Genomic DNA, 487,587 nt, shown 5'->3' on the forward strand with positions numbered 1-487,587 from the left:
TAGATAATAAACAATGGATTATTGGAAGAATTGCATCTTAGCACATTGAAACGTATCTCAGACAAGAGAGGAAGAGGGAAGCTCTAGCCTCCTTAGTAGCGTAGGATATTAGGTTAGGATATCGCAAGTTAGTAGCCATTGTTTTTCTCCCGCTGCGAATAATCGTTGTTTACGATTTACGTTGTATATAATCAGACTTCGCCTGCGAATGACGGAATTAATAATAGCATGTTCCAAAGCCCAAAAAAAGGAGGATGGTACAGGGAAACTTCGATATAACGTACCTTCGTTATAACGTACATTTTACCTCGTACACATTTTCAAAGTCCAAAGGAAAAATTTTTTGAATATTGTTTTTCTGAAAGAACAATAAATTATCTGTATTTTGATACTAAAGCTTGATTTTTACTTTTAATCAATCCCGAAGTACAATTGTTTTGTGATTCCGAATTCTAAATGAATCAAATTTCAATCAACAGTACGAAGGGAAACATCATGAGAAAGGTTGCCTTCATCTTCTAGTTGAATCTATTCATTAACCTTACTCCAATAGCAACACAACAAAGTAATATAAGCTACGTTTCTGAGTTCTTTATTATGCTTCGATATAGCGTACAATTCGATACAACGCACAATTTTGAAAGTAAAATGTACGTTATATCGAAGTTATCCTGTAGTAATAGCCGTTATCCATGGTTGCTCTCTTAAACGCTCTCAAAGATTGTCTGGGAATGCATTTTTTGTGTTCCGTTCTGTCCTGTCGGTGAATATTGGCCGTTTTTAATCAATAACTGGGTTCCAGCGATTGACAGCAATGATTCAAATTTTATGTGTGGCAACCCTTAATAAGTCATACTTTTCCAGTTCCACTTGAATACACATGAGAACCTTCCTGGGCATTAGTCCTCGTTGGGCAACGGTTCCAGCTGCCTCACGATCTTTTTCGCACGTTTTTTGTCGTATGTAATCTGTCTCGCATCATTTCCTGTTGTCACATCCCAATGATCCCGACAGATGCTTCTTAGTCTATTTGAATTTGAAAAACATATTGTCTATCCAGCAGTGCTCCAGGATGAACCGGACGAAAATTGAATATTAATTCTGAATCTAATTTTCGCATTATCCACAGTACTTAATCACTATCTTTTATATTCAGAATATTTTTTCACCCAAATCAACCGCGCAACTGGAATCGCTTGTTAAGTACACAAATATACGAAGCGTTTAATAACAAGTCTACACGCGACGTAATTTACTGATATTTCAATATTATTCCAGCATAACATCGAATAATTTTCCAAATTTAATCACTAGTAGATATTCGATCTTCATAGAAATCTCAACAAATCATATAATACATTGCAATTTGCATATGTCAAAATGAAAATGGTACAAAAGTAGGCCGGTTTCCATTCTCCCACTCTGATTTCGATCCAAGCAGTCTACTTGGTAGGTGCACACAACAATACTTGTCACTGCTGTTTGAAATTGCAAGAGAGAAGCAAGAAGAAATTTCACTCAGCACCAAGATGGACCGAACGAGCGTTACATCCCGAATTCCGACCGGCTTGAGGGTTCCGAGAGGCTATCGGGCCACCCAAGCAATTGGAGGTAAAGCGGAATCGGGAGGGAAAGTTCGTTTTCCAAGCAAGGTGAGTAAAAACGTGTAAGAGTGTGTAGCAGTGTTAAAATGAAATCTTATTTTCTTACAGACTATTCCAACCGCGAACGAGATAGATCCTGAAGAGAGCTTGATTGAGGACGAAAATTTTCCGCCGTTGTTCTATGAAGACATAGAGGATACTGGAGACGACCCGTACGACTGGGAGCCGATAAACATTTCCGAGATCGACGAGGTATATTTTCGGAAGCTGAAGGCTGAATGGGAGCTTCAAAAAATGAGAGTGGAAAACTCCAGATTGCGGCAGGAGAATCAACGGCTAAAAACAGCAGCGAAAGGGGTAAGACTATTTAAGTATTGTTGTTTGAAAATGCTGCTGGTTGTTGCAGGAGAAGTGGCGCAGTCGCTCTTTGTTTAAATTTTCTATCATAAACATAATTGGGAGTGTTTTTGTGTGTTATCTTCAATTTTTGTTCTTATTTCAAGTTGTGTTTTGTTTGATATATTTTGATGTTTAATTTTTTCCTTTAGTATTTGGATGTTTTTTAGTAGTATTTAGATTTACCTTATTTATACCGTTATTGTATTCCGTATTCTGTTGGATTTTATTATGTTACTTTGTGTTGCTGAGTTTCATAGTTGTTTTTTTTCTTATTTCAGCTTCTTTTATCAATACACTACTGATTTTTCAATTATGTGATTGTTCTTCTTTTGTTTTCCGATGAAGATTTTATTAATATTTATTCATTCTTACATTGCATCAAATACATATGAGCTTTCGAGGGGACTCTTCTTGACTACAACACTGAGAAATGAGCTAGCTATGAGTAGATGACACAAGATATGACGTGAGTTCTTTTTCCAGAATAAAAAAAAACAAATTTGTAGTAATTTTTTCCATTTTTCATAGGTGATAGATCAAACCAAGGCAATTCCCGTTTAAAAAAAACAAGAGATGACCAAGTCACGATTTAGATTTAATATTTTTTAACATCTTTTGTTGTAGAATGAATAAATTAATTAATTTGTAATAAACTAATTTAATTTATACTCTAGAGCCGATTTGTTACATTTTTCTGCACTAGTACAATCGAACACCCTTTTATAAAGTCTTCAAACTTAGTCTCAAGTTTTAGGAAAGTTTTAAAATTGACGATGACTCAATATTTTAGAAAAGCTTTAAGTGCATTCGATTTTTCAACATAAAGCTTGGCACTCTGCTCATTCCACCATGGTTCAGGTTTAGGTGGCCTTCGACGAATAATGGATACTGGGATGTGTTTAGATTGGGCGCAAACTGCGCAGTCATGGACCAATCGAGAAAATAGTTTATGTTCCTCCAAAGAAGGTTTGATTAACCATCTCCGGAAATGATGGCTGAAGCAGTGACATCCACATAAATTGGATTTCACGTTTCCGGAATTAAGTTTCGTGTTCCGTTGATTTTATTCATTAGATTTTAAGAGGCTTAAGGCTTTTGCCACGCTATAACATCTAAAGCTGATTAAGTAACCCAGTGGTCTTCAAAAATTTTATAAGTTTTGTTTCATTATCGGTTCTTGAGATAGAATGTCGTGCAGAGAATGAGATTGACGAAATTGTTGTCGTTGTTCTTCGTAGGCTCTACATTCGGCCAGCATGTGTTTAATAGTCAGCTGAACTCCGAAGGTGATACCAACTGACTATTCAGTTTGATCGAACAAGTACCAATGCGTTAATTTTGTGTGTCCTATTCTACAACGAGTAAGAACTCGTTGTTCCACTCTGTCGGGTCGGTTCTTCCAGCGTTTGATAGTGTTTTACTTTCCGAAGTTTTGTATTTGCCTGGTTCCAAATGATCTGCTGATGATGCTCTAGCTGATAATCAACATTTCTGAAGATATCTTCGGAAGGAATGCTGGTGTCTCAGATCCATTTATATCTCCCAACGTTAGTCAGTCAGTCTGCGTGTTCATTTTCATTAATGCCGACATAACTGGGAACCCAAACAAGTGTGATCGCCTTATTCACAGCGTGAGTTACCGTTGCTTGAATGAACAGGTGTTTGCTGTTTGCCACTTGCGAGAAGTGCACTGGCTGAATCCGAAAAAATTGCCGTAGGACCATCTGCTCTGCTAATTCTGCATGATAAGGCCGCTGCCTGTGCTGGGAAAATAGAGCAGTCTGATGATAGTTGACGACAAACAGGGGGTTCGACTCCCGTGACTCCAAATCCAATACGATAATCTGCTGCTGAACCGTCAGTGAATATCAGTTTTTGACTACTGTAAGTTCCAAGTAGCTCATGCGAGCGATTTATTTTGCCTGACCCGTTTTGTAAAGACTCTTGATAGTCCAATCTACTCGCACCGGGGAAACATTCCATGGTCTGGATAGAACTCTGAGGACCTTGATAGGGGAAGGAAGCTGTTCGGAGATTAGTTCTGAAAAAACGTCTCCCTGCTTCTTCGAACATTCTGGATAAAGTTTTGTTTGAACGCTCGAGAGTGCGACAAGCACGGTGAACCAGAGTGCGACATACTACTGAGGTGAAATCACGAACTCCACATTCGGTGTAGAGAGAAAGAATAGGAGATGATCTGATTGCACCAGATGACACACGTAAAAAGCAGTTGTAAGCTGGTCGTAGGCCTGAAGGTCCGTAGGGTTGAATAGTTCGATTCCATAGAGAAGTTTCGAGGTTATAGTAGCATTCCCCATATTCAGTAGGGTTCCTTGTATCCCCATCATCGGATCGCTTTGATAATGTTGAGCCGTAGTCGCAAGTCGTTTCGTGTCTTTGCAACATGCGTTTTTGCTGTCCTTCGACGATGTATCCAAGCACCTAGAATTCTTATCGAGCTAACCTTCTGGATCACAGAGTTTCGTAATTCAAGCTTCGGTATTCGGTTGAAACGATGGCGTTTTTTGTTGCAGATATGGATTATCGTGCTTTTAGATGGATTGATTGTGTAACCAACCGATGTCGCTCCCTTTTGTCTAACGTCTCGATGTTACGTTGCCGGTGCTTACGGGTAACTGCCGTATACTTGCTTGAACACGAAATTTTAAAATCATCTGCGTAGCCACTGAGGACACAGCGGGATAACGGAATATCGAAAGCGGGATTGACAGCCAACAGGGAAAGAGTGGGTGAAAAGACCCCGCCTTGTGGTACTCCATTCTCTTGAATCGTTGGTGGAGAGGTTTTTCCACCTACAGATACTCTAAATGTCCTAGTATCGAGATATTGTCGACCAAACCAAAAAACTTTGTGACCTAAGCCGACTTTACAGACCTGGTCTAATGGCGGGTTTACATTAGGGAGATCTTTAGCTATAGATGGATTTATTCACGTGAAATAGGTGTAAACGGGTGAGAATAAATATGATACACTTATTCGAGGTATATATAACTTGAATAAATTCAGCATATGTAAACGCTTGTGAATTTCTCACTGGTGAGAAATCACTAAAGTTGGATGCAGTTCTACTCCAGGTGAATAAATTCACCGAAGATATGAATATATTCATTATAGAAGTTCACACTAGTGTAAACGGTTGATGCGATTTCTATAAATCTCATAATATTTCTTCATATGAATATATCACTAGTCTAAACCCACCCTAAGATAAGCGGCCTCCATGCTCGGTCGTAAGCTTTTTCGATATCAAGGAGAGCGATATCCATATGTTCGTTTCTCTCAATGATCTCTTCGATAGATTCCTTAAGCTCGTTGAAATAAGTTGTAGTTCCCCTGCCTGGGCGAAAGGCATGTTGTTCGTTGGCGAGTCGAGCTGTACTTTCTAAGTGTTGAATCACTCTGTGGTTCATCATTCTTTCGAATACCTTACCCACACACGAGGTCACACGATAGTTGATATCACTTGACAATCTTCCACTCTTTAATATGGGGATTATAATTAACTCACGTCATTCTGCTGGGTATTCTCCTCGCTACCAGCTAGTGTTATACCCGTGTAGAAGAACTTCTTTGGTTGTGAATGGTAAACGACGCAACATTTGATATGTGGTTTCATCCGGGCCGGCGGACTTTCCTTTGCTTTTTTCCAGAGCGAATCCTCCATGTTGAAATCAACATCCATTGTGGGGTTACTTGGTGGAGTAACGAACTAGTGGATGTTTTTTGGGAAATTTCCTCTTTCCAGAAATCCAGCGGATAGCTGTGAGAACTCGAATTTAAGGAAAAATGCTTTCCAAGTTCTAACACGATCGCTGACGGATCTTCAACAAGAACACCATGTAGATCAATCTTAGGGATTCTATTATCTCGTCTTCCTGTTAGGCGATTGAAACGTTTCCACAATATACCACTTGTGGTAGAGGGATTGAAGCTCGACGCAAATTCAAATCCAAGGTTGTCCCAGGAAAAATGTCTGCCGTTGAAATCACCGGCAAACATAGATCGTTCAGAAATCTGTTCGGAAATGCCCATCAGTGCTTCCGAAATGCGCAGAGCACTGTGTGTGTTGTTGTATACGCAGACGATTGTCATTTTAATAAGTGACCGAATCTCTACAGCCACAGCCGGGATATTGATGTCCAGATGAATCTGTGAATGTGGAACACAGCAAAAGACTACAAGAACAGCTAGACCCTGACGATTTCGGAATGATGCGGAAGAGTAGACGAAAAACTCATACCAGTTTTCGAGCTAGGATCCGAAGTTAATGGTCATGGATTCCTGGAGGCAGAGCACGACAGGTAGATGATTCCTTACTAGAATGAGCAGCTCATTCACGTTATTCCATATGCTTCGAATGTTCCATTGTAATAGCAGAACACGGAAACCATCGCTGGTGGCCGGTTCTTCGGAGATAGAGCTGATATCTGAATCATCCGGAAAGTGAGTTTCTGGAAGGTTAAGTGGATCAACTTCTGCGTTCATTGGATTTAGATATGGGTTATGTACTTGTCTGGACTCCACCCAATTTCCCAATGGCAGCAGGCACCGAACGACCGTTAGACGGCTCTGGATCATGCCCGAACGCGGCCAGCAAAGGGAGGAGATAGAGAAGTTACATCGATCGTAGCCACAGTTGGAGATGTTGCGGTGTCTGGTTGGAGTAACAAGTCCTGTGCGAAATTTTTCACCTTTCACCTTTCGAAAACAGTTGTCCGTGTGGCTTTGGTCGGTGAATGTGGCCAGTTCTGGATTTTCTGGTACGTTTCAACTTGTTTGGATCGTCGCATGCGGTAGGCCGATATTTTGAAGCCAGAAAACTTCGAGATCTTGTTCTTTTACCAGGATCGAATGAAGGCGACAGTGTGAGCGTCGTTAGTGAAACTGAAAGTTGAGCAGCGTTTGGGACTAATCGGTGCTGTTTGTGTTGGAAACTTGCCGGTGGTGCTTCCAGTTGCCCGATGCCAGCAAGCATCGAACGAACGTCGGGGTGCCCCGGATCATGTCCGAACGCGGCCGACAAGGGCTAATAGGAAGAGTAGATGCTGAAATGTTTGTATCCAAAGAAGGGGTGTCTCTCTGGATACTTTCGAACCAACAAGCACTTAGCATTCGGGAGTTTTCGTTAGTTGTTCCATTTCCGTGTCCTTTGTCATTGCCGTGTCGGATATCTTCGTCGGAATTGGTGAAATTACTCGAAATTATCATCGGAATATTTTCCGGCTGTGGTTTCGCCTTTAGCGTCGCTTAAATACATAAATACTGATGCTTGGGTGTTGCTTGGTGAAAAATCACGTGTAATTTTTTAAGCTTCCTTATGTTTCCTGCATTTTATGGAAAATACGACCGTGCTATGCGCCTTGTTCAGTGTCCGTAATAATAACAGGTTTGTTATATGTTGATCGATGGAAGTGCTTTGTGGTGATATAGAATCTTCAATGAGGGAACTGATGGTTGGTCCACCCTTGTCGGTCGAGAGTGACGTGCTGTTTAAAATTATCTGCAGTTGTCGTTCCTTTTTCGCTTGTTTGTTTTGGGTGTGGCTGAGATTTTTGTGCCTGCTGTTGTTTCTGCGCTTGATGAGGTTTTTGGTGTTGAAGCTGCTGTATTTTCTGGTTTTGAGAGGCTATTCGCCGTTTCGCTTTTAGAATGTACTCCCGCAAAATTTCTCTTTCGTTTTCAGTTTTTTCCTTTGCCTTAAAGGTGCTATTGGGTTTTTGCTACAGATCCCTCTACGAGCTTTTCAATTTATCGATCTCATACTCCTGAATCTGCATTCTTCTGAGAAAGTTGTTGTCGTTAATACTGGGTGACTTTCTCTTGACAGCATCACGTGCTTGCTTCGCTCTTTACGCTAGCTCTTTTACGGGTAGTGGCAACTATATTGTCACAATTTTTTTAAATATTTTGATTGTTTTGCGTATTGAAAAATGTAAAGCATGTAAACATGTCGTTGTATTGGTGTTTGCGTTGATTACAAGCCTAGTTCTCACAGCCCGTTAAAGGGTTGAACACTTCAAACGAAAATTCTTTTCTCAATATAGTATACAACATACTTATTCAGGAAAAAAAACCGACGCCACTCAGCCCTAAACAAAAGCAAAACAATGAGAAGCGACTGCCGAAACAATAAGCCCGAAATAATGAACAAAAAGTCAACACAATTAGCAACACGTCTGCTCGTGAGAACTGTCACACCTCGAATTGATGTGTGTTCCGTAGATGTGAAACGAAAATTGCAATAAATTCTCGGGTGGAATAACGCGCTCTGAAAATAAATAGTGTGTGGATATCCATCAATATCGAATGATACACAACGTGTCATGCATTTTCATAAATATTTTCACAGCGAATTCATTGAACGAAAATAAAGATTGAGTTTGAGATTGAGTTAAAATTATAATTTTCGTTTTGTTCGATGAATTATACAACGTTATTCTAATGAGGCCAACTATTCTCTATCAGGTTAGTCGGCCCTAAGGCAGAAGGCGAATTATTCAGTGAAACGATCAATTGGCAAACACTGAAAATAAAAATAATGAATGAAAATTTACTTTTGTGTATCAAACATCTGTTTCATGTAACGGAGAAACATCTTGAGCTAAAATTGTATCTGAAAAAAAATATTATATTATAATGACGAGTTTTGGTAGAAATAATAGGAAAATGATAGTGGAAGAAAATTGTAAAGGGCCAATTTGAAAATCAATCAATGGCGAGTTCTGCGATTGAAACCACGAACGTTCGCTTAGTAAGAAAACGTGAATGTTCGAAAGAATTCATGTAAAAAAAATAATTTTGGGCGGGACGAATTTCGCTGGATCAGCTAGTAAAGAACAGAAAACAAAAGCTTCAGCAGCTCAACAAGTCGCAATAAAATGTGTTTGGAAGCGTTTATGAAGGTATGTGTTCATTACCTCTTTCATTGGAACCAGGCTGCTGTTTGTGGTAATCAGTCGGGCCAGTGCTCCGCAAATGTTGTCCAGAGTACCAGGATGTTGTTCCTTGGAAACCACACTGGACAAGGAAGTCAATATCTGAGGATAGTGCCTAAACATGAAAGAAATAGCGAGTGGATTAGCCGAACCATCCGCGAAATCAGCAGCGCAGGAACACTTACTTGTAGGAGCATTCGTTTCCATGTAGGACCATTTCACCAATACCATACACTGCATTGTTTCGTACCTCATTGTTGCGATCCTGCACACACAGAACGAAAATTGGCAACAGTGTATCGATCCAGTTCGTCGTAAATTGCTTCAACCCGCTGAAACACTCGGACAGTACGCCAATCGCAAATGCGCGCTGTGAGTCAGTTGTTTCGTCCTTTTGCTTTGTTTTTTCCTTGAGAAATTAATAATTGTGTTAGCAAACGTCGTCTGTCTATCGTTTTGATGTTAAACTTACAATTTTCTGGATAAAGTATGGCCAAATTCGCCCAAAGTACACGGCAAACTCTTCCGGTGGTAGAGCTCGACCAAATTTAGGCAGTATATCGCCAGCAGACTCAATGATGGCCTCGTCGTATTCACTTTCCTCCTGTTCCTCGTCAATTGGCTCGTCGAATTGACATGCGACCTTTCCGTTAAGCACATCGACGATACAACCAAAGATGGCGTCCTTCTGACCATCCGCTTGCAGGGCCGCAGCACCAACCTTCTCCATAATATCACAATATCCGTCCAGCGCTGACATCACAACTGTTCGCTCCTCATCGGTACGGATGATTTCGCTCAGTTTAGGAATCAGAATGAGAATGGTTTGGCTCACCCCTTCCGTGTTTCCTAGCTCGTGTAGTGAAATGGCAAATTGCTTCAGCGCATCGATGGAAGCTTTGCGAATATCCTCGTTCGGGTAGTTTATGAGTTTGTAAATTTCTTCAAAAGCAGTTTGAATGAAAGGTGCAAACGCCGGCCCGGTATGCTCTGCGAACTCCATCAGCGCCAGTATTGCCTCTTCCTTTTCATCCATATAAGCGTTCTCTACACTGTATCCCGCAATATCATCGTCATCCTCGTTTTCATTGTCTGAATTCTCAATGTCGTACTCCTTGTCATCTTCTTCGTCCTCGTTGGCACCGTTCAGCACCACAAGACCGTCGTCCCCGTCGTCTTTGAATGTAGGCACAATACCTTCGGTGCTCTTAACACTCTCGAGCATGGATTCAACAATTTTGGTTAGCGAACCAGCCATGTCTTCCTTAATGGATGAAGCCATCGAGGCGAACAGATTGTAGCAGCTTCGTCTCAGATCAGGATCGTCACATCCGTCCAGCATTGTGAGTCCCAAGTTGAGTGTATCGACTGCCAGCGGGAGAAAATTGTCTTTTCCAATAGTTCTCACCAAAGCGGCGAATGTATCGATGGCCTGGGGACGCAATGCGCAAATGTTTTCATCGTCCGTTTTCACCAGGTACATCTTGAGATTGTCGATTAGGCGAGGAAAGTATGGCAACATATTCGTTTTGGCAGCATTGGCTGTAGCGGCTATGGCAGCCAGTGAAAGTTCCCTCAAATGCACCGTGTTACGTGCGTCGAGCGATTCAAACAGACGCTCCATTAAAATGGGCAGATGAGGTGTCAGCTGTTCCTCCAGATTCTCACAGTAAGTCTCCAGGGCATAGAACACACGGTCAATATGCGGCGGTTCCTTTCCGCCGCTACGGATTTGCAAACAAAGCTGCTGCAGGAACTCAAACAGAATGGGAAGAATCTCCTCAGCATATTGAGTGATTTCAGGCTGAAGATGTTCGGAGAACTGACCGAGGGCGAACAGCGCCGCATTTCGAATCATTGGATTGGGATCGGTGATTCCGGTTTTGATAACATCAAGCAACGGTTTGAGATATTTGTTGCAAATGTGTTCCGAGCATCCTTCCGCAATCACAGCAATCGATAGATAGGAAGCTTTCTTCGCCAGCGGATCGCTTCCACGCAGAGCGGGTTCTAGCAGACCCATCAACGTTGGAATAAGCTGTTTCGGAGGAATATGCAAAGCGAGTACATCCATCGACTGAGCTGCACAAGTGCTTGGGGTGGAAATTTCGTTGCTGCCAAAGTACTCCTCATCCTCGTCCTCCAGATCGGGAGCAACACTCATCAGTTGGAAAAGCGCAATGACAATCGGTTCCACCAGTTTCTGCTTGATGATCATTTTCTTTTTCAACCTAACGAGGCATCCAACGAATGTAATGGCTTTCACCCGGACGGAATCTTCCAAATCGCCTTTCTGGCCCACTTCTAAACCAAACTCAATCAACAACTTTAAATGTGGAGTGAGAATACGAGATGATTCGTCGGCAAGGTTTTCCAAGATATCGAAAGCTTCGATGAATTTGAAAGAATCTTTTTGTGCGAACCCAACGAGTGCTTTCACCACGTACGGAATCGAAGCCTGGTAGGTATTTTCCGCCGTGGGATGACCGGTGATGAACGGAACCAGATGAGACATTCCCTGTAGAATGTTAAACACTACGGGAGTAGCCATGTCTCCACTTGCTTCCGTTGCCATCAGCGCCGACGAAAACAGCTGACAGATTGTTTCAAAGTGTGGAATAAATTGATCCGGCGAAATGTAGGTCAGTGTGGAAAAAGTAGCCGAACCGATTTCGGCCATTTTAGAATCACTAGCGCTAGTGCCGTCCAGCATGAATTTGAGCACCTCGCCCATCCAGCCGTCATCCTTGGCCGCTTCATGGCGTACCAGCACACCCACGAAAGCGGTAATGGCGTTACGGACGGGCTTCTCCGGTTCCTTGACGATCGCCTCCAGCATTCCCTGCTTAATGAGAGCCTGCTGTTCGGCAGGAATTTGCTGCCAGTGGCGCAGTTTACCGAGCTGTTTTTTCAACAGCACTGCACTGTACTGACGCACCTGGACATCCTTGTTGCTGACGACGAGCTCACAGAGCTGGGTGATGGTCTCCGGGTGCTTGAAGGCTTCCTTCAGCTCGGCGCTAGCCTGTTGACAAATAGTAAGAATAAATAAACCAGAATTAGACAAGTGCACTTATTCATATAGCTTTTGTTGTGAGTGAAATCTTCGGTAGATAATAAAAAAAAAATATTTCTGTTTCAAACTGGTGTTATGTATTTTGAAGAGCACGCAATGTTCGATTTAATACGTACCTACGTATGAGGATTTAGAATTAATGAATTAAAATCATTTAACACATTCGTCACTCAGCGCCGATTCCGCCGAGTTTCTTGCGAGGCTCGAATATGATCGACGGCGCATCAGAAACTAGAATGAAGTAAACGCGGAAATAGTGAAGTCGTAGCTCGACTAAACACGTGCCTCTGACCTCCATTTAACCCTTTAACGGATACTGGCAACTATATTGTAACCAACGGTTTTATTTTTTTCTCTTCTTTAACAATAAACTATCAATTCTAACTTTATATGGTAACCTGTTCTGATGTCTAGGCACATGCCTGATTTTTTTTAGCGCGAAAAAATCAAAAACTATCCATTTTGGAGTCATTTTCGTGTTAACTCCTAATTTAGAGCAGCAAGAGCAAATTTCCCGTAGTCATTGAAAAACATTCATTTTGTTGAAGTTTTCAATACATATGAACTGTTTAGGACATTTTTTCAATGTTTTTGATTGTTTTACGTATTGAAAAAATGTTTTGTGTATTTTAGCATGTAAACATGTCGTTATATTGGAGTTTGCGTTGATTACATTCATAGTTCTCACGGCCCGTTAAAGGGTTAATCAACAACGCAGAAGTTTTCCAAAATTTTGTATTACAAACGGAATTTCATATGCCGAAACACTGAAATTATTACAGAAGGCTTTTTCTGGGATTAGCTTTCCACTATATCTTTACAATTCCGCAGGCACCGCTAAGTAAACTGGGTAAACAATTGAATAGCATGATCTCGTGGTTCTTCCTTCGTTTCCATGCACCGTGCTTCTACACTCCACTGAAGATGGGTCCTAACACACGTCGTTTAAAGACTTCGAATGCTCACAGTTACTCTTCGAGGATTTGTTCAAATCTCCTGCCCATATAAGACAATTGCCGTTCTTATAAGGGTTTTGTACGGCAACCCTTTAGCACAATGGCTAAATGTGTTGATCTCAAGTGGTTGTGGAGTGGTATTAGGCACGACTACCAATGACAACTCTCAAATGTTCTGCCGACAATGTCCACGACATGAGTAGAGTAGTTTTTTTTATCACATCTGTTTGTTTTATTAAGCTCATTTAGCAATTCAGCTGTAACAAAGCCGAATTTATTCGTGTACATTTTTATCTCACGATAATTTTGTTGTATATTACACAATAGCCATTTAGGCCATTTATCGATACACATGTCGCCTTTTTCGGCGTAAGCATATTCCTATTGTTCGAATGATCACAGTTGGACCATACACAGCGGGACTGTTGATATGAGGCTTCCATTGTTGTGTTATTATTAGTACCGATTACCGATGCAGCAGAACGTATTTGAAGTGAGAGGCTGAGATCACCATCACATGATGATTGTTGTGCGGACGTAGTAGCTGGAATAACACACAAAGATGGTCAATTGAGGGCCCTGAGTTATGAGCTCATGATCGTTCGCTTAGTAGCAATTAGGCTACGAAGAGGTGAGCAGATGAATTGACAGGATCTAACGAGAATCGCACAACGCAAATTAAATCCCGCTCATCTCATAACATCCTCTAGTTCGATGTTGAATAACAGAAGAAAACCCAGTCTCTTATGAAACAAATAAAAAAAAGACGTTTTCGACCATAGCTCTTTTCGTGTTATTGAATCATATGCGGCTTTAATGACAGCCTCCCGCCCTCTCGAGCCGACGGTGGTAAAAAAAACTGTACGGTATTACCAGTGCAATCGACTTCTTGGGAACCGGACTCGGAGGCCAGTTTTTCGGTGATGACAATGATAGGTGGCAATGTTTCGACCACACAGCTGCACGAATCCCGCGTAGTTCGTAGAGGTTGTCCGACGATACCGGTTGGGCATCGTTGCATCGTCGGAAGCCATACTCGTGATGTGGTCTATCAATTTCACAAGCTAGATCCTGAAGAATAACTTTTAAGTAGTAGCTCCCCCGCTGGTTTCATAGAGATTTCGCAGATCATCGTATTTCGGGCAACCAGAAAATGTTCGTCGGAGTTGTGTTTCTCAGTGGTCGCTGAGCAGATGGAAAGGTTCTCTGTTGAATTCTGTGCGAAATCGAGTAGTGGCCGATTCTTAGTCTGGAAAGGATTCCTTGTTCTCATGTCTTTACGTCCTCGAACCTGGCAATCGAGTCCTCAACTTCTTCGAGGAACTGCCCTCTCTCTGCGAACCACATTTCGGTGGAAAAGGTGCGAAAGAGTGTATGATCAGGAAACAATTCGGTGTCTGATCGATCGACCACTTCATTCCATGCAAGCCGTTGTTTCGGGAACCCACCTGAGAACCCGAATGAATCGGAGACAACTAGCACAGGCTGGGAAGATGGAATTTGTGGTTACCTTGAAAATGCTAGCCACCTCGACAAAAAAGACGTAGCAGATGTCCGCGTATTTCTTGCTGAGAATCAGTCTATCGTTACCGTCGCTTACCCGAATCCAACTCCAGATGGTAATTTTGGGCCGTCCGAATATCTGATCTTGGGGAAACGGTATTTTTCTGCTATTATGGCTATGAAGTTTTCTAGCAGACCGGCTGAGCTCGCCCCTGTTCGTAAGTTGTTCCTGATATCGTTCTCCATGACAGTTGAGAAACTTTCAGGATTGTTGTGCCATCGGTGGGAGATTCGAATATGTCATACGCTGCAGGATCGTGTTACTAAGGGCAGTCAGGTGGGTTTCCCTCCTACCGCAGATTTGCGATGAGAAACTGGCAGTCATGTATACAATCGCTGAGTCGATAATTAAATCGAAAGGAAATATGTCTCGCATATCTCCGGCCAAACACGTCAGCTCGAGGCCATGGGTGAGGCGGCTGTTGATGATACCTTTGGCCACCCGTAATTGTATCAGACCTTTCAACGGCCGCTCACCGCGAGATGTTGGTAGCTGCCTGTATCCTGATTAGTGGAATTCTTTGGGTATCATTTCCATCAGAAGAATGTTGCTCGCGTAGACAAACACGAAGACTTCCCTGGTCAGGACCTGGAACAGGCTATTCATGGCAACGAGAAGAGAATAATTGCAAAAATAGAACCTTGTGGTACTTCTGTTTTTTTGTGGAAAACGTCAGGAGCTAAGGTTACCAATTTTGACCTCATAGGTTCGTGTGGCGTTATCAAGAATAAAGCATTTCATGCTGGAAGTCGATGAATCTTAGGCTGTCTTCATTAGTCAACTGGGGTGCGCTGTTCATACCAAGTACCGGTTTGAGCTACTCTCTACCGATCTGAACATTGAAAACTCCGACAATGGATAGAATTCACGCATATGTGTTTGCATATCCGATCGGCGATGAAACTTATGCGGGAGTCAAATGCAAATCCTTGGGAGACATTTTGTACATGGCTATTAGTAGCGGAAAGGTTGCTAGCGGATTCAAGTTTTGCTTTCGCGGAAAAAAACATGATTTGGCAAAGGATCTGTTCCTGTAAGATCGTGAATTCGGAGATATAGGAAGGGCCTCAACAGAAGCATTTTACCACTCATTAAGTTCCATGATGGATCCCGTTACGTATTGGCCAGATCTAGCCGCTGTTATAACATTAAGGACGTATTACATCGATACAACAATGGAGTCCAGTTCATCCCAAAAAGCCGAATCCACCACAATGTCAATAGAAAAAAATACTCTCATTCGAATGTGCCCAATTTCGAAATGATCTATGTTTCAATATGAAAAATAAAGCTATGTTATACTCACATTATTATATAACAAAGTTGAAAAGGTCACATTTTTTAGTTCAATTATGTTCATTTTAAAATGCTTTATGAATTGTTGTGCACGAATAATGTATTATGAATGAAATGAACTTCGATTAAACTGTTTCTAAATATATGCATACATTTTTTCTATTGAACAGTCTTAGAATTGTTCCTCATTTGTTGCAAATGTTTTGTTCGATACTGTATTGTTTGATTTGACAAAATCAAAATAAATATGCCACTTGTTTACAGATATCTGATATCGAAAAATTCCCATCATGATAGAAAGACAACGCATGTGGTTCTCTCCCACCGAACTGTGTCAATTGTGGGGTTTTTCAAATATATTGCGGACAACGCCCTGTCTTTTGTTCAAATTTCGCCCCTGAGTCAAGAAAAAAATGAGACACTGTTGATACAAGAACGCATTAAACATAACGAAAGCAATAATTGGTTAATTATTGCTTTGGTTTATTTTTATGTCCAAAAACGAAAATGAATAATCGGAATTACATTTGGACGCAGCGTTGCCAATTCAGATCGACTGTAGCACATTTTGCTAACTAAAGTGCAATCTGCGATACATTTTTTGGAAGATGAAAAGCTTCAGCTTGTGTTGAGGTTTCGGGACACAGATATTTGAATCACGCAGCAATATATGGAAACGTGCTTTCATGAATCATCTTTGATCAACTTTAATAGCACATTGAGCTGGACCATGTGAAATTCCGACACACATTAATACATGAACATTCATTACTGACCAATGATTCTCATTCTTCCCACCGGATCGTGTTCGTTGAACTCACCTGTTGTATCAGTTCGTTGTCAGCTACCAGCAAATTTTTAATAATCTGTTCCATTTTTCACCTCTATCACGTTTTTCTTAACACGAACAAAATGAAATGATTTAAAATACGCCGATGGTAGAGATGCGACTCGGGTTCCCAAAGCCGACCGATAAGCACAACTGTACGCAAAACCTTTTACACGGCTTTCTAGTATAGTTAAATGACACTTTTCGATGTCCGTGTACTGCGCCACAGAATTTAGACTGCTGCTGATCGGTCTGGCAGGAAAGAGGAAAATTTTCACTTTTATTTCAGCTCAAGGAAATCTAACCTCAAAACAAATAATAAAATTGCAGATGTGAGCTCCCCATGGATGATGGTTGAAAGAAAGAGGCAATGTATTTATGTTATGAGACTTTCAATGCGCACAACAGAGATGGCAACCCTCTATTCGGATGTCAGAACAGTGGTCAGCTGAAATGATCGAATGATAAACACACTAAATATTTTACAAGTTAAACCAAAATATATGCACAAAAAATAAATGTCTATCCGTAAGATCGTTTTCCACTAATTCTTCTATTTGTACATTTTATGGGATTAAAAAGTGAAAAACAAATGTCAACTAGAGCTTTGGACACTTTGCCATATAATTAATATATTTAATTATATAGCGGAGTTGAGTTCGTGTTTAGTTTTTGTTGGGCGGTGTATGTGTTGCCTGCTCCTCGTGTGTCCATGATTCTCGTCGGTCGAGAAGAACGAATCCAGTGAGATGCTTACTCAGGGCGACGAAATGTGCACAAAATAGAATTTTTTGCACAAAACTATTCGAACAAGATACAGTAATTTACATTTAATGTGACATTCCGAGGCACCAAGCCCAAAAATTCATACAGAAATGTGCCTGAAAAAAGTTTTTTTTCCGACTTGCACTGTGGTCACGCGTATTCTAGAGCTTGACACTCCAGAATACATTCAAGGCGTGTTTTTCGGCATAGAAATCTCAACTAGGTACTACTAATAAAAATAACGCAAGTAATACCTACGTTGAGGAATTCCGTTCATATATTGTTTCCTCTTTATTTGTTTAATAATATCCGCTAAGTGTTGAATCGTGCTGAAACTGTTTCACTTTTTGCATTGCTTTTTCAAAATTGCGTTTCTGGTGTTTTTGTTCCATGACATTGGCAGAGAACTCGAAATGATAAGGATGCACCTCTACAACAACTGCGATTGTCATAATTGACTCAAACGTATTCCTACATTAATAACTCTGGGGATACATCTACATACACATTATTTTCAATAAAACAATGTTGTTCCTCCTACTTAATCCCGTCGTAATTTCATAAATTCGTCAGACAATCTGAATTCATGAAATGTTCTAGCACTACTTTGGGAAGCCACGAAACAATTGAGGGTACAGAAATTTTTTTTTTATATAAAATTTTTATATCCCGGAACACTTGTCGATATTTGTTTATAAATTTCTATTAGAATATATGGCTATTTTTCTCAAGTTCGACGGCTGGTGGTGGATGTACTAACTCATGAAAAAGTAGATATATACATTTTTTTAAATTAATATAAACATCATACTTTTTGAAATCGTAGCTTCTTAAGAAAAGTGAATAAAATAAAGATTTACCCACAGTTCTGCATGAAAAACTTAATGAAGATTTTTATCCTGAGACCAACCGTTTTCGAAATATGACAAATAATGCCAAATTCTCTGCATCTTCAAGTAATTGGATTACTGATTACTTGGAAGTAATCAGTGGTATATTTTTTGAACGACTTTTAGATGTGCATTGTTCGAAACTATCAGTTCTACGACCATGCAATGGTTTACATTTTATGATATTCGCAGTGGATGTTTTTAACAAACATATCTTTTGATCCCACGTTAAGCGATCCTTGATAAGCTATTCAACGCCCTGTGTATAAATAATTGTTGAACTTCTCATTGGTGAGAAATCTCTAAAGTTGGCCGTAGTTCTATTTTAGGTGAATAAAAAAAAGAAAAAGAGTGAGACAACTAATGACTCTCTTCTCGAACTTATGGACATGTTCTCTGCGATCAGCAGATGTAAACAACGCGCATTTTTTAATCCAAAATGTTTCTATCAATTTCCTTCTGTCATCGACGATCAATTTGTTGCCATGGTCAATAAAGGTGAATAGAAAGAATAGATGAAAGCTAAAATCAATGAACTGATCCAAAAAGAGCACAGATGCACAGCACAAAACAAATGTATGTATACGTGAACGGGACGTACGTTTATCACAAGTTCAAAAGGAATATACTCATTATATACATTTGCGCTAGTGTAAACGGTTGATGCGATTTCTATAAATCCCATAATATTTCTTCACATGGATACATCACTAGTCTAAACGCACCGTTAGGTCCAGCGTCAGAACTAACAATTCAATCGTTTGTTTAAGGAACCCCATAAACGCCACTTTTATCAAAATTGTCTTTTTGGCAGTTTTTGAGTCTTTGATGGTACCTACAATAACTATCAAAATTTCAGAAAAAGTTAATTCTACGAACTTCCTTTAATTGTGATTTCAAGTAGTCGTTTGTCTGAAAAACCTCATAAGTCCATGTTTTCAATTATCATCACAGGCGGCACTGCGATAGGTATAAAATTTCATTCATTGTTTATTGATGGCGTAGAAAGCATGCGCAACTCAACTCAATCGGAATGTCTTCTGAATTGGATTGTGACCCGGACTTCTTCTTTCTTCTTGAATGGCGTTAACGTTCCCTGTGGAACTTTTGCCGTCTCAACGTATGCATTAATTAGCGTCATTTATTAATACTTAGTTGAGATTTCTTAAGCCAAATAACACGCCTTGAATATATTCCGAGGGGCAAGCTCTTGAATACGCGTGACCACAGTGCAAGTCGAAGGAAATTTCTTTGACGAAAAATCCTTCGGCCAGAACGGGAATCGAACCCGTACACCCGGCATGATAATGTGAGACGCTAACCACTCGGCCACGGGTGCACCTTAATTGTGACCCGGACACGATACCGAAATTTAAATAAAAAGCGGTAGTCATGAAACGTGCAAGAATCAATGCCAAAAGTAGGAAGGAAAACGTTCGAATCTCTCCACTGTCTAACTTTTTTTCGGGTTGGAAATTCGTTCGACAGTCCTGGAGCAATAAGCGCATCGTTGTGCTCGCCCTGCTACACAATGCACGATTGCATGCTTCGAAAAGGCATAGGGCCTGATCACGAACGTCGCGATTTCGCGTTTGTAAGCTTAAACTGTTATATTGATGAAAAAGCGGTTTCATATTATATGTTTTAGGTGTAATAACCGAACCTGATGCCAACAAAAATATAGCAGATTGTGTTCAAGACACGATCGCATTGTTGACGTAAAACTACGCTGTAGCTTAACTCAAGTCGCTTGTTTATAACTGCGGATATTATTTTATAATGCTACGAAAAATTTTGAAATAACCATTCTACCATTTGGGTCGCCATGATTTTTTTTTATTGTAGAATCATTTGATGATGCTCGCAGAACAATACATGCTTGAAATAAGCGCAGCTGTCATCCTTAGTGGAGAAAGTTTTGCTACTGGCAAGCGAAACCAAATCACATACAAAATTCCAGAACGATATTTACTTTCTTGGTGTCTAAATAAGCGAAATAAATTCTATCTGCACCCAAATAAGTTAATAACTTATTATAACTTATTGAATAACTTGGTATTCCCCATATAATTTTTCGGTGCACAACCTTAACACCTGCTTCACCATAGCGTCAGTTCAATGCGTTGATGCAATGTCAAAGACACCAACGAAGCCTTTATGACGACAGAAAACAAACAATATTAACTGCTTGGAAAAGGCTGAATATTTGCCTCAGCAGAGATTCATTACTAATACCCTAACGTAAATAATTCCCTCCCGCTATCTTCCCCCTTGTTTATATTTATTATTACAAATGGGGTTTCAGCGTAGCGAAGATGCACTATTTTTACGTACGGGCTATGAAGCACGCACATACGCACACAAATATGCATATATCGATGGCTTGAAGCAACTAAATATACACACACTTATCTCTGTTTTGGGCTCTTATCAACAGAAGCCCTTTCTGTTAATATTGCCAGTCTAGATTAGCTTTGCTGTCATCCTTTGTGGGGAGAGTTTTCCCACGGTCATGCGAAACCAAATCACTGACAACATTCCAGAAAATTTATTTTCTTGGTGAGTTAACGATAGCCTAGCTTGATGATTCCCCACACAATTGTGTAGCTCAAAACATTAAAGTAATGGCGTCAGTTTGATGTAATGATTGCAATGCCAGAGACATCAACGAGTGAGTAATTTGGTCGCGTCCACAGCTTAGTCTGAAACGAAGACATGTAATGACGCAAAACAAGGAAGAACAAGCGATGTTCATTCGTATCTAGAACGATACTGAAAGTTTGCCTTTCCTTCCTTTCTTGTTGACTTTAAACTTCATCAGTTCATTTGTCTCTAGTCTTCAAAAAGGCCCTTTGGGAAACTCTACTCTTTCCTCATATTATTCCTCAATCCCCATTGCCTTGAGAAAACCATTCGATCCCTCGCCGTCTAGCTCGCTCAGCAACGGTGTTGTCCAGTCGGTGTCTCACGAAGAATTAAGTTTGCCTCAGCAAGATACACTGTTTATACTCTAGGCAAATATTCCCTTTCATTCTTCTTCTTTTCCTTTGCTCACGGAAACTTTACATCTTACGATTTCCCCTTCGTTGCTCGTTATTGAGAGCTCTGTTCGGGAAAGCACACAAATGGACAGAACAAATGTATTAGGAAATAGGAATGCTTCCAATTTTCATCAATTTAAACCATATACAGACTATGGCATTGTAATGTATAGCATATCAAACAAATCTTAGGGAATCTCCGATTCGTTTGGTGTTTAAATCGCCAGAATCCGTTCACAACAAAAGTAGTTATTAACGTTAATTTTATTTCATAAAAACGTGACCTGTTTTCTGATTTAGCACCCTTAATGAAAGACGTAGTTCTACGTCGAAAGGAAGACCAGGGGTGACATTGCGCATTTCGAAACGAGTGATTTTTGTTCGTTTCGCCCAATTTGACTTAGCTTTGTTTACGAACCCAAAAATTTAACATTTCTCTACGAGACAAATTTTGCTCTAAATCTAGTACATTGAAAATATTTACTTGAAGAAGATACATAATACTAAAACCAATTCGATTTGAGTTTGAGTTACTCGTTTCGAAATGCGCAATGCCACCCCAGGTCAATTTTGAGAAAAATAGTTTTTTGCTGTTTTACCGCAAGTGAGTCAGTTTCTCGATCAAACGATTCAATTTTTCATCTTTTTCGAGCCAGTCTCATCTATCCGACAGTGAATTTCTCATTTGGAGAGAGTCGTCAACGGAAACGTGAGCAACAAAGTTAGAAAATAGTTTTAATAAAAGTCCACTACCGTTCCGCAGAGACCAACATGAGCCAGACGAATAGTTCATTGTCGATCCCCTATGGTCGGGGCTTAACGTATTAGTATCAAAAGTGCGATCAGAGAAAGATTCGACCGGAGTAACTAAACCTTCCCACAACTGTCAACGCGACAAGAACCGAGACGAGGAAACAGTCAATGCTATGTACAAAAGAAAAAGAAGGAAAAAAAACATTTGTGGCACTCCGCACAGCTGATGGCCGGGTGAAAGAGACGCAGCATTTGAGCGCCAAATGAAAACACATATTTTGCCGCCTTTGCTGGGTTTTCGCGGCTTTTTCTCTGTCGGATAAGTTTTCGCTATCGGAATAGCCACCCTCGGTTCACCATTTTACGTTCCGACCTCATCGAAATTGGACGGATAGAATCCTCGCAGCTCGTAGGCTTTATAGAGTGCAGTAGTGAATTTTGGAATATTCCATTCAACGTTATTTGCTCGGAAATTGTGTCGTTCGTCATAATGTCGTCGCGTATTAATGAGATTGTTTGCCAAAAGGAAAATCTTTCCGAGGGCTTGGAAAAGATTTCTATCAAGGTGAGTGGAAAATTTGCGTTTATTTTCTGGAAGCAATTAGGGACGTGCAATAAAACGGTATCTACGTGTATCTAGTATCTACGTGGAATTACAGCATATTAGGTATTAATAATTTCTACTTGAACTTACGCATTTTCTACTAATTATTTTGAGGAATGGTGAAATTTTTTACGACTTCCGATTGAATGCATACGACATGTGACGCTGTGATATGTTACACGTCGTTACATTTGGTAATTACTACGAAATTATGTTTGGCGCTTACTAATTATAATACGTGGAACTTTTTTTATCTTGAGCAATTATAAAGCTACATATTAGTAAACTCTTGATTTGGTTGTTCAGAAATTGTGATTGTAATCGTTTGTTACATTATCAATAATCATCCCTAAAATAAAGTTCAAATATTATTGGAATGATGTTTGATTCCAGTATTTAGGTTGTTAGACAAGGAATGTGGATGAAGATGACAGTTTAGAGTATTTTGGTCGATTATTTTAGATAAATATTCTCAAAAGATTTTGAAGCATTTGCTTAATTTACCTGGCGGGGTTTTTAGTAGCGAAATGTGGCTGTTCAAATAACCGCCAAAATATACATGAAAGAACAAGATTCTGAGAAATGAACACTACCTACAAGTTCATTCCATATTTCCACATATGGTAGCGAGTCATGTTCATTCAAGTGAACATGGTCGTTCACCGCATTTTCGTTGGCGCAGCCTTACATGACTTTCTCTACATAGTTGTAAATATTCGCGTCGTTGGCGTGTAGTACTCACGAATTCATGATCAGCTGTTTCCCGATTCGGCGTGGTTAAATTTTTGCTGACGGAAGTTCTATTTTATTGTGTTGCTATATATCTGGGAATTGCACAATTTAACGCCGATCTTGGATATTCGAGATTATTTAGAATGTTTGTATCTATCTAACAGAATGTACGCAAGGTGCTGACCGAAAGCGGAGCGAACGTAGCCCTAGTGATGGAATCTCAACAAAAGCCTCAGACAAATGGTAATGTAGATGACGGCGATTCGAAGGAACTCGCAAAAACCGAGACATCTGTGTACAACACAAAGGCGGCTCCCTTCGATCCGTCGATTGAACCATTACTTAGAGACAATCCCCGTCGATTCGTCATCTTCCCCATCCAGTACCAGGATATATGGCAAATGTACAAAAAGGTACGATTAAAACTTCTGTTGGATACCTTTCAATCTTTGAACATTCTAATTTAATAATTTCCAGGCTGAAGCCTCGTTCTGGACGGCAGAAGAAGTGGATCTTTCCAAGGATTGGGCCGACTGGCAGAAGCTGAAGCCAGAAGAGAGGCACTTCATCTCGCACGTGTTGGCCTTTTTTGCCGCTTCCGATGGTATTGTTAATGAAAATCTGGTGGAGCGATTCAGTCAGGAAGTGCAGGTCACCGAGGCACGCTGTTTCTACGGGTTCCAGATTGCGATGGAAAATGTACACAGCGAAATGTACTCGCTGTTAATTGATACCTACATCCGTGACCCGGAGGAAAGGTACGGTTTTATTTATAAAATAAAATAATTATAAACAGAGTAATATTCGAGGAAAGCGATTCAATTATTGTGTTTTTAAACAATATAGCAATCACAGTTTCGCTGGAATATAAACATAATTCCAATGTCTATAATTTCACAGCTGTTTGATATCGCTTTTCTTCAGAAGAGCAACGTTTCACACGAGTACGAGCTAATCAATATTTTCTCTTCATTTACAAAACAGAGATTACCTCTTCAACGCTATCGAAACGCTGCCCTGTGTGAAGAAGAAGGCCGACTGGGCACTCAATTGGATAGCGAGCGACCAGGCGAACTTTGGCGAACGCGTGGTGGCCTTCGCTGCCGTGGAAGGTATCTTCTTCAGTGGCAGCTTTGCGTCTATTTTCTGGTTGAAGAAACGTGGACTGATGCCGGGCTTGACTTTCTCCAATGAGTTGATTTCGCGGGACGAAGGTCTCCACACCGATTTCGCCTGCTTGATGTTCAAGCATCTAGTCCAGAAGCCCTCGAAGGAACGGGTGATTGAAATCATCCGCGATGCGGTGGTGATTGAGCAGGAGTTCCTGACGAAGGCTCTGCCCGTTGATCTGCTAGGTATGAACTGTGATCTGATGTCCGAATACATTGAGTTTGTCGCCGATCGGTTACTGCTTGAGCTGGGCTTTGAGAAGGTAATTGAAGTGGAAATGACCGCCAAACCATTCAAATAACACACGTTTATTCAACAGATCTATCACACCAAGAATCCGTTCAGTTTCATGGAATTCATTTCGCTAGAAGGAAAGACGAACTTCTTCGAGAAGAAGGTTGGAGAATATCAAAAGATGGGCGTTATGGCTAACCGTATGAACAATGTGTTCACGTTGGACGCAGCATTCTAGTTGTAACTTCCCTGACGTGTGTGGTTTGATGTAAGATGTGCGCAATGCTAACATGCATCGGCGGATAACACTATAATCGCTTCATTGCGACACGCACTTTTAGCTCGATTCATGGGCATGTGATTTATTGTGCGTTCTCATTGTGGAGCCTTAGATCAGAATTGTACAATTATGACAAAGATGTTTTCTACAAACAAATCGACGCAGAGGCAGATTATTTTATGCAATAATTATAAGTTTCGTTCATCGAATTCTCAAACATTGCAACAGTGTAAATTAAGGCGGTTTTATTGGAGTAATGTTTTATTTTAAAATATATATCAATACACATTAAATAGCACAATTATCTTTGCTATTAGTCTTTTTTGTATATGCGTATTACTTCAGATAGGCGGGATAACCTTCTTGAATTGTAAACGACTTAAATTGAATAAATAGTTCTATGAACCTTATCTTCAATAATTCATAAGATCATTACTCAAAAAAATAGAAAGAAAGTTGATGTATAATTGTTGTGATGCCTCCGCCATGCAATATCAGTTCATTTAGAAGGTTATCAAATGACTAATGCTGTCATCTTATTCTTCTACTCGACTACAAAAATAGTAAGTTGAGCACAGCTTCCAGAGGAGAAAAAATCGAAGGGGTTGTATCCGAGACACGACCGTTTAGGACGTAGGATTACGCAATATTTTTTTTTTAATTTGTTGGTTTATCATTTCGGATATTATATGCGAATACGTCGAAATTTCATAAATAGCTCTTGAGTATAAAGTTCCGGGGACCCCGAAAAGGTTCAATGGCTTGCGTGGTTTTGTAAAATCACTTCGAGAAGCAACGATCCTTTCTTGCCCTTGCCAGAACAATATACTAATAGGACATATGTCGCAATTTGTTTCTTTATATCAATGCACGCATTGCACTGAGTATTTAAGTATCGAAGGTGTGCTATTCACACGTACAGGAAATGAACATGTTCTAAGTTTCGCGCAACGAAAACCAGCACCACACACAAAGCTAAACACTGATGGCTAGAAGCAGCCTATAATAATATGGCGGCTGCATAAGTTGCTTGTTATTGACAGCTCTGTTCGGGAAAGCACACAAATGGAAAGAACAAATGTATGAGGAAATGGGAATGCTTCCAATTTTCATCAATTTAAACCATATGTATGGGTTTATGGGTTTGTAATGTATAGCATATAAAACATATCTTAGAAAATTTCCGATTCGATTGGTATGCAAATCGTTAAAATCCGTTCGCAGCAAAAACAGTTATTAACGTTAACTTTATTTATCTCAGATTGCTCTCTTCGATGAACAGGATTAGAGTAATGCGGGGCAAAGGTGCGCACCTAACTGTTGTCGTCCAATAACTCTTGAAATAAAAGCAAATAAAATTCCGTTTGCTTACCAAATTGTAACTATATATATTACCTTCGAAACGTAGTACAAGTATTTCTCGAGTTGTGTTTGTAATTGGACAAATGCATATTTTAATACAAAAAGACAAATGCGCACCTTTGCCCCATAAAGGGGGCTTGCAGGCACCGTCCAGTAGGCAGGAGGAGGGTGTTCTATGGTTTTTATGGGTGGAGAAGAGTGGGTGTTATGGTCGAACATACCACGTGGAAATTGTTGGGAGGGAGGAGACTGACAATATAAGATATCCGAAAATGTCCAACATTTGAAACAGAATTTGTTTTTATTCACAAAGTAGCTGACCGGCGAACTTCGTCACACCCACAATTGATATTATTATTATATATATAAAAATGGATTTCTGTCTGTCTGTCTGATTCTTATGGACTCGGAAACTGCTGAACCGATCGACATGAACATTGGTATGCAGGGGTTTTTGAGGCCGGGGGAGGGTTTTATGATAGTTTGAGACCCCTCCCCCTGTCTAAGGGATGGCAGCCCCAAACACAAATTTCTGCATTACTCGAGAATTAATCAAGCAAACGAAACCAAATTAGATATATGCAGGTTTCAGGGCGCCAGCTGCCATACAAATGAAGTACAAATTTATGCATCAAGAAAATACCAAATTTGGCATGCGAAGGTTCTAGGGGACACAAAACGTTTCTATGGCGAATAGACACTCCTCCAGTCTCTTTGAGGGGGGAGAGCGGCTGCCATACAATTGAAGCATATATTTCAATCAATGAACAGATCTGCGATTGGACTCAAGGATCTGCGCTTAGTAAGAAAACGTGAATGTTTGAAGGTATTGATAACAAAAAACAAATTTTGGACGGGACGAAGTTTGCCGGGTCAGCTAGTATTAATATGAATCATTTCGAACACTCAAGTTCCCACAGAAATTATTTTTATGCACGTAATCTATACTCGCGAATGCATGGTGAAAATAAACCCATTTTTCATTTGAAATTCATTTTGAATTATTTTGAAGTAATTGTTTATTTTTATATCTCATCTTGGAATTCGGTTCTGAGGATTCCGACGGCCTTGGAGCGCTGTTGCTACGTTGTGCTGTTTTGGGGGTTTCTAGAAGACAGACGATGGTTCCTCATGAAGCTAGAATCTAATCTCTTCCTGCCAGTTTTGCAATTTGGTTGAATTCGTGCTGGAGGTTGTTGGCTTCCGCAAAATCAAACGCCAGACGCCGTAAATCTTTGAGAGTCATACCATAGAAAGCTTTGTCCAGTGCCCTACAGTGGTCCGCCAGATCCTCAGACTGCTCACTCGTAAATACCTATTTGAACCGCCCTTGGTGCTTGCTGACACATCCCAGCAGAAGTAGAAATGTCGATAAAAGAAGATTCAAATCATAAATCACTTTCCGATATGAGCCTCTTCCTCAGAGCGGATTCAAAAATACCGAGGTCTGCTGCAATCCGACGCTTCGAGACTTCCTGTCGAAGCCTCTGTCGAGCTATTTCAGCATTTCTGGAGTGTATTTCTCCAAATCAGCTATCTTCTTGTGGGTTCCGTTGAAAATTTTGTTGAAAACATTTTATAATTTTTTTTTCAGAGCAAAACTTTTACTCCACAGCCACTGCGCACCTTTGCCCCACAAGCAGTTTTTGAACTAGTAGAATTTTTTAAAAAAGCTCTTGAACTTTTTCACAAAAACGAATACGCACTTTCATCTACTATAGAATGAAGGTTTGCTTGACAGTGTAGTTTCGAACATTCCAGTTATTTGAGGTAAGTAAATCGTCATCTCCAAAACTGAAAAAATCGATCAAAACATCACAAAACTCTTTTTACCTCATAACTTTTTGTCACTTTCATGAAATGTATCTTGTTTATATGTTTGAGCTGCTGGTGTAATAATGTATCAAACGAATACACTGTTGTCGAATTTTTATGCTCGTTTGCTTCAAAAAGGCCAATGCGCACTTTTGCCCCGCACTACTCTACCAGATTTTTTCGCTCGAGGAAGTTCAAGATTTTCTTATACGCTCGACTCGTAGCTCCCGGATGTGGTCGATAATCATGTGAGTTTTTGACGTAGAACTACGTCTTTCATTAAGGGTGCCAAATCATAAAACAGGTCACGTTTTTATGAAATAAAGTTAACGTTAATAACTATTTTTGCCGCGAACGTATTTTGGCGATTTACATACTAAACGAATCGGAAAAATCCGTAAGATTTGTTTAATATGCTATACATTAGAATTCCCTGGTTTGTAAATGGTTAAATTTCATGAAAACTTTAAGCGTTTCCATTTTCTCATAAATTCGTTCTGTCCATTTGTGTGCTTTCCCGAACAGAGCTGTCAATAACGAGCAACTTATCGACGACCAACGGAGGGGAATTCGTAGGATTTAAAGTCTCCGTGGACAAAGGAAAAGTAGAAGAATGAATACTTGCCTAGAGTATAAACAGTGGATCTCGCTGAGGAAACTTTCATTCGGCATCGGACTGTTGAGCAATCCAGTTCACTTTGCTTTTTCTTCGATCTAAGATTTCATCCCACCAGTGGTAATCCAACTTGGATATGGTCGTTTGGTTTCTCTGTTCGTTTTTCGCGTTATGCCGGATTTACAATCATCTACAATGAGCGCGATTTTTTTTCTTCAATAGCGATTTTTATTCGTCAACCAATCAGGGCAAAGCGCGAAATCACCTATGACAGTGCGAAAAAAGATAGAACTCTCCAAGCTTTGGCTGCGAAAATCGCGTTGCTTTGAAAGGAGACACTGCATACATCAGACAGGTGGAACAAAATATACTTGATGGATGGAACGATATATCGAAAAAAATGTTCATATGAAACGCTTCATAAAGTGAGAGCTGCATCGATCACCTATTGCAAGCGTATTGCTGTATAATCATAATTATTTTTACACATTTTTGTTAATATTCGATTGAATTTGTTGGGTTTTTAATTATTAATTATCTGGCATTTTATACTTGCATTCACATTTCTAGCGATATGATTTTGTTCCACCACTCTAGTACAACCTTGTCCATAACAAATAATGGCTGTATGATTAGAGGGATGCAGGTTTGACAGACAGATTATGACTTATTATCGCGCGATACCGCTAACCATTGTAAAGGGCTGCACTGAAAAATATCGCGAGTGAGTATATCGTATGCGATTAAAAGCCTGCATTGTAAAGGAAGCCTTATTCGTATCGTGTGTTTTTCTTTCCGCGTCATAAATTGGACGCTTCACGTAGTGTATGATGAGCAAAAAGAAGGACAGGGCAGGCTCGAGCCCTGCAAAAAACGAACGCATTGCCAGGGGAAATAAAATTTCGAGGCAAGCGCCATCTAATGATGCACGCGATGTTGGTGCAGTGAAAAGCGCTCGCACTAAACCGAGCCCTCGCGAGTGGGACACCGCATCGAATAACAGCGGAGTAGGCGATTTCGGCGCGTCGGTCGAAAATGTAAACGCCGTTACCCAGGCAGCAACCAAAATCAAGCTCCCCCGCAGGTGGTGAAGGCGGTCGCTCTTGACAAACTCATCAGCGAATTCGCATCGATGGGTGCTACAGCAGAGTACAAGCTGTGTGGCATAATTCTGTTTTTTTTTCCAAGCAGTTAACATTGTCTGTTTTCCGTCATCATAAGGGCTTCGTTGGTGCCTTTGAGAATGCATCAATGCATTAAACTGACGTTATGGCGAAGCAGACGTTAAGAAAAAATTATTTGGGAATACCAAGCATCTTGAATATCTTACTGGAATGTTATAAGTTATTTGGGTTCGCGTGCCAGTCGCAAAACTGCCTTCAACTAGGATTGCATTTGCGCTAATATTGATCATAATGAAGCATTGCTACTGTTTTCGAGGTTGTTGATATTAACAAAAAAGAGTTTATTTCGCTTGTTTAGTCACCAAGAAAATAAATGTTGTTCTGGAATTTTGTATGTGATTACATTTCGCTTGCCAGTAGCAAAACTTCCTCCACTAAGGGTGACAGCTGCGCTTCTCTCGAGCATGAGAAAGTAATGCAACTTTTTCCGAGGCCAGTAATATTAACAGAAGCGTTTCTTTTGAGAATAGCGCAAAATGATGAGAATTGTTTATATTCCTAGTAGTTTTAATCCACCAATGTATGGATCTGTATGCATGCTATGGCGAACGCTTGTTTGGCGCTAGGTTTACGTTGTACAAACGATGCCTAGAGGTGCGATTCCTTTGAGGCAATACTAAACAATATGTAGCATGTTATTTGATACTTGCAAATTTCTGAAATTTCACAAGCGACTTATATAAAATAACAGTGTAGTTCTACGTCAACAATGCGGTCGTATCTTGAACACAACCTCCTATAATTTTTTCTTTTTCTACGATCTTCCATGCCGTAAAGTCGTTGATCCCGTTTTTTTCAACTAAGTAAACGATGAATAGGGTGTTTTGCACTAAAAATACTGCAAATCCTTCTGGTCCTACATAATCAATGATATCAGTCAATTTGATATTATATCGATTTCATCGCAATTATCCATAGTATCAATAACCGGTATGCATTATCAAACTTAAAATTTTTGAAGATTATCAATGAATTTGGTCGAATCGCGTGTTGAAACCATCGTAAATATACAAAGTCCTAACTTTCTTACCATATACTGACGACATCTAATGGTTGAAATGAATCTGAACAGAAATAAAATGAATAACCACCACCGAATCTTGCTTTTAAGTGCGTAAAATAAACAAACACCCTCACTTTTGTGGTTCTGAGCTCTAATGTAGATGTCGCATGAGCTGATTCAGCTTTGCGTAAATTCGTCAATTGACGAATTTACGTTGGATTTACAACCAGATGGCGCAGCGAGTAAAATGAGGGTGTTTTGTTTTTTTGGTACGAAATTCGTTCAAATTTTCTAGATAAATAATAATTTATCTTCAAATTTCCCGGTTTCATGTATTCTTTCCACGCTGAAAAGGTTAGAAAATCATCATTTTACAACGTGCTATGTACATTACGAGGAATGGCTTGTTATAAGTATTGTAACCTTAATTTTTTTCAACTAAGTAAACGATGAATAGGGTGTTTTGCGCTAAAAATACTGTATATCCTTCTCGTATCGGCCCCTACATAATCAATGATATCAACCAATTTGATATGATATCGATTTCATCGCAATTGACGAATTTACGCAAAGCTGAATCAGCTCATGCGACACCTACATTAGAGCTCAGAACTACAAAAGTGAGGGTGTTTGTTTATTTTACGCACTGAAAAGCGCGATTCGGTCGGTTGGCGATCTTACGTACAAATCTACATCTAGGCGGCGCTGGCGATTGGATTAAATCGCCAATTGGCGATTTAACGTACAAATCTACACCTAGGTGGCGCTGCGGTGAAAGTGATGATGGTTTTAAATTTTGCCATTTTTGCTTATGGAAGGTTTGTAGTTCTTTCCATAAATTACAATGTTATAATCATAAAAGATTATTTGATTGGCGATCTAACGCAAAACGTAAACGATCGGTGAGACATCTGGATTTTGTTTTTGAACTAAGAAAATGATGCTAATGTAACTTAAAACTCAAAAATAAATCACATATATTTTACATCCGGGGTTTCCAAGGTAGTTCTCACATGCAGGAATCGTGCATTTTTCTACTTGTGTTTGATTGTGCTCTCGAATTTCCTTCTTTAATTCAACCATTGTCAGAATTTTTATAGTTTTCACTACTGAAAGAGGTAAATAAATAACATGTTATATATAGAATTGCGCAGAATTAAATTTCTTACAAACTCATCGCAATCAAATAATCTTTTATGATTATAGCATTGTAATTTATGGAAAGAACTACAAACCTTCCATAAGCTCACATGGCAAAATTTAAAACCATCATCACTTTCACCGCAGCGCCGCCTAGGTGTAGATTTGTACGTTAGATCGCCAATTGCGATGAGTTTGTAAGAAATTTAACTCTGCGCAATTTTATATATAACATGTTATTTATTTACCTCTTTCAGTAGTGAAAGACAATGGTTGAATTAAAGAAGGAAATTCGAGAGCACAATCAAACACAAGTAGAAAAATGTACGATTCCTGCATGTGAGAACTACCTTGGAAACCCCGGATGTAAAATATATGTGATTTATTTTTGAGTTTTAGGTTACATTATCATCATTTTCTTAGTTCAAAAACAAAATCCAGATGTCTCACCGATCGTTTACGTTTTGCGTTAGATCCCCAATACTTCAAATTGAAGATAACTTCTATTATTGATACATAACTGCTTTGTAGCCCAGTTAATGAACGCCCTGTTAAAGATAAATCGAGTTGAAGTAAGTCCGGTATGCGAATGACTGCTGTAGGATGGAGGAGTATCATGCGAGGACTTACTGGGTCCGGCTTTACATCGCATTCATTCTTGTATTGTAACGAAATAAAATACTAATAATCTTCATGGCTCATATTCCCAATTCTCAATAAATTTTGAATTCTAGTTTCCTCCTATACTAGGTTAAGCAAAAGAACCAATATCACTTAAGCTCGAATTATCCGGAGAACGTCAATACTGATTTAACAAACGAACGGGATTTGCATGAAAAAGTGATGTTTGGTAGACAGATGAAAAAATGCATTCGTACGGAAACTAGAATAGGCGATTCGTTCGAAATGTTCAATTTTCGAATGGATGGATTTGTTTCGTACGCAAACAAGAATACAAATATTCGTTCGAAAACAAGCGGCCTGATTCTACGCGACGTGTGATGTGAGATGACAATTGTCACATCGCCATCACGCAGTTCTCCTCACTCTATTCCTACAGTCGTATCGGATGCCATGAGAGGTTCATTTTATTTATGTGAGAGGATGAACTGCAAGTAACAAGGTGTTCATTCTGCTGGTTGCCAAATCAGATCAGAGATGCGATATTCGCACATATGTTCACGAATTTGCATACACTTTATTTTTGTCATAACCTTTTATTTATGCTGCAGGCCGTCGTAGCTGCTGCTTCTCTCTGCGCTCTCAGTTGTTGCTCTGGCTCCGGTTCCGGCGATGATGACTCGCGACTAAAAAGATGAAACACAAGATCCATGTAATAGATATATTTAAGAGAAAATGAATTGATTTCATATAATGGAAATATTTCCGGAGTGCTTATTCGTCCGATCGAGGGATAACAAACTTCAAAAGAAATTTAAACTACTTGCAATTCGTCACTCGAACTGTGAAAATTGTAGATAAATTGATTTTATTGATACATACAATACCATTACTATCGATTGTTTAACACATTAAGGACTGTACGTTTTGGAGCAAACTTGTACGCTTCATTTGTTCGGATGCTACGAATGAGATCGTTTTCTTCGGTGTGGATCAGACGAAGGCGAACCATCGGTAGACCTTGTGAGATTCTTTGTAGACCATGGATTTAATTATTAAGTGTAGAAAACACGCGTTATTTCGTGTTCCATTCGTTCCACAGACGGAACGCGAAACACGAGAAATCTCGTGAGCGGTCCGCAAAATGTTAAGACCAAAAATGACACTTTGTATTTTTCTTTTTTTATTCTCTCTTTTTTTCATTTGTTTTTATGCGCTGTCGACACCTCAAGACATATCGACGATTGTCACCTAGAAATCCCAGTTCATGTAACAATCGTCACGTAGATTTGAGAGCCGGAATACGGTGAGAAATGAATACACTTTTAAAATAAAAATCATGAATGAAAATTATTTTTTCGAGATCTAATAAGTTACATAGAGTACTAATTAGATTTCGAAAAAATAATTTGAAAATCACTTTTTCTTGCAAGTAGGGGGAAAATATCATACAAAAATTGTGTATAAAGATAATTTTATATTATAATGGTAAATCTTGGTGAGAATATCTGGAAATTCATAGAAAATAGTTTGAATTAGGGTCAGAACAACGTATTTCTAGTAGGTAAATAACGCCAAGAAAAAAAATTTCATACAAATTTTAGTAATTTAAAACGGCCTTAGGGCCGACTAATTTGATAGAGAAAAGTTGGCCCCATACAAACTAATGTCGTATCCAGACCAGGGGTACGACTTAAACGTCAAATCCCTCATATTGCCAGTGTACCCAATATTGCTGCGGTTTACTGACATTTTGGTTCAATCAATTACTGCTGTTTACAACTCGGTCCGGTTATATAGTCGAATAGTGGCTAACTTTAAACTCCATGTTAAATGTGAACACCTCCATGTGAAACCGAAATATGAAAATCGCTCATGCAGTTAGAATAAAGCAGCGCATTTTTCGATTTCAATCCTCGTAAATGATATGTTGATAAACAAATGACGCCATATTGATTTTGATTTTGGGTAGCCTATATTCAATTGATGTCTAACCCCTGATCCAGACGTCGACACCATTCCGCCGTCAACGCGAATAAGTCCTGTTTCGTGTTTCAGTCGGGTATACAAATCCGTAACCGGCGGGTATACAAATCCGTAACCGGCGGGTATACAAATCCGTAACCCCGATTTTCGAATTTAATCGTTCATCAGCTAATCGAATACTTTTCTGCAGTTTATTATTCGATACGATTAATCGCTCCAAATAATCGATTAATCGTCACACTGAGGGAAATAATTAGTTAGACTAATATTTCTCATTGGCTAGAAAGCCATCTGGAATGAAAAAAGTGTTCATTCCGCCTGAAAATCAATTATTATTTTTTATATTCCCCTAAACTCGTGAACGAAGGTCAATTCGCGTTGACTGCATTGGGCTTCGTTTACGAGTTCAGGGGAGCGTCAAAGATAATTATTGAATTTCAGTATAAAACTCGTAGGTTTTTTCTCTGGGTTTGGATCGATTAATCGACGTAAATTATTCGTTCGCATCGATTATTGGTTGCGCAGTATTCGTTCGATTAATAAACGATTTCTTTAGGAAGTATTCGATTAATCGATTAATCGAACGATTATCGGGGATCACTAGTCAGGAATGGCCAAACTTTGGGTTATTGCGGGCGACTAATTGATTAAATATCAGTCTGCGGTCTACCAACGTTGACGAATCATTAGAAAATGAATATAGTACTGAATATGAAAATGAATGAACCAAGTTTAAGCTAAAAGAAAAACATAGATAATACTAAAAAATATTCAATGAAAAACATTCTATAAAAAGAAAATAACTATCAGTTATTAAATAATTGGTAGGTTAAACTATTATTTAAAAAAAAATCTTATTACAAAATATTGGAGAATGTTAGAAGGAAATCGGCATTTTCCATTTACATAAAAAAATATTTTTCATTAAAAATACATCCAAATAGAGTATTATATTCCCTAAATACCGAGAGGTATACAACTATCATTAGCAGAAATCATATGACTTTGGTTTGGCTACCAGCGACAGTTATTTGTTTACAAAACTGAAATAAATGTGCAATTAACCCATTAACGACCAAGCTGTAAAAAATATTTTTATAACAAAATCAGTTATTAAATAATTGGTAGTTATCAGTATTAAATAATTGGTAGTTATCAGTTATTAAATAATTGGTAGGTTAAACTATTATTTTAAAAAAAATCTTATTACAAAATATTGGAGAATGTTAGAAGGAAATCGGCATTTTCCATTTACATAAAAAAATATTTTTCATTAAAAATACATCCAAATAGAGTATTATATTCCCTAAATACCGAGAGGTATACAACTATCATTAGCAGAAATCATATGACTTTGGTTTGGCTACCAGCGATAGTTATTTGTTTACAAAACTGAAATAAATGTGCAATTAACCCATTAACGACCAAGCTGTAAAAAATATTTTTATAACAAAAGCCATTGGTACAATTTTGATTATTGGCGTTACAGAAACCCCAATCTCCAAGAATTATTTTTGACGTAGGATTACGTCTTTCGGGAACATATTGGGGTACAAATTGAAAAACGAATATCGAATGCATCGTGAAAAATGTCCAATTTCAAACGCTTATTGCTCAGTCATTTCATGACGGATTGATGAGATTTTTACATCAAAACATTGCGGCACTCTATAACAATTTTTCACCTTGAATAAAATAATTTATATCATGTAATTAACTATCGAACAATTGAAAAATCTCAACCCCTATCCAAACGGTACTGATTGGTCGAAATTGACGTCATTTCTTTTTCGCCTGCTTCGCTTCTTTCGTTCCCCGATAAGTCAAATATTTGCATGGCGAGCGAGTGGGGGGCGCCTATTTCTCACATACCAACTGATATAAAAGGACGGTAGCATTTTTGGATTTCTCATTCTCGTTCAACGCTTAGATCGGCAAACATCTGGGTTTCTAGTGTGCAGTGCTCTACAAATCATCCAACACCATACAATTGTATGCGGCAAAGGAGGCCGAGGAGCGAAGTGCATGGTATCACACTCGCTATCCGTCGTTTAGCTCGTCGTGGTTGTGCCAATCAAACCCTCGCAAATCGACGCACAGAAGCCGATGGCGCCAAAGTCAAGGAAAGCATCAGCGAATCCGTAAAAGCTACCGCTCCCAAAACTAAACTGCTACATCCGACGCAACAGATTCCGTACAACCCATTAAACCATTCAGTCCTTCTCAGAACTATCAATTTGTTTTGAAACAAAAGAGTTTATTTTACTGTTTTCCACTTACCACAAAAACTATGTAAAACTATGATCAAAAACAGGAAGTGGGTTATATCTATGGTATAACCGCAAGGGTGACGTAGGACTATCGTTGATTTAGAGATCATTTGTTTGAAGTTGAATCTAAATCCATCCTGATTGAATGAATAAATAAGTATTTGGGTGACTTCAAAAACGAGAGTGTTACGTTGGAGACTCAAGGTTTATGCATCCAATATTGGATACAAAAAACCTTGTTCTGAAGAATAATCTTCAGAAGCTTTCCTGCTAACTGCACTTGATTGACAAATCACAAAACCAAATGTATGTGGTCGCAGTATTATATGGATAGAAAACATTAAAATAAACTCGCTTGAATGTAATTTTCAATTCCAAGGGGAACTGGCAGATTATTTTTCAGCAACGATCATTTTTTTCCAGGTTTCCTCTCGATAACCAGCAAACGAAAAGAGTGGCGCGCGTGTATGTGTGTGTGTGGCGGCTGCTTCTATGTCTTCCCGAGGAACCGTATTTCGATGCTGATACTCTATTGGTCACGAGAGTATCAGCATCGGCTTTTCTGCGCTCCCTCACAGTTAAAACAAACTGATTGCATTTCAGGTCAGATCAGGCCAGGTAATGAATCCCTCGTTCCCTCGCCGTTCAGCTCGTTCAGTAACGATGTTGTCTTGTCGATGTCCTCAGGCGTCGTGCACAAATTACGTAACGCTAAAAATCCGAATTTTGAACCACCTCCCCCCCCCCTTCGTAACGCAATTTCCTATCTCTAATAAACAGAAAGTAACGCAACATCTACCCCCTCCCCCCTTATCGCGTTACGTAATTTGTGCACGACGCCTCACGAAAAATGAATCGGTTTCACCACCAGAATATCATTTCAGTATGCTTTTCGTGTGTGATTGAATCGAGAGAAGGTGTGGTTTACGATGGCAATTTGGAAGGCAAACTAGAGGAGAATGAACTCTCTGAGTATGAAAATTTTCGGCGACTGAGCAATAATCGATTGAAAATTATATAATTTTCGCGATACGAAACATTTTCCGTTTTTCATGTTATGCATCCAATATTGGATACGAAAATATCCTACTGATGGGAAATAATAATCTTCAGAAGCTTTTCAGCTAATTACACTTGATTGAAAAATTACGAAATCAAATGTATTTGGTCGCTGTGTTCGCCATATAATTAGAAAACATTAAAATAAACTCTTTCGCATGGATGTATTCTTCAATTCCCAGGGAACTGGCAGATTATTTTTCAGCAACGATTAGATCTTTCCGGAATTTTCTCGATGCTGTATGGCATCCAAACGAAAATTCTCGTTTCAGTTTGGCCTGCAAAAAACTTTTCTAAACTCTAATCCATCAAATTTGGAGCCCTGAAAAGGGCCGATGATTATATGCTAAGCTAATATAGCACCCTCTCCTTGGATTCGATGGGCCAGCTGAATGTCCTTGGGTATGATGTGACGCGTTTTGCGTGGATAGCACACAAATTTGTATCTTCGAATAAGTCTCCTGCAGCGTCATAACCGCGGAACTTTGGAAGCGCAAGTCGGTTTTGAAGTCCTGAGCAATTCCACGATCCAAAAGCTGCAAAGGTAGCTTGCGGATCAGCAATTCGGTCGACTTCCGATAGCGATGAATTTCACGCAAAGTTCCCGGTCGATAGCGATGTGGCTTCTTCACCTATCCTGCGGCTGGTGCGCTTATCCGAGCTGCTTTCGTGTGCCTTACCACTGAAAGACTAACTATCTATCTGCTTGGTCCCAAACAAACGAGTCGTCACGGTGCGAGAGTAGAGTAAGAAATGAACGAAAGCAAAGGAAGCGTCATTTTATAAACCATAAAAGTATAGAATCTAAACCCCACCCTTATTATATTCGTTGCTTACCCTGAGAGAGAAACGAATAACATCGAAGTAAGTATACAGTAATGTATTTGAATCCGGACACTTTGCGTTACATTTAATACCATACCGCAGCCACAACATTTTCTGCATGTTGAATTAATGCGATTGATAAGTAACTATCAAGAAACTATCAGTAACTATATTAGCAACTATTAATCGCATAAATTCAACATGAAAAAAATGTTATGGCTGTGGTATGATATTGAATGTAATGCAAAGTGTCCGGATTCAAAAGCATTACTGTAAAAAAGAGTTAACTCGACTGAAATTTTTTCGGTTCGGCCTGCAAAAACGAAATTAAGAGCCCCCGCCTACTGCAGACTGACTTGTCGACCGATAGTTCGGTCGGCTTCTTAATCAGTACGGAGAAAAAAAGTCTGTAGTGTACAGCATAATGCATAGACGTAAGTATGAGCTTCCCCATCTCACATTCCAATAAGATTAATGGGTTTCCAAGTGGGCGCGCTACATACGGATACGAATGATTTCAATAACCTGTTTTCGAAGCTATCATTAAGCTATTGAAACAATTTTTCGACTCAATAAATAGCAATCATATAACTCTTGGACATTTTATCTTTTGTATGAAATGATTATCATACTGTTCCGTTGATCCGAAGCAGAATGAATCACGCTTAAAGAAGGAATGGATTTTTTCTTGGAATTTAGTCAGCAGAAATAATGCCCTTTCCCAACAATTAAAAAGGACAAACGGTAAACAGTTTCATCAAAGTGATTTCTTCGATATGGGGATATATTCACTACATCATGTCATATATTTCATGTTTTTCATTATAAAATACATATCCATGGCACCTATCGGTATCGAATTATCATCGACACCACGATTTTCGCTAAATGCTTCTTTCAGTTCGGCCTGTAAAAAACTTTTCTGAACTCTAATCCATCAAATTTGGAGCCCTGAAAAGTGCTGTTGATTATATGCTAAGCTAATATAGCACGCTCTCCTCGGATACGATGGGCCAGCTGGATGTCCTTGGGCATGATGTGACGCGTTTTGCATGGATAGCACGAAAATTGGTATCTTCTAATAAGCCTCCTGCAGCGTCATAACCGCGGAACTTTGGAAGCGCAAGTCGGTTTTGAAGTCCTGAGCAATTCCACGAACCAAATGCTGCAAAGGTAGCTTGCGGATCAGCAATTCGGTCGACTTCTGATAGCGACGAATTGCATGCGAAGTTCCCGGTCGATAGCGATGTGGCTTCTTCACGCTTCCTGCGGCTGATGCGCTTATCCGAGCTGCTTTTGTGGTGCCTTACCACCGAAAGACTAACGAGCTGTCTGCTTAGTCCCGATGAAACGAGTCCTCACGGTGCGAGAGTAGAGTAAGAAATGAACGAAAGCAAGGGAAGTGTCATTTTATAAAACATAAAAGAATCGAATGTAAACCCCACCCTCTTTATTGTATAAGCTTACTGTATACTCACGAATATAATAAGGGTGGGATTTAGATTCTATACTTTTATGGTTTATAAAATGACGCTTCCTTTGCTTTCGTTCATTTCTTACTCTACTCTCGCACCGTGAGGACTCGAGCTCGTTAGTCTTTCGCAGACAGCTCGTTAGTCTTTCGGTGGTAAGGCACATGAAAGCAGCTCGGATAAGCGCACCAGCAGCAGGATAGGTTAAGAAGCCACATCGCTATCGACCGGGAACTTTGCGTGAAATTCGTCGCTATCAGAAGTGGACCGAATTGCTGATCCGCAGCTACCTTTGCAGCATTTGGATCGTGGAATTGCTCAGGCCTTCAAAACCGACTTGCGCTTCCAAAGTTCCGCAGTTATGACGCTGCAGGAGGCTTATTCGAAGATACCAATTTGTGTGCTATCCATGCAAAACGCGTCACATCATGCCCAAGGACATCCAGCTGGCCCATCGTATCCGAGGAGAGCGTGTTAAATTAACTTAGCATATAATCAACGGCCCTTTTCAGGGCTCCCAATTTGATGGATTAGAGTTCAGAAAAGTTTTTTACAGGCCGAACTGAAAGGAGCATTTAGCGAAAATCGTGGTGTCGATGATAATTCGATACCGATAGGTGCCATGGATATGGATATCATAATGAAGAATATTAAATATATGACATGATGTAGTGAATATATCCGAAGAAATCACTTTGGCGAAACTGCATTATAAAATTATTTGTGTACGAATGCCGCAATCGATAGTCGACTCTATTTTGCGCTGGGTAATTTTCTCGGAGGACTCAATTCCTCCTTTGAGCATTAAGAAACTCTTTCTGGTAAAACGAAGTGGTATGAATCACATTATTTGAATGATAGAATGAAGAAGTTTTCTGCCAATTTCCTTAAACCTCCAAACATATCTTTCTCCCGTTTGTCGTTTTCGCGTTCGCTAATCTTTTCTCACAACACCCATTTCTCGTTTGAGAAATTGTTGAGTAAACATTGTTTGCCAGTGCGCGTAGAGCGGGAATTCCTAAAGATTCATTGCACCTCTAATAAATTGCAGAAAGACGTGGTCTTAGGTTGATCGCACTTGATTGAAAAAATCCAAAACGAAATGTATTTGGTCGCAGCATTATATGAGTAGAAAGCAAATAATCGCTCGAAAATGACTTGATTTTCGCGATGATGTTTCACGTTTTTCATGTTATGCATCCAATATTGGATACGAAAGTTTTCCACTGATGGGAAAAAAAAGCTTTCCTATTAATTGCGATTGATTGAAAAATCACAAAACCAAATGTATTTGGTTGCAGTGTGATATGGATAGAAAACATTAAAATAAACTCTTTCGCATGAATATATTTTTCAATTCCCAGGGGAACTGGCAGATTATTTTTCAGCAACGATGATAGCAACGAGAATTCCGCGCGTGTATATGTGTGTGTGGCGGCCGATGTTTCAAGCGGAACCGTGGCATCACTCTCCTCCTGATGGATTCCCTTCTGGCCTTAGGTGCACATACAGGCTCTTGGTGACACCGTTCATGATAAACGAAAATAGCTTCACAACACAGCGACAACATGCTCCAATCGCTGTTCAATCATAACTGAGGGGGTTTACGAGCGGCGCTCGCTTATATACCGATTGGTGATTTCAATAGCCTGTTTTGAAAGCAATTTTAAGACTATTGAAACAATTTTTTGGATGAAAAAGTAACAAGTATATGACGCGTAGACCTTTTATCTTTCGAATGAAGTGTTTATCATATCATTTCGTTCAGTTGTTTAAGAGCTATTAACGCTCAAAATCTCGGTCTCCGGCGTAACGCTTTCATTTTCGAAACTTTGGTTTTACACCCCGATATAGAAATGAAAGACGTAGTCCTACGTCAAAAAAAAGTACACGAAAAAATCCTAAAGCTAGTGAAGGTTTCATCCCAGAGTCAGGTGGCAGATACATTAACTAAAGCCTTAGGCAAAGTCTTGTTTGTTGAACATCGTAGAGGATTAGGACTGGTGAACTTGAGAGGAGGTGTAGAGACGTAATAGTTTGAGCAATTCACCATACCTTGCAAATAGTAAACATTGCACTAAGAGATATCATACCTTCCCATATCAATGTATATTGACCTATGAAAAAGCAATCCAAAAAAATTAAACAAAACGTATTAAATAACAGTCCGAGTATTTTTCGCGTTTTTAATCGAAACATCGTATAATGTTGACTGTTCCTATCCCGGGATCGATTGTTAAGTAACTACACCCATAACCTCTTGAGTGGTAACAATTTGGAAGATTTCAGGAAGCTTGAAATAAAGACGACTAGTCTTGAGGAGTGAAACTAGTGAAGTGAACATTTAAACAAAATAACAAACTAGGTTGCTAGGGTTCCTCGATACTGGAAGCCCACCAGTGGTTAATGCTAACTCGATAACCGTCTGTTAATAGCACTTGATTGAAACATATTTGGTCACAGTGTTACATGGATAGAAAACATTCAAATAAACTCTTTCACATGAATGTATTTTTAAATTCCCAGAGGAACTGGCAGATTATTTTCCGGATCTTTCTCGATGCTAAATGGCATCCAAACGGAAAGAATTCCGCGCGTGTATGTGTGTGTGTGTGTGTGTGTGTAGCGGCTGCTTCGAGATCTTCCCGGGGAACCGTTTGTGGCATCACTCTCCTCCTGATGGATTCCCTTCTGGCCTAAGGTGCACAAACAGGCTCTTGGTGACACCGAAGCCTTCACCACAACAGCGACAACATGCTCCAATCGCTGTTCAATTTGAACTGAGTGGATTTCCGAGCGGCGCTCGCTTATATACCGATTGGTGATTTCAATAGCCTGTTTTGAAAGCAATTTTAAGACTATTGAAACAAGTTTTTGGATCAGAAAGTAACAAGTATAGAATGCGTAGACATTTTATCTTCCGAATGAAGTGTTTATCATACCATTTCGTTCAGTTGTTTAGGAGCTATTAACGCTCAAAATCTCGGTCTCCGGCGTAACGCTTTCGTTTTCGAAACTTTGTTTTTACACCCCGGTATAGAAATGAAAGACGTAGTCCTACGTCAAAATACTGTTTATTTTTACATTTTCTACTAACAACTAACAGGGAACCATCATATCACGTCTAGAAATGTCTAAAATTTTCGTAGGGGCATATTGCAATAACCGATTCATTCGAGGAAATGTCTATAAGTATTCGATTAATCGAGCGAATATTCGTTGACCAGACATCGATAAAAGTTACGTCAAATATAATTTTAAATAAACATCGAAGTGCTAAATAATATATTTTGACGTAGGATTACGTCTTTCGGGAACATATTGGGGTACAAATTGAAAATCGAAAATCAGATCGTGAAAATTGTCCAATTTCAAACGCTTATTGCTCAGTCATTTAATGATGGATTGATGAGATTATTGCGTCAGCCAATTTCGACACTCCATAACAATTTTTTACATTGAATAAAATAATATATGTCATGATACTAACTATCGAACAATTGAAAAATCTCAACCCCTATCCTAACGGAAATGCCCACCTCTGGTCGAAATTGACAATACATGCGGCGGCTCGTGTACTTACAATTATTGGTCAGTTATTTTCTGATGGATTTACGAGATATTTGCATCAATCGATCTGAGCACTCCATAACAATTCATCACAATGGATAAAATAATATATCATATGAAATTAGCTATCAAACAATCAAAAAATCTCCAAACGAAATACCTCGTTCTGATTGGTCGAAATTGAAGATACGGAGAAATCGGCATTGCAAATACATCAAAGTAAAGGGAACTTTTGTTCTTACCGAAGTGTGTTCCCTAACAGAGACATTAAAACCACGCTGCCTGGGGGAAATCGGGATTGCAAACACATGAACGTAGGGGGAGTATGTATTTCCTAACAGTATGTATTTCCTAACAGAGATTTAAAATTCAAGGTACTTGAGGGAAATCAGCATATAAATACCCTTTTTGTCGATAGTTTAACAAACGACGCGCACAAATGTATAGTGCTCATTGTAACTAGCGTGGGCATTGCTGATTGCATACGTGCTGGCGAATAAGTTGGGAGCGATGAACGAGTGTTTTTTTTTTATTTTCGTTCCAATAAGAATCTTCCGATGGATTGATTGAACAATGATGTTTCAATGAACTGAATAGAACCTATGTTTCATAGAATATAAATAAAATTTAAATTTGGAACTTTTATGTTGATTGCTTCGTGGAATTTCATATCAGTGACCGATCATGCGTTGTAAAACTTTTAGCACAAGTGAAAGTGTAAAATTGTTTGGTAGCGGTTGTATTAAAATGACTTGAAATATGAAACGATTTTTTTTCTCCCAAGGAAAGTTCATGCGACGACAAAAATTGGGAAAATGAAGGAGTTCCGTGTCCCGTTCCAAACATGTCCAAAACAACAGTATCCTAACGGAATCCTACGTCAACTATGTGGTCGTGTCTCGGACACAGCCCTCCTGTGACTTTTTTCCGTTCTTCCGTTTCCCGGAAAATGACAAAAAGACGGGTGGGTAATGTCGGGGACATAACCGAAGTGACGTAGGACTATACAAAGGGGACAGCTTTTGCTAAATATATATTTCGAATATATTTTTTTATTTTCTTCTCCTACGTGAATACCTACCTATCTACCTGAAAAATGGATTAGTTTACTGTTTACTCTTCATGAACATGTTGGGGGTTCTGAAAAGAACCTTTAGTGTTATGTTTTAGCGTTTTTTTTACAAACTTGATTCTTGTTTTTTTTTCTGAATCCTTTGTACTTATTAAATGTTCAACGCCGGTCATCTTTCGTCGTATGCACATATCGTACAATCAAAATGATGGCTGTGATAGGGAATGCATGGTCTCGGAGACGAATGAATTGTAAGATTTGTAGTCTCCGCAAACAAAATAAATAAAAATGAAAAAGAACTGAGGTTTTGGAGACGAACTCTACGATCTGTCGAGAAATGAACGAGCTATAAGCGTTCTGAAAAACCAACAGTAAATACAGGGACGGATGACCTTCGGATTAAAGTCCTTTAAAATAAGAACAGAGCAGCAGGAAATACATAGCTCATCATGCTGCTCCTTAGTTAATTTTCTATACAATGCAGATGTAACCTCAGTCAATTTTCAACATCAGTTATAAACAAAAGAAAGCAGTTCTTGCTACCGAGAAATTTCGTTAATGCCATCCTGCATACAATGTGTTGTAATTCGAAGCCACTTTTATTCGGAAACCAAGCATGGGTTTGTGAAAACTGAATGATCAATTTAAAAGACCCCAACCACCAATAAGTTCAAGAACAAGCATAAACAAAATAAATCAGTTTATATTATATGTCATATTATGTCACTTTAGAATGCATTGGTATTGTGAATAACTTTTAATAACTCTTCTTTGAATGGTTTAATGGCCCTTTACGGTGGCTGGTTTTGCCACCAAAGCAGTCTGTATAAACAAACTTTTTCCTTCTTCTACCTGCTGCCGTTTTGCGATTGCGTTTGCCACTCGCTGAAACTAGTTGTTGCGGCCGAACCGAATGTGCTCTGTTCTGTAGGCGGGTTTTCTTATTGTCGTGAGCAGCTTTGCAAGCCAACTCGAGCACTCTGGCGGCCGAAATTCTATAATCGCTATCAGGTATACTGGTGCTCCGGTACCAATCCGTTGATGCGATGTGATGTGAAATGATGCCATACAACCACACTGATTTACGGTTTGAAAGAGAATGACATATTTTTTAGTGGATCCGCGCGTTTCGTGCTTTAGCGGTACACGCTCACAGGATAGAGACAAATCGGCAGACTCAGCCAAAGGGTCGAGTCCAACGAGACAAACGAATGAACGTTAAAAGGCAGCGATGGCATAAAAATTCATTCATTACGATTTGTTCGCTCGTTGGATTCACATGCAGGCTAAAAAGGGTCCTTTTCAGGATCACAAAATTATCTTCTATCTGAAGAGTTTAATGTTTTGTTATCACTCGATATCCCCATCTTGTTCGGCTAAACCTTCCTGTTTAGCGATTGCGTTTGCCACTCGCCACAGCTTTCACAGTTGAAAATTTCTTCCCATCCAGCTTGTGACATATTGTACAGTAAATTACATTCAATGCGACGTGCCGAAGCACCACTCAGTGTTGCATTGGAGTCGATTTTAACCTGTAATTGAACATTTGCGATGACAGTGGTACAGTGTCGACTTTCAATGTGGGGTCATAATTTGGACCCCGAACTCTATGTTTACAAAAATGTTCAACTAAATATGTCGCATTACATGTCCGTCCAATTAGCTAAATGTCGAACTAATTGTAAATTACTGTACTTTCAATCTGGAAACAATTTAAGAATTGGTGAAAATTGAATAATCAGGAAAGTCCCCAACTATCAATAAGCTCAGAACAACTGCCAAATTCACATACTCATCAGATCCTGGCAAACAAATTATGAAAAAATCAATTTGTGTTTTATTATTATTTTGGATATTATTTTAGAAAGCATTGAACTGTATTTCGTAAGCTCTTTTTTGAAAGGTTTAATGGCCCTAATAAGCGCCTTGTATTATGGAATGGTTCCAATTTAGAAAACTTTGTACTCGTGGTTTTGAAAAAAACCATTTCGAACGCCCTCGATGCCGCCTTGTTCTGGATTTGCCACCAAAGCAGATTGTAAAAAGAACAACCTTTTTTCTTCTGCTACCAGCTGAAGTTTTGCGATTGCGATTGCGTTTGCCACTCACCACTCGCTGCAAATGCCAGTTGTCTTGATGTCCTCCGAATGTGTTCTGATCCGAATGCAGTTTTTTTAATCGTCGCAAGCAGCTTTACCAGCTAACTCGATCACTTCGGCGGCCGAAACTAAGCGTAAGAACACACTGGACGGCTTCCCCGCGCGGATTTTGCAATGACAGACCGCCGCGGGGCCTCGATAATGGAATGTGAATGAGATAAAACACACAAGGCGGAGCGGGTACGGCCGGTTCTAAAGTCACTGTTGTAAGGTTCCTCATTCTCTGCGGTGGCTCGATGGAGATGATGCGCCGCAACGGTTTTGTGATAGTATTAGTGTTTATGCGGTGCACATGAAGCAAGGTAATAGTTAATGTACTATCGGTGAGCCAATACGTGAAAATCACTCTGCGGTCATGTAGCTGCGGATTCTCGAATACTACCCAAATTATCGAGAAATGCAATATTTCAGACGTGTGCGATCAACTTCTTTCTCCCTCTCGCTCAGGTAAACATCCCTCTTCCGTTTTCCACCATTCTGTCTTTATATACCTCCCCTCTAATCCGCTTACTGTCCAAACAGTTGTACCTTGTACCATAGACTCGTCTTGCATCCGTCTATAAAAATATGATAATGGCCGCTAGTGAAGCCGTCGAAAGCCGCTGAATGTGTTTTTCATCGAGCTCCTGCTGCGACTTGTCATTGCGAGAATCGCGCGGGAGAGCCGTCTAGTGTGTTTCCACGCTAAACACGGTTCGAGCGGGATTTTGCCTTTCCCTTCACTTTTCCTCCTTTACCATGTCCAGACATGGCTGCTTGGGTTGGTTTGTAGATGTGTTGTGATGCGAACCGATGTGGTGTACGGTTTGAATGAGAATGATCGTTACGGAAGGAAGGAAGGAAGGTCTTGTATTATAGAGACTTTAAACTTTTGCAGTTCATTCGTCTCTAGCCTTGAGAAAGGCCCTTTGAAAACTCTACTCTACTCTATTACTCTACTCCAGCGCTACCACCTCCGCCCTCTTGCCTTGAGAAAGGCACTCGATCCCTCGCCGTTCAGCTCGTCCAGCAACGATGTTGTCCAGTCAGTGTCCACACAAAGAATGTGATCGTTACGGTAGCGGAGCGGGGATTTTTAAGCTGACTGGCTGGCTCGAGAATTACGCATGTGTGAGACTGCGACCAATGTTTCCTTCATTTTTTTTTCTTTTTCCTTTCCAATCGTGCTTCATTCTATTTCGCTGCTGCTCTGGTTGCCCGTTTTGATCGGTACGATTTGAGGAGCACAAAATGGACCAATCAAAAATGGGCACATAACTCATTTGGACAATGCTTGATATTTCACAATTATTCAATTATTTATCTCAAGAAAAATGAAATGTTATTCGTTATGATAGATGCGTAGATATATTTCCTATCAATTGATGCAAAAACCTTTGCGATCTATTGAGAAATGCTCGAGTTATAAGCGTTCCAAATCTTGCATTTTTTCCTGCTTGTTCAGTGCCTAGATTTTCATTTCACCCCCTATATCTTCCGGTTAGACGTAGTCCTACGTCAAAAATAAAAAAAGCGCCAAACAAAAACATTGGCCAAAACCTACATTTTTGGTTCTGTAAGAGGTTCAATCCAATGGTTTTTTTTCAAATGTTTTTTTTACATCACAATGTGTGTTCTTTTATCAAAGTAATACTGTAGAAAAGTTACATATATTTATGTTTATTATTTTTTTTGTTAGGTTATCTACATAACCTATACTTTCCGCACATAATTGCTTTAAACCGAATTTATTGTCCAATAAAGCTATACAAAATTTAATGAAATCGATGGTAAGTGATAGTTAATAAACTGAGCTATCACTTGATGCCAAAACCTTACCATATAGAAGCTTTCCAAAGCCATGAAAAATTATCAAAGTTGCTGTTCGATTTTTCGAACGCTTGGCCTAAAATGAGTTAAATAAGTAATTTTACTTGGTTTACTACTTTTATTGGAAAAAAAAAACACTTGCATTAAACAAATATCATGCGTTCACCTTAACACCTGGTGATGAGACCACTCGTGAATCGTCAATCATAGTGACCCATGAGTTTTCAAACAAAATTTGACAGACCCCCCTGGCCTGGAGGTCGTAGCAACGGGTCAGACAATTAAAAAACACCTAGCGGAGATGGACATTATCATGCTGAAACGTAACTCGGATCAGCATGCTGTGGCCTAGAAACAAAGCTAGAAACATCATTTGAATGAAGAATGAAATTGAAATTTGAAATTTTCCGGCAAAGCGGAACGTATTTAACGCTGGACGGCATTCACAGGCGAAGTTTTCTCCAAACATTTATTTGTATTGCTTGTCGAAACCTTATGCCAAATGTAGAAATGTTTTCAACATTATCAATTTGTCATTTTAGGAATCATATGACTGAAAATTGTTGGAATTGGTTCTAGTGATATTTTTTTGGTTTAGTACAACTGGATGTGTAAAATTCAAACAACTGAAAATCTGAATTTACTGAATTTACTTTCACTAGTAATATGTTTCATTGAGATCAATATTAACGCTTTATAAAATAATCTCATTGCATTTGAAAGAGGCACTATCCTAGAACAGCTGACGGGCGCTGTTGAATAGCTACAAGGGCGACCGGTACACCGGTAACTACGCTTTGGCCACCCCTGGTCTACGTCATCGGCGTTGCGGATAAAATGACTGGATTTGTTGAAAATCGCTCCCGCATGTTGAAGCTCGCTTTTCGCATAACACTTCCAGCGCCACGTTAAAGACAGACAGGATAGATCGTCTTGTCGATCTCTTGAGATCCGCACACTGCACCGCATACTGTTTAGCGTTGTCTGAATCAGCCTTGTCAGCTTTCGGGGAAAGCCGTGTTCGTCCATGATTCTCCAGAGCAGTCGTCAGTCAATTGGATCATATGCGGTTTTGAAGTCGACGAAGATGAGGTGTGTAGAGACTTGATAGTCGCGGTCGCAGAAGATCTGCCGCAGTGTGAAAATCTGGACCATCGTCGAGCAACCGGACATAAATCCGGTCTGATAGCCTCCCAAAAATCTGCATACTGTTGAGGATAGACGGCAATAAAAAAATCTGGGATATAATTTTATACGCACAATTCAGGATTGTGTTTGCACAGTAGTTCTTACAACCCAGCTTGTCACCTTTTTTATAGATGGGGTAGATCACCCCTTCTATCCACTCCTCCGGTAGCTATTCCAAGGTTCAGATCTTGACGGGCAGCCTTATGGTAGTTGGCCGGAACCTTAGTCAAGAACGATGAAAATATTTATGTCAGCATCGTCGGTGTGTTGGGAGTCTTGGCGATCCTCGGTCAACGTTTGTCTTCAGTCGGTCCATCTCCTCCAGCAATGTTTTGGCATAATAGGCCAAGACTAGGTCCTGCTAAAAGCCCACATCCTCTTTCGCGTGTAACTTCTCAGTGAAGGCGGCAACTTGCAGCAAGCACTTCGTACTTTATAACACCCCGTTCTCCGTAAGCCTCGAAGGAAAAAACAGCAGTTTGGACATTCGTCAGCCACAGAAGGACCTGCTTCGTGAGCTTGTTGTGAGAGATATGTTTGACGTCACTAATCACTAACCACCTTGGTGGGCAACGTAAAGCAGCTGGTCTCCGTTCGTTGTCGTCCAGAGACAGTTGATCTCGTCATTCATTATCTTTATTTAATTATTTATTTATTTATTTATTATTAACAATAAAATGTTACAGCATGATTAGGTAACAAACTACAGTAGATCTCGATTACGCAAGCGATTCTTGAAAGTTTCACAACTAATATTGAAGTCGAACAAATGAAAAACAGAATTACATATATAACACATAGCACAAATTGGTTTGTTTTGATCGTAAACTGTCCGGTGAAAAGGAATACGAAGAAAAGTCGTAGAACGGAGAAACCTCGAAGTCGCATTCACATTTAATTTAGCTAGAGTTTTAGGAGCGCCGATTGTCCCAAGAAGCAATTTTTCAACGAAGATCGCGCGCATATCGTCTCTTCTTTTAGCCAGCGTGTCCATGTTCAGCAGCTTGCATCTCCCTCCAAGGGAGATTCCGAAGCGCAAACCTGATAAATTTACTCTGAACAAGCTCAATCCGTACGGACCAAATATCAGTGTAAGGACTCCAGACAACCACTGCCATACAAATGAAACACAAATTTTTACATTACTCGAGAATTATTCAAGCAAATTAAATCAAATTAGGCATCTAGAGGTTTTGGGGTGCAATAAATGTTTTTATGGTCGTTAGACACTCCACCCCTCGCTCCAAGGAGGGGCTGCAATACAAATGAAACACAAATTTCTGCATTACTCGAGAATTAATCAAGCAAATGAAACCAAATTAGACATATGGAAGTTTTAGGGTGCAATAAATGTTTCTATGATGGTAAGATACTCCTCCCCCTCTCTAAGGGTGGGGGGGGGGGGATTCTGTCATACAAATGAAACACAAATTTCTACATTACTCGAGAACTCATCAAGCAAATGCAATCAAATTAGGCATCTAGAGGTTTTAGGGTACAATAAATGTTTTTATGGTGGTTAGATACTCCTCTGCCCTTTCTTACGGGGGGCTGCCATACAAATGAAACACAAATTTCTGCATTACTCGAGAATTAATCAAGCAAATGAAACCAAATTAGGCATTTGAAGGTTTTAGGATGCAATAAATGATTCTATGGTGGTTATACACTCCACCCCCTTCTCTATGGGGGGCTGCCATTCAAATGAAACACAAATTTCTGCATTACTCGAGAATTAATCAAGCAAATGAAACCAAATTAGACATCTGGAGGTTTTAGGGTGCAATAAATGTTTTTACGGTGGTAAGATATTCCTTCCACCTCTCTTAGGGTGGGCTGCCATGCAAATGTAACACAATTTTTTGTATCTCTCGAGAACTAATCAAGTAAATGAAACCAAATTAGGAATATTGAGATTATTCCATGTAACGGAGAAATATGTTATTTGCAAGTGGTTGAAAAATCTTGAACGAGAATTGTGTCTGGAAATAATATGATATTATAATGAAGAGTTTTGGTACTAGCAATTTTTTAGTAAAAGGTAAATTCGACGGGGTCGATTAGAAGATTAATCAATGAACAGTTCTGCGATTGGACTCATGAACTTGCGCTTAGTAAGAAAACGTGAATGTTTGAAGGTATTGATAACAAAAACAAATTTTGGGCGGGACGAAGTTTGCCGGGTCAGCTAGTATAATATAAAATGCGTGTAAAGAGCAAAATAATGCAAAAGGTGCTCTAGGGGGAAGACGGACCATTTTAAAAGCGCTACACGTTGTGATATTGAATGATTTTCATATCTAACAAAATACCATCTTTTTGCTCGTCTCTTTACACACAAATGCCTCGAAAGTACATCAGGAAGTCGTCGCGGATGCAATGGATGTTGGATAAGCTGAATATGGCTAAAGCGGCAGTGGATAACGGTATGTCCATCAGGAAAGCATCAATCAGTTTTGGAATTCCTAGAACCCCCAACAAATCAAAGGCAGTAAATCACCAACGAAGCTCGGATCCATTGATCCAGATTTTACCACTACTCAGGAACAAGAACTGGTGGAGCAATTGCTGCAGCTGGAGAATCGATCTAGAAGCATCCCAGCAGAAGTAGAAATGTCGATAAAAGAAGATTCAAATCATAAATCACTTTCCGATATGAGCCTCTTCCTCAGAGCGGATTCAAAAATACCGAGGTCTGCTGCAATCCGACGCTTCGAGACTTCCTGTCGAAGCCTCTGTCGAGCTATTTCAGCATTTCTGGAGTGTATTTCTCCAAATCAGCTATCTTCTTGTGGGTTCCGTTGAAAATTTTGTTGAAAACATTTTATAATTTTTTTTTCAGAGCAAAACTTTTACTCCACAGCCACTGCGCACCTTTGCCCCACAAGCAGTTTTTGAACTAGTAGAATTTTTTAAAAAAGCTCTTGAACTTTTTCACAAAAACGAATACGCACTTTCATCTACTATAGAATGAAGGTTTGCTTGACAGTGTAGTTTCGAACATTCCAGTTATTTGAGGTAAGTAAATCGTCATCTCCAAAACTGAAAAAATCGATCAAAACATCACAAAACTCTTTTTACCTCATAACTTTTTGTCACTTTCATGAAATGTATCTTGTTTATATGTTTGAGCTGCTGGTGTAATAATGTATCAAACGAATACACTGTTGTCGAATTTTTATGCTCGTTTGCTTCAAAAAGGCCAATGCGCACTTTTGCCCCGCACTACTCTACCAGATTTTTTCGCTCGAGGAAGTTCAAGATTTTCTTATACGCTCGACTCGTAGCTCCCGGATGTGGTCGATAATCATGTGAGTTTTTGACGTAGAACTACGTCTTTCATTAAGGGTGCCAAATCATAAAACAGGTCACGTTTTTATGAAATAAAGTTAACGTTAATAACTATTTTTGCCGCGAACGTATTTTGGCGATTTACATACTAAACGAATCGGAAAAATCCGTAAGATTTGTTTAATATGCTATACATTAGAATTCCCTGGTTTGTAAATGGTTAAATTTCATGAAAACTTTAAGCGTTTCCATTTTCTCATAAATTCGTTCTGTCCATTTGTGTGCTTTCCCGAACAGAGCTGTCAATAACGAGCAACTTATCGACGACCAACGGAGGGGAATTCGTAGGATTTAAAGTCTCCGTGGACAAAGGAAAAGTAGAAGAATGAATATTTGCCTAGAGTATAAACAGTGGATCTCGCTGAGGAAACTTTCATTCGGCATCGGACTGTTGAGCAATCCAGTTCACTTTGCTTTTTCTTCGATCTAAGATTTCATCCCACCAGTGGTAATCCAACTTGGATATGGTCGTTTGGTTTCTCTGTTCGTTTTTCGCGTTATGCCGGATTTACAATCATCTACAATGAGCGCGATTTTTTTTCTTCAATAGCGATTTTTATTCGTCAACCAATCAGGGCAAAGCGCGAAATCACCTATGACAGTGCGAAAAAAGATAGAACTCTCCAAGCTTTGGCTGCGAAAATCGCGTTGCTTTGAAAGGAGACACTGCATACATCAGACAGGTGGAACAAAATATACTTGATGGATGGAACGATATATCGAAAAAAATGTTCATATGAAACGCTTCATAAAGTGAGAGCTGCATCGATCACCTATTGCAAGCGTATTGCTGTATAATCATAATTATTTTTACACATTTTTGTTAATATTCGATTGAATTTGTTGGGTTTTTAATTATTAATTATCTGGCATTTTATACTTGCATTCACATTTCTAGCGATATGATTTTGTTCCACCACTCTAGTACAACCTTGTCCATAACAAATAATGGCTGTATGATTAGAGGGATGCAGGTTTGACAGACAGATTATGACTTATTATCGCGCGATACCGCTAACCATTGTAAAGGGCTGCACTGAAAAATATCGCGAGTGAGTATATCGTATGCGATTAAAAGCCTGCATTGTAAAGGAAGCCTTATTCGTATCGTGTGTTTTTCTTTCCGCGTCATAAATTGGACGCTTCACGTAGTGTATGATGAGCAAAAAGAAGGACAGGGCAGGCTCGAGCCCTGCAAAAAACGAACGCATTGCCAGGGGAAATAAAATTTCGAGGCAAGCGCCATCTAATGATGCACGCGATGTTGGTGCAGTGAAAAGCGCTCGCACTAAACCGAGCCCTCGCGAGTGGGACACCGCATCGAATAACAGCGGAGTAGGCGATTTCGGCGCGTCGGTCGAAAATGTAAACGCCGTTACCCAGGCAGCAACCAAAATCAAGCTCCCCCGCAGGTGGTGAAGGCGGTCGCTCTTGACAAACTCATCAGCGAATTCGCATCGATGGGTGCTACAGCAGAGTACAAGCTGTGTGGCATAATTCTGTTTTTTTTCCAAGCAGTTAACATTGTCTGTTTTCCGTCATCATAAGGGCTTCGTTGGTGCCTTTGAGAATGCATCAATGCATTAAACTGACGTTATGGCGAAGCAGACGTTAAGAAAAAATTATTTGGGAATACCAAGCATCTTGAATATCTTACTGGAATGTTATAAGTTATTTGGGTTCGCGTGCCAGTCGCAAAACTGCCTTCAACTAGGATTGCATTTGCGCTAATATTGATCATAATGAAGCATTGCTACTGTTTTCGAGGTTGTTGATATTAACAAAAAAGAGTTTATTTCGCTTGTTTAGTCACCAAGAAAATAAATGTTGTTCTGGAATTTTGTATGTGATTACATTTCGCTTGCCAGTAGCAAAACTTCCTCCACTAAGGGTGACAGCTGCGCTTCTCTCGAGCATGAGAAAGTAATGCAACTTTTTCCGAGGCCAGTAATATTAACAGAAGCGTTTCTTTTGAGAATAGCGCAAAATGATGAGAATTGTTTATATTCCTAGTAGTTTTAATCCACCAATGTATGGATCTGTATGCATGCTATGGCGAACGCTTGTTTGGCGCTAGGTTTACGTTGTACAAACGATGCCTAGAGGTGCGATTCCTTTGAGGCAATACTAAACAATATGTAGCATGTTATTTGATACTTGCAAATTTCTGAAATTTCACAAGCGACTTATATAAAATAACAGTGTAGTTCTACGTCAACAATGCGGTCGTATCTTGAACACAACCTCCTATAATTTTTTCTTTTTCTACGATCTTCCATGCCGTAAAGTCGTTGATCCCGTTTTTTTCAACTAAGTAAACGATGAATAGGGTGTTTTGCACTAAAAATACTGCAAATCCTTCTGGTCCTACATAATCAATGATATCAGTCAATTTGATATTATATCGATTTCATCGCAATTATCCATAGTATCAATAACCGGTATGCATTATCAAACTTAAAATTTTTGAAGATTATCAATGAATTTGGTCGAATCGCGTGTTGAAACCATCGTAAATATACAAAGTCCTAACTTTCTTACCATATACTGACGACATCTAATGGTTGAAATGAATCTGAACAGAAATAAAATGAATAACCACCACCGAATCTTGCTTTTAAGTGCGTAAAATAAACAAACACCCTCACTTTTGTGGTTCTGAGCTCTAATGTAGATGTCGCATGAGCTGATTCAGCTTTGCGTAAATTCGTCAATTGACGAATTTACGTTGGATTTACAACCAGATGGCGCAGCGAGTAAAATGAGGGTGTTTTGTTTTTTTGGTACGAAATTCGTTCAAATTTTCTAGATAAATAATAATTTATCTTCAAATTTCCCGGTTTCATGTATTCTTTCCACGCTGAAAAGGTTAGAAAATCATCATTTTACAACGTGCTATGTACATTACGAGGAATGGCTTGTTATAAGTATTGTAACCTTAATTTTTTTCAACTAAGTAAACGATGAATAGGGTGTTTTGCGCTAAAAATACTGTATATCCTTCTCGTATCGGCCCCTACATAATCAATGATATCAACCAATTTGATATGATATCGATTTCATCGCAATTGACGAATTTACGCAAAGCTGAATCAGCTCATGCGACACCTACATTAGAGCTCAGAACTACAAAAGTGAGGGTGTTTGTTTATTTTACGCACTGAAAAGCGCGATTCGGTCGGTTGGCGATCTTACGTACAAATCTACATCTAGGCGGCGCTGGCGATTGGATTAAATCGCCAATTGGCGATTTAACGTACAAATCTACACCTAGGCGGCGCTGCGGTGAAAGTGATGATGGTTTTAAATTTTGCCATTTTTGCTTATGGAAGGTTTGTAGTTCTTTCCATAAATTACAATGTTATAATCATAAAAGATTATTTGATTGGCGATCTAACGCAAAACGTAAACGATCGGTGAGACATCTGGATTTTGTTTTTGAACTAAGAAAATGATGCTAATGTAACTTAAAACTCAAAAATAAATCACATATATTTTACATCCGGGGTTTCCAAGGTAGTTCTCACATGCAGGAATCGTGCATTTTTCTACTTGTGTTTGATTGTGCTCTCGAATTTCCTTCTTTAATTCAACCATTGTCAGAATTTTTATAGTTTTCACTACTGAAAGAGGTAAATAAATAACATGTTATATATAGAATTGCGCAGAATTAAATTTCTTACAAACTCATCGCAATCAAATAATCTTTTATGATTATAGCATTGTAATTTATGGAAAGAACTACAAACCTTCCATAAGCTCACATGGCAAAATTTAAAACCATCATCACTTTCACCGCAGCGCCGCCTAGGTGTAGATTTGTACGTTAGATCGCCAATTGCGATGAGTTTGTAAGAAATTTAACTCTGCGCAATTTTATATATAACATGTTATTTATTTACCTCTTTCAGTAGTGAAAGACAATGGTTGAATTAAAGAAGGAAATTCGAGAGCACAATCAAACACAAGTAGAAAAATGTACGATTCCTGCATGTGAGAACTACCTTGGAAACCCCGGATGTAAAATATATGTGATTTATTTTTGAGTTTTAGGTTACATTATCATCATTTTCTTAGTTCAAAAACAAAATCCAGATGTCTCACCGATCGTTTACGTTTTGCGTTAGATCCCCAATACTTCAAATTGAAGATAACTTCTATTATTGATACATAACTGCTTTGTAGCCCAGTTAATGAACGCCCTGTTAAAGATAAATCGAGTTGAAGTAAGTCCGGTATGCGAATGACTGCTGTAGGATGGAGGAGTATCATGCGAGGACTTACTGGGTCCGGCTTTACATCGCATTCATTCTTGTATTGTAACGAAATAAAATACTAATAATCTTCATGGCTCATATTCCCAATTCTCAATAAATTTTGAATTCTAGTTTCCTCCTATACTAGGTTAAGCAAAAGAACCAATATCACTTAAGCTCGAATTATCCGGAGAACGTCAATACTGATTTAACAAACGAACGGGATTTGCATGAAAAAGTGATGTTTGGTAGACAGATGAAAAAATGCATTCGTACGGAAACTAGAATAGGCGATTCGTTCGAAATGTTCAATTTTCGAATGGATGGATTTGTTTCGTACGCAAACAAGAATACAAATATTCGTTCGAAAACAAGCGGCCTGATTCTACGCGACGTGTGATGTGAGATGACAATTGTCACATCGCCATCACGCAGTTCTCCTCACTCTATTCCTACAGTCGTATCGGATGCCATGAGAGGTTCATTTTATTTATGTGAGAGGATGAACTGCAAGTAACAAGGTGTTCATTCTGCTGGTTGCCAAATCAGATCAGAGATGCGATATTCGCACATATGTTCACGAATTTGCATACACTTTATTTTTGTCATAACCTTTTATTTATGCTGCAGGCCGTCGTAGCTGCTGCTTCTCTCTGCGCTCTCAGTTGTTGCTCTGGCTCCGGTTCCGGCGATGATGACTCGCGACTAAAAAGATGAAACACAAGATCCATGTAATAGATATATTTAAGAGAAAATGAATTGATTTCATATAATGGAAATATTTCCGGAGTGCTTATTCGTCCGATCGAGGGATAACAAACTTCAAAAGAAATTTAAACTACTTGCAATTCGTCACTCGAACTGTGAAAATTGTAGATAAATTGATTTTATTGATACATACAATACCATTACTATCGATTGTTTAACACATTAAGGACTGTACGTTTTGGAGCAAACTTGTACGCTTCATTTGTTCGGATGCTACGAATGAGATCGTTTTCTTCGGTGTGGATCAGACGAAGGCGAACCATCGGTAGACCTTGTGAGATTCTTTGTAGACCATGGATTTAATTATTAAGTGTAGAAAACACGCGTTATTTCGTGTTCCATTCGTTCCACAGACGGAACGCGAAACACGAGAAATCTCGTGAGCGGTCCGCAAAATGTTAAGACCAAAAATGACACTTTGTATTTTTCTTTTTTTATTCTCTCTTTTTTTCATTTGTTTTTATGCGCTGTCGACACCTCAAGACATATCGACGATTGTCACCTAGAAATCCCAGTTCATGTAACAATCGTCACGTAGATTTGAGAGCCGGAATACGGTGAGAAATGAATACACTTTTAAAATAAAAATCATGAATGAAAATTATTTTTTCGAGATCTAATAAGTTACATAGAGTACTAATTAGATTTCGAAAAAATAATTTGAAAATCACTTTTTCTTGCAAGTAGGGGGAAAATATCATACAAAAATTGTGTATAAAGATAATTTTATATTATAATGGTAAATCTTGGTGAGAATATCTGGAAATTCATAGAAAATAGTTTGAATTAGGGTCAGAACAACGTATTTCTAGTAGGTAAATAACGCCAAGAAAAAAAATTTCATACAAATTTTAGTAATTTAAAACGGCCTTAGGGCCGACTAATTTGATAGAGAAAAGTTGGCCCCATACAAACTAATGTCGTATCCAGACCAGGGGTACGACTTAAACGTCAAATCCCTCATATTGCCAGTGTACCCAATATTGCTGCGGTTTACTGACATTTTGGTTCAATCAATTACTGCTGTTTACAACTCGGTCCGGTTATATAGTCGAATAGTGGCTAACTTTAAACTCCATGTTAAATGTGAACACCTCCATGTGAAACCGAAATATGAAAATCGCTCATGCAGTTAGAATAAAGCAGCGCATTTTTCGATTTCAATCCTCGTAAATGATATGTTGATAAACAAATGACGCCATATTGATTTTGATTTTGGGTAGCCTATATTCAATTGATGTCTAACCCCTGATCCAGACGTCGACACCATTCCGCCGTCAACGCGAATAAGTCCTGTTTCGTGTTTCAGTCGGGTATACAAATCCGTAACCGGCGGGTATACAAATCCGTAACCGGCGGGTATACAAATCCGTAACCCCGATTTTCGAATTTAATCGTTCATCAGCTAATCGAATACTTTTCTGCAGTTTATTATTCGATACGATTAATCGCTCCAAATAATCGATTAATCGTCACACTGAGGGAAATAATTAGTTAGACTAATATTTCTCATTGGCTAGAAAGCCATCTGGAATGAAAAAAGTGTTCATTCCGCCTGAAAATCAATTATTATTTTTTATATTCCCCTAAACTCGTGAACGAAGGTCAATTCGCGTTGACTGCATTGGGCTTCGTTTACGAGTTCAGGGGAGCGTCAAAGATAATTATTGAATTTCAGTATAAAACTCGTAGGTTTTTTCTCTGGGTTTGGATCGATTAATCGACGTAAATTATTCGTTCGCATCGATTATTGGTTGCGCAGTATTCGTTCGATTAATAAACGATTTCTTTAGGAAGTATTCGATTAATCGATTAATCGAACGATTATCGGGGATCACTAGTCAGGAATGGCCAAACTTTGGGTTATTGCGGGCGACTAATTGATTAAATATCAGTCTGCGGTCTACCAACGTTGACGAATCATTAGAAAATGAATATAGTACTGAATATGAAAATGAATGAACCAAGTTTAAGCTAAAAGAAAAACATAGATAATACTAAAAAATATTCAATGAAAAACATTCTATAAAAAGAAAATAACTATCAGTTATTAAATAATTGGTAGGTTAAACTATTATTTAAAAAAAAATCTTATTACAAAATATTGGAGAATGTTAGAAGGAAATCGGCATTTTCCATTTACATAAAAAAATATTTTTCATTAAAAATACATCCAAATAGAGTATTATATTCCCTAAATACCGAGAGGTATACAACTATCATTAGCAGAAATCATATGACTTTGGTTTGGCTACCAGCGACAGTTATTTGTTTACAAAACTGAAATAAATGTGCAATTAACCCATTAACGACCAAGCTGTAAAAAATATTTTTATAACAAAATCAGTTATTAAATAATTGGTAGTTATCAGTATTAAATAATTGGTAGTTATCAGTTATTAAATAATTGGTAGGTTAAACTATTATTTTAAAAAAAATCTTATTACAAAATATTGGAGAATGTTAGAAGGAAATCGGCATTTTCCATTTACATAAAAAAATATTTTTCATTAAAAATACATCCAAATAGAGTATTATATTCCCTAAATACCGAGAGGTATACAACTATCATTAGCAGAAATCATATGACTTTGGTTTGGCTACCAGCGATAGTTATTTGTTTACAAAACTGAAATAAATGTGCAATTAACCCATTAACGACCAAGCTGTAAAAAATATTTTTATAACAAAAGCCATTGGTACAATTTTGATTATTGGCGTTACAGAAACCCCAATCTCCAAGAATTATTTTTGACGTAGGATTACGTCTTTCGGGAACATATTGGGGTACAAATTGAAAAACGAATATCGAATGCATCGTGAAAAATGTCCAATTTCAAACGCTTATTGCTCAGTCATTTCATGACGGATTGATGAGATTTTTACATCAAAACATTGCAGCACTCTATAACAATTTTTCACCTTGAATAAAATAATTTATATCATGTAATTAACTATCGAACAATTGAAAAATCTCAACCCCTATCCAAACGGTACTGATTGGTCGAAATTGACGTCATTTCTTTTTCGCCTGCTTCGCTTCTTTCGTTCCCCGATAAGTCAAATATTTGCATGGCGAGCGAGTGGGGGGCGCCTATTTCTCACATACCAACTGATATAAAAGGACGGTAGCATTTTTGGATTTCTCATTCTCGTTCAACGCTTAGATCGGCAAACATCTGGGTTTCTAGTGTGCAGTGCTCTACAAATCATCCAACACCATACAATTGTATGCGGCAAAGGAGGCCGAGGAGCGAAGTGCATGGTATCACACTCGCTATCCGTCGTTTAGCTCGTCGTGGTTGTGCCAATCAAACCCTCGCAAATCGACGCACAGAAGCCGATGGCGCCAAAGTCAAGGAAAGCATCAGCGAATCCGTAAAAGCTACCGCTCCCAAAACTAAACTGCTACATCCGACGCAACAGATTCCGTACAACCCATTAAACCATTCAGTCCTTCTCAGAACTATCAATTTGTTTTGAAACAAAAGAGTTTATTTTACTGTTTTCCACTTACCACAAAAACTATGTAAAACTATGATCAAAAATACTGTTTATTTTTACATTTTCTACTAACAACTAACAGGGAACCATCATATCACGTCTAGAAATGTCTAAAATTTTCGTAGGGGCATATTGCAATAACCGATTCATTCGAGGAAATGTCTATAAGTATTCGATTAATCGAGCGAATATTCGTTGACCAGACATCGATAAAAGTTACGTCAAATATAATTTTAAATAAACATCGAAGTGCTAAATAATATATTTTGACGTAGGATTACGTCTTTCGGGAACATATTGGGGTACAAATTGAAAATCGAAAATCAGATCGTGAAAATTGTCCAATTTCAAACGCTTATTGCTCAGTCATTTAATGATGGATTGATGAGATTATTGCGTCAGCCAATTTCGACACTCCATAACAATTTTTTACATTGAATAAAATAATATATGTCATGATACTAACTATCGAACAATTGAAAAATCTCAACCCCTATCCTAACGGAAATGCCCACCTCTGGTCGAAATTGACAATACATGCGGCGGCTCGTGTACTTACAATTATTGGTCAGTTATTTTCTGATGGATTTACGAGATATTTGCATCAATCGATCTGAGCACTCCATAACAATTCATCACAATAGATAAAATAATATATCATATGAAATTAGCTATCAAACAATCAAAAAATCTCCAAACGAAATACCTCGTTCTGATTGGTCGAAATTGAAGATACGGAGAAATCGGCATTGCAAATACATCAAAGTAAAGGGAACTTTTGTTCTTACCGAAGTGTGTTCCCTAACAGAGACATTAAAACCACGCTGCCTGGGGGAAATCGGGATTGCAAACACATGAACGTAGGGGGAGTATGTATTTCCTAACAGTATGTATTTCCTAACAGAGATTTAAAATTCAAGGTACTTGAGGGAAATCAGCATATAAATACCCTTTTTGTCGATAGTTTAACAAACGACGCGCACAAATGTATAGTGCTCATTGTAACTAGCGTGGGCATTGCTGATTGCATACGTGCTGGCGAATAAGTTGGGAGCGATGAACGAGTGTTTTTTTTTTATTTTCGTTCCAATAAGAATCTTCCGATGGATTGATTGAACAATGATGTTTCAATGAACTGAATAGAACCTATGTTTCATAGAATATAAATAAAATTTAAATTTGGAACTTTTATGTTGATTGCTTCGTGGAATTTCATATCAGTGACCGATCATGCGTTGTAAAACTTTTAGCACAAGTGAAAGTGTAAAATTGTTTGGTAGCGGTTGTATTAAAATGACTTGAAATATGAAACGATTTTTTTTCTCCCAAGGAAAGTTCATGCGACGACAAAAATTGGGAAAATGAAGGAGTTCCGTGTCCCGTTCCAAACATGTCCAAAACAACAGTATCCTAACGGAATCCTACGTCAACTATGTGGTCGTGTCTCGGACACAGCCCTCCTGTGACTTTTTTCCGTTCTTCCGTTTCCCGGAAAATGACAAAAAGACGGGTGGGTAATGTCGGGGACATAACCGAAGTGACGTAGGACTATACAAAGGGGACAGCTTTTGCTAAATATATATTTCGAATATATTTTTTTATTTTCTTCTCCTACGTGAATACCTACCTATCTACCTGAAAAATGGATTAGTTTACTGTTTACTCTTCATGAACATGTTGGGGGTTCTGAAAAGAACCTTTAGTGTTATGTTTTAGCGTTTTTTTTACAAACTTGATTCTTGTTTTTTTTTCTGAATCCTTTGTACTTATTAAATGTTCAACGCCGGTCATCTTTCGTCGTATGCACATATCGTACAATCAAAATGATGGCTGTGATAGGGAATGCATGGTCTCGGAGACGAATGAATTGTAAGATTTGTAGTCTCCGCAAACAAAATAAATAAAAATGAAAAAGAACTGAGGTTTTGGAGACGAACTCTACGATCTGTCGAGAAATGAACGAGCTAGAAGCGTTCTGAAAAACCAACAGTAAATACAGGGACGGATGACCTTCGGATTAAAGTCCTTTAAAATAAGAACAGAGCAGCAGGAAATACATAGCTCATCATGCTGCTCCTTAGTTAATTTTCTATACAATGCAGATGTAACCTCAGTCAATTTTCAACATCAGTTATAAACAAAAGAAAGCAGTTCTTGCTACCGAGAAATTTCGTTAATGCCATCCTGCATACAATGTGTTGTAATTCGAAGCCACTTTTATTCGGAAACCAAGCATGGGTTTGTGAAAACTGAATGATCAATTTAAAAGACCCCAACCACCAATAAGTTCAAGAACAAGCATAAACAAAATAAATCAGTTTATATTATATGTCATATTATGTCACTTTAGAATGCATTGGTATTGTGAATAACTTTTAATAACTCTTCTTTGAATGGTTTAATGGCCCTTTACGGTGGCTGGTTTTGCCACCAAAGCAGTCTGTATAAACAAACTTTTTCCTTCTTCTACCTGCTGCCGTTTTGCGATTGCGTTTGCCACTCGCTGAAACTAGTTGTTGCGGCCGAACCGAATGTGCTCTGTTCTGTAGGCGGGTTTTCTTATTGTCGTGAGCAGCTTTGCAAGCCAACTCGAGCACTCTGGCGGCCGAAATTCTATAATCGCTATCAGGTATACTGGTGCTCCGGTACCAATCCGTTAATGCGATGTGATGTGAAATGATGCCATACAACCACACTGATTTACGGTTTGAAAGAGAATGACATATTTTTTAGTGGATCCGCGCGTTTCGTGCTTTAGCGGTACACGCTCACAGGATAGAGACAAATCGGCAGACTCAGCCAAAGGGTCGAGTCCAACGAGACAAACGAATGAACGTTAAAAGGCAGCGATGGCATAAAAATTCATTCATTACGATTTGTTCGCTCGTTGGATTCACATGCAGGCTAAAAAGGGTCCTTTTCAGGATCACAAAATTATCTTCTATCTGAAGAGTTTAATGTTTTGTTATCACTCGATATCCCCATCTTGTTCGGCTAAACCTTCCTGTTTAGCGATTGCGTTTGCCACTCGCCACAGCTTTCACAGTTGAAAATTTCTTCCCATCCAGCTTGTGACATATTGTACAGTAAATTACATTCAATGCGACGTGCCGAAGCACCACTCAGTGTTGCATTGGAGTCGATTTTAACCTGTAATTGAACATTTGCGATGACAGTGGTACAGTGTCGACTTTCAATGTGGGGTCATAATTTGGACCCCGAACTCTATGTTTACAAAAATGTTCAACTAAATATGTCGCATTACATGTCCGTCCAATTAGCTAAATGTCGAACTAATTGTAAATTACTGTACTTTCAATCTGGAAACAATTTAAGAATTGGTGAAAATTGAATAATCAGGAAAGTCCCCAACTATCAATAAGCTCAGAACAACTGCCAAATTCACATACTCATCAGATCCTGGCAAACAAATTATGAAAAAATCAATTTGTGTTTTATTATTATTTTGGATATTATTTTAGAAAGCATTGAACTGTATTTCGTAAGCTCTTTTTTGAAAGGTTTAATGGCCCTAATAAGCGCCTTGTATTATGGAATGGTTCCAATTTAGAAAACTTTGTACTCGTGGTTTTGAAAAAAACCATTTCGAACGCCCTCGATGCCGCCTTGTTCTGGATTTGCCACCAAAGCAGATTGTAAAAAGAACAACCTTTTTTCTTCTGCTACCAGCTGAAGTTTTGCGATTGCGATTGCGTTTGCCACTCACCACTCGCTGCAAATGCCAGTTGTCTTGATGTCCTCCGAATGTGTTCTGATCCGAATGCAGTTTTTTTAATCGTCGCAAGCAGCTTTACCAGCTAACTCGATCACTTCGGCGGCCGAAACTAAGCGTAAGAACACACTGGACGGCTTCCCCGCGCGGATTTTGCAATGACAGACCGCCGCGGGGCCTCGATAATGGAATGTGAATGAGATAAAACACACAAGGCGGAGCGGGTACGGCCGGTTCTAAAGTCACTGTTGTAAGGTTCCTCATTCTCTGCGGTGGCTCGATGGAGATGATGCGCCGCAACGGTTTTGTGATAGTATTAGTGTTTATGCGGTGCACATGAAGCAAGGTAATAGTTAATGTACTATCGGTGAGCCAATACGTGAAAATCACTCTGCGGTCATGTAGCTGCGGATTCTCGAATACTACCCAAATTATCGAGAAATGCAATATTTCAGACGTGTGCGATCAACTTCTTTCTCCCTCTCGCTCAGGTAAACATCCCTCTTCCGTTTTCCACCATTCTGTCTTTATATACCTCCCCTCTAATCCGCTTACTGTCCAAACAGTTGTACCTTGTACCATAGACTCGTCTTGCATCCGTCTATAAAAATATGATAATGGCCGCTAGTGAAGCCGTCGAAAGCCGCTGAATGTGTTTTTCATCGAGCTCCTGCTGCGACTTGTCATTGCGAGAATCGCGCGGGAGAGCCGTCTAGTGTGTTTCCACGCTAAACACGGTTCGAGCGGGATTTTGCCTTTCCCTTCACTTTTCCTCCTTTACCATGTCCAGACATGGCTGCTTGGGTTGGTTTGTAGATGTGTTGTGATGCGAACCGATGTGGTGTACGGTTTGAATGAGAATGATCGTTACGGAAGGAAGGAAGGAAGGTCTTGTATTATAGAGACTTTAAACTTTTGCAGTTCATTCGTCTCTAGCCTTGAGAAAGGCCCTTTGAAAACTCTACTCTACTCTATTACTCTACTCCAGCGCTACCACCTCCGCCCTCTTGCCTTGAGAAAGGCACTCGATCCCTCGCCGTTCAGCTCGTCCAGCAACGATGTTGTCCAGTCAGTGTCCACACAAAGAATGTGATCGTTACGGTAGCGGAGCGGGGATTTTTAAGCTGACTGGCTGGCTCGAGAATTACGCATGTGTGAGACTGCGACCAATGTTTCCTTCATTTTTTTTTCTTTTTCCTTTCCAATCGTGCTTCATTCTATTTCGCTGCTGCTCTGGTTGCCCGTTTTGATCGGTACGATTTGAGGAGCACAAAATGGACCAATCAAAAATGGGCACATAACTCATTTGGACAATGCTTGATATTTCACAATTATTCAATTATTTATCTCAAGAAAAATGAAATGTTATTCGTTATGATAGATGCGTAGATATATTTCCTATCAATTGATGCAAAAACCTTTGCGATCTATTGAGAAATGCTCGAGTTATAAGCGTTCCAAATCTTGCATTTTTTCCTGCTTGTTCAGTGCCTAGATTTTCATTTCACCCCCTATATCTTCCGGTTAGACGTAGTCCTACGTCAAAAATAAAAAAAGCGCCAAACAAAAACATTGGCCAAAACCTACATTTTTGGTTCTGTAAGAGGTTCAATCCAATGGTTTTTTTTCAAATGTTTTTTTTTACATCACAATGTGTGTTCTTTTATCAAAGTAATACTGTAGAAAAGTTACATATATTTATGTTTATTATTTTTTTTGTTAGGTTATCTACATAACCTATACTTTCCGCACATAATTGCTTTAAACCGAATTTATTGTCCAATAAAGCTATACAAAATTTAATGAAATCGATGGTAAGTGATAGTTAATAAACTGAGCTATCACTTGATGCCAAAACCTTACCATATAGAAGCTTTCCAAAGCCATGAAAAATTATCAAAGTTGCTGTTCGATTTTTCGAACGCTTGGCCTAAAATGAGTTAAATAAGTAATTTTACTTGGTTTACTACTTTTATTGAAAAAAAAAACACTTGCATTAAACAAATATCATGCGTTCACCTTAACACCTGGTGATGAGACCACTCGTGAATCGTCAATCATAGTGACCCATGAGTTTTCAAACAAAATTTGACAGACCCCCCTGGCCTGGAGGTCGTAGCAACGGGTCAGACAATTAAAAAACACCTAGCGGAGATGGACATTATCATGCTGAAACGTAACTCGGATCAGCATGCTGTGGCCTAGAAACAAAGCTAGAAACATCATTTGAATGAAGAATGAAATTGAAATTTGAAATTTTCCGGCAAAGCGGAACGTATTTAACGCTGGACGGCATTCACAGGCGAAGTTTTCTCCAAACATTTATTTGTATTGCTTGTCGAAACCTTATGCCAAATGTAGAAATGTTTTCAACATTATCAATTTGTCATTTTAGGAATCATATGACTGAAAATTGTTGGAATTGGTTCTAGTGATATTTTTTTGGTTTAGTACAACTGGATGTGTAAAATTCAAACAACTGAAAATCTGAATTTACTGAATTTACTTTCACTAGTAATATGTTTCATTGAGATCAATATTAACGCTTTATAAAATAATCTCATTGCATTTGAAAGAGGCACTATCCTAGAACAGCTGACGGGCGCTGTTGAATAGCTACAAGGGCGACCGGTACACCGGTAACTACGCTTTGGCCACCCCTGGTCTACGTCATCGGCGTTGCGGATAAAATGACTGGATTTGTTGAAAATCGCTCCCGCATGTTGAAGCTCGCTTTTCGCATAACACTTCCAGCGCCACGTTAAAGACAGACAGGATAGATCGTCTTGTCGATCTCTTGAGATCCGCACACTGCACCGCATACTGTTTAGCGTTGTCTGAATCAGCCTTGTCAGCTTTCGGGGAAAGCCGTGTTCGTCCATGATTCTCCAGAGCAGTCGTCAGTCAATTGGATCATATGCGGTTTTGAAGTCGACGAAGATGAGGTGTGTAGAGACTTGATAGTCGCGGTCGCAGAAGATCTGCCGCAGTGTGAAAATCTGGACCATCGTCGAGCAACCGGACATAAATCCGGTCTGATAGCCTCCCAAAAATCTGCATACTGTTGAGGATAGACGGCAATAAAAAAATCTGGGATATAATTTTATACGCACAATTCAGGATTGTGTTTGCACAGTAGTTCTTACAACCCAGCTTGTCACCTTTTTTATAGATGGGGTAGATCACCCCTTCTATCCACTCCTCCGGTAGCTATTCCAAGGTTCAGATCTTGACGGGCAGCCTTATGGTAGTTGGCCGGAACCTTAGTCAAGAACGATGAAAATATTTATGTCAGCATCGTCGGTGTGTTGGGAGTCTTGGCGATCCTCGGTCAACGTTTGTCTTCAGTCGGTCCATCTCCTCCAGCAATGTTTTGGCATAATAGGCCAAGACTAGGTCCTGCTAAAAGCCCACATCCTCTTTCGCGTGTAACTTCTCAGTGAAGGCGGCAACTTGCAGCAAGCACTTCGTACTTTATAACACCCCGTTCTCCGTAAGCCTCGAAGGAAAAAACAGCAGTTTGGACATTCGTCAGCCACAGAAGGACCTGCTTCGTGAGCTTGTTGTGAGAGATATGTTTGACGTCACTAATCACTAACCACCTTGGTGGGCAACGTAAAGCAGCTGGTCTCCGTTCGTTGTCGTCCAGAGACAGTTGATCTCGTCATTCATTATCTTTATTTAATTATTTATTTATTTATTTATTATTAACAATAAAATGTTACAGCATGATTAGGTAACAAACTACAGTAGATCTCGATTACGCAAGCGATTCTTGAAAGTTTCACAACTAATATTGAAGTCGAACAAATGAAAAACAGAATTACATATATAACACATAGCACAAATTGGTTTGTTTTGATCGTAAACTGTCCGGTGAAAAGGAATACGAAGAAAAGTCGTAGAACGGAGAAACCTCGAAGTCGCATTCACATTTAATTTAGCTAGAGTTTTAGGAGCGCCGATTGTCCCAAGAAGCAATTTTTCAACGAAGATCGCGCGCATATCGTCTCTTCTTTTAGCCAGCGTGTCCATGTTCAGCAGCTTGCATCTCCCTCCAAGGGAGATTCCGAAGCGCAAACCTGATAAATTTACTCTGAACAAGCTCAATCCGTACGGACCAAATATCAGTGTAAGGACTCCAGACAACCACTGCCATACAAATGAAACACAAATTTTTACATTACTCGAGAATTATTCAAGCAAATTAAATCAAATTAGGCATCTAGAGGTTTTGGGGTGCAATAAATGTTTTTATGGTCGTTAGACACTCCACCCCTCGCTCCAAGGAGGGGCTGCAATACAAATGAAACACAAATTTCTGCATTACTCGAGAATTAATCAAGCAAATGAAACCAAATTAGACATATGGAAGTTTTAGGGTGCAATAAATGTTTCTATGATGGTAAGATACTCCTCCCCCTCTCTAAGGGTGGGGGGGGGATTCTGTCATACAAATGAAACACAAATTTCTACATTACTCGAGAACTCATCAAGCAAATGCAATCAAATTAGGCATCTAGAGGTTTTAGGGTACAATAAATATTTTTATGGTGGTTAGATACTCCTCTGCCCTTTCTTACGGGGGGCTGCCATACAAATGAAACACAAATTTCTGCATTACTCGAGAATTAATCAAGCAAATGAAACCAAATTAGGCATTTGAAGGTTTTAGGATGCAATAAATGATTCTATGGTGGTTATACACTCCACCCCCTTCTCTATGGGGGGCTGCCATTCAAATGAAACACAAATTTCTGCATTACTCGAGAATTAATCAAGCAAATGAAACCAAATTAGACATCTGGAGGTTTTAGGGTGCAATAAATGTTTTTACGGTGGTAAGATATTCCTTCCACCTCTCTTAGGGTGGGCTGCCATGCAAATGTAACACAATTTTTTGTATCTCTCGAGAACTAATCAAGTAAATGAAACCAAATTAGGAATATTGAGATTATTCCATGTAACGGAGAAATATGTTATTTGCAAGTGGTTGAAAAATCTTGAACGAGAATTGTGTCTGGAAATAATATGATATTATAATGAAGAGTTTTGGTACTAGCAATTTTTTAGTAAAAGGTAAATTCGACGGGGTCGATTAGAAGATTAATCAATGAACAGTTCTGCGATTGGACTCATGAACTTGCGCTTAGTAAGAAAACGTGAATGTTTGAAGGTATTGATAACAAAAACAAATTTTGGGCGGGACGAAGTTTGCCGGGTCAGCTAGTATAATATAAAATGCGTGTAAAGAGCAAAATAATGCAAAAGGTGCTCTAGGGGGAAGACGGACCATTTTAAAAGCGCTACACGTTGTGATATTGAATGATTTTCATATCTAACAAAATACCATCTTTTTGCTCGTCTCTTTACACACAAATGCCTCGAAAGTACATCAGGAAGTCGTCGCGGATGCAATGGATGTTGGATAAGCTGAATATGGCTAAAGCGGCAGTGGATAACGGTATGTCCATCAGGAAAGCATCAATCAGTTTTGGAATTCCTAGAACCCCCAACAAATCAAAGGCAGTAAATCACCAACGAAGCTCGGATCCATTGATCCAGATTTTACCACTACTCAGGAACAAGAACTGGTGGAGCAATTGCTGCAGCTGGAGAATCGATCTAGAAGCGAATGAACTGAAAATTTTAAAGCCTCTCAACGCCAAAAAAGCAGAAGAAGAAGAGAATCGATTCTACGTCATCACAATGCGAGATGTCAATGAAATGGCATTTGAGCTGGCTGTACGAAACAACATATCAAATCGGAACTAGAAATACCTACTTCGGGGTCATTCAGACTTTACGTGAACAGATTTTGAGGGATTTTAGACCCACGTAGATAATCGTCCTTATAGATTCAAAAATTCGGTAAATTTTTCACGAATATTCTCAAAGCTTTGCACGTGGAACATGGATGGTCTTTCCAGAAGTTTGTGTGTAGTTTATGAACAACCCTAAACATTTAGTACCTTAGACAACACTGTTCCTGTTATTTTGACTAGAATAAAATGTTTGAAAATAGCATCGCTCCGTCATACCCCGTAATGCCCCGTTTTACCCCGCGGATGGTCCTTCTTAGCCCGCCAGCAAAATAAAAAGTAATTTTTTAACATTTCAAAAATTAATGAATTATTATATACACATTTTTCAGTGGTAGATAAGATTATGAATTCCAGATTTTTGTTCTCTTTAGCGATGATATTACTGTAGTGATTCTGGAAGGTAAGTCCACTATCCAAAAGGACACCTAAATCTTTGAGGACTTTCACTAGTTGAATTTTTTGCTGATTAATAGAATAGTCATATTGTATCGGAGTTTTCTTCTTCCTGTAGCTGATCGCTGCGCACTTCGCAACGCAACGAATGAACAGCAAGGAATATTTTGAGGTCATCAGCGTACACGATTCTGCATCCTGCGGGAAGTATCGGGGTAAGAAAGGAATCCAATCATTGGACGAAGACATCAGAGGAACCCAAATGTTTGAATTTTGCAATCAATATGGCGTGGTCAACCCGATCGAATGCTGCTTCGATGTCGGTGTACACGGTATCAATTTGTATATGATTCAGACAGAAGGAGCTGAACTCCACTAAGTTTGTGTTGATTGAGGAAAGACCAGGAAAGAATCCATGCTGATCGGTTGATATGTAGTGCGCAACACGTTTTTGTAATAAGTCACCAATCAGGATCTCGAATGAAGGACTTCTTCCAGCACTCGGAAAATGATTTCTGAAGAAGCGATTGTTTAATGATCATCTGTAGCGGTTCCGAAATATAGGTAGCAACATTTTTCAGAACACTCGAAGGTATTCCATCTGGTCCTGGCGTCACTAACTTTTTTAATTGTTTCATGGCAGTAGAAACTTCACTTTGCGAAAAGGTGGTTATGTTTATGTCACATACGTTTTCAGGAACATATTTCAAGGCTTCCTTTACCTGCAGAATAGACGTATTGCCGGTGGCAAAGACACACGAAAAATGTATAGCGAAGAGATTGCAAATTTCCTCAGGGTCGCTGGAAGTTTGGTCACCAAGGTTCATTTGCGTTGGAAATCCGGTTTCATTGCGTTTTTCGTCAACGAACGACCAGAAAATTTTAGAATTTCGTTTCGAATCACGTTGTTAGAATAGAGGCATCACATAGTTAGAATAGAGGTATCGGTTATAGTTCCTGTATCGACGACTGGCACCACAAAAATCACGTTTAGCAAGTGCATCATGTGTACGAGAATATTTTTTCAACGCAGCAGATCTGCAGCGTTTGAGTCGGCGAAGTCGTGTATTCGGCTATGCTGGCTTAGGCTTCGGTTTTGGTCGAAGAACATGTTTACGTAATAGTGTCATGAGCACTTGATTCCGCGCTTCGTCGGAAAGATATTTTTCACTTGCTCCTTCTGGGTGATTGTCTGCTGTTCAAACACGACAGGCAAAATGATGCTTGCGCATGAAAATGTCCATTTCATCCAGGTATATCTTCACCATTCCATTTAGCTGGTTGCTTCGACATCCGGGCCCAAAGTACCGAACGATTAGGCCAGCCTTCTCTCGGTCTTTCTGTTCCGTTTCTGCTGCACCATACGGCTCACGATGTCCAACATCTTCATTCCGTGGTGGAGCTGGCAGTACGAATGAAGCATCGAGCGTAATTGCTTGACTGTTTTCGCCATGGCTGCGACGAATCAATTGATAAGAGGGCGTCGATGCGGTTTTGCGCTCAATAAACGTAGGATTTAAGCAAAATTTGAGGGCCTGATTCTCGAATACACTTCACGGTGGAAACGAAATAAAATGTATCCGCGATGACAACGGTACGGTGTCGACATCTGGATATGAAATTAGTTTCCCACTAAAACTTATCATTATAATATCAAATTATCTTTAGAAAAAATTTTTGTATGAGATTATTATACCATATCAAGAAAACAAAGTTTTCCATTCACATTAAACACCAGTTTGATACGAAGAAGTTAATTTTCATTAATGATTTTTATTTGAAAAGTGCTCATTTTGCCTGAAAACTCATTATTATCTTCGAAACTTCCCTAACTCGTAAAACGTAGTTCAATGGCGTGCCGTTTATTTCGTTTCCACCGTGAAGTGTATTCGAGAATCAGGCGCTGAATTATCTTTTGTAGTTTTTTTACGTCGCATATTATTGTACCGCGGTCAGTATTCAGTTTTTTCGAAAAAAACAGAGATGTTGGGATCAGCCTTGACTTTTTGAAATACCTCTAGCCGCAGTTGACATTCAAGGGAATCCGACCCTTGGTTCGCACTTTGCAGGAAATCGTGACAGTTTTCTTGTATTTTTGAACCAAGCGCGCTTCGGTACTAGCACAAGCGTCTCAGCAGAATATGACGGCACGAGGAGTCTTCAGGTTAGTGCCTCTACATGTTTTAATTTAAGATGCCAGAGAGGAATTCAATAATTGCTACATAAAAATTTTATTGATGGTCGCCAAAAATATGTGCTAAAGTGTTATTTCTCGGTTTCTTTTCATTCTGAAATTATCAAAGTGAAGAACAAAAGAATAAAATGAAATGACCAAGTATTTCCTAGAACGTAACAATGCGGTCGTGTTGGTCGTGTTGGGTCTTGGGTCACTATTCTAATTTTAAGAGCTAAAGCGAAACTAAATCGATGGAATATCGATTACAGTTTGAGCCGGTTTATCCTGTAGTATCCGATTAGAAACTGGGTATATTTTTATCAACCGTACACAATATTCCTTATCTCTGCAAAATTTAGGCAGATGCGCTCTCCATCGCACACTGTGTGTCAGATAGTGCCATTTTTATGTAACAGCATTCGGCTGTGGTACGTACCGAGTGGCGAGCACGTGACATTCATTCATAAGACATATCCTGCTCGTGAGATCAACCACCATTGGGTGGGTGGTTGGGCGGTCCGGTTTGACTTCGTGAACGTATGTCTGTGATCGCGACCATCATACTCACGCGCTTTCCAGCATAATGCGGCATTGTATATGTGTTTGAACGGAGCTCACCAGAAGCTCTCGTCGTCAGTCTTGTAAAATCAACCGTACCGAGGGGAGTTTTTTCGCTAACCCGGCAAATTGCGGTGCTAGATCCAACAGCATAAGGCGCCGGAGGATAAGCGAAGTGGTGGTGATTACGGTGGGAGAGCTCGGGGTGAACATTTGGTGGCAGCATTACAGCAGACTTTTGCCGAATAGTGAAGCTGATTGCAAAATCAACTATTTTCGTCTAGGTGTTCTTGTTCCAATAATTCATGTTCCTTCTCAAGTGGAATAATGGATAATTTCTGGTTGCATGTTATGAATTCGTCAGTGGCACACATCAGTGAAGAAGAAAATTTACGACAGTAAATCAAGGTGAGATGAGAAAAAAAATTCAAGTGTTCTGGCGAAAAAGTTGCCAATTTTCAACGCGAACACGCGATTCGAACAGAAATGGTGCTGAAAATGGATTGAAAACTCTTCCTTTCATTGCGGCTGAACCTGCAGGCGATTTCAAAGGAAGACAAACTTCTACTTTCCCAAGTGAAAATAGTTGACCCGATCCGCAAATAGTTGGAAGTGGTGGTGAATAATAAAATATGAAAGGATACATGTAACTATATCCAGTCTTCATTGTATCAAACAATGTTCCCTAGTGGGTCGATGCTCGGTACTTTCAAGGCAGTGTTGTAATGGAACAAGCTATATGGATGTTAATATCATAGCTCCGAATAAGAATCATTTTCAATGCAACGCGAAGGGAGATTGTTTCAGTAGCTTCTCATTCATTCTCTCAATTACAGCGATGCACGTGATTTCGGGCCACGCAAAAAAAAAAATCAAGGTTCAATCCCAAAAAATACATATCATTGCTATATTGCTCGCCGTCCATTTTCACATTCATACATATATGATAACGATTCGTATTGCCATGGTTACCTTTTCCACTAACGAACGTTTTTTGACCACATGAATAATAATGTGCTAATCTATGTTTAGCGCTTGTTGTGTTGTACATAATCAAATGTGCTGTATGAGAAAATGAAAATACAAATATTGACATCACAGAGTAGAAACACATGGACTGTTTGAATGGGAAACTTTCTGTAGATCAATGGCGCATATATTTTATGAAAAAGTTCATGGTAAAAACGAGCAACCCTACGTAGCTACGCACACTAAGGATTATATGAATGAATGACTAACATGCTAGTAAGTGCCACTCATACTGTTACTATGTTTGCAATTGTTACTAATAGGTAGAATTTATGTACCGCCGCAATTTTACCAATATTTGGCATAGTCTGATTCATGCGTTCGGCGGCGATGGTGACTTTCTGGTTAAATTAATGCATGGTGTGAATAATGGCCAAAAGCGGTTGTGATCTGTTTGTGTTTTCTGACTAGAGTGTAGGTTAGTATTGATTTACCTGGTGTTGTTATCTCGCGAGTGCAAAATTTAACAGAAAGAGAATGGAAGCAGATGAACACGTGCAGCGAAAAGATGGATTGTGAAATAATCAGCTGCTGTGATTTGACGTTTTCGAGAGCGAAAAAAAAACTGCCCATATGATTGAGAGTTGAATTCAGCTGGCTGTGTTGTGATGTCATTATTTGATGATTAATAAATTTTGTTCTGCGAACTATTCCGCGGGAACACGTTTATTTTTTCTTTCGCAATTATTTCACGGGTTTTGATTTTGGCGCTTGTAGTGAAACACACTGTTCTTTATAAGGTGAACTATTCTCGACCTGCATTCGGTTTTCTGCATACTGAAAAGGTTAAACCGCATTGTGCATTCGAAGCGTGCGTGCGTTCGATCGTTATTTTCATCTCATTTTCGCATTTAGCTAAACGTTTGATTGAGCTCTCAGTTCGTGACAGCGTAATTCCTCAGAGCCTTCCTTTTGTTTTGGCTTCTGCCCAATATTTTGTGTGTACATATAAGCTACAAATGATGAAACATATAAGATATTATAGTGATACTTATTCTGGCACCACAATAAAAGAGAGCCCTCCTACTTGAGGATGCTTATGAGATGGCTTCCTCGTTTCATGTCTCCATGTCAGGGTTATTTTAGTTGTTGTGAAGCTGTTCTCTGTTTTCTTGGTGTTGTTGCATCGAAATAATAAGCTCTACCGAGAAAAAGACATCAAAAAACCTTATCAATTGTATTGCTTCTCGTGTAGCATGGAGAATAGATTAATGAGTCTGAAAGGACCCGGAAGAATCTGAACACAGACTATCACTAGCTCGGTGAGTGTTTTCGAGTTTCGAGCTGTTGACGGGCTCGCCAAATTAATCTTATAGACGAGTGAAACGACCCAGCTTAAGCACCATCATTCCTCAACAAGTTGACATTGTTTGACTCATCAGCAAGCATCTCTAGTGTAGCTTAAAGGATTCAATCCTCAAACAGGTTTCAGAACAGACTATAGCGGTTAACTCAGATCATTATTTGTCGCTTTTTTAAGAATTTGTTTTATTGTTACATTTTACATTACAATCAGGCATTACGTTACATTTTATTACTGCAAGGTTTGTATGAAACGAATCTATATAAATAATAACGATTTGGTGTCCGTTCCTCACGATTTCACTCAAGAACGGAGCAACGGATTTGTCGGTATCAGGTTTGATGCAACTTAGTCTGCGTCAGGTTTATACGTAAAAAAAATTATCTACGGCGAGTAAAGATCTCGTACATAAACATAATTTCTGTGGGAACTTGAGTGTTCGAAATGATTTAAATCATATATTAATTGTGAGTGGGGCGAAGTTCGCCAGGTCAGCTATTAGTATAATATATCAGGTGTATAAATATGACACTGGATTTTTTTTCCAATCAAAATACACGTTTGTTGTTCTCGAATGATTTAAAATATTTTATTCAAACTAATGGTTGTTGGGAGCTGCACATTTTGCACATCTGTCAGGCACTTCATGAATGCATAGTCAATTTTTTATTGTTATTAGAATCAAACTTTTTGAGCCATTTTCGCCCATTTTCATATGAATCAATGGGCTGCTCGGCGAGTGCGTATCCTGTCGATGAAAACTAATGGTAAACGGAAGGATCCATGTCTGGTGAATAAACCGCTTTAATATTGGGCGATCTTGGGTCGATTCCATTTCATTTCAATCGGAATGGAAAAGTTCGATAGATTTGGGTTTCAGTATACATCGATTTCACTCTCACCAAAGACCACCTATAATTTTTTTTCAATAATTCTGTTAACATTTGGTTCGCTTCTTCTACGTTTTGCTTCCATACAAATGCTGACAGAGACAGAACTAGCGGCAGCTACAGAGGGAATGTACTGTAACCAGTGGCTAATAGAATTACTAAACTAGATGTTAACATCAATTCCAGGAGTTGTTTCTTCGAACTAGCGCCAATATCAAGAATCGACTTCGACTAAATGACAGACGTATGGCACGATTGGCTTTTATGGGATCGTGGTCAGCCGAGTTCTGGACAGATACCAGTTGTAGAATTTCTAAAAATGCTTTTTCAATTAATGAATTTAATAAAACGACTTCTTGACGGCACAAGATGAATGCCCCGGTGTTTATTATTTACTTTATTGTGTGATATTTACTTTTCTGGAAATGGATTGTGGCCTGCATGCTGAGGAATAAAACAAAATGCTTCTGATATTTGAATAGAAATATGAAATTTGTATTCCCCGTTTCAAGAAAAGACGACACTCCTATAGAAGAAGATAAATTGAAAAAAAAGATTTCGATTTTTCAAAGATTTATTTGGCAAAGATCGATTGTTTGGTACCGATTTAATGAGTGGATCGATTCCTACGCCGTTTGGAAAATCGACTCGTCAAGATCGATCTTTTTCTAAAGATCGCCCAATCCTAAACCGCTTGCGGTAGTTGATCCCAATTGAGTTGCTCTACTGCTCCCATGGCCGGACTTGCTCGGAGTGACGGGGCATTATCATCATGAAAAATCACTTTATGTTGTCTTTTTGAGGCAGAGCACTTGTCCATTCGACCAATTGTTTTCGGTAACGTTCACTTTTAACAGTTCCATTGGTTTTCGGCACTTTCGGTGGTTTTCCTTGTTCATCACTCGTTCCTCGTTGCTCATATCAAAGTTCTCACTTTTAAACATTGCTTCATGAACTTCCTCTAATATTCTAAGCGAATCGTAAGCGGATTTATTAGTTCATAGCAAAAAATCAATGATGACCCCTAATTATCACACTAAATCCACAACTTTTAACACAAAACAAAATTGTGGTCGCAAGTTTTTTTTTTATATTATGAGTCGGACATTAATGACATATGTAACTACAGAATTAGTGTGCACCCGCGGCCGTGGCCGCTAACCACGTCTCAAATTATCATGCCGGGTGTTCGGGTTCGATTCCCGTTCTGGCCGAGGGATTTTTCGTTTCGTTGACCGGCGAACGCCTGTTTCATCACCGGGAATAAGTGATAGACATTCCGTTACAATGTAATGTGATGTTCAACAAGACGACGTTATCCAGCGCCCTTAATGATCGCTGCCGATAAAGCAATATACACTAAGCAAGAAAACAAAATATGGAAGGTGATGGAAATTTTCTCTGAACACTTGAAATCCTGTGGACTAAGAGGCTGAGTGGTTAGCGTCACACTTCTGGCATGCCTTCGATGTATAGTGGCACCTGGGAAGAGGTTCTACCTGGAATGGACTTCAGCGCGAACTGCACTGTCAGAGATCAAAAGAGAATGTAAATAACAGTAGAACCCCGATTATGCTTAGAATGGTACGCCAGTTTTGCGATTTGAAACTGTCCATTTTTATGTACTATAGAAAACACCTAATTTTGGGGAAAACCCCAACATAATTTCATTAGAAGTAATCCCCGTTTGATTCTACACATTACGCTCATCTCTTAGACATATTTTGGATTCCTTTTCAACAAAACTACCCTAACTCTAATGGGGCATTACATGTTAACCAAAGGTTCTTAAAAGGCGCGTGTGCTTTCTTCAGTGTGTACATTTTGGACATACTTTACTCTATTTATTTATTAAAACTAACTGTAAATGTCACAAATCACATTAACAGCAGTGATTAAATTAGAAAATGTAATTTACCACCGTTTCAGTAATCGTATCAAAACAAATATATAGTTGAAGGAGTGGATTTTTTAAAAGTATTGTAATAACAATGTCGTATACGAGAATTGTCATGTGCTTGCCTACATCATCCACCAGTCCATGATGTCCACTCGAGCAGATTTTTTTACCGCCCCCGCCTTCTAGAATCGAATAACATAAGCGATCGAGCCATTTCATGTCATTCGTCGAGCAGATCACTTTTCATCGCGTTCCACGTCTATATAGACGCTCAACGCAGAACGGTTGCTAAGAATTTTGTACACCCAGGTTTTTTTTACGCGGGGGATACGTACCTCGTAAAAAACCGCGTTAATTGTAAAATCCACGTAAAAAACCGCGTTAATTAAAAAAACGCGTAAAAAAAACCGCGTTATTCGGAAAATCCGCGTAAAAAAAACATGTCACCTAATGATAGATTTTTTTTTTTTTTATCCAAAATATATATTTTTATTAAGGCTCATATGGCGTCAACCTGACGGGGCCGGGAGTTCAATATTTCGACAATGTTTGCCTTATAACTATGTTAGTAATATGTAACCGATTACTCGCGGTTGGCTCGAGGTTAGTATTACAAGTGTTTTCGTAATTGTGATGTTGCTGTCTTCAATGATCTGTACCTGTGCCCGACACGGGATACTTCCTATTGGGATGCAGCTGACCATTAATCAGCAACGCCCCCCTAGTCTGTACCCCATATCTAGCGTGGTGCGTCTTCTCGAGGAATCCAGGATAGAATGGTCACTAGCCGGCGCAATCATCAGCTCGTGTAGAGTTGTCATGAGCGGTACAACCTTTGGCTTTTGTTGAATCATCAGTGGACTGCACAACTTTTGGCCCGTGTATCTGTAAAGAGTGTGTGTATGTATTGCCGCGACTAAGTAAAAGTTTATAGATCGGATAGGAGGGATATGAAACGGGGACACAACGAAAGAAAAATCATTAAACGTTGACATCGGCGTTCCTGAGGAACAGGTATAGATGAAGCAGAAGATCAGGATCACGGCTACCTAAGATATCCCGGACGGGGATATCCGATTGTCTGCCTTTTGCTCTCAATGCTCTAGAGAGCTGAGAGCGAGCAGCATGGAACCGGATACACGACCAGACAATATGCTCGATGTCGTGGTAGCCATCGCCACAATCACAAAGATTGTTTGCTGCGAGCCCAATTCGATAGAGATGCGCGTTTAGGTTGTAGTGATTGGACATAAGCCGAGATATCACGCGAATGAAATCACGACCGACATTCAATCCCTTAAACCAAGCTTTCGTCAAAACCTTAGGGATAATCGTGTGTAACCAACGACCGAACTCATCTTCACTCCACATGCGCTGCCAACTAACGAGTGTGTCCTGACGAGGAATGTGAAAAAATTCGTTATAAGTAATTTGCCTTTCAAAAAGTGTGCCTTCTGAAGCGCCCACCTTAGCTAGCGAGTCCGCTTTCTCATTCCCCGGAATCGAACAATGAGAGGGAACCCATGCTAAGGTAATCTTGAATAATTTTTCGACCAAAACACTCAATAGATGTCTTATTCTTGTTAGGAAATAAGATGAGCGTTTATCAACTTTCATTGAGCGGATTGCCTCTATTGAGCTGAGACTGTCTGAAAATATAAAATAATGGTCGATGGGCAATGTTTCAATGATCCCTAATGCGTAATATATCGCACCCAGTTCAGCGACATACACGGAACAAGGATCTTTGAGTTTGAAAGAGGCACTGGAATTTTCATTGAAGATGCCGAAGCCAGTGGACCCGTTTATGCATGAACCGTCAGTAAAGAACATTTTATCAGATCTAACTTTCCCATATTCTGCCGAAAATATCTCCGGAATATAATCGGAGCGTAGATGATCTGGGATTCCATGGGTCTTTTGTCGCATGGACAGATCAAAATTGACAGAGGAATTGCAAAAGTATGGGAAGCAAACTTGGTTGGAGATGACTGGTGAAGGGTGCACGTCGTGGGTAAGGTACTCATGGTATAAAGACATAAAACTTGACTGAGGAGTCAGCTGGAGTAGATTTTCGAAGTTATCGATCACCAATGGATTCATGATCTTGCAACGGATGAGAAATCTGTATGATAATTCTGTGAACCGAAGAGTAAGCGGGGGTACTCCTGCCAAAACTTCGAGACTCATCGTATGTGTCGAATGCAAACACCCCATTGCTATACGCAAGCAACGATATTGTATTCTCTCCAGCTTGAGAATATGAATCCTGGCAGCTGATCGGAAGCAAAAACTGCCATATTCTAACACTGATAATATCGTTGTTTTGTATAACTAAATGAGGTCTCCTGGATGGGCACCCCACCATGTTCCGGTTATTGTTTGGAGAAAATTGATTCTTTGCTGGCATTTCTGTTTCAAATACGCAATGTGTATTCCCCAGGTACATTTAGAGTCAAAATATACTCCAAGGTATTTGAAAAACATCGAGTGCTTGATCGTTTTGCCGGATAGGTGAAGCTGGAATTGGGCGGGTTCGTGCTTCCTAGAAAAAAGGACCATTTCAGTTTTCTCCGTAGAGAATTCGATACCCAGCTTGAGAGCCCACGTGAACAGGTTGTTCAGGGTATCTTGCAAGGATTTTTGCAGAACGGCGGGATTAGTACCCGTGATGGAAATAACTCCATCGTCTGCAAGTTGTCTCAACGTGCAATCTCTAGTTAGACAATCATCTATATCATTGACGTAAAAACTGTACAAGAGGGGGCTTAGGCAGGAGCCTTGTGGGAGGCCCATAAAACTGTAACGAGAAGATTTCAAGCTGCCATGATTGAAAAACATGTGCTTTTCTGAGAGTAAATTGTACAGGAAATTATTCAGAATTGGTGAAAGTCCACGATTATGAAGTTTCTCTGAGAGAATTTCCATGGAAACTGAATCAAATGCCCCTTTGATATCGAGAAAAACGGAAGCCATTTGTTCTTTGCGAGCAAATGCGATTTGGATTTCAGAAGATAGCAGCGCGAGACAATCGTTCGTCCCTTTACCTCGGCGGAAGCCAAACTGCGTATTTGACAGCAAATTGTTCGTTTCAACCCACTTGTCCAAACGAAGAAGAATCATTTTCTCTAACAATTTGCGAATACAGGATAACATTGCAATCGGCCTATACGAGTTGTGATCGCAAGCCGGCTTGTTGGGTTTTCGTATGGCTATCACTCTCACTTGTCTCCAGTCATGCGGTACTATATTCAGCTCCAGAAACTTGTTGAACAAGTTCAGCAAACGATGTTTTGCCAAGTCGGGAAGATTCTTCAATAAGTTGAATTTAATCTTGTCCGACCCCGGAGCTGAATTGTTACATGAGAGAAGTGCAATTGAGAATTCTACCATCGAAAAATTCTCATAATCGCCTTGGAGCGGAATGTCGCGTACGACGTTTTGTGCAGGAACGGAATCGGGACAAACCTTTCTTGCAAATTTGAAAATCCAACGGTCAGAGTATTCCTCACTTTCATTTGTATGGTTCCGGCCACGCATTCTCCTAGCCGTATTCCAAAGAGTGCTCATAGCTGTCTCCCTTGACAAACCATTGACGAACTTCCGCCAATATCCACGCTTTTTTGCTTTAATCAGACCTTTTAGTTTGGCTTCTAGAGCTTGGTACTTTCGAAACCATTCCACTAATCCAGTTTTCCTGAATTTTTTGAAAGCGGATGATTTTTCAAGGTAGACCTTTGAGCACTCCTTGTCCCACCAAAGTGATGGAGGACGACGTCGGAAAGTGGTAGCAGGAACACGTTTCTTTTGAGCTTGAAGTGCGCTTTCGTAAATCAAACTCGATATAAAGTTATACTCTTCGAGTGGAGGAAGTTCATGCATTGAAACAAGTGCTTCAGATATTATTTCTGCAAATTTTCTCCAGTCAATATTTTTCGTGAGGTCATACGCAATATCGACTGACTCACGAGAACCTGATTCATTGGCGATCGATAAAATTATTGGCAGGTGATCACTACCGTGGGGATCTTGGATTACCTTCCACGTGCAATCCAGGGATAATGAAGAAGAGCAAAGTGATATGTCTAGCATACTTGCCCGTGCAGGAGGGTTGGCTATCCTAGTTGCTTCCCCTGTATTTAAAACTGTCATGTTGAAGTTGTCGCACAGATCATAAATCAACGTGGCACGGCTGTCATCATAGTGTGACCCCCATGCTGTTCCATGGGAGTTGAGGTCACCTAAGATTAGCCGCGGCTCCGGCAATGCCGCGATGATATCAAAAAACTGATGGCGGCCGACCATGGTTCTTGGAGGAATATATATCGAGGCAATGCAGAAGTCTTTGCCATTGATTTGTGTCTGGCAAGCGACAACTTCAATGCCTATCATCGATGGGAGAGTGACTCTATAGAAGGAGTGACATTTTTTGATCCCCAATAGTACGCCACCAAACGAGTCATTTCGATCGAGGCGAATAATGTTGAAATCGTGGAAATTCAGCTCGTCGGCTGAAGAAAGCCATGTTTCACAGAGGGAAAATACATCACAGTTAGAACTATGAACTAAAAATTTAAATTGATCTAGTTTAGGGATGATGCTTCTGCAATTCCACTGTATTACAGTGGTCAAATCCTTGACCTCTTGCACTGAATCAGGCATCGAGGGAAATGAACGCTGCTAAAAAACCACATTTTTCTTTCAAAAATGTTCTCACAATCGGAAGCAAACATAATACTATGCTTTTAAGAGGGTCATTTATATTTAGAGCATTTAAAATGTTGTCCACCAGGTCAGAAAGCGCAAGCAAACCAGATTGTGGCTGTTGCCTCGACCGCGAAAATGGAACAGACCGGGTGGGTGCTGCTCCGGGAAGTGTTGAGGACCCCTGGTGCGTGGAAGAACAGCTTAAACCAGGAGGTACTTGCTTCGGTCTATTCTCAGCACGTTCAATTCGAGTTTTCATTCCAACTTGGGAAGTTTCGGTCGTCTTTCTGGGGAGTGAAGGAAAAGAAGTAATTTTTCTTTTCCTAATGGCACCCTGCGATGTACCGGAACTTCCTGCATTGGGAGCGTCTGCAACAGGCTCGTCGTTCTGCAGAATGGAGTAGGGATTGTCCTGAGTCGTTGGAACGGAACTCTTAAGCTTTTCTGCATAAGTCCGCTTGGAACGTTCCTTTAAGGAACGCTTGATTTTTTCCCCTCGTTGTTTGTACACCGGGCATTGAATAATATCATGAGGAGTCCCGCCGCAATGAAGACACTTGTGCTCTTTCGCGCAAGGATTCTCATCATGGCTCTCTCCACAATCTGCGCAACGTTTTTTATTGCAACAATAGGCGGCCGTGTGACCGAGTTGCATACATTTGTTGCATTTCATTACCCGGGGTACAAACAACCGAACAGGTAAACGAAGTGCACCTATTGCAACGTACTTTGGAAGGGCGGCACCCTCAAAAGTCACACGAAAAGAGTTTGTCCGATTGAGAACTCTTTTGTCATTTTTTTGTGACACAGATTTCAGTCGATCGCATGCAAGAATCTTCACAGTTTTTAGTGAAGAGTTCTTGAAGCGACCGACACCATCGATAATCTCTTTTCGAGTCAAACCCTTTTCGGTTATTACGCCGTCTATTTCGACGTTGCAACAGGGCACGTATACGCGATACTCAATCGCAAAGAGGTCGCAGTGCGTGATTTCGTTCGCTTGGGTCCTGCTTGAGACGACAACTCGTAGTTTGTCTGGCCCCATCCGTGTAATCTCGGTAACTGCAGAAAACTTCTGAGTAAGTTCCTTCGAGATACGAATGACATTGAGAGGTTTAGATTTTCGTCTAAAGTATACAATGAATGGGCCTTTGGAGCCTTCATGGTATTCTTTTGGACGAAAATCCTGTTTTTCGTCAATGTCCTCATCTTCGGAACTTCCAACTTCATATACAGAAGTTTCTTCCTCAACTTCAGCTTCATCTTCCTGCTCTTCAGGAGGAGGATCGGTATCGGAAATATTCAGTGGCGTCGATGGGGGATCCTTCCCGCCCTCAGCCATATCAAAAAAATCGGTCAACTGTTCGATATGAACAGAATATAATGATAATCAAAATAAATAAATAAGTGAAAAAAATATTTTTTATAAGGTTATGATGCGAATATTAAATTCAATTTATTTTATGTTAAATAAAATGATAAAATGAAAAAAAAATTCCAATAAAAGTTCAACGGTATATAAGAAATAATGATCACCCCTAATGCCAACGTTTGCCGATTTGGTTAACACAAAGTTGAACAATGGTGTAAATCGCGCACAGAAGGTAGAAGGAATGATAGGGAAACAAAAGAAAAATAAATTTCTACTTGCCGCGGCTGTGTGGCGTGTGTGATGAATGTGTCTGATTTGGATCCTCAGCGCGCACCACTTTAAACTTCGCTCCACTCGCAAGCGCAACCGGTGAAAAAGAACACTATTATTCGATGTGAAAAAACACCTTTGTTGGATCGATTAAAAACTTGTCCGATCTGCTTGCGAGTTGTCGAACCATCTAACATCTAGCATTAACTGAAAATACAAAAATACCATCTAGCATTAACTGAAAATACAAATTATTCATAATGATTCATCACGATGTCACATCAAAAACAGCGATAAAACAGTTGCGTAAACTAATCGAACTCTATAACAGCTGACAAATATCCACAGCAAACTCGGCGAAGTTCTAACTGTATTGAAGTTTCTCTTGTATATCGACCGTACCTTTTGTTGCTACTCATCGTCGTTTGTTCGTTATCTCGGGAAATCATGTCTGTAATTGCTATTGAAAACCATAGGCGCACATGTATTGCAATGACGTTTGCATTGAACTTTATTCTCTATCGATCATCGTGAATTATATTGAGCCTGCACGTTAGGTGCACGAAAGTTGCTTGCCTTGCAGAATGTAGTATTAACTAGTTTATTTCTCTTTTCAGAACTGCACGCTTTTCAAGATCGACAGATCAGTACAGTTTCGCTCAGAATTTTATAGTCAGTTGACAGTTCTAGGATACTCAGGACATTGAAGAAAAAAAAAGTAAAAATGATTGCAGACTTGTACACCTATTTCTCTGATCTGCCGCGATGGCACATTTTTGCCATATTTCTCTCCGGATATTTGTTCTACTACTTGATAGAAGTCGTAAAGGTGAGTGCTTGAGACACACATGTTTGAACGTTACTCAACATTTCCCATTTTTAGCGTCCTATTCTGGCGGCGTCGGACGGCCCATTCAAGAAATATCTTCGTAAGCACATTCCTATTCTGGAGATGAAATTTTATCCCACGTTCTGGTGTGTGGAAAGTCGAGCCCAGACAGTATTTGCTAGCATTATTCGATCGAACATGATTCCCAAAATCGAGTATCGAAGAGAGGTTCTATCCCTGAAGGATGGTGGTGAAGTGGCTCTGGATTGGTTGGAAACGAACTGTGATAGCGATTCGCCTTTGATCATCATCCTACCTGGATTAACAGGTAGTTACGATTTCCCATTTCATAAAACTTGAGAGATGTTACATCTTCATTTTCGTCCTCACAGGAGAATCACAGGCTGAATATATCAAATGTTTGGTGACGGCAGCAAATCGCATTGGTATCAGGACGGTTGTGTTCAACAATCGAGGTCTGGGAGGAGTGGCTTTGAAAACGCCCCGGTTGTACTGTGCGTCGAACACGGAAGATCTCTCCGAAGTGGTGAACCATGTGAGGAGATTAAATCCCCACGTGAAAATTGGGGCTACCGGGATTTCAATGGGTGGATTAATATTGGGAAATTATTTGGCCAACTACAATGAGGAGTCCAAGTCGATTCTAACAGCGGCAAAAATCATCTCGGTCCCCTGGGACGTAAACAAAGGTGAGTAGTGGTCATATAGTATTTTATTGCAGTTCTATTTTTATTATTATGAGGTTGAGTCTGAACTCGGATGATTTCGTGATTGCTCTCGGCGATTGACATGAATCTGCGAAATTGTACTAAGAACATACTGAAAGTCTGCTACTGTTACAACCAGAGATGCCTTTCTGATTTTTCAGGATTTCCCAGACTTTTTGGTACGCTCCCTGATATCCTGACAAACACACTGTTTTGCCTGATTTTTCTGAAATGATCCTGATTTTTCCTGATTTTTGGACCTTTCCACTTCATCAGAATAAAAATTATCTGGAATAAATGTTCAAAGTTTTTCATAGTTGGTAATGACAATTGTTATAATAGCCTACTTTAATCTCTTTAATTTCTGTTTAATCTTTCTTTTGTTTATTATCCCTCTATTCCGAAGTGATTCGCGTTATCGAAGAAACACTGTCAACATTTATCAAGATGGTCAAAGAAAGATAGTATATCAGATTAACATGCCCGAAGTTAGTTTCAAATTTTGATGAACTTGATGTTTTTTGAATGCTTCAAACACTTAGTCCTAACTCTCACTCAACCATTTGTCTATGCAGTCTCCGATATGTCCTCAAAAACTCATCATTATAATATAGGGTTGGGGAAAAAGAAATGTCGTATTTCTGATCGAAATTTGATGCTTTATTTAACATACTTAAAATTATCCAATTTAAGTCAAATACGTACCGTTTTGTTCGCAAACTTGTTGCCATTTAGAAGGCAACTTAATTATTTGCCCCCCCCCCTCTTATAAAACCCCCCTCCTTATTTGCAAAAAACTCAGACAGCCAGTTTTCGCAAGCCTCTTTTGAGGCCAACTTAGTATCACCAAGAGCGTTTTGCATGGACCGGAACGGATTATAATCACTTGCAGCCAGGTCTTGACTATACATCCCATCCGAGCTCCTGTAGCTTCTGGCGGGTCATCCTGGTGGAAAACAACACCATTCGTATTGATCATTTCTGGCCGCTTCTGGTCAATCGCCTGCTTCAAACGGTCAAGCTGCTCACAGTAGAGAACCGAGTTGAGGGTCTGGCCATAGTTGAGCAGCTCATAGTGGATGATTCCCTTCAATCCCACCAAACACACAGCAAAACCTTCCTGGCCGTCAATCCGGGCTTGGCGATGGTTTGGGCCGGCTCACCGCGCTTCGACCACGACTTTCTTCGCTTTAGGTTGTCGTACGTGATCCACTTTTCATCACCAGTCACCATCTTCTTCAAAAATGGCTCGAGTTCGTTCCGTTTCAGCAGTGCATCGCAGGCGTTGATTCGGTCTAGAAGATTTTTTTGCGTCAACTCGTGGGTCATATATTGACAATATACGACCTTTCTTTTTCCCCAACCCAATATAAAATGATCTTATCCGATACAGTCTTTGTTTAGTATTTGTCACCATTTGCAAAAAAATGTCTATTACGCGAACGCCTACTTTGACATAGAATACTAACCGCGGCGAACTTCGTAATTGAAGGGCTTAGAATGAAAGGGGTGTAAGTGAGTTTATCGATTTCTCTACAATGCCTACATAGACTTTCTCTTTTGGTCATAACTTAGCTGGAAACTCATTCCTAGCTGTATCTAACAATGTGGAATCTCATCTATCGGATTCTATAGAAAACTCAAATTGGAACGTTTTTGTTGTTGAGTTATTAACTAAAGAATAAGTTGATGAAATCGATCAAGTCACATACACGCCTTGTATTCTAAGCCCCTTAATTATTTGTCTAGAAGATGCTCGTTCTCTTCAATAAGAACATGAGCTAATCGCTCAACTAATCGGATCGGTCTGAAAGCTTTGGCCATTTCGTTTGAGACAAGACAAGTTTGAGACTAGACATGGGTGTGACCAGGGCCATAGAATTCCACTTCAATTGACATATCGTCACTCAATAATAAGCCTATCGTCTGTCAATATGCTGCAAACTCGTGCTTTTTATATCGAAGGAGGTTTTTATATCGAATGAAAGTGTCTTATTTCGAATGAAAATTTCGTTGGAACTCGATCCGTATTCACTGATACTAATTAAAATAACGATGTGAAAAAATGACTTAATCAGTTGTCGGTGCTGGTTGTAAGACTAGTATGTCCTCATATGTCTCTTTTAATTCCACTTTTTTGAAAGCGACATAAAGTCCATTCAAATGATAATGATTAGGGCAGCTTTGATCGTCAAGTAAAAGCGTCTGCTTTCAAATTCAAAGGAAACGACAGAAGAATGAAAAAGAAATTGAAGAATAGATGTTTCAGTATGCGCAGTGAATACACACAATCGTACAAGAAATTGACTGAAGAGAAAGGTAGAAGTAAAAAAGGCATTTTCCTCTTTTAGTTTCGGAATTGTAGAGCCCTGGGTGTGACTTTTTCCTACTTCTAAAACTCAAATTGCCGCTTCGTGGGACCCGTTTTGACAGCATTGAATACATAAAAACGAACTCATTGCGAGAACTAAAGGCAATTCCTGAATACAGCTATAAAAAGTGTTTCGATGACTTGATTGTTTGTTGGGGAAAGTGTATTGTTTCAGAAGGGGCCTATTTTGAAGGCGATAATATAAGTTTAGATGATAAATAAACCATTTGGTAAACCACGTTTTCATCCTTCATGCAACTTGAAAATTCCAATTCACCAAAACACAAGTTGTTACAGGGACCTGCATAATCTGAAGATGCGATATCTGGTGAGTACGGCACATCAGAGCTAAACTCCGAAAATTTCGGCCAACATGTCATTAGGTTTGGCATTGTACACGTCGCTCGCCTATCAAATTGTATAGTTCTAGTCTCGATACTCGCCTTAGAAGCCGTTTGGATCGCTGATTTTTAATTTGTTTATCTGCGAGCAGTACTTGTTGGACTGGATGATTGGGAGAAGAATTTCTTCCTAAACCCACCAGAAACAAATCATGGCTTTCTTCGCGCGAAAACCGGCTTCGAGGATTCGGTTGTCAACAGTGGCAGCAAAAACTTTCCAGACAACCCAATACAAGCGTATTGCAAACATTATCACATATCAATAAATAAAAGCATCGCTGCCAGAAACACATGTCCAGACACGCATCCATGAAAGAATTTGTTGTTCGTCTTCCATTTTTGGTAAATCTTGGGAGTTCCCGATAAATAGAACCGAAGCAGTTTTTACATCAAGTGCGGAAGTTGAATCGAAACTCGCACCTAACACTGGAACTACCGACCGTTCAAAATGATCGATTGTATCATTTGTTCACAAGACTTTGTCTTGAAATTTTATTCAATACTAGCTGACCCAACGAACTTCGTCCCGCCCAAAATATATTTTTTGATTTGAATACTTTCAAACATCCGCGTTTTCTTACGAAGTGAACGTTAGTGAGTCCAATCACTGAACTCTTCATTGATTGATTACCCTTTGACCCTTTACAATTTCCTTTTACTATAAATTGTCTAGCACTTCTACAAAAATTCGTCCTTATAATATCAAATTATTTTCAGACACAATTCTCGTTCAAGATTCTTCAAGTATTTGGAAATAACATGTTTCTCCGTTGCATGGAATACATGTTTGATACAGAGAATATTAAAAAATAAAGACAGCTCAAATCGGACCATTCCTTACTCGGGTTTAGGGCACACCTACACATTTGGCCTTCCATTTTTGTTTATATAGATAGAAGATATAGGAATGTGGTATTCCGTCTGAAAATCCTTTTCCTCTTTTGAACAAAAATCAATGTCGTTAGCGCCAACATCAAATGGCCAACGATTTGCTCAAATATACCTCTGATATACTACCTCTATGACGGCAGTCGAACAACTGAACTGCTTAGGAAACAACACGCTCGATAGTTGCAGCGCGATCGGTATTTTTTTTTCCTTCAGAAAGCGTTGCGTGACTTATGCGCCAAGCTGTATATAAAAATCTAGTGTCACGATGTTCGTGGTCGAACTCCTCCGAAACGGATCGACCGGTTTCAATGAAATTATGTGCAAAAAAAATGTTGGGCATGAGAATAGGTCGTAAACTATATATAGGATACCGATTACCGTATATTAAGTACCAATTAGTGTGTAGAAAGAAAAAATTCTTAATAATTTTTTTGTTGTACATTCTTTCAAAATTTGACTTCAAAACATACATAAAACCACAATTTTTCACTCTCTAACCCCTATCCCCTAATTTTCCATCGTGATTTCAATATTTAAAAAAAAAACCTAAATAATACATTATTCCGCCGTTCGTTCTTCAAACAAAACGAAGTCTGCTTCATCGAACTTCCATCCACATTTGCCCATGTAACCTCAATTAGCCTTAAGCCTGACGCATCACCGGCGAGTAGGAAGCCTTATTGAATGAGCACTATGAATTATTGAAATTCATCAAATCACACATGCTCGGATTGCACACCAATACCAACTAGAGAGCATGTGAATAGATCCAATGCACATGTTATTGAAGACGTTGCTGGAACCATGGAAGGCGACTGCACTGCATCGCGAGAAATTGTGGATAATGTGGAATTCTTCAATAGCACCACTCCTAGAAAGTATTCTGAGTGACCAGCGCTACAAAATGCGTGACCAACGTGCAAATCAGAAAAATTTTCTTTGACGAAAAATCCCCCCGCTATTCTGAAAGAACAAGGCGAATATTGTACAAGTATTTAGCAACAAGATCCTGCTATAGCTATAGAAACTTCATCCACTATAAACATCATTACTCTTTTTGAATTAATGTTTATGAACATTATGTACAAAGGAGACGAAACAAATAAAAGAATGCGCTCCATGGATTTCAACGTGTATCATTTGATGATTTAACGCGGACAAGAAAACGTCATTATATGTTGTCAGGAGCTGTGTCAACATCTTATGGCCGATATGTATGCGAAATAAAGAGCGAACGACTGCGATTCCTACGACACAATCAACAGAAGCGCTGTAAGAAGGAATACATTCCCTTGCGAGACACTATCGTGAGCAACGCCGACAATTGAATTTCCATATGTTCTACAATTACATCGTGATAAGCGTTGTTATTCCATTTGATGTTTTCATTCCATTTTAAATTCATTTTGGTTCGAAAATGATTACGGATTTTCAGGTGGAATAAAACAATCCTATATCTTAGATCTTCTATATCAGGAGTAGCTAAAACGCCGACTACTGGCGACTTGTCACCTGCGTAGTCATTGCAGCGGCCCACCTGCCTGACATGTAGTTTTCTTTGCTTGAAATATTCGTGTACAACGAGAGCGGCCGTTTTTTAGAAAACATTGCTCTAAAATGAAAAGTTACTGTTTGGTACATCGCCGTCTATCTTCTAAATTACAGATAACCCGCTGTGCTGTCAAGTTTAGCCATCCCTGTTTTATATAAATTAAAATGGATCGTTAAATGGGAAAATTGGGAGAAATGAATTCTCATATGTCCTGAAGTAATCGTCAAAGGCGTTGTTAGTCCCATTGAAATTCGAATTGACGGAATCGTTTTTCATTTTGCGTTGGTGCGAAACGTAAATGGTGATGGATTATCAGGGAAAGATAGTGATGGATTGTTGGAGAAAGAGAGAATTCTAAAACGACAAATAAAGAGACCAATTAATGAATACTTCTAGGATTGAACCCATGATCGTGCTTAGTAAGAAAATGTAAATGTTCGAATGTTTTCGTATCAAAAATCTATTTCAGGCGAGACGAAGTTCGCCGGGTCAGCTAGTAGGTCTATAAAAACCGTCGGTAGTTGTAGTGTTAATTAAACACAACGTCGTGCTTTTTCACATTACAAAAATTCCATAATTCTTTGATGGATAATGCTTCATCCTGGAAGAGTTCATGGTTCTCTACTACCAATAGGAATAAATTTATTGTTCTCAGCTCATGTGCGTTTCTTCCAGAATACACATTCAGGGAAGAAGTGAAGCCATGTAAAAAATATGGATGTTTGAGCGGGCAGCACTCTCAGGCAACCCAACTTTTATATTAATAAATACAGAGTACTCAGGGTGAACAGAGGGCTTAAAAGTTCTTGCAAATACAGAGTAGATTTCATTCATTTTTGATTATATACGCGAATGTTTTATTTTCAAAAATCAACGTGTCCACGTGGATATTATCTAAACCCCCTCCCCCTCACCGCGGACAAACGTGGACAAGTGTTAGAGTTTTCACATGGTATGAAAATCATTAAAATCAGTAATCAGAACGAATTTGGGTATGTTAAAAAGCCCAAAGTCTCTAGTTACTAATAATAGCATAAGGCGTTTTTTTGTTTTTAACGATTTTCTTCAAAGAGAAATTATGATCATGGTTTGTTCACCTCTGATCATGGTTTGTCAGATTTTAAAAATCACAATTTTTTAACGAGGTATTCGAATTCTCAAGTAGATGTTGCATTACTCAATGCTCTGAGTTTACTGTCATCATATTGATCCATTCATAATTTAGCCTTTTTTCAGAATATTTCCTTTTCATGGGCATTTTAACACGTTCGTCGCCCAATGCGACGTTCTTGCGGATAAATTATTCAATGAGGGTCAAACTAAGTTTGTGAACAACTTTTACATGATCTAGCATTGTTTTCCAATTTGAAGACGAATTGACAACAATAATACATGCCGAAGTCATATTCTATTTCAAGACTTTTTATGTCAAAATAATTGATAACAGCTTCATTTGAAAGATAAAATGTCTACACGTTATATGTTTGTTACTTATTGATCCAAAAATCGCTTTGAAAGCAAGCTTTTCAAATCACAACAATTTGTGTATCGGAAATCCACTCAGTTATAAATGTACAGCGGTTGGAGCATGTTATCGCTACCTAAGATTGATGTGGTGAAGCTAACTTCGTTCATCAAGAAAGCGCTGATGAACAGAGTTACCACCAAAAGCTTGTTTGTGCAAATGAAGGGCACTTGTGTGGCTTGTTCGTTCAAGCTTCCCCCTAAGGCCAAAAAGGAGTCCACCGGAAAAAAGAATGGTACAGCTAAGGAGGCGATCAAGACAGCGTCAGCATCGAAAAAGACCACCGTTTCCGGGAATAAAGTCAGGGCATAGAAGACATCCGCTGAGAAGAACCAAAAAAATGTCACCTGCAGCTGCTACTGGGGAGAAGAAAACAGTAACCGCTGCAAAAAAAACCAAACTTGCTATTGTGAAGAAGGCAACCAGCAAGAAGAAAGCAAAGCGGATACCCGAAAGTAAAAGTCAAATAAATCCTCAAAAATCGGTGCATCCGAAAAAGCCGAAGCCGTAGAAATCTGCAGCGGCTTCGAAAAAACTACAGTGTTTTCAGCAAATCAAATTTAGTTCTTTTCAGAACTCCAAATTGCTTTGAAGCGAAAGAGTTCTGCGATCAAATACATTCCTTTTTGTAATTTCTTCGATCAAGTGCGATCAACGTAAGATTACACCCTTCGAGAACTTTTCAGGGGTACTGTAGGGTTCGGAATTGTTTGAAAGAAACACGATTTACTGGTCTAACTCTGCGTTTATTCACCGTAATAATTTTCACCTTCACGCTTGAACGTACTTATCTTGTCTGTCCCCTTTCCTCGCCGTGCTGCCATATCGTCCAATATTTTCACCTAGATAGAGCTGTGCTGTCTCATCGCTTTCGACGAGGGACACGACACCACAATCCCCCTTTTACTTTTATTTTCAGTGTGGAAGATAGTCCTTGAATTTGTTGGGCTCATTCCTGCTGCGTTTCACTTGTTGCCTTCTAGCGTATGATTCATTGTCCTCTGTATGTCCTTCAATGTTCGATTGTCGGTCGTTCTCGGAATCCTGACGCAATCCATCCTCTAGCAAAAATCTTGGGATCGGTGCACTCTCGTTGGTCGATTCAGTCGCTGGTGATAAATCTGGTAACTTCTTAAGATGTGCCACATTGCGGCGGTACTCTTTACCAGTTTCCAGACATCGCAATGTCACATCAGCCCCACTACGCCGCATAACAATATGTTCTTCGGGACTAAAATCTGTGCTAAGCTTGTTTTCCTTTCTGAACCGTTTGACTAATACCTTATCTCCCTCCTCGATGTCACTTCTACGAGCTTTCCGTTTGTGATCTGCATAGATCCTATCTTTTTCTTTTTGTGTTCGGTCAAAATCACTAACTGCTTCGTCACAGTGCACTTCGCGAGGAATTTGGGGAAGTTTGTTGCGTACCCTCCTTCCAAACATTAGGTCAAATGGAGAGCGGCCAGTGGTCGGATGCGGAGTTGAATGGTACGACAATATATATTGGTCCAAAACTCTTCTCCAATCTTACCCCAATTCCTGAGCAATCCTTTTAACCTTTTCAGTATGGAACGGTTTTGTCGCTCAACCTCACCGTTTTGCTGTGGCCAGTAGGGTATTGTGTTTATCAACTTTATTCCCATATCTTCACAGAAAACCTTGATTTCTTCACAGACTGTATTCAGCTGTGGACCGTTGTCAGCACGCAAAGTCAATGGTACACCGTATCTGGTGAAAATTCTAGAAAGTTGCAGAATGGTTTCTCTTGCAGTAGTCTGCGTCATCCCACATACTTCAATGAAGCGACTATAATAGTCAACAACGACAAAAAGCGTTTGACCGTTCGGTAGTGGTCCCAAGAAATCTACCGCTATTTCTTCCCAGGGTCCATAAGGCATTTCTTTACGGACCATCGGTGTGGGCGGTTCAGGAGCAGCAACCAAAGTACAAGAACGTCATCGTTTAACAAACTCTTCCACCGATACATCCATTTTTGGCCACCATACAGCACTCCGTAGATGCGATTTCATCATGCGTGTCCCGATATGTCCCTCGTGAGCAACACGTAATATCCGCTCACGTAAAACCGTAGGTATTACGATTCTGTTGGTTCTCAAGAGAACGTCATTGCAACAGCAAAGCTCATTGGCTACAATGCGGAAAGCAAGTGGCAACTCTTCGACTTTGTCGAGATCCAGGCATTCTAAAACATGACGTATTTCTGCATCATCGCGGGATGCTCTGACAATTTCTTTCCAATCCAATGCAGCGGTTGTAGCAGCGTCTATCGCTACTTGTTTAATAGTGATTTCCTCAGAAGGGTCAAAAGGAACTGATTTAAGGGTGCTCAGCCGTGACAAAACATCCGCTACATTCTTCTCACCCGGTATGTAGATTATTTTATAGTCAAATGCCTGGATTCTCAAAACCCACCGCTCAATTCTGGCACAAGGCCTGGAACGAACGGTAAACAAATACTCCAATGCCTTATAATCGGTGAGAATGTCGAATTCACTTCCATGAAGATATGTGTAGAAACGTTCCACCGCCCAAACGATTGCCAGAGCCTCCTTTTCGGTTTGGCAGTATTTTTTCTCTGTGTCCGTTAGCGATTTGGATGCACAGTGGACAATTCTACTGCACCCTGACATATTGGTTTGTAATAATAATGCTCCGAGACCTGTTGGACTTGCGTCAGTCATTATTGCTGTACGGTCCATTTCATTAAAGAATCCCAAGTTTTGGACTTTAGCCATTGAAGCTTTAATACGCTCGAAAGACACTTGCTGTTCATTCGTCCAAAGAAAGGTTGAATCCTTTCTCGTAAGTTTTCGCAAAGGTTCGTCTAGTGTGGCCAGATTAGGTAGAAATTTGTTTAAATAGTTCGCCAAACCCAGGAAAATTCGAACTTCTGATTCACTTTCTGGTTGACGAAATGACAAAATCGCTTCAACTTTGGAAATAGATGGTGCGATACCAAGAGCAGAAATTGTATGTCCCAGGAATTCAACCTTATCCACCCGAAAAACACACTTCTCCCAGTTTAATTCCACAGATCTGTCCTTGAAACGTCGTAGCACCTCCTCTAAGCGTTCATCATGCTCTTTTTGGTTCCTTCCTTCCACAATTACATCGTCAAGATACCAGTAGGTACCTGCACACCCAACTAATATTTGATCCATGACCCTTTGGAACAGTTCAGGGGCTATAACTAATCCAAAAGGAAGCCGTTTAAAACGGAAAAATCCTTTGTTAGTAATAAACGTTGTGATATCTTTTGATTCCGGAGCTAATTCAACCTAATAAAACCCAAATGTGTTTTAGATATGAAAATTTATTCAATGGTAAACCTTCAATAACTCACCTGCAAGAAAGCGTCTTTAATATCTAACTTGCTCCAAAGTTTGCCTTTGCCAAGCCTGCCCAGGTACTCATCAACGACAGGCATCGGATGGCGCTCTCGCAGCACAGCTTTGTTGACTCGTCGTAGGTCAAAGCAAACCCTTGGTTCTCCGTTACTTTTTCCAACCACTACAAGTGGTGAAACCCAAGAAGCAGGGCCTTGTTTTACTTCAATTATGTCCTTCGCCAATAGATGATTTAGTTTCTGGTCTACCGCAGCTTCTAAGGGAATTGGAATGCGCCTAATCGGCTGGAACACGGGATTGATTTCCGGGTCTGTGTGGATCTGCACCTGGACATCCTTGATCTTAGGAAACGATTCAGCTTCGGAAGCTATACGATTGATGTGCAATCCAACTAGCAAAATACCTAGCTCCTTCGATGTTTCATCTCCCAAAATACTGCGTTGGCCCCCTTTGATTACGAAAAATTCAGCGCGAACTGATTTCTTGCCAACTTTGACATCCGTCACAAAAGAACCGAGAATTGTTAAGGGATTGTCATTACCATATCCTTTAAGAACTTTTTCGCTTCCTTTGACACATCGATAAACAGCTACGTTTGACTGCTTCAGCTGCTCCCACACGTTATCAGGAATTAAATTCACATCAGAGCCAGAGTCAACGAGCAAATTCAGTTGGACGCCTCCAATATGACATGTAACAACATTGGTTTCATTTCCCGAATGAAACGTGTAATATGTTTTCGATGTTGCAACAGGAGCGAGTTTCCGTCTATCTTCAAGATTAGTTTCTGATTCCGTGACGGCACGTACTTGTTTTGTTGTAAGGGGAACCTCTTTATTAGAATTTCTGGAGCGACACGATGACTCAAAATGTCCTACTCGCTTACAGGCATGACACACCTTGCCTTTTGCTGGACATTTTTGCAGATGTTGAAATATGATCCCGACGTCCACAGTTGTAGCAGCTGTATCCACTTTTATTCTCGAATTTACGCTTAACTCCAATTGTATTTTGAAAATTTTTGTGGAAACTCGGAACAGGTTCATCTCTCACTCTGAGAACCTGTTGCTTCACGTCCGCTTGGTCTATCTTTCCGCCGAAACTTTTCACCTGGTTTTCTATCCCTTCCAGTGTGACGCCTAAAGCCTCAACTTCCGTGAAGGAGCGATCCTGTTGCAGTATTCTACGCCGCAGTTCCTGTGATTGACAGCCTTCGATAACGGCATCGATTAAGAATATCTCCACCAAGGTTGTCTTCACTTCTGCTGGGTACTTGTCGAAACCACAATCGGATATCTGCTGTCGCAACCTTAGAACGAAATCAGCGAATCTCTCCCCTTCCTTTTGTTTTACTTGTCTTAACTTGTATCTCTCTAAGCAGTCTTGGCGATATGGTTGGAAGAATGCGTCCAGAGCATTGATTGCGACATCATACCATTGCTTCTCAAGTAACACTAAAGGAAAATTTTCTCTGTCCGGCAAATTGGCAACCACACGTTGCAGTTGTGGGCCACCCAGATGGAGCAATTTTGCCCTTTTCTGCTTCTGGTCAACTATACCATAGGCGTCAAAATAACACTCTAACGCACCCTTCCAAGACTTCCAATCCTTATACAGCCTTTGCTTTTCGATTTCATCACAGTGAAAGAGAGGAATAGGTCGAGCGTCTTCCATCTGTAAGTAATAATAATTACGGTCTTTGATTCGTTTCTTGCTTATTCATTTGCTATCATATTCTTCGAAAATAATTTATCACCAAATTTTACGGATTGTTAATCAACAATGATACACTCATGTTACTAAATTTATTTTATTAGATAGATTTTTCGAAACCGCACTATCGGGAATTAATCGATTTGTCGAGCTACTGCCGACACACAACTCACCACCATGTATCAAACAGTCTCCGTTAATGTAGGCATGGTAGTGAACGATTGATAACAAACTGATAACATAAATGAAAACTCCCTGCCAGTATTGAGTTCATTACTCGAAAAACTATCTGGCAACCACCCCAAGAATATAACGATTTTCAGTTTTCCTATGCTAGAAATAAATCCAATACCAGTGGAAGGCGAGTGATATCTGTTGGATTCCCGATGCAACGGAATGTAAAAAGCATAATTTCTCTCTTCGTCAAATCTGGTTTATCCTCCCACGAGCCTTGCTCAGAAACATTGCTATATTTCCAATACACAATTCTACATGTAACAATAGTTTGGCCCGTGAACTATAACAAGCTCACCTCCTGTTCGACAACAGGTACACACATTCTATCATTCATTAGATCGTCCCGAGAACATCAATTATGTTCTCCTCCTGTTCACAAACAGGTACGCACTTCGATATTTCTTCATGTACCCGTGAATTAATCACCTCCTGCCAGCGAGGCAGGTACAACCGTAAACACGCTTGAGCCCGGAAACAAATTCAATTGTTCCCCTCCTGATTTTCAAACAGGCACATACGTCAACATCACGTTCTTCATGATTCTTTAGAGCAATCTCAGTTACTGAGTCCTTATGCTCCGATTCATGCTAACAACATGTAATGCCCGAGACAATCACTTAGCATTTATTTAACATAACATTCGCTGTTCTGCGCTCTTCTATGCTTCCACCTATCGAATATTTTAGCTGTCGCACTCTCTCCAGGAGTCGGTACATTTTACCTCCCTTGCATCCGTGAGCATTTCACCAATACCATCACCTACAGCGCAGCATGAGCTGGATGCGACATGCACCCGTGCACGTTTTATGGAGAAGAAAAAAAAATCAAAATGGTAGGCACATATGTCAAACAAACTACAAATTGTTGGTCCACCATTGTGCAATAACAGTGAAAATTTTGCTTCATATTTGTGAGAGGTAATCATCAGGGATAATGACAAAATTTTTAATAATTATTTTTAATTTAAAAAATTGTATTTGATTGCGTTTAATTCTACATACTTAGAATACATTATACTAATAACTTATTCTATAAACAACATCAATAATTCTCGTTGGAATCATTCTAACAACTGCGTACAAGAGGCAAATTTTAATCGCAGCCTCAACCACCTCAATTTGATGAGCATTTCCAAAGCAAGTTCCCGTTCCTCTTCCTGCTGCATCGCTCTGATTTGCATTAGCTGATTAGCAGACTGACGGTAGAATTAGCACGTTTCGTTCGTATTTTGTTCTCTCGTGTCCCTATGAAGAAAAGAAATACATATGTTAATGATATTAAATATGCAATAAATTATGTATGTTCACCTTAAGTTTTTTACGGTCGATGATGTGTTGAAAAAAGAATCCAATCTTAGCGACAAACTCGCCGTTACCTTCAATCCCATAGCTTGGATGGTTTTTGGTAAATAAGTATTACGAGTCTGGGATCATGCCAGCTGTAAAGACAAGGAAAAAGGTCAATAGTGTTGTAATGTACAGAATATAACTGATGTTTATCCTTGGCGGGAATATGAAAATAGTTTTCCCGACCGAGGTGACTGATGTAATGATGTAAAAAAACGAATACTTATCTCCGATTTGTTTATGATGAATGATTGAACTGCATATAATTTTAAGGCCAACTAAGAAAGAAAAAAAATGGTATTAGGTCATTATGTTAATATGGATCAAAATTTCTTGTGATATTTTCCCCGCCGAAAAGATGAAAACAAATTCTTAGGGGAGATGAATACATAATTGAATTCAATAAAAACAAAGTGCTTACCTCCGAATCGCTTCGTCTCCAAAAGACAAAAGACAAAGTGCGCACATCACAGTTGTTAGGTATGACGATAAAAACAAACTTACTAATGGTATGAGGTAAAATATACGAATTCCTGGTAGGAACATTCATTGCGTCTGACATCTTTTTTTACGCAATTTTAGTAATAAAAAAAAATGTGTATATTTTACCAATGTTTTTGCTACTAAAGATTTGGTAGTTGCTTTTACTAAACTATTTCTCCAGTGTAGAGAACTGACTGGCATCGTCTAAATCAGCCTTAACTCTGCGTTTATTCACCGTAATAATTTTCACCTTTCACGCTTGAACGTACTTATCTTGTCTGTCCCCTTTCCTCGCCGTGCTGCCATATCGTCCAATATTTTCACCTAGATAGAGCTGTGTGTCGAGGGACACGACACCACAGGTACAATGAATCTTGAGAAAGACAATTCATACTCGCTCGACACTTCACACAACAAATTCTCAAACGGAAAGTGACTGTTGTGAGGAAGGGCAGAGTGAGCGCAGCATTAATGTAGACTAATTGGAGCGACAGATATTTTGTCTATTGCATCTTTGAGAAATCAATGTTGACTCTTTTCATTGGGGTGATTAGATCTTATTTTATGTATTTCACATAAGCTGCATATTCACATTGCATCGGAAAGTTTCCAATCATCGCCCGCATTGCAAAAATTCGATTCACTGAGCTTTCAGCAATAAATCAACCTGGAACCGGTGAAATTGTATGCTGGGGTGAGATTTTTTACTCCTGCTACATCTCCTCATCTGGTACCTCATCTTCGCTGTACCGAAGCAAATGAAATTGCACCGAAATATAGGACTACGCTGAGTTAGCGCTCAACTTCCGAGTTGAACAGACGCGTTTTGTTTTTGCTATCATCTACGGAAGTCCTTCGCCGGCTGTATATAATACGAAAGTTGTGAGAGTTTTCGTGTGCTATCGCGAGCCGATGTCCGCGATGAAACGCCGCGAAAACACATTTCGCATTGATTATGCGAATGTGCCGAAAAAACATCGTCCGAGGAGGTTCACCGTTTTGTTGGTGAGACGCTCGCTATGAAGCGTGAGGATATAAAGCGGATTCAATACAGCCGCAACCTCGGAATCGCTTTTATCAAAACTACTTCTCTTGAAGTTGCACGAAAAGTCGTCGAGGAAAACGACAATACTCACGAAATTAAGGTGGACGGAAAGTCATACGTTCTACGTCTGAAAATGGAGGATGGAGCGGTGGAAGTGAGGATCTACAATCTTTCCGAAGATGTATCCAATCAAAAGATCGATAAATTTCTCAGTGCTTACGGTGAGGTTCTAACCATTCGAGAGGAGGTATGGAACGAGAAGCATTTTTTCTCTGGTCTACCGACCGGTGTCCGCATCGTGAGGATGACGGTAAAAAAAAATATTCCATCTTACGTCACCATTGATGGTGAAACGACACTTTTATCGTACTACGGCCAGCAACAGACTTGCCGACATTGCAGTGAATTCATTCACAACGGCGTCTCGTGTGTGCAAAACAAGAAGTTGCTGGTCCAAAAACTGGCAGCGAACAGCTTCTCATACGCAGACGTTGCTAAGAATACAAATCCTCCACGTACGAAACCACTTGCTCAGCAATCCCGAGCTGCGAAGCCGAGCGGCTCAAAAGCAGCCGAAATACCAAAAGCGATACCAATAGATACAGAAGCGTCTACAAGCAGCACAATGCCTGCTCCTACTGTTCTAGTTCAGCTCGAGAGGTTCGTTGACTTCGCTATACCAACGAACGTGCAAGAGGAACACAAAAATGAAAACGACACATGGACAAAAGTTTTGCGCAAATCAATTTTGCAAAGGAAAACAAACGGCAATGATACAGACTCATCTACTTGTAGTAGACGCTCGACACGTTGTACCAAAAAAATGCGTTGCGATGATGGCGATGACCCGCAGGACAACGACCTCTCCTGAAATAAGCATCTTCACCAGCTACAATATTGCGACCATAAACGTAAACACGATCACGAACACCACCAAAATCAACGCATTTCGAACATTTATCCGAACCATGGATCTTGATATCGTGTTCATTCAAGAATTAGAAAATGAGCAACTCACTCTCCCTGGCTTCAACGTCGTAGCTAATGTTGACCACACGAGAAGAGGCACCGCCATCGCTCTGAGAGATCACATTCAATTTTCTCATGTGGAGAAAAGTTTGGATGGTCGATTGGTCGCTTTGCGTATTCACAATACTACACTTTGTTGCGTATACGCACCGTCCGGCCCGGCACATCGTGCTCAAAGAGAACGCTTTTTTAATGATACGATCGCCTTCTATTTACGTCATCGTACCGAACATACAATTCTGGCCGGTGATTTCAACTGCGTGATACGACAGTGTGATTCGACGGGATACAATATGAGTCCCTCTCTCCAGACTACAGTCCAACAGCTGCAACTGCATGATGTGTGGCTTGAGCTACGCAGAAATGATGTCGGACATACTTATATTACGGCTAACTCATCCTCGCGTTTAGATCGCATTTATGTAAGCAGGGGATTGTGTGAACAGTTACGAAACGCACAAACCCATGCATGCTCGTTTTCTGATCACATGGCATTAACATCACGAATGTGTTTACCCAACCTCGGACAACCCTACGGGCGTGGTTTTTGGTCACTTCGACCCCATCTCCTCACCAACGAGAACATAACAGAGCTCCAGACACGATGGCAATTTTGGACACGTCAAAGGCGTAACTATCGTAGCTGGATGGAATGGTGGCTTATGTACGGAAAGCCTAAGATAATCAGTTTCTTCCGATGGAAATCGAAGCAAGTGTATGACGAGTTTCATCATGCACAACAAACGCTGTATATGCAGCTGCGACGGGCTTACGACAGCTACTACCAGAACCCGGGAATGCTCACAACCATCAACCGCCTCAAGGGAGAAATGCTTGCTCTGCAACGAAGATTCACACAAGCTTTCGTTCGTATTCACGAGCAAATTGTAGCGGGAGAACCTCTATCCATATTTCAACTTGGGGAAAGAAGAAGAAAACGGACGACGATTACACGACTAGCTGTCGATCGTGGTGAGATCATCGATGACTCACAAAACATACAACACCACGTGCTCCAATATTTCTCCGACTTATATAAGGAAACAGGCAGAGAAGTACAACCCGATAACTTTCAGTGTGCCCAAATAATTCCCGAAAATGATGCGTCAAACGAGTCGTGTATGAATGCAATCACAACAACTGATATTTGGGGTGCTATTAAAACAAGCGCCTCCAAGAAATCACCGGGGCCAGACGGAATTCCGAAGGAATTTTATCTACGAGCTTTTGACGTTATCCATCGCGAGCTGAACCTAATTTTGAATGAAGCACTAGCGTCCAATTTCCCGTCGAAGTTTGTTGATGGTGTAATTGTCCTGGCTAAAAAAAGAGGATCTGGAGACACTGTTGGCTCGTGCAGGCCGATCTCGCTTCTTAACTTTGATTACAAGCTTCTTTCCCGTGTTTTGAAGATGCGGCTGGAGAACGTAATGAGAGAACATCACATTCTCACAAGCGCTCAGAAATGTTCTAACGCACAGAACAACATCTTTCAAGCCACGTTGGCCCTCAAAGATAGGATCGCTATGTTGACCGCACGAAAACAGACCGGCAAGCTAGTGTCTTTCGACTTGGGCCATGCATTTGACCGAGTAAGGCACTCATTTCTCTTCGGGAACATGCAATCACTCGGTATAAACAGCCAGCTCGTAGATCTCCTCAGACGAATCGCTGCTCTATCCTCTTCCCGCCTGTTGATAAACGGCCATATGACAGCATCGTTTCCTATCGAACGATCGGTGAGACAAGGAGACCCAATTTCAATGCATTTGTTTGTGTTATATCTACACCCTCTGTTGGTTTCGATTGAACGTGTGTGCGAAACTGACCTGGTCGTGGCATATGCGGATGATATCAGCGTCATCGTCACAACTGGGAGCAAAATTGGAACAATGCGTGACTTGTTTCATCACTTTGGGCGAGTGTCAGGGGCTGTGCTGAACCTGAACAAAACAACGTCGATTGATGTCGGGTTTATGAATGGGAATCCGATTCAAGTGGACTGGTTACGGACGGAGGACGATATTAAAATTCTGGGTGTAATATTTACCAATTCGATACGACTAATGATCACTCTTAATTGGAATGCGTTGATTGGCAAAATTGCACATCAGGTGCGAATACATAGTATGCGCACCATCACACTTCATCAAAAGGTGATACTACTCAACATCTTCATTACATCAAAAGTGTGGTATCTGTCGTCGATTCTTCCACCATACAGTATGCACACCGCCAAAATAACTGCTATCATGGGGCTGCTCCTGTGGAACAGACAACCAGCACGTGTGCCGATGCAACAGTTGGCAAAACCCCGAAAGCAAGGAGGCCTGAATCTACAGCTTCCGGCGCTGAAATCAAAGTCACTATTCACTAATCGACATCTTCAAGAGATCGATTCCATTCCCTACTATTCCTACTTCCTCACCCAAACTACTCCTCATCCTACTCCAGCAAATATTCCCTGCCTCAAAATAATCCTGCAAACACGTTCCCGTTTGCCTCCCCAAATACAACAACGTCCTTCTTCCGATCAAATTCATCGATTTTTTATCGACCAGACAGCCAAACCGAGAGTGGAGTTGCGTCATCCTGCTGTAAATTGGAGGAGTGTGTGGCACAACATCGGAAGTCACAAGCTGACTTCAGCCCAACGTAGTAATTGATACCTGCTGATTAACGAGAAAATGGAGCATCGAGTTTTATGGTGTACGATAGGACGAGTAGACAATGAGCAATGCCTACACTGCAATGCTGCACGTGAAACTCTCAAACACAAACTCAGTGAGTGCCAACGAATAACAATGGCATGGACGCTTCTACAGAGGATAATAGCAACAACACTTGACGTTCGCAGGAGGCTTTCATATGACGATTTGATACATCCAACTTTAAGTGGCGTGAATGGAGAAACGAAAACAAAAATAATGAAAATTTTTATCAATTACGTAATATTCATAATGAATTCTGACAATGTGGTAGATGTAAATGAATTGGAGTTCCACCTAAGATTTGGATTTTAATGATACAATATTTTATGTAAATAGCTTTGACAAAACAATGAAATAAACTAAATTTTGATTTATAAAAAAAAAAACTACGCCAAAGGTTGTTAAACATACAAATACTGTTTTATTTTCATTTGTTCGAATTTTGATCAAGTTATTCCACTTTAGAAAAACAGGCTGTAAATATGTTGTTCGTTGTTTGGCTTCTTATTCATATTTATATACAGTGCAGATGTAATGTAGACAAATTAAATGCGCAAACCGTTATCAAAACAATCAGAAAAAATGGACGAATTCGCGAAAATTGAATAAACGTTTGAAAAAGTCCCAAATGAGCCCAAAACACTTATAAATTCACACGAGATCCACCGACAAACAAATCTTAAAAATCAGTTTGCTTATTATTTCGGATATTACTTTAGAACGCATCCAAATAATTCTTTAGGACCACTATATCGAAATTTTCAGAAGTAAAAAAAAATGAGTGGGTTATATCTATGATATAACCGCAAGGTTCACGTGGAACTACCTTAGCTTAGCAATCATTCGTTTGTATTGATTAAATTCTTGATTGAATGAAACAGTTTCCAAATTCAATTGAGTTCAATATATTTGCTCTGTGAGTGAAAAAAATGAACAAATGCCGTGTAAAGTCAGTCAATTCATTTATTGTGTATGTACGGAAGAATTATCAAACGTTTGATGAACCAGCCTAAGGCTGAAAATCTTTCCAATAAAGGCAAAAAAAAATTATCAAACGATTATTTTATTTTACATTTCCCTCTGAAGTTTACATCCCAAAAGTGTACATACTTCTCGAATCTCGAATTTGCTTGAAACTGGGAAGTTCATTCGCTTCTAGTGGCTGCACGATTTTCCCAGGTTCCTAAGTTTAGAAGATCATGTTAGGACAGACATATTCCACTCTGCACAAAGGCAAGCGAGGACAAAAGTACTCGCAGTTTGCATTTATTTGCAGAGCCGATTTCCCCAGAAACCTCGGTTTTGAAGTCTGTGTTAGGGAAACACATTTCAATCGGAACAAAAATACCCCCGATTTGTATGAATTCGCAATGCCGATTTCCCCACGCTTCATGGATTTGAAGTCTGTGTTAGGGAAACACATTCCAGTCGGAACAAAAATACCCCCGACTTGCATGAATTTGAAATACCGATTTCTCCAGGCACCTTGGTTTAGAAATCTCTATTAGGGAACACATTTCGGTGGGAACAAAAGCTCCCCCTACTTTCGTGTGTTCTTTTTCTTCTTTTTGGCTTTAAGAGGGTTTAAACTTTTCAGTTCACTCGCCTCTAGGCTCTTTCGTGTGTTTGCAATGCCGATTTCGCTGCTTGGTTTTAAAGTCTGTGTTAGGGAACATTTTTCGATGAGAACAAAAGTCCCCCTACTTTCATGTATTTGCAATGCCGATTTCCCCAAGGATGCTTGGTTTTGATGGCTGTGTTAGGGAAACCGTAAATCGGGCCAATCAAAACGATGCAGTTAGGGCGTTTAGATAACGCCTAATATTTTACAGTTATTCAATTGTTTATCTAATGAAAAACAACATTTTGTTAGTTGCGATAGATGCGTAGAAATATTCCCTATCAAGTGATGCAAACATCTCTCCTATCCAGTACGAAATGTTCGAGCTATAAGCATTCGAAATCTTTCATTTTTTCCTGCATGTTCTGTGTTTAGGTTTTCATTTTACCCTCCATATATTCCGGTTAGACGTAGTCCCACGTCAAAAAGCATGTTTGCAGTGGGCCGATGCTGCTGGAAGCCATGATGTGGGCTGACCTGGTACATCTTTCATTATTTCCTACATGATCAGTGTTCAGATTTTCATTTAAATCCTCATATATTCCTGTTAGAAGGACTACGTCTCTACGACTACGTGATCATCTGGGCAAACTAACATCAGTGCATCGGACAAACCATGATCAGAATTGGGGTCATTGAGATGCATTAGTTACATGATTTATATACAAAAATCTGATACAAATGGTATGCAAGCTTGATGTTTACATTACTTTACAATATTTGTAAGTGTTATAATCCAGAAAAGGCCTGAATACGTACCAAATAGTCATATTTTGGCTGTTTAAAAGATAGCTCAAATGAGGGGTGAATTGACACCAATAGAAGAACCTTTGAAACACGTGAATCCGTTAAAATATCCTATAAAACTACTGTTAATCATAAAAAAGACAATTTTATTCATATGTTTGGAAGCATTTGAATACCTGATTCGACACAGGTGCGAAAAAGCATTCGAAAAAGTGGACCAACCAACATCAAATACCCTAAATGCTTTTTCTCTGTCTTTTTCGAGTGGAATTTAATTAAAGATCCTACTATAACTGTGCGTGTTTCAATCTATTATAGGTTCCGACAGTATTGAGCAACCAATTCTCAACAGTATGTTGGGACGACATCTAGCTGGAAGTTTATGCCGCACCGTTCGAAAGTACGACATTCTGAGAAACGAGAACTTCGAGTGGGATATGGATAAGGTTTTGCAGGTATGTGGTTTGCACATTATCAAACAAATCATAACATCACAAGTTTACGATACCTTCCGCAGAGCAAAACCATAAAGGAATTTGACTCTCATTTTACATCGAAGCACTTTGGCTACAAGGACGTGGACAGTTATTACGCCCAGGCTACTCTGCACAATAAGCTTCACAAAATTAAAGTGCCTTTGTTGTGTCTGAGCGCTGCTGATGACCCTTTCCAACCGTTGGATGCCATTCCTATAAAGGCCGCAGCAAAATCATCTCACGTTGCTATCATTATTACGGCTCGCGGTGGTCACATTGGATTCCTCGAAGGATGGTGGCCTGCCAACAAGGATCAGTACATGGGTCGGTTGTTCGCCCAATTCTTTTCGGCGGCACTGTTCGACTCGAGCAATGAATTTTATCGCACTTCACAGCTTATGATGGAGCACAACCTGCAGGCATCGACTTCTGTTCCGACAACACCAGTTTCCCGATCGACTAGCCCAATTCGGAAGAAATCTATCCCGTTCTAATAGTGAAACCATGCAGATGAAATAAATTATTTGAAGTGGACTGGTCCGCTGGAGTCCTCAAATTTTGTCCAAATTATCAATCAAATGCGATAGATTTTGTGATATCGATATAACTAGTGTCGTAAATACTGTTATTATGATAACATTTTGTGCATCAGCGAGCACAAAAATTCTAACATTGCTACAAATACGTAGACACACGAACAACGATAGATGATGCGATTATGAGAACATTCTTTGTTTTTGGTAAATACAATAAACGATCGTTAACATTAATCAGTAGCTGATGATTCAAGTTTATAATGTTTTAGTGTAAATTTTAAACAGTTATTGAATATGTTCAGAAGAAAAGTTGCCTTGCAAATTTTTAGTGATAGTGATTTTGTGGAGCTGGTTAACTTAGAACCTTCATATACTTTTTCCAGATTCACAAAAAAATCTCTTGGACATTGCACAAAAGACACTACAATCCCCTGTCTTGAATATTTAGGCATCTGTATCATTTCAATTCCAAATACCTGAAAGCCTAATCCCAACCGTTAGCTTACCTGGGAGCAAATGAATTAAAAAAGAAATATTTTACCAAGTTAAAATTGTACCTTTCATAATATCAAAAGCAATAAATAAAAATTTTCATTCACATATCAGTGAAGATAGATAGTTGGAAATAAAAAGAAACAAAAATACGTGAAGCGGACGAGAATTTTTCGGAGGCGGTTAATGCGACAAAGAGAAAACTCAAGTTAGGATTTAGTACGCATTGTTTTCTGACAATAAGTAAACTACAACTCATCTGTTCGACGGCGTTATATTAGTTCAATAGCATTGCTGGGAAATATTTTCAGATAACATAAAAGAAAAACTTTCAATATTCTTCGATGAAAGCAATAAAGGAACAAAGTTCCCCCAAATGTAGTCGATATTTAATAAACACAAAACGAGAATTTTAACCTAAAAAGAGTATTTTCAATCTATAATGATAAACGATTAAGCTAAATCGATTTATAGAATTAAAACCTAACGATGGAAAGAATAGACTCTCCATGTCAAAATATAGCATTTCCTTTTAACTTATGTTCTGTTTTTTAATGAACTCAGTGTTCAGCGATAAATAGGTTCCCAAAAAACTTGCTAAAAACGCTAAATACATTTAGGATAGTTGTAGATAGTTTGTAGGTTAATTGATTAGCGTTAAGACCAACAGTTATTGCAACGGAATAAATTACTAAATGAACTACTTGATTACAACATTAAATTTTATGAACAGCGTATGATAATGAACACATATCCAAAAACCATTCATTTTGTAATGCATGTGAATACATCAAAACTTTTAGTGAGGTATGACCAGGCCCCGGCCAAGAGGATATGATCCGCGAGTCAAGATCAGCGTTGCCAATGTTCCAGTTTAAACAGGATTCTTCCAGTTTTTTTCACTCGATCCAGTCAAACAGTTAAACCCTAAAATCTTCCCGTTTTTTCAAATATTATCCAGTTTTATTCAGTTTTTTATATGTGTGCTTCAGTTTTACCCATTTTATGCAAAATAAATTCAAAATGTACAAACAATATCCCTCACTCACCCTTCCTATCCCTGGCCCGATTTAGTGTTTTTTACATTTATCGTTCGTTCGATCCAATTTGCGTTTACCTTGGATTGATCTTTCATTTATTTCGCACTCAATTCATTGTTATTTTTTTTAGCTTACACTTCCAAATTTCTAGGTCCTCCTAGTTGAGACTAATTGAACTACCATTTCAACTAGCAATGTTCATAGTCTTACCCAAATAGGTTCATAGAGCCCGTGTGCTATGCTGGCTTTGAGTTTATATAATCATCAAATGTTATAGGCCCTCCAAATCATTTTAAATTTCAGAAGACCTTAGTGTCAATGAGTTCCATTGACTTTGATTGATATGCATTAATATTACGCATTATCTAAACTCTCGTATATATATATATATATATATATATATATATATATATATATATATATATATATATATATATATATATATATATATCTCCTATATATTATCAAATACCTAAGGATACCTCATTTTGATCTTGATACCCAAATTTAGTTTGGATAAGTCTGATATAAAAGTAAAATACTAAAGAATAATATCAAAATTGGAGAGAAATAGTGATGAGAAATACCAATATTTTATAATTTCAATACCACAGTAACACTTGAGCAGCGTTGCTTTGGTATTGAATGTGCTCTTTTTAGTATTAAAATAATATTATGGGACCCGATGAAAAAATATTCCAGTATTTTGATACATAGATCACTGCATAAATTAGTGCATAGAGACGTCTGTTTGGCAGTTTTGCGTGTTTTGTTTGAGTTCCCATTCGTTGCAATTTTCAATATCCGTATTCAAATGTTAACAAATGGGAGCTGAAACAAACCACGCAAGAACGTCGAACCGAAGATTTATTTTTCTTATCCTACGTTCTTCGTAAGTGAGAAAAAAATAGCAACGAATATGGTCAAATAGAACACTACAGAAATCAAAATTCGCGTTAGTAGAAAAAGAACAGAACATTGGAGTTAAATTCCGTGTCCCTATGCACCCCAATTAATCTGGACATGACATGTCATGAAGGACATGATGGACATGAAGCAAAAATACGAGTTTTTTTCAAGTTTTACCCAAATGAAACCGTATTTTCTAGAAAGAAAGATCCTCAAATATTGTTTTACAATAATGTTCGAGTAGTGGAAAACATCATTTTGATCTTCTTAATTAATTGTTTATTTCGCCATTTTATGAACTGCATATGAACTGCTTTGGAATACGACACGAAACTTCAAAGGAGATTTTATTTCTCAATCATTGGAATAGGTAAAAAATCATTTTAAAGGCAATCTTTCTAAAATAAAACGGTTTTACAGGAGCCAGTTTTCGTCCAGTTTTTTAAAGAGCGATCTTCCAGTTTTTTGAAAATAATTATTGGCAACCCTGGTCAAGATGAGTCGCAAATTTAGCTGTCATTGCCAAACTATCAAATTACTCGGTGAGCTCAAAGCAGATCTACGTAACAAGGTGCGCCCATTCGCTAATCAGATTTCACTCGAAACAATCGTCAAATTCGGGAAAATTTAAAGAAGGCAGTTTTGCAATCTTAAAATTTGAATGGAGATTCTTAGGTTATTCGATTACTTAAAACACAACGCTCTCTTAACCATTTGGTTATATATTTCATAACACACAACATTTACAAAAACTCGCCATTATAATATAAAATCATCATCAGACACGATTCCAGTTCAATATTACGTAATACTGCATTGGATAGAATACATATTCGATATATAAAAGTAAATTTTCATTCATTATTTTTTTATTTTAGAAGTGTGTTAATGTCATCCTGTAAATTCATGGCTGTAGAGTGGTTTTCACATTTTGACCCACCTGGCAGTATGTTAAGCGCCTTGATTTACACCAGCTTGAGAGTTTGGCAGTTCTCGCAAGTGACAGTGGTCGCAAATTGCTTTTGCGACCCGGACATGTTTGACGCTGTCAAATGCAGTGTATTAGTATATGGATGCCCTAGGGCCGGGTATGACTGTTGAATGATTAAATTATTACAGATTTATGCTAGTTGAAAATTTCGCATTCATAATTTGTTCCCTTTTGTAACGAGAGTTAGGTCAAGGACATAGTGAATGCGATTCTATGCAGGCGCGGGCGCGGGCTCGTTTGCGGGTAGAGACGTCGGTTAATCGTTCGATTAATTCATATACTAAGTTATAATCGTTAATCGAAGTTATAATCGATTAATTTTGTATTGAATAATTTGAAATCAAATTACGAATACACCGAATAATTGTCACTGTAATCGCGATTAATTAAAGAATGAATCTTTCTCAAGATTAATGCATTTTTAGGCTAAGAATTAGGTTATATGATTTTTTTTTATCCATCCATCTAACATCGACAATCCGATAGACCACGCGACCAGAATGACAACGTGATACGTGATTATTTCAAGAAATAAATATTCGTTCGATTAATCGAATATTGAAAGACAATTATTCGAATGAATCGAATATTGAAAAATGTCCCAACGATTAATCGATAATCGAATAAATGAAAAATTTAGACATCACTATTTGCGGGAAAGCTCTTTCGTTTACGAATGCAGAAATCAAAAGCAAAATGCCCGGACCTGACATAGTAAACGCGATGCGATGCGGGTTTCAATGCGGCGAAACTGTTTTTGGATTGTTTTGCCGCGAGTGAACGCAAGTGACGGTTGCCAGACGATTTTCAGAAATATCTTCTCAATCGAACTCGTCGAACGAAAATAAAAATTGGGTTTTTGAGAGAAAAAGTAATCAAAAAAAAAAAGTTTCATTTGCTATATCTTCAATTTAGATTTTCGGTTGAAGCTGCTCTGAGAAAAATACAATTTATTATCAAATTAAATATCTCACAATTCAACAGAATGAAGATCTGTTATCGTATCTGGCATCCTTGTGCTGGGTTGTTTACATGTGGAATGGAGTGGAATGAAACATAAAAAACGCGCGATCTGAAATGATCAGTAAGTCGGTATGAGACGTAAACGACAAAATGAACAAAATCGACTTTTTCGCTGTTACGCATTCTACATAATGTGATACTGTTTGTACGCATAACAGATGTAGTTCTATACAGCTTTCATACATCGCTCGAAAATCAACAATTACCAGTATTATGTGCTATAAGCTAAATCTACATTTGAATCAAATTCTTTGTAAAATACAAACATGCCTTTCATGATAGTATCTTATCACTTAGCGTTTCCTAATAGATGAATAAAAGAAACCATTAATAATTTGAATAACCAGTCAGTTTCATTTACTTATTTTTATTTATTTTTTAATCAGTGAACAGGGCATTTTATTATGCGATATCAATATAAACAATACTTCTCCAGTATAAATGGTATCCAGCCAAAGATTTCCGATTTAGATATAGCTGTTGTTTAGAAATTTTACTGAAAATTCAGCTGTTTAATTCATTTTGCAAACATCTATTTTTTTTACTTTACCCAAGTCCAATAAAATGCATCGATATTTTTTCTATATTTCATTCTTTATTTACTAATCTTCAATCTATCGGTATTAGAGCCAAAACTTTTTAAGTTATAAAACCCTTTTGTGATTTTTGAAGTTGAAGCTGGTCAATGAAATTGAATGAAGGTTTTAGAACATCTTTCAGTTGTTTTTTATCAATATCTTCAATTTATTCATGTGATGGTTAGTGTGAGATTTTAGCCACCAAAATAGACCAGCCATTTCGGAGATGCTTTATGCTTTGGCCGCAGAGCACACGTCTTGCCCTCACCGCTGACAGAATCTCCGAGCCAAGGGCCCGTGCTGCGTGGTTGGTTTGGGCGATGCAGGGTTGGAGCCAACAGCAAAGCGGGTAAAATATGGGCGGCAGGGATGCGTCGCATAGGCACGGTATGTATAAAGGGTGTGTCACATCAAATTACATCAAGGAAAAAACGCTGTAGAAATTCGTCCAGTAGACCGATCCTTTTGAAAATTTTAGACAGTAAAATAAAAACTATTAAACAACTTTTGGCATTTTCTTTTTATTCATACTTCGAGCCCAAGCCCGTATGCTCGCACCTTCCTCTTTACCCCGTCCATAAGGTTCTGTACAACGTCAGGTTGTAGTTTTTTTTAACAGAAATCCATTTTCTCTTGAAGTCCGCCTCCGATTTGACAACTTTTGGGTTCTTCCGGAGGGCCTGCTTCATAATCGCCCAATATTTCTCTATTGGGCGAAGCTCCGTTCGCGTTGGGCGGGTTCATTTCCTTTGGCACGAAGGTGACCCCGTTGGCTTCGTACCACTTCAACACGCCCTTTGAATAGTGGCACGAAGCGAGATCGGGCCAGAAGATGGTCGGGCCCTCGTGCTGCTTCAATAGTGGTAGTAAGCGCTTCTGTAGGCACTCCTTAAGGTAAACCTGCCCGTTTACCGTGCCGGTCATCACGAAGGGGGCGCTCCGCTTTCCGCAAGAGCAGATCGCTTGCCACACCATGTACTTTTTGGCAAACTTGTATGGCAAACTTGGATAGTTTCTGCTTGCGAATCTCCTCCGGAACGCTGAATTTGTCCTCTGCGGAGAAGAACAACAGGCCCGGCAGCTGACGAAAGTCCGCTTTGACGTAGGTTTCGTCGTCCATTACCAGGCAATGCGGCTTCGTCAGCATTTCGGTGTACAGCTTCCGGGCTCGCGTCTTCCCCACCATGTTTTGCCTTTCGTCGCGGTTAGGAGCCTTCTGAACCTTGTATGTACGCAGGCCCTTCCGCTGCTTGGTTCGCTGGACGAATGAACTTGACAAATTCAGCTTATTGGCGACATCCCGGACCGAACTTCTCGGATCACGTCTAAACTGCTTAACTACGCGCTTGTGATCTTTTTCACTGACGGAGCATCCATTTTTGCCGTTCTTCACCTTCCGGTCGATGGTTAGGTTCTCGAAGTATCGTTTTAGTACTCTGCTGACCGTGGATTAGACGATTCCATGCATCTTACCGATGTCCCGATGTGACAACTCCGGATTCTCAAAATAAGTGTACAGGATTAATTCACGACGCTCTTTTTCGTTCGACGACATTTTTCCAAATTTACGAAAAATTGACAGTGAAGCATGGCCAACGTGATCTATACACTCTTATCTGATTATAAGCGTAAGCTGAAGATATAATTCCTAAAAATTAAATTCCTACAGCGTTTTTTCCGTGATGCGTGATGTGACACACCCTTTAAAAGCGAAGACAACGCATTGCAAGCGAAATACATTGGATGTAATAAGAGGATCACATTCACCCTCTACACAGTTAGTTCATTCGAATTTCTTCCGAACCTATTTGATTTTATCCGACAACAACTGAAATTATCGACGGAGACGTTTTGACTATTATCGGAAAAGGTAATGCTAAAATTACAGACAAAACAACCTGGTTGTTACGTATACGAACAAATGTCAATTGAAACGATTGATTGTCCGCATAAATAGACGCATGCGTTTTCCAAATGGAAAAAAAAAGTTTCAATCCGCAAAATCTCCTAGGCTCTCTTTTTGCCGATAATTTCCTTCAACAGGGCAGATCATTTCATTGGAAATTTGCATGGTTATGCTTGTAAGCCAAAAAACAACAAACAGGCGTTTTCCCAACACTAAGGCTAAGGTTACTTTGGATAGGAGTACGCATGAAAATTTGATTGTACGAATAGAAACAAACAATTTTGTTCGATAGAGGCTGACGAATTCGAACGAAGCAAGGGGGATGCAATGTAACCACACCAATACAACTCAATGTGGTTGTTTACTTTCACTATTGCATACAATTCGTACGATCTCTTTTCTGCATCCAGTGTCACCGCCGCCTAATGGCGCTAACGCGTTTTCCCAACACTAAAGCGGTTAGGGCAAGACGTGTGCTCCGCGGCCAAAAGCATAAATCATCTCCAAAATGGCTGATCTTTTGGTGGCTAAAATCGCACACACTTCAATTTAATTAAAAATCATCCAGACAAAAAAAATTCTTGAAACAGTCGGTGCAGAAAATGTCGAGTTTTTGAAGCGTATACAAACCAACGTAACATTCTTATATATATACACAGTGTCCAATATATTCTCCTAAACTTTTTTGCCTCGCTGTATGAGGAAGAAGTAGCACTATCTTTGTATAGGTTAAATCTTGTACTATGTTTAAATAAACCATTGATGAATCTGCTCGATTCTTTTCATTATGTATTCAGCATTCATTATCAACGATGAAAGAGTTTCATGCTTTCATGTCATAAAAATGATTTTAGAAGGAGTACTCTCAGGCGCTTTTTTCAAAACTTCGGAAACTTCGAAGAAGATGCGTTTTAAAAGGGCAACTCTCCTACTGTCATCACCAGGGTTGCCAACTATAATTTAAAAAATCAGGGAGAATGAAAATAAAAATCAGGATAAATCAGGATAGCTCATATTGGGTTGTCCGAAAAGTTAATGTCGATTTTTGGGAAAACAAAAACATCATTTTCAATCGAAGCATTATAATTTAATTTTATATCTAGTTCTGTTTCACAATCTTTCGTCATCTTTCACACAGCATAAATATTCTATCCTCCCAGAACATGTTTGTTCCCTCATTGAAAACTGCTGCGAGCCAAACATGTGAGAAACAGGTTGCTTGGTAGTAGCTCATAATACAGAATCCGTTCCAAATCCCACCGGAAATAGAGTATATCTTCCTTCGAGCGAAGACCGGATATGTAAAATACATCTTCGCATGAGCGTAAATGCTAGTGTTTCACCTGACTTTTTGATCATTCATATTTTTGCCGAAAAACCTACAGCATCACTACAGTCAATTGCAGAGAAATGAATATTCAAATTTTCACTGAATTCATCATCCATGCTTTGGAATGAATCTTAACTCAACAAATGAGGAAAGCATATCACCAGTGGAAGAATTTTTCCTAATTTTTATGATATACGGTTATAGATACATTTACCATAGTCCCACCATTAAAGTTGATTCTACTTTGAATCAGACAAACAAATTATATATAAAATCTTTTTATATTGACTGTGGATTAAAGAATTTTCTCTTGAGTAATTTTACACTCTGAAACGTATTCCTACATTAATAATTCTGGGGATACACATTCCTCAAACTTAATCTCGTTGTAATTTCATAAAATCGTCAGACAATCTGGTTTCATGAAATTTTCTAGCACTGTTTCGGAAAGCCACGAAACAATTGAGGGTAGTGTGTGGATAGTGTATTTGATCCTCCCTTTACATCCAACGTATTTCGCCTGCAATGTGCAGTATTTCCCTTTATGCACACCGTGTCAATGCGACACAGCCCTGCGCTTATATTTCGCCTACTTTCAGGTTTAGTACAACCCTACCACGCAGCACGAACACTCGTCCTCTTTCGTGTCTGGGCAGCGGTGAAGGTAAGACATGTGCTCTGTAGCTGAAGTGTAAAGCAATTCCGAAATGGCTGGTCTTATGATGGCTGAAATCTACACATTGGTGGTCCTGCCAGGAGGCTGTTTTTTCCAGGCAGGTTTACTGTAAAATGGAGTAAAACAATGAACGAGCGCTAACGATTCATCGTTAAATGATTTTTTCTGCATTTTACCTGAACTGTGTTTTCGATTTTCTGAGTCATCCGGGAGATTTTGATGATATGCCATCGGCTGTCAAGTCTGGTACCGATAATTTGGAAATCCAAAACAATATAAATCGATGTGAGAACAATGGTGTAAATCTGGTCACAGATAAGAGCTCACGGGGGCGAGAATTCGACAACCGATGAACCATGAGACAACCGAATCTGCCGATAGTGATGGTTAGTATTCAAGCACAGGACATCCGTCGATGCAAAATCAGAATAAGTATCTCTATTAACGTATGAAGCGGTTGGGAGAAATTCGATGGGAAAATATTCGGCCAACGTCTTTTTTGACGCAGGATTACGTCTTTTACTTCTGTACTGTGGTCTAAGTTCAAAGTTCCGAATACGAAAGCGTTACGTTGGAGGTGCAAGGGTTTAAACGTTAATATCTCTGCCGGCTAAACGAAGTGGTATGATAATCACTATTCAAACGATACAAGTATCGATAATGCATACAAATGGTGCCTCCGGCTTTGTATTCGGTAGAGGAAATTTCGAAATGTTTTACTTGGGGTAAATGGAATATTTCATTATTTCAAAGAAGCCGCTTTGTTAGATAAACACTGCCAATATAGTATGCTCACGAAGCTTTGAGTAGATTGGTGCGGAAGCTCACGTGGGTTCCGTACATCGTTGGTTTTCATACCATTGGGTGCAGAGAGTTTGTGTACAATCGGTTTGAATGTAATGGTTGTTGATTTTCTACATTGACAAAAAAACATATAATTGTGATGGTGGAACAAGTGTAAAATCGTCTTTGGCGGCAGCAAACAATAACCTGCTCGACGCGAGGAATCAGAAATCAAAAACAGACGCAATTCTCGAGAAGACGCAAGGTGAGAACCTCACCAACTTCCAAGAAGCTATCTCTACAGAACATTCAGAAAGCTAAGAATCCACCAGGACATTGCTCTACAGCCACCCCAGGTAGAAATTCCAAATCCTAACGTTGTTGAACGTCAAATACAAGCCAAGAGAACATTTTAATATTTGGAAAATTACATAAAAATTTTGGAAGATGAAACAATTTGAAATCTAACAAGTAAAAAGTGGGTATTTAATTATGTATTCGACAGCAACTCAACTATTTATCCTTGAGTTTTAGATTTTTTTTTTCGGAAGAGGGGTGGTGTGTGGATAGTGTATGTGATCCTCCCTTTACTTCCAACGTATTCCGCCTGCAATGTGCAGTATTTCCCTTTATACACACCGTGTCAATGCGACTCATGCGCTGCGCTCATATTTCGCCCACTTTTAGGTTTAGTACAACCCTGCATCATCCAACCCAATCACGCAGCACAAACACTCGTCCTCTTTCGTGTCTGGGCAGCGGTGAAGGTAAGACATGTGCTCTGTAGCTGAAGTGTAAAGCAATTCCGAAATGGCTGGTCTCATGATGGCTGAAATCTACACAGGTAGAGATAAAAAAGTTAAGTACAGCTTTGCGTCTAGAGAATTTAACTTTATTTAAGATATATACAAGTGCGAACCGGATAACTATCATGACAGAAAACTTTGGCATGGAAACCAGTATATTGAATTCCGAATAATGTAAAGAGTACAAAAATCAGGATCATTTCAGAAAAATCATGATAAATTGAGTGTTCGTCAGGATATCAGGGAGCGTGCTAAAAAGTCTGCGAAATCCTGAAAAATCAGGAAGGTTGGCATCTCTGGTCATCACACGGAGGACAAAACTTTGTCTTTTCGGATGAAAAGTTATAATGTATTTGTACATTATCCAAAACGACAGTTTGTTAAGGTGGCCGTACACTGTTTGCCCGGAGGTCAAATATTTGTTATTTTTTGACAGATAAGGTTTGATTTGATATTTGTACAAACACTATTTTGTTTGCCACTCTTCAATTTTCAACAGTAGTAAACAATATCAAACACCGAACATGGAGAAAATCAACTGAAATATTCAAGGTAACCTAACCATGTACCGACAGGTTCGAAGAACAGACTGAAAAAATATTTTAGGCATCCAATAATTGAATATTTGCTTGTCGTGTTTTATGTAGAATATATTTGATCTGTACACGTTGAAATTTTATCTGTCAAAAAGAGTCAAATATTTGGCTTCGGTCAAACAGTGTATGAGCACCCTTAGACATGTAGTTCGGGGAAAATTTCAGATAGTGACTGAAACATTCCACGATTTTGAAGCGCCGCAGCCGTATGGGCTCGAGAAGGCATTTGCAAACGTATAGTTTTTACGACGATGATATGGATGAATGTTCGTCTGTAGATTGCACGCTAAGACAACTTGTAGATGATGGACACCGTCGTTCTGCTAAAATCGTGGTAAGATAAATTCCGTAAAATATATATCGGGAATTTGAAGTACCGTATGTTCTCCCCACCGAACATTTTTAATTTCTTGCAAGTTGGTACTACTTTTAATTTGTTTACAGCATCATTAGGAACAAGTTAACTTTTTTTAGCTCGGCGATTTTTGAAATGGATAATTCTATGATTTACCACTTCAAGGTCGATCATCCACCACTTCAACTGATGAAAAAATGTCAACAAAATAAAAGGAATGGTGTTTGAAAATCGTTATTTAAATTTGAGAGAGCTAGCCCGTGAATATAAACATCAGTCGATGTTTCCCGAAATCAACTCGATTTTCATTTCTTTTCTTCATTCTCCATTTTGGACATGAAAATACTATGCGCGCGATGGGTGCTGCGTTTGTTTCATGTGTTCATTAAAAATTCCGGGACTTTTTAGTTTTTTCACCGTTTTGTTCCACAATCCTTCACGCAACATGCCAAATCCGTCATCCGACGGATTTACGTTAGAATTGCAATCAGATGGCGCAGCGAGTAAAAAGATGATGTTTTGTTTTTTTTTCGTATGAAATTGGTTTGATTTGTTTTGAAAAATCAGAAACAGCAAATTTCCCGGACTCAAGTATTCTTTCTACGCTGATATAGTTAGAAAATTATAAATTTATATTGTTTCATTCATAACATATAACGAATGATTCGGTACAAGTGTTATAATTTACATTTTTTAACTAGGCAAATGATGGGTAGCATTTGTTGCGCTTCAAATATTGGAGATCCTTCTCGTATCGGCTGAAAAGAAGCCCCTGCATAATCAATTATATCAACCAACTTGATATGATATCGATTGCATCGTCATTATCACAGTTTGAGCTTCTGAAATATGTCCAGACGTTACTACTCATAACCTATATTCACTATCAAACATAAACATTTCGAAGATTATCTATGACTTTGGTCCAATCGGCGGGAGACCATTGTAAATAGACATAAATATAATTTTCTTACCATCTACTGACGACATTTAATGGCTAAAATTATATTAAATATAAATTATTGAAAATAATCACGACCGAATCTTGCTTTTAAGTGCGTAAAATAAACAAACATCATCACTTTTGTAGTTCTGAGCTCTAATGTAGGTGTCGCATGAGCTGATGCAGTTTTGCGTAAATTCGTCAATTGGCGATCTAACGTACAAATCTACACCTAGGCGGCGCTGCGGTGAAAGTGATGATGGTTTTAAATTTTGCCATGTGAGATTATGGAAGGTTTGTAGGTCTTTCCATAAATTACAATGTTATAATCATAAAAGATTATTTGATTGCGATGAGTTTGTAAGAAATTTAATTCTGCGCAATTTTATATATAACATGTTATTTATTTACCTCTTTCAGTAGTGAAAACTATAAAAATGTTGACAATGGTTGAATTAAAGAAGGAAATTCGAGAGCACAATCAAACACAAGTAGAAAAATGCACGATTCCTGCATGTGAGAACTACCTTGGAAAGCCCGGAAGTAGAATATACGTGTTTTGTTTTTGAGTTTTAGGTCGGTCGGTATATCATATCAAATTGGCTGATATCATTGATTATGTAGGGGTCGATACGAGAAGGATTTGCAGTATTTTTAGCGCAAAACAACCTAATCATCGTTTACTTAGTTGAAAAAAATTAAAGTTACAATACTTATAACAAGCCATTCCTCGTAATATACATAGCACATTGTAAAATGATGATTTTCTAACCTTTTCAGCGTGGAAAGAACACATGAAACCTGGAAATTTGAAGATAAATTCTGATTTGTCTAGAAAATTTAAACGAATTTCATACCAAAAAAACAAAACATCCTCATTCGTTCAAATTTTCTAGAAAAATCAGAATTTATCTTCAAATTTCCCGGTTTCATGTATTCTTTACACGCTGAAAATGTTAGAAAATCATCATTTTACAATGTGCTATGTACATTACGAGGAATGGCTTGTTATAAGTATTGTAATGATGATTTTTTAACCTTTTCAGCGTGGAAAGAACACATGAAACCTGGAAATTTGAAGATAAATTCTGATTTGTCTAGAAAATTTAAACGAATTTCATACCAAAAAAACAAAACATCCTCATTCGTTCAAATTTTCTAGAAAAATCAGAATTTATCTTCAAATTTCCCGGTTTCATGTATTATTTACACGCTGAAAAGGTTAGAAAATCATCATTTTACAATGTGCTATGTACATTACGAGGAATGGCTTGTTATAAGTATTGTAACTTTAATTTTTTTTCAACTAAGTAAACGATGAATAGGGTGTTTTGCGCTCAAAATACTGCAAATCCTTCTAGTATCGGCCACTACATAATCAATGATATCAGCCAATTTGATATGATAACGATTTCATCGCAATTATCCATAGTATCAATAACCGGTATGCATTATCAAACTTAAAATTTTCGAAGATTATCTATGACTTTGGTCAAATCGCGTGTTGAAACCATCGTAAATATACAAAACTCCAACTTTCTTACCATATACTGACGAAATTCAATGGCTGAAATGAATCTAAATTGAAATAAAATGAATAATCACCACCGAATCTTGCTTTTCAGTGGGTAAAATAAACAGACACCCTCACTTTTGTGGTTCTACATTAGAGCTCAGAACTACAAAAGTGATGATGTTTGTTTATTCTGCGCACCTGAAAGCGCGATTCGGTCGTGATTATTTTCATTAATTTCTATTTAAAATCATTTTAGCCATTAAATGTCATCAGTAAATGGTAAGAAAATTATATTTTTGGTTATTTACAAAGGTTTCAACAACCGATTGGACTAAGTCATAGATAATTTTCGAAATGTTTATGTTTGATAGTGAATATAGGTTATAAGTACCAACTTTCGGACATTTTTCAGAAGCTCAAACTGTGAATAATGACGATGTAATCGATGTCATATAATGTTGGTTGATATCATTGATTGTGCCGGGGCTTCCTTTCGGCCGATAGGAGAAGGAACTGCAATGTTTGAAGCGCAATAAATGCCCCCCATTATTTACCTAGTTAAACAATGTAAATTATAACACTTGTACCGAATTCCTCGTCATATGTTATGAATGAAACAATGTGAAATGATGATTTTCTAACCTTTTCAACGTAGAAAGAATACTTGAGTTCGGGAAATTTGCAGAAAATTTCTGATTTTTCAAAACAAATCAAACCAATTCCATGTAGATTTGTACGTTAGATCGCCAATTGACGAATTTATGTTAGATTTACAACCAGATGGCGCAGCGAGTAAAATGAGGATGTTTTGTTTTTTTTGGCATGAACGTTCAAATTTTTTTAGAAAAACCAGAATTTATCTTCAAATTTTCCGGTTTCATGTATACTTTTCAATGTGCTACGTGTATTACGAGGTATGGCTTGTTATAAGTATTGTAACTTTAATTTTTTTCAACTAAGTAAACGACGAATAGGGTGTTTTGCGCTAAAATACTGCAATTTAGATTCAATGGCTGAATTGAATCTAAATTGAAATAAAATGAATAATCACCACCGAATCTTGCTTTTCAGTAAGCAAACACCCTCACTTTTGTGGTTCTGAGCTCTAATGTAGATGTCGCATGAGCTGATTCAGCTTTGCGTAAATTCGTCATTAGCGAATTCATTTTTGTTCAGTTTCAACCTCAGTGCCAAACTACCTGCTGTCAAAACGATTTTTTATTCACTCAGTTTAAACCTAGTTTCGTACTAGATTTAACCTGAAAGCTGTTAGTTTTGCACTGAGATGTTTCACGGGTTCGCACTCGGGTTCATCAATACAACTATACTGAACTGTCAAGTTCCGAGTATTGTTTTGGAAAATCTAAAAATAAAGACTATGAAAATGTAAAACCTGTTGCTTTTGCTTTTGTATTATTGGAATCGTAATCCAATTCGGATTCTGATTTTGAAGAGTATATTCGCGTAGACGGTATTAAGCTTCGTGTGCTTTCATTGGGAGGCGAAAATGAGGATGGATATTCAGGTGGAATAAACATGCTTTCAAAATCAAAATTATGAATGAAAATTTACTTTAACGTATCGTTTTTTTATTTTATGTGATGAAATAAGAGGTTTTTTTCCGAAAATGCAAAAACATATTGAACGAAAACTGCCGAAAAGTGTAGAACTCACACATTGTAGCGTTTTACGTAATCAAGCTTCAGCAGGTGCTCATGAACATAGATACTTGAAAGCAGTGGCGTCGAGTGAAGCTTTTGCACCCGAGGCGGTAGAGTTGATTTGCATGCATTGAAAGTTCATGAGAAGCTGAATCGAAGCATCGAAAACAATGTCGTATATTATTAATATTTCAATAATAATATTTTGTCGTAAATAAAAGAGCTTTGCCGCAAACGATCCCGCGCCCGCATCGCATCGCATTCACTATGTCCTCGGCCTCAGTTAATGCGCGATACTCTCAGAATACAAATTTCAGCAAAGAATGAATAACGGTATAAAGAATGTAGAATTTCTACCGCGCAGCGCTATCAGGCAGTCTTTTACTAGTATATACGGACATGTTTCTTGAAAAGGCAAAATAGTTTTGATATATTGTTGAACACAGATATATATAAATTTTCAAAATATTAGTGGATACTAACGTGGATGTAATTTATACCCTCTCCCACCTCATCTCGGACAAACATGAACAATCTCGAAGCTCTTACCCATCTAAAGTTGTCCACGTGATATGTGGACAGCCTCTAAGTACTACTGATAAAAATTACGAAAGTAATACCTACTACCTAGTTTCTCTGGGAACGTTAGTGCCAGAAGAAGAAGACAATTTTTAAATGTTTTTGAAATTCTTCACAAAACTCTAGTAAGTGAAATGACTTATAAATGAGAACGTGACTGGAATAAATCGCCACAGTAAATTACTATAAATTTATTCTATCGTTTTTGTTTTTCGAAATCGAAGTCAATGTAATGGGGACGAAGTCCCTATTTAGCGAGAATAAGTAATCGATGACGCCGAGTCGTTTTCTGCAACGTTTTGACGTAGGACTATGTCTTTCATTTCTATACCGGGGTGTAAAATCAAAGTTTCGAAAACAAAAGCGTTACGCCGGAGACCGAGATTTTGAGCGTTATATAGCTCCTCAATAACTGAACGAAATTGTTTGATAAACACTTCATTCGAAAGATAAAATGTCTACGCGTTATAGACTTGTTACTTTTTCATCCAAAAACTTGTTTCAATAGCCTAAAAATTACTTTCAAAACAGGCTATTGAAATCACCAATCGGTATATAAGCGAGCGCCGCTCGGAAGTCCACTCAGTTATAATTGAACAGCGATTGGAGCATGTTGTTGCTGTAGTGGTGAAGTTCATCGTGAAAGCGCTGATGAACGGTGTCACCAAGAGACTTTTGGTGCACCTTAGGACAGAAGGGAATCCATCAGGAGAAGAGTGATTCCACAAACGGTTCCGTTTGAGTTATCAAAGCAGCCGCCACACACACACATATATACGTGCGAAACTTCTTTCGTTTAAATGCCATCCAGCATCGAGAAGATTCCAGAAAGATATTATCGTTGCTGAAAAATAATCTGCCAGTTCCCCTGGGAATTGAAAAATACATTCATGCGAAAGAGTTTTTTTTAATGTTTTCTAATATATAACGCTGCGATCAAATACATTTGGTTTTGTGATTTTTCAATCAAGTGCAATGAACAGGTGGTTATCGAGTTAGCATTAACCACTGCTGGGCTTCGAGTATCGGGGAGAATCTGGAAAGATATTATCGTTATCGTCAAGTGCAACTAGCAGGAAAGCTTCTGAAGATTATTCTTCCCCATCAGTAGTGCATCCATGGCCGAGTGGTTAGCGTCTCACATTATCATGCCGGGTGTTCGGGTTCGATGCCCGTTCTGGCCGGGGGTTTTTCGTCAAAGAAATTTCCTTCGATTTGCATTGTGGTCACGCGTATTCAAGAGCTTGACCCTCGGAATACATTCAAGGCGTGTTATTTGGCTTACGAGATATCAACTAAGTATTAATAAATGACGCTAGCTAATGCATACGTTGAGACGGCAAAAGTTCCACAGGGAACGTTAACGCCATTCAAGAAGAAGAATCCATAGAATATTTTCATATTCAATATTCGATGCGCACAACGGAAAATGTTATAATTTATAATCTCATATAATTTCCAATCGATTATGGCTCAGTCGTCGAAAGTTTCAAGCTCAGAGAGTTCATTCGCCTCTAGTTTGCCTTCCAAATTGCCATCGTAAACCACACCTTCTTTCGATTCAATCACGGACAAAAAGCATACTTAAGCGATATTCTGGTGGTGAAACGCATTCATTTTTCGTGAGGACATCGACAAGGCAACATCGTAATTGAACGAGCTGAACGTGCTGGACGAGCTGGACGGCGAGGGATCAAGAGATTCATTACCTGGCCTGACCTGATCTGAAACGCATTCAGTTAGTTTGGAACTATGAGGGAGCGCAGAAAAGCCGATCCATCAGAAGAAGCGAATACGACCGAGAGAGTATCAGCACCGAAAAACGGCTCCATTTGAGGTATCGAAGCTGCCGCCACACACACATATATACGTGCGGAACATCTTTCGTTTAAATGCCATCCAGCATCGAGAAGATTCCGAAAGAATATTGTGAGGCCCAAATTCCAGACGAGAATCATCCGGCGCAACAGAGCACTTGTTCGAGTGCACGTTTGCACATCTTACCTCAAGGTCGGTCCGTGGTCGAAAGAGACCTATGCAACAACATGTCAGATCTTCTCGACGGTGGAAACAGTCCACCTCGTCTTATCAACGAGTTTTAATTTCTTCTCGACCTCTGCGGTCTATTTACGATGGTGGAAGCAGTCCACACAGTCTTATCAATTCGTAATTTTTTCGACCTCCGCGGTCTATCGACGAAGGTGGAAACAGTCCGCCTCGTCTTATTAACTCGTTGAAATTTTTCTTGACCTCCGCGGTCTACCTACGACGGTGAAAACAGTTCATCTCGTCTATCGTTGTAGTTTTCGTGTTACAAACAAAGAAAAACTAATTATATTTCTCTTCAGTTTTTTGAAATTGGGATTTGCCCGTACTTTTCCACTAAATAATCACTGTCACTTTTTTGTTTTTTTCATGCCGAGTGATTCTCGTCATAGTTTTTAAAAAGTCCAGGTTACTAACTGTCCAATTGTCCAGAATTGAACTCCTGGCAGGATCGCCAAAATGTGAGGCCCAAATTCCAGACAAGAATCATCCGGCGCAACAGAGCACTTGTTCGAGTGCACGTTTGCACATCTTACCTCAAGGTCGGTCCGTGGTCGAAAGAGACCTACGCAACAACATGTCAGATCTTCTCGCCACTAAGACGTGTTGCCAGTACCGATAATGAAAGCTCGCATTAAGGTGGTGTTAACCTCTCCAAATGAACTACTCTTATCGAGGGGCATATTTAGCTCACTCACAAATATTATCGTTGCTTAAAAATAATCTGCCAGTTCCCCTGGGAATTGAAAAATACGTTCATGCGAAAGAGTTTTTATGTTTACTAATATATAACGCTGCGACCAAATATATTTGGTTTTGTGATGATGATGATGTTGGATTAAAGAGGCTTTAAACTTTTCAGTTCATTCGCCTCTATATGTTTTGTGATTTTTCAATCAAGTGCAATTAACAGGTGCTTACATATTACACTGCGACCAAATACATTTGGTTTTGTGATTTTTCAATCAAGTGCAATTAACAGGTGGTTATCGAGTTAGCATGACCCACTGGTGTGCTTCGTGTATCAAAGAGAATCTGGGAAGATGTTATTGTTGCTGAAAAATAATCTGCCAGTTTCCTTGGGAATTGAAAAATACATTCATGCGAAAGAGTTTATTTTAACGTTTTCTATCCATATAATACTGCGACCAAATACATTTGGATTTGTGATTTTTCAATCAAGTGCAATTAACAGGTGGTTATCGAGTTAGCATTAACCACTGCTGGTGGACTTCGAGAAGAATCCGGAAAGATATCGCTGCTGCAAAATAATCTGCCAGTTCCCCTTGGGATTGAAAATAACATGCAAGCGAAAGAGTTTATTTTAATGTTTTCTAACCATATAACACTGCGACCAAATACATTTGGTTCTGTGATTTTTCAATCAAGTGTAATTAGCAGGAAAGCTTCTGAAGATTATTCTTCATATTTTCGATATTTTCGTATCCGATATTGGATGTATAAAACCTTGTACCTCCAACGTAACGCTCTCGTTTTTGAAGTCCCCCAAGTATTCATTTATTCATTCTTTCAGAATGGATTCAGATTCAACTTCAAACAAATGATCACTAAATCAACGATAGTCCCACCATTGCGGTTATACCATAGATATAACCCACTTCCTGTTTTATTCCGGGAACCGAATGAGAGATGTTTTTCACATCTGGCACCCCTGTATCTATATGAAATATTTCAACGTTATTTTGACAGTTTCGATTTTCGTGTTAGAATTTCCTAAAATATAAAATGAAGCGAGAGAAGTGAAACTTCACTTCACGGAGTAGCAATTAATTGGTGTTATCAACATTATCTCTGTTTTCGTAATTGTCGTCACTGATTACGGTCATTTTGGTTCGGTTTCGGTTCATCCAACTGGAAGGACTGCTCCGGCTCCCGGCTAACACTCGGAAACAACTGTGCTGCGTCAAAAAGTAGCAAACCTCGAACTAATAACAATGTTTTGTGTTTAGATGAAAAGTGACTAGTTCGACCTTTAGACCTCCCTTCAACAAGGAGCTAAACCTCGGTTCTCGGTGCAGTTTTAGAACGACTGCGAAGTCACAGTACCGGGCTACTCCGCCATCATGTCCTTCAAGGATCTAGTGGAGCCGGAATGTGGTGGAGCGAATCCTCTGATGAACCTGGGTCGCCAGGTTGCTCGGGATGTCGCCTTTCAGGATGAGGGGTTCGCCGGAGGCCGTTCGGCATTTATTGGCTCCGGTAATGATTTGGTGAAGGAGTTTATGGGCCAGATTGCTCCGGCACCGCAAACATTTCGCATGGATGTGCTGCTGAAGGAGATGCGAGACATTGATGCGCAAAACTTTCATCAGCGACAAATTGTACCTGGACCACCGGTCATCGAAGAGGTAAACCGGTCGGATTTGGACTGGGCGAAGGAGTTCGCAATGGATTCATCGCTTGGACCGGGACAGCGTTCGGAGAGTAAACTCACGAGTGTAAGTAGTGATCATCAGTCGGTGTGTTTATGAGTGGAGAGCATGATTATGCAGAAAAAAAGTCTACTTTGCACATGTTTCTACACAATTATCTTTTGTTGTTCTTGTAGATCTGGTCGAATTCGCACCTGACTCCGATCGAGGGAGCAATGAATGCTAGACCAAGTAATATTCTATATACGAAGGATTTTTTCGACTTGAATGAACCGAAGAGTGAGGAGGAGCAGAAATCGATTCGTCAAGCTGCCGGAGAGTTGGCGGAAGTTGCTTACGGTCAAGATACGGAGAAAATAAATTATAGCGAGGTAAGGACGGGGTTTTAGGATTGCATGGTGGAATGTAGTGTCCATCGTCGTTATGGGTTTGGAAAAATATAGTTACATCTTACTTCTCTCTGTCAGTTTCTCCATTTCATTAATAATGCGGCTGAAGGAACGGTAAAGATTCGCGACGGAAACGTTTGGGCCAATGAGTTTGAGCAGCTGGCTGCGGGTCCATCCAAGCCGGTTGCCAAGGAGGAAACGGGAATTGCAGAAGATTGGGCTAAGGCATTCGAGGATGGTAAGAAAGGGGAGCAGGAGGCAGCCGAGAATTACAACAAGCAGTTTTGGGAACGATTGCAGGACGAATGGCGTACTATTTCGGAAAATGAAAGCCAACATCCTTGGTTGTCGGAGTTTTCCGAGTTTTACGATCCCTATAAGGAGTACAAATTTGACGAGGAAAACCCAATGGCTAACGTCGAGAATGCATTCGAAAAGGGTAAAACTTTTCTGTCCAAAGGAGATATTCCGAGTGCAGTTCTGTGCTTTGAAGCGGCTGTAAAGCAGGACCCGGAGAATCCGGAAATTTGGGAGCTGTTGGGATTTAGTCAGGCCGAGAATGAAAAGGATCCGAACGCGATTGCTGCCTTGAACAAGGCACTTTCGTTCAATCCGAACAATATGCCCGTGTTGATGGCATTGGCGGTGTCTTACACAAACGAGAGCATGCAAAACCAAGCATTGAAGATGCTGGTGAAGTGGATGAAGTGTAATCCAAAGTACGAGGCACTCGTACCGGCACAGATGTTGCAGTCTCAAAGTTCACCACTGGCGAGCTCCTTGCTTGGTAGTCCCAGTCTGCAGGAAGTTCAGGATCTGTTCATCAAAGCTGTACAGAAATCGCCCACGGAAATTGACGCTGACATTCAGGAAGCATTGGGGGTTCTCTTCAACCTGAGCTCGGAATACGACAAGGCGGTTGACTGCTTCCGGGCCGCGGTCCAGGTGCGCCCGAATAATTCCAAAACATGGAACCGTTTGGGAGCCAGTCTGGCTAATGGGAATCGTTCGGTCGAAGCAGTCGAAGCGTACCAGCGGGCACTGGCCATCCAACCGGGTTTTATCAGGGCACGTTACAATGTTGGCATTATTTGTATCAATCTGAAGGCATACAAAGAAGCTGCCGAACATTTGCTTCTTGCGCTGAACCATCAGGCATCGTCAATAGCTCGGGCAGGGATTAATGTCTCCTCGCCGGCCAATCAGATGTCCAGCACGATATGGATCACGCTACGTATGGTTATGTCGTTGATGGGACGACAGGATTTGCAGCAGGCGATTGATAACCGCGATTTGGAGATTTTAAATCGTGAATTCCCCATGGGTACCGAATAGGGAGAGGAATAGGTGATTTTACGGTCTGGGACGTTGGGTTGTATGATTTTTTTTAAATTATTTTTTATGTGGCGTACGAAGACGATACCTCGTAGAAAAAAAGATGTAGAAGATGGAGACAAAGAAGAAGGAGAAGAAGAATAAGAAGAAAGAGAAGATGACGAAGAAGAAGGAGAAGAAGACGAAAAAGAAGGAGAAGAAATCGTAGAAAAATGAATATGAGAAGACGTAGAAAAAGAAGAAGCAGCAGATGAGAAACAGGAGGATGATGCGAAGGCGAATGGTGAGGAGGTGAAAGAATGGTAAGCAAATTACGCGAAAAATTTTATATTCGAACAAGTTAGTTCTTGATGAGCAATATCAAAAAAACAAAAAAATACAAACAAAAAAAACATGCTAAAAAGTTTAAAAGCAGGTTGAATGAGATACACCATTCACATCTTTTGTTTTATGCTGTAACATACCGGGTTGGAAGAGGGTAATAAAACAGGAGTACAAGAACACTTCAGAGTATTTTATTTATATCTTGAGAAAATCCTCTATTGAAAATAAAGTATAGATGAAATTATGAGTGTGCAATGCTATACATGAGTAGACCTTAATATGTACAATAAAACAAGAATCAGAAAAAGCAGTCAACAAGTATTTAATTAGAAGTTATAAATTAGAAGCAGATGTACCAACATACCACGTCTGGCGATCAGAAATGGAAGGTTGGAATCTTCCCGAAAAAATAACTCGGAAAGAACGGATAAGGTGGGAAAACCATGTATAAGTCACTGTAGCTGCGAGTGAAGAGAAGAAGGCAACCAAATGTGAAACATGCTGCTAGCAATGAGAGGCTCAGAATATCAAGACATTCTATTCTATTGACGGAGCGGAAGAAGACAAGGAACAAGGGATTGACCCTTATAACCCTTTATAAAGCAATTGACAAACTCGATCAACACTTTTTTGCCGAAGCAACATGATTCTTTTGAAGGGAATGAATTTTGTTAATCAATACTCGCATCTACTCAGGATGGGATCTTCCGAAATGTTGTAGAAAGTTGTAGTTCCATACCGTGGTCGTGTTTCGTCATTCCTTTGAGGTGGACCGGATGGCTGCTAGCCAAGCAAAAGCTGAATTCCCCCCGGACACAAAGAGATTAGTGTCAAGCGTAGCACATTATGTGCGAACGTTAGCTCGTTTCAATCTAGTAATAAAAACGTGACACCTGGTCGTAAATGGATCGATGGGTTCATTAAACTGCATCCATAAATATCAAAAAGCGTTTTTCCAAAACATCGTGCGGCCGTTTACGAGCGACAAATCAGAAGCTGGTTTCACGAAATCCTTGATTATTTCGAGGAACAGTTGCTGTCCAGTGTATTGGAATTTTCGGAACAGATATTCAATCTGGATGAAACAATGGTACGTACAATACCCACAGCGGAACTGGTTTTAGCTGGTTCCGGTCAGAAATACGTCCACGCAAATGTAAGTAACTACGATCGAGAATCTCACCCTGCACTGTTTGGAGGAAACGAAGCCGGGCAGATAGCGCCAACGTTGAAGTACAAATCCGGGATACGAAAAAAGGTCTGACAGAGATTGGCCGGAAACTGGGCCGCAGCAAGAACGGAATCGGATTGAATCCGTTTATCCTTATACTCTTTCAAATGGACATAAGTCACATGACGGATTTCGCGCCAACTCGACCAGATGTTGGGTTCACCCTTTCAGAACTTAATGAAGCTTTCTGGGCGTGAAGATCTTACCTAATTAAGCAATTTGGCATACTTAGTTTTCCGAAAATTTATCTAAATTAACATATGGAAAGGGCCAAATATTTATTCACTGCTCATGTCTTCAGCAGAAAAATGCTGTATAAATTTCCTGTCTAACGGTGTACAACACAACATATGTCACAAAAACGATTTTGAGTAATATGCGTTTGAAAACTCTTAATGAATCGTTACATTTTTCGTAGAGTGACCACCCCCCTATATAGAAATCAAAGACATAGTCCTATGTCAAAATACCCTCGACTTCATTGTATTTGCAAAGCGGATTCCCCCAGACACATTAATTTTTTAGTTCGTGTTAGGGAACTCAACGTGCTCAGTGGGAACAAAAATACCCCCGATTTGCATGTATATTTGCAAAGCGAATTTCCACAGGTACATCGATTTTGAAGTCTGTGTTGGGGAAACCGTAAATCGGGCCAATCAAAACTTGACAGTTAGGGCTTTTAGATAACGCTCGACATTTTACAGTTATTCAATTGTTCATCTCATGAAAAATAGCATTTTATGAGTTTTTATAGACGCGTAGGAATATTTCCTATCAATTGATGCAAACATCTTTCCGATCTGTTAAGAAATGTTCGAGTTATAAGCATTCGAAATACGGGTAGGGTTAGCACACAAATCGGCAGAACAAATGTGTGGGGAAAAAGGAAATTCTTCCAGTTTTCATGAATTTAAACCGTTTAGAAATTAGCGAATTGTAATGTATAGCATATCGAACAAATATTAAAGAATTTCCGATTCAATTGGTATGCAAATCATGAAAATTCGTTCACAGTGAAAATAGTTATTAACGTTAACTTTATTTCATAAAAACGTAACCTGTTTTCTGATTTGGCACCCTTCCTGACGCAGTGTATTGAAGTTAGCGTTGATTACAATATAATCTTACCGAGTCGAGTTGTTGCTCGTACCTCATGTGTTTCAAATTGCCTATATTTAAGCGTTTCTGAAATGTTTACCAATGGAAAATACCAGGGACGCAAATCAAAACAAAATAATTCGCTGAAGATTGGCAAAAAGCAAATCAAACAGCTCGAAAAATTATAACAGTTACACCGATAGCTTTAACTTGGTCGATTTGCTCAGTATCTACCTGTATCTACAACAGTAAAATAGTCAACATAGTTAAAAGAAATGGAACCAGGTTCTCCAACAGAGGGGAAAGCACCCACATTTCGTATTAGAAGAGTGATCTCATAACGCTTTATAAAACAACTCTTTTGTCTATTCTAAAGTACGATTCTTTTTGAATCTTCTTGACAGAATAAAATTATCTTCTGCGGTTGAAGAAAATTGTTTGCGTATAGTTTTGGACTGTATGCACTCAATGCATAACATGAGCATCAAAGTTCCGCCAGGACTTCTTCTGGGCCGATCCTGGGAGCATTGCCCGATTTGATAGTTATTCGTCCATTTGAAGTGAATAAAGACAAATAGTCCCAAAATGAATTGGAATTGATTTAGAACCAATATAGTTAACCAGTTTTTACAACAATGCACTTTATTCATTCAAAATAATCTCCCTGAACTAAAATACATTGATTAGCTCGTAGTAGAAGTAAATCAAATGATCGGAGAATTTCGTCAGTTGGGGTTTTGGCAAGGATGCCGATCGTCATCTGTTGAAGATCTTCAATCGATTCAAAACGGTGCCCCTTTATTATCGAATGGAGTTGTTGCGCATGACCCGCAACGCGCACCTTCATCCCATTACCTTGTAACTCCCCGGCTAGTGAACCACTATCGAGATCTTGGTCTGTGCTAAACAATAACATACAAAACAACAACAAACTGAACTGAAGCATTATAGAAATTATCTTTACCTTATCCATATTACTTATACTATTTATATTTACTTATTACTTATACTATTACTTTATCGTGAATTATTAGAAGGAACTAAACGTAAGCGGAATGAATTACATGCAAACTACTGATAAACTAAGAAATTATGTATATATTCGTAGGAAAATTATAATCTAACCTGTACATAAAAACTGTGTTTAATTATCATTTTGGAAAATCCGGTTGCAAAAGCAACATCTTATAATTTTCGTTTATTGTGGTAATAGAAACGAATTCAGCACTATGTCAACCATAAGTAAATCGAAGAAGGGTGTTTCTTCCGGCGCAATTCCTAAATCAAAAAGTGTGAAAGAGTCACATACTGATGTGGCGATGGCTAGAGAAGATCCAGACAAAACTATTCCGGGACGGACATGCAAAACATGTGGAGGTCCAGACAACGAAGAGATGGTGCAATGCGACAAATGGCATCACTTTCATTGCGTTGGAGTTACGCAAGAAATTGAATCCCAGAGCTGGAGTTGTCCTAAATGCGCAAATGCGAAAGGAACACAGTCACGGGCTTTGATGCAAGAACAAGTCCTTCAACCAACGAGTGATCCACCTCAACGCGACGAGCACCGAGTAGGAGACATCTCTAGAAATCAGAACGTTCCAAAGGCCAAGTCGGTACGATCAAATCATTCTCAACAATCAGCTCGAACTATGCTGAAACTACAGCTGCGTAAACTCGAGGAGAAAAGAGCACTAGAACAACAGGAAGCCGCGAAGAAAGTAGACTACTTGGAAAAAAGTATAAATTACTAGAGGAAATGGCAAATGAACAGAGGACAAACAAAAGCGTATCTTCGAAACGAGTCCAGGAGTGGGTCAATGACACTAATCGTTTGCAAAACAAGGCCTCTATTTCACCCCAGGCTAGGCTAGGGTTCTAGAGAAGTTAATCTGGAAATATCTGGATCACGTCGTGATGCACCAAGATATAAACTTACCGGTGTACGAACAGTAGAAAAACTTCAATTACTACTTCAAACACTAGATATGGAAGAATTGTCTCATCGATATCCGTATCTTCACGGATTACCCATCGATTCATATCGAGAAGCCAGTCCACGTATTTTGATAGGAATGAATCATGACAAGGTATCACTCGTCCGAAAAAGCCGCGAAGGAGGAATGCATCAACCGACAGCGATAAAAACTCGACTTGGGTGGACTGTTTGCGGGGGATGGCATACAAATGAAGCTCCTAACATGATTCATTACACTTTTCATTTGTGTCCTTGTGATGAACAATCAGATGAAAATCTTCATCAATCTATGAAAAATTATTTCGCAATTGATAGCCTTGGCGTTATGCGTACGTGCAATGCACTGCAAACCTATGATGAAAAAAGAGCACTTGATCTCCTTAATACTCTTACCAAGCCCAAAGGATATCGATATGAGACAGGTCTCCTTTGGCGCTATGAAAACGTTCGTTTACCGAATAGCTATACAATGGCACTGCATCGATTTCACTGTCTTGAAAGACGAATGAAGAAAGACACAACACTTGCGGTTTCTCTGAACCGTAAAATCGATGATTACTTAAATAAAGGATACATACGAAAACTTCAGATGGACGAACTCAATCATCCATTCCCCCGAATTTGGTATCTACCAGTATTTCCGGTGACGAACCCAAATAAACCAGCCAAGGTACGACTGGTGGGGGATGCTGCGGCCACATCCTTTGGAGTGTCACTGAACTCTACGCTCTTGACAGGTCCGGATCAGATGTGTTTTCTTATCACCATTTTACTTCAATTCCGAGAACAACGAGTGGGAATCACAGCCGATATACGAGAGATGTTCCATCAAGTGTTAATCCGGGAAGAAGACCAACAATGTCAATGTTTTTTTTGGCGAGACGGAAACGGTGAATTAGGCGTTTATGTTATGCGCGTCATGACCTTTGGAGCATGTTGCTCACCAAGCTGCGCTCAGTATATAAAAAATAACAACGCAGAGCGCTTTTCAAAGAAGTATCCCGCGGCAGTGAAGGCGATTACTGAGAAGCATTATGTCGATGATTTGTTGCTGAGTGTTGAATCTGAAGAAGAAGCAATTCGATTGGCACGAGAGGTAAAATTGATTCATGGGAGAGGCGGTTTCGAAATACGCGGATGGATTAGCAACTCGCAACGAGTGATGAAGTCACTACGAGAAAACATAACACCTGAAAAAAAGCTTGATTTATCCTCCGATATGGCAACGGAGAAAATTCTAGGTATGTGGTGGTGCACCGGCTCAGACGTCTTCACATATAATATTGGATGGTCACGCTACGATAAAGCTCTTCTAAAGGGTCAACGCTATCCAACTAAGAGAGAAGTTCTCAGAGTTTTGATGACGATTTTTGATCCTCTTGGTCTCATCAGTCACTTTCTGATGTTCTTGAAGGTCCTCCTACAAAAAATTTGGCGAACGTCAATACAATGGGACGAAAAGATCACTGGTGACTTATTCGAAGAATGGCGATCGTGGTTGCAAATTCTACCACAAGTCGAGAACGTCCAAATTCCAAGGTGTTACAGAGCCCAAACCACTTTGAATGAACACTGCGGAATACAACTGCATACATTTGTGGATGCCAGTGAGAACGGGTTTGCGGCTGTAGTTTTCCTTCGTTTCGATCAAAATGATATAGTCGAGTGCAGTTTGACGGCTGCAAAAACAAGAGTTGCGCCCTTAAAATATCTTTCAATCCCCAGATTGGAACTGCAAGCGGCTGTACTCGGTGCTAGATTGGCACAAACAGTTTCGAAGTCGCTTTCCATCCCTATCACAAGGCGGGTTTATTGGTCTGACTCACGAGACGTTCTTTGTTGGATACACGCAGATCGTCAAAGATATGCACCGTATGTCTAGGCCAGAACAAGTGAAATACGTGAATTATCCGAGACACATGAGTGGCGCTGGGTACCAACGAAGTTGAACGTTGCGGACGATGGAACTAAATGGATGGGAAAACCCAATTTAACCCAAGAAAGCAGATGGTTCAAGGGCCCTGAATTCCTCTGGTGCTCAGAACAAGAATGGCCGAGTTCATCAGTAGATATCAGTACAACGAACGTAGAGCTTCGCCATTGTTTCTCACTCCACTATACATTCCCGAATCCAATAGTCTCGGTCACAAATTATTCATGCTGGAAACGTTTAGTAAATATTGTTGCCTTAGTCTATCGCTTTCTATCAAATTGTCGAAGACAAAATGAAAATCAGCAGAAAACCACAGGATCAATTTTTTCAACAGAGCTACTGAAGGCCGAAACATATATTGTGCGTTTGGCACAACACGATGCATTTTCCAGCGAAATAGCTAAATTGAAATCTTCGTCACAGGGATCAGACAAAACTGTCCAAATGGTACCCAAAAGCAGCCGAATCTATCATCTACCACCATGGTTGGATGAATTTGGAATACTGCGAATGCGCAGTCGAATCGGCTTATGTATGTACACTACAGGAGATGCCAAAAATCCAATCATCCTACCACGAGACCACCATATTACGACCCTCATAATTAACCATTACCATGCCCTATATCATCACCAGAATCATGAAATCGTTATTAATCAAGTACGGCAGAAGTATCATGTACCCCGCATACGTGTTTGCTACGCAAAGGTTCGTAGAGCATGTCAAAAATGCAAGAACGATACCGCTATTCCACATCCGCTAATCATGGCTGATCTGCCTTTGGCACGTTTGTCCGCTTATTCGCGACCGTTCACTCATACAGGCGTGGACTATTTTGGCCCTATGGATATAACTGTAGGACGACGCACAGAGAAACGGTGGGGAATGTTGGCCACCTGTTTAACTGTGCGTGCAATTCAATTCGAAATAGTTTACACATTGAGTACAGACTCGTGTATAATGGCTCTGCGCAACTTCATCGCTAGACGCGGTGTGCCACGAAGGTTTTACAGTGATCGTGGAACAAATTTTATTGGTGCAAATCGCAAATTGTGCGAAATCGAGTCTAAAATCAACCAAGAGAATATCATGAAAGAGTTCGTTAGCACGGAGACAGAATGGCTGTTTAACCCACCTGCATCGCCACATATGGGCGGCAGTTGGAAACGACTAATCAGAAGTGTAAAAAATAATCTTGCGGCAATGAAACCCTCTCGGAAACTATCAGAAGAAGTACTTCGAAATTTGTTGGCGGAATTTGAAAATATCGTGAACTCTCGGCCGTTGACTCATGTTCCAATCGATGATCTATCTGCATCAGCTTTGACTCCAAACCACTTCCTGCTCGGCTCGTCTAATGGAACGAAACCTCTTACTAATTTAGATGACAGTGGTGTTGCACTAAGAATGAGTTGGTGCACATCACAGATTCTAGCCAACCAATTCTGGAAGCGCTGGGTTACCGACTATCTCCCTGAGATCACGCGGAGGACTAAATGATTTGCTCACACGAAGCCAATCAGGATAGGTGACGTGGTGATCATCGTTGACCCGAAGATGCCTCGAAACTGTTGGCCCAAAGGAATAGTGGTACAGACACACGTTGGCAGAGATGGGATAGTCCGTTCAGCTACGGTGAAAACAACTAACGGAATGTTTGACCGACCAGTTACCAAGCTAGCTATACTGGATGTAAGGCGCGTTGAACAGTAAGCCTGGTGCGCCTGGCGTACCCGGGGGAGTGTTGCGCATGACCCGCAACGCGCACCTTCATCCCATTACCTTGTAACTCCCCGGCCAGTGAACCACTGTCGAGATCTTGGTCTGTGCCAAACAATAACATACAAAACAACAACAAACTGAACTGAAGCATTATAGAAATTATCTTTACCTTATCCATATTACTTATACTATTTATACTTACTTATTACTTATACTATTACTTTATCGTGAATTATTAGAAGGAACTAAACGTAAGCGGAATGAATTACATGCAAACTACTGATAAACTAAGAAATTATGTATATATTCGTAGGAAAATTATAATCTAACCTGTACATAAAAACTGTGTTTGATTATCATTTTGGAAAATCCGGTTGCAAAAGCAACAGGAGTCTAGGAAACAAGAAATAGTCACAGGGTGCCAAATCAGGTGAGTTCGGGCAGTGATGGAGCCATCTAATTTGATTTTTAGTTAAAAAATTGGACACAATCGTCGCACGATGAGAAGGTGCATTACCATGTAAGAATGTCCAACTGCCTGATTTTCGATATTCGGGACGAACGCTAAGAATTTGGTCCAGCAAACGTCTCAATACTCGGAGATAATACTCAGCATCAACGGTTGTCCCACTTGGGACGAACTCTTCGAGGATAATTCCCTTGGCATCGTAGAAAGAGATGAGCTTTTTCTTTCCTTCGACAAACGGGACCGTCTGGTGTCAACACCTGCCCGCTTCATTTGAAGTACGTATTGGAAACACCATGTTTCATTACCAGTTACAATAGTCCTCAAGAAGTTTGGATCTTCGTTAGCACGTTTAATGATGTCTTTGCAATGTTCAATTCGATGCAATCTTTGATCATTATTTAGTTGAGTTGGAACAAAGATAGAGTTCAATTTTCTTAGTTCAAGTTTTTCCGTCAAAATGCGGTGAATTGTTGTTCTCGGTATATCAAGCTCCACTTCCATGAATCTCAGTGAAGAATTCGGGATAGCCTTTACGAAATCACGGACTGTGTTGATGTTTTGTTCGGTTATCACATTAGATGGATGGCCTGCATGTTCATCGTCATCCACATCTTCTCTGCCTTTCCTGAATCGTCGAAACCACTCATACACTTGGGTTTTAGATAAACAATCATCGCCATAAACCTGTTTCAACAGTTTAAACGTTTCGGCAGCATTCTTCCCACTTTTAAAGCAAAATTTGATATTGATTTTTTGCTCATTATATATTTTTTCATACATTGTAACTAAATGTTTTTTATTTTGGTTTTGGTACTGGGCCGGGGAACTCGTTTGACAATTAGTTGACTCGCCTTGTCCTAAAGGCTGATTTAGACGATGCCAGTCAGCGCTCTAGTTGAAGTATCCAGTGAATAGAGAACAGACACTCTGTTCAAGTTTTTTTTTGACGTTGAGCTACGTCTTTCATTAAGGGTGTCGAATCAGAAAACAGGTCACGTTTTTATGAAATAAAGTTAAGGTTAATAACTATTTTTGCCGCTAACGGATTTTGGCGATTTACATACTAAACGAATCGGAAATTCCGTAAGATTTGTTTAATATGACATACAATAGAATCCCCTGGTTAGTAAATAGTTAAAATTCATGAAAACTTTAAGTGATTCTATTTTCCCATACATTCGTTCTGTCCATTTGAGTGCTTTCCCGAACAGAGATATCAATAACGAGCAACTTATCGACGACCAACGGAGGGGAAATCGTAGGATTTAAAGTCTCCGTGAACAAAGGAAAAGAAGAAGAATGAAGGGGAATACTTGCCTAGAGTATAAATTTAGAGGCGAATGAACTGCAAAGTTTAAAGCCTCTTAAAAACAAAGAAAGAAAGAAAGTATAAACAGTGGATCTCGCTGAGGCAAACTTTCATTCGGCATCGGACTGTTGAGTAATCCAGTTCACTTTGCTTTCGCTGAGCTTCGATCTAAGATTGGACCCCACCAGTGGTAATCCAACTTGGAAATCGTCGTTTGATTTTCCTGTTCGTTTTTCGTGTTATTCGTATCGTGTGTTCTTTCCGCGTCATAAATTGGACGCATCGCGTAGTGTGCGATGAGCAAGAAGAAGAAGATGGCAGGCTCGAGCCCTGCAAAAAACGAACGCATTGCCAGGGGCAATAAAATTTCGAGGTAAACGTCATCTAATGATGTACGCGGTTGGTGCAGTGAAAAGCACTCGCACTGAACCGAGCCTTCGCAAATGTGACACCGCACCGAACAACAGCGAAGCAGGCGATTTCGGCGCGTCGGTCGAAAATGTAAACGCCCAGACAGCAACCATATTAAATTTGATACCCATATTAAAAGGGTTTTGAGAAAATATGTGATCTGTCAATTTGTGGTGGCGGCCATTTCGGATTTGCATTTCTCATGAATAATTGTGTTCTACTAGTCAAGCCCTTTCATTTGATAGGGTTTTGAGAAAATATGTGATCCGCCATTTTGTGGTGGCGGCCATTTTGGATTTGTATTTCTCATGAATAACTGTGTTCTATTAGTTAAGGCCTTTCATTTGATACCCATATTGATAGGGTTTTGAGAAAATATGTAATCCGCCATTTTGTGGTGGCGGCCATTTTGAATTTGAATTTCTCATGGATAACTGTGTTCTACTAGTCAAGTCTTTTCATTTGATACCCATATTGATAGGGTTTTGAGAAAATATGTAATCCGCCATTTTGTAGCAGCCGCCATTTTGGATTTTTAAAATAATGAAATACCCAGTTTTATAATGACTACAGAGATAAAGGTGTGTTCCAAATTTCAGACCAATCGGTCAACAGGAAGGGGGTTAATTTTCTTTTAATGTGGTAAAGCGCTACAAACAAACATGTTACAAACATACAAATTACAGAGTAAGCCAAATAACACCGTTTAATAATTGTCTTCACCATAGCCGAAAAAGATTTTTCCCCTTCCAGTACAAATAAATATATGCCACCACTGAAACTGCCTGGCATTTCGATTTCACACAAATGTCTAATATGACGCACTGTTTGGAAGAAATTGTCATTTATCTATTGGCGCCAGTATCTAAAAAATTTTCTATTCGCTGGCGTGGTCAATTACTTGTGCGATACTTGCGCAAGTAACTGGAGCCGGGTGTTTACATGGCTCAGCATGGCTCTAATAACTAGACTCTATTGATTGGATTCTTCTACTAGCGCGTTGACTGGCACCGTCTAATGTGCGATTCATATAGCACGTTACGGAGAAGAACGTCTACGTTCCGTCAACGTCTCCACCAATTCACACATGCAGTCAATGCTTCCACCAGCACCGTCACGTCAAATGCCAAACGAATGATTTATTTAATTTTATTCATGGTGTCGCCACCTACAACAATTTTAAATTGCAATGCCCTCTTTCAAATCAGCATGCCTAGAATCAGTTCTAAATTTTGAAAAATTCAATGTGAATCATTGAATTCAATTATTTAAATGCTTAAACCCCGTAGTCCGACTCTTATGCAATAACAATAATAAATAGAATAATTCTTTCAACTAATTGCGAATGATTTTCACTCCGAAATTTGGAGCTATGAGATATGTTGGCATAAAAAGTACAGTTAGTTACTTATAAAGCGATATGCTGAGGCACCACTCAGTGTCGCATTGGAGTCGGTTTTGACCAGTAATTGGACATTTGCGACTGGTGGCGACTTTCAATGTGGGGCCATAATTTGGGCCCCGAACTCAATGTTTACAAAAATGTCCAACTAGAGGTAAAAATGTCTAATTAAACGTGTTGCATCACAGATCTGTTCAATTAGCCTTAAGCCGGGTTCAGACGGTGCGAGTAAGCATACGAGTCGGTCTAGTCAGTTACTGCAGTGCAGCTACTCACACCGTGTGAACACATCATGCCAGTTATTGTCATGTGTGATCCGGCGTGCGAGCTACTTCAAAGTTTTTTGAATTTACTCGCACTTGCATGCTTCACAACGTCAAAAACAGAATTTAGCGTTCGAATCAGTGATGCCAAATGTAATGAAATGTCTCTATTTTTAAGATATTTGAAAATATGTGAAGATATTTATAGACTTGAAAATTATTGGAAAAACAAATAAAACCCTCATAGTTTCTAAACGAAATAATTGTTATTTCGTTTTGCACGCTGGCGGGGCACGCTTTCTTTTTGAGATAGTTTTCTTGAGAATCTCTAATATAGAATCATTATCAGATCACAACTTACAAAAAAAAGTATTGTTCTAAGAAACAGAATACATATTCGATTTAAAAAAGTACATTTTCATTCATTATTAAAATTTTTGAAGCGTATTTATTGCACCTGCAAATCGACTATCATTTTCATTTCACAAAATAAATAAAATTAAAAAAAAAATCTTTTAGACTACCATTTATAACATCACATCCTTTCGGAATTATCTGAGCTATGGATGTTTTCGAGATTCTAAAAAATATCGACAACAATCCCAACGATATTCCAAAACAAAGGCACATCAATGTCATTTCTAATTTAACTCTTGCAGGTACAGCATCCCTCATGACTGTATCTTGGCGTTGTATTCGTGGAGCAATTAAATCCAACAGTTTTTTCACTTGTTCAGGTGTTATTATCAACACTGCTCTGTAATCTCGGGGATCCTCATCGTAGAGTTCCTTCAATATTGTATTTGTTGCTCCTTTTCTTTGCATCTAATTCCTGGCCCGAATCCTTTTCTCTTTCTGCTTTTTCGGATAGTACCTTCAGTTCAAAGAAATTCAGCACAAAGTATGTATTTTTAAACACGATCAGCGTTTGTTTTGCTATAAAATTGTGTGATGATACATTCAACTGAAAACCTAAGATGAAAACTGCCAATAAAGAAGTCGATTTTGGACCAATCATTTGACAAATTCGGACCTGATTGCTGTTTCTGACTATTTGATGGACATTTGAAAAGTCGCCTGGCATCCCTGGTAAACCCGTGCCGTAGTATCTAGTTTCTCGCCAGCAGCTCACACTGTGTGAACGGACAAGGCGAGTCAACCAATTGTCAAGCGAGTCCACCGGGTCAGTAGCTGCTCATTGTCAAGTCAGCTACTAGCAACGTATAAATGGGCCTTTATGTTGATGTAGATGTAAATTACTGTATAACCAAATCAAAACAAAAGCCGAGACACAAAGCCCAGACAAAAACCAAACGAGCCGTCCGTCTCCGTGAATTATTCTTTTCTACAAACCCTGCCGGTCGTTTTCGTTGAACGTATGCTGACGGGTCGTTACGTTGCTGGTGTATGTGAATGTTTTCATGAGAATTGCATGGTAGAATCATTGACGTATCGTGACGTGACGGGACGTGAACGTGACGTGTATGTTGTATGTGAATCGCACTTAAATCAGCCTTTAGGCCTTGTCCGTTCACACCAAGATGGTGGAGTTAACAGGTGGCTCGTAATTTACACTATTTAGAAAAGACGTATGAGGAATGGCAAGACGAAAAGTTTAGATTTGTTTATGTTATTACTTACGTTGGTATGGTTACATTTGATTTCGTCGAAGGTATTTAAAGCAGTATAATAAATAAACAGTTGTCGTTGAAAATAGTAACCTAGTAACCTTTATGCATATGCTTCCGCCAGCTGGCTCGGCTAATGTGATATGATTTCTTCAGGGAATGCTTTGATCGTGGTAACGCCACTGGCGCATAATTTGCAGCTTTGTTTTTTGTGCTGGTTCATAACGGCAATCAACCGTGCCGGTGAAACTGTAGTCAATGTTTAGTGTTGTTTGGATACCATCTATGTAAATAAATTCAAACTTACGGGATTGGTCCGAACGGCAATTCTGACATTACGTTTTACCTTCCACTTCACTTTCCTTGGTTCACACAGTGTGAGCTGCTGACCAAGATGAATAGAAGTACTACTACTAGGTGAGCCAATGTGCTAAAACCGTTAAAGCTACTCTGCAGCCTTCTTGAAAGTCTACTGTGTTTTGTTTACAAACAGAACACAATACGGTGTTTATAAACATGTGCAATACGATACGGCCATTTGCATTACAGACTTCTCTTTGGTGAAAGCAAGTGATCTCGGTAATCTTTATTTTGTTTCGCACAGTTTATTAGGCGCGGAAGAAGTACACAAAGCTCATGGTTATCATGAAGATGATATTGAAATCGGAAAGAACGGATAGAGAAGCAGATTATACGGAAAATGGAAAGATAACCCCGTTTGAGGTGAGTAGCTAATGGCAATTCCGTTAATTTTTTGACGTGGAACTACGTCTTTCATTGAGGGTGCCAAATCAGAAAACAGGTCACGTTTTTATGAAATACAGTTAACATTAATAACTATTTTTGACGCGAACGGATTTTGGCGATTTACATACTAAACGAATCGAAAATTCCCTAAGATTTGTTTAATATGCTATACATTAGAATCCTCTGATTTGTAAATGGTTAAAATTCATGAAAACTTTAAGCGTTTCCATTTTCCCATACATTTGTTCTGTCCATTTGCGTCCTTTCCCGAACAGAGCTGTCAATAGCGAGCAACTTATCGACGACCAACGGAGGGGAAATCGTAGGATTTCAAGTCTTCGTGAACAAAGGAAAAGTAGAAAAATGAAGGGGAATACTTGCCTAGAGTATAAACAGTGGATCTCGCTGAGGCAAACTTTCATTCGACATCGGACTGTTGAACAATCCAGTTCACTTTGCTTTCGCTGCGCTTCGATCTAAGATTGGACCCCACCAGTGGTAATCCAACTTGGATATCGTCGTTTGTGTTTTCTGTTCGTTATTCGTATCGTGTGTTTTTCTTTCCGCGTCATAAATTGGATGCTTCGCATTATGTGTGACGAGCAAGAAGAAAAATTATAGGAGGTTGTGTCCAAGATACGTGTGTAACCAACGACCGAACTCATCTTCACTCCACATGCGCTGCCAACTTACGAGTGTGTGCTGACGAGGAATGTGAAAAAATCGTTATAAGCAATTTGCTTCTCAAAAAGTGTGCCTTCTGAAGCGCCCACCTTAGCTAGCGAGTCCGCTTTCTCATTCCCCGGAATCAAGCAATGAGAGGGAACCCATGCTAAGGTAATCTTGAATAATTTTTCGACCAAAACACTCAATAGTTGTTTTATTCTTGTTAGGAAATAAGATGAGCGTTTATCAACTTTCATTGAGCGGAGTGCCTCTATTGAGCTGAGACTGTCTGAAAAAATAAAATAATGGTCGATGGGCAGTGTTTCAATGATCCCTAGAGCATAGTATATCGCACCTATTTCAGCGACATACACGGAAATATTTGAATCAATCACCGAACGTGCGATTTTAGGAAAGAAGAGCAATTAGGTGGCATTTATTTGAAGAAGAGGGTATGATTGAATGAAAAAACTCCAAAAAATATGTTTTCTCCGTCTTTATTATGTTTTAATAGTCATCTAATTCAGCCTCCTCAGAACAGAGTAATTTTTGATACTTCAACACAAATAACGAAAATTCGAATTTTTCACTGTTAATGTTTAAATTAAGCAACTGATATAATTCATGGAAATATAAAGAACTATAAAATAACATAAAAACGTATTAATCGATAGTGGTTTCATTGGAGTAAGAATCAGAACATAGCATAACTGCATGCTCGAAACAAACATATTTTTTACATTTCATGCAGTTGTTGCATGTTTTTCGGGTCTTTTTATCAAAGAGAAGAATGTATAACGACCTTCTAGATAATGACCAGATGATAAAGGTTCGGGAATATAAAGTTAGCATATTTCTAATATTCTTTGTCTCTGTATTCTAGGTAAACTAAGAATTAATGCCCTTTTTTAGATGAGACATAAAAAGATGATATAAAAGGATTTCTAGGAGCTTCTGTTTTCTTGTCGATATTGTCCATTATAAAAAAAAAATCCCCGAAATTGTACCTGTTAAAAATTACCATAAGCCACAGATTAGTTTATAGTTTACTGTTTACAATTCTTCCACAAGTGAAACAGAACAGAACAAACAAACAACAACAAACAGAACAATTTTATATGCATAGATTTTTTTTATCAATTAAAAATAATTTCAAGAAAAGAAAAGATGGAATAGAGACCATGCACTGATATCTAAAGATCTTCATTTGATAAAGGATTGAAGAGTAAAGGGTCGGAATTTCTAAGCGATTTCGAAGCGCCTGTAATTTTGATATAAATCATGACATGGAGACAAACAATTCAGCATTTTAAAACTACAAATTTCTGGTTTATGGATATCGTACGTACCTATCTTAGTTTAATGTGTATATGCGTTGTAGACAAAAGACATTGCAAGAAAAGATAAAACGTTTTTGGATTGCTTTCAAAGTTTCTATAAATTTTAAAAATATATTCAGAATAACAATTCAGTCAACCTGATTATTTCGCTTTCATTTGATTCATAGAAAGTTTCAGTAGAACTATTTTCTACAGAGATACTCTCTATCGAATGATCTGTTTATCCTTTAATTTTGAATCAAGAATATTTCATGAAATAATGAACGCACCGCAAATCGATGGTCAAATCTGCCCACTGCAAACTAGAAAATATTCTATACAAGGTCCAGTTGTTGCTTTGATGAATGCATTATTTTATAACAGAGTTATAGCGTTTCAAAAATCACTCAAAATTTTCGATATCGCATTTTGCTACTCTATTTTTTTGCTCACTCCGAAGTACGATAGGTCACAGGAAATGTCGATTCATTTACACATTCGCTTCATTTTAAGTCATCAGCGCAATGCGAAGCCTTTTTCGCAATAGTTCCGGGAATTTTCAGAGGGTACTTATAGCGTATTAGAAATATTTTCAATGTATATTTTTTATTTTTCAACTGCTTGTTGATCATTCTTCATTGAGTGGCTTTCAAAATGAAAAACTACCACCCCAATTCTGTATTTCGATCGGTTCGACTTGATAAAATTCCATTCTATATTCCGTTCAAGTTGTTTTTGCATTTTGTTCAATCTGCTTCTCTTCGAACATTAAATGAGCAAAAAAATAGGGAATGCAAAATAATATCTCGAATGAAATAATGGTTTCGAACGGAATGCAGAATCGGGGTATACATCAGAAAACTCACGACTCATTGATTTTTTACTAACTTTGCCCGAAAATTTATTTGTATTGCTCTTTGGTCTTCCTCAGCTAAAATCCTTATCAAAACATCACTTATCAAATTCGAATATTTTACTAAAGAACAACTCAACGCCAAATTAATCAGTCGCTGCTCCGATCCTCCCCATTTTTAAAAAAATCTGCTGCCCGATTGAAATAAGTTTTTGAGAAATCAATTAATTTAATAGAAAGATAATTGATTCCTCAAAAATATGAAGAAATGTTTAACCCATTTCAGATCAAGCGTTCGAAAAATCGAACAGCAACTTTGATACTTTGGTTTTGGAAAGCTACCTCATGTTAAGGTTTTGGCATCAAATGATAACTCAATTTATTAGCTATCACTTACCATCAATTTCATTCAATTTTGTATAACTTTCTTGGACAACAAATTCGGATTAAAGCAACTATGTGCGAAAAGTATATAACCTCACATAACCTAATAAAAACAAAACCTTCTAAAATGCAAAAATATGTAAACTTTCTTACAGTATTACTTTGATAAAAGAACACACATTGTGATGTAGAAAAAAAACCATTGGATTGAACCTCCTACAGGATCATAAATGCTGGTTTTAGCTGATGTTTTCGTTTGGCGATTTTTTTTTGTCATTTTCCGGAAAACGGAAGGACGGAAAAAAATAATTCTTAAAGATTTGGGTTTCTGTAACGCCAATAATCAAAATTACACCAATGGTGTTCATACAAAAAAAAAAAAATACAGCTTGGTCGTTAATGGGTTAAACTGCTGAGCAAACTTTCTCATAAATTGAATAGAATATCGAAAAATATTATATCTGTTTGAAATATTGTTATATACAAGTTGTTAAGTAGCTGATCTGAAATATTTCAGGTGATAGAGGATCGCGTTTGACGAAAAAAAACTTCCACGCTTATGGTCAAATCTCATCTACAAACGAATTATTGAACTTTTCCTTGAGACCGTTTTTTGGCCTTAAACTGACTTTAATTCAAAAATTACGCTGCTTAGCACGATTCAATTCATTTTATTTGAGAAAATTGCGTATAACTTATGTTGTGAATTATTTAAATTTTTTGCAAGATTACAAGAAGGATAACAGTGTAGTGTCAAGGAGAGAACTGTAGAATGATTGGACAGCTTCAATTTGGATGATAGAAACAATCCAGTTTATCATGCATTTTTACAAAATTTATAAAAAACCTATAAATGCACAAAAATTTAAGGTTCATCTTTACCTCTAAAAGTTACTTGGTTCCATTAATTTTAATGTTTTACAACTGCATTCTACGGAAAATTTTCTTATCTTTCAATGAGTAGCATAATTATTCTAAGTAGCGTACTTTTTAAATTGGAGTCAATTCGAGACATAATATTCGACTCAAGAAAAGTTTAACAACTCTAGTTGAGAATTGATCAAATGCGTAAAATTTTTTCATTAAATATGATCCTCTATCACCTCCTGAAATATTCCGAATCAGCTACCTAATTCCACATATATATTTTTATCAGAACAGCCTCTCAATTTTTTGACGACTAGTGGAAATTGGTGAAATTAAAATACTTTGGAAAAATGATTTTACACACAATTCTGAAAAAATGGAAAACAAAACTGAAAAACTATACAGACATTATTATCCTAAGACTAACTGTTCTCGAGATATGACAAAGTGTATAGAAAATTGTATTTGATGAAAAATCATTTACGCTTATCATAAATCTCAATCATTATGGAATCATTTAATTTTTATAGTTTTGAACTATGAGTGTCTATGCATACCCCGTAACTATAAAAGTTCGATCATAGGAAATAGCTTGGTCATTAACAGTTTACGTGAGATATTTTTATAATACAGATAACACTAAAGAAGATCAATTATATGAGAAAAAAATATGAACGTTTTACTGGACAGCACTCTCAGGCGGCTCAACCCGTTTATTGATAAATACGGAGAGTTTTGAAATTCTTGAATATGTGTTATTTAATTTAATTTTGAATGTATAGGTGGTTATATTAAAAAAAATCTTCCTGTCCACGTGGGCCCCCTCCCCCCTCTCCGTGGACAAGCGTGGACAACTGTCGAACTCTAAATGCTGATTTCCATTTAAATGCCCTCCCTGGACCATTGTGCAATGGACCCTTCAATCGTCACGATGCTTCAAAAACGGCGTGTTGCGTTGCATTATACTGAACAACGTCTCGATCATCATCAGTGACCACATAAACTTTCCGAATAACCCTATAGTTTTTAAAATCTGCTTAGTTTTGAAAAATATTGATTGAGGGATATGGTCAGAAATATTGATCGTGTAAGTTGCTGAAATATGGACTGGAACTAGAACGTGAATTGGTTTTCGTGTTAATATTTGATGTACAAAATATTGATGGAAAGATTGACTTGTAAATTGGGAAATAATTGCATAGAAACAATGAAAGATTCCGTAAAACCTATATTTAACCGTTAGATTTTCAGATGAGTTAACTGTTATGCTTTGCCCTGGCGCCCCAGCCTCTCGTATCGAACTGTTTGTATGCGTGGGATTCATCGAGCCGGTGAAACGTATCACGAAAGCATAAGCGTAAAGCGATTTCATTCCAATACGGGCCGTGGTGTTCGTCGTGTCTTTTATTTGTTTCATATTTCGTTTGAGATTATAGAGCAAATATATTTGATTTCTTGTGAAGTTACCAAAGTGTAAACTACGGCCTTTTATTTTATATTTTATATGTTTTGTATTTATACAACTTAGTATCGAAACATGGCAGCTCTAACTAAAGGTATGTTGGCACTTGGGGTCCAGTGAACAGTGGATTAATAAGTGCTATAATCGGATATCTTATCAGTTTATGTAACGTTAAAGTTATTTCAACTGTCTTCTCTATCTTATGGTATACACTATGATCTGAATAAGACTTGTTATTACGCTTACAATGTTGCTGAACTTTGAACCATGTTACATACGCTAAGTCATGGTTGTTGTTCGGTCAAAGTCCAGTATACTTTCTCGGGCAAAGATTAGAAAGCGAACGAATCTCGTATCGTCTTTATCGTTCATTTGTATGCTTCCTTATTTATTCATTTGAAACGGTGTTATTTACACGTTTGTATTGATTTATGATGAATTCAGTAAGTGTTCGGTTTTTCAATAAATGTCTTTATTTTCAGGGATTTTCATCGTCAGCGCGAAGCGCACAGCTTTCGGAACGTTTGGGGGAGCCTTCAAGAATACGAATGCTACACAGCTGCAAACAGTGGCGGCTAAGGCCGCTTTGGATGCGGCCGGTCTGAAACCAGATCAGGTGGATTCGGTTAACATTGGCCAAGTTCTGGTGCTGTCGTCTTCGGATGGCGCCTTTCTACCGAGGCACGTATCGTTGCACTGTGGCATCCCGATCGAGAAACCTGCCCTTGGAGTTAATCGCCTGTGCGGATCAGGTTTTCAGTCGATCGTTAATGGCGCCCAGGATATACTGCTAGGTGCAGCTAAGATTTCGTTGACCGGCGGGGTGGACAATATGAGCCAAACACCATACACGGTTCGGGGTACCCGTTTTGGAATTCCGCTCGGCGTCAACCCAGCGCTAGAAGATGCTCTATGGGTAAGGAATATGCTCTTGTAGAGTAACAAGTCCGATTCATGGATTGACAAAATTGAAAGTTCTATCAAAGTGTTATCTGAAAGCGTAGATCAGATCATTGAACACAAGAATGTTAAACATGTATATATCTTCCAGGTTGGCTTGAGTGATTCCTTCTGCAAGCTGCCGATGGCACTGACGGCTGAAAATCTTGCGGAGAAACATAAGATTGCACGGGAAAAAGTGGATGAGTTTGCTCTCCGCTCCCAGCAGTTGTGGAAGAAGGCTAACGATGCGGGTGTTTACAAGACTGAAATTACACCCATCAAGCTAAAGGTGAAGGGAAAGGAAGTTGATTTTGCCGTCGATGAACATCCTCGTCCTCAAACGACTCTGGAAGGACTGGCGAAACTGCCAGCCTTGTTCAAGAAAAATGGCGCGGTCACCGCGGGTACTGCTTCGGTAAGGTTCACCCTATTTAAAAATCTCATAAAAATTGATTTTTTTTAATCTCCAGGGCATATGTGATGGCGCAGCTGCTGTTGTTCTGGCTTCAGAGGAAGCCGTCAAACAGCACAATCTTACACCATTGGCACGGTTAGTCGCTTACAGTACTGTTGGAGTGCCTCCAGAGATTATGGGTATTGGTCCGGTACCGGCTATCCAGAATGTATTGAAGGTGGCTGGACTTAAGATGGACGATATCGATCTGTTCGAAATCAATGAAGCATTCGGAGCGCAAGCCTTGGCTTGCGTGCAAGAACTGGGTATCGATATGAACAAATTTAATTTGAACGGTGGAGCAATCGCTTTGGGTCACCCTCTGGGCGCTTCGGGATCGAGAATAACGGGACATTTGGTGCATGAGTTGAAGCGTAAGAACCTCAAGCGAGCTGTTGGATCTGCCTGTATTGGAGGGGGACAAGGTATCGCACTGCTGCTGGAATCGGTTTAAAATTTTTGTTCGAGAGATATTAAGAAAAGAGTGCATTTTTTATGTTATCTATTTACAATTAATAAAATCTTTATAATGAAATCAAATATAAAAAAAAAATCAAATAATTCGTCATACTTATACTTACTCCAACGGCAACACACCAATTCAGGACGCTTTTCTGCTGCTTAACTGCCCAATTTGACGCAACCTTCTCGTATTTTTTCAAAGTTTGTACCTAAAATCACAATTTCTATTAGGGGTTGTCAACATACCACGTGGACAGAAAAAGCATGATTTTAGACTCTCCCTCCGTGGACAGGCGTGGCCTGGGTCACCCCCATTGGCCACGTGGACATTCTTTCATATTTTTTCCTATATATGATCAATATGATCAATCACAATATTGCTTTGCTTTCGGGGTAACAATAATCTAGTTTAATTATGTTAAACTGACCAGACGTCCGCGGGACAGTCCCGCATTTCAACAAAATGTCCCGCGTAAGATTCCGTCCCGCGAAACGTCCCGCATTTGGCAAAAGAAACGAAAATGTCCCGCGATATCAATATATTTCAATATCACAATTTGATCATGTTGATTTTCTTAAATGGATGAACCTCAAAAAAAACTTTTATTTGGCAGACTGTTCAAGAACGCTTCTAATGCATCCAAAGATTAATACGTTGAGCTGGTTTCATCGCACCGACACTGGGTTTTTTGTTTAGAGAGTGTCAAATAGAAGCGACAGCAACAAAATTGGAAAATGATTTTTATAAAAGTCCCCTATTGATCCGCAGGGACCAACGTGAGTCAGACGAAAAGTTCATCTTTGGTCCCCTAGCTCGGTCAGAGCTTAACGTTTTAAAAAAAGCCGGAAGAACTAGTGTATACTCGACGGGAAGAGGCAGAGTTGATGGATGAAGTATCGTAAATGAAGCGCTGGGCGGTCTTACGGAAGTTGGCCGGAACTTGAACCATGGCCGATGAAAAGATGTTTATCGGCGTGTTATTTTATCTTTTTGTGGCTTTGGTGGTCGTCTGTCTCTCGATTTTGGCCATTTACCCAAAAGTTTTCTATCGGGCGCAGCTGGGGAATGTTGGGAAGGTTGGTGTTCATCGCGACAATGTTTATCTCCAGTCGATCCATCTTCCAGTGATCTTTTGGTATAATGAGTCGATACCAGGCATAAAGACCACATCACCTTCCCAACCATATGACTCGGAAGCAGAGCGGCTTGGACATTCCCTTCACGTCTGTCAAAGAAGGACCTTCTTCGAGAACTTGATGTGAATGATATATTCGACGTCATTGCTTACATGGGGAACGTAAAGTACCCAGTTCCCTGCCATTCGTTGAATTCTAGCATCAAGTACGTCTCGTCTTTCATTATGAGTATGAAAAGAAGTTTTTCACTTCTTTCGCCGGAAAGAAGTTTTTCACCAACACCCCAAGCTACTAAAGTGCCTCAGGATGTCCAACTCCTTCGCTGTGGGGTGAAGCTTGCAGTATGGAAAAATCATTAAGTTGCTTGACAGTGCTGCTGCTGCGAATCAACAACCTTGAGTCATTTTTGTTGTAGACTTAATAAATGTAAGATTTTGTTCCTATAAATTATCTTTCATCGCCATCCGAAATTAGTCCATGCATACGTTAACACTAAAATCGATGAAAAATGAATTGGAATGTTCGAGCATTCCATTCGGTAATTTGAAGAAAATTGTAGAATTTGAATCGTGCTTGCCATAAATGCTCTGATTGAGCGAGTGATTTTCGGGCGTAAACAAAATCTAAACCACCGAAAAATCACAACTGAGTGCCGATACTCAGAAAGAAATAAAACTGATCAGTTTAGACTCGCTAAACTATGGTTTATGTTCACATAAGGTATATACATAACGTTTTGTTTTTTGTGTCCCGTGTTAGACCTCTGACGATCTGGTCACTTTAAATTATGTTTACCATAGCCTTAAATGAAAATTTGATTTTATTGGTAGCCGCGACTGTTTTCTGTAATTTAATTTCTTTTTATCAGTAACATTGCCCGTCAAATTCTCAATATAACTCCTCAGTTTCCTTCAAAAATCCACATCAAAACATCGTGTATGTGTTTCACACAGTTCACACAGAGCAATTCGGTCCTAAATTAACCGGTTGCTGGGCAGACCCTCTCCGATGTTTTCCTTCCCAAAAAAAAAGAACACTGAAGGCTACCCGAATCACAATTTTCACTGCAACATTATTGAATTATTATAAAAGTATGAAAGTTTATGATAGTCGACTGGCCTTTTAGGAAAAAGTATATGCTTTCTCAAGAAAACTTATTTAAAAACTACTCTATTCGAAACATTTATATTTCAGAGCATCCCAAATATGGTTTGTATATTTTAGTTGGTACACTCAGAGATGCCAACCTTCCTGATTTTTCAGAACCTCCCACACTTTTTAGCACGCTCCTTAATATCCTGACAAACACTCAATTTGTCCTGATTTTTCTGAACTGATCCTGATTTTCCCTGATTTTTGTACTCTTCACATTATTCGTAATAAATATAGTGGTTTCCATGCCAACGTTTTCTGTCATGATAGTTCTCCGGTTCGCACTTGTACAGGGTTTTCCAATTTGGGCACACAGCCTTCATGTCTGTATGCGTTATGCGCTGACAACCGTTTGACATAGCTGTCAACCAAAGCGTCATATCGTAAGTTGAATGTCTGCCATTTTACAATATGGATCGTTTTAGCATCGCACAACGTGTTAATTTTGTTAAATTATACTATAAAAATGATGAAAAACCGGCAAATGTTTTTCGAGCATTACGGACGGATTTTGGTCGTCATGGACGGCCTACAGAGCACACAATCGCTAATGTAGTGCGTAAATTCGAACAAACTGGATCCGTAGCGGATATTGCGAAACCTGTGCATCATCGTAATGTGCGTTCGGCCGAAAATATTACTGCTGTTGCTGCCAATGTGGAGGATGGCCCGAATGTTTCGATTCCACGGCGTGCTCAGCAATTGGGCTTGTCAAACACATCATTGTGGCGAATTTTGCATTTGGACTTGCACCTACATCCATATAAAGTTCAACTGGTACAAAAATTAGAGCGTGGTGACCATGGAATGCGCCGGGCATACGTCGATTGGGTGAACGAACAATAGCAGCAAAATGCTGAATTTTCGCATCAAATTTTCTTCAGCGATGAGGCACATTTCGAGCTCGGTGGCTATGTGAACACCCAAAATTTCCGTATATGGGGCTCAGAAAATCCACACGTGATTGTTGAGAGGCCATTGCATCCGCCAAAATTCACTGTTTGGTGCGCATTATGGTCTGGTGGAGTCATCGGGCCGTATTTCTTTGAAAATGAGGACGACGAGACGGTAACTGTGAATGGTGAGCGCTATGGCCGCATGTTAACCGATTTTTTTTGCCACAAATTGAAGATATGAATACGGATGACATGTGGTTTCAGCAGGACGGCGCCACGTGCCACACAACACGACCGAACATGGCCATATTGCGAACGAAATTTGAGGGACGCATAATTTCGCGTTTTGGTGATGCCAATTGGCCGTCCAGATCATGCGATTTGAACCCGCTAGATTTATGCGAAAGACCGTGTCTATGCCAACTCTCCGCAAGGTCTTGAACATTTGAAAGACAACATTCGTGAAGTTATGACCGAGATACCACCCCATATGTGCCGAAAAGTCATCGAAAATTACCTGTTCCGGATCAAGGTATGCGAGGAAGCCCTAGGTGGACATTTGAATGATGTTGTATTTCACACATAATGGCATAAACCAAACTTTAATTTTAAATAAAAGTTTCATCGAAATTCGAATTCTAAGTGTGTTTTATTTCAATTTACTTTCGGAATTTAAAGTTGGACAACCCTGTATATATCTCACATCAAGTTAAACTTTTTACTTAACTTTTTTTATCTCTACCCTCAATTGTTTCGTGGCTTCCCAAAAACCGTGCTAGAAAATTTAATGAAACCAGATTGTCTGACGACTTTATGAAATTACAACAAGATTAAATTTGAGGAACAACATTGCTTTATTGAGGATAATGTGTATGTAGATGTATCCCCAGAGTTATTAATGTAGGAATACGTTTCAGAGTGTAAAATTACTCAAGAGAAAATTTTTGAAAGAGTCGATATAAAGAGATTTTCTATGTAATTTGTTCATCTGATTCAAAGAAGAATAAACTTTAATGATGGGACTATGGTAGATATATCTATAACCGTATTAAATATCATAAAAATTAGGAAAAATTCAACAAGTCTTCTACTGCTGATATGCTTTCCTCATTTGTTGAGTAAAGATTTATTCCAAAGCATGAATGATGAGTTCAGTGAAAATTTGAATATTGATTTCTCTGCAATTGACTGCAGTGATACTATAGGTTTTACGGAAAAAATATAAACGATCAAAAAGTCAGGCGAAACACTAGCATTTCCGTTTATGCGAGGATTTATACAATGCTTAATAATTCTCTTACATATCCGGTCTTCGCCCGAAGGAAGATATACTCTGTTTCTGGTGGGATTTGGAATGGATTCTGTTTTATGAGCTACTATCAAGCAACCTGTTTCTCACATATATGGCTCGCAGCAGTTTTTGACGTGGAAGCAAACATGTTATGGGAGGATAGAATATTTAAGCTGTGTGAAAGATGGCGAAAGATGCCATGGATATAAAATTAAATTTTAGTGCTTTGATTGAAAATCCTGTTTTTGTTTTTCCAAAAATCGCCATTAACTTTTCGGACAACTCAATATGAGCTATCCTGATTTATCCTGATTTTTATTTTCATTCATTTTTTTTTTAAATTATAGTTGGCAATATTCTACAGTTTGACGAATAATGACCATGAAAACATGAATATAATTATTAAAAAATGAATGAATGATGAATTATTGTCATGGTAGCTGGGTGGCTCTCGTTCATTTTTACGCGTGTTCTTCGAAAATGACTTCTTGTTGTGATTCAAATTTTGGCGAGAGCTGATAAAAAGCCTTCACAATTTTCCGTAAAATGTGGGCGTGCGTACGGAAATGAGCACATGTCACCAGATACGGCTGAAATATGTATCCTCATTGTGAGTTTTTGGCAGAAAGAAATATGATGAACTTTGATGTCTTTATCAAACATCCAAATCTGCTCTTTGATTTGAGCTTTGACATCAAACTGCTTCCTCTTTTACTATCGCAGCAATTTAATTTCAAACACGTCTTAACAATTAAAGCGAAATTTGTGAGAAAGGTAACGAAAACCACAAAATAATCACAGAAATCATATCACTAACTCTGAACTGTAAAAAATAAATAAATCGTAGAGAATTATGAGAGTATTATTTTTTTAACTAATTTAAATGCTATTATACACTTTGCCGACCAAAATTCCATCAAGGGGCTTTTACAACTGACGCTTACACACAGATAGTCGATTAATATTCGGAGTATGCCTGAAAATGCAGAGAACAACTGTTTTTGATTATATTAGGCTGTCAAAAAAGTCCTGCGGTATTTTGTTTTGAATTTTCATTTGTTCATAAAATTAAGTCAAATATGCGCCGTTTTGTTCGATGACTCGCTTCCTTATTGGCAAAAAACTCGGACAGCCAATTGTCATAGGCCTCTTTTGTGGCTAACTTCTGACTACCTAGTCGTTCGCCATGGACAGAAACAGGTGGTAGTCACTTGGTGCAAGGTCCGGACTATACGGCGGATGCAAAAGAACCTCCCATCCGAGCTCCCGGAGCTTCTGGCGCGTCACCAAAGAAGTGTGTGGTCTGGCGTTGTCCTGATGGAAGACAATGCGGCCTCTGTTTATCAAAGATGGCCTCTTCTTCATGAGTGCTACCTTCAAGCGGTCCAGTTGTTGGCAGTACAGGTCCGAATTGTGCGTTTGGCCATAGGGAAGCAGCTCATAATAGATTATTTCTTGATAATCCCACCAAACACACAGCAGAATCTTCCTGGTCTTCTGAGCCGCTTCAGCGGGCTTCGACCACGACCGTTTGCGCTTCACGTTGTCGTAAGTGACCCACTTTTCATCGCTAGTTACCATTCGCTTCAGAAACGGGTCGATTTTGTTGCGATTCAGCAGCGATTCACATGCGTCGATACGGTCAAAGATGTTTTTTTTGCGTCAACGTGTGTGTCACCCATGCATCGAGCTTCTTTGTGAATCCAAGCTTCTTCAAATGGTTAAAAACGGTTTGATGACTTATCCCCAGCTCTTGGCCGATGCTACGGCTGCTACTATGCCGGTCTTTCTCGGCTAATTCAGCGATTTTGTCGCAATTTTCGACGACAGGCCTTCCGGAGCGTGGCGCATCTTCGACGACCTCTACACCAGAACGAAAACGTTGAAACCATCGTTGTGCGGTGGAAATGGAAACTGTATCGGGTCCATAAACTGCACAAATTTTATTGGCAGCTTGAGATGCATTTTTGCCTTTGTCATAGTAGTACTGTAAAGTATGTCGGATTTTCTCTTTATTTTGCTCCATATTTGCGACACTCACGAACACTAACTCACGAACGACTTAACCAAACAAAACACTGTCAAGGACTATATTATAGCGCACAAAAATACATTTCCAACAAGCTATAGTATGACTCGATACAATGAATACAACTAAAACTACGCGCTTACAACGACACCTAGCGGAAATACCGCAGGACTTTTTTGACAGCCTAATAGATGTTAATGTGCCTTTTAACACTAAACCTACCGATGATGTATACCTATTTCTACCACAGCGGGTAAAGTGACCCTTTATGAATGGTTAGTGAACAATGACTCGATTTATATGATTTTGTTGAGAAACGTGGCATACCATATTTCTCCTCTATATTTCGGCATTTTCAGGATAAAAATTATTACTCTTTTTATTTATTATTAACAAAATCATCTGACGACATGGTCTACATGATAAAATGTTACAATATGATTAGGTACTAAACTACACTAAATCTCGATTACGCAAGCGATTCTTGCAAGTTTCACAATTAATATTGAAGTCGAACAAATGAAAAACAGAATTAAACATATAACACATAGCACAAATTGATTCGTTTTGTCCGTAAACTGTCCGGTGGAAAGGAATACAAAGAAAAGTCGTAGAACGGAGAAACCTCGAAGTCACATTCACATTTAGTTTAGCTAGAATTTTAAGAGCGTCGATTGTCCCAAGAAGCAGTTTTCCAACGAAGATCGCGCGCATATCATCTCTTCTTTTAGCCAGTGTGTCCATGTTCAGCAGCTTCATTGACTTTCATATGGAGGAAGCGCCATCGGGTCTCTCCAAGGAAGATTCCGAAGCGCAAACCTGATAAATTTCCTCTGAACAAACTCAATCCGAACGGACCAAATATCCAATATCGGACCAATACTCCAGACAACCACTCTCGTTTTTGTGCCGCGGACGAGTGCATAGAAGAGGGGTCTTAAGCAGTACGGATCACGAAAGTTCATAGCGATTTTCATTATGAATCCCAGATTTTTGTTCGCTTTAGCGATGATATTACTGTAGTGAGTCTGGAAGGTAAGTTCACTATCCAAAAGGACACCTAAATCTTTGACTACTTTCACTCGTTGAATTTTTTGCTGGTTAATAGAATAGCCATATTGTATCGGAGTTTTCTTCTTACTGTAGGTGATCACTGCGCACTTCGCAACGCTGACGTTAAGTATATTACATGTGCACCATTCGTGGAAAACGTTAATCAATTTCTGCAGTTCGGAACAATCGGTAACTGAAAGAACAGCAAGGAATATTTTGAGTGTACGCTGATGACCTCAAAATATTCCTTGCTGTTCTTGCTGTTCCCATTCTGCATCCTGGGGGAAGTATCAGACAAACATCGTTGTAGTGAATCGAGAAGAGTAGCGATCCAACGTTACTTCCTTGCGGAACGCGTGATGTAGGGTAATACGGGTTGAGTTGGACATACGGGGTGATTTGGACCACCCCTTAATCTTAAAAAGTACGCCTCAACTTGGATTTTTTATAATGTCATCTTCTTTTATTGTTAAACCGTATGTAGCTAACGTAAATAAACTTTGGTAAAATTCGACAGGTGGAAGGAAACGTTAGCATGAACACAACAAACACTTTGGTTGTCAAAAAATGTGAGTCTTCCGATCGAGGTTTTAAGGTTTTCCCGCTGATTAAACAAACTTTTCGTGTATTGTGCAGTAAAGTTCTATTCGCTTACAGAAGAGGAACAATTTGATGCAGCGAAACTGAATGTTTGATAACAATAAATGAAATTAATTGCATTTTTATTTTTGTATATTGTGTGGGGTGACATGGACATGTTTCTGTGGGGTGAATTGGTTCTACAGGTTCGAGGCTTTTCTTTGGTCTAAATGATTCCAGATGCCATGGAATTACAAAAAGAGGATGGGCAGATAACGTTGGAAGAAGGAGAAGCTTGAAAGTGCAACGCAGGCCATCAAAAACGGATTTTATTTGACCAAACATTGAAATTGTTTGAAAATGCTCGAACAACAGTGAAAAGATCCGCACAGAATTCGAGATGGTTTCAATCCAATTTTTCTGGTCTGGAATCTGACACCTGGTATCGATTCCAGAACACTGTTACTGATTGTAACATTATTCCAAAACACTTTACATAAACATAAGTATGTTTTTTTCGATGAAGCACACACTGGACCAAATCACCACACATCAAATTTTTATTTCCAAAAATCATCTCTTTTATTTTATGATATATTTAGTATTTTGAAGCTTGATATAATGATTAAACATTATTGATTGAGAGAAAACAAGTGTGGCTCAGAATACATGTGACATTTTTTATTAAGATCTTTGGAAATATTAGGCGATTTGCTTAGGTGGTTCAAATTCCCCCCCTCCCCTTTTCCTCTACTCTGAAAATCACGAGAACGGTTGTAATTTCACAGAGAGTGAGCGGTCTACGAGGAAGGATTCCAACCATCGGACGAAAACATCAGAGGCACCCAAACGTTTGAATTTTGCAATCAGTATGGAGTGGTCAACCCGATCGAATGCTGCTTTGATGTCGGTGTACACGGTATCAACTTGTGCTCCATCCTCCATACGATTCAGACAGAAGGAACTGAACTCCACAAAGTTTGTGTTGATTGAGCGACCAGGAAAGGATCCATGCTGATCTGTTGATATGTAGTGCGCAAAACGTTTTTGTAATAAGTCACCAATTAGGATCTCGAAGAGTTTCGATCCGGCACAAAGAGAAGTAATTCCACGATAGTTATTGTTTCCTTTCTTGAATACAGAAAAAAAATGAAGGACTCCTTCCAGCACTCGGGAAATGTTTTCTGAAGAAGCGATTGATTAATGATCATCTGTAGCGGTTCAGAAAGATAGGTAGCACAATTTTTCAGTATAATCGAAGATATCCCATCAGACCCCGGCGTCACTGACTTTTTCAATTGTTTTATGGCAGTAGACTTTATGTCACATACGTTTTCAGGAACATTTTTCAAGACTTCATTTACTTGCTGAATAGACGTATTGCCAACGGCAAAGACACTCGAAAAATGTATAGCGACAAGATTGCAAATTTCCTCAGGGTCGCTGGAAGTCCGATTTCATTGCGTTTTTCGTTAACGAATGACCAGAAACATTTAGGATTTCGTTTCAAATCACGTTGTCTTCGCGAAACATAGTTAGAATAGAGGTACCGGTTATAGTTCCTGTATCGACGACTGGCACCACAAAAATCACGTTTAGCAAGTGACTCATGTGTACGAGAATATTTTTTCAACGCAGCAGATCTGCAGCGTTTGAGTCGGCGAAGTCGTGCATTCGACCATGCTGGCTTAGGCTTCGGTTTTGGTCGAGGAACATGTTCACGTAGTAGTGTCATGAGTGCTCGATTAAAAAGAGATACGGCTGTATTTAGCAAAATAATGAAATTATTAGGTGTACCGCAAGTTTCTTCGGTTTTACAACAGATGGCGTAACTTGATTATTATTCCAGTGAAACAAATTTCCAGACATTCGTTGGAAAGATACTGTGTCATTGCGCGTCGTTTTCAGTATATGTCAAAAAGTTGAAGCGTAAACAACATAGGTTTTTGCCACTTCGAATATGTCGAATTTTGTACCAACGGGAGGGTTTTTGCGGGGAGTGTTACTTCATTACTTCAATATGAAGGAGAAAGCTGTGGAAAGTCATGGCATTTTGATGGAAGTTTATAGTGACCATGCTCCAACTGAGCGAACGTGTCAGACGTGATTTGCACGGTTTAAAAGTGGTAATTTTGACTTGGAAGACGAAGAACGTTCCGAACCGCCAAAAAAGTTTGAAGATGAAGAATTGGAGGCTTTACTCGACCAACAACAAGAATTTGCAGATACACTTGGAGTAGCTCAGCAAACCATATCCGATCGTTTGAAAGCAATGGGAATGATCCGAAATATAGGACATTGGGTGCCGTATGAATTGAAGCCACGAGACGTCGAACGCCGTTTTTCACGTGCGAACAACTGCTCCAACGGCATAAAAGAAAGGGTTTTTGACGTAGGATTACGTCTTTCGGTAACATATTGGGGTACAAATAAAAAATCGAAAATCGTGAAAATTGTCCAATTTCAGATGCCTATTGCTCAGTCATTTCATGATGGATTGATGAAATTTTTGCGTCAATCGATTTCGGCACTCCATAACAATTGTTAATATTGAATAAAATAATATATATCATGAAGCTAACCATCGAACAATTGAAAAATATAAACCCCTATCCTAACGGAAATACCCGCTTCTGATTAGTCGAAATTGACGGCACATGCGGCGGTTCCCTAACATAGACATCAAAACCAAGTTGCCTGGGGGAAATCGACATTGCAAATACATGAAAGTAGGAAGAGCTTTTGTTCCCACCGAAATGTGTTCCCTAACAGAGGACATCAAAACCAAGGTGCTCGGGGGAAATCGGCATTGCAAATATATGCAAGTCGGGGGCATTTTTATATTGTAAGTAAGGTGAGTGATACGATTAATTAGAGGCGCACAAACCATGATCATGATGAACAACTCAGATCAGCTCTGTTCATCTAAAAGAGCTGTTCTTTATGAACAGTTCTTCAGCTCAGATGTCACTGTCGACTTCTGGTGGCGACTTTCAATTTGGGTCCCGAACTCGATAGTGTAATCTCTATCAGATTAGAAGGCACGGAGCAAGTTTTAAAATGTTTTAAATTTGAATGAAACTTTTCACACCATGTTATTAAATTACTCGAAACACGTATTCCTGACTCTAATTTAACCATTTATCTATACATTTCAGACATTTTTACTGAGACTTTTCATCATAATATAAAGCTGTTTTCAAAAACAATTTTCTTGCCAGATTTTTTCACCGCCCATAAACAAAGTGTTTTTCATTTAAATAGAATACTAACTTGATACACAGAAGTTGATTTTCATTCATAATTTCAATTTTAGAAACGTGTTCATTCTGCCTGAAAGTTATTTATTATCTTTGGCACCCCCTAAACTAGTAAACAAAGTTCAATGCCGTCAACGGGAATATAAAAGTTGAAAAGACGGGGAACAAATGAAACTGAACTGATTTCATAACACGAAGAGCGAGAGGCGTTCACTTCATTTGAATGTTACAATTCACACACTCTCTGCAACTCTACAGCTCTTTTCCCTCCTGCATCATTATCGAAGTGAGCTGAAGAGCTGTTTGTTTTTTTTGCGAGCTGTTCCGCGTCAACTCACTTCAAAGAGTCGATTCTTCGGAACAGCTCATGAGCGGATGACACATCTCTACGATTAATTTTAGCAAATAAAATTTAGATTTGGAGCTTCAATGCTAGTCGCTTCGTGTATTGTGAAAAATTTAGCACAACTGCATGTGTAAAAATGTATATGGTAGCAGTTGTGTTAAAAATTACTTGATATATGAAACGATTTATTGGAAAGTTGGAAAAGTGAAGAAATATTTGAAAAATAATTTCTCATATGCTCTACATATAGTATTAGGTGTTGTTAGTCCAATTAAAATTCGCGTTCGGTTGAATAAACACTCAGAAAGTAAAAATAATAAACAAAAAAATACCTTTTCCATTTCAAATATGTTTTATATATTAAAGTAACATGTTTTTACTGATGATGAAAACTGATAATTGTGTTCAGTACTGATAATTATCTTATATAACATTGATGAGTTTTTTTTTTATTTCATCCATATATCACACAGGAGGCATCTCGTCTAGGGTAACAGAGGGCAGTTTTGATATGCACCATCTAACCATCTAAAAAATACCTTTTCCATTTCAAATATGTTTTATATATTAAAGTAACATGTTTTTACTGATGATGAAAATTGATAATTGTGTTCAGTACTGATAATTATCTTATATAACATTGATGAGTTTTTTTTTCTTTATTTCATCCATATATCACACAGGAGGCATCTTGTCTAGGGTAACAGAGAGCAGTTTTGATATGCACCATCTAACGACTAACTACCATTCTTTTGTCATCATCACTCGGTTGTAAACACTGAGGGAGTGAACAAACAATACCCAACAACCAAAAAAAACGGCCCTTTCCAGGGCCACCAAATCATTAACAAAGAGTTCTTCAAACATATCCAAAATCAACAGATAGTCTAACGGAATCCTACGTCAACTATGCGGTCGTGTCTCAGATACAACCCTCCTGTAACTCCTGCATCGAATCGTTACTGGCGATGTAAAGTGGGTTCATTACGACAATTCTAAACTTCGGGCAATGTATGGATACCCCGGCCATGCATCAACATCGACGGCCGCGCGGAATATTCTCGACCAAAAGGTTATGCCAGACCAGAAGGTTATACCGACGACTATTGATGCATTTAAGCTGTGCACTGAAGGAAAAACGGCCACAATACGAGTAAAGACACGATAATGTTTTTTTGCAGCACGACAATGCTCGGCCGCATGTCGCGAAACTGGTCAAAACATAATTGGAAACGCTGAGATGGGAGGTCCTATCCTACTGCCGTGTTCTCCAGACATTGCTCGATCGATGCAACATGGCCTGGTTGACCAGCACTTCTCAAATTTTGATGAAGTCAGTAAAATGGATCGACTCGTGGTTAGCCGACAAACCGGCCGATTATTTCCGCAAAGGGATCCGTGATTGCCAGAAAGATGGGAAAAAGTTGTGACTAGCGATGGGCAATACTTTGAATATTGAATATGTAACCATTTTTGCAGAATAAAACATAAAGAATAATTTTTTGAAAAAAATGATAAAATTTAAATTTTATAAATTTAGATAATGAAAATCACGTTCGTGAAATAATAGAAAATATGGATATTACAATTAAGGTTCCGACAAATTTCACAAACATTATTTCCAATTTTTAAAACTTTTTATATATCGAGAACGGTTAGTCCTGCGATACCTAGGATATATCTAGGTGTACCTAGGATGCTTCATATAGTTTTTAATGTAAAATCGCATGTAAATTCCATTTTTTATATTATTTTTCTTAAAAGATTACTGTTTCGCAGAGTATTGAAATTTCATAAATTTTTAAAAATTCATATTTAGACCTCAAACTTTGTTAAATTGAAAAAGTTTTCCTATTAAAAGATTTTTAATTTTTAATAATAAATTCAATATTTTAGTGAGATTTCAAACGGTGTATTAAGAATGTAATTTTTTCTAAATAGTTCATTGATTTGCTGTACATTATACTTCAATCAGATACGAGACGTGCCAGCGCGGTCTCTAAAAAAAGCTGTGCACGATGGTCCTTCGGCAAGATTGGGGGCTGGTGAAAACCATCCGTAAAAGTGAAATGCACAGGAAAATTCACTAAGAAATTCGATACAGGACAATTGAACTAGACACACGCATAGAATACGGACTAGAGATTGGAAACTCTAGACATGGAACTGCAAGTCTTTCAACTTTCTCACGAGTACATGAGTAGTATTCTTTGGGGAATATTGAGGGCCCGCACCCGTGCACCCGTGCACCCGTGGCCGAGTGGTTAGCATCTCACATTATCATGCCGGGTGTTCGAGTTCAATTCCCGTTCTGGTCGAAGGGATTTTTCGTCAGAGAAATTTCCTTCGACTTGCACTGTGGTCACGCGTATTCTAGAGCTTGCCCGTCGGAATACATTCAAGGCGTGTTATTTGGCTGAAGAAATCTCAACTTAGTATTACTAAATGACGCTAGTTAATGCATAGGTTGAGACGGCAAAAGTTCCACAGGAACGTGAACGCCATTCAAGAAGAAGAGGGCCCGCAATTTCAACATCGTAGTGCTGTAGGAAATGTGCTGGAAAGTTTCGATGGTGCGATCGTTTCAAGGAGAGTTGCGACAACACAAACGAGCTTTAATCGAAACGGGGGATATTGGCTGGTGGCCAATCAACGAAAGAGTAGATAGACTGAGGATGCGAGGCCACATCTTGAATATCTTCATTGTCAACGTCCCTAGCATCCGGTTCCATGCGGTCGTGTATCCGGTTCCATGCTGCTCGCTCTCAGCTCTCTAGAGCACTGAGAGCAAAAGGCAGACAATCGGATATCCCCGTCCGGGATATCTTAGGTAGCCGTGATCCTGATCTTCTGCTTCATCTATACCTGTTCCTCAGAAACGCCGATGTCAACGTTTAATGATGTTTCCTTCGTTGTGTCCCCGTTTCATATCCCTCCTATCCGATCGATAAACTTTTACTTAGTCGCGGCAATACATACACACACTCTTTACAGACACACGGGCCAAAGGTTGTGCAGTCCACTGATCATTCAACAAGAGCCAAAGGTTGTACCGATCATGACAACTCTACACGAACTGATGATTGCGCCGGCTAGTGACCATTCTATCCTGGATTCCTCGAGTCGAGAAAGACGCACCACGCTAGATATGAGGTACAGACTAGGGGGGCGTTGCTGATTAATGGTCAGCTGCATCCCAATAGGAAGTATCCCGTGTCGGGCACACGTACAGAGCATTGGAGACAGCAACATCCCAATTACGAAAACACTTGTAATACTAACCTCGAGCCAACCGCGAGTAATCGGTTACATATTACTAACATAGATAATAAGAAAAATTGTATTGAACTCCCGGCCCCGTGAGGCTAACGCCATATGAGCCTTTATAAAAATATATATTTTGGAAAAAAAAAAAAACGTCCCTAGCTCAAATATAACTAGCATCCATGGCGATAAAGAAGAATACTACGCGCAGCTAGAGTGTGAATACGATCGCTGCCTATAACACGACATCAAAATCGTCATCAGTGATTTGAATGCTCAGGTCGGTCAAGAGAAGGATTTCAGACCGGTAATTGGTAGGTTCAGCGCATCCGCGAACCAACGAAAACGGTCTAAGACTTGTCGACTTCGCTGCCTTCAAGATCATGGCCATACGTAGCACCTTATTCCAGCGCAGCCTCCAATACTGTCGCTGCTGGAGATCACCTCAACAAACGGAAACATAAATTGACCACGTTTTGATCGACGGTCGGCACTTCTTAGATATAATCAACGTCAGAACCCATCGTGGCGGTAACATCGATTCAGACCACTACCTGGTGATCGTCAAACTGCGCATGAAATTGTTAGTCGTCAATAACATAAGACATCAGCGCTCACCAGGACTACTGCAGGAGCCGAACGTTGCTGCGACATACTCGCAGCGTCTTGAAGCTGCGTTACCGGGGGTAGATGAACTGAATGCTGCTCCCTCGACTTCTCGCATAGTCTATGTGGCGCCTGAAGACAGGCATTCAAGGTAAACCGCAAGGATTCTGAAAGATTCATGTTCTACTATTGTGGTTTGATTGAGGATAAGATCGTTCTAAAACCGGGTCGGACGGATTGAAGTCTTTTCCTGACTGTAATTTTGAAGTGAGTGATGATGATGAGGCTGATGTCGTCTACATAAATAAAATTGACATAGGATATTTTCAAGGAAGGATTGAACACCAATATGGAATAGTGTGGGAACCGGTCTTCGAGGATTATCATTCTCTTGAATCCTAATCCTGGAGGAGTAGTTGCCGATTATGACCCTGAATTTTATGTGACTCAAGCGATCTTCTTCATTCCTTGAGAGATTATTTTAGTATTGTTTCAAGATTCAAGTATTGAAGTATACTTAGATTATCGATTGTCGAGTAGATCACTAAACAGCATTAAACAATAAGTTACCGTTAACGGTTTTCAATATATATTTTTAATTCTAAATGGTTCTGAAAAATTAATACACTTTGATTCTAAATATACCTGTATTTCTGGGTATCTGAAATAGAAATGCCAGCAAAAAATCAACTTTCTCCAAACAATAACCGGAATATCTAGGAGATCTTATTAAGCTGTACAAAACAACGATAATTATCGGTGTTAGGATATGGTAGTTTTTGATTCCGATCAGCTGCCAAGACTCATATTCTTAAGTTGGAGAGGATACAATATCGCTGTTTGCGTATGGCCATGGAGTGTTTTTATTCGACACATACAATAAGTCTCGAAGTCTTGGCAGGAGTACTCCCGCTTACTCTTCGGTTCTCAGAATTATTTTACAGATTTCTCATCCGTTGCCAGATCATGAATCCAATGGTGATTGATAACTTCGAAAATCTGCTCCAATTAACCCCTTAGACAAGTTTTATGTCTTTATATCATGAGTACCTTACCCACGAAGTGAACCCTTCACCAGGTATCTCCAACCATGTTTGCTTCCCGTACTTCTGCGTCAAAAAAATCCATGGAACCCCAGATCATCTACTCTTCGATGTAATTCCGCCGATATTTTCATCGAGATATCGTTAGATCTGATAAACTATTCTTCACTGACGGTCCCTTCTTAAACGGGTTCACTGGCTCCGGCATCTTTAATGGAAATTCCAGTGCCTCTTTCAAACTCAAAGATCCTTGTTCCGTGTATGTCGCTGAACCGGGTGCGATATAATACGCTCTAGGGATCATTGAAAGATTGTCTTTCGACCATTATTTCATTTTTATAGACATGCTCAGCTCAATGAATGTTGATAAACCTCATCTTATTTCCTAAAAGAATAAGACAACTATTGAGTGTTTTCTTCGAAAAATCATTCAAGGTACCCTTGGCCCCGTCATCATTCTTCGCCGATTGCCCGAAGTAACCAGACGAAGGAAAGTCGCGTCCAAGTTCCGTTATCGGTTACCGCGTGATTGTTGTTTTTTTTTGCCGCTGAAGAGTTCATTTCGCTATCTGGATAGTGAGTGAAGTGCCCTGCCTGCAAGTGGATAAAGGCTTTCATCCTCGGAAAGCCAAGCATTGGTTTTTGTTTTGTCGCTGCTTCGCCGACATTGGAGATTTCGCCGAGTCATCGTGCCAACAGTGACAGTGCGGGTAAGCTTTCACCGACGACTGTGTGTAGTGGTGTCGTAGGCACATTCCCACCACCAACGAGCTTTCAGCACGCTCCCGTTCATCTGCACTGGAGTGCGTTCATAGGTGAATAACATTAAATATACTGAGAGAAAATATTTAATAATTATAAGTTTTTTTTTGTTTTTGTGAATTATTTTATTGTGAAATATTGTTTAAAAAAATACTTAGAATATAAGTGAAAATTTAAAATGGCAGAGAGTGGGGGACCTTCGGATATGGAGGTCTCTGACTCTAGTTCCCTCCTAACGGATAAAAAAAAGTCACTCAAACGTGTTCCAAATACGGAAGATACTTCTTCTGGGGACGAGTCAGCTAACCCTACCAAGCCTCCCTCCAAAAAACTAGCAAATCTCCCATCTGCCCTTAACGATCCCAGTCTACCTTCAACCTCGTCTTCTCCCTCTGTTCTTCCCGCTCCTCAATCCCCGTCCTCGCCTTCCCCCCCTGTTATTCCCACTCCCCGTGTAAAGGTCTATCCAGAAGATGCGCCCGGAACTGGTCCCTGGGTTGTTTTCTTCAGGCCTAAGCCAAATGGAAAGGCGTTGAGAGTCATGCAGATCGCGAAAGATCTGGCAAGGTATACCTCCGTTTCGGAAATTTCGAAGGTTAGACCAAACAAATTGCGAGTTGTCGTGAATGATCGAAAAGACGCAAACAAGATTGATGTCGATCAGCATTTTACAATTGAGTATCGGGTCTACATACCCTCTCACATAGTCGAAATTGAGGGTGTGATAACCGAAACGGGCTTGACGTGCGAATACATTACGAGTGAAGGTACCGGCCGTTTGAAAAAACTGCCCTCGACGACTGTTAAGATCTTGCGTTGCCGCCAGCTCGGAACAGTCTCCCATGAAGGAGAAGAAAAGAAATTTACGCCGTCCAACTCGTTTCGAGTCACCTTCGCTGGTTCAGCTCTTCCTGACTACGTGATGGTAGATAAATTGAGGTTAGCCGTGCGACTTTTTATTCCAAAGCCAATGACTTGTCTAAAGTGCAAGTCAGTTGGTCACACGGCTGCTTATTGTGCCAATAAAGAACGATGTGCCACTTGCGGAGAACAACATGAGGGGAAATCCTGCAGTGCGACTGAGCATAAGTGTCCATATTGCGGGGGATCCCCACACGTGCTCTCAGCTTGTGAAACATACAAGGCTCGCTGGGAGAAACAGAAGCGCTCTTTGATGGAACGCTCTAAACGCACTTTCGCAGAAATTTTGAAGGGCGCTTCTCCACTGGCTCAAGAACAACAACCAATCAATACACACAATGTCTTCGCTACGTTGCCAGTTGACGAAATGGAAGCGGATACAGCTAACGGGGGCACGCCGTTTATTTCTCAAGGGATTCCCCGGCGCAAAAATGTGACCACTCCCAAAGTTCAAGGACAAGTCCCCCCGGTGATACCCCCTGTTAGCTTGCCCAAAAAATCGAGTGCAGCGGATAAGCAAAATCAGGTCCCTCCTGGCCTCCGTGGTAATAGTTCACCTTCGAACGACCCAGCACTCGAGGGGACATCAAAACCCCAACTGTCCCTGTTTTTCCGTCAAGTTCAACTTCCCAATCGGGATTTATAAAGTTGTCTGACCTTGTGGATCAAATCTTCACGTGTTTTAATGTTTCCGACTCCATCAGAACCATTGTCACCGCAATGCTTCCAGTACGACAATTTTGCAGCAATTGATGCAAACATGGCCCCTCCTTGCAATGATTATCTCTCTTGATGTCTAATTTAAATAGAGAGGTCGGAGATATCACTGTTTTACAGTGGAATTGTCGTAGTCTTATGCCTAAATTGGATACATTCAAATTTCTAATTCATAAACTCAATTGTGATGTTTTTGCTCTATCCGAAACCTGACTCTCTTCTCAAAATGATCTCTCTTTCCACGATTTTAATATAATACGCTTGGACCGCGATGACAGATACGGAGGGGTACTATTGGGGATCAATAAGTGTCACTAATTTTTTAGAATTGACCTTCCACCTATTGGAGGGATCGAAGCTGTTGCTTGTCATGCAAACATCAGAGGCAAAGACCTCTGTATAGTCAGCTTGTATTGGCCTCCGAGAGCTGCGGTTAGCCGCAAGCAACTTGTTGACATGTGCTCACTCCTTCCTGAGCCACGATTAATCTTGGGAGACTTCAACTCTCACGGAACTGCCTGGGGGGAACAGTACGACGACAATCGTTCATCGTTGATATATGACCTTTGTAACAGCTTCAATATGACCGTTTTGAACACTGGGGAAACAACACGTGTACCTAAACCTCCTGCTAACCCAAGTGCTCTTGACCTCTCGCTTTGCTCGAATTCACTATCGTTAGATTGCAAGTGGAATGTAATCCAGGATCCCAACGGTAGTGACCACTTGCCAATCAAAATTTCTATCACCAATGGGTTGAATTCTTCTGAATCAATATACATGGCATACGACCTCACAAGACACATTGACTGGAAAAAATATGCGGACGCGATTGCTCTAGCCATCAATTCCAGAGATGGTTTGCCTCCATTGGAGGAGTATAACTTCATTTCTCGTTTGATATATGACAGCGCGGTTCGCGCTCAAACGAAACCCATCCCAGGTTCCACTATTCGTCGAAGGCCTCCCAATCCATGGTGGGATGGCCAGTGTTCCAAGCTTTATGGAGATAAATCGAATGCATTTAAAGCTTTTCGGAAACGTGGAACCCCTGAAAATTTTCAGACGTATTTGGACCTTGAAAATCAATTTAAAAACATGATCAAAGGGAAAAAACGTGCTTATTGGCGAAATTTCGTGGGTGGTTTGTCACGAGAAACGTCAATGAAAAAATTATGGAAAGTGGCTCGAAACATGAGAAATCGCTCTTCATCCAATGAAAGCGAAGAATATTCACATCGATGGATTTTTAATTTTGCACGAAAGGTTTGTCCCGATTCCGCTCCAGTGCAAAGAATTATTCGAGATATACCACAAGATAGGTGCGATCTTGATTCCGAGTTTTCGATGGTAGAATTCTCTCTTGCTCTCCTTTCATGTAACAATTCTGCTCCGGGATCGGATAGAATTAAGTTCAACTTGCTGAAAAATCTCCCTGATGTGGCGAAACATCGCTTGTTGAACTTATTCAATCGGTTTCTGGAGCATAATATTGTTCCAGATGATTGGAGACAAGTACGAGTTATAGCTATTCAAAAACCCGGAAAACCCGCGTCCGACTTCAATTCGTACCGCCCAATAGCAATGCTGTCTTGTATACGGAAATTGTTGGAGAAAATTATCTTGTTTCGCCTTGATCGATGGGTTGAAACGAATGGCCTACTCTCAGATACACAATATGGGTTCCGCAGGGGCAAGGGGACGAATGATTGTCTTGCGTTGCTTTCTTCAGAAATTCAAATGGCTTACGTCGAAAAAAAACAAATGGCTTCAGTATTCTTGGACATAAAGGGGGCCTTTGATTCTGTTTCAATAGAGGTTTTGTCAGACAAATTACAATCTCGGGGTCTGCCGCCTCTATTGAATAATATGTTATATAACTTGCTTTGTGAGAAACATTTGAACTTTTCTCACGGAGATTCGGCAGTAAGTCGGGTCTCTTACATGGGACTCCCCCAGGGCTCATGTTTAAGCCCCCTTTTGTACAACTTCTACGTAAGCGACATTGACAATTGCCTTACACAAAATTGCAGCCTAAGACAACTTGCAGATGATGGAGTGGTGTCTGTCGTAGGATCAAACGAATCCGACCTGCAAGAATCCTTACAAGATACTTTGAACAATTTTTCAACCTGGGCCATTGGGCTAGGGATCGAATTCTCCACGGAGAAAACAGAGATGGTGGTTTTTTCTAGGAAGCATAAACCAGCAAAACCAAAGCTTCAACTTTTGGGTAAACCGATCACTCATGCTATGTCATTCAAGTATCTTGGGGTCTGGTTCGACTCTAAATGTACTTGGGGGGCCCATATTAGGTATCTGAGTAAAAAATGTCAACAAAGAATAAACTTTCTCCGTACAATTACCGGCACCTGGTGGGGAGCCCATCCCGAAGATCTTATAATGTTGTATCGAACAACTATTCTCTCAGTGATGGAGTATGGCAGTTTCTGTTTTCAATCAGCTGTCAAAACACACCTCATTAAACTCGAGCGAATTCAGTATCTTTGTCTCCGTATCGCGTTGGGATGTATGCCCTCAACGCATACCATGAGTCTCGAGGTTTTGGCAGGCCTACTCCCACTAAAAGATCGCTTCAATTTATTATCTCTTCGGTTCCTCATCCGGTGTAAGGTTATGAACCCATTGGTGATCGGAAATTTTGAGCAGCTGATCGAGCTAAATTTTCATTCTGGATTCATGAGCTCATATCATGAATTCGTCTCCATGCAGGTTGATCCTTCTTCGTATATTCCCAACCGTGTTTGTTTTCCTGACTACATCAATTCCTCTGTGCATTTTGATCTGTCCATGAATCAGGATATCCATGGAACATCAGATTATCTTCGATCGAGGATCGTTCCAACGATCTTCGATGCAAAGTATGGGGATATCAATTGTGATAATATGTACTTTACTGATGGGTCCTCTATGAATGAGTCCACAGGATTTGGAGTGTTCAACGAATTTTTTAGCACCTCACACAGTCTTCAGAATCCTTGCTCAGTGTATATTGCTGAATTGGCAGCGATACACTGGGCGCTGGACAGCGTCGCCTCACGACCTGTTGAACACTATTACATTGTAACGGATAGTCTTAGCTCTGTCGAAGCTATCCGTTCAGTGAGGCCGGAAAAGCACTCGCCGTACTTCCTTGAGAGAATACGAGAAATTTTGAGTGCTTTATCCAGACGCTGTTATGTCATTACCTTTGTCTGGGTCCCTTCACATTGCTCAATTCTGGGTAATGAGAGGGCTGACTCATTAGCAAAGGTAGGTGCAATTGAAGGCGATATTTATCAGCGTCAAATCGCCTTCAATGAATTTTATTCTTTAGTCCGCAAAAATACCATAGTTAACTGGCAACGCAAATGGAACGAAGATGAATTGGGCCGGTGGCTCCACTCGATTATCCCTAAGGTTAGCCTCAAACCATGGTTCAAAAGTCTGGACTTGAGTCGGGACTTTATTCGCACCTTCTCCCGACTCATGTCCAATCACTGTTCGTTAGATGCGCTACTCTTTCGTATTAATCTTGCCGACAACAATCTTTGTGTTTGTGGCCAAGGTTACCACGACATCGAGCACGTTGTTTGGTCGTGCGAGCTGTATCTTGTCGCCAGATCGAATTTAGTAGTCACCCTTCGGGCCCGAGGAAGGCAGCCCAATGTGCCGGTGAGAGACGTGTTGGCTCGGTTAGACCTTGATTACATGTCCCAAATATATGTATTCCTTAAAGCTATCGATCTTCGTGTGTGATTGTCCTTATACCCTTAGTTTTTCCTTTTCCTTTTCCTTTGTGAGAGATCGGATCCCTTCTTAAGAATAAGATGAAATGTAAATACATATTAGATATAAGATAGGTTTAAGAATTGAGTGTGATGAGTGTGATTGAGAGTGTGATTGAGGGGAATAACACCTCACCTGGGCCAATGCTCGAATGCGAAAGAGGACGAAGACGGGGCTTGGTATCGCACGAGCGTAAGGCGGCGGTGACACTGGATGCAGAAGAGTGGTCGTACGAATTGTATGCAATAGTGCCAATGCCAATGTCACCTTACCCTTATTGTGTGAAGGCGTTGCCAGGGGAGACGCCATAACCGGGCTGTATATACTGAGTCGGATGTCATAAAGCTATCGGTAACCTGCAGTGCTACTAGCATACATTCGAGCATCCACATCTCTCCCCCTCTCTAAGGAGAAGAGAAAACAAACAAGAAATACCTTGAAATAAATTATAAATGATGACTTCTTGTCTTCTTCTGCATAATTGAATAAACAGAGGAAAATGGTAGTAATGGCTTTAATGGTCATTTCATGTACATTTTTGAACAGAAAATGGTTCCGAATTCTACAACGTTATCTCATCTAACCTGTTTAAAGAATACAAGTTCATACAGGAAACCGTTTTTTCAGGGCTTCTATTTGATGTTTCAAAAGAGAAAAAAATTACAGATTGTGAACAATGAAAAAAATTAATTCAAATGCAATTACTGCACATAATCACAGTCCTCTGTCAAAATCCCGTACGTGCCTCTAGGCTCAGACCCATCAATTTTTTATCTTCGTTTTCCTTTTTCGACCATCCTGGGCAAATATTGCGTTGGGTTTGAACGACGTTGGTAGCCTTCTTCCAGCACACAGCCTCGAAGTGGCCACTCTTGCTGCAAGTTGTGCAACTATTCTTTTCCGCTGGGCAGGCTCCGAATCTGTGGAACTGCATGTTACATTTTGGCCAACGGGAGCGGCGTTCTTATCCATAAACCCAACTCCAGTTATTCAACCCAATGAGTTAAAACAAATCATCAAGCAAACGAAATTACGAAAGGCTCCTGGGAAAGATAATATTCGAAATATATTGCTGAAAAATCTTCCAAGGAAAGGTTTGATAATGTTCACCAGGATCATAAACTCTTGACTACGTCTGTCATATTTTCCGAACCTATGGAAGCACGCAATCGTAACTGCAATCCCCAAACCAGGAAAGGACATCTCTCTACCAACCAACTATCGGCCCATTAGTCTTCTACCTTCAATGCGTAAAGTATTGGAACGTGTCATACTCACTCGCATTGAATGCCATCTGGAAAATCACAACATAATTCCAAGTGAACAGTTTGGTTTCAAGCGCGGTCAGGCTTTCTCGACGAACCACCAATTTATCAGGCTCACTCAAAATGTTAAGCAGGTATTTAGTCAAGGACAATCAGCGGGGATGATTCTTCTAGACATCGAGAAAGCCTATGACTCCGTCTGGCACGATGCGTTATTGCATAAATTGAGAGTATCGAATTTCCCTATATACCTCCAAAAAATGTTGCAATCTTTTTTGAACAAACGCTATTTCCAAGTGATTGTTAACGGTGTATTATCAGACTGTAAACCAGTTCCGTATGGTGTTCCACAGGGGTGCGTACTTAGTCCCGTATTATTCAACATTTTCGTCTCTGATGTACCACGAGTGGGTGGTATCAGCTACTATTTTTTTCTGATGACACGGGCTACATTGTTGCAGATCAAAACTCATAAAAGGTTATAGACCAGCTACAAAATGCTGAGGATGCACTTGAGGAGTTTCGACGACGTTGGAAAATGAAGGTCAATCCATCTAAAACACAAGCGATATTTTTTACATGAAGACGCAGTTCAATATATTTGCCACAATTGGAAGTGACTTGGACATCCTGTTCCTTGGTCTGATTAAGCAAAATATCTTGGGTTGATTCTAGACCAAAAGCTAAAGTTTGACAAGCACATAGCCACTCCCCTTATCAAATGTGACAAACTAATTAAAATGCTCTACCCACTAATCAGTCGACGTTCAAGACTAAGCATTACGAACAAACTCTTACTGTATAAACTCATACTTCGTCTAACGATAACGTACGGATTTCCAGCCTGGCTCAGCTGTGCACGCAGTCGACAGAAAAACCTTCAATATCGATAAAACAAGATACTCAAGATGATGCTAAATCTTGAATTCAACTACCTTACTGACGATCTACATAAACTGGCAAATATCGAACCATTATCCGAATGGACGTTGGAACTATTGCATAAATTTTGGACAGGATGCTCGATGTCTGAAAACACCCTCATATCAAATCTAGTGCAGGTCCAACTGTAATATAGGAATTTGCTCTCATGCTATCCCCCTTCTGTCCAGTTCGTGCAACGTTCGTTTTTTTTCAATTCTTCCTGTTTCCCTGGTCAATCATTCTCTGTGCATAATTTTCCGAAACAAAATAATATGTTAAGCCACACTGCAAAGGAAACCCATTCCTCTCTTATAGTATTAAGAATTATATTAAATACGTTAAGTTATAATCAATAAAAAAAATAAAAAATAAAAAAAAATGCGGCTGTGCGTTTATTTCAGAGGTGACTGTTGGAACCGAATAATGCTTTCTTGGTCACATTCGCAATACATATTGAGCTGTGACTCTCGCGCAAGAGCAGTATGTGATGGTTGAGAGAAATGTCGACCGTTTACAACACTGCTCGTAGCGGAGCTCTTTAAGGGAGGTCCGAGAAAACTTGTAGAGTGTATGCACCGGTTGATAGTCAGGATCTGGGACACAGAACAGCTACCGGAGGAGTGGAAGGACGGGGTAATCTGCCCCATCTATAAAAAAGGTGACAAGTTGGATTGTGGGAACTATTGTGCCATCACAATCCTGAATGTTGCCTACAAAATTTTGTCTCAGATCCTCTCCCGCCGCCTATCGCTAATAGTAAGTAGATTTGTGGGAAGTTATCAGGCCGGATTCATGCGCGGTTGCTCGACGACGGACCAGATTTTTACACTGCGGCAGATCCTCCAAAAGTGCCACGAGTATCAGGTCCGTACACACCACATCTTCGTCGACTTCAAGACTGAAACACGAAGCAGGGCTGATTGGGCTTGGAATCAATGCGTCTAAGACTAAATACATGCTAGCTGGAGGGACTGATCGCAACAGAGTTCTTCTTGGTAGTAGTGTTGTGATCGACGGCGACGAGCTCGAGGTGGTAGAGGAATTTGTCTACCTTGGCTCGTTGATAACAGCTGACAACAACAATAGCCGTGAAATTCGAAGACGCATTGTCAATGGAAGTCGTGCCTACTATGAGCTCCGCAAATCCTTGAGGTCTAACAAACTTCGACCCCGTACGAAGTGTACCATGTATAAATCCCTAATTCGACCGGTTGTTCTCTATGGGCACGAAGCATGGACGATGCTTGAAGAGGACTCACAAGCGCTTGGAGTTTTCGAACGCGAACAGGAAAGCGGAGTATGGAGAAGGAGAATGAACCACGAACTGGCGCAACTCTACGGCGAACTCAGCATTCAGAAAGTCGCCAAGGCTGGACGAGTGCGATGGGCAGGGCATGTTGCAAGATTGCCGGACAGCAGCCCTGCAAAGATGGTGTTCGCATCGAATCCGGTAGGAACAAGAAGGAGAGGAGCCCAGCGAGCGAGGTGGTTGGACCAGGTGGAGCAGGACTTGGCAAGAATCGGTGCAGCCGGGAGTTGGAGAACTGCAGCCATGGATCGAGATTATTGGCGAAAAATTGTGAAGAAGATCTAATCTCTCAATAGGATGTAGTATCATTATAAATAAATAAATAAATAAATAAAAAAACATTCGTCAAGCTGCTGGAAAATCCAGCCTCCTGGCAGGATCGCAAATGTGTAATGTTCCACCATTTAATCCACCATTTAGCTCCTATGCTGGGAATCACACCCTACCTGGGCTAATGCGAAAGAGGACGAAGACGGGGCTTGGTATCGCACGAGCGTAATTGTGTCAAAGCGTTGCCAAGGGAGACGCCATAACCGGGCTGTATATAATGATGCGGATGCCATAAAGCTATCGGTAACCTGCAGTGCTATCAGCATACATTCGAGTATCCACACAAGCACAAGGCAGACAATCGGATATCCTCGTCCGAGATATCTTAGGGAGTCGTGATCCTGATCTTCTGCCAGACTAGGGGGTCGTTGCTGATTAATGGTCAGCTGCACCCAAATAGGAAGTATCCGGTGTCTGTACAGAGCATTGGGAGATTGCAACATCGCAATTACGCGAACACATAGTAATACTAACCTCGAGTCAACCACGAGTAGTCGGTTACATATTACTAACATAGTATTTAGGCAAGGTTGTCAAAATATTGATCTCCCGGACCCGTCAGGCTAACGCCATATAATCGGTGTTAGGTCAAACCGGACCATGTGACATTTTTATGATTTCGAGAAAAACGAGTTTGAAGTTTGGTGCGATAAGTGATTTTCATTGAGCATTCAAAACAGTTTCGATAAGTTATTACTGCTGTACTGTTGCTTCCAAATCTCATAAATGTGGAATGTAGTTTACTAGATGTTTAACCTAATGTAATCAATAACTCGAAATTTTTAATTTTGCGACTCGGTTCTTTCTGACTTAACACCGACTATATGATCCTAAATAAAAATATATATTTTGGGGAAGAAAACCCTTTCTCAATAACTTTACCCACACTATTTATTAACGTAGAGTTGTGGGTCGTCAGATGTCTTTAAATGGGAGGCGATCTGGCGTAGTGGTAACATCCATACCTCTCACGCAGAGATCACGAGTTCAATTCTCACTCCCGAAATTCTTCCAAAAATGGAAGTAAAAGTGACGAACCAGCCGAAATGTGCTGAAAATCACTGTAATAGAGAAAAAAAAAGATGTCATTAAAAATATATTTCTGACCTGTATTCAGGTTGGGAATCAGTAGTCTCACCAGTTACTTGGGATTTACTGTATCTACCGTAAGGACAAGTTGAAGAAAGACGAAGCCTGTGAGAAATGGGCTGCAAGACGTTCGTTAATAGTGGTCGTAAGATGATTATGTATGGATACCAAGGACGACATTTACTGCCACTCACTTTATCCCACAGAGTTTCCTTTAGGTGGAGATTAAATTCTGCCAGCTGCCTTGTTTGGTCTGAAAATGTATTTTTCATTTCGCGCTTCTAGTGGCTCTAAACTCCGATTGAGCCGTTAAGTTGTTTCGGTCCTCTTGAGCCAATTGAAGTTTTTTTTTCTTCGCTACTGCTACCTGGACGCTGTGTCCCCGAGGAAAAAGGGTTAAATCCGCGACCACTATATAGGTGTCGAAACATCGCCATCGATATCTTCAATTCGATGATCTCTAAAAACCACTATGGGGAACCCTATTTTGAGTTTGTGGGGGCAATGAATAAAAATTATGTTATAGATCAATAATTCCAGAAATTTTTCGTCAAAATTAATAGTTGAACAAAGTTTTTCCAATGTTTGTTTTTAATTTCACGGACCAATGTTGCTCTTTTTACCCGTCCGCCGTTGAATTAATATCCAGCTGATCGCGATCGCTGTTATCTGTATGTGCGGTGTTAAATTGAAGCGAGAGTGTTATTCTAGTGATTCTCATGTGAAAGAGAGAATTCAGAGAGAACCTGCTCCCCTTCAGTTTGATCACTGATCTCAGAGATAGTTATGTGTGGATAATCATGATCGTTATCAACTCAACAATGGTTGCGATGTGTTCGAGGCTATAAATTTTTCATTTGCTGTAATTATCGTGTAAACATTGTCAGCAATGGCGAACTATCTCTAGCCTCCAGCAAATACACTCACCTACGCTTTTACCGTTTCCACCCCCCTTCCGATTGACTACTTAGCACCTTTTAAAACCGGCTGATCGTGCGTCTGTTTGTTAGTTTTTGCGATGAGGTAATATGGCCGCACGAGGATCACTTTTGATTTCGACGAGAAACCTGATCTCAGCGACCGTAAAATTTTCTCCCTCTCTCTCTCTCTTCCTCGCTCTGTTGGTATGTAGGTTTCGGCTATGGCAGCTGATGGAGCAGCCGGCATCTCCCAAAGATCCAAAAATTAGCGACCTATTGGTTCTCGTTCGCCATCGCTCCCCAGCGCGAAACAATCGGACACTCGTGTGGTCTGTCTGTTGGGGCGCTTGATTGTGTGCATCGATATTTTTGTTTTGTTTGTCTGCTGTTGTTTTTTTTTAACACCGTGCGGTGGAGTGTGGATTGGTGGCAGCAACTCGGGTCACCATTCAAGCACAAAGAGTTAGTTCTCTGGTACAGCTTGGTATCGAACGTTGTTGCGCTGTGTTCGACTTTGTTCGTTGAAAAAATTGTGCTTTCGAAAATCGTCTCTCTGAGATCGTCGCTGCGCGCCGTGAATCCGCCGACTCGTGTACTTTGTGTGCATCGCTACAAGAGAGTTTCGTAATTCGCAAGCAATTGTTATTGTTGTTGCGGTTCGTGCGGCACCGTCGCGTTGCTTTTTCCCCAAAAGTGTGTGCATCTCTTTGTCATCTGTTACCATTTTTTTTCTCTCGGTGATATATTTCGCACAGGTGCACAAAGTTCACCAGCCGAGCAAGCGGTTGGTAATACGACGAGTGTTTCGAGTGCCTGGAAAGGTTTGGGTTTATTTTTGTGTATGTGATGTGTAAGTGTTTTCCCTTATCGAAAGTTGAAAAGTTGACCAATTAACTAAAGCATGCTCAATTAATGAGGGCGATACGCGATACGCAACGATTTCAAGCTTAATCAGTCGAGAGAAAAAAGCGCACGCTATGTACAAAAGAAGATGATGAAGCTGATAACACAAAGAGTGTAGTGGAATAGATGAATAAAGGAAGATGGCTATCTTCGGTTGTTTGAAGAGTCGCGAATATCATAGATGGACTGGGTGTTTATGATCGAGCCGCCGTATCAACTGATTATCGATTTCGCTTGATTCGTATGGTGTTTCTGAGAATTACGGATACGTTGAAGCAAGCGGTCAGGTGGGAGATATGTACAATAATTAGGCCCTGTGAACCTACATACACGTTGTTTTAGGAAGAATATTGCGTATTCTGGATTTCGTTCCAATTACTTCCAGCAAGAAATCACGGGTAGCGAACTTCATAAAGTAATATCTAGAATGACGTGGACAACATACAGATTTACTAAGAATTCAGCATTAATTTTTTTTGAATTTCATGTTTATAGTGCAGACTTTTCGATCCATGACAGCCAAGTTTTGTGATATTTGTAATAAGATTAATTAATAGTTCGAGATAGCGAGATTAATAGTTCTTCACCGTGTAATCACAGTGAAATGAAATGAAATTTTGTTCCGTTTATTTTTAAATTTTTTTTTAATTCTGTTTCTGGCTAGAATAGCTATGATGTCAGAGTTTTCCTATAGTGAAGGATATTTTGTAAAATATTTCATTTGTGTAATTTTTTCCTGGTGCGTTACAGAATTTGCATCTATCGTCCGGAAGTAGACTCCATCTGTGTAATTTATGTTTTCATGGCAGCATGGTTTGATCTCAATCGACATTAACTTTTTCATGTTGTCAGGATGAAGTTGTTAGAAAATCTATTTCCCTTTGGAAGTGTCCATCTTCCGATGTATGGATGACTTGTTGGATATTCTGTGGGTCTTTCATAGATTTCATTTTTAAGATTTTTGAGTCAATTCAGTCGTACCTGTCGTTTCTGGAGGTCTTCCGTATTAATTCTTTAGGCTTGAATTTATACTTTTTGAAATTCTTATAGTTTTCATACATGGTTTCCAAAGTATGTGATTAGATATTTATTTCGCAGTTTAGATTGTTCGTTCTGGATTTGTTTGAGGTAGTACCGAGGCCAATTCGCAGGTTTCTTTTTAAAATAAATCATGACTACAAGAGCTCGTTTTAATAACGTCTTTATTCGAGGAAAATTTATACAGGAATGAATGAAATGCTTAAACTAGTGATTGATTCTTATTCTTTCGTTATGTACAGCAAGAGCGTGAAAGAGATAGGAGTAGTTATGCTGTGCGCTGTGTCTTCCAGGATATATTAGCCTGTGAATATGGGAATGAGAGAAAAAGCAAATGTTGAGCGTGTCCCTTGAAGTCATTCACTTTATGAGCCTATGCTATAAACGTACGAAAACACGTTTTTGTCACTATAGTAGTTTGCGAGCAGCAGTGGTTTGAATGGAACGTGGTTTGTAGTGCGACGAAAAACACGAACAACAATGCACCTGCCCATAACGCGCTGTCGGTGAAGCAATTTGTAGCCGATTAGGGCATTCCAGTGCTCGAACATGCCCCGTACTCACCAGATCGAGCCCCATGCGACTTTTTTCTATTCCCCAAGATCAAATTCGTGTTGAAAGGTACCCGATTTCAGTCCGTAGAACAGGCGAAGGAAAAAGCGACGCGGCTTTTGAACGCCATAATAAAAGAAGAGTTTCAGTACTGCTTCGAACAATGGAAAAAAACGTATGGAAAGGTTTTTTAAGGACCAATGGGAGTATATTGAAGGGCAGCATATCGTTGACCCGTAATTTTTAAAATATAACCCCTTTTCGTAACTAGCCTCGTTATTTAATAGCCATACCTCGTAGATTTGAAGTGAGAATTCTTTCAAAATATTTAAAGTGCATCTTAGTGCAATTAATGGTTTTTTATGCACATATTTTTGGTTTTTTGAATATAAAAAAAGAATTTAATTTTTGATCCATCCCCTTGAAGTCATAGAATACCTTTCTCATATAAAAAAATCCGAATTTATCCAGGAGGTGATAGCGGATAATATTTGATGAATCCTTTTACGCATATAATTACGCATACGAATTTCAACAATGATAGAGTTATAGAACTTTTTTTTTTAGAACATTTTAAAAGTGATAAACTTCAAAGTTTTGTTTTTTTTAATGTGTTCTTATTAATTTTATCCTAAAAATTCATATTGAACTTGATTGTTTCTATTAATAAAATTAAAGCTATCTAATCGCTCTACAATCTGTTCTTTGACATCCAATTTCTATCCATCTTAACACTTTACGGACCGCTCACAAGATTTCTCGTGTTTCGCGTCCCATCCGTTGCGGACCGCTCACGAGATTTCTCGTTTTCGCGTTCCTTGTTTACGGGCTTTTGTGAAATTACCGGATCAAAGTTTTTGTTGCATGCAACTTTTTGTTCAACGTCTTGCTGGATTTAAGGTGAAGGTGGAAGCTAGCCATTGTAGTAGTATAGGTAAACCCACGTGTAAAAATGGGGTAATAGTGTTTGTGAGAGAAGAGCAAAGCACACGTAAATAGATCAATTCACTTATCAGACTGTGTATCATTGACACGGGTCTTTGAATACATTTGAAAAAAAAATTACAATTCAATACTGAAGTTAAATGTATGAACGATATGTTCCGATGAACAATTGCAAACATAAATATATATAGAAGGTGCATTTGCATATGAACTAAAATTCTAACTATACGCGAGCGTAACATGAGCAAATTTATAACACATGCGAATTGGGGCTCTTTTGATATTAACAAGTTCTTCCGCATAGTAACTCGATGCTGATCATTCCTTAATATTTTCTTTCGTTGGTCGTATTGTTTTCACACATTCACGCTGGAGAGCCTTAACCCTTCTCTTCGTTGGCCGAGGCATTTTGATTGAATGTAATACTTTTCCGTTTATTGTTTTTGAAGGCATAGGCAGCCGTGGCAGTGTTCCGAGTTTTGCAATACAATTTTATTAAGTAATGTTAAAGTTGCTAAAACTTACATTATAGACCCATTAAACGTAAAAATAATTATTGTATTGATATGAACACAATTTTATGCTATTGATTCTCATTACATGAAATGCTATGACTCAGGAATAACATTTTATTGAGTGGTTTTGATAGCTGTTTCGATGATGTTGTCTGGCACCAGTGTTGAAAATATAACGATGCTTTCACCAATCAAAACAATGGCCGAAGATTGAAAAATGAAAATCTAACTTTCAGAGCACTTGCTCGAGTTTTCCGACGTTTTTCACTATACAGTGCGACAGCAGATGAAAATTTAATATCTTGTGAGTAATCGATTAGAGTTTGGTTGATATTACTTGATGGGAAGTGTGCGAAAACGATCATTTTCTTCACACTGTTTCGCAAAATTATTGATTTTCGGGCGAGGGGTGAGGGAGGGAGATGAAAGAAATGAGCGCCATTGTGGCAGCCATTTGTGGCTAGCTTCCACCTTCACCTTAATGAATAATGAATTATTTCAGTTGAAATAAATTGATTGTTTATCAAGTAACAACCTTAAAAAAAATGCTCATTAGATAGAGAATTGAATCATTCATCTTTCCACAAAATTCATTTTTTTTCTTACGAAACAGAGAAAAGTTATAGATTGAAACTGAAAATATACAGAATTTTGAAAATAAAAAAAAATATTTTCGAATAGAGTTATCGAAGTTATTCGATAGAGAAATATTTTACCTATCTTCCAGCCACAATTTTATTAATCGAAAATGGGTATGAGAAAAGTTGTAGGCCAAGTTGTATGGAAGAAATTAATTATGTTAAAGAAAAAAGTTATTCGAAAGGACCCAAAACACATTCTCGAGGTAGTACTTATTCGATATAGAATATTTACATCTATCTTTAGCAAAATTTCCATTGGTCGGAATAGGGTCTAAGAAAAGTTATAGCCCAAAACCTATACAACCTGTTAGGGAAATTAATTAATTAAAAGAAAATTTGAAAAAGGAATTTGAAAGGACCCAAAACACATTTTTGAGATGATAATACTCATTGGATAGAGAATACTTTTATCCATCTTCAGCTAAATTTTCGTTGGCCGGAAAAGCGTCTGAGAAAAGGTATGGGCCAAAATGTAGAACTTTTTCACACTCGAAAATAATATAAGGAACAGAGTGCGAAGTTGAAATTTTTGGGCGATTTTTGAAACGCTTTAAAATCGTGAAATATCAACGCATGCAGATGGGACATAAATCACTTGAGAGCATAATTTACATGAATTTACACGTAATATTTTACAGAGAAATTTGTATTTCGATGAATATCGGTATTTTATAGTGGACAAAAATATCGGGAAGAAATGAGAAATCGATATCTTTCTGTTTTTTCAAAGATAGCAAATCCAATTAACGTTTTCAACTATCTTCCATTTGATTTCTTTAACAACCATTCTTCTACGACCATTCAGTACTGAGATATTATTGTATGAACGAAAAATTTCGAATTCGTATGTGATAATAAATAGTTCCATAAATAATCATTGAAAAACAGAAAAAACTCTTATAAATTCTATACACCCAGGATTTTTTTACGCGGGGGATAGAATGTTGTTATAATTTGTCGGGGTACACCATAATAGATATACTTTGAGTATTTTCTCAAATTTTCATTTTCAAGCGTATTGAGAATGGGGAGAAAAGGAAAAACTTTTTTTTCACTATAGCTCTTATAGTGAACCACATAGGGGAATTATCTAATTTTTATCTGAAAACCATCACACATATCTATAAAAGGCGTAGGAACACATTTAATTACGAATTATAGTAGTACTGAATCTTTAAATCCTCAAAAAAATCAATATTTCAATTTTTTTCAGCATTTTAATTTTTTAGGAATTTATTTTTTGATTATATTTCTCGATATATCATAGTAAGATGCACTTTCAGTTTTTTAAAAAAAATTTTATCTCGAACTATTGAGAATGGCGTGCTAAAAATTGAAATATATGTTTTCCACCATAGATCCTGTGGTGAATTACAAAGGGATTGGAAAAATAGTCAAAATTTCTATACAATAGAAATTTTTACTTCCTTTTTATTTTTTACTTCCAGCCAGACCCTTTCCCCCCGTACAATTCGTGAACGTTTTGGCCAATAACTTTTCTCATACCCTTTTCGGAGCAATGAAAATTTGGCTAAAGATAAATAAAAATATTCATTATCGAATGAGTACTATCTCGAAAATGTGTAACTTTTTTCAATTTTCTTTGAAATAATTAATTTCTCTCATACAACTTGGCCTATAACTTTTCTCAGACCCTTTTCCGATTAATAAAATGTGGCAGGAAGATAGAAAAAATATTTCTCTATCGAACAACTTCGATAACTTTATTCGAACAACTTTTTTTGTTTTCAAAATCCTGTATATTCTCCTATATTGACCCATACTCACGTCTCAGTCTATAACTTTTCTCTGTCACGATCGAGAAAAAAATGAATTATATGGAAAGATAAATGCTTCAATTCTCTATCTAATGAGTATGATTTGAAACTGAAAATGATTTTTCTATGATTTTTCGTTTTTCAAAAAAAAAAAACTCAAATTTTAACGTTTGTGACACCAGTAAATGAAGTCAGAATGAGCTAATATTTTGCATAGGGTATATTGTCGTGCAAATCAACATTTCGTAGCAAGTTCCGAATAAAAAATCGAGATAACTATTTTTATTGGCACCCAAAACCATACGTTTGATTTTGTACTCCGTTTGTCCCAGAATGCCGATTTTCAACACAATTTTTTTTTTTCGAGATGACACTAGATCTCGACGTTTCATGCAATTTTAAGACACTTAACATCATTTTTTTTTTCGAAAACCCCGATTTCCTTTACTCTCGCCTTGGGTGATTTTTCGATTTTCAAAAAAAAACAAACTTTGAACTTAAGTCCAATTGAGCTAAAATTCGGCATAGGGTGTTTTTTGGAGGTGGTTTATACATTTTTTATGTGGTAACTTTTTGAAATTCGAGATGACCATTTTCATTGGCACCCTGGCCGACATCCATCTTTCCTTCGGCCATGGCTAAGAATCGGCCAACTGCAGTAAACGAAGCATTTTTGTAGAAGGCTTAACCCTTTCGTTACGAGTGTCGTCTATAGACGACATCCGCGCGACGAGCTGTGTGTACGAGCGTCGTCTTTAGACGACATGAAATTCATACTGCTCTTCGATCACACCAGCGCAATATGCATACTTTTCGGCGCAGTGCTTCGCACAGGGGTAGCACTTCGGCGGAGCACACTGCCGTAATGAAAGAGTTAATAAACGTAGGATTTAAGAAAAATTTGATACGTTGAATTATTTTTGTAGTTTTTTTTCCATCACCATCCAAAACTAGTCTATTTTTTCAATGCATACGGTATTATGCGGAAAACAATCAACATTCTCACCATCGGCAATGAAAGCACGCTTCCAAATCGCCTCAAACGCGTCGTTGATTTTGGATGGAACTAAATAATTAATTGAACCCGTGTTTTCATAAATACTTTTTGGGTTTCCGCATTCCGCATCGAATCTAGAAAGCAGGTTCCGATGCTATTGAAGATTGCAGTACTACCGCCAGAGTGGAAGGAATCGTGTGAAGACATCTGCAAAGCTTACTTATATCCAGAATGCGGAAGTTATTGATCATGCGTATTGTCAAAAAGAAGGAAAGAAGCGAATTGAACACCATATTCGGCTTAATTGAGCCGTCGGCTAATTGCCGTAACGATCTAGGAAAATGAGTTCGAATGTGGATTCGATGTGTTGATTAATCGATTTTATTCAACATGATTATTATTATTAGTCGTATTGCCATAATTAGCACAGCGAAAAAACCTTCAAATATTCTGCTGTCCTGGGGAAATACTCTTCTTGTTTTCAATCGTTTTGCCCTAAAATAAGTTTGTTTTTAAATTTAATTGTTACCGTTTCTATTTTGTTCTGGCTTGTGGTGGAGATAATTCACTTTGCGAATGCGTGCTCTAAGAACTAATCTAAGAACTAATTGATGATGAAAACTATACATTCATTATTTTCTCTTTATTTACTTTTATTTACTTAAAACTAGAAGGAACTAAAGAGAGCTGGCTAGATAATTTATCCATTTAATTTGGAAGAGGATTTTAACATGTTACATAATCAAAAACATTTTTTTTAAATTTATTTAGTTATTTCGTCAAACCAGCGTAGACTAAATATGCTGCCCAAATATTACAGTGAAATTTAACTGTATCTTATTCTATTCAGATAGTCTTTATGCATTGACATGGTTACATCAATTATTTCACTGTGTTCGTTACAGAGGATCATCATACGATTAATATGACTAAATTTGGCATAATTCGTTCTTCGGTAATCTATGTAGAAAATGTTAGGGTTTCTCAGGTGCCTAATCGGTGCGTAAAAATTTAGGTTTCCAAATATTTTTTTCTGAATCCACTCGTTGTGATATGATATCGATAATAAATAGAATTATGACAGAATTCCGACGTTTTTTAAGGCTTTTAATATCGATTAGCATACAGCGTGCTCCATATGGAGGAAGATGCTATGAAGACCAGCCTAGTTTACGAAGAGCAAATAATAAAAATTGTTTTTGTACAGATTCAATACTGTCTTCGTGTGAAGTTATGTAGGGGGACCATACAATACTACAGTATTCGAGAATTGATCTGACATACGTAATATACAATGTCTTTATTGTGTACGGATCGTGGAAATGGTAACCAAAGCGTTTGATGAAGCTCAACATATTATTTGCTCTATGGATGATTGTATTATAATGATCAACGAAGGTTAGTTTCGAATCTAAGACCACGCCTAAGTCTCTTACTCGTTGACATCTATTGATGGGTTGATTTCCCAGCTTAACACCATTGTTCAAGTGTGTTCTTCTTCCTGTAAAAGCCATCAAAGTGCATTTCCTTACATTGAACTGTAATAAACTCTTAGTGCATCAATTATAAAATATGTCAACTTCATTTTTGAATGTTTGAGAGTCTTCTTCATTCTTTATTTCCATATACAGCTTCATATCATCTGCGTAGATAAGTGCCTTAACACTGTTAAGAAAAACGCAAACGTCATTAACAAATAAAATGAACAAAAGTGGCCCCAAATAAGAGCCTTGAGGAACTCCAGATGTAACAAATATTGGTTTTGAAATTTTCTCATTAAATTTTACCATTTGCGTGCGTTCAGTCAAATATGATTCTAGCCATTTCAATAGCTTTTCTTCTATCCCTATTTTTTGAAGTTTAAGAAGAAGTAAGGGTATATCAACATGAACGAAAGCCTTACTAAGGTCAGTGTATAGAGCTTCAAATTGATTACCATTATCCAATGCATTCAATGAATGTGAATGTGACAAATTCCAGCAAATGTGTTGTTGTTGATAGTCCTTTGAAAACCTTCCGTGAATAACCGTGTTGCTTATTCGTAATTCGTGTCTTTAGTGGTTGAAAAAGTTTTTGGTTTATTATGGCTTCAAAGAGTTTTGGAATGCAAGAAATAATTGCTACTCCACGATATTTTCCTACATCGGATCTATTACCGGATTTGAATATTGGTACAAGAAAAGAGTTTTTCCATATTTTTGGGAACCTTTCTGGTTCCAATGACTTATTGATAAGCCATAAAAGTGGATGAGCTAGTTCAGATGCCAATTTTTTTTAGAAAAACCGGTGAAATTCCGTCAGGACCTGGCCTTAACGAGACATCAAGCTTATTTAATGCGTCAAAAATTTCAATGTAAGTTAGTTTTCTGACTCCAACATCACATGGAAATTCTGAAAAAAATGCAAAGAAGTCACGATCTCGGTCCTCCTCAGCTGTTAAAATATAAACTTCTTGAAAAAATGTTGCAAAGAGGTTGCAATTTTTTTCTGGGTCATTCCCCACGGTATCGTCAAGGTGCATGCGTGGTGGAAAACCATTGCTCTTTAATTTAGTTTTTATGTAATTAAAGAAACTTTCCGGGTTAGACCTTATGTCCGATTCTGTTTTTAAGTTGTAATCTTCAAAAACGCTTTTAACAGTTGAGTTGAGCTGTTCGTAAATGTTCAGATATTTTTCGAGATTAGCGTCAGATTTGTATTTCTTATAAATTTTATGTGCCTTCTGTTTTTTATTTTTTAGATTCTTTACGTTTTGATTAAACCTAATCGGATATTTCGTGTTTATATTTCTCCTTTTTCGTTTTGTTGGTATCTCCTCCTTTATAATTTCACTAGCTGACTCAGCAAACTTCGTCTCGCCCAAAATTTGTTTTTTGTTATCAATACCTTCAAACATTCACGTTTTCTTACTAAGCGCAAGTTCATGAGTTCAATCGCAGAACTGTTCATTGATTGATCTTCTAATCGACCCCGTTGTATTTACTTCTACCAAAATTCATCATTATACTATCAGATTATTTTCAGACACAATTCTCGTTCAAGATTCTTCAACCACTTGCAAATAACAAGTTTCTCCGTTACATGGAACAAATGTTTGTTACAGAAAACATGATAGAATAAAGACAAACCCCTCCCCTCTTCTCCTCTTAGAGAGAGGGGAGGAGTGTCTATTCACCATAGAAACGTTTTGTGTCCCCTAAAACCTTTGCATGCCAAATTTGGCATTTTCTTGATTAGTTTTCGAGATATGCAGAAATTTGTTTTTCAGTAGTATGGCAGCTCCCCCTTAGAGAGGGGGCAGGAGTATCTAACCACCGTAAAAACATTTATTGTACCCTAAAACCTTCACATGCCAAATTTGGTTTCGTTTGCTGTGTTTCATTTGTATGGCAACCCCCTCTTAGAGAGGGGGGTGGAGTATCTAACCACCGTAAAAACGTTTATTGCGCCCTAAAACCTCCATATACCTAATTTGGTTTCGTTTGCTTGATTAATTCACGAGTAATACCGAAATTTTTTTGAAATATTTCCAGCACCTTCAAAGACTTTCTCATAACAACTAATTTGTGCACCCGTGGCCGAGTGGTTAGCGTCATAACTAACATGCCGGGTGTTCGGGTTCGATTCCCGTTCTGGTCGGGGGAATTTTTCGTCAAAGAAATTTCCTCCGACTTGCACTGTGATCACGCGTATTCTAGAGCTTGCCACTCAGAATGCATTCAAGGCGTGTTATTTGGCATAGAAATCTTAACTAAGTACTAATAAAAATGACGCAAGTAATACTACGTTGAGACGGCGAAGTTCCTCTAGGAACGTTAGTGCCATTGAAGAAGAAGAAGAAGATAACAACTAATTTGAGCACGATCAGGGGGGAAGCAAACAGATACAAATATGTGTATCTCTCCCGCAATAAGTGCTTTGACCCACTCTGCTCAAACTCGTCTAATTCTGTTGTTGGAATATGTTCTGAATTTATTTCAAACATGATTATAGTCTCATTTGTTTTCATTTTTGAATAAAAATTGTAAAGAATTCAAAATCCTGTGAACAAACAGAAATCTTGTTACTTGGCAGCCAAACTGATATGCCATGAACCTAGGTGTTAATTTTCATTTCTGCGAGATAACAACAACAGCAACAATAAAAGCAACATCAAACTCTTCTCCCTCGATTTCATATGTGAACAATTGTGTTGAACAAGCCGATGAAACATAAAACAACTGCCGTTAATAATAGGAATTATGATGTTTGCATATGTTGTAAATTATGGTTACTGTTTCGTTGCGCACCGCTTCTCGCTGTGGACCCACTCTCGGAGCTGGCGACGGCGATTGGCCGGATGAGGTTCATTCTGTTGCGCGCGGATTTGGGTCACCGGCGTATATCGGTCAGTTATCTCACGTCTCGTCGGCGGCTTTCCCGATTAATTGATTGTGTGATGCTGTGGAAGCTAATGTATGCTTCCATTTATTTACGGCTAGCTAGAATTGAGAGGCGTTCGCTTGCTTCCCGCTCGATCTCGGATCTGAGTGCGTTCACCCCGCTGCTTACGGGGTAGTGCCGTTTTTTCGGGGTGTTTGCCGCGGGATATCGATGTGGAAGGAAATGTGGAAAGTGTGAATCAATTACCGCCTCTTGGTTATTGAGCAACATGTTGCAACAGTTTGATATTAAAATGAGACCGGAGAACTGAGAAATAAAATATCGGCATATACTTCCCACCAAATTCTACGTGGTGGGTGGCAATCGACTCGCATTTTGTAATCTATTATACTCAACAACAGCAGTTATCGAGTCCAACAAAAGTGTATTACTTTAGAGCAGCGATCAGGTAAAATGCGACCTCCTATGCGATATTGCTGTTCCGAATATTATAATCCAACCAGGTCACCCACCATCCATCGTAAATTGCAACACTGTGAGTTGAGACACGGTACATTCTTGATGCGTGCAGTCAATGGAGCTCAGCCATTAAGTTAATCCATACGAACCACAATTACCCCGATAGATTTATTATGCGTATTGAAATTGTTCAGTTATTTATGGAGCACTACATGGAGCTATAAACTTTGTGGATCTGAAGATATTGGCTAAAAATGAAAAAAAAAGTGAAGAGAAGTTGCTGAGAACCTCAACATATTGATTGACCACTCGAGTTTTCCCAATGATTTGGGCATGAGATGGATCGCCGTGAAATTCGAACCAAAATTACCTATTTTCGACGAAATAGCATCAAAATAACAAAAAATTAAAAAAAAATTGATTAATTCAAAATGACTGAACTTGTCAGCATAAAATAAAGTACCAATATAACGTCACAAAAACAATGATCATTTATAGTAAAAATACCAAGGTTTGGAAAAACGAGTAAGGGGTTTAACTACGTGTTTATAGTAATCAAATAACATCAAGTAATAATTTCCATCCAAATTTTAACAATTTCAATTCAAATTTCAACAATTTTTTTCAAGTAGTGGAACTGGGGGGAATCATTCTAAGGAACATGCCCATTTCCTGTGTCCACACACCACTAAAATTTCCGTTCTTCGAAGAATATTGTAGCTCAACTTATTGTAGTTCAAGATAGTAAGCGTTTTTTATTATGAAAATTGAAAATAGTACATTTTTCATTATTAGAAAAAAGGTTCCAAAATTGAACATTTTTCTAGTGAGGAGGTAAAATGGTCACCTGTGGGGGTCAAAGTGGTCACTCGCACATATAACGCTAGAAGAGTTAGATTGTTTATTTATTTGGAATATAGGCTGTAAGCCCGTTACCCTTCTTAAAATTAAACATGAATACAGAAAACAGAAAAATACAAACTTGAAACTTATACATTCAGTTGGTCTCTTAAATATAATCTTAATCTTCTTCCAATTTCTTCTGATGTAATATTTACAGAAACTACATTTTGCAGCACGTTGAACTCACGCATAAATCTGGCTGTCGGTTCATGCTGGGTGTAGTTTCTATTCCTCAGGGGTGGGTCAAACATCCTCCGTCGACGAAGAGAAACGGGACTGGTGTTAAAACGAATCCTGCCGTAGAGTCGCGGGCTTATGATCCGTCCGTTCAGTACGTTGCAAAAAAAAATGTTATGTCTGCAATTTTGGGGCTGCTGCTGATGATATCCAGATCTACCAAACAGCAGAGATCTTTATATGCTGGCCGGTGTTCTTCTCTCCATCCCAGATTTCTCAGCGCAAATTTTAAAAACTTCTTTTGAACATTTTCAAGTCTTCGAATTCGTAAATCGTACTGCGGTCGCCACACCACACTCGCAAAGTCGAGTTTGGATCGTACATGGCAGGTGTAAATTTTAAGGATTGCGTGTGGATCAAAACCGCCCAGCCTATAATCGAAACTTATCGGCTGAACTCTCCTTGTAAAGGTCATGACGGAGCATTTGTTGGGGTTTACGCTCAGTCCATCGTTCCAAACGAACCTCTCAAAATTTTCCAAATCCTGCTAAAGCAGACGACAGTCAGCGATGTGTTTCACTGACCTGAAATAACAAACAGGATAGGCCCCAAATGGCTTCCCTGAGGAACTCCTGACATCAAAGGACCTAGATGAATTGTTGTGCACTTTCACATATTGCGTTCTGCTCTCCAGATAGTCCTAATCCATTCAAACATTTTATCGTCAATGCCGAAATCAGCCACTGCGCGCATTATGCTATTTATCCCTACCACATCGAAAGCCTGGCTCATATCTGTATAAATACAGTCCACCTGATACCCTTTGGATATACTGTCCGTGACAGTAGAGCAAAACTCGCATAGGTTCGTGACAACTGACTTTCCTTTCAAGAAACCATGCTGTGTTGCTGAAACACGTCCGGCGATACGTTCGTAAACATCGCATCGCATCGCAGACTGGATTGCAACGCCCCAGTAGTTTTCAGCATCCGAGCGAGGGCCCTTCTTATGGATTGGAGTAATATGGGAAATTCTCCCCAACGGCGGAAAGTAGCCGGACGAAAGTGAAGAATTGAATAAGATAGTCAGGAGTTCAACAAGTTCATCCCTCAATTCCTTTAGATATTTTGCGGGGAGTTTGTCTGGTCCTGCTGACTTACCCGAGTCTAGATCCGACAAGCCTTGTTTGACTTCCCGATGCGAAAACTCCAACAAGTCAGCGATCCTGAAGATCGAATTGTTGACTGTACTTGGGTTAAAGTGATATTTATTTTCATATTTATTCAGAAAGTTAACAGGCTAAAAATAAATGCCCTATTACTTCAAGATAAAACTACTTATATATTAATACTACTAACTGAATACTTATATGTTAACAATGAAGTGTCTAGTGCTATTAACTTTGAGTGAGAGTAATACAGTACAATTTCTTGAGGGATGAACGAGAAATATGACAATCAAAAAACAGAACTACACAGGTTGAAAACACGACATATACTATTTCCATGTTCGCTGTATCCATAATTCGTTCGAGTTGTGGGGAGGTAAAAAAAGTTTTGGGAATGCAGATTCCGGCGATTGATGTTGAAATTTATCAACCGGAGGAGCTCAGGACAATCAGTAGTCCTATCAGTAGTCCTGATAAACGCTCTTGAAGTATTCCGCAAAGAGCTCGACTGTTTCTTTGCATGTTATGCGTGTTTTCTTCGCCACATTTGTTTCAATCATTATTTAAATAGTAGGTACATGTATGAAATGAGCTAGGCCTTTCCACCTAGAATCGTAACTGAAATTTTCTCATACGTACAAAAATGAAGTAGGAAACACATAACGTTTTTCATAATGAGGCTTGGTTTTAGTTGGGGTTGCATATTTTTCCTGGGTCAAAACCACAAAAGGGACCCCTCTAGGAGCAGAAGGTTACAAGGTATATCAGCTTTCGAAAACAGAACATTGTCAGTAGTAATCCTCCACTGACCACTTTGACCTCCAAACAACGAAGTGCGGAATATGCGAAATATTCACTGAAATTGAACAAAATATCTGTTCACCTCCCCTAGAATATGTGAACAGTCGTCCAAACTGTTGATTTGTCGCAAATATCAGATCAAATAAACTAAATTTCACTGGAAATTCGTTAAATTCGAGACGCACAAAGCTACGGCCGAATGGCTACCGAGAGAGCGTTTCTTGTTTTTATTTATATCTTGACATGCGACAGCTCCACTGTAGTACAGGGTGACTCAACAGTCATGAAATTCTTCAAACTTAAGATGACTATCAATACGGTGTCAATAGTAAATAGTTATACTACCACATTACCCCCACTACCCCTATTTGAACTATTGGGTCTGCTAATCTGACAGAATGTAATATACACCCATACCTCGCTATACGGCCGCTCTTTATACGGCATTTCGCTATAACTGCCTTCTTCAATTCAGGCACGTTTTCGATTTGCGGCCTAAAATGTTTCGTTATAACGGCAAAAAAAATTTTGAGGATTGGTTCAAAAATCACTTTTGTACACAAGTGAGAAAAAAAATTGCGAGGCAATAATTTAAGCAATAAAAAAATACATACGCATATTCCATGTAACATGTAACAGTTGTTTAATTTTTGTTTATAGATTATTGTTGGTTTTTATGTTTCTATGTTGCATGTATTTTATGTTTTTTGTTTATGTTATGTATGTATTTTTAATTTAAATGAAGTAAATTTAATTTTTGATTCGAATGCAATAAAAAGGTAAAATGCATTTTGAATGATATACCATGTTACATATTTAACGAATTTGGAACCGATCTGATTGAATTTGTATGAATTTGTATTAGAATAATTGATTCTTTATACGGCTTTTCGCTTTGCGGCCAAATTTCGTGGAACGAATCTAGGCCGTAAAGCGAGGTATGGGTGTACCTCACTAGCAATGTTGCTACATTTTAATCTGTACCAGAGGGGTTAAAAATCTTTCTCATCTGTACTTTTGAGTCCAAAAATCTGTACCATCGGAAATATTCGTTGTGGAAATTTATCATGAAAAAATACTCATACTCATTCAAACACACGGAGGATTTGCAAATGTAAATGTAGTAAACATTTGCAAGTCCTTCGTGTGTTTTATAATGCTTATGCATAGTTTTATGAATCTAGATTGCGTACTATTATGAATTAAAATTAAAAAAAATAATCTCCAAGCGATACTGCGGCATAAAAGTCATCATGTACCTTAATGTTGCTTTATTCGAATGTAAGAAATTTCACACGCGGAATAAATCTCTACCAATCTGTACTTTTTGACGAAAATCTGTACTCTGTACCGTACAGAATATGTACCAAGAATAACGAAAAAATCTGTATCTTTCCAGATAAATCTGTACGTGTGGCAACACTGCTCACAAGTACGAATGTCGCCACTAAACGTCGACAATGTATATTCGTCATTGTGGGTAAAGGTTTTGTTATGCTATAAAGAAACAATAAGGAACAATTTTGCTGAAAACCATATAACGACATGAGCTAGCTGAAAATATAAATTTATTCAATAAAAAGTTTTGCCTACGAAGCCTTGATAGTATCCTGTTAGGTGTTTCGACAATAATAAGTATTTTTTTGTATTTATTGTGTTTCATTTTCGTCATTTAGTTAACTCATCAATTTTGATCTGACATAAGCTTCAATCCACGTTTTGTTCAGTACTTTAATTTTTCAAATTTTGTTTTATATTCCTTTTGGAAACTATTCAACACAAATATTTCATTATTTTTTCGAACCTTCTCCAGCAAATCCGTTCAGTAGTGCTGTTACCACTGTTACTGTTAAAATTCTAACTAGCACTAAATAAGTACACAAAAATCAAGTATTTCGCACACTCTAATTGGTGGAAGTTTACATAGATTCATTTATGAAATATTTTTGAGCAGTGAATGAATTGCTTTGGTAATCCACCTGTCTTACACTCAAAATTAATTTTTAGCACATGTTGTAACATTAAATGAGTCTCAAAATAACAGGTATAGCATTTGTATAATATATATGCTATAGCAATATACGAGCAATAAGAGCGAGCGAAACAAGAGACACATTGCAAATAAGTACGTATTAAAGCTTTTCGCATACTTTGTCACGTACACGGCCTAGATCGATTTTGATCTCACCAAAGACCACATAACATTTATTTCTAAACATAATGTCAACATTTGGATCCCTCCTTTATGACTCACTTTCGTACAAATGCTGACAGAAACAGAACTAGTGGCAGTTACTGAGGGGATGTACTGTATCCCGTGGCTCTTAGGATCACTTAACTAAATGTTGACATCAAGGTTGAAAGGTTGTTTTTCAGAACTGGCATCAAAATCGAGGATCGGTCCTAACTAAATGATAGACGTATGGCACGATTGGTTTTTATGGGATCGTTGTCGACTGAGTTTTGAGCAGATATCAGTTGTTGAATTTCTTATAATGTACTTCGGAAGAGCAAGAAGACAGTCAAGGACGAGAAGGACATGTTAAGAAAATGGAAAAAAACTGAGAAACTGGTACCGGATGACACTGTAAAGACTGTGATGGAGGGCATCAAGCGAAAATGCGTTCAATTTTACACTCAAGACTCCATCGATTAACTTTTCTTTTGATTTTTGAAGTAAATATATTAGGCTGTCAAAAAAGTCGTGCGGTTTTTTTTTCGAATTTTCATTTGTTCATAAAATTAGTTACAATCATCTGTTTTAAGTCAAATATGCGCCGCTTTGTTCGATGACTTGTTTCCAACGAGATGCCAACTTCATAATACCCCTATTATAGAAGCTCGCTTCCTTATTGGCAAAAAACTCGGATAGCCAATTTTCACAGGCCTCTTTTGTGGCTAACTTCTGACTACCTAGCTCGTTCGCCATGGACAAAAACAGGTGGTAGTCACTTGGTGCAAGGTCCGGACTATACGGCGGATGTAAAAGAACCTTCCATCCGAGCTCCCGGAGCTTCTGGCGCGTCACCAAAGAAGTGTGTGGCCTGGCGTTGTCCTGATGGAAGACAATGCGGCCTCTGTTTATCAAAGATGGCCTCTTCTTCATGAGTGCTACCTTCAAGCGGTCCAGTTGTTGGCAGTACAGGTCCGAATTGAGCGTTTGGCCATAGGGAAGCAGCTCATAATAGATTATTCCTTGACAATCCCACCAAACACACAGCAGAACCTTCCTGGCCGTTAATGAGGGCTTGGCCACCGTCTGAGCCGCTTCGACCACGACCGTTTGCGCTTCACGTTGTCGTAAGCGACTCACTTTTCATCGCCAGTCACCATCCGCTTCAGAAATGGGTCGATTTTGTTGCGATTCAGCAGCGATTCACATGCGTCGATACGGTCAAAGATGATTTTTTGCGTCAACGTGTGTGGCACCCATACATCGAGCTTCTTTGTGAATCCAAGCTTCTTCAAATGGTTAATAACGGTTTGATGACTTATCCCCAGCTCTTGGCCGATGCTACGGCTGCTACTATGCCGGTCTTTCTCGGCTAATTCAGCGATTTTGTCGCAATTTTCGACGACAGGCCTTCCGGAGCGTGGCGCATCTTCGACGACCTCTACACCAGAACGAAAACGTTGAAACCATCGTTGTGCGGTGGAAATGGAAACCTTATCGGGTTCACAAATTTTATTGGCAGCTTGAGATGCATTTTTGCCTTTGTCATAGTAGTACTGTAAAATATGTCGGATTTTCTCTTTATTTTGCTCCATATTTGCGACACTATAACTCACGAACGACTTAACCAAACAAAACACTGTCAAGGACTAACTAGAACTACGCGCTTACAACGACACCTCGCGGAAATACCGCAGGACTTTTTTGACAGCCTAATATGTATAAAACTACCCTAAAATTTTGGTTTGATTCTAGACATTATAAGAAAATTGGCATGATATTTTCGGTGTCGCAATAATTTCGTGTTCGCCCCTTAAGTGATAGTTTTTGGTGAAGGTAATAGGAAATTGTAAAGAGACAAATTGAAATAGTACTGTAAAGGTCAATCAATGGAGAATTCTGCTATTGAACTTACGAACGTTCGCTCGGTAAGAAAATGTGAATATACGAAAGAATTCTTATCAAAAAAATGATTCTGATCGGGATGATGTTCCCCGGGTCAGCTAGTCTATATAAATAAAAATGATTTGGTGTCCGTTCCTTACGATTGACCTCAAGAACGGAGCAACGGATTTAACAGTCAGTATCAGGATTGATTCGTCTTAGTCTGCATCAGGTTTATAGGCCAAAAAAGTTCTCGAGCGGTCCCTCATGTGTTAACATGTGCAACACTTGGCACAGGTTTTGCATTTGATGTACTCGTGTACCCCTGAGCAACGCTCTTGGGCGAATTTTTGCGCAGCTCAAACAAGACACATCTGCCGCTTTTGACCTCCCCCTATTCGTTACTGTTTGTTTGCCGTTACGTTTGCCATTTGTGCACCCGTGGCCGAGTGGTTAGCGTCTCACGTTACCGTTACGTTTGCCATTTGTGCACCCGTGGCCGAGTGGTTAGCGTCTCACATTATCATGCCGGGTGTTCGGGTTTGAGTCCCGTTCTGGCCGGGGGATTTTTTAGTCAAAGAAATTTCCTTCGACTTGCACTGTGGTCACGCGTATTCTAGAGCTTGCCCCTCGGAATACATTCAAGGCGTGTTATTTGGCTTAAGAAATCTCAACTAAGTATTAATAAATGACGCTGGTTAATGCATATGTTGAGACGGCAAAAGTTCCACAGGGAACGTTAACGCCATTCAAGAAGAAGGAGGGGGCTGCCATACAAATGGAACACAAATTTCTGCATTACTCGAGAATTAATCAAGCAAATGAAACCAAATTAGTCATATGGAGGTTTTAGAGAGCAATAAATGTTTTTATGGTGGTTTGACACTCCTTTTCCCGCTTGTTGGAAGTTGCAAAATAACTCGAGAACCAATCAAACAAATGGAATCAAACTTAGCATATAGAGGTTTTAGGGGTTGATGAACGTTGCTATGGTAGTTCGACACAAACCAAATTTTGCATGTGGAGGTTTTAGGGTGCAATAAATGTTTAAAGGGGGTTAGAAACTCCTCCCCCTCTCTATGGGGGGCTGCCATACAAATGAAGCATAAATGTCTGCATAACTGGAGAAATTATCAAGCAAACAGAACCAAATTTGGCATGTGGAGGTTTTAGGAGACAAGAAACGTTTCTTGAGTGGTTTGACATTCCTCCCCCTCTACATGGGTTGCGCTGAAAAACTCGAGAACTAATCAAGCAAATGGAATCAAACTTGGCATATAGAGGTTTTAGGGATCGATAGACGTTTCTATGGTGGTTCGACACTCTTCCCTCCTCTCTAAGGGGAGGCTGCCATACAAATGAAACACAAATTTCTGCATAACTCGAGAACTAATAAAGCAAATGGAGCCAAATTTGGGATGTGAGGGGTTTTGGGGACCAGAAATGTTTCTATGATGGTATGAGCCCCTCCTGTTACGGCTCAGACGGAAAGCTATAAAAACAACTACATTTCGATTTTAATACAGGTCAGACTCGATTATATACAGATTCGATTATGTACAGACTCGATTATATGTGATTCGATTATATACAGTTTGGAAAAAAATATTTTTTTTTATAATTGAGGGGCTCAGAATGCAAGGGGTGTAAGTGACTTGATCGATTTCTCTTCATCAACTTTTTATTTAGTTAATAACTCAACTGCAAAAACGTTCCAATTTAAGTTTGTTATACAATCCGATATATGAGGTTCTGACCTATCTTCCACATTTTCAAATACAGCTGGGAATGTATTTGCAGTTAAGTTATGACCAAAAAAGAATGTCGATGTAGAGAAATCGATCAAATCACTTACACCCCTTTCATTCTAAGCCCCTCAATTCTTATATGGCTTGTTTCAAGATTGAATGAAACCATTCAACGTTAAGGTGAAGTTTAAATGGCTATTACATGTACAGTGGGGTAAAAATTGTGATTTTTGAAGATTTTGCTTGAATTTTCACCAGGAATGTTTATATCGATATTGTAGCCAAATTAAGAAAGATAGAAGTTGGGTGTCAAAGAAAGAAATCGTAGAGCGGTTAAAGAACTTTAATTTAATTTATAGAAACAACCTAGTTTAATATAAATTTTTAGGATAAAATTAAAATTAACACATTAAATATTATTAACTTTTAAGTTTTTCACTTCCAAAATGTTACTAAAATCCACAAATTTAGCTGTTCCACTACTATATCCTGTACCAAATTTTGTCATCTTCCAAACTTTTTAATGTAGAGCCAGTTTGAGGCAACAGAATCCGAAACAAAAAAAAAGTTCTATAAGTCTGTCATTGTTGAAATTCGAACAAATGCAAATCTGGATAAATTTATTTTTTTCATGTGAGAAATGCGTTTTCTGACATTAAGGGGATGAATCAAAAATCAAATTCCTCTTTTATTTTCAAAAAACCAAAAATACATGCAAAAAAACAAATAAAAAAATTGTTTTGACTTGATTATACACAGGATTCCATTATATACAGTGAAAAGAAATCAAAAACTGTATATAATTGAGTCCGCGCTGTACAAACAACTTTATTTAAACACTTTGCATTACACAAAATACTTAACACTAAACACAACACTTTAAACAATATCCGAAGCAGTAGAACCTGAATCCGCACCTGCAAAAAAAAAGAGTAATTAGTGATGCTATATATCTGAACATTAATTGCTACTTACCTTTTCAACACGGAACAAAACCTGATACATATTATTTACACCTCTTGAAACACAACAGCACAACAAAACAACATATAGACAATCATAACAATCACAAACAATAACAAGCGAATGGTCAAAGGACCAGGAACGGATGGAAAAGAACCCGCTATACAATGTGCAATTGTGTTATAGCGAATATTCCAGACGCAATCCAAACAAACGCTATTCGAATGACTATGGGCCAATCGCATAAATAGGGCACGAAATGTTACGAACAGGGTCAGTCGCAATAAAACCTTCGGTCAGTATAGATCATCATCTTGACTATATTCGATCTTATTTCTTTCTTCATTCATCGGGTAGCCAGTCTACTATAATATCCTCATCTCTACTAGAACTCTGCTCAGATACCTCTCTGGGCGGAGACACCTCCCTTCTCTGGAATGTAGAGGGGGTTCCATAAAAATAATTCACATATTCCAACCAAACATGACAATTGAAAATTAATTTTCGGAAAACTCTGAAGGAAATGGGAAGATTCGAAAAATTCAATTCGCATGTGTTCTACAATTATATATTGACGTTGTAAGTCCATTTGATGTTTTCGGTAACGAAATTGATCTTCGTTCGAAAGTTGAAATGGATTTTAATGTGATGAAATGCACCGCTATATCGTCTTCTATCTACATAAAAAAATGGAATGCCGAATTTGTTGATATGGGCAAAACTCGAGAAAGGAATTGTCCGATTTAGGTCTGTCTTCATTCTATCATATTTTCTGTAACGAAGAAACATGTTATTTGCAAGTGGATAAAAATTGTGTATGAAAATAATTTGATATTATAATGTCGAGTTTTGGTGGAAGTACTGAAACTTTATAGTAAAAAATAATTTTAAAGGGTAGATTAGGAGATCAATCAATGAACAATTTTGCGATTGGACCCATGAACGTGCACTTAGTAGGAAAACGTGGGTGTGATAAATTTTGGGCGGGACGAAGTTTGCCGGGTCAGCTAGTGCCTAAATAAACGCCGCTCGGATGTGATGCAGCAGGGTAGGGAGAAGAAGGTTGGTTTTGATCAACATGAACGAAAGCATGTACCGAACCTAGACTGAGTGCCCGGGTAATAGTCAAATATGACCGGCACGTGATGGATGTTACACCAGATGTGGGATTTGTGTGTATGAGCGAGTGATGCCAATAATTAGTAGCTCATTTCAGTAATGCCATTTAAGACGCGAAGTTTTTCAGGATACAATTAGTCTAAATGCAATAAAAACCCTTTTTTTGTGCTCACCAAATTTAAATTCTATCAAAGCGATTCCGAGGTAGAGCTGATTTATGTGTCTCGATTCTTACTGAACAATGTTTCAAAATGTGTGTTGAAAATCAGAACAAAATATTTTTACGCACTTTTGCGGAGCTAAAACAAAAGTCTCAAACGGAACAACAACAAATCGGTTTTATAGAGTTACCCATACCGTCGAAGCCGACGCGACCGGAGTCGAAGAAGTCTCAATTACCAATAATGTATACAACCGAGATTCTATGATTGTGAATAAACTCTTGATTAGCATTGAATTAATATTCATTCGATTATTTGCAAGTCTCGCAACGCTACCCATCAGAGAGTAACCTGGCCGCCGCCACCGCCACCGTGGACAACCTGCGTCTAGTCAGCGCCCTTCCGTCCGCCGTTGTTCCATCGCGCGTCACAACATTATTGGTGGTGGTGGCTATGCTCGTCGCTACCACCTTACCTTCGAGGTAGCCGCCGCAAATCGTGCTCACCGCCACCGAGTCATTGTGTTTACAGTATTTTGTTGCCGTATGGAAGGTTTTACGGCTCGCAGGTTTTGAAATTGCATTGCATAATCTTTCCCACAACAACAAGGTGTACCGCGTCGTCGTACGGCGTGGATACTGTGAATCTTTTCACGACAAAAAAATGTGGCAATGTCCATCTCATCCGTTTGTTGTCAGCATTCGGGCACTCGGACAGATTTCCGATGGTCAAGACGAGTGAGATGGAACGGTTGTGGAATAATGTGCATTTCGCGTAGCATCGGAAGAGTTTGAAGCATGTATACAGAAGAACAGCTGAGTTTGGCTTTTCGTAATGTCAATGGGGTCTTCGCTGTCTGTGGTGGACAAATTCCTGTTTCTATGATGCCCCGGAAGTTAATTTGTTTGAGTACTTTTACAACTCGCTTCTTGGTCGGCTCATGGATGGCGCCATGTACTCATCAACCATCAAAAATAAAGATGCTCCGAATTCAATGATTCGCATAATGTCAGTTAATCTTATTTGCACTAGAAATTCCACAACGCATGCGAATCACTGAACTGTGTCAAACAAACCATCGAGCAATTACGGCTTTACACTTAAATTTGTCCGATTCATTGGCGGACAAGACTCCTTGTGCGTGTTGCAGAATTGTGGCCCCTCAAAGGCTCGGTCGCATTGGAGGCAGTCACGGGCGGTCCGTGTTGATTTATGTGTTGAAGCAGCTTATTTAGAACGTGGTATCTCAGGGTGCACATTCAACTGCACTAAAATGAAAAGTTCACTGAAACGCTGCCGCGAGTTATGGTGAGAGAGACACTTTGGGCGAATAAAAGCTTGATTACACGGCGCCGTTAGGTATGTTTTTTGTCATACTCTGCGCTGTTTTAACCCCAGCCGCAGCAGCAGCAGCAGCAGTGGCAGCTAATTGTTGTTTTTGGAGCAATGGACGGCATATATTCAAAGGTAGTAAGCATGTACATGTGAATGCGCCATAGCCATAGGTGATTGCGAAAGCGCCAGTAGCCATCACCTCTCTGCAGGTCGTCGAGAGTGCATTAGCCACATCACCATGTGCCTCGATTATGCGCCACAGTGACGTTAACTGCGTCGAACCTTGTTAGGTGAGGTTAAAGATTTTAGTGTAACGTATGCATTCAAAAACAGACTAATTTTGGATGACGATGAAAACTACAAAACATAATACAATGGACAAATCTTCTTTAAACCCTACGTTTATTAGGTCTTCAATAAAAATGCTTGGCACGGAATTAAGCGGGAACCTTAGCTATGGTCGATGGAAAGATAAATGTCGGCATGTTCTCCAGCTCTTTCGTGGCCTGGACGATCAGCTGATTCTTCATTTTGCCCAAAGCATTTCTATCGGTCGCAGTCGTCAATCGGTCCATCTCCTATAGTGATTTCTTGACATTTCGGCCAAAAGACCACATCCTCCTTGGGGTGATACTTCTTGATGAAGGCGACAACTTCCGGCAAGCACTGTATATCTCCCCGTTCACCGCAAGACCTGAAGAAGAAGAAGAAAAACAGCGGATTGGTCATGGACCCTTCTCGCTGATTATCAGCCACTGAAGGACTCTCTTCGGAATCTTGGCTGTACGAACAAAGCATCGAGCGTAGTTGTTGGACTGTTTCCACTATGGCTGCTGCAAATTTATTGATAATGGCTTCGTAGAGGGCTTAATAAACGTTGGATTGAGGTAAAATTTAGGCTCACTGTTCTGAGATTTCCGGAAAGGGGAATGTGAATTGTGTCTATTGTAAACTGACCAGACGTCCTGCATTTCGATAAAGTGTGCCGCGTTAGATTACGCCCTGCGAAACGTCCCGCATTTGGCAAAAGAAGCAAAAATGTCAATATATTTCAATATTACAATATATTTCAATATTACAATATATTTCAATAGTACAATTTGATAATGTTGATTTTCTTAAATGAATGAACCTCAAAAAATTACCATTTATTTGGCAGTCTGTTCAAAAACACTTCCAATGAATCCGAAGATTAGCACGTTGAACCAGTTTCATCGCACCGAAAGTGAACTTTTTGTTTAGAGAGTGTCAACTGGGAGCGACAGCAACAAAATTAGAAAATGATTTTCATATCCCTATGAAAATCGGTCCCTATCGGTCAGCTCGCTCCGTTTTGGCCATGAAATTATCGGAGGAAATCTTCCGTTTGAAGTTCACCCAGAATTTTTGTTTCCTTTGCAGCTGGGGGATGTTGGTGAAGTTGGTGGTCTTCGCCGATCCATCTCCTGGCATAATGCAAGATTTTTCATCCACTTGCAAATAACATATTTCTCCGTTACATGGAATAAATGTTTGATACAGAAAATATGATAGAATAAAGACAGCCCTAATTCGGATAATTCCTTCCCAAATTTGTCTCTATTTGCTTGATTAGTTCTCGTGTTATGCAGAAGTTTGTGTTTCATTTGTACGGCAGCCCTCATGCCCTTAGAGAGAGGGTAGGTGTGTCGAACTACCATAGAAACGTTACATGTGCCCCCTAGAACCGCTACATGTTAAATATGGCTCAATTTGCTTGATTAGTTCTCGAGTTATGCAGAAATTTGTGTTTCATTTGTATGGGAGTCCCCCTTTAGAGAGAGGGGAGGAGTGTCGAACTATCATAGAAACGTTTATCGATCCCTAAAACCTCTATATGCAATGTTTGATTCCATTTGTTTGATTAGTTCTCGAGTTGTTCAGCACCCTCCCAACCCCCTCTTTAGAGAGGGAAAAAGAGTATCAAACCACCATCAAAACATTAATTGCTCCCCAAAACCTCCATATGCCAAATTTGGTTCCTTTTGCTTGATTAGTTCTCGAGTTATGCAGGAATTTGTGTTACATTTCTATGGCAGCTCCCTCCCCCTCCTTAAAAAGATTGGAGGAGTGTTGAACCACCTTAGAAATGTTTCCTGCCCTCTAAAACCTCCACATGCCAAATTTGGTTCCGTTTGCTTGATTAGTTCCTGAGTTATGCAGAAATGTATGCTTCATTTGTATGGCAGTCCTCCTCCCGCTCAGAGAGAGGATTGGAGTGTCTATTCACCATAGAAACGTTTCATATCCCCTAAAGCCTTCGCATGCCAAATTTGGCCCCATTTACTTGATTAGTTTTCGAGTTATGCAGAAATTTGTGTTTCATTTGTATGGCAGTCCCCCCTAAGAGAGGGAGGAGGAGTATCTTACTACCATAGAATCATTTATTGCATCTTTAAACCTCCACATGCCAAATTTGATTTCATTTGTATGGCAGCCAAAAATGACTTTTTTCAAAAATTCATAACTTTCGAACCACTGAACCAAATTAAATTAGAGCCAATTAGCTGGTCTTTTTTGGAAAAATACTACAGTTGCAGAAAATTTTAATTATGTTTTCGTTTTTATTGATTGAATTTGTTTTTTTTATAGTTTTCATGGTCTAGGGACCAAAGGCGCTATATATTTTTTATATTTTTTTCTGGAAAGTTGAGGATTTTCCACATAACATATCTCGAAACCAGGGAAGCATTTTTTTTTCGTTTTTGAGTTAAGATTTTTCAAAGTTAACCGATGACCCGAAAATTTTCTTTTCCATTTTTTCCACTACAAAAAATCATAACTTTCGATCTACTGGACCGATTCAGATGATCGACATATAAAATTAAAGCCAATGAGCTAGTCTTGTATCAAAAAATATGATACTTTGAACAAAAAGGATTTTATTTTCGTAATAATTTATTATATTTGTTTCTTACATCGTTTCGGGACCACGGGCGTTATATTTTTTTATATTTTTTCCTTAAAGCTGAGTTTTTTTTCACACAATATGTCCGAATACCAGAGAGGTGTTGTTTTTCAATTTTAAGTTATAATTTTTCAATGTTAACATGTTTTCAGTTTTCGTTCAATATTTCTATGCGAATAGACTGGATGTATGTGACTATAATCCAATTAATTGCCAAGTGTGTTATTTTTTCAAAAAGGCTAGCTAGTAGCCATTAATTTGATATGTCGATCATCTGAATCGGTCCAGTAGTTCAATAGTAATATATTTTTGAAAAAAGTCATTCTTGGGAAAAAAGAGAAAAACGATTTTTTAGACCATCGGTTTACTTTGAAAAATCATAACTCAAAAACGAAAAAAACGACTCCCTGGTTTCGAGATATGTTATGTTAAAAATACACAGTATTCCAGAAAAAATATAAAAATATATAGCGCCTTTGGTCCCGAGATCATGAAAACTATAAAAAAAACAAATACAATCAATAAAAACGAAAACGTAATTCAAATTCTCTGCAACTGTGGGAAACCAAAAAAGACCAGCTAATTGGCTTTAATTTAACATGTAGAACATCTGAATTGGTCCAGTGGTTCGAAAGTCATGAATTTTTGATTTTTCGGAATGGAAATGGTCAACCTACAAAAAATAAAATAAAATACGGGTCTAATAATTCGCGATAAAGAACAAAATTACCACGTTTGACGAAAATCTGAGAACCACTATATCGGTTTGGCATGGAATGGCTGTATATATAGATTTAGCCTTCGTAGTTGGCTCAAGGATATCCTCCGCCGTCGGGTGTTCGAATATGTGAAATATTTTACAATTCGGGACTCGTTGTGCCACCTACTATATAGACGGTCCATTTCATTGCATGGGGTGTTCTTCCAGTTGCTTTCCCTGGTTGTCTATGGCTATCATCCGCCACCGCGTGCTGAAAATTTTTTGATAAGAGAGAGTACAACGCACTAGAATTTACGCAATTGTTAGCGCACCGGCTGGTGCTTGAAATGATCAACGGATGTCGAAGGGTTCACTGTCAGGCACAGTGATGAGCAGTATCGGTATGAGTTATCGTAGAGTGATCAATAGTCACGGTTTACATTATATTTTTTACATATGAAGTTCCTTATAGTCCGGGAAAGATGTATTTCACCCGAATCGGACTCGTAGTTTTGTTTTGACCGTGTGTCGAAGCGGACGTGTTCGCGGATTTTAGAAAAATGGAAAAAATGGAAATTCCGCTGTCGCCACGGTCAAATTGATCGAATTGCACTACGAACTGCAGCCTTGTCCACCGTATTCTCAAGATTTCGCCCCGTGGGTTTTGACGTGGGACTACGTCTAACCGGAGTATATGGGGGTGGAATGAAAACCTAAACACAGAACATTTAGGACAAAATGAAGATTCCGAATGCTTATAACTCGAACATTTCTTAATAGATGGGAAAGATGTTTGCATCAATTGATAGGAAATATTTCTACACGTCTATCACAATTAATAGAATGTTATACTCCATGACATAAACGAGCTGTGTTTCCCTAACACTGACTTCTAAATCAATGTGTCTGGGGGAATCCGCTTTGGAAATACATGCAAGTTGGGGGTATTTTTGTTCCCATTGAGGTGTGTTCCCCTAACACGGACTTCTGAATCAATGTGCCTGGGAAATAGAAACAGAATATGTTGCATCGAGAGTAATAGATGTATACATTGTTCGTTCTATGGTTTAAATTTTTAGTATCAATTACAATTCGACAGTTAGTCAGCTAGCAACCAGTTGCCGGCGGCGGCGATGGTGTCCATTATCAGCATCGAGATATTTCCGCCGAATGAATGTAGAGGAAGGAAGTGAGAAGGTCCCACGTCTCTCCGGTTATGTCCACTACATTACCCACCCGTCTTTTTTTTCCAAATTTGTAAAAGTCACTCGCCGGGCATAAATTTGGGTCGAATGAGGAGGTCACCACCGCCACGGAGGCCTACTTTGCAGACCTCGAGAAAACGTATTTTTCAGATGGATTAAAGAAGTTGGAGCATCGCTGGGTCAAGTGTGTCGAGCTAAAAGGAGACTACGTTGAGAAATAAATCGCCACTTTTCCAAAAGTTTTGTTTTTTTTTGTATGCTATATACTTATCGGACAGCCCTCGTAGCTAACTACAATACGGTGAAATTCACATTTAATACGCTTTATTGGTTTTGTGACGTGACAACGCTTTGTGCATCCTTGTTTTTTCATCAGAGTGTGTTGCAACGTCACAAAACGTCACAAAGTTTGCAGGATTCTTGCAAGTTTTTTTTTTTTTCAAAATTGAATGTACTGGAATTTACGTTCATCTTTCGTTGACCAATCATATAACAATGTTCATTTGTTTTTTTTAAACGGATCTGAAAACACAACATCACAAAAGTATTGGACAAGTGAGTTCAACTATCAAATACTCTTCAATGATGATTCTTGTAGGAAACTTTCCTATTTTTTCTTTGACATTGTCACGTCACGCTGCTTTGCTTTGAACGTTAGTACCAATCCTATCGTGCTTACAGTTTTAGGGTAAACGTGGTGCTAATATCTAATTCCCACAATTACCAATCAAATCTAAATTATATGTAATGAAACTACAAATACTCGAAAAAAAATATGACATGGATTAATCTGTGTTTATGGCAACCGTGATATCTTACAAAACTCCAACATGTGTCATTGATACGGCATTTAATTGTGAACATGGAAGTGTAGTTGTGTAGTTTTCATTCATCTTTGTTGTAATCATCTTTTATGTACAATAGTACGTTTCGAAACTCGCTGATTGTCAAAACCAGTGCTGAAAATATTCACGTTCACCACATTCAAATAGGACGAATTTCAGCCTGCCTTGTATTGATAACCCGCTGCTCAAGCGAGAGTCGATAAATATGGAACAACACTATCAATGAACACCAGAGGAATGAACATCAACATCATGAAGATCAGTTGAAGTTGCCATGAAGTTTATTTCTCATTTGCTTCTTTATTTTCGTCATGATATTCGAAACGTCGAAATTGAAGATCATTACGTCTTAGTGAAAATCAAAGCATAAAATTCAATGTCAACCAGTTGAGAGTGAAATCGATTAATGGTAAAGGATGGCCATTCATCATACAAAAATCTTGGTTTTGGAACGTACAGTATAACTCTGACTATGTTTTATTAATCTACTCCCGATTGGCTGGCTCTAAATGAATAGCAATGATATAAAACCCTACGATATGGGTATTGGATGAAAGGGCTTCAACAGCAAAAGTCGAATATCGTATACCGATGCGATTTTGGAAAAGAAGATGGTGGCTCCCGGTTCATTGAAAAAGTCCCCAAAGAACGAAAATGGAGTAAAAGAGCATAGGAAGCCAAAACGGGAAAGAAAACAGAAACGGGGACGAAAAATGAAACGGTAACGGAACGCTCAACGCCGTTCAACGCTAAACGTCGCTCAACCGCACAACGGCCAACGCTCATGTTGCTGATGTTGCCTTTTCTGGATTCCAGGTCCTTTTTTCTAAATATGGAAATGAAACACGTTTTCAATAAAAACTCACTGCAAGCGATGAAGATCAACTTAACGTTCATGATAATCACCTGAAATTATTGACAGTAATGAAAGAGCCTGAATGCAGGTTTTTAGTAATTCATTCATGATGTTTTCGTTCAATACTTATACTCAATACTGTTATACTCATTATGACAGATATGGCGTTGAGTTTCAACGCCAGAAATTCGCGATACTGCTCAAAACACATACTATGAAATAGAAACAAACATTAAGAGCTTGTGAAAAATGTCGAGTAATCCAGCACTGTGATTTTTCATCACAAAAAGCCTTAAATTTTCTGACTTCTGGTTTCTGTATCCGCACACTCTGCTCCAACACTTTCATTATATTACCTTGATTAAAAAAGATCCCGGAAAGTTACGCTGTATTGAGTACATCGGCTATTGTGCGTGCCTCGATTTTGTACAATTTGCAAAATCAATTGTTATTCGTAAACATTTGGCTAAATACGAAACGAATACCATTCAGCAACCACCGAATTCACCTGATTTGGCTCCCTACGACTTTTTCCTATTCGAAGGATTCAATGAAACGCTCCGCGAAACACGTTTCATCACCCGAGATGAGATAATGGAAAAATCGAAGATAGCCCATATGATCAACTCGAATATAATAAATGTTTCGAGGGTTGAATCAAGCGCTGGCATAAGTGCGTTGCAGTCGATGGGGAGTACTTTGAAGGGGACAATATCGATATAGATGTATAATCTTGTATTTTTTATTTCCTGAATAAATTCCGGGAACTTTTTGATCAAGGTGGTATGCACCATCTCATGCAAAGTATTCTCTGCCTGAGCAAGGTGTGAAACACCTCAACGCAATGTTGAATCGAAAATGTCGAAACTGTATCGGTTGTTAGGTATAATTATTAATATCTTGCTCAAAGCGTTGTCCCTTTTTAATTGATTCAACTTCCGAGTGTGAAATTACATTACCAGTTGGTGTAAAAGTTTTTGCGAGATGTTCTATGTTCACATCTTGTGTCCCAAAATGCGTTATTTACTCATTAAAACGCATCTGATATGTATTTTAATATAAGCTATAGAGCGTGAAGAGATAGTTCTCTTGAGTGTCCTTACCATACGTCTACTGTTCATGCGGTTATTTTTCACTTTTGAATCCCTTCAGGCTATCGGAGCTGCGAAGTTCGACACGGTAACCTATTTGTGCGGTAGCCGAATGTGTCGACTGTGGAGCGCCACAGCGATGATAATTGATCATCAGACAATATATTTTATCTCCCGAATAATAGATCGTATCACAAGCTGACAGGTAGATTTTGCAAAAAACGCGAAAACCCAAAGCTACCGATCGAAACCTGATATGGGGGGTTGTTGTGCAATGTAAACCCAAACTCGTATGCAGCTGTTGCGAATTCGACAACTCCAAACAAAAGTGCAATCAGGGTGTGTTGGGCGCAAAATGCTAGTGAAAGCAATCACTGCGCTAAGACTCAGATGTCAATGTCGACCTTAGGCTATTGCCCCAGAAACATTAATCTTCGGACACCTTGAATTCCTAGAGTTGAACATAAACACCAACTAATTTATAGATTTGAAAATAAATTTTCCATCTCGGCGACGATCGCTCAGGTGAGGATCAATATCAATCTGGGCCGCCACCGAATGTAAGACCAAAATGCGAGCAAACAAAAGCACTCAACTTTGGCAGATCTATTATATCTGCCCCAGCCTCGCTAACCTGGGAGTAGAAACTATTCATTTGCGCGCTCCGCTCGAGGGGCTACCTGAAGATCGGTTAATCGTGTTATTGACGGGGAACCATTCAAGAAAATCTAATTATGGCAAACGGTTCGTAAATGCACCTCTTTGGAGGCATTATTTATAGTTAGAGGTCACCGCGTTGCACCGCCGGTGCGGGAAGCCCCATGGGCAGTTTGGCCAAGCGGTCTTATGAATTTAGGTGTTTGTAATGGGAAGCTTGACATTTTGTTTGAAACTGTACACATGGTAATGGAAGGCGATTGCAATATTCATAAATATTGTGCATCAAAGGTATCCAAGTTCGAGCAATCTGTCTGTGATTCATGAATCGAGGTTTGACAAACATGAACATTAGGGGATTCCCAAAACGAGAACAGAAAAAAAACAAACTGGAAGGTCCACATATTTCATGAACATGATTCTCTTAGATGGTTCAAGCATTGACAATACTATTAATGATTTTATATTCTCAACAAAGATTTCCAACTATTCAATTATTGGTTTTCATTTGAGACTTTCCACTTTCAACGTAGTATTACATAAAGTATGGCGACTGATATGTAGTTGCTGTTGTGTTTGAAATGGTAAGGTCAAAGATACAGTCCGAAAAGGAATTTTATACCGTTGAAATAGTTTAATTTTTGAGTATTATTTTTCTCACTCCACCAGCGGTACAATCCGCGCGCAGAATCAGTTTTCTAGTTTTGTTCGGCTTTTCCACTTTTAGTAGTTTCCCATTGTAAAAGAGCGGTTCAAATATCATAGCATAATATGGAGAAGGTGTACTTGTTAACATTAATATGAAATTCAATACATTCTGTCAAATATAATACCGGGAATTTGTAATTCTCACTGAACATTTTTAATTTTTTAAAAAGTTGATACTATTGTTAGTGGTGTTTCTTCCTGATGGGCATCCCCTTCGCGGTACTCTCGGTTTTTAATTTCATGACGATACTAACGTTTTTTCATGACGTTTTGTTCTTTAAATTTACGTAAGGGTCTTTCTGATTCAACGCACACGCAAAAAAATCGAATAGCTCCTGATATATTTTTTTTCGCTCCGTCGATGGTAACACTGCATTCCCCACTTCGGGACGATAATATTTGGCTACTCGTTCAGTCTGATCGGATGGTTTTTAGTGTCAAGATGTACAATTTACAAGAACGTGTATTTTAAGTGAAATCGTATTACTCGAGCAACCGAAGCCTTAACGAAACTTTGTCTTCTTATGGTAAGAATTTCAACATTTCTCGTCGTCAATTCCTTTCTCTGGGGGTACGTGAAGGACCGTTGCTATGTATTGTAGAGGCCACAAAATTTGGAGGAACTTAAAGAAGAAATAACTCGGATTTTCAACAGCATTGAAGTCGTAATGTGAGAGTTGTGCGTGAAGAATTTTGTTCACCGCTTAAAACGCGTTATCGAAAAAAGAGGTGGTCACATTGAAAATGTCCTAAAATAAGCTTTATTTTGTTTTTTTTTCAATAAAAATCGGTTCACTTTTGTGGAAGTCATTGAAATTTGTTGCGTGAGCATTTAATCTGAGAGACCCTGTACAAAAGAGAAGACGTGTCGGGGACATAACCGGAAATACGTTGGAATACATATATCATTATGTTGCTTCATATTTCAATGCAGATGCAATGTACGTAAACTAAATGAACGGCGCAAACCAAACAAAGCTGCGAAGCAACAAAATTTGCAAATAAACTCTCAGCTTCAGCATCAACATGAGTTCACATTGATTGCTCGCTGTCTAGAGTGACTGTGAAACACTGAACTTATTGAATATTTAAGTGGTTTTTCAGTATCTCTTATTGAAATTAAATCTCGATCGCTCCCAAAGACATAAAAATCAATTTACTTTTCATTTTGTGGGATATTACTTTAGAACGTTTAGAACTCTTGAGTGCAAATCTTGGTGGCCTTGGAAAGCGCCGTGGTGTTATGGTGAAGTTTTATTTATGGTTAATTGTTGTTTTCGCGAGAACATGTTGCCCCATGTTCCAAAATTAGCAACTGAGAAAAATGCAATCAAACCATATTTGTCCGCAAAAAGCTTCAAGCATTTCAGTTTAGAAATACACCGGGTTTTTTAAAAGCAGTGAACTATTGTCTAATGAAATGTGAATCAAATGTGAATGAATCACTTGAATCAATCAAGTTTGATTACTGGTTTAAAAATTCATGGTAGGACAGTTATGCCTAGAATGTTAATATGGGTCGATTGAAATTGATGTTGTTTCCTGAAATACGGGGAACAAACAATATGTTTTTTGTGTTTTCCGAAAGATTATTCATAAAAACATCATTTTATGAAGAAGGTGATCTGCAACACATCTGCAGAATATAAATTTTATTATTATTAGGCATTCGCTAACAAGGCTTACACGTGTTCTGTTAACCTTTTCTTAATTTGTTTCAGAATCAGTTCGTTCTTCCAAATCAGAAATGAATGCATTAGCCCTGCTGGAATCGTGACATAAAAATCTTGTACTTGAACCGAATAGTTTATTATGGATCTACAAAAAGAACATACATGGTGGGATAGTTATGCTTAGGATATCTACATGCGACAATTGAGATTGATGTTTTTTTTTTCTAAAGCTGGGAAGAAACAAGCACTTTTTGGTGATTTTCCGGAAGATTGGGTATGAAAATATCGTTTTATGAAGAATAGGCTGATCAAATAGTTCAGGAATGAAAACGGGACACGTAAGACAAAAAAAAAATATTTTGATATTTTTCGAAGAACTTTATTGAGTGAATAAAATCGAGTATAAAACAAAATAATCAAACTTTCCTAAATGTACCTACTTTATTCTTCACAACGAAGGAATATTTAGATGCTGAAGCGACATTGCGAAGGAGATTATGATTTTTGGCAGTTTTATTATATAATTTATCACATTCCAGATCGAAGTTCTGCTTGATAATTATCATAAATTTCATGGTTCCAACATGAAGCACATTCAACACATTGAGTCGTGACTTTTCCTTTGACCATATCTTTTCCATATCAGAAAAAAACCCTCTAAAAGTTGCGCTACTACCAGGTAGACACAACATATATATATATATATATATATATATATATATATATATATATATATATATATATATATATATATATATATATATATATATATATATATATATATATATATATATATATATATATATATATATATATATATATATATATTTTTGATTGATTTTGATTGATTGAAGTTTGCATTAAGATAAAAAAGATTTTTTAGATTCGCTACGTTTTGTATTAACCCACATATCTTCGAATGTTTCGTAACGTAACTCCTAAACATATGTCTTTACCATAACGATGTATTTGGAAAAGTTGTTGGAAATTATAAGCGAATTCATAAAATCTCATGAACATGATGGTATAACACGACAAACATATTTAAAAGGCCTATTTACTATTAAAAAGACAATAAATTACAAATATTTTTTTAAATATTTCGAGAATGGCTACATGGCAATACTATGGCAATCTCATTCTAGATTGACAATAACCTTTTTTGTTTTAAATAACATCAGGATTCATAATTTGTGGTTAAAAATGATTGTTAATTCGAAGTTTCGAAAGTTCCTAGAAATTCGATGTTATATATATATATATATATATATATATATATATATATATATATATATATATATATATATATGATTTTTTATTTTGAGCGTATTTTGTATTTCGAGCTGCATGTAACGAAGGTATTATCCAGTGGTGTGAGCTGTGTCCTTCGGTGAAAATTGAAGATGAAAGTTTGTTCCGCAATGGTTGGCCCCGCCAGAAATAATTTTGTAGACCTATTTTATCGATGCGGTCGAGTCTTGAACATCACTTTTCTATTTTTTTTGAACTTTGTGGCAACTAGCCTAAATCACTATTTTATTTATTAGATGACCAATTTTAATTACGACCGGTTTTTCAATAACGGCGTCTAATATTATCGACCTTTTTTTAGGTTAAATTATTACTCTAGACTGTTGAAAAATCAATTAATTTTTAATGAAAATTAGGAAACATTTAAAATACACCGCTCAAAAATCTTACTCGAAAATTGAGTTCAATATTGAACATTTTGATAACTCAAAACATTTCCCCTCCGATATTGTTTAAATATATTTTTACTATAAAATCATTTCAAATGAAATCGACATGATTCGAATGAAAGTGTGTATTCCGTTTGGGTCAGAGGAAATATGAGTTTTCCACAGCAATTGGGAATTTTTTGACTCAAGCGTAACTTTTGAAAAGGGTGTATCGATTTGAGTAAGAGAAATCTTTGATAATTTATATCTCAAAAACTATGAGTCGTACCGAAATAGTGTCTTAGAAAGAGTTATAGAGTATTGATAGTTGAATATAAAAAAATGTACACTGAGAAAAAAATTAGTACCCTTTTTTTTATTTACAGAATTAAAATTCAATTTGCAATATCCAAAATACATTTTTATTAATTTTTTCATACAAAATAGAAGTCATGCAGAAAATTTTAAAAAATGGGCCCAAGGTGGTAAAACTGTTTTTTTGTGGAACATCGAATTTTTTGAAATTTTCGAAACTTCGAATTTTTGTATGTTAACAATCATTTTTAACCACATATTATGAATCTTGATGTTATTTGAAACAAAAAAGGTTATTATCAATCTCTTTCTAAATGTAGCCATTCTCGAAATATTTAAAAAAATATTTCTAATTTATTGTCTATTTAATAGTAAATAATCCCTTTTAATATGTTTGTCGTGTTATACCGTTATGTTCATGAAATTTTATGAATTTGCTTATAATTCCCAACAACTTTTCCAAATACATTATCATGGTGCATTTTTTGACTCAAGCGTAACTTTTGAAAAGGGCGTATCGATTTGAGTAAGTGAAATCTTTGATAATTTATATCTCAAAAATATGAGTCGTACCGAAATAGTGTGTTAGAAAGAGTTATAGAGTATTGTTGGCTTAATTTGAAAAGAATATACACTGAGAAGAACAATTAGTATTTTTTTTATTTACAAAATAAAATTTTAATTCGCGATATCAAAAAATATGTATTTTTTTATATATTTTTTTATTTTTTCATATAAAACAGAAGTCATGTAGAAAATTTAAAAAATGGGCCCAAGATGGTAAAACTATGTTTGACAAACTTTGTGGAACATCGATTTTTTATGAATTTTCGAAACTTCGAATTTTTGTATGTTAGCAATCATTCTTAGCCACCAATTATGAATTCCGATGTGATTTAAAACAAAAAAGGTTATTATTAATCTAGAAGGCAACCATTCTCGAGATATTTAAAAAAATATTTATAACTTATAATCTTTTTTATAGTAAATAATCTCTTTTAATATGTTTGTCGTGTTATACCGTCATGTTCATGAAATTTTATGAATTTTCTTATAATTTCCAACAATTTTTTTGATTGATTGAAGTTTGCATTAAGATAAAAAAGATTTTTTAGATTCGCTACGTTTTGTATTAACCCACATATCTTCGAATGTTTCGTAACGTAACTCCTAAACATATGTCTTTACCATAACGATGTATTTGGAAAAGTTGTTGGAAATTATAAGCGAATTCATAAAATCTCATGAACATGATGGTATAACACGACAAACATATTTAAAAGGCCTATTTACTATTAAAAAGACAATAAATTACAAATATTTTTTTAAATATTTCGAGAATGGCTACATGGCAATACTATGGCAATCTCATTCTAGATTGACAATAACCTTTTTTGTTTTAAATAACATCAGGATTCATAATTTGTGGTTAAAAATGATTGTTAATTCGAAGTTTCGAAAGTTCCTAGAAATTCGATGTTCCACAAAGTTCCTCAAAAATGGTTTTACCATCTTGGGCCCATTTTTTAAATTTTCTGCATGACTTCTATTTTGTATGAAAAAATTTAAAAAAATGTATTTTGGATATTGCAAATTGAATTTTTATTTTGTAAATAAAAAAAAAAGAATACTAATTTTTTTCTCAGTGTACATTTTTTTCATATTCAACCATCAATACTCTATAACTCTTTCTAAGTCACTATTTCGGTACGACTCATAGTTTTTGAGATATAAATTATCAAAGATTTCTCTTACTAAAATCGATACGCCCTTTTCAAAAGTTACACTTGAATCAAAAAATTCCCAATTGCTGTGAAAAACTCATATTTCCTCCAACTCAAATGGACTACACACTTTCATTGGAATCAAAAATACAAGTTTTTAAAATTTGCATTTTTAGGACGATTTCATTTGGAATTGCTGTATAACAAAGTTTGACGTACGGCGATGCCAAAATGAAGATATAAATAAAAAAATAAAATCCAATACTTTGTAAAATCGAGATCGTAAAAAAAATTCAGAAAGCACAAGTTCCTCTAGGAACGTTAGTGCAATTCAAGAAGAATTTGGCATACTATATTTCACTTGAATCAACTAGAAATTTGAGAACATTTAACACCTAACTAATCAAAAATTATACTCCCCTTTCATGTTGAAGAATTCTAATAAAAATATCAAACTTCGGCAATACTGTCTCTTCCAACAAGGTTGGTAAATGTCTGAAATGTCTAAAATCTCACCCTGGCAAAAAGAAACCCCAGTTTGAAACAAGTGGTCTCGAACAAATCGCGTAGTACAACAACACATATTCGTTTTCTCTTTATAATCAAAATACGGGTTTGATTATAAAGATTGACGAGGACAAATGATCGAAAAAACGATATTATCCCGCGTATCCTTGAGAATTCGTCAAATAATTGAACACAAATTGATGGGATCGTCCAATCCGACGAGAAATTTCTCTGGTATCAACATTTTCTTGGTGAAATGCTTCGATTTGTCTTTTTTTTCTATCCGTGAGCACTTTTTGATCAAAACAACTAAAACAACGGAAAAATGTAACTGGTCTTATAGAAACCTGACACTTGAAAAATACAAAACCTTTAGTTTACGCTCAGCGATTGCACACACACATATGAAAATCATGCAGTGTATGGTAGTCACCAACACCAATACACTAGAATATAAGTTGAAGCATTGTTTATTTATAATGGCACAAAGCAGCAAGATCATTACCTGGTTTTATAGAAGTTGGACAGAGTGTATACAGGCAAACCTGTTTTTGTGCGAGGGAAAGGGACCGCACAAAAAAATCGCATAACAATCATACTAAACTCCACCAGTAGCTTTAAAAAATAGTGTTCGCTACACAATTTGGAAAAAAAACAAATCCCACGTTTCACGAACATCTGAGAACCACTATATCGATTTGGTGTGGAATGGCTGTATAGATATGCAAAATTTGCTAAAAAATAAATTTCCAGTCTTCCAAATTTTCGAATGATTTTCATGCGCTAAAAAATGATTTTCCAATTTTCCAACATTCCAAATGATTTCCATAACTTTTTTGGCATATAAACCTGATGCAGATTAAGACGCATCAAACCTGATACTGACTTTCAAATCCGTTACTCCGCTCTCGAGTTAAATCGTCAGAAACAGACACCAAATCATTTCTATTTATATGGATAAATCACGTTTCAATTATATCACGCGAAATTAAGATTAAAAAATTAAATCGAGACGTTATTGCATTTGAATTGTATTCCGCTGCTACTCTAGTCGTTATTTTGGTCGGTATAATTTGAGGAGCACAAATTGGACCAATAAAACGTGGGATTTAGAGGATTTAGGAAATGCTTGACATTTTACAATTATTCATTTGTTTTTTTGAAAAAATTATGTTTTTTCTAGTGATAGGTGAGAAGAAATATTTCCAATCAATTAATGCAAACATCTTTACGATCGATAATCATTTCTCATCATTTCTTACATTTTGGGATTTTCAAATTTTTATTCTATCCCCATATCTTCCTGTTGGATGTAGTTGTACGCTAAAATCCTCATTGCTCATTTTGTGATGTATAATTTGTAGCCATTTAGAAAGATTCAGTCATTTCTGAAATGACCCTTTTGAGAAAATCAAATTTTATTTATCAAAATGCAACCTGCAAAATATTCTACCTCAAACAGTCTTATGAAAAATAATTTTCACTAATTATTGGCATCACTCACTCATGCAGAGCCACCCAAATCTCTAATCTGGTGTAACATCCATCACGTGCTGTTCATATTAGGCTATTCAGCGGGTCTCTCAGTCTTGGTTCGGTGCATGTTCATGCTGATCATAACCTTCCTTTCATGCTACATCACAACCAAGCGGGGTTTGTTTGGCAACTCTCTGGAGTTTTTAATGAGCAATCGAAAGAAGTTCTGTAGCCCTAGCCCTCTTACCATCATTATTCGGCCAATACTTCTTCAACAACATTCGAGTCACAATTCACGCGTAATACTATTTCCGAAAATGAAGCTCGATTCAATTGGTAGTAATTATTCGCCAATTGGGAACATAATCGAATTAATGGATGAAATGGCGGGCGTTAAACAAGTGGTAACGATCTTAGAAAATTTCAATTTGCCAAATCACAACCAAGTGGGTTTTTGTTGCTCGAAAATCATTCGCTTAAATGCACGTGAGGACACTACCAATTTCCCTGGAGAAGCTTTGAGCTTTGATTTTTTGAAGGGTAAGTAATAGGGTCGAAAAGGTCAAAAGCGGCAGATTTTTCTTGTTTTAGCTGTGTAAAAGTTTACTCAAACTTGATGCTCAGATGTACACGAACGCTCCGAAATCTACCTCATAATTTATTGGACAAGTGTAATACAAAACACATTTCGCGCCAATTCATCTATAGGATTGGCAGCATCATAACGAAACTCATATATGAATTGATATGAATTTGAGTTTCTTTGGAAACTCAAAAAATATAGTGGTTCTATAGCTATGGAACAAAGTTTATTTCGATTCCATGAACAACATACAATAGCAACGCCAGCGAATAACTTTTCATACAAAAAAAAAATCAATTAGTTTGAGAATAGTGAGAGGCACAACATTTGTGTTTTACCTGAATTTTCACCGCTGAATCCAACAGGAGAAAGGTTCACCCCTGTCTGATAGACTTGGAAAACGCAGCAACAATTAGGCTATTTGGAAATACGTTCAGGAATGATTTGGGGCGTTGAACTGTAGCCTTGGGGGCTTGCTAGCGCCTGTCTGATCGATAATCGTTAGCGCGCGAAGAGGGCGTTGAAAGACAGGCGCTTGAACTATGTTGTCCACACCACCTCCCCCCAATCCGTTTCTCCCGCAAGGTCACAACTTCTCCATCTCCAGTGTCCTGCAGATATGTGGTTTCAGTTGTTTGTTTTGTCTGTATTTCGTTTTTTTTGTTCCATTGCGCCACTTTTTGATTTATTGTGCATTTGCGGGTGAAGTTCAAACTGGTTTTTTTTTCATCTCTCTTGAGGGCAGCTTTTTCTTCGTTAGATAAAATTGACATTAATGGGAGGAGGTAACTGAACTTGGCGCTTATTTGGGTTCGACTATCGAACTTGATTGATTTGAACCAAATACCGTTCGGTTGAGCAATTCTTTCGTCTTTACGATAAAAACAAACGGTCGAAAGCATGCCTTCAATTGGTCAACAAATGAACCCAAAATTCGTTTCATCATGTTTCATGCAATGACACAGTTTTCTGTCTATTTTTAGCATTAATTGTCGACTAGCAGGTTATAGTTTCGAACCGTGCAGCGACGACAAACTCAACACGCGATGTTTCTGTCTTCGATGAGGAATCATCGAAGCGTTCCGATCTGTCACAAAACCCAAAGCGCAATCATCCATTCCGCCGGAGATCGTTGGAATCCTCTCGAGAATGTCGGGATGGGTCGATCGGCGAACTTCCACGTTGAGCTCGGAAGATAATGACAACCGTACTTCGTCACCCGAGGGCAGCCCGACACCAGCGAACGATGCATGCTCTAACGAGAATGGCTCCTACAGATCTAGCAAATTCCCTCTGCGTAAGATCGGTGACATGTTCCGAAGCACGCTACGAAGTTCGGGTAATTATTCGAGCAAAGCCTATGACGAGAGTGTTGTGCAGGAATGTAAGATTTCGGAAGACTCGATCGAAGACGCGGAAAACTCTAAGACGGCGGAGGGACAGCCAACCGAGCAGCGGCGGCCGTCAGTTCCGACTGCGGAGGTTGTGGCCGTACTTATTAACGAGAAGCCTGTTCGGATGGAGGGTGGCCTTCCCTGTGGGACGACGGGCTCGCGAACCAAACGGACCGCCACACTGAATCGAACATTTAAGCGGCGAAAAAGGTGAGTGAAAACGAAAATAGCTCACTTTTTTTTTTTTTTATTAAATCGTTTATTTTTACAGGCTCAGTTACATAAGTTTAAAGGAGCCAAACTCCTATCTGTATTGTTACAAGTATATATATTCATTTTTCATTAATTCTAGTGTTAATGAAGTAGAGAACCGATTACTCGCGGTTTGCTCGAGTTTAGAAGGGTGACATTTTTTTCAGGAAAAGGAAGGGATATAAGGATATGTTGACAATGTTCACACTCACATTCGCACTCACATTCATCATACTCAATTCTTAAGCCTATCTTACATCTAACATGTATTTACATTTCACCTTATTCTATTGTTAGTAAGAAGGGATTTAATTTCTCGCGAAGGAAAAGGAAAAGGAAAATATAAGGATATAAGGACAATCACACACGAAGATCGATAGCTTTTAGGAAGACATATATTTGGGACATGTAATCAAGGTCTAACCGAGCCAACACATCTCTCACCGGCACATTGGGCTGTCTTCCTCTGGCCCGAAGAGAGTTTTCTAAATTCGATCTGGCAACAAGATACACCTCGCACGACCAAACAACGTGTTCGATGTCGTGGTAACCTTGGCCACAAGCACAGATATTGCCATCGGCAAGATTAAAACGAAAGAGTAGCGCGTCTAACGAACAGTGATTGGACATGAGTCGAGAGAAGGTGCGAATAAAGTCCCGACTCAAGTCCAGACTTTTGAACCATGGTTTGAGGCTAACCTTAGGGATAATCGAGTGAAGCCACCGGCCCAATTCATCTTCGTTCCACTTACGTTGCCATTTAACGATGGTATTTTTACGGACTAAAGAATAAAATTCATTGAAGGCGATTTGACGCTGATAAATATCGCCTTCAATTGCACCTACCTTTGCCAATGAGTCAGCCCTCTCATTACCCGGAATTGAGCAATGTGAGGGGACCCAGACAAAGGTAATGACATAACAGCGTCTGGTTAAAGCACTCAAATTTTCTCGTATTCTCTCAAGGAAGTACGGCGAGTGCTTTTCCGGCCTCACTGAACGGATAGCTTCGACAGAGCTAAGACTATCCGTTACAATGTAATAGTGTTCAACAGGTCGTGAGGCGACGCTGTCCAGCGCCCAATGTATCGCTGCCAATTCAGCAATATACACTGAGCAAGGATTCTGAAGACTGTGGGAGGTGCTAAAAAATTCGTTGAACACTCCAAATCCTGTGGACTCATTCATAGAGGACCCATCAGTAAAGTACATATTATCACAATTGATACGCCCATATTTTGCATTGAAGATCGTAGGAACGATCCCCGATCGATGATAATCTGGAATTCCATGGATTTTCTCCTTCATGAACAGATCAAAATGTACAGAGGAATTGATGTAGTCAGGAAAACAAACACGGTTGGGAATATACGAAGAAGGATCAACCTGCATGGAGATGAATTCATGATATGAAGTCATGAATCCAGAATGAAAATTTAGCCCGATCAGCTGCTCAAAATTTCCGATCACCAATGGGTTCATGACCTTACACCGGATGAAGAACCGAAGAGATAATAAATTGAAGCGATCTTTTAGTGGGAGTAGGCCTGCCAAAACCTCGAGACTCATGGTATGCGTTGAGGGCATACATCCCAACGCGATACGGAGGCAAAGATACTGAATTCGCTCGAGTTTAATGAGGTGTGTTTTGGCAGCTGATTGAAAACAGAAACTGCCATACTCCATCACTGAGAGAATAGTTGTTCGATACAACATTATAAGATCTTCTGGATGGGCTCCCCACCAGGTGCCGGTAATTGTACGGAGAAAGTTTATTCTTTGTTGGCATTTTTTACTCAGATACCTAATATGGGCCCCCCAAGTACATTTGGAGTCGAACCAGACCCCAAGATACTTGAATGACATAGCATGAGTGATTGGTTTACCCAAAAGTTGAAGCTTTGGTTTTGCTGGTCTATGCTTCCTAGAAAAAACCACCATCTCTGTTTTCTCCGTGGAGAATTCGATCCCTAGCCCAATGGCCCAGGTTGAAAAATTGTTCAATGTATCTTGTAAGGGTTCTTGCAGGTCGGATTCTTTTGATCCTACGACAGACACTACTCCATCATCTGCAAGTTGTCTTAAGCTGCAATTTTGTGTAAGGCAATTGTCAATGTCGCTTACATAGAAGTTGTACAAAAGGGGGCTTAAACATGAGCCCTGAGGGAGGCCCATGTAAGAGACCCGACTTACTGCCGAATCTCCATGAGAAAAATTCAAATGTTTCTCACAAAGCAAGTTATATAACATATTATTCAATAGAGGCGGTAGACCCCGAGAGTGTAATTTGTCTGACAAAACCTCTATTGAAACAGAATCAAATGCCCCCTTTATGTCCAAGAATACTGAAGCCATTTGTTTTTTTTCGGCGTAAGCCATTTGAATTTCTGAAGAAAGCAACGCAAGACAATCATTCGTCCCCTTGCCCCTGCGGAACCCATATTGTGTATCTGAGAGTAAGCCATTCGTTTCAACCCAACGATCAAGGCGAAACAAGATCATTTTCTCCAACAATTTCCGTATACAAGACAGCATTGCTATTGGGCGGTACGAATTGAAGTCGGACGCGGGTTTTCCGGGTTTTTGAATAGCTATAATTCGCACTTGTCTCCAATCATCTGGAACAACATTATGCTCCAGAAACTGATTGAATAAATTCAACAAGCGATGTTTCGCCACATCAGGGAGGTTTTTCAGCAAGTTGAACTTAATTCTATCTGTTCCTGGAGCCGAATTGTTACAAGAAAGGAGAGCAAGAGAGAATTCTACCATCGAAAACTCGGAATCAAGATCGCACCTATCTTGTGGTATATCTCGAACAATTTTTTGCACAGGAACGGAATCGGGACAAACTTTCCGTGCAAATTTAAAAATCCATCGATGTGAATATTCTTCGCTTTCATTCGATGAAGAGCGATTTCTCATGTTTCGAGCCACTTTCCATAATTTTTTCATTGACGTTTCTCGTGACAAACCTCCCACGAAAGTTCGCCAATAAGCACGCTTTTTCCCTTTGATCAAGTTTTTAAATTGATTTTCAAGGTCCAAATACGTTTGAAAATTCTCAATGGTTCCACGTTTTCGAAAAGCTTTAAATGCGTTCGATTTATCCTGATAAAGCTTGGAACATTGGCTATCCCACCATGGATTGGGAGGCCTTCGACGAATAGTGGAGCCTGGGATGGGTTTCGTTTGAGCGCGAACCGCGCTGTCATATATCAAACGAGAAATGAAGTTATACTCCTCCAATGGAGGCAAACCATCTCTGGAATTGATGGCTAGAGCAATCGCGTCCGCATATTTTTTCCAGTCAATGTGTCTTGTGAGGTCATATGCCATGTTTATAGATTCAGAAGAATTCGACCCAATGGTGATGGAAATTTTGATTGGCAAGTGATCACTACCGTTGGGGTCCTGGATTACATTCCACTTGCAATCTAACGATAGTGAATTCGAGCAAAGCGAGAGGTCAAGAGCACTTGGGTTAGCAGGAGGTTTAGGTACACGTGTTGTTTCCCCAGTATTCAAAACGGTCATATTGAAGCTGTTACAAAGGTCATATATCAACGATGAACGATTGTCGTCGTACTGTTCCCCCCAGGCAGTTCCGTGAGAGTTGAAGTCTCCCAAGATCAATCGTGGCTCGGGAAGGAGTGAGCACATGTCAACAAGTTGCTTGCGGCTAACCGCAGCTCTCGGAGGCCAATACAAACTGACAATACAGAGGTCTTTGCCTCTGATGTTTGCATGACAAGCAACAACTTCGATCCCTCCAATAGGTGGAAGTTCAATTCTAAAAAATGGGTGGCACTTATTAATCCCCAATAGTACCCCTCCGTATCTGTCATCGCGGTCCAAGCGTATTATATTAAAATCGTGGAAAGAGAGATCATTTTGAGAAGAGAGCCAGGTTTCGGACAGAGCAAAAACATCACAATTGAATTTATGAATTAGAAATTTGAAAGTATCCAATTTAGGGATAAGACTACGACAATTCCACTGTAAAACAGTGATATCTCCGACCTCTCTATTTAAATTAGACATCAAGAGAGATAATCATTGCAAGAAGGGGCCATGTTTGCATCAATTGCTGCAAAATTGTCTTTAACACTGGAAGCATTGAGATGACAATGGTTCTGATGGAGTCGGAAACGTTAAAACACGTGAAGATTTGATCCATAAGGTCAGTCAACTTTATAAATCCCGATTGGGAAGTTGAACTAGACGGAAAAACAGGGACAGTTGGGGTTTTTGATGTCCCCTCGAGTGCTGGGCCATTCGAAGGTGAATTATTCCCACGGAAACCAGGAGGAACCTGATTTTGCTTGTCCGCTGCACTCGATTTTTTAGACATGCTAACAGGGGGTATAACCGGTGGGGCTTGTCCTTGAACTTTGGGAGTGGTCACATTTTTGCGCCGGGGATTCCCTTGGAAAATGAACGGTGTGCCCCCGTTAGCTGTGTCCGCTTCCATTTCGTCAACGGGCAACGTGGCGAAGACATTTTGAGTGTTGATTGATTGTTGTTGGGCAAGTGGAGAAGCGCCCTTTAAAATATCCGCAAAAGTGCGTTTTGAGCGTTCCTTCAAAGAGCGCTTCTGTTTCTCCCAGCGACTCTTGTAAGTTTCACAAGCTGAGAGCACGTGTGGGGATCCCCCGCAATATGGACACTTATGCTCAGTCGCACTGCAGGATTCCCCCACATGTTGCTCTCCGCAAGTTGCACAGCGCTCCTTGTTGGCACAATAATCTGAAGTGTGACCAACTGACTTGCATTTGTTGCAAGTCATGGGCTTTGGCACGAAGAGTCGCACAGGCAGTCTCAATTTGTCCACCATGACGTAGTCAGGGAGGGCCGAACCAGCAAAAGTTACTCGAAACGAGTCTGACGGCGTGAATTTCGTTTTTCCCTCTTCTTGGGATACTTTACCTAGTTGGCGACTGTCCAAAATTTTAACGCCCACCAAAGGGAGTCTTTTGAATTTACCAACTCCTTCTTTTATCAATTGGCACGTCAGACCCGTTTCAGTTACCACCCCCGAGATTTCTACGTCATGGGAGGGCACGTAGACACGATACTCTAGGGTGAACCTCTCGTCGATCACAATTGCATTTGCGTGTTTCCGATCACTCACGACAACACGCAGTTTGTTCGGCCTAACCTTAGAGATTTCGACCACGGAGGAATAAAATCTTGCCAGATCTTTCGAAACCTGAATGACATTAATAGATTTTCCTTTAGGTTTGGGCCGGAAAAAAACAACCCATGGACCAGCTCCAGGTGCATCGTCTGGATAGACCTTGACACGAGGAGAGGAAACAACTGAGGGGGAGGACGAGGTCGATTGTTGAGCGGGAGTGGGATCAGTAGGACTGGGAGGCAAGTTCGGGAGTTGAACGGAAGCGGGAGATGGAGGGGGCGAAGAGGAAAAGTTTGCCAATTTTCTTGAGGGGGGCTTGTTGAGGCTAATTAACTCTTTCTCTGAAGAGACATCTTCTGAGGGGGGAACGCGTTTGAGCGACTTCCCAGCCCCCGTTGTAGCTAGTGAGGAGGAAACAGTAGTTTCAATCTCCATTTCAACTTGACCTTCTGCCATTACGGCAGATATGAAATAAAATAATTTTGAATTCTTCTATCTTCCTAAACCTAATATATATATATATATTATACCTAAATCGCACACCAATGCGAATGAAATGAAACGGTGTCCCAATCGAACCGCGTGGCAATCGCTCGGTACAGCTGCAACGGTAAATCGCACCACCACACGATGATGGAATCGATGACGATGATAAAGCACACACAGCGATGATACGGCACACGCACCGCGCCCGCGGTGGAGAACTTCTTCCTCACGCTGGTTGTGATTGCTGCTCTTCTCACTCGCGCAATAAAGAGAACCCCGTTAGGGCGAAATAACTTCACCAGCCACTGATAACGGTATAATCTCCACTATATGATAGACGCGAACAAATTTGCGACCGATGTCTTCGGACTGCGCGAGCTGAATGAATAGCTCACTTATTTCTTATTAATTTTACTGATGGAAACTGTATGAAATAATTTTAACGTTTGATTATATGAGAAAATATTTGGTTCAGTGTGTTCTTTGTGCAATTTCGCTGGTCAGGTCAATCAGGGAGAGCAACTACGAAATGTACAGTTTAACCAAGCTCAAGCTCAAGCTTCAATATATGAGAAAATATTTGGATGTTGATAATGCAAAATTTTTTGTGAAGTCTGGTTTTTTGTTCTGGTGATTCCAAATAAATAAATTCTATATCGTTTGCAGTAAGCCCTGTGTATTCTGGATGAACTTTTATTTATGTATCTCACAATTTCAATTTAAAATTCTGATTCCAAATAAATAAATTCTATATCGTTTGCAGTAAGCCCTGTGTATTCTGGATGAACTTTTATTTATGTATCTCACAATTTCAATTTAAAATTCTGAACTAGAAGGCCACCGGCTTTCTTTGGCTGTTGATTTGGAGCTGTTTTCACGTGAAATCTGAGACTAACGCTTTATTTGTCCAGCGGCAGTTGGAAGTTTTCCAAAAATAGTTCGTTGTTGTTGTATGACACCTGAATCCAAATATAACACCTGAATCCAAATAAGTGCTTCATGATACCATTCTCTGAAAGGAAAGACCCAATTTATATGGCTATCATCTTGATGGTTTTCCGCTAGCTAAACTAAACTGCTTCAAGGATTGATGGGGTTATTTGGACTGCAAGCTCTATCTAAAATCACATGTGAACTACGTCGTTGGGAAAGCTTCCCACATCGTTGGATTCATTCTGTGAACTGCGAAAGATTTCACTTATGTCCATTACTTGCTTTCTGTTCTGTACTTTTTTTCGCTCTGCACTTACAGAATACAGCAATTTGAAATCTGTATTATCTGAATGGAGACAGCATAATCGAAGCCGTGCAGAAGCAGTTTATTTTATTAGCTTTACGGTGTGGAACAACAACCATGGAACAACTAATGATAACCGATGCCCAAAAAATCGTATTAAAAAATATATATGTACGGAGAGATCTTATCCGTACTCTACTGATGTACGGTGTTTTTACGGCTAGGGCAAAATGTCCAGTGATTTTAGTAAACATCAATCTCCTAATTTAATCTCGAACCTAATAAAATTACGTCTTTCTACGAGATACTATTTGGGAAGTAAGGTGCCTGTTGATATACTTTGAGTCGTTAGATAAAATTGCTAAAATACAACAAATGAACAAAAAATAAACAAATAAACAAATAAACAAATAAACAAATAAACAAATAAACAAATAAACAAATAAACAAATAAACAACCCCTGTATAGAATGGTTTTTAACCGATGGAATATACGAGGATGCTTGATAAATTGAGAAACGTCATTACCTGTTACAAGTTAAATCTGTTACCATCGTTTGCGGGAGGTCTCCGTAGTCTAAGCTCACTATTGCGAATAACTGTGGGTTTAAACCCACGACCCTTCATTGGCCAGATTTTCCAAGGCCAGAGGCGAAGAACATGGTAGTTTAAAATCATCATAATATACTGCGTTTCACAACCATAGAACCACTCATTTTTCTGAGTTTCCAGAGATACGAGGGCAGTCCGATAACGAAGTACGATAATACACTACGATACGATACGATACGAAACGATAACTACAAAAAAAAACATAAATTTTGGAAAAGTGGCGATTTATTTCTCAACATAGTCTCCTTTCAGCTCGATACACTTGACCCAGTGATGCTCCAGCTCCTCATTCGACTCAAATTTCTGCCCAGCGAGTGACTGTTGCAAGTTTGGAAACAAAAAAATCGCACGGGGCCAAATTTGGATAATACGGTGGATGGGGCAGCAGTTCGTAGTGCAATTCGACCAATTTGACCGTGGCGACGGCTGAATTTCAAATTTTTTCCATTTTTCTGAAATCCGCGGACACGCTCGCTATCACACACGGTCAAAATAAAACTACGAGTCCGATTCGGCTGAAATTTTGACAGTAACCGTTTACGAGAACGTACTACACGAAAAGTAATCTCTCTTGCGATACTGACACCATCGGGCGATGAGGCTAAGTACTTATCGGACCACCCTTGTACTTTTTTCAACGAACAATCCAGTAATCGAAATAATTTTCATAGTTGTATTCAGTTTAAGCAGCGAATTCATTTTTTATGTCTACAATGCTGTCAAAATGAGTTCCTCGAAGCGGTAATTTAATTCGTTTACATGTCATACTCGTGAACCCAAGTCTCGTCGCCGGTAATTATGCGTTGAATGAACGTGGGACCAGAATTTGTTCGTTCAAACATATGTCGATTTAATTTGAATCTGCTCGTTATTGAAACCTGATTTCACTCATTTTTGATATTGTGCTAACGTAAGAACTGCTGTACACACACTACACGTGGGACGCGACAGAACACAACACTTTTGATTCTTACAAACGTAAAAAGGACGTTAAATTTACCTTTTTAGTCGACCAGTTTCGGGCTCGATACTGCCCAACCTTGGACATCGTCCCGTAGAAGCCGCGTATAGTGTGTAAAACCTGATCTTCTAATATAATTTTAAAACACGTTTGGTAAAAAAGTTTTTTGACGTAGGATTACGTCTTTCGGGAACATATGGAAGTACAAATTGAAAAACGAAAATCGATCGCATCGTGAAAAATGTCCAATTTCAAACGCTTATTGCTCAGTCATTTCATGATGGATTAATGAATTTTTGGATCAAACGATTTCGGCACTCTATAACAATTTTTCACCTTGAATAAAATAATATATATCATGCAACTAACTATTGAACAATTGAAAAATCTCAACCCCTTTCCTAACGGAAATACCCACGTCTGATTGGTCGAAATTGACGACACATGCGGCGGGTCCCTAACAGAGACATCTAAACCAAGCTGCCTGGGGGAAATCGGCAATGCAAATACATGAAAGTAGGAGGAGCTTTTGTTCCTACCGAAATGTATTCCCTAGACATCAAAACCAAGGTGCCCGAGGGAAATCGGCATTGCAAATATATGCAAGTCGGGGGCATTTTAATATTGCGAGGAAGGTGAGTGATAAGATTAATACTAGCAAATAAAATTTAAATTTGGAACTTTAAAGTTGGTTGCTCTGTGAAATTTCATATCAATGACTGAAATTCAATTCTTTATTATTGAACCATATTGAGGTCCACTTTTTTAACACATCTGATGATACGCGATTTGAGATGATGAGCTATGGTGGCTTCCCAAATATTTTTTCTACAACAACTGGAAAAGTAAGGCCCAACACGACTCGATTGGCCGCTCCTGGGGTACTCTCGAGGGATTGTGTTATGGGCAGTCAAACAACTCAGAGTGGCCTTTGTGTAATGGCACAAACCTAGGTTCGGCCAGGACACAATATCTTCATCTTTAAGGTGCTTTTTTTTACAAAAGCAACCATTTTTGGCAAACAGTTCTTCGGATAGCCATCTCCGATTTCGGATGCTGTCCATGCATCCGAAAGTCGCGTTCTCGGAGTAAACTCTGTTCCGCGACCTTCATCATAAACAAACGAAAACACTCTTAACACGAACAACGACCACAAAGAGAAGAACAAAAACACACACACACAGCTGTTTGTCTCTCTCTAGTTAAATAGTATTAATGGTCGAAGTTGTAAGTCCATCATTCGTATGTTCTAAATGAAGTTCATTACTTTGGAAAAGATACTACGCAATGCCGCTATAATTTTTATTGCCCTTTCTACAAAAACAGATTGTTGAATAGAAGTGAACGGACAAGTCAAGTCAAATGTGATCATTTTAATACCGCTTCTTAGAAATAAATAGACAAATATATTCTTATAATAAAACTAGTATATTTTTGTAAACTTCAAAACATATTGAAGAACAAAAGTTCATTTGCTCATATCCACTAGTTATCTGGATCCGTCATTTTGATTTTCGTTTGTTATATATAGGTTTTCGATGCAACCTTACCCGAAAATCGATGCATTTGAGCTAAGCGAAGATGATTTTTTTCAACACTGATTGAGAGTATGCGAAACTAATAACGCCAATTTTGATAATACATAGGGTAAGTGGGGGCCAAATTGCCCCCTAAGAAAATCGCCTAATATTTCCAAGCCAATACGGCCTAAATGAAAAATGTCACATTGAACACTGAGCTACACTTATTCTCACTCAATCAATAATGTTTAATCATTATATCAAGCATTAAACTACCAAATATTTCATAAAATAAGAGAGATGATTTTTGAATATTAAAATTTGATGCGGCATGATTTGGCCCAGTGTGTGTTTCATCGATAAAACATACTTATGTTTGTGTAAAGTAATTGGAATAATGTTACAATCAGTAACAGTGTTCTGGGATCGATACCAGGTGTCTTGGCCAGATTCCAGATCAGGAAAATTGCATTGAGACCATTTCGAATTCTGGATCTTTCTCACTATCCTTTTCTTGTAATTCAGCGGCATCTGGATTCAATTAGACCAAAGATAAGCTTCAAACCTGTATGAACAATTCACCCCACAGAAACGTGTCCATATCACCCCAGACAGCATGCAAATATTAAAATGAAATTAATTTAAATTTATTGTTATCAAACTTACAGTTTCGCTGCATCAAATTGTTCCTCTTCTGTAATCGAACGGAACTTTACTGCACAATACCCGAAAAGTTTGTTCAATCAGTGGAAAAAATCTTAAAACCGCGAACGCAAAACTCACATTTTCTGATAATCAAAGTGTTACTGTTTTTTTTTACGTTAGGTACATACGGCTCAACAATAGAAGGAGATGACATTATGAAAAATCTAAATTGTGCCGTACTTTTTGAGATGAAGGAGGTGGTCCCCGTATGACCAAATCACCTCAACTTACCCTACATGTTTTTACTTTTTTATCTCGAAACTTATCGAGAACTCCTTTATGATTAGAAGTTCTTGACGTAGAACTACGTCTTTCATTAAGGGTGCCAAATCAGAAAACAGGTCACGTTTTTATGAAATAAAGTTAACGTTAATAACTATTTTTGCTGCGAACGGACTTTATCGATTTGAATACCAATCGAGTCTGTATGTCTGTATATGATTTAAATTGATGAAAATTGGGAGAAATCTCATTTCCCTATACATTTGTTCTGTCCATTTGAGTGCTTTCCCGAACAGAGCTGTCAATAACGAGCAACTTATCGACGAGCAACGAAGGGGAAGTCGTCAGATTTAAAGTCTCCGTGAACGAAGGAAAAGAAGAAGAACGAAGGGGAATATTTGCCTAGAGTATATACAGTGGATCTTGCTGAGGCAAACGTTCATTCTTCGTGAGGACACCGACTGAACAACACCGTTGCTTCTCAAGGCAATTGGGGTGGAGGTATTATATGAGAAAAGAGTAGAGTTTTCTAAGGACCATTTTGAAGGCTAGAGACGAATGAACTAAAGAAGTTTGAAGTCTCTTTAATTCAACAAGGAAAGGAAAAGCAAACGTTCAGTATCGTTCTAGATACGAAGCAATGAACATCGCTTGTTCTTCCTTGTTTTGCGCCATCACATGTCTTCTTTTCGGACTGAGCTGTGAACCCCACCAAGTTACTCACTCGCTGATGTCTCTGGCATTACAATCATTGCATCAAACTGACGCCATTGCATTAATGTTTTGAGCTACACAGTTGTGTGGGAAATCATCAAGCTAGGCTATCGTAGACTCACCAAGAAAATAATTGTTCTGGAATTCTACCTGTGGTTTGGTTTCGCATGGCGGTAGCAAAACTCTTTCCACCAAGGATAACAGCTGAGCTAATCTAGACAGGCAATATTAATAGAAAGGGTTTCTGTTGAGAAGAGCGCAAAACGGAGATAAGTGTGTGTATATTTAGATGCTTCAAGCTATCGATATATGGATATTTGTGTGGGTACGTGCCTGCTTCATAACCCGTACGTAAAAATAGTGCATCTTCGCTACGCTGGAACCCCATTTGTATCTGTTCCCGTGTGCATTGTTGGTGCAAATTATTCAGCCGTTATGATTATTTTAAACAAGGAGGGAGATAGCGGGAGGGAAATATTTGCGCTAGGGCAGCGGTACTCACCCTTTTTTTAATAGGGGCCACATACATGTGTTAGGCATGATTTCGCGGTCCGCAAAAAAAAATAACAAAAAAGAGTGATGACCAAGACATAACCGATAAGCTGACATAGCTACAAAATTATTTCCGACGTGAACAAGCATTAAAGATATTTAATAAAAAAAACTTTTCGATATAAATATTTGATAGTAATGACAAGGGCCGACAAATGAATGCTTTCACTGAGTGAGGACCGTGAACGTTTCGCGAAGAAATTTGTCTTTGTTATTGTCCAATTAATTCTGAACAGTAACATTAACTGTTGATTGCTCGCTGCGCTGAAAGTGATTTGCTGATCGTCTTCAATATCCAAGTAGTTTTTCAGAATCTCTTAGCAAAATTATATCTCCAACGCAGAACGAAACATCTCAGAGGACGCAGATCGGCAACAGTGAGGCTTCAGACGATTATCCACCACTACCGTTATCTATTTGATAAAGCATAAAATCAACAATTTGTACAATCTCAACGGTATTAAAACCGACAATGTACGTCTGTGGCATTCTGTGGCGAAAAAAAAAAGTTCAACACAATAGCAAAATGAAAACTGATGTTAGCCAGGGCGAGCACAATATTTAGAGAACGTTCACTGACAGTCAACGACATGCATCGATAAATCATGACTAAGATACTCCATTCAGATACTCATATTTAAAGATTTTGTGATGTAAAAATACAGAGGCACTCTTTACCGGATGGCATGCAAATCGACGCGGTTTGTCTGAAGAACGAATACTGCATTTGCATTTCGAGTGACCGATTTACACACACTCGATTAGCAGTGTTATTTAAATATTGTACCTCGGTCACAGGAACACGAAATAATCATAACCGTAATGTATAACGTACCGAAAAAAAATTGAGAATTTCCGATTGCAAACCATCAAAATCCGTTCAGAGCTAAGATAATTATGAACATTAAAACTATTTCATAAAAAAACGTGACCTGTTTTCTGATTTGGTACTATTACTGAAAAACGTATGTAGTGTAATGTCAAAAAATAGGTAATGATTTCATATTCATATTTTCATATCCATATTTTTATTTTTATTCACTAACGTCAACAAGGTTAGTCTAATAACCCGATTGAATATATTTAATAGATATTTAATCTACTAATACCACTTAAATAGACAACTAACAAATGTGCAATGTGTCAATCTCTATTATTCTCATCTCATGTTTTTTACGTAATTTCTTAAATTTTCCTGATTGTTACACATACAAAATGGTAACGGGCCAGGTGGGCCAACTAAAAGAGGCTGGTGGGCAGCAGGTTGAGTATAGCTGCGATAGGGTATTAGTAATGAATCTCTGCTGAGACAAATATTCCGTCTTTTTCCAAGCAGTTAACATTGTTTGTTTTCCGTCATCATAAAGGCTTCGTTTGTGCCTTTGACATTGCGTGAATGCATTGATCTGACGCTATGGTGAAGCAGGCGTTAATGTTGTGCGCCAAAACATTATTTGGGGAATACCAAGGATCATGAATGTCGTGTGGGAATGTTACAAGTTATTTTGGGTTCGCGTGCCAGTCGAAAACTGCCTTCAACTAGGATTGCATTTGCGCTAATCTTGATCATAATGAAGCAATGCTACTCTTTTTGTTGAGATTAACAGAAAGAGATTATTTCGTTTATTTAGTCACCATGAAAGTAAATGTCGTTCTGGAATTTTGTATGTGATTTGGTTTCGCTCGCCAGTAGCAAAACTTTGTCAACTAAGGATAACAGCTGCGCTTATCTTGAGCATGAGAAAGTAATGCAATTTTTTCGAGGCCAGTAATATTAACAGAAGCGTTTCTTTCAAGAATAAGGCAGAATGATCAGAAGTGTTTATATTTCTAGTAGCTTTGAGCCACCAATGCATGGCTCTGTATGCATGCTATGGCAAACGCTTGTTTTACGTTGTACGAACGATGCCTAGAGGTGCGATTCCACTGAGACAATACTAAATAACATGTAACATGATATTTGATACTTGCAAAGTTTTCATTGATGTTGTTTCCATACGATGCCAAAGATATATTGATGTAGATATAAGATGTGGAATAATGGTACTGGCGCAACAAGTATTTAATCGACTGTAGCCGAGTCTATGTGAATTGCGAAAAAGGCCACTGGAATAGCGTTCGAGGTAAATTTTCAATGCATTGACATGAAAATAATTGCGACATACGATAGGGCTCGTGTATTGTTCTGCGAGGGCGAGAATGAATAATTAATCAATTATCGATAATTAATTTACAATAAAAAAACCATTTCAGGGCGATCAAACCATTCTACTAAACAGTTATTTCTTAAATTTCACAGCATTATAAAGTAATATCCGAAGTTATAAACAAGCGACATATATAAAACAACAGTGTAGTTTTACGTCAACAATGCGGTCGTGTCTTGGACACAACCTCCTATAATTATTTCTTATAAATTCGTTTATTTTTACAGGCTCAGTTACACAAGTTTATAGGACAAGAATTCTATTTTTAAAACTATATATATATATATATATATATATTTATATATATATATATATATATATATATAAAAGGATGGGATATAAGGAAATTGTTACGATGTTGATAATCACACAAACTCAATTCTTAAATCTATTCGTATATCTATTGTGTATTTACATTTCAACTTATTCTACTGACCAATTAGTCGCAAAGGAAGAAAAGGAGAGTATGAGAACATCGACAGCTTTGAGGAAAATATATATTTGGGACATGTAATCAAGGTCTAACCGAGCCAACACATCTCTCGCTGGCACATTGGGCTGCCTTCCTCTAGCCCGAAGAGAGTTTTCTAAATTCGATCTGGAGACAAGATACAGCTCACACGGTGATTAGAAGTTAAACGTGATATTTTTGCCCCAGACCGTGCACTTATCAAACCGTTTTCATACTTGTGTATTATGAGTCGCATTCGCAAAAGAGGCTACATCTTCGTAGAAACATTTTCTGAATTTTGCATCATGTCAACCTCATAACGCGATCACCTTATTTCTTGAAATATGATCTCAACAATTGTAGGGACGATTGGAGTTGCAATCTGTCTTTATCATCGTTAGGAATGATGAAAACGGGCACTTAAATGCAAACATAATCAAACTACGATTGAGATGAGCAACATTGCCAAAACTTTGGTTTCTTTCGTTTCTTTATTTATAAATGATTGGAGTGCACTACGATATGCATTAAGTTCCACAACTTTCCAATCATTGGTTTCAACATACTGTGATTTTTTCCATACTGTAAGAGACTCTGGCTCGTCTTGTGTTCCTTCACAACGTGTTAACAATGCTGTTACAATATTCTTCGCACTTGTCAATATAATGATGTTTTTGTGTTACATAAAACTGGTCATTGTTGCTGTTTCCATTACAGCACTGTTGGATTTCTACGAGGGGCACCAACCAGGCAGCGGACAGTGGCGCGATCGATTAACTACTTCAAACAGAAACATGATGTGGTCAAGTATCGATAGATTACTATCAATCTAAAGATAAGCCGAGCGAACCGTGCTCGCACCAAATATATTATATAATTACCCTCGATTGATTGAACAGCCCTTCTAGTCGTCTTTCGTCGTTGTTCGATGTCGCTTTGAGGTTGAGTAATAAAACGAAAAAAAAAATAAAGCCATTTAAATTCACCGCATAATAAAACTCAAAAATTGTCTTTCCTAGGCCAGAATTGGTGAATTGGCGCGAAGATAACTCCTCCGTGTGTGAATAATTAACACCCGCTGGCAAGGAAAATATACGTCGAGAGAATTGCTTCAATTTATTCTATGGCTAGCCAATTAGCATACGGCAACCGGGTTTAGAACAGAAATGCCAGCGTTTTTTTTTTGCGAGGACGAGCTGAGTTAGGCGCAGACTAGAAACAATCGGCAGCAGTCGATGTGATTGTGACCATGACCATGAAGTTTGGTTCGGATTGGATCGATTGGTTTCGATAAGGTACGGTGGTGTATTAATTGGTGTGTCAGGCGATAGAAAGTAGATTGACTACTTTTGTTTTCCTCCATTTGCCTCTTTCTATCTGTTTGTTCGAATTAGAATTTGCAAAAATCTATACACCGTAGCTGTGAGGAACAAACATCCGTGAAGTCGAATTAGTAAGCAATGCTAGTTCCAGAATAGATTGAACAAATATAGAAGATAAAGACGAACGACCATTTCTTGTCCAATCAAAGATATATCTGTAGTGAATGGTTTTTTTTTTTTTTTTATTAATCCGTTTATTTTTACAGGCTCAGTTACATAAGTTTAATGGAGCCAAACTCTTAACTATATTTCCACTAGCATATATCAACATGTTGTTTCCTTAATTCTATGGTTAATGAAATAGGAAACCGATTACTCGCGGTCGACTCGAGTTTAGAAGGGTGACACATTTTCATTAGGAAAAGGATGGGATGTAAGGAGATGTGTGTTTACACTCGCACTCACATTCACATTCACATTCTCATTCACACTGACACTTCACACTCAATTCTTAAAACTATCCTTACATCTAATATGTATTTACAATTTAACTTATTCTAATGTTAGTAGGAAGGGAACCGATAGCTCGCGAAGGACGAAAAGGAGGGGAAAAGGATGTATAAACAATCACACTCGAAGATCGATAGCTTTAAGGAAAACATATATTTGGGACATGTAATCAAGGTCTAACCGAGCCAACACATCTCTCACCGGCACATTGGACTGCTTTCCTCCAGCCCGAAGGGAGTTTTCTAAATTCGATCTGGCGACAAGATACACCTCACACGACCAAACAACGTGTTCGATATCGTGGTAACCATGGCCACAACCGCAGAGATTGCTGTCGGCAAGATTAAAACGAAAAAGCAGCGCGTCTAACGAACAGTGATTGGACATGAGTCGGGAGAAGGTGCGAATAAAGTCCCGACTCAATTCCAGACTTTTGAACCACGGATTGAGGCTAACCTTAGGGATAATTGAGTGGAGCCACCGGCCCAATTCATCTTCGTTCCATTTGCGTTGCCAGTTAACGATGGTATTTTTACGAACTAAAGAATAAAATTCATTGAAGGCGATTTGACGCTGATAAATTTCGCCTTCAATTGCACCTACCTTTGCTAATGAGTCAGCCCTCTCATTACCCGGAATTGAGCAATGTGAAGGGACCCAGACAAAGGTAATGACATAACAGCGTCTGGATAAAGCACTCAAAATTTCTCGTATTCTCTCAAGGAAGTACGGCGAGTGCTTTTCCGGCCTCACTGAACGGATAGCTTCGACAGAGCTAAGACTATCCGTTACAATGTGATAGTGTTCAACAGGTCGTGAGGCGACGCTGTCCAGCGCCCAGTGTATTGCTGCCAATTCAGCAATATACACTGAGCAAGGATACTGAAGACTGTGTGAGGTGCTAAAAAATTTGTTGAACACTCCAAATCCTGTGGACTCATTCATAGAGGACCCATCAGTAAAGTACATATTATCACAATTGACACGCCCATACTTTGCTTCGAAAATCGTAGGAACGATCCCCGATCGATGATAATCTGGAATTCCATGGATATCCTGCATCATGGACAGATCAAAATGCACAGAGGAATTGATGTAGTCAGGAAAACAAACACGGTTGGGAATATACGAAGAAGGATCAACCTGCATGGAGACGAATTCATGATATGAGCTCATGAATCCAGAATGAAAATTTAGCTCGATCAGCTGCTCAAAATTTCCGATCACCAATGGGTTCATAACCTTACACCGAATGAAGAACCGAAGAGATAATAAATTGAAGCGATCTTTTAGTGGGAGTACGCCTGCCAAAACCTCGAGACTCATGGTATGCGTTGAGGGCATACATCCCAACGCAATACGGAGACAAAGATACTGAATTCGCTCGAGTTTAATGAGGTGTGTTTTGGCAGCTGATTGAAAACAGAAACTGCCATACTCCATCACTGAGAGAATAGTTGTTCGATACAACATTATAAGATCTTCTGGGTGGGCTCCCCACCAGGTGCCGGTAATTGTACGGAGAAAGTTTATTCTTTGTTGGCATTTTTTACTCAGATACCTAATATGGGCCCCCCAAGTACATTTGGAGTCGAACCAGACCCCAAGATACTTGAAAGACATAGCATGAGTGATCGGTTTACCCAAAAGTTGAAGCTTTGGTTTTGCTGGTCTATGCTTCCTAGAAAAAACCACCATCTCTGTTTTCTCCGTGGAGAATTCGATCCCTAGCCCAATGGCCCAGGTTGAAAAATTGTTCAAAGTATCTTGTAAGGGTCCTTGCAGTTCGGATTCGTTTGATCCTACGACAGACACCACTCCATCATCTGCAAGTTGTCTTAGGTTGCAATTTTGTGTAAGGCAATTGTCGATGTCGCTTACATAGAAGTTGTACAAAAGGGGGCTTAAACATGAGCCCTGGGGGAGTCCCATGTAGGAGACCCGACTTACTGTCGAATCCCCGTGAGAAAAATTAAAATGTTTCTCACAAAGCAAGTTATATAACATATTATTCAATAGAGGCGGCAGACCCCGAGAGTGTAATTTGTCTGACAGGACCTCTATTGAAACAGAATCAAAGGCCCCCTTTATGTCCAAGAATACTGAAGCCATTTGTTTTTTTTCGGCGTAAGCCAATTGAATTTCTGAAGAAAGCAACGCAAGACAATCATTCGTCCCCTTGCCCCTGCGGAACCCATATTGTGTATCTGAGAGTAGGCCATTCGTTTCAACCCATCGATCAAGGCGAAACAAGATCATTTTCTCCAACAATTTCCGTATACAAGACAGCATTGCTATTGGGCGGTACGAATTGAAGTCGGACGCGGGTTTTCCGGGTTTTTGAATAGCTATAATTCGCACTTGTCTCCAATCATCTGGAACAATATTATGCTCCAGAAACCGATTGAATAAATTCAACAAGCGATGTTTCGCCACATCAGGGAGGTTTTTTAATAAGTTGAACTTAATTCTATCCGTTCCTGGAGCAGAATTGTTACAAGAAAGGAGAGCAAGAGAGAATTCTACCATCGAAAACTCGGAATCAAGATCGCACCTATTTTGTGGTATATCTCGAACAATTTTTTGCACAGGAGCGGAATCAGGACAAACCTTCCGTGCAAAATTAAAAATCCATCGATGTGAATATTCTTCGCTTTCATTCGATGAAGAGCGATTTCTCATGTTTCGAGCCACTTTCCATAATTTTTTCATTGACGTTTCTCGTGACAAACCTCCCACGAAATTTCGCCAATAAGCACGTTTTTTCCCTTTGATCAAGTTTTTAAATTGATTTTCAAGGTCCAAATACGTTTGAAAATTCTCAATGGTTCCACGTTTCCGAAAAGCTTTAAATGCTTTCGATTTATCCTGATAAAGCTTGGAACATTGGCTATCCCACCATGGATTGGGAGGCCTTCGACGAATAGTGGAACCTGGGATGGGTTTCGTTTGAGCACGAACCGCGCTGTCATATATCAAACGAGAAAGGAAGTTATACTCCTCCAATGGAGGTAAACCATCTCTGGAATTGATGGCTAGAGTAATCGCGTCCGCATATTTTTTCCAGTCAATGTGTCTTGTGAGGTCATATGCCAAATTTATAGATTCAGAAGAATTCGACCCAGTGGTGATGGAAATTTTGATTGGCAAGTGATCACTACCGTTGGGGTCCTGGATTACATTCCACTTGCAATCTAACGATAGTGAATTCGAGCAAAGCGAGAGGTCAAGAGCACTTGGGTTAGCAGGAGGTTTAGGTACACGTGTTGTTTCCCCAGTGTTCAAAACGGTCATATTGAAGCTGTTACAAAGGTCATATATCAACAATGAACGATTGTCGTCGTACTGTTCCCCCCAGGCAGTTCCGTGAGAGTTGAAGTCTCCCAAGATCAATCGTGGCTCAGGAAGGAGTGAGCACATGTCAACAAGTTGATTGCGGCTAACCGCAGCTCTCGGAGGCCAATACAAGCTGACAATACAGAGGTCTTTGCCTCTGATGTTTGCATGACAAGCAACAGCTTCGATCCCTCCAATAGGTGGAAGGTCAATTCGAAAAAATGAGTGGCACTTATTGATACCCAATAGCACCCCTCCGTATCTGTCATCACGGTCCAAGCGTATAATATTAAAATCGTGGAAAGAGAGATCATCTCGCGAAGAAAGCCAAGTTTCGGACAGAGCAAAAACATCACAATTGAAGTTATGAATTAAACATTTGAATGTATCCAATTTAGGGATAAGACTACGACAATTCCACTGTAAAACAGTGATGTCTCCGACCTCTCTATTTAAATTAGACATCAAGAGAGATAATCATTGCAAGGAGGGGCCATGTTTGCATCAATTGCTGCAAAATTGTCTTTAGTACTGGAAGCATTGCGGTGACAATGGTTCTGATGGAGTCGGAAACATTAAAACACTTGAAGATTTGGTCCAAAAGGTCAGACAACTTTATAAATCCCGATTGGGAAGTTGAACTGGACGGAAAAACAGGGACAGTTGGGGTTTTTGATGTCCCCTCGAGTGCTGGGCCATTCGAAGGTGAATTATTCCCACGGAATCCAGGAGGAACCTGATTTTGCTTGTCCGCTGCACTCGATTTTTTAGGCATGCTAACAGGGGGTATCACCGGAGGGGCTTGTCCTTGAACTTTGGGAGTGGTCACATTTTTGCGCCGGGGATTCCCTTGGAAAATGAACGGTGTGCCCCCGTTAGCTGTGTCCGCTTCTATTTCGTCAACGGGCAACGTGGCGAAGACATTTTGTGTGTTGATTGGTTGTTGTTGTTGGGCCCGTGGAGAAGCGCCCTTTAAAATATCCGCAAAAGTGCGTTTCGAGCGTTCCTTCAAAGAGCGCTTCTGTTTCTCCCAGCGACTCTTGTAAGTTTCACACACTGAGAGCTCGTGTGGGGATCCCCCGCAATATGGACATTTATGCTCAGTCGCACTGCAGGATTTCCCCTCATGTTGCTCTCCGCAAGTGGCACAGCGCTCCTTGTTGGCACAATAATCTGAAGTGTGACCAACTGACTTGCATTTTTGGCAAGTCATGGGCTTTGGCACGAAGAGTCGCACAGGCAATCTCAATTTGCCCACCATGACGTAGTCAGGTAGAGCGGAACCAGCAAAAGTTACTCGAAACGAGTCTGACGGCGTGAATTTAGTTTTTCCCTCTTCCTGGGATACTTTTCCTAGTTGGCGGCTGTCCAAAATTTTAACACCCACCAACGGGAGTCTTTTAAATTTACCAACTCCTTCTTTTATCATTTCGCACGTCAGACCAGTTTCAGTTACCACCCCCGAGATTTCTACGTCATGGGAGGGCACGTAGACGCGATACTCTAGGGAGAATCTCTCGTCGATCACAATTGCATTCGCGTGTTTCCGATCACTCACGACAACACGCAGTTTGTTCGGTCTAACCTTAGAGATTTCGACCACGGAGGAATATAATCTTGCCAGATCTTTCGAAACCTGAATGACATTAATTGACTTTCCTTTTGGTTTAGGCCGGAAAAAAACAACCCATGGACCAGCTCCAAGTGCATCGTCTGGATAGACCTTGACACGAGGAGAGGAAACAACTGAGGGGGAGGACGAGGTCGATTGTTGAACGGGAGCGGGATCAGTAGGGCTGGGAGGCAAGTTCGGTAGTAGAGCGGAAGCGGGAGCGGGAGATTGAGGGGGCGAGGAGGAAAAGTTTGCCAATTTTCTTGAGGGGGGCTTGTTAAGGTAGATTACCTCTTTCTCTGAAGAGACATCTTCTGAGGGGGGAACGCGTTTAAGCGACTTCCCAGCCCCCGTTGTAGCTAGTGAGGAGGAAACAGTAGTTTCAATCTCCATGTCAACATGACATTCTGCCATTACGGCAGTTATAAAATAATATAATTTTTTTTTTTTTTGTATTTCTAAACCTAATATATATTATACCTAAATCGCACACCAATGCGAATGAATTGAAACGGTGTCCCAATCGAACCGCGTGGCAATCGCTCGGCACAGATGCAACGGTATATCGCACCAAAACACGATGATGGAATCGATGACGATGCTAAAGCACACACAGCGATGATACGGCACACGCACCGCGTCCGCCGTGGAGGACTTCTTCCTCACGCTGGTAGTGATTGCTGCTCTCCTCACTCGCGCAATAAAGAGAACCCCGTTAGGGCGAAATAACTTCACCAGCCACGAACTGATAACGGTATAATCTCCACTCTATAATAGACGCGAACAAATTTGCGACCGATGTCTTCGGACTGCGCGAGCTGAATGAGCTAGTAGTGAATGGTTTCATTGAAACGATTTATGAAGCAAATGAATCTATATCTATGAAAATGGATTTCTGTCTGTCTGTCTGTCTGTTTGATTCTTATGGATTCGGAAGTTACTTAACCGACCGAAATGAAAATTGGTATCTAGGGGCTTTTGGGGCCGAGCAAGGTTCTTATGACCGTACGAGACCCCTCCCCCCTCTCTAAGGGAGAGCTGCCTTACCAGTGAAACATAAATTTCTGCATTACTCGAGAATTAATCAAGCAAACAAAACCAAATTTGTCACGTGGAGGTTTTAGGGTGCAATAAATTTTTGTATGGTGGTTAGACATTCCTCCCCCTCTCTAAGGTGGGGTGGGGTGGTTCGCAGTGTCCGCCGTACAAATGAAGCATCAATTTCTGCATAACTCAAAAACTAATCAAGCAAATGGAGTCAAATTTGGCATGTGAAGGTTTAAGGGGGAACCAAATGTTCTATGGTGAATTGTTAGTCCATTTGATGTTTGCGCAAACGAAATTGATTTTTTTTGAAAGTGGAAATGTATTTTAATGTGATAAAACGCTCTCCTATATTTATTTATTTATTCATTTTCGTCAAACAAATGTAGATTACATACTTATATATTAATGTTACAATGTTTTCTTAAGTTAAATATCATTCCTACGGTACATATTTCTTTTTAGCTGTTTTTGATTCATTGTTGTGTCAATTAATTCGCAAGGCTGATATTTACGCATCATGCGATTGATGGGAGCGTTGTTTGCATTATTTGTTCTGGATGTTTTGGTTAGAACGAAATTGCGTGTTCTTAGTTGACGCCCAGGTACATAGAAATTTATTTTTTCTAGTAATTCAGCTGATTGTACTCGTTGCGAAATTAGATCATTAACAAAAGAAAGCATTGCAAATTTACGGCGTTGCTTTAGTGCTTGGATGTTTATCAGCATGCAGCGTGCTTCATATGAAGGAAGTGGAAATGAGCTCCAGTTCATCTTACGGAGTGCAAATAAGAGAAACTGTTTCTGGACTGACTCAATGCGTTCTTCATGTACGACCATATACGGGTTCCAAACGATGTTACAGTATTCCAGAATGGGCCTTACGTATGTGATATACAAAGGCTCGATTGTGTATGGGTCCTGGAAGTTATGTGAGAAGCGTTTGACAAAGCTTAACACACTATTTGCCTTATTGATTACAAAGTTGTAGTGTTCTATGAATGTGAGTTTACAGTCCAGGACGACACCTAGATCTCTAACTATTTCACATTTCCCCACATTTTGATTTCCAAGATGTATTACAATATTTGGTACATGATTTTTTCCGCTAAATGTAATGGAGTTGCATTTTTTTACATTCAGTTTTAGTAGACTTTTATTACACCAAGTATGGAATACATGTATTTCGTTTTGGAATGCTTCGATATCGTTTTCATTTACAATTTCCGCGAAAAGCTTCATGTCGTCTGCATACACAAGTACATTTATACGCTTGAGAACGAAGCAGATGTCATTAACGTACAGAATGAAAAAAAAGGACCAAGATGAGAGCCTTGTGGGACTCCCGAAGTGACTTTGACTGGATTTGAGAGAGAATTTTGAAAGTGAACAGTTTGTTAGATAAGATTTCAGCCAGTTTAAGAGTCCTTGTTCCTTTCTAATTTTCTGCAATTTGAAGAGTAGTAATGGAATGTCGATGCGGTCAAATGCTTTACTGAATTCAGTGTAAAGAGCTTCTACGTGTTTGCCATTTTCCATTGCATTCAAAATAAAAGTCAGAAATGCCAACAGATTAGTTGCAGTTGAGCGGCCTTCGAAGAAGCCATGTTGCATACACGTTATTCTATTCTTTATTTGTTGGAAGACTTTTTCATTCACTATTGCTTCGAATAGTTTAGGAATGCAAGAGATAATGGCAATTCCACGATAATTACGTACGTCAGATTTAGCGCCTGATTTAAAGATAGGTACCAAAAAAAAAAGTTTCAATTTTTCTGAGAATATTCCAGTTTGTAGTGACATATTGAAAATGCAATATAAGGGAAGGGTGAGTTCCTCAGCCAGGTTCTTCAGAAATACAGGTGCTATTCCGTCAGGTCCTGGTCCTTTCGTTTCATTTAATTTCTTTAATACATCTATCTTCTTTTATCTATATAAAAAAAATGTTGATAATAGCAAAACTCAAGAAAGGAGTTGTCCGATTTAGGACTGTCTTTATTCTATCATACAGTCAACTCTCCCTAACTCGATATTCAAGGGACCATCGAGTTAGGGAGGTATCGAGATACAGAACATTTTATCATATTTTTTTTATGCCACAAATTGCAAATATATGATGTTAGGGTAAGTGTCCCAATATTAGGGCTTAAAAATATGACCCAATTAAGAATAAACCAATTATAGTACATGGGGTTTACTATAATTGGTACCATTGCGTATACAGGATATTACTATAATTGATTTGTTTTTGTGCATTAGTACATTTACCCTATATGTACTAATGCGCATGTACTATTATACATTCTTTTCTCAAATTTTAATATAAATTTAAAATACATAGGATGTTTGTTTAGTAGGCCAATTTTATTGTAAAATGGAATTGGAAATGGAAAAGGAACTAGGTTAACAAAGAAAATATTAATTATGTATGTAATTCAAACTAAATTGTAACGATCACTGTTCAATCGCAAAGAAATGTTCAAATAGTTTCACGGGAACATTTTCAGTTGATTGCAATATTTCGGACATATTTTTTAGGTTCGATTTAACGTTCGAAGGTGTAATTTCAAAACAATCAGCTGAAACTTCCTGAACCTCCTCTAACTCCATAGGACTACTATTTTCAACGTTTTTTTCAGCTTCTTCAACACTTTCCAGTATATCGGTATCAGTCATTAGATCACAGCAAATCACGTTTTGATCCATTTCGCAATATTCATCAAATGACGATGAACAATCGAATGGTACTGCCCTGTCGACAGCAGCAAGCTCACGACGCATTAATTCTGCCAGCGGAATATCATCATCATCATTTATGGAAAATCCGGCTTTCCTGAAGCAATTTTGAACAGTCTCAGATTTAACCTTGTTTATCCAAGAGCGTGAAAGTAATTCAATTGCATCCAATGCCGATATATCTGAAGGGTCCTAGAGTATATTTGAATACAGTATGAGTGCTGAATAACATGAATGTAAAAAGGAAAAAAATACCGTTGTATCCTCCATTTATAGCAGTCTTCGTTTTACTAATTCATGGCGATAGTACTGTTTCAGGTTCTTGATTATGCCCAAGTCCAGCGGCTGAACTACTGAAGTAGAGTTTGGTGGAAAAAACAAATTTATCGATTTAAGCTTTGGTTGGAGAGATTTTGGGTGCGCTGTACAATTATCAACGAACATGACCACCTTTGAGGAGAAAGAGATATAAGTATGATACATTCCCATTACACATAATTCCCGAATCAATACCTTTCTATTTTCTTTGGAAAATCTTTCGTCAAGTTGCATAATCCATTTCTCAAAAAGAATAGAGGTCATCCAGGCCTTGGTGTTACTCTCGTATATCACTGGTAATGATTTCTTCTTTTTGAAACACCGTGGGTTTTTACTCTTTCCAATGACCAGCAATGGTAGTTTATCGTTTCCGTCCATGTTGGTTGCACACATGACTGTCAGACGTTGTTTCGAATATTTTCCTCCGTGGCAAGTTTCTGATCGAAATGCAAATGTTTTGTCTGGCAAACATTTGTAGAAAAGTCCTGTTTCGTCTGCATTGTAGATATCACGTGCATCATACTCGGCGATTATACTGGGTAGGGTTTGCGAAATCCAGTTGTCCGTTACACTGAGATCTACACTGGCACTCTCGCCACATAGCTTCCGAAATGTCATCTTTTGCCGTTTTAAAAATTTACTTAGCCATCCAGAACTTCCTTTAAAATTGGGAATTCCCAGTTTCTGGGCAAATCCGCAAGCCTTCTCCCGAAGAATAGAACCTGAGAGAGGTAAATTATTCTCTCTGGCTTGATTGACAAAAATTTCCATTGACCGTACCAGCTTCTCGTTCCCAACCAACCTTATACGCTTTTTGACCACATTCAATTTTCCCATCCGATGCCATTTTTCCTTTTGCTTGAATAGTGTTGACACCGTACTTTGTGCAATACTGAAATCTTTTGCAACTTCAGACACCTTTCGCCCATACTTTTCGACCTGCTCGATGATGCTCAAACGTTGCGCTATGGTTAGCGTTTTAATCGTTCGCTTGAAAGGTTTTCCCTGGTTTTCCATAGTTGAAAAAAAAAATCTTCACTTCAAGAGCAATTGAAATGACAGCTAGAAATGCACAAAAACAAGTACGCGAAAATCAATCGAGTTAGCGAGGTAAAAATCCATGGAAAAATGAAACAAAGCCCATCGAGTAAGAGAGGCATCGAGTAAGGGAGGTATCGAGTTAGGGAGAGAAGAATGCATGTAAAATCAAAGGTGCCATGAAATTCATCGAGTTAGGGAAAATATCGAGTTACAGAACATCGAGTAAGGGAGAGTTGACTGTATTTTCTGTATCAAATATTTACACGTATTTGCAAGTGGTCGAGAATTGTGTCTGAAAATAATCTGACATTATAATGGAGAGTTTTGGTAGATGTACTAGGAAATTTATAGTAAAAGGTAATTTTAAAGGGTAGATTAGAAGATCAATCAATGAACAGTTTTGCGATTGGATCCATGAACGTGCGCTTAGTAAGAAAACGTGAATGTGATAACGAAAAATAAATTTTGGGTGGGACGAAGTTTGCCGGGTCAGCTAGTGCTTCATAAATGATTCGGTTAAGGTGAAGGTGGAAGCTAGCCATTGTAGTAGTATAGGTAAACCCACGTGTAAAAATGGGGTAATAGTGTTTGTGAGAGAAGAGCAAAGCACACGTAAATAGATCAATTCACTTATCAGATTGTGTGGCGCTTCATTGACACGGGTCTTTGAATACATTTGAAAAAAAAATTACAATTCAATACTGAAGTTAAATGTATGAACGATATGTTCCGATGAACAATTGCAAACATGAATATATATAGAAGGTGCATTTGCATATAAACTAAAATTCTAACTATACGCGAGCGTAACATGAGCAAATTTATAACACATGCGAAATGGGGCTCTTTTGATATTAACAAGTTCTTCCGCATAGTAACTCGATGCTGATCATTCCTTAATATTTTCTTTCGTTGGTCGTATTGTGTTCACACATTCACGTGGGAGAGCCTTAACCCTTCTCTTCGTTGGCCAAGGCATTTTGATTGAATGTAATACTTTTCCGTTTATTGTTTTTGAAAGCATAGGCAGCCGTGGCAGTGTTCCGAGTTTTGCAATACAATTTTCTTACGTAATGTTAAAGTTGCTAAAACTTACATTATAGACCCATTAAACGTAAAAATAATTATTGTATTGATGAACACAATTTTATGCTATTGATTCTCATTACATGAAATGCTATGACTCAGGAATAACATTTTATTGAGTGGTTTTGATAGCTGTTTCGATGATGTTGTCTGGCACCAGTGTTGAAAATATAACGATGCTTTCACCTATACAAACAAAACCATGGCCGAAGATTGAAAAATGAAAATCTAACTTTCAGAGCACTTGCTCGAGTTTTCCGACGTTTTTCACTATACAGTGCGACAGCAGATGAAAATTTAATATCTTCACCTTAAGGTGAAGGTGGAAGCTAGCCACAAATGACTGCCACAATGGCGCTCATTTCTTTCATCTCCCTCCCTCACCCCTCGCCTGAAAATCAATAATTTTGCGAAGCAGTGTGAAGGAAATGATCGTTTTCACGCACTTCCCATCAAGTAATATCAACCAAACTCTAATCGATTACTCACAAGATATTAAATTTTCATCTGCCGTCGCAATGTATAGTGGAAAACGTCGGAAAACTCGAGCTAGTGCTCTGGAAGTTAAATTTTCATTTTTCAATTTTCCGCAATGATTTTGTTTGCATTGGTGAAAGCATCGTTATTTTTTCGACACTGATGCCAGACAACATCATCGAAACAGCTATAAAAACCACTCAATAAAATGTTATTCCTGAGACATGCGAATTGGGACTCTTTTGGTATTAACAAGTTCTTTCGCATAGTAACTCGATGTTTATAATTCCTTAGTATTTTCCTTCGTTGACCGTACTGTTTTCACATATTCACGTTAGAGAGCCTTAACCCTTCTCTTCGTTGGCCGAGTCATTTTGATTGAATGTAATACTTTTCCGTTTACTATTTTTGAAAGCATAGGCAGCCGTGGCAGTGTTCCGAGCTCTGCAATACAATTTTCTTACTCAATTTTAAAGATGCTATGAAAATATGGTCTTAGTTTACAAAATAGTGCTTTGTGCTTCTGCTTTGATACACATATTAAAGCACAAGTATTTCGATAGAAAATTCTGAATCTAGAAACTTGTAGCATCGAAATGATGTACATTTCATCTCCAGGTTTTTATTTATGACGAAGTGACATAAATAAAAGGTAGAACATCATATCACAAAACTTTTGATGTTCCATTTTGCATTTCCCATTTTTGTCTAGTGTATAAATTCGAGTTATCGATTGTATCCATATTTTTAATCATTTGCGAGACTGAGAATCATAAAAAATTTAGGTGCAACTGCACTTAACGAATTTAGCAAACAAATGTAGTATAACTCATCGAAAACTTCAAACAATACTATTTAAGGGAGTAGCCTTGGTGATAGCTGCACTTGATCACCAAAGCAAACAAAAACACTCGTGTGCAAATATCGCTTCAAGAATTCTATCGCTCGAAGAGCATTGAAAGAATCACGAACCTAGAGAACGAACTGTTCGTGCGGAGAGCGCGCAATCGTGACGAGTGTTAGGTTTCGAAATTCGAAGATCACGCCGATAGGAAGCCGCGCATACAATGGTCATTCTTTGGCGGGTTGGCAATCTTCCGCTCCGCGCGAAAGCATCAACGAAGCATGCAAATGATCTCGTCGCTTGGCAGGTAACTGCAGCCAGTTAGAATGCTGAAGGGGTCCTCCAGATGGTGAAGCAAATGAAGCGATTTGATAGACCTTAAATTAACGCAAAGAATTCGATACTGATGACCTTTGTCAGCCACCAATACAATCTCTTCCCAGATGGTGCGCGAGATCAATGTCACCCATGATCGGTGCGTGGGTTGCGAATCAGTCCTGAAGGATTTTCGTATCGAATTACGATTCGTTTTAATCGGGATACCTTTGCTCACATCGCCACAAATCGATGAAACCAAGTAATGGTTGCACGTACGCTTGGGTACAATTGTATCAAATTTCAATGCCAACGGAGACATTTGATTTTATTTCCCCATAATCGATAATTGGGCTCGGAACGCATATTGAACAATTGCCACTCAATATGCGTGGTGCGGAATTTAATCGATAAGCTCGGATGGCATATGTGAATATATGGACGCACATGATGATCACGAAGGTTCTTTGAATGCTTCTTTTTGGCGGCTACGTTCCAAGACCTACACGAATTGGATCAGTTCCATCGTGAGTGCGTAATTCGGAAGATGTTTGAACTAAACTGTCATCGTAAATATAAATTAGACGACGACGCCAGCGGTAGCCCTTAGCCAATTAGTTGTCTTTCGATGGGAGTTTTCAGTTCATTTTCAAACAATTACCTTGTTTGCGTCTCGGTATGTTGGCAGTTTATGCTGTGATAAATAGACTCATTATCTGTATGTGAAAAGAGTTGTTTTTTTAGTGTCGACTCAATTGGATGTTGTCAGCAGACCGAGAATAGTTTCAAGGGAAGCAGTTAGAAAAAAATGGTGCATGTTGTACATGAAGTAGTTGGGAAACACATATTTAACGTAGAACAACAGTGTGGAACACATTGTCGAAGAGTTCATTTGATAACAACTTTTTTTTGTACTATTGTGAGATTGTGAGTAATGTAATTCTCAATGTTCAATGTGTATGAGACTAACATAAAATAGTATGCAGTCTTTAATATAGAATATCCAACCTTTACAACAGAAAATGTAGTTGTTGTCCAACAATGTTTGGGAGAAAAGGAATAAAACGCATAAGAAAATACTGACTCTAAATTTTTTACTTGCATAGTTTTTATTCTTTTTTCGCTTGGATAGAATTAACCACCGCGCATCGTTTAGCTTCGATTGTTTTCGCAATGGTATTAGCATAGAGCAATTCCACGCCAAATAGAGTGAAAAACAGCAAAATTTGACCCGATCATCTCCGATTTTTTTGAAACTTGGTATTTATGATACAAAATTACAATTTTCGTTATTATATGACCAATTTAAATTACGGCTGTTTTCATCATAAGTACCAAGTTTAGAAAAAAAATCCAATAATTCTCCATTAACATTAATCACTTCACTTAGTTTTTTTTATATATTATACAGGGTAACTTCGATAATACGTACATTTCACTTTCAAAATTGTACGTTGTATCGAATTGTACGTTATATCGAAGCATAATAAAGGACTCACAAACGTAGCCTAAAATACATTATTGTGCTGCTATTTCAGTAAAGTTAATGAATAAATTCAATTAGAAGACGAAGCCCATTTTTCTCATGATGTTTCCCTTCGTACTGTTGATTAAAGCTTGATTCATTTAGAATCCGGAATCACAAAACCAGCTGTATTTCTGGATTGATTAAAGGTACAAACCATGTTTTAGCATCACAACAACAAATAGTTCTTTCAGAAAAAAAAATATTCAAAAAAAATTTTCTTTGCACTTTGGAAATGTGTACGTTATATCGAAGTAAAATGTACGTTATATCGAGTGACGTTATATCGAGGGTACGTTATATCGAAGTTTCCCTGTAGTGACTTTCACATTTTTGGCTGGTTCGTCACTTATAATCACTTCCTCCGTCAACATGACTCAATAGTCATTCGGGCGTTTAGTTGCTATCTCACTCTACGTCTCCACTATCGCATTTCATTCTTCACCGTCAAATGAACTTCAACGCTGATTGAAGTGACTCCCCCCAAAATGAATTCGTTTCTCTCTCTCATGTATCACGTATGCATGTATCGATGTATGAGTTCAACTTTGTTTGACATATACTACAGGTGAGCTAGATTTTTTTGTATCTTACACGAAAATTATTCACACATATGATATAGCGTGCAGTGTTGTGTTCAGAAACACTGACAAAATTCTGAATTTTGTTGACCCGTTTTTTCTGTATGTCTTTCTCACAAAATTGAACTCGGAGACAACGTGAACTATAGCTTTGTTTAGAATTCCTCTCAAATTGCGCGCTATTTACCAATACTAACGCGAGCATAGCATACCTGATAAGTTCGTTGGTTTGAGTTCACGGTGGGTAGACAATAAACCGTCCATTAATGGTGTAACAACTTATTTGCATCAGACATCAAGTTTTTTTTTCACTTAATATGGACGTGAAAATAAGATTGTGTACGTGGGTAACAAGATTCGTGTAAGTGTTATAATTCAGACCTTTTCTGGATTATAACACTTAAAAATGTTGTAAACATCATTCTTGCACGCCATTTGTATCAGATTTACATAGCTAAACCATGTAATTAATGCATTTCTATGGCAACCGCTTGGCGCGCTGCAGTTTGTTTGTTTTGTTTATGGTGCCCTTTGTGCATAGCAGAAACAAAGTTTCTCTGTGTTGAGTGTGTTGAGTGTGTTGAACACATTTAAAATGCCCAAGAAAAGGCAATATTCTGAAGAAACCTTAAATTATGCATCGATCAATATGATGACAGTAAACTCAAGCAATGAAAAATGCAACATCTACTTAAAAAATCGAATTTTTTATTCAAAAAAGGTGATTTCTAAAACCGGACAAACCATGATCATTTTTCGGGCAAACCATGATCAGAGGTGTACAAACCATGATCAGAGGTGGACAAACCATGATCATAATTTCTTTTTGAGGAAAATCGTTGTAAAACATACAAATTCGAATAATTTCAACGCCTTATGGTAGTATTAGCAACTAGATTCTTGGGGCTTTTCAACAAACCCAAAATCGTCTAGATTATATGTGATTTTCATATAGAAAAATCGATTTTCATTTGCTAGTTGCGTGAAAACACCCTGAATCGCCTGAACACCCGATTAATTACATTAAATGAGCCTAAAAATAACAGAAAATGTCATAGCTCTCAAATACTGGTATGACATTTGTATAATAAATATGGTATAGCAATATAACATCAATATGAGCGAGCGAAACAAGAGACACATTGTAAATAAGCACGCACTAGAACTTTTCGCATTATTTCCCACACACACGGCCCAGACCGAGATAGATACAGATTTACGTTCATGTTTTGCTTTTCACTCTTAGCAAACACTTCCCAGCTTCATTTTATAATGAGGTGTAATATTATCACGTATTTATGCAACAGCACTAGTAGCTATGTGGTTAGCGTGTTCGTGTAAAACAGCCTTGCATGCTATCCGGCCTTGGTTCGATCCTCGTTGACAACGTTTGGACTATTTTTTTGGATAGAAGTAATGAAAGAAGACAAAAAGAAAGAGATGCTCCCAAACATACACGTATTTTAAAGATTTTGCATTTTTTTTCTGCCGAAGATGAAATGTTTTCTGCCAACGCTAGATTGGGTGTACTTACAATATTTATTCAGTGTATGTTTATTAGTATATGTCCTATTTCTCTATGTAGGCTCCTTTTATATCCTCCAATATGAGTGCCCAGCTTCCTCAGTGAGTGGCTGTACTACTTTATTCCTACTTACCACTGTTGTTTACCTTCCCAGTTAGTCACAGCCAAGGTGCGGTAGGTACTGTTGTTTAGTTTAGTGAGTGTTCTGTAGTTTTCTATAGCAATTGACCCACTTTTCTAGTGTGTTGTTAAGGAACCTGGAAACCAGGTTACAAGCTTTCGAACGAGACCAAGCTGCCGTACTTTCGCAATAACTTGTACATGATGGAGGGCTGAATGTTAGATTGGAGTTCAAAGTAGTACCAAGATCGCGCACCGTCTGTACACGTGTTAAGGTGGTTCTGTTGATGGTATCTCTAAATTGCAACGGATATTTATGACATCTTTGGATCGCTGATGGTCATATTGTTGGCACGGCACCACGACACTAGTCCAGTAACTCATGAAGCTGGCAACAATTGTCTTCATTATCAACAATCACGAATATTTTAAGATCGCCTGCGCATACAAAATAGCAATCGTTTAATACAGTGATAGACATTCGTTTAGCCGCACTTGAAAAAAACTTGAAACACTTACAAAACAACTAGGAATGTTCTTTTTATCGGGATACTTATGTGCTGTAGTGATAGTATATTTGAATCACTTTTATTGAAAGAACGTGCGTCACAATCACACACACACACACACACACACATACACACAAGGCGGCATCGGTGGATATAAACATTCAAACGTCGTTTTTTCCCGAGACATACGTTTAGCCGCAGGACATAAAAATCGAGTTTTTGCATAATCACCAAGCCTATCTGTGTTTTTTGAAAAAATACTTGAGAATGTTCAATTTACAAGATAAATATAAGATGTGCAACGTAAGAAGTTGGTCAGATTAGTGATTTACGTAGAATTTAAAGGAATGGCGAATGGTATTCTATTGACGGAAGAGGGGCGGAAAATAATAAAGATATTTAGTGAATAAAAGTTTTCTAATGGCTCGATCGTAACAAAAATTGGTCTATCTGAGAAAGTGGTACGGAATTTCTGTAAATAGTGCCAGAAATATGGGATATAACGACCAACAAATGGGAACACCAAAGTTACTTTGCGTCTTAAAGGTCGAATAAGACACGAATCAACCAGGAAACGATGTCCTTCTCATACATTAAGGCAGAATCGTTTGTTCCAGTAACGAAGAGGCATATTGCGCGCATCTTGAATGATCACCAAACATCATTTGGAAGAAACCTCAAGGGAAGCCGAAACAGACCGCCACCCATAAGCAGAACCATCTCATTTTCGCCCGGCATTACATGAAATGGAAACTAGAATGGAGAAATGTTGTATTTTCCGGCGAAAAAAGTTCAATTAGATGGTCCGGACTGTTACAGTTGCTATTGGTACAATTTAAATCAACGGCATGTCGTGAGATCGAAGCGAAACTTTGGGGCCGGAAGTTTGACAGTGTGCGGAGCCGTTTCCTATCACAGCAAACTTCCCATTTGTTTCATTTTCACCCGAATGAACTCCGAAAAGTATCTTCAATTCCTGGAGGAGTTTTTGATTGGCCATATTGAGAATAACGCTACCGAGGATGTATGCATAGATCCACGTTTCCAAGCAATCGAAGGCATGGTTTGCCGAGAAGGACATTCCACTTCTTGAATGACTTGCTTGCAGTCGATTGCAATCCCATAGAGAACCTATGGAGAATCTTGGCCGAGATGGTCTATGCAAACGGATGACAATTTGACAACATTTCCAGTCTCAAGGCAGTAATTCAGAAGTGTAGGGCTATAATCAATATGGCAATACTTTAAAAGCTGTCTAACTCGATGCCAAATCAAGTTTTCAAAGTGATCCGAAATGGAGGTGGACATACTTAATATTAGCTACCGATTGGACTCGAAATTTGCCGCACAAATTTTCTTTTATTGAAATTTTAGGATGCGGCTAAATGAATGTCCACCCTGATTCCACATATTTGAATTACTTAGAAAACAAAAAGTGAATTTATACTTTTTTTTAGAATGAATTCGATGAAAATAAACAATAATCGCCTTTTATGAGCAAAACTGTACAAAGAATTGACTTATTTTTCAAAATATTGAGGAAAAATAGGATGCGGGTAAACGAATGTCTACCACTGTAGAAGTAAAGTTAAGTCAATGATTTACTGTACAACGGCAGAGAGCCAAAGTTGAAGCGCTCATGAGGAGTTGCAGGACCAGTCTGAAGTTGATGGTTCCATTTTGAGCGCAAAACAAACCTTCGGTTGTAGAGATATAATTCAAACAATTGTAGAAAGCCCATTTTGTGCGGTTTTGTGACAAAAATAAGTTTTCAAGTCGGTGTCCACTTGTTTACGCCTACGAAACAGATCGAAATGAAATCCGTGACATTTGTCCTCTGTGTCTCCTAGGTCCTCTTTTTGCCGATAATATCCTTCAACTGGACAGATTATTTCATTGGAAATTTGCGTAGTTACGCTTGTAGGCAAAAGTCACAGGAGGGTTGTGTCCGAGACACGACCGTAAAGTTGACGTAGATTCCGTTAGGCTATCTGTTGATTTTGGATATGTTGGAAAAATTACATCGGTAAACACTTTGATAATGATTTGGTGGCCCTGTAAAGGGTCGTTTTGTTTGGTTTTTTGGTATTGTGGATAGAAGGATGGTAAACAGTCGTTGGATGGTGAGTATCAGATAAAAGATGCCGAAGTGCAACGAGATATGATGAAAACCGTCCTCTGTGATCCTAGACGAGATGCCTCCTGTATGGATGAAATAAAGAAAAAAAAACTCACCAATGTAATATAAGATAATTACCAATTCCGAACACAATTATCAATTTTTCTCATTAGTAAAAACTTGTTACTTTAATATAGAGAAACCATATTTGAAAGGGAAAAGGTGATTTTCTTTTATAATTTTTACTTTCTGAGAGTTTATTCAACACGATGCGAATTTTAATTGGACTAACAACACCTAATACTATATGTAGATCATATGGGAAATCACTTTTTCTAATAATTCTTCACTTTTCAAATTGGTTCGGTAATTATTTTCATTTATTTTTTTTTATTGGTTTTTATTTATGAAAATTGAAATAAATCGTTTCATATATCAAGTCATTTTTAACTGCTACAACTGCTACCATATACAATTTCACACCTACACTTGTGCTAAACTTTTCACAATACACGATCGGTCATTGATATGTAATTCCACGAAGCAACCAATATTGAAGTTCCAAATTTAAATTTCATTTGCTAGAATCAATCGTATCACTCACCTTATTTGCAACATAAAAATGCCCCCGACTTGCATATATTTGCAATGCCGAGTTCACTTGAGCACCTTGAGTCTCTGTTAGGGAACACATTTCGGTGGGAAGAAAAGCCCCCCCCCTTACTTTCATGTATTTGCAATAGAGATGGGCAAACCGTTCTCGAACGGTACGAAAGAGCTAGTTCGCCAAAAAGAGTGAACGAATGGTCGTTCTTTTTTCAAGAACGGTAGTTCGCGAAAGAACGGTTGGAGAGTGAACAGTTTGCGAAAGAACTGTTGGAAACGAACTGTTGTAGAGTGAACAGTTCGCGGAAGAACTGTTGGGAACGAACTGTTGGAGAGTGAACAGTTCGCGAAAGAACTGTTGGGAAAAAACTGTTTGCGAACAGACGGTGTACGATGCTGAACGGAATACATTTTAGAGGTGTATTTGACCGAACGGAACGAACGAAAAAAGCGATAAAGCTTGAAAACAACGGAAATAATGATTTTTTGATTTTCCTTTACTGTCATTTACAAGCAAAACGGAAAACGCCTATGATCTATTCTGTGAACGCATGTTTTTTTTTCGAATTTGAATTTTGGATTGTGTTTATTGTTTAAATTTGGATTGGTTCCCAAAGTTTCAAAGGTAAAGTATTAAATATTCGAATGATTTTTGTGCGAAATATCTATCGTAATATCTATACTATCATTTTATCAGGAAACAACCGAGGAAAACTAGGACGAATCGAGACTGGTAACCAGTGTGAAAATGTAAAAAAAACTTGTCAATATTATCATATTATCATAAAGAATAATTTTTTTATCATTTCTTTTAATATTACTGAAGCTAAATTTTTCAAATTTAGAGAACTCTACAGTTGTATAAGGTTCAAATTGTTTTTCTACATTCAAATTTAAATTATATATAATACTATATATTTCTTTTTCAGTTATAACACGCAACGTTTCTTTTCTGTGGTGGTATACATATTATATATTTATTACGCAAAATCTAATTCCAAAATGGTAATATGACAAATTGTTTTAATAAAAAATTACTCACATTTTGTTTTTGCCAGTCGTCTTCAAAGATGTTCGGAAGAATCAATAGTGATATTTGGTATCACTTTGAAAAACAAGGCACCAAAGGAAAATGCAGATATTGGCAAGCTGTACTGGCAATGTCTGCAGGATCGAGCGCGAACTTGAAGCGGCATTTGAGAACTAAACACCCATTCGTTACCATCGAGAGAGTTGACCAGCGAGCTTCGAAAGCAGCATCCGAAAATTGTGATACAAGTAGACCAGGAACCTCTTCATCAACTATGATATCGACCAATGAAAATGTGTCACCAGTAGATTCTCCTATCCCGATATCTGTTCCGATTCAATCTAACCCTCAAACATCGATATCAAGATATATTGAGGTGAGAAGACCGATACCGATGATTTGTCGTGAATACCATCCATTTTCGATAGTAGAAGATGAAGAGTTCATAAAATTCATTCATCTTCTGTGTCAATCATATGTGCTGCCGAGCAGGAAAACTCTTTCCAACAGTTTGCTGACTACTGTTTACGAAGAGTTGGTAGTCAAGGTCAAACAGGATTTGGATGAAGCCCCCGCCGTTTGTCTAACCTGCGATGGATGGACAAACCTAAATAATATTGGATTTTACGCTGTGACTGCACACTTCTTCGGAAAAAGTGCAGGTATCCAATCTTATTTATTGGAATGCTCTGAGTTCGAGGACAGACATACCGGTGAGAACATAGCTTCGTGGATCAACACTGTTTTGGCAAAATATGACATACGAAACAAAATAACTGCGATGGTAACAGACAACGCTGACAATATGAAATCAGCATCATCATTTTTAAAACTAAGGCATCCTCCTTGCTTCGCACATACACTCAACCTGGTTGTTCAAGCGTCGATCTCAAAATCCATAAAGGAACTGGTTGAAAGAGCGAAAAACATTGTGCAATATTTTAAAAAGAGCTCATACGCCCTCTCGAAGTTGCACGATATGCAAAATAGACTGAACAAAAAAGGCTTAAAATTGAAGCAAGATGTTCCTACGCGTTGGAATTCAACGTACGATATGCTGGAGCGTGTGCTTACAAACAAGGAAGCTCTCATATCTACATTGGCTCTACTAGATTCTAGACTCTCATTAGAAGGCGACGATTGGGAAATTATTGAGCAAAGTGTTAAGCTGCTGAAAGTATTCAATCAGGTAACTGTGGAAATTCCAAGCGAAAAAATGTTTCTCTGTCGAAGAGTGCGCTACTTTCTAAAATATTAAAAAAGAAAGTTCATCAATATGCGGCTACTCCAAATCTTCCCATTGCTGTAAAAAAATGTGTGATGAACTCATGAATGAGTTGGCCAAACGTTTCGTTGCTTAGGAGTCGAACGAGCTCGTGTTACAGTCGGTAATTCTTGACCCGCGATTTAAACGGCAAGGATTCGAGGATGATGGCCTATTCAGATCGACGTATCAAGCGATAACAAGAAAAATTCGAAACGTATCCACTGCTTCCGTCACAGCATCGAGTACAGAGAATGCGGGAGAATGTTTAACTACTGGCAATTCCATGTTATGGGAAGATTTCGACAATGCAGTCAGCAGGCTTCAAGCAAAGCAGGACCCTTTGGCAGTTTCGATTATAGAGCTGGATAAATACCTAGCCGAACAGCTTTAAACGAGAACTAATAATCCATTGATATGGTGGGAAGAGAGAAAGTATACATATCCCAATTTGTACGCACTAACGAGGAAAAGATTATGTATAACGGCAACGTCTGTTCCATGTGAAAGAATTTTTTCGAAAGCAGGAAATATTTGCACTGAAAAACGAAGTAGACTGACTACAAACAAAATATCAAAAATAATTTTCATTAACCATAATTATTAATACTTTTTAGTCTAATATTATTTTATGAATAAATATATGTTCTTTACATTCATCTGTTATTATCGTTGTTGTTGTTCAATGATGTCGCGCCTACAACTTATCCTCACTCAAGTCAAAAGTGTAGCATATTGAGAGGAACGTTAATTAACTGGTATTATGTGCATTTTTGAAATATACAATTCATAATATTGCTAGATGCGGTATAAATGCATTTGTTTTTAATTCGACGAAAAATTGTAGGGCTCTTCTTCCAATTAGGCACATATTCGTAGTAAAAATATCTTCCGCCAATACGTAATCGACGAAGGTTTAAATTTGTCGTTCGTTGAACGTTACAATCTCACGACTAATCACCTCCCTGTCAAAAGTTCGGATTTCTTGTCATCGTTTCAACAAAGTCCAAAACCGAAGAAGGCTCACAGTTTGGGTTAAAACCTTCCATCAGCATATTCACCGTCTGGTGAAGAGTGGACCAGGTGGTCTGATGACTCATCAGCGAGAGAAGATAAGTTCGAAATTGGGGCAACGCTCGATTGAATAGCAAATCCATCTGGATCTCCTTGTGCACGTGAATCAGTTCGGAATCGGCACTAGCTAACCAGTCCATCAGCAGACCGTTTGTTAAACTGCAGTTCGGGATTTTCCAGAGCGAATAGTTTACCACCATTGAGCCTTCTGGAGAAGATAACGTTATACATCTCATCCCGGCTTGTCTGGCGGAGCTGTTGTATGCCCTTGCGTTCCACTTCGGAAGCTTTGATGGTGGTCAACATTTGCAATAGTCTGTGACTGACTTTGACCCACGAGCGTTTCCTTCTGAGCAACCTTGAAAAGCTGTTGGCGTTTTCCCACGAGAATCTGTAAATAAGTTTTTGTATAATCATACGCAGCGAACCAAAATTCGGAAAAAATACCTGTAACAACACTGTGTTTGATGTCGGATTCATATATTTGATAATTTCGTCTAAACATGGAGGAGAAAACTTATGTTTTCAAACTTTTCTGGTGCAATATCTAGTAGTAAGCGGAACAAGCAACACATCTGCTGATTTTATATCCAATGTATGATCAGATATTGTCCATGGGAGCTTTCAATCAGCCTTCCGAGATAATTCAGCACCTTATTTGTGGTGATTTCCTGTGATTTTGCGGACTTTCCCGCATCTGTCAACCGTTGAATTAGCTTGTGATATTTAGCCATGTTCGGTTTGCTGATAGCAGGATACGTCAGAACAATCTCAACAACTTCCTCGATTTATTTCGACTTGAACCAGACCTACTGTGCTCGGAGACAGTTCTGGTTCAGGTTTCATCGTCGAGATCGATTTGGAACTGCTCCATTACTGTTACGTTCATTATCGGATGGGTCGATTTTCTAGCTCTAATGCCTGAATCGAAATGTGCCTATTTTTGGCACCTCTGGTTTGTTGAATTTCTACCAGCTGCGCCAGATAGTTTTTGTGCATTGTGTTGTTTACTGCATCGAACTGTTCGATTACCGCTGGATCCAACAGTGCCAACAGCTTCGGCATCGAGTTGTCCTCCCTCCGGAAACCAATAGTCCAAAATTTGCGACGCTACCGGAATATAGCTAGAATGCGTCAACAGTATCACGAAGGCTTGGATTGTGTTGAGGTGGATGTGGCACTGGCTCTCGTCTGCAAATTGCACCACCAGTAAATCCTAGTACTCCGCGCCTGCGTTATTTTGAATTCTCTCAACTTGATGAGAAAGTTGTTGAACATAACGAACAGACAGTTGTGCGTTTGCACCCCTGTGTCACAATCAAGTGTGACATATCTATAACGTGTTCCAGCATATCCGGCTCCGAATCCATAGAAGTATGGGCCGCGATGAATTGTATGTAAACCATGACCAGTTCTGGTGAGTTTTCCACCTGACAGGCAGTTCGTAGCTGTACCACCACGTTTGGCCGAGCGTATATAAAGGGGGAAATTACTGGCAGATATCAGAGCAATCAGTCGGAATTGTTGCTCTCGATCGGTATCGGCTCGTTTGAATCTTGGAAAACCTGAAACAAGAAAATAAAATGAATGAATTTTAAATGACCTCAAATCCACAATCAAACACAAACAGTCATACCCTGTACATAATAGGCCTACTATTTTTAACAGCAAATATGAAAAGCTGCACATATTTATGTACTTAATCGCACAAATAAGAAAAAATACTGCACAACTTTTAGTTGTTTTTCATACCAAACGGTTCGTTCCTGAAGTGAACAGATTTGCCCACCTCTAATTTGCAATGCTGATTTCCCCCAGGCAGGTTGGTTTTGATGTCTCTGTGAGGGAACACATTTCGGTGGGAGCAAAAGCTCCATCTTCTTTCACGTATTTGCAATGCCGATTTCCCCCAGGCTGCTTGGATTTGATGTCTCTGTTAGGGAACCGCCACATGTGTCGTCAATTTCGACCAATCAAAAGAGGGTATTTCCGTTAGAATAAGGGGTTGAGATTTTTCAATTGTTCGATAGTTAGTTTCATGACATATATTATTTTCTTCAATATAAAAAAAATGTTATGGAGTGCCAAAATCGATTGACGGAAAAATTTCATCAATCCATTGTGAAATAACTGAGCGCTTATTTGAAATTAGACAATTTTCACGATGTGCTCGATTTTCGATTTTCAATTTGTACCCCAATATGTTCCCGAAAGCCGTAATCCTACGTCAAAAAACAACAAAATTGCGTTTTCCCAACAATAATGGTGTTGGTGATTACGTCTCCTATGTAAACATGGGCAGAGCAGTACTGTGCAGAAAATGATGGATGGTATCACACGAAATGTTCTAAAATCCATCCGAACAGTTGACGAATGTATGTATTTTGTATGTATTTTTCCCTTAAAGTTTATGAAAAAACCTACAAAATGACATCCTTCCCTTTTTTGTACATTATTTCTATGCTGAGAAATGCCCTACTTTATGCGATCAAATTATAACTGAAACAGGCTTTTGATCAGTTTATTAATTCATACATTTCGAATGAATTCAAAATGTTCATTGCTCTGTCTTTCTTTTATCATAATCCATATCGTATATTGGAAGGGAGAGACACTTTCCTATTATTTATTCGTGAACCTTTCTAGTTTTTCTCAACGTGAAGATGTACCTTTCCCCTGCCATTCTCCTTTCTCGCGGTTGGAGGCTTGTTGCCGTACAACACAATGATGATTTTCATGCTCTACATGAGCACGGTAGCCTCTTTTCGGCGCCTAACATGAGCGGAGCCCACAAACTCTGCGGTGTTGCCGTTCGGAGGAGCGCGGCGAGGCAATGGCAACTAATTACTCAAGAGAACAAACCAGACTGATTTATTCCGCTTCATGTCTTCCAACCGCAAAACTGTCATCGCTGCCTAGTCACGGCGGTGACTATCGACACACACACTGCCGGGGTTATAGCCTTCGAAGAACCCGTTTCGATTGATCCGCTTCCGACCGGCAGAAATTTTGCAGATGGCAACATTTTCCCGACTGACCAGTTGAGGAAATCCATTGCAACTACGTTTGGTTTGGATGGGATTGTATTTGTGTGTGCGATGTGCGGTTAACCACACATAATAACGCAACGAGTCAAGGCGCAGATAGTTCATCTTTCGCCGGAGAAAGTGGCCAATTGAATGGTGGTTATATGTGGTGAATAACCAGGCGGAACAAAACCAGAGACCTCCGAGTACTCTATGCTATAGGCTCGATGGGTTCGACTATTTTTTTGTGAATATCCGATGCCCGAGTTGCTAGGTGTACCGATATAATAGATTCGATTGGGTCACTCGGGTGGCGCATTGTAACCGAGATCGTAGCTTCCGCGAGGATTTCTACCTTGAGTCTAACACAAAGCTACTTTCAGGTTCATGAGGAATTGATGCTTCGGACTAGTAAACAACCTAAAAGGCGACGTGATGAGGGAAAAGCTACACAGCACTGGCGAAAAAACGGGAGAAAAGTAAAAGAGAGAAGATGTGAACGAAGATGATGTTAGGTTGTTTTTTCGTGTTTTATTTTGTCGGAAATTCTCACGAAAGCCAGTTTACCGCCCGCTGGTATGGTCGGTACCGATGGTGAGTGGCTACCATGAACTTGTAGTTTGATCGTTAGAAGCGGCTCCGTGAAGTTGACGGTTCAGTCTCTGTCGGGCTCTTGTACGCGATCGGGATGCTGAAATCGCGTCGCGTATGTTGTCGTGCTGTGTTGAGGTTTCGGTCGCTTTCGTTTGGAAGTTCTGTGTGGGGATGGAAGTGAGAATAGCGCATTCAAATGAGTATTGGTTGATGGTGTGCTGATCGGATGAAGCGATTCATGTGGTTCTGAAAATAGCCTTCAAATATTTATTGCGATAAACAGATCAACGAAGAGGCTTGATAATTTGCGGAAGAAGCAGAATCATTTGGAAATATTGTACCGTTTAATGGTGTCTTTTGAAATGCGATGAGGAAAGCTCATTCGGAATCGAAACAAAATTTGTTGTTACATGAAATAGAAATATGTGATGTTCCACATTGAAAGTGTGTAAAGTGTATATAAGAATTGAGTTTGCCACAGCTATGTGTAATTTAACAGTTCAGGATATGCAGAATATATGCTATACTTCGAATCAGTCGGATATTTCATTCATAAATTTATCACAACAATGATGAACGTGATTACATAAAACCGAATGGATCATTGTTTTCCAAAATAGATGACAATTCGTGGAGACAGACACTATTGGAAAAGAAGTAAGTTTGTCCAAGATGATGAAAACATACAGTGACTCAAACTCGAATTCGTACCCCACCATGCAGATGTTTTCTTTTCACTTTTTTTGAAAGTCGAAAACAAGCTTTAGAAACATTCTATTGAGATAATGATATATACATAATTTTGAAGCTTAAATATGCAGCTTTCGGAATACAGCGCTCGATTATATACAGTTTTTGATCTCTTTTCACTGTATATAATCGAATCCTGTCGAAAAAAATAATTTTGACGTAGGACTACGTCTAACCGGAAGATATAGGGGGTGAAATGGAAATCTAGGCACTGAACAAGTAGGAAAAAATGCAAGATTTGGAACGCTTATAACTCGAGCATTTCTCAATAGATCGCAAAGGTTTTTGCATCAATTGATAGGAAATATATCTACGCATCTATTATAACGAATAATATTTCATTTTTCTTGAGATAAATAATTGAATAATTGTGAAATATCAAGCATTGTCAAAATGCACTATGTGCCCATTTTTGATTGGTCCATTTTGTGCTCCTCAAATCGTATCGACAAAAACAGGCAACCAGAGCAGCAGCGAAATAGAATGAAGCACGATTGGAAGAAAAAAGAAAAAAATGAACGAAACATTGGTCGCAGTCTCACACATGCGTAATTCTCGAGCCAGCCAGTCAGCTTAAGAATCCCCGCTCCGCTGCCGTAACGATCATTCTTTGTATGGACACCGACTGGACAACATCGTTGCTGGACGGCGAGGGATCGAGTGCCTTTCTCAAGGCAAGAGGGCGGAGGTGGTAGCGCTGGAGTAGAATAGAGTAGAGTTTTCAAAGGGCCTTTCTCAAGGCTAGAGACGAATGAACTGCAAAAGTTTAAAGTCTCTATAATACAATACCTTCCTTCCTTCCGTAACGATCATTCTCATTCAAACCGTACACCACATCAGTTCGCATCACAACACATCAACAAACCAACCCAAGCAGCCATGTCTGGACATGGCAAAGGAGGAAAAGTGAAGGGAAAGGCAAAATCCCGCTCGAATCGCGTTGGTCTGGAGTTCCCCGCAAGGGTAGCTAGGCCGAGCGCGTTAGTACCAGTGCACCAGTCCACCTAGTCGGCGTTATATAGTTTCGGCCGCCGAAGTGATCGAGTTAGCTGGCAAAGCTGCTCGCGACGATAAGAAAACCCGCATTCGGAACAGAACAAATTCGGTTCGGTGGACATCAAGACAACAGGCAGTTGCAGCGAGTGGCGAGTGGCAAACGCAATCGCAAAACGGCAGCAGGTAGCAGAAGAAAAAAGTTTGTTCTTGGTGGCAAATCCAGAACAAGGCGGCATCGAGGGCGTTCGAAATGGTTTTTTTCAAAACCACGAGTACTAAGTTTTCTAAATTGGAACCATTCCATAAAGCAAGGCGCTTTTCAGGGCCATTAAACCTTCCAAAAAAGAGTTTAGGAAATACAGTTCAATGCTTTCTAAAACATTATCCAAAATAATAATAAAACACAAATAATTGATGATTTTTTCATCATTTGTTTGCCAGGATCTGATGAGTATGTGAATTTGGCAGTTGTTCTGAGCTTATTGATAGTTGGGGACTTTCCTGATTATTCAATTTTCACCAATTCTTGAATTGTTTCCAGATTGAAAGTACAGTAATTTACAATTAGTTCGACATTTAGCTAATTGGACGGACACGGTCCCAACAGCGATTATAGAGTTTCGGCCGTCGGAGTGCCTTGCAAAGCTGCTCACGACAATCAGAAAACCCGCATCAAGAACAGAGCAGCTTCGGTTCGGCGCTCATCAAGGCAACATTTAGTTTCAGTGAGTGGCAAAGTGTTTCTCCGGCACGTCGCATTAAATGTAATTTACTGAACAACATGTCCCAAGCTGGATGGGAAAAAATTTTCCAACTGTGAAAGCTGTGGCGAGTGGCAAACGCAATAGCTAAACAGGAAGGTTTAACCGAACAAGATGGGAATATCGAGTGATAACAAAAACACAACACCAAAGGTTCTTTTCAGAACCATCAACATATTCATAAAGAGTAAACAGTAAACTAATCCATTTTTCAGGTAGATAGGTAGGTATTCACGTAGGAGAAGAAAATAAAACAATATATTTAAAATATATATTTAACAAAAGCTGTCCCCTTTGTGTAGTCCTACGTCACTCCGGTTATGTCCCCGACATTACCCACCCGTCTTTTTTTTATTGGTTTTTTTTGCAGGTATTTTTCGTTTTTTGAATATAACAGAGGAATTTGATTTTTAATTCATCCCCTTAAAGTCAGAAAACACCTTTCTCACATGAAAAAAATAAATTTATCCAAATTATTTCAGAAAGTGATAGACGAAAATTTGATTAAAAAAAATCCTTCTACTCATATGTTCGAATTTCAACAATGACAGAGTTATTGAACTTTTTTTTTGTTTCGGTCTTTGTTGCCTCAAACTGGCTCTACATTACAAAGTACGCTACGGAATACAATTCTGTTGCTTTCATTTGAAAGATGAGAAAATTTAGTACAGGATATAGTAGTGTAACATCTAAATTAGTTGACTTTAATAACATTTTGGAAATGAAACTTGAAAGTTAATAACTTTCAATGTGTTATCATTAATTTCATCGTAAAAATTTATATTAAACTAGATTCTTCTATCAATTAAATTGAAACTCTCTAACCGCCCTACAATTTGTTCTTTGACACCTAACTTAATCTAACTAATCTTTCTTAATTTGGCTGCAATATCGATATAAACATTTCTTGGTGAAAATTCAAGAAAAAATCTTCAAAAATCACGATTTTTATCATACTGTACAAGTTATAACGACTTAAATTACACGTTGAAAGGTTACATTTCTTCTTGAAATAAGTCATATTTCAAATTAAAAAAAAAATATCTTTTTTTTTTCCAAATTGTATATAATCGAGTGGTCCGCATGGCCTAGTGGTAAGCGTTGCGATTGCCAAGATAGGGGCTTCGGGTTCGATACCCGTTCAGGTCAAAAATTCTATCATCATACATCGTTTTTCTGGCTTGCACTGGTAAAAGGGAACTGTCTAGGGTGTGGTGGGATGAGCATTGGGCATTGCCAGTACCCAAGAAAAGCCACAAAAACCCGGAAACTGCTCCTCTAAGTGAATTGACGCCGCTATAAGCGTCTTTGCCCAGTCCTGGTGGTATTCGGGACGTAAAGCAGCAGTATCCCGATGGTTCTCCTGTGAGATAGTGGGGTGGGTTGCAGGCCTTGCAAGCCGCACCACTAAAACACCAAGCAACGAACGATACACAAGAAGATTTGAACCGGACTAATCAACACAGACCCAGGCGACGAAAACGGACTAACGATTGGAGACTCGGGACGTGGAATTGTCGATCTCTTAATTTCATCGGAAGCACTCGTGTGCTTTCCGAACTATTGAAAAACCGCAAGTTTGACATCGTAGCGCTGCAGAAAGTGTGTTGGAGAGGATCTACAGTACGAACATTTCGCGATGGTCATACCATCTAGCAGAGCTGCGGCAACACTCACGAGCTAGGTACAGCTTTCATCGTGTTGGGCAATATGCAGAAGCGAGTGATTGGTTGGTGGCCAATCAACCCAAGAATGTGCAGATTGAGGATTAATGGCCGATTCTTCAACATCAGCATCATTAACGTACACAGCCCTAACCTCGCAAGTCCCGATGATGACAAAGACGAATTCTACGCGCAGCTGGAACGCGAATACGAACGCTGCCCAAAACATGACATCAAGATCATCATCGGAGATTTCAATGCCCAGATCGGTAATGAGCTGGAGTTCAAATCTGTTATTGGTATGTACAGTGCACACCAGTTAACAAATGAAAACGGCCAAAGGCTCATCGATTTCGCCACCTCTAAGAATATGGCCGTACGCAGTACCTTCTTTCAACACAAATTCCTCTACCAATACACCTGGAGATCACCAAATCAAACAGAATCTCAGATCGACCATGTTCTGATAGACAGCCGACTTTTCTCGGACATAACTGACGTCAGAACCTATCGAGGCGCTAACATCGACTCGGACCACTACCTAGTGATGGTTAAGATGCACCCAAAACTCTCCGTTGTGAACAACATTCGGTACCGATGCCCGCGACGGTACAATCTTACGCGACTGAAACAAGCAGATGTCGCCGAAAACTGCGCACATTCGCTTGAAGCTGCGCTGCCGGAAGAGGAACAAATTAACGAAGCTCCTCTTGAGGACTGTTGGAGCATGATTAAAACAGCCATAAACAGCGTAGCGGAGAACATCCTAGGACAAGTGGAACGAAGACGACGGTACGAGTGGCTCGATGATGAGTGTCAGCAAGTGTTACAGGAGAAGAACGCTGCGCGGGAGCTCATGCCGCGTCAAGCTACCCGTCAGAACGTGGAACGATATAGACAGATGCGGAGACAGCAAACCCAACTCTTCCGGGAAAAGAAGCGCCGCCAGGAAGAGGTGGAGTGTGAAGAACTCGAACAGCTGCACCGTTCTCATGAGACGCGAAAGATCTACCAGAAACTTAATGCATCCCGAATAGGCTTCGTGCCGCGAGCAGAAATGTGTCGGAATAAGGATGGGAGTATACTGACGAACGAACGTGATGTGACCGAAAGGTGGAGGCAGCACTTCGACGAACACCTGAATGGCAGAGGACCAAAATGACGATGGAAGCGATTACGTTGGTGCAGTAAATAATGAAGATGTACCACCCCCAATGATATGTGAAGTAAGGAATGCTATTAAACAGTTGAAGAACAACAAATCAACTGGCAAAGATCGGAGCGGAACTTATCAAGATGGGCCCGGAAAAATTGGTTAGTTATCTGCATCGGCTGACAACTACCGCAGGAGTGGAAAGATGGGATTATTTGCCCTATCTTCAAGAAAGGGGACAAACTAGACTGTGAAAACGTTCGTGCAATCACCGTCCTGAATGCCGCCTACAAAGTGCTTTCCCAAATCATCTTCCGTCGTCTATCGCCACTGACAAACAGATTCGTGGTAGATTATCAGGCCGGCTCCATCGAAGGTCGGTCTACTACTGATCAAATCTTCACCTTGCGGCAGATTCTCCAGAAATGCCGTGAGTACAGAGTCCCCACGCACCATCTGTTCATCGACTTTAAAGCCGCATACGATTCAATAACACGAAAAGAGCTATGGAGAATCATGGACGAATACAGTGCTGTGTACGAATTGAGGGTGGATTATCTGATCCATTCGAGTCCCACAGGGGGCTTCGACAAGGTGATGGTCTCTCTTGCCTACTGTTCAACATTGCGCTAGAGGGTGTTATGAGACGAGCGGCGTTTAACTTGCGCGGTACGACTTTCAATAGATTCAGTCAATCCATCTGATTCGCTGATGGCCTAGACATTGTCGGCAGAACATTTGAGACGGTAGCTGAACATTACACCAGACTTAAGCAAGAAGCAGAGAGAATTGGACTGAAAATCAATGCGTCTAAAACCAAGTACATGCTGGCTTTCGGATCCGAGCACGACAGGACCCGATTAGGTAGTAGTGTAATGATCGACGACGATGAGTTCGAGGTAGTGGATCATTTTGTCTACCTTGGTTCAATGGTAACGTCTGACAATGATACCAGCCGCGAATTCCGGAGACGCATCATCAATGGGAGTCGTACCTACTATGCGAAATCGTGCGAAATGTTCCCTGTCCAAAACGCTCATAAGACCGGTTGTCCTCTACGGGCACGAGACGTGGACAATACTCGAAGAGGACCTGCGAGCACTCGGAGTCTTTGAACGGCTTTGAACCCAGTATCCAAAAAGTGATCAAAGCTGGAAGGATACGCTGGGCAGGATATGTTGCAAGAATGTCTGGGCAGAACATGTGTTCTGCAAAAATGGTGTTCATCGGGAATCCGGCTGGTACGAGACGACGAGGAGCACAACGAGCAAGGTGGTTAGACCAAGTGGAGCATGACATGGTGAGCACGGGGTGCCCGCGGAATTGGAAGGAGATAGCCACGAACCGAGTTAATTGGAGAAAATTTGTGAATCAGGCCATGTTGTAAAGACGTTAAGCCAAAATAAATAAATAAATAATATAATCGAGTCCAAATTGTATATAATCGAGTTTGTATATAATCGAGTTCGACCTGTATTTCACAAAAATATTGTTATCTTAGTGTGTGTACATTAGGGCGCCAATGAATGTATGGGAAAAAAATCAACCCTAAAACCCAATAAGTTACCCTATACAAAATGTTCACCACCTCGAAAAAAACCCTTTGCAAAATATCAGCTCAATCGGACTTAAGGGAGAGTGGTGAAAGCGGTCAAAGTTTGAGTTTATTGAAAATCGAATAATCATCCAAGGGGGGCGTAAAGGAAATCGGGGTTCTCGAAAAAAAAATTTTGATGCCGAATGTCTTAAAATTGCATGAAATGTCGAGATCTAGTGTCATATCGAAAAAAAAAGTTTTGTCAAAAATCAACACTCTGGGTTTTTTTCCGGAATGCGAGACGAAACCTATGGGTTAAAGTGCCAATAAAATAGTTATTTCGATTTTTCATTCGGAACTTGTTGCGTGATGTTGATTTGTACTATAATATACCCAATGCAAAGTATAAGCTCAATCGGCCCTCATCTACTAGTGTCACAGACATTAAAATTTGAGTTTTTTGAAAACTGAAGAAACACCGGAAATTGGGGTTTTTAAATTTTTTTTTGATGCCAAAAAATCTTAAATTTTTTTTTGTCAAAAATCGACTTTTCGGACCGAAAAACGACCAAGTGCCAAAAAATATTTTTTTTACAAATTTTTTTTCGAGATGACAGTAAATCTCGACGAGTAAAGTAATTTATATTTAAGGTAAGTAAAGTATATATATTTGGCACCAACAATTTTTTTTAAAAACCTCGATTTTCGGTGATCTTTCGTTTTTCAAAAAACTAAAATTTTAACATCTGTGACACTAATAAATGAAGTTCGAATGAGCTAATATTTTGCACAGGGTATATTATCGTGCAAATCAACATTTCGCAGCAAGTTCCGAATGAAAAATCGAGATAACTATTTTTTATTGGTACCCAAAACCACACATTTCGTCTCGTATTCCGAAAAAAAAACTAAGTACCAGAGTGTCGATTTTTGACGAAAATTTTTTTTCGAGATGACACTAAACCCTGATTTTCTTTACTCCCCCCTTGGGTGATTGATTCATCTTATTTAAATTTATCATCGGTATCCAAGAGTGGCAACGTTCCATTCAAGTTTGTAAATTATTATTGATTTGTTGATTTCCTTACCATATTTTTTTAACTTTAAAGGTTATTTATCAATAAAAACGGTATTTTGGTATTGGAACTCCGGCGATTTTTTCGGTTTTCAGTAACGATAAATCCGATATTTCTAACTCTAGTTTCAAGAATTCATACGTTAGTGAACTTAAGACACCAAATTTTCAGATTTCGACCAAATCGGAAACTGTAGCGTAATGTCGAAACTTTGCGCTGCTTTTTCCGTGATAGCTTGTTGCAAAATAAACAACAAGGGCAATCATTCTTATATGCAAAGAAAACATGGATCCGATTTTATTGATTTGATTCTTAATACTGTTACTATATATTAGTTACATTACATCGGACATTAAAAATTAACTAGAAAAGAATAACGCTTATTTTCGAAAAATAAGATCAACGGCTGTTCACCATTATGTTCAATGTATTGCAACGTTTTGATAGCTGATCCTGTCGAATTATTTTCCTCCTAATTGCGAACATTCCAAACGCAAATGACAACTTGCTTTCACCGATTATCAATGTGGAGCGCGTGTCAAGTTTGGAGCGGTTGCAAAATCCAAACCGTTTCAAAGCAGTTGAAAAGCCTTGTGAAGGACTTCCAACGAGAGCAGACATTCACTCTCGTTGTTTTTTTTTGTTTACCGTAACCCCCTAAAACCGACTTTCACTCCCCGGGTCGATGGATGATGGAAGACGCAAGGGGTTCCCAGGCCAGGCCAAGAAGGTAGCGAAGGTAGAAGTCTCTGGAGCTGTGGGTGCAACTATTCCAATCCGGTTCCCTGCAGCGGTATGCATTTCCATCCCTACCTTCGCACACGGATTGGCGCAATGCATTCGCGAGGTGAACACGACGACGCTGCAGCAGCAGCAGCGGCAAATGTGCGATTTCAAAATGTAGGCCACGGCGGAAAACCTGCATCTGAACGCGTACTACTCCCCTTCGTACTTATTATTTCTAAGCATGTACATATGATTTCGCCGCGCTAAGCTTTGTGGCACCTTTGTGGATGAAAGCGTAAAGGCTCCGATTGACCAATCCTTCATTCATGGGACTGGTTTCTTGGAAGAATCGCGCAGCCGAGAGAGGTGAGCCTGTGGATCGGAGTGGAAAACCTTCTTTTGATACACGAACAAGTCACCACATCGATTTCGTCGGTGCTCACGCCTAAAACTGTTTGCTAAATTGTGAGAAATATTTGTGTCAATCAAACTTTTTTATGGACTTTCCGATGTGACCGATGTGAAGCTACGCAAACGTAATTACTTTCTTCCACAGCGTGGTTTTTTTCTGTTTCTCATCGTTATCTGCAAAACCAAACCACACGATGAAGAGATCACAGCTTCAATCCAAACATCGGCATTTAGATCACATCGCAGCCTCTCACGCATTGGCAAATATTAGCGGTGACATCGTTCACGCGAATATAATTTGCTCACTCAATTGTTGTGCAACAAGATGTTATGAATATTAAATCGTTCGGGGCTCTTGATCCGACACCGGCAGTGGATCGGATTCCATTCCGGCAGTCGTTGCCTATTGAGAGCAAATCTGGCGCTTGGTTAGATTTTTTTCCATTTCTCTCTCGTAGATCTTACAGTGACCGGCTTAGCTGAAAACCTACCATGCACGATTCGGGTCAAGGTCCTCTTTTGCGATCTATTCAATTTTGCCTGCGTCCGAACTACTTGTGACAGTTCGAGATGAAGATTTTGAGAATTTTGTATTTAGTTTATTTTTTAGGGATGAAAAAGTTCATTTCAAGGGATAAAAAGTGGTTTCAACGAAAACACAACTGTGTAGATCGCAAAACGTATCTTCTGAATAATAATTCTTTTTTTTCTGATGACTAATTTATGTTTTTTTTAAATCTCTGATAGATAACTGAAAGTGGGTTGTATCTGTGATATAACTGCAAGGTTGACGTGGGACTACCATTGGTTCAGTAATCATTTGTTTGAAGTTGCATCTGAATCAATCCTCAATAAATGGATGAATGAATACTTTGAAAGATTGGTGAAAGTTTTCCTTGTAAATGTGTGACTGGATGAGTATATACACTCTGTCGTCCAACTTCTATAAGACAAGGTGATGATCTGGCTGCTTCGTGTCATTGTAAACAAACAATGCTCCAATTCATATTCGAGTGTGTAGGCATTGGTGACTACCATACATTGCATGATTTTCATATGTGTGTATGCAAGCTCTGAGCTTTTATACAAATGCAAACGAATGTTTTTGTATTTTTCAAGTGTTTCCATCATTGTTGAGTGTGCAACTGGAGCTAATATAGACAATGTGAAAAATGACATCGAAATCAATTTGGGTGAGAAGTATAGTGCTGTAGTTCCCATATCGGTGCCCAGATTAAAAATTGTGGGCATGAGCGATCAGCATTCCTCCGATGTTTTCATTGATTACCTCCGAAGTCAGAATGAAGGCATCGAAATAAAAGATGTACAGGTTTTAAATGTGTACGAAAATCCACGCTTCACCTACAATAAGTTTACTGCTGTAATTGAAGTAGATGTTGACACATATAACTGTTTATTGAACGCGAAAAAAGTAAATGTGGGGTTCGATCGGTGCTCCGTAGTTCCTGCGATTAATGTATTAAGATGCTTCAAATGTGGAGAATTTGGACACAAGAGCATGGATTGCAAACAAAATTTTGAAACGTGCTCAAGGTGTAGTCAGAAACACAAGACATCTGAATGCAAGTCAACTGTGTTGAAATGTGTTAATTGTTTGAAAATGAATCATGCCGCATTTAGCTCTGAATGTTTAGTATATCGGAGACATTTTTTAATGAAAAAAAGCAGCTTGCATTTCAATAAATAGCAACCAGGTTCCAGAAGAATTGTGAACCAATATTATATTTTGTATTTGAATATTGCGGGACTGTCAACAAACTACGTAGCGTTACGTCAGACTGTTGAGGAAAAGCGTCCATTTCTAGTCCTCTTGTCTGAAACACACATTGTTGAAATAGAATCATTTGATCAGTATAGTATTCCAGGATATAATGTTGCTGCGTGTTTATCACATTCTAGGCACACTGGCGGTGTTGCTATTTATGTCAGAGAATCAGTTCAATTCAATCTTCGCCTCAACGAAGTTGTTGATGGTATCTGGTTCTTGGGCATTAAAGTTGAACATGGCATGAAGATGGGTAATTTTGGTGTTTTGTATCATAGTCCCAGCTCAAGCGACTTGCGTTTTGTTGAAATTTTAGAAAACTGGCTTGAAATGTTCCTTGACTCTAGCAAATTGAATATATTAGCTGGTGATTCCAATATTAATTGGCGTGATGACTACAATTCGAACCATTTGAAGCGTGTATCCGATTTCTTCAATTTGAAACAAACAGTACATGAATTTACGCGCATTTCCAGGCACAGTAAAACTTTAATCGATCATGTTTATTCCAATTTTGATACTATTTACACAGTCACGGATACCAATTTGAAAATAACCGATCATGAGACTTCAATTATCAATATTGTAGATAATCTCGTGGTAAACGAAGATGTTGTGAAATTAAAGTGCTGGAGGAAATATTCGAAGCATGCTGTTTCGAATCTCGTAGTGAGAAGCCTGGATTTTCCATTCGAGGTCGGTAATTTAGATGAATCATCAGGTGTTCTAACTAATACCTTGAAAGAGTGTACAAATCGGCTTGTTACGCAAAAATTTGTTCCTACGAAAAACTCGAACAGCTGGTACAATTTGGATCTTTTACGCCTTAAACGTGAGAGAGACAGATGGTACATGAAATTTTGTAGAACAAATGATGGAAATCATTGGAATATGTACACAAACGCGCGCAATATATATTCACAGTCGATTAAGAAAACTCGTTGTGAATATATTCAGAGGAAGATTGATCTGTATCAAAGCAACAGCAAGGAGTTATGGAAAATTTTGAAATCTCTATTAAAACCTAGTAATAGCAAACCGCGGTCCATAACTTTAAATGGCACACTTGAACAGTCTGAACAGGCTATAGCATCTAAGTTTAACGATTATTTTGTCAATAGTGTTTCATTGATCAATCAGTTCATTGAATTGGTTGATGAACCTGATGAAATAAAACAGCCGGTTAACAGTAGTTGTAGATTTGAAAGTTTTCACCCAATTACATTAAATGAACTTAGAACTATTGGTTTTTATCTAGGAAAAACGGCTGGAGTGGATAATGTCAATGCTAGAGTTATTAAAGATTGCTTTCATGTCATCGATCACATCTTGCTGGACCTTATTAATAAATCTTTGCTAACTGGGCATGTGCCTAAGGTGTGGAAGGAATCTTTAATAGTTCCAATTCAAAAGGTTGCTGGAACGATTAAAGCCGAAGAGTTTCGTCCCATCAATATGTTGCACACGCTAGAGAAAATATTAGGCTGTCAAAAAAGTCCTGCGGTATTTTTTTTTGAATTTTCATTTGTTCATAAAATTAGTTACAATCATCTGTTTTAAGTCAAATATGCGCCGTTTTGTTCGATGACTTGTTCCCAACGAGATGCCAACTTCATAATACCCCTGTTATAGAGGCTAGCTTCCTTATTGGCAAAAAACTCGGATAGCCAATTTTCACAGGCCTCTTTTGTGGCTAACTTCTGACTACCTAGTTCGTTCGCCATGGACAAAAACAGGTGGTAGTCACTTGGTGCAAGGTACGGACTATACGGCGGATGCAAAAGAACCTCTCATCCGAGCTCCCGGAGCTTCTGGCGCGTCACCAAAGAAGTGTGTGGCCTGGCGTTGTTCTGATGGAAGACAATGCGGCCTCTGTTTATCAAAGATGGCCTCGTCTTCATGAGTGCTACCTTCAAGCGGTCCAGTTGTTGGCAGTACAGGTCCGAATTGAGCGTTTGGCCATAGGGAGCGTGGCGCATCTTCGACGACCTCTACACCAGAACGAAAACGTTGAAACCATCGTTGTGCGGTGGAAATGGAAACTGTATCGGGTCCATAAACTGCACAAATTTTATTGGCAGCTTGAGATGCATTTTTGCCTTTGTCATAGTAGTATTGTAAAATATGTCGGATTTTCTCTTTATTTTGCTCCATATTTGCGACACTATAACTCCCGAACGACTTAACCAAACAAAACACTGTCAAGGACTATATTATAGCGCGCAAAAATAATTTCCAACAAGCTATAGTATGACTCGATACAATGAATACAACTAGAACTACGCGCTTACAACGACACCTAGCGGAAATACCGCAGGACTTTTTTGACAGCCTAATATATATATGAGGGGCTCAGAATGCAAGGGGTGTAAGTGACTTGATCGATTTCTCTTCATCAACTTTTTATTTAGTTAATAACTCAACTGCAAAAATTTTCCAATTTAAGTTTGCTATAGAATCCGATAGATGAGGCTCTGACCTATTTTCCACATTGGTAAATACAGCTGGGAATGTATTTGCAGCTAAGTTATGACCCAAAGAGAGAGTCGATGTAGAGAAATCGATCAAATCACTTACACCCCTTTCATTCTAAGCCCCTCATATGATACTCTTGGATGTTGCGAGATATGGTTTTGTAAATTAAGGGGAGTTATATGAAATAAATTAAATATAATAAATGTCCAAATATGCTGGTCACTAGAGTTATATTTGAATAATTCATGATCGCTCTTGGATGTATGATGAAATGAAATTATTGATTATTGTTCACTAAAAGAACAGAATGTTGCGAATAACTGTAAATATGACAGTGCGTATGGTTTCTAATTACTAACGTAGTTAATGTCCAGTTACTGAATAAAAGTGCCCATTGAATGATGCCAAGTAGATTCTGTGTCACAAAGAAAACACAAACTAAATGTGGATATTATGTAGAACGAAACAAATGCTCCCAGTTTAAAATATTTTGTTTTTAATTTTTTTTGGGTAAAATAATAGTCAATGGTTTGACCCTTCATGAAGCTATCAAAATGATTAATGCATATCTAATGATTAATCATAACATGATTCTGTGAGATACCAGTCCGCCAAACGAAATCTTGACCGTCTAGGATACTACGACCCTAATAGTCGAATTTTGCTGGCTACCAACGCTTCAGTATTTGAGTCAGGAGCTGTGACGACCCAGTTCAAGACGAGTTAGCCAGTGCATCAAAGAGTCTTTCAGAAGCCGAGCTAAGCATTGAAGAGTCTTTTAGAAGCTGAGAAAAAGTATACCCCAATTGAGAAGGAATCATTAGGATTGGCCTTAGGAAGTGGGGTGGCAAAACAGTTCCTTCTTGAAAAAGATGAAGTTTGCAAATGCTTTGTATGATGATTGGATGGTGAAATGTAATCAACACCATGTAAAGCAAGTGCAGAACCGAAAGTTGGGTACGAAAATACCGTGCGTCAAAGATCTACGAATCATTCCACCCAGACTTCAGAGATCAAGGAGGGAAAGCGTCGGAAAGATGTGAAACCCGGAACAAAACTGTGCAAAACTCTCTCGATTGGCGACATAGTCCTCATGAAGGATCTCTGTCTAACAAACGAACGGTCTACAAGTTTAGAAAAATGGAAAAAACCGAAATTGCGCCGTTGCCACGGCCAAATTGGTCGAATTGCATTATGAACTGCTGCCCCATCCACCGTATTCTTGAAGAAGAAAAACGTTGTTATAGACAAGCATGAATCAAACGTTACTGTACAATTAAAAGATCCTGGCGAAACATATGACCGGAACACATCACACTTAAAGGCATCGAAACGAAGCACCCAAACGTTGAAGACCAGAACGATCATGCGAATAACTATTCCACACCAAATATCTCGAATAATCCCCGGATCCTTGGAGTTATGTTCCGGTCTCAGATCGGATGTGGACGACTCAATTTGAGTCGAATGAGGAGGTCATCGCCGCCACGGAGGCCTACTTTGCAGACCCCGAGAAAACGTCTCTTTCAGATGAATTAATGAAGTTGGAGCATCGCTGGGTCAAGTGTATCGAGCTAAAAGGAGACTATGTTGAGAAATAAATCGCCAAAATTTTTGTCAATGAAAACGAAGAAATTTAATATTAGGCAAATCTATTATGCGGCACCTTGAACCACACCACAATTCAATTTCTAGTTATATGGAATCTAGGTTCTAGTTTCGAGCTTACCACCTTTCACAAAACGTGATCATGTAATGTCGACCTGGGGATTCCAAAGGAGGATTTAAGGAGACTATTTCCATTAATTTATTGCTTTAACTTAACTCAACTCGAATCCCAGTGACAGTTAACAATCCAGGGGACAAACTGTAGAACAACGAAAAAGGATTTGAAACCTCGTTCAGGAATAAAAGCTTAAATTCCACTACCGAAAAATTACATCCGGTTGCACATTATCGGCAAATCGCGTTTGTTTTTGTTAATATTTTAACATTTGACGAATCACGGTGGGTTGGATTTGATTTAAAACGTCTAAAATAATAAATACTAACATGTACATTGTTGTAAAACATAGTTAATTAGAGTTTTCTAGTAATAGTCAAGGGGAGCCGGTCTTACCCTCAGTGACGGGTTTACCCCCAATTCCCCTACTTAGTTTTTCGTTAAGACTCCGAAGTGAGGACGTTCTCTAGCTACTCCACAAACACAACTAAGAGGATTCTCAACTCTGCTTGCATACAAATTTGTGATTTCAATAGCCTTTTTTTCAATGCAATTTTTAAGCAATTGAGACAAGTGTTCGGGTCAATAAGTAAGAAACGTATAACCTTTAGACATTTTATCTATGGATGGAGGTGATAATCATACCACTTCGTTAAGCCGGTAAAGAATCATTAACGCTCAAATGAGAAATCTCTCTTCGGAAACACCCAGCACAAATTAAACCTCTCTCCCCGCCAATTGGAATGCAACCAAATTTGGCATGTGTTGGTTTTAGGGGGCACGAAAAGTTTCAATTGTGATTCGATACTCCTCCCCCCTCTCAAACATTTGTCCATGGAGGGGTGTGCATTTTCTGTCCACGTGATATGTGGACAGTCTCTGTGTAGAAATATCTTCTGAAGAACGATTATTTTTCTAATGGCTAATTACTGTTTATTCTTCTTGGGTTCAATCTTTCGATATTCTTTCTTTTTTTGTAAACGGAGAGTTCCAATCTTTCCATTCATTCGTTTCCGATCTATGGCCTAACCTGATGTCATCTTTTCTGTTCCATCCTTTATTTCCAGTGTGAATGCCAGCCTTAAGCGAAGTATATCAACGCTACCTCTAAATGGCGGTCTGGACCACAATGTCAGCAACGGTCCCAAACGGCAGTCCATCAGCAGCCAGGGCACGAGCGGAGACGTGGAATCCGAGGTGGTCCTGGGCAAAGGCCTCGGGCGGGAGCGCGTGAATTCGACCTCGCACTATTCAACCGAGAAGAGCGGCTCGTCGGGTTACTACAGTACAAATATCTACTTCGCCGGTAGTTCAGTAGTCGACGATCACATCTACTACGAACCAGTGGTGACAGCGGCAGCGGCGACGGCGACGTCGGGAGGGGACAGGAAAAATCTGACAAACACAGTCAAGAGAGCACCGGGCGCCATCGGTGGCCGGAGTGATGGCCCGTTGAAGAACAGCAGAGCCATCGGAGACTCGAAGAACTCTCTTTCCAAGAGCAGTAGTAGGTCGCTTAATAAGTACTACTATCCAGCTCCATCGGGAGACGAACCAAGTGACAAAGCGACAAAGATGCGTACCAAACCACCCGGCAATGAAAAACTTACAGATATCATGGAGGGTCCCGATGGGCAGATTCCGCGACCGATATGGCCACTGGACACCGACGACTCGCTGGCGGATATCAATCTGGAAGCCTTCAGTATGCGAGACACTGGCCAGCGGAATCTGATGGGCTTCGAGAGTCCAACGTCCAATTCTGACAACGAAATTTATTCCGGCAACAAGAAAGATCAGGAGGAATCGGAGCGGAAAAAATCACAATATGAGGAGTATCTTGAGTTTCACAACACCAGAAACATTCTGGAGCAAATTCGGGGCAAATTGGATGCGCTCTTGGAGCAAAGGAATGACATGCAAAAGACAAACAACGACAGCTTGAAACCGACACCAGCGGAAGTCGAACTAGAAGAGGAAATAGCTAAACTTAAATCCGACTTGGAGTGCTATCTGCAATCCATGAATCAGAAAAATGAAAACGAAATCAAACGCTTTTACCGGGGTATATCGATGGATGCGAAGGTTCTCGCCGTCCAACATGCCGTTGAGCAGCGGCAGCGCTCGCGCAGCTCTTCGATCAATGTGGAAAATGTGTATGAAGTGTTAGGGAATTCTAAATCGAGTACCCAGCCGTACTATTCCGCGATCTCGCCCCGGAGTGTGAAAAGTTTCTCCGGGGAGGAAAGGAAGACCGAAGATCATCCGACCTACTTTGAGGCGGTGTACGTTCACGATGGCGGTTTCAACGTGCGCCATCTTGACAGACCGATGCCAAATCCATTCGCGCAGGAAGTCCGCACCGCTCAGATGTTGCAGAACCAGAGGGCGTTGAACTGTCAACAGCGTTATCTTGGCAGCGAAGAGATGGCGTATTGCGGTAATTTGAGAGGCTGTGAGCGAAGACCTAGCCAAGTGTCCATCGAGATGCCCGAGAATGGGAGGGATTACATACGTGTGGTGGATGGTGGTGATATTGTGCACGGGGCGGGGATGATCCCTAGCGAGGGTGGGGCTATCATAGTGGACGGTGGCACTAAGCGCAGGGCAGATGTTAGAAATAGTAATAATTTAGGCAAAAGCGGTGATATTAGTGGTTTTACGCTTCAACGGGTGATTTTGATGGAAAGTTTGGGCAAGAATGGCAAAATGTTTGGTGACAAGGAGAAAATGCTACTGGAGTATCATCTGAACAAGCCGAGCTACTGGGAGATGTACTATGGTGCTAATCGGGAGGAGCAGAAGCCTCACCAGACGCTGATACGGAAGATGAAGATAGGCGGGAAAAATGCGATCTCGGTTTCATACGTAAGTACTGCGCACTTTATAATGGTTGTGAAATTTGACATTTGCGTTTTGAGGTCATCATCAGAGATGCCAGATTTTTTTCGTGTATATCCGTAGACTTTTTTCGGATCTATGAATTTTAAATTATTTGAAAACCACTCAATCAATAATCACATTGATTGAATACATTTTTAGAATGACTTAAAATACGAATACTCATTTTCTACAACAGAAAGATGCTCAGGTACACAAGATGGTTTGCTTGAATTAATTTAGAGACACGTATAGGCTTAGCTGCGTTTGTTTGAAAAGCGTGAATTAAGTCTCTACTTAGATTGATTCCTGGCGGAAAATATTTTTTTTTCAATTGTAACACTTTTTGTAGTCGAATTGTAACAAACTCAATTTATCTCTGACATGAATCTGAAAAATAAATTTGGTTGAAGATATGGTCGAATATAACAAAAATCAATGCCAAATGTTATCGAAATTTTGCTTCAATTCTGGTAAAAGTTTTATTTGTTTCATTTTCATTGGTGAAAATTTTGAAAGCTATTTCTAATTTTCCGACCTGGAGTATCGAAAAAATTGATTTTTTTCCTTTTACGTTCTCGGGTAGTAATGTTGTGTCAGAAAGATATTTTGATATTTGGTTTCTTTGCAAGGTTACAGCGAAAGATATGCAGTCATTCAATACAGTGCATAGCAGTACAAGGTAAATCAAAACCTTTTTTTTGTTTTTTCCCACTTGACGCCCCATTTTTTATGGGTCTATATGACCGATTTGGCCTCCAGGTCGGTGTACCTCCTTAAGGCTGAAATTTGAATGCGGAATTAAAACTCAAATGATGTTGAAGTTCTATTTCAGACTGACTAAAATTTATTATAAACCCAAAAACATGCAAGCACTAATCATTCGCGCTAAATCCACATTTAGAACATTGAACAAATGCTCGATATGCGTTATATGCGCATTAGAATGCCAATGAAAATGGCCATCTTGAATTTTCAAACGGGACTTTCTTAAAATGTTTTTTTTTAATCTTTATTATACCGTTCTGAATCATATTTCGGACGCTTAAGGCATATGATGCAGAAAACAGGTCTAAACTTTATGCACAGGAATTATTTGGTTGATATTTTTAATAAATTAGTTCAATATGCTTTTAAACTTTTTACTTTGGTACCTATTTGATTGAAAACATAACAAAATCATCGAATAAATAAAATGCTTTTCAAATGAAGCGAATAAACATCAAACTTCGGATACTAAATCAAATTTCGGACAGATTGAATTCAAATTTCGGACACACAAAATTGAACAAAAATTACATTACACTTGATTATATTCTATAGTCAACTGCGAAACACTTACCAAGCAATCACAGTAAACTGTTAACAATGATGAGACACGGGATGAAACACGGGAGAAAATTAAATATTTATGAACGGTTAAATTCTACGTGCTCACGTTGAGCAAACGTCAAACACAAACGATAGTGAGTAGTGTTGTTGATTTTTGCCGATTATGTTATAATCCAAATGTAGTTCTCATTTGAAATGATAGTGAAACCAAGGGATTACTCTAAAGAAGCAATTGTGATATTATTTTTATAGTTATATCATCAGTGCATTAAGCATTTCAAGATATTAGAACAAAGTGTCCGAAATTTGATGTTGTCCGAAATATGATTCAGAACGGTAGTGACTTTCAACACTTTTGGCGTGATGTCGGGTGTGAGAATTGAACTCGTGACTTTTGCGTGAGAGGTATGGATGTTACCACTATGCCAGATCGCCTCCGCACCTCTTAAAATGTTGATTTCCATGAAAAACTCCTATGCGAGATTTCAGCTCAATCGGACTCCATTTACTAGTGACGCACAGATGTTAAAGTTTGTGTTTTTTGAAAACCCGAAAATCGTCCGAGTGGAAGAGTGCATGAAATCGGGGTTTAAAAGTATGTTATTGACTTAATGACTTAACATAATAAGGCCCGCACGTTTTGGGGCAAACTTGAACGCTTCATTTGTTCGGATTCCCCGAATGAGATCGTTTGCTTCGATGTGGATGAGACGAAGGTGAGCCATCGGTAGGCCAAACCAAGGATTTGACCTTCAAGTGTAGAAAACACGGGTTATTTTGTGACCCATCCATAACAGACGAAACGCGAAACACGAGAAAACTCGTGAGCGGTTCGCAATGTGTTAAAATTACATGAAACGTCGAGATTTACTGTTATTTAAAAAAGTTGTCAAAAATCGACTTTTCATACCAAAAAAATCAATTTTCGACCAACAATTTTTTTTCTCGAAATAACAGTAAATCTCGACGTTTCATGCAATTTTAAGACATCCCGATTCCATGTACTCTTTCCTATGGTGATGATTTTTCGGTTTTATCTTGCAACTCAACAGAAGATCTTGATGATTCACGCAATTTTAAGACATTCGGCATCAGCATATTTATTTTTTTTTGAAAAACCCGATTTCATGCACCATGTGCGGAATTTTTAAGTTTCATTTTGACGTAGGATTACGTCTTTCGGGAACATATTGGGGTACAAATTGAAAATCGAAAATCGAGTACATCGTGAAAATTGTCCAATTTCAAACGCTTATTGCCCAGTCAATTCATTGTGGATTGATGAAATTTTTGCGTCAATCGATTTCGGCACTCCATAACAATTTTTTTATATTGAAGAAAATAATATATGTGATGAAACTAACTATCGAACAATTAAAAAATCTCAACCCCTATCCTAACGGAAATACCTACTTCTGATTGGTCGATATTGTCGACAAATGCGGCGGGTCCCTAACAGAGACATCAAAACCAAGCTGCCTGGGAGAAATCAACATTGCAAATACATAAAAGTAGGGGGAACTCTTGTTCCTACCGAGATGTGTTCCCTAACAGAGACATCAAAACCAAGCTGCCTGGGGGAAATAGGCATTGCAATTACATAAAAGTAGGGGAAGCTTTTGTTCCTACCGAAATGTATTCCCTAACAGAGACATCTAAACCAAGGTGCCCAGGGGAAATCGGCATTGCAAATATATGCAAGTCGGGGGCATTTATATATTGCAAGTAAGGTGAGTGATACGACTAATTCTAGTAAATAAAATTTAAATTTGGAACTTTAGTGTTAGCTGTTTCATCAAATTTCATATCAATGACCGATCGTGTATTGCGAAAAATTTAGCACAATGTTAGAAAAAGTGATTTCCCATATGCTCTACATGTAGTATTAGGTTTTGTTAGTTCAACAAAAATTCGCATTGGGTTGAATAATCACTCAGAAAGTAAAAGTCATAGAAGAAAATTACCTTTTCCAAATCAATTATGTTTTCTCTATATTAAAGTATATTAAAGTAATTAAAATAAGTATGTTTTTACTGGTGAGAAAAGTTGATAATTGTGTTCGGTATAGGTAATTATTTTTTGTTGAATTGGTGAGTTTTTTTTTCTTTAGTTCATCCATACATAACAACAACCAAACAAAACAGCCCAAATCACCAAATCATTATCCAAGAGTTTAACGATGTAATTCTCCAAACATATCCAAAATCAACAGATAAGAATCCGGATAACGGAATCCTACGTCAACTATGCGGTCGTGTCCCGGACACAACCCCCCTGTGACTTTTTTTGTGCGATTTTCAATTCTTGTGCGATTTTTTTGTGCGGTATATGAAAAGAAACATATTTGACGTAGTTGTCGTCCATTCAGTTCATTTTCGATGTTTTATATGCATTTCAGTGCGAAAAAAGCATATTTGCGTCTAAATTATCCACTTCTCAAATCATTCCCATGGTTCCATCAAATGGACTATGTTGCACATGACATAATTCCTAATAATAAAATGTTTCGACATGCAACTAAAAGCACAACACAGCCACCATTGCAAAGCAGGGAAACAAAAGAAAATCGAACGGTGAACGGCGTGTGAACACGGCGTGAAGTTTTGTACGATTTTGTTATGCGGGTTTTTTGTGCGGTCCCTATTCCTCGCACAAAAAAAGTTTGCCTGTGTATGAACAAAATACACAAATTACATTCCATTAGTTGTACCGTGATAAATCGTAAAAAAAATCCATCGAATTCGGTATTTTGAAATTTTGTACAATAAAATTGTTGGAATTTTCAGATTCATTACTGCTCTAATTTTCATTGAAATGCACATGTTTTTAAAGTGTGAGTTTTTGAAGCATTGTGCGGTACATTTTTTTTGTAATTTTTTGACGTATGACTACGACTTTGATTTCTATATAGGGGGTCACTCTACGAAAAATATAACGTTTATGAGGTGAAAACTCCTCATGCATATTATGCAGAATCGTCCTTACGGTATATGTTATAATATATACCATTAGACGACAAATTTATCCAGCAATTTTAGCATGAGACATCAACTGTGAAAATAATAAAACAAGTGAACAATTTAACAAATAAAAGAGGTATATAAATCATGTATTATGCATTCTTTCCTTCAACTTCGTTCCCATGAATGTTGTATGCAACACAAAATTGTGTGCAATAATTTGTTCTATAAAACAAATCAGCAAGACCCTTTTGGAATGTAAACATGTTGAGGTAATCAGATGCAAGATTTCATGCATCACTCAAATTTCATTCAAGATTTCATTGAAGCATCGCGGAAAGTATCACCCATACAGTGATCGTTCGTTAATTGGGCCGAAAAATCAATACAGTTATCGAGTTTTACCCACTAATTGGACTGCAAAACAGCAAAAGCAATACTTCAAAATGAAGATAACATCTCTTATTGATACATAGCCCAGTTATAAATAAGTCCAATTGAAGATAGTCCAGTTAGCGAATGACTTCTGTATATGACGGGGTGACGAACATCTTAACACGTTGAGCCCCTCGTCGGTCCCTAGGGGCCGACGTTGAGCTTTTTGGTAGGAAAGCACTGACTGACTGGGACTGACAGCTACAAAATAAGAAAATAAAAATATATATTGTTTGTTTTAGGATGTTTTACAAAATGGGGCTACTTTCTAGTCGAATATCTGACTATTTTCTATTCATACAATAAGTATCTTTGGAAGCTGGGACCGACACTGATATTGTGCAAACGCTCTTGATGCGGGCTGAATGGAAAGCGCAGCAAGAAAAATTCGTGTTAAGCGAGAGTTTTCCGGGCTGCGGCAACATGGACAATTGTACTTTTTTTTTTTGTTCACCGATCTATATATACTTCATCTACCATTCCACTCTTTTATGTGTCTCACTAATATTCATAAATCATTTTCAGTTAGACAGTTGAACTTTCTGCCAGAAACTCATTTTCATTTTTTGTTCGTTACAAACCGTTTGAGGGTTATGAGTACATATAACAAACAACCCTTTTCAGGGCTACTGTTTGGAGTTTCGTTTTGTTAGTAGGGGTTCCTATAGTCGAACGATTTTTTATTGAATCGATGAAATTCTGAGACGGTAAATACGTTTTTCAAATTCGCAACTTTTTTCAATTTCGATTAAATACCATTGCTAAAACAATCGTAGTTAACCATCGTACATTATTCTATCCGAGAAAATAAAAGAAAAAAAACATCTCAATAAATATAACATTTGCTATGGTAATCCGTCAGTTTCTGTTTTGCTATTGCGCTGTACGAACGTGTTAAGTTTTTTGCTTCAGAATGCTTACTCAAAATATGCGCAAAGCATGCTCAAGTCAAAACTTGTACTAACTCACTGAAGCAAGCCATCCGTTTCTTGATCTTGATGAATTCATTTTTTCATGCTGCAGTCGATGGACTATCATCAGACTCGAAATCGATATCAATCGGCGTTTCACAAAGAGTTGCTCTCAGCACAATGCAGATCTTCATAACTGACCTCGTGATGCTTGATGACGTCCAGTGTTTTCTGTTGAGGGACGACATTGATTTCGCTTCTAATTCAGACCTGAAGATAGCTGTCGCTACACTGAATACCTTTGAAGTAACAGAAGTGATGAAGAATCATGAGCTGATGAAACGCAAGCAATTTTCTGTACACGAAATCTCCCTCGAATCAAGACCGCACTACTCGAAATATTTGATGAGAAAGGAAGCTGATTAAGAATTAAGAACAGTCAAGTAAATACGAAAAGTCGATGGTTTGATGGTTTTTTGTGTAATTTTTTCCATCAACCAATTAATGCCGAATCGAGAGTACATGATTAGGTTTTGCTTAAGTTATCAATTTATGCTAAGTTATTCTGTATTCCAGTTTTTTTTTATTAATCCGTTTATTTTTACAGGCTCAGTTACATAAGTTTAATGGAGCCAAACTCTTAAATATATTTCAACTAGCATATACAGGGTGGGCCATTTAAAGTGGAAGCATCTGGCAACCCCATAACTTTTGACAGAGATGTCAGATTAACAAATGTCATACCGCGTTGGAAGCGTCATTTCAGTACAATTTTAACCATGGAACAATACACACCTAAAAAACGCGCTGAAATTGTTCAGCTGTACATTCAAAATAACTTCTCAATTGTGTTAACTAAACGTGCGTGGAACAATAAAAATAAAGTTAAAACATCGCCTGGAGACAACACTATACGTCGATTATATGCCAAATTTATATCGTCTGGTAGTGTTGGTAATGCCAGTCATCTGTCCAGACAACGACCAAGACGTTTCGACGAGAATATTGATGCCGTTCGAGCCAGTGTTGCAGAGACTCCATCGACATCAGGTCGCCATCGTTCGCAAGAGTTAGGCATCTTTTTATTGCCATTTGTTCGTGAAAATGAATTGGACAATTACTGGTTCCAACAGGACGGCGCTACATGCCATACAGCGACCTAATTATTGCGCGAAATGTTCCCCGGAAGGTTAATATCGAAAAACGGCGATTATGACTGGCCATCGAGATCACCTGATTTGACGCCTCCTGACTTTTTTATGGGGATATTTCAAATCCACTGGTAAACCAAGGACCCTGGCTGCGCTGAAAGACAATATCCGACAAGAAATTGCTGCCATATCGGCCGAAACATTGGGCAAAGTGATGGAAAATGCCGAAAAAAGGGCACATTTTGCGGTCAAGGCCAGAGGCGGTCATTTACGAGATATCATAATCAAAAAGTAGTTAGAACAAATCTCCTTGGACCAAAATAAATGAATTTCAAAAAAAAAAAATTAAAATTCCACTTCTTTACTTTGCTATTGCAAAAACAAATCCTTCCACTTTAAATGGCCCACCCTGTATCAACATGTTGTTTCCTTAATTCTATGGTTAATGAAATAGGAAACCGATTACTCGCGGTCGACTCGAGTTTAGAAGGGTGACACATTTTCATTAGGGATGTAAGGAGATGTGTGTTTACACTCGCACTCACATTCACATTCACATTCACATTCACATTCTCATTCACACTGACACTTCACACTCAATTCCTAAAACTATCCTTACATCTAATATGTATTTACAAATTAACTTATTCTAATGTTAGTAGGAAAGGAACCGATAGCTCGCGAAGGACGAAAAGGAGGGGAAAAGGATGTATGAACAATCACACTCGAAGATCGATAGCTTTAAGGAAAACATATATTTGGGACATGTAATCAAGGTCTAACCGAGCCAACACATCTCTCACCGGTTGTATTTCAGTTAATGTGTACTAAACACCGAAATTTGCACAAGACGTCGTGCACAAATTACGTAACGCGAGAAGGGAAGGGAAGGGGGGTCGAGGTTGCGTTACTGTATGTTAGAAATAGACAAATAGTTAGCGTTACGTAAGGAGGGGGAGGGAGGTGGTCCAAAATCTGGATTTTCAAAGTTACGTAATATGTGCCCCACACTCAATGAGAATACATGTGAATGCAATTTCACTTGTTCAGATCAATCACGAAGAGCAACTATGAAATGTACTGCACACCTTAAACTCTTAGATCATATTTTTCTTACTTTTATACATTGAAAAATCGAATAATCGAATTGAGTTTAAACGTTGGACGGACCTCAACGCTCTAACAAATGACATTTTCGATCAACAGTGATTGAAATTTTGTAGAGTTCTTGAACATAATATAGAATCCTTTGCCACGCATATAACGTGTTCTAGTTTCGTTCTCGTTCTAAAGTTTAGAATAAACAACCAATCGGATCAATAGACTTTGAACTTTAGGGACTTGGCGTATAATAATTGTCATGTGTTAGCTCTTGATTTTTCGAATTATCTCGATGTTCATATCAAATGATCTTTTGAATCAACGATTAATACAATATTTTTAGCAACTGAACAAACAATTCAGTGACTTCTACAGGATGCGAGAAAGTTAAACAGTAATTAATATTAACAGTTTAAAGAAGTAAAACCAGTTATCATTGGCAAATAAGACAAATTAGGAACGCTGAGGGTGTATTACGACTTTCTCTGTTCTCTGTTTTCAGTTTTGCCAACGGTTCGTTTTTTTCCTAAAAACGGATACTTCCCTACTTCTGGAATCTCTGGTCATCATCGAGTGACATCGTCTATAAACGACCCGGTGTTTAAAGACACCTATATTTTCACGACGTGTGATCATTAACCTTTTCTCATTAGGACAGATCGATAGTTGGCAGCCTACGTATCACATTGCATTCAAGCTTCCCCATTACGACGGAAGGCTGGAAACCGAATTGCAGATTCTTGTTTTGCTGCTGTCGTACAGAAAAATTTATGATTGTCGACGGCACATGAATGCCTCCGTGATACTTGGATTATCGTGTTGTGAAAATACTGGAAGTTCGAGGGAAGTACCATTTCGTGGTGTGGCTCATGATGATTTATGATATAACATGTGCTCCGGGTGGGAGGAATATAGTTAGCGTCGAAGTGCACTCTAACAGTCGGTGCACGAGATGCGTGAAGCATTCTTCAAGCGATCAGCACCTATTTGCGACTTCGCTGCGACCTATGGGACCTGCACAATCACACTCGACGAAATAAATCAATCAGAGCCTCTAGCCTTTTGGTAGGTTGACCATCGATGATGCTGCTGCTGATGCGATGGCGCGACTGGTGTTGGTTCTTCGAACATAAGATATAGAGATGAAGACGACTGACGGGATTTATAGGTACCTCGACGAGACGAGAATTTTCGGCCAAGAAATTGATGCTCGGTGCGACCTTCGAGGTTTGGGTAAAAACAAGTTTCACGCGAATGTGTGCCGTGGTGTGCGGGAATAATGGAATAATGTTTAAATGTCCCCTTGCGTATACCGCAGCCGCCTTTCGGTAATCCACATAAGCTTCAATCAATTCTTGGTTAAATGTTTGATAAGATCGTTTGGAATTTTTCATGCCAATGCCAAACAAGCAATTTATTTATCTATTTTTGACGCTATGACGCCATGATTTACGATAATTTGGAATTCCGGAACCCTTGATAGCATTGTGATATCAAGAGGAAAATATCGCCACCTTCAAGCGTTTTATTCCTTTATAGTGATATGCCAATGGATGTCCATTAAAATAATATCGTTTTTACATTGAAATTGTTGTTTGTCAAACAACAATTTAATGGTTTACGACTATGTTTATTTTAAGTTTAGTAGTTGTTCATTGCCTCAATTGAAGTGTGATAAAATTAAGATTGCGGGATCGCGGATCGCGGAGCTATATTCTTATGTAAAATATTTCGAGAGAATCAACAACGGGCAACATTGCTTTGTTTCGAAACTATTGAAATAAGGCAAGTTCTTTGATCTGGTGTAGATAATGTACTTATATTTGTGTATAATGTTTTGAAATCGATTCGTACACTGTCATTAGCATTAGCATTGAGCAAGTTGCACAATATAGTAGATGGTACGAATTCAGAACTGTTATGTTAAAAAAACTAGCCTCTATCCGTTGCTGGTGATTAGTAATATCTCTTAGATGAAGGCATGTTTTCTCCAACAGTTAAGAATTGTCCTGGCCACTTCCTTGCAACTGCTAAGAGAAAGGGAGGAATGTTAGTTAGACATTTACTTAAGAGAGATGCAGAGAACTCTACGACCTCTCATAAATGTCTCGGGAATTTAGGATTGAGTTAGTAGGGAAGGTAAGCCATAGGATACACACTTGAATCTGGAAGCTATGATAAAACATCTGTAAAACGAAATCTGAACTCTATTTTTTATGAAAGATAACAATTTCTTTTTACACACCAAGTCACTTAACACACAAGTTTCAAGCAAAGGTGCAACGCACGTTCGAGGGCCCCTGTCACGACTCATCATGCGAAAATTGGCATCTACATGATCAAAACGAACAATAAGTGCTTCTACTTCAAACTAGTTCAAACCAAAATTTATTATAAATGAAAAATTTAGGATATGTTAGTTGAGATGAGCCAGCCTGCAGCTGAAAATCTATTTAATAAAAGGGAAAAGAGATATGTGTAATATATTAGATTTGTATTAAAAACTTGAATTCAAAATGTATATATGGAAATGAATGTCTGAGGTTTTTCTTCTACAGAATCTGGAAGTCTCTAGAGCAGTCAGTGGTGTCGAGAATCCACAGTAACAGGATGATGGATATGAGAAAAACAAGAAAGTATATATATTCAAAAATACACCTATATTCCGGTCCCCGCTAATACTAAACAAGCCGTGTGGCTCAGTTTATGCAAAAGAGGAATAAAACATTACGCCTGGTAATAAAAAATAAGAAAAGAATTAAAACCACAGAAACAAAAGTTTAAGAGTAAATAGGCGGTTCACTCCAATGAAACCTGCTATTATTATATTATATTGATATTTTTGATGAATCGCGTATATAGCTTCGCACTAGACAAAAATAATAATAATACACAGGCAAGTCTAAACCGTTCCACTGAAGCTCAGATGAAGGTTCCCACTGAATCTGTCAGCTCTCACATTAATATTATAGCAACGGATCATCAGCATCTAGCCCACTGTGACAAGTAAGCATAGACAAACCTGTCCGATGCGCACTATACATTCATGTGATAGTGTTCGTGTACGGTTTTGTTTACACCGTGTGGAGCTAACAACGAAAATCTGCTATGGTTTCTTTCTGGTGCAAAATATGACTTCTTGTTAAAGCTAAAAACGAACACAATTAGGCAATAGTAAGCTGAAATTTTCACGCGGTGTTAAGAGATCATTTAGTGGAATTTGGTTATGTAATCTCCGAATTCAAATAATAATAAAAACTAAACTTAGCTGCAAACGATTTCCGGCATAATTCTAGCAGCAAGGCCACGGAGCTGCTTTCTTCTGTGATAAAACCACTGCTGCATGTCAGATGTGTGTGAGTTCATTAATTTCATACACAAGCTCATACACGATAAACGAGATGAAGAATAGAAGGTGGGAAGATTCACGGGTTTCGGTTGTGTTGAACTTTGATTGTATTAGTAGCCAGGAAGATAGGAAGTTCACATACCAGACATACCAGTCAGTTACTCAAATGGTACAAAATTGAATGTTTCAACGAATAACGTTGAAAGAGGATATACAGAAGCTAATTACAGATTTCCAAATCATATTTTTCGCATTATGGAAAAAGCAGAACATATCACGAACTAAAATGTTTATTTTTTTCTTTGATTTCAGGAATAGTATTCTTATGTGTTTGGACTCTAGAGTAACTTCATGGAAGTTTGACTTTTGTCAGAAATTGTAATTACTTTTTTCACAGTTAGGGTGCTGAAAAGTTCAGTCGTCTGAAACGAAGACGCAAGCGAAAAACTTTTCGTTTCAATCTAAGTCACACGGAGTCAATTAAATTTATTTTTCAAGTTTATTTTATATGAAAAATAATTGCAACCTTTTCTCCCATGCACTGTCAAATGTTTATCCGTAAAAGGAACAAAAGATTGTGTGACTCTGACTTTGTTCGTTTACGTTTTTGGTCGACGTAACGAGAAGTAAAATTGAATTGAAATTAAGTTTAGATCACTTCAAAAATACTGTAATTTCAGTTTCTGTTAAAATGACGGGCCCTTATAATTTTGAACGCTAGCATAGATTTAGGGAAAAAACTAGTTCGTTCATTTCATTTGCTTATTTTTACTTTAACACTTTTCATATGTAGTGGACTACCATAAGAAAAGTAACATACATAGTTCGTTTATTTCATTTGCTTATTTTTACTTTATTTACAAAACTTTTCATATGTAGTGGACTATTATAAGAAAAGTAACATACATAAACAAAATCTGTGACGTCACAGAACGAGAAACGAGTCGCAACACGAAACCTAGCGATCAACATACACATACACACCATCGCACAAAACATGAAAGAAGAATTATTCTTCCCCTTCTACAAATTTCTTTTCCATTACAATTTTCCGAAAACTAATCAAGGAGTTTAAATAAACTCCACTGGATTACTGTGTACCGTGGCATGTAATTCATTTATTCATATCTAATGCACTTGTAATTAAAACACCAAATAGAACACCGGCAGTCCAAACGAAAAGACAGAGCGCAAACGAACGCGTCTGATCTACACCAATGCTCAAACCGAACTCTCAAATCGATTCGTACACTGTCATGATCAGAAAATATTTAAAAAAATCAATTGATCGCTAAAAAATCGCTAAAAATTCATACCGGACGTAGACTTTGAGCAGTGTTTGGATTTCTATCAAAATCGAATGATACACAATGTATCATGCAAGTAAACTCTTACGAATAGAGATGTGCCATCCGCTCATGAGCTGTTCCGAAGAATCGACTCTTTGAAGTGAGTTGACGCGGAACAGCTCGCAAAAAAAATCAAACAGCTCTTCAGCTCACTTTGATGATGATGAAGGAGAGAAAAGAGCTGTAGAATTGAAGAGAGTGTGTGAGCTGTAACACTCAAATGAACTGACCGCCTCTCGCTCTTCGTGTTAAGACATCAGTTTAGTTTCATTTGTCCCTCGTCTTTTCAACTGTTATATTCGCGTTGACGGCATTGAGCTTTGTTTACCAGTTTAGGGGGCGCCAAAAATAATAATTGGCTCTCAGGCAGAATGAACACGTTTTTAAAATTCAAATTATTAATGAAAATTAACTTCTGTGTATCAAATGAGTATTCTATTTCAATGAAAAACACTTTGTTTGCAGGCGGTGCAAAAATCTCATAAGATTTTTTTTTTTTTTGAAGAAAACTTTCTATTGTAATGTAAAGCCTCAGTAAAAATGTCGGAAATGTTGTACTCGCCGAGTCTGTTGTAAATAATAGTCTGGAATACGTGTTTCAAGTAATTAATAATATGGTGTGAAAAATTTCATTTGAATTTTAACATTTTCAAACTGGCTTCGTGGCTATCGAGTTTGGGACCCAAATTGAAAGTCGGCACTGACAACTGAGCTGAAGAGCTGTTCATAAAGAACAGCTCATTTAGATGAGCTGATATGATCAGAGCTGTTCATCATGATGAGCTGATTTGCACACCTCTACTTACGAACATATAACCAAATATGAGAGGATCATTCAGATACTTGTATGAATGTCAGTAATCACTTGTGTAATATTTAGTGATTAAACTAAGAGAGGAACGAAGACTGTTGATTGCATATCCGATCTGTATCAAACATCGCATACCATTTTCGAAGCCTGCATACAAGTTTGAACCACATATATCGTCCCATTTTACTATAGCGAAACCCACTGCACAGAAAAGTGCAAAGCAATAAATGATACAAGAAAAATTACGTCATCATTTAGTCACCATTTGCGGAGAGCAGCGAATGGGAAAAGAGATAAAACGCGAGAGTTTTTTGCTAGCGGTGTTGCTAGTAAAACTATGTGGTCTATATGAATATACATATTTCAAGGGATAGCGGCGTTAAAAATGGAAAATATAATCTGACTACCCTCCCTTAGCCTCTATCGAGCTAAATAATCATATAGTTTGCACTCTCTGAGATTTAAAAATCAGGATCTGCTACATTAGCTGAATATGAATCTTTCGCTTTGCGTGGTCCGTACGAACCTGCTGTTTCATGATGCATGGAGAGGTCGATATGCATATGTTAGAGGCAAAGAAGAAAATAAGCTTTCTGACCAAAAGCGTATATGATAGCTTTGCTTGCATGCTGGTGTGCAATAAAGTGCGAGCCGATGCAGAGTTGTCTCGTTCTCTTTTGTGTCGTGATTTGCAACACATAACAACAAAAGAATACCGCTGGGGGAAATGTTTCCTGAAAGATCATATTTGAACGAACGAAAGCGATTTTTTCAATGAGTGGATCATTTGGCAAACACTGGCTTTGAGTGAATATGAAGCAAACGTTTTATTTTTCTATTTGTGTAACATTATTTTAATTTTCAAGTTTTGTTAAAAATTTATTATTTTTCGAAAAAGAACTATATGTCAGCGTTACGAATAATTATTTATATCTTTCGATGTGTAGTATTTTTTCGACACAATCTCCAACACCGAGGACTGTTGCACATTTCACAATATTATACTGGTGTTTCCTTTTCTCCATACAACGTCCCATAAGAACATACTAAACATTTGTTTCGTTTTCCAGTACCATCAGATTGCGAAACATGTGGATTCCAATTGAAGATCTTCCTATTGTCTGATGTAGAAAGCCGTGTATTTTCCCTCTCACTAAAATCATCAACTAGTAAGGATGGAAAACAAGGGAGCATGATGAGATTTACGATTAATCGCAAACTGCACAGATCGTAATCTGTGCAAACTGAGACTAACTATTAATCCTCTCCCATCATAACCAAATGATTTTCTCTTGGTAACTCTAAGTTGACCAAAACATTGCTAGACTAGAGATGTGCCATCCGCTCATGAGCTGTTCATTCGAATCGCTTCATCATAGTGAGCGGATTCGGATCGGCTCGCAATCAAAAAAACGCAGCTCATCAGCTCATTACGGAGCTGGAGCTGATGAGCTGTTGAGCTGAAGAGCTGTTGAGCTGTTGAGCTGTTGAGCTGCTGAGCTGTTGAGCTGCATAACTGTGGAGCGCAAAAGCTGCAGAGAGTGTGAATTGCGAGACGCGAAAGAATTTTTCGTCTCCCGCGCTTCATGGCATGACGTCAGTTTGTTTTCGTGTATCCCTCTTCGTACTTCAGTTTTAGCAGAGATGCCAGATAGGAAAAAAAGGTTTTTGTTTTGAAGATATTCAATCGTTCGTTACTTCATTAAATTTTTCTTATATGGCCAAACAAAATAATACACATTATTATATGCTTGTAAATAAATTTAATATATTACATTGTTATTTAAACATTACTGTGGAAACACATACATTTATTTCCGCGTGCTGAATCAAAACAATACAGAAAACCACCCGGCATAAATGTTGATGATTGATACTGGTCCTTTTGTTACCTTTGTGATCGCGAATAATTATTTCTCGTTGCACCTATTAGTGGATTTATTTTTATATCCTCGGATGAAAAAAAAAATCTCGATGGTTTTTTTTTCAAAAAACGTTGTCTCGGCCAATATTCCTGGAGGCATTCTATTTGGCTACTGTTGGTTTTTCTGTTGTTTAAGTTCAGCATACCCTAAGCATCTTCTATGTTGGATTTCAGCATACAGTATTTGTTGTATATTATATTATTAGAATTCATATCAGTTTTAGTTTTTGTACAATTACGAATTAAATTCGTTTATTTTTTGCTTTCCGTCTATTAAAAAATGCACACTATGCAATGTCCCATGGTGATTACGTTTCATATGCAATTGTGTGGACAACTGCAAAATTCAACTGAGCTGAAGAGCTGTTCCAAATGAGCAGCTCACTTGTATGAGCTGAACGGCTCTGAGCCGCTCACCATGATGAGCTGATTTGCCCATCTGTATGCTAGACTGAAACTAGTTCGAATCTAAGTGGTGCGGACTCAATCCACTTCATTTTCAAGCAAATTCATGCATGTTTTCAAGCGATTTCTTGCAATAAATTCTTAGACCACCAGAGATGCCAGATTTACAAATATGTTTGTGAATTTACAGACATATCTGTAAAACACTTTTTATTTTTGTTGTAGACTTTGGATATAACAATATTTCACAGGTTTTTGAAAAATAAAAGGGCTCTATTCATCACATCAAAGATATTTGACTCACCATATGCCATTTTTCCATAGTTTTAATACAGAAAAGTTATTATATTTAGTTTATATCAATACACATGACGTTAGACCAGCGATATTCAACCTGCGGCCCGGCAGTCTTTCTGGTTGGCCCATCTGGTGTGTATGAAGTTTGGAACTCATACACATAAGTACTTTTGCCCTGACATCATTGCAGACGAAAGAGAGGATACGGTTATTCACAATTAATGAAAAATTGCATTTTCTGCAGGTAACGAAAAACTTTGAACGAAAATTGTCTCTGATAATTCTTTTTTGTTCTAGATAAGATTGTTTTGCTGAAATGCAAGGAGATTTATTGAAAAATAGTTAAGCTAGGGTCAGGACTTTGTCTTCTAAGTATTAAAACAAAATCGAATAAAAATTTTCATTCTATTCTCAACAATTTACATTCGCTTTCGGGTCTGCTTATGACGAAATATGGGTTACTGTTCGTTATTGTTACCACAGACATGGTTCATGGCCGTGTGGGGATCTAAAACTTGTATAGCCTTGCATGGCGGATGGAAAATATACACTGTATTTTCTTATAAATTTCATCAACGACAAGACCGCAAGCCTTGGTGGATGTCCAATATATCAACGAAGAAATACTGATTTTTATAAAAATTAACAACTCGTATGTATGTGTATGTATGTATGTGTAGATCATTGATACATTTAAACACACTTACGACACATAAGTTATTAAGTGGTCCGAAATATCAATTTTTTCCACTTTTTCCCAAAATTGACAAATGAAAATTAATAACTTTTGAATCACTGAATCGATTTAGATGATCGACATATAAAATTGAAACTATTGACGTAGCCTTTTATTAAAAAATATTTAACTTGCGAAAAAAATAATTATATTTTAGTGATTATTGATCGTAGTCGTTTTTTATTTTTTTTATGACTTTGGACTAGAGGGCGCTATATTTTTATATTTTTTCTTGAAAGCTGAGGATTTTTGCATAACATATCTCGATATCAGAGATGCTATTTTTATGTTTTTTAGATATGATGTTTCAAAGTAATCCGGTGGTTCGAAAAATATTTTTTCCCCCTTTGTCCAATAACTTTCTGCAAAAAATCATAACATTTGAACTACTGAACCGGTTTTGATGATCGATGTATTAAATTGAAGCCAATAAGCAAAATTTGAAAAAATATCACACTTGCGGGAAGGATTCTAGTAGCATAGTTCTAGTTTAGTCACATATGAATATTGATCGAAGACTTAAAACATGTTAAATTTACAAATTTATAACTTAAAAACGATAATTATAACATCTCTGATATCGAGATATGTTAGGTAAATAATCCTCAGCTTTCCATAAAAAATATAAAAAAAAATATAGCGCTCCTATCTTTAAACGAGAAAACTATGAAAAAATAAATCAATCAATAATTACAAAAACAAGAATTCAATTTTTTCGCAAAAGTAACATTTTTCCAAAGAAAAATAGCTCGTAAGCTTCAATTTGATATGTCGATGATATGAGTCGGTCCAATAGTTCAAGAGTTATGTTTTTGTAGTGGGAAAAATGGGGAAAATTTGTTTTTCAAACTATCGATTTGTTTTGAAAAATCATATTTCAAAAACGAAAAAAATAGCATCTCTGATATCGAGATATTTTATGTAAAAAATTCTCAGCTTCCAAGAAAAAAATATAAAAAAATATAGCGCCCCCTAGTCCAAAGCCATGAAAACATTAAAAAACGACTACAATCAATAATTACGAAAATAGGATCCATATTATCTGCAAGTTCAATATTTCTCAATTAAGGCTCATTGGCTTCAATTTGATATGTCGATCATCTAAATCGGTTAAGTGGTTCGAAAGTTATAAATTTTGGGAAAAAGTGGAAAAAAAAAGATTTTTTGGATCACCCTAAAATGGAAATGGGCACCCCAATGAAAAAATAAAAAAATACGAGTCTAATGTTTTGCGATAAAGAACAATATCACCACTTTTGACGAAGATCTGAGAACCACTATATTGGTTTGGCATGGATTGGATGTATATATATATACAAAATACAATCTTACGTGCATCACGATGTACAAAGTATTCATGAATATGTGAAAATTAACGTTAAAAGACATTTCTATAGATCTGCACACTTTTACAGACTTTTCCACATTTTTAACAGACATTCACATGTTTTTACAGACTTTTTTTAAAAATAATCTGGCATCTCTTCCTTCCACTTTTTATCGAATATTTTCAAATCGCAGGAGTAAACATTTACGTGACTCTGACTTCGTTTGTTTTTATTTCGTTCGGAAAAACGTTATGTCAAAGAGAGGGGACATTAAAAAGGCGTAGCTCAGTGAAAGGCTGAGATGCTCTTTCAGAGATACAATGGTTAATTAAATAATTGACGGAAAAATGTAGTTCGTTCATTTTGTTATTTTAATTTTTTTTGCCCCTGACAACAATACCACTTTTATAGTGTTGATTATCATAAGAAAAATAACACTCCTGATCGTTGGATCTCTTTTGACATTTCAATAGGATCTTTTTTGACAGCCGTTTTGATTCAGTCCGCACTACCTAGGTTCGAATAATTGAGTTACTCTCCTTCCTCGTTCTGTTTACAACTCCTAACAAGAATTTGCTCCATGGGAATGAGTATCTCTATGACGTACGCTTTACGATTCTCGCTCTCTCGTCCGGGCGTTCAATTTTCCTCTCCGAGCGCGTTTACTTCGATGAAACTGTATGAGGAAAAAATGCTCTCAGATGGTATTTAAATTCATCTACAAGAGACTACAAACAATAATCCCCCTCAAATCACTAATTTTATGAGTTAATGTAAATGCGTTATTGGCCAAGGCTATTACGATATCGAACACGTGGTCTTGCGAGATATATTTTTCCGCCAGCCCAAATACAGAACACTCCTTTCGGGCCCGAGTAAACTTGTGGCTAGAAAAGACCCTAATTACCTTGAATTAATCAAAAACATAAATTAGCGCAAATATATCAACATGTGTTTTTTGTGTAAGCACGTAAATATTTACTTATAACATTTTAGGATTGTGGAACTCTACATAATTTGTATGCAGATAGACTATCCACAATTTGTGGGGGGAATACTCATACAACTCAAATAGGTAATGATTATCTGCTATCACAAAGCTGAGAATTTTTTGACGTTTTGTTTTACAACTGATTCATTCAAAAGCTTTATTTTAAAATGTTTTCTTATCCTGAGACTGGCTCACCATATTGCACTGCTACTAAAACCGTAGGCTAACCTCAAGGATATTTTTTTATCCATTTTCGACGAATAATTAATAGAGTGTCGTGTTATGAAACATCAGAACAATGGCAAAAACAACATCACGATCATAAGGTGTTGGTTCGGTTATTCCAGAAGACATTGGAATATATTCCATCTGATCATGTTTAGGAAGGTTAACGACCTTCAAAGGATAAATTTATCTTGGGAACATTAAATTGATGTTCTTGACTTCCAGTCGGACGTTTATCCGCTCTGATAATAATTGTGTGGTCCTCACAAAGCATATATTCCAATGCCGTCAGTTCACTTAAATTCTTCGCATACCGTTTGATGATTAGGTACGATGTTGATAAGCATTTTCTGCGATACCGATTGTTCCAATAGTATTTATTTGACAATATGGAGATTGATACCTGAAATTAACTAGGTAACAACCAAACAAATCAGCGGACAAAGCAGTATGTACACTCAGGAGATGCAACAAGTTTGAAGGGATATGAAAAAAAAACATTGGTCGTTCAATAAATCTACTGCCACATATGTCGGAAGTCCACGATATATGAATAACATATGTCCATACTAATTCATTACATTTATTTGCAACGAAAAACGTAACCACACAGAATTGAATTAATCAAATATGTGATCCGTTTCATCTACAAAATAAAAAAAGGATCTTAAATTCCATTGAATTCGAAAAGTGTTTCGTGAAATTACTAATTGAATTATTTTTAGAAAAAAAATATTTGAAGAGAAATGTGAATGTTCAGAATTATTGGAATCTAAAAAACGATTTTGGGCGGAATGAGATTCGCCCAAATCTGCTGGTAATAAAATTAATCAATTGCATCCATTTCCCGTCCGCTGTTTATCGGGCGGGAGACGACAGAAAAATAAAATCGACACGAGACTGAGTCAGCCACTCACTGCGGACAGTGCAATAGAGAATTAAAAATCCCTCGACGAGTGTCGTAAGATTTCAGTTGATCGTCTCTTGTACACTTTCCGATCAAGAACTCATCATCCGCTCTATGGGATGGGATTAATCGTTTATGGCTTGCACTCACGAGTAGCCTTGAGTAGTAGAAATAATGCTTCGAGAGTGCATACAGTGGGGATTCCTCTTTCATATTGTTTTTTTGAAATCTTGGTAGCTCACCGTTCCAAGTATTCTCTCTGTGTACATATGAAGGATAAAAGAGCATCGCCTGCTGGGGGTGATTTAAAAACATCCGACTAGAGGGATATACTTATTTATTGATCGTTGAATGTGATTTTTTACCATCACTGTCAACTAGTGACGTAACTATTTCTTTGCATTTATTATGCGAATTTTGTTTTGTTTTGTTTTGTGGGTTTCATACAAAACGTAGAAAATTAATAAGGATTTTTTTATGTTTCACGTGGTCCGCAATTTGATGATCTTGATATCGCATACAGAGTAATAGCTGAAAATATCAACATAGGACACGGGATCTGAGTTTTGAGCCACAGAGCGAGATAAGCACAGAATGAAATGAAACTCATACAAAAAATGCGTTGCGTGTTCTTCTTCTTGTAAAGGTAATCAAAATGCATTTTCTAACGTTCAGCTGCAACTAACTCTAAGTGCATTAAGTAAAACAGATGTGAATCTCATTTTTGAATGTCTTCTTCATTCTTTAATTCCATATACGGCTTCATATCATCTGCGTAGGTAATTCCTTTTACTTAACACTTTTAAGAGAAACGCAAACATCGTTAACAAATAAAATGAACAAAAGTGGTCCCAAATGAAAGCTTTGAGGAACTACAGATGTAACAAATATTGGTTTCGAAATTTTTCTATTAAATTTTAGGTTCAGGTCGGACTCGATTATATATAATCGCAATTACATTTTCAACGTTAATTTTCGAATCCAATACATAATCGAATCACAAAAAAACTATTTTTCTATTAATGTTTGACATTCATAAATTAATGAAAAATTGTTTTCTTGAGATTCGATTATGTATAGGATTTGAAAATAATTGTTGAAATAAATGGTCGACTACATATAATCGAGTCCGACCCGAGCCAATTCAATAGTTTGACTTCCATCTCTATTTTTTAAGTTTAAGTAGGAGTATTGGTATATCAACACAATCGAAAGCTTTACTAAAGTCAGTGTATACAGCTTCAACTTGATTACTATTATCCATGAATGTGACAAATTCCAGCAGTATTCAATGTACTATTTTTTCAGAATTTCCACCGTCTGCATATTTTTTTTTCATTTTCATGAAATCAATGATTAATCTATTGTATTGTAGAATAAAAAAAAAACTAAGTTGCGAAATGCTACAAAAATTAGAATTTTCGGTGATCATTTTATTTAATGATATGTTGTGGTACAATCTAGTAAGATGCACTTTGAGTATTTTTTCAATGTTTTTATTTCCAAGCTATTGGGAATGGCGTGAAAAACTACGTTTTCAAACATAGCGCTTATAGTGAATTCTATACTGCCATTTTACGCATAGTTGTCCCATATTCCAAAATCAGCAACTGAGAAAAACGCAATCAAAGTTTTCTCGCAATTTAGCAATAGATCGGGTTTTTTATGAGCACTATACTATTGTTCAATGAAATGTGATGAGATCCCCTCACTGAATCCATCAAGCTTGATTACGGGTTTCAAAAATCATGGTGGGACTGTTATGCCTAGAATATCAACATGGGACAATTGAACTTGATGTTGTTTTTTGATATACTGGGAAAAAACAATTTTTTTTTGCGTTTTTCCGAAAGATTATGCATATAAACATCGTTTTATGAAGAAATGAGCGATCTGCAACGCCTTCGCAGAATATGAATCTCATTGATATTAGGCATTCGCTAACAAGGTGTACACGTGTTCTGTTAAACTTTTTCTTATTTGTTTGAGAATTAGTTCGTTCTTCCAAACCAGAAAAGAGTACATTAGGCCTGCTGAAAGTGTGACATGAAATTCTTGTACTTGAGCCGACTAATTCGACATGGATCTATAAAAAATACATGGTGGGACAGTTATGAATAGAATATCAACATGGGACAATTGAGCTTGATGTTGTTTTTTTTTAAAGTTGGGAATAAACTACTTATTTTTTTGTGTTTTTCCCTAAGATTATGCATAAAAACAGCGTTTTATGAAGAAAAATGAAAATCGTCAAAAAGTAACATGGGACAACTATGCATAGAACGGCGGTATAGAGATTCAGAAAAATTACCTAATTTCCAAATTTAGTACCCTTTATAATGTTTTCCATTGCGCTTGTGATAAGTTTTGAGCTCTTTTTACGAATACACGAATAGAATACCATAATAGATTTTAGAAAAAAATAGAAAAAATGATAAAAAAAATCTAAGATATTTTCGTATCGAAATTTTCAAACAAAAAAAATTTCAATCAAAAAACAGATTCGAACATATTCAAATCTAAATTAAACCACTACTTGGTCTCAAAATTCTAAAAACATCGAAATTAGGTTGGGGAAAAAGTTATCCATTAATTTCTTGTTGGTTGGCTTTAGCGATCAATATCTCGCGTAATATCAATCATACAATTTCAAGTTTAGGCTAGTTGTGAAGGTGGCATTCCACACTAAAAAAAAATCTTTTGTTGTTTTTTGTTTGTTCCATTCAGTTGTGAGTTACAGGGTGTTAACAATGAAGGTCAACAAAGAGAAAATCCGGTACATTTTTTAGTCTTTTTATTTTATAAATACAAAAAAGCAAGCTAGGCCGTTGCAATGGTGGTGTTGCCGATACTGCAACAGTAAAATAGGTGCAATTTAATTTATTTATTTAATTTTTTTTCTAATTTTTTTTTATATTTTTATTTTATTTTTTTTAAATTTTTTTTTCAGTGCAATACACTAAATTATGATCTCTACTGTCGAAAAATGGACCGTTTGAAGCTAGCGTTCGTACAGAATTGACCAACAGAAGAGCCATTGTTTTCCATCAGGACAACGCAAGGCTACACCATTCCGAGAGCTTGATTGGGATGTTTTAATGCATCCACCATATAGTTCGGACCTGGCACCAAACGATTATCTTTAACAATTAAACGATTACCTTTTTCTCGCATTGTAAAATTTCCAGAGTGATAAGAAATTGGTATCAAAAGAAGATTGTTTTTCGCTAATAAGGACCAAGACCTCTATGATATTCTGACATGACATTCTGAATGTACCTCTAGAATGGCAACAAATTTTCCAACAAAAGAGTGTATATTTGACCCAAATAGGACAATCCGAAGCATATTAAAAATAATTTTGAATTTCACCCAGAAATAATGGATTACTTTTTCCCCAACCCAATATTATTGTACCACGCAACACAGTTCAAATTCTGAAAACCATCATAAATATCTAAAAAAAAGCGTAGGAACACATTTAACTGAGATCTAGAGTAGTAGTGAATTTCAAAACACTCTAAAAATTTCAATATTTCAAGAATTTCAATATTTTTTTTTTAGTTCTCAAGTTTTTGATGACATTTTTTTAAAATTATATTTCTTAATACACCATAGTAAGATGCATCTTCAGTATTTTTTCTTTTAGTATTTTTTCTTTATTTTATTAAGAATGACCTGCAAAAAAAACATTTTTCTCCATAGATTATATAATAATTATATAATAGAGCTTCAAAAAAGTTGTCAAATTTTCTTATTTGATACCCAATACAATATTTCCCATAGGGTTGGTGATTTGGTTTGGGGGCTTTTTTTACTCCCTTACCCAGCCAGGCCCTTTGTTGCCGTGTTGCTTATGAGCGATTCCAAATGAAATCGTCCTAAAAATACAGATTTTAAAAACATATATTTTTGAATCGAATGAAAATTTGTATTCCGTTTGGGTTGGAGGGAACACTACTTTTCCACAGCAATTGGAAATATTTCGACTTAAGTGTAACTTTTCAATAGAACGTATCGATTTTAGTAAGGGAAATTTTGATAATTTATAACTTAAAATTATGAAACGTGCCGAAATAGTGTCTTAGAAAAAGTTATAGAGCATTGATGTATATACGTGAAAAACATATTTACCATAAAACAATAGTACTCTTCTTTTTGTTTAATTTTAATTTGTTTTAATTTTTTTTCATATAAATAGGAGTCATATAATAGGAGTCATGCAGAAAATTAAAAAAAATAGTCTAAGACTATTTTTTGACGAACTTTTTGGGACATCGATTTTCTTATGATAAATAGGCCCCTTTAGTATGGTGGTCGTGAAGTCAGATATCCTTAAGGTGTATATGTATATAAAGTTAAGTATTGTATATGTATATGAAGTTACTAGGAATCGAACATCATTCATCAGTCGAATAATCTTCTGTATAGAGATAAACGGCATGATCCGCAAATTTTAAAAGGATATTGCATTCCATTAACTAACGTTTCTCAATTACGGACACTGTTAAGAAATGTTTTTCACGTTTTTGACTTCTGGTACAATCTAGGCATAACGCAAACAAGTTAATTAGTTAAAGTTTATTACATAGCATCCTTTTAAAACAACGAGGTGTATTCGTGTTGTTGGGATTTCAATTCTAGTTCGAAAACTGTTAATGCTCTGATTGTGCAACACGAATAATATGTTTGTATTAAGTTAAAAAAGATTTTTTAATATCGCTACGTTTTTTATTAACCCAATGTCTCCAAATGTTTTTCAACGTAACTCCTAAACATTTATTTTTACCATAATGATGTATTTTTAGAAAAGTTGTTGGAAATTATAAGCGAATTCATAAAATATGAATATGACAGTATAACACGACAAACATATAAAATACAATAAATTAGATTTTTTTTTTAATATCTCGAGAATGGCTGCATTTAGAAAAAGATTGATAATGATAATTTTTGTTTTGAATCACATCAGGATTCATAATTTGTGACTAAAATTAATTGTTAGTATACACCCATTCTATGTTTCCAAAATTCATAAAAATTCGATGTTCCACAGGGTTTGTCAAAAATAGTTTTATAATCTTGGACTCATTTTTTTAAATTTTTCACATGACTTCTACTTTATATGTGACAAATAAGAAATAAATTAAAAATACATATTTTAAATATTTCAAATTATATACTTTTTCGTAAATAAATAAGAGTTTTCTTCAGTGTATATTTTTTTCACGATTTAACATCAATTCTTTATAACTTTTTCCAAGACACAGCTTTAGAGATAAAAACTATCAAAGATTTCTCTTACTAAAATCGATAAACCCATTTCAAAAGTTACACTTGAGTCAAAATATCTACAATTGCTGTGGAAAACTCATATTTCTTCCAACCCAAGCGGAATACAAACTTTCATTCGAATAAAAAAATATACTCATGTTTTTTTAATTTGTCGATTTCATTTGGAATTACTCTGATTCGTATTTCGTGTGTTTAGTTGTTGAAATTTTTGTTTTATTTATTATGGTTTCAAAAAGCTTTGGAATGCAAGAAATAATTGCTACTTCACGATAATTTCTTACATCGGATCTATTGGTACGAGAAAGGAGTTTTTCAATAGTTTTGGGAACCTTTCCTATTCAAATGACTTAATGAAAAGCCATAAGAAAGGCTGAGTTAATTCAGATGTCAATTTTTTTTTATATCAATACCACTGGCATTTCGTCAGGACGAATGCGTTAGAAATTTTATTTGTAGTTAGTTGTCTGACGCATGGAAGTTCTTGAAGAAATGCATAGAAATCACGATCTCGGCTCTTCTCAGATGTTTCAATATAAACTTCTTGAAAGAATGTTGCAAATATCTTCTAGGTCATTCCCCACTGTTTCGTCAAAGCGCATGTGTGGTGGAAAACTATTGCTTCATGCTTTAGTTTTTATGTTATTGAAGAAACTTTATAGGTTAGTCTTTATGTCTGACTCTGTTTTTGAGTTAGAATCTCAAATAATTTTTCTTTTTGACGTCTTTTTGACGTCTTTTTGACGTAGGACTACGACTAACCGAATGTAAAATGAAAATATAGGCACTAAACATTTAGGATAAAATGAAAGGTTTCGAATACTTATAACTCGAGCATTTCTTAATAGATCGCAAAGATGTTTACATCAATTGATAGGAAATATTTCTACGCATCTATCACAATGAATAACATTTTATTTTTCTTGAGATAAAAAGTTGAATAATTGTGAAATGTCAAACATTGTCCAAACGCGCTATGTGCCTCGTTTTGATTGGTCCAATTTGGCTTCTCAAATGGTTCCAACCAAAAGGAACAACCAGAGTAACAGCGGAACATAGTTTTGATACAAACAATGAATTATATTGTAAACCACTCCCCTTGTGATTTTAACGCCAGTCGAATGAAATAAGTTTGGCTGTTGCTCTCCGAAAACATCACCCATTTTCTAACCGCGAAACAGAGCTGATGTGGTAAGGCCATCGTTCTATCATGTAGCGGCAGAAATGACTGGAGAAGCGGCGGCAAGAGCGGAGAAGTGAAGTGCAAAAGCGGTAGCGGTCAGTCTTCAGAATGCAACTCGGTGTTGATGCGCAACAAGATTTTTGTACCCAGTTGAGCGCCCACTCCTTGTGCACACATGCGCTCTGACGAATGAGCACGCTCCGAAACACAGATGAAATGTTTGGTTGTCAGCGTCGTTCACACCCAGTTTTAAGCTGAGTTTTACGCTGAAATTTGCGCCGTATTTCTATACTGCGCGCTTGAATTTGGATTGCTTTCTCTGTTGAGATAGTGTGTATAGAATACGACGCGCATCACACAAGTGAGAAGAAATGTTTAGTATCTGAGTTCTGCGCCGGGTACATTTTACGCTGTCGTGCTTATGAATTTTGTGCTCTTCGCACCAAGAGAGAACACGAGTTTTCTTTGAGCGCGCGCTGATGAAAATTAAACTCAAGCGCAGCGCTGCGTTTGTTTTCTGAAGACTGGTAGCGGTGGCAACGGTGACAGCGGACAACGAGTTTCAATTTTGCTGCGCTCATACACCAAGGACCACCGCCCTCCACCCGCCCCCTTCGATTTCGATCGACTTGATAAGAATCCATTCTGTATTCCGTTCGACTTGTTTTTGTATTTCATTCGATCTGCTTCTCTTCGAACATTAAATGGGCAAAACGAACGAAATGCAAATCCGGAGGAATGCAGAATCGGTGTATTAATTTAGACTCATTTTCGAGTTTATTCATGGTCGGGGTCTTTCAGATAGATTATCCAGCATTTATGAATTTGTGCATGGTTTCCGAATTAAAAGTGGCGTCATAGTACAATACATTGCAAGCCTAATGGAAAAAAAAATTTCCAAAGGTGAGAACCAAAGGCTGAATACAATCTATTTCGGATTTTTAGTTGTCGTTCTGCGAAAGATGCTGAATAGTATAATTTGTGAATTATTTGTTTGAGAATTATGTTTTTGGGAGCGTTAGAGATGTAATTTTGCTAATAGGAACGTCGATAAGTTATTTAAATTGACAACCCTTGACGTAGTCCTACGTCTCTTCGGTTCTGTCCCCGACATTACACACCCTTTTTTATTTTTTAGATTTTTTATGTATTAATTGAACCAAACCAGATACTTATGCGTTTGTGTTTCTTCTTTTCGTCTTGTTAGTGTCTCCTCCTCTATAATTTCATCAATTATCGAGCAAAAAGTCGTCACACACAGTTCTAAATGAACCGTGGTTAGTTTGGCATGGAATGCTTGCATAGGTTAAACCAGGGACTCTCAAACTATTTTGGGTAAGAGACCCCTTTTCCATATGAAGTGAGACCATCGACCCCCAAAAACTTTGTGGATGGTCAGTGAGTAAACTTGATAAAATTGTCTCATCTATAAATAGACATAAAATTCAGAAAATATTGATGTAATTAATAATTATTAATACAAGTTTCACATTTCAATACTTTCCACTAAAATATTAGTTATTTATCTAATGAGTTGGTTCACGTAACACTTATACAGTATCTTGTCGACCCCTGGGAAACTTACATCGACCCCAAGGGGTCGGTATAGACCACTTTGAGAACCCCTGGGTTAAACAGTTATCGTGGCGGTCTTTTTCCAGTTGACATACATACGATTACACGCGACTCTATGTTTGTTCAATCACTATATTTGTACCACTTTAATCTATATTTGTAAACGCTTGAAACAACGATAGTGTCTGCGTGTGATTCTGAAATACACAAGCGCTCTTCACCAAACGGCATTAAAACCGACGTGATTGTATCGTTTCATCGAGGTTCCATCTTGGAAGGGTTTGATTTGCATTGTAAGCTCCACTCCGGTGGAGTATAAAAGAGATTAGCAACACGACTAGATCCGTGAAGCCTGAGAGCAAATTGCTTCTGAGGATTGATAATGTGTTATGGATGAAATAGCAATTTTGAACGCACCGTTTCTTATACATGCAGGGCAGTGTTTGTGTATTATTGAATGACACGTACGTATTGTTGATTTTATGCGTTATCTAAGGTAGGTAATGGCGAGAGCAACAATTGAATCGTCTGTTACCGCAGTGTATGCTAACTGAAAAAAAATTAAGTATCTTTTGACATGTGGCCAGCTTGTGTATTGTGCTCGCAAGGGAAATAATGAATCATGAATCAACCGTCTTCAATTGCTTCTAAAAAACACAAAACTCGCAAGCCCCACTCTGAACCAATTTATTTTAGTAAAAAATTGTGCATTCTTTTTTTTTGCATTATAAAGATCGCTTTAAAATGGAAAAGCTGGAGGCTGGTCGCTGATCCTGACGTTATTGTAGATATTTTGTAGGTGCATCGAATACATAGATGCTTGCTGCCTTGTAAAAACTCATGAGTACGGGGATACGGGCAAATAAAGACAGTTTCCTAGTATCACGCACATCAGCACGCACCGCACTGAGCATTTTTTGGGTACGAATGATCAAGGAGACTGAGAGACGAATGATCAAGGAGAACTGGCGAAAATTATGCTTCTTACTTTTATTCTTCGTATTTTAGGGGATTTGAACTTTATATTTCCGTTGCCTCTAATGAAAACAAATCAAATTCAGCTCTTTTCGCTTATGAAAAAGAAATTTGATATTTTAAAATTCCAATTTTAGTCTTCAGAAAAGTTGTTCACTGGTCGTTGGCTAGAGTGAGACTAGAGCAGAAATTGTAAATGGCATATCTTTACACTCTCGTCCGGTGCTACTTTGTGCAGGAACGTAGCTTGAGTTGCAAATGTGTCCCTCTGTAGTGTCTACAGAAAGGTTTTCCTCCAGAGTGTCTTTAGTTTCAGTGCACTATGCAAACGATTTGGGCGCGAACGAACAACACGGCAACAGATTTTCGCACACAGATTGCTCGGGCTAATGAACCAATCGGAATGTTAGAATGAAAATGTCATTTTCTGCTTTTCTATAGGTGCGTAGGAATATTTCCAATCGATCATGAAATGGCAGATTTATAAGAGTTCGAAATCTTTCATTTTTGTTAAATGTTCAATTTTTCGATTTCCTTCTTCATTTCACACCTTCCTGTTGAACGTATTTCCATGTCCCATGAGAATCGGGTATACTAAAGATAGTTCAGAATCGTTCTAATCCGCCTTGTGTGAGCAGGAATTTTGCAATTGAAACTGACGCAAATCATTGCCGTGGAACAATTTCACATACCGATACAATGATCGTGCAATCGAGTACTTACGTAACCAAGATCATTAGTGCTTTATATCTAATCACATCAACACATTAATCTCAAAGCGGTGACGCGAAGCAAGTGCACTCAACTCACGCCCGATTTGTATTGCGATTACTACATTCGACTATCGAAATAACCAGGCAATGGTGACCGTGTATACGAGTCCCACCTTACGGTGGGAAAAAGAGCGATTTAGTCTAATTACAAGCATCGCGAGTGACAGAGAATGGTGGAAACATGCAAGTCTCATTCTATTTGTTGTGGACTCAACCTTTAAAGTGGGTCGGAAGGCTAGATACCAACTGACTATTTCAATTTTTTTACCGAATGACCGAAGAGCAGTGATTTACTTGATTATCATTTGTCAACATATATGTTCTGCCATTTTACTCAAGAGTGTTCAAAACAATGCGTCGAAACGTGTCACTTTGATTACAAAAATGTTACCAAATACCATCGCCTTAAAGAGCCTCAAAAACACTTACAGTGTTTTTATGGTTCGATTACAACATCCGTAACAGAAATTTAATAGCTGGGATAATTCACCACACATCGTTTACATTACTAAAATCGCAGCATCTTCAAACAGGTTATCCCACTGGCGACGGCTTTCCGAGCATGGGCATATAAAATTCACACAGTTTAAAGGTCACTTCGGGTAGTGTCCATCGGTGCCATATTCAGATAGTACTTGAATCTCTGTCCAAGTTAAACTTGCCTCTTGCCAAGGTGCATTGTTTCGGTTCGGTCCGAAGATTTTAGTGCGTATTTTTACGCCACTCCGGATGACCCAAAAAGTGTGTCGAAAGACGTTCATCACGACCGGATTCGACCGGATGGATGTAAAGTATCAGTGGGACAATCATGACATATCGCCATGGACTACTTACAGCCGTAACCCATAAAACATCCATTAGATGTATAACAATGACGGCAGCAAAGTGTGCTCGACGCTTATCGACGGATATTTTCATGCGTAGCCAAGGCTGTAACACATGCTGCCGAGTGTGGAAACCGCAAATCAATTTCCCATACACCAACCCGGTCTCATAGGAAACTAGAAGACATTGGGGGAAGTGTGGGAGCAATTTTTAGGCCATTACGATAATGGAAATAGAATCCATTCGCCTCAAGACTAAGAGTGGTGCTCGTGTTGAAGGATGCTGTACGTGACTTGGTTCTTGGGGGAAACGATGCACAAGAAATTAATCTTCGCGTAAGCTGGGGGAGTTAATGTTTAATGAATACTGTTCTAAAGCTTTTAAACATGTTGTATGCGATATCAATCAAGGTGGAAGACTTTTTTTTCTTCATTCTATCCATTCACCCGGTTCTCAAGAATCATATTCGAATGAATAAAACATTGTGTTCTTCCATGTGAGTTCACTTTGAATGACACGTTTTAAAATTCAGGCCGGGTACGAATCGAATCGTCACATTTGAAGAAAAAAAAATGCCAATTTCCTGCTGAAAATTATCAACTTGCCAATTGCATGTCATCGGCTGAATGGAATGGTTCAAAATAGTGGTGATGTCATGATCGTTGCTCTGAATAAGGTACATTGAGAGACAACAATCGTATTTGTAGTATTTACTTATTTTAGATGCTTTGAACCTCTCCTAAGGTTCTGGCGTTTCTCTGATAGCCCCGCTCGGTCCACGGTAAACTGCAAAGTGACCACCAAGCGTTGATGGTTGCTTCCTGCGATCGGGTAAATGCCGATATCGAATTAAAATCATTGAAAAATATATTATTCTCGAGGTGTCACGACTTGATGTGTGCGACGAATACGTAAATTAGGGGCCACAATGAAATAATCATTAATGAAATTTTCTGCAATTGTGGACGGCAGTGAAATGTAATCAGTTTGGCACTCAATAAGCTCCTGGTGTAATGTAAATATAGAAAAATGTTGGTTGTTTACTATCCTATTTATAAATTTTCATCCATCTTCATTGAGTCAATAATTAGAAGGCGTAAAGTCGTACATACAGCTGATTTATTTAATATCGGCTTTCGATAACCATTTGCGAACTGTGACATGGTGAGTAATGAAAATTACACAGTTGAATCTTTGAGACGGAGAGTGCGTGAAAATTGTTGGATACAACTGTTTTTCGAATCAAGTGTGTTCGATTATTTAAATTCATCGCACATTCGCGTTGACGGTGGAATTGTGTCGACATATGGATACGACATTAGGTTTTATTAGGCCAACTATTCTCTAGATTAGTCGGCCCTAAGGCAGTTTTAAATTGCTAAAATTTGTGTGAATTTTTTTTCTTGGCGTTATTTACCTGCTAGAAGTACGTTGATCTGACCCTAATTTAAACTTTTTTCAATGAATATTCAGATATTCTCTTCAAAACTTACCATTATAATATAAAATTATCTTTAGACACAATAATGTATGATATTTTTTCACTACATGCAAGCAAAAGTGATTTTCATTTACATAGAGTCCGAATTTGATTTGGAAAAAGTAATTTTCATTCATAATTTTCATTGTAAAAGTGTGTTCATTTCCCCTGCAAACCCATATTGTCATGCCTATTCTCCCATTTACTCAATGCCTTCAACGCGGATTACTTACACTATCACCAGGGTTGCCACATATACATAATATTCTGCATTTTACAGATTTTTCGCCAAATTTGAGATACAGAATCTGTATATACAGAATTACAGATTTTCACCAAAAATACAGAATTTACAGATTCTTTCAAAATTTAATTTTAAATATTGAATTTATTACAGTGCATACATAGATACCTTGATTTATAAAATAATTAACGCAACGCAACGAGATGGATTTCGAAATCTTGAGCAATTTGTAGAGCTTAAACTAACTATTTATAATGAGGGAAGACTGTTATTGTTGATCATGTTGGGTAACTTATATTTGAAGAGCTACGAACAACGATTCGTTGACCTTAATGTGAAAGATTTTGAAGACTCTATGGAGAAGCCTGAGGATGTTTACGTTAGTATCGATGCAGAAGAAGCTGAAAAAGGATTGGATGCAGCTAGGAAGTTGACCTGTAGATCGATTTGTCGTGACTTTTATATTGAACTGGTGAAACATACTGCAGCCTTGACAAAACCCCAAAATTTCGTCAAGCTACCAAACTGTAGGGGAATGGACCTGAACACTTAAACAATTTCAATTAATATAATATAAACAAAAAAATCTATGGATGGGTTATACCTATGATATATCCGCACGGTTGACGTAGGACTTAGTAATCAATTGTATTTCTTCACTCAGCAATACTCCCACCTCGGATGTTCCTCATTGGGTACAATATCGCCGCTGCGCAGAGCTATCTTTTATGTGTATTGATTAAATTATTGATTAAATTAGTGAATGAATGAAATTATTTGCGAATTCAATTGCAAACAAATCCAAATTTAAGCCAATTCATGCATTATGATAGTAGTCATCGCAGCAAATAGTTATCAACATTTTGCCTAATCATCAAACGGTATGCGTAGAAATTCCGTGAGCTGGCGACATAAAGAGATGTCTTCCAATGCAGTCTTAATCGAGCCAAAGCGTTGCATTTGTACCCGCTTTTGTAAACCGTGTTAGCAAAACGAATTCCGTAGTGTAAAAATCCATGGGGATATGAAAATATTCCATGTATCTGCAATGACGATTTTTTCAACTTCTTGGTTTCGGAATACGTGTTGGGAAAACACATTCCGGGTTGGAAAAAGCAAACGAGTACAAAAGTACCCGTAGTTTGCATCTATTTTGCAATGCAATTTCCCCAGGATCCATATTTTTGGAATCTGTGTTAGGGAAACATTCCGATTTGCAAAAACGTAAGCGAGTACAAAAGTACCCGCTGCTTGCATCTAATTTGCTATGCCATTTTCCCCTGGCTCCATGGTTTTGAAATCTGTGTTAGGGAAACATTCCGATTTGCAGAAACGCAAGCGAGTACAAAAGTACCCGCAGCTGGCATCTAAAGGGTGTGTCACATCAAATTGCATCACGGAAAAAACGCTGTAGATATTCGCCCAGTAGACCGATCCTTTTGAAAATTTTAGACAGTAAAATAAAAACTATTAAACAACTTTTGGCATTTTCTTTTTATTCATACTTCGCGCCCAAGTCCGTATGCTCGCACCTTCCTCTTTACCCCGTCCATAGGGTTCTGTACAACGTCAGGTTGTAGTTTTTTTTTTTAACAGAAATCCATTTTCTCTTGAAGTCCGCCTCCGATTTGACAACTTTTGGGTTCATCCGGAGGGCCTGCTTCATAATCGCCCAATATTTCTCTATTGGGCGAAGCTCCGGCGCGTTGGGCGTGTTCATTTCCTTTGGCACGAAGGTGACCCCGTTTGCTTCGTACCACTCCAACACGTCCTTTGAATAGTGGCACGAAGCGAGATCCGGCCAGAAGATGGTCGGGCCCTCGTGCTGCTTCAATAGTGGTAGTAAGCGCTTCTGTAGGCACTCCTTAAGGTAAACCTGCCCGTTTACCGTGCCGGTCATCACGAAGGGGGCGCTCCGCTTTCCGCAAGAACAGATCGCTTGCCACACCATGTACTTTTTGGCAAACTTGGATAGTTTCTGCTTGCGAATCTCCTCCGGAACGCTGAATTTGTCCTCTGCGGAGAAGAACAACAGGCCCGGCAGCTGACGAAAGTCCGCTTTGACGTAGGTTTCGTCGTCCATTACCAGGCAATGCGGCTTCGTCAGCATTTCGGTGTACAGCTTCCGGGCTCGCGTCTTCCCCACCATGTTTTGCCTTTCGTCGCGGTTAGGAGCCTTCTGAACCTTGTATGTACGCAGGCCCTCCAGCTGCTTGGTCCGCTGGACGAATGAACTTGACAAATTCAGCTTATTGGTGACATCCCGGACCGAACTTCTCGGATCACGTCTAAACTGCTTAACTACGCGCTTATGATCTTTTTCACTGACGGAGCATCCATTTTTGCCATTCTTCACCTTCCGGTCGATGGTTAGGTTCTCGAAGTATCGTTTTAGTACTCTGCTAACCGTGGATTGGTCGATTCCCTCGATTCCCAGCATCTTACCGATGTCCCGATGTGACAACTCCGGATTCTCGAAATGAGTGCACAGGATTAATTCACGACGCTCTTTTTCGTTCGACGACATTTTTCCAAATTTACGAAAAATTGACAGTGAAGCATGGCCAACGTGATCTATACACTCTTATCTGATTATAAGCGAAAGCTGAAGATATAATTCCTAAAAATTAAATTTCTACAGCGTTTTTTCCGTGATGCAATTTGATGTGACACACCCTTTATTTTTCAATGCCGATTTCCTCAGGCTCCATGGTTTTGAAATCTGTGTTAGGGAAACATTCCGATTTGCAAAAAAACGCAAGCGAGTACAAAAAGTACCCGCAGCTCGCTTTTTTGTTGCAGTGAAGATTCCCCCCGGATTCATGATTTTGAAGTCTGTGTTGGGGAAACATCCATCCATTCCAGCGATCGTACCTAAATCGTTGTACAACATAACTGAGTGGATTTCCGAGCGGCACTCGTTTATATACCGATTGGGGTGATTTCAATAGCCTGTTTTGAAAGCAATTTTAGGGCTATTGAAACAATGTTCTGGATCAAAAAGAAACAAGCATATAACGCGTAGACATTTTATCTTTCGAATGAAGTGTTTATCATACCATTTCGTTCAGTTGTTTAGGAGCTATTAACGCTCAAAATCTCGTTCTCCGGCGTAACGCTTCCGTTTTCGAAACTTTGAACTTACACCCCAGTATAGAAATGAAAGACGTAGTCCTACGTCAATATGAATAAAATAAACGGAATGTCACAAGTTTGAAATATGTGTGTACAGAAAAATTGTACAATTAGTACTTTAATGAAATTATCATATTTAAGAGTCCCTCGATCGTGTTCGGATGCGAACGAATATCGGTGAGAAGCATATATGGAAATGAAACGTTCGGGATTCTCTTGGCTACTTTCGTGGCGAACAGACGTGCAACACGTTCAGTCTTAAAAAAAACAGTTACGTTTACGACACAAATCTCAATGACTTGATGCGCCAATTTCCTCAATTCGTTGAAACAGGCAATAGACAAGGCTTGGATAACGAATTCAGGGTACTCAAGTCAAATTTTATGGGGCAAAAATTGAGTGACTCGAATATAACCTAGTCCCAGCTGTTGGATGTCAAAAGACGTGATGGGAAATTTTTGTATCCATTGCTAAGGTTGTTTGTAAGACGTTTTTTGATGACATTCATAAGCATGTGTTGAGCGAATATTTTTGCTTTACAGTGCCTGGAAATCGGTTGGTCGGTGGACTCTATTTTGAAAGCGAAGAACTACGTATCGGCACAAGGAGGAGCATCAAGGATGAAGTTGAAGGAAAATTTGAAGGCAAAGTTCAACAAATCCATGTTGAAACATCATACAATTCACAGACGAAAAACTTTTCTATGATTTATTTTGTTGTATTGACAACCTTTAACAACCCATAAATAAGAAAAATAAGTTTAAAGTGGACCTTTATTTTCTTTTTTTCCGATACAGATTTTTATACAGATTTTTTTTGGCTGAAAATACAGATGTACAGATTTTTTCAGAACATTTTACAGAATTAAATGTGGCAATCCTGACTATCGCCTATAATAAGAGTTTTGAGTGAATGTTTTGATACATTACATAATCCTTCATTCAGCTTTTTTTTTATCTTCGCTCATTTTTCGTCGGCCTATTACCGCCACTTCAGTGCCAATCACCGACATCAGGGAGGCGACTTCACCTGTTCTTACCTATCAGATTCAACAACTCATGAGCCGGGCCAACTTCTTTTATTTCCCCTCCGAAGGAAGACGTAACCAGAGATTTTTCGCCCCAGAAAATCCCAACGACGCCAGCTGGGATTGAACCCAGGCCGATCGGATTGTGAGGCTGTTACGCTAACCACACAACCACTGGCGCCGTCTTCATTTAGCATTTATTTGACATCAAATTAATCCGCAAATGTACAGTCTGTTGAGACGTATATATACACTCGACAAAATTTAGAGGAATAAAATGCGAAGTCGAACATTTTAAGTGATTTTTGACATGCTGTAACTATGTGAAGAATCGACGCATATAGATGGTATATCTTCTTGGATGGCACTAACCTTCCCACTGGAACTTTGGCCTTCTCGACGTAGGTATTACTTGCGTCATTTTTATTAGTAGTACTTTGTTGAGATTTCCATGCCGGATATAACGCCTTGAATGTATTCTGGAATGGAAAGTTCTAGAATACGCGTGACCACAGAGCAAGCCGGAAAAAATTTCTTTGACGAAAAATCCCTCGCCCAATACGGAAATCGAACCCGAACCCCTGGCATGATAATATATAGATGGTATATACAGTATGCAAAAAAAGTTCTTATTCCCCCCTACCAATCAACCTTTTTTTTTGTTTTTCTGGTGAAAATCAAGTTAAATTGATGAGTGTTTCTCCATGATTTATCAATTTATGTTTATTCATCACATTGCCGTTGAAAATACGGCAATGTAACATCTTTTCTTGAGATTTTAAGTGATGAATTATGGAAAAGGGTAAAAAATACTCAAAAAAAGTTTACACACCCCCAAACGGATACTACGATTTAAGTGTATTTTACAGAGTTTTAGTGTGTATTCTGCAACTTTGTCGAATGTAAATATTGTGTCTAGCTGACATTCAGTGCACTTGAAGTTTTCGTGCTTCAAATTTGGACGTTATTTGTTGCAAAATGCCCAAAAAAGCACAAATATCGATCAGCATCCGAAATTTTATTATTGAACATCACAAAACTGGTAAAAGCAACCGTGATATTGCCGATATTGTACAGCTTCACATAGATACGGTCGCTAGGATTGTGCAGATGTACAAAAACCGTGGTTCTGTCTCACCAGCTAAGCGATCGGGGCGTCTTTCAGAGACAACTGGCCGGATTGACAGAGCTTTCGCGAAGAAGGCGAAGCTGGACCAGGAACTATCAGCTCGAAGGTATCATGATCAAGGAGGTTTATTTGGACATTTTGAAGCGAAAACTATCAGCGTCTTTCCCTACCTACCAGCACGGTTTCCCTACCTTTATCTGATCGTGCATCTTTGGTCAATTTTGAAAATTATGCTCCTGGAGCAAAATTCAAAGAGCATCCAGCAATTGCGGCAGGCTTGTTGACGTGTTTTCAGACTAACGATGAAAAAGCTGCGGCCATCGACGTTAAATCTTTAACTAATTGATTGAATGTATGTTTCATTCATAAATATGCTCAGCTTTCGAGTTTCGCGTTTTCTCCGTCTTTCCGATCATTTGCGCTCAACGCTGATTTGTAATGAAATGAAGGAATCTTCCATTATTGTAGCCCCTAAGTAATGACATACGTCCAATGTGATTCCGTTTTGGATCATTGATATTCATAAATTGTCTAATAATAACCCAAACATACTCGCACGCCACAACGCGAGCGAATGGCTTTCTTCGCGTAACAGAGACGATGAATTCCACCTGTGCGTCCACTAGCAACAGAACCGAATCATTAGCGAGCGTTGATATAGAAGCGCTGAAATAATAATAAAAATAACGATGGCTGAATAGCAGGTAATCACAGTAATCAACCGTCTCACCTTACGCCGCCTGAGTCTGAGCACACGGCAGGTAATTGTTAGTTATATACGGCGCATCAGATCGCACTCTGCGTGCTTTACGTTATCGAAAGGTTTCTATCAGAGAAATTTTTTGCTGTCGATTTGTGGATATTCAGCTGAAGGCTGTTACATTGAACAAGGGAACAGTGTTTCTACTTTGTAATTTTTTTTTCTTATCGTGGCCATCGAATGATGCGAAACATGACAATATTTTTGTGAATTTGTTAATTTATCAAAAATTATCACTATGGTACATCCAATCTAAGGGAACCATCCATGATACTATCTGAACTTCTAGCATTTTTCAAATTTTCACTGCTGGTGCGAACATACCCAGAGACCTTGGCCACTAGGAGAGTGTGAAAGTGAAAATGTGAAACTAACAGAGGCCGCCACCGTGAAAAAGGCACTCTCCAATCGCGGGGCAATTTGGTTCACCGCCGCCACTTCATTAGGGCCACCGATTTTACAGATTTGTTATTATTGGCCAGATTGTATCCCCGATAAAGATCACGGCCACTGCGTCCTCTTTCGGGTCTTTCGTATTTTCGGCAGTGAAATTTGTGTGGATGAAGAATTATGGTGAGGTGTTAATTTGGACTGTGAGTAATTTAATTTATTCGTATTAAACCCGATAAAACGTGAATTTTTACGGCCATGTTAATTATGTGTCATTATGTCTACACGTGTGGAGGCAACATATAATGATATAGCTTTTAAAACGATTCTAATTGAATGGTTTGTTTTCACTATTTTTGTATCGAAAAGCTTCGAAGCGCAGAGAGCGAAATAGAAAACTATTATTGTAATTCCGGATCGAGTATATTCCCATTATTTAGAAATGACCGAAATTTCTTCATAAAAAGTGAAATATATACGGGAATTGTTGGAAAAGTCCGTGCAAATATAAAAACTATTCAATTGTTCGGGGTAGACCTTTTTTCAACATATTCTTCTCTTAGGCTCATACACTTCGTCCAACCATGCTCCAGTTTGTTGATCCCTTTCAAATACTAGAATTTGTTCAAGTCTGAGAAAGAAGCTTTTCGTTTCTGCAATCATCTTCTCGTTTGAATATAATCTTAAATTTCTCCAAATTGGGGAACGAATAGTAGTCCGACGGAGCCAACTCTGGAGAATAGAGGGGTTATGCAACAAGTTGGAATTCTATTTTCATTAATGTTGCTAGTACAAATGCTAAGGCGTGAGCTGATGTGTTGTCGACATTTTAAACGACATTTGTATGTTCTATTAGCAACGTTCGATTGCCCCTTTCGAAGTAGTCCTCATCACTTGCGATTCAGTTGAATCCCCGATGAATCCACTCCTCATGCAAGATGACTTTTGGTGAATTTATTCTTCCCACATTCTCAAAATGGATTTCTCGTAGTGTGTAGTAAGGTAAATGATTTTGGTTTGTCCAGTCGAAAATATGATCATGGTTTGCCCACTTTTTTGAATGCTCTAATTCAGCGCTCCTGTGTAAAATAAGGTATTCGAATGTTTCAAATCATGTAAATAAAATTGTCTTTTTCATGATTTACAGTAGTTTTATAGTATATTTTTACGGAATCACATGTTTCAAAGGATTATAAAATACACCTTCTATTTGTGTCAATGTGCCACTCATTCGAGCTAACTTTTAATCGATCACCAGATGATTATTTCGCACGTATTCAGACGTTTTCTGGATTATAACACTTACAAATATTGTAAACATCATGCTTGCACACCATTTGTATCAGATTTACTTAGCTAAACCATTAAATTAACGCATTTTTATGAACTCAATTCTGATCATGAGTTGTCCAATTCAATGATGTTATTTTGTCCACATGATTTCTATGGCAACCGCTTGGCGCGCTGCAGTTTGTTTATTGTGTCCTTCGCGGATGGTCAAATCATGATCAAAATTCCTCTTTAAGGAAAATCGTTAAAAACATAACAATTTGAATAATTTCAACACCTTATGGTAGTATTAGCAACTAGAGACTTGGGGCTTTTCAACAAACCCGTATCGATTATGTGTGATTTTCATGAACATTTCATTAGCTAGTAGCGTAAAAACACCCCAAATCGGACAAACCAAGATCATTTGCCCTATTCCAGTTCATAGAAATATGTCACAAGGTATCAGATCGATCGAGTGAATGAGATGCTTGTTGGTATTAGTGTTGTTTTAGAATGAAACTCACAATTAGGAAGCGCATTGTTTGAATGAGATAATTTTTTTCGTTGGCACTGTCTCTGGTTTAATGTATAAATCCTTATGTCGAGTGTTTCAGATATTTCGCTGTTTGATATATCAGTTTGCGGTTTCCGTTTATTTTCTTTCGTCTGCGATGTCGATGTCGAAAGACATTGATGAAATGCTTTGTTCAACTCAAGATGTAAGAACTTGAGGTAAACAAATCACTATCCTGGGAAATATTGAGCAGTTTTGAGCCTGATTTTTGACACGATTGTCACTTACAGTATTGTAGAGAAACGCTAATCTAAACTAATAAGCCCACAAGGTTATAATTCAAAATTCCAGTTATTTCATGATAGTATGTAGGAAAAGAGGTACCAATAAGTAATTGGAGAGGCTTTCGTGGCCGAGTGGAAAAAAATTTTTTTGGGTAGACCATTACACCCAAAAAAAATATTTACCACATTTTTTGAATCCTTATATACTACATTAAACAATCGGGGGAAGCCGTACATGCCGAACACATACTGGTACAGCATTTGTTCAAGCGAGAGGAGAGTTAGTGTATAATCCATATGTTATAATGTTGGAAAATAAGAGGCGCTTTTCCAGTTACGCACAAATCTAAACTTCACGTTAAAATACAGTTGTTCACGTTCTCCGTTTTGCTCTCAGCAAAAAATCTCTCTTCCGTGTATACGTATAAGCACCAGATTCATTCTATAATGTGGTACAATATTCTCGTGCATTGGTATGACGGTGTGAGTAGTTGCGTGGTTAGCGTGGTTGTGTGGAATAGCCTCACATCCAACCGTCCTGGGTTCAATTCCAGTCTGGTGCTTGGGATTTTATAATTTACGGGGCAATTTTAAGCTGTTATTCAGTCCGAGAGAATGAGAAGTCTGCTCCATATATATAAACAATTTACACTCCTACTGTTCAGTCTGGGAACAAAAACCGCAAGGTGGACTGTACTCGGGATCTTCCAAGCTCGGAACCGTTGGGCTGAACGGCTGAAGCTCTCGTCGGCTCTTCGTGCTCGGGTGCGGGTTGATTCGCTCGTAAAGCCTTGACAAAGGCTGATGTGTAAACTCTTTTGTAATGATACATTCATACATTGTTGAATGCTTAGAATGAAGTATATTTAACGTCAATTTCGTTCAAATAAACTGTTTGTTTATTTATTGTGCTTAAATATGATAATTTAAGCTGTACAGCTTCTATAATACCACTTCAAAATTCATAAGTATTATCAACGACAAATTTAAAACGATCGGCTGATTTACATTTCAATAATTGACAACCTTGCTATTTCGAATAATAACCTGGAAAATACTTGTTGGAATACTATTTACCAAATTCTGCTGAACGGATTTCGCGATATTTTTTCGTGTTCCGAAATTGCGACCTTGAGCTCTTCAATCGTGGTGTACTGTTTTCCCTCAGTGTAGATTTTGCTTACAAGGATCCCCCTAAGATTTTCAACAGGATTCAAGTCTGGAGAGCGAGCCTGCCAGTCCAAAGAAAAAAGTTTTTGGTCTTTAATCCTATGCTTAGTCCCCATGCTGGTATGAATAGTAGCATTGTTTTGCTGGAATGTGAATAATATCTACGCAAAAACGGTAGGAGAGAGGATTCCAGAACATGTATGTAATCCTTGAATGATGTAAAAACTATCTTGAGCTTTCCGGTTGCACAGAATCCCGCCCAAACCATGCATGAGCCTCCACCAAAATTCCAGGTTTAAAAAAACTGTTCTTTCTTCCGTAAATCACGCCAGTACCCGTTTAAATCATGTTTATTGAACTATTTTTCGTCGGTGAAGATAACCTATACATTGAAGAACTTTTCGTTATGGTATCTAGCAAAATGTATTCTTTTGGAAACATTCTTTGTCACAACATACCATGTCCCACTGTCGGTTCATTTGGGCTTTGGCAAAACTCAGACATCATCCGATGTGAGATGATGTAAGATAAGGAGCTTTAACCTTCAAGCCCTTTTTATGTGAGGATTTTTTACCAAAACTTGACGAATTGTCACCCGAGTAACATTTAAATTGAAATATTACTTCATTTGCATAAGCGATTTTAATATATTCGAAGTTGTTCTAACTATTTCCCGCTTATCACTATCAGAGTGCTTCGATTTACGTGAAGCTCCCTCGATTTTCCCGTATTCTTGAGAATTCGTCAAATAGTTGGGCACTACTTGATGGGATCGTCCAATCCGACGAGCAATTTTTCTGATACCAACATTTACTTGGTGAAATACATCGATTTGTCTTTCTTCTCTCTCCGTGAGCACTTTTCCCTTCGGCATTTTCCAGATTTATTGATCAAAACAACTAAAACAACGGAAAATATAACTGGTCTTATAGAAACTTGACACTTGAAACATACAAAAACATTCGTTTTCGCTCAGCGCTTGCACGCACACATATGAAAACCCGGCAGTGTATGGTTGTCATTAATACCTACACACTGGAATGTAAATCGAAGCAATTTTTGTTTACAGTGACACAAAGCAGCAAGATCATCACCTGGTCTTATAGAAGTTGGACGGAGTGCATATTTCTTTCTTCTTCTACAATCATTTGTTCTGGTGCTGCTTCTTTCCTCCTATGTTGTCGTCGCGGTGGTCGGTAAAACTATGATGTTTTTCGGACAGCTCGCCTCGCTTTTATAACGAGCGCGATTGATGTTGTGATCGGTTTCGCTTCGCTGGTGGCATTCGATAGGCGTGGTATACGGTGTGGATTTTTCGCTTCCGTGTGGATGGAATACCTACGAAAAGGTGCATTTATTTGGGCATTTGCCGCTCTAACACAATAAGTAGTATCTTTTTTTTTATTTTTTATCTCATTTATTTATTTATTAGGCTCATTAGCATTTTAGCTGTAACAGAGCCGGGTTTTAATCGTGTACATGTACATATGTTTATGTTTCTATAAATTGTAAATTACACAGTAGTTAGTAGTAGTCATTTAGGCGTTAAGTTTTCTGTTCCATTACATTATGATAAATTACACAGTAGTAGCCATTTAGGCGTAAGGGTATTCTTTCTGTTCATCCATTGTTCAGCAGACCGGACAGCGGAGACAGTTGATATTGATCATTGTTGAGTTATTTATAGAACAGCAGCCCGATGTGTCTTGCAGAGCAGAGCAGTTGTATGGATGAATCGATCTTATTTCGACCGTGGATCGATTTCCATCGCTGATGATGGTTGCGTGGACGTAGTTATTCTATAACAACACAAAGATGGTCAATTGAGGGCCCTGAGTTTGAACTCACGATCGATCGCTTGGTAAGCGAACGCGTAACCAAGTGGCTACGAAGACCCCCTTAAGTAGTATCTTTTTGCCAAGGATGAAATCTTTTCTTCCAGGACTAAATGGCTTTTGTTGGAAGATCTGGGAGGATCTATGAGCCGTTGAAGCCTATGAACAACAATTGATCAATTAGAATCGTTTGTTGCTTGAAAAGCAACCAGAATAGAAATGAAGTAACGCGATACCATATTGCTTTATGACCTTATGGCGTACGGTAAAATCAGTTGGGACGAAGCACTCAGCTGAGAAGCTTTGCTCCCTGTGGTCTATGTATCCGATCTGGTTTCATTCGATTACATCTAGTTTATTTGATTGGATAGTATGTGAAACAATTTTAAGCTGATCCAGATTTTCTCTCGAAGGTGTTACTGGCATTACTGGTGATGAGTATTGGTGCTATGGTTACGACCTAAAAACTTGTCATAAAGGGTGTGCCACATCAAATTGCATCACGGAAAAAACGCTGTAGAAATTTAATTTTTAGGAATTATATCTTCAGCTTTCGCTTATAATCAGATAAGAGTGTATAGATCACGTTGGCCATGCTTCACTGTCAATTTTTCGTAAATTTGGAAAAATGTCGTCGAACGAAAAAGAGCGTCGTGAATTAATCCTGCGCACTCATTTCGAGAATCCGGAGTTGTCACATCGGGACATCGGTAAGATGCTGGGAATCGTACAATCCACGGTCAGCAGAGTACTAAAGCTATACTTCGAGAAACTAACCATCGACCGGAAGATGAAGAACGGCAGAAATGGATGCTCCGTCAGTGAAAAAGATCACAAGCGCGTAGTTAAGCAATTTAGACGTGATCCGAGAAGTTCGGTCCGGGATGTCGCCAATAATCTGAATTTGTCAAGTTCATTCGTCCAGCGGACCAAGCAGCGGGAGGGCCTGCATACATACAAGGTTCAGAAGGCTCCTAACCGCGACGAAAGGCAAAACATGGTGGGGAAGACGCGAGCCCGGAAATTGTACACCGAAATGCTGACGAAGCCGCATTGCCCGGTAATGGACGACGAAACCTACGTCAAGGCGGACTTTCGTCAGCTGCCGGGCCTGTTGTTCTTCTCCGCAGAGGACGAATTCAGCGTTCCGGAGGAGATTCGCAAGCAGAAACTATCCAAGTTTGCCAAAAAGTACATGGTGTGGCAAGCGATCTGCTCTTGCGGAAAGCGGAGCGCCCCCTTCATGATGACCGGCACGGTAAACGGGCAGGTTTACCTTAAGGAGTGCCTACAGAAGCGCTTACTACCACTATTGAAGCAGCACGAGGGCCCGACCATCTTCTGGCCGGATCTCGCTTCGTGCCACTATTCAAAGGACGTGTTGGAGTGGTACGAAGCCAACGGGGTCACCTTCGTGCCAAAGGAAATGAACCCGCCCAACGCGCCGGAGCTTCGCCCAATAGAGAAATATTGGGCGATTATGAAGCAGGCCCTCCGGAAGAACCCAAAAGTTGTCAAATCGGAGGCGGACTTCAAGAGAAAATGGATTTCTGTTCAAAAAAAACTACAACTTGACGTTGTACAGAACCTTATGGACGGGGTAAAGAGGAAGGTGCGAGCATACGGGCTTGGGCTCGAAGTATGAATAAAAAGAAAATGCCAAAAGTTGTTTAATAGTTTTTATTTTACTGTCTAAAATTTTCAAAAGGATCGGTCTGCTGGGCGAATTTCTACAGCGTTTTTTCCGTGATGCAATTTGATGTGACACACCCTTTAGTGCAAGAGGAAAAAAGCACGAAATAGTAGGGAAGATCAGGGTAAAATCGACATCTTAAGTATTTCCACATATTGTCAAGACTTCCCATGTTTCTTTATCTTCGAATCGTTACAGAAATTCTCTTAAGCTCTATATAAACTGTTCTACAGAATCTGTTCAACATTTATTGAGTAGAAATTGAATTTCCGAAAAAAAATTCAACACCTCTCTGGTATTCGGATATACTTTGTGAAAAAACCTCAGCTTTCAGGAAAAAATATAAAAAATATGGCGCCCTTGGTCCCGAAACGATGTGAGCTATAAAAAACAAATATAATCAATAATTACGATTGCTTCGACAACTTGCAAACAGATCGGTCGAACCTATATTTGATCCGATACAGGTGTTTTTTTACATCCGTTTCTAGTGTGTATTTTTTCATCTGGTGCGCTGCGAGCGAAGTAAAGCTCATAAAAAGTGGTGCGCTATCGAGACAATCCGGCAGCAAGACACATCATCACACACGCTACACAGCGGCGGCAAGTAGAAGTTTATTTTTCTCTTTCTTCTTCCATCATTCTGTATAGCTTTTGTGCACGATTGTTTAAACTTTGTGTTTACCAAATCGGCAAGCGTTGGCATTAGGGGTGTCCATTTTGATACATCACCGTTAAACTATTATTGGAACTTTTTTCATTTTCAAATTACACATAATAACAAAAATTGAAATAAATAAAATTTTCAACAATAACTAATATAGAAATATAATTTCTTTTACTAATTTATATTTTCCAAATTATTATATTCTGTTCATATCGAACAGTTGTCTACTTCTTCGTTTTTATTAATATGGCAGAGGGCGGGGAGGATCCCCCATCCACGCCAAAGAATATATCAGATAATGAACCTCCTCCTGAAGAGCAGGAGGATGAAACAGAAGGTGAGGAGGAAAATTCTGTTTACGAGATAGAAAGCTCCGAAGATGAGGAAAAAGACGAGAAGCAGGATTTTCGTCTAAAAGAATACCCTGATGGCGCCAAAGGCCCATTTATCGTATACTTTAGACGAAAATCCAAACCTCTTATCGTCATTCGCATCTCAAAAGAGTTGCCACAGAAATTTTCCGAAGTTACCGAGATTACTCGGATGGGGCCAGACAAATTACGAGTTGTCGTCTCCAGCAGAACCCAAGCGAATGAAATAACGCGCTGTGATCTCTTTGCGATCGAGTATCGCGTATACGTACCCTGTTGCAACGTTGAAATAGACGGTATAATAAACGAAAAGGGTTTGACTCGAAAAGAGATACTCGATAGTGTCGGTCGCTTCAAGAACTCTTCACTTAAAAGTGTGAAGATTCTTGCATGCGATCGACTGAAATCTGTGTTACTTAAAAATGACAAAAGAGTCCTCAATCGGACAAACTCTTTTCGTGTGACATTTGAGGGTTCCGCCCTTCCTAACTACGTTGCAATAGGTGCACTTCGTTTACCTGTTCGGTTGTTTGTACCCCGGCAAATGAAATGCAACAAATGTATGCAACTCGGTCACACGGCCGCCTATTGTTGCAACAAAAAACGTTGCGCAGATTGTGGAGAGAGCCATGATGAGAATCCTTGCGCGAAAGAGCACAAGTGTCTTCATTGCGGCGGGACTCCTCATGATATTATTCAATGCCCGGTGTACAAACAACGAGGGGAAAAAATCAAGCGTTCCTTAAAGGAACGTTCCAAGCGGACTTATGCAGAAAAGCTTAAGAGTTCCGTTCCAACGACTCAGGACAATCCCTACTCCATTCTGCAGAACGACGAGCCTGTTGCTGACGCTCCCAATGCAGGAAGTTCCGGTACATCGCAGGGTGCCATCAGGAAAAGAAAAATTACTTCTTTTCCATCACTCCCCAGAAAGAAAACCGAAACTTCCCAAGTTGGAATGAAAACTCGAATCGAACGTGCTGAGAATAGACCGAAGCAAGTACCTCCTGGTTTAAGCGGTTCTTCTACGCACCAGGGGTCCTCAGCACTTCCCGGAGCAGAGCCCAACACGTCTGTTCCTTTTTCGCGGTCGAGGCAACAGCCACAATCTGGCTTGCTTGCGCTTTCTGACCTGGTGGACAACATTTTAAATGCTTTAAATATAAACGACCCTCTTAAAAGCATAGTATTATATTTGCTTCCGATTGTGAGAACATTTTTGAAAGAAAAATGTGGTTTTTTGGCAGCGTTCATTTCCCTCGATGCCTGATTCAGTGCAAGAGGTCAAGGATTTGACCACTGTAATACAGTGGAATTGCAGAAGCATTATTCCTAAACTAGATCAGTTTAAATTTTTAGTTCACAGCTCTAACTGTGATGTATTTTCTCTCTGTGAAACATGGCTTTCTTCAGCCGATGAGCTGAATTTCCACGATTTCAACATTATTCGCCTCGATCGAAATGACTCGTTTGGTGGCGTACTATTGGGGATTAAAAAATGTCACTCCTTCTATAGAGTCACTCTCCCATCGATGACAGGCATTGAAGTTGTTGCTTGCCAGACACAAATCAATGGCAAAGACCTCTGCATTGCTTCGATATATATCCCTCCCAGAACTACGGTAGGCCGCCATCAGTTCTTTGATACTATCGAGGCAATGCCGGAGCCGCGGGTAATCTTAGGTGATTTTAACTCCCATGGAACAGCATGTGGATCACTCTACGATGACAACCGTGCCACTTTGATTTATGATCTGTGCGACAACTTCAAATTGACAGTTTTGAATACTGGGGAAGCAACCAGAATAGCCAACCCTCCTGCACGGGCAAGCATGCTAGACATATCTCTATGCTCTTCTTCGTTATCCCTGGATTGCATGTGGAAGGTAATCCAAGATCCCCACGGTAGTGATCACCTACCAATAATTTTATCGATCGCTAATGAATCAAGCTCTCGTGAGTCAGTCAATATTTCGTATGACCTCACGAAGAATATTGACTGGAGAACATTTGCGGAAATAATATCTGAAGCATTTGTTTCAATGCATGAACTTCCTCCACTCGAAGAGTATAACTTTATAACGAGTTTGATTTACGAAAGCGCACTTCAAGCTCAAAAGAAACGTGTACCGGCTACCACTTTCCGACGTCGTCCTCCATCACTTTGGTGGGACAAGGAGTGTTCAAAGGTCTACTTTGAAAAATCATCCGCTTTCAAAAAATTCAGGAAAACTGGATTAGTGGAATGGTTTCTAAAGTACCAAGCTCTAGAAGCCAAACTAAAAGGTTTGATTAAAGCAAAAAAGCGTGGATATTGGCGGAAGTTCGTCAATGGTTTGTCAAGGGAGACCGCTATGAGCACTCTTTGGAATACGGCTAGGAGAATGCGTGGCTGAAACCATACAAACGAAAGTGAGGAATACTCTGACCGTTGGATTTTTAACTTTGCAAGGAAGGTTTGCCCCGACACCGTCCCTGCACAAAACGTCGTACGCGACATTCCAAATGACTGAAATCCAAATCGCATTTGCTCGCAAAGAACAAATGGCTTCCGTTTTTCTCGATATCAAAGGGGAATTTGATTCAGTTTCCATGGAAATTCTCTCAGAGAAGCTTCATAATCGTGGACTTTCACCAATTCTTAACAATTTCCTGTACAATTTACTGTCAGAAAAGCACATGATTTTCTCTCATGGCAGCTCGAAATCTTCTCGTTACAGTTTTATGGGCCTACCACAAGGCTCCTGCCTAAGCCCCCTCTTGTACAGTTTTTACGTCAATGATATGGATGATTGTCTAACTAGAGACTGCACGCTGAGACAACTTGCAGACGATGGAGTTATTTCCATCACGGGTACTAATCCCGTCGTTCTGCAAAAGTCGTTGCAAGATACCCTGAACAATCTTTTCACGTGGGCCCTCAAGCTGGGTATCGAATTCTCTACGAAGAAAACTGTAATGGTCGTTTTTTCTAGGAAGCACGAACCCGCCCAATTCCAGCTTCACCTATCCGGCAAAACGATCAAACACTCTATGTTTTTCAAATACCTGGGTGTATATTTTGATTCTAAGTGTACCTGGGGGAGACACATTGCGTATTTGAAACAGAAATGCCAGCAAAGAATCAATTTTCTCCAAACAATTGCCGGAACATGGTGGGGTGCCCATCCAGGAGACCTCATTCAGTTGTACAAAACAACGATATTATCAGTGTTAGAATATGGCAGTTTTTGCTTCCGATCAGCTGCCAAGATCCATATTCTCAAGCTGGAGAGAATACAATATCTGGCTTTCTTCAGCCGATGAGCTGAATTTCCACGATTTCAACATTATTCGCCTCGATCGAAATGACTCGTTTGGTGGCGTACTATTGGGGATTAAAAAATGTCACTCCTTCTATAGAGTCACTCTCCCATCGATGACAGGCATTGAAGTTGTTGCTTGCCAGACACAAATCAATGGCAAAGACCTCTGCATTGCTTCGATATATATCCCTCCCAGAACTACGGTAGGCCGCCATCAGTTCTTTGATACTATCGAGGCAATGCCGGAGCCGCGGGTAATCTTAGGTGATTTTAACTCCCATGGAACAGCATGTGGATCACTCTACGATGACAACCGTGCCACTTTGATTTATGATCTGTGCGACAACTTCAAATTGACAGTTTTGAATACTGGGGAAGCAACCAGAATAGCCAACCCTCCTGCACGGGCAAGCATGCTAGACATATCTCTATGCTCTTCTTCGTTATCCCTGGATTGCATGTGGAAGGTAATCCAAGATCCCCACGGTAGTGATCACCTACCAATAATTTTATCGATCGCTAATGAATCAAGCTCTCGTGAGTCAGTCAATATTTCGTATGACCTCACGAAGAATATTGACTGGAGAACATTTGCGGAAATAATATCTGAAGCATTTGTTTCAATGCATGAACTTCCTCCACTCGAAGAGTATAACTTTATAACGAGTTTGATTTACGAAAGCGCACTTCAAGCTCAAAAGAAACGTGTACGGAAGGTTTGCCCCGACACCGTCCCTGCACAAAACGTCGTACGCGACATTCCAAATGACTGAAATCCAAATCGCATTTGCTCGCAAAGAACAAATGGCTTCCGTTTTTCTCGATATCAAAGGGGAATTTGATTCAGTTTCCATGGAAATTCTCTCAGAGAAGCTTCATAATCGTGGACTTTCACCAATTCTTAACAATTTCCTGTACAATTTACTGTCAGAAAAGCACATGATTTTCTCTCATGGCAGCTCGAAATCTTCTCGTTACAGTTTTATGGGCCTACCACAAGGCTCCTGCCTAAGCCCCCTCTTGTACAGTTTTTACGTCAATGATATGGATGATTGTCTAACTAGAGACTGCACGCTGAGACAACTTGCAGACGATGGAGTTATTTCCATCACGGGTACTAATCCCGTCGTTCTGCAAAAGTCGTTGCAAGATACCCTGAACAATCTTTTCACGTGGGCCCTCAAGCTGGGTATCGAATTCTCTACGAAGAAAACTGTAATGGTCGTTTTTTCTAGGAAGCACGAACCCGCCCAATTCCAGCTTCACCTATCCGGCAAAACGATCAAACACTCTATGTTTTTCAAATACCTGGGTGTATATTTTGATTCTAAGTGTACCTGGGGGAGACACATTGCGTATTTGAAACAGAAATGCCAGCAAAGAATCAATTTTCTCCAAACAATTGCCGGAACATGGTGGGGTGCCCATCCAGGAGACCTCATTCAGTTGTACAAAACAACGATATTATCAGTGTTAGAATATGGCAGTTTTTGCTTCCGATCAGCTGCCAAGATCCATATTCTCAAGCTGGAGAGAATACAATATCGTTGCTTGCGTATAGCCATGGGGTGTTTGCATTCGACACATACGATGAGTCTCGAAGTTTTGGCAGGAGTACCCCCGCTTACTCTTCGGTTCACAGAATTATCCTACAGATTTCTCATCCGTTGCAAGATCATGAATCCATTGGTGATTGATAACTTCGAAAATCTACTCCAACTGACTCCTCAGTCAAGTTTTATGTCTTTATACCATGAGTACCTTACACACGACGTGCACCCTTTACCAGGCATCTCCAACCAAGTTTGCTTCCCATACTTTTGCAATTCCTCTGTCATTTTTGATCTGTCCATGCGACAAAAAATCCATGGAATCCCAGATCACCTACGCTCCGATTCTATTCCGCCGATATTTTCGGCAGAATATGGGAAAGTTAGATCTGATAAAATGTTCTTTACTGACGGTTCATTCATAAACGGGTCCACTGGCTTCGGCATCTTCAATGAAAATTCCAGTGCCTCTTTCAAACTCAAAGATCCTTGTTCCGTGTATGTCGCTGAACTGGGTGCGATATATTACGCATTAGGGATCATTGAAACATTGCCCATCGACCACTATTTTATTTTTTCAGACAGTCTCAGCTCAATAGAGGCAATCCGCTCAATGAAAGTTGATAAACGCTCATCTTATTTCCTAACAAGAATAAGACAACTATTGAGTGTTTTGGTCGAAAAATTATTCAAGATTACCTTAGCATGGGTTCCCTCTCATTGCTCGATTCCGGGGAATGAGAAAGCGGACTCGCTAGCTAAGGTGGGCGCTTTAGAAGGCACACTTTTTGAAAGGCAAATTGCTTATAATTAATTTTTCCACATTCCTCGTCAGTATACGCTCGTAAGTTGGCATGGCATGTCAACGTTTAATGATGTTTCCTTCGTTGTGTCCCCGTTTCATATCCCTCCTATCCGATCGATAAACTTTTACTTAGTCGCGGCAATACATACACACACTCTTTACAGATGCACGGGCCGAAGGTTGTGCAGTCCACTGATTATTCAACAAGAGCCAAAGGTTGTACCGCTCATGACAACTCTACACGAGCTGATGATTGCGCCGGCTAGTGACCATTCTATCCTGGATTCCTCGAGTCGAGAAAGACGCACCACGCTAGATATGGGGACAGACTAGGGGGGCGTTGCTGATTAATGGTCAGCTGTATCCCAATAGGAAGTATCCCGTGTCGGGCACACGTACAGAGCATTGGAGACAGCAACATCCGAATTACGAAAACACTTGTAATACTAACCTCGAGTCAACCGCGAGTAATCGGTTACATATTACTAACATAGTCTAAGCAAACATTGTCAAAATATTGAACTCCCGGCCCCGTTAGGCTGACGCCATATGAGCCTTAATAAAAAAATAAAAAAATAATAAAAAAAAAATAATTACGAATCCATTTTTATTCACAGTGCAAATTTTATTCAAACAAGACTAGCTCATTGAATTTAATTCGTTATGTAGATCATCTGAATCGGTCCAGTAGATCAAAAGTTATGATTTTTTATAGTAAAAAAAATGGGAAAAAATGATTTTTCGGACCATCGGTTAACTTTAAAAAATCATAACTCAAAAACGGAAAAAACGCCTCCCTGGTTTCGGCATATGTTATATGAAATTGGTCCCGAGACCATAAAAACTAATAAAAAACTAATACAATCAATAATGACGAAAACATAATCCAAATTTTCTGCAACTGTCGTATTTTTTCAAAAAAGATTGGCTGATTTAATATGTCGAACATCTGTATTGGTCCAGTGGTTCGAACGTTATGAGTTTTTGAAAAAAGTCATTTTTGGCAAAAATGCGAAAAAATGATTTTTCGGGCCACTCTAAAATGGAAATGGAAATTGTCAGTCTCCTCCCTCTCAAAAATTTCCACTGTTATGTTCGACCATAACAGCCACCCATCTTCACCCATAAAACATCATACAACAGTCCCCCCTCGCCACTAGATAGTGCCTACACTCTGGTAATAATGCTTCTCCCGCTGGTAATGATAAAGCAATTATTTTTGTTACAAGTTACCTCAGAAGTTCGATTCAATAAGTACGTAAATGTTTCTATGATGGTTAGACTCTCCACCCCCCTCTCTAAGGGGGGGCTGCCATACAAATGAAACACAAATTTTTAAACTATGTGAGTTAATCAAGCAAATGAAACCAAATTTTGCATATTGAGGTTTTAGGGTGCAATAAATGTTTTTATGATGGTTAGACCCCCCCCACCCCCTTCTCTTAGGGGGGCTGCCATACAAATGAAATACAAATTTATGCATTACTCGCGAATTAATCAATAATTTCTACATTACTCGGGAATTAATCAAGTAAATGAAACCAAATTAGGCATATTGAGGTTTTAGGGTGCAATAAATGTTTCTATGATGGTTAGACTCTCCAATCCCCTCTCTAAGGGGGGCTGCCATACAAATGAAACACAAATTTCTGCATTACTCGGGAATTATTCAAGTAAATGAAACCAAATTAGGCATATTCAGGTTTTAGGGTGCAATAAATGTTTCTATGGTGATTAGACTCTCCACACCCCTCTCTAAGTGGGGGCTGCCATACAAATGAAACACAAATTTCTGCACTACGCGAATTAGTCAAGCAAATGAATAAAAAATTTGCATGTGAAGGTTTAGGGTGCAATAAATATTTCTATGATGGTTGGACACTCCATCAAGAATTAATCAAGAAAATGAAACCAAATTTAGCATGTGGAGGTTTTATGGTGCAATAAATATTTCTCTGATGGTTAGACTCTCCGCCCCCCCCCCTCTCTAAGGGTGGGCTGTCATGCAAATGAAACAGACATTTCTGCATAACTCGAAAGCTAATCAAGCACAATTTGGGATGTGAGGGTTTTTGGGTATGAGAAATGTTTCTATAATGGTATGACACCCTTCCCTCCTCTGGAATGGAGAGGGGGTCCCATAAAAATGTTACACATATTTCAACCAAAAATATTCCAACCAAACATGACAATTGAAAATTTTCGGAATACTCTGAAGGAAGAAGGGAAAAATCGGAAAATTAAACTCCCATATGTTCTACAATTACATAGTGGCAAGTGTTGTTAGTCCATTGAATGTTTGTGCTAGCGAAATTGATCTTTGTTCGAAACTGGAAATGGATTTTAATGTGATGAAAAATTTCTTATATCTTCTTCTATCTATACCAAAAAAAAAAAGGATGGCCGGATGTGTTGATAAGAGCAGACCTCGAGGAAGGAATTGTCCGATTTAGGTCTGTCTTCATTCTATCATTTTTTATGTATCAAACATTTATTCCATGTAACGAAGAAACATGTTATTTGCAAGTGGTTGAAAAATCTTGAACGATAATTGTTTCTGAAAATAATCTGATATTATGATGATGAGTTTTGTTAGAAATACTAGGAATTTTATAGCAAAAGGTAAATTCAACAGGGTCGAATAGAAGATCAATCAATCTGCGATTGGACGCATGAACTTGCTCATAATAAGAAAACGTGAATGTTTGAAGGTATTGATAACAAAAAAAAACTAATTTTGGGTGGGACGAAGTTTGCCGGGTCAGTTAGTCAAATATATATTTTTTTTTATGAAAACAGTGTTTTTCACAAAACCATCAAATGATAAGTTATCATAAAAGTTGTAAACTTGTATATTCCATTTAGTGGCTGCTTCATGAAAATGGTAACAGTTTGTCGAATGCTTAATAATAATAAGCTGATGTCATAGCGGAGATTCGATCGAAATTTTCTATTGGGTTGCACCATAAACTGACCGAACTTGTTTGTGGCGGCATTTAGTGCGTATAAATGTCATTTTGCACCTAAAAAATAATTTGGATAGATTGAGGTCATGGGAAATGCACGAATTTGCAGTCACATGCGTGTGGAACATGTTACACGGATTAATTTTATATGTTGTATAATGATAGATGATGTAGAGTGCCCTAGCACTGGACTCATTTTTCAATTCTGTGGGATGCGAAATTTTTTGCAACCTTCACAATCCTTACCATGAATCCACTTCTGCACAGAAATGGCCTCTAATGATCTATGAAGCGGTACTGAGGCACAGGTAAAATATTAACGGTAGTTACAACGCCACTTGTCATCGCGTGGTTCGACAGGCAATGAAAAAAAATAGTAAATACCCCACCGAATCGAATGAGACGACACTTTAAGGTCTCGTGCCACGCAGAGCTCCTGCCTCCACCCAAAAAAAGGCATAACCGAGAAATGTGTCCGTCCGGTCGGTATGTTGTGATGCGTAAAGGTAGCCAGCGGCGGCTGCTCATATCGCCAAGTGAACGATTCGTGCGAATAACCGAGAAACAACATGCCCCAACGACGACGACGACGAGACTTGATTCGACTTTGACCGAATTAATAACATCATCATCATTCCCGCCACATGCTCCGTTGCATCGCCGCGTCACTCTTTACGCTTTCTGTTGTTATGGCGTCTCACCTGTTGGGTTTGCGCTTGTGAGTGTGTGAGAGTGTGCTGCGACCGGTGGCTACGATGCTTTGGCTTTGGCGATGATGGGCTCCTCATTGCCGATGCGGGGATTGATTGAGGCGTTTGCTCATCGCTCGGTGTTGTACGACCTACGACAACTACGAGATGACCGGATTGTATTGCGGACGGACGGGCCGCCGGTTCCCTTCGGTTGTTCATTAATAATTTCCACGCTTCTCTTGCTGAGTGCTGAACGTTTGTCAATTGTGCGCATTGAAGGCGATCTCCGAGACACGCTGAGGTTGAATAATTCTGTCTGTACGACCGGCTTACATCGAAATTCAAATACTTATGCTGTACTGCTGTACTGATTTTGGTGTGAAACATCGTTTTACTCAAGCCAACACGGTTATTTTCACATTCCAGTCAAACTTAACTGTCTATAATTGAAGACATAATATCTACATCATAATGTAGTATAAAGAGCTAGTTAAAAATCTCATTGAAGTATTCGTAGAAAAAAATCTCTATATTTATACTTGCCCAAATTTTTACATTTTGACGTAAGACTACATCTTACATTAAGGGTGCCAAATCAGAAAACAGGTCACGTTTTTATGAAATAAAGTTAACATTAATAACTAATTTTTGCTGTTAATAATAACTATTTTTGCTGTGAGCGGATTTTAACAATTTGCATACCAATCGAAACGGAAATTTTTTAAGATATGCTATACATTACAATCGCATAGTATTTATATTAAACTGACAAGACGTCCCGCATTACGCTGGACAGTCCTGAATTTCAACAAAATGTCCCGCGTAAGATTCCGTCCTGCGAAACGTCCCGCATTTGGCAAAAGAAACGAAAATGTCCCGCGATATCAATATATTTCAATATCACAATTTCATCATGTTGATTTTCTTGAATGGATGAACCTCAAAAAAATTTTTTATTTGGCAGACTGTTCAAGAGCGCTTCTAATGCAACCAAAGATTAATACGTTGAGCTGGTTTCATCTCACCGATATTGGGCGTTTTGTTTATAAAGTGTCAACTGGAAGCGACAGCAACAAAATTGGAAAATGATTTTTATAAAAGTCCCCTATTGATCCACAGGGACCAACGTGAGTCAGACGAAAAGTTCATCTTTGGTCCCCTAGCTCGGTCAAGGCTTAACGTTTTAAATAAACTGGAACAACTAGTATATACTCGACAAGAAAAGCCAGAGTTTTTTGATGAAGTATCGTAAATGAAGCGCTGGGCGGTCTTACGGAAGTTGGCCGGAACCTGAACCATGGCCGATGAAAAGATCGGCGTGTTATTTTATCTTTTCGTGGCATTGGTGGTCGTCTGTCTCTCTATTTTGGCCATTCGCCCGAAAGTTTTCTATCTGGCGCAGCTGGGGAATGTTGGTGGTCTTCGCGACAATGTTTATCTCCAGCCGATCCATACTCCAGTGATTTTTTGGCATAATGGGCTGATCCCAGGTTCGGCATGAAGACCACATCACCTTCCCAACTCCGACAAGCACTTCGTACTATATATCTCCCCGTTCACCATATGACTCGAAAGAAGAGCGGCTTGGGCATTCCCTTCACGTCTGTCAGAAAAGGACCTTCTTCGAGAACTTGATGTGAATGATATATTCGACATCATCGCTTACCTGGGAAACCTATGGTACCCGGTCCTCTGCCATTCGTTGAATTCTAGCATCAAGTACGTCTCGTCTTTCATTATGAGTACGAAAAGAAGTTTTTCACTTCTTTCGCCGGAAAGAAGTTCCAGCTACTTCTTCTGGGTGAATGCCTGCTGCTCAGATACTACCGGTCTCGTCTGACGCTTCCGCATAAAAATGTCCATTTTGGCCAGATTCTTCTCCACCGTTTGGACGGTTGCTTCGATCACCCGGCTTAAGGAGCGGCAAAGAGATGATATTGTAAATACCAGATTGGCTTTAAAGGGTGTGTCACATCAAATTGCATCACGGAAAAATCGCTGTAGAAATTTAATTTATAGGAATTATATCTTCAGCTTTCGCTTATAATCAGAAAAGAGTGTATAGATCACGTTGACTTCACTGTCAATTTTTCGTAAATTTGGAAAAATGTCGTCGAACAAAAAAGAGCGTCGTGAATTAATCCTGCGCACTCATTTCGAGAATCCGGAGTTGTCACATCAGGACATCGGTAAGATGCTGGGAATCGTCCAATCCACGGTCAGCAGAGTACTAAAACGATACTTCGAGAACCTAACCATCGACCGGAAGGTGAAGAACGGCAAAAATGGATGCTCCGTCAGTGAAAAAGATCACAAGCGCGTAGTTAAGCAGTTTAGACGTGATCCGAGAAGTTCGGTCCGGGATGTCGCCAATAAGCTGAATTTGTCAAGTTCATTCGTCCAGCGGACCGCGCAGCGGGAGGGCCTGCGTACATACAAGGTTCAGAAAGCTCCTAACCGCGACGAAAGGCAAAACATGGTGGGGAAGATGCAAGCCCGGAAGCTGTACACCGAAATGCTGACGAAGCCGCATTGCCTGGTAATGGACGACGAAACCTACGTCAAAGCGGACCCAATAGAGAAATATTGGGCGATTATGAAGCAGGCCCTCTGGAAGAACCCAAAAGTTGTCAAATCGGAGGCGGACTTCAAGAGAAAATGAATTTCTGTTCAAAAAAAACTACAACCTGACGTTGTACAGAACCTTATGGACGGGGTAAAGAGGAAGGTGCGAGCATACGGGCTTGGGCTCGAAGTATGAATAAAAAGAAAATGCCAAAAGTTGTTTAATAGTTTTTATTTTACTGTCTAAAATTTTCAAAAGGATCGGTCTGCTGGGCGAATTTCTACAGCGTTTTTCCGTGATGCAATTTGATGTGACACACCCTTTATCTGGCGGACACAAAATGCCTCAGAATGTAGCTTGACAGTGATGCTGCTGCGAATAAACATCCCTGAATCATTTTTGTTGTAGACTTAATAAACGTAACATTTAAAGAAAATTTGTTCCTATAAATTTTCTTTCATCGCCATTCGAAATTAGTCCATTTTTTGATTGCATATGGTAACACTAAAATTGATGAAAAATGAATTGGAATTTTCGAGTAATTTGGAATTCGGTAATTTGAAGAAAATTGTAGAATTTGAATCGTGCTTGCCAGGCTCTGATTGAGCGAGTGATTTTCGGGCGTAAACAAAATCTAAACCACCGAAAAATCACAACTGAGTGCCGATACTCAGAAAGAAATAATACTGGTCAGTTTAAACTCGCTAAACTATGGTTTATGTTTACATAACGTATATACATAACGTTTTGTTTTTTGTGTCCTGCGTTAGACCTTAGACAATCTGGTCATTTTACTTTATATGGTTTAAATTGATGAAAATTGGAAGCATTCCCATTTCCCCATACATTTGTTCTGTAGATTTGTGTGCTTTCCCGAACAGAGCTGTCAATAACGAGCAACTTATGCAGCCGCTGGCATAGAAACAGTCGGAGACGAATGAATCGTTGGATTTAAACTCCCCGTAAACCTCCTCCTTGGGTTAAAGCTTTTACAAACGTCCTCCTTGGGGGTTTTGAACCCTCTGCTCTGGCTTTTCGGACATGCTACCATAAAGATCCGCTATTTGCAGGCGAAGGTATTTTATTCCACATTTTTAGTAAGTGCAGAAAAGATAGCAACGAAGATGGCCACAAGAAACACTACGGAAATGCCAAAATTCGAGTTAGAAGGAAAATAACAAAGGATTGAGGTTAGGTTTAATGGAGTGGTCTATAAAAACCGTGTGAACCTTATGCACCAAAATTGATTACATTGTCGGGAAATGAATACGAGATGTTTCATGTTTTATTCAAATAAAACCGTAATTTCTAGCGGTTCTAGAAGAAAAGATTCTCAAATATTGTTTCACAGTAATGTTCGATTGGTGGAAAACGTTATTTTGATCTGCTCGAATGGTTGATTAATGGTTGTTTATGAACAACATATAGATACTCCACGAAGCTTCCCAAACATTGGAATAGGTAAAGAAATCATATTAGATAAATCACTTCAAACTTCCTAACGATTTTACAGGATCCAGTTTTCATCCAGTTTTTTTAAGAGCGATCTTCCAGTTTTTAGAAAAATATTAGTGGCAACCCTGTTTGCATCGGCTCTGTTCTGATGTAACAAGCTCCTAGCTTAGTTGACGGTTTTGACCGAGAGTCGAGAAACGATTTTTCATAAACGGTCATTCTCGCGATGTTTCATTCTTATCGCTGCAACTGTGTGCATCTGTTAGACGCGTGTTTGATGCTTGTTGAATGGCAATGCACGGAAGATGTCTCTCATTAAATACTCAGTGCGATGCGTGCAATGATATAAAGAAACAAGTTGCGACATATAACCAATCAGTGTATTGTTCTCGCAAAGGCAAGAAAGAATCGTTGCTTCTCGAAATGATTTTACAAAACTACGCAAGCCATTAAACCTTTCCAGGATCGTCGGAACTTTTTACTAAAGAGATATTTATGAAATTTCGTCATATTCGAATAATATCCGAAACGAATAATATCCGAAACGAATAATATCCGAAATGATAAACCAACAAAATTTAAAAAAAAAGATTGCGTAGTCCTACGTCCTTAGCGGTCCTGTCTCGGATACAACCCGTCGACTTTTTCTTCAATATTGAGTGTTAACATAAGCATATATTACATACATATTAAACTAAAAACGCAATAAATCTCGAGAATTAATCAAGCAAATAAAACGAAATTTGGCATGTGAAGGTTTAGGGTGCAATAAATGTTTTTACGGTGGTTTGACACTCCACTCCACTCTCTAAGGGGGAGCTGCCATACAAATGAAACACAAATTTTTGCATAACTCGAGACCTAATCAAGCAAATGGAACCAAATTTGGCATATGGAGGTTTAGGAGACAAGAAACGTTTCTTAAGTGGTTGGACATACCTCCCCCTTTACATGGGTTGCGCTGAATAACTCGAGAACTAATCAAGCAAATGGAATCAAACTTGGCATATAGAGGTTTTAGGGATCGATAAACGTTTCTATGGTGGTTCGACACTCTTCTCCTCTCTCTAAGGGGAGGCTGCCATACAAATGAAATACACATTTCTGCATAACTCGGAAACTAATAAAGCAAATGGAGTCAAAGTTGGGATGTGGGGGTTTTTGGGTACGAGAAATGTTTTTATGATGGTATGACACCCCTCCCTTCTCTGGAATGGAGAGGGGGTTCCATAAAAATAATTCACATATTCCAACCAAACATGACAATTGAAAATTTTCGGAAAACTCTGAAGGAAAATGAGAAAGTTCCAAAAATTAAATTCGTATGTGTTCTACAATTACATATTGATGAGCGTTGTTAGTCCATTTGATGTTTGCGGTAACGAAATTGATCTTCGTATGAAAGTGGAAATGGATTTTAATGTGATTAAACGCACTCCTATATCGTCTTATATCTATATAAATAAAAATGGATCGCTGGACGTGTTGATAAGAGCAAATTTCGAGAAAGGAACTGTCCGATTTAGGTCTGTCTTCATTTAATCATATTTTCTGCATCAAACGCTTATTCCATGTAACGGAGAAACATGTTACTTGCAGGAGAATTGTGTCTGCAAATAATTTGATATTATAATGTCGAGTTTTGGTGGAAGTACTGAAATTTTATAATGGAAAATAATTTTAAAGGGTAGATTAGAAGATTAATCAATGAACAAATCTGCGATTGAACCCATGAACGTGCGCTTAGTAAGAAAACGTGGATATCACATTGATGACGAAAAATGAATTTTGAGTGGGGCGAAGTTTGTATCTAATAAATGAATAAATAGCTTTTTGTAGTAATTTTTGAGACGTTTTCTTGCCGTGGAGTACGCTATGATAATTCCGTCGCTTTGCGGGTTTCTTTGTTTTTATGTTTCTTTTCTCGGTTTCTATTACGTTGTCATTATGTACAGTACTTACTAAATAAACATCCCTCTTATCTTTCCGTTTAATTAACATAATTTTATTTTTAAACCTAACAACGCATTCGCTTTTTCAAATTGGGGTTTGTATCACTTCTAAAATAATGTCAATCCTATTTTTCCGAATGGTTTCAACCACGTCTTTCTTTTGTTCTTGGCCTTCTCTCATCGCGAAGTTGGTCATCTTCTAACTGAAGGTATTTACACAATACATGCAAACCTGTTTTTGTGCGATCGTATTTTGTGCAATTTCTCATTCATGTGACTGTTTTCGTGCGATTTGTTTGTGTGTTTCAAGTCCCGATTTCATGATAAAATCGCACAGAAAGAGTCGCACAAACGAGAAATTGCACAGAAAGGGATCACACAAAAACAGGTTTACCTGTAATAAAAAATCGATCGACCGGCATCGCTTTAGAAAAAAAAACGTCGTACAAACGATTTCCCTGTATGAAAAGTACATGTGAAGAGTGGGCTTCTTTACGATTCCCTGCAAGACCATGAGCGCAAAAAAACACATAATTTCATTGTTATTAGTCTGATACCTTTTCCCCAATCTTAACCGCGGCTTTAGATTAGGATGGCTTTGTAAAAATGATTCAGCATATAAATTTGTTTGCGTTACTATATTACTTATAAGTTCGTCATCTAGATTTTTTCCATATAATACAAATAATTATTTCTGTATCGTCATGGTACCATTTTTTGCTGGCCAGGATCCCCAGAAAATTGAAAAGGTGTTTTGTTACCTCCTGTGGTATTCCTGGTATTATCTGTATCCGGATTTTCACTCTCAATTTCGCAGTCCTCGGAGTCAGTATCATCAGATATGCTTTGATTGGACTAAGTGTCAAGTTCGCAGTTTTCATCGCTGAAGTCCTTAGAAGACGATGAAAGTACTCGTAAACGTCTCAGATTTTCGTTCAAATTTGTGGTTTTGTTCTCGGTCGTAAATTATTTAGTTTTTTTTAGTTTTTCATTAGGGTGTCCATCTCCATTTAAGGGTTGTCCGAAAAAATATGTTTTCTCATTTTTTCCAAAAATGACTTTTTTCAAAAGTTCATAACTTTTGAACTATTTGACCTATACAGATGATCGACTTTTCGAATTGAAGCCAACTATCTATTCTTTTTTGGAAAAATATTACACTTGCAAAAAAGGATTTTGTTTTCGTAATTATTGATTGTAGATGTTATTCATAGTTTACATGGTCTAGGGACCAAGGGCGCAATACTTTTTATATTTTTTCTTGAAAGCTGAAGTTTTTTACATAACATATCCAAAAATCAGAGAGGTGTTTTTTTTTGTTTTTGAGTTATGATTTTTCAATGTTAAGTGATGGTCTGAAAAATAAAATTTTACCCTTTTTTTCAAACATTCACTTTTTCATTTATTTGTTTATTTTTTTTTTTATAGTAAATGTTGTAACTTTTTATATTACCACAACCAAATCCTTTTTCATTTCCATTGAAATTCATATTGAGCGGCCTACATTCTCTATTAACTTATTTTAACTCACACAGCTTTTGGACTACTGAACCATCTCGCTCATTGGGTTCGCAAGATAGTAAAAAAAATTAAAAACCATCATTCGAAGATCTCATGTTTGCACTTTGCTTTATCTCTTCAACTTATTTTCATTCAGAATTTCCAAAATTTGAACTCCGTCCGTGCTGTCAAAATGGCAGTACATCATTTTAAATAGGTCGGTGATTATTGTAAGCTCACCAATCTAAACGACAACCACTTTCGCGGCAATGAATATACAAACAGAGTCAACACCATTATTTGTCATCTAACACATGTAATTATTTGCCCATTGCCTTCAGATAGTGAAACTATCTTCGTCAGATACATTTCAATGTGACGTTGAATAGCTTCCAATGCCATCGGATACTCAATTTGTTGGCCCTAATAGGTGGTGACCAGGGGTGAATTCACACCGAAGGATTAACTGGCCGTTAAATTGCGTACACATTAGAAAAGCCAATTACTCGTGCTGGCGTGCGAGGCGATGCGGTATACGATACGTTTCAAGCGGAAACAGGTGGACAGTTGTCGCTGGAGACGGGGTGAAAATGCGAAGAAATGTAATGTGACGATGCAAAATGATAAACATTCGTGTTTAATAACTGTGACAAGGCCTGCGTGGGTGGGTCTCGATCGGTTGAGTCGGTTACTTCGATGCGAGCTTCGATGGGTGGTGGAATGAGAAGATCATTTTGACGGCGGCAATTGTACGCGCCATACCGAAACAATTTACCACTGGTCATGTACGACCCACTGCGTAATTGGGCAACGAGTATGGTGAAACTACAACAAGGTCGGGACATTGATCTAGAGGAGAAGTTAGTTACGGATGGAGACTGCGGAAAGCGAGATTTATGGTACCGTTAAGATGGAAGGTAACATCTTAGCTTAGCCCTAAAAACATGCTCTGATAATTAGGTACAGCAGAAGGATTTTATTTTTAATCAATCATGCTACTCGTTCACACGATTTTATCTTCTTGATCTGGAGAAATTTTTCATTATTAGTGGTGATAAATCCAACAAGATTTATTACACTCATAGCAAAACTATTGATTCAATTTAACTACATCGTGGAGTTTCTCACAGTATTTTGGTATCTTTGGAGAGTTTCTCTGCAGAAATCTCAAGTACGGAGTAGAACACAAACTTCCGACACTATTTTTGATTTTTACATTTTAGCATGATTGGGATTTTTGTTGAATTGTGAATTATTCAGCCTTTTAACGAACAGCGCAATTTTAGAATACGTTTTGACACTTATCGAGCATTGTCGTGCTGCAAAACAACTTTATCGTTTCTTTGCTCGTATTGTGGCCGTTTTTCCTTCAGTGCACGGCTCAAACGTATCAATTATGGTCGGTAGAGGTCCCCCGTAATCGTTTTATTCGGTTATAGTAGCTCATAGTACACCACACCTAGAAAGAACGTTTTTCACTATAAATCCTATGTTAAACCACACAAGGGTTCAAATAAACCGCCAAAATTTCTTATTCAATATATATATATATATATATATATATATATATATATATATATATATATATATATATATATATATATATATATATATATATATATATATATAAATGGATTTCTATCTGTCTGTCTGATTCCTATGGACTCGGAAACTACTGAACCGATCAACATGAAAATTGATATGTAGGGGTTTTTGGGGCCGGGGAAGGTTTTTGTGATAGTTTGATACCCCTCCTCCCTCTCTAATGGGGGGCTGCCGTACAAATCAAACACAAATTTCTACATTACTCGGGAATTAATCAAGCAAATGAAACGAAATTTGGCATATTGAGGTTTTAGGGTGCAATAAATATTTCTTTGGTGGTTAAACTCTCCATCCCCCTGTCTAAAGGTGGGCTGCACAATTTTTTGCATTACTCGATAATTAATCAAGCAAATGAAACCAAATTTGGCATGTGGGAGTTTTAGGATGCAATAAATGTTTCTATGGTGGTTAGACTCTCCACCCCCTCTCTAAGGGGAGGCTGTCATACAAATGAAACTCAAATTTTTGCATTACTCGAGAACAAATTGAACCAAATTTTGCATGTAGAGGTTTTAGGGTTCAATAAATGATTCTATGGTGCTAAGATACTCCTCCCCCTCTCTAAGGTGGGACCGCAATAAAAATGAAAGACAAATTTCTGCATAATTCAAAAACTAATCAAGCAAATGGAGCCAAATTTGTCATGCGAATGATTTAAAGGACACGAAACGTTTCCATGGTGAATAGACACTCCTCCCCTCTCTCTGAGGGGGGGGGGGCTTTGGACTGCCATAGAAATTAAGCATACAGTTCTGCATAATTCAAGAACTAATCAAGCAAACTGAACCAAATTTGGCATGTGGAGGTTTTAGGGGGCAAGAAACATTTCTAAAGTCGTTCAACACTTCTCCCACTTTTCTGAGGAGGGGAGAGAGACTGTCATAGAAATGAAACACAAATAACTCGAGAACTAATCAAGCAAATGGAACCAAATTAGGCATATGGAGGTTTAAGGTACAATAAATGTTTCTATGGAGGTTAAACACTCCACCCTCTGGTTAAGGGGTGGGGGGGGGTGTTGGCTGCTGTACAAATGAAACACAAATTACAGGGGGCACACAAACACAAACTTCTGCATAACTCGAGAACTAATCAAGCACAATTTGGGATGTGAGGGTTTTTGGGTATGAGAAATGTTTCGATGATGGTATGACACCCCTCCCTCCTCTGGAATGGAGAGGGGGTCCCATAAAAATATTACACATATTCCAAACAAAAATATTTCAACCAAACATGACAATTGAAAAATTTCGAAAAACTCTGAAGGAAAAAGGGAAAATTCGGAAAAATCAATTCCCATATGTTCTACGCACGATGAAACGCACTCCTATATCTTATAAAGAAGTATCACCGAATGTGTTGATAAGAGCAGAACTTGAGGAAGGAATTGTCCGATTTAGGTCTGTTTTAATCTATCATATTTTCTGTATAAAACATTTATTCCATGTAACGGGGAAACATGTTATTTGCAAGTGGTTGAAAAAATCTTGAACGAGAATTGTGTCTGAAAATAATCTGATATTATAATGATGAGTTTTGTTAGAAATGCTAGGAATTTTATAGTAAAAGGTGATTAGAAGATCAATCAATGAACAGTCCTGCGATTGGACCCATGAACTTGCTCATAGTAAGAAATCGTGAATGTTTGAAGGTATTTATAACAAAACATAAATTTTGGACAGGACGAAGTTTGCCGGGTCAGCTAGTATCCCTTACACTAATTGCCATACAGTTGGTGATTTGGTTTGGGGGCACTTTTTACTCCCTTACCCGGCCTGGCTCTTTGGGGTTGAGAGAGAATGTAAGTCCTACTGTCATTCCGATTTGTTATAAAGAAATTTTCTCGGTTGCCTCGGCGACCCACAAAGATTTTCCGACGACATGTGTTGAAATATGTAAAACATTTCAGAATGGCTTTTTCCAGAGTCTTTGAGTCTTGTTTTTTTTTGAGATTTTGAAAATAGAGGAGTTGACTCCATCTCTTCTTTGTGTTGTCCATGAACATTATTCGCCTTCGCGTATTGAGAAATTGATTTTCGGGATTTACGGAGACTCGCCACGAAAAAATATCCACCCGAATTATAAACTAGTATGCTTAAAACGCATATTTTTTAATGAATGACTATTGTTTTAACTACATATGTTATAAATTTCTTCGAACAATGCAAATAAATTATTATAAATGGATTAAAGCACTGGATTGGATTATTTTTTCTCGAAGTTTTGTCACTTCATTTATTTGCTTGAGCAGTGGTTTTAATGTTTTTTCCAACACTGTAGATAGAAGTCATCGATGAAAGCTTAACTAAAAGTTAATTAAATGAGGAACGAAACAACAAACGAAGGACGATGATGACACAATCTTTTTTTTAGAGTAAAAGGGACTTCAGTTACTTTCAACATTCCAAAAAAAAAGGTACATATTAATTGAGTAATATTGCATATGAATAATCAAATTGAGAACCGCTGTGCATTTCACAATACAATACATCGGCTTACCTTACGGAGTACGTGAAGTGCGCATAAACAAGAGTCCAAAATCCCATAACTCAACGGATGAATAGCATCAGCATCATATTGTGAGTAACATATTTATCCATTCACACACGAGAAAAACGTAGTGAAATGAGAAACAAATAAAAAAATGAAAGGCAACTGATGTCATTTGAGGTGCGATTATTATCGTATATTTCCCTTCCATTCCAGTAGTAGTGACAGATAAGAACACACTGCATTGACATACACTCTGGTTGGCACTCTCGGTCTGAAATTGGTCCATATTTGGCAGCAGCGTCTGTGGTTTTCAGCAAGCGGTGGTAAAGCGTGAGTAAAAGTAATCGCTTGCGTCACGGCGTCATCTTACGTAACGACATGTCCTGAGTCGTTGACAGCGTGCGAGACGGTACCCCAATTGCGACACATATGCTCTACTTTAAATTTGGAAACGAAATACCTAGCCGATGAGGCAAATGAAACATGACCCGCTGAGTTATTATTATAGGGGAGAGATATTGCTTTGAATAGGAAGCCATATAGAGGGCGATTCAAAATTATGTTCCTTGAGCGATGTTTACAAACTGAGGGAATCATCTAACGGGTTCCGTCAAAAATGTTCTGGAAGCTTATACATTTTTTTTGCATTTCGATTCATCCAAAATTGGTTCTATTTGCTAGCGAGATATTCGTCTAACTGGAAGGTAAATCCATCAGAAAATTTGTATGTTATACCTCCCGATTGATTTGAGGTCTTTCGACGATGTCTTATGTTAATACTTTATGTCTTATGTCGAATAAAAATGATTTTTTTTGAAGTGGCAATTTGTATCCTGGAAAAAGCATGGAGAGGAATCTATTAAAAAATATATCAAACAATATTTCGTCAAGGTGTAATTTCTATTGATTGTGTTCAAGTAATTGTGGTCTTATCTTATTTATTCTTAGTGAATGTTCCTGATGTTTTGTGCGAGGTCAGTGATCTAATTTGTACCAAAAGATTTTGTATTTATTGTTATTATTGATTTTGTACCAATCCTACAAGCAGATTGTAAATCATCTGAAGTGTGCTCAAAATATACATTCTAACACTTGATTTGTTTTTCGAGAACAACTCGTTGAATATTTATGATACTTGGCATATGATTGCATATGGCATATTTTACAGTGTCACCAACGCGATTTTAGTGGCCCTTAAATCGTATTCATTGTGCATAGCAACCATTACTGCAAATTATTCAACACATCTTTATTCTATTGATTAGAAAAGAAAATCAGCCTTTTTAGAACATTACTTATGTTCCATAAGCCTCAAATTAAGAGGAAAACTGTTCCAGTTAATCAAACCCCTTACGCAAGAGGTTGTTTTGTTTACTGCGGAAAACTGTGGAAGGGGTGAATAAATTACAAACTGAAACATAAATGATATACATAACAACTTAAACAACATAAACAACATAAAATTGAAATCAGTTTTTGTATAATTTTAAAACTCCCAACTTTGAGCTCAGAATATAATGCTTCAGAATTGTTTGGAAAAAAAAGGAGTCGTGGTCTTCTTCGTCATTTTCTTCTTCTTCTTCTTCTTTTTTTTTCTTCCTTTTCCATCTTCTCTTCAAGTTGGAAGAAAATTATTGAAAGAAAACATCCTCCGTCTTCAAAGGAAATTGAACTTAAAGACCCCGACATGATATGTATTATTTATTACACAGTCGGGCTCTAGCCAGCAAGTAGTCGCTCGTTTTAAATGGAAATGCATTGTTCGTTCTTAGGAGAGAAGACACTGAGGGGAGAGAAAATATTGCAATTGAAGATCTACCCGTTTGTTACAATCGTTTGCTAGCCAACAGTGAACAGTCTTTCTTAATGCTAATGTCACAAACAGCGGACTAAAAGGAAACTCATTTTTGAGATTCGATAGAGTGTTAAGAATGAATAATGTTGCTTATGTGATTATGTGATTCCATTCGCGTTTTCAAATCCAAAGTGGTAACTTTGAACGAATGCTTGTTTATTTTTGCATCACACGCACACATTGTTTTTTGACGTAGGATACGTCTTGCGGGAACATATTGGGGGTAAAAATTTAAAAACAAAAATCGATCGCATCGTGAAAAATGTCCGCCTAATGCGTCATTTCATTTCATGATGGAATGATGAGATTTCTGCGTAAATCGATTTCGGCACTCCAGAACAATTTTTTAAATTGAATAAAATAATATGTGTCCTGAAACTAACTATCGAGCAATTGGAAATGAATAATACACAGTAATACACAGTTCTGATTGGTCGAAATTGACGACACAATCGGCGGTTCATGTACTTACAATTATTGTTCAGTTATTTTCTGATGGATTTACGAGATTTTTGCATCAATCGATCTGAGCACTTCATAACAATTCATCACAATGCATAGAATAATATATTATATGAAACTAACTATTAAACAATCAAAAAATTACCATAATGAGTATTTGGAAAAGTTGTTGAAAATTATAAGCAAATTCATAAAATTTCATTAACATGACGGTATAACACGACAAACAAATTAATACAGCCAATTTACTATAAAAAAGACAATCAATCAGAAATATGTTTTTAAATATCTCGAGAATGGCTGCATTTAGAAGGAGATTGATGAAAGCTATTTTGTTTTAAATCACATCAGGATTCATAATTTGTGCCTAAAAATGATTGTCAACATACAAAAATTCAAATTCGAAAATTCATAAAAATCCGATGCTCCACAAAGTTCGTCAAAAATAGTTTTACCATTATTGACTCATTTTTCAAATTTTCTACATGACTTCTATTTTATATTAGGTTGGGGAAAAAGTAATCCATTATTTTTGGGTGAAATTCAAAACTATTTTTAATATGCTTCGGATTGTCCGATTTGGGTCAAATATTCACCGTTTTGTTGCAATTCTAAAGGAAGCTTCATAATGTCACCATCATAGAGGTCATAGAGGTCCTTATTGGCGATAAACTCTAGCAATGGATTTTTACAATCTTCTCTTCATCCCAATTTCTTATCACTGTGGAAATTTTGCAATGCGTGGAAAAAGTGGTAATCGCTTGATGCCGGGTCCGGACTATATGGTGGATACATAAAAACATCCCAATCAACTGCCGTAATCTCGCAAAGTGACGCAAGCGCCAGAGGTAAGAATTTTCAGTACGAGAATTTTTGTAAAATTTCATGTATAATCAGCATACGCGTACATTACGAAAATCTGATCTGTACAAAATGTGTATTGTTGATGGAAAAACATTGCCATCGGCTTGATTTTTGAAAAAATGCAGTTTTATTTAAGCTATGCCACCAACACCAATTTGTTTTGGAAACAGCAAATTTAAATCGCTGTTTCCACAACCGATTGGCGTTCATCCATCAAAGTATGTGAGAATCTGTTTCCAATTATTTTCTCCAACATGCTGCCGTTGAGCAAAGCATCAGGGAGAAGAATTCACATACTTACCCAACTTTGTAGCATGAGTCGAGCAGGTCAACGTAGTTGAGAACCCGTTTGTAATAATTATGGACAGCACCGATTTTTTCGAATTCAAAATGCAATTGAAACTATCCGTGTTAAATAACATAATGCCGTCCGAAATTATCCGAAGTAAAACAGATTCAGTTTACGCGAGGATGTTTTGAGTTATGTTACAAGATGTGTTTGGTTTTGTTTGGAGCATTTAGAAGAGTGCAGCTGTTCACCAAATCCGACATTTATCCTTCAATCAACACTCAGCTTCAATTTATCCGAAAGAGAAATTGAACAGGCGAGGAATGTAAACATCGTCAAGAAGCTTTGTCCCTTGATGCCTGAAGAAAAAAGACACTACATATTAGGGAATCCTTGTAATCAACAATTAAATTGATGAGTTTGAACTATTTAGCTCTAATCTTTATGAGCTATATGTGAGAACAGCAATACACTTCAATCTAGGATAACTGTACTTTAAAATGAGTTTGATTTCATGAATTTAAAGTACATGGTTTTGTGAGCTTCTTAGTACATGATTTCTAATTCTGAAACAAAATTGCTATCATAAAAGTAACATTACATGGGGATGGACTGTTTTTGATTAAAATACTTGGCATGACAAGCTTCTCGGAAAAGTGTTTTTTTACAAGAAAGAAGGCATGTGACTTTTATTATGCTAAACGTTCATTACGGAAGATGTTGTTATGTGAATATTGCTGTCCCTGAATATTGTAAAAAAAATCACATCACATCACTATCAAATTACGTCACAACATAGAGAAAATGGCGCTTGCGCTCCATCACAGTGGAAATGGCGCTTGCGCCACTCCGTTTTCAAGCTTTCACAGGGTCTTTTTCTCACATTTCTGTAAATTTTCTCAGTTGTTTGGAAGGATTTGGTATTCTTTATCGATCTATAACAAAAAACGTAAAATGTCAATGTTGGCGCTTGCGTCACTTTGCGAGATTACGGCAGTCAAGCTCTCGGAAATCTGAGGCCACGCGTTGTCCTGATGGAACACAAAATCTCTTCTCTTAGCCAGTTTTGAAGGTTTCTGGTCAATTGCTAGCTTCAAACGGTCCATTTGCTGACAGTAGAGATCTCAATTTAGTATTTTGCACTAAAATAAAAATTTAACAAAAAATAAAAAAATTTAAAAAATTCTAAAAACAAATTATGTTGCACGTATTTTACTATACACAACAATCGCAATTTCAGTGGCCTGGCTTGCATTTTCGCAATTATAAAAGCAAAAGTGTAAAATGTACTGATTTCTATTGTTAACACCCTGTAACTCACAACTGAATGGAACAACTAAAAAACAGCAAAAGATTTTTTTTAGTGTGAAATGTCGCCTTTAAAACGAACATATACGAATTGTATGATCGATATTACGCAAGATATTGATCACTAAAGCCAGCTAAGCCAGAAAAAAATGGATAACTTTTTCCCCAACCTAATATGAAAAATTAAAAAAATACGTATTTTAGGTATTGCACATTATTTTTTTTTTATTTCAAAACTATTTTTTACTCAGTGTATATTTTTTAACTCTTTCTAAGACACTATTCTGGTACGACTCATAGTTTTTGAGATATAAATTATCGAAGTTTTCTCTTACTAAAATCGTTACGCCCTTTTCAAACGTTACACTTGAGTCAAAAAAATCCCAATTGCTGTGGAAAACTAAGATTTTCTCCAACCCAAACGGAATACAAACTTTCATTCAAGCGTCATTCTGTGTGTTCTTTGTGCAATTTGGTTGGTTCAGGTCAATCACGGAGAACAACTACGAATTGTACAGTCTACCCAAGCTCAAGTTCAAGCTCAACCCAAACGGAATACAAACTTTCATTGGAATCAAAAATACTCATGTTTTGTAATTGGTCGATTTCATTTGGAATTGCTCAATTATGAAATGATTTATTTCCATTTTTCATAAATAAAAACTAATGTGTCCAAGAACGGATCGTCCGGTTTATTTTGTTGTGTTCATTTTCACCCAAGCAAAGTTCATGCGGCGAGAAAATTGGAAAAGTGAAGGAATATTCGAAAAAGTGATTTTCCATATGCTCTACATGTTGACGTATCTCGTCGAGGACCACAGAGGGCGGCTTTCATCATATCTCATTCCACTTTGGCATCTTTTATCATGACTCGCACCATCCAACGACTAATTACCATCCTTCTGTTATCATCACTCGGTTGTAAACACTGGTGGAGTGAACCAACAATACACAACAACCAAACAAAACGGCCCTTTTCAGGATCACCAAATCATTATCGAAGAGTTCAACGATGTAATTCTCCAAACATATCCAAAATCAGAATGTTACGTCAGCTATGCGGTCGTGTCTCGGACACAACCTTGCTGTGACTTTTTTCTTTGGTTTGAACTGGGTGTTAAAGAAGGAAGTCCACAAAAAGAAACTAATAAATTTCACAGTTTTTATTTGATAAAGGCGAACATGCAAGCCAAGTGGCTGAAATTGTGAGGTTGTGTTTATGGTCTCGATACGGTAACAACCAATTATGTGCAATATTGATAGAGCGAAAGGAGCGTGCTGGAAATAGAAGAATATATTTCCTTTTTAGGCGCGTAAATTTAGGCAACGTGAATAAGGTGCAACATAAAAAATTGACAAAGAGTAACTTTGTAGGGTTCTGCTCCAAAGAAGTTTGCGAAAATGAACTGTCCTAATTTTGCCAATACGAACGAGAGATGGAATTGCTCTCTAAATAGCAACCTAAAACTAAATGATAAATATTTGACCCAAAATATTCATTTGACGAATCTACATGAAAATGATTTGGGATCCGTTCCTCGCGATTTAACTAGAGAACTGATCAACGAATTTTAAGAACCATTCGGAGATGGATGAATCGTTTGATTTAAAGTCTCTGTGACTTATTTTCTAGCTTTTAGTACATTAAACCATTTAACATAAAAAGTTTTCTTACTTTTATTTTCTACTTTTTAGTACATTATCTGTATGATTAGTATACTGCCCATGTTTGTATACTAGACGTAAGCGCTAAATGAACAAAATCGATTTTTTCGCCGTTTTGCATTCTACGCAATGTAATGCGTTTTCTCAACATGCAAACAAACATTTTTTGTTCGGAAAAGTTTGAAAAAAAAAACGTTTCCGAAACATCACTGTTTGTCCGCATAACAGACGTAGTTTTCAGTAGCTTTCATACATCGTTTGAAAATCAACAATTGTCAGTGTTATGTGCTATAACCTAAATCCACATTTCAATCACATTCTTTGTAGAGACCAAACATGCCTGTCACGATAGTGTCTTATTACTTAGTGTTTCCTTATAGATGAATATAAGAAACCATTGTAATGCTGCTCATATAATTACTATTTTCTGTACACTGATGTGATCTGCTGGTCAAGCCCCTTCACTTGAAACCCATTTTGGTGGGGTTTGTTTTGAGAAAATATGTAATCCGCCATTTTGTGGTGGCAGCCATCTTGGATTTGCATTTTTTTATATATAACTGTGGTCTACGAGCCTTTTCATTTGATACCCATATTGATGGGGCTTTGAGAAAATATGTAATCCGCCATTTTGTTGTGGCGGCCATTTTTGTTTTGCATTTTTCATAAATAACTGTGTTCTACTAGTCAAGCCCTTTCATTTGATACCCATATTGATGGGGTTTGGGAAAAACCCATATATATTGGATTTTGAGAAAATATGTAACCTCCATTTTGTAGCGGCTGCCATCTTGGATTTTTAAAATCATGGAATACGCAGTTTTATAATGACTGCAGAGATAAAGGCATGTTCCAAATTTCAGATCAATTGGTCAACAGGAAGGGGGTCAAATTTATATTAATGTGGTACAGCGCTACATACAAACATGTTACAAACATACAAATTTACAAACCTACAAATTACAGGGCAAGCTAAATAAAACCGTTTAAAAAATCTAAAGGTTATGAAGATTATAGGGAAAATATTGAATCCAATTGCATTCATCAGTGTTTCATTCAAATATTAATTGAACATGAAGAGGCGTTCTGTATTTTTGATCGCGAATATAGATCGCATTCAGAAAATTACTTCGGGGGGAACGTGAGTGTTCGAAATAATTTGGATTAAAATATCAATTGTGGGCGGGAATATTTAAGTTCATATAAAAATAATGAATTTCTACAATCTAATGAAAAACCTTACGAAACCAATATGTTAATAAACAGTGGTATACCTTTAAAGCAGGATTTCTCAAAGTGGTCGATATCGACCCCCTGGGGTCGATTTCGGTTTCCAAGGGGTTGACATAAACGAAAATTGATTTTGGGGTCGACCAGGTCTGAAAATCGACCCTGTTAACACTAGGTTTATGGAACGCGTCATTTTGACGCATTTTGAATTTTCTAAGGAAAAATACAAAAATCGTCGACATTTTTATTCCATCTCTAATAAGGACCGTATCGTTAATTATGGGTACGCTCAAAACACAGCTTTATTTCAAATATTGCATTTATTTTTCAGTTCTGATATCAAAATATTGTATCTTATGAATGAAAGAAAGGAGTAACAGTAAAAAATAATCAAGATTCTGATTTTCGCGCCAATGATCGCACCTGCTTCTTGATGTCCCTCATTAGGTTCTGGACAACCGTCTCATCGACTTGTTTGCTCACATTTATCCAATCCTTTTTGAACTGCTCAAGGTCATCGGCTGCCTTGTCCTTCTTCCGCAGTCGTCCCTTCATCAAAGCCCAAAATTTTTCAATAGGTCTTATTTGCGGACAATTTGGAGGATTCATCTCCTTTTCCACAAAATCGACATTATTCTCGCAATACCAATCCAAGGTCAAACGTGCATAGTGGCATGATGCCAAATCAGGCCAAAATAGTGTCGGACCAGTGTGCTTTCGGATGAGCGGTAACACACGCTTTTGGAGACATTCTTTCCGGTAAATTTCACCATTCATATTCCCGAGAGTGAAGAAAGGAGATGATTTCATGCCACATTGACAAACAGCTTGCCAAACCAGCACTTTCTTACCGAATTTTTCGCAAAAAATTGACTTCTCCGCGTTCGGGACATCTGTTCCTTGCTTTACAGTGTAAAACTGTGCCCCAGGAAGAGTTTTGTAGTCCAGTTTGACGTAGGTTTCATCATCCATGACGATGCACAGTTCGCGTTTGCTTAAAATCCCATCGTAAAGCTTACGGGCACGGGTTTTCACGGAACTTGCCTGAATTTGGCTGCGTTTGGGACATTTTTGCTTTCTATATGCCTTCAGTGAGTTACGTTCTTTGGCACGTTGAACCATACCGATTGATGTTCCACACTTTTTTGCGCAATCCCGTATCGATAATTCCTTTTTTCTTTCAAATTGCCTGCAAATCTTTTTATCCAAGTTTGGCTTGGATGGCCCAGGTTTTCTGCCGCGACCGGGTAGATCCTTCAATGTATTATACATACCAAATCGCTTGATAGCGTTTTGGACCGCATGGACGCTTACTCCTTCCGCCTTCGCCAATTTTCTCATTGATATTCCTGTTTCGGAGCAGTATCTGGTCACAATGGATTTTCGTTTTTCTTCTGTTAGCCCTCTCATGATTGCACTTTTAGGAAAAAACGATCTTTTAACAATGCTAACTGAACGCTAACTGTGTCAACAACAGGAGAAAAATAAACAGCTGTCAAAACAAGCTATAGTCTTTTTCAGACGGAGACTCTAAGGCGTACCCATAAATAACGATACAGTCCTTAATGACTTTTATGCAATACTACGAACCGTTATCTTCGTTATTCGATATCGTTAATTCAAATCAAGTTATTTAAATGAAACAAGCAATAAACAACTGTTGATGTTTTCATGGCTTTGGACTAGAGGGCGCTATATTTTTTTTGATAACTGAGGTTCTTTTACATAACATATCCGAAAATCAGAGATGTAATTTTTGTCGTTTTAAAGTTATGAATTTTCAAAGTCAACCGATGGTCCGAGAAATCATTTTTGACGTAGGACTACGTCTAACCGGAAGATATAGGGGGTGAAATGAAAATCTAGGCACTGAACAAGTAGGAAAAAATGCAAGATTTGGAACGCTTAAAACTCGAGCATTTCTCAATAGATCGCAAAGGTTTTTGCATCAATTGATAGGAAATATATCTACGCATCTATCATAACGAATAACATTTCATTTTTCTTGAGATAAATAATTGAATAATTAGGAAATATCAAGCATTGTCAAAATGCACTATGTGCCCATTTTTGATTGGTCCATTTTGTGCTCCTCAAATCGTACCGACCAAAACGGGCAACCAGAGCAGCAGCGAAATAGAATGAAGCACGATTGGAAAGGAAAAAGAAAAAAATGAACGAAACATTGGTCGCAGTCTCACACATGCGTAATTCTCGAGCCAGCCAGTCAGCTTAAAAATCCCCGCTTCGCTGCCGTAACGATCATTCTCATTCAAACCGTACACCACATCGTTTCGCATCACAACACATCAACAAACCAACCCAAGCAGCCATGTTTGAACATGGTAAAGGAGGAAAATGAAAATCCCGCTCGAACCGTGTTGATCTGGAGTTCCCCGCAAGGGTAGCTAGGCCGAGCGCGTTAGTACCAGTGCACCAGTCCACCTAGCCGGCGTTATATAGTTTCGGCCGCCGAAGTGATCGAGTTAGCTGGCAAAGCTGCTCGCGACGATAAGAAAACCCGCATTCGGAACAGAACACATTCGGTTCGGTGGACATCAAGACAACAGGCAGTTGCAGCGAGTGGCGAGTGGAAAACGCAAAACGGCATCAGGTAGCAGAAGAAAAAAGTTTGTTCTTTATACAAACTGCTTTGGTGGCAAATCCAGAACAAGGCGGCATCGAGGGCGTTCGAAATGGTTTTTTTCAAAACCACGAGTACTAAGTTTTCTAAATTGGACCCTTCCATAAAACAAGGTGCTTTTCAGGGCCATTAAACCTTCCAAAAAAGAGTTTAGGAAATACAGTTCAATGCATTCTAAAACATTATCCAAAATAATAATAAAACACAAATTTAATGTTTCATAATTTGTTTGCCAGGATCTGATGAGTATGTGAATTTGGCAGTTGTTCTGAGCTTATTGATAGTTGGGGATTTTCCTGATTATTCAATTTTCACCAATTCTTAAATTGTTTCCAGATTGAAAGTACAGTAATTTACAATTAGTTCGACATTTAGCTAATTGGACGGTAATTGGATGTAATGCGACTTATTTAGTTGGACATTTTTGTAAACATAGAGATCCAAATTATGACCCCACATTGAAAGTCGACACTGTACCACTGTCATCGCAAATGTTCAACTACAGGTTAAAATCGGTTAAATTCCAATGCGACACTGAGTGGTGCTTCGGCACGTCGCATTGAATGTATCCAATTTTGTAATTTACTGTACAACATGTCACAAAGCTGAATGGGAAGAAATTTTCCAACTGTGAAAGCTGTGGCGAGTGGCAACAAATCGCTAAACAGGAAGGTTTAGCCGAACAAGATGGGAATATCGAGTGATAACAAAACAATAAACTCTTTAGATTGAAGATAATTTTGTGATCCTGAAAAGGACCCTTTTTAGCCTGCATGTGAATCCAACGAGCGAACAAATCGTAATGAATGTATTTTTTTGCCATCGCTCCCTTTTAACGCTCATTCGTTCGTCTCGTTGGACACGCCCCTCTGGCTGAGTCTGCCGATTTGTCTCTATCCTGTGTGTACCGCTAGAGTATAAAACACGCGGACCCCAAAAAAATATCTTATTTTCTTTCAAACCGTAAACCCGTGTGGTTGTACGGCATCGGCATCGTGGACGTAACAAAGGAGGACAAGTTAAGGGAAAGGCAAAGTCTCACTCGAACCGTGCAGGTTTCCAGTTCCCTGTTGGTCGTATTCACTGATTGCTCCGCAAGGGTAACTAGGCCGAACGGATTGGTCCCGGAGCACCAATATACCTAACAGCGATTGTAGAGTTTCGACCGTCGGAGTGCTCGAGTTGGCTTGCAAAGCTGCTCACGACAATCATAAAACCCGCATCAAGAACAGAGCAGCTTCGGTTCGGCGCTCATCAAGGCAACAATTAGTTTCAGTGAGTGGCAAAGTGTTTCTCCGGCACGTCGCATTAAATGTAATTTACTGAACAACATGTCACAAGCTGGATGGGAAGAAATTTTCCAACTGTGAAAGCTGTGACGAGTGGCAAACGCAATAGCTAAACAGTAAGGTTTAACCGAACAAGATGGGAATATCGAGTGATAACAAAAACACAACACCAAAGGTTCTTTTCAGAACCATCAACATATTCATAAAGAGTAAACAGTAAACTAATCCATTTTTCAGGTAGATAGGTAGGTATTCACGTAGGAGTAGAAAATAAAACAATATATTCAAAATATATATTTAACAAAAGCTGTCCCCTTTGTATAGTCCTACGTCACTCCGGTTATGTCCCCGACATTACCCACCCGTCTTTTTGCCTTTTCTTTCAACTTTTTCAAAAATTCATAACTTTTGGATTACTGGACCGATTTAGATAATCGACATATAAAACTAAAGCCAATGAGCTATTCTTTTTTTGAAAAAAAAATTACTAATCTTGTTGCATAGGAATATTGAACGGAAACTGAATACAAGTTTAATTTGAAAAATCATAACTCAAAAACGAAAAAAGACACATCTTTGATTCCTGGACACGTTATGTAAAAAACCCTCAGCTTTCAAGAAAAAATATAAAAAAATACAGTGCCCTCTATCTTTAACCAGAAAAAACTATGAAAAACTAATACAATCAATAATTATTAAAGCGAACATTCTAATTTATCGCGAATGTAATTATATTTTTTTAAAGAAGACAATATTATTGGCTTCAATTTGATATGTCGATCATCTAAATCGGTCCAGTTGTTCAAAAGTTTCGATTTTTTCAAATAGGTTTTTTTTTGTAAATTGAGGATTTTTTAACCATCGGTTAAATTTAATCATAACTTAAAAACGAAAAATATCACATCTCTGATTTTTGGATATATCATGTGAAAAATCCTCAGTTTCAAGAAAAAATATAAAACAACATAGCGCCATCTAGTCTAAAGCCATGGATACAACAAAAAAACCAATACAATCAATCATTACGAAAACAAAATTCATTTTTTTTTGCAAGTCTAATATTTTTCCCAAAAAAACTAGGTAGTTGAATTTAATTTGATATATCGTTCGTCTGAATCGGTCCAGTAGTTCAAAAGTTATGAATTTTCGAAAAAAAATCAGTAAAAGACGAAATAATGGATTTTCCGGACCACCCTAAAACGGAAGTGGTCACCCCAATAAAAGAATAAAAAAATACGGGTCTAATATTTGGCGATAAAGAACAAATCTACCGCTTTTCACGAAACTATGAGAACCACCAAAGCGGTTTGACATGGAATGGCTGTATATAAGAATCGTCCGTAAACCTAATGTTTAATAACATAAGTTTTTATTTGAAACTTTCAAGATGCTGCATAAGTAGGTAGGTATTAACGCAGATGCGGAGGAAACACCTCATAATCTGCGATCAAATTCAAAAAAGCGCCGACGTGACGAGCAAGCAAATCAAAATGAAAATACAACTCCTTTGAGTTTTGCTGCTGTTTTGAAAGATGCAGGGAGAACAACAAATGAAATTATATCGGATAAGAAGACTAGTGTAAAAAATAAAACTTTGACAAGGGAAAAGATCTTAATAATAAAGCCAAAAATAACACAGGAATCAGATATTACAAGAAAAATTCTGAAAGAAAATGTCAATCCCAAGGGATTGAATATAAATAGTCTGCGAAACGGAAAAAATGGTACTGTTGTTGTTTCTGCTTCTGATAAAAACTCAATAGAATTGTTGAAGGTTAATGTTGAGAAAAAGTTGGGTCAGGACTACGAGGTTTAAATACCAGAAGCACTGAAACCGACTATTAAAATAATTGGATTTAGTGAAGAAATGGATGAGAATAATTTGAAACTAACTTTGATGAAACAAAATCCTTCGTTACAAAAAAACAAACATTTCGAAGTAAGAAAAATCTATTGCAATAATAAAATGTAGTGCAATAAATATAGCGCGATCATTGAAGACGATGGGGATACTTATGCTAAAATGATAGAAGCGAAATCAGTATTTTGTGGATTTGAAAAATGTCGAGTGATTGGTGGTTTAATGATTCTAAGATGTTTTAAATGCTGTGAATATGGTCATAAGATTGTCGACTGCAAAGCGAAAGATAGTGTATGCCCGAAATGCGGAAAAAACCATGAATTTAAGGACTGTACATCCGAAGAAATACATTGCTCAAATTGTACAAAAATGAAAAACGAGCGAAGAATTGACATAGATACGAAACATTTTGCATGGAGTACAAACTGCCCTATATTCCTCCGAAACTATGAGAGGGAGAAGGAACAGGTGGACTTCTCAATTTAGTCATCCAAGAAAGGAACACATGGAAGATATAATGTTCTTTATATGAATGTGGCTGGATTACGGACACTCTCGATGAAATAGAAATATTGCTATCAAAAGAAAAACCAAAACTACTAATTATGGTTGAAACACATTTGACGGAATCAACTGATCTGGATGGATTTGATGTAGTAGGATATACAATGATTAGTTGTTTATCGAGATCTGTTCATACTGGAGGCGTATCTATTTATATTTCGAGCTTTTTAAATTATAAAGAAATTTACAATGATACATACGGGGACAATTGGTTTCTAGCTGTAGAAGTCAGAGGATGCAAAATGTCTGGGATATACGCTGGCATATACCATTCGCCTAGTAGTAGCGACAAGGACTTTTTAGAATTTATGGAAGATGTATGACTACAACACATACAAGAACATGAACAAAAAAGAATTATCATTACTGGTGATTTTAATATTGATTGGGTCGAGCATAGAAAATCTCTCGAATTGAAATCAATTACCCAAGCCGCTGGATTTAAACAAATAATTATTGATCACACCAGAGTATCTAGAACAACTTCGACGACCATTGACTTAGTTTTTACAAATTTTGACGACGGTGTGATTGAGATTGTTTATGATAGCAAAATTTCGGATCATGAAACGATTGGTATGATCTACATTTTTCCTGATGTTGACAGTTCTGTAGAAAATAAAGAAAAATCTCGTAAGTGTTGGAATAACTATTCAAAACGTATGTTGCAATCTGTCTTGCAGAACAAAATAACACCGATTTCAGAACGAATCTCGCTTCATGAAGTTGCAGAAAATCTGGAAGAAGCGCTTTGCTCTTCGATTAAACAGATATTAACAGGTAGTCACTCTGGCATCCCCGCACTCACACTGATTTCAGACAAACTTTGGTACAACTCCACGTTGTCTTACATCAAGAGACGGCGGGATCATTGCCTAATACAAGCTAAACGTACAAAAAGTATTGAAAATTGGAGCACGTACAGAATATGGAGAAATATATATGTACGTGAACTGAAGAATTCCAAGAATAAATTCATCCAAAATGAAATAAGTGCAACTCAGCATGATTTCAGCATGATCCGCATGATATTTGAAGATTGATATCATAGGAGAATCGAACTTTCAGGCCATGGAACGATTTTTTTACCGACAAAGCTATTCCATGGAAGCCCTAAATCGTATCAGTCTTCAGAATATGTTATAAGTGCTATTAATAAGCTTCGAAACAATTCTTTGAACTCTCTGCTCATCATATGTTACTCACTTGGTCGTATTACACAATGATTTTACTAAGATATTTTAGGATATTCAATATTCCTCAGTGGACAATAAATCAGAATATATTACAGCCTTGGAATGAGCTAAGGTGGTAATGCAAGAAAAGTTGATTATCATCAGCACATATGAGAAACTCAAGCAGGAGTACAACCAAGGTTGTAATAAGTTCTGGTTAAAACGCAATATTGAAACACAGTATCTTTCGTTGTGAGACATTGCTGAAAAATATCTTCTCATTTTTCAATTATGATACCTTGTCAGTGTGGTTATAGACAACCCGAAACCGAAGGAACCATTTGAAAATCAACGAACGCGGAGATTTAAGGCTTTAACTAACCAAAATTGAACCGTATTTTCATAATTTTCACGTAACGACAGAATCAGTATATTACGATTATAGGAAGGCTAATTACTCATTAATGAATAGATTTTTCTTGAGCATGAACTGGAACGAAATTTTAGACTACTCAGATTTAGAGGCAGCTACTCTAACCTTTTCTCATGTGTTGCTCTATGCCATCGACCAATTTGTTCCGAAAAAAAGGAATCGTACAACCCTTCATCCACCTTGGTCAAATTATCAGTTGAAACGCTTAAAAACAACTAAACGATTCGTTTTAAAGAAATATTCTAAAAATAGATGTATTTTGTGGAAAGTTGCATTTCTCATTACTGTAAAAGCTACATAGTCCAAGAGCAACATGGATTCATTCCCAATCGATCCACATCAACGGATTTGATCGTTTACACATCTTCAATAACACGGGCTCTACAGTCGCGTCAACAAATCGATGCGATATACACTGATTTTTCAGCAGCTTTCGATTCCATAAATCATCAGATAACAATCGCCAAACTTCGATGTCTTGGCTTCAGTGGCTCTTTTCTGGGTTGGATGCAATCATATCTGACAGGCCGAAAAATTTCAGTGAAGATTGGTGACACTATCTCGAAGCCCTTTCGGGTTACTTCTGGAGTTCCTCAAGGAAGTCATCTCGGTCCATATATTTTCTTACTTTACCTCAACGACATCAATTTCTCTCTTGAGTGCCAGAAATTATCGTATGCGGATGACTTCAAACTGTACCATCAGATTGAATGTGAAGCTGATGCTGAGTTTCTTCAGACACAAATAAATACCTTTGCTGCGTGGTGTGACGCGAACAGGATGATTTTGAACCCAAACAAATGCTCGATAATATCCTTTTCTCGTAAACGTTCAACAGCTTATTATGTTTATAAGCTTAAAGGCATAGCTCTACAACGTGTTGACTGTGTTAAGGACTTAGGAATCATACTGGACTCAAGGCTTACGTTTCGCGAGCATAGCGCATACATAATTTCTAAAGCATCTAAAGCACTTGGCTTTATATTTCGCTCGACCAAACATTCTAGGGACATTTATTGCATTAAAGCTTTATACTGTGCCCTGGTCCGCTCATTATTGGAGTACGGCTCTATTGTTTGGGCACCCTACTACCAAAACGGTATTCTACGTGTGGAAGCTGTCCAGCGGAAGATCATGATGTTTGCATTGCGCCGTCTACCGTGGAGTAATCCTCATAATCTCCCCAGCTATGAAAATCGCTGCAAACTTATCGGAATAGAAACACTGCATGGTCGTCGAAGGATTGCCAAAACCTGCTTCATATCAGATTTGATATTGTCACATATGGATTGTCCAGAGCTTCTGCAGAAGGTTAATTTCAACGTGCAAACAAGAAACCTGAGGTCTCACAGTTTCCTTCAAATACCGTTTTCTAACACAAACTATGGCTACAACGAGCCTTTGTCGAGCATGTGCCGTGAGTTCAATTGCTACAGTCGTTTCTTCGATTTCGGATTGTCTCGCGCATTACTTAAAAAACGATACACCTCCGCAATTACAGCCACTGCTATTAGCGATTAAATTTTTCTTTTTTTTCACGTTCATATATATATATATATATATATATATATATATATATATATATATATATATATATATATATATATATATAAGTAAAATGTAAGTTTAGTTCAGTAAGTGATCGTCATTAGGGCATAATTGTACCCGTTGATAAGAATAAAATAAAAATGTAAATAATTGAATAGTTTCGGATAGATTGGTTTGCGATTTGAATGTTTTTATAGTTTGTGAGTAATATGTATAAATAATTATTAATTTTTAAAAATACATACATATTTACCAAAATTCATGTCTATTTATTTTGTTGAATATGATGAATGATATCAAGTGTACTCATTGAACTAACTGCAATGTTTCTTGATTGATAATTATATAGTGAGAGAAAAACCTAAAGATTGGATTTTCAAAGCAATTGAGCTATAGGGGGTCTGAGGTATGACTTCTTTCTGGAACAGGTGTCTCTTGTCCAAAATAGTTTGAGAACCCCTGCTTTAAAGTGAAACCATCGTTAGCTGAGTAATGTAGGTAACTAATTATGTATCCATAAATTAATTTTCATGAAATATCAATCAGACATATTCCCAGTTACACTGAATTTTCGAGACATTATTGGTAGATCTATCGGTGGCCAACTTGTGTAGCGACTCTTAATCTTAATTTTCTAAGGCAAAAAATCACTGCTCACAATTTTCTTTGAAAAAAAAGTAAAATCACCGGCTGATGGTGACATACGGTAGAGTGAAGTTGGAGTTGTCTCTCTGGTACCGTTAAATCGCAGCATTGTGTCGTAGAAAGATATTTGCTGAATCCGAAATGTTTTGGTGAAGATTAATTCATTTCCTATTTGGTGGGAAATTTACTGGCGTGCCTTATTCCAAAAGCACAACTGCATGTGGCGCATAATTTTCCCCCAGCATTTGAACTGAGTGGTTAATATTCCACCCCAGGTACGAAATATATTGTCTCATTTGCATCACCATTGAGAAAGACTGATGGTCATCGGAACTTCAATGGAACGGGACGTTCCGCCGGGAATAATGATGCATTTTTGCCGAGCCCGGCCCGGCAACCAAGGTGACATTTCGCGAACGAACGATATCGCGTGTGTGAGTGTGGAACGTATTCCCTGTGGGCCCAAAAGCCGGCAGCGTCGTCATGGCATGCTCTCAAAATAGTGATGATGCACCACACGCTGATACACTATCATTATTCACCTAGTCGACGCACGTAACAGCGATTCCACAAGTTTACGGCCTACGAGCGATGCATTGAAACCTCCATAAGCAGCATAAACCCACCGCGTTCCGCTGCAAACGAGAACCTCTCTGGTGCTGAGTGGTGGTGGGGGTGTTCGTTAAATTTGGTTCGTTGACATTTCTCGGGGTATGACCACCTTCCAGTGATGGTGGTGTACGCGTGTCGAGAAGAACCGCAACGACGGGCTCTAGCCAACACGCTGACGGTAGACACTTTGGAGAGCCGGAGGCTGGCCTCGACATCGAAACTTGATTACTACACATACCAAACGCGACATCGCGGGGTATCGCCTTCGAATTGCAAACCATTTCGTACGAGTTCGAATCGAGAGAAGGAGGAGAAACATTGAAAAAAAAAAAAACAAATGACGACGGCGATAAAACCTAATCACGTTTTTATCATGCGTTGTAAACTCAGTTGGAAAAAAATCTCGGGGTAAAAAGACTTCAATCACCAGGTGAATGCATGGAAATGAGTGTTATTTGCACAATCCATTAGCCGTTAGCGGTGTGACGTCTTTGATGGTTGGTTGAGCTGCTATGCTGTGCTTTAAATTGCAGAATGCGAGTGATTGGTTCTGCTAGCAGATTGAGATTGACTTTCGATGGTGAAACGTCTGTGAACCGTTGATGGTAACGTTGAACAAACATAAAATGTTTTGTTCTTCTGTTTTGTTAGCACCTCATGTTGTACCATTAAAAAAAACCACCTCCTCTGCAGGAAACTGTTTTCTGTCATTTTCATTCGAAACGGGTGCTGTCGTGGGTACTAGCATGCAAATGTATCGAATTTGCTGCGAAACGCCATTTAATCGTTTAGCACGGAAAATTCGTCATCCGTTTTGTTGAATTTGTGGATTTCGGGGAGGTTATATACCTTTGTCAATCTATTCAATAGCATTCATAGATAAAAATACATCATTTTCACCCATGTCTTATACATCGGCTATAAACAAATCCATTCACATAGCATATGATGTTTCTTTTAGAGGCACGCTAATTTTGACTACCAAACAAATAAGCAACTCTTTACATTTATTCTTTTAAGCTTCATCTTCTTTATGAAGTTCACTGTGACTGAAGTTAAAAAGGCCCGTTCTTCTCGAATGACACTAACGTTCCCGGAGAAACTTATGCATTCTCAACGTAGTATCACTTGTGTCATTTTTATTAGTACTTAGTTGAGATAACACGCAAATAACACATGAATGTATTCTGAGTGTCAAGCTCTAGAATATGCGTGACCAAAATGCTGGTCGAAAGAAATCTCGTTGACGAAAAATCTCCAGCCAAAACCGGAATCCAGCCACAACCCCCGGTATGTTATGTGTGACGCTAACCACTCGGCCACGGAAGAAATATGAACCATTTATTAAACCGTCCACAGAATCACATCATAATACATTACGATACAATACAATACATACACCGTTATACACTGCGTTTCTTAGCTATAGAACCACTCCATTTTTTATCAACTTCCAGAGATATGTAAGAAGTCGGTCGAATTGAAATATATAGTGTACAAATATATAACTATCTTCATTTATAAGACTGGCCATTTGAACTTTATTGTTGTGTCCAGGCGCGAAACATTAAAACAAAATGAAATTTCTGTGTTTCATAACTATAGAACCAGATGCAAAAACTCTCACTTCTTTACAAAACAAACCTCAATTTCACATGAATTACAATAAATTTTTAATTCGTCGGTCATCTCTAGTACTCAATCAGTTTCAATAACCCATTCGGGGTGGTTTCGACCAAGCTGCGCCATGTTGTACTGTGTATCTTGTTCTACGCATAGAACACTGCTCGTTTAAGCTTTCAAATCACTATTCGTACGATCACTCCTCATAAGTTCTTGATAGGGTTTTGATCTAGTAAAGAAGCCGCCTGAAACCATGCCATGACCTACCGGATCATATGAATTGATGTCAAATTACCCAATTATCACATTGTTTTTGATGCAAAACAGCAATAAATGATTCTGAAGTACTTCATTGCTCTGCTGACTGTTCATTCGTGTTGATGGTGAGCTATCTAAACCAGGCTTCGTCGAGAAAATTCTTTTCAAACCATAAAAATAATTTTTTCAACTTGTAACATTGCAGGCGGCAGTTTGATGGTTTGAAGAAAATATTTTCAAAAAGGCCTGGTTCAGATAGCTTTTCATCAACACGAATGCACAATCAGAAGTGCAACGAAGTATTTTAGAATCATTTACTTCTGTTTTTGCATCAAAAACACCGCGATAATTGGGTAATTTGGCATCAATTCATGAAATCCGGAAGGTCATGGCATGGTTTACTGAATAGGGGCTTCAGATTCTGGACTGGAAAGCTTATTTACCAGATCAAAACCCTATCAAAAACTTATGAGGAGTGATGTTACGAATAGTAGATGCAGCTTATAAGCAGTATGAGTGGTTTGAAGAGCTTGAACGAGCAGTATCCTCTGTGTAGAACGAGATACACACTACAACATGGCGCAGCTTGGTCCAAACCACCCCGAATGGGTTATTTGAACTCATTGAGAACTAAAGATGACCTACGAATTAGAAACTTATTGTAATTTATGTGAAATTAACGTTAATTATGTGAAGGAGTGAGAGTTTTTCCATATACAGTTATGAAACTCTGGAATTTTAGTTTTTTGAATGTTTCGCGCCTGAGCACAACAATAAAGTTCAAAAGGTCAGTCTTATAAATGAAGATAGTTATTGTATTCTACACTATATACATCAATTCAACCGACTTCTTACATATCTCTGGAAATTGATAAAAAATGGAGTGGTTCTATAGTTATGAAACGCAGTGTATTCACCTTTATTCTGTAATCTAATTGAATCAGGTTTATCCGAACGCAACATTCATTTGAGCAAGATTCGGTTGAAAATCAACATATTCCGCAACTCGAGTTGACTGGATTGAGCTTTATATTTACTTGAAGCTGAAATATGAATGAGATTTACAGGAGGAATAAACACTTTCAAATTCAAAATTATGAATGTAAATACGATACTTTCCCGTATCGAACTCTATTAAATGTTTTTCTGTTATAATGGAAAAGTTTCAGAAAATTGGCAGTAAAAGAAAAAAAAATATAAGGATCATGACTGCGGGTTCTAGGTTTTCAGAAAATCAGCAAGTAATAATTTTGAGTCAAATTTCAACGAACTTAAAACTGTGTCTGGGTCTTCGATAGAAAGTAAATTGCTTCACAAATACGGATGCATTGTGTCGACGTTCCTTTTGCGTCGAAGCAAGGTTGCCAGCAGACACAGCTCGCTTGAATTCGAGTTGTATCCGTTCGACTAGAATGCAAAAAACGCAATTGTTTTTTGTTTCTTGTTTCTTGTTTCTTGTTTCTTGTTTCTTGTTTCTTGTTTCTTGTTTCTTGTTTCTTGTTTCTTGTTTCTTGTTTCTTGTTTCTTGTTTCTTGTTTCTTGTTTCTTGTTTCTTGTTTCTTGTTTCTTGTTTCTTGTTTCTTGTTTCTTGTTTCTTGTTTCTTGTTTCTTGTTTCTTGTTTCTTGTTTCTTGTTTCTTGTTTCTTGTTTCTTGTTTCTTGTTTCTTGTTTCTTGTTTCTTGTTTCTTGTTTCTTGTTTCTTGTTTCTTGTTTCTTGTTTCTTGTTTCTTGTTTCTTGTTTCTTGTTTCTTGTTTCTTGTTTCTTGTTTCTTGTTTCTTGTTTCTTGTTTCTTGTTTCTTGTTTCTTGTTTCTTGTTTCTTGTTTCTTGTTTCTTGTTTCTTGTTTCTTGTTTCTTGTTTCTTGTTTCTTGTTTCTTGTTTCTTGTTTCTTGTTTCTTGTTTCTTGTTTCTTGTTTCTTGTTTCTTGTTTCTTGTTTCTTGTTTCTTGTTTCTTGTTTCTTGTTTCTTGTTTCTTGTTTCTTGTTTCTTGTTTCTTGTTTCTTGTTTCTTGTTTCTTGTTTCTTGTTTCTTGTTTCTTGTTTCTTGTTTCTTGTTTCTTGTTTCTTGTTTCTTGTTTCTTGTTTCTTGTTTCTTGTTTCTTGTTTCTTGTTTCTTGTTTCTTGTTTCTTGTTTCTTGTTTCTTGTTTCTTGTTTCTTGTTTCTTGTTTCTTGTTTCTTGTTTCTTGTTTCTTGTTTCTTGTTTCTTGTTTCTTGTTTCTTGTTTCTTGTTTCTTGTTTCTTGTTTCTTGTTTCTTGTTTCTTGTTTCTTGTTTCTTGTTTCTTGTTTCTTGTTTCTTGTTTCTTGTTTCTTGTTTCTTGTTTCTTGTTTCTTGTTTCTTGTTTCTTGTTTCTTGTTTCTTGTTTCTTGTTTCTTGTTTCTTGTTTCTTGTTTCTTGTTTCTTGTTTCTTGTTTCTTGTTTCTTGTTTCTTGTTTCTTGTTTCTTGTTTCTTGTTTCTTGTTTCTTGTTTCTTGTTTCTTGTTTCTTGTTTCTTGTTTCTTGTTTCTTGTTTCTTGTTTCTTGTTTCTTGTTTCTTGTTTCCATGTTTTTTTTGTGAAATTCACGAAAAAAAATCAACGTTTACTTTAGGTGTCCTGTGTTTACTTGTTTAAACTGACAAAAGTTGGAATCATTTCCTATTTTGTGTATCTACCCGTGCTGTCAATAACGAGGAACTGTTGCAGCGGCGAAGCTCAATTCAGCATTCACGATTCTAGCAGCATTTGTTTTACGGACACTCTGGAGAGATTGCAAATTACAATTTAAGATGAAGGGTGAAGCTAGCCACAAATGGCTGCCACAATGGCGCTCATTTCTTTCATCTCCCTCCCTCGCCCCTCGCCCGAAAATCAATAATTTTGCGAAACAGTGTGAAGAAAATGATCGTTTTCGCACACTTCCCATCAAGTAATAGTAACCAAAATCTAATAGATTACTCACAAGATATTAAATTTTCTTCTGCTGTCGCAATGTATAGTAAAAAACGTCGGAAAACTCGAGCTAGTGCTCTGAAGGTAATTTTAATTTTTTAATTTTCGGCAATGGTTTCGTTTGTATTGGTGAAAGCATCGTTATTTTTTGGACACTGATGCCATACAACATCATCGAAACAGCTATAAAAACCATTCAATAAAATGTTATTCCTGAGTCATAGCGTTTCATGTCACATGTCATGTGAGAAAATTGTATTGCAGAGCTCAGAACACTTCCACCGCTGCCTATGCTTTCAAAAACAGTAAAAGGAAAAGTATTAAGACGCGTCCATATCAAGCCAAGCGCTTGGCCGCTCGGTAAAGCCGACTAAATGTGGACGTACCGCCCGGGCTTGCCGACGTGCCGAAAACCGACTCGAAACAAACCGAACCCAAAGTGAGTCCGGTTCGAGAAAGTCGAACCAAAACAAAACGAAGTAAATTAGCGTTGACGACATTGTGCTTCGTGCATCCGATGGGGTTTCGGCTTCGTGCACCCGATGGGGCGTCCACATTATATAACGAACCGAATGTACACCCCATTTATACACGTGGTTTACACCCCATTTTTACACGTGGCCTGGTACAGGCCGATCGGCATCATTCGGCATAATGTGGACGCACCTTTACATTCAATCAAAATGCCTCGGCCAACGAAGAGAAGGGTTAAGGCTCTCCAAAGTGAATAAGTGAAAACAATCAACAATTATCAACATCGAGTTACTATGCGGAAGAACTTGTTAATACCAAACAAGCCTCAATTCGCATGTGTTATAAATTTGCTCATGTTACGCTCGCGTATAATCAGAATTTTACTTCATATGCAAATGCACCTTCTATAAATATTTATATCTGCAATTATTCATCGGAACATATCGTTCATACATTTTACTTTAGTATTGAATTGTTATTTTTTTTCAAATGTATTCAAAGACTCGTGTCAATGAAGTTGCACACAGTGTGAAAAGTGAATTGATCTATTTACGTGTGCTTTGCTCTTCTCTCACAAACACCATTACCCCATTTTTACACGTGGGTTTACCTCTACTACTACAATGACTAGCTTCCACCCAAAGTACGTAGAATAGAAGGTAGTCTCCTCCCTGCTTTGTTCAAGTAGTGGTAGGCAAAGAAAAAAAGCAAAAAGTTGTAATAAACCATCGATCAAATCCATACAAATCTAAACATTTTTGAATTTTTTTAAATTGTAACAAAAGAACTGTTTTAAAGTATGTTTCTAAATGATGAAAAAGCAATTCACTTAATCATTTTAAAATTGAAAACAATGAAATTATCGCACCTGTATTATAAAAATAACGCAAAAATCGATGAACAAATGTGTGGAGAGGTTATATCGAAGCAGTGTCGTTCTCGCAAATTGATAATATGATGAAAGATTAACTCCCACACTGCTTATTTTTTTCTCTTTTATTGAAGCATGAATCATCGCGCCGCTTTCATTGGTTTCGGTTCGGAGTGTTCAGCCGTAGTGAGGCTTGAGGGACCAAATTGGCGTTTCTGTAAAACGAAAAAAAAAAATTTCCTCCATCCCGGGTCATCTTCCGAAGTGATTGCAAATAAATATTTTACACTTTCACAAGCAGTGAATGTATAAATTTGGAATTTCGTGTGAAACCATTGGAACGGAACGTTTTGGAAGGTCCAAGAAGCGAATGCATGGAATAGCTTAAACATCTCCAATTAGTTTATCTCATCACAATTTATATAAAACACACTTACCTCCAGTACGAAGATGTCTTCTTTGCTAATTATAGGTTAAAACATTATTCCCAAAAGAATCTGGCTAAAAATGAAGAGAACAAACAAATATGTTTCGCGTATCGAACGAGCTTTTGTATCTGAAAAAGTTTAACCATTTCCGTCTCAACAATTTGTTGGTCGGAAAACGGTGGAAAAACGACTTTCTTCAAAACTTTTCAATTTTTTCCTGCTCCGGCATCGCCGGACGTGGCACTTCGACATATTACTGAAGTAAACAAACACGGTTGAATATTAAATCGATAAAAAATCATATCAAACCTTACCTGCAGTGAAAATGCGGTACACTATCGTGTTTATCGTCGGCTCGACTTACGATTAGTGAGAAAATTACGATTTTTTGAACTTTTAAAAACAAGAAATATTGGAAAAACTTCCGAACATCGAACAAATTGAGGATAGTGATCCCCGATAATCTTTCGATTAATCGATTAATCGAATATTTCCTACAGAAATCGATTATGAATCCAGCGAATACTGCGCAACCAATAATCGAAGCGAACGAATAATTTACGTCGATTAAACGATCCAAACCCAGAGCAAAAAACCGTACGGCCGCTGCAGTTTTATCCTGAAAATAATTCATTATCTTTGACGCTCCCCTCAACTCCTAAACAAAGCTCAATGCCGTCGATGAGAATTGAGGGTGAAGCTAGCCACAAATGGCTGCCACAATGGCGCTCATTTCTTTCATCTCCCTCCCTCGCCCCTCGCCCGAAAATCAATAATTTTGCGAAACAGTGTGAAGAAAATGATCGTTTTCGCACACTTCCCATCAAGTAATAGTAACCAAAATCTAATAGATTACTCACAAGATATTAAATTTTCTTCTGCTGTCGCAATGTATAGTAAAAAACGTCGGAAAACTCGAGCTAGTGCTCTGAAGGTAATTTTAATTTTTTAATTTTCGGCAATGGTTTCGTTTGTATTGGTGAAAGCATCGTTATTTTTTGGACACTGATGCCATACAACATCATCGAAACAGCTATAAAAACCATTCAATAAAATGTTATTCCTGAGTCATAGCGTTTCATGTCACATGTCATGTGAGAAAATTGTATTGCAGAGCTCAGAACACTTCCACCGCTGCCTATGCTTTCAAAAACAGTAAAAGGAAAAGTATTAAGACGCGTCCATATCAAGCCAAGCGCTTGGCCGCTCGGTAAAGCCGACTAAATGTGGACGTACCGCCCGGGCTTGCCGACGTGCCGAAAACCGACTCGAAACAAACCGAACCCAAAGTGAGTCCGGTTCGAGAAAGTCGAACCAAAACAAAACGAAGTAAATTAGCGTTGACGACATTGTGCTTCGTGCATCCGATGGGGTTTCGGCTTCGTGCACCCGATGGGGCGTCCACATTATATAACGAACCGAATGTACACCCCATTTATACACGTGGTTTACACCCCATTTTTACACGTGGCCTGGTACAGGCCGATCGGCATCATTCGGCATAATGTGGACGCACCTTTACATTCAATCAAAATGCCTCGGCCAACGAAGAGAAGGGTTAAGGCTCTCCAAAGTGAATAAGTGAAAACAATCAACAATTATCAACATCGAGTTACTATGCGGAAGAACTTGTTAATACCAAACAAGCCTCAATTCGCATGTGTTATAAATTTGCTCATGTTACGCTCGCGTATAATCAGAATTTTACTTCATATGCAAATGCACCTTCTATAAATATTTATATCTGCAATTATTCATCGGAACATATCGTTCATACATTTTACTTTAGTATTGAATTGTTATTTTTTTTCAAATGTATTCAAAGACTCGTGTCAATGAAGTTGCACACAGTGTGAAAAGTGAATTGATCTATTTACGTGTGCTTTGCTCTTCTCTCACAAACACCATTACCCCATTTTTACACGTGGGTTTACCTCTACTACTACAATGACTAGCTTCCACCCAAAGTACGTAGAATAGAAGGTAGTCTCCTCCCTGCTTTGTTCAAGTAGTGGTAGGCAAAGAAAAAAAGCAAAAAGTTGTAATAAACCATCGATCAAATCCATACAAATCTAAACATTTTTGAATTTTTTTAAATTGTAACAAAAGAACTGTTTTAAAGTATGTTTCTAAATGATGAAAAAGCAATTCACTTAATCATTTTAAAATTGAAAACAATGAAATTATCGCACCTGTATTATAAAAATAACGCAAAAATCGATGAACAAATGTGTGGAGAGGTTATATCGAAGCAGTGTCGTTCTCGCAAATTGATAATATGATGAAAGATTAACTCCCACACTGCTTATTTTTTTTCTCTTTTATTGAAGCATGAATCATCGCGCCGCTTTCATTGGTTTCGGTTCGGAGTGTTCAGCCGTAGTGAGGCTTGAGGGACCAAATTGGCGTTTCTGTAAAACGAAAAAAAAAATTTCCTCCATCCCGGGTCATCTTCCGAAGTGATTGCAAATAAATATTTTACACTTTCACAAGCAGTGAATGTATAAATTTGGAATTTCGTGTGAAACCATTGGAACGGAACGTTTTGGAAGGTCCAAGAAGCGAATGCATGGAATAGCTTAAACATCTCCAATTAGTTTATCTCATCACAATTTATATAAAACACACTTACCTCCAGTACGAAGATGTCTTCTTTGCTAATTATAGGTTAAAACATTATTCCCAAAAGAATCTGGCTAAAAATGAAGAGAACAAACAAATATGTTTCGCGTATCGAACGAGCTTTTGTATCTGAAAAAGTTTAACCATTTCCGTCTCAACAATTTGTTGGTCGGAAAACGGTGGAAAAACGACTTTCTTCAAAACTTTTCAATTTTTTCCTGCTCCGGCATCGCCGGACGTGGCACTTCGACATATTACTGAAGTAAACAAACACTGTTGAATATGAAATCGATAAAAAATCATATCAAACCTTACCTGCAGTGAAAATGCGGTACACTATCGTGTTTATCGTCGGCTCGACTTACGATTAGTGAGAAAATTACGATTTTTTGAACTTTTAAAAACAAGAAATATTGGAAAAACTTCCGAACATCGAACAAATTGAGGATAGTGATCCCCGATAATCTTTCGATTAATCGATTAATCGAATATTTCCTACAGAAATCGATTATGAATCCAGCGAATACTGCACAATCAATAATCGAAGCGAACGAATAATTTACGTCGATTAAACGATCCAAACCCAGAGCAAAAAACCGTACGGCCGCTGCAGTTTTATCCTGAAAATAATTCATTATCTTTGACGCTCCCCTCAACTCCTAAACAAAGCTCAATGCCGTCGATGCGAATTGAGCTTCGTTTACGAGTTTAGGGGAGCGTAAAAGATAATAATTGATTTTCAGGCGGAATGACCATTTTTTTTGATTCCAGATGGCTTTCTAACAAATGAGAAATACTAGTCTAACTAATTATTTCTCTCAGTGTGACGACTAATCGATTAATCGATTATTTGGGGCGATTAATCGTATCTGTTATTCGATACGAACTGATGAAAAATATTCGATTAATGAATGAACGATCAATTTCAAAAATCATGGATCACAAATTGAGGATTGTTTATTACTAACTTCTTTGTACGTGTAACACATGCGCGCTCCGTGTGTATACGCAGGGAATATCTCTTACCTTCCATTATACGTACTTTGGCTTCCACCTTCACCTTGAGCTTCACACGTTTTCAACTTATTCAATGTAGCAGAAGACATTCTTGATTTCCTTACACACTCCTGTTCTTACTAGCAAGTGGTCAGCAGTCTTGCTGATGCGATTTTATTTAATGCGATTGATGTTCCGATCTTTTTACGTAGGACTATGTCTTTTAGTAAGGTTGTTCAATCAGAAAACCCGTCACGTTTTTATGAAATAACTCGATTATCCGGAATTCGATTATCCGTAGTGTTTTTGACGTAGGACTACGTCTAACCGGAAGATATAGGGGGTGAAATGGAAATCTAGGCACTGAACAAGTAGGAAAAAATGCAAGATTTGGAACGCTTATAACTCGAGCATTTCTCAATAGATCGCGAAGGTTTTTGCATCAATCGATAGGAAATATATCTACGCATCTATCATAACGAATAACATTTCATTTTTCTTGAGATAAATAATTGAATAATTGTTAAATATCAAGCATTGTCCAAATGCCCTATGTGCCCATTTTTGATTGGTCCATTTTGTGCTCCTCAAATCGTACCGACCAAAACGGGCAACCAGAGCAGCAGCGAAATAGAATGAAGCACGATTGGAAAGGAAAAAGAAAAAAAATGAACGAAACATTAGTCGCAGTATCACACATGCGTAATTCTCGAGCCAGCCAGTCAGCTTAAAAATCCCCGCTCCGCTGCAGTAACGATCATTCTTTGTGTGGACACCGACTGGACAACATCGTTGCTGGACGAGCTGGACGGCGAGGGATCGACACATACACGCGCAGAACTCTTTCCGTTAGGATGCCATTCAGCATCGAGAAAGTTCCGGAAAGATCTAATCATTGCTGGAAAATAATCTGCCAGTTCCTTTGGGAATTTTCAAAATATATTCATGTGAAAGAGTTTAATTGAATGTTTTCTATCCATGTAACACTGTGACCAAATATGTTTCAATCAAGTGCTATTAACAGGTGGTTATCGAGTTGGCATTAACCACTGGTGGGCTTCCAGTATCGAGGAAAATGTGGAAATATCTAATCGTTACTGAAAATAATTTGCCAGTTCCTTTGGGAATTTTCAAAATATATTCATGTGAAAGAGTTTAATTGAATGTTTTCTATCCATGTAACACTGTGACCAAATACATTTGGTTTTGTGGTTTTTCAATCAATCGCAATTAACAGGATAGCTTCAGAAGATTATTCTTCCCCATCAGTAGGATATTTCCGTATCCAATATTGTATGCGCCCGCAATCGATTATTGCTCAGTCGCCGAAAGTTCCGAGCTCAGATAGTTCATTCCCCTCTAGTTTGCCTTCCAAATTGCCATTGTAAACCACACCTTCTCTCGATTCAATCACACACAAAAAGCATACTTAAGCGATATTCTGGTGGTGAGACACATTCATTATTCGTGAGGACATCGACAAGACAATATCGTTGCCTAACGTGCTGGCGAAGGATCGACACATACACGCGCAGAACTCTTTCCGTTAGGATGCCATTCAGCATCGAGAAAGTTCCGGAAAGATCTAATCATTGCTGGAAAATAATCTGCCAGTTCCTTTGGGAATTTTCAAAATATATTCATGTGAAAGAGTTTAATTGAATGTTTTCTATCCATGTAATACTGTGACCAAATATGTTTCAATCAAGTGCTATTAACAGGTGGTTATCGAGTTGGTATTAACCACTGGTGGGCTTCCAGTATCGAGGAAAATGTGGAAATAACTAATCGTTACTGAAAATAATCTGCCAGTTCCTCTGGGAATTTTCAAAATATATTCATATGAAAGAGTTTAATTGAATGTTTTCTATCCATGTAACATGCATAAAACCTTGTGCCTCCAACGTAACGCTCTCGTTTTCGAAGTTCTCCAAATATTCATTCATTCAGAATGAATTCAGATTCAACTTCATACAAATGATCTCTAAATCAACGATAGTCCTACGTCACCCTTGCGGTTATACCATAGATATAACCCACTTCCTGTTTTTATTTTTTTACTATTTTTAGATCATAAATGTTGAATATTTTGTTGAAATGTTTTATAAATTTGACCATTGGAACAAAATCGAACGTAGGTACGTAGAGGAGAGGACGGAAGTAGGGGTTGTTTAATACAATTGGTTTCGATTATCTGCAGTAGATTTATATAGGTAGAAATTTCTAAATTTAAATGAAAACATAGATTTAATATTTAAACATACTTAATATGATAATTTAATGAAACATGAATGTAGCTGGGATGAGCAGGGTCCGTTAAAATATGTTTTAATTTGGTTATCCGCAGTGTACTTTTTGCTTCAAAAGTCATAAATTCAAATAAAAATATTAATTCAATAATAATACATAATATGATCTTTCGAATATTCAGGGATGTAGTAAGGAAAAGGAAAAGTTGGGGTAGGAGTGTTGATATAGTTCCAAAAAATACAAAATCGCTACTTTTGAATCTGCTTGGATAGGTCTAGATGTTTTTTTTGATCCTCAAAAGATGTCTAATTAACATATTCATATGTTACGATATTATCGCGGTATAAATTTAATAAAACTTGTTTGACAAATAATTATTTATGAAAATGAAAATGGTCATCTCAAATTTACGAACAGGACTTCCTGAAAAATGTTTTTTTTAATCGTTTATTTTTACAGGCTCAGTAACATAACTTTAAAGGAGCCGAATTTTTCACTGTATTGTTACAATCCTTAATTCTAATGTTCTGAAAAATGTTTTTTTTTTTATTTTTTTTATAAATTCGTTTATTTTTACAGGCTCAGTTGCATAAGTTTAAAGGAGCCGAAATCTTAAATATATTTTTAAAACTATATATATGAACAATTTTCTTAAATCTATGGTTAGTAATGTGGGAAACCGATTACTCGTGGTGAACTCGAGATTAGAAGGGTGACATATTTTTCTCAGGAAAAGGATGGGGTATAAGGAAATTATTACAATGTTGATAATCACACACACTCAATTCTTAAATCTATTCGTACATCTATTGTGAATTTACATTTCATTCTCCTGTTTATAGCAAGCGGACCAATTACTCATAAAGGAAGAAATGGAGGGTATAAGGATATAAGGATAATCACACACGAACATCGATAGATTTAAGGAAAACATATATTTGGGACATGTAATCAAGGTCTAACCGAGCCAACACATCTCTCACCGGCACATTGGGCTGCCTTCCTCTAGCCCGAAGGGAGTTCTCTAAATTCGATCTGGCAACAAGATACACCTCACACGACCAAACAACGTGTTCGATGTCGTGGTAGCCTCGGCCACAAACGCAGATATTGCTGCCGGCCAGATTGAAACGAAAGAGTAGCGCGTCTAACGAACAGTGATTGGACATGAGTCGGGAGAAGGTGCGAATAAAGTCCCGACTCAAGTCCAGACTTTTGAACCATGGTTTGAGGCTAACCTTAGGGATAATCGAGTGAAGCCACCGGCCCAATTCACCTTCGTTCCATTTGCGTTGCCAGTTAGCGATGGTATTTTTACGGACTAAAGAGTAAAATTCATTGAAGGCGATTTGACGCTGATAAATATCGCCTTCAATCGCACCTACCTTTGCTAATGAGTCAGCCCTCTCATTACCCGGAATTGAGCAATGAGAAGGGACCCACACAAAGGTAATGACATAACAGCGTCTGGATAAAGCACTCAAATTTTCTCGTATTCTCTCAAGGAAGTACGGCGAGTGCTTTTCCGGCCTCACTGAACGGATAGCTTCGACAGAGCTAAGACTATCCGTTACAATGTAATAGTGTTCAACAGGTCGTGAGGCGACGCTGTCCAGCGCCCAATGAATTGCTGCCAATTCAGCAATATACACTGAGCAAGGATTCTGAAGACTGTGTGAGGTGCTAAAAAATTCGTTGAACACTCCAAATCCTGTGGACTCGTTTATAGTGGACCCATCAGTAAAGTACATATTATCACAATTGATACCCCCATACTTTTCATCGAAGATCGTTGGAGCGATCCTCGATCGTTGGTAATCTGAATATCCATGGATATCTTGCTTCATGGACAGATCAAAATGCACAGAGGAATTGATGTAGTCAGGGAAACAAACACGGTTGGGAATATACGAAGAAGGATCAACCTGCATGGAGATGAATTCATGATATGAACTCATGAATCCGGAGTGAAAATTTAGCTCGATCAGCTGCTCAAAATTTCCGATCACCAATGGGTTCATGACCTTACACCGGATGAAGAACCGAAGAGATAATAAATTGAAGCGATCTTTTAGTGGGAGTAGGCCTGCCAAAACCTCGAGACTCATGGTATGCGTTGAGGGCATACATCCCAACGCGATACGGAGACAAAGATACTGAATTCGCTCGAGTTTAATGAGGTGTGTTTTGGCAGCTGATTGAAAGCAGAAACTGCCATACTCCATCACTGAGAGAATAGTTGTTCGATACAACATTATAAGATCTTCGGGATGGGCTCCCCACCAGGTGCCGGTAATTGTACGGAGAAAGTTTATTCTTTGTTGACATTTTTTACTCAGATACCTAATATGGGCCCCCCAAGTACATTTGGAGTCGAACCAGACCCCAAGATACTTGAATGACATAGCATGAGTGATCGGTTTACCCAAAAGTTGAAGCTTTGGTTTTGCTGGTCTATGCTTCCTAGAAAAAACCACCATCTCTGTTTTCTCCGTGGAGAATTCGATCCCTAGCCCAATGGCCCAGGTTGAAAAATTGTTCAAAGTATCTTGTAAGGGTCCTTGCAGGTCGGATTCGTTTGATCCTACGACAGACACCACTCCATCATCTGCAAGTTGTCTTAGGCTGCAATTTTGTGTAAGGCAATTGTCGATGTCGCTTACATAGAAGTTGTACAAAAGGGGGCTTAAACATGAGCCCTGGGGGAGTCCCATGTAAGAGACCCGACTTACTGCCGAATCTCCGTGAGAAAAGTTCAAATGCTTCTCACAAAGCAAGTTATATAAAATATTATTCAATAGAGGCGGAAGACCCCGAGAGTGTAATTTGTCTGACAAAACCTCTATTGAAACAGAATCAAAGGCCCCCTTTATGTCCAAGAATACTGAAGCCATTTGTTTTTTTCCGGCGTAAGCCATTTGAATTTCTGAAGAAAGCAACGCAAGACAATCATTCGTCCCCTTGCCCCTGCGGAACCCATATTGTGTATCTGAGAGTAGGCCATTCGTTTCAACCCATCGATCAAGGCGAAACAAGATCATTTTCTCCAACAATTTCCGTATACAAGACAGCATTGCTATTGGGCGGTACGAATTGAAGTCGGACGCGGGTTTTCCGGGTTTTTGAATAGCTATAACTCGTACTTGTCTCCAATCATCTGGAACAATATTATTCTCCAGAAACCGATTGAATAAATTCAACAAGCGATGTTTCGCCACATCAGGGAGGTTTTTCAGCAAGTTGAACTTAATTCTATCCGATCCCGGAGCAGAATTGTTACATGAAAGGAGAGCAAGAGAGAATTCTACCATCGAAAACTCGGAATCAAGATCGCACCTATCTTGTGGTATATCTCGAACAATTTTTTGCACAGGAGCGGAATCAGGACAAACCTTCCGTGCAAAATTAAAAATCCATCGATGTGAATATTCTTCGCTTTCATTCGTTGAAGAGCGATTTCTCATGTTTCGAGCCACTTTCCATAATTTTTTCATTGACGTTTCTCGTGACAAACCTCCCACGAAATTTCGCCAATAAGCACGTTTTTTCCCTTTGATTAAGTTTTTAAATTGATCTTCAAGAGCTAAATACGTTTGAAAATTTTCAGGGGTTCCACGTTTCCGAAAAGCTTTAAATGCATTCGATTTTTCTACATAAAGCTTGGAACATTGGCTATCCCACCATAGATTGGGAGGCCTTCGGGAAATGGTGGAACCTGGGATGGGTTTCGTTTGAGCGCGAACCGCGCTGTCATAGATCAAACGAGAAAGGAAGTTATACTCCTCCAATGGAGGTAAACCATCTCTGGAATTGATGGCTAGAGCAATCGCGTCCGCATATTTTTTCCAGTCAATGTGTCTTGTGAGGTCATATGCCATGTTTATAGATTCAGAAGAATTTGACCCAATGGTGATGGAAATTTTGATTGGCAAGTGATCACTACCGTTGGGGTCCTGGATTACATTCCACTTGCAATCTAACGATAGTGAATTCGAGCAAAGCGAGAGGTCAAGAGCACTTGGGTTAGCAGGAGGTTTAGGTACACGTGTTGTTTCCCCAGTGTTCAAAAGTGTCATATTGAAGCTGTTACAAAGATCATATATCAACAGTGAACGATTGTCGTCGTACTGTTCCCCCCAGGCAGTTCCGTGAGAGTTGAAGTCTCCCAAGATCAATCGTGGCTCAGGAAGGAGTGAGCACATGTCAACAAGTTGCTTGCGGCTAACCGCAGCTCTCGGAGGCCAATACAAGCTGACAATACAGAGGTCTTTTCCTCTGATGTTTGCATGACAAGCAACAGCTTCAATCCCTCCAATAGGTGGAAGGTCAATTCGAAAAAATGAGTGGCACTTATTGATCCCCAATAGCACCCCTCCGTATCTGTCATCACGGTCCAAGCGTATAATATTAAAATCGTGGAAAGAGAGATCATCTCGCGAAGAAAGCCAAGTTTCGGACAGAGCAAAAACATCACAATTGAACTTATGAATTAAAAATTTGAATGTATCCAATTTAGGGATAAGACTACGACAATTCCACTGTAAAACAGTGATATCTCCGACCTCTCTATTTGAATTAGACATCAAGAGAGATAATCATTGCAAGGAGGGGCCATGTTTGCATCAATTGTTGCAAAATTGTCTTTAATACTGGAAGCATTGATATGACAATGGTTCTGATGGAGTCGGAAACATTAAAGCATGTGAAGATTTGAGCCACAAGGTCAGTCAACTTTATAAATCCCGATTGGGAAGTTGAACTTGACGGTAAAATAGGGACAGTTGGGGTTTTTGATGTTCCTTCGAGTGCTGGGTCGTTCGAAGGTGAATTATTCCCACGGAAGCCAGGAGGAACCTGATTTTGCTTGTCCGCTGCACTCGATTTTTTAGGCATGCTAACAGAGGGTATAACCGGAGGGGCTTGTACTTGAACTTTGGGAGTGGTCACATTTTTGCGCCGGGGATTCCCTTGGAAGATGTACGGTGTGCCCTCGTTAGCTGTATCCGCTTCCATTTCGTCAACTGGCAGCGAAGCGAAGACATTGTTTGCGGTTAAAGGTTGTTGCTGTTGGGCCAATGGAGAAGCGCCCTTTAAAATTTCCGCAAAAGTGCGCTTCGAGCGTTCCTTTAAAGAGCGCTTCTGCTTCTCCCAGCGACTCTTGTAAGTTTCACAAGCCGAGAGCACGTGCGGAGTTCCTCCGCAATATGGACACTTTTGCTCAATCGCACTGCAGGATTTGTCCACATGTTGCTCTCCGCAAGTGGCACAGCGCTCCTTGTTGGCGCAGTAAGCTGCTGTGTGACCAACTGACTTGCATTTCAGGCAAGTCATGGGCTTTGGCACGAAGAGTCGCAGCGGTAGCCTCAATTTGTCCACCATAACGTAGTCAGGGAGGGCGGAGCCAGCAAAAGTGACTCTAAACGAGTCGGACGGCGTAAATTTCGATTCTTTCCCTTCCTGGGAGACTTTGCCGAGTTGTCGGCATTCTAAGATTTTAACCTTAATCAAAGGCAGCTTTTTAAATCTGCCATCTCCTTCCATAATTGATTTGCACGTCAGACCCGTTTCGGTTATCACCCCCGAGATTTCTACGTCATGGGAAGGCACGTAGACACGATATTCCAGGGTAAACCTCTGGTCGACGACAATACCGTTTGCGTCTTTCCGATCAGCTACGACAACACGCAGTTTGGTCGGTCTAACCTTCGAAATTTCTGTCACGGAGGAGTATCTTGCCAGATCTTTCATGATCTGAATAACATTAAGTGCTTTTCCGTTTGGCTTAGGCCTGAAGAAAACAACCCACGGACCAGTTCCAGGTGCATCTTCAGGATAGACCTTGACACGTGGAGAGAAGACTACAGGACGAGAAGGAGATGACGAGGATTGAAGGGGATCGGGGACAACAGGATGGGGAGGCGAAATCTGAGCTGTTGTAGGAGCGAGGGGGGTTGGAGAGGAGGTATTTGCAGGTTTTTTAGAGGGGGGCTTGCTAGAGTTAGCAGACTCGTCCCCGGACGAAACATCCTCTGATGTAGGAACGCGTTTAAGTGTCTTCGCTGTTCCTTTATTAGAACTTTTTTCAACCAGAGGGGAGTCATCATCAGAGATCTCCATATCTGGAGATCCTCCCCCTCCTTCTGCCATTCTGTAATTCGTACTTATATTCTAATAATTTGTTTTTAATAATAATAATAATAATTAAAAAAAAAAAATTAAAAAAAAAAATAAATCTTATATCTTATTTATTTCTATTCACCACAATGCACCCCAGTGCTGATGAACTGGCAACCGCTGCTTGCTTCTCAATCGGAGCGCTTGAGCGCTCGGCCCTATCACACACCACTAAGAAGTGATGCTCTCCTTCACACTGCTGTAAGTTAGCAGCGAATCGCGCTGGTATTGTGTGCGTGCAACTGACCACCGATGTCCGACTTCGACTGCGATGGCGACAAATCGGCGATATCTGAAAGCCGGCTGGCCTTGCCAGGCTTTGACGATTCAGCCTTTCTCACCAATTCCGAGTTCACACTGCGTTCCACGATATCTCGAACAATTCGAAAACGCGCGAAAAAAGCACACCCGGGCGACAAAAAAAAATAATAACAGCCAACGGTAACCGAAAACAATGCTTCAACGGAGACGCTCACAGCAAACGACCGGTTACTCGAAGCTTATGCCGAAGAATGCTGAAAAATGTTGATTCCCGCAAAAAATGTACTATACAAAATTTCAGCACAATCGAACTTTATTTACTAATATCGCAAAGACAACAAAATTTTTCGAAAATCGTAAAATCACTCAATGTACATGAGTTTGGGGGTACAATATACATTTCATGAGGGAGTACATGATTTCGGTGTTTTGGAAAAAAATATTGTTTGATGCTGTTTGCAGCGATAGGGAATTTTGAGCACCCCGAACGTGACCCACACAGCACTACGATAGCTCACAAAGTGATCATGCCTCTCGGGAGGAGAGAACAGTTTCAAAAATTCTACTTTGTTCGCTCTTTCGGTGGCACTTAATAGAACACCTGATTGTGAAAACGTGAGAATAGAGAGAGAACAGAAATATACGGTCGACAGAATCGGTCAAATATATGCGTTCGCGTTAAGTTCTGTGTTCAAATTTGAATGGCTGATTTTCTGTTAAGTATCCGAAAATTAAGAACGGTTGCTCGCGAACAGATGCTAAATGACTTCAAACATCTCCGTAACATCTCCGCCACCCTCAGTCAGTAAACATGAGAACGTCACCGTTCCTGATATCAGGCGCGCTAACTTGACCGTATATTACCAGAACGTTCGTGGATTAAGGACAAAAACAAACGCACTTCTCCATTCCCTGCTTTCTTGTGACTTCGACGTTGTGGTATTTACTGAAACATGGCTACACATGGACATCTCGAATGCAGAGCTCGCAAAAAATTACTCCATCTACCGATGCGACCGGAATCCCCGCACTAGTGCACTTCGACGTGGCGGCGGTGTTCTGATTGCCGTGAAGTCTGAGCTGAATTGTAAAACCGTACATCTTGAAGACTGCGAGAATCTCGAGCAAGTTACTGTGCAAGTCATTCTTCCACGCGAATCGCTGTTCCTGTGTTGCATATATATCCGTCCTTGCAGTCATCTCGATATATATACTAAACATGCCGACACCGTACTACAGTTACTCGAAATGGCCAGCCCTCGAGACGCGACTATCGTCTTGGGTGATTATAATTGGCAAGCTTCTCGACCTGGTACTCGTCAGTGATCCGCACTCCATCCAGCTGTTCGAGCCGCCTTCCGCTATTTAAATGTGGACCGTCACCATAAACCGTTCATACTAAAAGTGGATATCCGTATAGAAGATCATCAGTCAACCGATTCCGGAGCTTACTGTGAGTATAACTTTGCTCGGTGCGATTTCGTAGCTATTAACTCGAGAGTAGTGGCATTGGATTGGGAACGGTTACTTAACCTTCCTACCGTGGACGATGCCTTATCCGTGTTTTATGACAATATTTACGAGATAATCCATGATTTGGTACCGGTAAAGACTCGAAAGCGTTCTACGAATCTCCGACAACCATGGTGGAATCCGCAATTGCGTAACCTTCGAAACCGTCTGCGTAAGGCCCGAAAACGTTACTTTCGCTCTAGGACAGCTGAAAGAAAGTATGATGTACAGCTCGCGGAAGCCGAGTACAGTAGTCTGTATGAATTTCGCTTTAGGGAGTACATTGATCGGCTTCAGACTGGCCTTAGAGAAAATCCATCAGCTTTCTGGTTGTTTGTGAATGCTCGCAAAAATCACATGGTATTCCGCTAGATGTAACTTATGGCACCCAAAACTCCATCACCAGTGACAATTCTGCGAATCTCTTTGCTGAGTTCTTCCGTAGCGTTTTCGAGCATGCTGAGGTTCCTCCGTCGCAGCTGTATGTTGATCAATTACCAAGCTATGATATTCGCATGCAGCAGCCTCACTTCAGTCGCGCCGATATTTTTGAAGCTTGAATTTTTGAAGTTGAGCTGTTTGGCCAAGGTGCTAGAACGACTTTTGCACGATAAGATGTATTCAGCAGTTCGATCAATGATCTCGGATTCTCAACATGGATTCATGAAAAAGCGCTCGACTACCTCTAACTTTATGACCTTCACCAGCACAGTTATTCGCAGCATTGAGAAGCGTCAGCAAGTAGACGCCGTGTACATAGACTTTTCGAAGGCTTTCGATAAAGTACCTCACAATCTTGTCATTTCAAAACTGGATCGCCTTGGTCTGCCTCCGTGGATTGTTCGCTGGCTGAACTCTTACTTATCATGTAGGAAGGCCTTCGTTAAGGTTCATTAAGGCCTTCGTTAAGGTTAAGGCATGCAAGCAAACACAGCCAAATGCAAGGTCATCACCTTCACCCGTGGTCAGTCGCCGATCCGATTCGAATATTCGATGGACCAGTTGACGCTTACAAGAGTCGATTCTATAAACGATCTTGGACTGATGTTGGACAGCAAACTACGATTCAACGTACATATATCCATGTCGATCGCGGAAGCCAATGCCATGTCTGGATTTTTACGACGCAACACTGCGCATTTCGACGACGTTTATGCGCTTAAAACATTGTATTGTTCGTTGGTTCGTAGTGCTCTAGAATATGGAGTACAGGTTTGGGCTCCATACCATGCTGTCCACGTTTCACGAATTGAACGGATTCAAAAACGATTCATAATATTTGTGTTACGCCGACTTCCATGGTCTATCCCTGACAATTTGCCTCCATACGAGCAGAGATGTGCGCTCATCGGACTACAAACGACGAGACTTTTTACAGAGACTCTTCGTTTTAGACGTCATTCGTCATTATATTGACTGCAGTAGTCTGCTACATCAATTTCCATGCTCCAGCCCGCCAGCTTCGCAATACTAGCTTTTTATGGATTCGAAGACACCGTACTGCCTATGGCTACAATAGCCCACTTGACAGATGCTGCAGACTTTTTAATGACGTTTGTAGAATTTTTGATTTTGACGTTAATAGGGTAGTTTTTAAGAATAGTATTAAGTGTCCGTAACCAATCTGTCTGACTTTGTGTCAAAGATGTCGATAAATAAATAAATAAATTGCATGAAACGTCGGGATCTACTGTCATCTCGAATTTTGTTTCGTCATGTAGATTCCAGAGAGTCGATTTTGATAAAATCCCTTGTGTGATTTTAGAGCCTTCAAGAAACTCAAACTTTGACGCCTTTACGATAGTAGTAAATAAAGTTCGATTGTGCTGAAATTTTGCATAAGGTATTTTTCGCGAGGATCATCATTTTGCAGAAACTCCCTTTCGAAAATTCGAAAGTTACTTTTTTCCATACATTCATTTGCACTCTAATGTACATAATATGCAACCTAGAAAACATTAAAAGCTAACATTTTGTGAATCAATGATTTTCTCTAAAATAGTTCCACGTAATCCTCGCAGAAGGATTTTTTTTTTCAAAGGCAATCAATTTTCTTCAGCCCAAGTAACAACTTTAAAAAATGAATTTTTGTGAATTTTTTGCGACGATATCTACGCATAAACGGTAGAAGAGTGAATTCCAGAACATGTATGTAATTCTTGCTATTCATGTTGAATGATGTGAAAGCTATTTCGAGCTTTCCGGTTGCACAGAATCCCGCCCAAACCATGCACGAATCTCCACCAAAATTCCAGGTTGAAAAAAATTGATCCTCCTTCCGTAAACCACACCAGAACCCGTTGAAACCATCAGGACCATCCAAATTGAACTTTTTTCTTTTCGTTATGGTATATAGCAAAGAGTATTGTTTTGAAAAACATTCTTTGACATAACATACCATGGCCCACTGTCGGTTCATGTGAGCTTTGGTAAATTCAGACGTCTTCCGATGTGAGATGGTGTAAGATTAGGAGCGTTACCCTTTTATCCCTCTTTTTGTAAGGACATTTGCCAAAACATGAACAATTGTCTTCCGCGAAACATTTAAATTTAAAGATGGCATTATTTGCACAAGTGATTTTAAAATATTCGAAGCTGTTCTAACTATTTCCCGCTTGTCTCGGTCAGAGAGCTTCGATTTACGATTTACGATTACTTCTTCTTACTGTATCCTTGAAGATTCGCCAAATAATCGAGCACCACTTGATGGGATCGTCCAATCCGAAGAGCAATTTCTCTGATAATAACATTTTCTTGATGAAATGCATCGATTTATCTCTTCTCTCTCCGTGACCATTTTTCCTTTCGGCATTGTCCAGATTTATTGATCAAAACAACTAAAACTACGGAAAATGGAACTGGTCTTATAAAAACTTGACATAAATACACAAACATTTGTTTACGCTCAGCGCTTGCACACACACATATATGAAAATCATGCAGTGTATGGTAGTCACCAATACCAATACACTAGAATATAAATTAGGACATTGCTTGTTTACAATGACACAAAGCAGCAAACCATCACCTGGTCTTACAGAAGTTGGACAGAGTGTATGACGCTCATTCGATTTAACATAATTGAATATTTAAACCAACGAATTTGCAATCTTTTAACAGACAATAATCTGACATTTGGAATTTTGTTTTCATATTACCCGTTATTTGTTGAAAACCTTTCTGTTATTTATAGTACAAATTCTCACAGATTGTGGCGAATACATTGCTACTGATTTTGTTTTAAGACGGAATAAATCGACATGATTAATCATTGATATTTACGGTGCCACCAAAAATCTTCTGCAAATACAATGATTGAACGGGAACGGGAGATGCGCTCTCGGAAATGATATCTTTCTTTTTCTGTTAGTTTCCATTAACGAACAGAAGCGCAAGCACAACGCTACCACGGTAACTAAATTGACAAATACCTAAAGTGGCAGCTAATGATAGCCTATGACACGATGGCTTGGGATAACCATCCACCGACAAACAAGTGATTACCCACTTCACTAGAGATGATTTTTCTCTTCAAACCAGGTTCGGGTGGATTGACTCCGCAAGACTTGCGTAATGGAATTACAAAAACCGTTGCACAACGCATACCAAACGTCAAACTCTGTACCCAAGCACAAGTAGCAGGTGATTGGTTGACCAATAGACGACCCATCGTTACATATCTGTTTTAGTTGAAACAGTGTGTCAATTGGTGTAGCTTGATCATTGACCCACATTACCAGCGGACGTTGAGGGGCACTTAGCTGGAAGGAAACAGAAAAAAAAGCAGCAGCATCACTATGACCAGTGCTCGTTATGCAAAACGAATACCTATGCTATTTTCTCATCATCTCATCTCATAAGGTTGATATACTGCATAATTCTTGAACCAATTGAGATGTATCTACCCTTGAACGGAACGGTCTATTGTGTTATGAGTGACCCTGCGCGTGGTCAAATGTCGGCGTGGGAATGAAATGAGGAGATAAAAATATAGAAATGAAAGTTTAACTGCTCAATTCAGTGTATTGAAAGGTGTAGGTGATGTTAAGCTGCATTTTTCGTATTTTTGTATGAAGTTGTTTTTTGAACTCTGAAAATATTTTTTTTTTCTAAAATCCGAAACTGAGAAGAATATGCTTATCAAACTATTTGATTTTTCTTGTTACAATGTGAAACTTGAACCATTGTGCCGTTTCGTCTCAAATTTCGCACACTTAAAGTTTGTTGACTACTAAACAGTGCTTCAATACTCAAAATGGTACTGATTCGTGTAACAATTTTATTTTTGGAAACAACAGGCCTTTTTTTCACTTGTCTACAATAAAATTGATTTACAAAAACATATACATGATAAAAAATTGAAAATATGTTCAATTACATTTGTCTCAAATTCTGAACACTATATACATACGAATTTTAATAAAGATTTCGGCATCAAAGATCTTTTTTTTTCCATTTATAGTGAACTAGCTGACCCAGCAAACGTTGTTCAGCCATATAATGTATTTCTAGAAAATATTTTGGTTGGTAAAAATAACGAATATACTTCAAGAGAGTTTGTATGTTATCGTTCAGATCTGTCAAATTGATCTAAATGATGATTTTCACAGCGAAACATACATATGCATACCTCTTATTTTCGAATTTTTCCTTTCTATTTTAAATATCCTTCTTATATATAAAGATATGAATAGTCAACTTTTCCGAATTTTTCAAATCATCTCAAATTTTTTCCACAGTATTCTATCACTCTAATTTGGGTGAAGACAAACTCACAAAATATATGGATGAAGTAGATCTGATCAGTCGTTCTCCCGTGATGATGAGTTATACGTACGTGGGAAAAACTCTCTTTTATATATAAAGATTTTTACCTTTTCTTGCACTTAACATGAAAACAGCAAACAAAATAGTTGAAACAACAACAAAAACTGAAAAATTAACGATACTTGAATTTTACGGAATTTGCTAACGCAAACATTTTATCACTGATTTTGACTGTCACTTTTTTGAAAATGCTTATTATTTTAAATTATAGGCCGTATCGATACCTCAAATTGGTGTTAACAAGAATGTCAGGGTTTTCATTAATCAATTATTTATAACATTAAAGTTTAGGAAATTTACATTTCAACATGAAGTGATCGGAATTTGAGACAAAACGGTACTCAGTTTGGGAAAGAAATGAAATTGAATTTGGGTTATTTGACATATCATGTCATTTATCACTAGGCAGACCGAATAGTTCCAGATTAAAAACGGGTCAAGTAAGCAAAAAACAAAACGAAAAAACAGACGAATATCAAAACGATGTAGATGTGGAGACATTGCAAAAAAGAGTATGATTTATGGAAATTTTATCATAAAATATGTTGAAACGTGTCGAATTTCATGGTTATATTGAAATGAAAGTTCCATTTGACAATACTAGAAACCTTCATAGTTTCTACATTGAGTCGTGACTTTTCTGTTGTCCACATATTGTTCATCGTAGAAAAATCCTTCCAACTGATGCGGTACTACCAGGCAAATACTTAATATCACCAGTTAGCTTCACGAATTCCTTGCGTTATAGAAATTCGTTTCCTTTTCAACTCATTAATCATAAATCCTTGTGGTAAACAGAAAATTTCATTAATCTAAACAGGATTTTTTTTTACAAATGCTCCTTTGAATCTCAGGAAAAGACATGAATGTTTCGAATGTTGTACATTTAAAATCGTATAAAATTCGAAAACCTCGATTTTATTTATCACTACAGATTAAGTCTTAATTGTGACAAGCGGTTTGCGGTTTCATGATATACAATATCGTAAAATCGATCTACACGAAATTATATATGTATATTAGCCTGATGCAGATTGTGAATCGCATGTACATATAATATGAATCAATGGAGTTCTGCGAAAAATTGTATTACATGCTGTGGAAAATCGTTCACCAGTAAATCATATTAGATCGTAATAGAGGCTATATTACATCATATTAGTATTTTGACATATCAAGATCTACGATGTCGTATGTACAAGGTCCAAAGGTCCAAAAAAACTCTTGATTCTTTACAAAAAATTACAACTAAAAACTATGATACCTACAAAAATCTGGTCAAAGTTTTAGATCTTATTAAAATAAGAACTTTCGTCAAAGACGTCAGCTTTCCATCTTGAATTGTTTCTGTAATATAAGGCATTATTTTTTCAGAAGTCTTATGTATGAAGACTTCTTTTATGTTTTACTCATAACATTTGTGTGTGTAAATTCTCGCGTTTGCCATGTTCTTGGCGTGTTTTTGAATAGAAAAAAAAAATAGCAGAGCGTGTAAATCGCGATAATTTATACATAAATCCAATAAGTCCAATGTTCCGAATTAAACATTAATAGTAATTTTTCAAAGAAAAACAAGAAAAGGATGTTGTTCGTAAAACTTTTTCCCGGTAAAAGTGCCCATCTACCGATGTATGGGTGACTTTTGGAAATTATACGGGCTATTCTTTAATTACGTAAAGTCTAAGCTCAAAAGCAATAACTTCCCATCGCAGATGCATCTCGATGAAGATGTGAGGAATTCTTCGAACGAAATTTGTAATCTCTTTGCAAATTTCTTTCAGGAAGGATATACCACATTTTCCGAAGAAAATCGCGATCGGAACTACTTTTCATTTTTACCAGATTATCCAAATGACATATCGGTGAACTATCTTTCACAACAGGAAATATTCCATGCACTAAAAAAATTAGACAGAACAAAAGGACCAGGACCTGACGGAATAGCACCTATATTCCTAAAGAACCTGGCTGAGGAACTCACCCTTCCCTTACATTGCATTTTCAATATGTCACTACAAACTGGAATATTCCCAGAAAAATGAAAACAATCTTTTTTGGTACCTATCTTTAAATCAGGCGCTAAATCTGACGTACGTAATTATCGTGGAATTGCCATTATCTCTTGCATTCCTAAACTATTCGAAGCAATAGTCAACGAAAAATTCTTCCAACAAGTAAAGAATAGAATTACGTGTATGCAACATGGCTTCTTCAAAGGCCGTTCAACTAATCTGTTGGCTTTTGTGACTTTTAATTTGAATGCAATGGAAAATGGCAAACACGTAGAAGCTCTTTACGCTGACTTCAGTAAAGCATTTGACCGCATCGACATTCCATTACTACTCTTCAAATTGCAAATTGCAAATTGCAAATTGAAAATAGGAATGGAACAAAGACTCTTAAACTGGCTCAATTCTTATCTAACAAACCGTGAACAAATTGTTCATTTTCAAAATTCTCTTTCAAATCCAGTAAAAGTCACTTCGGGAGTCCCACAAGGCTCTCATCTTGGTCCTCTTCTTTTCATTCTGTACGTTAATGACATCTCCTTCGTTCTCAAGCGTATCAATGTACTTGTGTATGCCGACGACATGAAGCTTTTCGCGGAAATTGGAAATGAAAACGACATCGAAGCATTTCGAAACGAAATACATGTATTCCATATTTGGTGTGATAAAAATCTACTAACACTGAATGTGAAAAAGTGCAACTCTATAACATTTAGCAGAAAAAAACATGTACCAAATATTGTAATATGTCTTGGAAATCAAAATGTAGAAAAATGTGAAATAGTTAGAGATCTAGGCGTCGCCCTGGACTGTAAACTCACATTCATAGAACACTACAACTCTGTAATAAATAAGGCGAATAGTGTGTAAAGTTTTGTCAAACGCTTCTCACATAACTTCCAGGACCCATACACAATAAAGCTTTTATATATTACATATGTAAGGCCTATTCTGGAATACTGTAACATCGTTTGGAACCCGTATATGGTCGTACATGAAGAACGCATTGAATCAGTCCAGAAACAGTTTCTTCTATTTGCACTTCGTAAACTCAACTGGACCTCATTTCCACTTCCTTCATATGAAGCACGTTGCATGCTCATAAACATCCAAACACTAAAAGAACGCCGTGAATTTGCAATGCTTTCTTTTGTTAATGACCTAATTTCGCAACGAGTACAGTCAGCTGAATTACTAGAAAAACTAAATTTCTATGTACCTGGGCGTCAATTAAGAACGCGAAATTTGTTTCTAACCAAAACATCCAGAACAAATTATGCAAATAACGCCCATATCAATCGCATGATGCGTATATACAATCAGCACTGCGAAATAATTGACACAACAATGAATAAAAAACAGCTAAAAAGAAATATGTACCGCAAAAATAATATTTAACCTAAGAAAACATTGTAACATTAGTGTATAAGTGTGTAGTCTACATTTGTTTGACGAAAATGAATAAATGATCACGTATTCAAATATGTTTTTATAATTTAAAAACATGTTTCCGAGGAAAAAAATTATATTTCCAAAATTTGTTTTTTTAATATATTTTTTTCAAAAATTTGTTTGATATTTTTTAATGAAAACCTAAATAATTTCCTACATTTCATTCTCTGACTGAAATTTTGCAGGTCTGATAGACTTTGTATGAGATTTTTGTTTAAATTTTGGGTTTTCTTCAATTTTTTTTCGAAAAATCTTCATTTAAAAACTATAAGATTTACAAAATGTTGATTAAATTTTCCACAGTTTTATGAATTTTAGCCTCCTGTGTTTTTCTTGAATCAATTATACTTTTAAGAACTCTCTGCATTTCACTATTCAAATTTACCCGAAGAATTCTTGTAAAAGCTATATAAATAAAAATGGATCGTCAAATGTGTTCGTAAGCGTAAAACTCTAGAAAGCAATCGTCCGATTTGAGCTATCTTTATTTCATTGTGTTCGCCTCTGCCGTGGATCAAAGTTACGGAGAGAAAAATTTGAATATTTTGAAGGAAAATGGGGTGATTCGGAAAAATTGATATCCCATACGTTTTACAATTACTTCGTGATAAGCGTTGTTAGTGCATTTGATGTTTGCGCTCACGAACTTGAATTGTAATTGATTGTTCGAAAGTGAAAATGATTTTCATATAGAATAACGCTCTTTATACCTTCTATGTTCTTCATCTATCTATATAAATAAAAATGGATCGCCAAATGTGCTGCTAAGCGCAAAACCCGATGAAGGGGTGGTCAGATTTGAGCTGGCTTTATTTTTATTGTACTCGTCTTTGCCCGTAGATCAATGTTATGGAGAAAACAAAAATTAAAATCTTGTAAGTAAACCTTGAGCGAAAGTTCGAAAAAAAAAATTCCCATATGTTTTACAAATACATCGCTGTAAATCCAATAGAAAAATAATTTGTGGCGGGACGAAGCTCGTCAGGTCAGCTAGTTATTAAAATTAACAGCAACTACATCTTCTTTTTCAACAGGGATAATGCCTGAATGGTCACTAACTGATATCTTGTGAAAATCAACCATGGTTTAAGGCTGTAGTTTCCAAATAAATCGCGTAGTGCAACAGAGATTTATCAAATAATATAAATAATATTCAAAATACGGTACAAATTGATAAAAAGAAGGGACACCCAAAAATAGTCGAAAAAAACGAACCATTACTGGTTTGGAGAATATTATATAACCCTGTAGCCTAATGTTATCCTTCTTGGGATTTTTTGTTTGTTCCAAATTCATTATTTATACTTGATTGGACAATCGAATGATGATAGAACTTCAGATTTGATTGTTTAATTTTATAATGAAATTTGACCGGATTTACTAGAACATTCTTCTGGGTCTTATCTGAAAAAACCCTGGAATAATTCGTTCGTTAATGAAAAAATTAGACTAAAAAAATGAGAACATCCATTCTATAATTTGAAGAGGTTACTAAACGAAGGTTTTTTTGTCATTTCAGGTAAGTGACTAGACATAATAAATTATGGAAACATGGTGACTAAAGTAAGTATACTCATGAGCTGGTTTTGATAGTGGTTGTAATGAGGATTATAATGAATGGCTGTGATTACATGTCATTGATGGTGTTCAGACTTCGAATATTGATCGATGTGTATCGTCGCAATATTCAATCAGCACCGGGCAGAAATGTCGTACCAAACAAGTTGCTCGTCTTCAAACCTAGCATCTAGTGAGGCTTCGAACACGAAATGTCCAAGTTATCAACACTAGTTGAAAACCAGTTTCAGTGTTATCAAAACGAATCAAGTGGGCGCCTCGTTATATGTTTGCTAGCGCGTCTGTGACGAGACGTAACATGACCAGCAGACCACTCAAACCACTTCAGACTCACCGATGGCGCACACTCTTCGAACAGTCAATGGCAAGGCTATCAACTGCAACCCAAAGGACGTTGATTTCGCATGATGCTTCAGGAGACTCGGCAGCAGCAGCAACACGACACACGACAAGAGTGTAGCATCTTTACCCCGAAGGTTGGGAGACTGCCGGGGGGAAACCTTCCTTGCGATGATCCGATCCATCGAGGCGACGGATCGTCCTTGACCTTCTTAATTTTACTTAATTTACGGTGTGACACGACCGTTGCGGACGGGAGATGTACACGCTAGTTAATTGTGACCATAGAAAAAAAAAACCCGAATGTGGTTGTTTGGGTTCAGATTAACAGGCTGTTAGCAGGCGCGCGTGTGCTCATCTGCAACTGATAAAAAAACAAAACATTCCTCCAAACGAGATGCTGCTGATTAGCTTGTGATGGGTGAAAAATTCTCCGCACCGCAAAGACAACCGGTCAGACTCGAATTAATTAGCGTCTTCTTCCGTCTGGGTTCTCTGTATGGTTCACAGTTACACATCGCCAAGGAGATTTCGATAATTTTTTTATTTCGATGATTTGTTGTAATGTCATTGCCATCGAGCATTAATTACTACTTAGGTCGACGCATGCGATAGAAAAATTCCACAAGGAGGGTTTTTGAAAACAAGTTAAATGAGATTAACAACAATGATAAATTATCATTTGGTTATTTACAAAACTATTATCAATTTTTATGCTTTGAAAATTATTTTTAGAAGTTCTATGTTCGGCCAGGAACGGAAATTGCAGCAGATCGATGTCATTATCAAATCGTTTTTCATAATCAATCAGTCCCGACGCTTATCAGCTAAGTTCAATAGCGGTAGCCGGCTCATTTAGTGTGCGCGCATAGTTTGGCGTCTTTTACATAATCCTTGATTTTTAAGTGCAGAGCAGAGCCAACTATTTGAGGCGCAGTCCGGAAGCCTAACGGAGGTCATTGAGATTGAGCTAGATGCTTCAAACCATGTTTTGATTTTGAGGAATTTACAATCATCATTTTAATTTGATGAACCCGCTCTAATTCTTGCTATGGTTATTGTAAATGCCATGAAAAGAAAACTGTTTGCCATGATTTTTTGGATGATGTTTCCTACCATACAGTAGCAAGCTTGATTGATTTTAGGATGCGTTTGGAGATGAAATATTTTTAGCATTCAATATAATTAATATGTCTGAGTCTTGATATGATATACAGTCAACCCTCCTACAACGCGGTGAGTGCGTACCGCTTTATATGGAAACCGTGTCATAAGAAACTCTGGCTTTGCATACAAACCAGGCTAATCCGTAGCGCGTTGTATGGAAACCATCTACCGTGTTGTATGGAAACCGCGCTATAAGAAACTCAGAATGAGTACAAATCACACAATTCGTACCGCGTAGTATGGAGACAAATGAGAAATCATAAAAGGAAATCAAAAGAAAATAAAACAAAAAGTAGATGGGTCTGAGCCTAGGGGCACGGACGGAAGTTTGACGTAGGACTCTAATTGTTCAGAACAGTTGTTTTTTTTTAAATGTAATTCTTTTCATTGTTCAGAAATCTGTTAGTTTAATTCTTTTGAAACTCTAAATAGTAGCCTTGAAAAGTAGCTTTTTCGGTGGAATAATGTTCGTTTGCAGACTATTACAATCAAGTCATATTGGTTCTACTTCTCAATCTATAGAAGAAATTGAGTCATTGAGAATTATGAATATGGGTCATGGAGATTAATATTTCATTTCGTTTCATTTTTGTGATGCGATGTAATGCCGATCTCAATAGGTCCTCGCATGATAATCGCTGCCATCCTCCTAGTATTGATATCATTTTTCGCTGTACAATTGCTCATGTTGCCGCAGCCCGGAAGACACTCGCTTATGGTGTGCATCACCCCGTCATATACAGAAGTCATTCCCTAACTGGACTATATTCAACTGGACTTATCTATAACAGGGCGTACGTTAACTGGGATGCAAAGCAGTTATGTATCAATAATAGATGTTATCTTCAATTCGAAGTATTGCTTTTGTTGTTTTGAAGGCCAGTTAGCGAGTAAAATTCGATAAGTGTATTGATTTTTCGGCCCAATTAACGAACCTTTTTTTTGTTGTTAAATTGTACACTTGTTTAATTATTTCCACTGTTGATGCCTCAGGCGAAAAAAATGCTGAAAAAATTTGCTGTCAAATGGTATATATTATAACATATATCATAAGGAAGATTCTGCGTAATATGCATTTCTAAACTCTTAATAAACGTTACATTTTTCGTAGAGTGACCCCCTATGTAGAAATCAAAGAAGTAGTTCTACGTCAAAACTAAAAGTTTTCATTTAAATGTTAAAATTTCAAAACAGTTATCGGGTGTTCTTATCTGAGAAAAACGTTGATGATGCTGACGTTAAAGAAGTGGCTTCGCATACTCAATCTGCATTTCTGTAACCATTTTTAAAGTATACCGATTTTTTGAAAACAAAACAAAATACGCTTATGCACATTTGTGAACTCTACAACAGTTCATGTTGCAAACGTTTATTTTCGATTAAAATATTAGTAGCAGCTGAACACTACTTAAATAATGAGAGAGTGCAGAATTCATTCAAACTCTTGTGATCATCATTTCTCTTTAACATTTTCTTTTCGGAATCAATTCAGTGGCGTTTTCGTTAGCGAAAGTTTCAGCAATGATCAGGTCTCTGCAACTGTGACCAGTATACCCTGCCTGCCATCTATCGCAGCCTACCCTGTAATAAACTCAAAATCTGTAGAAAAGGCTTGCGGTAATCTGAAGAAATCTACTAATGCTGGACCCGACAATATCCCATCTGTAATTTTGGAGATGTGCTCTAACAGCCTCTCGTTACCGCTGAGCATCTTGTTCAGTCGCTCCATCCTTAGTGGTACCTTTCCGAATGCATGGAAAAAATCATTCATCTTTCCTGTTTTCAAAAAAGGATGCAAGAAGGATGTTAAGAATTATAGAGGAATCGCATGCCTATGTGCTATCTCCAAGCTTTTCGAGGTTATTGTGTTAGACTTCATTTCTCATGCTTGCAATAATTACATCGCCGAGGAACAACACGGCTTCATGCTTAAACGATCAACTGCAACAAATCTTGTTTTGTATACCTCGTTCATAGCTCGTTCACTTGAAAGGAGACAGCAGATCGACGCAATATACACTGATTTCTCTGCTGCGTTTGACAAAATCAACCATAACATCGCTGTAGCTAAGCTTCAGCGCCTTGGTTTCAACGGCTCTTTTCTCAGCTGGCTACGTTCTTATCTAACCGACCGTGTCATGTCGGTGAAGATCGGTGATACCCTATCTACTCCATTTCCTGTAACATCCGGTGTTCCGCAAGGGAGTCATCTCGGTCCGTACATATTCCTTCTGTATCTTAACGACATCAATTTATGTTTGAAGTGCTTGAAACTTTCATACGCAGATGATTTCAAATTATTCCTTCCTGTGGATTCCACTGTAAACGCCGAGTTTCTTCAAAAACAGTTGGATATTTTCGACGAATGGTGTGTGAATAACAGAATGACTCTAAATCCATCGAAGTGTTCTGTGATATCGTTTTCCCGCAAGCGCTCTTCAATAATCTTCGATTATAAGCTGCATGGTGTAATATTGGAACGTGTCAACACCATTAAAGACCTTGGCGTCATGTTGGACTCCAAACTGACATTTCGTGCCCACATTTCCTACATCACGTCCAAAGCATCCAAATCGCTTGGCTTCATTTTCCGCGTTTCAAAGCAGTTTAAAGATGTGCATTGCATAAAGGCACTCTACTGCGCATTGGTACGTTCAATTCTCGAGTACGCTTGTGTAGTATGGTCACCATACTACCAAAATAGCATTCAGCGAATCGAATCAATTCAACGGAAATTTGTCCGATTCACCTTGCGCAATTTGCCGTGGAATGATCCTCTCAATCTTCCAAGCTATGAGGACCGTTGTAGACTGATTGGGTTGGACTTATTACGTTCTCGAAGAGATGTTGCCAAGGCCCTATTTACGTCAGATTTGATTTTATCAAACATTGATTGTCCGGAACTTCTTCGGTTGATAAATTTCAACATTAGCCAATAACGCCGGCTTCGTACCAATAATTTCTTGTTCCTCCCATCATCACGCACTAATTACGGTTATAATGAACCCGTTTCTAGTATGTGTCGTGTGTTTAACCGATGTAGTTCCTGTTTCGATTGTCATCTTTCTCGTTCGTCCCTTAAAGCTCTGTACTCTGTAGTCCTCACATAGATTTAGTTTACCAATAAGTTAGTTTTAAGAAGTATTTGTAGATTAGTAGTAAGGTCGATCATTAGGGCACTTATGTAAAGCCTGTTGACGTTTTTGAATAAATAGAAATAGAAATAAACCCTCTTCCGCTTCCTACCGTACTGTTTTCTACCGCTCCTTTAACCCAGCTTAACCCATTAACGACCAAGCTGTGAAAATATTTTTTTTGGCGAAAGTCATTGGTGTATGTTCGACTATTAACGCTTAAGAAACAATGTTCAAACATTATTTTTTCCCATCTTCAATTTTCCGGGAAACGACTGTTTGAAAAGTCGAACATTGGCTGAAATCCGCACTTTGATTGCAAGTATAAACATTCTGCGAACTGAAGGTCACTTCAATTACCAAATATACGGTATTCATAAACGCATTAATTTTACATTCCGGGACGAACAAGCACAGGAAGATGTAGGTCTCCACGTATAAACCAAAATTAATCCACTTAAGGTGAGATGTGACCTTTCTTATTTCACGCAATTTTAACTTATTACTGGCAGGATTTTTCTTTGAAACGAAAACATATGCTGTTATTTTTATTGTTGGCCGTGGAGAAATGCCCATGCTTAAGAATTATTTCTTCCCAATTATTCCATTTCCATTTCCCGAAAAATCGAACATGTTCCAAAACCTACAAAGTATCAAAATGATGCGAAGAAACAATGGCATTGAGGATTAGGTGGTTATTATTCGGTCCGGCGGAAGATTATTCACACCAGCAATCTCATTATAATCGTCGTTACACGTAAGGATCACTTCCTCGTGCTCCTACACACACGAAATTCTACGGGCCGCAATTACCTAAGGTTATTACGGACAAAAAATAATTCAGATTTTCAAAAATATTTGCTAAATTAATCGATATTTGCAAGCATTCACAACTGAAAATGCAAGAACAATTGAAAAACATTCCATCTTCCAAAGTAAACGAACCAAAATGCGCTGCAGAGATTAAATGTGTTGGATTGATTCAGCAGAAAAAAAATGTTCGTTATGACCACCGTTTGGTTTTTCGAACATTCAATTTTTCCGGCTGTAGGAGGCTCAATCGAATGAGTTTTACCTCATATCGCAATGTATGTTCTTTAATCAGAGTAATACTGTAGAAAAATTCACGTATTTTTATATTTTATTGGGTTTTTCAATTAAAATTGAAAACACCTTCCAAACATACTTGCTTTAAATCGAATTTATCGCCCAATAAAGGTATACGAAATTGAATGAACTTGATAGTAAGTGGTAGCTAATAAATTAAGTTATTTTTTGGGGCAAAAACATTACTGTATGGTTGCTTTTCAAAGACATGAAAAATTATCAAAGTTGCTGTTCGATTTTTCGAACGCTTGGCCTAAAATAGGTTAATAACCAAACTCACCGAGTAGTTCGATAGGTTTGGCAATGACAGCTAATTTTGCAGCACATCTTGACTTGCTAATCATATCCTCTAAGCCGGAGCTTGCCTGAAACCGATATCGTAAACGGCTAAGAAATTATCTTGAATGTTTATATAAACATATTCCGTTAAAATCATGCATTGGTTGTACGAAAAGAACTGATAAGACGTGATTGAACGGAAACCGCGCTATAAGAGTACCGCGTGCTACACCCAAAGTTAAATTTTAGCACATGTTCTGGCATCCCGATTTATTACATTAAATGAGCTGAAAGATAACATAAAATGTTCTACTCCCCAATACATGTATATCATTTGTATAATATATATGCTAGAGCCAATATGAGGGAGCGAAACAGGAGACACATTTAAATGAAAGCATATGAAAGCTTTTCGTATAGTTTGCCAAAAACACGGCCCAGACAGAGAAAGATATATTCTCGTTCATGTTCTTCCTTATCGTCTTAGAAAACATGATGAGGTGTAACATTATCACGCTCCTTTATGATAGCGCTGGCAGCTATATGGATAACGTGGTCGTGTAAAGTAACTTTGCATTCCAGCCGGCCTTGGTTCGATCCCCATTGACGTAGTATGGACTTTTTTTTGCACAATCCCAAATGAAAAGAGAAAAGAAAACAGAAAAAGATGTTTGCTCGCATACATACAAACCATTTCGAAGCTTTTAAAATAGCTGACTCTCATGCACAGGGAATGGCATCTTTTCTGCCAAAGATAACATGTTTTCAGCTAACGCTAGTTTGGGTGTAGGAGGGCTGTCGTGAAATCGCGTTATATGGAAACCGCGTTCTCAGAGTACTGCGTTATAGGAGGGTTGACTGTACTTTATTGATTTCAATTATTTCAATCTACTTTTAATAAAGGGTGTGTCACATCAAATTGCATCACGTAAAAAACGCTGTAGAAATTCGCCCTGTAGGCCGATCCTTTTGAAAATTTTAGACAGTAAAATAAAAAACTATTAAACAACTTTTGGTATTTTCTTTTTATTCATACTTCGAGCCCAAGCCCGTATGCTCGCACCTTTCTCTTTACCCCGTCCATAAGGTTATGTACAACGTCAGGTTGTAGTTTTTTTTTAACAGAAATCCATTTTCTCTTGAAGTCCGCCTCCGATTTGACAACTTTTGGGTTCTTCCGGAGGGCCTGCTTCATAATCGTCCAATATTTCTCTATTGGGCGAAGCTCCGGCGCGTTGGGCGGTGCCATTTCCTTTGGCACGAAGGTGACCCCGTTGGCTTCGTACCACTCCAACACGTCCTTTGAATAGTGGCACGAAGCGAGATCCGGCCAGAAGATGGTCGGGCCCTCGTGCTGCTTCAATAGTGGTAGTAAGCGCTTCTGTAGGCACTCCTTAAGGTAAACCTGCCCGTTTACCGTGCCGGTCATCACGAAGGGGGCGCTCCGCTTTCCGCAAGAGCAGATCGCTTGCCACAGCATGTACTTTTTGGCAAACTTGGATAGTTTCTGCTTGCGAATCTCCGCCGGAACGCTTAATTTGTCCTCTGCGGAGAAGAACAACAGGCCCGGCAGCTGACGAAAGTCCGCTTTGACGTAGGTTTCGTCGTCCATTACCAGGCAATGCGGCTTCGTCAGCATTTCGGTGTACAGCTTCCGGGCTCGCGTCTTCCCCACCATGTTTTGCCTTTCGTCGCGGTTAGGAGCCTTCTGAACCTTGTATGTACGTAGGCCCTCCCGCTGCTTGGTCCGCTGGACGAATGAACTAGACAAATTCAGCTTATTGGGGACATCCCGGACCGAACTTCTCGGATCACGTTTAAACTGCTTAACTACGCGCTTGTGATCTTTTTCACTGACGGAGCATCCATTTTTGCCGTTCTTCATCTTCCGGTCGATGGTTAGGTTCTCGAAGTATCGTTTTAGTACTCTGCTGGCTGACCGTGGATTGGACGATTCCCAGCATCTTACCGATGTCCCGATGTGACAACTCCGGATTTTCGAAATGAGTGCACAGGATTAATTCGCGATGCTCTTTTTCGTTCGACGACATTTTTCCAAATTTATGAAAAATTGACAGTGAAGCATGGCCAACGTGATCTATACACTCTTATCTGATTATAAGCGAAGGCTGAAGATATAATTCCTAAAAATTAAATTTCTACAGCGTTTTTACCGTGATGCAATTTGATGTGACACACCCTTTAATAACGAGAAAAGAAGTTGGTTGGTACAAGTTGGTTGCATTAATGAACTCGTTCCTATCATTTAACCTTTAACGAACGAGCGCATCATTCTAGAACGATGACCATTTGGTCGACGGATTTTTGAGAAATTAAATGCTTTATTTCCAGAGCGAGAAAAGGTGCTCAAGGCGCGTCCACATTATGCCGAATGATGTCGATCGGCCTGTACCAGACGGCAAATTCGGTTCGTTATGTAATGTGGACGCCCCATCGGGTGCACGAAGCCGAAGTCCCATCGGATGCACGAAGCCGTCACGAACACACGAAGCACTATGTCGTCAACGCTAATTTACGTCGTTTTGTTTTGGTTCGACTTTCTCGAACCGGACCCACTTGTTTCGGGTTGGGTTCGGTTTGATTCGAGTCGGTTTTCGGCACGTCGGCAAGCCCGGGCGGTACGTCCACATTTAGCCGGCTTTAACGGGCGGCCAAGGCCGATTGGCGTAATGTGGACGCGTCTTCAGAAAGGAATACTCCCGATCACGTTGCATGCATAAAAAAGGCATAACCTAACAGGACTCCTGAAATATAACGGAATGCTGCATGTATGGCGGCATTAGATTTTTTTTAGAATATTTGCAATGTCGCGAGTATGGCGGCATTCGTTCGCTAAGGGGTAAGATCGGTTGTATGTAATAAGATTGAACATTCTGTGTAGGTTTAAAGAAAAATGGAAGAATTCGGATGGAATTTTATTTAGAAAAAAGAAAAGGTTTAAGTGATATCATAAAATACACAATGAATTGAGTCTAGGACGATTTTTTAGGTCCTCCTCAAATTCGAGTATGAGGATTTTCATACTGTTTTTTCTCTCTAAGATGTGCTACACTTTAAGTTCATGCTTTGGTGCGGCGTGTACCTCACTAGCTATAGTTCATAATCACTGAATACAATTCTTTAGGCCATCTACACATTAGGCAACCGTAACCCGATCTATGTTGGCGAAGTTAATTGCATCTCGAACTCAGCTTTGCACATTGAGGAAACTCAAACGTGATGAAATCGTTAAGTTTTCATCCGTCATAATAAACTGGCAGTAATGCCGTTTCTTTAACTGAAGGAATCATATGAGGAGCAATTTGTGAAAAATGTTTTTTAAAAAACCCAACTTTACATGAAATTTTTCTTAATATGAGCGAAATTAGGAAACAAAAGTACGGGTCGGACTCGATTATCCGGAGTATTGATTTTTTTTCACTCTGGATAATCGAATCATAAAAAAACGAATTTTCTAATAATGATTTGCACTTATTTATTAAACGGTTTTATCTAGCTTGACCCGTTTGTATGTTTGTGACTTTGTAACTTTGTCTGTAGCGCTGTATCATATTAATAGAAATTTAACCTCCTTCCTGTTGACCGATTGATCTGAAATTTGGAACACATCTTTATCTCTGGGGTCATTATAAAACTGCGTATCCCATGATCTTGAAAATCCAAGATGGCGGCCGTCATATTTCTTCAAAATCCCATCAATGTGGGTTTTCCCAAAACCATTCGATATGGGTATCGAATGAAAGGGCTTGAATAGTAGAACACAGTTATTTATGAAAAATATAAATCCAAGATGGCGGCGCTACAAAATGGCGGATTACATATTTTCTCAGAACCCCATTAATGTGTACATAAAAGTGCCAATGGATGTATGGGAAAAAAGTGACTCTCGAATTTTCAAAGCGAACTTGATTATAAATGTTGATTCCCACGAGAAAGTACCCTATGCAAAATATCAGCTCAATCGGACTTTATTTACTAGTGTCGCACAGCGGTCAAAGTTTGAGTTTTTTGAAAACCGAAAAATCACCCAAGGGAGAGTGAAGGAAATCGGGGTTTTCGAAAAAAAAATTTTGATGCCAAATGTCTTCAAATTGCATAAAACGTCAAGATGTACTGTCAATTTTTTTTTTGTCAAAAATCGACACTCTGGGAGTGTTTTGCTTAGTTTTTTTCGGAATACGAGACGAAACGTATGTATGGTTTTAAGTGCCAATAAAAATAATTATCTCGATTTTTCATTCGGAACTTGCTGCGAAATGTTGCCCCCTTGGGTGATTTTTCGGTTTTCAAAAAACTCAAACTTTGACCGCTGTGCGTCACTAGTAAATAATGTCCGATTGAGCTGATATTTTGCATAGGGTAGTTTTTCGTGGGAATCAACATTTTTGATCAAGTTCGCTTTGAAAATTCGAGATGGCCATTTTCATTGGCACTCTAATGAGCACCCTTAGGGTCACTGAATTCCGGTGGTTGATTCTATACCGGAGGAGAGAAAGAAACTTCGTTCATCTTCAGCAAAAACTGCTGACTGCCAAAAGTGATGTCGATAAATAAATTCACCGCCGTTCTCTCCGAAAGTTCTGGTGATACTTTCGTTGAACACCACTACATCCAGCTCAGCCGAAGCTTCTAAAAGGTTCTATTACCCCGCAGTCCCAGTGCCAGTCCCAAAATGAGCAGAATGAGAACGACAATCTATTCCCACTCGACGCACGCAGGCAACGATGTTGCTTCGATAACCACCAAATGGGAAGTGAAAATTTTCCTCTTCTTCTTCTTCTTCTTTTTGAATAATAGAGACTTTAAACTTTGAAGTTTATTCGTCTCTAGCCCTGAGGAAGGCTTTTGTGAAAAAGTCATAGGAGGTTGTGTCCAAGATACGACCGCATTGTTGACGTAGAACTACGCTGTTATATTATAAAAGTCGTTTGTTTAAGCCTTCGGATATTATTCTATAACGCTGTGAAATTTTAGAAACAACTGCTTAGTAGAACAATCTCTGAAATGTTTTTCTTTTCATTGTAGAATCAGTTGACGATAATTGACTGATGATTCATTCTTGCCTTCGCAGAGCAATACACCAGCTGATCGTATGTCGCAATTTATTTCATGTCAATGCATTGAAAATTTGCCTCGAACGCTATTCCGGTGGCCTTTTTCGCAATTGACATAGACTCGGTTACAGTCGATTATATCAATATATCTTTGGCACCGCGAGGAAACAACAACAATGACAACATTGCAAGTATCAAATATCATGCCACATATTATTTAGTATTGCCTCAGTGAAATTGCACCTCCAGGCAGCGTTCGTACAGCGTAAACCAAGCACCAAACAAGCGTTCGCCATAGCATGCATACAAAGCCATACATTGGTGGCTTGAAACTACTAGGAATATAAACACTTCTCATCATTTTGCGCTATTCTCAAAAGAAACACTTCTGTTTATATTACTGGCCTCGAAAAAAGTTGCATTACTTTCTCGAGATAAGCGCAGCTGTCACCCTTAGTGGAGGAAGTTTTGCTACTGGCAAGCGAAACCTAATCACATAAAACATTCCAGAACGACATTTACTTTCTTGGTGATTAAACAATCGAAATAAACCCTTTTTTTAAATATCAACACCCTCGAAAACAGTAGCATTGCTTCATTATGATCAAGACTAGTGCAAATGCAATCCTAGTTGAAGGCAGTTTTGCGACTGGCACGCGAACCCAAATAACTTTCCAGTAACATTCCAGTACGACATTCAAGATGCTTGGTATTCCCCAAATTATTTTTTGGCGCACAACCTTAACGCCTGCTTCGCCATAACGTCAGTTTAATACATTCATGCAATGTCAAAAGCACCATCGAATTCCTTATGATGACGGAAAACAAACAATGTTCACTGCTTGGAAAAAGACTGAATTATGCCACACAGCTTGTACTCTGCTGTAAAACCCATCGATGCGAATTCGCTGATGAGTTTGTCAAGAGCAACCGCCTTCACCACCAGCGGGGGGAGCTGGTTGCTGCCTGGGTAACGGTGTTTACATTTTCGACCGACGCGCCGAAGTTGCCTACTTCGTTGTTGTTCGATGCGAAGGCTCGGTTCAGTGTGAGCGCTTTGCACTGCACCAACATCGCGTGCATCATTAGATGACGCTTGCCTCGAAATTTTATTGTCCCTGGCAATGCGTTCGTTTTTTGCAGGGCTCGAGGCAGCCTTCCTCTTCTTCTTGCTCATCACACACTATGTGAAGCGTCCAATTTATGACGCGGAAAGAAAAACACACGATATGAATAACGCGAAAAACGAACTGGAAAAACCACACGACGATATCCAAGTTGAATTACCACTGGTGGGGTCCAATCTTAGATCGAAGCGCAGCGAAAGCAAAGTGAACTGGATTGCTCAACAGTCCGATGCCGAATGAAAGTTTGCCTCAGCGAGATCCACTGTTTATACTCTAGGCAAGTATTCCCCTTCATTCTTCTTCTTTTCCTTTGTTCACGGTGACTTTATATCCTACGATTTCCCCTTCGTTGATCGTCGATAAATTGCTCGTTATTGACAGCTCTGTTCGGGAAAGCACACAAATGGACTGAACAAATGCATGGGAAAATAGAAACGCTTAGAGTTTTCATTGGTTTCAAACCAAGGGATTCTAATGTATAGCATATTAAACAAATCTTAGGAAATTTCCGATTCGTTTAGTATGTAAATCGCCAAAATCCGTTCGCGGCAAAAATAGTTATTAACGTCAACTTTATTTCATAAAAACGTGACCTGTTTTCTGATTTGGCACCCTTAATGAAGGACGTAGTCATACGTTAAAAAAATGGAAAGTTGACATCACTGGTGTTAAGATGATCGTAACAATAGCGTCATTGCACGAATTATACTTCGAATTACTTCCCCATTTCCAGTGACGATTATTCGTATGCAGATGTGATGAGAGATTCAATCTATTACATTTAGTTGAGTTTGGTCATGCATAAATTCGATTTTTGTCTTGAAGTCATTTTCTTGGCGATTCTACGAGTTTCGTGAGGAATATGTTAATGTGAAATGATAAATTGAGGTACATTCAGGATATCAATAACTATTCGACGAATTGAATTCGTAAAGACTTACAAAACCCATTGTTGGAAAGCACAATGCACAATCGACATATCCATAGCACAATACTTCCGAGTTTTGGACCTCTATTTCTTAGTTCTCTTAAATTGATTTGGAAAGCTGACGCAATTATTCAATATTGATTTGATTGGAGCAGCATTATTGCATTGCTAATCCACGTTATATTGCCAGCGATTGAAAAGGAAATGCGGCAAAGTTATGCATGCAACTACACGAATAAACTTGTTCCAAAACATATTCCCAACCAGGAACATGAGGCAGCCTCCCATAGGGCTTCATGGCGACCGACAGGTCAAAGTATCAACAAGAAAACTAATCAACCAAGTCTATCATTCGACCACACATTTCCATGCACTTTTGAGCGAGTCTGAAGCCTGAACCAGTTAACCCTCCAGCGCAGAGGTGCACCTTTTACAACCTAATTATAATAGGTATTTACACATTCTCCAGCGAACGTCTCGGCATAATGTGTAGTAAAATTATCACCTCGAGAGTGTAACGACACTCAGAGCCCCCCGTTTAAAGCCGCAAATGCGGAAAATCTGCGTCGTGTGGGCTTTTCTTCTCTTCTCAGTTCATTAGCATTATGATCGGTTATGCCATCGCGGCTAGCATTGTCACTCTCTTCTGGGTGGATAATTCACATCGGAGCCATAGCTTAGCTTGGTGCAGCGTCGTCACAGCTCTAGACGCTACCTCCTCCGTAACCAAATAGCACATGTTACATCGAAGTCATTATTTGTGCAGACTTTTTTTTCTTCGCAAATCTTCACCACAGCTGCATGGTTGAATGGATGAATGCAAAATTAATCATGCAAATTAATAAACTGGGTGAACGATTACACAGACTCGCTTCGATGTGTATTTGGTGTGTGCTTCAGTTAACTGTGTTGCTTTCGCCGCGCGCTCTAAAGTATCTCGATCATCGATCAGAAATGAATAATTCATCCTTCCTTTCTTTCGAAGCTGTGCACCACCACCAAGTTGCCTCGATCAAAGAAGTTTCGTTCGTACAAAGTGATCTTTGTTTGTATCAAAAAGGCCGACGGGAAAATAAACACAATGGAAGAGCATGTTTGGTTTTGAGGTGGGTGAACATGTCCGAATTAAACATGACAGCATTGATGTCTCGTCTTTAGGTATCTCAGTTTGTTTGTGAGCCGTACGCATCAAAACGAATAAGCAGCTTACGACGCATGAAATTGTTATGCAACAGTTAATATCCGATTTGTTTTGACGCAAACAATGGTCGTCTTGTTTCGATGATGGAAGTTCAACAGCATTTGCAAATTCGGAAAATCAACATAAAAGTGTATTGTAGATCTATTTTTTTTTTTATAAATACCGAAAATGGCTTGGATCAACAAGGGGGACAAATAAACAAAGCAAAACAAACTCAACTCGACAGATTGTGACAGGTGGCCTTAGAGGAGTGGAGTCAGATGACTGCATCAAATGGAGATTGACTTAGATCGACTTTTGCAGTATCAAAATACACTACGTGTCAAAACGTTAAAATCACTCGATTTTTTTGAGTTTCCAGAGATGTACAATAGCTCAGTTGAAATAATGTATACAGTGTAGAGTATAATAACTATCTTCATTTGTAAGACTAGCAATTTGAATTTTATTGTTTTGTTCAGGTGCGAAATACTCAGAAATGAAAACGCCAGTGTTTCATAACTATAGAACCAGATGGAAAATTTTCACTCATTTACAAAATTAACATAAAATTTCAAATGAATTACAACAAGTTTATAATTCGTGGGTCATCCTTACGCCCAAAATTAATTTTACTTCATTTATAATCTTCATTTATAAGACTGGCAATTTGAACTTAATTGTTTTGTTCACGTGCGAAATACTCAGAAACGAAAACGCCAGTGTTTCATAACTATAGAACCAGATGGAAAATTATCACTCCTTTACAAAATTAACATAAAATTTCAAATGAATTACAACAAGTTTGTAATTCGTGGGTCATCCTTACGCCCAAAATTAATTTTTACGTTTATGCTCTCCTTTTAATTCTTAGAAAAAACATTCCATCTTCATTTTATAATGAAGTGTAATATTATCACGCATTTATGCATCAGCACCAGTAACTATGTGGATGGCGTGGTCGTGTATAACAGCCTTGCATTCCAGCCGGCTTTGGTTCGATCCCTGCTGACATCTTTTGGACTTTTTTCCAAGCTGACGTTCAGTCTGAGAGAAAGAGATGTCTGCTCCCATACATACAAACATTTTAAAGCTTTTGAAAAAGGTGCTTTTATTTGTTCATTTCACCCTTCAGCACACGCATTTTTTTGTGTCGATGATGAAATGTTTTCTGCCAACGCTAGTTTGGGTGTAGTTGTGAATTAATTCAAACAAACTATTAGGTGTGCGTTCGACCAAGTACCGTTTCTGAGGAGTATCTAACCACCATAGCATCATTTATTGCACCCTAAAATCTCCATAAACCTAATTTGGTTTCGTTTGCTTGATTAATTCTCGATTACTGCAGAAATTTGAGTTTCATTTGTATGGCAGCCCCCCTTAGAGAGGGGGGTGGAGTATCAAACCTCCATGATATCATTTATTGCGCCCTAAAACCTCCACATGCCAAATTTCGGTTAATTTATTTGTTTAGTTCTCGAGTAATACAAAAATACAAAGAAGTGTTCCATTTGCATGGCAGTCCCCCCTAAGAGAGGAGGAAGGGGTATCTAACCACCGTAAAAACATTGATTGTACCCTAAAACCTTCACATGCCAAATTGGTTTCATTTGTATGACAGCCCTCCCTTAAAAAAGGAGGTGGAGTGTCTAACCACCTTAAAAACATTTATTGCATCCTAAAACTTCCATATGTCTAATTTGGTTTCATTTGCTTGATTAATTCTCGAGTAATGCAGAAATTTATGTTTCATTTGTATGACAGCCCTCCTTAGAGAGGGGAGAGTAGTATCTAACCATGATAGAATCATTTATTGCACTCTGAAACCTCCACATGCTAAATTTCCTTTCATTTGCTTGATTGATTCTCGAGTAATGTAGAAATTTGTGTTTCATTTGTATGGCAGCCCCTCTTAGAGAGAGGGGAGGGATCTCAAACTATCATGAAAACTTTCCCCGGCTCCTAAAACCCCTATATACCAATTTTCATGTCGATCGGTTCAGTAGTTCCCGAGTCCATAAGAATCAGACAGACATACAGACAGAAATCAATTTTTATATATAGATTGTCGCGAATTTCTTGTTCTACTTTTTTTTTCTATTTAGAAACATAATTTCCTACATTTAATCTTTGACCAGAATTTTTGTAGATATCATAGTTCTTGAGTTATAAGATTTTTAAAAAATAAATAAATTTTAAATGACTCTTTTCAAAAAATAGTCTAATTCTCTTTCGAAGATCTCAAGTATGTGAATTTACTCAAATGTCTTTACACCCACAACGTTTCACTGCTATCTGAGATGGTGCTGCCAACTCCTAGGAAGAGTTGGCATGAAATCCGACACATACGTCATCTTGATATGTCAAATTCCTAATGTTATTTAATATGGCCTCAATTACGATCTAATATGACTTACTGTTGAACAATTTTCTACAGCATGTACTACTATTTTTCGCATTACTTCACTGTCGTTCTATGCATAGTTGTTCCATGTGAGTTTTTGACAATTTTTACTTTTCTTCATAAAACGATGTTTTTATGTCCAATCTTCCGGAAAAAAACAAAAAAATAGTTTTTGTTTGTTCTCAGCTTTAAAAAAACAACATCAAACTCAATTGTCCTATGTTGTTATTTTATGCATAACTGTTTCTTGTAGATCCATACTAAATGAATCGGTTTAAGTACAGGAATTTTATGAAATGGTATGTCTGGCTGGAATCGTGTACGCCATGGCACAATTTTTTTTTAACTCTCTCACTTTATCAGCTCCGAACTATTCTAGTTATGAATATTTTTTCTCCGTTCAATTTTTGTTCTATTGTTAAAAGATAGATGAACAAATACTGGTATAATGTATAGTAAAAGTATTCTTTGTTTTATTTATACGGAGCTCGAAAAAACGTCCGAAGTTCGTGTCTCTACACTAGAATACCCCCTTAAAGCTTCTGGTAGACAAATATGGTAGAAAACTATGATTGCTTTTTTCTCAGTTGCTGATTTTTGAACATGGAACAACTATGCGTAGAACGGCAGCACATTGATTCAATTTATATGTTCATGTGACTCACAAGCTGCTTTAGCCTAGTAGGAAATCATACTTGCGTTTGATTTTCTATGGATCGCTTTTACGATAGTGTATATTATGAAACCGATGCTTGTTACAAAGAATTGAGACCTATTTGTAGTGATGAATAAAATCGAGGTTTTCGCATTTTATACGATTTTAGATGTACACAATGTATTCTTTGATCGACATTATATGTGCTTAGATCTCTCTTTTTATGTGCTTAGAACATGCCAAGTTATGTGATTTAATGTTTGCTCGCACCCAAGCTAGAGAACAAGAGAATATAAAAAAAAGTCGCAGTTGCTGTCGACCACTCGCAAATTTGCATTTCAATATTACATTTTTTTTTGTCTAGGAAACAGTCCTTCACAGCAATACGTTGTCTTCTTTTCATACATTAACATTTTTTTAAATTTTTGAATGAATACTTCATGATGCTACCCATACCCAAAGTTAATTTTTAGCACATGTTCTTGTATTCCGATTTATTACATTAAATGAGCTGAAAGATAACATAAAATGTTCTACTCCCCAATACATGTATATCATTTGTATAATATATATGCTAGAGTCAATATGAGGGAGCGAAACAGGAGACACATTTAAATGAAAGCATATGAAAGCTTTTCGTATAGTTTGCCAAATACACGGCCCAGACAGAGAAAGATATATTCTCGTTCATGTTCTTCTTTATCGTCTTAGAAAACACCTTCCAACTTCATTTTATGATGAGGTGTAATATTACCACACTCCTTTATAATAGCGCTGGCAGCTATATGGATAGCGTGGTCGTGTAAAGTAACTTTGCATTCCAGCCGGCCTTGGTTCCGATCCCCATTGACGTCGTATGGAATTCTTTTTTTGCACAATCCCAAATGAAAAGAAAAAAGAAAACAGAAAGAGATGTCTGCTCGCATACATACAAACCATTTTTAAGCTTTTAAAATAGCTCATTATTTGCGCATTTGACTCTCATACACAGGAAATGGCATCTTTTCTGCCAAAGTTTTTGATGTTTGTTTTTTTGCCAACGCTAGTTTGGGTGCAATGGAGAAGCGTTACCGGATGACGTCGTGGGTGTTTTAGTTTTTTAACGAAAAATCAAGTTTACCGAACCTTGAAACTTATTTTTTTATAATATTATTTTATATATAATATAATATATAAAACGAAAAAGATTATGTAGCAAATACTTATCACGATACAGATTGGCACATATTTTTGGAAGAAAAGCACAGATGAATATGATTTTCTCACCTTTCAGCACAGATAAATGCGTGGCAATGGTGTAATGTGCAATGTGCAATGATTGGTATAGTCCAGGTTATTTTCAGCGGCTTTCAAATGTCTACGGAATCTTTGTATCTCTATAAAAGCTCACTCTACAAAACATCATTGCATAATTTTGCCAATTTCCAATTGACGCTTTCAGTTACTTTCTAAACAAAACCTGAACTCTTCTGCATAATCCTGCTGACATGGTTGGGACGTTTTCGAAATATTGTGAATGGCTCATGGTGAAAGAAAAGCCCCCACTCTCAGATGAAGGATGTCTTTAAGCAATTCAGTGGCCTGTTTCCTAAACAAAACGAAAAAGCGATTTTTTTCCATGGATTTTTCCAATTTCAATTTTGAAATATCTTGATTATGTCGTATATAATCCCATGATATTTCGATGATCTGAAACTGTTTTCCCATTTACAGGAACCGCAAAGATCTCAGTGAACTCGCTTTGAAATGAGACATGATTCGTATTTTGTGACACAATGCTTCAACTTTATCATATGCTTGTTAACAACTGGGTTGTACCTAGAAAGCAGTTCTGCTAACGCTAGCAGCTTCACTTCGACTAGAACTGTTTCGGCAGTCGCCGCCAACAAAAAGTGACTTGACTAGAAAATGAATTGACTAGCGTTGACTAGCGAGGATGACTGGTGAACTAGTCCAGTCAGTTGTTATTTTAACTGACTCGACTAATGAATACAAATCTATCTCTTCATTCAACTGACTTCAATCCACACTTCCATTTCCCCCTGATACTAATTCATACCCGCGTACACAATATTATCCTTACGTCCATATAAACGGAACGAAAACAGGATTTCTGATGCAAAAAAGAAGTTACCCCATCAATGGACGGTTCATTGTCTACCCATCGTGAACTCAAACCCAAGGCGCCTAGAAGTATATCCTAAGGTGGGCCAACTTGCTAAACCCACTCTTCAGTCATATTGGAAGTCTACTGTGTTTGTAAACAAAGCACAATACGCTTGTACCCAAGCTCGCTCGTGATCAGTCTGTCTCTTTCACGCTTCAAGCAAATAATTCCCCTTCTGCTTTCTTCCCTACTGTTTTCATATACCGCTCCCCTAACCAACAAAGTGACGAAACGGCCTCACCTAGTAACATAGACCCTTCTTGCTCAAACCAACGAACTTAGACATTTATCAAGTATGCTATAAAGGTCCTCGCGTTAGTATTAGTTAGGATTAGGCGTGCAAAATAGCGCGCACACACTGCACGTTATTTCATACGTGTAAGTAATTTTCGTGTACGATACAATATAATCTAGCTCACCTGTAGTGTATGTCAAACCAAGTTGAACTCAAACATCGATGCATGTACATGTACATGGGAGAGAGAAAGAGAGGAACGATCGTTTTGGGGGAAGTCACTTCAAAATGCAATGAGGACAATTTGACTGAGAAGAATGAAATGATATAGTCGAGTCGTTAGAGGGAGATAGCGACTAAACGCCCGACTGACTGTTCAGTCGTTTTGGCGGAGAAACTGCGTGAAGAAGCCAAAAGTCATTACTAACTGACTATGGATATAGTCAGTCAGATAGTCAGCTGACTATCCTTAGTTGACTATGACTATGCAGAGCCCTGACTGGAGGAATAAAGCACGTGGAAATTTACACTAAAACTAATTTTGAATATTGAATCGCAGGGTCTGGGAGAAGAGAGGTATGCTTGAAATTGAAATGTTAACATTTGTACTTTTCTAAATAAATCTGTACATATGAGAGCACAACTGCTCGCACCTTAGAATGCATTGTTGATTTTATAGGGGCTTTGAACTTGAAAGATCATGGGGCAAATAAAAGCCGAAAAAGACGGGTCTCTTATTTTCAATAGATAAAACAACATTTTTTCAAGAAATGACCGAATATAGAACAATTAGTAGATTATTAGCTCGATATTAAGTAATTGTTCTCTGGACTAATAATTCAATGCGTGTTCACTAATTGTTACTGAATCGTCATGGCTTATTTGCTCCAATTCACATCACTCGGAAACAGAATCCAACCGCTAATGGGATGGGCACGGTATGACATTGAATGATCGATTTTTGTGCAAATGTAGCCACCAGTAGCGGTGGAGAAGTACACATTGTGCACTCGTTATGCTGTTTCCATACATGAGCACTTAATTTTTCCTGTAAACACGACTGACCAACTAGTTGTAAGATGTAAGAAAAAGAGCCAATACGAAGACCGAACCGCCGCAGTACAAAAACTCTGTTTGTTCTTCACCGTTGTTTGATATAATCGAGCAGATATTAAGCATTTGCGTTTTATTAGATAAACATGTTGGTGGAAGCCACTTTGCTTGCGGGCCGATATGCGAGCGTTGACTAAAACAGCGCGAGGCTCGTAAGCGATATTATTTAATTTGAACATTTTTCGCAACTTCACTGCACACCCCAGCCAATCACTCATATTCCATCACCAATCGGGGTGGAAAGCATTGCGTTATTCATTTCTTTGTTTATTCAACCATTCGAAGTCATATGGTCATAACCATTGCTGGTCAGGATGGTCACTTGCTTTGGCGGATGGATTGCAAAAATTTTGCAGAGAAGGACTCGATGTGTGTCAATGAGCGACGAAAGAGCTGAAGAGGTTGGCGAAGAATTGATTGCGATTTTTCGCATCGTCTCGCGTACGGCTTGGGACTTCCGACGACCGGTTTGGGGGAGATCTCCCCGAATGGAAGAGTTGGTGTTTGGCGAACGCATTTGATGACTCTTGGGGGGTGATCAGCCGAATCGGCGTATATCGAAACTGTATGATGTAATTGGCAAGGTTACGGCGGGTTGGATGGTGTCTCGACGGTTGGTTTATTTTTGTGGGAGAGTGTTACCGGGACATCTCTCATAATAATATTTTCTGTTTACGGAACATTGAACCCTGACGTCAGATGTTGATGAAATGAAATGTGGTTGACAGTGAATCGTCTGTGTTGATTTTGTTGGAAGGTTAAACCATTAACCATGTGAGTTATTTCGCAATTAAAGTTGCTACTTTGTCAATAAAAAAATAAATAAATCAGATTTAGAAAGCACTCTTCATGAAGCTGCGTACACATACCCATTCTTGACATTTTAATTTACAGTAAAAAACATATATAGATGTGTTTTTTGTCGCGGGTAATAAAAATAAGAAGAAGCACAAAAACGTAATGTGGAACACATATATAAGTTTATTGTTACACTGCACTCCAATGTATTCACATATATTCAAAATGAATCATACTTTTATGTAACTGATATTCGGACAGACGCCAGCAATTCCGCGTGTACTGATTGGTGTGTCATTTCGCAGATCACCATCTCTATTCGCGTAGCCGATCCGATAGATTCCGATGTTCGATTCCACGAAAGTATCGCACATATGTATGATGAGGTTCATGTTGGCTTGAAATGGATCAGTAAAACTGGGTTAGTGGCCTGTGTTTTGCACTGGTTCTGCTACGCTCGAGTGGTTTGCAAAATCATGCGGAATGACATTGAAAAACAGGTGGAAGAGAAAGAAAAAGGTGAATTCATATCGATCTCTGGTTGATGAAATCGAAAATAAAAAGGAAACAAGTTTGGTGTGCGATTTCGTTAGATCATAAAAACAAAGGTGCCAATGAAATAATTCTGTGTGTGAGACGGCGTTCGATGAACTTTCTCGCCAAGGATATGCTATTGCTTCTATCGTTTTTTTTTGGGTTTCATGAAGGAGTTTCATAAGAATGTTTCATGGAAAACGTCTAAAGTAATTTATTTACTGTCGGAATCAATCCTCTTTCTTCGGAAATTGGGGAGGCAAGGTAAGCTTGATAGCTACAGTGCAGTCAATAAGATAATAGACCTATCCTCTGGAAGGTTCTCTTCGATGATTTTATCGCCCCAAACACCCAATTAATAGATGATGCTGGATGATGATGCACTGCCAAAAATTGGCTAATCGTAAAAATCCAAACCGATAAACGAATGGCAATATAGAAATATTAATTGACCCTCTTGAGCTATCCTTGTGTTGCGGTTCAGTGATAAGCCCCTGAGACCATAAAAACACATTCTAATATGTTTTGGCAGAAGAAAATAATAATAAATATTTTATGATACAATAAACTGTGGATCGAATTCAATCTAAATGATTCCTTATATGTTATATGATTTTCACGAGCGTTTATTCCACTATAGTAAAATAAAAACAAAACAAGTTTAAATCTTAGTCAATCCGGTATTATATTAGATAGATATTTATCGCTACGTAACAAGTCGTGTCGCGTTTATCGTATTATTCTTTAATGAAGATAGTAATATTAAATTTTCGATTTTGAAGCTTCACAGGAACTGTAAGTTGGCCGATCAAAGGGAACGACGAAATGGAAGTTTTTCAGAAAAACATAATATAATGCATAATAATATGCATTAATAATATGTTATAATAGATAGCTATTGATATGGTCTTTTATTTTTCATTCATTTTTTCTAGTTTGATTTTTGTTGTTACAATTAGAGTCATCGAAGGAGGTATTTATTGCGATGTAGAATCTTTTGTTTGAAGTACTCAATAAACCTTATTTAGTAGAAATCATAAATCTCTATTTTTTTTTATTTATATCAGTGAAGGTTCATGCGACTGTTGTAAATCCACGAAATAATGAATACTTTCTTCTAACAAAAATTTTTTGTATAAATATTCCGATCACATGTAATAAAATGATAATGATATTACTGATTTCATTTCATTTCACATGATATTACATTTCAATGTAGTATAAAGTTATTTAAATCATTCAAGCGATCGTTTTTATCGACATCAGTTTTTGAACTACAATCTTTTCATTTTTATGTAGGATACAATCAAAAATCAAACAAATTTTTGACATAGGACTAGCATACCAATCGGATCGGATATTTTCTAAGACTTGTTTGATATGCTATACATTACAATTTCATAATCTGGATATGGTTTAAATTGATGAAAATTGGAAGCATTCCCATTTCCCCATACATTTGTTCTGTCCATTTGTGTGTTTTCCCGAACAGAGCTGTCAATAACGGGCAACTTATGCAGCCGCTAGAATAGAAACAACGAAGGGGAATAGCGAGAAGAGAATATATGCAAAATAAACTTCACCCTTGCATAGTGAGTAAGCTGTCGCTAGCGTATGAGTATTGCATCTCCTCCGAGGAAAATTCTCAGATTTTTTTCTGCGCCCGAAATAACAAAGGTCGCTTATTCTGCTCGTTAAGTGTATTGTGTATTGTTCTCGCAAAGGCAAGAAAGAATCGTTGCTTCTTGAAATGATTCTGCAAAACCACGCAAGCTATTAAACCTTTTCAGATTTCAAGATTGCGTAGTTCTACGTCCTAATCGGTCGTGTCTCGGATACAACCCCTCGTTTTTTTCTCTTTTGTTTGAACTTTTTTTCTCTGGAAATATTAGGCTATTCATTGTGCCCAATTCTTCTGAATTGAACACTCAGTGTTTGTAAGGTAGCCACGTTTCCAGAAAATTTTAAGCAATATCTCCAAGCAATTTCCAGAAAATTTTAAGAACTTAGTAGAAGTAGATTCGCCCCTGTTTGCCCTTAGAAAATGTACTTTAGACTGTAGAAGAGAGCTTGTATTAAGTTTTTCGTTGAGAACGTATTCAGTCGTTTCCCTTTTATCGATAGGCCCACACGATGGCCAGAGGTGTTCCTTATACCGATCAGTGACAGTGTGAAAAAAAACACGTTAGGATAAATGTGTGATAATAAACGGTGACTATATAGAAAAATAAATAAATTAATTTGAAGGTCAATATCTGTACTTAATTTTTTACCCAATCTTGCTATTCGTGAATTGTTTTTTTTTGACGTAGGACTTTGTATTTCAGTAAGGGTGCCAAATCAGAAAACAGGTCACGATTTTTATGAAATAAAGTTTATATGCATAACTACTCCCACTACGAATGAATTTTGATGACTTGCACACCAAACGAATCGGAAATTCCTTAAGATTTAATTGATACGCTACACATCATGATTCCCTGACCCGTAATCGGTTTAAATTAACTGAAATTGGAAACATTGTTCTATTCATTATTGTACTAACCGATCCGTGCTGTCAACACTTTTGCATATTTGAGGTCCAATATTTTTATATCACAGCGATTCAAATGCCGCGTTCGTTCTACGGGTAATGTGGAGAGGGGAAATATTGCAATGTAAGCTTCGTCTATTTCAACTGAGTATAAATAGCTCAACTGTAAACTGAGTATAAAAAACCCAATCGCGATTGCAAATCACAGTTTCAATTCAACTAGCGAGCAGATAACATTCCTTTCCGATGCTTTGAGCGATTTTAAACAGGTTTTGCACAATTATAGGAACCATGGAAGAGATAACAAACGGCGGTGCGATTTTCATGCCGTCTGGCGAGATTTTTTGCACGATTGATGTGGTTAAGAAATGTGCAATAACGGTGCTGGTAGAACGGATATGTGATAGCCTGTGATCGAATGTATTACTTATGCGAGGACAAGAATGAATCATTAATTAATCATCTTCAACTGTTTCTACCAAACCATTCATCGGTCCTTCTAAGGCTACTAAATTTTTCCCTGAAGAGTTATTTAAAAATAAATAAATCCATTCTAAAGTAATGTCCGAAATAATAAGAATTGAATAGATTTTTATACCTTTTGTCAGCACAGAGCTTTGTATACATTCAGAATTGTGTTCGGACTTTCTGGTGATTTATTACGATCAATTTTTCATTTCTCGTGAATTCGAGCATTGTTTCCGGGTGAAAAGTGGCGTCAAAGTGCAGCGCCGGAATCAACTAAGATATATTTCAGTAGTGACAGCTGTGTTCTTCGGTGGAGATCTGAAGATGAAAGTTTGTTCCGCAAAGGTTGCTTCTCACCGGCAATACTCTTGTAGTTCTAAGTTCACAATGCAGTTGTGTTTAGGACACCTCCCTTCTTGAATCAAGTCTCGAATCAGCCGGATCATTTACCGCTAGTATTTAAGTCCTAGTCAAGACTTCAGCATGATGAACCTGAACTACTAATTTTATATGTGCCTCCAGTTACAGTTAACAACTTTTTTTTTCTTTTTCTTCTTCTTCAATCTATTTCTTCGTCAATGGCACTAACGTTTCTAAAGGGTACTTTGTAGTCTCAACAAAGTATTATATGCGTCATTTTAGTTGAGATTTATATTCCAAATAACACAGTGTTGCAAACATCGGCTTCGATTCTCTGAACTCTTTTAAGGTGTTGGAATCTAGATTCGTCCATTAATGGACAATCGCCTTTTAACGTATGTCATCCCTTGCTTGAATACACGACGTAGGAGCAAAATCCTCTACATTTTCTATTGGGTTTGCATACGGACTGCGTGCCGGCCATTCCAAAAGTGGGATGTTTCGGTCCTGGAATAATTGTTTCGTAGCGTTTGACACATGTTGTTATTCATTGTTTCCTCAGAAAATTGTGTGAGTGAGATTAACATTAACAAAACCACGGTCCAATATTTTCGAAAACGAAACAACGAAAATCAATTCATTTCTAGTTGAAGTGAATGGTTGTTCTAGTTGGCGTGGCGAATGGATACAAATCTGCCTGTCCATTCAACCTGACTTCACTTCACCACTACTGCTCCACCCCAACATGTATCTCGTTGCCCGCGTACACAATCTTATTTTAACGTCCATATAAAGTGAACAGAAAACTTGATTTCTAATGCAAAAATGTCACACGAGGGTTGTGTCCGAGTCACGACTGCATAGTTGACGTACGATTTCTCTAGGCTATCTGTTGCATGCTGATCTTGGATATGTTAGAAAAATTAAATCGTTAAACTCTTTGATAATGATTTAGTGGCCCTGAAAAGGCCCGTTTTGTTTGGTTGATGGGTATTGTTTGTCCACTCCACCAGTGTTTACAACAGAGTGATGATGACAGAAGGATGGTGATTAGTCGTTGGATGGTGCGTATCACGATAGAATATGCCGAAGTAGAATGAAATATGACGAAAGTCGCCCTCCGTGGTCTGGACGAGATGGCTGAAATGGATGAAACAAAGACAAAAAGAAACTCTCCAATGTTATACAAGATAATTATCATTATCGAACGCAATTATCAATTTTTCTCACCAGAAAAAAAAAACAAGTTACTTCATTATAGAGAAAATATATTCAAAACGGAAAAGGTAATTTTCGTTCATAATTTTTACTTTCTGAATGTTTTTTCAACCCATTTACATTTTCGCTTCAAACGCAACGAAACACGATGCTATATGTCTCAATGCGAATTCCAATTGGACTAACAGTACCTAATACGATATGTAGAGCATATGGGTAATCATTTTTTTCGAACATTCCTTCACTTTTCCAAATTTTCTCACTGCATGAACTTTCCTTGGGTGAAAATGAACACAACAAAACAGACAGCTTAAACCGGACGATCCGTTCTCGAGCGGGAACATGCGTTGGTTTTTATTTATTAAAATAGAAAAAATCGTTTCATATTTCAAGTCATTTTAACACAACCGCTACCATATACAATTTTACACTTACACTTGTACTTGTACTTGTACTTGTACTGAGTGTGAAATTTCACGAAGCAATCAACTTTAAAGTTCCAAATCATATTTTTTTTTGCAATATTGCAATATAAAAGTGCTCCCAACCTGCATATATTTCTAATGCCGATTTCCCCATGCTCCTTTGTTTTGAAATTCCTGTTAGGGAACACATTTCGGTGGGAACAAAAGATCCTCCTGAATATATATATATGGCGCCATTATGTTCTGTAGTTCCATAAAATATATACTTTTATTCATTTTCACTGTAATGAATTCTTATGGAGTGCCCAAAATTGTTGATGCAGAACTCTCGTAAATCTATCAGAAAATAACTGAGCAATAAGTGTGAGTACAAAAGGAAACTTTTTTCTTCGATTTCGACCAATCAGAACGAGGTATTTCTATTTGGATAACAGTTGAGATTTTTCAATAGTGCGATAGTTAGTTTCATGACATATAGTATTTTATCCAATGTAAAAAAATGTTATGAAGTGTTGAAATCGATTGACGCGTTAATTTCATCATCAATTATGAAATGACTGAGCAATAAGCGTTTGAAATTGGACATTTTTCACGATGTGATTGATTTTCGTTTTTCAATTTGTTCCCCCAATATGTTCCGGAAGACCTAATCCTACGTAAAAAATTGGAGAGGGTCGCGTCAAAATCTGCCGTTTTTTGGGCAGTTTGGCGTAGAATTGCTCTATAGCTATAACAGCTATCGTAGTGGTACATTAACATTTGGCAAACATATGTCCTCACGCGATCATATGTTTGTTCTACCTCCATCATTGTTTCACAAAACATTCAAGTCGCTTACTGGTAACCATTTCAATCTACATACAATCTACAAACAACAACGTATGCATGTGATGCGAAAGAAATGCAAGCGCTCTCCACCAGACGGCAGATGCTTTGTATACTTTCATTGAGTTCCACATTGGATTTAAAGTTGCGAACAAAATGACACCGAGATTTGATATTGACCGTACGCTAGCAGGAGCTACACTGTGTAAGAGAAAATGCGAAAGCTCTGCTTTTAGGTTCTAGCACACAAATACACAAATGAGTAGATCGAATGTATGAGAAAGTGTGAATGCTTCCAATTATCATTCATTGAAACTATATACAAATTAGGGGATTGTTTTGTATAGAATATTAAACAAATTATGAAGAATTTTTGATTCAGTTCGAATGCAAACCTTCAAAATTTGATTGTAGCGAAAACAGTTATTAACTTTGGCATTACTTCATGAAATCGTTACCTGTTTTTTAAACGGTTTTATTTAGCTTGCCCTGTTTGTTAGTTTGTATGTTTGTAACATGTCTGTAGCGCTGTCTCACTTCCTGTTGATTGATTGATCTGAAATTTGGAACACACCTTTATTTCTGCAGTCACTAAAAAACTGCGTATTTCATGATCTTGAAAATCCAAAATGGCGGCCGCTACAAAATGGCGGATTACATATTTTCTCAACGCCTCATCAATATGGGTTTTTTCCAAACCCTCATCAATATGCGTATCAAATGATAGGGCTTGACTAGTAGAATATAGTTGTTTATGAAAAATGCAAATCCTAAATGGCCGCCACCACAAAATGGCGTCATATATATTTTTTTTTCAAAACTCCATCAATATGGGTATCGAATGAAAGGGCTTCACTAGTAGAACGTAGTTATACATGAAGAATGTAAATTCAAGATGGTGGCCGCTACAAAATGGAGGATTACACATTTTCTCAGATTTCCATCAACACGGGTATCAAATAAAAGGGCTTGATTAGGAGAACATATTTATTTATGAAAAATGCAAATCCAAAATAGCCGCCACCACAAAATGGCTTCATATATATATATATATATTTTTTTTTTTTCAAAATCCCATCAATATGGGTATCAAATGAAAGGGCTTGATTAGTAGAACAAAGTTATTCATGAAAAATGCAAATCCAAAATGACTGCCATCACAAAATGGCGCCATATATTTTTTTTTTCAAAAACTCATCAATATGAGTATCAAATGAAGGGCTTGACTAGTAGAATTCAGTTATTTGGGAAAAAATGCAAATCCAAAATGACCACCACTACATCCAAGATGGCCGCAGTCCCCAAATAACCCATTACTTTTTTAAATGGTTTCATTCAGCTTGTCCTGTTTGTATGTATATGTCTGTGGGGTAGGTACCATGTATTTTTGCAATCCCCTCAATGTCAGTATTAAATGAAATGATTTGACTAATAGAATACAGTAAATCATAAAAATATTCCGAGGAAAATTAAGTAAAAAATAAATAAATTAAAACAAATACGAATAATACGAATAATGTACTAAAAACTAGAAAATAAATAAGTAAAAAAAGCTTTTTAAGTTAAACGGTTTCCTTGTGTTCAAACATAATAATAATAATACAGATAATGTACTAAAAGCTAGAAAATAATTGGGCAAGTGGCAGTTAGCAGTTATCATATCCCTTTCTTCATTAATCAAGGGCATTGATGAGCACTAATGATGAAATAATTATTTGTTATTATATACCTTTTTCACTGTTCTACCTATTTTCTGAACCATGAGCATTTTTAATGGTTTAGTATTTGAATTTTTGATTGTATTCGAAGGCTTGAATTTATGTTATTGAACAACTCTATGAACATGATAAAAGTAGAAGTATCTATGCCTAGAGGAATAGACGGAAACTTGACGTAGGCCTTCGATTATCGGTAACAATTGATTTTAAATTCAGTTTTTGTAACTTTTTCGCCCTGGACCTAATGGTTTGTATATAAAGAAACTAAACTGAACGTCGAACGGGTTGTCCATTCATCTCTCATCACCTCTTCATTGATTCCGTGAACTAATAAGTGCTTGCTGTCGACAAATGTAGAATATTTTTTATTATGCATCGATTTATTATGTCCGTCAGGAAAAAAAAACATGTAAGAACGATTGAGGATGCCAGAAAATGGAGGCTAACGCACGAATTGCATCCAAACATACTGTTTGTTGCGCTTCCCCTCCAGGGCAAGCAGCGAGTAGAATCTGAAAAACGTACCTTCTTTATTCGTCAAACTGTTGATTTGTTCTACTATGTTCACTGTTAGTGTTTTAAACAAATCAAGTGTTGGTGTTTTTAACAATAAACTCCTCGTCTGATGGTATGTAATATAATATAATATATGCATTTGAAATCCCTTATTTTTTGTTACATTTTCAATTTTGAAGAGTGCCCCTCTCTATAGAAATCAAAGACGTAGTCTAAAGTTAAAAACATGTAAAATCCTTTCGAACAATCCGTGGTTATTTTGTCCGAATGCGCATTCATTTAACAACACAATCGTTAAATGTTCGGTGCCAGAATGCGAGACAGCTGCCCCAGCTTGGATTTTTCACCTGTTGACCATTTGATACACCGTGTGTTATCTGAATAGCTTGTTGAACATCTTCACATTGATATGTATTTTTTGGCATCGAATGAGACAGACCACGAACAAAATTATCGCATTTGGGCGAACGAAAACCCAAGAAATTTTGAAAAATAACATATTCAATAAGAGCCCCTAACCAAAATGACATAAATTATAGTCAAAAAATCGCATTATAAACAGTACACACAATATTTTCGATTTTCATCATTTATGTTGTAAAATGTCTTCAAAAATCATTCGAATGTATCCGAATTGGTGGTCCATGTTTTTTTTATATAAACCACCCTATAGTTATCAAATGCGACAGCGGGTAGCGCTGAACTTTATAAAACCGAAACGATATTCACAGCATCAATAAATTAACATTTCGAATCAACTTCGTTCCTTCCGAATCTCCGGATAGATTTAAATTCACATGAACTTCGCTAGCTATTCACGTTGCGTTTACTTGTTTACGATACCTGCAACACTTTCTTTACCTACCGCCCTCGAAATTCAAACGATAGGACAGGTTCAACCCGGTTCATCCGAAAACCATCGCGAGTCGACTATCGTTGGCCATCTCTGTATATTGTTAGCAACACGATCGCGTCTTGATCCGATCGTGACAGCGTCGCGGTGCGACAAAAGCATTGTGTTTCCCCTGGGTCTTCCATGCGCACGCGGTACATGAGTCCAAATGTCTGCGCGCGATAACTTCATCCGGGAAGGCGCGACTCGCGTTAGGAAGGGTCGCAGGTCACCTGCAGATCTTTCGTTACATCATGGGTTGGCGTGAGGTAATGAAAACGATCGTTGTGTACATTTCAGTATTAACGGATCGGGTGAAACGTTTCGCACAGTCACAAACTGCAAATCGTTGATTCATTGCAATGGATTTTCAAATTATTTATCAACCAGAGTTCCAACCTATAAACACTTCGTAACAATATGCCTACTAGCGAAGGGATTACATAAGCCAAACTTCTCCATAAAACCAAAAAGATATTAGCGCCTAATGACAATGTGATCTTCGGTCAACCCCGGAGATCAAACCTCATATCTAACTCTTGTGTGATGACTCAACAGACTCAGGAAACTCCGATAGTCTGTGCCATCGACTTTAGCATTTCCCGACCGACCATCCTTCGGTTGTTTCGAATTTAAACACTGTCATGGTTAAATAGATGCATCAACAGCTGAAACATCATGCACAGACAATTTATTAAAAATAAAAAAAGAAATATCGGCTGCAAGTCAATGAACCGTCCGCTCCAAAACAACATTTGCGAAATTAAGTGCTTTAGAATATTCAGAAAACTTGTTTTCGAAAATATAAAAATACTTCTTGGTTCGATTTTCCTTCCAACTATCGGCCGTTGTGAAGTATCGCAGATGGTATTTAGCCGAATTGGAAATGCGTTGTAAATGCGAATATGCCATCAACGCGCGTCGCCCATTTTGGAGACGATTTGATATATTGTCATCGAATTGGGCTAATCAACTTAAACACCTCTCAGTCGGCGCGAGCTGACGATAACTCTGAAGAAATGGCCCATTTTGGATGATGCCTTCTTTGTCTAATCGTTTTTGATTTTCTTTTTGCTCTCGTAGAGGAACGAAAAAGTTGACTGTGATAAAATTTTGCCTGTTTGTCTACTTCATTAGCATTTCATTCAACCCAGAGATGGAAGACTGTGGCTATGAGCAAGGTCGGATGGATTATTTGTAGGAGGAAGAAGAAATCGAAGCGCCAGTTGGGAATAATCAGTAGATTTAATTGTGATCCATTTCTGTTTTGTTTTCAACTGCAAATCGAGGCTTTGGAATAGGTCACTATGGACAACTGTTTGTATCCAAAATCATGCAAAACAACAAATCCTTTGAGGATTTTCGTTTCATTTGGAACCTTAAAAAATTGGGCCTATAATTTCCAACATTTTTCCGTTGATAAGAATCCAAGGATGGATATCAGAATACACTTACATGAAACGATTTGTAATGAGCATGCATTCGCGTATCGTACCAAGATCAACAGCGTCGTGTTTGGCTTTGATTTCTGATTGCCTGAGAATAAGAGAATCGAGGGAAATTGGCTTATGTGTAAACCATTAATTGGAAATTCCGCTAAATACAAGAACGGTTGTATTCCGTCACAAATGAGCAGTACATCTGTCAAATATATATTTTTATATTTTATGTAATTTTGAATCTTCCCGCTGAACATTTTTAATGTTTTAATTTTTTTTAAAGTTGGTTCTGCTGTCAGTCTTAATGTCAATTTTGAGCGCGATCTGTCATTTAGTTTGTTTACATCGTCATTAGGAACAAGTTATCTTTTTTAACTCTTGTAATGTATCACGATAATGCACCAGATCATCGATCGATCATTGTGAACGAATTTTTGACCGAAAATGACACGAATGTCATTGAACAAGCACCTCACTCACCAGATGTGGGCCCGTGTGATTTTTTCCTACTTCCTAATACTATGCATCACAGAACAGACAGTGGTGATGGCAGTGGTAACAACAACCGAAGCGGAACAAATTTTCATCTTCAGTTTCCAACTGAATAAAATAGCTTTCACATCTGGAAAACACCGTATTCGCTTTTGGCTTGGAAATCGCTGCACTTTTTCGCCACTTTTAATCTGAAAACAATGCACAAATTCACGAAAACTGAATGATCTATCGGAAAGTCACCAATATGCCAAAAAAAACCCATAAATTCGCACAGACTTTCCCCCGGAAAAAGATTATACAAGTTAATCAGCTTTTTGTTATTTTGGATACTACTGTGGAATGAATCGAACTCTTTTAAATAACATTTTAGTGGATGTTTTGAGAGCCCTTCAATTGACCGTGGTTTTACGCAGACAGTTGAAGATGGTTGATTCATTATTGTTCTCGGCGATTATATTAGGCTGTCAAAAAAGTCCTGCGGTATTTCCGCGAGGTGTCGTTGTAAGCGCGTAGTTCTAGTTGTATTCATTGTATCGAGTCATACTATAGCTTGTTGGAACGGTATTTTTGCGCGCTATAATATAGTCCGTGACAGTGTTTTGTTTGGTTAAGTCGTTCGTGAGTTATAGTGTCGCAAATATGGAGCAAAATAAAAAGAAAATCCGACATATTTTACAGTACTACTATGACAAAGGCAAAAATGCATCTCAAGCTGCCAATAAAATTTGTGTAGTTTATGGACCTGATACAGTTTCCATTTCCACCGCACAACGATGGTTTCAACGTTTTCGTTCTGGTGTAGAGGTCGTCGAAGATGCGCCACGCTCCGGAAGGCCTGTCGTCGAAAATTGCGACAAAATCGCTGAATTAGCCGAAAAAGACCAGCATAGTAGCAGCCGTATCATCGGCCAAGAGCTGGGGATAAGTCATCAAACCGTTATTAACCATTTGAAGAAGCTTGGATTCACAAAGAAGCTCGATGTATGGGTGCCACACACGTTGACGCAAAAAAACATCTTGGACCGTGTCGACGCATGTGAATCGCAACAAAATCGACCCGTTTCTGAAGCGGATAGTGACTGACGAAGCGCAAACGGTCGTGGTCGAAGCGGCTCAGACGGTGGCCAAGCCCTCATTAACGGCCAGGTAGGTTCTGCTGTGTGTTTGGTGGGATTGTCAAGGAATAATCTATTATGAGCTGCTTCCCTATGGCCAAACGCTCAATTCGGACCTGTACTGCCAACAACTGGACCGCTTTAAGGTAGCACTCATGAAGAAGAGGCCATCTTTGATAAACAGAGGCCGCATTGTCTTCCATCAGGACAACGCCAGGCCACACACTTCTTTGGTGACGCGCCAGAAGCTCCGGGAGCTCGGATGGGAGGTTCTTTTGCATCCGCCGTATAGTCCGGACCTTGCACCAAGTGACTACCACCTGATTTTGTCCATGGCGAACTAGCTAGGTAGTCAGAAGTTAGCCACAAAAGAGGCCCGTGAAAATTGGCTATCCGAGTTTTTTGCCAATAAGGAAGCGAGCTTCTATAACAGGGGTGTTATGAAGTTGGCATCTCGTTGGGAACAAGTCATCGAACAAAACGGTGCATATTTGACTTAAAACTGATATTTGTATCTAATTTTATGAACAAATGAAAATTCAAAAAAAAATACCGCAGGACTTTTTTGACAGCCTAATATTTTGGTTTTTACAGCACCCTTATTGTACATTTCAATGTGGTATTATAACCGAACAACATTGCTCCGCTATGTGAGTGGATCGATAGCGGCTGCTCACGGTTCTCCACTTGTTAGCTACTGCTACTGATGCTGATGGTGATGTAGCTGCTGCTGAGAATCTTTCTGTTGATGTTGCGATAAGAATCACGTCTGCTCGATAGCTGGTTTGAGACTAAGGTTTACTTTTAATTTTTTTAATCTTATTTTATTCTTTTTATTTTTCTTTCGTTTGTTCTCCTTGGATGACACTAACGTTCCCAGTGGAACTTTCGCATTATAAAAGTAGGTATTACTAACGTTAGAAATTCATATGCCGAAAAATACGCCTTGAATGTATTCTGAAGTGGCAAGCTCTAGAATACACGTGATGTAAATGAAAGGGCTTCTTTTGAGAAGAACGCAAAACGGAGACAAGTGCATGCATATTTAGACGCTTCAAACCATCGATATATGGCTTTGTGTGCGGACGTGCGTGCTTCATAACCTATTCGTACAAATAACACATCTTCGCTACGTTAAAAACCCATCTGAATCTACTCCCGTGCGCATTGGCCCTGTCGCGATAACAAAATCTCCTATTTTTTTATCCTAAGATGAATTATTGTTTGGTAGTGTTAATTATACAGCAGCGATAATATAAACAGGGAGGGAAGATATCGAAAGGGGAATATTTGCGCTAGGGTATGAATAATTAATCTCTGCTGATGCAAATATTCAGTCTTTTTCTATATTCGAAGCAGTGAACATCGCTTGTTTCCCATCATCATAAGGGCTTCGTTGGTGTCTTTGACATTGTATCAATGCATCGAATTGACACTATGGCGAAGCAGGCGTAAAAGTTGTGCGGCACATAATTATTTGGGAATCATCAAGCTAGACCATCATGAATGTCGTGCTGGAATGTTATGAGTTTAATGCGCTACACATACAACAACCCGTTACTGTAAAGGAATGAAATATCAAACATTTCCCAATGGAAATCGTACGGTAGCATTTACATACATCTGAAGCTGAATGTTTACGATTATATATAGCCAATTCGATTGTAATTGGTTAATTGTATTTCCTCTCTCTAAAAGCGATTCCAAGCACCTCCCATAGGAATTTGCATGAATTATTAGTTGGTAAGATGCAAATTGTTAAGAGACGAGTAATAAAGTAGACACCGTCGAAGACGGTCGCTGTTAAACGGTTTTTTTGAGTAGATTTTTCCGACCGCCCGAATAGTATCGAAATAATTCGGTTCCAATACTCGAGTAGTGTTCCCGTTTATGTTAGCAGTTGATGGAACATTAAACTGAACCCGAAGCCGTGTTTGATCCGGCAAAAGTGAAGTGAAGTGCGTTGAGTGGGATTGTAATCTGGACCTCCCGAAGAAACTTTGACGTCGGCAAGATAAGTCCAAGGGAATAGTTGACGGAACGGTGACGGTGACATTGTATATGTATCGCACACTATTTGTGTTCGCGTGCCAGTTACAAAACGGCCTTCAACGAAGATGACATCAGCGCTAATCTTGATCATAATGAAGCAACGTAACTCTTTTCGAGGTTATTAAGATTAACAGAAAGAGTTTATGTTTATGTCAGTCACCAAGAAAATAAATGTCGTTCTGGAATTTTTTACGTGATTTGGTTCGCTTGCTAGTAGCAAAACTTTCTCCACTAGCGATAACAGTTGCGCTTATCTCGAGCATGGGAAGGTAATGCAATTTTTTTCGAGGTCAGTAATATTAACAGAAACCGTGTCTTTTGAGAATAGCGCAAAATGATGAGAAGTGGTGATATTCTTAGTCGCTTCAAGCCACCAATGTACGGCTTTGTATGCATGCTATGCTGAACGCTAGTTTAGTGTTGGTTGGTTTAGATTGTACGGCAAAACTAAATAACATGTAGCATGATGCTTGATACTTGCAAGTATTGCCATAGTTGTTGCTTCCACGCGATATCAAAATTAAATGTAATTGCTGGTGATCTTAATATTGATTGGCTCAATGTACGAAATTCGAATCAATTGAAACAACTATCGCATTATTTCAACTTGAAACAAACGGTTATCGAAGCTACTAGAATTTCTAAACATAGTAGAACTCTGATTGATCACGTCTTTTCAAATTTTGCTGTTGTTCATTCTTCGACCGATGCCAAATTTAAAATAACTGCCCATGAGACAATTTTTGTTTACATTGAGAATGGACCGAATGACAGTGATGGAAATAAAGCAAAAATCGAATGTTGGAAACGATATTCTAAAGAAGTCATGTCTTAGCTTGTGTCAGCAATGACTGGACATCTGAATGATAAAGCAGCTGTTCTAATTAATATTTTAAGAGAGTGTACGAATAAATTAGTAGTTGAAAAACAAATTGATTTAAGCAATTCGAACAGCTTGTACTCTTCGGATTTGATGCGCCTCAAACGCAAAAGAGATAAAAAGTACAACAAGTTTTTAAGAACTAATTTAGAAAACCATTGAAACATGTACACCTTAGCGCGGAACATATATTCACGGGCCTGGAAAAAGACTAGATGTGAATATATACAGAGGAAAATCGATGAACATCAAAATAATAGTAAAGGACTATGGAGAATATACAAACATTATTAAATTCGAAAAATAGTATACAGCGTTCCATAGTTTTCGGAGGGTCAGAAGAACAGTCAGACCAAATTATTGCAGATGAATTTAACAGTTATTTCGTTAATTGTGTTCTGCTGATCAACCAAAGTATTGCGTTGGTCAGTGAACCTGACGAAATAATACAGACAATTACCGTTCTGAATCATATTTCGGACACTTTGTTCTAATATCTTTAAATGCTTCATACACTGATGATATAACTATAAAATTAATATCACAATTGCTTCTTTAGAGTAATTCCTTGGTTTCCCTGTCACTTCATTTGAGGATTACATTTGAATTATTACATAGTAGGAAAAAAATCAACAACACTACTCATTATCGTTTGTGTTTGACGTTTGTTTAGCGTGAGCACGTGGAATTTACCCGTTCATAAATATTCAAATTTCTCCCGTGTTTCATCAGTTCTCATCATCGCTAACAGTTTACTGTGATTGCTTGGTAAGTATTTAGCAGTTGACTATACAATGTAATTTTCGTTCAAAAAATTACAAAATAATGTGTCCGAAATTTGAATTCAATCTGTCCAAAATTTGATTTAGTGTCCGAAGTTTGATTTTTATTCGCTTCATATGAAAAGCATTTTATTCGATGATTTTTTCATGTTTTCAATTAAATAGGTACCAAAGTAGAAAACTTCAAAGCATATGGAACTAATTTATTAAAAATATCAACCAAATAATACCTGTGCATAAAGTTTAGACCTGTTTGCTGCATCATATGCCTTTAGCGTCCGAAATATGATTCAAAACGGTACTATCAATTGCAGACTAGATTGTTTTTCACCTATCCCTTTTGTTGAGTTGAAAGGTATCTATTTTTCATTGCAAAAATCGGCGGGTACCGATAATGTCAACGCAAAAGTGATTCAAGATTAGTTTTATTATCATCGGACACGATCTGCTGGACCTGATAAATGAATCTTTACGAACTGGGTACGTGTCAAAGGTTTGGAAGGAACCCTCTTGTGATTCCAATCCCCAAAGTTAATGGGACGGATAAAGCCGAAGAGTACCACCCTATTAACATGCTGCACATATTAGATAAGCTGTTAGAAGTTGTTGTGAAAGGTCAGCTAATACATTTTAGAGATAATAACAATTTGCTAATACCAGAGCAGTCGGGATATCGAGAGGGACACTCTTGTGAAACCGCGCTGAATCTGGTATTAGCAAAATGGCAAGAAAATATCGAGGCGAAAGACTATAGTTGCGCTATTTCTGGATCTTAAGCGCGCTTTTGAAACAATTTCTAGGCCCTTATTGTTACAAACATTGAAGCGCATTGGAATTGTAGGAATGACGTACAAATGGTTTGAAAGCTATTTGTGCGACAGAACTCAAAAGACTCGTTTTAACGATTCTTTTTCCGATCCCATTGGCAGCTCACTCGGGGTGCCACAGAGAAGTGGTTTAGGGCCTATTTTGTTTATTTTACACATAGGGGTAGTGGGGGCAAAGTGGTCACCTGCTTGTTTGGTAGTATAACTATTGACTGTAGATGCCGTATTGATAGTCACCTTATGTTTGAAGAATTTAATCACTTTTTAGTCACCCTGTACTTCAGTAGAGCTGTCGCATGTCAAAATACAAATAAAAACAGAAATTACTCTCTCGATAGCCATTCGGCCGTAGTTCTGTGCGCATGGTGTCTAAGGAATTTCTCGTGAAATTTAGTTTATTCAATCTGATATGTTTGACAAATCATCAGTTTGGATGACTGTTCATATATTCTAGGAGAGGTGAACAGATATTTTGTTTAATCTCAACGATTAATCAGCATAGATATTATTTTCATGTTTGGGGGCAAAGTGGTCATAGGTGAATAGCAACTTACAATGTTATGTTTACTAAAGCTGATATACCTCATCACATTCTGCTCTTGAAGAAGATCCTTTTGTGGCTTTGATCCTGGATAAATATGCCACTCCAACTAAACCAAGCCTCATTATGCGGAACTTTATGTGTTTCTTACTACGCTTTTGTAGGCAAGAGAAAATTTAAATTGAGACTCTAGGTGAATAGGCCAAGCTTATTTCATACATGTACTTATTATAACATATATGATTTGAACAAATTTGGACGAAAAAAACGCATAAATGTATCCCATTTAGCTTGATATGGGCGGGTGACCACTTTGCCCCCACTAGGTGACCACTTTACTTCCAAGCAAAAAAAAAGTTCAATTTTCAACCTTTTTTTCTAATGATGAAAAGCGTACTATTTTGAATTTGTATAGTAAAAGTCGTTTGCTATCTTGAAGAACAATGAGTTGAACTATAATTTTCTTCGAGAAACGGGAATTAAATCGTTATGTGGACGCTGGAAATGGATATATTCCTTAGAGTGACCACTATGCCCCCACTTCCCCTAAAGGAACTGCGATGAGTCTTACGATACTGTGACATTAATTTGCGGATGATACTGTCAGGTTCATCGCAGCTAAAGATTTAAAAGAAACCGCGGAGCACATAGACGAAGATTTGCATTCTCTGGCTCAGTGGCTTAAATTTAAACAATTAAAGTTAAATGTTGGCAAAACTAAATACATGCTCATTTTTGCAGCAAACTCCAGTATTGACGTAAATTTTGAAATAGATGGTGAGACATTAGAACGTGTAAAAGAAATCAAATATTTAGCAGTTATTATTGATGACAAGTTAACTTTCAAGTCTCACATTAATAATGTCATCAAAAAGATTGCCAAGAAGTACGGCGTTTTGTGTCGTTTGAAGAAAGAGCTGACAGTAAGCAGTAAAATTAAATTGTACTAATCTTTGATATCACCGCATATAGATTTTAGCTCGTCGATCCTATTCCTTGCAAACAATACACAATTAACGAGATTGCAGCGTTTGCAAAATAAGGTAATGCGTTTGATTTTAAGATGTAGTAGATACACTTCCTCTAGTTTGATGTTGGACGCGCTACAGTGGCTATCTGTGAAGCAAAGTATTTATTACTTGACAATGGTGCTTATCTTTCAAATTTAAAACGATATGTTGCCTCGATATTTGTGTGATCGAATTGAAAGGGGAAGTGATGTTCATAGATACAATACAAGAAACGCGAATGATGCAAGAACACCCAACTTTATGTTTGGTAGGCCACAGAAATCGCTGTTGTATTAAGGTATATATTTTTTTCAATTCGATGCCCAGAGAAATTAAACGTGCGGCAACAATGGCAGAGTTTAAGAAAATGTGTAATTCACACGTAAAATCTGTTTTGTAAACTGGTTTTGTCAATTTTTTCAAAATAATTCATTTATGTTTCCAATTGATTAAAATTTATAACATTTATTTACAGGTTTAACTACCATTTTCGTACTGATGATGATGATTTTTTTGTTTTGTTAATGTTAATGTTTTGTTATTGTAAAAAAAATGAGCGTTGTCTATGGATGTTTGAGACTCGCGCGCGTTCATGTTCTAAGTAGACACTTTTAGATATTGGGTTCAATTTCCATTCTGTCAAGAATCTTCCCGGGCTGGAAATTTTCTTGACATGCCTTGAAAAAACGTTGGGCCTGAAGTTGAGATTATTATTATGTTAATGTCGATACGGATAGGACCATTGTTTTTCTTTTACAGTTTTTATAATGTTCGATTGATAGAAATTCATACCTGGAACAAAGTCAGTGTGCTTTGATTTTGGTTTTATAATACTATTCTCTTAATATATACTACAATAATATTATCTATTAGATAAATCGGCCAGTTCAAACCTTTGTAATGGTATGAGGTGAGTCATCATCATCATAAAACCATTCACCTTTTTTTTTATTTCTTACCTAATTTTGCTCGGAATATTTTTATGATGTACTGTATTCTATTAGTCAAATCATTTAATTTAATACCGACATTGAGGGGATCGTAAAAATATATGGTACCTAACCCACAGACATTCAAATATACATACAAAGCGGTCAAGCTGAATGAAACCATTTAAAAAAGTAATTGTTTATTTGGGGACTGCAGCCATCTTGGATCTGGATTTTTCATTATCTAATAATTATACGTTATAATAGCACTTTCATTTGATACCCAATCGGTCAACAGGAAGGGGGTCAAATTTGTATTAATGTGGTACAGGGCTACAGACAAAGTTACAAAGTTACAAAGCAACAAACGTACATACGAACGGGTGAAGCTAAATAAAACCGTTTAAAAAAAATTAATGACAGTTAAAAAGAACTCATCTGTGTTGCCTCGATTGGACCGCTTCCTTTGTCGGTGATAATACCACTACAACTGAATACCGCTCCGAAATTCATTGTTTTTTATGCGTCGTGCACAAACTACGTAACGCTAAAAATCCAGATTTTGGACCCCCTTCCTCCCCTACGTAACGCAATTTCCTATCTCTAATACACAGAAAGTAACGCAACCTCGACCACTTCCCCCCCCCCCCCCCCCTTTATCGCGTTACGTAATTTGTGCACGACGCCTTACGAACACACGCTCTCTCTATGTACTACAGAAAGAGAAGGAAATACGACACAAGCGAAAAGGAGCATGCACAAAGTTATAGCTTTTCTCTCGTAAAAGCAGAGAAGTGGGGGTTCCATTGACCTGTTTTATTGAAAAAATCCCCTGTGCAGCACACAGATTTCTTATTTAGAGACCCGATAGTGCTTTGTTGGGAAAATCAAGCAGAAATTGGATTACACAATTCAAAACAAAGATCTTGATATTAATGTAGAGAACTCCATGCAAATGCGTTATTTAAACTTCGTTAGGGTGTTTCTGTATTTTTAGAATTTTTTTTTCGTTTATTAACTGAGAAACATGGTTTGCATTGGACCTTCCTTAAACGAAACACAATAATCATGGATCTCATCTAATAACGCAAAGAGAATTATGCTACAAAGAAGCAAGAGGAAGTGTTTTTGTTATTTTACGTAAACGTAAACATCTTGAAATATTGAAATAACGTTTTTTTCAAATAGCGAACAATGAAACCATCAGCCGATTCTAGCAATCAATCAAGATTAGCGATGTTACGAAATATTAATGCTGTCATTTCCGAACTAAATCCTACAGTGGCCTCGGCTTACACCAAGACTGCACAGCCTCTGGTATTACCCAGCTATGAGTAATTACTTTTTTATGCACTGACAAATGTGATTTCGCCATAGTGACGAGCGAACTGACCACCGCATCGCGTGATTCGCCCTTCGAGCGCACGCTGCCCGTGGCGATGACCCTCCACCTCTAATATGTACCGAGTGCTGAAGCCGAAGAAATGAGAACTAACCAAACCGGCCGGTTTTTATTCCACGGCGCTGGGTCGTAAATTCCTCGCAAATATCTTGGCGATTACTCCGTGGATATGGGATTTCGAAACGCGGCCAGGCTTTTTAACCACCCGTTGAACGTATACCGCAGGCGGTTGACCGACCACCGGACAAACGGGCCTAATAAGGCGCCCAGAGATGAGGGTAACCACATTCCAGCCGGGGCATGCATGCAGTTGTTGACAATCAGTTCGGCCATCCGGAGAGTATGAACGCAAAGACAGGTTTTCCGAAAGGATTTTTTTTTTTTATTAAATCGTTTATTTTTACAGGCTCAGTTACATAAGTTTAAAGGAGCCAAACTCCTGACTGTATTGTTACAAGTATATATAAACATTTTTCCTTAATTCTAATGTTAATGGTGTAGAAAACCGATTACTCGCGGTCTACTCGAGTTTAGAAGGGTGACATATTTTCTTCAGGAAAAGGAAGGGATAAAAGGATATGTTGACAATGTTCACTCTCACATTCACACTCACATTCATTACACTCAATTCTTAAGCCTATCTTATATCTAAAATGTTTTTACAGTTCACCTTATTCTATTGTTAATAAGAAGGGATTTGATTTCTCGCGAAGAAAAAGGAAAAGGAGAATATAAGGATATAAGGATAATCAGACACGAAGATCGATAACTTTTAGGAAGACATATATTTGGGACATGTAATCAAGGTCTAAACCAGCCAACACATCTCTCACCGGCACATTGGGCTGCCTTCCTCTAGCCCGAAGAGAGTTTTCTAAATTCGATCTGGCAACAAGATACTCCTCGCACGACCAAACAACGTGTTCGACGTCGTGGTAACCTTGGCCGCAGGCACAGATATTGCTGTCGGCAAGATCAAAACGAAAGAGTAGCGCGTTTAACGAACAGTGATTGGACATGAGTCGGGAGAAGGTGCGAATAAAGTCCCGACTCAAGTCCAGACTTTTGAACCATGGTTTGAGGCTAACCTTAGGGATAATTGAGTGGAGCCACCGGCCCAATTCATCTTCGTTCCATTTGCGTTGCCAGTTAACGATGGTATTTTTACGAACTAAAGAATAAAATTCATTGAAGGCGATTTGACGCTGATAAATTTCGCCTTCAATTGCACCTACCTTTGCTAATGAGTCAGCCCTCTCATTACCCGGAATTGAGCAATGTGAAGGGACCCAGACAAAGGTAATGACATAACAGCGTCTGGATAAAGCACTCAAAATTTCTCGTATTCTCTCAAGGAAGTACGGCGAGTGCTTTTCCGGCCTCACTGAACGGATAGCTTCAATAGAGCTAAGACTATCTGTTACAATGTAATAGTGTTCAACAGGTCGTGAGGCGACGCTGTCCAGCGCCCAGTGTATTGCTGCCAATTCAGCAATATACACTGAGCAAGGATTCTGAAGACTGTGTGAGGTGCTAAAAAAATAGAGGACCCATCAGTAAAGTACATATTATCACAATTGACACGCCCATACTTTGCTTCGAAAATCGTAGGAACGATCCCCGATCGATGATAATCTGGAATTCCATGGATATCCTGCTTCATGGACAGATCAAAATGTACAGAGGAATTGATGTAGTCAGGAAAACAAACACGGTTGGGAATATACGAAGAAGGATCAACCTGCATGGAGACGAATTCATGATATGAGCTCATGAATCCAGAATGAAAATTTAGCTCGATCAGCTGCTCAAAATTTCCGATCACCAATGGGTTCATGACCTTACACCGGATGAGGAACCGAAGAGATAATAAATTGAAGCGATCTTTTAGTGGGAGTAGGCCTGCCAAAACCTCGAGACTCATGGTATGCGTTGAGGGCATACATCCCAACGCAATACGGAGACAAAGATACTGAATTCGCTCGAGTTTAATGAGGTGTGTTTTGGCAGCTGATTGAAAACAGAAACTGCCATACTCCATCACTGAGAGAATAGTTGTTCGATACAACATTATAAGATCTTCGGGATGGGCTCCCCACCAGGTGCCGGTGATTGTACGGAGAAAGTTTATTCTTTGTTGACATTTTTTACTCAGATACCTAATATGGGCCCCCCAAGTACATTTGGAGTCGAACCATACCCCAAGATACTTGAATGACATAGCATGAGTGATCGGTTTACCCAAAAGTTGAAGCTTTGGTTTTGCTGGTCTATGCTTCCTAGAAAAAACCACCATCTCTGTTTTCTCCGTGGAGAATTCGATCCCTAGCCCAATGGCCCAGGTTGAAAAATTGTTCAAAGTATCTTGTAAGGGTCCTTGCAGGTCGGATTCGTTTGATCCTACGACAGACACCACTCCATCATCTGCAAGTTGTCTTAGGCTGCAATTTTGTGTAAGGCAATTGTCGATGTCGCTTACATAGATGTTGTACAAAAGGGGGCTTAAACATGAGCCCTGGGGGAGGCCCATGTAAGAGAACCGACTTACTGCCGAATCTCCGTGAGAAAAGTTCAAATGTTTCTCACAAAGCAAGTTATATAACATATTATTCAATAGAGGCGGCAGACCCCGAAAGTGTAATTTGTCTGACAAAACCTCTATTGAAACAGAATCAAAGGCCCCCTTTATGTCCAAGAATACTGAAGCCATTTGTTTTTTTCCGGCGTAAGCCATTTGAATTTCTGAAGAAAGCAACGCAAGACAATCATTCGTCCCCTTGCCCTTGCGGAACCCATATTGTGTATCTGAGAGTAAGCCATTCGTTTCAACCCAACGATCAAGGCGAAACAAGATCATTTTCTCCAACAATTTCCGTATACAAGACAGCATTTCTATTGGGCGGTACGAATTGAAGTCGGACGCGGGCTTTCCGGGTTTTTTAATAGCTATAACTCGTACTTGTCTCCAATCATCTGGAACAATATTATGCTCCATAAACCGATTGAATAAATTCAACAAGCGATGTTTCGCCACATCAGGGAGGTTTTTCAGCAAGTTGAACTTAATTCTATCCGATCCCGGCGCAGAATTGTTACATGAAAGGAGAGCAAGAGAGAATTCTACCATCGAAAACTCGGAATCAAGATCGCACCTATCTTGTGAAATATCTCGAACAATTTTTTGTACAGGAACGGAATCGGGACAAACCTTCCGTACAAAATTTAAAATCCATCGATGTGAATATTCCTCGCTTTCATTCGTTGAAGAGCGATTTCTCATGTTTCGAGCCACTTTCCATAATTTTTTCATTGACGTTTCTCGTGACAAACCTCCCACGAAATTTCGCCAATAAGCACGTTTTTTCCCTTTGATCAAGTTTTTAAATTGATTTTCAAGGGATAAATACGTTTGAAAATTCTCAATGGTTCCACTTTTCCGAAAAGCTTTAAATGCATTCGATTTATCCTGATAAAGCTTGGAACATTGGCTATCCCACCATGGATTGGGAGGCCTTCGACGAATAGTGGAACCTGGGATGGGTTTCGTTTGAGCGCGAACCGCGCTGTCATAGATCAAACGAGAAAGGAAGTTATACTCCTCCAATGGAGGTAAACCATCTTTGGAATTGATGGCTAGAGCAATCGCGTCCGCATATTTTTTCCAGTCAATGTGTCTTGTGAGGTCATATGCCATGTTTATAGATTCAGAAGAATTCGACCCAATGGTGATGGAAATTTCGATTGGCAAGTGATTACTACCGTTGGGATCCTGGATTACATTCCACTTGCAATCTAACGATAGTGAATTCGAGCAAAGCGAGAGGTCAAGAGCACTTGGGTTAGCAGGAGGTTTAGGTACACGTGTTGTTTCCCCAGTGTTCAAAACGGTCATATTGAAGCTGTTACAAAGGTCATATATCAACGATGAACGATTGTCGTCGTACTGTTCCCCCCAGGCAGTTCCGTGAGAGTTGAAGTCTCCCAAGATCAATCGTGGCTCAGGAAGGAGTGAGCACATGTCAACAAGTTGCTTGCGGCTAACCGCAGATCTCGGAGGCCAATACAAGCTGACTATACAAAGGTCTTTGCCTCTGATGTTTGCATGACAGGCAACAGCTTCGATCCCTCCAATAGGTGGAAGGTCAATTCTAAAAAAAGAGTGACACTTATTGATCCCCAATAGTACCCCTCCGTATCTGTCATCGCGGTCCAAGCGTATTATATTAAAATCGTGGAAAGAGAGATCATTTTGAGAAGAGAGCCAGGTTTCGGACAGTGCAAAAACATCACAATTGACTTTATGAATTAGAAATTTGAATGTATCCAATTTAGGGGTAAGACTACGACAATTCCACTGTAAAACAGTGATATCTCCGACCTCTCTATTTGAATTAGACATCAAGAGAGATAATCATTGCAAGGAGGGGCCATGTTTGCATCAATTGTTGCAAAATTGTCTTTAATACTGGAAGCATTGAGATGACAATGGTTCTGATGGAGTCGGAAACATTAAAACACTTGAAGATTTGATCCAAAAGGTCAGACAACTTTATAAATCCCGATTGGGAAGTTGAGCTGGACGGAAAAATAGGGACAGTTGGGGTTTTTGATGTCCCCTCGAGTGCTGGGTCGTTCGAAGATGAACTATTCCCACGGAAACCAGGGGGAACCTGATTTTGCTTGTCCGCTGCACTCGATTTTTTAGGCATGCTAACAGGGGGTATCACCGGAGGGACTTGTCCTTGAACTTTGGGAGTGGTCACATTTTTGCGCCGGGGATTCCCTTTGGAAATAACCGTTGTGCCCCCGCTAGCTGTGTCCGCTTCTATTTCGTCAACTGGCAACGTAGCGAAAACATTATGTGTGTTGATTGGTTGTTGCTCTTGAGCCAGTGGAGAAGCGCCCTTCAAAATTTCCGCAAAAGTGCGCTTCGAGCGTTCCTTCAAAGAGCGCTTCTGTTTATCCCAGCGACTCTTGTAAGTTTCACAAGCTGAGAGCTCATGTGGGGATCCCCCGCAATATGGACATTTATGCTCTGTCGCACTGCAGGATTTCCCCTCATGTTGCTCTCCGCAAGTGGCACAGCGCTCCTTGTTGGCGCAATAATCTGCTGTATGACCAACTGACTTGCATTTGTTGCAAGTCATGGGCTTTGGCACGAAGAGTCGCACTGGAAGCCTTAATTTATCCACCATAACGTAGTCAGGGAGGGCGGAACCAGCAAAAGTTACTCGAAACGAGTTGGACGGCGTGAATTTTTTTTCTTCCCCATTCTGGGAAACTTTTCCTAGTTGCTGGCAGTCCAATATTTTAATTTGCTTCAAAGGGAGCTGTTTAAATCTGCCATCTCCCTCTTTTATTATTTCGCTCGTCAGACCCGTTTCTGTAATCACCCCCGCAATTTCTACGTTATGGCAGGGCACATATACGCGATATTCTATTACAAAACGATTGTCGACAACAATATCGTTAGCGTGCTTCCGATTAGCCACGACAACACGCAGTTTGTTCGGTCTAGCCTTTCTAATTTCGACCACGGAGGAATAATATCTTGCCAGATCTTTAGAAATTTGAATGACATTTAGAGATTTTCCTTTTGGTTTGGGCCGGAAGAAAACAACCCATGGGCCAGATCCAGGTGAATCTTCTGGATAGACCTTGACACGAGGAGAGGAAACAACTGAGGGGGACGAGGTCGATTGTTGAGCGGGATCAGGAACAGTAGGGCTGGGAGGCAAGTTCGGGAGTTGATCGGAAGCGGGAGCAGGAGATTGAGGGGGTGAAGAGGAAAGGTTTGCAAATTTTCTTGAGGGGGGCTTGTTTAGGTGACTTAACTCTCCCTCTAAAGAGACATCCGAGGGGGGAACGCGTTTAAGCGACTTTCCAGCTCCCGTAGATATGGAGGGGTAGACAGTGGATTCAATCTCCATGTCAACGGTTCCTTCTTCATCTGCCATTTAAAGTGGCAGATGTACACTTTTTAGTTAATTTTTCAATTTTTTGTTTGTTTTTTCTTTCTAAAGCTAATAAACTTAACCTAATAAAATTATTGATACTTATAATGCACACCACACCAATGCGGATAATCTCCAACGCGTATCAATCCTTCGGTGCAGCTGAACCGGTGTATCGCACCACAGCACGATAATGGTGTCGATGACGAGAGGCGATAAATTCACCAGCACACAGCACACAGCGCCCGCGCTGCAGGCCTTCTTCCTCCTGCTTGTTGTGTCCGCTTCAATGCAATCCAGCTACAATCTAGGGAATCCCGTTATTGCGCACAATCACTTGACCAGTCACGAGAATAACGGTATCACTTCAACGATACACGATCACGAAATATATGCGTCCGGCGGCTTCGAACTTAGGAAGACGAATCTTCCGAAAGGATAAAGGAATGTGGATTAAGAATAAACTGAATGAGGCTAGAAAACGACCTCATTCCGATGACCGAAAGTCCAATAACACTACCGGTTAACTTTAAAATTTTCTTAAAGGTGATTCAAATGCTTTTCCTCAGCACAACCTGTGCTGATCTATACAAGGAAAACGTTGCGTGATAGCGAATCATGGTGAAGCGTGCGCCGTTAGAAAAACTATCTTCGACGGAATACGGAGATATGCCAAATTGGGATGCGAACGAAGCGTGCAAAACTTTAATGAATGTTGATTTGTACTTGGCTCTTTATAGCCTGAATGTAGGTCAAAAAGATACGATTCTGTTGGCCGTGATTTTAGTAGCCTCTACTGATTCGCTGGCGGAATCGTTTGAATTGTGTTTGTGCATCTTTCGCGACATAAACACAGTCACGTGGTATTTTGACAACGAAGATGCCATTCCCGTCAAAGCAAGAATACTGTTTGTTAATTTTATGACGATATAAGGGCCATTCGAATGGTTTCTGAGACATTCCGCTAGTCAACACGACTTTTCTAAGAATTTATTAATTTCATATTTTTGATTTTTCTGAAACTTTTCCAACCTGTTTGGCACTAGGTATGATGCGTTTGCATTAAAAAAATGGACAAAATTCGGATGGCGATGAAAAAAAACTACAAAAGATAATTCAATCGACAAAATTTTGCTTCAATGCTAGATTTATTGAGCTTTCTGAAAAAAAATATTCGACGCCCTATCGGGCAGTCTTACGGTTGTTGACCGGAACCTTAGCCATGATCGATGTAAAAGTATTTATCAGCCTGTTCTTCTGATCTTTCGTGGCCTTGGCGATCCGCTGCTTCTCTGTTTGACTACGACATTATTGGAGTAGATTCTCCATTTATGGTTCCCCAGCAATTTTCTATCGGTCGCAGTTGGGGGACTTTGAGAGGATCTATTTTCAGCCGGCCCATATCCTCCATCGATTTGTTGTCAGCCATTTTTTAATGCATACTTGCCCATATTGTCTCCAACAACTGGTTTTTCATTTGATCCTGGGCGAATGAAAAATGAATTCTTTATGGCATTCGAAAATTGCACTTTCTTTTTACAAAAAATTCTAACTTAAAATCTATAATACCTACCAAATTCTCATCAAAGGAAAAATTTTTAGGGAATGTTTCCTACAAAATGTTGGTCAAACGATAAAATGTAGAAAATTATTTATGTTTCTACTAAATAATACAAAAAAAAAAAAAATTAAAATTCATTTTTCAAAAAAATATTTTTTTTTATTCTGAAAAAAATACATATTAATTACCAACAAGCCATATTCATACATCTGAACAAGGGCAGTTCTCCTAACAGCAACTATTTCATGTTGTTTATTTTTTTTTTGAAAAATTACTATGAATGTTTAAATTGTAACATTTCAGTTTGTAGATCATCGCGATTGACATATTCTGCAGATTTTTTTTCTATTTAGAAACGCGTGAAAAACATGTCAAACAATGAAACAATAGGTTTTTTTTGGAGTATCCTTACAAAAATGTCATCTGTTCCTGAAACTATAAAAGATAGAAATTTGACGTCTTCATCAAAAGTTCATATTTAAGTAATATCTAAAACTTTGTCGAATACACTATATTGCTATCCCGACTTTAAACTAAATTAGGATTAATTGTAATTTTTACAAACAAACCATGAAAAAGATGTTGTTAGGAGAACTTTTCCCCTGTAAATGTACCCTTCTTCCGATGAATGAACAACTTTTTGGGAATTGTAAAGGTTATTCATATATTTTATTTTGAGAATTAAAAAAAAACGTTTTTGAGAAATAAAATTTTAATTTTGAAAATAATATTTTTTTCAGGGAAATTTTGTTTAAAAAAAAGTTGGTATTTTTTATGAAAATTTAAACAATTTCCTACATTTGATCCTTTGACCAGAATTTTGAATTTTTGTAAAAAATCGAGAATTTTTTTAACCCTTTTTTTTAAGTATTTTTTTTGAATATATTAAGTATGCAAAGTTGCTGAAAAGTTTCATGTCTTTACTCCCAAACCGTTTCACTGCTATCTGAGATAGTGCTAAATGGTAATGATAATGGTAATTTTTATTAGTTTATACAGTTTAAACTGGAAGAATCGATTTTTTGTCAATTTTGTTTATATTAAAATTGACAAAAAATAGATTCTTCCAGCTTTTTTCAGTTTTTCCTCGAATTTTTTTAACTTTTTCAAAAAATTCGTAGGCATTTCCACACGTGAACGCCAAACGTATATTGAAATGTAACGAACCACTCCGAATTTATTTTGGTTTTTTTTGAATGATGATCATGTAAAGAAGATCCGAGTTAGATTGATCTATGATGGTTTAAATTAATTCGATTATTTGCTAAACCTTCATGTCTTATGCACTAAGCATGGTGAACAATATTAACAGATTATTTCAAAGTAAAAGTTCGAAACTCTTCGCTTTGCATTGGAGCATTTCAAGATTTTCAGGACACTTTTGAATAACTATTTTATGGCAGATTTTATGAAAAATACTAGCTGACCCGGCAAACTTCGTCGCGCCCAAAATTTGTTTTTTGTTATTGTTATTTTGTTCGAATACCTTCAAACATTCACGTTCTCTTACTAAGCGCAAGTTCATGAGTCCAATCGCAGAATTGTTCATTGATTGATCTTCTAATCGACTACTTCTACCAAAACTCATCATTATAATATCACATTATTTTCAGACATAATTCTCGTTCAAGATTTTTGAACCACTTGCAAATAACATGTTTCTCCGTTACATGAAATAAATGTTTGATACAGAAAATATGATAGAATGAAGACAGACCCCTTCCGTCTTCTCCCCTTAGAGAGGGGAGAGGAGTGTCTATTCACCATAGAAACGTTTCGTGCCCCCTAAAATCTTCACATGCCAAATTTGGATCCATTTACTTGATTAGTTCTCGAGTTATGCAGAAATTTGTTTTTCATTTGTTTGACAGCCCACCCTAAGAGAGGGGGAAGGAGTGTCGAACCACCATAGAATTAGAATCATTTATTGCATCCTAAAACCTCTAGATGCATAATTTGGTTGTATTTGCTTGATTAATTCTCGAGTAATGTAGAAATTTTTGTTTTATTTGTATGGCAGCAACACCCCCCCCCCTATAGAGAGGAGGGAGGGGTCTCAAACTATAATGAAAACCTTTCCCGGCCCTACATACCAATTTTCATGTCGATCGGTTCAGTAGTCTCTGAGTCCATAAGAATCAGACAGACAGACAGAAATCCATTTTTATATATAGATGACAAATCTGGACAACGATCAGGAAAATCATGTCAGTTTGGATAGTGTTTAGGTAGGTGCCGTGACTGAAATGTTGGTCAATGAATATTTGTCCGTATGTAAAATTGTAGACAACGCTGTAGCTTTTTTTTATATTGCACTCAGCAATCAAGTTCTAAAACGATTTAATTTCCAAATGATCCTATAATCACCAACATGGTGATAATTGATCCAACTAATGTCATAGAAAGGATGCATATTTCAATTGTTGCCCTTCTACACAGTCTTTCGAATATTTGGGGTCTGAATTATATTCAGGGCATCGATAATGAATTTAGAAAGATCCGAAACTAGGATTTTACTGACTTCATTGTACACGACCGCAAGGATGCTTCTTTCTTTGGTGTTCAATTTTTGTCACTTAAAACGAATGACAATAATTTAGCTTTTCCCAAATATTCCAACATACCTGATTCTGCCGCATTCTTCAGCAACCGTTCAATGTTTTCAGAACAGAATTTTAACAAAATAAAACTAAGAAATAGAACAGAAACAAAAACCGTGCGAGGAATTCTAGCTTCCAAAAATTATGTAGACATGCATAAAGAAGAGTCAGGATTATTCAGAATGACATAAAATGTAAAACAAAGGTATAATGTTGAAATGTATGATCACAAATGGGATGAGGAAGATTAAAAATGCTACGGCACATATCTTTGATCGCCACCAGAGCTCAATTTTTTACAGCTGCTTTATCATTCAAATGTCCCGTCATTGCTGCAAAATCCAGGCTTGTCGAAACAAGCTGAGACATGGCTCCTTTGGAATATCTCTTCCAGTTTTTAATTTTTATTCTATTTCCATCACGGTCATCCTGTCCATTCTCAATGTAAACAATAATTGTCTCATGATCAGTTACTTTGAATTTGGCCTCTGTAACAGAATGGACAGTTGCAAAATTTGAATACACGTGATCTATTAGAGTTCTACTATGTTTAGATATTCTAGTAGCTTCGTTAACAGATTGTTTTAAATTTAAATTAAATTGTTTCAATTGATTCGAATTTCGCACATCAAGACAGTCAATGTTAAAGTTGGTCACTAGAACTGAGGGAATGATATAAAATTCCATAATTTCCCATCTGCATGCCTCTTTCAACTGAAATAGTCAAGAACCAATTATTTTCAACATCTTCGTTTAACCGAAAGTTAAATTTAATTGATTCTTTTGCATAAATTGCAACACCTCCAGTGTGTTTGGAGTGCGACACGCAAAAAGCAACTTTATAACCAGGAATATTGTATTATTCATATGATTCTTCATCAATTATTTGAGTTTCAGAGAGAAAAACCATCTGAGGACGCATGTTTTCTACAAAATATCGCATTTCTGCGTAGTTTGTAGGAAGCCCAGCAATATTCAGATAAATTATTGCTAACTTCTTCTCACATATATTTTTTTCTAAATTGCTATTTGGTTTGGAAAAAGTTACAAAAGGTTTTCTTATCCAACAGTCTCCGATAGACAGAACACTGTGTGCTATAAGCTGGATGATTTATATCCAAATTCAGCTTTCGTTCCTTATTAAACTTGATATTATGCATTTCAATTCATTTGATGAGCACTCAGATGTTTTATGTTTTTCATTACATCTTGAACATATTTGTTCTTTCTCGCAATCTGTACTCTTATGCCCGAATTCTCCACATTTGAAACCGCGCAACAATTTAAAGGCCTCAACCACGGTACATTTATCCCACCCGATGCTTACTTTACTAGCAGTCATCAGGTTTCTGTAAGTATCATGGTCAACTTCAATTATCGTGCTGTATTTGTTATATTTCCAGCGTGGATTTTAATATTCAGCAACGACCTTGACATCATTAATCGAAATGTTTTCATTTTGACTCTTCAAGTTGTCAATGAAAACATCAGAGGAATATCGATCACTCATCCCAATATTTTTCAATTTCGGTTTTGTTGGCTATGGAATAAAAGTACTAAACCCTCCTCCAAGATTGGTCTCAATTCCATTTTTCACTTGTTCAATATTATCCCCTTCTGCACACTCAACAATAATCGAGCCATCTTTCACGTTTCTGAAATTCTCTATTTTGTGTATTTTAGGATCTAATTTAGTCTTCAAGACTTTTCTTGTTTCATCATTTTTCTTGTCAGACTCTATTGGCTTGACCACAATGACTGGAGAAATTTATAAAAAAAATTGAAAAAAAAAATCATCTATTTTGACGTAGAACTACGTCTTTCAAGAAGGGTGCCAAATCAGAAAACAGGTCACATATTTTTGAAATAAAGTTAACGTTAATACCTATTTTCACAGTGATCGAGTGCGTTTCTCAAGACAATGAGGGTGAAGGTGAAGTGCAGGTGTAGAATAAAGTTTTTCAAGGGCCTTTCTCAAGGCTAGAGACGAATGAACTGAAAAAAGTTTAAAGTCTCTATAATCAACAACCGAGCCGAACCTGAAGCCACACCACTTCTCGTTTGGTGGTCATCGAAGTAACATGGTTGCCGCAGAATGTCGAGCGGGAGAGGATTGTTTTCATGACGGCTGAAGGAGGAGTATGTGGAATAGAGTTTCTTTCCACAAGGGCCCTTCTCCGGGCTAGAGGCGGAAACCAAAAATAGAATAGAATGAAAAGACAAATGCGAGTGAGCTATCATAGCACAACGAGCGGATATCATTCATGCCTAATGCTGATTTCACACACATACACACACAGCTCGATACAAGAGGAGGAAGCCCTCCGTAGCAACGTGTGCTTCGACAAAGAAGGTGTCAGCAGGATACGAATATTTTGACATAGGACTATGTCTTTGATTTCTATATAGGGGGGTCACTCTACGAAAAATGTAACGATTTATTAAGAGTTTTCAAACGCATATTTCTCAAATTCGTTATTGCGACATATGTTGTGTTATATACCATTAGACAATAAATTTAACTAGCTTTTTTTTTCGCTTAAAACATGAACAGTGAAAATAGTAAAAAAGTCAACAATTTGACGATTGAAATAGCCACTTGCTTCCTCTTCGACGTAACGAGCAATCTTTTTGCCTAAATTCGGGCCTTAGCTCACAATGTGAGTTGATGCGTATAATGATTTATTCTCCATTCATCGGTAATAGGCATTTATCAGTTATTGTATTGTATGTTGCCCAATCAATTCGTATTCAATTCACGTCTTTATTGTGTAGGTCTTGCTACTAACAGTTTATGTAATTGTGGTCCAGGATGTCATAATATCGAGCATGTTGTTTGATTATGAGAAAAATGCAATTGATAAATTTAACTGGCTGCTGATTCCGAAGATCGAAAATGTATTCTCACGCATATCAGATTATGATGGGTCAAGTAGTCGCGATCTTAATATTATGCTCCCCGTACATGTCTTCCTAAGAAACCCGCCTCACTTCATCAAATGCCCATGCCCATTCTCCTTTCCCTTTCCTATACATAAGCAGAACTTAGCACCCACTTCTCTACAGCAGCTAGCTAATTTAGACTTGTGTTTAAAAATGATACATGGTGGCTCTTTGTCTTCTTCTGCATAATTGAATAAACAGAAGAAAAGGGTAGTAATGGCTTTAATGGTAATTTTGTGTACATTCATGAACAGAATGTGGATTCTACCACGTTATCTCATCCAACCCATTTGAAGGATACAAGTTCATACAGGCTTCCATCTGATGTATCAAAAGAGAATTACAAATTTTGAACAATTTTTTTTGTTCTCTTATTTTTCGGCGGCCTATTTCCGCCACTTCATTGCCAATCACCGACATCAGGGAGGCGACTCCACCTATTCCTACATATCAGACTCAACAACTCATGAGCCGGGCCAACTTCTTTTACTTCCCCTCCGAAGGAAAACGTAACTAGAGATTTTTCGCCTCAGAAAATCCCAACGACGCCAGCTGGGATTGAACCCAGGCCGATCGGATTGTGAGGCTTCACGCTTACCACACAACCACTGGCGCCGTCAGATTTTGAACAATGAATAAACTCAATTCAAATGCAATTTAGGGACTCAAAATGAAAGAGGTGTAAGTGACATCATCGGCTCCCTCTTTTGATTATAACATCGCTACAAACACACTCCGAGCTTTATTTGACAATGTGTAAGAAAGGTCTGAACCTCATCTATTGGATTCTGTAGCAAACACAAATTGAAACCTTTTTGCAGTTGAGTTATTAACAAAATAAAAAAAATGATGAAGAGAAAACGATCAAGTCACTTACATCCCTTTCCTTCTAAGCCCCTCAATTACTACACACAATCACAGTCGTATGTCAAGATCCCGTCCGTGCCATTAGGCCATAAACTTTTTTGTGCTAATGCGGATATGGAAGAGTATCCAGAATTTTGGAATATTGATATACACTGCATTTATTTAGATAAACGTATATTTCATGAAAGTATGCTTTCAAATTCCAGCTTCCTGTTGCATGTTGTGGGGTTCGATCACATTTCAAGCGGAATATAGGAGCAAAAGGGTTCATAGTTTGTGATCGATATCTGAGTAGGAAAGAGAAAGTCTGATGCGAGTTGAACCAAATAAACGAGAAGTGCTGATAGCTTCCGACTCTACTCGACTCTTTCGAGTCTATTGAAGTAATAAAAAATAAATAGCTAAAAAGTTATTATAAAAATTTCGATGCATTCTAAAATAATATCCGAAGTGATAAACAAGTGGATTGAATAATATAATTCCATAGTTCTACGTCGAAAACTGCGGTCATGTCTTAGATTCAACCCATTACAAATTTAAAAAAAAAATTCCAGCTTTTTCCAGTTTTTTTTTTTATTTTTGTAGCATTTTGAAAAAATTGTTTGGCATCTCGTAACCAACAAATATTAAAATAAATTGTTTAAACATTCATTTTCAGTACCATACTCAAAACTTAATTAACACACTGTTTAAAGGTTTTAGAACGTGTTGATATCATTTCAGCAGACTCAATTATTAATATGCTAGTATTTCAGATCATAATCGAAACAGAACTATCAACACCTACCGATTATATCCACAAGACACGGCGTTGAACCTTCAATCAGCTGCAGAAGACAACACATTCTTGTGTGTGTTCTACCGGCTGATCGTAGTGCGATACCGGTTATGTTCATTCCTCGTCTTCTGTCCACAGACTCATTCGCGAGGTCCGATGGTTTGATTTACGAAGTGGTTACCGGTGGTCTTGTGTGTGGGAGGATGATATAATCACTGGGAAAGTGAACAAGCGAATGAGCCCTTGAACCAGATTTCGTAGACTCTGACAAGACTGCATACAGTTGATGGATCTGTCACGGTTGCAGTGATTCGGTCGACCGGGTTGATGGTTATTCGCCCGATAAATTTACTCTTCACTGGACAAAAAAAAACTTCATATCTCTCAATGTACCGAGCAAATATGCCAGCCAATGTCACTTTAAAATTGTTTTCCAACCGTTGTCTCACACTGGCGTGAACAACAATTCCGATTTCGATGGCATCTGCGGATTACTTTAATTAAAGTTCGTCGAAGCGTTGACCAACCTGAAGGTCAAATGAAGCGCTCTGCCTGAACCCATAGTCAATATTATCATATGTTATTCTATAGGAAAATGTATATTCGTCGATCCTGCTCAGTGGAGCACGACTCACAATTCTGGACGATGTTAATTAAGCAGAAAAACCGGCTGACATTCCAGAGATGATAGCTAAACTACGACCCGGAGCTGTTGATAAAATGTTATATATATATATATATATATATATATATATATATATATATATATATATATATATATATATATATATATATATATATATATATATATATATATATATATATATATATATATATATATATATATATATATATATGATATAGCGCACCAATTTGGTATGGAATCGAGTCATCATCATGATAACATTCAATTACATAATCAGTGGCTAGCCAAACCGGCCTCCGGAATTCCGTTAAGCTGCCTTTACCTTTAGCAATTTCAATGATTCATTTTATTCGCTTTACATTTTTCCGATCCTACATTGTGAAACATGGAATCAACCTTTCGAGCTACCAACTAATAATGGCGAGCACTGACGGCGCCATGCGGAATCGATCGTAACGACTTCGCCTTTTTGCTGTTCGTACCGAGCATCGGAATCTCAGGTCGTTGCCGGAGATTGGCGTTGACCCCACGGGATCAGATGGCACCCAGTTGCACTTCGCTAATGGGGAGTAGCCAGGCAAAATGTTGCTTCCCACGGTGATGATGCTCAAATTATGCAATGGTAGCGTGGATGTCGGGTATGGCTTTCCGGGGGGTAATTTTAACTGGGAATTGGTGTCAAATAATACTCATTTCGCGCAAGCTAAGGAGCAGTGCTGGATACATCATTAACTTGTGAAATCATTATAAACTCATTATTCCACTATTCGGACACTTGTTATTTCTTCCTTAATATGATTTCATTCAAAATTTATCGAACTCTTCTGTCACATCAACTGTAATTGAAACGTATCAATTACAATTGAACGATACACCATAATTTTGTCTCAACTTGATGGCCCACTTCATTCCCCTAGAAAGGTTTCAACAGGACGATTTATGTTACAGATACTGTTTTTATTCTGATAAATCAAGGGTTGAACGGTCAAAATTTGGTCAAATATGATTGAATACTATCGAATTTCCTTTTTTTTCCCTCTATTATTATTGTGACTTTCAAGACATTTCGGCTGGTTCGTCACTTTTACTTTCATTTTTGAAAAAATGTCGGGAGTGAGAATTGAACTCGTGATCTCTTCGTGAGAGGTATAGATGTTATCACTACGCTGGATCGGCTCCCAATACTATCGAATCTTCAAACTATATTTGCCTTCGAAGTTCAAAAAATAGATTAAAAGTATATGTTTCTACTCCTAATTTTACGAATGCAATCTGTCGGGCTTAACACCTTTTGTCAGGTTTTGTACGTTTTTGTACGATTTTGTTATGCTGTATGCGTTTCTCACTTCCAACTATTTTCAGCAAGATATTTCCATCTGGTTTGTAAAAAACAATAAAAAATTCGGTGACTAAAACCCGCACCAGGAAACTGTACCGAGAATGGTACCGAGGTGTTTCATGAGGGACTGGTGGGCTGCATAGCTGTACCCAGGGTCAGAAACCTTTGCACCCAAATCGAAAAATAATATCAAACCATTGGGAGAAAACTTTCAATCATCGTAGAACAACTTTCATGAACCTGTTTGAATACCTAGTATTCTTTCTTTGAGAACCCAAGGCTCTTGGATAAGAGCTAGACCCACAGCGTCTTTTGTGAACCTCCTGGATAACACGCTCGACGCTGCTTTAGCGTGATAGAGGTTTATTTGCAAAATATTAGTGTTCTGCATCAGGTTGGGTTGACCGATTCGGGGGTTTATTTGGAAGAATCGGAATCCCATCTATTTTTTTGAAAATAAGGTCAGATCTAAGGCTAGGACCAGGAATACTAGGATATTCAAGCTTCTTATTTTTCGGAGGATCTTCACGAGGAAACTTCGATTTACCAGAAACCTTACTGACGACTTTTTGAACATTTTGTGGCTCCACAAGTTTGGAGTCACTGGGCTCTGAAGACTTCAGATTATCTGGGTTTTTTTATCTTCTGGGGTTATCATGGGAACCACTTCCTTCAACCATTCCGAAGTTTGATGGTCTTTACAAGAAAGGATTAGATAACCCCATTTATATGAGCAGTTGAAAAACTTTGGTTCCACCGGTCATTTCTTTGTTGCTCTATTGCAGTGAGTAGAGTATTCTGAATTGAATCTAGCTGAGCTGTAGTCAGTTCAGTGTTGGGATAGTTCTCCGGGAGAATTCCAACTTTGATCTGCTCCAAGGCTTCTTTGAAGGTGATTCCAGATTCGATAGTGATTTTTTTGGTGTTGTTTTGAATAATGTTATGTGCATCTTTTTCTGCTCATTCAGCCCGCTCTTTTACGGGGGCAGAGATTTTGCTTCGATTTTTTAGGAATCGGTTTTTCGTCGCTACTAGGGGGCTGTCCACATACCACGTGGACAACTTTAGGGGGGGTAGGGGGTATGGACTATGTCCACGTGAACACGAAGAATAAATATTTTTTCAAATATAATCACCGATACATTCTAAATTAAATAAAACCTGTTCCGTATTCAAGAATTTTAAAACTCCGCCCAACCTGAGTATTCCGTAATTATCAATAATCAGATTAAGTTGCCTGAGATTATTCATATATTTTTATTAAATCATTGGACTTTTTCACTGAAATCCATATTCTGAAAAAAAAAAAAAACTCAGGTAAACTCCAATGTAACATTTTCGTCAACTCGAGAAGACCCGAACATTATTCCGCGAATTGTATTAAAAGCTATCGATTATTATCGCTACTTTCACCACTAGCAGTCAAGAATAACTCTGAAAAACCAATCGTAACTGTTGTTCCGTGATTTGAGATTAAAGTTGAAGCCTCGGAGCGAAAAATGTTACATTGGTCGTTTTGACTGCTCGCGTTTGCACATTGGTCTTATTACGTTGCACACAAATTTGAAACTAACTACTAAACGACAATCCAAATATCAGCATTTTGTTCTAAAAACAGTTATCGTTGTTATCACTCGTTGAATTGCACTGAAATGGATAACAACACCCGAAAGAAACAAAAACTCAAAACGACCGATGTACGACTTCGTGTTGTTTTGACTGCTTTGTTACTTTGGACAAAGGAAAGTGGCGTCCGAAGTAACGACCGGGTACTTAAAATCCTAATCTATACATTAGATATTTTTTTGTATCGGCGATATAAAGATGAAGAAAATAGATACGTGAACGATTGTTTTTGTAATGCATTCAATGATTGAAAACTAATAGCGTGCACCCATTAACTCGATTTGTTTACATTTGTTACATAGGACCTTTTCAAAAGTTACGCGATAATTCCATAATGGTTGCGTTTTCATGATATTACGAATATATTTTTTTCATCAAATATAATTTTCTATAGACTTTTTTTCCTAACTCGAGAACAGTTAGTATTAGAATAAAAATATCTGTATAGTTTTGCATGCAGAATTACGCGTAAAATCAACTTTTTGTATCACTTCTCTCGAAAAATTACAATTTTTCAAAGTATTGGAAGTTCGTCAATTCCTAGGAGTTAATATTTACATTTGCGTAAGTTAATCCACCCACCACTAGTCATCATAATTTCCTATGATCTTCTTATCTCTCCACGCTAATAACCTTTTGTTTACATCGAGTACCGTTATCTATTATCCATAGAGACTATGTATTAATTCGTGATCAAATTGCATGTCGATTTGCTATGCGATCGTGATTTTTCTGTCCACGTGGTATGTGGACAGCCCCTAGATAGATCCGATCCTCGGGGGCGTTTTGTTGGCCCAGATATATGCCGACTCAGTGCTTGCAGCTGAGCCTCCTTTGCAGGAATCCCAGCTGCGACCGAGTTCTTCAGCTTCCTTCTCTGACCCTTGGTGAGGTTTTTGTTCCACGAAGAGTGGACCTCGGCTGAATCTACAACCTCAGATTCAGTTTTTATAGTGACGTTACATTCGACACTTTCATTCTCTAGCGACTCACAGCGAGTCGGAATGTTGAGGATGGAAGAGGAGCAGGACTGAACATCCACAGGTGCGTCGCTCAGTACTTCATCTTCTCCTACACTCATAGAGACGACCTCTATGGAGATTTTTTCCGACAGAGAGAGGCTGCCGGAACCCGAAGTTTTTTTTTATCGTTGTCATTTGGATTATTCATAGAAGTACCACGAGTCTCGCGGTAAAGAAGGTCTGCTACATCAGTGACCGGATTAATGCAGTAAGGCTAGACGATACTGTGGAGAGTGCCCTGGTGCTCCACAGGCTCCGTTAACGGCAGGGTTTAGACTCCCTACCATTCATCCCACGACATGGGTTGCCTCACACCTTGGCTTAGGGGTTTATCCATTACTTTCTTTTCATAATAACCATGGATAACAGCTTTTACAACCATCCTCCTTTTTTGGGGCTTTGGACCCACTGCTCTGGTTCTCAATAATTTCAGGTTCTTATTCGGACATGCTATTATTGGGATCCGCCATTCGCAGGCGGAGTTAATGCCCTCAAAAGAAATTTATCAATGTGCCCTTTTCGAGTACAGTCTCTAGGTGGAAGTAGATAGACTGCACCTGTGTTCTATTGTGCCCAATAAAAACCGGTGTTGTTTACACTTCTTAGTTGATTTTGAAAAGTATATCCAGCTTCAAATATGTTTCTTGGTAAAACAAAAATAAACCAAATTATTTTCTGTCAAGCATAAGGATACATACAATCTTCTTGGAATAAGAGGATATTTGATAAAAATTAGAAGGATGGTGTCCAATACATGTTCTGCATGTTTTACGTAGAACTACGGAATTATTACTAGCGCGAAACAACCCGTGGCCGAGTGGTTAGCGTCGCACATTATCATGCCGGGTGTTTGGGTTCGATTCCCGTTCTGGCCGGGAGATTTTTGGTCAGAGAAATTTCCTTCGACTTGCACTGTGGTCACGCGTATTCTATAGTTTGCCCCTCGGGATACATTCAAGGCGTGTTATTTGGCTTAAGAAATCTCAACTAAGCATTAATAAATGACGCTAGTTAATGCATACGTTGAGACGGCAAAAGTTCCACAAGAAACGTTAACGCCATTTAAGAAGAAGAAGAGAACCAACATTATACAAGTTGTACAATGAATATTTAGTGAGCATGTTTGGTAATACTGACCAAATTAACTGAGTAGAATCGATGAATGTGGGGCATGAACGATTCACCAAGAAGCATAGCAATTAAAAGGCAAATTGAGCAAATTGTGAAATCAATTCTCAGCATTAACATGTACTGTTGATTATTCGCTGCCTAGAACGATACTGAAATACTGCACTTATTGAATATCCAAGTAGTTTTTCAAAATCTCTTAGCAGAATTTCATCTCGAACACTTTCAAGAACCTCATTTCCCAATGAAATAAGTCACAAATGTGGATGAAGTTTTCATCTCCAGTTTTCCGCAAAAATACCTTCTTCACATATGGCTTGGGATTCGCTGTACTTTGACGCCACTTTATACATTGCTCAAATTCACGAAAATTGATTGAACGATCGTAAGAAGTGACCGATAAATCTGAACACACTCCCAAATTCACATAAGCTCTCTCCCGACAGAAAAAAAGCGTACGGCGAGAAGAATGAACGTGTCTTCCCCAGTATTCCAACCTACAGCTATGCAGGTTTGCGCACATGTATACACACATACGCAAATACATGTTTTAAAACGTTCACACTGTCGACAGCGGAAGTGAGTTAATCAAAGTCGTCTTATAGCACAACCAAACCCGTTCCCCCGGTAGTGAGCGCTGCCCGATGGACCATGTTTGTGCGAGCCATTGATGGTAAACGCCGGAGTGAACGCGTTTAACAATTACGAAGCAAAAGTAGGGGTTCGTTTTAGAAACACCTTTTGAGGTCGGATCAGGACCATCCCGACTTTTGACGTAGGACTACGTCTTTCATTTCTATACAGGGTTGTAAGTTTAAAGTTTCGAAAACGAGAGCGTTACGCCGGAACAACAAGATTTTAAGTGATAATACCTATAACAAACTGAACGAAATAGTATAATTACCAATTCGTTCGAAACATAAAATGTCTACGCGTTATATTATATGTTTGTTAATTATTGACTCAAAACTTGTGTTCAAAGTTCTCGCTCGCTCACCAAAGCGCTAGTTCCCGTTTCTATTCTACTGTTGATCTGATCGGAGCCTCTAGTGAAAAACGAACTAGCGATGATAAATCGGCATAGATTGCGTACAAATGATGCTATTGGCTATGAATTCCATAGCGAAGAATACGGAATGTTTGATATATTAACTGTACTGTTGATTGCTCGCTGTCTAGAGCACTGAAACTGAAATACTGAACTTCAGTAATTTTTCAGTGTCTCTTAGGAAAATTACACCTCCAACGCAGAACTAACCGTCTCAGTAGACGTACAATCTGCACAGTATAAAAACCGACGACGTACATCATATTTAATATTTCTCTTCTGTTATGATTCTGCTCTACACTATGCTTGCTTCTTGCATGTTTTGTAGATGCATTATGTGGCGAAAAAATGTTCAACACAGTTGCAGAATAGAAATTGAGGTTGTCCAGGGCGAGCACAATATTTAGAGAACTTTCACTGACAGCCAACGACATCAACAAATCTTGACTAAGATGGACTTGAAAACAGGTACTAATATTCGTAGATTTTTGTGATTTCAATAATTTGCTTTTGAAGCAGTCAAAAACTTGTTTCAAGAGTTCAATGGAACAAGTTGTAAAAAATAGGTAATAATTCCGAATTCATTTTTTCATACCCATATCTTAATTGTTATTCACTAACGTCAACAGGACTAGGACAAGTAATTAGTTTGTAAATGACGATTTTCATGCCAACTCGTCTTAGGAGTTGGCAGCACCATCTCAGATAGCAGTGAAATGTTGTGGGTGTAAACACATGGGTCTTCTAAGCACTTTTACAGGGAAACAGTTTTGAACAACAAGTTTTTCATGTTTTCTTTGAAAAAGTACAACCAATCCTTTTTTTAAAATCGTTTTTTTACAGGCTTAGTTACATAAGTTTAAAGGAGCGAGTTTTAGAATATATTTTTTTAAACTATATATAAACAATTTTCCTAGCTCTATGGTTAGTAAGGTGGGAAACCGATTACTCGCGGTTACAACCAATCCTAATTTTGTTTAAAATCAAGCTAGCGATATAGTGTACTTGACAAAGTCTTAGATCTTATTAACATATGAACTTTCGTCAAAGACGTCAACTTTCTATCTTTTATAGTTTCTGGAATATGAGGCATTTGAGGAGACTCCTGAAAAAATAATGTTTTACTTAAAACATTTTTGTGTGTAAATTCTTGCGTTCGACGTGCTTTTGACATGTTTCTAAATATAAAAAAAAATTGACAGAGTATGTAAATCGCTATAATCTATGTATACAAAAATGGATTTCTGTCTGTCTTTCTGTCTCTCTGTCTGATTGTTATGGACTCGGAATTTACTGAACCGATCGACGGTAAAATTTGGCCGAAGAAGGTTCTTATGATAGTTCGAGACCCCTCCCCCCCTCTCTAAAGTGGGCTGCCATACAAATGAAACACAAATTTCTACATAACTCGAGAATTAATCAAGCAAACGAAATCAAATTTGGCTTGTTGATGTTTTAGTTTGCAATAAATGTCTCTTAGGGGGGGGGGGGGTCTGTCATACGAATGATATACAATTTTCTTCTTGTTCTTCTTCTTAAATGGCACTAACGTTCCTAGAGGATCTTCGCCGTTTTAACGTAGTATTACTCGCGTCATTTTTATTAGTACTTAGTTGAGATTTCTTTGCTAAATAACACGCCTATTTACAACCTAACAAATATCCCCTTTAGTTGTGTATATTACCGCGACTACATAAGTTGCTCGTTATTGATGGCACGGGAAAGTAAGCTCACAAATAAGCTGAACAAATGTATGGGAGAATGGAAATGCTTCTAGTTTCATTTATTCAAACCATTTACACACTAGGGGATTGTAATGTATAGCGTATCAAACAAATCTACGGGAGTTTCCTATTCCTTTGGTGTGCAAATCGTCAAAATACGTTCGCAGCAGAAATAGTTTTTAACGTCAACTTAACTTATTTCACGCAATGAATCACCCTCGGACTATATTAGTCAACTGGATAACGCGAGTCCATGATTGCACATGAAGCATAAACCTAACCTCGAAAGCGTCCGCGCATGTCAAACATAATGATATTGCATCGACACCTAAACTTACAAATACATATATGCACACCCAAACAGTTACAATAGAAAAATCTACATCGGCTACGATACAGTTCGAAAATTTTATAGTTATCTCTTAAGCCGGCTCACTGACTGAATCGAGAGTAGAATTAAAATCAATGCGAAAGCGAAGTCTAAGTTTATAGATAATTTTGTATTTCTCTTCTGTTTGCTTCCACACACCAATGCAAGCTCAATACTGTAGAGTAGTGCGGGGCAAAGGTGCGCACGGGGCAAAAGTGCGCATTGGCCTTTTTGAAACAAACGTGCATAAATATTCGACAACATTCGTTTGATACATTATTACACCAGCAGCTCACACATATAAACAAGATACATTTCATGAAAGTGATAAAAAGTTATGAGGTAAAAGGAGTTTTGCGATGTTTTGATCTTTTTATGTCAATTTTGGAGATGACGATTTACTTACTTCAAATAATTGGAAAGTTCGAAAATGAACTGTCAAGGAAACCTTCATTCTATAGTAGATGATAGTGCGTATTCGTTTTTGTGAAAAAGTTCAAGAGCCTTGAAAATTCGATTTGTTCAAAAATTGCTTGTGGGGCAAAGGTGCACAGTGGCTGTGGGGTAAAAGTTCGCACTAGCGTTTTGCTTTGAAAAAAATATAAAATGTTTTCAACAAAATTTTTAACGGGACCCACAATAAGAAAACTGATTTGAAGAAATGTACTCCAGAAATGTTCAAATGGCCCGACAGAGGCTTCGGGAGGGAGTCTCGAAGCGTCGGATTGCGACAGACCTCGGTATTTCTGAATCAGCTCTGAGGAAGAGGCTCTTATCAGAAAGTGATTTATGATTTGAATCTTCTTTTATTGACATTTCTACTTCTGCTGGCATGTGTCAGCGAGCAGCTAGGGCGGTTCAGATAGGTATTTACGAGTGAGCAGTCTGAGGATCTGGCGGACCACTGCAGGGCACTGGACAAAGCTTTCTATGGTATGACTCTCAAAGATTTATGGCGTCTGGCGTTTGATTTTGTGGAAGCCAACAACCTCCAGTACGAATTCAACCAAGTTGCAAAATTAGCAGGAAGAGATTGCGATTCTAACTTCATGAGGAACCATCGTCTGTATCTTCGAACCCCACAACAGCACAACGAAGCAACAGCGCTCCAAGGCAAAGCGTCGGAATTCTCAGAGCCGAAATCCAAGATTAGGAATAAAAATAAACAATAGCTTACTGCTTTTAAAAAAAAACCCGGTGTATTGCCAAACTGCAATGCTTAAAGCTTCTGGTAGACAAATATGCTAAAAAACTATGATTGCGTTTTTCTCAGTTGCTGATTTTGTTAATATGGGACTACCGTTCTGAATCATATTTCAGACGCTTAAGGCATATGACGCAGAAAACAGGTCTAAACTTTTATGAACAGGTATTATTTGGTTGATATTTTTAATAAATTAGTTCAATATGCATTTAAGCTTTCTACTTTGGCACCTATTTGATTGAAAACATAAAAAAATCATCGAATAAAATGCTTTTCAAATGAAGCGTATAAAAATCAAACTTCGGACACTAAATCAAATTTCGGACAGATGGAATTCAAATTTCGGACACTTTATTTTGTAATTTTTTGAACAAAAATTACATTACACTCGATTATTTTTATAATCAACTGCGAAACACTTGCCATGCAATCACAGTAAACTGTTAACGGTGATGACAACTGATGAAACACGGGAGGAATTTTAATAATTATAAACGGATAAATTCTACGTGCTCACGCTAAGCAAACGTCAAACACAAACGATAATGAGTAGTGTTGATAAATTTTTGCCGATTATGTTATAATTCAAATGTAGTTCTCATATGAAATGATAGTAAAACCAAGGGATTACTCTAAAGAAGCAATTGTGATATTAATTTTATAGTTATATCATCAGTGCATTAAGTATTTCAAGATATTAGAACAAAGTGTCCGAAATATGATTCAGAACGGTACTATGCGTAGAATGGCAGTTTAGACAAAGAAAACTTTGGAGATAAAAATTGATCTAATCAAAACGTGGAATTTCGCGCGTTTGGATAATGCTTTATATTTTACAATTGTTGAATACACCCTAGTTTTTTTACGCGGTTTTGTTTGCGCGGTTTTTTACGAGGATTTTCCAATTATCGCGGTTTTTTACGCTGATTTTCCAATTAACGCGGTTTTTTATACGCGGTATCCGCGTAAAAATCGACCAGTGCAATATCACATCTCTCCCTCAGCTCACATTTTTCTCTCATGTTCCCTCAGAGCAAATTACGGTAATAAGTGCTTGTAACGGAGTTTAGCGCTTAGTGCCGCACCTTATCACGATTCTTACGTGTATTTTAGGTGTTGGGTAACGGAGAGCTCGCCGGGTGGTGCAACGGGAGGGGGTTTCTACGGACAGCTATTCGTGAATGGATTTCCCTGTCTACTTACCTGTGGACGGTCCAACAGTGGTACTGCACGTGCATCGGCAGTAGAGTGTACAAATCACAAGGGAATCTTCTAGCAACAGCAGATGTCCTCATTCGTGAGGAAAACCGAACTATAGCTACCAGCAACCAACGAAATTGCAGGAAAAAACTACGGGTTTTCGGAAGCGAGCAACACTTAACTTTTTACTTCCGTTCTACGTAAAGATAGTCCCATTTGATATCTATCATTAGGTGATATGGTTTTTTTTACGCGGATTTTCCAATTAACGCTGTTTTTTTTTACGAGGTACGTATCCCCCGCGTAAAGTGCTCCCGTGGCCGAGTGGTTAGCGTCATAACTAACATGCCGGGTGTTAGTTATGAAATTTCCTCCGACTTGCACTGTGATCACGCGTATTCTAGAGGTTGCTACTCAGAATGCATTCAAGGCGTGTTATTTGGCATAGAAATCTCAACTAAGTACTAATAAAAAATGACGCAAGTAATACTACGTTGAGACGGTGAAGTTCCTCTAGGAACGTTAGTGCCATTGAAGAAGAAGAAGATCCCCCGCGTAAAAAAAAACATGGGAGTAGTTTGTTTCAAAACATATAATTTTATTCATTGTGATTAACTTTCTACGCATTTATCAATGTATGCAAATATCTTTGCTATATATCAATATATGATCTAGTTATTTTTTGGATGTGGTTAGATCTTCATTGTATGCCCTATATCTTCCTATTATACTCCCAAAATGAAGGGTCACATCCAATGAAGGCTTGTCAATAGTATGCCATTAGTAAACAACATAAACTAATAAAGCAACCACATCGGACATTGTTGCAATCGTCTATGGACGTGCAAACAGCGAAACAGCGGTTTGTGTAAATTGTTTCAATGCAGCGATGACTCTCATTATGTTTGTGCATATTGATTTTTGCACTTGCCTAATTTGGTTGAAATGTGTAATTATGATTGGGAACGATTTTTTTCATTCTATCTTGTTCGTTCACTAGTATTTGTCGAATTCAGGATGATGAAAATAAATTGCATCACTTACCCCAGAAAAAAAAACAAGTTCTATCGTACCATTATCTGCGCAAATCAACTTTCAAAATATTGAATATTGTCCATGGTTCAACCCGAATGCATTGCAGGCAATTCGGTACGGGTTAATTGATTAGCTTTAATATTTATGCAGCCTCCGGAAGAAAACAAATGGAACTAGTTCAATTACTGCACATAAATAAACAACTTAATTATAGACTATCGTACGGTTTGTTACAGAAACCTCATAATTAACGTATCGTTGTTGCGCTGCCTTCGCCGCGTTCGTTGTTAAAGTAACGTGAACCCAGTGATCGATTTTAAAAGACGTTCCAATAACGAAACTAAGTTTAATGAGAGCATCGTAACATTCTCTTAACGAGACCACCACTACCTCCCGGCTGCATTGCTTACGGCGGCACGTGCCGGTCAGTTTCAAGTTCCAAGTCACGATTTTGTGTAGATTCGGAGACTCCGACTGCGCATTGTTTTATTAGCCGTGTGGACGGGTTGATTCGCTGGGGTCACACGAGCTGTTTTCTATTGTACGACGCGGATTATATTCCGGGCACGTGTAAATGGGTTATGAAAAACGTTTTTAAGTTCGGATCGTTGACGTGTTTTCATCGACATTCTTAAAATAACTTGGTGATATTGAGACTAGAACATTCGGAATGCAATTCAAATGAGGACATATTGTTTATATACGTCTTATTTTAATTATCAACCCATCTGATCTTTCAGTGTGTTATGTGAACCGATTTATGATATTGTCACTCTCATTTCGAATTCGTAATTATTGATTTTATCATTATTCATGAGTGTAAATACAGTATACTGTCACAATATAATTCGAAAAAAAGATTTTGATTAAGTTATACCTCTAGCTGGACGGGACGAGACAGTAGATAACTGAACTGGTAACTTGAATATTATGTATGGTCTAAGTGATACCGTAACATTAATAGTAGATTTTATAGCGTTTGTGTAAGGCAGTAGATTTTTTAAAAGTAGTACTTGTTAGTGATAATACACTTCTCCCATCGTATATTCTTCCGGTCTCTTTATACTACCGATGATAAAGTTCTCTCTACCTTCAGAGACATAAAAACCGGAATCAATTTTGGGAGGGCACCTAGGAATCATAGCAGTATTCATTATGCTAGAAGTTCAGGTACAATGCTGAAGTAGGTGTTGAAAATTCCATCTCATGTGTGTGTTTACCTACCCGTACTGTCAATAAGAAGCGACTGGGACGACCTTAAATCGATCACTCGAGATGCATACGCAGTGCGTATACACTGCTATGTGTGAACGAACACTGTGGAGAGAGGAAATATTGCAATTTAAGCTCCGCCCGATGGCAATTTGCTCAGATCGTAAAAGCAGAATATTAGCCATTTCTAATAATTAGTCTTCAAATCTTCTTCAAATTCAAGGTGAAACTCGATGGAACGGAACAGAGTGTCAATTTTATGTTGTCTGATGGAGAGCTTGTGTATTCTTGCATCACATGCGTACATTGTTGTTAGTTTTATTGCGTTGCCAAATGAAGATCAAAATGACTATCATTAATTTTTCGATTATCAGAAATAACGCCTGTGTATGTATGTATGTATGTCAACTGGAAAAAAGACTCCCACGATAACTTTTTAAACTATAATATTCGTATTTTTCTAGCGAGGAAAAGAATGTATCATGACTCAACTATATTAAGCTGAGTCTACGAAACCACGGTTCTTTCCACACCTATAATCTTCTCACTAAAGAGTTATTTTCAAAATTTCGATGCATCCATTATTTTAGAGGTGATAAACACGCGAAATAATTTTGTAGACCTCCGTTGGAAAGGTGGTCGTGTTCCAGACACAACCCCCTTCAATTTTTTAACTATTGATTCGAAATGTTCATTTTCATAGAAATGTCTTCGTCTTTCTAACTACCTTCCATATGTAAATCAGACAGCTGGATTTAAGCAAAAATTATTTAAAAAAATAGAGGGTTGTGTCTTAGACACGACCTCACTGTTGAGAAATTATTTTATTCCTAACACTAGAACTACCGACAGTTGTTATATACCTATTTCTACCAAACCGGTCATTTCTTGTCACAATATAAAGAAATGAAGAAAGTTTTACAGAAAGTAAAATATATTTCATTTCAATATTGCAAGTACATGATAAATTCAGCCGTTTTTTCTAGACGATCCATCAAACAGTTTGGTGTAAATTAGAGGAACACTTTATCGCACACTGTACCAAAATTACAAAATGCTTTTCATTTCTCCTGAAATGAACGATTCATAACTTTCGTTTTAGTGTATTTGTGGGTATGACGATTGCAAGGAGGGATAATACTCACACATATGCGTTTATTTATATCCTTCCTGGAGTGCATTCTGAACAAAAAGATATTTCCATCGGCAGAAATTTCTGCTTGTTGGCGGTCATTTTCAACCGAAGATGACGACAGCATCAAAATTCTGTCTGGTCTACGTATTTTTTTGGTTCTCTTTACTATTGATCCCTGAGGAAACAAACAATTTTCTCTTCTGATTGGTCATCAGAAATATATACTGGTTAAATTTCATGGTTAAATTTCAAAAACACCTGGATCGATATCGAAAAAGTCTTCTCTCGAATTTGGAACCTCCCCTGAAACTCTAGATATGTTTTAGAACTAGATAAAAATATATATTTAGAATATTGTTATTTTTCCCCTCAGTATAATAAAAATATTCACAATTTACTTACACTGCAAACTACAATAACTGTAAATTTTAAAAAGAATAAACTCAATTATCCATTATATTGTAAGTATTTCAACTGCACTAATTTCAACCGTACCTATTTCTACCGTTAAAGAGAACTGTCAATAAGAAAATAACTGCAACACAATATTTAACAAAATTCTAAAAAATTGGGATTTTTTTAGGATTTTGTGATTTAGATGTAGTAATGGTACCGGTAATTTTGAGTGGCTGGCAGATTGACGTATTTTCTAAGCAGTTTTGGTATTAGAAACATTAAAAATCACGATCGGTCATTTCGATCGGTCGGTATAGATAGGTGTAAGTGTATCAGAAACATAAGTGTATCAGAAAAAAGGGAAGTGGGAGATCAAAGTAATATATATTACTAAACAATACATGAATGTAGAAAGAGTCATAACATTATCAAAAAATATTTTTGAAAAATTCAATACAAAATCTTGCGAACAAATGAAATTACCGGTCATTTTGACGGGTTGTTCGTTGTAGTGTTAGTCACATTTTTTATGTGACAGCTATCCCAGTGAAAGGCGATTCTACACTCGACAAAAAAATAGAGACGTGGTGGACAAAATTTCGGAAAGAAATAAAAAATCAATTTCTTTTTTTTTCAAACTTTTTATAGACCAACAAATTTTTTTTGCTAACCAATAACAAATCGAATTAACCTTACCAAACAGCCTTCATTTGATTCCATATAGAGATATTTCTGTTTGAATGAAAAATTACCCTTTCGTCTTTGATGCCGAATGATGACGAAATTTTAAAAGTAGTTTTGGAAACTTTAATAAATTCTGTACAAGGCTTCTTTTGCTTTTTACAAACACTTTTGCATTTTCATGAAATCATAAAGCTATTCTTCATATCTTCCATTATTTATATGATAAATTTTCATTTAGTTTTAGGAAAAAATTGAAAACGTAATTTGAATGAGCACTAGTTATAGCATAAATTCCTTAAAACGAATTTGATTTTTATTCGCCAACCTTTGAGAGAAGCAAGTTTAAAAAATTACATAATCATATTGAAAATATTTTGGGTTTTCAATATTTTTCTGTTTCTTGAGATATCTCTGCACTTGTTTAACCAAAATTCTATGTCTATATACCATTGAATGGATGATTAAATACTTGTTTGAAGAGCGGTGAGTAGATCTAGGTTTTACTTTGTAATTTATGTGAAACAAACATTTGAAAAACAGATATTTTGAAGCGGTGTAAAGTCACAAAAATAGAGAGTATTTTTCAATTTATCAGCTGAACCTAAGTTCAAACCATTTTATACTCAGGTTTCTCTGAGCAAACAATTAGAGTCAACAACCCACAAAATTTGGTTTAGATCGGTCCACAAATAAAAGAGTATCAACTGTCTCAAGAAGTCGTTGTCACGTCACGCAAAGTATACGATTCATTCCAGCATGACGTGGTAATATTTTGACTCAATACAAAAATTTTTTTGGCGTTTTTATGTATGAAACACACAAAATCAAACGATGTTTTAGTGAAATTGACAAAATTTACTACAAAAATCATCAGTTGGAGAATATTTTATAGATAGATTGGCTTGTTGTCTGCCAAATACTTTTGTGACGAAACAACACCTGACTTTTTACTGTTTCGGAGAGATGAACGTAGATTCCACAATATAGAATTGATTCTTGTTTCGACTTCCGGTTTGCTGGTAATAATATTGAACGGCAAAAAATGTGGGATACGATTTGTGTATTTCGTTGCAGGTGTCTCACCAGCGGAAGTAGAATTCCGATGTCATTTTAAAATCGAGGATGGTGACTTCTGGTTCGTTAAAAACGGATCTAAAAGGCCCGAAATGGCATGAAATTCCACAATACGATCGTGAATGGTAGCGTTGGCATATATCCATGGGTACGCGAAGAAGAATTAAAAAAGCCAATAAAGTTTGATAGTTAGCAGATTCAAGCGAGAAGGAAGACAATATTTGAGTAGTAAGAACTCAGATTGACGCGTGTGGAACTAGACAAAGGAAGTACACATCCAAGTGCACACGCAAACGTCAACGATTAACGATCAATATCAACGTCAAAGTCAAAGTCATCTTCAACACGCAAACATAAACGCCCTTGCACAGGACGCGCAAACGCACACGGATGCATAAAACGAGTTTATCAAAAATTCCTGATAGCAAATCAAATGGGTTCCCCCTGTAGTGAGCGCCACTCGATGAACCAGGTTTGTGATAGCTATTGATGGCAAGCGCCAGAGTGAACGTGTTAAACAATCACGATGTAAAAATTGGAGGTCGGTTTAAGATCACTCCGAATTTTCCCAAACAACGGCATACCGTGTGCTACAGGTAACAGGTAGATTCAATTTATATAGTTTATTTTGATGAACATACTATAACCAATTACAATTGCCTTGTTTCGCAATATTTCACAATCTAAAAAAATATTGAACCCATTTTGCATACAGGTCAAAAATATTTCTTCTCTGTTTTTGAAGCAATGAAAACGCAAAATGGCGCTAAAACGCTAGAATCAAGAGAGCCAAAAAAAAGTCACCATGTTACCAAATTTTCAGCGTTATGACACCTTTCATTTGACACTACTGAAAATTCGGTAGGAAGTACCGATCCTGAGATACAAAAAGGGGTAGGTTCAGGATTATCAGTCGCGTTAGGACTACATTCCCCTACAAGATGGACCTTTGGAAGGGGAAGGGGAGATCTCAGAGGAAAGTGAGAAGTATTCAGAATAATAAAAAAACATAAAAAATACTATATAGCTTGCTACAACACGGTAAAATTCTTATTTAATACAACTTATTGATTGTGTGACGTTTCAACACTTCGTGGAGACTGTTTTTCCGCACAGAGCGTGTGTCACGTCACAAAACGAATGCCGATTCTGGCAATGTTCTTGCGAGTTTTTTGAAAAACTGAATATATACAGGAATCATCTTTTGTTGACAAATCATAGAACAAAGTTTATTTGTTTGTTTTGAAACGGAACTGAAAATTACAACATTAATGATCAAAAGTCGGAAACCGCAAAAAGACAGGTGTTGTCACGTCACAAAAGTATTGGGCTGGCAACAAGCGAATTGAACTGCAAAATATTTTCCAACTGGAGATTCTTGTAAAAAGAATTCTCTATTTTACTTTAATATTGTTTATTATTTGGAAATCGTGTGATTTATACATGAAAACGAGAAAAATACTGTTTTTAGTGAGTCAAAACGTTGTTACGTCACGCTGGACTGGGTCATTGGTTACAAATATGGTTGAATTTGGCTTAAACTTCTGTCCAATGTGTTTGAAATTCAGATTCAATACAGTAGAGTACATAGTACAGTACATAGACTGCCTCAAATTCATTATACTGAAATTGCTAAAATTCCCTATTAGTATTAGGTTTCGTTGATATTTTACCTGGTATTTCAATTAAACCAAGTCTTGTGAGGTTCACTGCTTTTCGTTAATTTCGACTCAATTAGAAAAAAATGGACTTCCCAGTCTAGGCACTCACCGCAACCATTTTATTTATCTAATACCTGACATCACTTGATTTTCTAATGTTGTAACTTACACAATATCCATTCGGCGTAATAGTATTCCTTTTCAATCGATACACAACACATATCGCGTTTTCCGGCGTGAGAATGTTCCTATGAAGAACACAAATTTCTGCATAACTGCATAAACCCGTTCTCGAGCAGGAACACACCTTAGTTTTTATTTATGAAAATTGAAACATATCGTTCCATGTATCAAGTTCTTTTTAACACAACTGCTACCATATACAATTTTACACTTACACTTGTACTAAATTTTTCACAACACACGATCGGTCATTGATAAGAAATTTCACGAAGCAACCAACATTAAAGTTCCAAATTTAAATTTTAGTTGCTAAAATTAATCGTATCACTCACCTTACTTGCAATATAAAAATGCCCCCGACTTGCATATATTTGCAATGCTGATTTCTCCTGGGCACCTTGGTTTAGATGTCTCTGTTAGGGAACACATTTCGGTAGGAACAACAGTTCTCCCTACTTTCATGTATTTACAATGCCGATTTCCCCCAGACAGCTTGGTTTTGATGGCTCTGTAAGGAACCCGCCGCATGTGTCGTCAATTTCGACCAATCAGATGTGAGTATTTCCGTTAGGATAGGGGTTAAGATTTTTGAATTGTTCGATAGTTAGGTTCATGACATATATTATTTTCTTCAATATAAAAAATAGTTATGGAGTGCCGAAATCGATTGACGCAAAAATTTCATCAGTCCATCATGAAATGACTGAGCAATAAGCGTTTGAAATTGGACAATTTTCACGATGTGCTCGATTTTCGATTTTCAATTTTTACCCCAATATGTTCCCGAAAGACGTAATCCTACGTCAAAAAATCTTTCAAGTTAAACGATTTCATTGTGATTAAACGTAATAATAATACAGATATTGTACTAAAAGCTAAAAATTAACTAGGCAAATAGCAGTAAGTAGTTATCACACCCATTCCTTCATTAATTTAGAGTCTAGATTAATGAAAGAATGGGTTTGATAACTACTAACAGCTATTTGTCTAATTATTTTCTAGCTTTTAGTACATTATCAGTATTATTATTACGTTTAATCACAATGAAACCATATAAACAGATTTTATTTTATTTTCCACTCAAATACTGTTGAAAAAACACAATGAAAGTTTGAAGTTTGTTTTGACAGATAGCATTGATAGCGTTTTAATATGCATTATATATGATAAAGGGTGTGTCACATCAAATTGCATCACGGAAAAAATGCTGTAGAAATTCGCCCAGTAGACCGATCCTTTTGAAAATTTTAGACAGTAAAATAAAAACTATTAACTTTTGGCATTTTCTTTTTATTCATACTTCGAGCCCAAGCCCGTATGCTCGGACCTTCCTCTTTACCCCGTCCATAAGGTTCTGTACAACGTCAGGTTGTAGTTTTTTTTGAACAGAAATCCATTTTCTCTTGAAGTCCGTCTCCGATTTGACAACTTTTGGGTTCTTCCGGAGGGCCTGCTTCATAATCGCCCAATATTTCTCTATTGGGCGAAGCTCCGGCGCGTTGGGCGGGTTCATTTCCTTTGGCATGAAGGTGACCCCGTTGGCTTCGTACCACTCCAACACGTCCTTTGAATAGTGGCACGAAGCGAGATCCGGCCAGAAGATGGTCAGGCCCTCGTGCTGCTTCAATAGTGGTAGTAAGCGCTTCTGTAGGCACTCCTTAAGGTAAACCTGCCCGTTTACCGTGCCGTTCATCACGAAGGGGGCGCTCCGCTTTCCGCAGGAGCAGATCGCTTGCCACACCATGTACTTTTTGGCAAACTTTGATAGTTTCTGCTTGCGAATCTCCTCCGGAACGCTGAATTTGTCCTCTGCGGAGAAGAACAACAGGCCCGGCAGCTGACGAAAGTCCGCTTTGACGTAGGTTTCGTCGTCCATTACCAGGCAATGCGGCTTCGTCAGCATTTCGGCGTACAGCTTCCGGGCTCGCGTCTTCCCCACCATGTTTTGCCTTTCGTCGCGGTTAGGAGCCTTCTGAACCTTGTATGTAGGCAGGTCCTCCCGCTGCTTGGTCCGCTGGACGAATGAACTTGACAAATTCAGCTTATTGGCGACATCCCGGACCGAACTTCTCGGATCACGTCTAAACTGCTTAACTACGCGCTTGTGATCTTTTTCACTGACGGAGCATCCATTTATGCCGTTCTTCACCTTCCGGTCGATGGTTAGGTTCTCGAAGTATCGTTTTAGTACTCTGCTGACCGTGAATTGGACGATTCCCAGCATCTTACCGTTGTCCCGATGTGACAACTCCGGATTCTCGAAATGAGTGCACAGGATTAATTCACGACGCTTTTTTTCTTCCGACGACATTTTTCCAAATTTACGAAAAATTTACAGTGAAGCATGGCCAACGTGATCTATACACTCTTATCTGATTATAAGCGAAAGCTGAAGATATAATTCCTAAAAATTAAATTTTCCGTTTCCGTTTTTTCCGTGATGCAATTTGATGTGACACACCCTTTAGGTAGGTTGTGGTGATGGTTATCATGACATCGAGCATGTGGTCTGGTCTTGTATAAACTTTCATTCTGCCAGGGCTCATCTATCGGATTCACTCAGGGCACTAGGAAGGCAATCTGACTAACCGGTTGGAGACCTCAATCTTATGCTTCCTCTTTACCAATTTCTCGAAAGAAATGATATCTCAGTTTGATTCCTTCCCTCCTCATCAAACCAAACTACCCCACTTGCTTCATCCTAATGCTAAATCCTAATCCTGTCCAATTAATCTAGTGTTAGATTTAGTTATTATTAAATTGTTAGTCTTAAGTATATAGCAAATAAGTTATTGTTTAAGGTGAAATTTGACTCTGTAAACGTTAGACAATAAGTAATTGAGTCTGATTATTAAACGTTTTTGGAAAAAAATAAAATATATAATAGGTTATAATTTAGATGACGTTATAAGGAATGTTTACACTTATTATTTTTTCCACCACTGTATAGTTTTGAGAAAATACTCAGCGCTGTAACCTAGTCCTTTGACATTCTCGTAGAACTTATTATTTCATAAGATAAAATTAAGAGTTTCCATAGAAGATCGACTCAGCAATACACTTATCTGTTCATAAGCTTTCTGGATAATTGTTGTTGATAATAAACTACATTCTATGAAGAATAAGTCAAAGAATCATCATAGATTAATTTTGAAAACCCAGTTTACCACGAGCTGATGAATTCCGGAGAAAATTACATTCTGCATTGGAGGAATTATGGTGCAATTGCAATTACACTCAAGAAGAGGAGTCTCTCGTGAGCAGCCAACGGAAACAGACGTAGTTTTAGTTGCTCTGTGTATTTTTTGGTTCAGTCGAAGTTCCGACGATAGGCACTATTTTCTTCACAGTCCAGGGGTTTTTAGATAGAGTTGTGATGAAGATAATAGCGAGTAATAGTGACTAATAGCTAGTAACGAGGGTTCCCGACGTTAATTTCATAAATGTGTAAAGTGTATGTATCTGGTGAAGAGCCATTATCCTCCGGCATGTTTCGACGTGCTCCAGCTTCGTCTGTTGTGTTACCGATGTGAAGAGTCGATTAACAGCAGAACCAGTGATTGAAATATCAGCGGAAAGAAAATGTGGTACCAGCTGATAGGAGACGTAATGCTGAAGAATGCAAGATAAGTGTTGCTAATTATCTGTATTTTTCTATTCCGTATTCAGGATTTTTCGAATGGCGTAATGAAGAGTAGTTCTAACATCCAAATCTCTACACTCTCTCTTTACCTTTATTTTTGTTTAGATAGGAGAGCGAGAGAGGTTGAAGTGCTGAGAAATTTAAGTTTGTATCAGTGTGGCTTGTGTATATTGGTGGTTGGGAGTGTGTGCAGGGTGTTGTGGGGTGAATGCAGTTGAGCGGGTTGAATCTCGGACAGACTTCGGGTATTATGTCATCGTCGCACATTCACTGGGAACATGTTTTCTTCTCTTCTATCTCTGTTTATCTTGCGCTGGACTTAATTGACTGTTTGAGGTGCCGATCGGGGCAAGCTTTTGGAGTCGTTAGATCTGTGGATGGGCCTTGTGAGTGTGGTTCATTGTGTGCATTCTCCTCGAATTCTCTCGTTCTTTCCAAGTGTTGTGTTATGGTTTATTTGTATCTCATTTCGTTTGATGTTTATGTGTTTGTGGGAGCCGAGAATTTGATGATTTATTCTCGCCGCTCTGAGGGGAGCATGGGTCTTAGCGGTTTTGTAGGGACCACGCATTTGGAACTATTTTTTTATTTGAAATACAAAGTTTATACGGATTTCTCTCTGGTGACTATTTAGTGCGCTCATGGCGCTTAATCGCCTTCGCGTATCGGTGCATATGGAAGTGAAAATGTACAATAAATTACCAAATTTTAAGTCGGTTTAGATTGTTTTAACAGAGTTCTCCCGGTTGTCTTTCTACATCTGTCGAACAATAACGAAGGATAAAGAAGAATAAACGCACGATAAATACAAAAAATAAACAATTTTCCCTGTTGAATATTTGAGAACGAGAGAAGTGAGGGGAGTGTGTTCGGAGAACTGTGCTCGCATTCGCAGGGTCCGTCTGACGGTCTGGGGGTTCTGGGGGTTTGTTTTGGTCGGCGCTTCGAACAGTCTACGGCTGGGCTCTGTGTGGGATGAGTGGAGATGGAGGATCGAGGTGTTGTCTTTGGTGCGGGAGCGATGGTGATAGAACCTTTGAATTCAAAAAATTTTAAAAATATAAAATTCGAAAAATTTAAATATGATATTCAAAAATCTAAAATCGGTAATTCTAAAATTTTATAGTTTAATCCATACATCGCGATTCATTGAGCACCCGTCGACGCGATTGGATGAAGAATATGCTCCAGTTCGAGTGATTCGAAAGGAATTCTCTCTGTTACCAAAGGGCACCCTCCGCTATCACAGTTCAATAAAAAATAGGTGCGATGAATAGCAATATATACATATATGTTAGATAGTTTGTGTTCACATAATCACTTACCGCAGTGAATCCTGATTTCTCTTAACCATTCCCACTAACAACTATCCCTTCCATGATAAACGCTAGGGAACCACGTTATAGAGGCGACCCTTCTGGCCTTCGGGCGGCGAATATCATACTAACATTCCTTCCCTTCCCCTGGTGACTGTAAGGACGTGGCCGGCGTCGTCATGACAATTTAAAGCTCGAATAACCGAAAATTGCACAACGAGAATGATTTGTTAGTCCCAAGCGTCATTCTGTGTGTTCTTTGTGCAATTTGGTTGGTTCAGGTCAATCACGGAGAGCAACTACGAATTGTACAGTCTACCCAAGCTCAAGCTCAAGCTCAATTGCAATTACACTCAAGAAGAGTAGGAACAAGTAAATCATCAAGTCCCAAGTCCTCTGGCACACCATAGATCGAAAATCAAAACACAGTGTCGCCGATCCTCACGAAATGCTAATTCCGATCTTTGACATTTTTCCCGCCTTCCAATATCAAAACCATGCGCTCACTTTCATCTCTATTTTTAAATTTGAATTAGCCTAAACCGTATCGCTCGATTCGCATCGAGGCGCATCATTGTTCATCATCTCATTTTTTTTCTCTCCCTCTATTTTTACTTCCAGCCATCGACCAGACCGGAATCGGACTTCACGCTGGATATGCCACGAGCCGAGCAGCTGCGGGTGAAGATGAAAAAGGAGAAGCAATTCCGCAGCCGGTGTCGCTGGTTTTTCTATTTCCTCAGCGTGGTCTTCTTTCTACTCTCGGTGATGGTGGTCAGTTTGGTACTGACCCGGGGCAAGCGGATGTTTGGCAGCATGATTTGACAGCGGAGGTTGCCCCAGTGGTCCCAGCTACCAAACCTTAGACTTCACCTAGATGGCTCTGGATTATGCCGCCTCCGTTTAGTAGCCCACCATCGAGTTTTTCTGTTTTCTTTATAGGTTCTACGTGGGCCACGGTGTGTCACAACTGTCGCATCGGAGTGCTGTGCTGTGTGCGCTTCTCACTGCCCCGGAAGTGCTCCACCCAATAATTCATCTGCTTTCGCGCCTGGATCGCGGGAAGGCAAGCCGATAATACTTAAATTGTTTTTGGTTTTAAGATTGTGTAGACAAATTTTATGTAGTATTTATATTGTGTAAGAGGCTGAATTTTGAACATGCTATTTTGATTGATTGTATTGCGACGCGCGGGGCTTTATTTCGATTTTGCATTGGAGACGAAACTTAATTGTTTGGGGTTTTTATGGGGGAAAGCTTTCGGAGCTAAAGCTTGCGGCAGACTTTTATGTTTGCTGAATTCACACGAGACAAAAGCTATAGATGACTGAGTGTTAGTTTTTATGCAAATTGAGTGCTGCATTTGAAAATTACATGAAAATCATGATGGTCGATTATTTGCCGTGTGTTCTGGGTTTGAATGCCAATGATAGTTTCTGAATAACTGTTGATAAGAATAAGTCATGACATTGTCTCACCTCTATCCTTTTAAATTTGATACAATGTGAGCATCCACCATGGACGAACTACTCTGCCAAGATTTTATTTTCAAAGTTTCAAGTTTCAAGGAAGTTGTTTCCGTTGTTGGAGAGCTCAGCATCTACTCAGTTGCCTCTAGTTGCACTCGTGCTGCACTTTTGGCTAATTGGCCGTAATTCCGAAGGGATGCATTCACTTTAAGCATCAACTGAAAGTTTTTCTAACAATCTCTAGAAGCTGTTAATGTTGGCATGTACACAGTGTGTCAATTAAGTTCCAGGCTAGTAGTGCAGATGAACTTTTGAGCATGCTTTGTTTATCCATTACTATCAACATGAGTGCACTAACGATATTCGGTACCAATAGACTAATGTTTACTTACGACAATGCCTAACTGAAATCGACTGGAAAGAACGATGAACTATTCCTTTCTTAATCTTGCACGAGATAATTGAAAATCATAAGACAAATAGCGACAGTTAAATACATGAGACATACTCGATTTTCGAAAAAATCTTATCTGATATGAAGTAAGCTCAGTAAATCGAGTCTGTTCTATTTACGGGCAATTTTTCTGGATCGCCAGAATTCGCTGGGGGTTATTTTGATATTTGTTGGTTTTATTATACAAACTAGTTTCCTCTGGCTTTAATGCAAGTTTCACATCGATGTAGTAGCGTACAAATGTTGTCAAATATTGCCTTACCGTCTTGCCCTAATTTTTGAACAAAAACAAGAAAATAATCGCAGTGGTGCATATCAGGTAGATACGACGGATTATTTAGGACACAGATGCGATTCCGAGTGACAAATTAATGCACGAACAGCTACTTGCAATTCGACGCATTACTATGTAGAAGAGCACAGCTTTTCGGATTGTGATATGCGGATCGAATTTGGCGGATTTTGAAAAAAAAAATGTTTATGGCACGTTTATGACGATTTCATTTTTTTAAATGGTAAATTAGAAACAAAATTGTTGGTTCATACGATAGAGAGATGTCGGATTTTTGGTGAAAACGTACTTTTCGGTTTATGGATTTATGGATTTATGGATTTTATTTTTAGATCCATTAAAATATAAATTCCATTTAAATGTACGTGTTTTTTGATATGTGATTTTTTTCTGACTTGTGTGATTCAATTTTTTGCTGATTCGAAATTTTGGAATTTTTAAATTGAGTTTTGAAACACCGC

The 487,587-nt window shown here is 38.5% G+C and overlaps 9 protein-coding genes across 21 annotated transcripts in view; 7 read left to right on the forward strand and 2 right to left on the reverse strand.

Annotated features, from left to right (window-relative positions):
• The window catches only part of LOC129768299 (importin-4-like), an 18,291-nt gene extending 1,246 nt beyond the window's left edge, over window positions 1-17,045 (reverse strand). Inside the window, exons 1-4 of the mRNA XM_055769850.1 lie at window positions 16,673-17,045; window positions 9,432-11,984; window positions 9,145-9,368; window positions 8,942-9,074 (exon numbers count right to left, since the gene is read on the reverse strand). Of these exons, the coding sequence (XP_055625825.1) occupies window positions 8,942-9,074; window positions 9,145-9,368; window positions 9,432-11,984; window positions 16,673-16,726 (2,964 nt within the window). The 5' untranslated portion in view covers window positions 16,727-17,045. The remainder of the gene's footprint in view (window positions 1-8,941; window positions 9,075-9,144; window positions 9,369-9,431; window positions 11,985-16,672) is intronic.
• LOC129768301 (uncharacterized) lies at window positions 440-2,456 on the forward strand. Of its 2 annotated transcripts, XM_055769852.1 has the most exons (3): window positions 444-1,652; window positions 1,713-1,961; window positions 2,282-2,456. In XM_055769852.1, the coding sequence occupies exons 1-3, from the start codon at window positions 1,530-1,532 to the stop codon at window positions 2,303-2,305; spliced, it is 396 nt and encodes a 131-aa protein (XP_055625827.1). In that variant the 5' UTR covers window positions 444-1,529; the 3' UTR covers window positions 2,306-2,456. The 2 variants fall into 2 exon arrangements, with proteins under 2 accessions (XP_055625826.1, XP_055625827.1); XM_055769851.1 differs by lacking the exon at window positions 2,282-2,456 and having other exon boundaries at window positions 440-1,652; window positions 1,713-2,059.
• A 5,412-nt stretch (window positions 17,046-22,457) lies between the features above and the next one.
• LOC129767688 (ribonucleoside-diphosphate reductase subunit M2) lies at window positions 22,458-25,576 on the forward strand. The gene is made up of 5 exons (XM_055768820.1): window positions 22,458-22,694; window positions 23,630-23,878; window positions 23,943-24,223; window positions 24,450-24,897; window positions 24,955-25,576. The coding sequence occupies exons 1-5, from the start codon at window positions 22,620-22,622 to the stop codon at window positions 25,105-25,107; spliced, it is 1,206 nt and encodes a 401-aa protein (XP_055624795.1). The 5' UTR covers window positions 22,458-22,619; the 3' UTR covers window positions 25,108-25,576.
• A 49,360-nt stretch (window positions 25,577-74,936) lies between these two features.
• LOC129764457 (phospholipase ABHD3) lies at window positions 74,937-111,157 on the forward strand. Of its 3 annotated transcripts, none has more exons than XM_055763540.1 (6): window positions 74,937-75,272; window positions 86,953-87,164; window positions 87,219-87,492; window positions 87,557-87,874; window positions 109,251-109,387; window positions 109,450-111,157. In XM_055763540.1, the coding sequence occupies exons 2-6, from the start codon at window positions 87,060-87,062 to the stop codon at window positions 109,900-109,902; spliced, it is 1,287 nt and encodes a 428-aa protein (XP_055619515.1). In that variant the 5' UTR covers window positions 74,937-75,272; window positions 86,953-87,059; the 3' UTR covers window positions 109,903-111,157. The 3 variants fall into 3 exon arrangements, with proteins under 3 accessions (XP_055619515.1, XP_055619514.1, XP_055619516.1); XM_055763539.1 differs by lacking the exon at window positions 74,937-75,272 and adding an exon at window positions 76,156-76,311; XM_055763541.1 differs by lacking the exon at window positions 74,937-75,272 and adding an exon at window positions 86,752-86,892.
• On the reverse strand, window positions 84,229-128,163 carry LOC129764455 (uncharacterized). 9 transcript variants are annotated; one of them, XM_055763534.1, is made up of 3 exons: window positions 128,133-128,150; window positions 97,997-99,674; window positions 84,229-86,542 (listed from the first exon to the last, which is right to left on the reverse strand). In XM_055763534.1, exon 3 carries the CDS (start codon window positions 86,033-86,035, stop codon window positions 84,641-84,643), a length of 1,395 nt encoding a protein of 464 aa, XP_055619509.1. In that variant the 5' UTR covers window positions 86,036-86,542; window positions 97,997-99,674; window positions 128,133-128,150; the 3' UTR covers window positions 84,229-84,640. The 9 variants fall into 9 exon arrangements, 5 of the variants coding, with proteins under 5 accessions (XP_055619509.1, XP_055619510.1, XP_055619508.1 ...); XM_055763535.1 differs by lacking the exon at window positions 128,133-128,150 and adding an exon at window positions 99,757-99,852; XR_008741152.1 differs by lacking the exons at window positions 84,229-86,542; window positions 97,997-99,674 and adding exons at window positions 100,903-101,194; window positions 101,258-101,574 and having other exon boundaries at window positions 128,133-128,163.
• A 1,738-nt stretch (window positions 128,164-129,901) lies between these two features.
• On the forward strand, window positions 129,902-132,794 carry LOC129765479 (peroxisomal targeting signal 1 receptor). Its single transcript, XM_055765843.1, has 3 exons — window positions 129,902-130,633; window positions 130,744-130,938; window positions 131,035-132,794. Exons 1-3 carry the CDS (start codon window positions 130,259-130,261, stop codon window positions 132,289-132,291), a joined length of 1,827 nt encoding a protein of 608 aa, XP_055621818.1. The 5' UTR covers window positions 129,902-130,258; the 3' UTR covers window positions 132,292-132,794.
• Window positions 132,795-139,299: 6,505 nt separating this feature from the next.
• On the forward strand, window positions 139,300-140,355 carry LOC129766680 (uncharacterized). Its single transcript, XM_055767267.1, has one exon. The coding sequence runs from the start codon at window positions 139,300-139,302 to the stop codon at window positions 140,353-140,355; it is 1,056 nt and encodes a 351-aa protein (XP_055623242.1).
• An 11,892-nt stretch (window positions 140,356-152,247) lies between these two features.
• On the forward strand, window positions 152,248-154,259 carry LOC129767481 (3-ketoacyl-CoA thiolase, mitochondrial). Its single transcript, XM_055768449.1, has 4 exons — window positions 152,248-152,451; window positions 152,840-153,273; window positions 153,409-153,714; window positions 153,770-154,259. Exons 1-4 carry the CDS (start codon window positions 152,433-152,435, stop codon window positions 154,205-154,207), a joined length of 1,197 nt encoding a protein of 398 aa, XP_055624424.1. The 5' UTR covers window positions 152,248-152,432; the 3' UTR covers window positions 154,208-154,259.
• Window positions 154,260-183,380: 29,121 nt separating this feature from the next.
• On the forward strand, window positions 183,381-487,311 carry LOC129768538 (uncharacterized). 2 transcript variants are annotated; one of them, XM_055770259.1, is made up of 4 exons: window positions 183,381-183,747; window positions 225,469-226,089; window positions 285,678-287,478; window positions 485,533-487,311. In XM_055770259.1, exons 2-4 carry the CDS (start codon window positions 225,635-225,637, stop codon window positions 485,734-485,736), a joined length of 2,460 nt encoding a protein of 819 aa, XP_055626234.1. In that variant the 5' UTR covers window positions 183,381-183,747; window positions 225,469-225,634; the 3' UTR covers window positions 485,737-487,311. The 2 variants fall into 2 exon arrangements, with proteins under 2 accessions (XP_055626234.1, XP_055626235.1); XM_055770260.1 differs by having other exon boundaries at window positions 183,381-183,718.
• The last annotated feature ends 276 nt before the right edge of the window (window positions 487,312-487,587 follow it).

Source organism: Toxorhynchites rutilus, chromosome 2 (assembly GCF_029784135.1).
Source record: "Toxorhynchites rutilus septentrionalis strain SRP chromosome 2, ASM2978413v1, whole genome shotgun sequence".
NCBI classification, from domain to species: domain Eukaryota; kingdom Metazoa; phylum Arthropoda; class Insecta; order Diptera; family Culicidae; genus Toxorhynchites; species Toxorhynchites rutilus.

Bases quoted from the DNA above. Each gene is read 5' to 3' on its own strand.
- LOC129768538 (XM_055770259.1), top strand. From the start codon at position 225,635: ATGTCGGGATGGGTCGATCGGCGAACTTCCACGTTGAGCTCGGAAGAT. The intron at 226,090-285,677 runs GTGAGTGAAAAC...CTTTATTTCCAG, and splicing joins ACATTTAAGCGGCGAAAAAG to TGTGAATGCCAGCCTTAAGC. The intron at 287,479-485,532 runs GTAAGTACTGCG...TTTTACTTCCAG, and splicing joins ATGCGATCTCGGTTTCATAC to CCATCGACCAGACCGGAATC.
- LOC129768301 (XM_055769851.1), top strand. From the start codon at position 1,530: ATGGACCGAACGAGCGTTACATCCCGAATTCCGACCGGCTTGAGGGTT. The intron at 1,653-1,712 runs GTGAGTAAAAAC...ATTTTCTTACAG, and splicing joins AAGTTCGTTTTCCAAGCAAG to ACTATTCCAACCGCGAACGA.
- LOC129764457 (XM_055763540.1), top strand. From the start codon at position 87,060: ATGATTGCAGACTTGTACACCTATTTCTCTGATCTGCCGCGATGGCAC. The intron at 87,165-87,218 runs GTGAGTGCTTGA...TCCCATTTTTAG, and splicing joins ACTTGATAGAAGTCGTAAAG to CGTCCTATTCTGGCGGCGTC. The intron at 87,493-87,556 runs GTAGTTACGATT...TCGTCCTCACAG, and splicing joins CATCCTACCTGGATTAACAG to GAGAATCACAGGCTGAATAT.
- LOC129766680 (XM_055767267.1), top strand. From the start codon at position 139,300: ATGGTACCCAAAAGCAGCCGAATCTATCATCTACCACCATGGTTGGAT.
- LOC129764455 (XM_055763534.1), bottom strand. From the start codon at position 86,035: ATGGCTGAGGGCGGGAAGGATCCCCCATCGACGCCACTGAATATTTCC.
- LOC129767688 (XM_055768820.1), top strand. From the start codon at position 22,620: ATGTCGTCGCGTATTAATGAGATTGTTTGCCAAAAGGAAAATCTTTCC. The intron at 24,224-24,449 runs GTACGGTTTTAT...TTTACAAAACAG, and splicing joins ATCCGTGACCCGGAGGAAAG to AGATTACCTCTTCAACGCTA. The intron at 24,898-24,954 runs GTAATTGAAGTG...TTTATTCAACAG, and splicing joins TTGAGCTGGGCTTTGAGAAG to ATCTATCACACCAAGAATCC.
- LOC129765479 (XM_055765843.1), top strand. From the start codon at position 130,259: ATGTCCTTCAAGGATCTAGTGGAGCCGGAATGTGGTGGAGCGAATCCT. The intron at 130,634-130,743 runs GTAAGTAGTGAT...TTGTTCTTGTAG, and splicing joins CGGAGAGTAAACTCACGAGT to ATCTGGTCGAATTCGCACCT. The intron at 130,939-131,034 runs GTAAGGACGGGG...TCTCTCTGTCAG, and splicing joins AGAAAATAAATTATAGCGAG to TTTCTCCATTTCATTAATAA.
- LOC129767481 (XM_055768449.1), top strand. The intron at 153,274-153,408 runs GTAAGGAATATG...TATATCTTCCAG, and splicing joins CGCTAGAAGATGCTCTATGG to GTTGGCTTGAGTGATTCCTT. The intron at 153,715-153,769 runs GTAAGGTTCACC...TTTAATCTCCAG, and splicing joins TCACCGCGGGTACTGCTTCG to GGCATATGTGATGGCGCAGC.